The sequence below is a fragment of the Melanerpes formicivorus genome, unplaced genomic scaffold (genome assembly GCF_026170545.1).
Source record: "Melanerpes formicivorus ecotype bairdi unplaced genomic scaffold, bMelFor1.0.p_v2 SCAF_9, whole genome shotgun sequence".
In the NCBI taxonomy this organism is placed as follows: domain Eukaryota; kingdom Metazoa; phylum Chordata; class Aves; order Piciformes; family Picidae; genus Melanerpes; species Melanerpes formicivorus.
In genome coordinates this window covers 16,466,254-17,000,678 of record NW_027142361.1, presented here as the reverse complement: position 1 = coordinate 17,000,678, position 534,425 = coordinate 16,466,254, and the positions used below count along the sequence as shown (strand labels likewise).

The 534,425-nt window shown below is 47.0% G+C and overlaps 2 protein-coding genes, 1 long non-coding RNA gene and 1 other non-coding gene across 9 annotated transcripts; all 4 read left to right on the top strand.

Annotated features, from left to right (window-relative positions):
• The first annotated feature begins 38,997 nt into the window (after positions 1-38,997).
• Positions 38,998-127,920, top strand: FBXO16 (F-box protein 16). Its single transcript, XM_068142928.1, is given in 8 exon segments — positions 38,998-39,028; positions 39,115-39,299; positions 67,315-67,521; positions 72,852-73,016; positions 73,903-74,108; positions 111,950-112,055; positions 122,123-122,351; positions 127,754-127,920. Coding segments are annotated over 8 exon segments (1,197 nt in total). The 3' UTR covers positions 127,822-127,920.
• A 23,844-nt stretch (positions 127,921-151,764) lies between these two features.
• ELP3 (elongator acetyltransferase complex subunit 3) lies at positions 151,765-436,481 on the top strand. 6 transcript variants are annotated; one of them, XR_010987878.1, is made up of 9 exons: positions 151,765-151,848; positions 154,277-154,376; positions 156,766-156,904; positions 160,041-160,111; positions 180,889-180,952; positions 313,665-313,826; positions 319,100-319,226; positions 429,107-429,197; positions 436,415-436,481. XR_010987878.1 is itself a non-coding variant. In XM_068143174.1 (6 exons), the coding sequence occupies exons 1-6, from the start codon at positions 151,830-151,832 to the stop codon at positions 260,098-260,100; spliced, it is 465 nt and encodes a 154-aa protein (XP_067999275.1). In that variant the 5' UTR covers positions 151,765-151,829; the 3' UTR covers positions 260,101-260,183. The 6 variants fall into 6 exon arrangements, 4 of the variants coding, with proteins under 4 accessions (XP_067999275.1, XP_067999277.1, XP_067999276.1 ...); XR_010987879.1 differs by lacking the exons at positions 319,100-319,226; positions 429,107-429,197; positions 436,415-436,481 and adding an exon at positions 316,447-316,515; XM_068143174.1 differs by lacking the exons at positions 313,665-313,826; positions 319,100-319,226; positions 429,107-429,197; positions 436,415-436,481 and adding an exon at positions 260,029-260,183.
• Positions 252,837-252,908, top strand: TRNAP-UGG (transfer RNA proline (anticodon UGG)). The gene has a single exon. It is a non-coding gene; the product is annotated as a tRNA-Pro (tRNA).
• Positions 436,482-453,995: 17,514 nt separating the features above from the next.
• Positions 453,996-534,030, top strand: LOC137443444 (uncharacterized). The gene is made up of 3 exons (XR_010987880.1): positions 453,996-454,068; positions 467,911-467,992; positions 533,591-534,030. It is a non-coding gene; the product is annotated as an uncharacterized lncRNA (long non-coding RNA).
• Positions 534,031-534,425: the final 395 nt, after the last annotated feature.

Sequence of the window (534,425 nt, the reverse complement as noted above, 5' to 3'; positions counted from 1 at the left end):
AAATATGCTTTGTTCACAGACGGTTCCTGTCATCTTGTTGGAAACAAGCGAAGGTGGAAGTCTGCAGTGTGGAGTCCAACACGCCGAGTTGCAGAGGCGAAAGATGGAGAAGGAGAATCCAGTCAGTTCGCAGAGGTAAAAGCTGTCCAGCTAGCTCTCGACGTGGCTGAACGTGAGAGATGGCCAAAGCTTTATCTCTACACCGACTCATGGATGGTAGCCAATGCTCTATGGGGTTGGCTAAAGAACTGGAAAAAGAGTGGTTGGCAGAGAAAAGGAAAACCCATTTGGGCAGCCAACCTATGGCAGGACATTGCTGATCGAATCGAGAGAATTCCAGTGAAAGTGAGACACATTGATGCTCACATTCCTAAGAGCAAAGCTACTGAGGAACAGCAACACAACCATCAGGCCGATCTGGCTGCAAGAGTTTCTCAAGTAGACATGGACTCTAATCTTGATCTCGACTGGAAACACCGAGGTGAGATATTCTTAGCTCGGTGGGCTCACGATTCGTCAGGACATCAAGGCAGAGATGCAACATACCAATGGGCTCGTGACAGATCCATAGACATTTCCATGGATGCTATCACACAAGTCATCCATGACTGTGACATTTGTGCTGCTATTAAGCAGGCAAAACGACTTAAGCCCTTGTGGTATGGTGACAGGTGGTCCAAGTACAAGTATGGTGAAGCTTGGCAGATTGACTACATCACTCTACCACGTTCTCGTTCAGGTAAGCAGTACGTGCTTACTATGGTAGAGGCAAACACTGGATGGTTGGAAACTTATCCAGTTCCACATGCAACTGCACGCAACACCGTTCTCGGTCTGGAGAGACAGATCCTGTGGAGACACGGAACTCCAGAGAGGATTGAGTCAGACAACGGAACTCATTTCAAGAACAACCTTGTAAAGAACTGGGCAAAAGAGCACGGTATTGAGTGGATATTCCATATTCCCTACTATGCACCAGCTTCAGGGAAGATTGAACGCTACAACGGTTTGTTGAAGACCACTCTCAAAGCCATGGGAGGTGGATCTTTGAAAAACTGGGAAAAACATTTAGCACAAGCAACCTGGCTGGTAAATAGTAGAGGTTCAGTGAACCGAGCTGGACCTGCACATTCAGATTTGCTACGGAAAGTAGAAGGTGATAGAGTTCCTGTTGTTAGAGAAAAGAACCTGTTAGGTAAAACTGTTTGGGTATTTTCACCCTCAGGAGAGGCTAAACCTGTCCGAGGGGTGGTTTCAGCTGAAGGTCCGCGTCACACTTATTGGGTAATGCAAGAGAATGGTGAAATTCAGTGTATTCCACAAAGAAATTTAACTTTAGCTGAAAGAGGTTAATTTCAAACTGTTGTACAGCTACATCGCGTCTGGAGGAAGAATCAACGAGGAATCTACGGTGCACGAACCCTGAGATCCCTGAGAGCCCTGAGTCAACTAGAAGACCCTGAGAATCCCTGTTTCCCTTTTCTTCGCTTCGTCGGCGAAGAAATGAACTGTTTTCCATTTTTTCTCATTTTCTGATTGTCTTGGACTTTTGAATCATCTACATCTGAGCATAGCCGGAATGGACTATGAACTTTACTCACGAACTGTAAATATCGTTTTGGATTGGATGGACAGTGTGAACAGCCAATGAAATTGTTTAGAAGGGGTGGACTGTGGCCGGTTGACGTTGCCCCCTTAAGAAAGGGAATATGGTGGACGGAAGTTGGTAAACGGAAGGAATAGTCTAAACTATTTCATTGGTAAAGTGGGAGGAAGCACCTTCTGAGCTGGGACTATACTGGACATTTCCAGCACTTCTCAGTCAGTCTTGCTTCCGCCTCTTCTTCGTGCTGCAGCTTTTTTCTGTGCTGGGCTTTCTGCCAAGGCTTCGGCCTTGAAGCCGATAAGATACCAGGCCTGTATTGACTCCTTTCCAATTAACACAAAACTGCTTTTAACTTCTTTCTTTCTTCTTTCTCCCTTTTTCTGACCTATTCTGGGGAAAGGGGGGGAGAGAGGGGAGAGCGGAGGTGGGGAACCCCCTCTGCCTTGAGGGGGGTCACTCTCATTTCTGTGTTACTCTGTTGTATATCTTTGTATATATTGTAGATATTGTAAATTTGTAAATATCCCCCTGCAAATCCTACATTTGCTTTGTAAATATAGCTCCACTGCTTTGCTAATTCAGCTTGCGAGTTTTTTTTTCCTTTCCCTTCAATTTTTTTTTTCCTTTTACTTTACAAGGGGGAAGGGAGGAGGCTTCTCAGCCTTATCCTTCCAAACCCACCACAGGGCTGGACAGTCCGGATCCACGAAGTGAGTGCGGAGTCCTTCTAACTGCGTTTCCAAGCTCCCGCGAGGGACTTGGCCAGTGAAGGGACGAAGCGGTTGGTGATGGAAAGCATGGGCCTCGGGAAATGGGGCAAGGGTCAGGTGTAGAGCAGCCCCGGGAAACATGGGAGCAACAAGGGTACCCAGGGATATACCCCCAGACAGTCCTCTGGGGTTGCGTGTTGGAGGCACAGTACGCAGGATAAGGATAAGGCAAAAAGGATAATGGAGGAAGGGCCTAGAGAGAAAAGTAGATTGTGGGAAGGTTGGGCATTTGAAACGAGAGTGCCCAAGGAGAAGAGAGATCTTAAGGGTTTTTCTTTAAGCTTAGTAGGATCGGCTCCGGGTGGGCCTGGAGCCGGGGTCATTAGGGTAGGGGCTGGGCGTAGAGCAGCCGGAGCTGCCAGGCCAGTGTCAGTGTTAGCACCAGCACCTGCGGTAGTGCGGCGGGCGGAGCAGGAGCTGTTGCGGGGAGAGCTGCAGTGGCTGAGCCGTGCCCACCAGGGACTGGTAAAGGATCAGGCCCAGGAGGTGGTGTGGTGGGGTGGAAGGGTAAGGCCAAGAAGCCTCCTCCCTTCCCCCTTGTAAGGTAAAAGGGAAAAAAAAAATTCAAGGGAAGGGAAAAAAAACCTCACAAGCTGAATTAGCAAAGCAGTGGAGCTATATTTACAAAGCAGTGTAGGATTTGCAGGGGAATATTTACAAATTTACAATATCTACAATATATACAAAGATATACAACAGAGTAACACAGAAATGAGAGTAACCCCCCTCGGCAGAGGGGGTTCCCCACCTCTGCTCTCCCCTCTCTCCCCCCCTTTCCCCAGAATGGGATAGAAAGAGAAAGAAAAGAGAGGGGAAAAAAAATGTTAGGAGCAGTTCGTGTTAATTGGAAGGGAGTTAATACCGGCCGTTATCTGGTCATCAAGGCCGAGGCCTTGGCAGAAAGCCGAGCAGAGAGAGAGAGCTGCTGCACCGTGGAGAGGCGGAAGCAAGACTAAAGATAGAAGTACCAGAGTGCCCAGTTCACTCCCAGTTCACTCCCACTTCAGAAGGTGCTTCCTCCCACTTCACCAATGAAATAGTTTAGATTATTCTTTCCGTTTACCAACTTCCGTCCACCATATTCCCTTTCTTAAGGGCACAGCCTCAAACGGTCACAGTCCACCCCTTCTAAACAATTTCATTGGCTGTTCATACTGTCCATCCAATCCAAGATGATATTTACAGTTCGTAAACAAAGTTCATACTCCATTCTGGCTATGCTCAGATATAGATGATTCAAAAGTCCAAGAAAATTAGAAAATGAGAAAAATGGAAAACAGTTCATTTCTTCACCGACGAAGCAAAGAAAAGGGAAACAGGGAAATCTCAGGGTCTCTTAGTTGACTCAGGGCTCTCAGGGTTCGTGCACCGTAGACTCCTCGTCGATTCTTCCTCTGGATGCGATGTAGCTGTACAGCAGTTTGAAATTAACTTCTTTCAGCTAAAGTTAAATTTCTTTGTGGAATACACTGAATTTCACCATTCTCTTGCATTACCCAATAAGTGTGACCCGGACCTTCAGCTGAAACCACCCCTCGGACAGGTTTAGCCTCTCCTGAGGGTGAAAATACCCAGACAGTTTTACCTAACAGATTCTTTTCTCTAACAACAGGAACTCTATCACCTTCTACTTTCCGTAGCAAATCTGAATGTGCAGGTCCAGCTCGGTTCACTGAACCTCTACTATTTACCAGCCAGGTTGCTTGTGCTAAATGTTTTTCCCAGTTTTTCAAAGATCCACCTCCCATGGCTTTGAGAGTGGTCTTCAACAAACCATTGTAGCGTTCAATCTTCCCTGAAGCTGGTGCATAGTAGGGAATGTGGAATATCCACCCAATACCGTGCTCTTTTGCCCAGTTCTTTACAAGGTTGTTCTTGAAATGAGTTCCGTTGTCTGACTCAATCCTCTCTGGAGTTCCGTGTCTCCACAGGATCTGTCTCTCCAGACCGAGAACGGTGTTGCGTGCAGTTGCATGTGGAACTGGATAAGTTTCCAACCACCCAGTGTTTGCCTCTACCATAGTAAGCACGTATTACTTACCAGAACGAGAACGTGGTAGAGTGATGTAGTCAATCTGCCAAGCTTCACCATACTTGTACTTGGACCATCTGTCACCATACCACAGGGGCTTAAGTCGTTTTGCCTGCTTAATAGCAGCACAAATGTCACAGTCATGGATGACTTGTGTGATAGCATCCATGGAAATGTCTATGGATCTGTCACGAGCCCATTGGTATGTTGCATCTCTGCCTTGATGTCCTGACGAATCATGAGCCCACCGAGCTAAGAATATCTCACCTCGGTGTTTCCAGTCGAGATCAAGATTAGAGTCCATGTCTACTTGAGAAACTCTTGCAGCTAGATCTGCCTGATGGTTGTGTTGCTGTTCCTCAGTAGCTTTGCTCTTAGGAATGTGAGCATCGATGTGTCTCACTTTCACTGGAATTCTCTCGATTCGATCAGCAATGTCCTGCCATAGGTTGGCTGCCCAAATGGGTTTTCCTTTTCTCTGCCAACCACTCTTTTTCCAGTTCTTTAGCCAACCCCATAGAGCATTGGCTACCATCCATGAGTCGGTGTAGAGATAAAGCTTTGGCCATCTCTCACGTTCAGCTACGTCAAGAGCTAGCTGGACAGCTTTTACCTCTGCGAACTGACTGGATTCTCCTTCTCCATCTTTCGCCTCTGCAACTCGGCGTGTTGGACTCCACACTGCAGACTTCCACCTTCGCTTGTTTCCAACAAGATGACAGGAACCGTCTGTGAACAAAGCATATTTCTTTTCATCATCAGAAAGGTCATTGTAAGGAGGAGCTTCCTCAGCACGAGTTACTTTCTCCTCTGGAGGTTTAGCACAGTTGATGCCTTCAGGCCAACTTGAGATCACCTCCACTAGACCAGGTCTTTCAAGATTTCCCATTCGAGCTCTCTGTGTTATCAGAGCCATCCACTTGGACCAGGTTGAGTCTGTGGCATGATGTGGTGTGGAGCCTTTGCCTTTGAACATCCAATTCAAAACTGGTAATCTGGGAGCTAGAAGAAGTTGTGATTTCTTTCTCTGTTGGAGTATAGTTAGCCTCTGAACCTCTGTAACCTCGACTCCAGAAACCAAGAGGTCGTCCACGTGTCTCACCTGGAGCTTTTTGCCACAAGCACCAGGTTGGACCATTGTCACTTGCAGCCGTGTACAAAATGTTCTTAATGTCTGGACCTTCTCAGACAGGTCCCAGACCCATTGCTTGAATCACCTCTTGCTTTATCTGGTCAAAGGCTGCTTGCTGTTCAGGTCCCCAGTGGAAATGGTTTCTCTTTCGAGTCACATCATACAGAGGTTTCACAATCTGACTGTATCCAGGAATGTGCAGTCTCCAAAATCCCACTATTCCCAGGAAACGTAGGGTCTCTTGCTTGTTTGTGGGATTTGCCATGGTAGAGACTCTATTTACCACATCCACTGCAATGTGTCGGCATCCATCCTGCCAGCGCACTCCCAGAAACTGGATCTCTGTGGTAGGTCCTTTCACCTTGTCTCGCTTGATGGCAAAACCTGCATTCAGAAGAATGTCAATGATTTTGTTACCTTTCTTGAAGACTTCCTCAGCAGTTTTGCCCCAGACGATGATATCATCGATGAACTGGATGTGTTCTGGAGCACCGTCTTTCTCCAGAGCATCGTGGATCACTGCATGACAGATGCTTGAGCTGTGGATCCAGCCCATTGGCAATCTGTTGAAGGTGTACTGGATTCCTCTCCAGGTGAAAGCAAACTGAGGCCTGCATTCCTCTGCTATGGGAATAGAGAAAAATGCATTAGCAATGTCTATGGTAGCATACCATTTGGCCTCTTTGGATTCCAGCTCATACTGTAGCTCCATCATGTCTGGTACTGCTGCATTCATAGGTGGTGTCACTTCATTCAGGGCTCGGTAGTCTACCGTCAGACGCCAGTCTCCATTCTGCTTCCGCACAGGCCACACTGGACTGTTGAAAGGTGAATGAGTTTTGCTGACGACTTTTTGACTCTCCAACTGACGAATCAGATTCTGAATGGGCAACAAAGAGTCACGGTTGGTTCTGTATTGTCTGTGATGCACAGTCTGAGAAGCAACCGGCAATTTAATGTCCTGTATCTTATGTTGTCCCACAACTGCAGATTCCTCAGAAAGCTCAGGTCTGGCCGACAGCTTCAATTTTTGTCCATCAATTTCTATAGAAGCTACTCCAAAAGCCCATTTGTAACCTCTAGGGTCTTTGAAACGCCCTTCTCTCAGAAAATCAATTCCCAAAATACAAGGTGCGTCAGGTCCGGTCACAACTGTATGCTTCCTCCATTGTTTACCAGTTAAACTTATATTAACCTCTACCTTACTTAACTCTTGAGATCCACCAGTGACTCCCAGAATAGTTATGGACTCTGATCCCTGATAATTTGATGGTATTATGGTGCACTGAGCTCCTGTGTCAACCAAGGCCCTGTACTTCCGAAACTGTGAAGTGCCAGGCCACTGGATGTACACATCCCAATAGATTCTGTTATCTCTGTTATCCCTCTCCTCCCCCTGGCGGGAGGCAGGGCACCCCTAGTTATGGGGAACATGCCCACATGTGCATTGCACATAGTTTGCAGGGTTGTAACTTTGCATGCTATAACTGGAGCCACTGTTGGAGCCATAAGAGTCGTTCTGGGGAACTGTGGAAGTAACAGCTACCCTTCTGGTATTGCTACCTCGGGTTCTGCCACTTTGCAATTCCCTTAGTCTCCTGAAAAGATTAGAAGTTGGTTGGCCATCCCAGCGGTTCATGTTCTCACCAAACTGATCACGCAGAGTTATCCAAATAGTTCTACGTGATTGCTTTGGCGGTCTGTTTTGGAACGACCTGTTTTGGAATGACCTGTTCTGGAATGACCTCCTTGGAGGACGTGTATTCTTCACAGATGAGACTTGTATCCACCTGGAGGAAGAATTGAAATTATCCTTCTGTGCCAATTGGTATATGGAATCTTTCAGATCCTTCATGCAATTCTCAATTTTTCCAGACAAAGTTTCAATGGCTGAAACCAAAGAACCACGTGTCATCCTATCCTCCAATTGTCTCATTTGATCACTGAATTGGCCAACCGTAGGAGAAGCTCCACCATAATTTCTTGACGCAATTCTGCTTGCCAGAATGTTTGCATAATTCGAAGGAGCAAGTTTGATGATCTTTTTAGCAAGACCAATACCCACAGGAATGTCATCAGGATTCAGAGTTTCATGTTCACCATAGAGTAGCTCTCTAACAGCAAATTCTCTCAAGCGCTTAATTCCCTCATCTATGGTAGTCCAGGGTTTAGGGTTCCATGGAAGGTCATCTCGGGAAGGGTATCTCAGGGCAACCGCCATTAAAAGGCGTATCCACAGATTAACCTTACCGAGAGCTTCGCCTAGATGCCTATCTATTCCATTATCCCTTGAGAGAGTTCCTAACTGAGCTGCTGACTTGTCTCCAACTGTTAGAGCTGAAGCACCTGTATCATAACACCTACTAAGCCAAGCTAGAACTGGCTCCTTATCTGCCCTGGTGAAATCTTTACGGACATTTTGCAATTCCTCCCGTGGAGAAGAACACTCCAAAATATCATCTTCATCTTCGTCTCCCTGAATTCTTTGCCCATATAATCCTGCTGTCATTCTCCTAAGGATCTCTTTAAGCTGAGAACCACCTTTGCCAGCTGCTTTCCTAACTTCATCTCTATCTGTCGTAGTTTGGGCTGGCTGCCCTCTGCTACAGGGGTGTTTCCTGTGTCCAGAAGTCCAGCCCAGTGGGTGGACACAGGAAATTAGGTTATTTCCTACCATGATCCCTTGCACCATTATAAGTTTCACGGCGGGGTCTGGCACTTCCTCTTTTCTTCCTCCTCCGTCAGCCGGTAACATGGGGGAGAGATCTCCTGGCTTTGGGCCTTGCTAGGCCCATGGCCACAGGGGGATGGGCAGTCTCAGATCTGGCCAGCTGAGACTAGCCTAGCAATGGGAGGGGGAAGAAGGAGCCCTGGGGGTCTCGGGTATACCCTCAGGTAGGGATGGGATTTCTCTGGGTCTGTTTTGAGTTCTTTTCTCTTGTCACTGTATTTCTAGTTCTCTGCACGCACTCACTGTTCTATTCAAACTTTCCATCACTTTTGCAATCCGTTTGTCTGAGTCGTTATTTCTGCACGTGGTGGGGAGGGGGGCTTGCCCCAACCCATTACATTTTGGCGCACCAACGTGGGGCTGGCTGTTGTGCCCACTCTGCAGATCGATTGCACAGGATGGAGAGTTTAAATTCAGTTCTGGGCGTCGGTTTGGGTTTGGCAGTTGGGGCCTCAAGTGATGTTGCCGGGGCGGCCGTGTAAGCTCTTGTGGATTGTGGGGGGATGACTGGTGCGCTGCCGGTGGCACGGACCTTCTGCTATTTCAGGCAGGGGTGGTTCTCGACCATCGGCATCGGGGTACCGCTTGAGAACGCGGAACCTGCCCCTCCTCCGCGGCGGGAAGCGAAGTGGGGGAGGGGCAGCGGCGAGCAGATCAGAGTCAGGTCCGTTCTCGCTGCGGGGATAGAGCCAGCGGCTGCGAGCGGGCGAGCCAGCTCCCGAAGCCCCGGGGGGCCGACGGGGACTCCAGCTGGAAAGCCGTTTTCAAGGGCTCTGAGAACGCGCGTATGGCTTTCGCTGGAGAAGCCGTTTGAGTGTCCGAGGGGTGGAGGTGATTTTGATTCTGTGCCACGGCGGCAGAGGTGGGCGGAGCCCTGCTGCATGGCGAGCGGCGGCGGCGGACCCGGATGTGCGCTCGGGCTGCGGCGGGCCCGGCCCTAGTCTCTTCCCCGACTTTTTCGGACGAGTTCCGAAACTGGCGCCGAGCACCTGGCTCCACCTCCCTTCTTCTCAGTGAGCTGTGGTGCAGCCCCTCCCTTTCCAGGGTGGGGTGTGCAGCCGGATGCTGTCTTGCCTTGGTATGGGTACACCTAGTGGGGGGGCGGAGTACCTCGGATATGCATCTGTGTGGTTCTGGACCGCAGTTGGAAGCGGTTGGTTGCGGCACCCTGGATGGATTGAAAAAGGCAGTCGTGGGTTGGATGGTTTCGACTGGCCTGCCCCAGGGGTGGAGAATATGCCGCCGAGTGACCATGGGTGAAAAGTAGAGGCTTGGCTGAGAAGTCGTGAGGCTGTTCCAGGTGACCAGGATGCCCAACGGATCCATGGAGAACTTGCACCGCAGGAGAATGAGTTCTGCATCGCCGGGAGGTTCCATTGGATGAAGGAAGAAGAACTGGAATGGACAGACACTAGAGCCTGACTGAGAGACTGTTTGAGTGGACGCCCAGATGAAGACACGGACTTCGCCGGACATGTCATCAGTTTTCTGATTTGATGATGTGTTTGGGTGCAGGGATCATGGTTTGAAATAAGGGGTGGCCCCTGTCGTAGTTTGGGCTGGCTGCCCTCTGCTACAGGGGTGTTTCCTGTGTCCAGAAGTCCAGCCCAGTGGGTGGACACAGGAAATTAGGTTATTTCCTACCATGATCCCTTGCACCATTATACGTTTCACGGCGGGGTCTGGCACTTCCTCTTTTCTTCCTCCTCCGTCAGCCGGTAACATGGGGGAGAGATCTCCTGGCTTTGGGCCTGGCTAGGCCCAAGGCCACGGGGGGGATGGGCAGTCTCAGATCTGGCCAGCTGAGACTAGCCTAGCAATGGGAGGGGGAAGAAGGAGTCCTGGGGGTCTCGGGTGTACCCTCAGGTAGGGATGGGATTTCTCTGGGTCTGTTTTGGGTTCTTTTCTCTTGTCACTGTATTTCTAGTTCTCTGCACGCACTCACTGTTCTATTTAAACTTTCCATCACTTTTGCAATCCGTTTGTCTGAGTCGTTATTTCTGCGCGTGGTGGGGAGGGGGGCTTGCCCCAATCCATTACACTATCCTGCTTTGATCTCACTAGGTTAGCTAGATCTTTAAAACAAACCTTCTCTTCCTCCTGAGCAGGATCTTTTAGAGTAGAGGGCCCCTCACCAGGATCAGTCTCCAGCTCTTCTTCTCCATCTTTGCCCTTTCCACCTCTAGTCTTTAAAGGAGCCACCTTAACTGGAGCTGTGTTTGAATTTACAGCCACTTTAATGGAAGCTGACAGATCCTGAGATAAATCAGCTGCTGGGGCAGTGACTTCCGGTCCCACCGAGGGAGTGGGTGGAAGTGATGTTGCTCCGTTAATAGCTGACGGAGAAGAAGAAGAAGGAGAAGGAGTAGGAGAAGGAGTAGGCGCCATGTTGATACCAGCCGACGCCCTTGGCAGCTTGCTAGAATCAGCAAAGTCATTTAGAGCTGCTTTACCAATTAACTTTTTAGCCTTCTTTTTAACTGACACGGATTCTGCACACTCTTCGTCACTAGATGTCTCTGGGACTGACCTAGAGCCACGGCGTTTTCTTTTTGATCTAGTTTTAATAACAAAACACGCCCTGGACACCTTTCTCTCTCGCCACAAGGAATACAGAGAAAACACATTAGTTATCACCAGCAGCAGAATTATACACATCACATAAATCACCTTTGGATCCCAGGCATCACCTAAAGTTACTCTCTCCTCAGGCGGAATGCTAAAACCCTTTATCTCAATTGGGAGAGTGGTGGAGGTAACATTCCTGTATCTCACTGGCCATAATAAATTAATACATTTTCTATACCATAATTTAACTCTATACATAACCCACATATAAATTGTAATAAGTAATAAATTAAACTAATTATCTGCCACACGTTGGGTACGCCAATAAAAAAAATGTGGTGGGGTGGAAGGGTAAGGCCAAGAAGGCTCCTCCCTTCCCCCTTGTAAGGTAAAAGGGAAAAAAAAAATTGAAGGGAAGGGAAAAAAAAACTCACAAGCTGAATTAGCAAAGCAGTGGAGCTATATTTACAAAGCAGTGTAGGATTTGCAGGGGAATATTTACAAATTTACAATATCTACAATATATACAAAGATATACAACAGAGTAACACAGAAATGAGAGTAACCCCCCTCGGCAGAGGGGGTTCCCCACCTCCGCTCTCCCCTCTCTCCCCCCCTTTCCCCAGAATGGGATAGAAAGAGAAAGAAAAGAGAGGGAAAAAAAATGTTAGGAGCAGTTCGTGTTAATTGGAAGGGAGTTAATACCAGCCGTTATCTGGTCTTCAAGGCCGGTGCCTTGGCAGAAAGCCGAGCAGAGAGAGAGAGCTGCTGCACCGTGGAGAGGCGGAAGCAAGACTAAAGATAGAAGTACCAGAGTGCCCAGTTCACTCCCAGTTCACTCCCAGTTCAGAAGGTGCTTCCTCCCACTTCACCAATGAAATAGTTTAGGTTATTCTTTCCGTTTACCAACCTCCGTCCACCATATTCCCTTTCTTAAGGGCACAGCCTCAAACGGTCACAGGTGGCCAGGCTCAGGTCGGAGAAGGAGGGTTAGGGGTACTCGTGTTACCAAGGTTCCTAGAGGGGGTGTGGAGAGCGAGTTTTAGGGGCAAAAGAGGAAAGGTTTAAAGTCCCGGAGACTGAAGGTGGATAGCCGGTTTTTTAGTGAAGAATTGGTGGGTGTGATGTATGGAGAAATAATTCGTGTCAATCAGGATGCATAGGATCCAGGCCGTTCGGTGAGTTTTGCCTGGGTAGGGGTCATGGCTTCGGGGTCCCGGAATTTCACTGTGAGTGAGGATTCCAGGATTCTGGGTGGTAGTCAGGTGGTCTTCACAGCCCTGGAGAATTCGGGCTGTGAAGGGGCAGCGTTGTTTCCACAGTCTAGGGGCTGTGGAGACTGGTCGTCCATAGGGATCGAGCGACCAGCACTGCGTCCCAGTTTTCGGCGTCCCGGTGGTGAGGGGACCAGTTTCGGGGTTTTGGTATCCTGCAGTCCGGTTTCTGGAGGGGCCTGGGCCGTGGGGGGGCCCGCGTCGCGGTGGCGGTCGCGGGTTTGACGTCTGGTTCCTAGTGTTCCGGTGGTGGGGGACCCGGGTTCAGGAGTTTTTCGTATCCTGCGGTCGGTTCCTTAGGGGGGCTTGAACTGTGGGGACCCGTGGCGCGGTCACGCTCGCGGGTCTGACGTCCCGGTTTCTAAGGGGGGCCTCGGTTTGAGGGACCTGCTTTGGGAAGGTTTTTTTCCCGTGGTTTCAGGTTTCCGCAGGAGGGCAGGGACTTGGGCTGCGGCGGGTGAGGGTTTTTTTATTTGCGGTTTGACTTTGCAGGGAATCGGCACAGTGAGGGGGGGTCGGTCGTTCGCAGGGAGCGGTCTGGTGACTGGGAGCTGGCGTTTCAACTGCTGCCGCTCGGTTTTGACCCCCGGGCAGTGATTAGTGATCAGGAGAATGGGACAAAAGCAAGTCATCAGAACTCCCTCCCATTCCCATCTCAGAGAGCGCGTTAGGGATCATATTATAGTATTGGGATGATGAGCTGAGAAATGGGAAATCAAAGAAAAAATGGCTTATCTTTTGATGATTACATTTGCCAAGCTTTGAAAAAATGTTTTAGTAGGGAAGAAGCTGACTATGCTGCTGTTTGGATTAGGGCTTCAAGCCCTACTCCTGTTCCCATATTTAAGGACAAAGACAAGGAAAAGGCAGACAGGCTGGCATGAGAATATGGGAGAGGTAAAATCAGAGTGGGGGGGCCACCAAGAAATCAGAAGTGGCCTAATCAAGATCCTCAGTGGGACCATCAACAGCTTCAAGGGAGACAGAACATGGAAGGTAATACAAGGAATTGAAGAAGCTGTGCCCAGAAATTTTGATAAAGCCTATAGTGAGCATCAGAGGAAGCCTCCTATGGAGTGGATGGTAAGATTAAAGAGAAGTTTGCAGCTCTGTTCTGGAATAGATCCCAGTTCTGCAGCTGGGGTGATACTTCTCAGGATGCAGTTTGTGGCAAAACCATGGGCAGATATTAGAAATTGGAAAAGATCGAGGATTGGCAAGACAGAGGTTTAGAGGAATTACTACGTGAAGCTCAGAAGGTGTTTGTAAGGAGGGATGAAGAGAAATAGAAGGCAAAAGCTAGAATGTTGGTAACTGCTGTAAGGGTACTGTTGATTATGGATAGAGAAGAAAAATTCTTATATGATAAATTAGCCCTCAATAGTAATATTAAATGGAGTCCAGAAGATGATGAGTGATTGGATAAATAAAAAGAATGTTGATTGATGCCCTGTTTTAAATTTGCTTGACATGGACAAATCATTTGATCTTTTTGTACATCTATATGGGGTATTGACCCAGGACTGGACTGGAAGTAAAAATCCTGTAGGGCATTGTTCCAAGTTACTAGATTCTGTAAGTAGGCGAGGGCCAATTTGCTTATCAGCGGCCTTTATTAGTAGAGGAGGCCCAGAAAGCGGCTTTTTGTTTTGTTCTGGTCTCAGATCCCACCTTTGGGATTCCTGATGTATATGGGATTGAAGCTGGGAGTAAAGTGTTAATAACAACTTGGAAAGGAGAGTCACTAATTTCCCCCTGGGAAGGATCTTTTCTTGGTTTTGTTAACAACAGATCCTGCTGTCTGTACTGCAAAACAAGGGTGGACACATGCTTCATGAGTAAAAGGACCACTTCAGGAACACCTCCGTCTGAAGGCTCTGGAGCTAGTGAGACAAACCCACCTTTTGAAACACCTGACATTGTGTGACATCGAATCTGCATTGCAAGAAAATACCAAGGATTTCATTCTGTGTATAAAAGATCCTGGGACTTGATGTCATTGGGGATGGGTATAGTGTAATAGTAATGGTAAACTGGTTATTTAGAAAAGTGATGGTAATTTTTTCTGCTGCACTATAATGATGTGCTGAGAGTGTGTGTGGTTATAAATGTATGCTGTTGTAGTTATGTAATTAGGTTTCCTGTGGGTTCAAAAACTTTAACTTCTTGATTATCAAATGTAAATTGGCTTGTTGGAACAATTGTAACATTGATCTATGTGGTTATAATTTGAAGTGATTAGGACAGAGGATTCATCTGTGTTCTGTGTGTTGAAGTACCAAAACCTGTGTTCAGCTAGTGGGACCACAGAGACTGCAATACAGACAGCCAACATGCAACCAGAGTTAAAGGACTGGTGGATCCATCCACTGAATGGACTGAGGTACCCCAAATGGAGGACATAAAGATGAGTTCCAGTATCAGAATAGGAGTGGTAATGGTCCTTGCCTGAAAACATCACAAACTAGAAACAGGTCAGGGTTCAAAATTGGTACAACCTCCCTGGACAAGGGAAGGAGGCACGGTCCGAGCAGAGCATTGGTGGGATTGAAGGAGGCAAGACCGGGTAGACCTCTGTAATTGCCACAAAGAAGATCTAGAACCATGGCTGTGGGCAGCAACCCCATAGGCCATGTGAGTGGAGTTGCAAGTCAAACCGGACTCCTAATTCCCAGGATTAACCACTTGGAGGGAGAAGGTTGTCACCCAGATATTGGTATATACCATAGCCACTCACTGTGTATGGTGCCTATTAAAGTAAAAGAGGAAATATTTTCAGGCATGGAACATCAGTTGTTAATATCCTTTTGCTTGTTGTAGAATTGTTGCCAAGTTAGGTTATTATGGCTCAAGCCAAATGTAGTAGAAAGAAGGGGAGGGATTGTGAGAAACTGGTTATAATATTTGGCTTTCGCAAGGGGAATTACTGGGGACCGTGGGGCTCGATCATTGGGCTAGATCGTTGGGCTGATGGTCTGTATTGTGTGGGGTATTGGGAGAGAAAGGGGAGGTGCAAACAGGTCTAAAGACTGGCCAGGTCAAAAGTGCAGGTTTTGTCTGTCCTGATGGAGAGGAGTGGGAGCGTGCTGGGGAATATATGAATATGTACGTTTTAATGTATTAATATGTATGTTTGCCATCTATATAGGTTCACCTTGTGTTGTTAGGGTGCGCCTCTAGCAAGCTCGCTATGTGCCCAGTGCTGTGTTGCCTTTATTTTATAATAAACTGGTTATAAATTTCAGCAGTGAGTTTGTTTCTCACAATATGATATGAATGTTATGTATTGTTAATCTTTCTTAAATACAACCACTTGTGTTTTTTTAAACCAAGGACAACTTCTTGACCTAGCTTGTACTGAAATCTGTGAAAGTACTTCCACTAGCTTCAGCAGGATTTCATAGAATCTTATATTCATAGAATGGTTTGAGTTGGAAGGGACCTGTAAAGGTCACCTACTCCAAACCTCCTGCAGTCAACTAAAGCAGGCTGCTCAGAGCCCAATCCAGAAATAGGGCAGAAATACCTCCTCTCTGGGCAACGTGGGCCAATGTCTTACCACTCTCAGTAGAAGCAATTTCTTCCTGATATTTTAGTCTGAATCTCCCCTCTCCCGGTTTACAACCGTTACCCCTTGTCCTGCCACAACAGGCTCTGATGAAGAGTCTCACCCCATAATGATTATGTGCTTCTGTTCTTTCTAATAGGCCCTTTTTAAGTACTGAAAGGCCACAGTAAGGTCTCCCTGGAGCCCTCTCTTCTCCAGGCTGAACAATCCCAGCACTTTGGTAATTTTTATGGCCTCCTCTGGACCCGCTCCAAAATGTCCATGTCTCTCCTGTGCTGAGGACTCCAGAGCTAGACTCATGACTGCAGATAGGGTCTCAGCAGAATGGAGCAGAGGGGCAGAATTCCCTGTCTTGATCTGCTGGCCACACAGCTTTGGATGCAGCCCAGGATATGGTTTGCTTCTGTGCTGTGAGCACACATTGTCAGCTCATTTCACTCAGTCTTGAAATTTTCTCTTTTAGATGATGCATTTATCCCTTTGAAATTAATGTAAGTCTTTTTCATACATCTCAAAAAGCACAAATCTCTGGGATGCCCACCAACTTCACTCAAACTTTGAGCCATTCCTAGGTACCCCCTGGTTAAAGATTTTTACTCTGCTTTATCATGTGTGGTCTGACAGGCTCATCTACTCTCTGCATACTGGGTCAGATAACTGAGACAGATGGAGATCTCTGACCAGCCTTGCACAAAGTTAATGAAACACAACCAGCTTGAAAACACTTCATATACTCACAAAAATTGGTCTTTCCTCATTCTTTTTTCTAGTGTGTTTTTGGTATGCCTGCCACCTGTTCCTGCAGTGACTTTTTATTTTTCCTAGAAGATTAATGTATAATGTTTTAGCATCAATAGCTTTTCCTCTCTGGGTAGTGAACCAACATTTTCCTTATACCTGCTTCAGGCTTGATTTCTTCTTAACTTTCATCTCACATCTCTTGCTGGTTGAATGTTTTCATGTCAGGTGAGCTTGATGGATTTAATCCCAGGATATGTGAGGAACAAGCTGGAGCAATCTCTGGAATGTTATGTTGGGCAGCCAGTCCAAAGATAACAACTATTGCAGAAGAAAAGTGGAGCCCTGGCTAAAGAGCTTGACAATCACTGATCCACACAGTACACCAACTGCTCTTTAACACATGTTGAGCAAGCTGCTGCAGCCACCTCAGTGTGGTGTTAATTCTGATCAGTTACTCTAGGCTCTTGAAGAAGCCAGATTAGCTGTTCAAGAAGGTTGTAGCAAGGTGGGATTGAGGTTTTCCTCTCAAATATCAAGCAATAGCACAAGAAGAAACAGCCTCAAGTTGTGCCAGGGGAGGTTTAAGTTGAATAACAGGAAAAATTTCTCCCCCAAAAAGGGTTGTCAAGCCCTGGAACAGGCTGTCCAGGGCAATGGTGCAGTCATTGTCCATGGAGGGATTTAAAGACATTTAGATGTGGTGCTGAGGGACATGGTTTAATGGTGATCTCTCAGTGGTGGGTTAACAGTTGGACCTGGTGATCTTAAAGGTCTCTTCCAATGATAACAATTCTGTGACAGAGACAGGGAGTTCAGGATTAAGACAAGATGGTGCAGGTTTTCCTTTAGGGAACAGGCAGATGAACTCTAATCAGTAAACCAAGTTTCTTCTTAGAAGGCCTGGGAAGAATTTTCAGTCCAATTGTTAGGCTATCTGCATGTTACAGGTAGGGTGCTTCTAGATTTTCTAACACTGCTGGCTTCTCGGATGCATCCCATGAAATTCAAGGCCACCTAATAAGTAAGCACACTGAGTCCCAGTGTAAAACACATGCTCTGAAGGGACACTGCAGTGCTGACCTAATCAAAGAATTAATTCTGTAAACACACAACGCTGAAGTTGGACTTGGGATGGTCTTCCTCCTCTCATCATGATTTTGAGTGTAGCTGGGGAGATGAAGAGCAGAGGCTATGCTAGCAAAGGTGTAGTGAGGAAGGGCTGGCAGAATGACACATTGTCCAGCATTAAAATGTTCAGATGCACTCCTTGTTTTGCTCAAAAACCCAATCTAATTAAGGCAGTTTTATGGAATGTGCAGCTGGGAATATGACTGTGCCAGGTGTATTCTGAGCCATGGTTTTGGCACAGAGGGTAAAAAGATGGTCCAGAGTCATGGCTGCTTCTTTGGATTGCAAGCTCCTAACTTGGAGGTGCTTTGTGAACACACCTGCTCCAGCACCAAAAGCCTCTCTGCGTAGAGAAACTGGAACATGAAGCCAGCCTTGGGAGTGTGCTGCAGTGACAACTGATGGTTTTGTGACTAATGTAGAAGGTTGTCCCTGAACAACAAGACATGGTTCCCTGAACCTGTTTTTTTGGCAGTGGAGCTGTGTCTCTATCTTGTAATGTTGTGTTTCTGTGCATTGAAAGGGGCAGAGGCCTTGCAGAGAAACAAAATGAAACAAAACCAACCCAGTCAGTGATCGCATTGTAATGTGTATCCCAAAGGCACCTACTCAGTTGCACAAGAAGCCTCTAGCATTGACCAACTGCAGGATGTGAGGCTTTGAAACTTTAGTTTGTCTTTAACTTTCAGTGGGTCCTCTCTGGGAAACGAAAATTTCAGTGTGCTGGCAGTAAGTTATTTAAGGATCTCTTGGGGGGGGGGGGGGGGGGAAGAAATAACAAAGAAAGAAGGAAAGAAGGAACTCAGACACTTGAAATGAACTTCTTTCCTAATCATGGACCATATGACAGCACCAGATGCAGAAAGATGTAACATATTTTTTCAAAGAATCCCAGCATGGTGGGGGTTGGAAGGGACCTCTTGAGATCACCTAGCCCCACGACCCTGCTAAAGCAGGGTCACCCAGCGCAGGTTGCCCAGAAGCACATCCAGGTGGGTTTGGAACCTCTCCAGAGAGGATTCCTTTCTCAAATAATTTGCTTGTCACTATCATACTGTAATGAAGTAGCACAGAGATCATTTTCGTCTTTGCTCAATTGTTGCAGCCATCGGTGCTGAGAAGACATGAGAGGACAGAACATCTTCTTTGTCTATGGCATTTGCACCTCCTAGAAGCATGGATGCCCCCAAGCTACAGACCAAGATGAGCACATGTTACCTTTTTGTTTACCATTTTTTTTGCATTTTTTGTATTTTTTCTAGTCTATGTCTAAGAAGGAAATATAAAGACATTACCTTAGCTAAGGAATACTTTTTAAAATGAATACCTATTTACTACAAATCTTAACTATATTACATGGAGCTCCTTTGAAATGCCATGGCACACAACTAAGAAGGTTCGAACCAAAAGAAATCTTACAATGTGAACTCATTACTAAGTACTTACACCTTACTACAATTACTATATAGTAGGTATCTGTAAATATCAAATGCTTACCATTCATTATGCTTACCAGGAAAACTTAGCAAAACTCTAAATAACAAATCTCTTAAGGACATTGCAATCAGAAATGAAGAAATTAGCACTGTAACTTTAAATCAGAGCAGAGCTTTGGTTGGCAAGAGTCGTACTAGAAAATCCTCCCTTTTCTGGGGGTGGGGGTAGTAGGGGTGGGTGGCTAGCAAGGTGTGACCTAGTTGCTGTTGTTTCTGTATTAGGGTCTTAACGACTTGCAGCCTATCGTGTCTGAACGACCATTGTTCCACCCATACTTGATTATGTGTTTTCCATTTTAATTTGAGGGTTGGTTGCTGACTAGTAGCCACTACAAAGAAGGAACGGTAACAAGTTTTGCTCCTAGCTGATTTAAGGCATATCAGCCCAATAGAGCAACTGGAAGGGTTAACATGTACGGTCTTACAGTGATTGATTTGCTGTAGTTAAAAGCTAATTGCACTGGCTCTTTGCTAACCCAGGTTGTTTGGATACCTTTTAAACACATGACTTCAACATTTGCCATGAGCAATGGCTAGTGACCATTCCATTTATGACTAGGTATAATGATGACATCGTCTCCAGTATCCATAATAATTGAAAATTGTATAGTTTGTCCACAAGGGTGTCTGACAGTTACAATCTGTTCCAGTTTTCCCTTTTGGATTTCTAGGGCTAATAAGGTATTATGCATATCAGTGGAACTCGAGCCTTCTTGCCCTTGGATCCTGTTAGAAGTTTTAGGCACTCAGGACTCAGATGGTATTAGCTGAGCAATTTCTGTCCCAACAAGAGTGCTAACAGGAGAGGCAATGGTATAGAGCATAATTTTCATAGCCCAGTCATAATCAGAATGTATTGAACCAGGAATTATAAGGATGCCCTGTCTAGAGGTAGACAATCTGCCAATTAACAGAGCACAGGGTCTGTGACCCAAAGGACCATGCCAATTGAACTCGACAACGCTTTGTGGATTCAAAAGGAGATATGCGGCTGTTGTCAGGTCCGCTATGCGCTGCCAGAGGGGGCTGGGGGGGGGGGGGAAGGGGGCGAAGGGGGGGGGGGGGGCGCGGTCCAAGCACCCTGGTTTGGTGTCGTCGCGGGGTGTACTTGCACTGCGGGAGCAGCTTTTGCGACAATCTCGAGTAAAATGATTAGATCTGTGACACTTTCAAGTCTGTCCAACAGTCAGACACTTTGATTTAAGGTACCTAGGTTTCTCAGAGGCACGATGATTTCAGGACTGCTTCTATGGCCGTAGCTAGATACATTGCTGCTTGTCGATGCCTTCATTCGTTGTGGTCCTGCAGTCATGAGGCAGTGGCACCTGTTGATAAAATGCTGAGAACCTGTTTAGTTTCTTCATTAGCATTGTCAAATGCCAAAATATCCAGCATTTCTACCTTCATATCGTGAGTCAGGTCTGAATTAGTATTGAATGCCGTATGTAAGGGATGGTATTGACAAAGGAACCAAGTGTCCCTGTTAGACCCTGCTCAGTAATAAGAAACACAGGATCAGAGTTATTGTCCTGGATTGTGGACCACTCTTTGATCACTAAATCCTGACTTAATTGCAAAGCCTTCTCAGGAAGCTGCATTTGCTGATAAGATCTGGCAAAGATCTCGCCCCAACGAGATGGTTAGCAGTGACACCTCGTAGAGTCTGCTGGCTGCCAGGGCGTGGCTTCCCAGGCATTTGCAAGTGAATTGTCACTTAATTGAGAAGTTGCAAGGTCTAAGGCGGTGTGACTTTCAAGTGTGCTTGCTGATGAAACTCAGACAGCACTGTCTTGGATGTAACTTTTTGTTGCAATCAGAATATCATCCATAGACTTATAGATGTCACAGGTTTATGTCACAATGAGTCTATCTAAGTGGGAAGAGAGTGCCTTCGAGCTACCCATTGATATCGGTGGGTGGAGTCTGCCTTAATCGATGACTCAGTAGATGCAGACTTTGTTAAGTCCTCCGAGTGTAAGCAAATTGTAAAGAAAATGATCCTTCAAATGAATAATAATCAGGTCCCAATTTGTGGGGACTGGGAGTTGGGAGGCCAGGTTGTAAGGCACCCATCTCTTCCATGATCGCTCTCAGACCTTGTAATAAACACCATTTGCTGACATACATGTGTCAAAAGGGATTAACAAATGTGTTGGAGACAACTGATTGATTGCAGCAGTTGTGTATCCTGACTGTAGCCCATAGGTAGCTATAACTTGTCTAGCTTCTGTTAAAGAACATTAGTCAGTTCAGAGATTAGTCATTGTTAACCTTCTCTATCTGTGACTACATTTCCCACAATACCTTTCCACCAGCGCAGCGGGACAGTTCCCTGTCCCTCCACCTCCCGATCGCCCCATCGGGACTCAATTGGAATCTCCGTCCGAGGCTATACTCTGCTGATAATGTCTGGAATGTAGGAGGCGGGGGGATGTAGCGCAGCTGAAACTGCCGGGGGGAAGGGGCCGCTAGGGCCGTTCCTGCCGCTGCTGTGGGGGTGGCTGCTATCGGTGGTGCGTCGGCTGATTCCGCTTGATCGGAGCCACTGGTACTCGTGGGGGCCATGGGGGGTCGCGGGAGGTGTCGCCAGGAGAGCTGCCGGAGTGTGGGGTGCCGTTGGGGTGGGCGCTGCCGGGCTGAGGGCTGCCAGGCTGAGCGCTGTCGAGGTGAGCGCTGCCGGGGTGGTGGGGGCCACCATTGGGGCAGCCAGGGCTCACGGCGGGGTGGGGGTGCAAAAATGCCGTGATCGCGAGCGTGCAGGCGCTCCATCTTTTCCAAGAGGAGTTGCAGGGCAGAGTTGCCACTGTCCGGGCTCCCGGCGTCGGACCTCTCGTCTTCAAGTCCGAGCCGTCGCTGGTGGTATCAGAGGATGTTCATAAGGGGATCGAAAACACCGAGCCGCAGGTTTTGCCGCTTTTTGCTGTTTTGTTTTTTTTTTTTTTTTTCTTTTAATGGGTTTCTCTGCTGGGCACGGACGGCTGTGGTAGTGTCTAATAAACATGGTGTGCTTGCCAAGATGGCGGAGGTGGCGTCTCCTTTGTCTTAATTCTTAATGCGTAGCAACCTCCATTTTGATTTTGTGCGCCTTATCAGTTCGATCTGGATTCGCTTCTGCCGCTATTGACATGGCAGGAGCAGATTTTTCCGCGCAAAAGGACAGTAATGGAGCCGCGATTCATTTAGAAGGAGTAGCAGGCAATTGAAATTGAGGAGGATGCTGACGGAGCGGCAGACGATGTGCAGGGAGAGAGGAGGGGGGTGGAGGGCAGGACTACAGAGGTGATTGTCCCCCTGGCTTCAGCACTGGTGAGGTCATATCTCAATTACTGGGTTCAATTTGGGCCCCTCACTCAAAGAAGGACATTGAGATGCTGGAGTGGGTCCAGAGAAGGGTAGCAAAGCTGGTCTGGAGAAATTCCTATAAGGAGTGGCTGAGGAAAACTTGGGTTGTTTAGCCTGGAAAAGAGGCCCAGGGGACACTTTCTTGCTCTCTACAGCTCTCTGAAAGGAGATTTCAAGGAGGTTTTTTTCCTAAAATCTCTGTTTCCCAAGTAGCAAGTGACAGGATGAGAGGAATGGCCTCAAGTTGTGCCAGGGGAGTTTTAGGTTGGACATTAGGAAAAACTTCTTCACTGAAAAGGTTGTCAAGCCCAGGAACAGGATGCCCAGGGAAGTGGTGGAGTCACCATCACTGGAGTGATCTAAAACATGTGTGGACATGGTACTGAGGGAAATGGATTAGTAGTGGAATTATTAGTGCTGGGTTAATGGCTGGACTCAATGATCTTAAAGATCTTTTCCAGCCTAAACAACTCTATGATTCTACACAAACCCTAATATGTCCAATTTGCCCAAGGAGGTGGTGGAGTCGCCGTCATTGGAGGTGTTCAGGAGGAGACTTGATGTGGTACTTGGTGCCATGGGTTAGCTGTTTGGGTGGGTTGGATTGGTTGATGGGTTGGACACGATGATCTTGAAGGTCTCTTCCAACCTGGTTTGGTTTATTCTAAATAAAGTTTATTCTAAATGTTATGTGGAATCTTCAAATTCCAATGTAGATTGTTTAAAGCATACAAGTTCTGAATTCAAGACTTGTTATTTTGCCAAATCACTTGTCTAAAAACAAAATATGTGCATTCATTTCATACTGAAAGTTCCCAAATCATTCTTTTTCAGCACGAGACTTCCATTTAACCCCAGGCTAGACTGGGTGTCAGTGTGTGTTTCCAAGTGGCTGATGTACTCCATCTCAATTTGTAGGCTTCTCTGTTAAACCTTGGCAGAGATGAGGCTAACTTGTGGCCAGTGAAACTAGGGAGGTCAGCATCCCCCTGTACTGGACACTGGTGAGGCTGCACTTCAAACAGTAGGTTCAGTTTTGGGCCCCTCACTCCAAGAAGGACCTTGAGGTGCCGGAGTAAGTCCAAAGAAGGGGCAGTGAAGTTGTCAAAGGGTCTAGAACACAAAGCTTGTGCGGAGTGTTCAAGAGGGGATTGGACATGGCACTTGGTGTCATGGTCTAGTCATGAGGTCTGTGGTGACAGGTTGGACTCAGTGATATTTGAGGTCTCTTCCAACCTTGGTGATACTGTGATACTGTGAGTGGCTGAGGGAACTGGGGTTGTTTAGCCTGGAGAAAAAGAGGTGGTGGGGAGACCTTCTCGCTTTCTGTAACTCTCTGAAAAGAGGTTGAAAAAAGGTGGGGGTCAGTTTCTACTCCCAGGTAACAAGTGGCAGGATGAGAGGGAACAGCCTGTAGTTACACCAAGGGAAGGTTTAAATTTGCTATTCAGAAAAATTTCTTCACATGTAGCTGTGGTGACAAGGGACATAGCTTAGTGATGACCTGGCAGTGCTGAGTTAATATTTGGACTCAATGATCTTGGAATTTTTTTCCCAGCCTTAATGATTCTGTGATTTTTTGAAAGTGAAATGATGCACTCAGTTTATAAAGAAAGAGATGCATTTCCTAACCTCCCACTCTGTATTCTATATCTGGGACCTGCTAACAGAACTGAGGGAGTTTTGGCTTATGTATCAGCAGGAACATATTCCTCTGTCAGAATTCAGTTTAAATTTCTGTTGATGATTCATATAATTTAATCCAGAGAGGGGCATTACATCATGTAGTTTGGCTTTCTGGATCTTGGCCCCTTTTACTTTGCATCATTCTCCTGGTCTTAGGCTCAGTAACTAGAATTTGGCTAAAATGTATCTTTCACAGATTGCAGATTGCATGGAGTTGAAAGGACCCTCAAAGGTCATCTTGTCCAACCCCCTTGCAGTCAGCAGGGACACCTCCAACTAGATCAGCCTGCCTAGGGTCACAACAAGTCTGATCTTGAATGTCTCCAGGGATGGGGCCTCAACCACATCCCTGGGCTAACTGTTCCAGCATTTACCATTCTCACTGTAAAGAACTTCCTCCTGATGTCCAACCTAAATCTACCCTGTTCCAGTTTCAAACCACTGCCCCTTGTCCTGTCACTGCAAGCCCTTCTAAGTAGTCCTTCCCAGCTTTCCTGCAGGTTCCCTTCAGATTTGAAATGTAGCTATAAGGTCTCCCCAGAGACTTCTCTTCTCCAGGCTGAACTGGCCCAACTCTCTCAGCCTGTCTTCACAGGAGAGGTGCTCCAGCCCTCTGATCATCTTTGTGGCTCTCCTCTGGACTCACTCCAGTAGGTCAATACAGGTCCCTTTGGATGACAGCTCATCCTCCAGTCTTATCAACTGCACCAAGTCTTCTTTAAAGTTATCCAGAGTTCCATTAGAGATAAAGACCTTCATTCCTTATCAAATGACATTCTCATCTCTTTCCTGGTAATTTTCACATGGTTATTCCTCTATAAAGATGAAACCTTGTCTTCTGTCTGAATACCTCTATCATTACCTTCCAGCATTCAAATTTCCCCCTGCTAGCTTATTAAACTCCTCTATAACCAGTATTTTTCCATTGTGGAAGGACTTTTACCCTGCTTCAAGCCAACACTTGAACTTCTTTTGATAAACAGATAGAGTTCTTTGAAGTCCTTTCAATCTGGCATACTCTCCAGAGGTCGTAGGGTTGAGGGAAAGGCCAGGCCCTTCCCCCCGCACTGTGAGTAGAGGGAAAGAAAGTTGAAAGGGAAAAAAACCTTACAGCTGAATTAGCAAAGCAATGGGTGCTGTATATTTACAAAGCAGTTTAGGGAACACAGGGAAATATATATACAAAATTTACAATATTTACAGTATATACAGAAATATACAACAAAGTAGCACAGAAAAGAGCGTTCTCCCCTCTGCTGAGGGGGTTCCCCACCTCTGCTCCCCCTTCTCTCCCCCTTTCCCCAGAGAGGATTAGAAAAGAGAGAAAAGAGGAAAAAGTTAGAAGCAGTTATGTGTTAATTGGAAAGCAGTTAATACAGGCTTTGCAGTTTATCAGTTTCAAGTTCAAGCCTTGGCCGAAGCCCAGAAACAGCGAGCTGCTGCTACCGAAGGAGGGGGAAGATACACTGACCAGAAAAGTGCAGGAAAGCCCAAGATACCCTGCTGCACTCCCAGTTCAGAAGGTGCTTCCTCCCAATCTACTAATGAAATTAGTTTAGATCCTTCTTTTCGTTTACAAACATCCGACCACCATATTCCCTTTCTTAAGGGGACAGCCTCAAACGGTCACAGTTCCTCAGTAGCTTTGCTCTTAGGAATGTGAGCATTGATGTGTCTCACTTTCACTGGAATTCTCTCAATTCGATCAGCAATGTCCTGCCACAGGTCGGCTGCCCAAATGGGTTTTCCTTTCCTCTGCCAACCACTCTTCTTCCAGTTCTTTAGCCAACCCCATAGAGCATTGGCTACCATCCATGAGTCAGTGTAGAGATAAAGCTTTGGCCATCTCTCACGTTCAGCCACGTCGAGAGCTAGCTGGACAGCTTTTACCTCTGCGAACTGACTGGATTCTCCTTCTCCATCCTTCGCCTCTGCAACTCGGAGTGTTGGACTCCACACTGCAGACTTCCACCTTCGCTTGTTTCCAACAAGACGACAGGAACTGTCGGTGAACAAAGCGTATTTCTTTTCATCATCAGAAAGGTCATTCTAAGGAGGAGCTTCCTCAGCACGAGTTACTTTCTCCTCTGGAGGTTTAGCACAGTTGATACCTTCAGGCCAAATTGAGATCACCTCCACTAGACCAGGCCTTCCAAGATTTCCCATTCAAGCTCTCTGTGTTATCAGAGCCATCCACTTAGACCATGTTGAGTCTGTGGCATGATGTGGTGTGGAGCCTTTGCCTTTGAACATCCAATTCAAAACTGGTAATCTGGGAGCTAAGAGAAGTTGTGATTCAGTTCCAATTACTTCAGAAGATGCTTTAACTCCTTCATAGGCAGCTAAAATTTCTTTCTCTGTTGGAGTATAATTAGCCTCTGAACCTCTGTAACCTCGACTCCAGAAACCAAGAGGTCGTCCACGTGTCTCACCTGGAGCTTTTTGCCACAAGCACCAGGTTGGACCATTGTCACTTGCAGCCATGTACAAAATGTTCTTAATGTCTGGACCATCTCGGACAGGTCCCAGACCCATTGCTTGAACTACCTCTTGCTTTATCTGGTCAAAGGCTGCTTGTTGTTCAGGTCCCCAGTGGAAATGGTTTCTCTTTCGAGTCACATCATACAGAGGTTTCACAATCTGACTGTATCCATGAATGTGCAGTCTCCAAAATCCCACTATCCCCAAGAAATGTAGGGTCTCTTGCTTGTTTGTAGGATTTGCCATGGTGGAGACTCGATTTACCACATCCACTGGAATGTGTTGGCGTCCATCCTGCCACCGCATTCCCAGAAACTGAATCTCTGTGGTAGGTCCTTTCACCTTGTCTCGTTTGATGGCAAAACCTGCATTCAGAAGAATGTCAATGATTTTGTTACCTTTCTCAAAGACTTCCTCAGCAGTTTTACCCCAGACGATGACATCATCGATGAACTGGATGTGTTCTGGAGCATCACCTTTCTCCAGAGCATCGTGGATCACTGCATGACAGATGCTTGAGCTGTGGATCCAGCCCATTGGCAATCTGTTGAAAGTGTACTGGATTCCTGTCCAAGTGAAAGCAAACTGAGGCCTGCATTCCTCTGCTATGGGAATAGAGAAAAATGCATTAGCAATGTCTATGGTAGCATACCATTTGGCCTCTTTGGATTCCAGCTCATACTGTAGCTCCATCATGTCTGGTACTGCTGCACTCATAGGTGGTGTCACTTCATTCAGGGCTCGGTAGTCTACTGTCAGACGCCAGTCTCCATTCTGCTTCCGCACAGGCCACACTGGACTGTTGAAAGGTGAATGAGTTTTGCTGACGACTTTCTGACTCTCCAGCTGACGAATCAGATTCTGAATGGGCAACAAAGAGTCACGGTAGGTTCTGTATTGTCTGTGATGCACAGTCTGAGAAGCAACCGGCAATTTAATGTCCTGTATCTTGTGTTGTCCCACAACTGCAGATTCATCAGAAAGCTCAGGTCTGGCAGATAGCTTCAATTTTTGTCCATCAATTTCTATAGAAGCTACTCCAAAAGCCCATTTGTAACCTCTAGGGTCTTTGAAACGCCCTTCTCTCAGAAAATCAATTCCCAAAATACAAGGTGTATCAGGTCCGGTCACAACTGTATGCTTCCTCCATTGTTTACCAGTTGAACTTATATTAACCTTCCCCTTTCTTAAGTCTTGAGATCCACCAGTGACTCCCAGAATAATTATAGACTCTGATCCCTGATAATTTGATGGTATTATGGTGCACTGAGCTCCTGTGTCAACCAAGGCCCTGTACTTCCGAAATTGTGAAGTGCCAGGCCACTGGATGTACACATCCCAATAGATTCTATTATCTCTGTTATCCCTCTCATCCACCTGGCAGGAGGCAGGGCACCCCTAGTTATGGGGAACATGCCCACATGTGCATTGCGCGAAGTGTGTAGTGTTATAACTTTGCATGTTATAACTGGAGCCACTGTTGGAGCTACTAGAGATATTCTGGGGAACTGTGCAAGTAACAGCTACCCTTCTGGTATTGCTACCTCGGGTTCTGCCACTTTGCAGTTCTCTCAGTCTCCTGAAAAGATTAGGAGTTGGTTGGCCATCGCAGCGGTTCATGTTCTCACCAAACTGATCACGCAGAGTTATCCAAATAGTTGATCTGTTTTGGAATGACCTCCTTGGTGGAAGTGTATTCCTCACAGATGAAACTTGTATCCACCTGGAGGAAGAATTGAAATGATCCCTTTGTGCCAATTGGGATATGGAATTTTTGAATTCATCCTTTAACTCTCTCATGCAATTCTCAATTTTTCCAGACAGAGTTTCAATGGCTGAAACCAAAGAACCACGTGTCATGCTATCCTCCAATTGTCTCATTTGATCACTGAATTGGCCAACCGTGGGAGAAGTCCACCATAACTTCTTGACACAATTCTGCTTGCCAGAATGTTTGCATAATTGGAAGGAGCAAGTCTGATGATCTTTTTAGCAAGACCTGTTCCCACAGGAATGTCATCAGGATTCAGAGTTTCATGTTCACCATAGAGTAGCTCTCTAACAGCAAATTCTCTCAAGCGCTTAATTCCCTCATCTATGGTAGTCCAGGGTTTAGGATTCCAGGGAAGATCATCTCGGGAAGGGTATCTCAGGGCAACCACTATTAAAAGCCGTATCCACAGATTAACCTTACCGAGAACCCTGCCTAGATGTTTATCTATTCCATTATCCCTAGAGAGTTCCTAACTGGGCTGCTGACTTGTCTCCAACTGTTAGAGCTGGAGCACCTGTATCATAACACCTACTAAGCCAAGCTAGAACTGGCTCCTTATCTGCCCTGGTGTAATCTTTTCGGACATTTCTTAGCTCCTCCCTTGGAGATGAACACTCAGTTATGTCATCTTCTTCGTCTCCCTCAACTTGTTGCCCTAATAATCCTCCTGCCATTTTGTCAAGTATCTCTTTAAGCTGAGAACCACCTTTGCCAGCTTATTTCCTAGCTGCATCTCTATCCTGCTTTGATCTCACTAGGTTAGCTAGATCTTTAAAACAAATCTTCTGTTCCTCCTCAGCAGGATTTCTTAGAGTGGAGGGCCCCTCACCAGGATCAGTCTCCAGCTCTTCTTCTCCATCATCTTTGGTCTTTGTACTTCTAGTCTTTAAAACAGCCACCTTAACTGGAGCTGTGTTTGAATTTACAGCCACCTTAATAGAATATGACAAGTCCTGAGATAAATCAGCTGCTGGGGCAGTGACTTCTGGTCCCACCGAGATAGTGGGCGGAAATGACGTTGCTCCGTTAATGGCCGACGGAGAAGAAGGAGGAGGAGGAGGAGAAGGAGTAGGCGCCATGTTGATATCAGCCGCTGCCCTTGGCAGCCTGCCAGAATCAGCAGTAAAGTCATTTAGAGCAGCCTTTCCAATTAACTTTTTAGCCCTCTTTTTAACTGACACAGATTCTCCACACTGCTCATCACTAGATGTCTCTGGGACTGACCCAGAGCCATGCCGTTTTCTTTTTGATCTAGTTTTAATAACAAAACACGGTCTGGATATCTTCCTCTCTCTCCGCAGAGAAATCAGCAGGTACACGATAATTATCACCAGCAGCAGAATTACACCCATAAAATAAATCTTTTTTGGATCCCAGCCATCACCTAAAGTTACTCTCTCCTCTGGTGGAATCTTAAAACCCTTTATCTCAATTGGGAGCGTAGTAGAAGTAACATTTCTGTATCTCGCTGGCCATAATAAATCAATACATTTTCCATACCATAATCTAACTCTATACATAACGCACAGATAAATTGTCCACATGAAATATTTACCCAGGTAATCCAAAATCAAACCCAAGCAATATCTGTAAACCAGAGCCCCAAAAATTGGAAAGAATAATCGTTCCACAACACCTTCATGTTTGCTAATTCAGCTAGAAAATACTAAATCAATCAAGTAATAAACCAAGCTAATTATCTGCCCCACGTTAGGTAAGCCAAGAAAAAGAATGTCATAGGGTTGAGGGAAAGGCCAGGCCCTTCCCCTCCCACTGTGAGTAGAGGGAAAGAAAGTTGAAAGGGAAAAAAAAACCTCACAGCTGGATTAGCAAAGGAGTGGGTGCTGTATATTTACAAAGCAGTTTAGGGAACGCAGGGAAATATACAAAATTTACAGTATTTACAATATATACAGAAATATACAACAAAGTAGCACAGAAATGAGAGTTCCCTCCTCTGCTGAGGGGGGTTCCCCACCTCTGCTCCCCCTTCTCTCCCCCTTTCCCCAGAGAGGCTTAGAAAGAGAGAAAAGACAAAATTAATTAAAAGCGGTTATGTGTCAGAATGTTAGACAGTGTCTTATCTGCTCCAAGGTCAGGCCTGACCGAAAGCCCAGAAAACTGCGAGCTGCAAAAGGGGAGAAAGCAAAGTGCAGGAATGCCCCGGATTCTCTGCTGCACTCCCAGTTCGAAAGGTGCTTCCCCCCAATCTACCAATGAAATTAGTTTAGATCCGTCTTTCGTTTACAAACATCCGACCACAATATTCCCTTTCTTAAAGGGACAGCCTCAAACGGTCACACCTTTGAATCATTTTAATGTCTGTTTCCTACACCTTTTGAAACATATTTTCACAGATATGAAACTGTGCAATAAAGTATGATCTAACTAGAAGTAAGCATGTGGATAAAACTACCCTTTCCCACCTTCCCACTCTTTTGCTCTTTACAGACTGTGATGTTGCATTGAGCTGCAGCAAAACTTTTAGGAGCTCATATAGGATTGTTGTATAGTCCAACTGTGGTGGGGTGGAAGGGTAAGGCCAAGAAGCCTCCTCCCTTCCCCCTTGTAAGGTAAAGGGAAAGAAACTTGAAGGGAAAGGAAAAAAAACTTACAAGCTGAATTAGCAAGGCAGTGGAGCTATATTTACAAAGCAATGTAGGGTATGCAGGGGAATATTTACAAATTTACAATATCTACAATATATACAAAGATATACAACAGAGTAACACAGAAATGAGAGTGACCCCCCTCGGCAGAGGGGGTTCCCCACCTCCGCTCTCCCCTCTCTCCCCCCCTTTCCCCAGAATGGGATAGAAAGAGAAAGAAAAGAGAGGAAAAAAAATGTTAGAAGCAGTTCGTGTTAATTGGAAGGGAGTTAATACCGGCTTTTATCTGGTCTTCAAGGCCGAGGCCTTGGCAGAAAGCCGAGCAGAGAAAAAGAGCTGCTGCACCGTGGAGAGGCGGAAGCAAGACTGACAGAGAAGGTCTGGAAATGCCCAGTTCACTCCCAGTTCAGAAGGTGCTTCCTCCCACTCTTCCAATGAAATTAGTTTAGATTATTCCTTCCGTTTACCAACTTCCGTCCACCATATTCCCTTTCTTAAGGGGGCAACGTCAACCGACCACAGTCCACCCCTTCTAAACAATTTCATTGGCTGTTCACACTGTCCATCCAATCCAAGACGATATTTACAGTTCGTGAGTAAAGTTTATAGTCCATTCCGGCTATGCTCAGATGTAGATGATTCAAACGTCCAAGAAAATCAGAAAATGAGAAAAATGGAAAACAGTTCATTTCTTCACTGACGAAGCAAAGAAAAGGGAAACGGGGAAATCTCAGGGTCTCTTAGTTGACTCAGGGCTCTCAGGGATCTCAGGGTTCGTGCACCGTAGATGTCTCGTTGATTCTTCCTCTGGATGCGATGTAGCTGTACAGCAGTTTGAAATTAACCTCTTTCAGCTAAAGTTAAATTTCTTTATGGAATACACTGAATTTCACCATTCTCCTGCATTACCCAATAAGTGTGACCCGGACCTTCAGCTGAAACCACCCCTCGGACAGGTTTAGCCTCTCCTGAGGGTGAAAATACCCAAACAGTTTTACCTAACAGATTCTTTTCTCTAACAACAGGAACTCTATCACCTTCTACTTTCCGTAGCAAATCTGAATGTGCAGGTCCAGCTTGGTTCACTGAACCTCTACTATTTACCAGCCAGGTTGCTTGTGCTAAATGTTTTTCCCAGTTTTTCAAAGATCCACCCCCCATGGCTTTGAGAGTGGTCTTCAACAAACCGTTGTAGCGTTCAATCTTCCCTGAAGCTGGTGCATAGTAGGGAATGTGGAATATCCACTCAATACCGTGCTCTTTTGCCCAGTTCTTTACAAGGTTGTTCTTGAAATGAGTTCCGTTGTCTGACTCAATCCTCTCTGGAGTTCCATGTCTCCACAGGATTTGTCTCTCCAGACCGAGAATGGTGTTGCGTGCAGTTGCATGTGGAACTGGATAAGTTTCCAACCACCCAGTGTTTGCCTCTACCATAGTAAGCACGTATTGCTTACCAGAACGAGAACGTGGTAGAGTGATGTAGTCAATCTGCCAAGCTTCACCATACTTGTACTTGGACCATCTGTCACCATACCACAAGGGCTTAAGTCGTTTTGCCTGCTTAATAGCAGCACAAATGTCACACTCATGGATGACTTGCGTGATAGCATCCATGGAAATGTCTATGGATCTGTCACGAGCCCATTGGTATGTTGCATCTCTGCCTTGATGTCCTGACGAATCATGAGCCCACCGAGCTAAGAATATCTCACCTCGGTGTTTCCAGTCGAGATAAAGATTAGAGTCCATGTCTACTTGAGAAACTCTTGCAGCTAGATCTGCCTGATGGTTGTGTTGCTGTTCCTCAGTAGCTTTGCTCTTAGGAATGTCAGCATCGATGTGTCTCACTTTCACTGGAATTCTCTCGATTCAATCAGCAATGTCCTGCCACAGGTTGGCTGCCCAAATGGGTTTTCCTTTTCTCTGCCAACCACTCTTCTTCCAGTTCTTTAGCCAACCCCATAGAGCATTGGCTACCATCCATGAGTCGGTGTAGAGATAAAGCTTTGGCCATCTCTCACGTTCAGCTACGTCGAGAGCTAGCTGGACAGCTTTTACCTCTGCGAACTGACTGGATTCTCCTTCTCCATCTTTCGCCTCTGCAACTCGGCGTGTTGGACTCCACACTGCAGACTTCCACCTTCGCTTGTTCCCAACAAGACGACAGGAACCGTCTGTGAACAAAGCATATTTCTTTTCATCATCAGAAAGGCCATTGTAAGGAGGAGCTTCCTCAGCACGAGTTACTTTCTCCTCTGGAGGTTTAGCACAGGTGATACCTTCAGGCCAACTTGAGATCACCTCCACTAGACCAGGTCTTTCAAGATTTCCCATTCGAGCTCTCTGTGTTATCAGAGCCATCCACTTAGACCAGGTTGAGTCTGTGGCATGATGTGGTGTGGAGCCTTTGCCTTTGAACATCCAATTCAAAACTGCTAATCTGGGAGCTAGAAGAAGTTGTGATTCAGTTCCAATCACTTCAGAAGATGCTTTTACTCCTTCATAGGCAGCTAAAATTTCTTTCTCTGTTGGAGTATAATTAGCCTCTGAACCTCTGTAACCTCGACTCCAGAAACCAAGAGGTCGTCCACGTGTCTCACCTGGAGCTTTTTGCCACAAGCACCAGGTTGGACCATTGTCACTTGCAGCCGTGTACAAAATGTTCTTAATGTCTGGACCATCTCGGACTGGTCCCAGACCCATTGCTTGAACTACCTCTTGCTTTATCTGGTCAAAGGCTGCTTGTTGTTCAGGTCCCCAGTGGAAATGGTTTCTCTTTCGAGTCACATCATACAGAGGTTTCACAATCTGACTGTATCCAGGAATGTGCAGTCTCCAAAATCCCACTATCCCCAAGAAACGTAGGGTCTCTTGCTTGTTGGTGGGATTTGCCATGGTAGAGACTCTATTTACCACATCCACTGCAATGTGTCGGCGTCCATCCTGCCACCGCACTCCCAGAAATTGAATCTCTGTGGTAGGTCCTTTCACCTTGTCTCTCTTGATGGCAAAACCTGCATTCAGAAGAATGTCAATGATTTTGTTACCTTTCTTGAAGACTTCCTCAGCAGTTTTGCCCCAGACGATGATATCATCGATGAACAGGATGTGTTCTGGGGCACCGCCTTTCTCCAGAGCATCGTGGATCACTGCATGACAGATGCTTGAGCTGTGGATCCAGCCCATTGGCAATCTGTTGAAGGTGTACTGGATTCCTCTCCAGGTGAAAGCAAACTGAGGCCTGCATTCCTCTGCTATGGGAATAGAGAAAAATGCATTAGCAATGTCTATGGTAGCATACCATTTGGCCTCTTTGGATTCCAGCTCATACTGTAGCTCCATCATGTCTGGTACTGCTGCCCTCATAGGTGGTGTCACTTCATTTAGGGCTCGGTAGTCTACTGTCAGACGCCAGTCTCCATTCTGCTTCCGCACAGGCCACACTGGACTGTTGAAAGGTGAATGAGTTTTGCTGACGACTTTTTGACTCTCCAACTGACGAATCAGATTCTGAATGGGCAACAAAGAGTCACGGTTGGTTCTGTATTGTCTGTGATGCACAGTCTGAGAAGCAACCGGCAATTTAATGTCCTGTATCTTATGTTGTCCCACAACTGCAGATCCATCAGAAAGCTCAGGTCTGGCAGATAGCTTCAATTTTTGTCCATCAATTTCTATAGAAGCTACTCCAAAAGCCCATTTGTAACCTCTAGGGTCTTTGAAACGCCCTTCTCTCAGAAAATCAATTCCCAAAATACAAGGTGTATCAGGTCCGGTCACAACTGTATGCTTCCTCCATTGTTTACCAGTTAAACTTATATTAACCTCTACCTTACTTAACTCTTGAGATCCACCAGTGACTCCCAGAATAGTTATGGACTCTGATCCCTGATAATTTGATGGTATTATGGTGCACTGAGCTCCTGTGTCAACCAAGGCCCTGTACTTCCGAAATTGTGATGTGCCAGGCCGCTGGATGTACACATCCCAATAGATTCTCTTATCTCTGTTATCCCTCTCCTCCCCCTGGCGGGAGGCAGGGCACCCCTAGTTATGGGGAACATGCCCACATGTGCATTGCACATAGTTTGCAGGGTTATAACTTTGCATGTTATAACTGGAGCCACTGTTGGAGCCATAAGAGTCGTTCTGGGGAACTGTGGAAGTAACAGCTACCCTTCTGGTATTGCTACCTCGGGTTCTGCCACTTTGCAATTCCCTCAGTCTCCTGAAAAGATTAGAAGTTGGTTGGCCATCCCAGCGGTTCATGTTCTCACCAAACTGATCACGCAGAGTTATCCAAATAGTTCTACGTGATTGCCTTGGTGGTCTGTTTTGGAACGACCTGTTTTGGAATGTCCTGTTTTGGAATGACCTCCTTGGAGGACGTGTATTCCTCACAGATGAAACTTGTACCCACCTGGAGGAAGTATTGAAATTATCCCTCTGTGCCAATTGGGATATGGAATTTCTAAATTCATCTTTTAACTCTCTTATGCAATTCTGTATATCACCAGACATAGTTTTAATGGCTGAAACCAAAGAACCACGTGTCATGCTATCCTCCAATTGTCTCATTTGATCACTGAATTGGCCAACCGTAGGAGAAGCTCCACCATAACTTCTTGACACAATTCTGCTTGCCAGAATGTTTGCATAATTAGAAGGAGCAAGTTTGATGATCTTTTTAGCAAGACCAATACCCACAGGAATGTCATCAGGATTCAGAGTTTCATGTTCACCATAGAGTATCTCTCTAACAGCAAATTCTCTCAAGCGCTTAATTCCCTCATCTATGGTAGTCCAGGGTTTAGGATTCCAGGGAAGATCATCTCGGGAAGGGTATCTCAGGGCAACCGCCATTAAAAGGCGTATCCACAGATTAACCTTACCGAGAGCCCTTCCTAGATGTCTATCTATTCCATTGTCCCTCGAGAGAGTTCCTAACTGAGCTGCTGACTTGTCTCCAACTGTTAGAGCTGAAGCACCTGTATCATAACACCTACTAAGCCAAGCTAGAACTGGCTCCTTATCTGCCCTGGTGAAATCTTTACGGACATTTTTCAATTCCTCCCGTGGTGACGAGCATTCTGAAATATCATCTTGTTCCTCGTCTCCCTGAATTCTTTGCCCATATAATCCTGCTGTCATTCTCCTAAGGATGTCTTTAAGCTGAGAACCACCTTTGCCAGCTGCCTTCCTAACTTCATCTCTATCCTGCTTTGATCTCACTAGGTTAGCTAGATCTTTAAAACAAACCTTCTATTCCTCCTGAGCAGGATCTTTTAGAGTAGAGGGCCCCTCACCAGGATCATTCTCCAGCTCCTCTTCTTCTCCATCTTTGGCCTTTGCACCTCTAGTCTTTAAAGGAGCCACCTTAACTGGAGCTGTGTTTGAATTTACAGCCACCTTAATGGAAGCTGACAGGTCCTGAGATAAATCAGCTGCTGGGGCAGTGACTTCCGGTCCCACCGAGGGAGTGGGCGGAAGTGACGTTGCACCATTAGTGGCCGACGGAGAAAAAGAAGAAGGAGAAGGAGTGGGAGAAGGCGTAGGCGCCATGTTGATACCAGCCGATGCCCTTGGCTGCTTGCTAGAATCAGCAAAAAAGTCATTTAGAGCTGCCTTACCAATTAACTTTTTAGCCTTCTTTTTGACTGACACAGGTTCTCCACAGTCCTTGTCACTAGATGCCTCTGGGACTGATCGAGAGCCATGGCGTTTTCTTTTTGATCTAGTTTTAATAACAAAACAAGCTCTGGACACCTTTCTCTCTCGCCGCAAAGAAATCATGAGATACACGTTAATTATCACCATCAGCAGAATTATAGACACCAAATAAATCACCTTTGGATCCCAGGCATCACCTAAAGTTACTCTCTCCTCAGGCGGAATCTTAAAACCCTTTATCTCAATTGGGAGAGTGGTGGAGGTAACATTCCTGTATCTCACTGGCCATAATAAATTAATACATTTTCCATACCATAATTTAACTCTATATATAACCCACATATAAATTGTCCGCACCAAATATTTACCCAGGTAATCCAAAATCAAACCCAAACAATACCTGTAAACCAGAGCCCCAAAAATTGAAAAGAATAATCGCTCCACAAACCACAATACCTTCATGTTTGCTAATTCAGCTAGAAAACACTAAATCAATCAAGTAATAAGTTAAACTAATTATCTGCCCCACGTTGGGCGCCAATAAAAAAAATGTGGTGGGGTGGAAGGGTAAGGCCAAGAAGCCTCCTCCCTTCCCCCTTGTAAGGTAAAGGGAAAGAAACTTGAAGGGAAAGGAAGAAAAACTTACAAGCTGAATTAGCAAGGCAGTGGAGCTATATTTACAAAGCAATGTAGGGTATGCAGGGGAATATTTACAAATTTACAATATCTACAATATATACAAAGATATACAACAGAGTAACACAGAAATGAGAGTGACCCCCCTCGGCAGAGGGGTTCCCCACCTCTGCTCTCCCCTCTTTCCCCCCCTTTCCCCAGAATGGGATAGAAAGAGAAAGAAAAGAGAGGAAAAAAAATGTTAGAAGCAGTTCGTGTTAATTGGAAGGGAGTTAATACCGGCTTTTATCTGGTCTTCAAGGCCGAGGCCTTGGCAGAAAGCCGAGCAGAGAAAAAGAGCTGCTGCACCGTGGAGAGGCGGAAGCAAGACTGACAGAGAAGGTCTGGAAATGCCCAGTTCACTCCCAGTTCAGAAGGTGCTTCCTCCCACTTTTCCAATGAAATTAGTTTAGATTATTCCTTCCGTTTACCAACTTCCGTCCACCATATTCCCTTTCTTAAGGGGGCAACGTCAACCGGCCACACCAACACATAGTGATGTTCCAGGTAGGAAAAAACCAGTGTCACAAGCTCCCAGGTCTGTGCTCAGTCATGAAATTTGTGATAAAAAAATGTTTGCTTCTTTCTGATCCAAGTTTTAAAGTACTGGCCTACTTGAAACTCCTTTTTGTATATCACTGTACTGCTCAGCAGTGTTAGCAGGAAGAAAAAAATTGCTGCACCAAAAATATTGCTGGCAGTTGGAATCAGGAGGTCATACAGTTGTACAGATATAGGGAGCCAGTAAGTGAGAAGATGGCATTTCCATACAGTCATAACTCTCTTCATTCCTGCACTATGAAGTTAAGAGCATGAAGAGAGAAAAGAATTTATCACATCCCAAGCAGGATCACACAGGAGGTTGCCTAGAATCACATCCAGGTGTGTTTGGAATTTCTCCAGTGAAGGTAACTCCACAACCTCTCTGGGCAGCCTGGTCCAGAGCTATGGCACCTTCACAGGAAAGATTTTCCTCATGTTTATATGGAACCTCATGGGTTCCAGTTTGTGCCTGTTACCCCTTGTCCTGTCACCGCACCACTGAAAACAGTCTGGCGCTATCGTCTTAACCCTGCCCTTTAGCTGTTGCTGAGCATTGAGAAGATCTGCTCTCAGTCTTCTTCAGTCTAAACAGCCCCAAGTCTCTCAGCCTCTCGATGTCACAGAGATGCTCCAGCCCCCTCATCATCTTCGTAGCCTCTCTCCAGTAGTTCCCTGTCTCTCTTGAACTGAGGAGCCCATAACTGGACACAATACTCCAGATGTGGCCTCACCTATAAATAGGTAAGTGAAAAACAGTAAGAATGTGAAAAGAGAGAGAAAAGGCACATGATAGGTGCCCTATCCTTGGAAATATTCCATGTCAGTTTGGACAGGGCTCTGGACAGCTTGCTCTAGTTGAAGTTGTCCTTGCTCACTGCAGGGGGGTTTGGGATAGATGACCTTTAAACCTCCCTTACCACCCAAACCATTCTATGATTCTAAGAGATGTATTAAAAATGTACTTGTTAGTAGAAAAGGAAAAAAGGGGCAGGAGTGGTGGGAATTCATAGCTGATCCAAGGCAGAAGCATTTAAGCTCCATCTAAACCACTGTTAAGAGCAGACCCAAGAACGGCATAAATTTGTAGCATAAATTTGCTACCTGTCTAATCTGGGGTAATCCTGGGGATACTTCATTAGTAGTTCCTGTAGATTTCCCTGGATTTTCAAACATGCTAAAGAGTACACCTGGCTGCATTGCTGGTAGGATTCAACTCTCTTCTGCCAATTGTGCATCCCAGTTCCTGCTGCCTTTGTCTGTGGTTGTCTGCGGTTGTCTGCCCTTGCAGCAGCTGTTAGAACAGAAAAGACTATCAGGGACAGACCTGACGGTGAAGACCAGGACAAGAAGCTGACAGACCTAACAAGAAGCAAGAATTATGAAAGTTCAAATTATGCAGCATTCATGGTCAGAAAGCTAGGGGTGGAGCCCTGGATATACCAAGGTTTGACTACTGTAAAGGATGAAGCAAAGGTAGGTGATAGAATCATAGAATCAATAAGGTTGGAAAAGACCTCAGAGATCATCAAGTCCAACCTGTCACCCAACACCTCATGACTAACTAAACCATGGCTTCAAGTGCCATGTCCAATCCCTTTTTGAACACCTCCAGGATGGTGACTCCACCACCTCCCTGGGCAGCACATTCCAATGGCCAATCTCTCTTTCTGTGAAGAAGTTTCTCCTCACCTCAAGCCTAAATTTCCCCTGGTGCAGCTTGAGACTGTGTTCTCTTGTACTGGTGCTGGTTGCTTGGGGGAAGAGACCAACCCCCAGCTGGCTACAACCTCCCTTCAGGTAGTTGTAGAGAGCAATAAGGTCTCCCCTGAGCCTCCTCTTCTCCAGGCTAAACAACCCCAGCTCCCTTAGCCTCTCCTCATAGGGCTTGTGTTCGAGACCTCTCACCAGCCTCATTGCCCTTCTTTGGACATGTTCAAGAGTCTCAATATCCTTCTTAAATTGAGGGGTCCAGGACAGGACACAGTACTCAAGGTGTGGCCTAATCAGTGCTGAGTACAGGAGTACAATGACGTCCCTGCTCCTGCTGGCCACACTATTTCTGATGCAGGCCAGGATGCCCTTGGCCTTCTTGGCCACCTGGGCACACTGCTGGCTCATGTTCAGCCTACTAACAACCAGTACCCCCAGGTTCCTTTCTGCCTGGCTGCTCTCCAACCACTCTGTCCCCAGCCTGTAGCACCACATGGGGTTGTTGTAACCAAAGTGCAGCACCCGGCACTTGCACTTGTAAAATGACATCATGTTGGATTCTGCCCATCATGATGGGGCAGCCTACTCATTCTCATGGCCAGCAGGTCAAGGGAGGTGATTCTACCCCTCTGCTCCACTCTAGTGAGAGCCTAACTTGCAGTGCTGCGTCAAGCTCTGGGGTCTTCAGTAATGCAGAAACTTGGACCTTTTAGAGCAGGCCCAGGGGAGGCCACAAAAATTATGTGACGTCTGGAATTCCTCAGCTTTGAGGACAGGGTTGGGGTTGTTTAGCCTGGAGAAGAGAAGTCTCCAGGGAGACCTTACTGTGGCTTTTCAGTACTTAAAGGGGCCTATCAGAAGGCTGAGGACAGACTTTATAATAGGGCCTGTCATGACAGAACAAGGGTTGATGGTTTTAAACTAAAAGAGGAGAGATTCAGACTAGAGAGAAGGAAGAATTTTTTTATGCTGAGGGTAGTGAGACACTGGTTCAGGTTGCTCAGAGAGGTGGTAGAAGCCCCATCTCTGGAACATTCCAGGTCAGGTCTAATTGAAGATGTCCCTGATCACTGTGGGAGACTTAGACTGGATGCCCTTTAAAAGACCCTTCCCACCCAAACCCATGGATTCTATGATTCCACGAAAGCTGCACAGATGTCAGTTTCAGTCCTGCTGAGTGCAGGGCTCTGCTGCCTTTAAGGAAGGTCTGGAAGTCAGGAGATAATTTGTCTTCTGTTGGGTAGTAATTGAGCTGTGATGTGGAAGTACATTTGCAGGAAAGGGTGGAGGGATTTGCCAGACAGCCTTGAACTTCAGCTTACTTAAAACCACCTGAAGACATGGATGTGAGATGGCAGATCCTCAGGAGCAACCTAGCCCTCAGGCTGCATCCAGGCCAGCCAGTTTAGCCACACTATAGGTATAACTCCAAGACCTTGGAGGAGGGGACTGTAAACATGGGCTTGATTAAGGCAGAGGATGATTATGCCAATTTTGAGCCATTCTGTTGCTAATTAATGCTTCCAAGTGCCTGGAGTAGGCAGAACCTTCTGACAGAGTTGGCTCAGATGTATCTCCAAGAATGCTGAGAGCATGTATGTGTCTGTCTTTTATCAAAGGACATGAACATTGCTTTCAGTTATATAAACATCTTCCTGCTTCCCTCGAATTATCCAATGCCAAACTCAGATCTATGACTATTCATCACTTGCTTGTGGCAAATCCTTTTCCAACTTCAGCTTGTTAGGATTTATTTTTTTACTTTGCCAAGTTTCCCACATGCAAATAAAGCAAATAATAACTGTCAACATACAAAGAAAAGAAACGTCACAGCCTCAAACGGTCACACAGCCCTTGCAAGAGTTGCTCCTGCTGAGAAAGACAGAGCTAATGCTGTCATCTGCTTTCCCAGACATCAGCACTGATAATGTCTTTCTCTGCAGGAACCTTCTTTGCAGGCTGTCACAGCAGTAACATGTTTGGAGTTTATAATGATCCAGCATGTTTTCCGAGCAGTGGTTAATAGCTGGGTTTTATGTGCAGTTATAAGTTGGCCCTTTTTTCTCTTTGATCTGTCTTCTGGAAAAATTATCTACAGCATTTCCTCACTTCCCAGGTCACAATCCTGAGTGCAGAAGCAGATTTGTGGTAGTGGGAAGCCATGTGCTAATGCTTTCAGCTCTAGTTCCCCATGGATAAAGGTCAGCGTCATAAACCCTCTGCTGTATTTTGATACATTTGTATTCTGTTAGTTGTGACCATAAAGTGGCCAGGGAACAAAGACTGGTCTTACTATCTCACTGCTAACAGTCTGTCTGCAACTCGGCGTGTTGGACTCCACACTGCAGACTTCCACCTTCGCTTGTTTCCAACAAGACGACAGGAACCATCTGTGAACAAAGCTTATTTCTTTTCATCGTCAGAAAGGTCATTGTAAGGAGGAGCTTCCTCAGCACGAGTTACTTTCTCCTCTGGAGGATTAGCATAGTTAATACCTTCAGGCCAACTTGAGATCACCTCCACTAGACCAGGCCTTTCAAGATTTCCCATTCGAGCTCTTTGTGTTATCAGAGCCATCCATTTAGACCATGTTGTGTCTGTGGCATGATGTGGTGTGGAGCCTTTGCCTTTGAATATCCAATTCAAGACTGGCAATCTGGGAGCTAAGAGAAGTTGTGATTCAGTTCCAATCACTTCAGAAGATGCTTTTACTCCTTCATAGGCAGCTAGAATTTCTTTCTCTGTTGGAGTATAATTAGCCTCTGAACCTCTGTAACCTCGACTCCAGAAACCAAGAGGTCGTCCACGTGTCTCACCTGGAGCTTTTTGCCACAAGCACCAGGTTGGACCATTGTCACTTGCAGCCGTGTACAAAATGTTCTTAATGTCTGGACCATCTTGGACAGGTCCCAGACCCATTGCTTGAACTACCCCTTGCTTTATCTGGTCAAAGGCTGCTTGTTGTTCATGTCCCCAGTGGAAATTCTTTCTCTTTCGAGTCACATCATACAGAGGTTTCACAATCTGACTGTATCCACAAATGTGCAGTCTCCAGAATCCCACTATCCCCATGAAACATAGGGTTTCTTGCTTGTTTGTGGGATTTGCCATGGTAGAGACTCTATTTACCACATCCACTGGAATGTGTCGGCGTTCATCCTGCCACCGCGCTCCCAGAAACTGAATCTCTGTGGTAGGTCCTTTCACCTTGTCTCGCTTGATGGCAAAACCTGCATTCAGAAGAATGTCAATGATTTTGTTACCTTTCTCGAAGACTTCCTCAGCAGTTTTACCCCAGACGATGATGTCATCGATGAACTGGATGTGTTCTGGAGCATCACCTTTCTCCAGAGCATCGTGGATCACTGCATGACAGATGCTTGGGCTGTGGATCCAGCCCATTGGCACTCTGTTGAAAGTGTACTGGATTCCTCTCCAGGTGAAAGCAAACTGAGGCCTGCATTCCTCTGCTATGGGAATAGAGAAAAATGCATTAGCAATGTCTATGGTAGCATACCATTTGGCCTCTTTGGATTCCAGCTCATACTGTAGCTCCATCATGTCTGGTACTGCTGCCCTCATAGGTGGTGTCACTTCATTTAGGGCTCGGTAGTCTACCGTCAGATGCCAGTTTCCATTCTGCTTTCGCACAGGCCACTCTGGACTGTTGAAAGGTGAATGAGTTTTGCTGACGACTATCTGACTCTCCAACTGACGAATCAGATTCTGAATGGGCAACAAAGAGTCACGGTTGGTTCTGTATTGTCTGTGATGCACAGTCTGAGAAGCAACCGGCAACTTAATGTCCTGTATCTTGTGTTGTCCCACAACTGCAGATTCATCAGAAAGCTCAGGTCTAGCAGACAGCTTTAATTTTTGTCCACTCCAAAAGCCCATTTGTAGCCTCTAGGGTCCTTGAAACACCCTTCTCTCAGAAAATCAATTCCCAAAATACAAGGTGCGTCTGGTCCGGTCACAACTGTATGCTTCCTCCATTGTTTTCCAGTTAAACTTATATTAACCTCCACCTTACTTAACTCTTGAGATCCACCAGTGACTCCCAAAATAGTTATATACTGTAATCCCTGATAATTTGATGGCATTATGCTGCACTGAGCTCCTGTGTCAACCAAGGCCCTGTACTTCCGAAATTGTGAAGTGCCAGGCCACTGGATGTACACATCCCAATAGATTCTATTATCTCTGTTATCCCTCTCCTCCGCCTGGTGGTAGGCAGGGCACCCCTAGTTATGGGGAACATGCCCACATGTGCATTGCGCGAAGTGTGTAGTGGTTATAGCTTTGCATGGCATAACTGGAGCCACTGTTGGAGCTACTAGAGTTGTTCTGGGGAACGGTGCAAGTAACAGCTACCCTTCTGGTATTGCTACCTCGGGTTCTGCCACTTTGCAGTTCTCTCAGTCTCCTGAAAAGATTAGAAGTAGGTTGGCCATCCCACCTGTTCATGTTCTCACCAAACTGATCACGCAGAGTTATCCAAATAGTTGTTCGTGACTGCCTTGGTGGTCTGTTTTGATTTGATCTGTTTTGGAATGACCTCCTTGGAGGACGTGTATTCCTCACAGATGAAACTTGTATCCACCTGGAGGAAGAATTAGAATTATCCCTTTGTGCCAATTGGTATATGGAATCTTTCAGATCCTTCGTGCAACTCTCAATTTTTCCAGACAGAGTTTCAATGGCTGAAACCAAAGAAGCACGTGTCATGCTATCCTCCAATTGTCTCATTTGATCACTGAATTGGCCAACCGTAGGAGAAGCTCCACCATAACTTCTTGACACAATTCTGCTTGCCAGAATGTTTGCATAATTAGAAGGAGCAAGTCTGATGATCTTTTTAGCAAGACCAATACCCACAGGAATGTCATCAGGATTCAGAGTTTCATGTTCACCATAGAGTATCTCTCTAACAGCAAATTCTCTCAAGCGCTTAATTCCCTCATCTATGGTAGTCCAGGGTTTAGGATTCCATGGAAGATCATCTCAGAAGGGTATCTCAGGGCAACCACCATTAAAAGGCGTATCCACAGATTAACCTTACCGAGAATCCTGCCTAGATGTCTATCTATTCCATTATCCCTCGAGAGAGTTCCTAACTGAGCTGCTGACTTGTCTCCAACTGTTAGAGCTGGAGCACCTGTATCATAACACCTACTAAGCCAAGCTAGAACTGGCTCCTTATCTGCCCTGGTGTAATCTTTTCGGACATTTCTTAGCTCCTCCCTTGGTGAGGAACAGTCAGTTATGTCATCTGCCTCTTGCTCCTCCCCCTCAACTTGTTGTCCTAATAATCCTGCTGCCATTTTCTCAAGGATCTCTTTAAGCTGAGAACCACCTTTGCCAGCTCCTTTCTTAGCTGCATCTCTATCCTGCTTTGCTCTCACCAGGTCAGCTATGTCTTTAAAACAAATCTTCTCTTCCTCCTCAGCAGGATTTTTTAGAGTAGAGGGCCCCTCACCAGGATCAGACTCCTGCTCTTCTTCTCCATCATCTTTGATCTTTCCACTTCTAGTCTTTAAAACAGCCACCTTAACTGGAGCTGTGTTTGAATTTACAGCCACCTTAATAGAAGCTGACAGGTCCTGATGTAAATCAGCTGCTGGGGCAGTGACTTCCGGTCCCACCGTGCATAAAGATGGAAATGACGTTGTCCCATTAATGGCCGACCGAGAAGAAGGAGGAGGAGAAGGAGTAGGCGCCATGTTGATATCTGCCACTGCCCCTGTGGCCGGTTGACGTTGCCCCCTTAAGAAAGGGAATATGGTGGACGGAAGTTGGTAAACGGAAGGAATAGTCTAAACTAATTTCATTGGAAGAGTGGGAGGAAGCACCTTCTGAACTGGGAGTGAACTGGGAATGAACTGGGCACAGTCTTGCTTCCGCCTCTCCACAGTGCAGCAGCTTTCTGTGCTGGGCTTTCTGCCAAGGCTCCGGCCTTCAAACTGACAAACTTGATAAGGCCTGTATTAACTGCTTTTCCAATTAACACAAAACTGCTTTTAACTTCTTTCTTTCGCTCTCTCTCTCTTCTAACCTAATCTGGGGAAAGGGGGGAGAGAGGGGAAAGAGGAAGTGGGGAACCCCCTCGGCAAGGGGGGCTACTCTCATTTCTGTGTTACTTTATTGTATATCTTTGTATATATTGTAGATATTGTAAATTTGTGAATATTCCCTTGCAAATCCTACATTGCTTTGTAAATATAGCTCCACTGCTTTGCTAATTCATCTTGTGAGTTTTTTTTTCCTTTCCCTTCAATTTTTTTTTCCTTTTACCTTACAAGGGGGAAGGGAGGAGGCTTCTTGACCTTACCCTTCCACCCCACCATTTTTTTTTTATTGGCGCCCAACGTGGGGCAGATAATTAGTTCAATTTATTATTTCATTGATTTAGTGTTTTCCAGCTGAATTAGCAAACATGAAGGTATTGTGGTTTGTGGAGCGATTATTCTTTTCAATTTTTGCGGCTCTGGTTTACAGATATTGTTTGGGTTTGATTTTGGATTACCTAGGTAAATATTTGGTGCGGACAATTTATATGTGGGTTATGTATAGAGTTAAATTATGGTATGGAAAATGTATTAATTTCCTATGGCCAGTGAGATACAGGAATGTTACCTCCACCACTCTCCCAATTGAGATAAAGGGTTTTAAGATTCCACCGGAGGAGAGAGTAACTTTAGGTGATGCCTGGGATCCAAAGGTGATTTATGTGATGTGTATAAATCTGTTGCTGGTGATAGTAACTGCATATTTACTGTTCTCTCTGCGGCAAGAGAGAAAGATATCCAGAGCTTGTTTTGTTATTAAAACTAGATCAAAAAGAAAACGCCGTGGCTCTAGATCAGTCCCAGAGTCATCTAGTGACGAGGAATGTGCAGAATCTGTGTCAGTTAAAAAGAAGGCTAAAAAGTTAATTGGTAAGGCAGCTCTAAATGACTTTTCTGCTGATTCTAGCAAGCAGCCAAGGGTATTGGCTGGTATCAACATGGCGCCTACTCCTTCTCCTACTCCTTCTCCTCCTTCTTCTTCTCCATCGGCCATTAACGGAGCAACGTCACTTCCACCCACTCCCTCGGTGGGACCGGAAGTCACTGCCCCAGCAGCTGATTTATCTCAGGACCTGTCAGCTTCCATTAAGGTGGCTGTAAATTCAAACACAGCTCCAGTTAAGGTGGCTCCTTTAAAGACTAGAAGTGGAAAGGCCCAAGATGGAGAAGAAGAGGTGGAGACTGATCCTGGTGGGGGGCCCTCTACTCTAAAAGATCCTGCTCAGGAGGAAGAGAAGGTTTGTTTTAAAGATCTAGCTAACCTAGTGAGATCAAAGCAGGATAGAGATGAAGTTAGGAAAGCAGCTGGCAAAGGTGGTTCTCAGCTTAAAGAGATCCTTAGGAGAATGACAGCAGGATTATATGGGCAAAGAATTCAGGGAGATGAAGACCAAGATGATATTTTGGAGTGTTCTTCTCCACGGGAGGAATTGCAAAATGTCCGTAAAGATTTCACCAGGGCAGATAAGGAGCCAGTTCTAGCTTGGCTTAGTAGGTGTTATGATACAGGTGCTTCAGCTCTAACAGTTGGAGACAAGTCAGCAGCTCAGTTAGGAACTCTCTCGAGGGACAATGGAATAGATAGACATCTAGGCGAAGCTCTCGGTAAGGTTAATCTGTGGATACGCCTTTTAATGGCGGTTGCCCTGAGATACCCTTCCCGAGATGATCTCCCATGGAATCCTAAACCCTGGACTACCATAGATGAGGGAATTAAGCGCTTGAGAGAATTTGCTGTTAGAGAGCTACTCTATGGTGAACATGAAACTCTGAATCCTGATGACATTCCTGTGGGTATTGGTCTTGCTAAAAAGATCATCAGACTTGCTTCTTCTAATTATGCACACATTCTGGCAAGCAGAATTGTGTCAAGAAGTTATGGTGGAGCTTCTCCTACGGTTGGCCAATTCAGTGATCAAATGAGACAATTGGAGGATAGGATGACACGTGGTTCTTTGGTTTCAGCCATTGAAACTCTGTCTGGAAAAATTGAGAATTGCATGAAGGATCTGAAAGATTCCATATCTCAATTGGCACAGAAGGATAATTTCAATTCTTACTCCAGGTGGATACAAGTTTCATCTGTGAGGAATACACGTCCTCCAAGGAGGTCATTCCAAAACAGGTCATACCAAAACAGGTCATTCCAAAACAGACCACCAAGGCAATCACGTAGAACTATTTGGATAACGCTGCGTGATCAGTTTGGTGAGAACATGAACCGCTGGGATGGCCAACCAACTTCTAATCTTTTCAGGAGACTGAGGGAATTGCAAAGTGGCAGAACCCGAGGTAGCAATACCAGAAGGGTAGCTGTTACTTCTACAGTTCCCCAGAACGACTCTTATGGTTCCAACAGTGGCTCCAGTTATAACATGCAAAGTTATAACCCTGCAAACTATGTGCAATGCACATGTGGGCATGTTCCCCATAACTAGGGGTGCCCTGCCTCCCGCCAGGGGGAGGAGAGGGATAACAGAGATAACAGAATCTATTGGGATGTGTACATCCAGTGGCCTGGCACTTCGCAATTTCGGAAGTACAGGGCCTTGGTTGACACAGGAGCTCAGTGCACCATAATACTATCAAATTATCAGGGATCGGAGTCTATAACTATTCTGGGAGTCACTGGTGGATCTCAAGAGTTAAGTAAGGTAGAGGTTAACATAAGTTTAACTGGTAAACAATGGAGGAAGCATACAGTTGTGACCGGACCTGAGGCACCTTGTATTTTGGGAATTGATTTTCTGAGAGAAGGGCGTTTCAAAGACCCTAGAGGTTACAAATGGGCTTTTGGAGTAGCTTCAATAGAAATTGATGGACAAAAATTGAAGCTGTCTGCCAGACCTGAACTTTCTGATGAATCTGCAGCTGTGGGACAACATAAGATACAGGACATTAAATTGCCGGTTGCTTCTCAGACTGTGCATCACAGACAATACAGAACCAACCGTGACTCTTTGTTGCCCATTCAGAATCTGATTCGTCAGTTGGAAAGTCAGAAAGTCGTCAGCAAAACTCATTCACCTTTCAACAGTCTAGTGTGGCCTGTGCGGAAGCAGAATGGAGACTTGCATCTGACAGTAGACTACCGAGCCCTGAATGAAGTGACACCACCTATGAGTGCAGCAGTACCAGACATGATGGACCTACAGTATGAGCTGGAATCCAAAGAGGCCAAGTGGTATGCTACCATAGACATTGCTAATGCATTTTTCTCTATTCCCATAGCAGAGGAATGCAGGCCTCAGTTTGCTTTCACCTGGAGAGGAATCCAGTACACCTTCAACAGACTGCCAATGGGCTGGATCCACAGCTCAAGCATCTGTCATGCAGTTATACACGATGCTCTGGAGAAAGGCGGTGCTCCAGAACACATCCAGTTCATCGATGATATCATCGTCTGGGGTAAAACTGCTGAGGAAGTCTTCGAGAAAGGTAACAAAATCATTGACATTCTTCTGAATGCAGGTTTTGCCATCAAGCGAGACAAGGTGAAAGGACCTACCACAGAGATTCAGTTTCTGGGAGTGCGCTGGCAGGATGGACGCCGACACATTCCAGTGGATGTGGTAAATAGAGTCTCTACCATGGCAAGTCCCACAAACAAGCAAGAGACTCTACGTTTCTTGGGGATAGTGGGATTTTGGAGACTGCACATTCCTGGATATAGTCAGATTGTGAAACCTCTGTATGATGTGACTCGAAAGAGAAACCATTTCCACTGGGGACCTGAACAACAAGCAGCCTTTGACCAGATAAAGCAAGAGGTGATTCAAGCAATGGGTCTGGGACCTGTCCGAGATGGTCCAGACATTAAGAACATTTTGTACACGGATGCAAGTGACAATGGTCCAACCTGGTGCTTGTGGCAAAAAGCTCCAGGTGAGACACGTGGACGAACTCTTGTTTTCTGGAGTCGAGGTTACAGAGGTTCAGAGGCTAACTATACTCCAACAGACAAAGAAATTTTAGCTGCCTATGAAGGAGTGAAAGCATCTTCTGAAGTGATTGGAACTGAATCACAACTTCTTCTAGCTCCCAGATTAGCAGTTTTGAATTGGATGTTCAAAGGCAAAGGCTCCACACCACATCATGCCACAGACTCAACCTGGTCTAAGTGGATGGCTCTGATAACACAGAGAGCTCGAATGGGAAATCTTGAAAGACCTGGTCTAGTGGAGGTGATCTCAAATTGGCCTGAAGGTATCAACTGTGCTAAACCACCAGAGGAGAAAGTAACTCGTGCTGAGGAAGCTCCTCCTTACAATGACCTTTCTGATGATGAAAAGAAATATGCTTTGTTCACAGACGGTTCCTGTCATCTTGTTGGAAACAAGCGAAGGTGGAAGTCTGCAGTGTGGAGTCCAACACGCCGAGTTGCAGAGGCGAAAGATGGAGAAGGAGAATCCAGTCAGTTCGCAGAGGTAAAAGCTGTCCAGCTAGCTCTCGACGTAGCTGAACGTGAGAGATGGCCAAAGCTTTATCTCTACACCGACTCATGGATGGTAGCCAATGCTCTATGGGGTTGGCTAAAGAACTGGAAGAAGAGTGGTTGGCAGAGGAAAGGAAAACCCATTTGGGCAGCCAACCTGTGGCAGGACATTGCTGATTGAATCGAGAGAATTCCAGTGAAAGTGAGACACATCGATGCTCACATTCCTAAGAGCAAAGCTACTGAGGAACAGCAACACAACCATCAGGCAGATCTAGCTGTAAGAGTTTCTCAAGTAGACATGGACTCTAATCTTGATCTCGACTGGAAACACCGAGGTGAGATATTCTTAGCTCGGTGGGCTCACAATTCGTCAGGACATCAAGGCAGAGATGCAACATACCAATGGGCTCGTGACAGATCCATAGACATTTCCATGGATGCTATCACACAAGTCATCCATGACTGTGACATTTGTGCTGCTATTAAGCAGGCAAAACGACTTAAGCCCTTGTGGTATGGTGACAGATGGTCCAAGTACAAGTATGGTGAAGCTTGGCAGATTGACTACATCACTCTACCACGTTCTCGTTCTGGTAAGCAATACGTGCTTACTATGGTAGAGGCAAACACCGGATGGTTGGAAACTTATCCAGTTCCACATGCAACTGCACGCAACACCGTTCTCGGTCTGGAGAGACAAATCCTGTGGAGATACGGTACTCCAGAGAGGATTGAGTCAGACAACGGAACTCATTTCAAAAACAACCTTGTAAAGAACTGGGCAAAAGAGCACGGTATGGAGTGGATATTCCACATTCCCTACTATGCACCAGCTTCAGGGAAGATTGAACGCTACAATGATTTGTTGAAGACCACTCTTAAAGCCATGGGGGGTGGATCTTTGAAAAACTGGGAAAAACATTTAGCACAAGCAACCTGGCTGGTAAATAGTAGAGGTGCAGTGAACCGAGCTGGACCTGCACATTCAGATCTGCTACAGAAAGTAGAAGGTGATAGAGTTCCTGTTGTTAGAGAAAAGAATCTGTTAGGTAAAACTGTTTGGGTATTTTCACCCTCAGGAGAGGCTAAACCTGTCCGAGGGGTGGTTTCAGCTGAAGGTCCGGGTCACACTTATTGGGTAATGCAAGAGAATGGTGAAATTCAGTGTATTCCACAGAGAAATTTAACTTTAGCTGAAAGAATTTAATTTCAGACTGTTGTGCAGCTACATCGCGTCCAAAGGAAGAATCTATGAGGAATCTACGGTGCACGAACCCTGAGAACCCTGAGAGCCCTGAGTCAACTAGGAGACCCTGAGAATCCCTGTTTTCCTTTTCTTTGCTTTGTTGGTGAAGAGATAAACTGTTTTCCATTTTTCTAATTTCCTGATTTTCTTGGACTTTTGAATCATCTACGTCTGAGTATAGCCAGAATGGACTATGAACTTTACTCACGAACTGTAAATATTGTCTTGGTTTGGATGGACAGTATGAACAGCCAATGAAATTGTTTAGAAGGGGTGGAGTGTGACCATTTGAGGCTGTGCCTTTAAGAAAGAGACAGTGCTGGGACTCTCTGGCTGAATATTTTGGAATATTAATGAAAACAATCAGATATTCTGAACTAATTTCATTGGTCTATTGTTAGAATGCAGTTTTAAGTTTAGGTGCAGCTGGGATTTTCTCTCAGTTCTCTCCTTTCCTTCTCCCTTTCCATCTCGTCTGCTTCTGGGGTCCCTGCCAGAGCGACCTTGAACAGATAAGCATGTGGCCTACTAATATTCTGCTTTATTAATAACTGCTCTTTTTCTCTCTTTCTAACCCTTTTTTGGGAAAAAGGGGAGAGAAGGGGCTACAGGGGGTAACCCTCCTCTGGAGGAGGGAATTTTGTTCCTGTGTTATTGGGTTTTTTTTACTTTGCTGTATATTTCTGTGTATATATTGTAAATACTGTAAATTGTGTACGTATCCTGCATTTCCCACATTGCTTGTAAAATATAGCATTTTTCCTTGCTTCTCTGTTTAGGCTGGCTGTGGTTTTTCTTCCTCTTTGTGGGGGAGAGGAGGCTAGGCCTTCTCTCTCAAACCCACCACACTAGGAGAGGCTGGAAGGGACCTCTGGAGATCATCTAGTACAACCCCACTGCTAAATCAGACTCACGTAGAGCAGGTTGCTCAGGATTGCCTCTAGGTGGGTTTGGAATTACTCCAGAGAAGGAGACTCCACAACCACTCTGGGCAGCCTGACCCAGGGCTCTGGCACCCTCACTGGAAAGAAGTCTTTCCTTATGTTTAGCTTGATCTTGCTGGGTTCTGCTTTGTACCCATTGCCCCTTGTTCTGTTGTGGGGCACCACTGAAAAGAGCATGGCTCCATTCTCTTGACCCCTGTCCTACAGATATTGATCAGCATCAAAAAGACCCCCTCTCAGTCTTCTCCAGGCTAAACAGTCCCCGGTCTCTCAGCCCCTCCTAATCCCATTGATTCTCCATTCCCCTCATGATCTTTATATCATCTGCTGGACTTTCTTCAGTAGTTCCTTGTCTCTCTTGAAATGCAGAGCCCAGATGTGGTCTCACTAGGGCAGAGTAGAGGGGGAGGAGAACCTCCTTTGACTTTCTGGCCACACTCTTCTGGAGATCATTTGCCTTCCTGGCCACAAGGCCCTTGCTGGCTCAAGGAGAACTTGTCCACCAGGAGTACCAGGTCCTTCTCTGCAGAGCTGCTTTCCATCAGGTAATGGAACAAAAATTCTTTTGCTGTCTCAAATTGTGTTCAGCTCTGCAAAGTACAGAGCAGTGGTGGTGTGTGGTGGCAGCAGACTGCCTGTCTTCCAAGGCATTTCCTAGGGATGAGTATTTGCAGGATTTGATCCTGCTGGAGGCTATCCAGATACTCACAAAAGACAGAAATTGTGCTACTGTCTTTCAGTTGAAGCCCTTTTGATGGTTTCACTGTGAAAGGGTTAAGATCTCTGTTAGTTTTTCCTATTTTACTCTAGTTGCTTTTGCTCTTCATTGCACCCAGGGCAGAAGCCTTGCCATGCTGCCTCTCTGCCTTCCTTTCCACCATCTTCTGCAAGCCAACAATTCATCCCATTAATTAAAAACATACAAAAGCATTTTGCTCCACTTTAATGCTCAGTGCTATTGTGCTGACACGCAGGTTAATATGATTACAATGAAGCTGGTGTTGAACTTGTAGATTAAGATACCTAAGCTTCAGTGTCTCCAGGCGATCAGAGTGTCTCAGCTTCCATTATAGCAAATTGAGATGTAGACAAGTTGAGAGAGCTTAGACAGTGATTCAGCTCACCCTGTGGGCTACATCTTCTGCTAGCAATTTATGCAGCACATCTGAGTGTTCCCAGGTACTGAAATATGTTCATCCACACTATGAAATTGGTAGTATGCTCCCTGGCACAATTTTGGCCTGGGTGAGTAGCACTCAGAGTCCTACAAACATAGAATGCTTTAGGATGGAACCAATCTTTAAAGGTCATTTAGTTCACACATTCCCCCCTACAGTGAGCAGTGACATCTTCAAGTAGATCAGATTGATCAGAGTCCTGAGCAATCTGTGACCTGGAATGGTTCCAGATATGGGGAATCTGCCACCTCTCTAGGAAGCCTGAGACAGGCTCACACCACATTCAGCATAAAAGAAAATATTTTTGTGGCCTCCTCTGGACCTGCTTCAAAACATCCATGCCCTGCTTATGCTGAGAACTCCAGAGCTGGACACAGCAATGTAGGGGGGGTCTCAACAGAGCAGAGCAGAGGGGTAGAATCCCCTCCCTCAACCTGCTGGCCACAGTGCTATGGATGCAGTCCAGGATACAGTTGTCCTTCAGGGCTGCAAGCACACATTCTTGGCTCATGTCCAGCTTTTCATCTGCCAGTACTTCCAAATCATTCTCCAAAGAGGTGCTTTCCATCCCTTCATTCCCCAGCCTGGACTGATAGTTGGGGTTGCCCTGACCCAGGTGCATGATCTTGCATTTGGTCTTGATGAACCTCATGATATTCACAGAGAACCTCTTCTCTAGCTTGTCGAAGTTCCTCTGGATGACATTGTTCAGAGGCACTTCGGAAGGGCAAGGACAACCTCCACTCCTTGGTGGACACGGAGAGGAACGTTGTATCAAAGGATGAGGAAAATGCAGAGGTACTCAACACCTTCTTTGCCTCAATTATTACTACCAGGACAGAACGTCTTCCAGACAGCTGGCCTGCAGAGCTGGTAGAAGGAGCCATGGAGCTGCATAGTTTTCCTATGTTCCATGAACAGTGTGGTGGGTTTGGAAGGGTAAGGCCGAGAAGCCTCCTCCCTTCCCCCTTGTAAGCTAAAAGGGAAAAAAAAATTGAAGGGAAAGGAAATAAAAACTCACAAGCTGAATTAGCAAGGCAGTGGAGCTATATTTACAAAGCAATGTAAGGTATGCAGGGGAATATTTACAAATTTACAATATCTACAATATATACAAAGATATACAACAGAGTAACACAGAAATGAGAGTAACCCCCCTCGGCAGAGAGGGGGTTCCCCACCTCCGCTCTCCCCTCTCTCCCCCCGCCCTTTCCCAGAGTGGGATAGAAAGAGAGAGAAAAGAGAGGAAAAGAAAAATGTTAGAAGCAGTTTGTGTTAATTGGAAAGGAGTTAATACAGGCCTGGTATCTGGACCTCAAGGCCGAGGCCTTGGCAGAAAGCCCAGCACAAGACAGAGCTGCTGCACGAAGAAAAGGCGGAAGCAAAACTGAAGAGAAGGTGCTGGAAAAACCCAGTATAGTCCCAGCTCAGAAGGTGCTTCCTCCCACTTCACCAATGAAATTAGTTTAGACTATTCCTTCCGTTTACCAACTTCCGTCCACCATATTCCCTTTCTTAAGGGGGCAACGTCAACCGGCCACAGTCCACCCCTTCTAAACAATTTCATTGGCCGTTCATACTGTCCATCCAATCCAAAACGATATTTACAGTTCGTGAGTAAAGTTCATAGTCCATTCCGGCTATGCTCAGATGTAGATGATTCAAAAGTCCAAGGAAATCAGAAAATGAGAAAAATGGAAAACAGTTCATTTCTTCACCGACGAAGCGAAGAAAAGGGAAACAGGGATTCTCAGGGTCTCTTAGTTGACTCAGGGTTCTCAGGGATCTCAGGGTTCGTGCACCGTAGATTTCTCGTTGATTCTTCCTTTGGACGCGATGTAGCTGTACAACAGTCTGAAATTAACCTCCTTCAGCTAAAGTTAAATTTCTTTGTGGAATACACTGAATTTCACCATTCTCTTGCATTACCCAATAAGTGTGACCCGGACCTTCAGCTGAAACCACCCCTCGGACAGGTTTAGCCTCTCCTGAGGGTGAAAATACCCAAACAGTTTTACCTAACAGATTCTTTTCTCTAACAACAGGAACTCTATCACCTTCTACTTTCCATAGCAAATCTGAATGTGCAGGTCCAGCTCGGTTCACTGAACCTCTACTATTTACCAGCCAGGTTGCTTGTGCTAAATGTTTTTCCCAGTTTTTCAAAGATCCACCTCCCATGGCTTTGAGACTGGTCTTCAACAAACCGTTGTAGCGTTCAATCTTCCCTGAAGCTGGTGCATAGTAGGGAATGTGGAATATCCACTCAATACCGTGCTCTTTTGCCCAGTTCTTTACAAGGTTGTTCTTGAAATGAGTTCCGTTGTCTGACTCAATCCTCTCTGGAGTTCCATATCTCCACAGGATCTGTCTCTCCAGACCGAGAATGGTGTTGCGTGCAGTTGCATGTGGAACTGGATAAGTTTCCAACCATCCAGTGATTGCTTCTACCATAGTAAGCACGTATTGCTTACCAGAACGAGAATGTGGTAGAGTGATGTAGTCAATCTGCCAAGCTTCACCATACTTGTACTTGGACCATCTGTCACCATACCACAAGGGCTTAAGTCGTTTCGCCTGCTTAATAGCAGCACAAATGTCACAGTCATGGATGACTTGTGTGATAGCATCCATGGAAATGTCTATGGATCTGTCACGAGCCCATTGGTATGTTGCATCTCTGCCTTGATGTCCTGACGAATCATGAGCCCACCGAGCTAAGAATATCTCACCTCGGTGTTTCCAGTCGAGATCAAGATTAGAGTCCATGTCTACTTGAGAAACTCTTGCAGCTAGATCTGCCTGATGGTTGTGTTGCTGTTCCTCAGTAGCTTTGCTCTTAGGAATGTGAGCATCGATGTGTCTCACTTTCACTGGAATTCTCTCGATTCGATCAGCAATGTCCTGCCACAGGTTGGCTGCCCAAATGGGTTTTCCTTTCCTCTGCCAACCACTCTTCTTCCAGTTCTTTAGCCAACCCCATAGAGCATTGGCTACCATCCATGAGTCGGTGTAGAGATAAAGCTTTGGCCATCTCTCACGTTCAGCTACGTCGAGAGCTAGCAGGACAGCTTTTACCTCTGCGAACTGACTGGATTCTCCTTCTCCATCTTTCGCCTCTGCAACTCGGCGTGTTGGACTCCACACTGCAGACTTCCACCTTCGCTTATTCCCAACAAGACGACAGAAACCATCTGTGAACAAAGCATATTTCTTTTCATCATCAGAAAGGTCATTGTAAGGAGGAGCTTCCTCAGCACGAGTTACTTTCTCCTCTGGTGGTTTAGCACAGTTGATACCTTCAGGCCAATTTGAGATCACCTCCACTAGACCAGGTCTTTCAAGATTTCCCATTCGAGCTCTCTGTGTTATCAGAGCCATCCACTTAGACCAGGTTGAGTCTGTGGCATGATGTGGTGTGGAGCCTTTGCCTTTGAACATCCAATTCAAAACTGCTAATCTGGGAGCTAGAAGAAGTTGTGATTCAGTTCCAATCACTTCAGAAGATGCTTTTACTCCTTCATAGGCAGCTAAAATTTCTTTCTCTGTTGGAGTATAATTAGCCTCTGAACCTCTGTAACCTCGACTCCAGAAAACAAGAGGTCGTCCACGTGTCTCACCTGGAGCTTTTTGCCACAAGCACCAGGTTGGACCATTGTCACTTGCAGCCGTGTACAAAATGTTCTTAATGTCTCGACCATCTCGGACAGGTCCCAGACCCATTGCTTGAATCACCTCTTGCTTTATCTGGTCAAAGGCTGCTTGTTGTTCAGGTCCCCAGTGGAAATGGTCTCTCTTTCGAGTCACATCATACAGAGGTTTCACAATCTGACTATATCCAAGAATGTGCAGTCTCCAAAATCCCACTATCCCCAAGAAACGTAGGGTCTCTTGCTTGTTTGTGGGACTTGCCATGGTAGAGACTCTATTTACCACATCCACTGGAATGTGTCGGCGTCCATCCTGCCACCGCACTCCCAGAAACTGAATCCCTGTGGTAGGCCCTTTCACCTTGTCTAGTTTGATGGCAAAACCTGCATCCAGAAGAATGTCAATGATTTTTTTACCTTTCTCGAAGACTTCCTCAGCAGTTTTACCCCAGACGATGATGTCATCGATGAACTGGATGTGTTCTGGAGCACCGCCTTTCTCCAGAGCATCGTGGATCACTGCATGACAGATGCTTGAGCTGTGGATCCAGCCCATTGGCACTCTGTTGAAAGTGTACTGGATTCCTCTCCAGGTGAAAGCAAACTGAGGCCTGCATTCCTCTGCTATGGGAATAGAGAAAAATGCATTAGCAATGTCTATGGTAGCATACCATTTGGCCTCTTTGGATTCCAGCTCATACTGTAGCTCCATCATGTCTGGTACTGCTGCACTCATAGCTGGTGCCACTTCATTCAGGGCTCGGTAGTCTACCGTCAGACGCCAGTCTCCATTCTGCTTCCGCACAGGCCACACTGGACTGTTGAAAGGTGAATGAGTTTTGCTGACGACTTTCTGACTCTCCAACTGACGAATCAGATTCTGAATGGGCAACAACGAGTCACGGTTGGTTCTGTATTGTCTGTGATGCACAGTCTGAGAAGCAACCGGCAATTTAATGTCCTGTATCTTATGTTGTCCCACAACTGCAGATTCATCAGAAAGCTCAGGTCTGGCAGATAGCTTCAATTTTTGTCCATCAATTTCTATAGAAGCTACTCCAAAAGCCCATTTGTAGCCTCTAGGGTCTTTGAAACGCCCTTGTCTCAGAAAATCAATTCCCAAAATACAAGGTGCTTCAGGTCCGGTCACAACTGTATGCTTCCTCCATTGTTTACCAGTTAAACTTATGTTAACCTCTACCTTACTTAACTCTTGAGATCCACCAGTGACTCCCAGAATAGTTATAGACTCTGATCCCTGATAATTTGATGGTATTATGGTGCACTGAGCTCCTGTGTCAACCAAGGCCCTGTACTTCCGAAATTGTGAAGTGCCAAGCCACTGGATGTACACATCCCAATAGATTCTATTATCTCTGTTATCCCTCTACTCGCCCTGGCGGGAGGCAGGGCACCCCTAGTTATGGGGAACATGCGCACATGTGCATTGCACATAGTTTGCAGGGTTATAACTTTGCATGTTATAACTGGAGCCACTGTTGGAACCATAAGAGTCGTTCTGGGGAACTGTAGTAGTAACAGCTACCCTTCTGGTATTGCTACCTCGGGTTCTGCCACTTTGCAATTCCCTCAGTCTCCTGAAAAGATTAGAAGTTGGTTGGCCATCCCAGCGGTTCATGTTCTCACCAAACTGATCACGCAGAGTTATCCAAATAGTTCTACGTGATTGCCTTGGTGGTCTGTTTTGGAATGACCTGTTTTGGAATGACCTGTTTTGGAATGACCTCCTTGGAGGACGTGTATTCCTCACAGATGAAACTTGTACCCACCTGGAGGAAGAATTGAAATTATCCTTCTGTGCCAATTGGTATATGGAATCTCTTAACTCTCTTATGCAGTTCTGAATATCACCAGACAGAGTTTCAATGGCTGAAACCAAAGAACCACGTGTCATGCTATCCTCCAATTATCTCATTTGATCACTGAATTGGCCAACCGTAGGAGAAGCTCCACCATAATTTCTTGACACAATTCTGCTTGCCAGAATGTTTGCATAATGAGAAGGAGCAAGTTTGATGATCTTTTTAGCAAGACCAATACCCACAGGAATGTCATCAGGATTCAGAGTCTCATGTTCACCATAGAGTAGCTCTCTAACAGCAAATTCTCTCAAGCGCTTAATTCCCTCATCTATGGTAGTCCAGGGTTTAGGATTCCATGGAAGATCATCTCGGGAAGGGTATCTCAGGGCAACCACTATTAAAAGGCGTATCCACAGATTAACCTTACCGAGAGCTTCGCCTAGATGTTTATCTATTCCATTGTCCCTCGAGAGAGTTCCTAACTGAGCTGCTGACTTGTCTCCAACTGTTAGAGCTGAAGCACCTGTATCATAACACCTACTAAGCCAAGCTAGAACTGGCTCCTTATCTGCCCTGGTGAAATCTTTACGGACATTTCGCAATTCCTCGTGGGGCGAAGAACAGTCTGAAATATCATCTTGTTCCTCATCTCCCTGAATTCTTTGCCCATATAATCCTGCTGTCATTCTCCTAAGGATCTCTTTAAGCTGAGAACCACCTTTGCCAGCTGCTTTCCTAACTTCATCTCTATCCTGCTTTGATCTCACTAGGTTAGCTAGATCTTTAAAACAAACCTTCTCTTCCTCCTCAGCAGGATCTTTTAGAGTAGAGGGCCCCTCACCAGGATCAGTCTCCTCCTCTTCTTCTCCATCTTGGGCCTTTCCACCTCTAGTCTTTAAAGAAGCCACCTTAACTGGAGCTGTGTTTGAATTTACAGCCACCTTAATGGAAGCTGACAGGTCCTGAGATAAATCAGCTGCTGGGGCAGTGACTTCCGGTCCCACCGAGGGAGTGGGCGGAAGTGACGTTGCTCCATTAATGGCTGACGGAGAAGAAGAAGAAGGAGAAGGAGTAGGTGCCATGTTGATACCAGCCGATGCCCTTGGCTGCTTGCCAGAATCAGCAAAGTCATTTAGAGCTGCCTTACCAATTAACTTTTTAGCCTTCTTTTTAACTGACACGGGTTCTCCACAGTCCTCATCACTAGATGACTCTGGGACTGATCGAGAGCCATGGCGTTTTCTTTTTGATCTAGTTTTAATAACAAAACAAGCTCTGGATACCTTTCTCTCTCGCCGCAAAGAGAACAGTAAATATGCAATTACCATCACCAGCAACAGATGTATACACATCAAATAAATCACTTTTGGATCCCAGGCATCACCTAAAGTTACTGTCTCCTCAGGCGGAATCTTAAAACCCTTTATCTCAATTGGGAGAGTGGTGGAGGTAACATTCCTGTATCTCACTGGCCATAGGAAATTAATACATTTTCCATACCATAATTTAACTCTATACATAACCCACATATAAATTGTCCGCACCAAATATTTACCCAGGTAATCCAAAATCAAACCCAAACAATACCTGTAAACCAGAGCCCCAAAATTTGAAAAGAACAATCGCTCCACAAACCACAATACCTTCATGTTTGCTAATTCAGCTGGAAAACACTAAATCAATGAAATAATAAATTGAACTAATTATCTGCCCCACGTTGGGCACCAATAAAAAAAAAATGTGGTGGGTTTGGAAGGGTAAGGCCGAGAAGCCTCCTCCCTTCCCCCTTGTATCACAGTATCACAGTATCACAGTATCACTTAGGTTGGAAAGGACCTCGAGGATCATCGAGTCCAACCTATCAACACAGACCCCATGACTAGACCATGGCACCAAGTGCCACGTCCAATCTCCCCTTGAACGCCTCCAGGGTCGATGACTCAACCACCTCCCTGGGCAACCGGTTCCAATGCCGAATGACTCGCTCGGTGAAGAACTTCCTCCTCACCTCGAGTCTGTAAGGTAAAAGGGAAAAAAAAATTGAAGGGAAAGGAAAAAAAAACTCACAAGCTGAATTAGCAAGGCAGTGGAGCTATATTTACAAAGCAATGTAAGGTATGCAGGGGAATATTTACAAATTTACAATATCTACAATATATACAAAGATATACAACAGAGTAACACAGAAATGAGAGTAACCCCCCTCGGCAGAGAGGGGGTTCCCCACCTCCGCTCTCCCCTCTCTCCCCCCCCCCCCCTTTCCCAGAGTCGGATAGAAAGAGAGAGAAAAGAGAGGAAAAGAAAAATGTTAGAAGCAGTTTGTGTTAATTGGAAAGGAGTTAATACAGGCCTGGTATCTGGACCTCAAGGCCGAGGCCTTGGCAGAAAGCCCAGCACAAGACAGAGCTGCTGCACGAAGAAAAGGCAGAAGCAAGACTGAAGATAAGGTGCTGGAAAAACCCAGTATAGTCCCAGCTCAGAAGGTGCTTCCTCCCACTTCACCAATGAAATTAGTTTAGACTATTCCTTCCGTTTACCAACTTCCGTCCACCATATTCCCTTTCTTAAGGGGGCAACGTCAACCGGCCACAAACAGATAGTTGGAGCTCTCCTCAGCCACTTGGATCCCCAGAACTCCATGGGACCAGATGGAATCCATCCTAGGGTGCTGAGAGAGCTGGCAGATGAGCTGGCTAAGCCACTCTCCATCATTTTTCATCAGTCCTGGCTCACTGGAGAGGTCCCAGAAGACCAGAAGCTGGCCAACATGGTACCCATCCACAAGAAGGGCCAGTTGGATGAGCCAGGGAATTATAGGCCTGTCAGCCTGACCTCTTGCCAGGAAAGATCATGGAACAGGTCATCCTGAGTGCAATCACACAGCACTTAGAGGATGGCCAAGGGATCAGGCCCAGCCAGCATGGATTTAGGAAGGGCAGGTCCTGCCTGACCAACCTGATCTCCTTCTATGATCAGGTGACCCGCCTGGGGGAGGCCTGTGGATGTAGTCTACCCTGACCTCAGCAAGGCCTTTGACACTGTCCCCCATAGCAAACTCCTGGCCAAGTTGTCAGCCCATGGCTTCGATGGGAGCACACCGCATTGGGTTAGGAAGTGGCTGGATGGCCGAGCCCAGAGAGTGGTGGTGAATGGTGCCACATCCAGCTGGCGGCCAGTCACTAGTGGTGTGCCCCAAGGGATCAGTGCTGGGCCCCATGCTCTTTAACATCTTTATTGATGATCTGGATGAGGGCATTGAGTCCATCATCAGTAAATTTGCTGACAACACCAAGCTGGGGGCAGGAGTTGATCTGCTGGAGGGTGGAGAGGCTCTGTGGAGGGACCTCGACAGGCTGGACAGATGGGCAGAATCCAACGGCATGAGATTTAACACATCCAAGTGCCGGGTTCTGCACATCGGCCACAACAACCCCATGCAGTGCTACAGGCTGGGGTCAGAGTGGCTGGAGAGCGTCCAGATAGAGAGGGACCTGGGGGTACTGGTCGATAGTAGGCTGAACATGAGCCTGCAGTGTGCCCAGGCAGCCAAGAGGGCCAATGGCATCCTGGCTTGCATCAGGAACAGTGTGGCCAGCAGGAGCAGGGAGGTCATTCTGCCCCTGTATACTGCACTGGTTAGGCCACACCTCGAGTCCTGTGTCCAGTTCTGGGCCCCTCAGTTTAGGAAGGATGTTGACTTGCTGGAACGAGTCCAGAGAAGGGCAACAAAGTTGGTAAGGGGTTTGGAACACAAGCCCTATGAGGAGAGGCTGAGGGAGCTGGGGTTGCTTAGCCTGGAGAGGAGGAGACTCAGGGGTGACCTTATTGCTCTCTTCATCTACCTGAAGGGAGGTTGTAGACAGGCGGATGATGGTCTCTTCTCCCAGGCACCCAGTACCAGAACAAGAGGACACAGTCTCAGGCTGTGCCAGGGGAGGTTCAGGTTGGATGTTAGGAAGAAGTTCTATACAGAAAGAGTGATTACCCATTGGATGGGCTGCCTGGGGAGGTGGTGGAGTCGCCGTCATTGAAGGTGTTCAGGAGGAGACTTGATGGGGTGCTTGGTGCCATGGTTTAGTTGTTTAGGTGGGTTGGATTGGTTGATGGGTTGGACGCGATGATCTTGAAGGTCTCTTCCAACCTGGTTGTTGTTTATTATTATTATTATTATTATTATTATTATTATTATTATTATTATTAGCCTCGGCCAGGAGTGATGCCAAATACACAGTGTGAATCCAGTGACCTTGTTTTGAATGCCATGAGGATGACAGTGGGGACATATGCATTATCTACCTCTTGGTATCAGTATCTACCTCTCATATCATGTTAGATATGATTCAGGACTTGCAGATAACTGTCACCCTTGGAGTGGCAGCTCTAGGCTGTGCAGGATGCCTCACAATGCAGGGCACTATTTGGGCAGCCGAACCCCATTCCCTACTCACCACAGTCCCCCATATACAGACATCTCTTTACCCAAGAGCTGACCCCATGCCAGGTGCCAAGGTGCAAGACCAATGACTCCTGCTTAGAGGTGCGTCCTGTCACCAGACTTGCCTTCCTCAGCTACCTCTTCAGCAGTCTTGCAAAGTTTCAGGTTTAGTTGTTTAACTACAATGGTGAAAGCAAAACAAAACAGATTCTAGAACTAGCTGCAAATTGCTGACAAGGAGCAGTTTTGACAGCAGAGATGTTAAAGATTAGGCTGAGTGGATTGGAACATCTCCCTTGTGAAGACAGATTGAGACACCTGGACTTGTTGAGTCTTGAGAAGACTGAGAGGGGATCTCATCAATGTCTATCAAAATCTGAGGGGTGGGTGTCAAGTGGAGGGAGCCAATGTCTTTTTGGTGGTGCACAGTAATAAGACAAGGAACAATGGATACAAACTTGAATATAGAAGGTTTCACCTTAACATAAGGAGAAACTTCTTTATAGCGACGGTGACAGAGCACTGGAACAGGCTGCCCAGAGAGGTTCTGAAGTCTCCTTCTCTGGAGACTTTCAAAACTCACCTGCATGCAATCCTGTACAGCCTGCCCTAGGTGATCCTGCTTTTGGAAGTGGGGTTGGACTGGATGATCTCTGGAAGTCCCTTCCAACCTCTAACATTCTGTGATTCTGTGATTTTATGGATATCAGGTGCCTGTCTGCTTCATCCCGTCTTTTCTCACCCTGGTCCTGGGTCTCCAACAAATCCCTGCATCAGGAGTGGGAGAAGATGGCTGGGGAGGAAGGGGAAAATTGCTTCTCCCTTGGTGAATCATCCCCACCTACTTGCAAGCCATTCTGCAGAAGAGCCTTGTTGACTAAAGAATCCAGCCATAGAATCAGATAATCATAGAATGCTTTAGGTGGAAAAGGACCTACAAAGATCATCTAGTCCCACTCCTTCACCGTGAACAGGGTTGTCTTCAGCTAGAGAAGGTTGCTCAGACATTGAATATTTCCAGGGATAGAGGGAGCTTCTATTGCCTCTACCATGGTCCTGCATTTGCAGAGCACAGGGCTGCCTGCATGTGACTATAGCCCTGTGAGTTCATGTTGGTACACAGGTTTGGAGATGAGGATCACATCCTTTCTCTTCAGCTAGTTCCCAAATAACCTGTTTCCTACAGCAGAGAGGGGCCTCTCTAGGTTAAGCAGCAGTGCCTCTGTATTTTGGCACAGAGGTTGTGGGCTCTCCCCTCAGTCTCAGGGTGTGTTATTTGTGTGTGTGCACTCATGGATTAATTGTAAACTGATCACAGAGGCTGGGACTGAGCACTCTGCTTTGCCATCATGGCCTTATGTCATACAGTCCCTGGGGAGACATTGTTCCCCAGGACTTTGGGAAAGGCACAGAAAAGGGGGGGAAAAAAGCCTTCCTGGCTGCCAGAGACAAGGTGCAGCACCTTGAAAAGGGGAATCCGTTCCAACTGGTTGGGCTGCTGTAATCAGATGCAAGGGGAGGAACTGTGGAGAAAGGCAGCCACATGTAGGATGGGGACATGCTTGTTAATATTGGAAAAGAGACAAATTATGCCTGCTGAACTTACTTGGCTGCTGCTTGAATGGAGTGGAAAAGAAGCTGTGTGTTCCCATGCTCCTGACTGCATGGTGCTGATGTAAATGGAGTTTCCCTTGCAGGGGAGCACAGGCTGAGGATGCTGAAGGAATTGCTTTTCTGCAAATCCTGTGGCAGAATATGAAGAGTTAAAAGAGAGCAAATATTCTGTCTCCCTGAAAGAGAAGCTAGATTTGCTTTGATTAGTACACTTAACTTCTTTGGTGGGGAAGAGAGCAAGCCAGTTAACCTCTGAAATTCTCTCTGAAACTTATAGGAGAGAAATTTACCTTTGCAAATTAGTGATTGTGGATTGTTTTAATGAGAAAAGGATGGAGCTGTGATCATGAATGGGGAGTGCTTGCAGCAGAAGCTTTCTACCATCACCATGTGACAGAGAAACTCTTTTGTATCAAGCTGAGAGTGAGAAGGGGACAGGGAGAACCTCCCTTGTTCCCTCTGGTACACCTTTGTCTGATTTTATTCCTGGGCAGTACGTTTCTGAGCTCCATATCCAAAGGTCCTTCTTAATTTTTTCCTCTTACTAAATATTATTGGAGGTGAAAGTTATATGCAAAAGAGGGATGAGAGGAAAAGGGTATATTCCTTAATTCACTTTGTCTGTTAGGGAGCTCTTTTCTGTTTAGCATTTTGTCTCCCCAGGATCTCAGGAATGCTAATTCCACCCTTTCTTCATGCCTTCTTCTTGAAGGTCTTGCAGAGGTGTGTGCAAGAAGGAGCAGAGCTATTTACTTCTTAGAGTTCATTCCCCAGTACTGGAATTAAATGAAGCCAAATAAAAAGAAAGAAAGAAAGAGTTCTCCACTCAATTATCTTTAATCTGCACAGTATATTTTAAACTATTATTCTGCCAGCCCTCCACTTGACCATAGATTTTGAGTTAGGAAGCAGAGAAACAAAAATGCTCGAATTTCTACTTTGGTCTGTTCTGAAAGGGAAAGAAAAGGACATTGGACATTAAAGTGTATACCCACAATAATAAAAAAATTGGAAGAAAGGTATGGGGTTTTTCTTATTATTTTTAATTTTTGGAGATCACATTTAACTGAGGACTTCAGATGCCCCCGAGGTTAAATGCAAAACTGAATGTGCTGTGATTTGACCTGTGGAGAGCAAGTTGTCAGTTATGGAAAGCTGGCTTCAGGAAGCAGTCCTGAGAATGCAGGGTGTGTGTTTTGAGGATGGCCAAGGTGTGAGAAGGAAATAGGCAGGGAAAAGCAGCCTTCCCCAAAGAGGGGAATTCCCCAGACAGTTCAGTTTTTCCTTTGAAAAGAAAGTGAGCTTGAGTCAAGGCTGCTCTTACTGCACTAGGAAGCAGAATGTTGCATAATCCATATTTCACCTCTGTAAAGACATCTTTAACAGTGCCATCCTGCTGCCTGCAGCTCCCACCGTGGATTCCAGCTGATCCTGCCTGCAGCCACTGCCACCATCCTCTGACATTTCCTCCCTCCTGGGACGCCAGCTGCTGTTGCAGCCAGGACTGCTCTTGCAGGTTTGGAGACAGATTGCACGGACTGTGGCAATGAGGTCAGTCTCCTCCCAGGAGATGCCTGCTGACAGGGCCCTTTCCATCTTGTGCTATCAACACAAGTTCAACACCAGTTACTGCTACCATTGCTCCCACCCTGTTTACACAGCTCGGCTCCACTCCACCCTGCACAGCCTTGTTGTTGTCATTGTAGCAAAGTGATAACATGCTTGTGTGGTTACCTACATGCTCCTTCCTTCCCCCAACCATTTCAATTCTCCCTTTTAGCTACCTGTCATAAACACAGAAATGCTGTGACAAGTCTTTGCTACTGTGGTGCCAAATCTACGCTGCAGATTCTTCCTTGTGAGACCTGGGCAGCTGATGTAAGTTTCTCTTTGTTCTACTTCTCTGCCGTGGGGATTTTTCTCCTGTGCCGTGGGGATTTCTCTCCTGTGCAGTGGGACTGTGAGAATAACCACATTACAAATTGTGAGGCACTCAGATGTTGCAGTAGTGGGGGCCACAGAAGTGTTGGAATAGACAAGGAATCAGCTCACTGTAATTTCGGACCTGATCCTGTAAACAGACATCTGAGTCTCCTCCTTTTCATGAGTGAAGCCAAGTTGCCCAGCTGGTCCCAGGACCAGAGAGACTTGTGACCACAAGTGTGGCCATTCCAGATCCTTTGAGGATTATAAATCATATGTTATGTGGCCTAAGAGTTCCTTTGAATGTAGCCTCCCTATTTGCTTCTAGTTCTTACGTGCTTTGCTCTCGAGTGAGTCACCAGAAGCTGCTGCTTATGCACTTTGCCTTGCCTTAAATGTGTGCTTTATTTTAAGAAGCTGAATCTCCAGTTTCTCAGAACCTGAAACTCCTTTTTTCAGTTTGACAAGTGGACAGATGGTCAGAGGCAGAGGATCCTGGTGGACCTGTTGGAACGCTGCTCCCCGTCGCAGCAGAAATTCTGTGCCAAGCAGCTCCAGGAGCGAGTTCCCACTGAGGCCCTAGATTTTACCACAAAGCTTCCTAGAGTCTTGTCTTTATACATCTTTTCCTTCCTGGACCCATGGAGCCTCTGTCGATGCACAAAGGTAATAAAAAAAACAACATATTCCTAAGGTTCAGAAAGTCAGGTGAAGCTGGTTAAAATCTAGGAAACAGCAATGATTTTCAACAGAGACATAACCATGCTGTTCTAATGGGACGATGGAGACTGAAGTCAATACAGCTGACCAATATGATCGAGTATTATTCCTTTATTGTTCCAGTATTGCAGGCCTATGGTGCAGGCCTATGGTGCGAGTATAGCACAGTAAAGTAATGCATAGAAGAAGAAGGGAAAGGAAATGCAGAAGTGCATAGCAAGGGAACTTCTACAACTTATATAAACTCAGAGTGCCTTGTTGGCATGGCTTCATTGGTTCCCTATGAGTGACCACACATTGCACTATTAGAAGACCTCCACTCTGGATTTCCGGAGGGCGGAATTCAGGCTACTCAAGGAACTAATTCAGAGGGTTCCTTGGGATAAAGCCCTTAAAAACAAAGGGGTCCAGGAGAGCTGGTCCTACTTCAAGGAAGAACTGTTGAAGGCTCAGGGACAGGCTGTGCCAATGTGCCGGAAGATGAGCCGCCGGGGCAGACGGCCAGCCTGGATGGTTAAAGAACTTTTAATGGAACTAAGGGAAAAAAAGAAGGTGTATCACCTTTGGAAGAGAGGGGAGGCAACCCGTGAAAAATTTAAGGATGTTGCTAGGTCTTGCAGGAAGAAAATTAGGGAGGCAAAAGCGCATTTGGAGCTTAGTCTGGCCTCTGCTGTGAAGGACAACAAAAAGTCCTTCTATAAATACATTAATAGTAAGAGGAAGGGCAGAGACAACCTCCACTCCTTGGTGGACATGGAGGGGAACGTTGTGATAAGGGATGAGGAAAAGGCAGAGATACTTAACACCTTCTTTGCCTTAATTTTTACTAGCAGGACAGAATGTCTTCCAGACAGCTGGCCTGCAGAGCTGGCAGAAGGAGCCAGGGAGCAGCATAGTTTTCCACTGTTCCAAAATGGGGTAGTTGGTGATCTGCTCAGCCGCCTGGATCCCCACAAGTCCATGGGACCAGATGGGATCCATCCTAGGGTGCTGAGGGAGCTGTCAGAGGAGCTGGCCAAGCCGCTCTCCATCATTTTTCAGCAGTCCTGGCTCACTGGAGATGTCCCAGAGGACTGGAAGCTGGCCAACGTGGTGCCCATCCACAAGAAGGGCCGGTTGGATGAGCCAGGGAATTATAGGCCTGTCAGCCTGACCTCAGTGCCAGGCAAGATCATGGAACAGGTCATCCTGAGTGCATTAACACAGCACTTAGAGGATGGCCAAGGGATCAGGCTCAGCCAGCATGGATTTAGGAAGGGCAGGTCCTGCCTGACCAACCTGATCTCCTTCTATGATCAGGTGACCCGCCTGGTGGATGTGGGGAGGCCTGTGGATGTAGTTTACTTGGACTGCAGCAAGGCCTTTGACACCGTCCCCCATAGCAAACTCCTGGCCAAGCTGTCAGCCCATGGCTTGGACAGCAGCACTCTGAGCTGGGTTAGGAACTGGCTGGATGGCCGAACCCAGAGAGTGGTGGTGAATGGTGTCACATCCAGCTGGCGGCCAGTCAGTAGTGGAGTCCCCCAGGGATCAGTGCTGGGCCCCATCCTCTTTAACATCTTTATTGATGATCTGGATGAGGGCATTGAGTCTGTCATCAGTAAATTTGCTGATGACACCAAGCTGGGGACAGGAGTTGATCTGCTAGAGGGTAGAGAGGCTCTGCAGAGAGACCTCGACAGGCTGGACAGATGGGCAGAGTCCAACGGCATGAGATTTAACGCATCCAAGTGCCGGGTTCTGCACATCGGCCACAACAACCCCATGCAGTGCTACAGGCTGGAGTCAGAGTGGCTGGAGAGCAGCCAGGCAGAGAGGGACCTGGGGGTGCTGGTTGATGGTAAGATGAACATGAGCCTGCAGTGTGCCCAGGTGGCCAGGAGGGCCAATGGCATCCTGGCCTGCATTAAGAACAGTGTGGCCAGCAGGAGCAGGGAGGTCATTCTGCCCCTGTACACTGCACTGGTTAGGCCACACCTCGAGTCCTGTGTCCAGTTCTGGGCCCCTCAGTTTAGGAAGGATGTTGACTTGCTGGAACGAGTCCAGAGAAGGGCAACGAAGTTAGTGAGGGGCTTGGAACACAAGCCCTATGAGGAGAGACTGAGGGAGCTGGGGCTGCTTAGCCTGGAGAGGAGGAGACTCAGGGGTGACCTCATTACTCTCTACAACTACCTGAAGGGGGGTTGTAAACAGGCAGAGGTTGGTCTCTTCTCCCAGGCAGCCAGCACCAGAACAAGAGGACACAGTCTCAGGCTGCGCCAGGGGAACTTCAGGCTGGAGGTCAGGAGGAAGTTTTACACAGAGAGAGTGATTGCCCATTGGAACGGGCTGCCCGGGGAGGTGGTGGAGTCGCCGTCACTGGAGGTGTTCAGGAGGAGACTTGACAGGGTGCTTGGTTACATGGGTTAGTTAATTAGGTGGTGTTGGGTGATAGGTTGGACGCAATGATCTTGAAGGTCTCTTCCAACCTGGTTTATTCTATTCTATTCTATTATAGATTATTGGTCCAACTACTGATGACACGCAAGGTTTGTTGATGCAGGTGCATGTCCTGTTGTCCCAAGATAACTTTCTGTGTTTATAGCTACCAGCGTCCTGTTTTAGTTACATGCTGCAGGCACAGCACTGTTTTTCTACACTGCTAGCTGGCTCTGCACTTATGCTGAGCATGGCCTACCACCATGTCAGGCTCTAGGCCTGCACTGCCAGATTGCTCACACTGCTCGTCGCTGGCATTGCCACACTGTTCTTCCTAATGCAGGGGTGTATTCTGACTTGGCAGTCTGCTGCCAAATGCTTTGTGATGTTTGTATGAGACTGAATGCACAGATCCTAAAATAAGCCAAATTGGCCAAGACTTGCAAAAACGAAAAAGTAATTTTAGATGCTCAGCTGTAAGGCATTTAAAATGTGGCACTTCACAAGACTGACTCTTCCCAAGAAGGAAACCTAGTACTTTCTGAAAATAGTGTGCTTTTAGAATCATAGAATCACAAAATGTTTTGATTTGGAAGGGATGTTTAAAGGTCACCGAACCCAACCTCCAAAAAAGTTTCAAAGTACCTTGCACTGTGCACAAAATCATTAAGTATTTTGATATTGTCCTAGTTGCAAAGAACTGCACATGATGCTTTAAGAAAACCAGATCCTTTAAAATGCTTCAGGGTAAAGTGTCAGATGAGAAGAAGCAGAAAACTTAACAGACGTGCCTTTGAGCACAGCAGCTACAGCTTCAGCCTTTTGCACACAGTGGCTAAGACTCCAAAAATATGTTTGCATGAGATAAAATGCTGTGAGGTGATACCCAAAGGAGTTCTGAATGGACAAGTTCATCATAAGCCAGCACAGTGCCCTTTGTGGTCAAGAAGGAATATGGCTTTTCTGGGGTATGGCCAGCAAGTCAGGGTGGTTCTCCTTCTCTAGGCAACCACCAAAAGAACAAAAGGACACAGTCTCAAGATATGCCGGGGAGGTTTAGGCTGGATGTTAGGAAGAAGTTCTTCACAGAAAGAGAGATTGGCCATTGGAATGGGCTGACCAGGGAGGTGGTGGAGTCACCATCACTGGAAGTGTTTAAGAAGAGACTGAATAAGGCACTTGGTGCCATGATTTAGTTGATTAGGTGCTGGAACGTGTCCAGAGAAGGGCCACGAGGATGATCAGAGGGCTGGAGTGCCTCTCCTATGAGGACAGACTGAAGGAGCTGGGGCTGTTCAGTCTGCAGAAGAGAAGGCTCCCAGGTGACCTAATTGTGGCCTTCCAGTATCTGAAGGGGGCCTACAGGAAGGCTGGGGAAGGACTTCTCAGGATCTCAGGTAGTGATAGGACTAGGGGCAATGGAATGAAGCTGGAGGCGGGGAGATTCAGGCTGGATGTGGGGAGGAGGTTCTTCACCATGAGAGTGGTGAAGCCCTGGAATGTGTTGTCCAGGGAGGTGATTGGGGCCCCGTCCCTGGAGGTGTTTAAGACCAGGCTGGATGAGGCTCTGTCCAGCCTGATCTAGTGTGCAGTGTCCCTGCCCATGGCAGGGGGGTTGGCACTAGATGATCCTTGTGGTCCCTTCCAACCTTGACTGATATTATGATACTATGATTAGATGGTGTTAGGTGATAGGTTGGACTTGATGATCTCAAAGGTCTTTTCCAACACGGTCTATTCTATTCTATTCTATTCTATTCTATTCTATTCTATTCTATTCTATTCTATTCTATTCTATTCTCCTTTGCTCTGCCCTAGTGCCCTGAACTAGTGCCTCCATGTCTGTGGTACTGGATCCATTCTGGACTCCTCAGTATGAGAGACAGGAAACCACTGAAAAGAGTCCAGCAGAGGCTACAAAGGAGATGAGGGGACTGGAATATCTCTCACATAAGGAATGGCTGAGCGACCTGGGGCTGTTAAGCCTGGAGAAGTCTGAGAGGGGATCTTCTCAATACTTATCAGACTCTTCAGTGGTGCCCAGTGACAGGAAAAGGGGCAAGGTACACAAACTGGAACTCAGGAGGTTCCATCTGAACAGAAGGAAAAACGTCTTTCCTGTGAGGGTGCCAGAGCCCTAGAGCAGGCTGCCCAGAGTGATTGTAGAGTCTCCTTCTCTGGAGAGATTCCAACCTGCCTTGGATGTGAGCCTGGGCAACCTGCTCTGTGTGACTCTGATTTAGCAGGGGGGTTAGACTAGATGATCTCCAGAAGTCCCTTCCAGTTCCTACCATTCTGGGATTTTGCAATTAAGTTTAGATACTGGTGACATTATTACAGCACTAACATATTACTCCATATAATATTATGAATACATCAAAATCTTAGCTTGTTTAAAGTTGCTCTGGTATCTTTCTCCACCATTTCCTGTTTTATATGGCTGTAACTTATGCTTTTCATTTACAGGCACAGAGAAGACAGGTTAGGAAATTAGTTACTTAGAAAGAAAGGTCTTGTGTCACATCACTTGAGAGATGCTATTATAAACATGGCAGTGCCAATAGATGCTGTTTGTGCAGGAAATTGCCCCAAACAAGTTGAAAATTTTCCTCTTGGCTCATGATTTTTGGAATATTTCACCCTGTGCTGGAGATAACTAACATTTAGGCACTGGGCATGCCATGAAGACCTTGAATGGTTTAACTGGCTTAATGAAAGGTTTAAATAGAGCACAAACAGTGTTGAAGAATTGTACTAGTTTAAGGACATAGGGGAGTTACACCCACAGCACAGATCTGTCTAGCTGCAATCTTGGATGCTTGAAACCCTAAAGTTTTCAACTTACTGGTCATTCCCAGGTGAGCTGGAACTGGAAGTACTTGTCTGAACTGGATCAGCTCTGGATGCTGAAATGCGTGTGTTTTGGCTGGTACATCAACTTCACTCCAACTCCCTTTGAGCAAGGAATCTGGAAGAAACATTACATTGAGATGGTGAAAGAGCTGCATGTCTCAAGATCAAAGGTACATACCTGCCACCTCTAGAGATGTTCAGGGCTAGTGATAAAACTGGGCTGGTGGGGTTCCTAACCCCTTGGCCTCTTTATTTGTCTGTAATCTCCCACCAGTGAAATAGAAGATATATAATTTTAAATTAGAATCTAAACTCATGTGTTGCCATTTTCCCATCATCCATCCCCAGTAAGGAGGAAGTTAAAATCTCACTGGTTAGGAGAAGCAATCACTAAGGTCTCACTCTGCTATCCATTCAGGGTATTCTGGAGTAATCCTCTAAGTTTTCCTTTCCAGCACTCAAGGCTGCTCAACTCTGTTTTTTCCCCAGTTTATAGAGCATATGATAGCTTGTGTCACTCTGATAAGCACAGTGAGTCAGCATCACCCCTGCTAACATTTCAGAGTCAGTTTACCTGGTGGAAAGCCAAAAAAACCCACCCATTATGTCTTTTATAGCCCTTGTTGTTGTCTCTTTCTTCTTTGAAGGTGGCAGAACCATTTTGGGGAGGTGGAGCATTACTCATCAGCCACTATTTTCTCCTGACATTCACTGACACCATCTTGGTTTGCAGGGCCAGGAGAGTGGGATTCTACTGCCCCAAATTCAAAACTCAGCCCTCTAGTTTTAACAGGCTCCCTTGCAGACTCTCTCTGTAGTCAACCCAGGGAATCCAATGCATCTCAAAAGCAGCTCAGGTCGTCTTAATACAGATTTTGGGCCATGGACGATGGCATGCACTGTCAGGTGCCTCTGGCTGTCCAATGACCATCATGAAGTCTGGAGAGACTGATTTTCACTTAATACCCAACACTTAAAAGTCTAAAGTTAAGCAAAATACATCTTATTTTCATTATAGGTTAAAATGTATTTTCTTCTTTTAATCTCTCTTATTAGACTCCTTCAAAGGATGAGTTTGTGGTTATAGATGTGCAACCAGTAAGAAGCAACACCCCAGAGACAAAACTTTCTGTGCCAGGAAGTAGGGCAAACAAGGAGAAGAAAAAGCTGCTGCCATGGCGTTCATCAGACAGGCACCCTACAGACACCATCTGATTCAACTACCTCGACAACTACCACCCCATCGAGCAGGCCAGGCAGGCGTAAGAGCTTCAGTTCTACCCTTTTGCTTTTCCTGAGACATGGGGTATGTCTGTGTCCTCTGCAAGCTCACTCTGCCTGTGCCCCAAGATGCCTTCAGAATCACAGAAACATTCAGGTTGGAAAAGACCCCCAGAATCACCAAGTCCAACCAATAACCCTGCTCTACCAGGTTCACCCCTAAAACATATCCCCAAGCACCGCATCCAAACAACCTTTGAACACATCCAGGGTTAGTAATTCAACCACCTCCCTGGGCAGAACATTCCAATGCCTGACCACTCTTGCTGTGAAAAAAATTTTCCTAATGCCCAGTCTAAACCCACCCACTCATAGCTTGAGGCCATTCCCTCTTGTTCTTTCACTAATTACCTGTGAGAAGAGACCAGCACCGGCTCTCTGCAACATCCTTTCAGGTAGTTGTAGACAGCAATGAGGCCTCCTCTTTTCCAAACTAAACCACCTCAGCTCCTTCAGTCAGTCTTCATAAGAATTATTCTCCAAGGCTGCCCAGAGAGGCTGTGGAGTCTCCTTCTCTGCAGAGATGCCAAACCTGTTTGGATGCAATCCTGGGCAACCTTCTCTGAGTGACACTGCTTTATCAGGGAGCTTGGACTAATAGTGTGGCCAGCAGGAGCAGGGAAGACATTGTGCCCCTGTACTCTGCATTGGTTAGGCCACACCTTGAGTACTGTGTCCAGTTCTGGGCCCCTCAGTTTAAGAAGGACATCGAAACACTTGAACATGTCCAGAGAAGGGCAACAGGGCAATCAGGAGAAGTGTGGCTAGCAGGTCGAGGGAGGTGATCCTCCCCCTCTACTCAGCCCTGGTGAGACCCCACCTGGAGTACTGTGTCCAGTTCTGGAGCCCCTATTACAAGAGGGATGTGGAGGTGCTGGAACGTGTCCAGAGAAGGGCCACAAGGATGATCAGAGGGCTGGAGCACCTCTCCTATGAGGACAGACTGAAGGAGTTGGGGCTGTTCAGTCTGCAGAAGAGAAGGCTCCGAGGAGACCTAATTGTCACCTTCCAGTATCTGAAGGGGGCCTACAGGAAGGCTGTGGAAGGACTTCTCAGGATCTCAGGTAGTGATAGGACTAGGGGGAATGGAATGAAGCTGGAGGTGGGGAGATTCAGGCTGGATGTGAGGAGGAGGTTCTTCACCATGAGAGTGGTGAAACCCTGGAATGGGTTGTCCAGGGAGGTGGTCGAGGCCCCGTCCCTGGGGGTGTTTAAGAGCAGGCTGGATGAGGCTCTGTCCAGCCTGATCTAGTGTGGGGTGTCCCTGCCCATGGCAGGGGGGTTGGAACTAGATGATCCTTGTGGTCCCTTCCAACCCTGAAAGAAACTATGAAACTATGAAACTATGAAACTATGAAACTATGAAACAAGGCTGGTGAGAGGCCTTGAACACAAGCCCTATGAGGAGAGGCTGAGGGAGCTGGGATTGTTTAGCCTGGAGAAGAGGAGGCTCAGGGGAGACCTTATTGCCCTCTACAACTACCTGAAAGGTGGTTGTAGCCAGGAAGGGGTTGGTCTCTTCTGCCAGGCAACCAGCACCAGAACAAGGGGACACAGTCTCAAGCTGCGCCAGGGGAGGTTTAGACTCGAGGTGAGGAGAAAGTTCTTCACCGAGTGAGTCGTTCGTCATTGGAATGGGCTGCCCAGGGAGGTGGTGGAGTCACCGTCCCTGGAGGTGTTCAAGAGGATATTGGACGTGGCACTTGGTGCCATGGTCTAGTCATGGGGTCTGTGGTGACAGGTTGGACTCGATGATCCTCGAGGTCTCTTCCAACCTTAGTTATATTGTGATACTGTGACTAGACAATCCCCAGAGGTCCCTTCCAACCCCCACTGTGGTGGGATTCTGTGATTCTGTTACACACCTGTAATGGTAAGAATGAGAACAAGAGTCTGTTCAAGAGCTTTCAGGTAAAACTGTGTGGTTGAGAGTAATATATAGTTTTGCACATCAGAAAATGAATCAGAGAGTGAATTACATGTGATAAAAATAATTCTATCACTTCAAAGACCTTCTGGCTGAAAAGAGATTTAGATGATTGAATGGGGGTACAGATGTACACACTATAGAACATTAATTAATTAATTAGTAGTGTTTGTATCTACACTGCCTGGGATAGAATGCTTAGATGTACCAGTTCTTGAGCTCCCAGGATTATCTGATTAGCAACAGCCAAAAGAAAGGCATTTTCACCCCAGAATACACTTTTGCACGTTGACTTGTGTTAGGACTGCCTCATATTTTCCTTTGACATATCAGAGACTTTCATAATCTTAGATTTGTGGTCAGATTTCTGGGCATTAACAAGCATCAGCAGGAGCAATGGGAAGGAGGCTGAAAAGGCCACCTGCATGCATCATTCGGCCCATTCGGCAGAACTAGATGATCCTTGTGGTCCCTTCCAACCCTGAATGAAACTATGAAACTATAATTAAAAACAAAAGAATTAAAAACACACCCGCATAACACAAAATTTTTACAAAACTGCGAAACCAACCAGTTAGACCCCATCCAGAAAAGAGTTGGTCTAACCAATCAAACCAATCATCTACCTTTAATTTATTAACTCCATCTTTAAGCATTTGTATACTAACATGGACAGATTCAGAATGATCAGACAAATTCATGCAACACATTCCTTCAAAGTCTTCACAACCATGTCCTTGAGCTAACAGCAAAAAATCAATTGCAGCACAATTTTGCAGTAATGCGTGCTTCAATGATCTTTGATCTAACAATAACCCTTCTAACACCTGAGTGGTAACATTTGCGTTTTTTACTGACCAACACGCTAATTTTTCTACTGCACTCAAGACTTTTCCTGCAGCGGCACCTGGCACACTTACAAAGGCTCTCATTGCATACCCCCATAATTCCACTTGGTCATTACAATTTGATGGTAATTGCTCAATCGTGCATTTTTTCCACAATAGTCACCATACACGTTACATGGTCTTCTGGGACGAACGTCAGTCCAACCTGCTGAGAGCCCAATAATCGCAGTTCTTCAGGATCATACAGTAACCGCTGAGTCAGTCCCTTAATCAATAATGTACTACAATTTGCCATTTCACTCTCATTACTACAACTATTACTACTATAATTAACAAACATATTTACATCAAATCTGGGTATCCCTATCAGACACGTCTGAAAAGGTTCACCCACAGTCTGTAAGCTCAAACAAAATTCATTACTGCCTGTCATGTTGGGCCATGTTACCTATACAAGGCACAGAGCTGGCATAATACATGGTCAAAGATAACAGACATTGTAAAGAAGAACTTAGATCTTAACAGTTCCGATCTTTACATTTCACTCTTCTTATTGACAGAGAAGACTTGATTATGCCTGAACACATTGCACACAGAGTTTGAGGCAGAAATGCAATCCTTAGCACTGTCTTTTACAATCTGCTTTAGGGTTATGTTGCATCTTTATTTTCTCTAGGATGGTCAAAATTCATAAATTGTTTAATGGTAGCAAGATTTCTTTAATCTGTAAAGGTAGATCTGGCCAGGCTCTAGCTTCACAGACAGAAAGCTTGCAGGCAATCAGCAAGAGCAAAAGAGCTTCATTGCTTTGCCCAATATAAAATTACCCATAGTTTTTGCTCATCCTAGTAATACTGATCTCTTATTGGTACCATTAAAAAACCTTTTTATTTTTGCTATGGGGTATTCTCTCTTCCCCCCCCCCTTTTTTTGTTTTGTTTTGTTTTTTTGTTTGTTTGTTGATGTTTTCAACCAAAAATGAAAATGCATGCTGTGTTGTTATGAATTTTGATTTTCCCTCTAGGTGTGTAAAATTATAGCAAACTGGTGAGATAACATATAAGTCCCTATGAACATTTTCTCTAATCACACAACAATCAACCAACCATAATATTCAGGCCTAATTCACATGATGCTGTGTTACATTCTTCTGATTGATGCTTTTGATCCCACATTATCATAACAGTTATTGTGATCGATGTTCGACTTCATGGGAAATGCTGTTTCCTCTTAGTCTTGATTCTTCTGCACGTTAGTGAAGGAATAGTTGTTAAAATTAATACCTATTTACTACAAACCTTAACTTATGCTAATACCAAAAATCCTTAAAACCTTAACAGACTATGTTAAAATTAATCCATCAAATCAGTGTCTAAAAAGAAATAAAATTGTTACATTAACTAAAAAACACTTTCCAAAATTAAAACCTGTTTATACATTCCTTAACTATATTACATGGAGCTCCTTTGAAATGCCTATAGGCACACAATTAAAAAAGGTTCGAACCAAAAGAAAATCATACAGTGTGAACTCATTACAAAGTACTTACACCTTACTGCAATTACTATGTACCAAGTACCTGTAAATATCAAATGCTTACTTATTCATTATGCTTATTAGAAAAACTTAACAAAACTCTAAATAACAAAAAACATGGTCGACAGTAGCCGTACCAGAAACCGCTGGGGGGGGGGGGGGAGGGGGGTGCTGAGGTTAAGACCACACCCAATTGCTGCATCACGTCCCGGCCCACCAAAGCATTGATTCCATTAGGCAATGGCATAACTGTAACTGTAATTAAGGCCTGTTTTCCTTCAATCTTCACTACAATTTTGTGACTACTCTGCATTACTGCTTGAGCTCCTCCAACACCTTCTACTTCTCCTATTGCTGGCTCTAAAGGCCAGTGTCTCGGCCAGTGTGCATTACTCATGATTGTGATGTCAGCACCAGTATCTAGCAGGCAAATTAATTTCACGTGCTGAGACCCGTACCAAAATTCAACACCAGCGACTGGCCGTCTTCTCATTGGTATAGTTAAGAGAGCCAGTCCCCCTGTGGATCCAAAGCCTTTGTCACCTCGTACAGGCTGATCGCATGCCATTGCCACATCACAACACAAATAACACCACTGTAATCCGCATCAATTACCCCTGGCAATACCATTACCCCTTTAACACCCATAGATGATCGACCCATTAACAATGCTCCTACAGGCTGACCATTGATGTATATAGGTCCCTTTACATTTGTTTCCACTTTAATGGGCCGATTATCTATTAAGGTAGCATCTACTGCTGTTGCCACGTCCAAGCCGATGCTCCCTCTGGTTGCTGGTTGTAAGGCTGAGGTGTCGTTTTCATTTCTGCGTCCTGCTGGTAATAGACTGGAGCTGCCACTTGTGTCCCGGCGCGGCGGCTCTTCGCGCTGCTCTGGCCGTTTCCCGAACTTTGACATGCATTGGTGGAATGAGAATTACTTTTACAATTATCACACCATACAAATTTCACTCTACATTGTGATCGGATATGCCCTTCTTTACCACACTTATAACATCGTATCTTCCTTTGAAAAACATCCCCTTGTTGCCCCCTCGTATTAGCCTTTAAAGGAGCTAAGGCTGCCAATATTTGGCTTGTGACTCCGCAGCCTCTTCCAATTTCAGTGATCGTTCAGCCAATTTGTGCATAGTATCTATGAGAAAAGCCTGTGGACCAGAAGGTATGTTAGCTGCTCTTTCCAGCATCTCCTCAATTGTGGCCCCCTGTGGTAAATTTACCAACACTGATTTTGTTTTTGTATTAGCTCCTTCAAAAGCTACATTTTTTAACATATAACCCTTTAAATAGTCAGGAATATCCGAATTACTCATTGCCTCACATACACGATCTACAAATTCTGCAAACGACTCTTCTGGCTTTTGTCTTAAAGACATATAGTGCGGCCTTTTAGGGTCTGCTTGTACTCTTTTTAATGCCTTTTCGGCACATTCCATTGATTCCTGAAAGACCGCAGGATCACTTCGAATTTGTCGTTCAACACCAAACCATTGTCCTGTTCCCATTAATTGTTGCGCTGTGACTCCAGCCAGAGGATCCCCCTGCTGCCGTTGTGTATTCTCTGAAAGCTGACAAAACTGACCCCAAAACTTATCAAACATGATCATTTGAGAAGGAGTCAAAATCATTCTCATCAGTGTCTTAATGTCCTCTGGAACCAACAAATCACTACCCCAGATATACTGCAGCATTTGTCGGGCAGGCTCTCTGTGTAGCCCGCTTTCAGCTACTGTTGCTCTCAATTGCTGTAAAATCTTCCAGTCCAAAACCTGATAGTGTCCTTGATTATGATCAATATCATACGTTACAGGAAAACACAATACTTCAGACAACTCAGCAGCCACATCGTAACATCCATTTTTCACAGCCTCCTGAGCAATCGCTTTCCAGTTAATTCGCACAACCGCTCCCGAGCTAGGTTTCTTCTCCGTTTTATTTTCTAAGAGCATTTCTTTTCCCTGGGAACTTTCTAAAATCAGTTTTTGACACATGTGCTCCACCAACTTTTCTAACTGAGACGGAGAAATAGATAACGGTGTCTCCTTCTGATTTACTGTCTCAGTTTGTGATTCTACGCTGTCGTTCAGTTCAGCCGAAGCCCCCACTGCCTTGGCCAGGCAGGCTGCGCCTGGGGCTAGGTCATTAGGCGCCTCGCTGAATTCCATCGGTGGGGGTGGAGGTGGAAATTCAGGTCTTGCAGGGCACGGTATTGTGCGCTGTGCCGGAGGCGGCCCTGGGCGGTATTTTTCAAACACATCATTCGGTCGCAATTCAGATACAACTGGCGCTGCATCCCGTTCTGACAAATTCGCAGAAACTGCAGCAGCCATTCGCTGTTCCAGTTCATAGGTTTTAACACAGTTCATGCATTCTCGCCACGACTTTTGCAGCTTTATAGCAGTTTTATCACCATCTATTACCAAGTCCCACAACTTGTTCCCGTACTCTCTCCAACAAGCTTCATCAAAATAACTATCTCCGCTAGGGAAATGCCCTAAAGCGGATCCACGAGCCAAAAGCCCAGGAATTACTTTAGACGATATGTCCGCCTTACGCTTTTCTAAAAAGCACTGCAATAAGGAGAGCGCTCCCTCTTTGTCCATATTCACCGACGTCCGGCAACTTCACTGCCGCGTTCCGGTACCCGCCGGTGTCCGCTGCTCCTTTTTTGTCCTGATTGCACACTTTCCCATAATTCTTGACCTATTTTTTGCCACTGTTCTTTTGAAAAGAGCTGTCCTGTGGACGATAAAAGTCCACGGCGCCGGCACCAAAATAGAAAGTCTGTCAGTTCTTGCCGGGAGACAGAATGTCCTGTCTTTTTGGCTATACTAAATAGCCCATCTATAGTTGCCGTTTCTATCGCTGATACAGCGGAACCCATCCCGAACCAGACCGCAGTCTGCCTGACTCACCGGTCAGCCGTGGCCACGTTTCTTCTTATTTCTTTTTCTTTTCCTGCCTCTCTCGAGCAGCCGGGATCTCTACCTTCTCTCGTCCGCTTCTCCGTCCTGGAGGATCTCCAATATCACGTCGGGGGTCACCAGAATGCCGCGGCCAGGTAGAGGGGAGCAAATATACCGATACGATATACTATCAAAAGACTCCGTTTATTGCACACACAGTGACTACTTTTATACAGTTTTCTTCTTTCTTACATGCAATCAGGCACTGTTCATGCATCATAGGATTGGACGGCTCGCTTTGTCCACGCGACGAGCACGCATCAAGGCTTTTCTTCTATTGGCTCACAGCTACTTGCGTGTTCTTGCTTTGAACTCCAGTTCTGTGGTTAACATCATCCTGATTTACACCTCTCTGTGTCCAAGTTCATTATCTCACCTCCTTGTTATCTCAGTTCAGTTTCAGGTCAAAACAGGGTGTATTTCATATTCTGGTATAAACATGTTCTATTGCCCAAGGGCTGGCCCCAACACTGCCTGACCAATGCAAATGGTTGTAAAGTAGAACAAAGAAACAAGATAAAAATCTCTGCCCTGTAATATGTAGGCTCTTACTTCAGATTAGATTAATTTATGGAGCTCAAGGGCATGACAACCACTCTTCATGTAAAATGAATGTTGGAAATAGTGAAATCTATATAAAATGAGATTCCTAGGACAATAGGAGTGATTTCCCAAACTACAGGGTTTTGCAAAGGTAGTCTGGGAGAGGAAATGGGTTTTGCTGCAGTTGGAATGCATAGGAAGAGGAACAGGGATTTTCTCTAGGTCAGGAGCAGCAGAAAAAGATGCAGCAGAACTGGGAGGAAAGCAGCAGAAAGCCTAAGTGATGGCTGAGAGGAAAGAACTAGAGAGTGCCACTTGTTGAGCAGCAGGTTGACCAGAAAGCTGCGAGCCAACAAACCATTCTTTCCGTTTGAGTCCTGCTGTGCTGAGAAAAAAACACGCACTTTTTGAGATTTCTTTGTGAATAAACAAGACTACATCAAAAGAATACCTTAATGCCATCATCAAAGCAATGTGTGAGACGAGTCACTGGCTACTTCTTTGAGAGACTAGTCATAGAATCATGGAATCAGAGTCACTGGCTACTTCTTTGAATCGAAGTTAATCTGCCTAATGTCAGGCAGAGAGGTAATGAAAAAACAAATTTTTCCTAGCTCTTGGACACAGTTAAAATCTCCTCTGAGCTGGCCCTCACTCTGCACCTGCTTTTGGTCCAAAGAGAGTTGACGACTGTTTATCATAAGAAGGTGTCCACACTGCAGCTGAAATATTGTCATTTAAATGGCAGAATTGTCATCTGTTTCTTTGTTGGCCTTCTGAGAGGAGTCATTAGCTACACACTCCCTTCCAAATCACACTGCTATGAATTCATAGCAGAGAAATTGCACTTGCTTGGTCAAAAAAGGTGAAATGTGGGAAGTGCAACAAGCTACAGCAAATTCTCAGTTATGCAGGGGAGCAGAGATTAAGGGAGTCCTGAGAGAGGTAACACAAATCATATACTTTGGGCTGGAAGACTATAATTGGGTATTTACCTTTGAGAAAAACAAACATATCAATTTCTGTAGAGGAACTGGGTGAGGGTTTGGCCTGGGTGCTGGTGCTTTGTGTCACTGGGGAGCAGAATCATAGAATGCTTTAGGTTGGAAGGGACCTGAAGTCATTTAGTCTAACACCCCCCCCAGAGTGCAGGGACATCTTCAACTAAAGCAGGTTGCTCAGAGTCATGTCCAACTTGACCTGGAATGTCTCCAGGGGTAGGGCTTCTACCACCTCTCTGGGCAACCTGGGCCAGGGTCTCACCAACCTCAGTGTAAAACATTTCTTCCTTCTATCTGAATGAAGTCTTAATCTCCCCTCTTCTAGTTAATAGCCATCACGCCTTGTCCTGTCACAACAGGCCCTGATAAAAAGTCTGTTCCCAGCTTTCTTATCAGGTCCTTTAAGAACCAAAAGGCCACTAGAAGTTCTGCCTGGAGCCTTGTCTTCTCCAGGCTGAACAACCCCAACTCTCTCAGCCTGTCCTTGTAGAAGAGATGTTCCAGCTCTCAACTGTAACACCATGCTACAGCTGCACATTGCCCCACAAATGGCAGAATGGTGTTAATTTGTGATCTGGATGATAATCAAGACTCAAATGTTTTGGGTTTTTTTTCCTTTCTCAGAAAGGCACAAGCTTGTAATATAAAATCTGAATTGCATCCAAGAGCCTCAGTGAAAAACACCACTGCCACATGAAGGAGATGGGACTGAGATCTCTGAACATGTTCACAGAGAGATTATTTAGATTGGATGGGATGGTGTGGGAAAAACTTCAGAGTCACTGAACAGTGAAATTAAGAATAGCAACGATCAGATGCATAGTCAAGGGAGTGGTGAGCAATGGAGGAGAAATCCAGACAGGGACTGAATTACAAATTTCCTGGAAGGTGCTATCAGAATCCCTTGGTAGAATGATAGCTATGACTTTCAGTGTTGCTGCACATATGTGTGTGATTTATCATAAGGATGACTTCTGGAAGGTCTGGTTTGGCTCCTGCCTGCATTGGCCAGGTAGCTTTTTGTTTATATACAAACAAAATAGAGAGCAGTAAGGATGGATTTGTCTCTTTGGGCACAAAGCAATATTGTGGAGGTAAGGTGAAAGATTTTTATCTCATGTGTGAAACGAAGGTAGCAAATTTTCTCTGCGATGCTGATCTGCCTGGAAAGCTCCAGGAGGGGGCATTTCTTTCCGTCCATGCATGTACAGTTCTGCTGGAAAGCATCTGGTGTTTGTGCTGCTCATTGCCAATAAATCAAAAGATTTGCCTCCCACTTTATCATGAATAATGAATTCTGATTCTAGCCTAGTGCTGGCCCCCTGCCAAGATTGTGTCCTTATGCCTCAAGAAAGAGCCCTGCTTCTTCTCATGACAACAGCTCAGCCGAAATGCAGGTTCCTTCCCCCCAACCAGCTCAGGCTTCTGGAAGCCAGCACTAATTCAGTTAGATAATTTATGGACATAGGCTGGCTCTAAAAACAGTTGCATATTGTACTGCAGTGTTTACCCAATGAGAAAATAATTACTTTCAGTAATTGTTCTGTCAGCAGCCTGGGCCCAGCTTCTGACAAAACAAGAGCTCACTTGTGTGAGAAGGACATGGTGTTCTGCTGTCCTTCTGAATCCTAACGCTTGTCTCTTGCTTTTCATCTCTCAGAATAGCCAGCCCAGTGCTGGCTGCCCATGAGGCTTATGGGAATGGAAAACATTCCTTAAGGGAGGAAAGCAGGGTGAGAAACACGAAGTTCACAGTATCACCAAGGTTGGAAGAGACCTCGAAGATCATCGAGTCCAACCTGTCACCACAGACCCATGACTAGACCATGGCACCAAGTGCCACGTCCAATCCCCACTTGAACACCTTGAGGGATGGTGACTCCACCACCTCCCCGGGCAGCCCATTCCAATGACAAATGACTCACTCGGTGAAGAACTTTCTCCTCACCTCGAGTCTAAACCTCCCCTGGTGCAGCTTGAGACTGTGTCCCCTTGTTCTGGTGCTGGTTGCCTGGGAGAAGAGACCAACCCCTTCCTGACTACAACCACCTTTCAGGTAGTTGTAGAGGGCAATGAGGTCTCCCCTGAGCCTCCTCTTCTCCAGGCTAAACAATCCCAGCTCCCTCAGCCTCTCCTCATAGGGCTTGTGTTCAAGGCCTCTCACCAGCCTTGTTGCCCTTCTCTGGACATGTTCAAGTGTCTCGATGTCCTGCTTAAACTGAGGGGCTCAGAACTGGACACAGTACTCAAGGTGCGGCCTAACCAATGCAGAGTACAGGGGAAGTATGACTTCCCTGCTCCTGCTGGCCACACTATTCCTAATGCAGGCCAGGATGCCATTGGCCTTCTTGGTGACCTGGGCACACTGCTGGCTCATGTTTAGGTGGCTGTCGATCAGCACCCCCAGGTCCCTCTCCATTTGGCAGCTCTCCAGCCACTCTGACCCAAGCCTGTAGCTCTGCATGGGGTTGCCGTGGCCAAAGTGCCCGGCACTTGGACATGTTAAATGCCATCCCATTGGACTCCGCTCATCTGTCCAGTTGGTCGAGGTCCCTCTGCAGAGCCCTTCCACCCTCTAACTGACTAACATCTGCTCCTAACTTGGTGTCATCTGCAAATTTGCGGATGATTGACTCAATCCCCTCATCCAGATCATCAATGAAGATGTTAAAGAGGATGGGGCCCAGCATGATCCCTGGGGGATGCCACTGGTGACTGGCCGCCAGCTGGATGTGGCACCATTCACCACCACTCTCTGGGCTCGGCCCTCCAGCCAGATCCTAACCCAATGCAGTGTGCTCCCATCCAAGCCATGGGCTGAGAGCTTGGCCAGGAGTTTGCTGCGGGGGTGATGTGGGTTGGAAGGGTAAGGCCAAGAAGCCTCCTCCCTTCCCCCTTGTAAGGTAAAGGGAAAGAAAATTGAAGGGAAAGGGAAAAAAAACTCACAAGCTGAATTAGCAAAGCAGTGGAGCTTTATATTTACAAAGCAATGTAGGGTATGCAGGGGAATATTTACAAATTTACAATATCTACAATATATACAAAGATATACAATAAAGTAACACAGAAATGAGAGTAACCCCCCTTGCCGAGGGGTTCCCCACCTCCACTCTCCCCTCTCTCCCCCCCCTTTCCCCAGAGTAGGTCAGAAAAGGGAGAAAGAAGAAAGAAAGAAGTTAAAAGCAGTTTTGTGTTAATTTGAAGCAGTTAATACAGGCCTTATCAGGTTTGTCAGTTTGAAGGCCGGAGCCTTGGCAGAAAGCCCAGCACAGAAAGCTGCTGCCTGAAGAAGAGGTGGAAGCAAGACTGAAGATAAAAGTGCTGGAATGCCCAGTTCACTCCCAGTTCAGAAGGTGCTTCCTCCCACTTCACCAATGAAATTAGTTTAGATTATTCCTTCCGTTTACCAACTTCCGTCCACCATATTCCCTTTCTTAAGGGTTCAATGTCAACCGGTCACAGTCCACCCCTTCTAAACAATTTCATTGGCCGTTCATACTGTCCATCCAATCCACAACGACATTTACAGTTCGTGAGTAAAGTTCATAGTCCATTCCAGCTATGCTCAGATGTAGATGATTCAAAAGTCCAAGAAAATCAGAAAATGAGAAAAATGGAAAACAGTTTGTTTCTTCACCGGTGAAGCGAAGAAAAGGGAAACAGGGAATTTCAGGGTCTCTTACTTGACTCAGGGCTCTCAGGGATCTCAGGGTTCATGCACCGTAGATTCCTCGTTGATTCTTCCTCTGGGCGTGATGTAGATGTACAACAGTTTGAAATCAACCTCTTTCAGCTAAAGTTAAATTTCTTTGTGGAATACACTGAATTTCACCATTCTATTGCATTACCCAATAAGTGTGACCCGGACCTTCAGCTGAAACCACCCCTCGGACAGGTTTAGCCTCTCCTGAGGGAGAAAATACCCAAACAGTTTTACCTAACAGATTCTTTTCTCTAACAACAGGAACTCTATCACCTTCTACTTTGCGTAGCAAATCTGAATGTGCAGGTCCAGCTCGATTCACTGAACCTCTACTATTTACCAGCCAGGTTGCTTGTGCTAAATGTTTTTCCCAGTTTTTCAAAGATCCACCCCCCATGGCTTTAAGAGTGGTCTTCAACAAACCGTTGTAGCGTTCAATCTTCCCTGAAGCTGGTGCATAGTAGGGAATATGGAACATCCACTCAATACCGTGCTCTTTTGCCCAGTTCTTTACAAGGTTGTTCTTGAAATGAGTTCCGTTCTCTGACTCAATCCTCTCTGGAGTTCCGTGTCTCCACAGGATCTGTCTCTCCAGACCGAGAATGGTGTTGCGTGCAGTTGCATGTGGAACTGGATAAGTTTCCAACCATCCAGTGTTTGCCTCTACCATAGTAAGCACGTATTGCTTACCAGAACGAGAACGTGGTAGAGTGATGTAGTCAATCTGCCAAGCTTCACCATACTTGTACTTGGACCATCTGTCACCATACCAGAAGGGCTTAAGTCGTTTTGCCTGCTTAATAGCAGCACAAATGTCACAATCATGGATGACTTGTGTGATAGCATCCATGGAAACGTCTATGGATCTGTCACGAGCCCATTGGTATGTTACTGTGGCCGGTTGACGTTGCCCCCTTAAGAAAGGGAACATGGTGGACGGAAGTTGGTAAACGGAAGGAATAGTCTAAACTAATTTCATTGGACGAGTGGGAGGAAGCACTTTTCGGAACTGGGAGTGAACTGGACATTTCCAGCACTTCTCAGTCAGTCTTGCTTCCGCCTCTTCTTCAGGCAACAGCTTTCTGTCCTGGGCTTTCTGCCAACGCCTCGGCCTTGAAAACCAGATAACAGGCCTGTATACTAACTCCCTTCCAATTAACACAAACTGCTTCTAACTTTTTTTTCCTCTCTTCTCTTTCTCTTTCTATCCCATTCTGGGGAAAGGGGGGGAAGAGAGGGGAGAGCGGAGGTGGGGGACCCCTCTCTGCCGAGGGGGGCACTCTCATTTCTGTGTTACTCTGTTGTATATCTTTGTATATATTGTAGATATTGTAAATTTGTAAATAATCCCCTGCAAACCCTACATCGCTTTGTAAATATAGCTCCACTGCTTTGCTAATTCAGCTTGCGAGTTTTTTTTTTCCTTTCCCTTCAATTTTTTTTCCCTTTTACTTTACAAAGGGGGAAGGGAGGAGGCTTCTCGGCCTTACCTTCCATCCCACCACATTTTTTTATTGGCGCCCAACGTGGGGCAGATAATTAGTTCAATTTATTATTTGATTGATTTAGTGTTTTCTAGCTGAATTAGCAAACATGAAGGTATTGTGGTTTGTGGAGCGATTATTCTTTTCAATTTTTGGGGCTCTGGTTTACAGATATTGTTTGGGTTTGATTTTGGATTACCTGGGTAAATATTTGGTGCGGACAATTTATATGTGGGTTATGTATAGAGTTAAATTATGGTATGGAAAATGTATTAATTTATTATGGCCAGTGAGATACAGGAATGTTACCTCCACCACTCTCCCAATTGAGATAAAGAGTTTTAAGATTCCGCCTGAGGAGACAGTAACTTTAGGTGATGCCTGGGATCCAAAGGTGATTTATGTGATGTGTATAATTCTGCTGCTGGTGATAACTAATGTGTTTTCTCTGTATTCCTTGTGGCGAGAGAAAAAGGTGTCCAGGGCGTGTTTTGTTATTAAAACTAGATCAAAAAGAAAACGCCGTGGCTCTCGATCAGTCCCAGAGTCATCTAGTGATGAGGACTGTGGAGAACCCGTGTCAGTTAAAAAGAAGGCTAAAAAGTTAATTGGTAAAGCAGCTCTAAATGACTTTTCTGCTGATTTTAGCAAGCAGCCAAGGGCATCGGCTGGTATCAACATGGCACCTACTCCTTCTCCCACTCCTTCTCCTTCTTATCTTCTCCGTCGGCCAGTAATGGAACAACGTCACTTCCACCCACTCCCTCAGTGGGACCGGAAGTCACTGCCCCAGCAGCTGATTTATCTCAGGACCTATCAGCTTCCATTAAGGTGGCTGTAAATGCAAACACAGCTCCAGTTAAGATGGCTCCTTTAAAGACTAGAGCTGGAAAGGGCAAAGATGGAGAAGAAGAGGAGGAGACTGATCCTGGTGAGGGGCCCTCTGCTCTAAAAGATCCTGCTCAGGAGGAAGAGAAGGTTTGTTTTAAAGATCTAGCTAACCTAGTGAGATCAAAGCAGGATAGAGATGAAGCTAGGAAAGCAGCTGGCAAAGGTGGTTCTCAGCTTAAAGAGATCCTTAGGAGAATGACAGCAGGATTTTATGGGCAAAGAATTCAGGGAGATGAAGATGAAGATGATATTACAGACTGTTCGTCACCACGGGAGGAATTGCGAAATGTCCGTAAAGATTTCACCAGGGCAGATAAGGAGCCAGTTCTAGCTTGGCTTAGTAGGTGTTATGATACAGGTGCTTCAGCTCTAACAGTTGGAGACAAGTCAGCAGCTCAGTTAGGAACTCTCTCAAGGGACAATGGAATAGATAGACATCTAGGCGAAGCTCTCGGTAAGGTTAATCTGTGGATACGCCTTTTAATAGCGGTTGCCCTGAGATACCCTTCCCGAGATGATCTTCCATGGAATCCTAAACCCTGGACTACCATAGATGAGGGAATTAAGCGCTTGAGAGAATTTGCTGTTAGAGAGATACTCTATGGTGAACATGAAACTCTGAATCCTGATGACATTCCTGTGGGTATTGGTCTTGCTAAAAAGATCATCAAGCTTGCTCCTTCCAATTATGCAAACATTCTGGCAAGCAGAATTGTGTCAAGAAGTTATGGTGGAGCTTCTCCTACGGTTGGCCAATTCAGTGATCAAATGAGACAATTGGAGGATAGCATGACACGTGGTTCTTTGGTTTCAGCCATTGAAACTCTGTCTGGAAAAATTGAGAATTGCATGAAGGATCTGAAAAATTCCATATCCCAATTGGCACAAAGGGATAATTTCAATTCTTCCTCCAGGTGGGTACAAGTCTCATCTGTGAGGAATACACGTCCTCCAAGGAGGTCATCCCAAAACAGGTCATTCCAAAACAGGTCATTCCAAAACAGACCACCAAGGCAATCACGTAGAACTATTTGGATAACTCTGCGTGATCAGTTTGGTGAGAACATGAACCGCTGGGATGGCCAACCAACTTCTAATCTTTTCAGGAGACTGAGGGAATTGCAAAGTGGCAGAACCCGAGGTAGCAATACCAGAAGGGTAGCTGTTACTTCCACAGTTCCCCAGAACGACTCTTATGGCTCCAACAGTGGCTCCAGTTATAACATGCAAAGTTATAACCCTGCACAATATGTGCAATGCACATGTGCGCATGTTCCCCATAACTAGGGGTGCCCTGCCTCCCGCCAGGGGGAGGAGAGGGATAACAGAGATAATAGAATCTATTGGGATGTGTACATCCAGTGGCCTGGCACTTCGCAATTTCGGAAGTACAGGGCCTTGGTTGACACAGGAGCTCAGTGCACCATAATACCATCAAATTATCAGGGATCAGAGTCTATAACTATTCTGGGAGTCACTGGTGGATCTCAAGAGTTAAGCAAGGTAGAGGTTAATATAAGTTTAACTGGTAAACAATGGAGGAAGCATACAGTTGTGACCGGACCTGACGCACCTTGTATTTTGGGAATTGATTTTCTGAGAGAAGGGCGTTTCAAAGACCCTAGAGGTTACAAATGGGCTTTTGGAGTAGCTTCAATAGAAATTGATGGACAAAAGTTGAAGCTATCTGCCAGACCCGAACTTTCTGATGAATCTGCAGTTGTGGGACAACATAAGATACAGGACATTAAATTGCCGGTTGCTTCTCAGACTGTGCATCACAGACAATACAGAACCAACCGTGACTCTTTGTTGCCCATTCAGAATCTGATTCGTCAGTTGGAGAGTCAGAAAGTCGTCAGCAAAACTCATTCACCTTTCAACAGTCCAGTGTGGCCTGTGCGGAAGCAGAATGGAGACTGGCGTCTGACGGTAGACTACCGAGCCCTGAATGAAGTGACACCACCTATGAGTGCAGCAGTACCAGACATGATGGAGCTACAGTATGAGCTGGAATCCAAAGAGGCCAAATGGTATGCTACCATAGACATTGCTAATGCATTTTTCTCTATTCCCATAGCAGAGGAATGCAGGCCTCAGTTTGCTTTCACCTGGAGAGGAATCCAGTACACTTTCAACAGGCTGCCAATGGGCTGGATCCACAGCTCAAGCATCTGTCATGCAGTGATCCACGATGCTCTGGAGAAAGGCGGTGCTCCAGAACACATCCAGTTCATTGATGATATCATCGTCTGGGGTAAAACTGCTGAGGAAGTCTTTGAGAAAGGTAACAAAATCATTGACATTCTTCTGAATGCAGGTTTTGCCATCAAGCGAGACAAGGTGAAAGGACCTACCACAGAGATTCAGTTTCTGGGAGTGCGATGGCAGGATGGACGCCGACACATTCCAGTGGATGTGGTAAATAGAGTCTCTACCATGGCAAATCCCACCAACAAGCAAGAGACCCTACGTTTCTTGGGGATAGTGGGATTTTGGAGACTGCACATTCCTGGATACAGTCAGATTGTGAAACCTCTGTATGATGTGACTCGGAAGAGAAACCATTTCCACTGGGGACCTGAACAACAAGCAGCCTTTGACCAGATAAAGCAAGAGGTATTTCAAGCAATGGGTCTGGGACCTGTCCGAGATGGTCCAGACATTAAGAACATTTTGTACACGGCTGCAAGTGACAATGGTCCAACCTGGTGCTTGTGGCAAAAAGCTCCAGGTGAGACACGTGGACGACCTCTTGGTTTCTGGAGTCGAGGTTACAGAGGTTCAGAGGCTAACTATACTCCAACAGAGAAAGAAATTTTAGCTGCCTATGAAGGAGTAAAGGCATCTTCTGAAGTGATTGGAACTCAATCACAACTTCTCTTAGCTCCCAGATTACCAGTTTTGAATTGGATGTTCAAAGGCAAAGGATCCACACCACATCATGCCACAGACTCAACCTGGTCTAAGTGGATGGCTCTGATAACACAGAGAGCTCGAATGGGAAATCTTGAAAGACCTGGTCTAGTGGAGGTGATCTCGAGTTGGCCTGAAGGCATCAACTGTGCCAAACCTCCAGAGGAGAAAGTAACTCGTGCTGAGGAAGCTCCTCCTTACAATGACCTTTCTGATGATGAAAAGAAATATGCTTTGTTCACAGACGGTTCCTGTCGTCTTGTTGGAAACAAGCGAAGGTGGAAGTCTGCAGTGTGGAGTCCAACACGCCGAGTTGCAGAAGCAAAAGATGGAGAAGGAGAATCCAGTCAGTTCGCAGAGGTAAAAGCTGTCCAGCTAGCTCTCGACGTAGCTGAACGAGAGAAATGGCCAAAGCTTTATCTCTACACCGACTCATGGATGGTAGCCAATGCTCTATGGGGTTGGCTAAAGAACTGGAAGAAGAGTGGTTGGCAGAGGAAAGGAAAACCCATTTGGGCAGCCAACCTATGGCAGGACATTGCTGATCGAATCGAGAGAATTCCAGTGAAAGTGAGACACATCGATGCTCACATTCCTAAGAGCAAAGCTACTGAGGAACAGCAACACAACCATCAGGCAGATCTAGCTGCCAGAGTTTCTCAAGTAGACATGGACTCTAATCTTGATCTCGACTGGAAACACCGAGGTGAGATATTCTTAGCTCGGTGGGCTCACGATTCCTCAGGACATCAAGGCAGAGATGCAACATACCAATGGGCTCGTGACAGATCCATAGACATTTCCATGGATGCTATCACACAAGTCATCCATGACTGTGACATTTGTGCTGCTATTAAGCAGGCAAAACGACTTAAGCCCTTGTGGTATGGTGACAGATGGTCTAAGTACAAGTATGGTGAAGCTTGGCAGATTGACTACATCACTCTACTACGTTCTCGTTCTGGTAAGCAATACGTGCTTACTATGGTAGAGGCAAACACTGGATGGTTGGAAACTTATCCAGTTCCACATGCAACTGCACGCAACACCATTCTCGGTCTGGAGAGACAGATCCTGTGGAGACACGGAACTCCAGAGAGGATTGAGTCAGACAACGGAACTCATTTCAAGAACAACCTTGTAAAGAACTGGGCAAAAGAGCACGGTATTGAGTGGATATTCCACATTCCCTACTATGCACCAGCTTCAGGGAAGATTGAACGCTACAACGGTTTGTTGAAGACCACTCTCAAAGCCATGGGAGGTGGATCTTTGAAAAACTGGGAAAAACATTTGGCACAAGCAACCTGGCTGGTAAATAGTAGAGGTTCAGTGAACCGAGCTGGACCTGCACATTCAGATTTGCTACGGAAAGTAGAAGGTGATAGAGTTCCTGTTGTTAGAGAAAAGAGTCTGTTAGGTAAAACTGTTTGGGTATTTTCGCCCTCAGGAGAGGCTAAGCCTGTCCGAGGGGTGGTTTCAGCTGAAGGTCCGGGTCACACTTATTGGGTAATGCAAGAGAATGGTGAAATTCAGTGTATTCCACAAAGAAATTTAACTTTAGCTGAAAGAGGTTAATTTCAAACTGCTGTACAGCTACATCGCGTCCAAAGGAAGAATCAACGAGGAATCTACGGTGCACGAACCCTGAGATCCCTGAGAGCCCTGAGTCAACTAAGAGACCCTGAGAATCCCTGTTTCCCTTTTCTTCGCTTCGTCGGCGAAGAAATGAACTGTTTTCCATTTTTCTCATTTTCTAATTTTCTTGGACTTTTGAATCATCTACATCTGAGCATAGCTGAAATGGACTATGAACTTTACTCACGAACTGTAAATATCGTTTTGGATTAGATGGACAGTATGAACAGCCAATGAAATTGTTTAGAAGGGGTGGACTGTGGCCGGTTGACGTTGCCCCCTTAAGAAAGGGAACATGGTGGACGGAAGTTGGTAAACGGAAGGAATAGTCTAAACTAATTTCATTGGACGAGTGGGAGGAAGCACTTTTCGGAACTGGGAGTGAACTGGACATTTCCAGCACTTCTCAGTCAGTCTTGCTTCCGCCTCTTCTTCAGGCAACAGCTTTCTGTCCTGGGCTTTCTGCCAACGCCTCGGCCTTGAAAACCAGATAACAGGCCTGTATACTAACTCCCTTCCAATTAACACAAACTGCTTCTAACTTTTTTTTCCTCTCTTCTCTTTCTCTTTCTATCCCATTCTGGGGAAAGGGGGGGAAGAGAGGGGAGAGCGGAGGTGGGGGACCCCTCTCTGCCGAGGGGGGCACTCTCATTTCTGTGTTACTCTGTTGTATATCTTTGTATATATTGTAGATATTGTAAATTTGTAAATAATCCCCTGCAAACCCTACATCGCTTTGTAAATATAGCTCCACTGCTTTGCTAATTCAGCTTGCGAGTTTTTTTTTTCCTTTCCCTTCAATTTTTTTTCCCTTTTACTTTACAAAGGGGGAAGGGAGGAGGCTTCTCGGCCTTACCTTCCATCCCACCACAGTTGCATCTCTGCCTTGATGTCCTGACGAATCATGAGCCCACCGAGCTAAGAATATCTCACCTCGGTGTTTCCAGTTGAGATCAAGATTAGAGTCCATGTCTACTTGAGAAACTCTTGCAGCTAGATCTGCCTGATGGTTGTGTTGCTGTTCCTCAGTAGCTTTGCTCTAAGGAATGTGAGCATCGATGTGTCTCACTTTCACTGGAATTCTCTCGATTCGATCAGCAATGTCCTGCCACAGGTTGGCTGCCCAAATGGGTTTTCCTTTTCTCTGCCAACCACTCTTCTTCCAGTTCTTTAGCCAACCCCATAGAGCATTGGCTACCATCCATGAGTCGGTGTAGAGATAAAGCTTTGGCCATCTCTCACGTTCAGCTACGTCGAGAGCTAGCTGGACAGCTTTTACCTCTGCGAACTGTCTGGATTCTCCTTCTCCATCTTTCGCCTCTGCAACTCGGCGTGTTGGACTCCACACTGCAGACTTCCACCTTCGCTTGTTTCCAACAAGATGACAGGAACCGTCTGTGAACAAAGCATATTTTGTTTTCATCATCAGAAAGGTCATTGTAAGGAGGAGCTTCCTCAGCACGAGTTACTTTCTCCTCTGGAGGTTTAGCACAGTTGATGCCTTCAGGCCAACTTGAGATCACCTCCACTAGACCAGGTCTTTCAAGATTTCCCATTCGAGCTCTTTGTGTTATCACAGCCATCCACTTAGACCATGTTGAGTCTGTGGCATGATGTGGTGTGGATCCTTTGCCTTTGAACATCCAATTCAAAACTGGTAATCTGGGAGCTAAGAGAAGTTGTGATTCAGTTCCAATCACTTCAGAAGATGCTTTTACTCCTTCATAGGCAGCTAAGATTTCTTTCTCTGTTGGAGTATAATTAGCCTCTGAACCTCTGTAACCTCGACTCCAGAAACCAAGAGGTCGTCCACGTGTCTCCCCTGGAGATTTTTGCCACAAGCACCAGGTTGGACCATTGTCACTTGCAGCTGTGTACAATATGTTCTTAATGTCTGGACCATCTCGGACAGGTCCCAGACCCATTGCTTGAATCACCTCTTGCTTTACTTGGTCAAAGGCTGCTTGTTGTTCAGGTCCCCAGTGGAAATGGTTTCTCTTTCGAGTCACATCATACAGAGGTTTCACAATCTGACTGTATCCAGGAATGTGCAGTCTCCAAAATCCCACTATCCCCAAGAAACATAGGGTCTCTTGCTTGTTTGTGGGATTTGCCATGGTAGAGACTCGATTTACCACATCCACTGGAATGTGTTGGCGTCCATCCTGCCACCGCACTCCCAGAAACTGGATCTCTGTGGTAGGTCCTTTCACCTTTTCTCGCTTGATGGAAAAACCTGCATTCAGAAGAATGTCAATGATTTTGTTACCTTTCTCGAAGACTTCCTCAGCAGTTTTACCCCAGACGATGATATCATCGATGAACTGGATGTGTTCTGGAGCACCGCCTTTCTCCAGAGCATCATGGATCACTGCATGACAGATGCTTGAGCTGTGGATCCAGTCCGTTGGCAGTCTGTTGAAAGTGTACTGGATTCCTCTCCAGGTGAAAGCAAACTGAGGCCTGCATTCCTCTGCTATGGGAATAGAGAAAAATGCATTAGCAATGTCTATGGTAGCATACCATTTGGCCTCTTTGGATTCCAGCTCATACTGTAGCTCCATCATGTCTGGTACTGCTGCACTCATAGGTGGTGTTACTTCATTTAGGGCTCGGTAGTCCACTGTCAGACGCCAGTCTCCGTTCTGCTTCCGCACAGGCCACACTGGACTGTTGAAAGGTGAATGAGTTTTGCTGACGACTTTCTGACTCTCCAACTGACGAATCAGATTCTGAATGGGCAACAAAGAGTCACGGTTTTTTCTGTATTGTCTGTGATGCACAGTCTGAGAAGCAACCGTCAATTTAATGTCCTGTATCTTATGTTGTCCCACAACTGCAGATTCATCAGAAAGTTCAGGTCTAGCAGACAGCATCAATTTTTGTCCATCAATTTCTATAGAAGCTACTCCAAAAGCCCATTTGTAACCTCTAGGGTCTTTGAAACGCCCTTCTCTCAGAAAATCAATTCCCAAAATACAAGGTGCATCAGGTCCGGTCACAACTGTATGCTTCCTCCATTGTTTACCAGTTAGACTTATATTAACCTCTACCTTGCTTAACTCCCAGAATAGTTATAGACTCTGATCCCTGATAATTTGATGGTATTATGATGCACTGAGCTCCTGTGTCAACCAAGGCCCTGTACTTCCGAAATTGTGAAGTGCCAGGCCACTGGATGTACACATCCCAATAGATTCAGTTATCTCTGTTATCCCTCTCCTCCCCCTGGCGGGAGGCAGGGCACCCCTAGTTATGGGGAACATGCCCACATGTGCATTGCACATAGTTTGCAGCGTTATAACTTTGCATGTTATAACTGGAGCCACTGTTGGAGCCATAAGAGTCGTTCTGAGGAACTGTGGAAGTAACAGCTACCCTTCTGGTATTGCTACCTCGGGTTCTGCCACTTTGCAATTCCCTCAGTCTCCTGAAAAGATTAGAAGTTGGTTGGCCATCCCAGCGGTTCATGTTCTCACCAAACTGATCACGCAGAGTTATCCAAATAGTTCTACGTGATTGCCTTGGTGGTCTGTTTTGGAATGACCTGTTTTGGAATGACCTGTTTTGGAATGACCTCCTTGGAGGACGTGTATTCCTCACAGATGAAACTTGTATCCACCAGGAGGGAGAATTGAAATTATCATTCTGTGCCAATTGAGATATGGAATTTCTAAATTCATCTTTTAACTCTCTTATGCAATTCTGTATATCACCAGACATAGTTTTAGTGGCTGAAACCAAAGAACCACGTGTCATGCTATCCTCCAATTGTCTCATTTGATCACTGAATTGGCCAACCGTAGGAGAAGCTCCACCATAACTTCTTGACACAATTCTGCTTGCCAGAATGTTTGCATAATTGGAAGGAGCAAGTTTGATGATCTTTTTAGCAAGACCAATACCCACAGGAATGTCATCAGGATTCAGAGTTTCATGTTCACCATAGAGTAGCTCTCTAACAGCAAATTCTCTCAAGCACTTAATTCCCTCATCTATGGTAGTCCAGGGTTTAGGATTCTATGGAAGATCATCGCGGGAAGGGTATCACAGGGCAACCGCTATTAAAAGGCGTGTCCACAGATTAACCTTTCCGAGAGCTCTGCCTAGATGTCTACCTATTCCATTATCCCTCGTGAGTGTTCCTAACTGAGCTGCTGACTTGTCTCCAACTGTTAGAGCTGAAGCACCTGTATCATAACACCTATTAAGCCAAGCTAGAACTGGCTCCTTATCTGCCCTGGTGAAATCTTTACGGACATAACACAATTCCTCGCGGGGAGAAGAACACTCTGAAATATCATCTTGTTCTTCGTCTCCCTGAATTCTTTGTCCGTATAATCCTGCTGTCATTCTCCTAAGGATCTCTGTAAGCTGAGAACCACCTTTGCCAGCTGCTTTCCTAACTTCATCTCCATCCTGCTTTGATCTCACTAGGTTAGCTAGATCTTTAAAACAAACCTTCTCTTCCTCCTGAGCAGGATCAGTCTCCAGCTCCTCTTCTCCATCTTTGGCCTTTCCAGTTCTAGTCTTTAAAGTAGCCACCTTAACTGGAGCTGTGTTTGAACTTACAGCCACCTTAATGGAAGCTGACAGGTCCTGAGATAAATCAGCTGCTGGGGCAGTGACTTCCGGTCCCACCGAGGGAGTGGGTGGAAGTGACGTTGCTCCGTTAATGGCCAACGGAGAAGAAGATGGAGGAGAAGGAGTAGGAGAAGGAGTAGGCTCCATGTTGATATCGGCTGACGCCCTTGGCAGCTTGCCAGAATCAGCAGAAAAGTCATTTAGAGCTGCTTTACCAATTAACTTTTTAGCCCTCTTTTTAACTGACACAGATTCTCCACAGTCCTCGTCACTAGATGACTCTGGGACTGATCGAGAGCCACGGCGTTTTCTTTTTGATCTAGTTTTAATAACAAAACAAGCTCTGGACACCTTTCTCTCTCGCCGCAAAGAAATCAGGAGATACACATTAATTATCACCATCAGCAGAATTATAGACACCAAATAAATCACCTTTGGATCCCAGGCATCACCTAAAGTTACTCTCTCCTCAGGCGGAATCCTAAAACCCTTTATCTCAATTGGAAGAGTGGTGGAGGTAACATTCCTGTATCTCACTGGCCATAGGAAATTAATACATTTTCCATACCATAGTCTAACTCTATACATAACCCACATATAAATTGTCCGCACCAAATATTTACCCAGGTAATCCAAATTCAAACCCAAACAATATCTGTAAACCAGAGCCCCAAAAATTGAAAAGAATAATCGTTCTACAAACCACAACACCTTCATGTTTGCTAATTCAGCTGGAAAACACTAAATCAATCAAGTAATAAATTAAACTAATTATCTGCTGCACGTTGGGTACGCCAAGAAAAAAAACATAAATGTGGAGGGTTGGAAGGGTAAGGCCAAGAAGCCTCCTCCCTTCCCCCTTGTAAGGTAAAGGGAAAGAAAATTGAAGGGAAAGGGAAAAAAAACTCACAAGCTGAATTAGCAAAGCAGTGGAGCTTTATATTTACAAAGCAATGTAGCGTATGCAGGGGAATATTTACAAATTTACAATATCTACAATATATACAAAGATATATAATAAAGTAACACAGAAATGAGAGTAACCCCCCTTGCCGAGGGGTTCCCCACCTCTGCTCTCCCCTCTCTCCCCCCCTTTCCCCCGAGTAGGTCAGAAAAGGGAGAAAGAAGAAAGAAAGAAGTTAAAAGCAGTTTTGTGTTAAATGGAAGCAGTTAATACAGGCCTTATCAGGTTTGTCAGTTTGAAGGCCGGAGCCTTGGCAGAAAGCCCAGCACAGAAAGCTGCTGCCTGAAGAAGAGGCGGAAGCAAGACAGAAGATAAAAGTGCTGGAATGCCCAGTTCACTCCCAGTTCAGAAGGTGCTTCCTCCCACTTTACCAATGAAATTAGTTTAGATTATTCTTTCCGTTTACCAACTTCCGTCCACCATATTCCCTTTCTTAAGGGGACAGCGTCAACCGGTCACAGGGGGACAGTGTCAAAGGCCTTGCTGAAGTCCAGGTAGACTACATCCACAGGCCTCCCCACATCCACCAGGTGGGTGATCTGATCATAGAAGGAGATCAGGGTTGGAAGGGACCACAAGGATCATCTAGTTCCAACCCCCCTGGCATGGGCAGGGACACCCCACACTAGATCAGGCTGGCCAGAGCCAGAGGTTGGTCAGGCAGGACCTATCCTTCCTAAATCCATGCTGGCTGGGCCTGATCCCTTGGCCATCCTGTAAGTGCTGTGTGATTGCACTCAAGATGACCTGTTCCATAATCTTGCCTGGCACTGAGGTCAGGCTGACAGGCCTATAATTCCCTGGCTCATCCAACCGGCCCTTCTTGTGGATGGGCACAACATTGCCCAGCTTCCTGTCCTCTGGGACCTCTCCAGTGAGCCAGGACTGCTGGAAAATGATGGAGAGTGGCTTGGCCAGCTCCTCTGCCAGCTCTCTCAGCGCCCTAGGATAGATTCCATCTAGTCCCATGGACTTGTGGGGATCCAAGCGGCTGAGCAGATCACCAACTACCCCATTCTGGAACAGAGGAAAACTATGCTGCTCCCTGGCTCCTTCTGCCAGCTCTGCAGGCCAGCTGTCTGGAAGACATTCTGTCCTGCTAGTAAAAATTGAGGCAAAGAAGGTGTTAAGTATCTCTGCCTTTTCCTCATCCTTTGTTACAACATTCCCCTCCGTGTCCACCAAGGAGTGGAGGTTGTCCTTGCCCTTCCTCTTGCTATTAATGTATTTTTAGAAGGACTTTTTGTTGTCCTTCACGGCAGAGGCCAGTCTAAGCTCCAAATGTGCTTTTGCCACCCTAATTTTCTTCATACAAGACCTAGCAACATCCTTAAACTTTTCATGGGTTGCTCCACCTTTCTTCCAAAGATGATATACCCTCTTTTTTTCCCTTAGTTTTTTTAGAAGTTCATTACCCATCCAGGCTGGCTGTCTGCCCCAGTGGCTCATCTTCTGGCACATTGGCACAGCCTGTTCTTGCGCCTTCAACAATTCTTCCTTGAAATAGGCCCAGCTCTCCTGGACCCCTTTGTTTTTAAGGGCTATTTCCCAAGGAATCTTCTGAGTTAGTTCCTTGAGTAACCTGAAGTCCGCCCTCCGGAAGTCCAGAGTGGAGGTCTTCTTGCTACCCCTCTTAGCTTGACCAAATACTGAAAATTCAATTATCTTGTGGTCACTGGCCCCTAAACACCCTCCGACCACCATATCACCCACCAGCCCTTCCCTATTGGTGAAGAGGAGGTCAAGCATAGCCTTACCCCTGGTAGGCTCTCGCAGCACCTGGGATAAGAAGCTGTCCTCCATGCATTCTAAGAACCTCCTAGACTGCCTCCTCTCTGCTGTGTTGAGATCCCAGCAGATATCAGGCAGGTTGAAGTCGCCCATGAGAACAAGGTCCGGAGATCTTGAGACAGCCTTAAGCTGATTGTAGAATGACTCATCAACATCTTCCTCTTGGTTGGGTGGTCTATAACAGACTCCAACCAGGATGTCAGCCCTGTTGGCCTTCCCTCTAATTCTCACCCACAGGCACTCAACCTGATGGCCCCTGATCTCCATCTCAATGGCATCTAGTGCCTCCCTGATGTACAGGGCCACCCCTCCACCCCTTCTTCCTCGCCTGTCTCTCCTGAAGAGCCTGTAGCCGTCAATTGCAGCGCTCCAGTCATGTGAGTTGTCCCACCACGTCTCTGTGATGGCAACTACATCATAACTTTCCTGCTGCAACAAGGCTTCCAGCTCCTCTTGTTTGTTGCCCATACTTCGTGCATTAGTGTACATGTACTTCAGCCGGGCTGCTGGTTTCACCTCTGACTCTAGCTTATCACCCCCAGGCTCCTGCCTGGGGTCTGGTTTCAGCCCCTTCCCCCTTCAGCTCTTGAAGGGAGAGACCTGCACTCCTCATCTCAGCTCATATGCCCTTTTCCCTGGTAGTCTTGAGAAAATCATCCTCACTGCATTTTCCTGACCTTAAGTGAGATTGTGGTGGTGCCATGCTGCAGGGACATGCTCTGACACCATGCATGTGGACACTAGAATATAGCAGCAGAGGTTAAGATCTGAATTTATGACTACAGGCCAGATATTAATTCTGTTTAAAGATCATAGAATTATAGAATCATTTAGGTTGGAGAAGCCCTTTAAGATCATTGAGTCCAACCATTAACCCAGCACTGCCAAGTCCACCAATGTGACAAATTCATCTGTCTTGACTGTTAGTGAACTGTTTACAAACAGATTGTGTCTTTCCTCAGTTTGCTATTTGAAATGTTGTCTGACATGTTTTTATGGTTCTTTATCTGCAGCTCATCTGGGATGAGTAAATACCAGACACATGCTGCTGTGTGTGCTTGTGAGGATGTGTGTTTGTGTTATGTGCTGTGGCTCTATTTCTTTGTAGGGTAAATGTTGCTTTTAGACTCTGTTTCATAGAATCATAGAATACTTTAGGGTGGAAAGGTCACCTAGTCCACCCCCTCACAATGAGCAGGAACATCATCTAGAGAAAGTTGCTCAGAGCCCCATCCAACCTGATCTGGAATGTTTCCAGGGCTGGAGCCTCTACCATCTCTCTGGGCAACTTGGCACAATGTCTCACCACCCTTAGCATAAAAAAATCTCCCTTCTGTCTAGTCTGAATCTCCCCTCTTTTAGTTTAAAGCCATCACCCCTTGTCCTGTCACAACAGCCCTGCAATGAGGTCTCCCCAGAGCCTTCTCTTTTCCAGGCTGAACAACCCCAACTCTCTCAGATTGTCCTCACAACAGAGGGGTTCCAGCCCTCACATAATTTTTGGTCCCTCCTCTAAACCTGCTCCAACAGGTTCATGTCCTTCTTGTGCTGAGGGCTTCAGAGCTGAACACAGTCTCCAGGTTTCCATCCTATATATTCCTAATTCATACTCATACTGTGATTTTTAACATGCCTTCCTTAGTCCAGAGAGGGTGGGGATGGAGCTGGGGGATGCACTCAGAGCTTCTGCTTTAAATTAATAAATTCTGCAGAATTTGAGTGTGATAGGAGAATGAACACCTTCAGAGCACATGTTTATGAACATGACAGAGTTCTTAACTTCCCTTTTACCAGCATCAGAACAAGAAGACACAGTCTCAAGCTGCAGGAGGGGAGGTTTAGGCTGGAGGTTAGGAAGAAGTTCTTCACAGAATGAGTTATTGGCCATTGGGATGGCCTTCCTGGGGAGGTAGTGGAGTCACCATCACTGGAGGTGTTTAGGAAGAGAATGGATGGGGCACTTGGTGCCATGGTTTAGTTGATTAGATGGTGTTGGATGATAGGTTGGACTCGAAGATCTCAAAGGTCTTTTCCAACCTGGTTAATTCTATTCTATTCTATTCTATTCTATTCTATTCTATTCTATTCTATTCTATTCTATTCTATTCTATTCTATTCTATTGCTGATACTGGAAAAAAGTGTCAACTGGCCATCTGCCAGGGTAGTTCACTTCATTTTCACCCTCTGGAATATTTCTGTTCAATTTTATTGACTTTAATAACAGCTGCATGTGAAGTTATATACATAGAATCATTTAGGTGGGAAAAGAACTTAAAGATCATTGAGTCCAGCCATTAACCTAGCACTGCCAAGACACATAGACATTGACAACAATATTGATATCTACATATACAAGAAGCATTTAGTTATAAATCAAATTACTTCTTGGAGGAGCAATCTTCTAGCCGTATTTCAGAGTCACATGGACTTCACTGAAACCTCTCTGTCGTGGGTTTGAGAGGAAGGCCCAGCCTTCTCCTCCCTGCCCCACAAAGTGAAGGAAAAAAAATGACCACAGCTAGCCACAGCCAGAGAAGCAAAAAGGGAAAATGCTATATTTACAAGCAGTTTTAGGGAATTGCAGGGTATATATACACAATTTACAGTATTTACAATATATACACAGAAATATACAGCAAAGTAATAGAGGAATGAAATTTCCTCCCCCCTTCTGGAGGAGGGTTCCCCCCTGTACCCCCCTCTCTCCCTTTTTTCCCCAGAGAGGGTTAGAAAGAGAGGAAAGGAGCAGTTGTAAATTAAAGGAGCAGTTATAAATTAAATCAAAATGTTAGTAGGTTTGCAGGCCTCACGCTTATCAGTCCAAGGTCAGTCTGGCAGAGAGCCTAGAAGCAGACAAGCTGGAAAGGGAGGGGAGAGTGAACTGAGGAAAATCTCAGTTGTACTCAAAACTTAAAGTTGCACTCTGCCAATCCACCAATGAAATCTGTTTAGACCTGTCTTTTGTTTACAAAACATTCAGCCATAGTGTCCCTTTCTTAAAGGCACAGCCTCAAACGGTCACAGTCCACCCCTCCTAAACAATTTCATTGGCTGTTGATACTGTCCATCCAATTCATGAAAATATTTACAGTTCATAAGTACGGTTCATAGTCCACTCCGGCTATACTCACATGTAGATGATTCAAAAGTCCAAGAAAATCAGGAAATGAGAAAAATGGAAAACAGTTTGTTTCTTCACTGACAAAACGAAGAAAAGGAAAAAGGGATTCTCAGGGTCTCTTAGTTGACTCAGGGCTCTCAGGGTTCTCAGGGTTCGTGCACCATAGATTCCTCATAGATTCTTCCTTTTGGACGTGATGTAGCTGCACAACAGATTGAAATAAAACTCTCTCAGCTAAAATTAAATTTCTTTGTGGAATACACTGAATTTCACCATTCTCTTGCATTACCCAATAAGTGTGACCCAGACCTTCAGCTGAAACAACCCCTCGGACAGGTTTAGCCTCTCCTGGGGGAGAAAATGCTCAAACAGTTTTACCTAACAGATTCTTTTCTCTAACAACAGGAACTCTATCACCTTCTACTTTCTGTAGCAGATCTGAATGTGCAGGTCCAGCTCGGTTCACTGAACCTCTACTATTTACCAGCCAGGTTGCTTGTGCTAAATGTTTTTCCCAGTTTTCCAAAGATCCACCTCCCATGGCTTTGAGAGTGGTCTTCAACAAACCGTTGTAGCGTTCAATCTTCCCTGAAGCTGGTGCATAGTAGGGAATGTGGAATATCCACTCAATACCATGCTCTTTTGCCCAGTTCTTTACAAGGTTGTTCTTGAAATGAGTTCCATTGTCTGACTCAATCCTCTCTGGAGTTCCGTGTCTCCACAGGATCTGTCTCTCCAGACTGAGAATGGTGTTGCGTGCAGTTGCATGTGGAACTGGATAAGTTTCCAACCATCCAGTGTTTGCCTCTACCATAGTAAGCACGTATTGCTTATCAGAACGAGAACATGGTAGAGTGATGTAGTCAATCTGCCAAGCTTCACCATACTTGTACTTGGACCATCTGTCACCATACCACAAGGGCTTAATTCGCTTTGCCTGCTTAATAGCAGCACAAATGTCACAGTCATGGATGACTTGTGTGATAGCATCCATGGAAATGTCTATGGATCTGTCACAAGCCCATTGGTATGTTGCATCTCTGCCTTGATGTCCTGACAAATCATGAGCCCACCGAGCTAAGAATATTTCACCTCGGTGTTTCCAGTCGAGATCAAGATTAGAGTCCATGTGTACTTGAGAAACTCTTGCAGCTAGATCTGCCTGATGGTTGTGTTGCTGTTCCTCAGTAGCTTTGCTCTTAGGAATGTCAGCATCGATGTGTCTCACTTTCACTGGAATTCTCTCGACTCGATCAGCAACGTCCTCCCACAGGTCGGCTGCCCAAATGGGTTTTCCATTCCTCTACCAACCATTCTTCTTCCAGTTCTTTGCCTTTGAACATCTAATTCAAAACTGGTAATCTGGGAGCTAAGAGAAGTTGTGATTCAGTTCCAATTACTTCAGAAGATGCTTTTACCCCTTCATAGGCAGCTAGAATTCCTTTCTCTGTTGGAGTATAATTAGCCTCTGAACCTCTGTAACCTCGACTCCAGAAACCAAGAGGTCGTCCACGTGTCTCACCTGGAGCTTTTTCCCACAAGCACCAGGATGGACCATTGTCACTTGCAGCCGTGTACAAAATTTTCTTAATATCTGCACCATCTCAGACAGGTCCCAGACCCACTGCTTGAACTACCACTTGCTTTATCTGGTCAAAGGCCACTTGTTGCTCCGGTCCCCAGGGGAAATTGTTTCTCTTTCGAGTCACATCATACAGAGGTTTCACAATCTGACTGTATCCAGGAATGTGCAGTCTCCAAAATCCCACTGTCCCCAAGAAACATAGGGTCTCTTGCTTGTTTGTGGGATTTGCCATGTGTTCATCGATGATATCATCGTCTGGGGTGAAACTGCTGAGGAAGTCTTCGAGAAAGGTAACAAAATCATTGACATTCTTCTGAATGCAGGTTTTGCCATCAAGCGAGACAAGGTGAAAGGACCTACCACAGAAATTCAGTTTCTGGGAGTGCGGTGGCAGGATGGACGCCGACACATTCCAGTGGATGTGGTAAATAGAGTCTCTACCATGGCAAGTCCCACAAACAAGCAAGAGACCCTACGTTTCTTGGGGATAGTGGGATTTTGGAGACTGCACATTCCTGGATACAGTCAGATTGTGAAACCTCTGTATGATGTGACTCGAAAGAGAAACCATTTCCACTGGGGACCTGAACAGCAAGCAGCCTTTGACCAGATAAAACAAGAGGTGATTCAAGCAATGGGTCTGGGACCTGTCCGAGATGGTCCAGACATTAAGAACATTTTGTACACGGCTGCAAGTGACAATGGTCCAACCTGGTGCTTGTGGCAAAAAGCTCCAGGTGAGACACGTGGACGACCTCTTGGTTTCTGGAGTCGAGGTTACAGAGGTTCAGAGGCTAATTATACTCCAACAGAGAAAGAAATCTTAGCTGCCTATGAAGGAGTAAAGGCATCCTCTGAAGAAATTGGAACTGAATCACAACTTCTTCTAGCTACCAGGTTACCAGTTTTGAATTGGATGTTCAAAGGCAAAGGCTCCACACCACATCATGCCACAGACTCAACATGGTCCAAGTGGATGGCTCTGATAACACAGAGAGATCGAATGGGAAATCTTGAAAGGCCTGGTCTAGTGGAGGTGATCTCAAATTGGCCTGAAGGCATCAACTGTGCTAAACCTCCAGAGGAGAAAGTAACTCGTGCTGAGGAAGCTCCTCCTTACAATGACCTTTCTGATGATGAAAACAAAATATGCTTTGTTCACAGACGGTTCCTGTCATCTTGTTGGAAACAAGCGAAGGTGGAAGTCTGCAGTGTGGAGTCCAACACACCGAGTTGCAGAGGCGAAAGATGGAGAAGGAGAATCCAGTCAGTTCGCAGAGGTAAAAGCTGTCCAGCTAGCTCTCAACGTGGCTGAACGTGAGAGATGGCCAAAGCTTTATCTCTACACCGACTCATGGATGGTAGCCAATGCTCTATGGGGTTGGCTAAAGAACTGGAAGAAGAGTGGTTGGCAGAGGAAAGGAAAACCCATTTGGGCAGCCAACCTGTGGCAGGACATTGCTGATCGAATCGAGAGAATTCCAGTGAAAGTGAGGCACATCGATGCTGACATTCCTAAGAGCAAAGCTACTGAGGAACAGCAACACAACCATCAGGCAGATCTAGCTGCAAGAGTTTCTCAAGTAGACATGGACTCTAATCTTGATCTCGACTGGAAACACCAAGGTGAAATATTCTTAGCTCGGTGGGCTCATGATTCGTCAGGACATCAAGGCAGAGATGCAACATACCAATGGGCTCGTGACAGATCCATAGACATTTCCATGGATGCTATCACACAAGTCATCCATGACTGTGACATTTGTGCTGCTATTAAGCAGGCAAAGCGAATTAAGCCCTTGTGGTATGGTGACAGATGGTCCAAGTACAAGTATGGTGAAGCTTGGCAGATTGACTACATCACTCTACCATGTTCTCGTTCTGGTAAGCAATATGTGCTTACTATGGTAGAGGCAAACACTGGATGGTTGGAAACTTATCCAGTTCCACATGCAACTGCACGCAACACCATTCTTGGTCTGGAGAGACAGATCCTGTGGAGACACGGAACTCCAGAGAGGATTGAGTCAGACAACGGAACTCATTTCAAGAACAACCTTGTAAAGAACTGGGCAAAAGAGCATGGTATTGAGTGGATATTCCACATTCCCTACTATGCACCAGCTTCAGGGAAGATTGAATGCTACAATGATTTGTTGAAGACTACTCTTAAAGCCATGGGGGGTGGATCTTGGAAAAACTGGGAAAAACATTTAGCACAAACAACCTGGGTGGTAAATAGTGGAGGTTCAGTGAACCGAGCTGGACCTGCACATTCAGATCTGCTACAGAAAGTAGAAGGTGATAGAGTTCCTGTTGTTAGAGAAAAGAATCTGTTAGGTAAAACTGTTTGGGTATTTTCACCCTCAGGAGAGGCTAAATCTGTCCGAGGGGTGGTTTCAGCTGAAGGTCCGGGTCACACTCATTGGGTAATGCAAGAGAATGGTGAAATTCAGTGTATTCCACAAAGAAATTTAACTTTAGCTGAAAGAGGTTCATTTCGAACTGTTGTGCAGCTACATCGCGTCCAAAGGAAGAATCAACGAGGAATCTACAGTGCATAAACCCTGAGATCCCTGAGATCCCTGAGTCAGCTAAGAGACCCTGAGAATCCCTGTTTCCCTTTTCTTTGCTTCGTCGGCGAAGAAACTAACTGTTTTCCATTTTTCTCACCTTCTGATTTTCTTGGACTTTTGAATCATCTACATCTGAGCATAGCCAGAATGGAATATGAACTTTACTCACGAATTGTAAATATCGTCTTGGATTGGATGGACAGTATGAACGGCCAATGAAATTGTTTAGAAGTTGTGGACTGTGACCGGTTGAGACTGTCCCCTTAAGAAAGGGAATATGGTGGACGGAAGTTGGTAACCGAAAAGATGGATCTAAACTAATTTCATTGGTAGAGTGGGAGGAAGCACCTTCTGAACTGGGATTGCAGGAGGGTATCCTGGGCATTCCGGCACTTTTATCTTCAGTCTTGCTTTCGCTCATCCTTAGGGCAGCAGCTCTCTGTGCTGGGCTTTCGGCCAAGGCTTTGACCTTGAAACTGATAAGCTGTAAGGCCTGTATTAACTGCTTTCCAATTAACACATAACTGCTTCTAACTTTTTCCTCTTTTCTCTCTTTTCTAACCCGCTCTGGGGAAAAGGGGAGAGAGGGGGAAGCGGAGGTGGGGAACCTCCTCAGCAGAGGGGGCAACTCTCATTTCTGTGATACTCTGTTCTATATCTTTGTATATATTGTAAATGTTGTAAATTTGTATATATTCCCCTGCATATCCTACATTGCTTTGTAAATATACAGCACCCATTGCTTTGCTAATTCAGCTGTGAGTTTTTTTTCCCTTTCCCTTCAATTTTCTTTCCCTTTACTTTACAGGGGGGAGGGAGGAGGCTTCTTGGCCTTACCCTTCCAACCCTACGACAGTTGGCCATCCCACCTGTCCATGTTCTCACCAAACTGATCATGCAGAGTTATCCAAATAGTGGCACGTGACTGCCTTGGTGGTGTGTTTTGATTTGATCTGGTTTGGAATGACCTCTTTGGAGGACGTCTATTCCTCACAGATGAAACTTGTATCCACCTGGAGGGAGAATTGGAATTATCCTTTTGTGGCATTTGGTATATGGAATCTTTCAGCTCTTTCATGCAATTCTCAATTTTTCCAGACAGAGTTTCAATGGCTGAAACCAAAGAAACACATGTCATGCTATCCTCCAATTGTCTCATTTGATCACTGAATAGGTCAACCGTAGGAGGAGCTCCGCCATAATTTCTTGACAAAATTCCGCTTGCCAGAATATTTGCATAATTAGGAGGAGCAAGCTTGATGAGCTTTTTAGCAAGACCTGTTCCCACAGGAATGTCATCAGGATTCAGAGTTTCATGTTCACCATAGAGTTGCTCTCTAACAGCAAATTCTCTCAGGCGCTTAATTCCCTCAGCGATGGTAGTCCAGGGTTTAGGATACCATGGAAGATCATCTCGGGAAGGGTATCTCAGGGCAACTGCCATTAAAAGGCATATCCACAGATTAACCTTACTGAGAACCTTGCCTAGATGTCTATCTATTCCATTATCCTTTGAGAGATTTCCTAGCTGAGCTGCTGACTTGTCTCCAACTATTAGAGTTGGAGCACCTGTATCATAACATCTGCTAAGCGAAGTTAGAATTGGCTCCTTATCTGCTCTGGTGTAATCTTTACGGACATTTCTAATCTCTTCGCGTGGTGAATGACACCCCGAATGGTCATCTTCTTCTCGATCTAACACATCTTCCTGAACATGTTGTCCCCATAATCCTGCTGTCACTCTCCTAAGGATCTCTCTAAGCTGAGAAGCACCCTTAGCTGCTGTCCTAGCTGCATTTCTCTCTGGTATTGATCTCAATAATTCAGCTAGATATTTAAAACAAATCTTCTCTTCCTCCTCAGCAGGATCTTTTCTAGTAGAAGGTCCCTCACCAGGATCAGTCTCCTGCTCTTCTCCTCCATTAGCTCCTGGATCAGCTTTGGCCTTTCCACTTCTAGTCTTTAAATCTGCTACTTGCTTAACTGGAGCTGTGTTTGAATTTACAGCCACCTTAACAGAAGCTGGCAGGTTCTGAGACAGATCAGCTGCTGTGGGAGTGGCTTCTAGTCCCGCCATGCAAGAAGGTGGAAATGACCTTGCCTCGTTAATGGCCGAAGAAGAAGGAGGAGAAGGAGGAGGAGCTGCCATATTGGCAGTTGCCACTGCCCCTGGCAGCTTGCCAGAATCACTGACAAAACTGTTCAAAGCAACTTTTCCAATAGACTTTTTAGCTTTCTCTTTAACTGACACAGATTCTCCACACTCCTCATCACTGGACGTCTCTGGGAGTGACCCAGAGGAACGCCGCTTCTTCTTTGATCAAAGCTTAATAATAAAACACGCTCTGGACACCTTTTTCTCCCGACGCCAAGAATACAGCAAATACACATTAGTTATCACCAGCAGCAGGATTACACACATCAAATAAATCACCTTTGGATCCCAGCCATCACTTAAAGCTACTCTTTCCCCTACTGGGATCTTAAACTCCTTTATCTCAATCGGGAGAGTGCTAGAGGTCACATTCCTGTATCTCGCTGGCCAGAAAAGATCCATACATCGTCCATACAGGAGCCTCAGTCTATACATAAACCACAAATAAATTTTGTGCACCAAGTATTTACCTAGGTAATCCAGAATCAAACCCAAACAATATTCGTAGATCAGAGGTCTAAAAATTGAGAAAAACAGAGGCTCCAAAATCCAAAACACCTTCATGTTTGCTAGGCCAGCTAGAGCAAGCAATAAAGCAATAAATCGAGCTAATTATCTGCCCCACGTTGGGTGCCAAGAAAAAAAAAATGTTGTGGGTTTGAGAGGAAGGCCCAGCCTTCTCCTCCCTGCCCCACAAAGTGAAGGAAAAAAAATGACCACAGCTAGCCACAGCCAGAGAAGCAAAAAGGGAAAATGCTATATTTACAAGCAGTTTTAGGGAATTGCAGGGTATATATACACAATTTACAGTATTTACAATATATACACAGAAATATACAGCAAAGTAATAGAGGAATGAAATTCCCCTCCCCCCCCCCCCTTCTGGAGGAGGGTTCCCCCCCTGTACCCCTTCTCTCCCTTTTTTCCCCAGAGAGGGTTAGAAAGAGAGGAAAGGAGCAGTTGTAAATTAAAGGAGCAGTTATAAATTAAATCAAAATGTTAGTAGGTTTGCAGGCCTCACGCTTATCAGTCCAAGGTCAGTCTGGCAGAGAGCCTAGAAGCAGACAAGCTGGAAAGGGAAGGGAGAGTGAACTGAGGAAAGTCTCAGTTGTACTCAAAACTTAAAGTTGCACTCTGCCAATCCACCAATGAAATCTGTTTAGACCTGTCCTTTGTTTACAAAACATTCAGCCATAGTGTCCCTTTCTTAAAGGCACAGCCTCAAATGGTCACACTCTCAAATTGGTTTAGCTAAACTTGCCTTTCTGTGAATTCCCCTAAGCTAATGTAACGTGTTAGGTGGATTTAGTTTAAATCAGTAAGTCTTGAGCTGAAGACATGTGTCTGAGTACTATAAAGTTATCACAACTTAAAGAATAGCAAGTTATCAGACTCCTCTGAGCCACAGCATCTGGTTGTGCACTCTTGGTCTGCCTGAGCTGCAAGATAAAATGTATTACCTTAAACCACGTCTCTTTGGGTGGCAGTATCATAAGGGATTTTACTTTTCTCACCCCTAGGGAACCAGCTCTATAGCACTTACTAACACTGTTCTGTTCTACTCTGCAGGAGAAAGAAAGGAGGAGGACAGACTCCAGACCTCAGCCAGCAGGCAGCTGAGAAAAAAAAGAGAGAGGGTCATGGATCTAAGGGGCTCCAGAAAGCAGAATCACTGGCAAGTATCACTGGCTTGTAATTATAGCAACTCAGCCCCAGGCTCAGGTACACCCTGGAACATTGTAGCCCAGAGCCTTGTCGTAGTTTGGGCTGGGTGCCCTCTGCTACAGGGGTGTTTCCTGTGTCCAGAAGTCCAGCCCAGTGGGTGGACACAGGAAATTAGGTTATTTCCTACCATGATCCCTTGCACCACTATAAGTTTCATGGCGGGGTCTGGCACTTCCTGTTTCCTTCCTCTTCGCCACCCGGTAACTCGGGGAGAGATTTCCCAGTCATGGGCCTGGTTAGGCCCAAGGCCACAGGGGGATGGGCAGTCTCAGATCTGGCCAGCTGAGACTAGCCTAGCAGTGGGGGCGGGGGGGAAGGAGGAGCCCTGGGGGTTTTGGGTGCACCCTCAGGTGGGGATGGGATCTTTCTGGGTCTGTTTTGGGGTTCTTCTTGTCACTGTGTTTCTAGCTCTCTGCACGCACTCACTGTTCTCTATTTAAACTTTCCATCACTTTTGCAATCTGTTTGTCTGAGTCGTTATTTCTGTGCGTGGTGGGGAGGGGGGTTTGCCCCAACCCATTACAGCTTTTATTAACTTAGGTAACTGTGAAGCTTTGCTTCTGCAGTACATAGGTGGCCAGGCGTGTTTGCTGCTGGTTCCTGAGGGAGATACCTGGGCAGAAGTAGGACACAAAGTACCCCATGTCTGGCTTCTCTGGGGGAAATCTCTCACTGCAACCCAGACACAGTTCATCTGCCTTGGGTGGAAAAAGGAGAGCAATTGTCTGTATGGAGACAGTGACCTTGTTATCTGTTCCTCCCTCGCTTTGATTAACACACATCATCTCCTCAGTCCGCTTCCATGCTTTACAAAGCACTGGATCAATTCTCATATGACACTTGCATCTCTTCTCAAAGCTTCATTTCTGTGCTCACAACTTTTGATTGCTGCAGTTTGATGTTAGCCTCTGTTAGCTGCACTGAGCCTGAGCAAGCAGTCCCAAGGTCTTAACACTGAGGACTCATTGTGCTCATTTCTGGTAAAATAGGGCATCCTCACATGAAAGGAGTCTAGGGAAGTCAGGCTTCCAGAAAGCATCATGGGTCTGAGCTTTTGTGGATAGGGCAACAAATAACTGCCAGAAGAAGGACGTGCTCACAAGCGTATTGGGGGGGTTTGCAGACCTGGAAGCAGCAAAAGCCAGAAAGCACATGTGAGTTGAGCTAAAGAAGCTTCAGAGAAAAGAGAGGCATTGTCTCCCGAGGTTGGGATGCATTCTCCTGACCCAAATATAGCCTGTTTGCAAGGAAATAGATGCAGTGTTCAAGGACAGAAAATATAATTACACTTATTCAGCCTGTGTCTTAGAGTTTCCATTCTGGCTTCCTCTGTAGCCCTTACATCAGAGTGCCTTTATTCTGTTTCATTCCACCACATGTCCCATTGCAGATTTAAAGCTCTTTTATTGTCAATCCAGAAGTGAAAGAATGTTAGTTCAGGGTAAAAAGAGGCGAATATGTGTGGTGGGTGCATTCTACCAATCTACCAATGAAATTTGTTTAGACCTATCTTTGTTTTCAAAATATTCAGCCAGAGTGTTCCAGCGCTGTCCCTTTCTTAAAGGCACAGCCTCAAACGGTCACAATATGATTTTCTTTCCCCAGATTTCAGGGAAGTTGTGTGTTCTTCAGAGTTACTTTAACTGTAACACCCAATCAGGAAGGCACCAGCACCTAGTTTGATTCCCACCACAAAGTCCAAACCCTCCTGCACAACCTCAGTGGGAGTTTTTTGCTACAAATTGCAGCTGTGCAGGGATGAACAGTGTCAGTGGATCTTCTCCTCTTGTCTGCTCACACTTTAAAACAGACACCGTTATTCCTACAGCAAATAGGCATTGGAAAGCTGACACAAAATCATAGCTCTCTGGGGTAGCACACAGAGTTAGTGGGTATGGAATTTTCATGCCACAAAAGCGCTGGGAAGAGTCTTAAAACCACTACCAAGGCTTGACAGATCCACCATGCTGGAGGAAGTGTCCTGAAACCCATGATGACATCAGGCTAGAACAGAGCACCGTATGTTTATGCTCTGCAATCTTGGTAACACTGGCTTCTATTTGTGTTAAAAATTTACTCTGTTGCTCTTTCTTAGAACTTTACATTTGAAATAAGCTTGAATTTCTTTTGAGTTTAGAGTTATCAATAAGCTGGATAAAGGGATTGAGAGCACTCCAGGTAAATTTGCAGATTGCACTGAATTGAGGGAGTGTTGATGTGCTGGAGAATATTGATGCTCTATGGAGGGATGTGGATAGGCTGGATCAATGAGTTGAGGCCAATGAGATGAGGTTCAAAAAGGCCAAACATCAGGTCCTGCACTTGGTCACAATAACAAGCTCATGAACGCTCCAGGCTTGGGGAAGACAGTCTGGAAACTGCCTGAAAAGAACCTGGCATTGCTGCTTGACAGCTGGCTGAAGATGAGCCAGCAAATATCCAGGAGGCCAAGAATGACAATGACACCCTGACTTGGATCAGCAACAGCATGGCCAGCAGGACTAGAGCAAGGACTGTCCCCTTGTACTGGGCACTGGTTAGGCCACACCTCGAATTACTGGGTTCAGTTTTGGGCCTCTCACTAAAAGAAGGACATTAAGGCCCTGGAGTGTGTCCATAGAAAGACAACAAAACTGGTGAAGGGTCTAGAGCACAAGTCCTGTGAGGAGCAGCTGATGGAACTGTTTTGGTTTTTTTAGCTTGGGGAAAAGGAGGCTTTCTACAACTCCCTGAAAGGAGATTGAAGTGAGGTGGGGGTGGGTCTCTTTTCCCTAGTAACAAGTGACAGGACAAGAGGAAATGGCCTCAAGTTGTGCCAGGGGGAGTTAGGATATTAGAAGAAACTTCTTCACTAAAAGTGTTATCAAACACTGACATGTTGAATCACCATCCCTGGAGCTTTTTAAAAGACTCATAGATGGGGTGCTAAGGGGGCATGGTTTATCACCAGATTTTGTAGAGTTAGGTAATGATTGGACTAGTTGATCTTAGAGGTCTTTTCCAACCAGAATGCTTCTGTGATTCTGTGTGATTCTGTTGTCCAGGCTGCATTTCTTGTTCTCTGATGTATAAGCCTGCTGGTACTCTGGTCATTAATGACAAGGCTGCTGTAGGCGGATGCACAGAAGCAGAATATATATATATATATATATATATATATATAACTTGTTAGGAATAATCCAAAATTAATTTCCATTTATTATTAAGGTAGCATTGAGAAACCTTGTTGAAATAAAGACCTGTGAAAAAACTCATTTAATGAAGTCCAAATAAAGAGGCTTAATGTTCAAATCTTTTAGCAAATCCTTAGAAGAATAATAGACGACGATGAAAGAAGTGCCCCAAGCAAGCAAACATCAAGTCCAATTAAATATGAAGCACTTAAATAGATCAATGATCCAAGTACAGAAAGTAGGTGAGAATAAAGTGTATTACAGCCAACAATGAAGATGTGAAGAGGGCTATTATGTGGAGCTCCAAGTTTAGGAGGCTGAACAACAACAAACCAAAAGAGAAGAAACACATAATTAAGGTGACGACCTGAGTCCTGAAATTACATCTACTGGCTCCACATTTGCATGCAGTGAATCAGTTCTCCTCCTAGGAAACTTGTGAGGGTTTGGACTTTATTAGTAATCGTGGAAACAGGAGCATTGAATGTGACCAGGCTCACACTTAATTTAGAATAAATTAAAGTGAATTGGCTAAATTATAATAAATAGTAAATGACACTAAATTAAGCTAATTAAGTTTCTGAATGAAGAACCACTTTCTTACTTACGAATGTGAATGCAGCCCCTATATCTCTACCAAGGAGATGGAATAGCTGCTCTATCTTCAGCCAGGGACGAACCTTACTCCAAGGATATGTGTAGGTTCAGTGCTAACCATCTCTTCAAGCTCTTTGCCGGAACAAGACTTTATGGCAACCCCATGCAAAACTACAGGCTGGGGTCAGAGTGGCTGGAGAGCTGCTAAACAGAGAGGGAGATGGGGGTGCTGATTGACAGCCACCTAAACATGAGCCAGCAGTGTGCCCACGTGGCCAAGAAGGCCAAGGGCATCCTGGCCTGCATCATAATAGTGTGTCCAGCAGAAGCAGGGAAGTCATTGTGCCCCTGTACTCTGCACTGGCTAGGCCACACCTTGAGTACTGTGTCCAGTTCTGGGCCCCTCAGTTTAAGAAGGACATTGAGACACTTGAACGTGTCCAGAGAAGGGCAACAAAGCTGGGGAGGGGTCTGGAGCACAAGCCCTACGAGGAGAGGCTGAGGGAGCTGGGATTGTTTAGCCTGGAGAAGAGGAGGCTCAGGGGAGACCTTATTGCTGTCTACAACTACCTGAAGGGTGGTTGTAGCCAGGAGGGAGTTGGTCTCTTCTCTCAAGCAACCAGCACCAGAACAAGAGGACACAGTCTCAAGCTGTGCCAGGGGAAGTTTAGGCTCGAGATGAGGAGTAAGTTCTTCACCGAGCGAGTCGTTCGCCATTGGAATGGGCTGCCCAGGGAGGTGGTGTCACCATCCCTGGAGGTGTTCAAGAGGAGATTGGATGTGGCACTTGGTTCCATGGTTTAGTCATGAAGTCTGTGGTGACAGGCTGGACTTGATGATCTTTGAGGTCTCTTCCAACCTTGGTGATTCTGTGATTGTGTATCACCCTGATGCTCACATTGCCTTCAGCAGCTACTGTCCCAATATTATGTAAAGAAAAGTAAAGAATGCAATAGGTTCTCTTACCTGAGCTTTTTCCACACTGGGCATAGAAACCAGATCTCTCTTTTGGGCCACTATATCCTAGCATCATAGAATCACAGAATGTTTTGGGTTGGAGAGATATTCAAAAGTCATCTAGTTCAACTTCTGCAGTGAGTGGGGACATCTTCAACTAGAGCAGGTTCCTCTGCTCAGAACCCCTTCCAAACTTACCTGGAGGGTTCCTAGGGATGGGGCTTCTACCACCACTCTGAGCAACCTGGGACAGTGTCTCACCACCCTCAGTGTAAACAATTTCTTCCCTCTATCTAGTTTGAATCTCTCCTCTTCTAGTTTAAAACTATCAACCCTTGTCCTGTCACAACAGGCCCTGCTAAAAAGTCTGTTCCCAGCTTTCTTATAGCTTCCTTTAACTACTGAAAGGCTACAAGAAAATCTCTCCAGAGCCTTCTCCTCTCCAAGCTGAACAACCCCAGTTCTCTCAGCCTGTCCACACACCAGAGGGGTTCCAGCCCTTGCATAATTTTTGTGCCTTTTTCTGTACACGGTACTGTGTGTGGGGTTTCACCAGAGTGAAGCAGAGGGACAGAATTCCCTCCCTTGACCTGCTGGCCACACTGCTTTGGATGCAGCCCAGGATATGGTTGGCTTCTGGACTGCAAGTACCCATTGCCAGCTCCTGTCCTGCTTTTCATCCACTGTCATCCCTGCTGTTCAATCTGGCATGGAACTGCTCTGCCCTGCTGTGATTCCTGAGCTCTGGCCCTGCAGGTCCCTCCACGGGTGTTACTGCTGCCACATCAATATCCTTTACACAAGTCCTGAGGACTTCCAGTGAGGAGTCCTGTGCAGCATTTCAGCAAAATGCCAGAATTCTTAAATACTTTATTAAGAGGATAAAAAGCGATTGATGATTTTGGCAGCTTTGCAAATGATGGCAGTGTCAGCAATTAGGGGCTAGGTTTGCCTTTCAGGCTATCTGCTTGTTTTGGTTCGAGAGACTGCTCCACCCTCACAGCTGTTCCTGAATTACTGGCTTATTTTTAGTACTTACTAAACAACATCTTTTTGACAGGATCAGTCTTGCCTCACTGCCTATATCCTAAGGTAATAAGATTGCAGCATCTGAAATGAGGAATGAATTTCCCCATGACATATTGACAGAGAATTAGTGTTTTGAGTATGAATTACATTTAGGTACTGTGTGGCTGTAGCCCATATGAAGATCTGCATATGAAGAGCAACCTGAAAGGGGATCTTACCAATGCTGATCAATATCTAAAGGGCACGGATCAAGGGGATGGGGCCAGGCTCTTTTCAGTGGTGCCCAGTGACAGGACAAGGAGTAATGGGCATAATCTAGAATACAGGCGATTCCACCTAAACATAAGGGGAAATTCAATTCCTGTGAGGGTGCTGGAGCACTATGCCAGGCTGCCCAGAGAGGTTGTGGAGTTTCCTTCACTGGAGAGATTCCAAACCCTCCTGAATGTGACCCTGAACAACCTGTTCTGGGTGACTCTGCTTTACCAGGGCAGTTGGACTAGATAATCTCCAGATTTGCCTGCCAACCTCCACCATACTGGGATTCTGGGGGTTTATGATCTATGGTTCTCAGCAATAAGACAGTCCTGTCCAGTGTTTATTTATATTCTGCAAATCTAATTTTTAATCCTATTTGCTCACACAAGAAACACTGTTGAACTTTATGGGACTGTTCTTAAGAGTGAAAATAATTCAATATAACTCAATAACTCCCTTTACTCTACTCTTACAAGGCCTCCACCCTCAGTGCTGTGTCCAGATCTGTCTCCTCAGCACAGGAAAAATGTGGACTTGTTGGAGTGGGTCCAGAGGAGACCACAAAAATGAGTCAAAATCTGGATCTCCTCTGCTGTTAGGACAAGCTGAGAGAGTTGGGGTTGTTCAGCCTGGAGAAGAGAAGGCTCCAGGGAGACCTTATTGCTGCCATTCAATACTTAAAGAGGGCCCATAAGAAAGATGGGAACATAGTTTTTAGCAGGCTCTGTTGTGACAGGACAAGGGATGATAGTTTTAAACTAGAAGGGAGGAGATTCAGATTAGATAGAAGAAAGAAATTTTTTTACACATAGAATGATGTAGGTCCAGGTTGCCCATCACTGGAACTATCCCAGGTCTGGTTGGATGGGGCCTTAGAGCAACCTGATTTAGTTGAAGATGCCTCTGCAGACTGCAGGGAGAGTGGACTAAGTGATCTTTAAGGGTCCTTTCCAACCCAAACCTTTTTGTGATTCTATCATAATGTTGAAAATTCAAACTCAGCTAATAAATGTCACCCTAATTTTAGAAGTATATCCTGCCCTGAACAGTCTACACCTGTCTAACCCATGGCACCAAGTACCCCATCAAGTCTCCTCCTGAACACCTTCAATGATGGCGACTCCACCACCTCCTTGGGCAGCCCATTCCAATGGGCAATCACTCTCTCTGTATAGAACTTCTTCCTAACATCCAACCTGAACCTCCCCTGGCGCAGCCTGAGACTGTGTCCTCTTGTTCTGGTACTGGGTGCCTGGGAGAAGAGACCATCATCTGCCGGTCTACAACCTCCCTTCAGGGAGTTGGAGAGAGTGATAAGGTCACCCCTGAGTCTCCTCTTCTCCAGGCTGAGCAACCCCAGCTCCCTCAGTCTTTCCTCATAGGGCTTGTTTTCCAAACCCCTCACCAACTTTGTTGCTCTTCTCTGGACTCGTTCCAGCAAGTCAACATCCTTCCTAAACTGAGGGGCCCAGAACTGGACACAGGACTCGAGGTGTGGCCTAAGCAGTGCAGTATACAGGGGCAGAATGACCTCCCTGCTCCTGCTGGCCACACTGTTCCTGATGCCGGCCAGGATGCCATTGGCCCTCTTGGCTGCCTGGGCACACTGCAGGCTCATGTTCAGCCTGCCATCGACCAGTACCCCCAGGTCCCTCTCTGCCTGGCAGCTCTCCAGCCACTCTGACCCCAGCCTGTAGCACTGCATGGGGTTGTTGTGGCCAATGTGCAGAACCCGGCACTTGGATGTGTCTGTCCCTATGAGCTCTAAATCTGAACCACCCACAACACAAGAGCTGAAAAGCAAGGAGCAGCCAGATCTGTGCTGCAAGTTTCATAGTTTCATAGTTTCATAGTTTGCACTTGCAGCCCGCAAAGCCAATCAGATCCTGGGCTGCATCAGGAGAAGTGTGGCTAGCAGGTTGAGGGAGGTGATCCTCCCCCTCTACTCAGCCCTGGTGAGACCCCACCTGGAGTACTGTGTCCAGTTCTGGAGCCCCTATTACAAGAGGGATGTGGAGGTGCTGGAACGTGTCCAGAGAAGGGCAACAAGGATGATCAGAGGGCTGGAGCACCTCTCCTATGAGGACAGACTGAAGGAGTTGGGGCTGTTCAGTCTGCAGAAGAGAAGGCTCCGAGGTGACCTAATTGTCGCCTTCCAGTATCTGAAAGGGGCCTACAGGAAGGCTGGGGAAGGACTTCTCAGGATCTCAGGTAGTGATAGGACTAGGGGGAATGGAATGAAGCTGGAGGTGGGGAGATTCAGGCTAGATGTGAGGAGGAGGTTCTTCACCATGAGAGTGGTGAAACCCTGGAATGGGTTGTCCAGGGAGGTGGTTGCGTCCCCGTCCCTGGGGGTGTTTAAGGGTAGGCTGGATGAGGCTCTGTCCAGCCTGATCTAGTGTGGGGTGTCCCTGCCCATGGCAGGGGGGTTGGAACTAGATGATCCTTGTGGTCCCTTCCAACCCTGAATGAAACTATGAAACTATGAAACTAAGTTCTACTGCTTCTATGGGATTGGGCTTTGCTTACTTGGACAAAAACCCTGCAGCTGCTTTTATCACATTATCTCTGTCCACATCATGTGCTGCCGATATCCTGGGGCACTATTGGCAGTTGTATAATCACTTAGCTTTTCTTTAAGTTGATATTCAGTAGTTGCCTGATTGCTTATTTATAACTAGACAATTAGGAACAAAGCTCCATATATCTTTCACTGCTACCAACTCAGATAATGGAAGGGAGAAAGGGGTGGGCAGGAATTGCAGGACAGCACTGACTTTACTGCACAGACACTTTCCTGCAGACACCAGTTTCACAGAAGTCTGTCTATATTGCTCTTTAATGAGGTGTTAGGTAAACATTTTGGGTATGCTAATGTTTTTTCACTATTCTTACTAAATAATTAGTGTCAGTTATAAAAAAGACAAAGCTGCTGGTCTGCAGAACATGTGCTTTTGAAAGATTTGTGACCCTTCTCAAGGAATAAACAATCATGGTCTTGCTAAGTTGGCTGTTTAGTAGAATGCTCATTGAACAGAATTCTAAATAAACTTCATCTTCTACACTGCAGGACTTCAGGCAGCAAACAAGCCTGGGATCAGTCACAGCCATATGCATGGGAAAGAATTTGGGCAATAACATATGAATTGATGTAGATAATCAATTAAGGGGGTGAAGGGTGGGGTGAGGAGTGGGGTGGGGTTAGCCTTTAGGAGCATCAGTTTCTAATTGGTGGCAGGACTCAAAGATTTTGAAAGGAATTTTCCAGACTAAAGGATTCTATAATGCTATCTTTGTTGTCATGTAATTATGGGAATATAATTTATAGAATCACAGAATGGTGGGGGTTGGAAGGGACGTTTGGAGATCATCTAGTCCAACTACCCTGCTAAAGCAGGGTCACACAGAACAGGTCACCCAGGATTGCATCCAGGTAGGTTTAGAATCTCTCCAGAGGAGACTCCACAACCTCTCTGGGCAGCCTATGCCAGTGCTCCAGCACCCTCACACGAAAGATTTTTTTTCTCATGTTCAGATAGAACCTTCTGGGTTCTAGTTTGTGCCTGTTCCTCCTTGTCCTGTCACTGGACACAACTGAAAAGAGTTGGCCCCATCCTCTTGACCCTTGCCCTTTAGATATTGGTCAGCATTGGTAAGATCCCCTCTCAGTCTGCTCTTCTCCAGGCTAAACAGCCTCAGGTCTCTCAGCCTTTCCTTGTAAGAGAGATGCTCCAGTTCATTCATCATTTTTGCAGCCCTAAATGCAAATAGCATGGATTATGCTCATATCATTTAGGAATTTATAGAATCACACAGGATCCCAGCATGGGGGGGGGGGAATCACTTCCAGGTGACTTTTATATCTCTCCAAAGAAGGAGACTCCACAGCCTCTCTGGACAGCCTGCTAAATATATAAGGAATATACAGAATTTATAGAAGTTGTCAGTGGTCTGCCTCTGGGGATGATGGGATGATGTGACACTTACTGCCTTCTCTTCGTAGCTATCATTTTCTGCAGATCTTGAGTGTGTTCCAAAACCACCAGTTCATCCCAGCTGGGCCACTCATCAGTCAACTGGGAACTTGCTGCCCTCCAAAGCAGCAGCAAAGACCCTGGCCCAGAGCCCCCAGTGGAACGCTGGGATACGACCTGCACCTGTTCGAGCTCCAGTGCCAAAGCCACTTGAAGGAAGAAAGAAGGACTTCATAAGGACAGCCAACAGGTCTCCTTGTTAGTATGTGTGACCGGTTGAGGATGTCCCCTTAAGAAAGGGAAAATGGTGGACGGAAGTTGGTAAACGAAAAGATGGATCTAAAATAATTTCATTGGTAGATTGGGAGGAAGCACCTTCTGAACTGGGAGTGCAGGAGGGTATCCTGGGCATTCCGGCACTTTTATCTTCAGTCTTTCTTCCGCTCCTCCTCTGGGCAGCAGCTGTTTCTGGGCTTTCGGCCAAGGCTTGACCTTGAAAACTGATAAACTGCAAGGCCTGTATTAACTGCTTTCCAATTAACACATAACTGCTTCTAACTTTTTTCCTCTTTTCTCTCTCTTTCTAACCCGCTCTGGGGAAAGGGGGAGAGAGGGGGGAGCGGAGGTGGGGAACCCCCTCAGCAGAGGGGGGAACTCTCATTTCTGTGCTACTTTGTTGTATATTTCTGTATATACTGTAAATATTGTAAATCTTGTATATATTTCCCTGTGTTTCCCTGCTTTGTAAATATACAGCACCCCTTATTTGCTAATTCAGCTGTGAGTTTTTTTTTCCTTTCCCTTCAATTTTTCCTTCCCTTTACTTTACAGGGGGGAGGGAGGAGGCTTTTTGGCCTTACCCTTCCAACCCTACGACAGTATGCTGCCATACCCCATGTGGAGTCTATTGCAGTGGTTGCCAAAAATCTCAATTAGTACTCAGAGGGAAGGCAATGGTGCTGGCAGTATGTTTCTGTAGGCAAAGGTGAAGGCAGTCATTCTGGATGGTGGGACACCAGATGACAGTGATTTGTTATGTCAAAAGAGAACATATGGCCAAAGATAGAATAGAATAGAATAGAATAGAATAAACCAGGTTGGAAGAGACCTTCAAGATCATCACGTCCAACCTATCAACCCAACACCACCTAATCAACTAACCCATGTAACCAAGCACCCTGTCAAGTCTCCTCCTGAACACCTCCAGTGACGGCAACTCCACCACCTCCCTGGGCAGTCCATTCCAATGGGCAATCACTCTCTCTGTGTAAAACTTCCTCCTGACCTCCAGCCTGAACTTCCCCTGGTGCAGCCTGAGACTGTGTCCTCTTGTTCTGGTATTGGCTACCTGGGAGAAGAGACCAACCTCTGCCTGTCTACAACCCCCCTTCAGGTAGTTGTAGAGAGCAATAAGGTCACCCCTGAGTCTCCTCCTCTCCAGGCTAAGCAGCCCCAGCTCCCTCAGTCTCTCCTCATAGGGCTTGTGTTCCAAGCCCCTCACTAACTTCGTTGCCCTTCTCTGGACTCGTTCCAGCAAGTCAACATCCTTCCTAAACTGAGGGGCCCAGAACTGGACACAGTACTCGAGGTGTATGTCACATCTAGCACTTGCTAAATCCACCTGTCTGACACAACTGTCATCTTGGTATTGAACACTGGCAGGAGCTTCATGTAGGTTTAGCTTGCTCAATGGCAGAGCATGAGCTCTTAGATCAGAACTGACACTGGGCTCAGTCCAAAATCCATGGACTCTGCCAGGTCCTGGATAGATGCCAGAAGGAACTGGTATGGTTGGTTTGGAATCAGAGCATCCAGCAAATGAGAGGACAAAGCAAGGAGACAGCAGCTGAGAAAGCAGCTGATCAGTGAATGCCTTCCAAAAATAAGGATGCAGAATGATGTGATCAGAAACAATTTTACACCTTTTCAGTCTAGGAGTGACTTGGATGACTATTCATCTCTTGATACACTCAGCATCTCCTGTCGGTCCTCATCTCTGCAGCCTGCTGGGAAAGTCTTTTGATATCTTTCAGAAGTACATAACATTTGTGCAGGTTTTGGTCAAAGTCCTATTGGTACACAAGTGGGTGATCAACATAAGGATTGAAATTTGTGATCCCTGATGATTTTTAACAGCACAAGAACCTGGAGTGAACAAAGGAAAAGAGACTTCTGATGTGATACTGTTAGGATTTTCAAAGAGATGACAGAGGTTGAGAAAAGGGAGCTTCTACAAGGCAGTGACTATCCAGCAGTTATTGATAACCCCATATAGAAGGGAGATAATGGAGCACTGGTGACCTCTAGCATTCCTTTGGTTTTCCCTAGAATCTCACATTTTTAGGAGGGGCACAGCCTCTCCCCCATGAGGAGGTCCTACAGTGCAAATGAGTGATCACAAATGCATCTGTGAGACATGAAAGAAAGGATGTAAGCACAAATAAAAGATAATACATAGAAGTAAGATGAGGTCCAAGGAAAACATGCAGACTTCTTCATGTAGGAACATAAATGCATCCTGTCCATAAAAGCCAAGAGAGGAAAGCATCAATTATCAGGCTAGAGGGTTACAGTCCCTCATGGTCCTAAAGCAACACAAAGTTTCTATGAAATAGGACCCTGATCCTGAAGTCACGATGCCAGGATAGTCTTGGGAAGGTTGTATGCTGGACAGGGGCCAAGTCATGAAGGGTTAAGTGTAGGCTCAGAGCCTTGGCTGCCTTATTGGCTGTTCCAGTCAATCAAGGGAATTCCGCTGGTCTGGCAGCAGTATTGAGGGCTCCCAGGAATGCGGTACTCAGCTCCCATTGCTTGGTTCCTGGAGGCACTGAGTGTGGGAAGAATGTGTTTAAGTCTCTTAACTTCTGTGAATCAATCTGAAATTGCTGTTGAGGTGTGGCTTAGTGTTGCCAAATAGGATGGGAAAGGCAGTAAGGGGAGCTCCCGCAGGTAACTGATTACGAATGGTTCCATATGGGTGGAGGATAATAGCATCACAGAATCCCAGAATCCTTGTGTGGTGGGGGTTGGAAGGGACCTCTGGAGATCTTCTATTCCAATACCCTTTTAAATAGGGGTCACCCAGAGCAAGTTGCGCAGGATTGTGTCCAGCTGGGTTTAGAATCTATCCAGAGGAAGCTCCACAACCTCTCTGGGCAGCCTGTGCCAGAGCTCTAGCACCCTCACAGGAAAGAATTTTTTTCCTCATGTTCAGATGGAACCTCCTGTGGTGAAGGCACATTATGCCCAGATACTGAATCTTGTCCCAGCATGTGGACAAGTTCCTCCTCCTCCAGGAGGAAGACAAAAGCCAAGGCATTAGCCAGGCCAGCACTCACCCAGCGCATGCAGTGCTCGTGCTGACACCAAGTATGGGCATAATTCTGGCTTCACGCTTTCTATAGGCTGAAGCCAGTTGTTTATGAGAGTGCCCATTGGTCAAGCCCAGCCTCGAGGAATCTATAAGTATCACCCCAGTTGGTAAACAAGTTGCCCCCTCTTTCACTTTGTCTCTGTGCTTGCTCAAGAGAGCAACTCTCGAGCTGCAGCCTCTGCCATTGAGCTTATTGTTGTTAACTTCTGTTATACATGCACACATACTGAAAGCCTCTGCATCGTGAGAAGCACAGAGGGAGGACCTTCGCTGCGCCCGAGGAGCCCAGCGTCGCTACAGCCAGTCGTACTGGCCGGGAGAGCCCACTGTGCCACCGGAGGACTGGACCAACCTCCGAGGGTAAGATCTGCCCAGTAGCCGGGGAGAAGGGACTTGATCGATACCGAGTCCACGTATGCCTAGCCCCGCCGTAGCAGGAGAGGAGCCACCATGTGCCGCTCTGAGCCCTGTGAACCTCAGGGAAGACTAAAGCATTGTTCGTGCCTATACTGCACCAAACCCGGGACCACTCCAAGAGTCCCGCTGCTCCTTTAAGCTCAGTATATGAGAATCCGCCGTCTAACGCAGCCACATTCTCTCCCCGAGGCTGTTTACATCAGCCCCGAGAATCGTCGTGTTTGGGCCGACCCTGTAGCTTTGCCTGCTGCCACGTCGTCCAAGCTCACCTACTGGCAACCGTTGTCCCGCCCTGTTGTGCGAGCCGACTCCTGAGGGCCGACCTCACAGGCCCACCCCGACCAGGACTGATCCCTGTTGTCTGAAGGGAATCGACCGAGTCCTGAAGGGAACCTGCTTCCGTACTAAGCCCAGGTTCCATTATTCCCTCTTCCCTGCTGTGAAGAGAGGAGACAGTAACCCAACACTGCCGTCCAACTCGACTAGGAACCAGTCCAGCGGCAGCCGTCTGCAAGACCCCCACCTTGCTACAAACAACAGCTACAGAATATCTTCCACGTGCTTTCCATCCACTAGCACTCAGTTCAAAGTATCCGCATCTAGCAGAGTAAGCGCTGACGCATAGAAAGATTATAATATTGCTGTGTATAGCCAGAAGCCGCCCGTGTCCCACCGAGTCGCCATCTAGTGGTCAAGCGGCGGAACTGCACCCTTCATTATGTAAATATAGAAAGGGTCTATAGATAGTTCAATTGACTAAGTTCTAATCATAACACTAAGCCACTTGTGGAATGTATTTCACGAACGTGCACTAGAACATGTATATAAGTTGGTGATTCATTGGTTATTAATAGTTTGGTACTTAATAAAAATATTTTCATAATTCATATTTCATATTCATAAATTTAATAACCTCTTCACCACACCTTCTGTGTTCTAATTTGTGCCCTTTGCTCCTTCTCCTGTCACTGAACATCACCAAAAGAGTCTGGCCCCATCCTATTGTCCCCTGCCCTTTAGGTATTGATGGGCTTTGAGAAGATCCCCTCTCAATCTGGTCTTCTCCAGGCTAAGCATTCCCAGGTCTCTCAGCCTTCCCTCCTCACAGAGATGCTCCAGTGCCCTCAACATCTTTGTAGCCTCTGCTGGACTCTCTCCAGTAGTTCCTTGTCTCTCCTGAACTGGGGAGCCCAGAACTGGACATAGTACTCCAAATGTGGCTTCATTAGGGCAGAGCAGAGGAGAGGAGAACATGCAGTATCCTGTCTGGCCCCTGCTGCAGTCAGTGTCTTCTTGATTAAAGGCAATTAAAAAATTGCATGAGAAAAGGGGTAGAGTCAGTGGGGAAGCAACCTAGCTACAAACACCATGGCTGGGAGTATTTAAAAAAAACAAACAAACAAACCAAACCAAAACTAAAAACAACATCAGGTCAAATTATCCCTGTAGAATTGCATTTGGATTAGGGGCAATTTGCTGCAAGGCAAAATGATGTATATTTTTTGTATCATGGAAAGACAAATCCTATCTTAATTCATTCAGTGGTTTCTCCTGCACCTTTGTGACCTCTGCCAGGCTTTTCCCAAGGTAAATGCACCAATTTCAGAAAGTGGACAGCTGGTCTTTCCCAGGGCACATTTGAAGACTGTCAGAAAGGTGGCTGGGAAGAATAAAGAGATGTTTTGTTTGATTATTATTTTCTCTATAATGGAAACAGCCTTTCCATTCAATCTGAATTTGTAAAGGTATTTGAGGTATGAGATGCCACCAAAATCCCAAAGATTGGCTAAGTACTCAAATAGGATTAGAATCTGAATTCTCTGAATAAATTAATCTGTCTCATTCTTACATTATTTCTTTTTCCTCCCAGCATCTCCACTGTTTGAAGCTCAGCCCTGGCATATTCATTCATCGAACCAAGGATCTGACACAGAGTAAGAGAGGATCCAGAGTATCTTTCATCCCAGCAGAACAGAAACATATCTGCCTGGCACTGGGGAAACAAGAGCAATGCTACTCAAGCCACAGGCTATGCTTGGTGAAGAACATCTGCTTTTCAGTCCTTCAGAATGTCATAGGGTTGGAAGGGTAAGGCCAAGAAGACTCCTCCCTTTCCCCCTGTAAAGTAAAGGGAAAGAAAATTGAAGGGAAAGGGAAAAAAAAACTCACAGCTGAATTAGCAAAACAGTGGAGCTGTATATTTACAAAGCAATGTAGGATATTGAGGTGGGTTGGAAGGGTAAGGCAAAGAAGCCTCCTCCCTTCCCCCTTGCAAGGTAAAGGGAAAGAAAATTGAAGGGAAAGGGAAAAAAAAACTCACAAGCTGAATTAGCAAAGCAGTGGAGCTTTATATATACAAAGCAATGTAGGGTATGCAGGGGAATATTTACAAATTTACAATATCTACAATATATACAAAGATATACAACAGAGTAACACAGAAATGAGAGTGACCCCCCTCAAGGCAGAGGGGGTTCCCCACCTCCGCTCTCCCCTCTCTCCCCCCCTTTCCCCCGAGTAGGTCAGAAAAGGGAGAAAGAAGAAAGAAAGAAGTTAAAAGCAGTTTTGTGTTAAATGGAAGCAGTTAATACAGGCCTTATCAGGTTTGTCAGTTTGAAGGCCGGAGCCTTGGCAGAAAGCCCAGCACAGAAAGCTGCTGCCTGAAGAAGAGGCGGAAGCAAGACTGAAGATAGAAGTACCGGAGCACCCAGTTCACTCCCAGTTCACTCCCAGTTCAGAAGGTGCTTCCTCCCACTCTTCCAATGAAATTAGTTTAGATTATTCTTTCCGTTTACCAACTTCCGTCCACCATATTCCCTTTCTTAAGGGGACAACGTCAACCGGTCACAGTCTACCCCTTCTAAACAATTTCATTGGCCGTTCATACTGTCCATCCAATCCAAAATGATATTTACAGTTCATAAACAAAGTTCATAGTCCACTCCGGCTATGCTCAGATGTAGATGATTCAAAAGTCCAAGAAAATCAGAAAATGAGAAAAAAGGAAAACAGTTCATTTCTTCACCGACGAAGCGAAGAAAAGGGAAAGAGGGATTCTCAGGGTCTCTTAGTTGACTCAGGGCTCTCAGGGATCTCAGGGTTCATGCACCGTAGATTCCTCGTTGATTCTTCCTTTGGACGCGATGTAGCTGTACAGCAGTTCGAAATTAAACTCTTTCAGCTAAAGTTAAATTTCTTTGTGGAATACACTGAATTTCACCATTCTCTTGCATTACCCAATAAGTGTGACCCGGACCTTCAGCTGAAACCACCCCTCGGACAGGTTTAGCCTCTCCTGAGGGTGAAAATACCCAAACAGTTTTACCTAACAGATTCTTTTCTCTAACAACAGGAACTCTATCACCTTCTACTTTCCGTAGCAAATCTGAATGTGCAGGTCCAGCTCGGTTCACTGAACCTCTACTATTTACCAGCCAGGTTGCTTGTGCCAAATGTTTTTCCAAGATCCACCCCCCATGGCTTTAAGAGTGGTCTTCAACAAATCATTGTAGCGTTCAATCTTCCCTGAAGTTGGTGCATAGTAGGGAATATGGAATATCCACTCAATACCGTGAACTTTTGCCCAGTTCTTTACAAGGTTGTTCTTGAAATGAGTTCCGTTGTCTGACTCAATCCTCTCTGGAGTTCCGTGTCTCCACAGGATTTGTCTCTCCAGACCGAGAATGGTGTTGCGTGCAGTTGCATGTGGAACTGGATAAGTTTCCAACCATCCAGTCTTTGCCTCTACCATAGTAAGCACGTATTGCTTACCAGAACGAGAATGTGGTAGAGTGATGTAGTCAATCTGCCAAGCTTCACCATACTTGTACTTGGACCATCTGTCACCATACCACAAGGGCTTAAGTCGTTTTGCCTGCTTAATAGCAGCACAAAAGTCACAGTCATGGATGACTTGTGTGATAGCATCCATGGAAATGTCTATGGATCTGTCAAGAGCCCATTGGTATGTTGCATCTCTGCCTTGATGTCCTGACGAATTGTGAGCCCACCGAGCTAAGAATATCTCACCTCGGTGTTTCCAGTCGAGATCAAGATTAGAGTCCATGTCTACTTGAGAAACTCTTGCAGCTAGATCTGCCTGATGGTTGTGTTGTTGTTCCGCAGTAGCTTTGCTCTTAGGAATGTGAGCATCGATGTGTCTCACTTTCACTGGAATTCTCTCGATTCGATCAGCAATGTCCTGCCATAGGTTGGCTGCCCAAATGGGTTTTCCTTTCCTCTGCCAACCACTCTTCTTCCAGTTCTTTAGCCAACCCCATAGAGCATTGGCTACCATCCATGAGTCGGCTTTGGCCATCTCTCCCGTTCAGCTACGTCAAGAGCTAGCTGGACAGCTTTTACCTCTGCGAACTGACTGGATTCTCCTTCTCCATCCTTCGCCTCTGCAACTCGGCGTGTTGGACTCCACACTACAGACTTCCACCTTCGATTGTTTCCAACAAGACGACAGGAACCGTCTGTGAACAGAGCATATTTCTTTTCATCATCAGAAAGGTCATTGTAAGGAGGAGCTTCCTCAGCACGAGTTACTTTCTCCTCTGGAGGTTTAGCACAGTTGATACCTTCAGGCCAACTTGAGATCACCTCCACTAGACCAGGTCTTTCAAAATTTCCCATTCGAGCTCTCTGTGTTATCAGAGCCATCCATTTAGACCATATTGAGTCTGTGGCATGATGTGGTGTGGAGCCTTTGCCTTTGAACATCCAATTCAAAACTGGTAATCTGGGAGCTAAGAGAAGTTGTGATTCAGTTCCAATCACTTCAGAAGATGCCTTTACTCCTTCATAGGCAGCTAAAATTTCTTTCTCTGTTGGAGTATAGTTAGCCTCTGAACCTCTGTAACCTCAACTCCAGAAACCAAGAGGTCGTCCACGTGTCTCACCTGGAGCTTTTTGCCACAAGCACCAGGTTGCACCATTGTCACTTGCAGCCGTGTACAAAATGTTCTTAATGTCTGGACCATCTCAGACAGGTCCCAGACTCATTGCTTGAATCACCTCTTGCTTTATCTGGTCAAAGGCTGCTTGTTGTTCAGGTCCCCAGTGGAAATGGTTTCTCTTTCGAGTCACATCATACAGAGGTTTCACAATCTGACTGTATCCAGGAATGTGCAGTCTCCAAAATCCCATTATCCCCAGGAAACGTAGGGTCTCTTGCTCGTGGGTGGGATTTGCCATGGTAGAGACTCTATTTACCACATCCACTGGAATGTGTCGACGTCCATCCTGCCACCGCACTCCCAGAAACTGAATCTCTGTGGTAGGTCCTTTCACCTTGTCTTGCTTGATGGCAAAACCTGCATCCAGAAGAATGTCAATGATTTTGTTACCTTTCTTGAAGACTTCCTCAGCAGTTTTACCCCAGATGATGATATCATCGATGAACTGGATGTGTTCTGGAGCACCGCCTTTCTCCAGAGCATCGTGGATCACTGCATGACAGATGCTTGAGCTGTGGATCCAGCCCATTGGCAATCTGTTGAAAGTGTACTGGATTCCTCTCCAGGTGAAAGCAAACTGAGGCCTGCATTCCTCTGCTATGGGAATAGAGAAAAATGCATTAGCAATGTCTATGGTAGCATACCATTTGGCCTCTTTGGATTCCAGCTCATACTGTAGCTTCATCATGTCTGGCACTGCTGCACTCATAGGTGGTGTCACTTCATTCAGGGCTCGGTAGTCGACCGTCAGACGCCAGTCTCCATTCTGCTTCCGCACAGGCCACACTGGACTGTTGAAAGGTGAATGAGTTTTGCTGACGACTTTCTGACTCTCCAACTGACGAATCAGATTCTGAATGGGCAACAAAGAGTCACGGTTGGTTCTGTATTGTCTGTGATGCACAGTCTGAGAAGCAACTGGCAATTTAATGTCCTGTACCTTATGTTGTCCCACAACTGCAGATTCATCAGAAAGCTCAGGTCTAGCAGACAGCTTCAAGTTTTGTCCATCAATTTCTATAGAAGCTACTCCAAAAGCCCATTTGTAACCTCTAGGGTCTTTGAAACGCCCTTCTCTCAGAAAATCAATTCCCAAAATACAAGGTGCATCAGGTCCGGTCACAACTGTATGCTTCCTCCATTGTTTACCAGTTCTTTTCGTTTAACAACTTCCATCCACCATATTCCCTTTCTTAAGGGGACAGCCCCAACTGGTGTCACGGAAGGACCCAGCTAATTTGTTTTTTCATTTGTTGCTAGAAAAGACTTTCTTCATTAACCTCACCACACAACGGAAAGAAATGTTCATAAAGGTACTGCATCTGTTCTCACCTAGGCTGGACAAATAAAACCTCAACTGCTCACAAACATTTTGCATAGAAAGGTATGGGAGTAATGGAGACTTTGTTTTGGAGGTAATATGATTGGTACAATGACTCCTGCTGGCCTCTGCTGGATTCTTTCCAGTAGTTCCATGTCTCTCTTGAACTGGGCCCAGAATTCAAGATGTGGTCTCACTAGAGCAGAGCAGTGGGGCAGAAGAATCTCCTTTGACCTGCTGGCCACACTCTTCTGAATGTCCCCGAGGAGACCATTAGCCTTTTTGGCCACCAGGGCACATTGCTCACTCATGAGGAACTTTCTATCCACCAGCACTTCCAGGTCCTTCTCCACAGAGCTGCTTTCCAGCTGGACAACCCCTAGCCTGTGTTCAGTGTTCACTATACATTTTAAGGCTTAGACTTTCTCTGATTTATAAAGTTCTTGTCTTTATGATGCTGTAAAATAACTACCAACAATGTTCAGGATACATGTTTGAGCATCAGATCTGTATAATGCCTTGATGTAACTTCTACTGATTATGTTGTTCAACTAAAAATATTTGTACTTATATCATACTTTGCAGTCATTCCTGAGGTCACAAAATGGGTCAGACTCTGAAATGAAAAAAAAAAAAAAGACACCAAGAGACTAAGTCTCTATCACTTCCTTGTGCCATTGAGCTGCTGGCTGGCCTCAGGCAAGCTTGTGTCACCTTTTGTGCCCTAGGCTGCTGATCTGCAGAGGCAGATGGTTATTTCCCCCGCTTTGTAGTGCATTTCCAGATATTTTGATAAGAAATTACTAAAGAAGTACAGAGGAAGGTTGTTTTGCCTTAGCCCTTCCTTGTAGATTCACATTTCCCTGCACTGTTCAGCATTTCCAGATCCTGCACAACTCTCATTAGCTACAACCTTTGATTAAAGAACTGAAAGCAGCTTTTAAACCTCACGGGCCAATGAATCAGCATGGCTGCAGCTGAATTCCACCAGTACAAGCAAGATCAGAATGTGAGCCCTAGGCTACAGCCTTGCTCAGATGTGGGGAACAAACCCAAACATGCCAGCCATCCTCTTACCCAAGCTTTACCATTTGTTTCTGCCCAAAACTCCACCTGCATTTACCTGCTGTTCCTTGCCAGGAGCAATGGCAGTGTTTGGTGCTTTAGTCTGGCTTTGCAGCCAAAATGCAGTTTCCTTAATTACTGCTCTCCTGAGCTAAAGAAACAGAAACCTGGGAAAAGCAGCATGTGCCATTGAAGTGGATGGGAGTTGCAGGTGGGAGCACAGTTTGGATTGAAACTGAGCATTTTTGGAAACATTCAACTTGTGTGGCAAGAAGATGTGGCTGAAACTCTTTTCAGTAGTGCTCAGAGGTAGGACAAAGAGCAATGGGCATAAACTAGAACTCAGGAAATTCCACCTAAATGTAAGGAAGAAACTTCCTGTGAGGGTGCTGGAGCACTGGACCAGGCTGCCTAGAGAGGTTGTGGTCTCCTTCTCAGGAGAGAATCCAAACCTACCTGCGCATTGCAATCCTGGGCAACCTGCTTTGGGTAACCTGGCTTCAGCAGGGCAGTTGGACTAGATGATCTCCGGATGTCCCTTCCAACTCCCACCATGCTTTAATTCTGGGTTTCTGCGAGATGGAAGAGGAGTGAATGTGAACTGTTGCCAGGTATGAGTGAACATTCATGGAGCAGAGTCTCAGCAGGCATGCTGGGGTTATGATAGGTTACAAGACAGTTACTGAAGTGCGTTGTCGTGGGGTGGAAGGGTAAGGCCAAGAAGCCTCTTCCCTCCCCCCTGTAAAGTAAAGGGAAAGAAAAATTGAAGGGAAAGGAAAAAAAAACTCACAGCTGAATTAGCAAAGCAGTGGAGCTGTATATTTACAAAGCAATGTAGGATATGCAGGGGAATATATACAAATTTACAATATTTACAATATATACAAAGATATACAACAGAGTAACACAGAAATGAGAGTTTCCCCCCCTCTGCTGAGGGGGTTTCCCACCTCCGCTCTCCCCTCTTTCCCCCTTTCCCCAGAGTGGGATAGAACGAGAAAGAAAAGAGAGAAAAAAAAGGTTAGAAGCACTTGTGTTAATTGGAAAGGAGTTGATACAGGCCTTTATCAGTTCCAAGGCTGAAGCCTTGGCAGAAAGCCCAGGAGCTGCAAGCTGCTGCCTGAAGGAAAAGCGGAAGCAAGACTGCAGAAAAGTGCTGGAAAGCCCAGTCTACCTTCCTGTACTCCCAGTTCAGAAGGTGCTTCCCCCCACTTCACCAATGAAATTAGTTTAGATAGTTCTTTTCATTTACCAACTTCCGTCCACCATATTCCCTTTCTTAAGGGGACAGCCCCAACCGGTGACAGTCCACCCCTTCTAAACAATTTCATTGGCTGTTCATACTGTCCATCCAATCCAAAGTGATATTTACAGTTCGTGAGTAAAGTTCATAGTCCATTCCGGCTATGCTCAGATGTGGATGATTCAAAAGTCCAAGAAAATCAGAAAATGAGAAAAATGGAAAACAGTTCATTTCTTCACCGACGAAGCGAAGAAAAGGGAAACAGGGAATCTCAGGGTCTCTTAGTTGACTCAGGGCTCTCAGGGATCTCAGGGTTCGTGCACCGTAGATTTCCTCGGTGATTCTTCCTCTGGACGCGATGTAGCTGTACAACAGTTTCAAAGTTAACCTCCTTCAGCTAAAGTTAAATTTCTTTGTGGAATACACTGAATTTCACCATTCTCTTGCATTACCCAATGAGTGTGACCCGGACCTTCAGCTGAAACCACCCCTCGGACAGGTTTAGCCTCTCCTGAGGGTGAAAATACCCAAACAGTTTTACCTAACAGATTCTTTTCTCTAACAACAGGAACTCTATCACCTTCTACTTTCAGTAGTAAATCTGAATGTGCAGGTCCAGCTCGGTTCACTGAACCTCCACTATTTACCAGCCAGGTTGCTTGTGCTAAATGTTTTTCCCAGTTTTTCAAAGATCCACCTCCCATGGCTTTGAGAGTGGTCTTCAACAAACCGTTGTAGCGTTCAATCTTCCCTGAAGCTGGTGAATAGTAGGGAATATGGAATATCCACTCAATACCGTGCTCTTTTGCCCAGTTCTTTACAAGGTTGTTCTTGAAATGAGTTCCGTTGTCTGACTCAATCCTCTCCGGAGTTCCGTGTCTCCACAGGATTTGTCTCTCCAGACCAAGAATGGTGTTGCGTGCAGTTGCATGTGGAACTGGATAAGTTTCCAACCATCCAGTGTTTGCCTCTACCATAGTAAGCACGTATTGCTTACCAGAACGAGAACATGGTAGAGTGATGTAGTCAATCTGCCAAGCTTCACCATACTTGTACTTGGACCATCTGTCACCATACCACAAGGGCTTAAGTCGTTTTGCCTGCTTAATAGCAGCACAAAAGTCACAGTCATGGATGACTTGTGTGATAGCATCCATGGAAATGTCTATGGATCTGTCAAGAGCCCATTGGTATGTTGCATCTCTGCCTTGATGTCCTGACGAATCATGAGCCCACCGAGCTAAGAATATCTCACCTCGGTGTTTCCAGTCGAGTTCAAGATTAGAGTCCATGTCTACTTGAGAAACTCTTGCAGCTAGATCTGCCTGATGGTTGTGTTGCTGTTCCTCAGTAGCTTTGCACTTAGGAATGTCAGCATCGATGTGCCTCACCTTCACTGGAATTCTCTCGATTCGATCAGCAATGTTCTGCCATAGGTTGGCTGCCCAAATGGGTTTACCTTTCCTCTGCCAACCACTCTTCTTCCAGTTCTTTAGCCAACCCCATAGAGCATTGGCTACCATCCATGAGTCGGTGTAGAGATAAAGCTTTGGCCATCTCTCACGTTCAGCTACGTCGAGAGCTAGCTGGACAGCTTTTACCTCAGCGAACTGATTGGATTCTCCTTCTCCATCCTTCGCCTCTGCAACTCGGCGTGTTGGACTCCACACTGCAGACTTCCACCTTCGCTTGTTTCCAACAAGACGACAGGAACCGTCTGTGAACAGAGCATATTTCTTTTTATCATCAGAAAGGTCATTGTAAGGAGGAGCTTCCTCAGCACGAGTTACTTTCTCCTCTGGAGGTTTAGCACAGTTGATACCTTCAGGCCAACTTGAGATCACCTCCATTAGACCAGGCCTTTCAAGATTTCCCATTCGAGCTCTCTGTGTTATCAGAGCCATCCACTTAGACCATGTTGAGTCTGTGGCATGATGTGGTGTGGAGCCTTTGCCTTTGAACATCCAATTCAAAACTGGTAATCTGGGAGCTAAGAGAAGTTGTGATTCAGTTCCAATCACTTCAGAAGACGCTTTTACTCCTTCATAGGCAGCTAAAATTTCTTTCTCTGTTGGAGTATAATTAGCCTCTGAACCTCTGTAACCTCAACTCCAGAAACCAAGAGGTCGTCCATGTGTCTCACCTGGAGCTTTTTGCCACAAGCACCAGGTTGCACCATTGTCACTTGCAGCCGTGTACATAATGTTCTTAATGTCTGGACCATCTCAGACAGGTCCCAGACCCATTGCCTGAATTACCTCTTCCTTTATCTGGTCAAAGGCTGCTTGTTGTTCAGGTCCCCAGTGGAAATGGTTTCTCTTTCGAGTCACATCATACAGAGGTTTCACAATCTGACTGTATCCAGGAATGTGCAGTCTCCAAAATCCCACTATCCCCAAGAAACGTAGGGTCTCTTGCTTGTTGGTGGGATTTGCCATGGTAGAGACTCTATTTACCACATCCACTGGAATGTGTCGGCGCCCATCCTGCCACCGCACTCCTAGAAACTGAATCTCTGTGGTAGGTCCTTTCACCTTGTCTCGTTTGATGGCAAAACCTGCATCCAGAAGAATGTCAATGATTTTGTTACCTTTCTTGAAGACTTCCTCAGCAGTTTTACCCCAGACGATGATATCATCGATGAACTGGATGTGTTCTGGAGCACCGCCTTTCTCCAGAGCATCGTGGATCACTGCATGACAGATGCTTGAGCTGTGGATCCAGCCCATTGGCAATCTGTTGAAAGTGTACTGGATTCCTCTCCAGGTGAAAGCAAACTGAGGCCTGCATTCCTCTGCTATGGGAATAGAGAAAAATGCATTAGCAATGTCTATGGTAGCATACCATTTGGCCTCTTTGGATTCCAGCTCATACTGTAGCTCCATCATGTCTGGTACTGCTGCACTCATAGGTGGTGTCACTTCATTCAGGGCTCGGTGGTCGACCGTCAGACGCCAGTCTCCATTCTGCTTCCGCACAGGCCACACTGGACTGTTGAAAGGTGAATGAGTTTTGCTGACGACTTTCTGACTTTCCAACTGACAAATCAGATTCTGAATGGGCAACAAAGAATCACGGTTGGTTCTGTATTGTCTGTGATGCACAGTCTGAGAAGCAACCGGCAACAATGTCCTGTATCTTATGTTGTCCCACAACTGCAGATTCATCAGAAAGCTCAGGTCTGGCAGATAGCTTCAATTTTTGTCCATCAATTTCTATAGAAGCTACTCCAAAAGCCCATTTGTAAACTCTAGGGTCTTTGAAAAGCCCTTCTCTCAGAAAATCAATTCCCAAAATACAAGGTGCGTCAGGTCCGGTCACAACTGTATGCTTCCTCCATTGTTTACCAGTTAGACTTATATTCACCTCCACCTTACTTAACTCTTGAGATCCACCAGTGACTCCCAGAATAGTTATAGACTCTGATCCCTGATAATTTGATGGTATTATGGTGCACTGAGCTCCTGTGTCAACCAAGGCCCTGTACTTCCGAAACTGCGAAGTGCCAGGCCACTGGATGTACGCATCCCAATAGATTCTATTATCTCTGTTATCCCTCTCCTCCCCCTGGCGGGACGCAGGGCACCCCTAGTTATGGGGAACATGCGCACATGTGCATTGCACATAGTTTGCAGGGTTATAACTTTGCATGTTATAACTGGAGCCATTGTTGGAGCCACAAGAGTCGTTCTGGGGAACTGTGGAAGTAACAGCTACCCTTCCGGTATGGTTACCTCGGGTTCTGCCACTTCGCAATTCCCTCAGTCTCCTGAAAAGATTAGAAGTTGGTTGGCCATCCCAGCGGTTCATGTTCGCACCAAACTGATCACGCAGAGTTATCCAAATAGTTCTACGTGATTGCTTTGGTGGTCTGTTTTGGAACGACCTGTTTTGGAATGACCTGTTTTGGAATGACCTCCTTGGAGGACGTGTATTCCTCACAGATGAAACTTGTATCCACCTGGAGGAAGAATTGAAATCATCCTTCTGTGCCAATTGGTATATGGAATCTTTCAGATCCTTCATGCAATTCTCAATCATTTCCAGACAGAGTTTCAATGGCTGAAACTAAAGAACCACGTGTCACGCTATCCTCCAATTGTCTCATTTGATCACTGAATTGGCCAACCGCACGAGAAGCTCCACCATAACTTCTTGACACAATTCTGCTTGCCAGAATGTTTGCATAATTAGAGGGAGCAAGTTTGATGATCTTTTTAGCAAGACCAATACCCACAGGAATGTCATCAGGATTCAGAGTCTCATGTTCACCATAGAGTAGCTCTCTAACAGCAAATTCTCTCAAGCACTTAATTCCCTCATCTATGGTAGTCCAGGGTTTAGGATTCCATGGAAGATCATCTCGGGAAGGGTATCTCAGGGCAACCGCCATTAAAAGGCGTATCCACAGATTAACCTTACCGAGAGCCCTGCCTAGATGTCTATCTATTCCATTATCCCTCGAGAGAGTTCCTAACTGAGCTGCTGACTTGTCTCCAACTGTTAGAGCTGAAGCACCTGTATCACCTACTAAGCCAAGCTAGAACTGGCTCCTTATCTGCCCTGGTGAAATCTTTACGGACATTTCGCAATTCCTCACGAGGTGACGAACACTCTGAAATATCTTCTTGCTCCTCGTCTCCCTGAATTTTTGTCCATATAATCCTGCTGTCATTCTCCTAAGGATCTCTTTAAGCTGAGAACCACCTTTGCCAGCTGCTTCCTAACTTCATCTCCATCCTGCTTTGATCTCACTAGGTTAGCTAGATCTTTAAAACAAACCTTCTCTTCCTCCTCAGCAGGAGCTTTTAGAGTAGAGGGCCCCTCACCAGGATCAGTCTCCAGCTCTTCTTCTTCTCCATCTTTGGCCTTTCCACCTCTAGTCTTTAAAACAGCCACCTTAACTGGAGCTGTGTTTGAATTTACAGCCACCTTAATGGAAGCTGACAGGTCCTGAGATAAATCAGCTGCTGGGGCAGTGACTTCCGGTCCCACTGAGGGAGTGGGCAGAAATGACGTTGCTCCGTTAATGGCCGACGGGGAAGAAGAAGGAGTAGAAGGAGTAGGAGAAGGAGTAGGTGCCATGTTGATACCAGCCGACACCCTTGGCAGCTTGCCAGAATCAGCAAAGTCATTTAGAGCTGCTTTACCAAATAACTTTTTAGCCCTCTTTTTAACTGACACGGATTCTGCACACTCTTTGTCACTAGATGTCTCTGGGACTGACCCAGAGCCACGGCGTTTTCTTTTTGATCTAGTTTTAATAACAAAACACGCCCTGGACACCTTTCTCTCTCGCCTCAAAGAAATCAGGAGATACACATTAATTATCACTGAGAGCAGGATTATACACATGAAATAAATCACCTTTGGATCCCAGGCATCACTTAAAGTTACTCCCTCCTCAGGCGGAATCTTAAAACCCTTTATCTCAATTGGGAGAGTGGTGGAGGTAACATTTCTGTATCTCACTGGCCATAGGAAATCCATGCATTTTCCATACCATAATCTAACTCTATACATAACCCACATATAAATTGTCCGCACCAAATATTTACCCAGGTAATCCAAAATCAAACCCAAACAATATCTGTTAACCAGAGCCCCAGAAATTGAAAAGAATAATCGCTCCACAAACCACAATACCTTCATGTTTGCTAATTCAGCTAGAAAACACTAAATCAATCAAGTAATAAATTAATCTAATTATTGAGCCGCACGTTGGGTACGCCAAGAAAAAAAAATGTCGTGGGGTTGGAAGGGTAAGGCCAAGAAGCCTCTTCCCTCCCCCCTGTAAAGTAAAGGGAAAGAAAAATTGAAGGGAAAGGGAAAAAAAACTCACAAGCTGAATTAGCAAAGCAGTGGAGCTGTATATTTACAAAGCAATGTAGGATATGCAGGGGAATATATACAAATTTACAATATTTACAATATATACAAAGATATACAACAGAGTAACACAGAAATGAGAGTTCCCCCCCTCTGCTGAGGGGGTTTCCCACCTCCGCTCTCCCCTCTTCCCCCCTTTCCCCAGAGTGGGATAGAACGAGAAAGAAAAGAGAGAAAAAAAAGGTTAGAAGCACTTGTGTTAATTGGAAAGGAGTTGATACAGGCCTTTATCAGTTCCAAGGCCGAAGCCTTGGCAGAAAGCCCAGGAGCTGCAAGCTGCTGCCTGAAGGAAAAGCGGAAGCCAGACTGCAGAAAAGTGCTGGAAAGCCCAGTCTACCTTCCTGCACTCCCAGTTCAGAAGGTGCTTCCTCCCACTTCACCAATGAAATTAGTTTAGATAGTTCTTTTCATTTATCAACTTCCGTCCATGATATTCCCTTTCTTAAGGTGGACAGTCCCAACCGATTACATGCGTCGAGACTTTGCATCAAAGGGGAAGCAGCTGATGATAGCAGCTCAGTGTAAGATAAAAAGTTGCTGCAATAGGCGGATGAAGCTGATAACAAGGGGAGAGCAGAGCTCAGCTCACGTAGCCAAGAGCTGAGGAGAGGAGGAGGCAGTGACACAGTGTAGAGTTGGGTTTAGGGGTGTGGGAATCAGTTTGGAAATGGTTGCGTGTCCCTGATAGCACATACTTAGACTGATCACCAGGTGGTCGAGCATCTAGCACAGGCATCCTGCCTGTTCTGTCCTCTGTGTCATCCCCAACACCACACGAAAACATCCTCCAGAATGATGCTGTGCAGCACAGGAGGCAGCAAGTAATTCAGGGGAAGGAACTACCTTCACACCGCAGCTGGCCCCAAGCAGGGCACAGTGAGACACAGACAACCCCTGATTGTATGCCTGCATCTACAACACCCCTTGTTGCTGCAAAAGGTTTGAGAAAAGTGATGGCAGAAGATGTATGTCTGGAAAGACTCAGAGAATCTTGGATTCCTGAAATGGTATAGGTTGGGAGTGACCTTTAAAGGTCATCTAGTCCAACCCCCCTGCAGTCAACAGAGACACCTTCTACTAGAGCACAGTGCTCAGAGCCCCATCCAACCTGACCTGGAATGTTTCCAGGGATGGGGCTTCTACCACCTCTCTGGGCAACCTGCACCAGGGTCTCACCACAAAAGAATTCTTCCTTGTATCAAGCCTGAATCTGCCCTCTTTTAGTTTCCAGTATCTGAAGGGAGCCTACAGGAAGGCTGGAGAGGGACTTTTCATAAGGGTGTCTAGCACCAGGACACGGGGGAATAATTTTAAACTGAGGGAGAGTAGGTTTAGACTGGATCTTAGAAAGAAGTCATCAGGGACTTCACTTCCAGGACTCTCCAAAAATCACAGAAAGTGGCTTGGCAATTACATCTGTTGCAACTACATCTGTTCGTCGAGCAGCCTATTGGGACAGCACCAAGACCAGCAGCCGCCGGGGACCAGCTGCTGCTCTCCTTTTTGGGCTGTGGGAATTGCCAACGCTGTGGAGGTTTGCCACGAGGAAGGAGCAGTCGTCCTTTCACGTGGTCAGACTCGTGATCCCAGCGGTGGGAGCGGCTGAATTTCAAAGGATTTACAGGGGCTCGCGGGGACTCTGTTCGTCGGGCAGCCCGTATTCTCTTGTACTCTCTCATGCTCTCACGCGCCGCCGCACTTTCTCTAAATTTTTTTTTTTTTTTTTTTTTTTTTTTTTTTTGGGTGCAGTAGGTGCTGTGGCCAGGGACAGGCATGGTTGTAACTCACAGCAAAATCTCCCTAAAAAAACTCAGTGTTGACCCAGACTGAGGTAGAACAGAAGCAGGTAGCTGTCCAGGTATCTGGATGTAGAGAATGCTGGAGCCTGGCTCTTGAGAAGCAGGGTAGTGGGGGCAACTCTTGTATAAGGTGTGAGCAGATTGACTATCTGCTTAATCTGGTGGCCAGACTGAAGGATGAGGTTGCAAGCCTTAGAAATGTAAGGGAATGTAGGAAAGAGATGAACCAGAGGAAGAAGGAGATGGACCAAAGGAGGAAAGAGATGAACCAGAGGAGGAAAGAGTTGAATCGGAGTAAGCAGGCTGTGCAGGCTCCCCCAGCAGAGGCTGGTTATTCAAAAAGCAGAGGGGAATGGACGCAGGTTCCTCTCAAAAGACACAAACTAAAACCTCCTTGCCTCCCCTCACCTTCCCCGCTGCTCTTGGAAAACAGGTATGGAGCACTGGAGATCGAGGGTGAGGTGATCCTGATGCCGGAGGACACACCACCTGGGGTTCTCCCTGAGGTTAAACAGCCTAAGGCAAAGCAGCCTAAGGTTAAACAGCCTTCCGCTGGCATCAGGACCTGTTCCCTCAAAAAAAAGATGAGGGTAATTGTTATTGGCGATTCCCTTCTGAGGGGAATGAAGGGCCCTATATGTCAGCCTGACCCATCTCATAGGGAACTCTGTTGTCTGCCAGGAGCCCAAGTTAATGATGTTACCAGAAGGCTGCTTAGCCTGGTGCAGCCCTCTGACTACTATCCCTTACTAGTTATGCAGTTAGGGAATGATGATGTTGCAACCAGAACTCCCAGGGCTATCAAAGATGACTTCAGGGCCCTGGGAGACCTGGTTGAGGGGTCAGGGGCACAAATAATTTTTTCATCAATACCCTAAGTTGCAGGAGGGAATACCATAAGAAACAGGTCAGCAGCTATAGTTAACAAGTGGCTTAGAGGCTGGTGCAGTCAAAACAAATTTGGTTTTTTTGATCTTGGGAAACTTTCTACCACACCAGGCCAGCTGGCGAGAGATGGAGCACATCTGTCCCAGAGAAGGGGAAAGGTCACAGTATATGAGAACGGCCTGTCCCCCAAAGGTAAAAAGATCCTGGGAAGGGAATTGGCAAGTCTCATCAACAGGGCTTTAAACTAGTTTCAAAGGGGGAAGGGGCTGAAACTAGTCCCCTCAGCCAAGAGTCTGGGGGCGATAAGCTAGAGTCAGAGGTGAAACCAGCAGCCCAGCTGAAGTGCATGTACACTAACGCACGAAGCATGGGTAACAAACAAGAGGAGCTGGAAGCCTTGATGCAGCAGGAAAGTTAGGATGTAGTTGCCATCACAGAGACGTGGTGGGACAACTCACATGACTGGAGCGCCGCAACTGACGGCTACAGGCTCTTCAGGAGAGACAGGCGAGGAAGAAGGGGTGGAGGGGTGGCCCTGTACATCAAGGAGGCACTAGATGCCATTGAGACGGAGATTAGGGACAACCGGGTTGAGTGCTTGTGGGCAAGAATTAGAGGGAAGACCGGCAGGGCTGACATCCTGGTTGGAGTCTGTTATAGACCACCCAACCAGGAGGAAGATGTTGATGAGTCATTCTATAGGCAGCTTAAGGCTGTCTCACGATCTCCGGACCTTTTTCACATGGGCGACTTCAACCTGCCTGACATCTGCTGGGATCTCAACACAGCAGAGAGGAGACAGTCTAGGAGGTTCTTAGAATGCATGGAGGACAGCTTCTTATCCCAGGTGCTGCGAGAGCCTACCAGGGGCAAGGCTATGCTTGACCTCCTCTTCACCAAAAGGGAAGGACTGGTGGGCGATGTGGTGGTTGGAGGGTGTTTGGGGTCCAGTGACCACGAGATAATTGAATTCTCGGTTTTTGGTCAAGCCAAGAGGGGCAGCAAGAAGACCTCCACACTGGACTTCTGGAGGGCAGACTTCGGGTTACTCAAGGAACTAATTCAGAGGGTTCCTTGGGATAAAGCCCTTAAAAACAAAGGGGTCCAGGAGAGCTGGACCTACTTCAATGAAGAATTGTTGAAGGCACAGGGACAGGCTGTGCCAATGTGCCGGAAGATGAGCCGCCGGGGCAGACGGCCAGCCTGGATGGTTCATGAACTTTTAATGGAACTGAGGGAAAAAAAGAGGGTGTATCACCTTTGGAAGAGAGGGGAGGCAACCCACAGAATGTTTAAGGATGTTGCTAGGTCTTGTAGGAAGAGAATTAGGGAGGCAAAAGCACACTTGGAGCTTAAATTGGCCTCTACTGTGAAGGACAACAAAAAGTCCTTCTATAAATACATTAATAGTAAGAGGAAGGGAAAGGACAACCTCCACTCCTTGGTGGATACGGAGGGGAACATTGTAACCAAGGATAAGGAAAAGGCAGAGATACTTAACACCTTCTTTGCCTCAATTTTTACTAGAAGGGCAGAACGTCTTCCTGACAGCTGGCCTGCAGAGCTGGCAGAAGGAGCCAGGGAGCTGCACAGTTTCCCTATGTTCCATGAGGAGGTGGTTGGAACTCTCCTTAGCAGCTTGGATCCCCACAAGTCCATGGGACCAGATGGGATTCATCCTAGGGTACTGAGAGAGCTGGCAGATGAGCTGGCCAAGCCACTCTCCATCATTTTCCAGCAGTCCTGGCTCACAGGCGAGGTCCCAGAGGACTGGAAGCTGGCCAATGTGGTGCCCATCCACAAGAAGGGCCGGTTGGATGAGCCAGGGAATTACAGGCCTGTGAGCCTGACCTCAGTGCCAGGCAAGATCATGGAACAGGTCATCCTGAGTGCAATAACACAGCACTTAGAGGATAGCCAAGGGATCAGGCCTAGCCAGCATGGATTTAGGAAGGGCAGGTCCTGCCTGACCAACCTGATCTCCTTCTATGATCAGGTGACCCGCCTGGTGGATGTGGGGAGGCCTGTGGATGTAGTCTACCCTGACCTCAGCAAGGCCTTTGACACTGTCCCCCATAGCAAACTGCTGGCCAAGCTGTCAGCCCATGGCTTGGACGGGAGCACACTGCGATGGGTTAGGAACTGGCTGGATGGCCAAGCCCAGAGAGTGTTGGTGAATGGTGCCACATCCAGCTGGCGGCCAGTCACTAGTGGTGTGCCCCAAGGATCAGTGCTGGGCCCCATGCTCTTTAACATCTGTATTGATGATCTGGATGAGGGCATTGAGTCCATCATCAGTAAATTTGCTGACGACACCAAGCTGGGGGCAGGAGTTGATCTGCTGGAGGGTAGAGAGGCTCTGCAGAGGGACCTTGACAGGCTGGACAGATGGGCAGAGTCCAACGGCATGAGATTTAACACATCCAAGTGCCGGGTTCTGCACATTGGCCACAACAACCCCATGCAGTGCTACAGGCTGGGGTCAGAGTGGCTGGAGAGCAGCCAGGCAGAGAGGGACCTGGGAGTACTGGTTGATGGTTGGCTGAACATGAGCCTGCAGTGTGCCCAGGCAGCCAAGAGGGCCAATGGCATCCTGGCCTGCATCAAGAACAGTGTGGCCAGCAGGAGCAGGGAGGTCATTCTGCCCCTGTACACTGCACTGGTTAGGCCACACCTCGAGTCCTGTGTCCAGTTCTGGGCCCCTCAGTTTAGGAAGGATGTTGACTTGCTGGAACGAGTCCGGAGAAGAGCAACAAAGTTGGTGAGGGGTTTGGAACACAAGCCCTATGAGGAAAGACTGAGGGAGCTGGGATTGCTTAGCCTGGAGAAGAGGAGACTCGGGGGTGACCTTATCACTCTCTACAACTCCCTGAAGGGAGGTTGTAGACAGGCGGATGATGGTCTCTTCTCCCAGGCACCCAGTACCAGAACAAGAGGACACAGTCTCAGGCTGCGCCAGGGGAGGTTCAGGTTGGATGTTAGGAAGAAGTTCTACACAGAAAGAGTGATTGCCCATTGGAATGGGCTGCCCAAGGAGGTGGTGGAGTCGCCGTCATTGGAGGTTTTCAGGAGGAGACTTGATGGGGTGCTTGGTGCCATGGGTTAGCTGTTTGGGTGGGTTGGATTGGTTGATGGGTTGGACGCAATGATCTTGAAGGTCTCTTCCAACCTGGTTTGGTTTATTCTAAATAAAGGTTTATTCTAAATAAAGGTTCTCTCAGGATTCTGGAATGCATCTAATCAGGTCCCACACTCATGCATGTTCAGGATCCTCAGTTGGTCACAGACCTGATCTTCCCTTATGGTGCAAGGGACTGGCTCCCATGGTCCCCATCCTGTAGTACATCAACTTGAGAGGTGTGAGAAGAGAGGTTGTCAGTGAAGATGGAGGCAAAAATTTGAGTACCTCAGCCTTCTGTGTTGTTACCAGTTTGCCAGCCTTTCTCATCAAGGGGGGCATGCTTTCTTCGACCTTCCTTTTCTAGTTGACATCTCTACGAAAGCCCTTCTTGTTCTTTTTGCATCCCTCGCCAAGTTCAGCTCCAGCCACACCTTGGCCTTCCAAGACAGATGCTTTTTAACTGTTTGTGCAACCCACATTCTGAGCACAATCACTATCCAAACCACAGATACATTTCTGATTGGCACAGGATGCCTAGGGGATCACTGGGGAGGCAAAATCAGATGTAGACAGGTCCAGACATTGCAGGGCACTCCCAGCACATCCTGTAGGAAGGAAACTGAACTCATCTCTCCAAAAAGCCCTGAAGGAGAGAAAGAGGTAGTAACGGGATCAGATGGTCTAAACCATATTTCCAAACTGCTCTGTCTTTGGATCTTGCTTTGTATAGGAGGATGCTGCCAAACCTGTTTTGATTTAAATTAAATTAACAAAGCGGGAATTATTAAAATATAGTTATCTTTGTTTTCCCAAAAACCCCGCCCCCAAATGATGTACAAACTAGTGAGACTTTATTTACAGGTTCTATTTGCTCGCGAATTCTACAAGGATGCTTATGAGCAACTTCAGTACAATTTAGAGAATTCAGAAAACGGAAAAGCCACAAAATAGCTTTACCCCACTTATAAAACAGAGGCAAGCCAGGACCTTGGGGAAAGCCAACAAGAGTGCCAGTTGTACTCACCAGGACGGAGCAGGAATTGGGAGATACTCCCTAGGTCTCTCGTCGGTGGCAGGCTCCAGAGCTGCACGTTTATAATCCAATGCATGGATAAATGGCATAAATCCAAAGGAAAAGGGACCTGCCAAAATCAAAGCGTCCTTGGGCACAGCTGCCACGAGGCAAGACTCGTGCCGCAGCACAGCCTGAGCAGTGCCAGAGAAGCTGCAGTGCCGGCCTGGGCCAGCCAACAGCCGCAGGTGTACGGCAGGCAGGGTCACTCCAGCACGAGGCAGGGAGCAGCACCTCAGGGCCACCACGACTTCAGAGCGAGCCCAAAAATAACCGCCAAAACTGATACAAAAATGAGAGCCAAAAATAATGACACCCAAAAAAAAGAGAGTAAAAATGAGAGCGCGCAGGCCGTTTTCTGGTCACTCTATTTAAGCCTTTCCCAGACAATGTGTCCAGTGCCAATATATCCTGGGCGTGAGGAGCCCGGCCAATCACAGCTCCAAACCCCAGCGCGGGCTTCCCCTCACGGGTGAACACCTGTGAGGGGCTTCAGCTCCCGGCGGGAAGAATGGAGCCTTTCTACCTGTCCCCCGGCGGGGGGGGGGGAAACAATTTCGCTCATTGGAAGGCAATTTCGCGCCTTTGTCTTCCCCCATCAAACCTCCGCTGAGGGAGGTGGGGGAAGGGGGGTTTGAAGCACCTTGCAACAAAACCCTGCCAGCAAGGCGGGAGAAGCAGGATAGTCTCGCAGGTCGCAAAAGCAAGTCACCTGGCAGTTAGCAGCATTTCTCTTCATTCTTTCTTCTGTCATTTGGTAGTTTTTGTTTGGTTGGTTTGTTTTTGTTCTTGTTTGTTTGTTTTTGGGGGGAGGTTGGTGATGTTTGTTTGCCTTTTCCTTTTTGGTGGCCTGTTCTTCCTTGCTGCCTGTTCCCTCCTCTGCAGTCCTGCTTTCTCCTCCCGGAAGGTTCACATTACTCAGAGATAGAATAGAATAGAATAGAATAGAATAGAATAGAATAGAATAGAATAGAATAGAATAGAATAGAATAGACCTTTGATATCATCGTGTCCAACCTACTATCCAACCCACCTAATCAACTAAACCATGCAACTGATCCATCAGAATCTTCTGATTGACCAGGATGCCACCAGCAAGAGCTGGCAGCACCAGTGAGACTCTGGCAAACAACAGCAACCAAACAAAAGTAGGTAGCTCCCCACCTGATATATGTAAGTCAACCCTGGAACCCCCTGCCTGGAGAAGTTGTAGATGCTGAAGCTCATGTGAGCTCCAGAAGTCACAGGAAATTCATGGAAGGATCTCAAGCTCATTTCATAGGACCACTGGGGAATTAGAGCTGCAAAGGACTTCAGGAGGTGTGTCTGTCCAACCTCCTGCTCAAAGCAGGGTCAGCTTTGGTATTAGCCCAGCTTGCTGAGGGCTTTCATGTAACCATAGAATTACAGAATGTTTTAGGTTGGAAGGAACCATTAAAGGCCATTTAGTCTAACCTCTGTGTGGTCGGCAGGGACATCTTCAAGCAGATTAGGTTGCTCAGAGCCTTGTCCAACCTGAATTGGAATGCTTCTAGGGTTGGGATATCTACCACCTCTCTGAGCAACCTGGGCCAGTGTCTCAACACCCTCATTGTAAAAAAATTGTTCTTTACATCTAATGTAAATCTCACCTTTTAGTTTAAAATCATTAGCCATTTCAAGTCCTCCAAGAAGGAGATGACACAATTGTTATGAGCAACCCCCATCTGCACTTGGCACTCATCTTACACCTGGTTTGAATCTCTCTCCTTGAAATTTATGCCAGTTACTTCCTGTCCTCCTACAAAATATCACCATGAAGGCATACCTTTATTAGAATAAACCAAACCAGGTTGGAAGAGACCTTCAAGATCATCGTGTCCAACCCATCAACCAATCCAACCCACCCAAACAGCTAACCCATGGCACCAAGCACCCCATCAAGTCTCCTCCTGAACACCTTCAATGACGGCGACTCCACCACCTCCCCAGGCAGCCCATTCCATAGCGCAATCACTCTTTCTGTATAGAACTTCTTCCTAACATCCAACCTGAACCTCCCCTGGCGCAGCCTGAGACTGTGTCCTCTTGTTCTGGTACTGGGTGCCTGGGAGAAGAGACCATCATCCGCCTGTCTACAACCTCCCTTCAGGTAGTTATAGAGAGTGATAAGGTCACCCCTGAGTCTCCTCTTCTCCAGGCTGAGCAACCCCAGCTCCCTCAGCCTCTCCTCATAGGGCTTGTGTTCCAAACCCCTCACCAACTTTGTTGCTCTTCTCTGGACTCGTTCCAGCAAGTCAACATCCTTCCTAAACTGAGGGGCCCAGAACTGGACACAGGACTCGAGGTGTGGCCTAACCAGTGCAGTGTACAGGGGCAGAATGACCTCCCTGCTCCTGCTGGCCACACTGTTCTTGATGCAGGCCAGGATGCCATTGGCCCTCTTGGCTGCCTGGGCACACTGCAGGCTCATGTTCAGCCAACCATCAACCAGTACCCCCAGGTCCCTCTCTGCCTGGCTGCTCTCCAGCCACTCTGACCCCAGCCTGTAGCACTGCATGGGGTTGTTGTGGCCAATGTGCAGAACCCGGCACTTGGATGTGTTAAATCTCATGCCGTTGGACTCTGCCCATCTGTCCAGCCTGTCGAGGTCCCTCTACAGAGCCTCTCTACCCTCCAGCAGATCAACTCCTGCCCCCAGCTTGGTGTCGTCAGCAAATTTACTGATGATGGACTCAATGCCCTCATCCAGATCATCAATACAGATGTTAAAGAGCATGGGGCCCAGCACTGATCCTTGGGGCACACCACTAGTGACTGGCCGCCAGCTGGATGTGGCACCATTCACCACCACTCTCTGGGCTCGGCCCTCCAGCCAGTTCCTAACCCATCGCAGTGTGCTCCCGTCCAAGCCATGGGCTGACAGCTTGGCCAGCAGTTTGCTATGGGGGACGGTGTCAAAGGCCTTGCTGAGGTCAGGGTAGACTACATCCACAGGCCTCCCCACATCCACCAGGCGGGTCACCTGATCATAGAAGGAGATCAGGTTGGTCAGGCAGGACCTGCCCTTCCTAAATCCATGCTGGCTAGGCCTGATCCCTTGACCATCCTGTAAGTGTTGTGTTATTGCACTCAGGATGACCTGTTCCATGATCTTGCCTGGCACTGAGGTCAGGCTCACAGGCCTGTAATTCCCTGGCTCATCCAACCGGCCCTTCTTGTGGATGGGCACCACATTGGCCAGCTTCCAGTCCTCTGGGACCTCGCCTGTGAGCCAGGACTGCTGGAAAATGATGGAGAGTGGCTTGGCCAGCTCATCTGCCAGCTCTCTCAGTACCCTAGGATGAATCCCATCTGGTCCCATGGACTTGTGGGGATCCAAGCTGCTAAGGAGAGTTCCAACCACCTCCTCATGGAACATAGGGAAACTGTGCAGCTCCCTGGCTCCTTCTGCCAGCTCTGCAGGCCAGCTGTCAGGAAGACGTTCTGCCCTTCTAGTAAAAATTGAGGCAAAGAAGGTGTTAAGTATCTCTGCCTTTTCCTCATCCTTTGTTACAATGTTCCCCTCCGTATCTACCAAGGAGTGGAGGTTGTCCTTTCCCTTCCTCTTACTATTAATGTATTTATAGAAGGACTTTTTGTTGTCCTTCACAGCAGTGTGATCTGGGCGTGCTGTGGGGCAGGACTCGTCCTCATGCTTCCGTCGGCCCTTCAGGGGCTGTGGAGTGACAGGGCTTTACCGGCTCCCCTAATGCCGTGTTTATGTGTGAAGTGAGGAATGAGGCAAGATCTTGCTCTGCCCACTCCATAACCTCCTTGTAAGTACTGGAGGCTGCTGTCAAGGTTTTTCAGAGCCCTTCCTCTTCCAACTGAGTGAGACTACCTCACTCTATTCCCTGAAATGAGGTTGGAGTGAGATGGAGTCGGTCTCCTCTCCCAGACGTCAGGAGACAGGACAAGAGGAAACGGCCTCAACTTCTGCCAGGGGAGGATTAGATTATACATGAGGCACAATTTCGTCGCCCAAATAGTTGTCAAGCCCTCGAACAGGCTGCCTAGGAGCATGGTGGAGCCACCATTCCTGGAGGGACATAAGAGCCATGTAGATGTGGTGCGGAGGGACATGGTTTAGTTGTGGACTTGTCAGTACTGGATTAACGGTTGGACATACGGATTTTAAAGGTCTCCTACAAACAAATTCCGCTCATTCTATGATACTTTGCTACCATCTAGCGTTGACAGGGCACAGAGCACAACGCCGGCCGTGGGGAGCCCTCAAGGGGACTCGCCGCAATCCCGTCAAGTATCAGTAAATACTCAGTAATTCAACGAGGGACGCTTAAAAACGGACACGATAAAGAGGGATGGCGACGCCCTGAGGCAGCGCTGCCAGCATTCACCCCGCTCCCTGCCGCCCCCCTGCAGAGCCTGGCTGGCACTGCCGCCCATGCGCTGCCCAGCAGCCCCCTTTCGCCCTCCTGCCGCTTTGCGGCAGCGCGGCTCTAGGTACGACATTTTTACGGTGGCACGTGTGTGAGGGAAACCTTGCTTTACGGTGAGAAGCGCTGGCCTGGCCTGTAAGGAGCGCTCCTGAGGGCCTGCCGCAACATGAAGCAGAAGAGGAAAGGTATTGAGGTGGGGGGAGAATCGCAGTGTCCGGGGACTGGCAGCAGGGTGGCCTCTCACCCTTCCCAGGGGCTGAGGGCAGTGGGGCAGGGTCGTACCGCCTTTCTCGGCCCTGGGTGTGTGGAAGGAGGGGTCGAGAAGCAACACTTCTATTAGTGTGTGGGCGTGCTGTGGGGCAGGACTCGTCCTCATGCTTCCGTCGGCCCTTCAGGGGCTGTGGAGTGACAGGGCTTTACCGGCTCCCGTAATGCTGTGTTTATGTGTGAAGTGAGGAATGAGGCAAGATCTTGCTCTGCCCACTCCATGTTGTTTTGGAGGTGGGTGAAAGGCCAGCTGCGACCTTGCTGGAGGGTTGGAGGGACTTGGCACTCCTTTGTGAGTCACGTTTTGTGAGTCTTTTTTTTTTCTCTCCACTCTGGCGAATCGGGTGCTGTCACTGGGAGGCAGACTTTTGCATCCATGTGGGTGCTCAGAAGTTTTATCTTGCTCCTGACTGATTCCCTGATTATCAGACGTGGAATGGGATGCCGAGGGCAGGGGAGTCTGGGTGTTGCTGGACTTTTTTCTCAAACGGGAAGGATATGGGAGAACAAAGATGATGTAGGGGCAGCACAGGGATAGCAGTGACCTGGTCTGCCCCATGAAACTACCCGCAAAGAGAAACCGGGGGGGAGGGAGGGGGCATCACTGGGGTGCATCTTCCATGTGGGTGTAAATTCACCACCGCTGTTACAAAGGAAAGCTTTTGGAGAGGTTGTGAACCTAGCTAGGTCCCTACTGTTTTTTGTTTGTTTGTTTTGGGGGTTTTTGTGGGTTTTATTGACGAGTTGTGCATGTTTTACTGTCCAAACACTTGCATAGACAGAGGTGCACAAGGTTGTGACCGTTTGAGGTTGTGCCTTTAAGAAAAGGGACATTGTGACTGAATGTTTTATAAACAAAGGACAGGTCTAAACTAATTTCATTGGTGGATTGGTAGAAAGCAACTTTAAACTCTGAGTTCAGCAGAGACTAGTCTCAGTCTTGCACTTTTTCTCCCCCCTTTTGCAGCTCACAGCTTCTGGGCTTTCGGCCAGATTGACCTTGGACAGATAAGGCCTCTACTAACATATTCTGCTTTAATTAACAATTGCTCTTTTTCTCTTTCTAACTCTCTCTGGGGAAAAGAGGGAGAGAAAGGGGTACAGGGGGGAAAACCCTTCCTCCTGGTGGGGGAGTGGAATCTCATTCCTGTGTTACTTTGTTGTATATTTCTGTATATATATTGTAAATACTGTAAATTGTGTGTGTGTATATATATATCCTGCAGCCCCGCTTGTAAATACAGCACATTTTCCTTTTGCTTATCCGGCTGTGGTTTTCTTTTGGGTTTTTTTTTCTTCCCTTCACTTATAGGGGGGGAGAGAAGGCTGAGGCCTTCCCCTCAACCCTTGACAAAGGTGAAATAAGTGAACATTGTTGATAGGAAGTGTGGATGGATCTCTTAATGATTATATCCCTTTTTACCCAATGATGGTGTAGAAGAAATGTGAGCAATGTTTGAAGTCTATGCAGTGCAGACCCTTGTTGCAGCATGGAGTATGTATGTGGGGTATAGTGAGGAAGCTTTAAAGACTGATAGAGTTTGCTGCAATATGCTGTCTGTGTAGAGGGGAGTTTACAGAGCTGACCTCTTCACTTGGCTTGCCCCACTTTCTTTTCTATGAATGCATTCTCTTCCTGCCACACATAACAGCAGCATCAGACTATTCCACTATTGCCTTTAACTTCCAATTACTTCTTATTTCTACCTGTTGTGCAGATTGCTCTGACCTAAGAAGCTGGACTTTGCCCTAGAAGTAAAAGAAAAGCAGCAGCACAAGGCCAGGACTGTCAAATCTTTAGTAATGCTGCAAATCAAGAATATTATAGAATGGATTTGTTTGGAAGAGACTCTTAAGATCATCGAGTCCAACTATTAACCCAGCAGTGCCAAGTCCAGCACTAAACCATGTGCCACAGCACCATATCTCCATGGCTTTTCAGTTCCTTCAGGGATGGTGACTCCACCATTTCTGTGGGAAGCCTGGTCCAGGCCTTGACATCCTTTTGGGGAACAAATTGTTCCTTATGTCCAAACTAAACCTCCCCTAACACAACTTGAGGCCCTTACCTCTCGATCTGTTGCTTTTCACTTAGCAGAAGAAACTGACACCCACAGGGCTCCAGCCATGTTTCAGGGAGTTATAAGGTGTGAGAAAGTTTTCCCTGATAGTCCTTTTCTCATGATTAAATAACTCCAGAGCGTAACACAGTGGCAAAATGCCCTCTGTAGACAACAATTGTTGGAAATACAAAAAATGAATGCCAGAGCAGGTGGGCCCAAGCTGTCCCCAGCTCTTAGAAAGCTTTGACTATACACGTGGTTTGTTGTTGTTTTCTCATTTCAGGAGACCTCAGCCATGCAGAGCTTATGATGATGACGATAGCTGACATCCTAAAGCAATTAATTGAGGCTCATGAGCAAGGAAAGGATGTGAATCTGAACAAGTCTCTCTGGGGTGACACTGAAGAGTGGATCAGTGTGCCCCATACAGTCTGTTATGTTTACTTCAAAATGGTTTGTTTCCACAGGCTACTCTCATTTCCTTACTGTTATCTGCTAATAAAGACACCAAGAGTTCTGCTTTCCAGAGTAATTTTTCTACTTCATTGGCAATGCTCAGAGCACAAAATGGGCTTGTATTGGTGAAAAGCCCTACAAGATTTGTCCTTGCCTTTTGAAAAGTATTTCCACCTGTGTTATCCTTCAGTAGTCCCAAAGTCAGTTCCATTAAGAAAGGGAGAGATCAATTGAGGGATAAAGTTTAAATCAGATTTTCTTAGCAGTGTGTTATAGATGAAGTTGTTGTTCATGGAATTTTTTTCCTTCTTTACATACATGGAGTAATAAAACCTGAATTTGTCCTACTGTTGCCTATTCCTTCCCCTCTACTCTGCCCTTGTGAGGTGACATATGAAGTTCTGTGTCCAGTTCTGGGCTCTGCAGTTCAGGAGAGACAGGGGACTGCTATAGAGAGTCCAGTAGCGCCTACAAAGATGTTGAGGGGTCTGGAGCATCTCTGTGATGAGGAAAGTGTGAGAGACCTGGGGCTATTTAGCCTGGAGAAGAGCAGATTGAAAGGGGATCTTCCCCAATGTTGATCAACATCTAAAGGGTGGGGGGCAAGAGGATGGGACCAGACTCTTTTCAGGGCTGTCTAGTGACAGGGCAAGAGTCAACTGGCACAAACTAGAACCCAGAAAGTTCCACCTTAACAGAAGAAAACACTTTTTTTTCTTGTGAGGGTGCTGGAGTCTTGGAACAGGCTGTCCTCACAGGTTGTGAAGTCTCCTTTGGAGAGCTTCCAAACCCACCTGGATGCGATCATGGGCAGCTCATTCAGAGTGACCCTGCTTTAGCAGAGGTGGCTTGGACTAGATGGTCTTCAGAGGTCCTTTCCACCCCCCACCATACTGGGATTTTGTGATTTACATGATACAATTGCAAACTGTTTTTTACTGATACTGGAAATAACTGACACAGATATCTTAGAAATGAATCTGCGTGTGTGAATCTGCTTCATCATGTGGAAGACATGAAAATAGTTAGGTCACTGAAAACAGGTGGGCCAGAGTCTGTGGGCAGCTTTCATGATGCTTTGATAAAACCAGGTATAGAATTAAAATATGCAATGCAAGACTTCTGGCAGTTGTTGCATATAAGCTGTATTGGAGTTTTAGTTTCAGTGCCCTAGTACACAATGCAGCTGTTGTAACGGATTACAGAAAGGCTTTATTATCTTGGAAGGTGTAGTGAAGGATGCTTATGATCAGGATATATTTCTGTATGTGTTAACCCTCCTTTGTCCCCCCCCTCCTTTCTGGAGGCAGCAGGGGGGATCCTGGCGCCACTGAGTCCAGGTAAACAGCCTACCTGGGCGTGGTCTCACCCCTGCAGTACTAGAGGCAGGCTATATATTTGTTTCCCCGAGTATAGCATATACTCAGGCCATATTTGGTAGCTGGTAGCTCATTGGTTAATGTTTGCGTTGGCAACAGATGCTTATTGGGCCAGTATTCACTGGGGCAAATGGTAAATAGGGGTCGTTTGGCAAATGAGCCCCCCCACCTCGGTGTTGGAGCCTGTGTGTGCGTGCGTGCCAGCCAGTGCTTCGGGAGGCCTCGTGGTCCTTTTGCCACCGTCACCCAGCTGTGTGCGGTGCCGTGGACAGCACTCCGTGGGATCAACCGCTGTGTGATCCATCGTAGGAGAAAACCTGGTAGACCGTGTGAACCAGCGTTGCTGACCTGCCACTACCCCCCCTCTGAGCGAGGAATTTTGTATCCTGGGAGAGAACAGCAGAGCCACGCGGTGCGGCCACGCGGCCAGCGCCATTTCCTGCCTCCTTATTACGGCACATCCGTGCCACGTTGTCTGGATTATAAACATTACTGAGGAAAGACTCCATGAAGTTCTCAGCTTGTGAGTAAGCCAAGCCCTTTGTAGAGCTTCGTTTAGGATAGCGTTTATATTGCTCCGGGTGGAGGGTTGCCGGTCACTGACCAACCCCTCCCCCGCCACTCTCTGACTCAGTTTAGGTTCTAAGTTCTGTGAATCATTTTGGTTTAAATGCCCATACATAACATTCTGTAAAGATAGTTCCACTAACCGAATATTGATACCTGTGAAGGGCGATTGTAAATACCCCGTTACAGAGTTTGTATATATATAAATAAACTTATTATTTTTCGTTGATGGATCTGCCGTGCATTTCTGAGGGCATATCCACGACAGAAGGCAATCTGAGAGAACCTGCCTAGATCTCCCTGTGACTGAAGAGGAAGCGTGGCTGTTGAACATGGAGCTGTTAAGTGAAGGTATTTTTTCTGCTTGCAGGCTGAAAACCAAGACATCAGCTAAGTATGGACTTTCAGCACAGCCATGGTTGGTTGACATCATCGCTGCAGTTCCACCACAGTACCGCAAGGCAGTGGTCCCAAAGCTGAAGGCTAAGCCTATAAGGACTGCTAGTGGGGTAAGTGCTACATTGTTCTCTTCTTGGATTTCTCCCCTGTTCTCATTAATATATTTCGTTTAATTATTTTCAAAGACCAGGATACTGAGTGCCCAGCAGGTTTAATACAGACACACTGGCTGCATTGCCAGCTTCCAGGTTGCCTTTTCACTGATGTTCTGCTTTCAAAATGTTTGGAAGAAGAGAAAGAGGGAATGTGTAAGTTCTTGTTTAAGAGCAGCGTGTCTGCAGGCCCTCTCAGTGAAAAAAGGTAAAATCACAGAGTCATAGAATGATGTGGCTTGGAAGGGATTATTAAAGGTCATCTAGCCCAACCCTCCTGCAGCAAACAGTGACACTTTCAACTAGATCAGGTTGTTCAGAGCCCTGTGCAACCTGACTTGGAATGTTTCCAGGGATGGGGCATCTACCACCTCTCTGGGCAGCCTGGGCCACTGCTTCACCACTCTCACAGGGGAGAATTTCTTCCTTTATTCCAAATCTCTCTTTTAAACTAAAAGCTTTACTCTTTGTCCTAGCACTACATTCCCTGACAAAGACTTCTACCCCATCTTTCCTGTAGGCATCCTTTAAGTACTGGAGGTTAGAATTATCTTAGTATTTAACACGTTTCTTTGAAAGGTAGTTCAGGCTGAAAGCAGGAATAGAGATGAAGCTAACATTCAACTGTGTCATTTTAAACTTCTAGACTATACGTATAGCATGCCTAAAGTCGACAACAACAAGAAAACCCAACAAACTAACCAACCAGAATGCCACCATGGTGGGGGTTGGAAGGGACCTCTGGAGATCATCTACTCCACCCCCCTGCTAAAGCACAGTATCACAGTATCACAGTATCACTTAGGTTGGAAAGGACCTCGAGGATCATCGAGTCCAACCTGACACCGCAGACCCCATGACTAGACCATGGCACCAAGTGCCACGTCCAATCTCCCCTTGAACGCCTCCAGGGTCGATGACTCAACCACCTCCCTGGGCAACCCATTCCAATGCCGAATGACTCGCTCGGTGAAGAACTTCCTCCTCACCTCGAGTCTGAACCTCCCCTGGCGCAGCTTGAGACTGTGTCCCCTTGTTCTGGTGCTGGTTGCCTGGGAGAAGAGGCCAACTCCCTCCTGGCTACAACCACCCTTCAGGTAGTTGTAGAGGGCAATAAGGTCACCCCTGAGCCTCCTCTTCTCCAGGCTAAACAATCCCAGCTCCCTCAGCCTCTCCTCATAGGGCTTGTGTTCAAGGCCTCTCACCAGCCTTGTTGCCCTTCTCTGGACACGCTCAAGTGTCTCAATGTCCTTCTTAAACTGAGGAGCCCAGAACTGGACACAGTACTCAAGGTGCGGCCTAACCAGAGCAGAGTACAGGGGCACTATGACCTCCCTGCTCCTGCTGGCCACACTATTCCTAAATAAAAAAAAAGCAGGGTTGCCCAGAGTGGGTTACCCAGGATCATTCCCAGGCAGGTTTGGAATCTCTCCAGAGAAGGAAACTCCACCACCTCTCTGTGCAGCCTGGTCCAGGGCTCTGGCACCATCACAGGAAAGTTTTTCCTTATGTTTAGGTGGAATATCCTGTGTTCCAGTTTGTGCCCATTGTTCCTTGTCCTGTTGCTGGGCACCACCAAAAAGAGTCTTGCCCCTTTTTTCCTCCTGATCCTTTAGCTATTGATCAGCATTGAGAAGATTCTTCTCAGTCTGCTCTTCTTCAGGTAAAACAGCTCCAGATTTCTTAGTCTATCCTCATCAAAGAGATGATCCAGTCCCCTCAGCATCTTTGTAACCTCCACCAGACTTTCCAGCAGTTCCTTGTCTCTCATGAACTGGGGAGTCTGGAACTGGACACAAACACTGCAAATGAAAATCCAGGAAATGTTCAAATTTTCTAACTTAAAAAAAAAAAAACCACCAACAAAAAACCACCACCACCAAAAAAACCCAGAAAACCAAAACACTTTAAAAAAAAACAAAAAACCAACCACCAAACAATATGCCCCAGAAACCCCACTCAAAAATATTTTCCTCTTTTGGGCTGTGGAATATTGCATTAATCTCTTACTCCAGCCAGGATTTATGAAAACTAGAAATGAGGTATTTGGAGTTGGGTGCCCCAAATAAGTGGACACTAGAAAATCTGTGTCTCTTCTCTCCATTTTACAAATGAAGACAGTATCTGGCACTTTGCTTGCATTTGATGTGTGAAAAGTTGTGAGAGCAGCTGGGGAAAGCCATTTTGGCTCACTTGGAGTGAAAAACCTAATTTCGTTATCTTTGACTTTTGTATTTTTGTTTCTTTTCATCAGGGTTGGAACACCTCTTCCACAAGGACAGGCTGAGAGAGTTGGGGTTGTTCAGCCTGGAGAAGAGAAGGCTCTGGGGAGACCTTGGGGCCTTTCAGTACTTAAAGGGGCTGATAAGAAAGATGGGAACAGACTTTTTAGCAGGGCCTGTTGTGACAGGACAAGGTGTGATGGTTTTAAACTAGGAGGGATTCAGACTAGAGAGCAGGAGGAGATTGTTTACACTGAGGGTGGTGAGACCCTGTCCCAGGTTGCCCAGTGAGGTGGTAGATGCCCCATCCCTGGAACCATTCATTCTGGGTCAGGTTGGACAGGGCTCTGAGCAACCTGATCTAGATGAAGATGACCCTTCTCACTGTGGGGGGGAGTTGAACTAGATGGCCTTTAAAGGTCCCTTCCAACCTAAAACATTTTGTGATTCTATGATGTCACCTCCAATTTCATCTTCCATGTGGTGTTTTTTATGCTGGGTTGCTCACTTTCATCTTTACACTTGTTTAGATGCAGGTTACATGGAGTTGGTGAATTCCTGACTGTCAGCGTAAATCTTTTCAGCAGGATTGTTGGTCAGATTTGGTCTAAGATGCCTCATTCTCTATGACAGACTGCCAGTTTATTTTGAACTGTGAACAAATTCAAGAATAGGCCTCCTATGTCCTGCTGTATTTGTGATGTCCTTCATGAGTTAATGCACAGATATTCTAGGTTGGCAGACTAAGCAGTAAACATCTTTTAGTAGTCTTACAGATGCACATGTATACATAGGCTCCCCAGATGTGTTTTATTTTAGGCACTTCAGAAGCAATTACTGTAATTTCTCTCCTTTAACTCTGCTTCTTACAGATTGCTGTTGTGGCTGTGATGTGTAAACCACACAGGTGTCCGTACATTAACTTTACAGGCAACATATGTGTGTAAGTATGACAGCCTAGGTGACCTAAGAACACTCTTTGCCAGTATTTCTGTATAAATCTAGCATTGCAGTAGCTTTGTACAGGAGACAGGCTTCCTTTTTTTTTTTCTGGTGTTTTCATCCATGACACAGACATTGGGGTTGAGCGCACCCGTTGCGGGTTTGCACATGACACCAAGCTGTGTGGTGCAGTTGACATGCCTGAGGAATGGGATCCACCTGGAGGGACCTACACAGTCTTGAGAAGTGGGCCTGTGTGAACTGCATGAGCCTCAACAAGGCCAAGTGCAAGGTTCTGCACCTGGGTTGTGGAAACCCCCAGTATCAATATGGGCTGGGGGATGAAGGAATAGAAAGCATCCCAGGGGAGAAGGACTTGTGGCTGTTTGTGGATGAAAAGCTGGACAGGAACCAGCAATATGTGCTCACAGCACAGAAATCAACTGCGTCCTGGCTGCATCCAAAGCAGTGTGGCCAGCAGGTTGAGGGAGGGGATTCTGCCCCTCTGCTCTGGTGAGTCCCCACCTGCAGTGGTGTAATGGGTTGGGACAGACCCCCTCCCCACCACGCGCAGAAATAACGACAGACAAACAGATTGCAAAAGTGATGGAAAGTTTAAATAGAAAACAGTGAGTGTGTGCAGAAAGCTAGAAACACAGTGACAAGAAGAACCCCAAAACAGACCTAGAAAGATCCCATCCCCACCTGAGGGTGCACCCAAAACCCCCAGGGCTCCTCCTTCCCCCCCCCCCCCCCACTGCTAGGCTAGTCTCAGCTGGCCAGATCTGAGACTGCCCATCCCCCTGTGGCCTTGGGCCTAACCAGGCCCATGGCCAGGAGATCTCTCCCCCAGTTACCGGGTGGCGGAGATGAAGGAAAGAGGAAGTGCCAGACCCTGCCATGAAACTTATAGTGGTGCAAGCAATCATGGTAGGAAATAACCTAATTTCCACCCACTGGGCTGGACTTCTGGACACAGGAAACACCCCTGTAGCAGAGGGCACCCAGCCCAAACTACGACAAGTGGTGTCTCCAGCTCTGGGGTTTTCAGCACAGAAGAGATGCGGACCTGTTGGAGCAGGTCCAGAGGAGGTCCCTAAAATGATGCAAGGGCAGGAACCCCTCTGCTGAGTTGGAGAAGAGAAAGCTTTAGGATGACCTTACTGTGACCTTTGAGTACTTAGAGGGCTGATTAAAAAGCTAAGGACAGAGTTTTTGTCAGGGCCTGTTGTGACAGGACAAGGAGTGATGGATTTAAATGAAAAGAGGAGAGATTCAGACTAGACAGAGAGTTGGTAGATGCCTTTTCCCTGGAACTGTTCCAGGTCAGGTTGGACAGGGCTTTGAGCAACCTGCTGTAGTTGAAGATGTCCCTGCTGACTGCAGAGGGATTGGACAAGATTTGCAGATTGCTGATACCTTGACATTTTTTTCTTCAAAGAAGAAACTTTTTTCTTTCATCAGCCAAACCCTACTTAATGTAGTCTATAGGCAGTTGTGTGAATATAGTAACCAGGAGAACATCTCAGTGATTGAATGTAAGTTGTGTTAACTGTGTCAGGGTGTGCAGGTGGTTGTCCACATGACTGGGTGGGTAAGCAGATTGGAGAAGGCTGTTAGAGATGAGAGACAGAGCTCAGTCTGAAAAGTCTGATAACTACTGAACTGAAACCCACCCGAGGCAGGTGGTGTCTGCAGACTTTTTTGGTGTGATGGTCTGGCTCTACCTGACTCTGGAATGGAAGGAGAGCACGGATGGAGGGGAGGACCTCCAGCTGTCAAGAGCTTGTGGCGTGAAGGGTGAGTTTTATCTGAATTGAGAAACCCAAGCTGGTTCCTTCTTGAAGCATGTTACCTCTGAAGAGTCTGCACTAAAATCTGTTCTTCTGTCCATATTAGTTCATTCATTTCAAAAGATTGCCCCAAAGATGATCAAGGTAGTGGAACATCTGCCTTATGAGGAAAGGCTGAGGGAGCTGAGTCTCTTTAGCTTGGAGGAGACTGAGGGGTGACCTCATTTATGTTTATAAAGATGTGAAGGGCAGTGTCAGGAGGATGGAGCCAGGCTCAGCGATGTCCAGTGACAGGACAAGGGGCAGTGGGTGCAAGCTGGAGCATGGGAGGTTCCACATGAACATAAGGAAAAGCTTTTTCCTTGTGACAGAGCCCTGGAACAGGCTGCCCAGAGAAGTTGTGGAGTCTCCTTCTCTGGAGAGATTCCAAACCTGCCTGGGAATGATCCTGGGTAACCCACTCTGGGCAACCCTGCTTTAGCAGGGGGGTGGAGTAGATGATCTCCAGAGGTCCCTTCTAACCCCCACCAGGGTGGCATTCTGGTTGGTTAGTTTGTTGGGTTTTTGTCGAGGGTTGAGGGGAATGCCTCAAGCCTTCTTCCCCGCCCTGTAAGTGAAGGAAAAAAAAAAAAAGAAAGAAAAACCACAGCCGGATGAGCAAAAGGAAATGTCGCAGTTTTTTTGTTGTTGTTGACTTTAGGCATGCTATACGTATAGTCTAGAAGTTTAAAATTATGCAGTTGAATGTTAGCTGCATCTCTATTCCTGTTTTCAGCCTGAACTACCTTTCAAAGAAACATGTTAAATACTAAGATAATTCTAACCTCCAGTACTTAAAGGATGCCTACAGGAAAGATGGGGTAGAAGTCTTTGCCGGATTCATTCCTGTATGACCTACTGTTAAGTGATCCTGCTTTGGCATGGGGTTTGGGCTTGATCTATCATAGTATCATTCAGGGTTGGAAGGGACCACAAGGATCATCTAGTTCCAACCCCTCTGCCATGGGCAGGGTCCCTTCCAACCCCTAATATTCTGTGATTCTTTTCCCCACTTTGTCATTCCTCACATAGGAGTGTGCTTCACTGCCAGATGCCTAGCAGGGGGTGAGCTGGCTCTCTCCTTGTTTTTGTTTGAGCAGCTCTTCTGTTTGAGATGTTCCAGGTAATTGTGTGTATGAAATGTCTTCAGCTGGATCACACAACTTTTGCCAGCAAATTAATTTGGCCAGGGTAATTTGGTAATTAATTTTATAAGGGTGATAGATGTCTTGGGCTCAGTTTGTAGGGCAGGCAGTGAGAAAACTAATTGTCGTAGGGTTGGAAGGGTAAGGCCAAAAAGCCTCCTCCCTCCCCCCTGTAAAGTAAATGGAAGGAAAAATTGAAGGGAAAGGAAAAAAAAACCTCACAGCTGAATTAGCAAAGCAATGGGTGCTGTATATTTACAAAGCAGGGAAACGCAGGGGAATTTACAGAATTTACAATATTTACAATATATACAAAGATATACAATAAAGTAGCACAGAAATGAGAGTTCCCCCCTCTGCTGAGGGGGTTCCCCACCTCCGCTCCCCCCTCTCTCCCCCTTTCCCCAGAGCGGGTGTGGTGAGTGGAAGGGCAAGGCCAAGAAACCTCCTCCCTTCCCCCTTGTAAAGTAAAAGGGAAAAAAAAAAAATTGAAGGGAAGGGAAAAAAAAACTCGCAAGCTGAATTAGCAAAGCAGTGGAGCTATATTTACAAAGCAATGTAGGGAATGCAGGGGGAATATTTACAAATTTACAATATCTACAATATATACAAAGATATACAACAGAGCAACACAGAAATGAGAGTGGCCCCCCCCCTCGGCAGAGGGGTCCCCCACCTCCGCTCTCCCCTCTCTTCCCCCCCCTTTCCCCAGAATGGGATAGAAAGAGAAAGAAAAGAAAGGAAAAAAAGTTAGAAGCAGTTCGTGTTAATTAGAAAGGAGTTAATACCGGCTGTTATCTGGTCTTCAAGGCTGAGGCCTTGGCAGAAAGCCCAGCACAGGCAGAGCTGCTGCACGAAGAAAAGGCGGAAGCAAGACTGACTGAGAAGTGCTGGAAATGTCCAGTATAGTCCCAGCTCAGAAGGTGCTTCCTCCCACTTTACCAATGAAATAGTTTAGACTATTCCTTCCGTTTACCAACTTCCGTCCAACATATTCCCTTTCTTAAGGGGGCAACGTCAACCGGCCACAGTCCACCCCTTCTAAACAATTTCATTGGCTGTTCACACTGTCCATCCAATCCAAAACGATATTTACAGTTCGTGAGTAAAGTTCATAGTCCATTCCGGCTATGCTCAGATGTAGATGATTCAAAAGTCCAAGAAAATCAGAAAATGAGAAAAATGGAAAGCAGTTCATTTCTTCACTGATGAAGCAAAGAAAAGGGAAACAGGGAAATCTCAGGGTCTCTTAGTTGACTCAGGGCTCTCAGGGATCTCGGGGTTCGTGCACCGTAGATTCCTCGTTGGTTCTTCCTCTGGGCGCGATGTAGCTGTACAGCAGTTTGAAATTAACCTCTTTCAGCTAAAGTTAAATTTCTTTGTGGAATACACTGAATTTCACCATTCTCTTGCATTACCCAATAAGTGTGACCCGGACCTTCAGCTGAAACCACCCCTCGGACAGGTTTAGCCTCTCCTGAGGGTGAAAATACCCAAACAGTTTTACCTAACAGATTCTTTTCTCTAACAACAGGAACTCTATCACCTTCTACTTTCCGTAGCAAATCTGAATGTGCAGGTCCAGCTCGGTTCACTGAACCTCTACTATTTACCAGCCAGGTTGCTTGTGCTAAATGTTTTTCCCAGTTTTTCAAAGATCCACCTCCCATGGCTTTGAGAGTGGTCTTCAACAAACCGTTGTAGCGTTCAATCTTCCCTGAAGCTGGTGCATAGTAGGGAATGTGGAATATCCACTCAATACCGTGCTCTTTTGCCCAGTTCTTTACAAGGTTGTTCTTGAAATGAGTTCCGTTGTCTGACTCAATCCTCTCTGGAGTTCCGTGTCTCCACAGGATCTGTCTCTCCAGACCGAGAATGGTGTTGCGTGCAGTTGCATGTGGAACTGGATAAGTTTCCAACCATCCAGTATTTGCCTCTACCATAGTAAGCACGTACTGCTTACCAGAACGAGAACGTGGTAGAGTGATGTAGTCAATCTGCCAAGCTTCACCATACTTGTACTTGGACCATCTGTCACCATACCACAAGGGCTTAAGTCGTTTTGCCTGCTTAATAGCAGCACAAATGTCACAGTCATGGATGACTTGTGTGATAGCATCCATGCAAATGTCTATGGATCTGTCACGAGCCCATTGGTATGTTGCATCTCTGCCTCGATGTCCTGACGAATCGTGAGCCCACCGAGCTAAGAATATCTCACCTCGGTGTTTCCAGTCGAGATCAAGATTAGAGTCCATGTCTACTTGAGAAACTCTTGCAGCTAGATCTGCCTGATGGTTGTGTTGCTGTTCCTCAGTAGCTTTGCTCTTAGGAATGTGAGCATCGATGTGTCTCACTTTCACTGGAATTCTCTCGATTCGATCAGCAATGTCCTGCCACAGGTTGGCTGCCCAAATGGGTTTTCCTTTCCTCTGCCAACCACTCTTCTTCCAGTTCTTTAGCCAACCCCATAGAGCATTGGCTACCATCCATGAGTCGGTGTAGAGATAAAGCTTTGGCCATCTCTCACGTTCAGCCACGTCGAGAGCTAGCTGGACAGCTTTTACCTCTGCGAACTGACTGGATTCTCCTTCTCCATCTTTTGCCTCTGCAACTCGGCGTGTTGGACTCCACACTGCAGACTTCCACCTTCGCTTGTTTCCAACAAGACGACAGGAACCGTCTGTGAACAGAGCATATTTCTTTTCATCGTCAGAAAGGTCATTGTAAGGAGGAGCTTCCTCAGCACGAGTTACTTTCTCCTCTGGAGGTTTAACACAGTTGATGCCTTCAGGCCAACTTGAGATCACCTCCACTAGACCAGGTCTTTCAAGATTTCCCATTCGAGCTCTCTGTGTTATCAGAGCCATCCACTTGGACCATGTTGAGTCTGTGGCATGATGTGGTGTGGAGCCCTTGCCTTTGAACATCCAATTCAAAACTGGTAATCTGGGAGCTAAGAAAAGTTGTGATTCAGTTCCAATCACTTCAGAAGATGCTTTTACTCCTTCATAGGCAGCTAGAATTTCTTTCTCTGTTGGAGTATAATTAGCCTCTGAACCTCTGTAACCTCGACTCCAGAAACCAAGAGGTCGTCCACGTGTCTCACCTGGAGCTTTTTGCCACAAGCACCAGGTTGGACCATTGTCACTTGCAGCCGTGTACAAAATGTTCTTAATGTCTGGACCATCTCGGACAGGTCCCAGACCCATTGCTTGAATTACCTCTTGTTTTATCTGGTCAAAGGCTGCTTGTTGTTCAGGTCCCCAGTGGAAATGGTTTCTCTTTCGAGTCACATCATACAGAGGTTTCACAATCTGACTGTTTCCAGGAATGTGTAGTCTCCAAAATCCCACTATCCCCAAGAAACGTAGGGTCTCTTGCTTGTTTGTGGGACTTGCCATGGTAGAGACTCTATTTACCACATCCACTGGAATGTGTCGGCGTCCATCCTGCCACCACACTCCCAGAAACTGAATCTCTGTGGTAGGTCCTTTCACCTTGTCTCGCTTGATGGCAAAACCTGCATTCAGAAGAATGTCAATGATTTTGTTACCTTTCTCGAAGACTTCCTCAGCAGTTTTACCCCAGACGATGATATCATCGATGAACTGGATGTGTTCTGGAGCACCGCCTTTCTCCAGAGCATCGTGGATCACTGCATGACAGATGTTTGAGCTGTGGATCCAGCCCATTGGCAGTCTGTTGAAAGTGTACTGGATTCCTCTCCAGGTGAAAGCAAACTGAGGCCTGCATTCCTCTGCTATGGGAATAGAGAAAAATGCATTAGCAATGTCTATGGTAGCATACCATTTGGCCTCTTTGGATTCCAGCTCATACTGGAGTTCCATCATGTCTGGTACTGCTGCACTCATAGGTGGTGTCACTTCATTTAGGGCTCGGTAGTCTACTGTCAGACGCCAGTCTCCATTCTGCTTCCGCACAGGCCACACTGGACTGTTGAAAGGTGAATGAGTTTTGCTGACGACTTTCTGACTCTCCAACTGACGAATCAGATTCTGAATGGGCAACAAAGAGTCACGGTTGGTTCTGTATTGTCTGTGATGCACAGTCTGAGAAGCAACCGGCAATTTAATGTCCTGTATCTTATGTTGTCCCACAACTGCAGATTCATCAGAAAGTTCAGGTCTGGCAGACAGCTTCAATTTTTGTCCATCAATTTCTATTGAAGCTACTCCAAAAGCCCATTTGTAACCTCTAGGGTCTTTGAAACGCCCTTCTCTCAGAAAATCAATTCCCAAAATACAAGGTGCGTCAGGTCCGGTCACAACTGTATGCTTCCTCCATTGTTTACCAGTTAAACTTATATTAACCTCTAGCTTACTTAACTCTTGAGATCCACCAGTGACTCCCAGAATAGTTATAGACTCTGATCCCTGATAATTTGATGGTATTATGGTGCACTGAGCTCCTGTGTCAACCAAGGCCCTGTACTTCTGAAATTGTGAAGTGCCAGGCCACTGGATGTACACATCCCAATAGATTCTATTATCTCTGTTATCCCTCTCCTCCCCCTGGCGGGAGGCAGGGCACCCCTAGTTATGGGGAACATGTGCACACGTGCATTGCACATAGTTTGCAGGGTTATAACTTTGCATGTTATAACTGGAGCCACTGTTGGAGCCATAAGAGTTGTTCTGGGGAACTGTGGAAGTAACAGCTACCCTTCTGGTATTGCGACCTCGGGTTCTGCCACTTTGCAATTCCCTCAGCCTCCTGAAAAGATTAGAAGTTGGTTGGCCATCCCAGCGGTTCATGTTCTCACCAAACTGATCACGCAGAGTTATCCAAATAGTTCTACGTGACTGCCTTGGTGGTCTGTTTTGGAATGACCTGTTTTGGAATGACCTCCTTGGAGGACGTGTATTCCTCACAGATGAGACTTGTACCCACCTGGAGGGACAATTGAAACTATCCCTTCGTGCCAATTGGGATATGGAATTTCTAAATTCATCCTTTAACTCTCTTATGCAATTCTGAATATCACCAGACATAGTTTTGATGGCCGAAACCAAAGAACCACGTGTCATGCTATCCTCCAATTGTCTCATTTGATCACTGAATTGGCCAACCGTGGGAGAAGCTCCACCATAACTTCTTGACACAATTCTGCTTGCCAGAATGTTTGCATAATTAGAAGGAGCAAGTTTGATGATCTTTTTAGCAAGACCAATACCCACAGGAACGTCATCAGGATTCAGAGTTTCATGTTCACCATAGAGTAGCTCTCTAACAGCAAATTCTCTCAAGCGCTTAATTCCCTCATCTATGGTAGTCCAGGGTTTAGGATTCCAGGGAAGATCATCTCGGGAAGGGTATCTCAGGGCAACCGCTATTAAAAGGCGTATCCACAGATTAACCTTACCGAGAGCTTCGCCTAGATGTCTATCTATTCCATTGTCCCTTGAGAGAGTTCCTAACTGAGCTGCTGACTTGTCTCCAACTGTTAGAGCTGAAGCACCTGTATCATAACACCTACTAAGCCAAGCTAGAACTGGCTCCTTATCTGCCCTGGTGAAATCTTTACGGACATTTCGCAATTCCTCCCGTGGTGACGAACAGTCTGTAATATCATCTTGATCTTCATCTCCCTGAATTCTTTGCCCATAAAATCCTGCTGTCATTCTCCTAAGGATCTCTTTAAGCTGAGAACCACCTTTGCCAGCTGCTTTCCTAGCTTCATCTCTATCCTGCTTTGATCTCACTAGGTTAGCTAGATCTTTAAAACAAACCTTCTCTTCCTCCTGAGCAGGATCTTTTAGAGCAGAGGGCCCCTCACCAGGATCAGTCTCCTCCTCTTCTTCTCCATCTTTGCCCTTTCCAGCTCTAGTCTTTAAAGGAGCCACCTTAACTGGAGCTGTGTTTGAATTTACAGCCACCTTAATGGAAGCTGACAGGTCCTGAGATAAATCAGCTGCTGGGGCAGTGACTTCCGGTCCCACTGAGGGAGTGGGTGGAAGTGACGTTGCTCCATTACTGGCCGACGGAGAAAAAGAAGAAGGAGAAGGAGTGGGAGAAGGAGTAGGTGCCATGTTGATACCAGCTGCCGCCTTTGGCTGCTTGCTAGAATCAGCAGAAAAGTCATTTAGAGCTGCCTTACCAATTAACTTTTTAGCCTTCTTTTTAACTGACACGGGTTCTCCACAGTCCTCGTCACTAGATGACTCTGGGACTGATCGAGAGCCATGGCGTTTTCTTTTTGATCTAGTTTTAATAACAAAACACGCCCTGGACACCTTTTTCTCTCGCCACAAGGAATACAGAGAAAACACATTAGTTATCACCAGCAGCAGAATTATACACATGAAATAAATCACCTTTGGATCCCAGGCATCACCTAAAGTTACTGTCTTCTCAGGCGGAATCTTAAAACCCTTTATCTCAATTGGGAGAGTGGTGGAGGTAACATTCCTGTATCTCACTGGCCATAGGAAATTAATACATTTTCCATACCATAATTTAACTCTATTCATAACCCACATATAAATTGTCCGCACCAAATATTTACCCAGGTAATCCAAAATCAAACCCAAACAATACCTGTAAACCAGAGCCCCAAAAATTGAAAAGAATAATCGCTCCACAAACCACAATACCTTCATGTTTGCTAATTCAGCTAGAAAACACTAAATCAATCAAATAATAAATTAAACTAATTATCTGCCGCACGTTGGGTACGCCAATAAAAAAAAATGTGGTGGGTGGAAGGGCAAGGCCAAGAAACCTCCTCCCTTCCCCCTTGTAAAGTAAAAGGGAAAAAAAAAAAATTGAAGGGAAGGGAAAAAAAAACTCGCAAGCTGAATTAGCAAAGCAGTGGAGCTATATTTACAAAGCAATGTAGGGAATGCAGGGGGAATATTTACAAATTTACAATATCTACAATATATACAAAGATATACAACAGAGCAACACAGAAATGAGAGTGGCCCCCCCCTCGGCAGAGGGGTCCCCCACCTCCGCTCTCCCCTCTCTTCCCCCCCCTTTCCCCAGAATGGGATAGAAAGAGAAAGAAAAGAAAGGAAAAAAAGTTAGAAGCAGTTCGTGTTAATTGGAAAGGAGTTAATACCGGCTGTTATCTGGTCTTCAAGGCTGAGGCCTTGGCAGAAAGCCCAGCACAGGCAGAGCTGCTGCACGAAGAAAAGGCGGAAGCAAGACTGACTGAGAAGTGCTGGAAATGTCCAGTATAGTCCCAGCTCAGAAGGTGCTTCCTCCCACTTTACCAATGAAATAGTTTAGACTATTCCTTCCGTTTACCAACTTCCGTCCACCATATTCCCTTTCTTAAGGGGGCAACGTCAACCGGCCACAGCGGGTTAGAAAGAGAGAGAAAGAGGAAAAAGTTAGAAGCAGTTATGTGTTAATTGAAAAGCAGTTAATATAGGCCTTGCAGTTTATCAGTTTCAAGGTCAAGCCTTGGCCGAAAGCCCAGAAACAGCGAGCTGCTGCCCAAAGGAGGAGCGGAAGAAAGACTGACTGCAGAAGTGCAGGAATTCCCAGGAAACTCTGCTGCACTCCCAATTCAGAAGGTGCTTCCTCCCAATCTACCAATGAAATTAGTTTAGATCTATCTTTTCATTTACAAACACCCGACTACCATATTCCCTTTCTTAAGGGGACAGCCTCAAATGGTCACACTAATCAATTATGCTGTGAACTGAATGTGTCTGATTTGATGGAGATCTGTGCTTTAAGCAATGATATGCTGACTGCTGTTACTTTTGCTGTTGGAAGTGCACAGCCCCTGCAGCTACAGAGAGGTTCTTCTCCCCTTCTGCTCTGCCCTAGTGAGGCCACATCTGGAGTATTGTTTCCAGTTCTGGGCTCCCCAGTTCAAGAAAGACAGGGGGCTGCTGGAAAGAGTCCAGTGGAACCTATGAAGATGCTGAGGGGACTGGAACTTCTCTCTGTCAAGGAAAGGCTAAGAGACCTGAGGCTGTTTAGCTTCGAGAAGAGCATCCTGAGAGGGAATCTTCTTCATGCTCATCAGTACCTAAAGGGCAGGGCTTAAGAGGGTATGGCCAGACTCTTTTCAGTGCCAGCAAAAGGCACAAACTGGAGCACAGGAGGTTACATTACACCACGAGGAAAATCTTTACTTTTAGAGTGCGTTGTTGGAGCACTGGAGCAGGCTGCCCAGAGGGGTTGTGGAGTCTCCTCTGCAGAGATTCAAAACCTTCCTGGTGCTCTTTGGGTGACCCTGCTCTACGGTCTCAAGAGGTCCCTTCCAACTCTCACCATGCTGTCACTCTATGAATTGCTCTCTCCAGCACATGCATTTGGCGCTGTACCTGTGTTTGTATCAGGGGATACAGAAGCACAGTAATTCTTTCAAGTGTCTGTGGAGGGTTTGAGAGAGAAGGCCCAGCCTCCTCTCCCCCACAAAGAGGAAGAAAAAAATCACAGCTAGCCCAACTGGAGAAGCAAGGAAAAAATGCTATATTACAAGCAATTTTGGAAAATGCAAGATATATACACAATTTACAGTATTTACAACATATATACAGAAATATACAGCAAAGTAAAAAAAACCAATAATACAGGAATGAAATTCCTTCCTCGGGAGGAGGGTTCCCCCCCCCCCACGCCCTTCTCTCCCCTTTTCCCCCAAAGAGGGTCAGAAAGAGAGAAAAAGAGCAGTTGTTAATTAAAGCAAAGTGTTAGTGGGCCTTATCTGTTCAGGGTCACTCTGGCAGGGAGCCCAGAAGCAGACGAGCTGGAAAGGGAGAAGGAAAGGAGCGAACTGAGGAAAGTCCCAGCTGTACCTAAACTTAAAACTGTATTCTACCAATCCACCAATGAAATTAGTTTAGAATATCTGATTGTTTTTGTTAATATTCCAAAACATTCAGCCATAGTGTCCCAGCACTGTCTCTTTCTTAAAGGCACAGCCTCAAACGGTCACAGTCCACCCCTTCTAAACAATTTAATTGGCTGTTCATACTGTCCATCCAATCCAAGACGACATTTACAGTTCATGAGTAAAGTTCATAGTCCATTCCGGCTATGCTAAGATATAGATGATTCAAAAAGTCCAAGAAAATCAGAAAATGAGAAAAATGGAAAACAGTTTGTTTCTTCGCCAATGAAGTGAAGAAAAGGGAAACAGGTATTCTCAGGGTCTCTTTGTTGACTCAGGGTTCTCAGGGTTCGTGCACTGTAGTTTCCTCATTGATTCTTCCTTTGGACGCGATGTAGCTGTACAAAAGTTTCAAATTAAATTCTTTCAGCTGAAGTTAAATTTCTTTGTGGAATACACTGAATTTCACCATTCTCTTGCATTACCCAATAAGTGTGACCCGGACCTTCAGCTGAAACCACCCCTCGGACAGGTTTAGTCTCTCCTGAGGGAGAAAATACCCAAACAGTTTTACCTAACAGATTCTTTTCTCTAACAACAGGAACTCTATCACCTTCTACTTTCTGTAGCAAATCTGAATGTGCAGGTCCAGCTCGGTTCACTGAACCTCTACTATTTACCAGCCAGGTTGCTTGTGCTAAATGTTTTTCCCAGTTTTTCAAAGATCCACCCCCCATGGCTTTGAGAGTGGTCTTCAACAAACCGTTGTAGCGTTCAATCTTCCCTGAAGCTGGTGCATAGTAGGGAATGTGGAAAATCCACTCAATACCGTGCTCTTTTGCCCAGCTCTTTACAAGGTTGTCCTTGAAATGAGTTCCGTTGCCTGACTCAATCCTCTCTGGAATTCCGTGTCTCCACAGGCCTGATTGTTCTGACTGGCTTGCCCGAGGGGTGGAAATATGCTGCTGAGTAAATAGAGATGGAAATAATGGTTTGGTTGAGAAGTTGTGAAGTTCTTTCCAGGTGACCAGGATGTCCAACGGATCCATGAAGAGCTTGCACCACAGAAGAGTGAACTCTGCATCGCTGAGAGGTTCTATTAGATAAGGGAAGAAGAACTGGAATGGACTGACACTTGAGCCTGATTGAGAGACTGTTTGGGTGGACGCCCAGATGAAGATATGGATTTCGCTGAACATGTCATCAGAAGATTTCTGATTTAATGATGTGTTTGGGTGCAAAGATTATGGTATGAAATAAGGGGTGGCGTGTTGCAGTTTGAGCTGGGTGCCCCCCTGCAATGTTTACTTCCTGTGTCCAGAAGTCCAGCCCAGAGGGGTGGACACAGGAAATTATCTAGTATTTCCTACCACAATCCTTTGCACCACTATAAGATCTAGTGTGGAGTCTAGCACCTCCGCTTTTCTTCCTCCTCTGTCAGCCGGTAACTGGGGGAGATGTCTTCTGGCTTTGGGCCTGGCTAGGCCCAAGGCCTTGGGGGGATGGTGTAGTGAAGGGTGCTTATGGTCAGGATTGTGCCCCAAACATTTGTGTAGGATATATTTCTCTGTGTGTTAACCCTCCTTTGTTCCCCCTCCTTTATGGAGGCAGCAGGGGGGATCCAGGCACCACTGAGTCCAGGTAAACAGCCTACCTGGGCGTGGTCTCACCCCTGTAGTACAAGAGGCAGGCTATATGTTTGTTTCCCTGGGTATAGCATATAATGAGGCCATATTTGGTAGGTGTCAGTTCATTGGTTAATGTTTGCGTTAGCAACAGATGCTTATTGGACCAGTATTCACTGGGGCAAATGGTAAATAGGGGTCGTTTGGTAAATGAGCCCCCCACCACCACGGTGTTGGAGCCTGTGTGTGCGCGTACCAGTGCTTTGGGATGCCTCGTGGTCCTTTGCCACCGTCACCCAGCTGTGTGCGGTGCCGTGGACAGCACTCTGTGGGATCAACCACTGTGTGATCCATCACTGTAGGAGAAACCCTGGTAGACCGTGTGAACCAGCGTTGCTGACCTGCCACAGCCCCCCTCCAAGCGAGGAACCTTTTGTATCCTGGGAGAGAACAGCAGAGCCACGCGGTGCAGCCACGCGGCCGGCGCCATTTCCTGTCTCCTTATTACGGCACATCCGTGCCACGTTGTCTGGACTATAAACATTATTAAGGAAAGACTCCACGAAGTTCTCAGCTTGTGAGTAAGCCAAGCCCTTCTTTACAGAGCTTCAGTTAGGATAGCGTTTATATTGCTCCGGGTGGAGGGTTGCCGGTCACTGACCAACCCCTCCCCTGCCACTCTCTGACTCAGTTTAGATTATAAGTTCTGCGAATCATTTTGATTTAAATGCCCATACATAACATTCTGTAAAGATAGTTCCACTAACCGAATATTGATACCTGTGAAGGGTGACTGTAAATACCCCGTTACAGAGTTTGTACATATATATAAATAAACTTATATTTTCATTGATGGATCTGCCGCGCATTTCTCAGGGCATATCCACTACATTAATGGCGCAGTGCAAGGGTTATCCGATAAGTGACTATCTCTACAGAATGGGATACGTAATAAAACGATCCGATATGCAATGGGCTATAGAAAATCTGACAAATCCAGACCAAATCACTACAAAATTATCCGAATACGTGATCGAGCTATGCGCTGACCCAACCGCAATAACCGAGGAGAGAGTTACTGCGATTGGGGCTTGCATAATGCGAGCACAAGACGAATTTACAGCATTAGAGGAAAAGATTAAAAAACTTGAGGAAAAAAATAACTTCCTGGAAAGAGAGTTAGGAAAGTCTGAGGCACAAAATTATAAACTTCATGAATTGTTAACGTTGCAAATTAAAGAAAGCAACGCTACTATGAAGGTATTAGCGGGATCAGACAGAGACTCTGTTTCAAGCCTTCCTGGGATCTCCCAACCGCCTAGCCCCGAGCAGCCCCGTGACCACGATGTCACGCCCGGAGCCAGGTCTCCCGTACAGTCCTTTTACGAATTACCCCCACCGCAGTCTCGCAGAAAGGACAGAAAGGTAGCAAATCCCACCGTAGCGCAAGACTTTAGACCCATGGTCCCCTTGGACCAGCTGAGACTCCAAACACTGCAAACAGCGAGTCCCGATTCACCCACTCAGCCCAGCACGTCAGCAGCAGCACGTGAATTAAATTCGCTTGACAATAGTGCTCCGAGAAGCGAAGCCCGGAAAAAATCCCATCGCTACCAAACGGAAAGAAACCCATCTGACCGGGACAATATGGATTACAGTTCGGTAGATGAACCCATAAGGAGGAAAGCCGTGCATTTATGTCCCGTTCTTAAAGAGCAATACACGGACAGCCGCCATGGCCGAGGGACAACAACTACCTCTGTTCACCTGTACAGCGGAGCAAAGCTTCGGGACCTGCAGGAGACGTTTGCACGAGAACTGGACGAGTCAGTAACAGACTTTTTGTATCGCGTTATGGAATTGGGTGGGGATACAATTATTTTGGACCGTAATGAAGCAAAAGGCTGTTCATGGGGCCATGAAGTATTTTTGGGCATGGGTCCAGAGGGATACCACTCGTTAACTTCCCGTATCGCTCACTGGGCTGGAAGTTTAGATCCTATAGATAGAGACGAACCAACAGAAGTGAGGGTTACAAGTTCGGCCGAACTCACTGCCGCGATTAAAAAGTTGGCGTGCGTTCAAGCAATGTACAATCGCAGGGCATATTCTTCCCCACTAGATGCCCCAATCAACCCAGTACGACTCAAAATTCTAATCTGTGGTCTGCCGCCGGGTCTAAAAAATGTATGTGATGCCAAAAAGGAGGAAATTGAATGAGTAGTCGAAAGGAATAATGCCTCTACTAATTCCCGGGAACACCAATTAACTTGGGAAGAGCTTCTGATGGCATTATCCCACAAGGGCCGAGACTTAGGCTACTCTGATCATACGCTCATGGCCAAGACTCCCAGCGACAGACGCCATACTTGTTTCAAAGGCAACCACGCGGCGACACCGCGGGGGAAAAAGCAGGAAGTGCGCCACACTAAGGCATCCCCTACTGTGTCTTCTGAGGGTTCAAGCAGCAGCCCGGAGTCAGATCGCTGTCACTCAGGAAGTCCCAGAGGGAGAAATTCCGATCGCTGGAGAGATAAACGGCGTACTTCTAATAGGTCATCTTCACCCAGAGAGAAATGGTATCGACTAGCACTGTCTTTGAATGTACCTGAGTCCTTAATAGCGTCATTACCAACGAGACCGTTTAAAAGGCGTAGTGCTGAGCATACAAAATAAATCTGGCAGCTGGGAAGAGGACAACTACCAAAGTGACCGCCGCGGCAAGGGGAAGGATGAAGCTGGAAGCAGCAGTCCTAAAACTGTTTCACCCAGCAAGGACGCTAACCCCTTCATACCTCGCCGCCAGAGCCCAGATAAAAAGCCAAAAAACTAGACACAGCGGTGACTGTTCCAGGCCTCACTCATCACTTTGTGAATACCTGTCAATGGTCTGAGGATCCAGAGCCTTTCATTTTGATTCCCACTGGACCTACTCGAACTGCTGTAAAATTCCTTATTGACACTGGGGCGCAAATCAGTGTTTTGAATGTGCAACAAGCCAAACACTTGAAGATCCTGCCATCCCGGAAAAGGATAAAGATACAGGGTGTTACAGGAATGCCTCATACGTGCCATTTAGCCAAAACAAGGTTGTGGCTTCCTGGTGACAAGCGGAGTACCCTGGTAGAAGTTGCCGAGTCCGTACCCAGAGAACATCCTTGGATTTGATGTTTTAGCTGGCAAACGGTGGCATCTCCCTGACGGTACCCTGTGGTGCTTTGGCTCCTATGGAGTAGGAGCAAAAGGGACCGAAACCGCTCGGGTAGGCACTCTCCAAATTGCTCCACCCTTACCCAAATCGAGTATCACATGTGTTGCACAGTATTCCCTACCAGCAGCAGCCAGACAAGGCATCACTGAGGTGATTGCAGACCTGGAAAAGAGACAAATCATTACCAGGACACACTCACCCTATAACTCACCAGTGTGGCCAGTGCGTAAACCTGATGGACGATGGAGACTCACCATTGACTACAGGAGGCTCAATAGCAACACACCCCCTCTCACCGCTGCAGTCCCAAGCCTGACATCCATCGTGACAGCAATCCAAGCTGCGTCACATATTTGGATGGCTTCACTGGACATTAAGGACATGTACTTTATGATCCCTCTATGTGAGGAGGATAAACCACAGTTCGCTTTCACATGGCAAGGTTCCCAATACACCTTCAATCGTCTTCCCCAGGGGTACAAGCACTCAGGAACCATTGCACACAATTCCTTAGCAGCACTGTTAGACACCATTGAAGTCCCAAAAGATGTAAGTGTCTACCAGTACATAGATGACATCTTTGTCGGGGGAAATGACGAAGGTAAGGTGGGTTCAGTAGCTGCAGCGATCTGGGACCTTTTGACCAAAAATGGGTTACAGGTTCCACGAGCCAAATGTCAAGGCCCGAGCCAAGAAATTAAATTTCTTGGATCCTGGTGGGTAGCAGGAGCAATATCAGTGCCAGAGGATGCTCTTGAGGCTATTGAAAAGGGCCAACTTCCCAATAACAAAAGGGAGCTTCAGCGGCTCTTGGGTACCTTGGGTTACTGGAGAAAACATATTCCAGGTTTCTCAGTAATTGCTCATCCCCTCTATGACCTGCTTAAAAAGAACAGAGTCTGGGACTGGACCCCAAGGCACACTGAAAGCCTAAAAGTTTTGAAGGACGAATTAAAGGCTTACCAGAAATTGGGCCCTTTGCACCCACATGACCCCTTAAGGGCAGAATGGGGCTTCTCTGAACATGCTTCCTACTGTGGGATTTTTCAAAGGGGACCTAAAGGCCCGAACAGAGCCCTTTTATTCTCTTCAACAGCATTCAAAGATGCTGAAAGGAGATACTCTGAATGGGAGAAGGGACTCCTGTCTCTGACCCGAGCTGTCAAAGAGGCAGAGAAGCTGCGCACTACGCAGGATATGGTAGTGCAAGGTCCATTCTCTCTGCTCAAAGCAATCCTCAATGGAACCCCACCACCAGAAGGAATTGCTCAGAAGGCTACCGTGAGAAAATGGTATGCCTATCTGGAAGGGATGGCTCATCTTATGCCTCTAAGAGAAGGGCCCACAAAAGTATCCAAATTGCAGCAGCCCATCAACCCACATACCGTCCCATTGTGCCAGCCCTACAAGCCATCTCCTATTCAGGTAGCACCTGAATTGACTGCCGATGCCAATACTGAGGGAGTGTGGTTCACAGATGCATCCGCCCAAAGGGTAGAATCACAGTGGCATTACAAGGCCGCGGCGCTGGAGATTGGCACAGACAGGACTGTCATTGAAGAGGGCGAAGGCAGTGCCCAAGTGGGAGAACTGCGTGCCCTTATGCTAGCTGTGGAAAATGGTGCAGAGACCACATACACCGATTCATATGCTACTTTCAAAGGTGCCACAGAATGGATTTGCCAGTGGGAAGCAAATCAGTGGATAGTTGGCAATACCCCAGTTTGGAGGGCAACCGACTGGCAAAGACTACTAGAGATAAGTCGAGCCAGGACTATCAAAGTAGGATGGGTAAAGGGACACTCCAGGAAGCAAACCCCTGCCGCTACTTGGAATCAACAAGTAGATCACTTAGCAAAAATCAGTGTAGTTGATCGTGAGGGAAAGGAGTGGGAGCGACTGGCTGAGTGGCTACATGTTAAAAGAGGTCACTCAGGTAAGTCAGACCTTTACTACGAATGCAGATCCAGAGGGTGGCCAGTTTCTTTGACCACATGCGAAACCATTGTTTCAGCCTGCCCTCAGTGCCACATCAGATTAAAAGCTAACCATCCCAGTCTGGCTCCAGCCCAGCATATCAAGAAAGACAAAGTGCTATGGAGCACATGGCAAATTGATTATGTTGGTCCCCTCCGACCCTCACATGGGAAAAAATACATACTGGTAGGGGTAGAAGTGGTTTCAGGCTTAGTCATGGCCACTGCTACTAGCACTGCTTCAGGAGCTCAAACCATTGAAACTCTAAAGGATTGGTTCAGCATTCTGCCTATGCCTGAACATATTCAGAGTGATAATGGTTCACATTTCACCTCAGCCTCAGTGCAAGACTGGGCCCGAGGGGAAGGAGTCAAATGGGCATTTCATACTCCATATTATCCCCAGGCAAATGGCATAGTGGAAAGGGCAAATGGCCTCATTAAGAAACATGCAAATGTTTCAAGGAGTAATTGGGACAAACGCCTGCCTTCTGCAGTTTTCATTGTAAACAACCGATGGGGGAATTATGGCAGCCCCAAAGTCAAAGCATTTTGCCCTGCTGACCCAGTTAGGGATGTCAGCCACATGCCAGGGGAGGCAAAGGATGAACACCCACATTCCGTAACACAGATGCAGGTGGGCCAACCAGTGTTAGTGAAACTGCCTTCTATTGGGATTGTACCCATGACACTGGCTAAGCCCAGGGGTCTATACGCTTGGGAGGCTACTGACATCAATGGGAAAACTCATCGCATAAGTGCTCGGTGGGTCGTTCCGAATTACTAACTGTCAAGCCCGGCTTTAAACACCGTGGCCAGTTTTGTTTCTCCACAGAGTGACAATGGTTCCAGTGAACAGATTATCCTGGAAAGGAAGACCCGTCTCGGGAGTAACAGGGATCCACCACCAGTCAGGGGGTGGAGACTAGAAAACACTAAGGTCACCAATACTGACCTTAGACTTAACGAGTTCTATCCTGTGTTGTAGCATGCTTTGTTTAGAGTACAGTTGTACACTTCTGAGATATATATGTATATGTATGATGTTCTTGTGATGTTTCTATATAATGTTTAATTCATCTTTGGTAGAGTTTAATTATAGAATAATATTTGCCCACATATACTTGCCCATAAGCAGGGGGTGGAATGTAGTGAAGGATGCTTATGGTCAGGATTGTGCCCCAAACATTTGTGTAGGATATATTTCTCTGTGTGTTAACCCTCCTTTGTTCCCCCTCCTTTCTGGAGGCAGCAGGGGGGATCCTGGCGCCACTGAGTCCAGGTAAACAGCCTACCTGGGAGTGGTCTCACCCCTGTAGTACAAGAGGCAGGCTATATGTTTGTTTCCCTGGGTATAGCATATAATTAGGCCATATTTGGTAGGTGTCAGTTCATTGGTTAATGTTTGCGTTAGCAACAGATGCTTATTGCATCGGATCGCAAAAGATAAGAGGGTTCCCCCCCTGTACCCCCTTCTCTCCCCTTTTTCCCCAAAGAGGGTCAGAAAGAGAAAAAGAGCAGTTATTAATTAAAGCAGAGTGTTAGTGGGCCTTATCTGTTCAGGATCACTCTGGCAGGGAGCCCAGAAGCAGACGAGCTGGAAAGGGAGAAGGAAAGGAGCGAACTGAGGAAAGTCCCAGCTGCACCTAAACTTAAAACTGCATTCTACCAATCCACCAATGAAACTAGTTTAGAATATCTGATTGTTTTCGTTAACATTCCAAAACATTCAGCCATAGTGTCCCAGCACTGTCTCTTTCTTAAAGGCACAGCCTCAAACGGTCACAAGTGTCCCATACTTTGAGCTGTCCAGTCATGAATCAGCTTTAGTCTAGAAGCAGTATTGCAGCATTAATGTACCATAGTGCTTGAGCTAATAAAACCTTCCTTTTGTACTGGCTCCTGGAAGCCAGTAGAGCAGTTGACATGCTCTTATGATCAGGCTCAAGAGATTTCTTTCACCTCTGCCGTTGTTACCTGTGAGGGAAAGGTGGTAGTGGAGTAGGCCTCATGGTGTGAACTGAGACAACAGCCATGATTCTCCATGATTCTGAAGTGATGTAGTTAAACCCATGTCTGCTCAACCTACATCCCCTTGTTTATCTCAGACAGATGAAGTCATTGCAGTTGTATGAGTTTTATGTTTAGTTTCTGTCTTTTTATATTTGCAGGTACTGCCCAGGTGGACCTGACTCTGATTTTGAATATTCAACACAGTCCTACACTGGATATGAGGTATGATTTTTGGTTTGCTTTAACTCATTGCCTACACTCTATAAGTTTGTGTTAAGCTGCTCTTTAATTCTGCAACTTCATTCATGTTACAAGAATAAAAACCAGTATCAGAATTCAGAAACTTCAAGATCTAAAACAGCTGAGCTATGGGACTGGAAATTCTTCTCAGCTGTTGCAGGAGTTGTTTCTTTCTCCTCACCTGGCTGCTGTTTATGCTGCTCTGCATGCAATGTGCTGTAAAGTGGCCTGTTTGGGTGCTTGGTTGCATGGTTTAGTTGATTAGGTGGTGTTGGATGATAGGTTGGACATGATGATCTTGAGGGTCTCTTCCAACCTGGTCTATTCTATTCTATTCTGGTCTATTCTAGTCTATTCTATGATTCTGGGTAGAGCAAGTGCAGCATTGTGGCTCCAGCCCAAAACTTGGTGGTGTGGAAATAGCTGTTAATCTGAATCTCCAGTTGTGGAAAGCCATGAGTGAATAGGAGCAGTTGAAGGTGATATTGCTGTCTCCCATGGGATGCTGCTGCATGTAGTTTGTGGAAAGGAATGCTGGCTGTAATTCCAACGAGAATTATTGGTCTGTATCAGAATTTTCCTCACTAAACAGTCCAGCAGAAGCACATGGTTTTACTTGTGGCTCAGTATGGATTTACTGGAAAGGTATAGAGAAAACAGATCCAGACTTCTTAGAGCTGCTCAGTGGAAAGTTAAGTGGCATCAGAAGGTCTCAGGACAGAAGAAGGACAAAAGGAAAGTTGTGTCAGAGGAGGTTTAGGTTGGACATGGAGGAGAATTCCTTCACCAATAGGGTAGTCAAGGTGTGAAACAGGCTGCACAGGGAAGTGGTGGAGTCACCATTCGAGAAGGGATTGAAAAGCCATCTAGATGTGGTGCTGAGGGACATGGTTTAGTGGTGACATGCCAGTGCTGAGTTAATAGTTGGATCGATGAACTTAAAAGTCTTTTCCAGCCCCGATTTTATGACTTTTCTGTCCTGTCTCTTCACTTGGCACAAAAGTCATCTAAGCAGTATTTTTAGAGCTCATTTAAACCTTCCCTATCACAAATTGAGGCCATTTCCTCTTATTCTCTGTTGTTTATTCCTTGAGAGAAGAGAATGACCTCCACCTCACTCCAGTCCTTTCAGGTAGATGTAGAACATGAGCATTCTTTCAGGTAGTTGTAGCAAGTGAGCCTCCTTTTCTTCAAGCTAAACAACCCCATTTCCCTCAGCGAGTCCTCACAAGACTTGTGCTCTAGATCCTGCTTCAGCACTCTGATGCCCTTCTTTTAGTGGTGGGGAAAGCAGTCATATTCCGAAAAACATTTTGTTTGTGATTCTTTGCAATATTTTTTTGTGACTCATGGCAATGATTCCTCATCTATTTTGCTGTTATGTGCTAAAAATGTGAAAAACTGTGTCAGTCTTTCTGTTATGTTACCCTCTCAGGATTGAAACAGGCTTTGTTGTAAACTCAAACAAATTTAAGGAGATAAATTTGTTTCTACAGTTGAATGAGCTCTTTGGATGGCAGTTTGAAAACTTTGGAGTCAGTTAGGATTTGAAGATTTTGGCATCTATTTCAATGCTAATGGTTGTCTCTTTTTTGTTTTGTTTTTAAAATGCTCTTTAAAAGAATAAATTTATGAAATTAATCTCCTTGTGTCTTCTAGCCAACATCACAGTATCACAGTATAACTAAGGTTGGAAGAGACCCCAAAGATCGAGTCCAACCTATCAACACAGAACCCCATGACTAGACCATGGCACCAAGTGCCACGTCCAATCTCCTCTTGAATGCCTCCAGGGACGGTAACTTCACCACCTCCCTGGGTGGCACATTCCAATGACGAACGACTCGGTCGGTGAAGAACTTTCTCCTCACCTCGAGTCAAAACCTCCCCTGGCGCAGCTTGAGACTGTGTCCCCTTGTTCTGGTGCTGGTTGCCTGGGAGAAGAGACCAACCCCTTCCCGGCTACAACCACCTTTCAGGTAGTTGTAGAGGGCAATGAGGTCTCCCCTGAGCCTCCTCTTCTCTAGGCTAAACAATCCCAGCTCCCTCAGCCTCTCCTCATAGGGCTTGTGTTCAAGGCCTCTCACCAGCCTTGTTGCCCTTCACTGGACATGTTCAAGTGTTTCGATGTCCTTCTTAAACTGAGGGGCCCAGAACTGGACACAGTACTCAAGGTGCGGCCTAACCAATGCAGAGTACAGGGGCACAATGACTTCCCTGCTCCTGCTGGCCACACTATTCCTAATGCAGGCCAGGATGCCACTGGCCCTCTTGGCCACCTGGGCACACTGCTGGCTCATATTCAGGTGGCTGTCGATCAGTACCCCCAGGTCCCTCTCTGTTTGGGAGCTCTCCAGCCACTCCGACCCCAGCCTATAGCTCTGCATGGGATTGCCGTAGCCAAAGTGCAGCACTTGGCACTTGGACTTGTTAAATGACATCCCATTGGATTCTGCCCATCTGTCCAGTCGGTCGAGGTCCCTCTGCAGAGCCTTTCTACCCTCTAACTGACTAACATCTGCTCCTAACTTTGTGTCATCTGCAAACTTGCTGATGACTGACTCAAGCCCCTCATCCAGATCATCAATGAAGATGTTAAAGAGGACAGGGCCCAGCACTGATCCCTGGGGGATGCCACCGGTGACTGGCCGCCAGCTGGATGTGGCACCATTCACCACCACTCTCTGGGCTCGGCCCTCCAGCCAGTTCCTAACCCAGCACAAAGTGTAGTGGTCCAAGCCACGAGCTGACAGCTTAGACAGCAGTTTGCTATGTGGGGGATGGTGTCAAAGGCCTTGCTGAAGTCCAGGTAGACCACATCCACAGGCCTCCCCACGTCCACCAGACGGGTCACCTGATCATAGAAGGAGATCAGGTTGGAGAGGCAGGACCTGCCCTTCCTAAATCCATGTTGGCTGAGCCTGAGCTCTTGGCTGTCCTTCACGTGTGCAGTAATTGCCGCCAGGATAATCTGCTCCATCACTTTCCCTGGCACTGAGGGCAGGCTGACTGGCCTGTAGTTTCCAGGTTCCTCCATCTGACCCTTCTTGTGGATGGGGACCGCATTGGCCAGTTTCCAGTCACCCGGGACCTCTCCAGTGAGCCAGGACTGGAGGAAAATGATGGAGTGCAGCTTGGCGAGCTCATCTGCCAGCTCTCTCAGCACCCTAGGATGGATCCCATCCGGTCCCCTGGACTTGTGAGTGTCCAAGTGGCTCAGCAGGTGCCGAACTAATTCCTCATGGATTACTGGGGCACTACACTGCACCCCGCCCCCATTGCCCAGCTCAGGAGGCCACTCATCCTGAACTCCTGCCTTGCTGTTAAAAATTGAGGCAAAGAAGGTGTTCAGGACCTCAGCCTTTTCCTCGTCTTCAGTCACCGTGTTCCCCTCCTATGGGCAACGGAGATTGGAATCAATATGGCTGACCAATATGATAGAGTATTGTTCCTTTATTGTTCCAGTGTTGCAGGCCTATGGTGCAGGCCTGTAGTGCAAGTATAGCACAGTAAAGTGTAAAAGAATGTCGTAGGGTTGAGGGAAAGGCCAGGCCCTTCCCCCCCACTGTGAGTAGAGGGAAGAAAATTGAAGGGAAAAAAAAACGCACAGCCAGATTAGCAAAGGAGTGGGTGCTGTGTATTTACAAAGCAGTTTAGGGAAAAATGCAGGTTTATGTACAGAATTTACAGTATTTACAATATATACAGTAATATACAACAAAGTCACACAGAAATGAGGGTTCCCTCCTCTGCTGAGGGGAGTTCCCCACCCCTGCTCCCCCTTCTCTCCCCCTTTCCCCAGAGAGGATTAGAAAGAGAGGAAAAGAAAAAGCAGTTGTTAATTGGAAAGCAGTTAATACAGGCCTTGCAGTTTATCAGTTTCAAGGTCAAGCCTGGCTGAAAGCCCAGAAAGCTATGAGCTGCAAGCCACCGAAGGAGGGGAAGACAGACTGACCAGAAAACTGCTGTACTCCCAGTTCAAAAGGTGCTTCCCCCCAATCTACCAATGAAATTAGTTTAGATCTGTCTTTTGTTTACAAACATCCGACCACAATATTCCCTTTCTTAAGGGGACAGCCTCAAACGGTCACAAAGAAGAAGAGACAGGAAAGGCAGAAGTGTGTAGCAAGGGAACTTCTACAACTTTATATAAACTCGGAGTGCCTTGTTGGCATGGCTTCATTGGTTCCCATTGCACTATTACAGATTATTGGTCCAACTACTAACGACACACAAGCTTTGTTGATGCAGGTGCATGTCCTGTTGTCCCAGGATAACTTTCCATGTTTATAGCTACCAGTGCCTTTGTAGTGGTTTCAGCCTTAACTGAGAATTAAAAGCTCAAATGGGGAAAAGGCTGAGAATCTCTTCCCCACTCCTCCCCCCACCCTCCACCCAACATGGTCCCAGCAAATGCCCCTATAAGTATTACATTTAACCATGTGAAGCATATTGCAACGTAGAGCAATTTTCCATCACAGGCACTTTTATCTACACCATTGGTTTCATAACTTGCTTCAGGAAAGCCCATGCAAAGGCTTGGACCATCAGGTTCTTTAAAATTGCCATTTCTACTTTTTCAGAAAAAAGTATTGCTTTCCCAATACAAGATTAATTTCCAAGCCCCATGTTGGAGGAGCCAAAAATTGTAGTGGTTTGAGCCTCCCTCCAAACAGGGAGAGGGAGGAAAAAAAAGGGAGAGGAGCAAATCCACTAAACAACAATCTGGAGTCAGCTTGGAAGTAGAGAGGCGAATAATTTTTTTCTTCAAATTATATATATGACAATAACAGGGAAAAAAAGGTTCACAAGGGCAAGGAACAAGAATGGATGGGAGTGGGACAGAAAAGAATAATACAAAACCAGTCTTTCTCGGAGGAGGTGCGGAGGCAGCAGGGAAAAGGATCAGGTCCGGCCAGGTGGCTGAGGAGCAGGAGGGCAGCTGCAGTAGCTCTCATCCAGCAGAGGCAGGAGCCAAAAAGGAGATCCAACAGCTATGATGTCCTGCTTTTTATACCCTAGCTGGGCAGGGAGGGGGGAGTGGAACAGACTCAGCTTTCCCAGGGGGGAAACGCCCTGCAGGGAGGGTAAAGTACCCGCAAGCCCTCCACCCTGCTTTCTTCTTTTGTTTTCAGAAAAAGGCATTAACCCACCACAATCCACCCCTCTGTTCCACTTCTCTCCTGCCACAGCCCCTTCATGCAATTTTGACACGTGATATTTGAATCCTTGGTGCAAGTCTCTTGTTATCCCGGCTCGCTCTCTCCCAGGGTGTGGTGGGGTGTAAGGGTAAGGCCAAGAAGCCTCCTCCCTTCCCCCTTGTAAGGTAAAAGGGAAAAAAAACAATTGAAGGGAAAGGAAAAAAAACCCTCACAAGCTGAATTAGCAAGGCAGTGGAGCTATATTTACAAAGCAGTGTAGGGTATGCAGGGGAATATTTACAAATTTACAATATCTACAATATATACAAAGATATACAATAAGGTAACACAGAAATGAGAGTAACCCCCCTCGGCAGAGGGGGTTCCCCACCTCCGCTCTCCCCTCTCTCCCCGCCTTTCCCCAGAGTAGGTCAGAAAAAGGGAGAAAGAAGAAAGAAAGAAGTTAAAAGCCGTTTTGTGTTAATTGGAAAGGAGTCAATACAGGCCTTCTATCTTATCTTCAAGGCCGAGGCCTTGGCAGAAAGCCCAGCACAGAAAGAGCTGCAGCACGAAGAAGAGGCAGAAGCAAGATTGATAGAAAAGTCCTGGAAATGCTCAGTTCACTCCCAGTTCAGAAGGTGCTTCCTCCCACTCTTCCAATGAAATTAGTTTAGATTATTCCTTCCGTTTACCAACTTCCGTCCACCATATTCCCTTTCTTAAGGGGGCGACGTCAACCGGCCACACAGGGCAGTCTCTCTCTCTCTCCAGTGATGGTCACTGTAGGTGGTGCTTGAACTGGGCAGGCATGTGGAGAAGAATCAGGAATCAGTCTGTCTTTGACAGGGAAAGAAAATAAAATCAGGAATAGTCTGTTGCTGTAGGGACATAGGGAACAGTCCGTTGCTATAGGGACATCTGGAACAGTCCGTTCCTGTAAGGACGTCAGGACATCAGGGGTGGAGGGGTGGCCCTGTACATCAGGGAGGCACTAGATGCCATTGAGATGGAGATTAGGGACGGTCGGGTTGAGTGCTTGTGGATAAGAATTAGAGGGAAGACCAGCAGGGCAGACACCCTGGTTGGAGTCTGTTATAGACTACCCAACCAGGAGGAAGATGTTGATAAAGCATTCTATAGGCAGCTTAGGGCTTTCTCAAGATCTCCGGACCTTGTTCTCATGGGCGACTTCAACCTGCCCGACATCTGCTGGGATCTCAACACAGCAGAGAGGAGACAGTCTAGGAGGTTCTTAGAATGCATGGAGGACAGCTTCTTATCCCAGGTGCTGCGAGAGCCTACCAGGGGCAAGGCTATGCTTGACCTCCTCTTCACCAATAGGGAAGGGCTGGTGGGTGATGTGGTGGTTGGAGGGTGTTTGGGGTCCAGTGACCACGAGATAATTGAATTCTCGATTTTTGGTCAAGCCAAGAGGGGCAGCAAGAAGACCTCCACTCTGGACTTCCGGAGGGCAGACTTCGGGTTACTCAAGGAACTAATTCAGAGGGTTCCTTGGGATAAAGCCCTTAAAAACAAAGGGGTCCAGGAGAGCTGGACCTACTTCAATGAAGAATTGTTGAAGGCTCAGGGACAGGCTGTGCCAATGTGCCGGAAGATGAGCCGCCGGGGCAGACGGCCAGCCTGGATGGTTCATGAACTTTTAATGGAACTGAGGGAAAAAAAGAGGGTGTATCACCTTTGGAAGAGAGGGGAGGCAACCCACAGAATGTTTAAGGATGTTGCTAGGTGTTGTAGGAAGAAAATTAGAGAGGCAAAAGCACACTTGGAGCTTAAACTGGCCTCTACTGTGAAGGACAACAAAAAGTCCTTCTATAAATACATTAATAGTAAGAGGAAGGGAAAGGACAACCTCCACTCCTTGGTGGACACAGAGGGGAACATTGTAACAAAGGATGAGGAAAAGGCAGAGATACTTAACACCTTCTTTGCCTCAATTTTTACTAGAAGGACAGAACGTCTTCCTGACAGCTGGCCTGCAGAGCTGGCAGAAGGAGCCAGGGAGCTGCACAGTTTCCCTATGTTCCATGAGGAGGTGGTTGGAACTCTCCTTAGCAGCTTGGATCCCCACAAGTCCATGGGACCAGATGGGATTCATCCTAGGGTGCTGAGGGAGCTGGCAGATGAGCTGGCCAAGCCACTCTCCATCATTTTCCAGCAGTCCTGGCTCACTGGCGAGGTCCCAGAGGACTGGAAGCTGGCCAACATGGTGCCCATCCACAAGAAGGGCCGGTTAGATGAGCCAGGGAATTATAGGCCTGTCAGCCTGACCTCAGTGCCAGGCAAGATCATGGAACATGTTATCCTGAGTGCAATCACACAGCACTTACAGGATGGCCAAGGGATCAGGCCTAGCCAGCATGGATTTAGGAAGGGCAGGTCCTGCCTGACCAACCTGATCTCCTTCTACGATCAGGTGACCCGCCTGGTGGATGTGGGGAGGCCTGTGGATGTAGTCTACCTGGACCTCAGCAAGGCCTTTGACACCGTCCCCCATAGCAAACTCCTGGCCAAGCTGCCAGCCCATGGCTTGGACGGGAGCACACTGCGATGGGTTAGGAACTGGCTGGATGTCCGAGCCCAGAGTGGTGGTGAATGGTGCCACATCCAGCTGGCAGCCAGTCACTAGTGGTGTGCCCCAAGGATCAGTGCTGGGCCCTGTGCTCTTTGACATCTTTATTGATGACCTGGATGAGGGCATTGAGTCCATCATCAGTAAATTTGCTGACGACACCAAGCTGGGGGCAAGAGTTGAACTGCTGGAGGGTAGAGAGGCTCTGCAGAGGGACCTCGACAGGCTGGACAGATGGGCAGAATCCAACGGCATGAGATTTAACACATCCAAGTGCCGGGTTCCGCACATCGGCCACAACAACCCCATGCAGTGCTACAGGCTGGGGTCAGAGTGGCTGGAGAGCAGCCAGGCAGAGAGGGACCTGGGGGTACTGGTCGATAGTAGGCTGAACATGAGCCTGCAGTGTGCCCAAGCAGCCAGGAGGGCCAATGGCATCCTGGCCTGCATTAAGAATAGTGTGGCCAGCAGGAGCAGGGAGGTCATTCTGCCCCTGTATACTGCACTGCTTAGGCCACACCTCGAGTCCTGTGTCCAGTTCTGGGCCCCTCAGATTAGGAAGGATGTTGACTTGCTGGAACGAGTCCAGAGAAGGGCAACGAAGTTGGTGAGGGGTTTGGAACACAAGCCCTATGAGGAAAGACTGAGGGAACTGGGGTTGCTCAACCTGGAGAAGAGGAGACTCAGGGGTGACCTTATCACTCTCTACAACTACCTGAAGGGAGGTTGTAGACAGGCGGATGATGGTCTCTTCTCCCAGGCACCCAGTACCAGAACAAGAGGACACAGTCTCAGGCTGCGCCAGGGGAGGTTCAGGTTGGATGTTAGGAAGAAGTTCTATACAGAAAGAGTGATTGCGCTATGGAATGGGCTGCCCGGGGAGGTGGTGGAGTCGCTGTCATTGGAGGTGTTCAGGAGGAGACTTGATGGGGTACTTGGTGCCATGGGTTAGCTGTTTGGGTGGGTTGGATTGGTTGATGGGTTGGACGCGATGATTTTGAAGGTCTCTCCCAACCTGGTTTGGTTTATTCTAATAAAGGAGGTTTATTCTAATAAAGAAATTATGGTGGAGCTTCTCCTACGGTTGGCCAATTCACTGATCAAATGAGACAATTGGAGGATAGCATGACACGTGTTTCTTTGGTTTCGGCCATTAAAACTATGTCTGGAGATATACAGAATTGCATAAGAGAGTTAAAGGATGAATTTAGAAATTCCATATCCCAATTGGCACAAATGGATGATTTCAATTCTTCCTCCAGGTGGATACAAGTTTCACCTGTGAGGAATACACGTCCTCCAAGGAGGTCATTCCAAAACAGATCAAATCAAAACAGGCCACCAAGGCAGTCACGTAGAACTATTTGGGTAACTCTGCGTGATCAGTTTGGTGAGAACATGAACCGCTGGGATGGCCAACCAACTTCTGATCTTTTCAGGAGACTGAGGGAACTGCAAAGTGGCAGAACCCGAGGTAGCAATACCAGAAGGGTAGCTGTTACTTCCACAGTTCCCCAGAACAACTCTAGTAATTTCAACAGTGGCTCCAGTTGTAACAGGCAAAGGTGGCATGTTCCCCATAACTAGGGGTGCCCTGCCTCCCGCCAGGGGGAGGAGAGGGATAACAGAGATAATAGAATCTATTGGGATGTGTACATCCAGTGGCCTGGCACTTCACAATTTCGGAAGTACATGGCCTTGGTTGACACAGGAGCTCAGTGCACCATAATGCCATCAAATTATCAGAGATCAGAGTCTATAACTATTCTGGGAGTCACTGGTGGATCTCAAGAGTTAAGTAAGGTGGAGGTTAATATAAGTCTAACTGGCAAACAATGGAACAAGCATACAGTTGTGACCGGACCTGATGCACCTTGTATTTTGGGAATTGATTTTCTGAGAGAAGGGCGTTTCAAAGACCCTAGAGGTTACAAATGGGCTTTTGGAGTAGCTTCTATAGAAATTGATGGACAAAAATTGAAGCTGTCTGCTAGACCTGAGCTTTCTGATGAATCTGCAGTTGTGGGACAACATATGATACAGGACATTAAATCGCCGGTTGCTTCTCAGACTGTGCATCACAGACAATACAGAACCAACCGTGACTCTTTGTTGCCCATTCAGAATCTGATTCGCCAGTTGGAAAGTCAGAAAGTCGTCAGCAAAACTCATTCGCCTTTCAACAGTCCAGTGTGGCCTGTGCGAAAGCAGAATGGAGACTGGCGTCTGACAGTAGACTACCGAGCCCTAAATGAAGTGACACCACCTATGAGTGCAGCAGTACCAGACATGATGGAACTCCAGTATGAGCTGGAATCCAAAGAGGCCAAATGGTATGCTACCATAGACATTGCTAATGCATTTTTCTCTATTCCCATAGCAGAGGAATGCAGGCCTCAGTTTGCTTTCACTTGGACAGGAATCCAGTACACTTTCAACAGATTGCCAATGGGCTGGATCCACAGCTCAAGCATCTGTCATGCAGTGATCCACGATGCTCTGGAGAAAGGCGGTGCTCCAGAACACATCCAGTTCATCGATGATATCATCGTCTGGGGTAAAACTGCTGAGGAAGTCTTCAAGAAAGGTAACAAAATCATTGACATTCTTCTGGATGCAGGTTTTGCCATCAAGCGAGACAAGGTGAAAGGACCTACCACAGAGATCCAGTTTCTGGGAGTGCGGTGGCAGGATGGACGCCGACACATTCCAGTGGATGTGGTAAATAGAGTCTCTACCATGGCAAATCCCACCAACAAGCAAGAGACCCCACGTTTCTTGGGGATAGTGGGATTTTGGAGACTGCACATTCCTGGATACAGTCAGATTGTGAAACCTCTGTATGATGTGACTCGAAAGAGAAACCATTTCCACTGGGGACCTGAACAACAAGCAGCCTTTGACCAGATAAAGCAAGAGGCCAAGGGATCAGGCCTAGCCAGCATGGATTTAGGAAGGGCAGGTCCTGCCTGACCAACCTGATCTCCTTCTATGATCAGGTGACCCGCCTGGTGGATGTGGGGAGGCCTGTTGATGTAGTCTACCTGGACCTCAGCAAGGCCTTTGACACCGTCCCCCATAGCAAACTCCTGGCCAAGCTGTCAGCCCATGGCTTGGATGGGAGCACACTGCGATGGGTTAGGAACTGGCTGGAGGGCCGAGCCCAGAGAGTGGTGGTGAATGGTGCCACATCCAGCTGGCAACCAGTCACTAGTGGTGTGCCCCAAGGATCAGTGCTGGGCCCTGTGCTCTTTAACATCTTTATTGATGATCTGGATGAGGGCATTGAGTCCATCATCAGTAAATTTGCTGACAACACCAAGCTGGGGGCAAGAGTTGATCTGCTGGAGGGTAGAAAGGCTCTGCAGAGGGACCTCGACAGGCTGGACAGATGGGCAGAATCCAACGGCATGAGATTTAACATATCCAAGTGCCGGGTTCTGCACATTGTCCACAACAGCCCCATGCAGTGCTACAGGCTGGGGTCAGAGTGGCTGGAGAGCAGCCAGGCAGAGAGGGACCTGGGGGTGCTGGTTGATGGTAGGCTTAACATGAGCCTGCAGTGTGCTCAGGCAGCCAAGAGGGCCAATGGCATCCTGGCCTGCATCAAGAACTGTGTGGCCAGCAGGAGCAGGGAGGTCATTCTGCCCCTGTACACTGCACTGGTTAGGCCACGCCTCGAGTACTGTGTCCAGTTCTGGGCCCCTCAGATTAGGAAGGATGTTGACTTGCTGGAACGAGTCCAGAGAAGAGCAGCAAAGTTGGTGAGGGGTTTGGAACACAAGCCCTATGAGGAGAGGCTGAGGGAGCTGGGGCTGCTTTGCCTGGAGAAGAGGAGACTCAGGGGTGACCTTATCACTCTCTACAACTACCTGAAGGGAGGTTGTAGACAGGCGGATGATGGTCTCTTCTCCCAGGCACCCAGTACCAGAACAAGAGGACACAGTCTCAGGCTGCGCCAGGGGAGGTTCAGGTTGGATGTTAGGAAGAAGTTCTATACAGAAAGAGTGATTGCGCTATGGAATGGGTTGCCCAGGGAGGTGGTGGAGTCGCCGTCATTGAAGGTGTTCAGAAGGAGACTTGATGGGGTACTTGGTGCCATGTGTTAGCTGTTTGGGTGGGTTGGATTGGTTGATGGGTTGGACGCGATGATCTTGAAGGTCTTTTCCAACCTGGTTTGGTTTATTAAGAACATTTTGTACATGGCTGCAAGTGGCAATGGTCCAACCTGGTGCTTGTGGCAAAACGCTCCAGGCCAGACACGTGGACGACCTCTTGGTTTCTGGAGTCGAGGTTACAGAGGTTCAGAGGCTAATTATACTCCAACAGAGAAAGACATTTTAGCTGCCTATGAAGGAGTGAAAGAATCTTCTGAAGTGATTGGAACTGAATCACAACTTCTCTTAGCTCCCAGATTACCAGTTTTGAATTGGATGTTCAAAGGCAAAGGCTCCACACCACATCATGCCACAGACTCAACACGGTCTAAGTAGATGGCTCTAATAACACAGAGACCTTGAATGGGAAATCTTGAAAGGCCTGGTCTAGTGGAGGTGATCTCAAGTTGGCCTGAAGGTATCAACTGTGCTAAACCTCCAGAGGAGAATGTAACTCGTGCTGAGGAAGCTCCTCCTTACAATGACCTTTCTGATGATGAAAAGAAATATGCTTTGTTCACAGACGGTTCCTGTCGTCTTGTTGGATAACAAGCGAAGGTGGAAGTCTGCAGTGTGGAGTCCAACACGCCGAGTTGCAGAGGCGAAGGATGGAGAAGGAGAATCCAGTCAGTTCGCAGAGGTAAAAGCTGTCCAGCTAGCTCTCGATGTGGCTGAACGTTAGAGATGGCCAAAGCTTTATCTCTACACTGACTCATGGATGGTAGCTGTCGTAGTTTGGGCTGGGTGTCCTCTGCTACAGGGGTGTTTCCTGAGTCCAGAAGTCCAGCCCAGTGGGTGGACACAGGAAATTAGGTTATTTCCTACCATGATCCCTTGCACCACTATAAGTTTTACGGCGGGGTCTGGCACTTCCTCTTTCCTTCTTCTCCGCCGCCTGGTAATTGGGGGAGAGATCTCCCGGCCATGGGTCTGGCTAGGCCCAAGGCCACGGGGGCATGGGCAGTCTCAGATCTGGCCAGCTGAGACTAGCCTAGCAGTGGGGGGGGGGGAAGGGGGAGCCCTGGGGGTTTGGGTGTACCCTCAGGTGGGGATGGGATTTCTCTGGGTCTGTTCTGGGGTCTTTCTTGTCACTGTATTTCTAGTTCTCTGCACGCACTCACTGTTCTATTTAAACTTTCCATCACTTTTGGGATCTGTTTGTCTGAGTTGTTATTTCTGCGCGTGGTGGGGAGGGGGTTTGCCTCAACCCATTACAGTAGCCAATGCTCTATGGGGTTGGCTAAAGAACTGGAAGAAGAGAGCTTGGCAGAGGAAAGGAAAACCCATTTGGGCAGCAGACCTGTGGCAGGACATTGCTGATCGAATCGAGAGAATTCCAGTGAAAGTGAGACACATCGATGCTCACATTCCTAAGAGCAAAGCTACTGAGGAACAGCAACACAACCATCAGGCAGACCTAGCTGCAAGAGTTTCTCAAGTCGACATGGACTCTAATCTTGATCTCGACTGGAAGCACCCAGGTGAGATATTCTTAGCTCAGTGGGCTAATGATTCGTCAGGATATCAAGGCAGAGATGCAACATACCAATGGGCTCGTGACAGATCCATAGACATTTCCATGGATGCTATCACACAAGTCATCCATGACTGTGACATTTGTGCTGCTATTAAGCAGGCAAAACGACTTAAGCCCTTGTGGTATGGTGACAGATGGTCCAAGTAGAATAGAATAGAATAGAACAGAACAGAATAGAATAAACCAGGCTGGAAGAGACCTTCAAGATTATCGCGTCCAACCTATCACCCAACACCACCTAATCAACTAACCCATGTAACCAAGCACCCTGTCAAGTCTCCTCCTGAACACCTCCAGTGACGGCGACTCCACCACCTCCCCGGGCAGTCCATTCCAATGGGCAATCATTCTCTCTGTGTAAAACTTCCTCCTGACCTCCAGCCTGAACTTCCCCTGGCGCAGCCTGAGACTGTGTCCTCTTGTTCTGGTGCTGGCTGCCTGGGAGAAGAGACCAACCTCTGCCTGTTTACAACCCCCCTTCAGGTAGTTGTAGAGAGCAATAAGGTCACCCCTGAGTCTCCTCCTCTCCAGGCTAAGCAGCCCCAGCTCCCTCAGTCTCTCCTCATAGGGCTTGTGTTCCAAGCCCCTCACTAACTTCGTTGCCCTTCTCTGGACTCGTTCCAGCAAGTCAACAGCAAGTACAAGTATGGTGAAGCTTGGCAGACTGACTACATCACTCTACCACGTTATCGTTCTGGTAAGCAATATGTGCTTACTATGGTAGAGGCAAACACTGGATGGTTGGAAAATTATCCAGTTCCACATGCAAATACACGCAACACCATTCTCGGTCTGGAGAGACAGATCCTGTGGAGACACGGAACTCCAGAGAGGAGCCCTATGAGGAAAGACTGAGGGAGCTGGGGTTGCTCAGCCTGAAGAAAAGGAGACTCAGGGGTGACCTTATCACTCTCTACAACTACCTGAAGGGAGGTTGTAGACAGGCGGATGATGGTCTCTTCTCCCAGGCACCCAGTACCAGAACAAGAGGACACAGTCTCAGGCTGCGCCAGGGGAGGTTCAGGTTGGATCTTAGGAAGAAGTTCTACAAAGAAAGAGTGATTGCCCATTGGAATGGGCTGCCCAAGGAGGTGGTGGAGTCGCTGTCATTGGAGGTGTTCAGGAGGAGACTTGATGGGGTACTTGGTGCCATGGGTTAGCTGTTTGGGTGGGTTGGATTGGTTGATGGGTTGGACGCGATGATTTTGAAGGTCTCTTCCAACCTGGTTTGGTTTATTCTAAATAAAGGTTTATTCTAAACGGGTGCAGGTGAGATGATGCAGGAGCTCTTTGGGTTGGTGTGCAGTGGGTACGTTGAGTCCTGGATGCTAGGCTGGTATTAAGCTAGGATGGGGAAACTTGGAACAACTTATAACTATTCACATAATTACATTGATGAGTGTTGCCTCCTCTGAGTTCATCCCCTCTCAGCCAGAGTCACATTCTGCTGTGGGATACACTGAATGTCCCCAGTTTCTAACATAACCCAGTATGTGTGACCAGGACCCTCAGCCGAGACCACCCCTTGGGTTGGTTTGCCCCCACCAGCAGCAGGGAAAACCCACACTGACTTTCCCAGCAGGTTCTTCTCAGCAATCACAGGAACTCCATCTCCATCCACTGTTTGCAGCAGGTCGGACTGGGCAGGACCAGCTTGGTTCACAGCTCCTCTGCTGTTCACTAACCAAGTGGCTTGAGCTAGGTGCTTTTCCCAGTTCCTGAAGGTTCCACCCCCCATGGCTTTTAGGGTGGTCTTTAGCAAGCCATTGTAGCGCTCGACCTTCCCTGCAGCTGGTGCATGGTATGGGATGTGGTAAATCCACTCAATCCCATGTTCCTTTGCTCAGTCCCTTATGAGATGGTTCCTGAAGTGGGTTCCATTGTCTGATTCAATCCTCCCAGGGGTGCCGTGTCTCCACAGGATATGTCTCTCTAGGCCCAGGATGGTGTTGCGAGCAGTGGCATGAGGAACTGGATAGGTCTCCAGCCACCCTGTACTTGCCTCCACCATGGTCAGTACGTACTGCTTGCCACTGTGAGACCGAGGAAGGGTGATGTAGTCGATCTGCCAGGCCTCTCCATATTTATATTTCAACCATCTCCCCCCATACCACAGAGGCTTCATGCGCTTGGCCTGCTTGATGGCAGCACAGATGTCACATTCATGGACGACCTGTGAGATGGCCTCCATAGAGATGTCCACGGATCTGTCCCGAGCCCACCGGTATGTGGCATCTCTCCCTTGGTGGCCAGAAGTGTCATGGGCCCAACAAGCTAAGAACAGCTCACCCTTGTGTTCCCAGTCCAAGTCTGTTTGGGAGATCTTAGCAGCCAGGTCTGCTTGGTGGTTGTGCTTGTGCTCCTCTGTGGCTCTGCTCTTGGGGATGTGTGCATCGATGTGCCGTACCTTGGTTGGCAGCCTGTCCAGGTGGGTAGCGATGTCTTGCCACAGGTCAGCGGCCCAAACAGGCTTCCTTTTTCTCTGCCACCCGCTCCTCCTCCATTCCTTCAGCCACCCCCACAAGGCGTTGGCTACCATCCAGGAGTCAGTGTAGAGGTACAGCACTGGCCAGTTCTCTCATTCTGCTATATCCAGGGCCAGCTGGACAGCTTTTACCTCTGCGTACTGACTGGATTCACCTTCTCCATCCCTTGCTTCTGCCACTTGCCTTGTTGGGCCCCAGACAGCTGCCTTCCATCTCCGCTTGCTTCCTACAAGCCGGCAGGACCCATCTGTAAATAGAGCATAGCCCTTCTCGTTGTCAGGGAGATCGTTATATGGGGGAGCCTCCTCAGCACGGGTCACTGTCTGCTCTGGTGGCATTCCAAAGTCAGCACCCTCTGGCCAGTTGGTGATCACTTCCACTATGCCAGGGCGTTCAAAGTTCCCCATCCGAGCTCGCTGAGTTATCAGGGCCATCCACTTACTCCAGGTAGCATCTGTGGCATGATGTGGGGTTGAGCCTCTCCCTTTGAACATCTAGGTCAGGACTGGAAGTCTCGGAGCTAGAAATAGAGGTGACTCAGTCCCAATTACCTCAGAGGCAGCCCGGACACCCTCATAGGCAGCTAGGATTTCCTTCTCTGTCGTGGTGTAGTTGGCCTCAGAACCTTTGTACCCCTTACTCCAGAAACCTAGGGGCCTGCCCCTGGTTTCACCAGGAGCCTTCTGCCACAAGCTCCATGTAGGACCATTCTCACCAGCTGCAGTGTACAGCACATTCTTGATCTCTGGCCCAGTTCAAACAGGTCCCAGAGCCATAGCATGGACCACCTCTCGTTTGATCTGGTCAAACGCCACCTGCTGCTCAGGTCCCCACACAAAATCATTTTTCTTCCTTGTTACATGGAAGAGAGGCTTCACAATTTGACTGTACCCGGGAATGTGCATTTTCCAGAAGCCCACAAGCCCCAAAAATGACTGTGTCTCTTTCTTGTTTGTGGGCTGCACCATAGTGGCTACCCTGTTCACCACCTCCTGAGGGATGTGGCGACGGCCATCCTGCCATTGAACACCCAGGAACTGGATCTCCCTGGCAGGCCCTTTCACCTTGCTTCTCTTGATGGCAAAGCCAGCCTCCAGCAGGATGTCGATTATCCTCTTACCCTTCTGGTAAACTTCCTCTGCTGTCTCACCCCATACAATGATGTCATCGATGAACTGCAGATGCTCAGGGGCTCCACCTTTCTCCAAGGCAGTCTGGATCACCTCATGGCAGATGGTTGAGCTATGGACCCAGCCCTGAGGCAACCGATTCCATTGATACTGTACTCCCCTCCAGGTGAAAGCAAACTGTGGCTGGTATTCTTCTGCAATGGGAATGGAGAAAAAGGCATTAGCAATGTCAATTGTGGCATACCACTTGGCCGCCTTCGATTCCAGCTCGTACTGGAGCTCCAGCATGTCCGGCACTGCAGCTCTGATCAGAGGAGTCACTTCATTCAGGCCACGGTAGTCCACGGTCAGTCTCCATTCCCCATTTGCCTTCCGTACTGGCCATATCGGGCTGTTGAAGGGGGAGTAAGGCTTGCTGATCACCCTCTGGCTCTCCAGTCGTCAAATCAGTTGGTGTATGGGGTGCAGAGAGTCTCTGTTGGTCCTGTATTGCCTGCGATGTACTACACGAGAGGCAATAGGTAACTTCAAATCCTGCACCTTATGGCTGCCCACTGCAGAGGGGTCATCCGACAGCTCGGGCATGGTGGACAGCTGTTCTTTGCCTGCAGTCTCCACAGCTGCCACCCCAAATGCCCACTTGTGCCCCCTAGGGTCCTTGAAGCATCCCTCCTGCAGAAAGTCAATGCCAAGAATGCAAGGAGCATCTGGACCAGTCACTATGTTGTGCTTTCCCCAATCATTCCCGGTCAAGCTTATTTCAGCTTGCAGTACAGTCAAGTCTTGTGAGCCTCCTGTGACTGCTTGAATGCTTATGGGCTCAGCCACTTGGGCTTCTGTGTCCATCAGAGCTCGGTACTTCAGGGCTTCTGAAGTGCCAGGCCATTTCACATACACATCCCAGTATACTCTGTTGTCCCTGGCCTCCACCTGGCTGGAGGTAGGGCACCTCTAATGCTGGCGGCAATGTCCACACTTGTCACACGGTCCTGTGTTACTAGGGAAAGGGTCTCTTGAGCGAGAGGGACCACTCCGGGAAACTGGGGCAGCCCTTCTCCTGGATGAGTTATCCCCGTGGTGCCCACCTTGCAGTTCCCGCACCCTGTTCCAGTGGGCAGAGGTGGGTTGGCCATGCCAGGTGTCCATGTCCTCTCCATGGTCACAGAGGAACCTCCACAGAGACCCCCTTGACATTGCCCGATTGGCTTGGGGTGATCTCCTAGGGGAAGGTCGCCTGTTCCTGATTGCTGAAACCTGGACCCATTCTGAAGGAGAAGGGGAAAAGGAGGCATCGCTCCCCTTTTTCAGTTCAGACATGGAGGTCTTGATCTCTTTGACAATGTCTTTAGCCATAGTTTCTATGGCTGAGATCAGGGGTTTCTGATTTACGCTATCCTCATATTCCCTTAAATCATTGGCAAACTCACAGACAGTTTTAGGACTTCCATCCTGTCCAGTCAAGAGTATCCCTCCTAATGTGTGAGCATATTTCTGAGGAGCACCCTGGGTGAGTTTCTTTACGAAGGGCCATCTCATGGGCACCTCATCTGGGTCCAAAGGGAGCTGGCCATCCCCATAAATTAATTCCATCATGGCCATCTGCCTCAGATACCGAATGCCCTGTTCCATAGTTGTCCATCTAACTGGGGCCCAGGGCAGGTCATCTCTTGAGCGGTACCGGCTCTTGATGGCATTCAGAATCCGGGCCCAGAGAGTGTTTCCATCAAGTTTGGCTAACTCTTTGTCCAGACCAGCATCACGAGTCAGGGAGCCTAAAAGCTTCGCCTCCCTCTTATCCAGGTCCACTGTGTCCACCCCCTCGTCCCAGCATCTCAGGGCCCATCTTAGTATTGGCTCACCCTCTTTCCTTGCGTAATCCAGACGAGTTTGCCTTAGTTCCTTCTGGGCAGCGATGTAACAGTTATTTCCTGGTCTGACTCATCTTCATCCACCGCTGGGTTCTGTGAGGTGCGGGGGACTGCTGAGGTTCCTTTCTCACCATCTGTGCTTGGCGATGATTTTTGATTTATTCTCCTGCGTGTGGTGACCGGTGCTAGAGAGACTGCATTGTCAGGAGCATCAGGGGTCAACTGTGGAACTGCTGGTGGTGGGGCAAACCCTTGTGCCTGGGGCTCAGGCTGAGATCTGGCACAGTCATTACAACCCGACCCCTCCCTTTTTGTGTTTACAGAGTGCTTACAATGCCCACAGCAGACACGCCCCCAGTCATTAAAGAACACAAAGGAGTGTGTTATCACCCTCCAAACAGCTCTTAAAGGGTTAGCTAGTCCTCCACCCAACACGGTCCCAGCAAATGCCCCTATAAGTATTACATTTAACCATATGAAGCATATTGCAAGGTAGAGCAATTTTCACAGTATCACAGTATCACTTAGGTTGGAAAGGACCTCGGGGATCATCGAGTCCAACCTATCAACACAGACCCCATGACTAGACCATGGCACCAAGTGTCATGTCCAATCTCCCCTTGAACGTCTCCAGGGTCGATGACTCAACCACCTCCCTGGGCAACAGGTTCCAATGCCAAATGACTCCATCACAGGCACTTTTATCTACACCATTGGTTTCATAACTTGCTTCAGGAAAGTTTCCTATGTTAGAAAAGTTACCACTGACAGTGAAATTCACTTAATTGGTAAAGTTTTTATCCACTTGATCAGCAGCTCTATCATTAACCATACCACATGTGTCGTGGGGTTGGAAGGGTAAGGCCCAGAAGCCTCCTCCCTCCCCCCTGTAAAGTAAAGGGAAAGAAAATTGAAGGGAAAGGAAAAAAAAGCTCACAGCTGAATTAGCAAAGCAGTGGAGCTGTATATTTACAAAGCAATGTAGGATATGCAGGGGAATATATACAAATTTACAATATTTACAATATATACAAAGATATACAATAAAGTAACACAGAAATGAGAGTTCCCCCCTTTCCCCAGAGCAGGTAAGAAAAGAGAGAGAGAAAGAGAAAGAAAGAAGTTAAAAGCAGTTTTGTGTTAATTGGAAAACAGTTAATACAGGCCTTATATCTTCTCGGTTTCAAGGCCGAAGCCTTGGCAGAAAGGCCAGGAGCTGCAAGTGGCTGCCCGAAGGAGAAGCGGAAGCAAGACTGAAGAAAAGTGCTGGAAAAGCCCAGTATACCTTCCCGCACTCCCAGTTCAGAAGGCGCTTCCTCCCACTTCACCAATGAAATTAGTTTAGATAGTTCTTTTCATTTACCAACTTCCGTCCACCATATTCCCTTTCTTAAGGGGACAGCCCCAACCAGTGACAGTCCACCCCTTCTAAACAATTTCATTGGCTGTTCATACTGCCCATCCAATCCAAAGCGATATTTACAGTTCGTGAGTAAAGTTCATAGTCCATTCCGGCTATGCTCAGATGTAGATGATTCAAAAGTCCAAGAAAATCAGAAAATGAGAAAAATGGAAAACAGTTCATTTCTTCGCCGGCGAAGCAAAGAAAAGGGAAACAGGGAATCTCAGGGTCTCTTAGTTGACTCAGGGCTCTCAGGGATCTCAGGGTTCGTGCACCGTAGATTCCTCGTTGATTCTTCCTTTGGACGCGATGTAGCTGTACAAAAGTTTCAAATTAAATTTTTTCAGCAGAAGTTAAATTTCTTTGTGGAATACACTGAATTTCACCAGCCTCCTGCATTACCCAATAAGTGTGACCTGGACCTTCAGCTGATACCACCCTTCGGACAGGTTTAGCCTCTCCTGAGGGTGAAAATACCCAAACAGTTTTACCTAACAGATTCTTTTCTATAACAACAGGAACTCTATCACCTTCTACTTTCTGTAGCAGATCTGAATGTGCAGGTCCAGCTCGGTTCACTAAACCTCTACTATTTATCAGCCAGGTTGCTTGTGCTAAATGTTTTTCCCAGTTTTTCAAAGATCCACCTCCCATGGCTTTGAGAGTGGTCTTCAACAAACCGTTGTAGCGTTCAATCTTCCCTGAAGCTGGTGCATAGTAGGGAATATGAAATATCCACTCAATACCGTGCTCTTTTGCCCAGTTCTTTACAAGGTTGTTCTTGAAATGAGTTCCGTTGTCTGACTCAATCCTCTCTGGAGTTCCGTGTCTCCACAGGATCTGTCTCTCCAGACCGAGAATGGTGTTGCGTGCAGTTGCATGTGGAACTGGATAAGTTTCCAACCATCCAGTGCTTGCCTCTACCATAGTAAGCAGGTATTGCTTACCAGAACGAGAACGTGGTAGAGTGATGTAGTCAATCTGCCAAGCTTCACCATACTTGTATTTGGACCATCTGTCATCATACCACAAGAGCTTAAGTCGTTTTGCCTGCTTAATAGCAGCACAAATGTCACAGTCCTGGATGACCTGTGTGATAGCATCCATGGAAATGTCTATGGATCTGTCACGAGCCCATTGGTATGTTGCATCTCTGCCTTGATGTCCTGACGAATCATGAGCCCACTGTGCTAAGAATATCTCACCTCGGTGCTTCCAGTCGAGATCAAGATTAGAGTCCATGTCGACTTGAGAAACTCTTGCAGCTAGGTCTGCCTGATGGTTGTGTTGCTGTTCCTCAGCAGCTTTGCTCTTAGGAATGTGAGCATCGATGTGTCTCACTTTCACTGGAATTCTCTCGATTCGATCAGCAATGTCCTGCCACAGGTTGGCTGCCCAAATGGGTTTTCCTTTCCCCTGCCAACCACTCTTCTTCCAGTTCTTTAGCCAACCCCATAGAGCATTGGCTACCATCCATGAGTCAGTGTAGAGATAAAGCTTTGGCCATCTCTCACGTTCAGCTACGTTGAGAGCTAGCTGGACAGCTTTTACCTCTGCAAACTGACTGGATTCTCCTTCTCCATCCTTCGCCTCTGCAACTCGGCGTGTTGGACTCCACACTGCAGACTTCCACCTTCGCTTGTTTCCAACAAGACGACAGGAACCATCTGTGAACAAAGCATATTTCTTTTCATCATCAGAAAGGCCATTGTAAGGAGGAGCTTCCTCAGCATGAGTTACTTTCTCCTCTGGAGGTTTAGCACAGTTGATACCTTCAGGCCAACTTGAGATCACCTCCACTAGACCAGGTCTTTCAAGATTTCCCATTCGAGCTCTCTGTGTTATCAGAGCCATCCACTTAGACCATGTTGAGTCTGTGGCATGATGTGGTGTGGAGCCTTTGCCTTTCAACATCCAATTCAAAACTGGTAATCTGGGAGCTAGAAGAAGTTGCGATTCAGTTCCAATCACTTCAGAAGATGATTTTACTCCTTCATAGGCATCTAAAATCTCTTGCTCTATTGGAGTATAATTAGCCTCTGAACCTCTGTAACCTCGACTCCAGAAACCAAGAGGTCGTCCACGTGTCTCGCCTGGAGCTTTTTGCCACAAGCACCAGGTTGGACCATTGTCACTTGCAGCCGTGTACAAAATGTTCTTAATGTCTGGACCATCTCGGACAGGTCCCAGACCCACTGCTTGAACTACCTCTTGCTTTATCTGGTCAAAGGCTGCTTGTTGTTCAGGTCCCCAGTGGAAATGGTTTCTCTTTCAAGTCACATCATACAGAGATTTCATAATCTGACTGTATCCAGGAATGTGCAGTCTCCAAAATCCCACGTAGGGTCTCTTGCTTGTTTGTGGGATTTGCCATGGTAGAGACTCTATTTACCACATCCACTGGAATGTGTCGGCGTCCATCCTGCCACCGCACTCCCAGAAACTGAATCTCTGTGGTAGGTCCTTTCACCGTGTCTCGCTTGATGGCAAAACCTGCATTCAGAAGAATGTCACTGATTTTGTTACCTTTCTCGATGACTTCCTCAGCAGTTTTACCCCAGACGATGATATCATCGATGAATTGGATGTGTTCTGGAGCACCGCCTTTCTCCAGAGCATCGTGGATCACTGCATGACAGATGCTTGAGCTGTGGATCCAGCCCATTGGCACTTTGTTGAAAGTGTACTGGATTCCTCTCCAGGTAAAAACAAACTGAGGCCTGCATTCCTCTGCTATGGGAATAGAGAAAAATGCATTAGCAATGTCTATGGTAGCATACCATTTGGCCTCTTTGGATTCCAGCTCATACTGTAGTTCCATCATGTCTGGTACTGCTGCACTCATAGGTGGTGTCACTTCATTCAGGGCTCGGTAGTCTACCGTCAGACGCCAGTCTCCATTCTGCTTTCGCACAGGCCACACTTGACTGTTGAAAGGTGAATGAGTTTTGCTGACGACTTTCTGACTTTCCAACTGACGAATCAGATTCTGAATGGGCAACAAAGAGTCACGGTTGGTTCTGTATTGTCTGTGATGCACAGTCTGAGAAGCAACCGGCAACTTAATGTCCTGTACCTTATGTTGTCCCACAACTGCAGATTCATCAGAAAGCTCAGGTCTAGCAGACAGCTTAAATTTTTGTCCATCAATTTCTATAGAAGCTACTCCAAAAGCCCATTTGTAACCTCTAGGGTCTTTGTAACGCCCTTCTCTCAGAAAATGAATTCCCAAAATACAAGGTGCATCAGGTCCGGTCACAACTGTATGCTTCCTCCATTGTTTACCAGTTAAACTTATATTAACCTCTACCTTACTTAACTCTTGAGATCCACCAGTGACTCCCAGAATAGTTATAGACTCTGATCCCTGATAATTTGATGGTATTATGGTGCACTGAGCTCCTGTGTCAACCAAGGCCCTGTACTTCCGAAACTGCGAAGTGCCAGGCCACTGGATGTTCACATCCCAATAGATTCTATTCTCTCTGTTATCCCTCTCCTCCCCCTGGCAGGAGGCAGGGCACCCCTAGTTATGGGGAATATGCGCACATGTGCATTGCACATAGTTTGCAGGGTTATAACTTTGCGTGTTATAACTGGAGCCACTGTTGGAGCTACTAGGGTTGTCCTGGGGAACTGTGGAAGTAACAGCTACCCTTCTGGTATTACTACCTCGAGTTCTGCTACTTTGGAATTCCCTCAGTCTCCTGAAAAGATTAGAAGTTGGTTGGCCATCCCAGCGGTTCATGTTCTCACCAAACTGATCACGCAGAGTTATCCAAATAGTTCTACGTGATTGCCTTGGTGGTCTGTTTTGGAATGACCTGTTTTGGAATGACCTGTTTTGGAATGACCTCCTTGGAGGACGTGTATTCCTCACAGATGAGACTTGTACCCACCTGGAGGAAGAATTGAAATCATCCCTTTGTGCCAATTGGGATATGTAATTTCTAAACTCATCCTTTAATTCTCTTATGCAATTCTGTATATCTCCAGACATAGTTTTAATGGCCGAAACCAAAGAACCACGTGTCATGCTATCCTCCAATTATCTCATTTGATCACTGAATTGGCCAACCGTGGGAGAAGTCCACCATAATTTCTTGACACAATTCTGCTTGCCAGAATGTTTGCATAATTAGAAGGAGCAAGTTTGATGATCTTTTTAGCAAGACCAATACCCACAGGAATGTCATCAGGATTCAGAGTTTCATGTTCACCATAGAGTAGCTCTCTAACAGCAAATTCTCTCAAGCGCTTAATTCCCTCATCTATGGTAGTCCAGGGTTTAGGATTCCATGGGAGATCATCTCGGGAAGGGTATCTCAGGGCAACCGCCATTAAAAGGCGTATCCACAAATTAACCTTACCGAGAGCTCTGCCTAGATGTCTGTCTATTCCATTATCCCTTGAGAGAGTTCCTAACTGAGCTGCTGACTTGTCTCCAACTGTTAGAGCTGAAGCACCTGTATCATAACACCTACTAAGCCAAGCTAGAACTGGCTCCTTATCTGCCCTGGTGAAATCTTTACAGACATTTCGCAAATTCCTCACGGGGTGACGAACACTCTGAAATATCATCCTGCTCCTCGTCTCCCTGAATTTTTTGTCCATATAATCCTGCTGTCATTCTCCTAAGGATCTCTTTAAGCTGAGAACCACCTTTGCCAGCTGCTTTCCTAACTTCATCTCCATCCTGCTTTGATCTCACTAGGTTAGCTAGATCTTTAAAACAAACCTTCTCTTCCTCCTCAGCAGGAGCTTTTAGAGTAGAGGGCCCCTCACCAGGATCAGTCTCCAGCTCTTCTTCTTCTCCATCTTTGGCCTTTCCACCTCTAGTCTTTAAAACAGCCACCTTAACTGGAGCTGTGTTTGAATTTACAGCCCCCTTAATAGAAGCTGACAGGTCCTGAGATAAATCAGCTGCTGGGGCAGTGACTTCCGGTCCCACCAAGTGAGTGGGCAGAAGTGACGTTGCTCCATTAATGGCCGACGGAGAAGAAGAAGGAGGAGAAGGAGTAGGAGAAGGAGTAGGCGCCATGTTGATACCAGCCGACACCCTTGGCAGCTTGCCAGAATCAGCAGAGTCATTTAGAGCTGCTTTACCAATTAACTTTTTAGCCTTCTTTTTAACTGACACAGATTCTGCACATTCCTCATCACTAGATGATTCTGGGACTGATCCAGAGCCACGGCATTTTCTTTTTGATCTAGTTTTAATAACAAAACAAGCTCTGGACACCTTTCTCTCTCGCCACAAGGAATACAGAGAAAACACATTAGTTATCACCAGCAGCAGAATTATACACATCACATAAATCACCTTTGGATCCCAGGCATCACCTAAAGTTACTCTCTCCTCCGGCGGAATCTTAAAACCCTTTATCTCAGCTGGGAGAGTGGTGGAGGTAACATTTCTGTATCTCACTGGCCATAAGAAATCCATGCATTTTCCATACCATAATCTAACTCTATGCATAACCCACATATAAATTGTCCAAACCAGATATTTACCCAGGTAATTCAAAATCAAACCCAAACAATATCTGTAAACCAGAGCCCCAAAAATTGAAAAGAATAATCGCTCCACAAACCACAACACCTTCATGTTTGCTAATTCATCTAGAAAACACTAAATCAATCAAATAATAAATTAAACTAATTATCTGCAGCACGTTGGGTAAGCCAAGAAGAAAAAAAAAAGTGGTGGGGTTGGGAGGGCAAGGCCCAGAAGCCTCCTCCCTCCCCCCTGTAAAGTAAAGGGAAAGAAAATTGAAGGGAAAGGAAAAAAATACTCACAGCTGAATTAGCAAAGCAGTAGAGCTGTATATTTACAAAGCAATGTAGGATATGCAGGGGAATATATACAAATTTACAATATTTACAATATATACAAATATATACAATAAAGTAACACAGAAATGAGAGTTCCCCCCTTTCCCCAGAGCAGGTTAGAAAAGAGAGAGAGAAAGAGAAAGAAAGAAGTTAAAAGCAGTTTTGTGTTAATTGGAAAACAGTTAATACAGGCAGCTCGCGGCAGCTTCCATTTCAGCGGTGAGCTCCATCGGGGACACACATCGAGACCAGAAGCCTCGGAAAAGCACGGACTGCTGCTGTTTTTGACCTGAAGGACCCGCACACAGCCTCTGCGCTCGGCAGGAATCGGCTCTCACCGATTCTCCACGTGTTCGGGATCATTCGGGTCCCTGCGTGCCGCGGCAGTTTCAAAGCCCGCGGCAGCTCGCGGCAGCTTCCGTTTCAGCCCGGCTTCTCGCTCGGACGTGCGCGCCGCCACACTTTTTTAAAAAAAAAAAAAACATTCTCCAGTAGGTTCCGTGGGCAGGGCTAGCCATGGTGGTAACTCGCCGCAATAACTCCTTTAAAAAGTCAGTCTCGACTCAGACTGAGGGGGAATATAAGCAGATAGGTAGGTGTCATAAGCGAGAGGTAGGTGTCCAGGCATCTAGCTGCAGACAGTGCTGGAGCCTGGCACTTGAGATGCAGGGTAGAGGTGACGGCTCCTGCTTTAGGTGTGAGCAGATCGACTGTCTGCTTAACCTGGTGGCTGGACTGAAGGATAAGGTTGCTAGATTTAGAGATGTATGCAATTGCAGAAGGGTGACGAACCTGAGTAACCAGGCTCTGCAGGCCCCCCCAGCAGAGGCCAGTTATCCAAAAAGAAGAGGGGAATGGATGCAGGTTCCTATCAAAAGATGCAAGGTTAAACCTCCTTGCCCCCCCTCACCCCCCCCACTGCCCTTGGAAAACAAGTACGGGGCATTGGAGGTTGAGGGTGAGGTGATTCTGATATCGGAGGGCACGCCATCTGGGGTTTTCCCTGTGGCAAAACAGCCTAAGGTGAAACGACCTAAGGTGAAACAGCCTAAGCTTAGACAGCCTTCCCCCGGCATCAGGACTTGCTCCCTTAAAAAAAAGAGGAGGGTAATTGTTATTGGCGATTCCCTCCTGAGGGGAAAAGAGGGACCCATATGTCGGCCAGACCCTACTCACAGGGAGGTTTGTTGTCTTCCAGGAGCCATGGTTGGAGATGTTACCAGAAGACTGCCTGGTATGGTGCAGCCCTCTGACTATTATCCCTTGATAGTTATGCAGTTAGGGAATGATGATGTTGCAACCAGAACTCCCAGGGCTATCAAAGATGACTTCAGGGCCCTGGGAGATCTGCTTGAGGGATCAGGGGCACAAATAATTTTTTCGTCTATACCCTTAGTTGCAGGTGGGAATACCATAAGGAACAGGTCAGCAGCTGAAGTCAACAAGTGGCTTAGAGGCTGGTGCAGGCAAAAGAATTTTGGGTTTTTCGATCTTGAAAAACTTTCTGCTGCACCAGGCCAGCTGGCAACAGATGGAGCACATCTGTCCCAGAGGAGGGGTAAGATCAGAGTGTACGAGAATGGCCTATCCCTCAATGGGAAAAAGATTCTGGGGAGGGAATTGGCAGGTCTCATAGACAGGGCTTTAAACTAGTTTCGAAGGGGGAAGGGGTTGAAACCAGTCCCCCCAGGCTGGGGTCTGGGGGTGATAAGCCAGAGCCAGAGGTGAAACCAGCAGCCCAGCTGAAGTGCATGTACACTAATGCACGAAGCATGGGCAACAAACAAGAGGAGCTGGAAGCCTTGCTGCAGCAGGAAAGTTATGATGTAGTTGCCATCACAGAGACGTGGTGGGACGACTCACATGACTGGAGTGCTGCAATTGATGGCTACAGGCTCTTCAGGAGAGACAGGCAAGGAAGAAGGGGTGGAGGGGTGGCCCTGTACATCAGGGAGGCACTAGATGCCATTGAGACGGAGATTAGGGACGATCGGGTTGAGTGCCTCTGGGTAAGAATTAGAGGGAAGGCCAACAGGGCTGACATCCTGGTAGGAGTCTGTTATAGACCACCCAAAAAGGAGGAGGTTTTTGATGAGTCATTCTATAGGCAGCTTAAGGCTGTCTCAAGATCGCCTGACCTTGTTCTCATGGGTGACTTCAACTTGCCTGATATCTGCTGGGATCTTAACATAGCAGAGAAGTGGCAATCTAGGAGGTTCTTAGAATGCATGGAGGACAGCTTCTTATCCCAGGTGCTGCGAGAGCCTACCAGGGGCAAGGCTATGCTTGACCTCCTCTTCACCAATAGGGAAGGGTTGGTGGGTGATGTGGTGGTCGGAGGGTGCTTAGGGTCCAGTGACCACGAGATAATTGAATTCTCATTATTTGATCAAGCTAAGAGGGGTAGCAAGAAGACCTCCACTCTGGATTTCCGGAGGGCGGACTTCAGGCTACTCAAGGAACTAATTCAGAGGGTTCCTTGGGATAAAGCCCTTAAAAACAAAGGGGTCCAGGAGAGCTGGTCTTACTTCAAGGAAGAACTGTTGAAGGCTCAGGGACAGGCTGTGCCAATGTGCCGGAAGATGAGCCGCCGGGGCAGACGGCCAGCATGGATGGTTAAAGAACTTTTAATGGAACTAAGGGAAAAAAAGAGGGTGTATCACCTTTGGAAGAGAGGGGAGGCAACCTGTGAAAAATTTAAGGATGTTGCTAGGTCTTGCAGGAAGAAAATTAGGGAGGCAAAAGCGCATTTGGAGCTTAGTCTGGCCTCTGCTGTGAAGGACAACAAAAAGTCCTTCTATAAATACATTAATAGCAAGAGGAAGGGCAGAGACAACCTCCACTCCTTGGTGGACACGGAGGGGAACGTTGTGATAAGGGATGAGGAAAAGGCAGAGATACTTAACACCTTCTTTGCCTCAATTTTTACTAGCAGGACAGAATGTCTTCCAGACAGCTGGCCTGCAGAGCTGGCAGAAGGAGCCAGGGAGCAGCATAGTTTTCCACTGTTCCAAAATGGGGTAGTTGGTGATCTGCTCAGCCGCCTGGATCCCCACAAGTCCATGGGACCAGATGGGATCCATCCTAGGGTGTTGAGGGAGCTGTCAGAGGAGCTGGCCAAGCCGCTCTCCATCATTTTTCAGCAGTCCTGGCTCACTGGAGATGTCCCAGAGGACTGGAAGCTGGCCAACGTGGTGCCCATCCACAAGAAGGGCCGGTTAGATGAGCCAGGGAATTATAGGCCTGTCAGCCTGACCTCAGTGCCAGGCAAGATCATGGAACAGGTCATCCTGAGTGCAATAACACAACACTTACTGGATGGCCAAGGGATCAGGCTCAGCCAACATGGATTTAGGAAGGGCAGGTCCTGCCTGACCAACCTGATCTCCTTCTATGATCAGGTGACCCGCCTGGTGGATGTGGGGAGGCCTGTTGATGTAGTCTACCCTGACCTCAGCAAGGCCTTTGACACCGTCCCCCATAGCAAACTCCTGGCCAAGCAGTCAGCCCATGGCTTGGACAGCAGCACTCTGAGCTGGGTTAGGAACTGGATGGATGGTTGAGCCCAGAGAGTGGTGGTGAATGGTGTCACATCCAGCTGGCGGCCAGTCAGTAGTGGAGTCCCCCAGGGATCAGTGCTGGGCCCCATCCTCTTTAACATCTTTATTGATGATCTGGATGAGGGCATTGAGTCTATCATCAGTAAATTTGCTGATGACACCAAGCTGGGGACAGGAGTTGATCTGCTAGAGGGTAGAGAGGCTCTGCAGAGAGACCTCGACAGGCTGGACAGATGGGCAGAGTCCAACGGCATGAGATTTAACACATCCAAGTGCCGGGTTCTGCACATTGTCCACAACAGCCCCATGCAGTGCTACAGGCTGGGGTCAGAGTGGCTGGAGAGCAGCCAGGCAGAGAGGGACCTGGGGGTGCTGGTTGATGGTAGGATGAACATGAGCCTGCAGTGTGCCCAGGCAGCCAAGAGGGCAAATGGCATCCTGGCCTGCATTAAGAACAGTGTGGCCAGCAGGAGCAGGGAGGTCATTCTGCCCCTGTACGCAGCACTGGTTAGGCCACACCTCGAGTCCTGTGTCCAGTTCTGGGCCCCTCAGTTTGGGAAGGATGTTGACTTGCTGGAAGGAGTCCAGAGAAGGGCAATGAAGTTAGTGAGGGGCTTGGAACACAAGCCCTATGAGGAGAGACTGAGGGAGCTGGGGCTGCTTAGCCTGGAGAGGAGGAGACTCAGGGGTGACCTTATTGCTCTCTACAACTACCTGAAGGGTGGTTGTAAACAGGCAGAGGTTGGTCTCTTCTCCCAGGCAGCCAGCACCAGAACAAGAGGACACAGTCTCAGGCTGCACCAGGGGAAGTTCAGGCTGGAGGTCAGGAGGAAGTTTTACACAGAGAGAGTGATTGCCCATTGGAATGGACTGCCCGGGGAGGTGGTGGAGTCGCCGTCACTGGAGGTGTTCAGGAGGAGACTTGACAGGGTGCTTGGTTACATGGGTTAGTTGATTAGGTGGTGTTGGGTGATAGGTTGGACGCGATGATCTTGAAGGTCTCTTCCAACCTGGTTTATTCTATTCTATTCTATATCTTATCGGTTTCAAGGCCGAAGCCTTGGCAGAAAGGCCAGGGGCTGCAAGTGGCTGCCCGAAGGAGAAGCGGAAGCAAGACTGAAGAAAAGTGCTGGAAAAGCCCAGTATACCTTCCTGCACCCCCAGTTGAGAGGGTGCTTCCTCCCACTTCACCAATGAAATTAGTTTAGTTAGTTCTTTTCATTTACCAACTTCCGTCCACTATATTCCCTTTCTTAAGGGGACAGCCCCAACCGGTGACACACATGGTAAGTTGTTAATTTGTAGATATGGGTCCAAAAGATCCAGCCAAAAGCCCATGCGAAGGCTTGGACCATCAGGTTCTTTAAAATTGCCATTTCTACTTTTTCAGAAAAAAGTATTGCTTTCCCAATACAAGATTAATTTCCAATCCCCACGTTGGAGGTGCCAAAAATTGTAGTGGTTTGAGCCTTAACTGAGAGTTAAAAGCTCAAATGGGGAAAAGGCTGAGAATCTCTTCTCCACTCCTCCCCCCTCCTCCCTCCAAACAGGGAGAGGAGAAAAAAAAAGGGTAAGGAGCAAATCCACTAAACAACAATCTGGAGTCAGCATGGAAGTAGAGAGGCGAATAATTTTTTCTTCAAATTATATATATGACAATAACAGGGAAAAAAAGGTTCACAAGGGCAAGGAACAAGAATGGATGGGAGTGGGACAGAAAAGAATAATACAAAACCAGTCTTTCTCGGAGGAGGTGCGGAGGCAGCAGGGAAAAGGATCAGGTCCGGCCAGGTGGCTGAGGAGCAGGAGGGCAGCTGCAGTAGCTCTCATCCAGCAGAGGCAGGAGCCAAAAAGGAGATCCAACAGCTATGATGTCCTGCTTTTTATACCCTAGCTGGGCAGGGAGGGGGGAGTGGAACAGACTCAGCTTTCCCAGGGGGGAAACGCCCTGCAGGGAGGGTAAAGTACCCGCAAGCCCTCCACCCTGCTTTCTTCTTTTGTTTTCAGAAAAATGCGTTAACCCACTACAGCCTTGTTTTAGTTACATGCTGCAGGTACAGCACTGTTTTGCTACACTGCTAGCTGGCTCTGCATTTATGCTGAGCATGGCCTACCACCATGTCAGGCTCTAGGCCTGCACTGCCAGATTGCTCACACTGCTCGTCGCTGGCATTGCCACACCCTCCACGTCCAATGAGGAGTGGAGGTTCTTCCTGCCCTTCTTCTTATTGTTAATATATTTGTAAAAATGCTTTTTATTGTCTTTGACAGAGGTGGCCAGCTTCAGTTCCAGCTGGGCCTTTGCCTCCCTAATTTTATTCCTACATAATCTAACAACTTCCTTGAACATACCTCGAGAAGCCTTCCCCTCCTTCCAAAGGTGATACAGCCTCTTTTTTCCCCTTAAATCCTCCAGGAGCTGCTTGCTCATCCAGGCCCTTCCCCGCCGGCTCGTCTTTCGGCACGTGGGAACTGCCAGTTCCTGTGCCTTTGTGGCCGGTTGACGTTGCCCCCTTAAGAAAGGGAACATGGTGGACGGAAGTTGGTAAACGGAAGGAATAGTCTAAACTAATTTCATTGGACGAGTGGGAGGAAGCACTTTCTGAAGTGGGAGTGAAGTGGACATTTCCAGCACTTCTCAGTCAGTCTTGCTTCCGCCTTTCTACGGTGCGGCTGCTCTCTGTCCCTGTGCTGGGCTTTCTGCCAAGGCTCCGGCCTTGAGAGAAAAACTGATAAGGCCTGTATTAACTCCTTTCCAATTAACACAAAACTGCTTTTAACTTCTTTCTTTCGCTCTCTCTCTCTTCTAACCTAATCTGGGGAAAGGGGGGAGAGAGGGGAAAGAGGAGGTGGGGAACCCCCCTCTCTGCCGAGAGGGGTTCACTCTCATTTCTGTGTTACTCTGTTGTATACCTTTGTATATATTGTAGATATTGTAAATTTGTAAATATCTCCCTGCAAACCCTACATCGCTTTGTAAATATACCTCCACTGCTTTGCTAATTCAGCTTGCGAGTTTTTTTTCTTTTCCCTTCAATTTTTTTTTCCCTTTTACTTTACAAGGGGGAAGGGAGGAGGCTTCTTGGCCTTGCCCTTCCACCCACCACATTTTTTTTATTGGCGTACCCAACGTGCAGCAGATAATTAGTTTAATTTATTATTTGATTGATTTAGTGTTTTCCAGCTGAATTAGCAAACATGAAGGTATTGTGGTTTGTGGAGCGATTATACTTTTCAATTTTTGGGGCTCTGATTCACAGGTATTGTTTGGGTTTGATTTTGGATTACCTGGGTAAATATTTGGTGCGGAAAATTTATATGTGGGTTATGTATAGAGTTAAATTATGGTATGGAAAATGTATTAATTTATTATGGCCAGTGAGATACAGGAATGTTACCTCCACCACTCTCCCAATTGAGATAAAGAGTTTTAAGATTCCGCCTGAGGAGACAGTAACTTTAGGTGATGCCTGGGATCCAAAGGTGATTTATGTGATGTGTATAAATCTGTTGCTGGTGATGGTAATTGCATATTTACTGTTCTCTCTGCGGCGAGAGAGAAAGGTGTCCAGAGCTTGTTTTGTTATTAAAACTAGATCAAAAAGAAAACGCCGTGGCTCTCGATCAGTCCCAGAGTCATCTAGTGACGAGGACTGTGGAGAACCTGTGTCAGTCAAAAAGAAGGCTAAAAAGTTAATTGGTAAGGCAGCTCTAAATGACTTTTCTGCTGATTCTAGCAAGCAGCCAAGGGCATCGGCTGATATCAACATGGCGCCTACCCCTTCTCCCACTCCTTCTCCTTCTTCTTCTTCTCCGTCGGCCAGTAATGGAGCAACGTCACTTCCACCCACTCCCTCAGTGGGACCGGAAGTCACTGCCCCAGCAGCTGATTTATCTCAGGACCTGTCAGCCTCCATTAAGGTGGCTGTAAATTCAAACACAGCTCCAGTTAAGGTGGCTCCTTTAAAGACTAGAGCTGGAAAGGGCAAAGATGGAGAAGAAGAGGAGGAGACTGATCCTGGTGAGGGGCCCTCTACTCTAAAAGATCCTGCTCAGGAGGAAGAGAAGGTTTGTTTTAAAGATCTAGCTAACCTAGTGAGATCAAAGCAGGATAGAGATGAAGCTAGGAAAGCAGCTGGCAAAGGTGGTTCTCAGCTTAAAGAGATCCTTAGGAGAATGACAGCAGGATTTTACGGACAAAGAATTCAGGGAGATGAAGATCAAGATGATCTTACAGACTGTTCGTCACCACGGGAGGAATTGAGAAATGTCCGTAAAGATTTCACCAGGGCAGATAAGGAGCCAGTTCTAGCTTGGCTTAGTAGGTGTTATGATACAGGTGCTTCAGCTCTAACAGTTGGAGACAAGTCAGCAGCTCAGTTAGGAACTCTCTCAAGGGACAATGGAATAGATAGACATCTAGGCGAAGCTCTCGGTAAGGTTAATCTGTGGATACGCCTTTTAATAGCGGTTGCCCTGAGATATCCTTCCCGAGATGATCTTCCCTGGAATCCTAAACCCTGGACTACCATAGATGAGGGAATTAAGCGCTTGAGAGAATTTGCTGTTAGAGAGCTACTCTATGGTGAACATGAAACTCTGAATCCTGATGACGTTCCTGTGGGTATTGGTCTTGCTAAAAAGATCATCAAACTTGCTCCTTCCAATTATGCAAACATTCTGGCAAGCAGAATTGTGTCAAGAAGTTATGGTGGAGCTTCTCCTACGGTTGGCCAATTCAGTGATCAAATGAGACAATTGGAGGATAGCATGACACGTGGTTCTTTGGTTTCGGCCATTAAAACGATGTCTGGTGATATTCAGAATTGCATAAGAGAGTTAAAAGATGAATTTAGAAATTCCATATCCCAATTGGCACAAAGGGATAATTTCAATTCTTCCTCCAGGTGGGTACAAGTCTCATCTGTGAGGAATACACGTCCTCCAAGGAGGTCATTCCAAAACAGGACATTCCAAAACAGGTCACTCCAAAACAGACCACCAAGGCAATCACGTAGAACTATTTGGATAACTCTGCGTGATCAGTTTGGTGAGAACATGAACCGCTGGGATGGCCAACCAACTTCTAATCTTTTCAGGAGACTGAGGGAATTGCAAAGTGGCAGAACCCAAGGTAGTAATACCAGAAGGGTAGCTGTTACTTCCACAGTTCCCCAGAATGACTCTTATGGCTCCAACAGTGGCTCCAGTTATAACATGCAAAGTTATAACCCTGCACAATATGTGCAATGCACATGTGCACATGTTCCCCATAACTAGGGGTGCCCTGCCTCCCGCCAGGGGGAGGAGAGGGATAACAGAGATAACAGAATCTATTGGGATGTGTACATCCAGTGGCCTGGCACTTCACAATTTCGGAAGTACAGGGCCTTGGTTGACACAGGAGCTCAGTGCACCATAATACCATCAAATTATCAGGGATCAGAGTCTATAACTATTCTGGGAGTCACTGATGGATCTCAAGAGTTAAGTTAGGTAGAGGTTAATATAAGTCTAACTGGTAAACAATGGAGGAAGCATACAGTTGTGACCGGACCTGATGCACCTTGTATTTTGGGAATTGATTTTCTGAGAGAAGGGCGTTTCAAAGACCCTAGAGGTTACAAATGGGCTTTTGGAGTAGCTTCAATAGAAATTGATGGACAAAAATTGAAGCTATCTGCCAGACCTGAACTTTCTGATGAATCTGCAGTTGTGGGACAACATAAGATACAGGACATTAAATTGCCGGTTGCTTCTCAGACTGTGCATCACAGACAATACAGAACCAACCGTGACTCTTTGTTGCCCATTCAGAATCTGATTCGTCAGTTGGAGAGTCAGAAAGTCGTCAGCAAAACTCATTCACCTTTCAACAGTCCAGTGTGGCCTGTGCGGAAGCAGAATGGAGACTGGCGTCTGACAGTAGACTACCGAGCCCTAAATGAAGTGACACCACCTATGAGTGCAGCAGTACCAGACATGATGGAACTCCAGTATGAGCTGGAATCCAAAGAGGCCAAATGGTATGCTACCATAGACATTGCTAATGCATTTTTCTCTATTCCCATAGCAGAGGAATGCAGGCCTCAGTTTGCTTTCACCTGGAGAGGAATCCAGTACACTTTCAACAGATTGCCAATGGGCTGGATCCACAGCTCAAGCATCTGTCATGCAGTGATCCACGATGCTCTGGAGAAAGGAGGTGCTCCAGAACACATCCAGTTCATCGATGACATCATCGTCTGGGGTAAAACTGCTGAGGAAGTCTTCAAGAAAGGTAACAAAATCATTGACATTCTTCTGAATGCAGGTTTTGCCATCAAGCGAGACAAGGTGAAAGGACCTACCACAGAGATTCAGTTTCTGGGAGTGCGATGGCAGGATGGACGCCGACACATTCCAGTGGATGTGGTAAATAGAGTCTCTACCATGGCAAGTCCCACCAACAAGCAAGAGACCCTACGTTTCTTGGGGATAGTGGGATTTTGGAGACTACACATTCCTTGATACAGTCAGATTGTGTAACCTCTGTATGATGTGACTCGAAAGAGAAACCATTTCCACTGGGGACCTGAACAACAAGCAGCCTTTGACCAGATAAAGCAAGAGGTGATTCAAGCAATGGGTCTGGGACCTGTCCGAGATGGTCCAGACATTAAGAACATTTTGTACACGGCTGCAAGTGACAATGGTCCAACCTGGTGCTTGTGGCAAAAAGCTCCGGGTGAGACACGTGGACGACCTCTTGGTTTCTGGAGTCGAGGTTACAGAGGTTCAGAGGCTAACTATACTCCAACAGAGAAAGAAATTTTAGCTGCCTATGAAGGAGTAAAAGCATCTTCTGAAGTGATTGGAACTGAATCACAACTTTTCTTAGCTCCCAGATTACCAGTTTTGAATTGGATGTTCAAAGGCAAAGGCTCCACACCACATCATGCCACAGACTCAACGTGGTCTAAGTGGATGGCTCTGATAACACAGAGAGCTCGAATGGGAAATCTTGAAAGACCTGGTCTAGTGGAGGTGATCTCAAGTTGGCCTGAAGGTATCAACTGTGCTAAACCTCCAGAGGTGAAAGTAACTCGTGCTGAGGAAGCTCCTCCTTACAATGACCTCTTTGATGATGAAAAGAAATATGCTCTGTTCACAGACGGTTCCTGTCGTCTTGTTGGAAACAAGCGAAGGTGGAAGTCTGCAGTGTGGAGTCCAACACGCCGAGTTGCAGAGGCGAAAGATGGAGAAGGAGAATCCAGTCAGTTTGCAGAGGTAAAAGCTGTCCAGCTAGCTCTCGACGTGGCTGAACGTGAGAGATGGCCAAAGCTTTATCTCTACACCGACTCATGGATGGTAGCCAATGCTCTATGCGGTTGGCTAAAGAACTGGGAAAAGAGTGGTTGGCAGAGAAAAGGAAAACCCATTTGGGCAGCCAACCTATGGCAGGACATTGCTGATCGAATCGAGAGAATTCCAGTGAAAGTGAGACACATCGATGCTCACATTCCTAAGAGCAAAGCTACTGAGGAACAGCAACACAACCATCAGGCAGATCTAGCTGCAAGAGTTTCTCAAGTAGACATGGACTCTAATCTTGATCTCGACTGGAAACACCGAGGTGAGATATTCTTAGCTCGGTGGGCTCACGATTCGTCAGGACATCAAGGCAGAGATGCAACATACCAATGGGCTCGTGACAGATCCATAGACATCTCCATGGATGCTATCACACAAGTCATCCATGACTGTGACATTTGTGCTGCTATTAAGCAGGCAAAACGACTTAAGCCCTTGTGGTATGGTGACAGATGGTCCAAGTACAAGTATGGTGAAGCTTGGCAGATTGACTACATCACTCTACCACGTTCTCGTTCTGGTAAGCAGTATGTGCTTACTATGGTAGAGGCAAACACTGGGTGGTTGGAAACTTATCCAGTTCCACATGCAACTGCACGCAACACCATTCTCGGTCTGGAGAGACAAATCCTGTGGAGACACGGAACTCCAGAGAGGATTGAGTCAGACAACGGAACTCATTTTAAGAACAACCTTGTAAAGAACTGGGCAAAAGAGCACGGTATTGAGTGGATATTCCACATTCCCTACTATGCACCAGCTTCAGGGAAGATTGAACGCTACAATGGTTTGTTGAAGACCACTCTCAAAGCCATGGGAGGTGGATCTTTGAAAAACTGGGAAAAACATTTAGCACAAGCAACCTGGCTGGTAAATAGTAGAGGCTCAGTGAACCGAGCTGGACCTGCACATTCAGATTTGCTACGGAAAGTAGAAGGTGATAGAGTTCCTGTTGTTAGAGAAAAGAATCTGTTAGGTAAAACTGTTTGGGTATTTTCACCCTTAGGAGAGGCTAAACCTGTCCGAGGGGTGGTTTCAGCTGAAGGTCCGGGTCACACTTATTGGGTAATGCAAGAGAATGGTGAAATTCAGTGTATTCCACAAAGAAATTTAACTTTAGCTGAAAGAGGTTAATTTCAAACTGTTGTATAGCTACATCGCGTCCAAAGGAAGAATCAACGAGGAGTCTACGGTGCACGAACCCTGAGATCCCTGAGAGCCCTGAGTCAACTAAGAGACCCTGAGATTTCCCTGTTTCCCTTTTGTTCGCTTCATCGGTGAAGAAATGAACTGTTTTCCATTTTTCTAATTTTCTGATTTTCTTGGACTTTTGAATCATCTACATCTGAGCATAGCCGGAATGGACTATGAACTTTACTCACAAACTGTAAATATCGTTTTGGATTGGATGGACAGTATGAACAGCCAATGAAATTGTTTAGAAGGGGTGGACTGTGGCCGGTTGACGTTGCCCCCTTAAGAAAGGGAACATGGTGGACGGAAGTTGGTAAACGGAAGGAATAATCTAAACTAATTTCATTGGACGAGTGGGAGGAAGCACTTTCTGAAGTGGGAGTGAAGTGGACATTTCCAGCACTTCTCAGTCAGTCTTGCTTCCGCCTTTCTACGGTGCGGCTGCTCTCTGTCCCTGTGCTGGGCTTTCTGCCAAGGCTCCGGCCTTGAGAGAAAAACTGATAAGGCCTGTATTAACTCCTTTCCAATTAACACAAAACTGCTTTTAACTTCTTTCTTTCGCTCTCTCTCTCTTCTAACCTAATCTGGGGAAAGGGGGGAGAGAGGGGAAAGAGGAGGTGGGGAACCCCCCTCTCTGCCGAGAGGGGTTCACTCTCATTTCTGTGTTACTCTGTTGTATATCTTTGTATATATTGTAGATATTGTAAATTTGTAAATATCTCCCTGCAAACCCTACATCGCTTTGTAAATATAGCTCCACTGCTTTGCTAATTCAGCTTGCGAGTTTTTTTTCTTTTCCCTTCAATTTTTTTTTCCCTTTTACTTTACAAGGGGGAAGGGAGGAGGCTTCTTGGCCTTGCCCTTCCACCCACCACAGCCTTCAAGAGCTCCTGTTTAAAGTAGGTTCGACCCTCCTGGACCCCTTGGTTCATGAGGGCTGGTACCCAGGGGACTTTACAAATAAGTTTCTTAAACAGGCTGAAGTTTGCCCTCCGGAAGTCCTATGTGAAGGTTCTGTTGGTGCTCCTCTCTATCTCCCTGCATATTGAAAACTTCACTATCTCGTGGTCACTGCACCCTAGGCAGCCTCCCACGATCACATCGCCCACCAGCCCTTCCCTATTGGAGAACAGCAGGTCAAGCAGAGACTGTCCCCTGGTAGGCTCACTTAACAGCTGTGTCAGGAAGCAGTCCTCCATTCGCTCCAGGAATCTTCTGGACTGCCTCCTCCCTGCTGAATTAAGTTCCCAGCAGATATCTGGCAGGTTGAAGTCACTGGCAAGGACAAGATCTGATGATCTTGAGACAGCCTCCAGTTTCTTGTAGAACAATTCATCAGCCTCCTCGTCCTGGTTGGGTGGTCTGTAACAGATTCCAATCAGGATGTCAGATTTGTTAGGCTGCCCTCTGATTTTAACCCACAGGCTCTCAATTCCCTCATCTTCCACCTCAAGTTCTGTGGCAGAGAGTGACTCCCTAATATACAGAGCCACCCCTCCTCCTCTTCTCCCTCACCTGTCTCTCCTAAAGAGCCTGTAGCCCCCCATTGTAGCACTCCAATCGTGGGTGTTGTCCCACCAAGTTTCTGAGATGGCGACTATATCATAGTCGCCCTGGTGGATCAGGACCTCCAACTCCTCTTGCTTATTGCCCAGGCTGTGTGCATTGGTGTACATGCATCGCAGCTGGGTTCCTGCCTTCTCAATTGACCCTACCTTGTGCCCTACTCTTTTCTCTGCAGAGGGACCGATATCCTCACCCACCCCATTCAGACCTAGTTTAAAGCCCTTCTAATGAGCCCTGCCAACTCTAGTGCTAGGACTCTCTTACTCCTTCTAGATAAATGCACCCCATCAGGAGCCAGCAGGTCGGGTGCAGTGAAAGTTGTCCCATGATCAAAGAAACCAAAGTTCTGCTGCTGGCACCATCCCCTGAGCCAATTGTTGATGGTATGGGTTCTCCCATTCGTCTCAGTGTACACCCCTGCCACTGAGGGAACTGAGCAGAACACCACTTGAGCTCCTGCCCCATCAATCAGTTGTCCAAGGGCCCTGAACTCCTTCTTAATCGCCCTGGTGCCCTTCTTGTCAATCTCATCACTCCCAGCCTGTATTACCAGCAGAGGGTAATAGTCAGTGGTCTGGATTAATTTAGGGAGTCTCCTTGCAATGTCCCTAACCCGCGCCCCAGGTAAGGAGCAGACCTCCCTGTGGGATGGGTCAGGACAACATACGGGTCCCTCAGTACCCCCGAGGAGAGAGTCCCCAACAACTATAACCCTTCTCCTTTTCTTTGTGGAGCTGGTCATTATAGCTGGTGGGGACCGCTTGGCCTTTAGGCTCCCCTCTGGATGGCTGTTCCTCAGCCTCAGCCCTCTCATCCCCACTGCCCTCAGCCTGCAGGGCCTCATACTTATTATGCAAGGGCAGCGGAGGAGGAGGAGAGGGTCGGGGTGGATTTCTCTTGCCACCCCTGGCAGGGACCTGTATCCATCCCTCTGTGTTTCCAGGGACCCTTCCCTCAGCAGGGGAGATCTGCAGAGCCTTCTCCCACAAATCTAACTCCCTTTCACTTTCCCTTATTGTCCTTAGCCTAGATACCTCCTCCTTCAGCTCGGCCACTTCGTCCTTCAGCTCTGCCACCAGGCTGAGGAGAAAGTTCACCTGGTCACACCTGACACAGGTGTCCTCTCCCTCCACTTCTATTCCAAGTGCCAGGCTGAAGCACTCTCTGCAGCTGGCAGCCTGGACTCCAGCATGCTGGTGAAACAACTCTGTCTGGGTAGATGCTGCTTTTCTACCCTTCAACCAAGTGACAACCATGGTGCAACGTTTGAGTGGGAAAAAAAAAAAATTATTATAATTATTATTATTTTTTTCTGCAACCAGCCGCTCTGCCTCTGGCACCATCCCCTGAGCCAATTGTTGATGGTATGGGTTCTCCCATTCGTCTCAGTGTACACCCCTGCCACTGAGGGAACTGAGCAGAACACCACTTGAGCTCCTGCCCCATCAATCAGTTGTCCAAGGGCCCTGAACTCCTTCTTGATCGCCCTGGTGGTCAATCTCATCACTCCCAGCCTGTATTACCAGCAGAGGGTAATAGTCAGTGGTCTGGATTAATTTAGGGAGTCTCCTTGCAATGTCCCTAACCCGTGCCCCAGGTAGGGAGCAGACCTCCCTGTGGGATGGGTCGGGACGACATATGGGATGGGTGGGGACGACATCCATGAGGGCCAATTGGACTCGATATGATCCCTATCTCCAAACAAGACACATAGTTGAGTAGGTAAATTTTTGCAGTGAAAGGGGAATGTGTTGTGGTTGTGATGAAAATAGAACCATAGTAAATCATAGAATCACAGAATGGCTTATATTGGAAGGGACCTTAGAGATAATCTACTCCAACCTCTCTGCCATGGGCAGGAGTGCCTCTCAACTAGACTCAGCTGCTCAAGGCCTTATCCAGCCTGCCCTTAAACACCTCCAGGGAGGGGGCATCCACAACTTCCCTGGGCACCCTACTCCAAAGTCCCACCACCCTGGTACTGAAGAGCTTCTGCCTAGGATCCAGTCTGAACCTACTCTCCCTCAGCTTAAAACCATTCTCCCTTGTCCTATCGCTAGGCACCCTTATGAAAAGTTCCTCTCCAGCCTTCCTGTAGGATATCTTCAGGTATTGGAAGGCGGCTATAAGGTCCCCCCACAGTCTTCTTAAGGCTTAATAACCCCAGCTCCTTCAGCCTATCCTCATAGCAGAGGTGTTCCGGCCCTTGGATCATCTTTGTGTCTGTCACCGGCTGAGGCTGTCCCCTTAAGAAAGGGAATATGGCGGACGGAAGTTGGTAAACAAAAAGAAGGATCTAAACTAATTTAACTGGTAGAGTGGGAGGAAGCACCTTCTTAACTGGGAGTGCAGCAGGGTATCCTGGGCATTCCAGCACTTTTCTATCAGTCTTGCTTCCGCTCCTCTGCCGAGCAGCAGCTCTCTGTTCTGGGCTTTCGGCCAAGGCTTTGGCCTTGAAACTGATAAACCTGCAAAGGCCTGTATTAACTGCTTTCCAATTAACACATAACTGTTTCTAACTTTTTTTTTCTCTTTTCTCTCTCTTTCTAACCTGCTCTAGGGAAAAGGGGAGAGAGGGGGAAGCAGAGGTGGGGAACCCCCTCAGCAGAGGGGGGAACTCTCATTTCTGTGCTACTCTGTTGTATATCTTTGTATATATTGTAAATTTGTATATATTCCCCTGCATATCCTACATTGCTTTGTAAATATACAGCTCCACTGCTTTGCTAATTCAGCTGTGAGTCTTTTTTTCCCTTTCCCTTCAATTTTCTTTCCCTTTACTTTACAGGGGGGAGGGAGGAGGCTTCTTGGCCTTACCCTTCCAACCCTACTACATTTTTTTTTTCTTGGCTTGCCCAACGTGGGGCAGATAATTAGTTTAATTTATTACTTGATTGATTTAGTGTTTTCTAGCTGAATTAGCAAACATGAAGGTGCTGTGGTTTGTAGAACGACTATTCTTTTCAATTTTTGGGGCTCTGGTTTACAGATATTGTTTGGGTTTGATTTTAGATTACCTGGGTAAATATTTGGTTCGGACAATTTATCTGTGGGTTATGTATAGAGTTAGATTATGGTATGGAAAATGCGTGGATTCCTTATGGCCAGCGAGATACAGAAATGTTACCTCCACCACTCTCCCAATCGAGATAAAGGGTTTTAAGATTCCGCCTGAGAAGAGAGTAACTTTAGGTGATGCCTGGAATCAAAAGGTGATTTATTTAGTGTCTATAATTCTGCTGCTGGTGATAACTAATGTGTTTTCTCTGTATTCCTTGTGGCGAGAGAGAAAGGTGTCCAGAGCTTGTTTTGTTATAAAAACTAGATCAAAAAGAAAACGCCGTGGCTCTGAATCAGTCCCAGAATCATCTAGTGATGAGGAATGTGGAGAATCTCCGTCAGTTAAAAAGAGGGCTAAAAAGTTAATTGGTAAAGCAGCTCTAAATGACTTTGCTGATTCTGGCAAGCTGCCAAGGGCAGCGGCTGGCATCAACATGGCGCCTACTCCTTCTCCTCCTCCCTCTTCTCCGTCGGCCATTAACGGAGCAACGTCATTTCCGCCCACTCTCTCAGTGGGACCGGAAGTCACTGCCCCAGCAGCTGATTTATCTCAGGACCTGTCAGCTTCCATTAATGTGGCTGTAAATTCAAACACAGCTCCAGTTAAGGTGGCTCCTTTAAAGACTAGAGGTGGAAAGGCCAAAGATGGAGAAGAAGAGCTGGAGACTGATCCTGGTGAAGGGCCCTCCACTCTAAGAAATCCTGCTGAGGGGGAAGAGAAGATTTGTTTTAAAGATCTAGCTAACCTAGTGAGAACAAGGCAGGATAGTGATGAAGCTAGGAAAGGAGCTGGCAAAGGTGGTTCTCAGCTTAAAGAGATCCTTGAGAAAATGACAGCAGGATTATTAGGACAAAAAGTTCAGGGAGAAGAGGAAGAAGATGATATTTCAGAGTGTTCCTCACCCCGCGAGGAATTGCGAAATGTCCGTAAAGATTTCACCAGGGCAGATAAGGAGCCAGTTCTAGCTTGGCTTAGTAGGTGTTATGATACAGGTGCTCCGGCTCTAACAGTTGGAGACAAGTCAGCAGCTCAGTTAGGAACTCTCTCAAGGGATAATGGAATAGAAAGATATCTAGGCAGGGTTCTCAGTAAGGTTAATCCGTGGATACGCCTTTTAATGGCGGTTGCCCTGAGATACCCTTCCCGAGATGATCTCCCATGGAATCCTAAACCCTGGACTACCATAGATGAGGGAATTAAGCGCTTGAGAGAATTTGTTGTTAGAGAGATACTCTATGGTGAGCATGAAACTCTGAATCCTGATGACATTCCTGTGGGTATTGGTCTTGCTAAAAAGATCATCAAACTTGCTCCTTCTAATTATGCAAACATTCTGGCAAGCAGAATTGTGTCAAGAAGTTATGGTGGAGCTTCTCGTGCGGTTGGCCAATTCAGTGATCAAATGAGACAATTGGAGGATAGCATGACACGTGTTTCTTTGGTTTCGGCCATTGAAACTCTGTCTGGAAAAATTGAGAGTTGCATGAGAGAGTTGAAGGATGAATTTAGAAATTCCATATCTGAATTGGCACAAAGGGATAATTTCAATTCTTCCTCCAGGTGGGTACAAGTTTCATCTGTGAGGAATACACGTCCTCCAAGGAGATCGTTCCAAAACAGATCAAATCAAAACAGACCACCAAGGCAATCACGTAGAACTATTTGGGTAACTCTGCGTGATCAGTTTGGTGAGAACATGAACCGCTGGGATGGCCAACCAACTTCTGATCTTTTCAGGAGACTGAGGGAATTGCGAAGTGGCAGAACCCGAGGTAGCAATACCAGAAGGGTAGCTGTTACTTCCACAGTTCCCCAGAACAACCCTAGTAGCTCCAACAGTGGCTCCAGTTATAACATGCAAAGTTATAACCCTGCATATCCTATATTGCTTTGTAAATATACAACTCCACTGCTTTGCTAATTCAGCTGTGAGTTTGTTTTTCCCTTTCCCTTCAATTTTCTTTCCCTTTACTTTACAGGGGGGAGGGAGGAGGCTTTTTGGCCTTACCCTTCCAACCCTATGACAGTGGCCCTCCTCTGGACTCCATCAGCTCAGTCCCCTTCTTATAATGGGGAAACCAAAACTGGACACAGTATTTGAGGTGGGGTCTCACAAGAGCAGAGTGAATGGGCAGAATCACCTCTCTTGCCCTGCTGCCCATATTCATCTTTATTTATTTATTTAGAATAAACCAAACCAGGTTGGAAGAGACCTTCAAGATCATCGCGTCCAACCCATCAACCAGTCCAACTCACCCAAACAGCTAACCCATGGCACCAAGTACCCCATCAAGTCTCCTCCTGAACACCTCCAATGACGGCGACTCCACCACCTCCTTGGGCAGCCCATTCCAATGGGCAATCACTCTTTCTGTATGGAACTTCTTCCTAACATCCAACCTGAACCTCCCCTGGCGCAGCCTGAGACTGTGTCCTCTTGTTCTGGTACTGGCTGCCTGGGAGAAGAGACCATCATCCGCCTGTCTACAACCTCCCTTCAGGTAGTTGTAGAGAGTGATAAGGTGACCCCTGAGTCTCCTCTTCTCCAAGCTGAGCAATCCCAGCTCCCTCAGTCTTTCCTCATAGGGCTTGTGTTCCAAACCACTCACCAACTTTGTTGCTCTTCTCTGGACTCGTTCCAGCAAGTTCTTCACCGAGTGAGTTGTTCGTCATTGGAATGTGCTGCCCAGGGAGGTGGTTGATTCACCGTCCCTGGAGGCGTTCAAGAGGGGATTGGATGTGGCACTTGGTGCCATGGTCTAGTCATGGGGTCTGTGTTGATAGGTTGGACTCGATGATCCTCGAGGTCCTTTCCAACCTTAGTTATACTGTGATACTGTGATTTCTTGGCATTCCATCTGGACTTCTACCTTTTATGCCTCATCACCTTGATTTAGAGTTGCTGTGGGATTTATTTCCTTTAGCTGGGAATGTGTGGTGGGTCACAGAAGGGGAACTGATCCTGCCTTGGAGAGAGGCCAGATGTCAGCCCCCTTGAGGGATGACTCACCCTGGAGAGCGTCAGCACTCCGAGCCCATTGCAGTCTCAAATGCAGTTACCCTTGCAGTGGTTTGGTGTGACAGGGAGATGCTCCTCATTTTACAGTTGATGAATTGAAAAGTAGGAGCTGACTTGTTTCTATGGGCTTTGGGTCATTAAATACATAACTTTTCAATGGATTTTGTACTATAAAACTAAGATGAATAGAACCATAGAATGGTTTGGGTTGGAAGGAATCTAAAAGACAATCTCATTCCAACCTCACTGCCATAGGCAGGGACACATCCTACTAGATCAGGTTGCATGAGGCCCCATCCAACCTGAATTTGAACACTTCCAGGCTTGGAGTCTCCACAGCTTCTGTGGGCAACCTGTTCCAGTGCCTCAGCACTCTGTGGGGAAGAATTTCTTCCTAATGTCTAGTCCAAATCTAGCCATTACCCTGTTACTGCATGGCTTTGTAAAAAGTCCCTCTCCAGCTATCCTGTAGGGACCCTTCCAACACTGAAGGGTGCTATAAAGTCTTCTTGGAGCCTTCTCTTTTTGGTATTTTGGAACTGTTCAGTCTAGGTGAGCATCCCTACTGATAGTTTTAGTTTGCTAGTCATCTTTCAGTCCAGTAGATTCTCCTTGATTTTGTTATCTACTAAAAATAGCAGTTCCAAAAGTGAGTAAGGCTAGCCCTTATTTAGTTTCATGTCTACATTTGTGTGTTAGAGCTGTAATTTCGCTTGGTTTTCCTCTGGAGGGCAGCAAACACTTCTACTGGTTTTCTTTGGCTTTCTTGTCTTTCAAAGACCAGACAAAAAGTACTATGCTGATCTTTCCAACTGGATTTATCAAGATAAAGCAATGGACAGGTTGGGAAAATTATTGTTTTTTTCCTGCTTTGGTTATGAGCACTGAAGGACACAGCTCATTATGGAAGGAGGGTGGTGATCGCAGGTTGTCTATTCACATTAGTGCTGTGCTTATACATACATCACGTGGTTCAGGATGTGGTTATTCCCTATTTTTGTATGCTACAGGTGTCCAGCTAATTTTATTGGACCTAAAATGGCAGATTATTGAGGCAACTATTTATTGGAGAAACTGTTTATGACACAAACTGCATGACCAAGAAATTTTAAATGAATGTAAAAACAAAGTCGCTCTGAAGTCAGTGCACAGCTTTGCAAGCATGAACATCAAGCAGTGTTAAAAAATGGGCACTATCAATGTGTGGTTTTAACCAGCAGATGAATAAAGGTTTATATTTTTAACATAATAAATGCTTTGTAAATGGAGTTATTCAAGTTGCACTTCCTAAATATTCTAGAAGCGAGAAAATTGGGTTCAAGATGAATCAGACTCCTTACTTGTGCTTCTTGCATTTAGCTGTTGTACTGTGACACTGTAGTACTGTTTTGAGATGGTCAATAACACTTGAAATAAACATTCCAGTCTGGATTTATTTTTCTTTGTACATGAGGATCCAGCCTTTCTCCCTCATTGCTTCCATCAACAGAGGCAATGCTACACAAGGAGAACTGGCACTATTTTATGTGGTTTATATTGTGGGCACTGCATTCAGCAGGAGCCTGGGATCTGATCTCTCTTACCCCTAACCTTGAATGGGATTATTCAGTATTCCTAAGGTTGGAAGAGACCTCAAAGATCATCGAGTCCAACCTGTCACCACAGACCTCATGACTAGAGTAGGGAGGACACTACTGCCCACTGCAGGCTTGAACTCACGACCTTCCCATTAAGGGTCTTATGTGCTACCAACTGAGCCACCTGGTGCCATATTATGGTGGCCTTGATATTTTTCTTCCCTGTGCAAATTGTTACTTACTTTAGATTTTGAACAGTGATTCCCTAACAGGGAAAAAGACCTTCAGCCAGGATACTTGATAAAAGTCCTTCCAGGCATGACCTTTGCTTAAAGCAGTGGAGCATCCATCTGTATAGGCACATTTTTTCTCCCCTTTTGTCCAGTTATTTTCTTAATTTGTCCTAAACTAGAGCTCTGCTTCTGTATCCAAGGCTGTCTGATATTCTGATCTATGTGGTCTAGATTGTGCAGCACTGAAGGGATGATCAATCTAGCATACTCCCCTTGATGTAATTTTTCATTTTCTTCATGTACTGCTTTGTCTTGATCTGCTCACTGTAGCTTCTGGCCCCAGTTAATCTGATAAAAAGGATGTGACTGTGCAGTTTCAACCAGTACAAGATGACCAAAGCATGTCATAGAGGTATACACTGTTCCTCACCAGGAACTGGCACTGCATGTCTGAGTGAAAGTCCTCAAATGGTGTTGGTCCTTGGTCTCCAGCTGATATTCTTTCTTGAGTTAGCTTCTGGCTTTCTTGCAAGTACAGAGTCTTCTGGTACATCCAGCCTCATGGTTAATCACAAAGCTGCAAACCCAGCAGTGCTCAGATGAGAGAAATGATGTGGGGTCTGTCTCAGGGAAGTGGGGCACTGCTCTAGCCAAGCTGCCGCCAAATAAATAAGTCTGAAACTGCTTTATAGGAGAGAGCAGGATCTTCCTGGGGTGGCTCAGAGCCTCTAAGCTAGGCTGCTGCTTTAAACTGTTTCCAGCTTGAGGGGTGTGAAGAACGTCTTTTATACCTCTATTTATACACTAATAGGAGGTAATTTTTGCATGAGTGGACCTGGAGTTCGGGTTTTTGGTTTTCTGGATGCATAAGCAGGATATGAGTGTAGGAGTGACTGTGTTTGTATACATAAACTCACCTACTAAAAGTGGGGTTTGGAAAGATCAGCAGAGGAACTGCAAGGCTTCTAGAGCAACTCTGTGGTGAGTGGAAGAAGGAAATGACTTCCCTGAGAAAGTTTTGCTAGTGTTCAGCATTTCTGGAACATCTCCCTATTGAGGTAATAAACACATTTTAGTCCATTCAGACTTGAGGTGTCTTTGGTATGCTTCAGAAATAAGTTGGCCAAGGAACATTTGCGTAGCCGGAAGGGATCTTCATTTTGTAGTGTGTGTGCAGCAAGACTGAAAAGTTCTCATTTTTATCTGCTGAAACCACCAGTAAGGAGAATTCAGTGCACTTCTGGATGCCTGTCAAGCAAGATTGTGGACTTGGTGATAAGCTTCTGTTCTTTAAGAGGATATTTGTAGTTATTGCTGATGAATCAATGTAGGATTTTTCCTTCTGTACCTAGACAAAGATACCTTTCTCTGGGAGTTGTTTCCATCAAGCCAAAGCATTGATTTGGTTGCAACCGTTTTTGCTCTTTCTTGAGGACAATGAACCAAGAAGGTGTAAAATACACATGCAAATGAGAATTGCTGCTCCCCATCATTTTGCTTCTCTCACCTGACCCATGAGTCATTAGAGGTGCTGGGCATATTTAGCTGCCACTGTGACTCATTGGTTAGCTCCAAGGGATGAGCACCTCTTCTCTGAGCCAGGATCTGACTTTTTATCTGTGAATGAGGCCAAAGGAGAACTTGCCTCTGTTGAGAAGGGCAGATATCAGAAAGGTCTCCCTTGGGCATGCACCTGTGTAGGTACTTGGACAGCAGCATCAAACCTGGTTTCACTTACTGTGTTTAAAAATACACAGCAGTTACTTTATAATTTTCATTTTAGCAGTATCCAGTGTTGTCTCATGTTTGAGCTGGTTGTCAATCACGTTGTTAATGGCAAAATAAGAGGATAAAAATACTGGAACCTCATGTTCTGCAATTCAAGTATCTTGTGTATGTGATATTTATGTGACAATGTTCAGGTACACAGCACATAATAACTATTTTCATAATAGGGCTGTAATTACAGAATTCTAGCATGGTGGGGGTTGGAATGGACCTCTGGAGATCATCTAGTCCAACCCCCTTGCTAAAGGAGGTTCACCTGCATCAGGCTGCAGAGGATTGCATCCATGTGGGTTTGGAATCTCTCCAGAGGAGACTGTACAACCTGCCTGGGGAGTATGTTCTAGTGCTCCATCATCCTCAAAGGAAGGGAGTTTTTCCTATGTTAAGGTGGAACTTCCTGTGTTCTAGTTTGTGCCAATTTCTCTTTGTCATTGGGCACCACTGTAAAGAGTCTGATGCCTGCATTTTAGTTATTCATAAGCATTAAGGAGATTCCCTGTCAGTCTTCTCTTCTCCAGGCTAAACACCTCATCAGAGAGGTGCTCCAGTCCCCTCATCATCTTTATAGCCCTCTGCTGGATTCTGTCTTAGTGCCTTGTATCTCTTATACTGGGGAGCCCAGAACTGAACTCAGTGCTCTGAATGTGGCCCCACTAGGGCAGAGTAGGGTGGGAGCAGAATCTCCTTTGACCTACTTGCCGCACACTTCTGAGTGCACCCCAGGAGACCATTTGCTTTCTTAGCCATGAAAGCACATTACTGGCTCGTGGTTAATGCAGGACTGATTTGGCTTTACATCTGCTCAATACTCAGTAGTCTCCTGAAAGGCTCATTTTGCACTTGCATCCTAAGTCAAAACCCAGACCTGCAGAGGTGAGTGCTGTTGACTGTGTTTCATTCCTCATGGAGAAATTGCAACTCCTAATACTGGATGATACCATGAGACTGCCTGGTTTTTAGGCTTCTTATTGATTGCTTTTTGCCAAGGGTCTCTGTGTTTCCTCCATTAGCTGTGTCTTCATCTGATCTGGTGAGCAGGCACCAACACTTCCTGCTGCAAAAGTTTTCATTATGCATGAGGAGATTTCCTTTAGGTACCCCCAAAGCCATATTGATCTTTTAGCAAGCGATAAAACACAGATCCAGCTGCTTTAGAGCATTCACTGAAAGAGAAAACATAGGTTTTATATAACCACTGCTTAGGGGTGGATTATTGTGTGTCCACTTAAAGACTCATCTGAGGAAGGTAAAAAAATGAGCAGTGGCAGTTTCAGCATCAGTTGGTTTGATATGTGGAGCTGCTGACACCTTTTAAAACCCAGCTGGAAATCACAGAATCATAGAATGGTTTGGGATGGAAGGGACTTCCAAAGGCCATCTAGGCCAACCCCCTTCATAAAAGTACCAGAGCAGTGGAGTGCCTCTCCTGAGAGTTGAGATTCTTCAGCCCAGAGAAGAGAAGGCTCTGGTGACACCTTACTGCAGCCTTTCAGTACTTAAAGATGGGCCCTCTAAGAAAGCTAAGAACAAACTTTTTAGCAGGGCCTGTTGTGACAGGACAAGGGGTGACGGTTTTAAATCATCAAAAGAGGAAAGATTCAGACTAGATAGAAGGAAGAAATTGTTTACATTGTGGGTGGTGAGACACTGGCCCAAGTTGCCCAGAGAGTTTGTCGTTTCTCATCCCTGGTAACATTCCAGATTAGGTCAGACAGGGCTCTGAGCAACCTGCTGTGGTTCAAGATGTCCCTGCTTACTACAGGAGCTTAGGACTAGGTGACCTTTAAAGGTCTTTTGCCACCCAAACCATTCTGTGATCCAAGATGCAGGTTTCTGCAGGTGAATCCACCCTTGCTGGTGCTGTAATTTTACCAAGATTTAACCTGGCTGCCTGACCTGGAGTGCCACAGCCCCACAGAGAAGGCAGTACGTGGGGTGACAACTGGGCATATTGCGCCTGTGCTGTGACAGCAGCTGGCTTTACGTATCTTGCTGGCCCTTCCTGTGAGATACTACAGTGTGGTGTGGATCTTAAGAATAAAGTTTAAGCCAACATACTTTAGCCTGAGGTTAGTGTAGGCAAAGAAGATGCTTTCCTAGTTGGGGTGGCTCATTTGACATAGAGTTGCTTGATATGCTAATGTATCTTAATTGTGCTTTCTGAACACTAATTGTGGCTCTAGCAAAAATAACCAAGGGTTGACTCACTAGTTCCGGTGATTCATCCTGGAGTGGTTTAAGAGGTTAGTGTTCTCCTTTTATCTACCTTGACCCCCTGCTTGTAGTTACCACTTCTAAAACTGGCAGCTAAACATAGCTGTCCACACTTCAGCTGCTAGAGTTCACCTTCTGGTGAATTCATGTAACAGGGAACCAACAGTGACTGAAGAAGATGCCACTTCTTTGGCCCTGGGGAGCCCAGTCTGTTAAATTGCCCTGCTACAAACTGCCAGAATTTGATAATCAGATCTCACATCTTGACCTGCCATAATGAGTAGGTACTGTGACAGTCTCTTGAAGCTTTAGCAGCTCCAGCCCAAACCACTGTAATTGCCAGCTTAAGCTCCTGTTCCAGCAGTGATTTGGGCAGCTGAGGTGTGTGGGCACTTCTCTGGTTCTGCATCTCCTCCTGTGCAGGCAGCAGCTTCTAGAAGAAAAGGAAGTGAATCAGGGGAGGCAGCAACACTGCAAATTGCTTTGGCTGTTTCCATTACAGCTTGTCTGTCAAATCCCTTAGGACATCTTGACTGGGCAGTGATTTTTTCTGTGCCAGGCAGGAGATAACTGGCTTTTGTTTTAATGTCAGGTCATTTACAAAAGGGATTCTGCCTAAATTTTCTTTTGTTCCTGGACATTTGGAGACTAGTTCCCAATGTTCTGGAGGGACATGCAGATGTTGTTTCCAGCGTTGGATGTGACTCTTCCATGGTACAGGAACCATGTTTGCTATTAAACCCTGTTTGTTACTGGGTGTTTACCCTTAGATGTTTTTGGTATGGACAACATTTTTACAGCTTGCAGAATTTCAGAAAATCTACCCCCAAGGTGACTGGCCTTTGTTGGTAGCCTGTTCCTACATTGCTTACTTTCTACTGCAAGACCAAACATTGAGCTGCTGAAATGTGTTATTGGGAAGATATGTAAGTGAAAGTAATTTTGTCAGATTCCAATCTTCCTGTGGGTAGCTCTTCTTTTTCTTTTTTGTCTCCCCTTCTGCAGCTATGGAAAGCTACTACCTACCCAGTTATCTGTCCTGTTCAGTATTTCTGCAGCATTTTTTGTGAAAATATTAATCCCTTCTAAAATACTCAGCTCTGTTACTGAAGGTAGGGCTAGGAGAGGTAAATATAAAGAAGCTATACCCACATGTTTCGGTTCATGTGCCACAATATGATATTACCATAGAATCATAGAGTTGTTTGTGTTGGAAGGAACCTCTGTATGATGTGACTCGAAAGAGAAACAGTTTCCACTGGGGACCTGAACAACAAGCAGCTTTTGACCAGATAAAGCAAGAGGTAGTTCAAGCAGTGGGCCTGGGACCTGTCCAAGACGGTGCAGACATTAAGAACATTTTGTACACGGCTGCAAGTGACAATGGTCCAAACTGGTGCTTGTGGCAAAAAGCTCCAGGTGAGACACGTGGACAACCTCTTGGTTTCTGGAGTCGAGGTTACAGAGGTTCAGAGGCTAATTATACTCCAACAGAAAAAGAAATTCTATCTGCCTATGAAGGAGTAAAAGCTTCTGAAGTAATTGGAACTGAATCACAACTTCTCTTAGCTCCCAGACTACCAGTTTTGAGTTGGATGTTCAAAGGCAAAGGCTCCACACCACATCATGCCACAGATTCAACCTGGTCCAAGTGGATGGCTCTGATAACACCGAGAGCTCGGATGGGAAATCTTGAAAGACCTGGTCTAGTGGAGGTGATCTCAAGTTGGCCTGAAGGTACCAACTGTGCTAAACCTCCAGAGGAGAAAGTAACTCGTGCTGAGGAAGCTCCTCCTTACAATGACCTTTCTGATGATGAAAAGAAATATGCTTTGTTCACAGACGGTTCCTGTCGTCTTGTTGGAAACAAGCGAAGGTGGAAGTCTGCAGTGCGGAGTCCAACACGCCAAGTTGCAGAAGCAAAAGATGGAGAAGGAGAATCCAGTCAGTTCACAGAGGTAAAAGCTGTCCAGCTAGCTCTCGACGTGGCTGAACGTGAGAGATGGCCAAAGCTTTATCTCTACACTGACTCATGGATGGTAGCCAATGCTCTATGGGGTTGGCTAAAGAACTGGAAGAAGAGTGGTTGGCAGAGGAAAGGAAAACCCATTTGGGCAGCCAACCTGTGGCAGGACATTGCTGATCGAGTCGAGAGAATTCCAGTGAAAGTGAGACACATCGATGCTCACATTCCTAAGAGCAAAGCTACTGAGGAACAGCAACACAACCATCAGGCAGATCTAGCTGCAAGAATTTCTCAAGTACACATGGACTCTAATCTTGATCTTGACTGGAAACACCAAGGTGAGATATTTTTAGCGTGGTGGGCTCATGATTCGTCAGGACATCAAGGCAGAGATGCAACATACCAATGGGCTCGTGACAGATCCATAGACATTTCCATGGATGCTATCACACAAGTCATCCATGACTGTGACATTTGTGCTGCTATTAAGCAGGCAAAACGACTTAAGCCCTTGTGGTATGGTGACAGATGGTCCAAATACAAGTATGGTGAAGCTTGGCAGATTGACTACATCACTCTACCACGTTCTCGTTCTGGTAAGCAATACGTGCTTACTATGGTAGAGGCAAGCACTGGATGGTTGGAAACTTATCCAGTTCCACATGCAACTGCACACACCACCATTCTCGGTCTGGAGAGACAGATCCTGTGGAGACATGGAACTCCAGAGAGGATTGAGTCAGACAACGGAACTCATTTCAAGAACAACCTTGTAAAGAACTGGGCAAAAGAGCACGGTATTGAGTGGATTTTCCACATTCCTTACTATGCACCGGCTTCAGGGAAGATTGAACGCTACAACGGTTTGTTGAAGACCACTCTTAAAGCCATGGGAAAAACTGGGAAAAACATTTAGCAAAAGCAACCTGGCTGGTAAATAGTAGAGGTTCAGTGAACCGAGCTGGACCTGCACATTCAGATCTGCTACAGAAAGTAGAAGGTGATAGAGTTCCTGTTGTTAGAGAAAAGAATGTGTTGGGTAAAGCTGTTTGGGTGTAAAGCTGTTTCTCCCCCAGGAGAGGCTAAACCTGTCCGAGGGGTGGTTTCAGCTGAAGGTCTGGGTCACACTTATTGGGTAATGCAAGAGAATGGTGAAATTCAGTGTATTCCACAGAGAAATTTAACTTTAGCTGAAAGAGTTTAATTTCAGGCTGTTGTACAGCTACATAGCGTCCAAGGAAGAATCTACGAGGAATCTACGGTGCACGAACCCTGAGAACCCTGAGAGCCCTGAGTCAACTAAGAATCCCTGTTTCCTTTTCTTCACTTCGTTGGCGAAGAAAGAAACTGTTCTTCATTTTTCTCATTTTCTGATTTTCTTGGACTTTTGAATCATCTACATCTGAGTATAGCCAGAATGGACTATGAACTTTACTTACAAACTGTAAATATTGTTTTGGATTGGATGGACAGTATGAACAACCAATGAAATTGTTTAGAAGGGGTGGACTGTGACCATTTGGGGCTGTGCCCTTAAGAAAGGGACTGTGCTGGGACACTCTGGCTGAATGTTTTGGTGAAGACAATGAAAACTTCGATGTTCTAAACGAATTTCATTGGTAGATTGGTAGTATGCAGTTTTAAGCTTTAGTGCAGCTGGAGTTTGTTCGCAGTTTGCTCCTTTCCTTCTCCCTTCCAGCTTGTCTGCTTCTGGGCTCCTAGCCAGAACGACCTTGGACACCAGATAAGCACTAATCACTAATACTGCATGTGCTTTTTAGGCCTAACCAGAATTTCATCCTTATTAATTACCTTTTCTTTCTCTCTAGCCCTTTTTGGGAAAAAGGGAGGTAGGGGGAGAGAGTGGGGTACAGGGGGGGAACCCTCCTCTGTCCAGAGGAGGGAATTTCATTCCTGTATTCCTTTTTTTTTACTTTGCTGTATATTTCTGTATATATATTGTAAATACTGTATATATTCTATATCTAACCTGCTTTTCCACATTGCTTGTAAAATATAGCATTCCTTCCGCTTCTCTGGCTGAGTTAGCTGTGGCTTTTTTTCCTCTTTGTGGGGGAGAGAAAGCTAGGCCTTTCTTAAAGGCACAGCCTCAAACGGCCACAAGGTCATCTAGTTGCAACCCCTCTGCCATAGGCAGGGACACCTCCTACTAGACCAGGTTGCCCTATCTAACTTGGCTTTGAACACTTCCAGGCTTGGAGCCTCTACAACTTCTCTGGGCAACCTGTTCTATTGTCTCAGCATCCTCATGGGGAAGAATTTTTTCCTGTTGTCTAATCCAAATCTAGCTGCCTCCAGTTTAAAGCGATTATCCCTTGTCCTGTCACAACATGCCATTGTTACAAGTCCCTCTCCAGCTATTCTGTAGGTCCCCTTGAAATACTGGAAGGCTGCTATATGGTCTCCCTGGAGCCTTCTGTTCTCCAGGCTGAACAACCCTAACTCTCTCAGCCTGTCTTCATAGGAGAGGTCCTCCAGCCCTCTGATCATCTTTGTGACCCTCCACTGGACCCAGTATGACAGGTCCACGTCCTTTTGTTGGGGGCTCTGGAGGTGGACAGATATGACCTTAAAATTCAGTTGGTCTTTGTGCTGCAAGCACACATTGCTGGCTTGTGTTGAGCTTTTCACCAAGTCCTTCTCAGGACTGCTCTCAATCCATTTGTGCCCTGCCTATATTTGTGTTTAGAATTGCCCTGACCCAAGTGCAGGATGTTGCATTTGACTTTGAACTTCATGAGGTTGGCATTGGCCCACCTCTGAATCCTGTCAAGGTCCCCCTGGATGGTAGCCTTTCCCTTCAGTCTGTCAACTGCATTACACAGGTTGGTGTAGTCAACAAACTTGCTGCAGTGCACTCGAGCCCTGTCCACGTTGCCAGCAAAGATGTGACATTATGTGACTTTAAATTTTCTAAGGTGGATGCCAGAACCAAATGTATCAACAGTTTTCAAGGTGGCAGTGTTTATTCACAACAGACATTTGAGTTACACTAATATTTGTGAATGCTATAGATTGATGCTATTCTGGCCTGTATTAGGAATAGTGTGGCCAGCAGGAGCAGGGAGGTCATTGTGCCCCTGTACTCTGCATTGGTTAGGCCGCACCTTGAGTACTGTGTCCAGTTCTGGGCCACTCAGTTTAAGAAGGACATCGAAACACTTGGACGTGTCCAGAGAAGGGCAACAAGGCTGGTGAGAGGCCTTGAACACAAGCCCTATGAGGAGAGGCTGAGGGAGCTGGGATTGTTTAGCCTGGAGAAGAGGAGGCTCAGGGGTGACCTCATTGCCCTCTACAACTACCTGAAAAGTGGTTGTATCCAGGAAGGGGTTGGTCTCTTCTGCCAGGCAACCAGCGCCAGAACAAGGGGACACAGTCTCAAGCTGCACCAGGGGAAGTTTAGGCTCGAGGTGAGGAGAAAGTTCTTCACTGAGAGAGTCATTCGTCATTGGAATGGGCTGCCCGGGGAGGTGGTTGAGTCACCATCCCTGGAGGTGTTCAAGAGGAGATTGGACGTGGCACTTGGTGCCATGGTCTAGTCATGAGGTCTATGGTTACAGGTTGGACTCAATGATCCTCAAGGTGAAGGTCTCTTCCAATCTGGTTGTTTATTATTATTATAACCTTGGCGATACTGTGATATTGTGATCTGTGTTTCATCCCAGGCTGGTGGAAAGGATGATGGCCGTAGTGGTCATGACATTGTCAAAGCTAAATAATTAATTTCAGTGACTTTTTTTCGTTTTTTGCACATTTTCAGCAAATTACTGCTGAATACCTGCCAAAGGGAATACTTTTCTCGTTGTTGCTGCTTCACTGCTGTGTATGTGTAATTTGGCAAGCATAACAAGTTCTCCTGTGACCTGCACTAAAATGTTAATGCCAGGGTGGAATCTGAGTAGTCAGCTGGGATTGGTAACTGGACATGGCTTGGTCACCTGTATGAATATCAGCCTCACCAGCGGTGAGCTCCATCGGGGACACACATCGAGACCAGAAGCCTCGGAAAAGCACGGACTGCTGCTGTTTTTGACCTGAAGGACCCGCACAGCGTCTCTGCGCTCGGCAGGAATCGGCTTTCACCGATTCTCCACGTGTTCGGGATCGTTCGGGTCCCTGCGTGCCGCGGCAGTTTCAAAGCCCGCGGCAGCCCGCGGCAGCTCGCGGCAGCTCCCATTTCAGCGGTGAGCTCCATCGGGGACACACATCGAGACCAGAAGCCTCGGAAAAGCACGGACTGCTGCTGTTTTTGACCTGAAGGACCCGCACAGCGTCTCTGCGCTCGGCAGGAATCGGCTTTCACCGATTCTCCATGTGTTCGGGATCGTTCAGGTCCCTGCGTGCCGCGGCAGTTTCAAAGCCCGCGGCAGCCCGCGGCAGCTCGCGGCAGCTCCCATTTCAGCGGTGAGCTCCATCGGGGACACACATCGAGACCAGAAGCCTCGGAAAAGCACGGACTGCTGCTGTTTTTGACCTGAAGGACCCGCACAGCGTCTCTGCGCTCGGCAGGAATCGGCTTTCACCGATTCTCCACGTGTTCGGGATCGTTCGGGTCCCTGCGTGCCGCGGCAGTTTCAAAGCCCGCGGCAGCTCGTGGCAGCTCCCATTTCAGCGGTGAGCTCCATCGGGGACACACATCGAGACCAGAAGCCTCGGAAAAGCACGGACTGCTGCTGTTTTTGACGTGAAGGACCCGCACAGCGTCTCTGCGCTCGACAGGAATCGGCTTTCACCGATTCTCCACGTGTTCGGGATCGTTCGGGTCCCTGCGTGCCGCGGCAGTTTCAAAGCCCGCGGCAGCTCGCGGCAGCTCCCATTTCAGCGGTGAGCTCCATCGGGGACACACATCGAGACCAGAAGCCTCGGAAAAGCACGGACTGCTGCTGTTTTTGACGTGAAGGACCCGCACAGCGTCTCTGCGCTCGGCAGGAATCGGCTTTCACCGATTCTCCACGTGTTCGGGATCGTTCGGGTCCCTGCGTGCCGCGGCAGTTTCAAAGCCCGCGGCAGCTCGCGGCAGCTCCCATTTCAGCCCGATTTCTCGCTTGGACGCGCACGCCGCCACACTTTTTTTAAAAAAAAACCAACATTCTCCAGTAGGTCCGGTGGGCAGGGCTAGCCATGGTGGTAACTCGCCGCAATAACTCCTTTAAAAAGTCAGTCTCGACTCAGACTGAGGGGGAATATAAGCAGATAGGTAGGTGTCATAAGCAAGAGGTAGGTGTCCAGGCATCTAGCTGCAGACAGTGCTGGAACCTGGCACTTGAGATGCAGGGTAGAGGTGACGGCTCCTGCTTTAGGTGTGAGCAGATTGACTGTCTGCTTAGCGTGGTGGCTGGACTGAAGGATAAGGTTGCTAGACTTAGAGATGTATGCAATTGCAGAAGGGTAACAAACCTGAGTAACCAGGCTCTGCAGGCCCCCCCAGCAGAGGCCAGTTATCCAAAAAGAAGAGGGGAATGGATGCAGGTTCCTATCAAAAGATGCAAGGTTAAACCTCCTTGCCCCCCCTCACCCCCCCCACTGCCCTTGGAAAACAAGTACGGGGCATTGGAGGTTGAGGGTGAGGTGATTCTGATATCAGAGGGCACGCCATCTGGGGTTTTCCCTGTGGCAAAACAGCCTAAGGTGAAACGACCTAAGGTGAAACAGCCTAAGCTTAAACAGCCTTCCCCTGGCATCAGGACTTGCTCCCTTAAAAAAAAGAGGAGGGTAATTGTTATTGGCGATTCCCTCCTGAGGGGAAAAGAGGGACCCATATGTCGGCCAGACCCTACTCACAGGGAGGTTTGTTCCCTTCCAGGAGCCATGGTTGGAGATGTTACCAGAAGACTGCCTGGTATGGTGCAGCCCTCTGACTATTATCCCTTGATAATTATGCAGTTAGGGAATGATGATGTTGCAACCAGAACTCCCAGGGCTATCAAAGATGACTTCAGGGCCCTGGGAGACCTGGTTGAGGGATCAGGGGCACAAATACTTTTTTCGTCTATACCCTTAGTTGCAGGTGGGAATACCATAAGGAACAGGTCAGCAGCTGAAGTCAACAAGTGGCTTAGAGGCTGGTGCAGGCAAAAGAATTTTGGGTTTTTCGATCTTGAAAAACTTTCTGCTGCACCAGGCCAGCTGGCAACAGATGGAGCACATCTGTCCCAGAGGAGGGGTAAGATCAGAGTGTACGAGAATGGCCTATCCCTCAAAGGGAAAAAGATTCTGGGGAGGGAATTGGCAGGTCTCATAGACAGGGCTTTAAACTAGTTTCGAAGGGGGAAGGGGTTGAAACCAGTCCCCCCAGGCTGGGGTCTGGGGGTGATAAGCCAGAGCCAGAGGTGAAACCAGCAGCCCGGCTGAAGTGCATGTACACTAATGCACGAAGCATGGGCAACAAACAAGAGGAGCTGGAAGCCTTGCTGCAGCAGGAAAGTTATGATGTAGTTGCCATCACAGAGACGTGGTGGGACGACTCACATGACTGGAGTGCTGCAATTGATGGCTACAGGCTCTTCAGGAGAGACAGGCAAGGAAGAAGGGGTGGAGGGGTGGCCCTGTATGTCAGGGAGGCACTAGATGCCATTGAGACGGAGATTAGGGATGATCGGGTTGAGTGCCTCTGGGTAAGAATTAGAGGGAAGGCCAACAGGGCTGACATCCTGGTTGGAGCCTGTTATAGACCACCCAACCAGGAGAAGGATGTTGATGAGTCATTCTATAGGCAGCTTAAGGCTGTCTCAAGATCGCCTGACCTTGTTCTCATGGGTGACTTCAACTTGCCTGATATCTGCTGGGATCTTAACATAGCAGAGAAGTGGCAATCTAGGAGGTTCTTAGAATGCATGGAGGACAGCTTCTTATCCCAGGTGCTGCGAGAGCCTACCAGGGGCAAGGCTATGCTTGACCTCCTCTTCACCAATAGGGAAGGGTTGGTGGGTGATGTGGTGGTCGGAGGGTGCTTAGGGGCCAGTGACCACGAGATAATTGAATTCTCATTATTTGGTCAAGCTAGGAAGGGTAGCAAGAAGACCTCCACTCTGGATTTCCGGAGGGCGGACTTCAGGCTACTCAAGGAACTAATTCAGAGGGTTCCTTGGGATAAAGCCCTTAAAAACAAAGGGGTCCAGGAGAGCTGGTCCTACTTCAAGGAAGAACTGTTGAAGGCTCAGGGACAGGCTGTGCCAATGTGCCGGAAGATGAGCCGCCGGGGCAGACAGCCAGCCTGGATGGTTAAAGAACTTTTAATGGAACTGAGGGAAAAAAAGAGGGTGTATCACCTTTGGAAGAGAGGGGAGGCAACCCGTGAAAAATTTAAGGGTGTTGCTAGGTCTTGCAGGAAGAAAATTAGGGAGGCAAAAGCGCATTTGGAGCTTAGTCTGGCCTCTGCTGTGAAGGACAACAAAAAGTCCTTCTATAAATACATTAATAGTAAGAGGAAGGGCAGAGACAACCTCCACTCCTTGGTGGACACGGAGGGGAACGTTGTGATAAGGGATGAGGAAAAGGCAGAGATACTTAACACCTTCTTTGCCTCAATTTTTACTAGCAGGACAGAATGTCTTCCAGACAGCTGGCCTGCAGAGCTGGCAGAAGGAGCCAGGGAGCAGCATAGTTTTCCACTGTTCCAAAATGGGGTAGTTGGTGATCTGCTCAGCCGCCTGGATCCCCACAAGTCCATGGGACCAGATGGGATCCATCCTAGGGTGCTGAGGGAGCTGTCAGAGGAGCTGGCCAAGCCACTCTCCATAATTTTTCAGCAGTCCTGGCTCACTGGAGAGGTTCCAGAGGAATGGAAGCTGGCCAACGTGGTGCCCATCCATAAGAAGGGCCGGTTGGATGAGCCAGGGAATTACAGGCCTGTCAGCCTGACCTCAGTGCCAGGCAAGATCATGGAACAGGTCATCCTGAGTGCAATAACACAACACTTACTGGATGGCCAAGGGATCAGGCTCAGCCAACATGGATTTAGGAAGGGCAGGTCCTGCCTGACCAACCTGATCTCCTTCTATGATCAGGTGACCCGCCTGGTGGATGTGGGGAGGCCTGTTGATGTAGTCTACCTGGACCTCAGCAAGGCCTTTGACACCGTCCCCCATAGCAAACTCCTGGCCAAGCTGTCAGCCCATGGCTTGGACAGCAGCACTCTGAGCTGGGTTAGGAACTGGCTGGATGGCTGAACCCAGAGAGTGGTGGTGAATGGTGTCACATCCAGCTGGCAGCCAGTCAGTAGCGGAGTCCCCCAGGGATCAGTGCTGGGCCCCATGCTCTTTAACATATTTATTGATGATCTGGATGAGGGCATTGAGTCTATCATCAGTAAATTTGCTGATGACACCAAGCTGGGGACAGGAGTTGATCTGCTAGAGGGTAGAGAGGCTCTGCAGAGAGACCTCGACAGGCTGGGCAGATGGGCAGAGTCCAACGGCATGAGATTTAACGCATCCAAGTGCCGGGTTCTGCACATTGGCCACAACAACCCCATGCAGTGCTACAGGCTGGGGTCAGAGTGGCTGGAGAGCAGCCAGGCAGAGAGGGACCTGGGGGTGCTGGTTGATGGTAGGATGAACATGAGCCTGCAGTGTGCCCAGGCAGCCAAGAGGGCCAATGGCATCCTGGCCTGCATTAAGAACAGTGTGGCCAGCAGGAGCAGGGAGGTCATTCTGCCCCTGTACACTGCACTGGTTAGGCCACACCTCGAGTACTGTGTCCAGTTCTGGGCCCCTCAGTTTAGGAAGGATGTTGACTTGCTGGAACGAGTCCAGAGAAGGGCAACGAAGTTAGTGAGGGGCTTGGAACATAAGCCCTATGAGGAGAGACTGAGGGAGCTGGGGCTGCTTAGCCTGGAGAGGAGGAGACTCAGGGGTGACCTTATTGCTCTCTACAACTACCTGAAGGGAGGTTGTAAACAGGCAGAGGTTGGTCTCTTCTCCCAGGCAGCCAGCACCAGAACAAGAGGACACAGTCTCAGGCTGCACCAGGGGAAGTTCAGGCTGGAGGTCAGGAGGAAGTTTTACACAGAGAGAGTGATTGCCCATTGGAATGGGCTGCCTGGGGAGGTGGTGGAGTCGCCGTCACTGGAGGTGTTCAGGAGGAGACTTGACAGGGTGCTTGGTTACATGGGTTAGTTGATTGGGTGGTGTTGGGTGATAGGTTGGACGCGATGATCTTGAAGGTCTCTTCCAACCTGGTTTATTCTATTCTATTCTATTCTATTAGACAGTTCTGGTTCATGTTGTGCTTGTGATCCAATGGTAATGTCATGAAGAGACACTGTGGTGTGTACTAAATAATATTTATGGTTTAATTTCCTCCCTGAGACAAACTATTACACCTCCCTTCTGTGTTGCAGAAGCATTGCCTTAGTTGCTCTTGAGATCTGATTTTCCAAGTGGGCAAAAGATACTGGAGTAGGTCCAGAGAAGGGCAATGGGGCTAGTGAAGGGTCTGGAGAACAGGTCTTCTGAAGAGCAGCTGAGGAAATTTGGGTTGATAGTCTGGAGAAAAGGAGGAGAGCTTGCTCTCTATCCTTTAGTGAAAGGAGGTTGGAGCAAGGTGGATGTTGGTCTTTTCTCCCTAGAAAGAAGTGACAGGATGTGAGAAAATGGCCTCAAGTTGCACCAGGCGATGTTTAGGTTGGATATCAGAAGAAACTTCTTCACTGAAAAGGTTATCATACATGAAGTAGGCTTCCCAGAGAGGTGGTTGTATCAGCATCCCTGGAGGTGTTTAAAAGATGCACAGATGTGGTGCCAAGGGGCATAATTTAGCACCAGAATTGGTAGAGTTTGATAATGGTTGGACTTGATGACCTTACAGGTGTCTTCCAACCAGAATGATTCTATGATTGACGATTGACGATTCCCATAATGTAATCTCTTCTAAACCAGAACGGGGGTAACACTTAGTGGAACAGGGAGTTTGATACCTTCCCAGCAGCAAGACTCTCAACCTCCCTGTAGTAACCCACATGAGCAGGGTCAATGGGAACAGGTCTCTGCCCGACGGAAGAAATGCAAACGAAGGAAGTCTGCTACTTTGAGCAGCACGCTGCCTCCAGTGCAGTTACAGAACAGGTATGAGGCTCTGCAGGAGGAACAGGTCATTGGTAAGGTCGAGGACTCAAGAAGGTCAGAAGCTGCACCAATGACAGGTTGCCTCAGGCCAGCCATCAAAACTTACCCAGAAAAGAAACCTCGTAGGGTCATCGTCATAGGAGACTCCCTACTGAGGGGAACAGAGGGCCCAATAGGCAGACCAGACCCATTTCATAGAGCGGTCAGCTGCCTCCTTGGTGCCCAAATAAAAGACATTGTAGATAGAATTCCCAACCTCGTGAGTCCTTCAGACTACTACCCACTTCTGGTCTTTCAGGTGGGCAGTGACGATGTAACAATGAGAGGCTCACAATCTATTAAAAAAGACTTCAGAACCTTAGGGCAAATGCTAAAGGCATCAGGGGCTCAAGTCGTGTTCTCTGCCATCACTCTAACGTCAGCAATGGATGAGGATACACTGAGGAAGGGCCGACAGATCAATTCATGGCTCAGGGGCTGGTGCCATCGACAGGGCTTTGGGTTCCACAATCATGGATTGGTTTTCAAGGCACCAGAGCTGAAAACAACTTATGGGACACACTTGTCCCAGAGGGGGATAAGAATCCTGGGGCAGGAATTGGCAGGGCTCATTGATAGGGCTTTAAACTAGATTTGAAGGGGGAAGGGGTTAATAGTCTCCTGCTGGCTGGTGACAAACAGAGGGGCAGCTCACCAGCAGTAGAGAGAAGGAGAGCTGATAAGGGCTCTCAACTTGCTGCCCTGAGGCAAGCCACGAATGATCCACCAGGACATTCTGTGGAAACCGAGGGGAATTGGCACAAGAGGAGGACAGGGCCAGCCCAGCTGAAGTGCTTCTATGCGAATGCGCGCAGCTTGGGCAACAAACAGGATGAGTTAAGGGCCACTGTGCTGCTGGGATGCCATGACATACTGGCTATTACTGAAACTTGGTGGGATAATTCCCATGACTGGAATGTAGGGATAGATGGGTATAAGCTCTTTAGGAAGGATAGGCAGGGAAGGAGAGGAGGAGGTGTTGCCCTCTATGTCAGTAGCCAGTTGGAATCAGTGGAGCTCCACCTGGGGAGGAATGATGAGCTAATTGAGAGTGTATGGGTTAAAATTAAAGGCAGGACAGGGGAAGGAGATATTACTGTGGGGGTCTCCTACAGGCCACCTGACCAGCAGATCCAAGCAGATGAGGCCCTCCACAGGCAAATAGAAGCGGCTTCCAGGTCACAAGCCCTGGTCCTCATGGGTGATTTCAACCACCCGGAGATCTGCTGGAGGGACAACACAGCAAGGCACCAGCAATCCAGGATGTTCCTGGACTGCATAGAAGACAACTTCCTCCTCCAAATGGTGGAGGAACCAACAAGAAATGGTGCTATGCTGGACCTTGTTCTCACCAACAGGGAAGGGCTGGTAAGCAATGTGAGGCTCATAGACGGCCTTGGCTGCAGTGACCATGAAGCAGTTGAATTTAACATCCTCAGGGCAATCAGGAGGAAGTATTCCAAGCTCACGACCCTAGACTTTAGGCATGCAGATTTTGATCGCTTCAGGGATCTGCTAGCCAAAGTGTCGTGGGACAAAGCCCTGGAGGGAAGAGGGACCCAGGACAGCTGGTCAGTATTCAAGGACCACCTATTCTGTGTCCAGGAGCTCTGTATACCAACAAAGAGAAAAGCAGGTAAGAATGCTAGGAGGCCTGCCTGGATGGGCAAGGAGCTACTGGACACACTATTACTTAAAAGGAAACTCTACAGGAAGTGGAGGGAAGGACAGGTAGAAGAGGGGGTATATAAGGAAGCTGCCCGAGCAGCAAGAGTCCTGGTTAGGAAAGCCAAAGCAGAGTTTGAATTGAATCTAGCCAGGGAGATTAAAGGGAACACTAAGAACTTCTACAGGTATATTAATGGGAAGAAGACAACTAGGGAAGGTGTGGGCCCCCTCAGAAAGGAAACTGGTGACATGGTCACAAGTGATGAGGAAAAGGCTGAGGTACTCAATAACTTCTTTACCTCAGTCTTCACTGCAAGGGCCTCTAGCCACACTCCTGATGTTATGGAAGACAATGCCAGGGACGGGGAGGAAGAAATGCCCATTGTAAGTGCAGATCAGGTTCGTGATCATCTGAAGAACCTGAAAGTGTTCAAGTCCATGGGACCCGACAGGATACACCCACGGGTACTGAGAGAACTGGCAGATGAGGTTGCTGAACCCCTCTCTATTATATTTCAAAAGTCATGGCAATCTGGGGAAGTCCCCACGGACTGGAAAAGGGGAAACATTGCCCCCATCTTCAAAAAGGGTAAGAAGGAGGAACCAGGGAACTACAGGCCAGTCAGTCTCACCTCTGTGCCTGGAAAGATCATGGAGCAGATCCTCCTGGAGTCACTACTCGCTCAGAAGAATAGTGAAGAGACGATTGGGAACAGTCAGCATGGCTTTGCCAAGGGCAAATCCTGCCTGACCAACCTGGTGGCCTTCTATGAGCAGGTGACAAAATTAATAGATGAGGGGCGAGCAACTGATATCATTTACCTGGACCTGAGCAAAGCCTTTGACACTGTCCCGCACCACATCCTGGTCTCCAAACTGGTGACACATGGGTTTGATGGGTGGACCACTAGATGGATAAGGAACTGGCTTGATGGCCGCACCCAAAGAGTGGCTGTCAATGGGTCCATGTCCCAGTGGAGGCCAGTGACAAGCGGAGTCCCTCAGGGATCAGTCCTGGGACCTGTCTTGTTCAACATCTTTGTGGGTGCCATGGACAGTGGTATTGAGTGCACCCTCAGCAAGTTTGCTGATGACACCAAGCTGTGTGGTGCAGCAGACACGCTGGAGGGAAGGGAGGCCATCCAGAGGGACCTTGACAGGCTGGAGAGGTGGGCACAAGCCAACCTCATGAAGTTCAATAAGAGCAAGTGCAGGGTCCTGCATCTGGGTCGAGGCAATCCCAGGCACAAATACAGGCTGGGCAGTGACTAGCTGGGAAGTAGCCCTGAGGAGAGAGACTTGGGGGTGCTGGTGGACAAAAAGCTCAACATGAGCTCTCAATGTGCACTTGCAGCCCGCAAAGCCAATCAGATCCTGGGCTGCATCAGGAGAAGTGTGGCTAGCAGGTCGAGGGAGGTGATCCTCCCCCTCTACTCAGCCCTGGTGAGACCCCACCTGGAGTACTGTGTCCAGTTCTGGAGCCCCTATTACAAGAGGGATGTGGAGGTGCTGGAACGTGTCCAGAGAAGGGCCACGAGGATGATCAGAGGGCTGGAGCGCCTCTCCTATGAGGACAGACTGAAGGAGTTGGGGCTGTTCAGTCTGCAGAAGAGAAGGCTCCCAGGTGACCTAATTGTGGCCTTCCAGTATCTGAAGGGGGCCTACAGGAAGGCTGGGGAAGGACTTCTCAGGATCTCAGGTAGTGATAGGACTAGGGGGAATGGAATGAAGCTGGAGGTGGGGAGATTCAGGCTGGATGTGAGGAGTAGGTTCTTCACCATGAGAGTGGTGAAACCCTGGAATGTGTTGTCAAGGGAGGTGGTCGAGGCCCCGTCCCTGGAGGTGTTTAAGACCAGGCTGGATGAGGCTCTGTCCAGCCTGATCTAGTGTGGGGTGTCCCTGCCCATGGCAGGGGGGTTGGAACTAGATGATCCTTGTGGTCCCTTCCAACCCTGAATGAAACTATGAAACTATGAAACTATGAAATTAGTGATTGCTTTGAGCTCCCTTGAGGATGCAAGCCCTCTTAGTCTGATCCTCCCATAGCCTGGAGAGCTAACGTGGGTCTGGAGCAACCTTTTTTCCCCCCTTTTTTCAGAAGAGATTGCTTTCCAGAGAAAATTGAAATGGGCTGGTAAAAGAGTGAGATGAGGTTTATAATTCCCTCAGCTGTGCTCTGCTTGCCTCATTGATATTATAAACTGAGATCTGCTGCCTTTCAACAGCGCTAAATTAATTTGAAAGAAAAGTCATTTTCTAGTAGCATGGTGAGTGCAGGCATGCAAAGGGAAAAAAAAAGGTGGGTTTAATTTTCATATTTTTATGGAAATATGTCAAGAAGTGGCTTTCCTGTGCTTGTTTTGCAGATGTGCTAAGCAGAGCAGAAACTGCAGTGTGTTGTAGCTAACACACTCTGGGACTCTGCTCCCTCATGGCCTGTTGTGGTGAAGGCACATTATGACCCGATACTGAATCTTATCCCAGCATGTGGGCAAGTTCCCCCTCCTCCAGGAGGAAGACAAAAGCCAAGGCATTAGGCAGGCTTGCATGCACCCAGCGCATGCAGTGCTCGTGCTGACACCAAGTATGGGCATAATTCTGGCTTCACGCTTTCTATAGGCTGAAGCCAGTTGTTTATGAGAGTGCCCATTGGTCAAGCCCAGCCTCGAGGAATCTATAAGTATCACCCCAGTTGGTAAACAAGTTGCCCCCTCATTCACTTTGTCTCTGTGCTTGCTCGAGGGAGTAACTCTCAAGCTCCAGCCTTTGCCATTGAGCTTATTGTTGTTAGCTTCTGTTATACATGCACACATACTGGAAGCATCTGCATAGTGAAGAAGCACAGAGGGAGGACCTTCGCTGTTTCTGAGGAATCCAGCATTGCTACAGCCAGTCGTACCGACCGGGAGAGCCCACTGTGCCACCGGAGGACTGGACTGACCCCCCGAGGGTAAGACCTGCCCAGTAGTCGGGGAGAAGGGACTTGATCGATACCGAGTCCACGTATGCCTAGCCCTGCCGTAGCGGGAGAGAAGCCGCCGAGTGCTGCTCTGAGCCCTGTGAATCTCAGGGAAGACTAAAGCATTGTTCGTGCCTATACTGCACCGAACCCGGGACCACTCTGAGTCCCGCTGCTCCTTTAAGCTCAGTAAACGAGAATCCGCCGCCTAACGCAGCCGCATTCTCTCCCCGAGGCTGTTTGCATCAGCCCGAGAACCGCCGTGTTTGGGCAGACCCCCATAGCTTTGCCTGCTGCCGCGTCGTCCGAGCCCACCTACCAGCCACCGTCGTCCCGCTCTGCCGTGCGAGCCGACTTTTGAGGGCCGACCCCACGGTCCGACCCCGACCAGGACCGATCCCTGTCGTCTGAAGGGAATTGAATATCTTCCACGTGCTTTCCATCCACTAGCACTCAGTTCAAAGTATCCGCGTCTAGCAGAGTAAGCGCTGACGCATAGAAAGATTGTAATATTGCTGTGTATAGCCAGGAGCCGCCCGCGTCCCGCCAAGTGGGCCAAGTGGCAGAACTGCACCCTTCATTATATAAATATAGAGATAGTCTGTAATTAGTTCAATTAAGTTGTAATCATAACACTAAGCCACTTCTGGAATCTATTTCACGAACGTGCACTAGAACATGTATATAAGTTGGTGATTCATCGGTTATTAATAGTTTGATAATTAATAAAAATAATATTTTCATAATTCATATTTCATATTCATAAATTTAATAACCTCTTCACCACACCTGTCAGTTTGTGAAGTCAGATACTGAAATCTGGGAAATGGTAGATCTGAGGGTATTTGTGCAGTCTTCATTTGGTCACCCTCTGTCCAAGCCTTGGATTGTATGATTATTTTTTTTCCTCTGTCGTAGGGTTGGGGGAAAGGCCAGGCCCTTCCCCCCCACACTGTGAGTAGAGGGAAAGAAAGGTGAAAGGGAAAAAAACTCACTGCCGGATTAGCAAAGGAGCGGGTGCTGTATATTTACAAAGCAGTTTAGGGAACACAGGGAAATATATACAGAATTTACAGTATTTACAATATATACAGAAATATATAACAAAGTCACACAGAAATGAGGGTTCCCTCCTCTGCTGAGGGGATTCCCCACCTCTGCTCCCCCTTCTCTCCCCCTTTCCCCAGAGAGGGTTAGAAAGAGAGAAAAAGAGAAAAAAAGCAGTTGTTAATTGGAGAGCAGTTAATACAGGCCTTGCAGTTTATCAGTTTCAAGGTCAAGCCTGGCCGAAAGCCCAGAAACAGTGAGCTGCTGCCACCGAAAAAGGGGAAGACAGACTGACCAGAAAAGTGCAGGAATGCCCAGGATTCTCTGCTGTACTCCCAGTTCAAAAGGTGCTTCCCCCCAGTCTACCAATGAAATTACTTTAGATCCGTCTTTTGTTTACAAACTATAAGGTAGCAGATCTGAATGTGCAGGTCCAGCTCGGTTCACTGAACCTCTACTATTTACCAGCCAGCTTGCGTGCGCTAAGTGTTTTTCCCAGTTTTTCAAAGATTCACCCCCCATGGCTTTAAGAGTGGTCTTCAACAAACCGTTGTAGCGTTCAATCTTCCCTGAAGCTGGTGCATAGTAGGGAATATGAAATATCCACTCAATACCATGCTCTTTTGCCCAGTTCTTTACAAGGTGGTTCTTGAAATGAGTTCCGTTGTCTGACTCAATCCTCTCTGGAGTTCCGTGTCTCCACAGGATCTGTCTCTCCAGACCGAGAATGGTGTTGCGTGCAGTTGCATGTGGAACTGGATAAGTTTCCAACCATCCAGTGTTTGTCTCTACCATAGCAAGCATGCATTGCTTACCAGAACGAGAACGTGGTAGAGTGATGTAGTCAATCTGCCAAGCTTCACCATACTTGTATTTGGACCATCCGTCACCATACCACAAGGGCTTAAGTCGTTTTGCCTGCTTAATAGCAGCACAAATGTCACAGTCATGGATGACTTGTGTGATAGCATCCATGGAAATGTCTATGGATCTGTCATGAGCCCATTGGTATGTTGCATCTCTGCCTTGATGTCCTGACGAATCATGAGCCCACCGAGCTCAGAATATCTCACCTCGGTGTTTACAGTCGAGATCAAGATTAGAGTCCATGTCTACTTGAGAAACTCTTGCAGCTAGATCTGCCTGATGGTTGTGTTGTTGATCCTCAGTAGCTTTGCTCTTAGGAATGTGAGCATCGATGTGTCTCACTTTCACTGGAATTCTCTCGATTCGATCAGCAATGTCCTGCCACAAGTTGGCTGCCCAAATGGGTTTTCCTTTCCTCTGCCAACCACTCTTCTTCCAGTTCTTTAGCCAACCCCATAGAGCATTGGCTACCATCCATGAGTCGGTGTAGAGATAAAGCTTTGGCCATCTCTCACATTCAGCTACGTCGAGAGCTAGCTGGACAGCTTTTACCTCTGTGAACTGACTGGATTCTCCTTCTCCATCCTTTGCGTGTTATAACTGGAGCCACTGTTGGAGCCATAAGAGTCGTTCTGGGGAACTGTGGAAGTAACAGCTACCCTTCTGGTATTGCTACCTCGGGTTCTGCCACTTTGCAGTTCTCTCAGTCTCCTGAAAAGATTAGAAGTTGGTTGGCCATCCCAGCGGTTCATGTTCTCACCAAACTGATCACGCAGAGTTATCCAAATAGTTCTACGTGATTGCCTTGGTGGTCTGTTTTGATTTGATCTGTTTTGGAATGACCTCCTTGGAGGACGTGTATTCCTCACAGATGAAACTTGTATCCACCTGGAGGAAGAATTGAAATTATTCTTCTGTGTCAATTGCTATATAGAATCCTTCAGATCCTTCATGCAACTCTCAATTTTTCCAGACAGAGTTTCAATGGCCGAAACCAAAGAAACATGTGTCATGCTATCCTCCAATTGTCTCATTTGATCACTGAATTGGCCAACCGTAGGAGAAGCTCCACCATAATTTCTTGACACAATTCTGCTTGCCAGAATGTTTGCATAATTAGAAGGAGCAAGTTTGATGATCTTTTTAGCAAGACCAATACCCACAGGAATGTCATCAGGATTCAGAGTTTCATGTTCACCATAGAGTAGCTCTCTAACAGCAAATTCTCTCAGGCGCTTAATTCCCTCATCTATGGTAGTCCAGGATTTAGGATTCCATGGAAGATCATCTCGGGAAGGGTATCTCAGGTCAACCGCCATTAAAAGGCGTATCCACAGATTAACCTTACCAAGAGCCCTGCCTAGATGTCTATCTATTCCATTGTCCCTCGAGAGAGTTCCTAACTGAGCTGCTGACTTCTCTCCAACTGTTAGAGCTGGAGCACCTGTATTATAACACCTACAAAGCCAAACTAGAACTGGCTCCTTATCTGCCCTGGTGTTGTCCTTATGGACATAGTGTGATGGCTCGTTGGTCTAGGGGTATGATTCTCGCTTTGGGTGCAAGAGTTCCCGGGTTCAAATCCCGGACGAGCCCTGGTTGTAGGCTGTGCCAATGTGCCAGAAGATGAGCTGCCTGGGCAGACGGCCAGCCTGGATGGTTAATGAACTTTTAATGGAACTAAGGGAAAAAAAGAGGGTGTATCACCTTTGGAAGAAAGGGGAGGCAACCCATGGAATGTTTAAGGATGTTGCTAAGTGTTGTAGGAAGAAAATTAGGGAGGCAAAAGCACACTTGGAGCTTAAACTGGCCTCTGCTGTGAAGGACAACAAAAAGTTCTTCTATAAATACATTAATAGTAAGAGGAAGGGAAAGGACAACCTCCACTCCTTGTTTGACATGGAGGGAAATGTTATATCAAGGGATGAGGAAAAGGCAGAGATACTTAACACCTTCTTTGCCTCAATTTTTACTAGAAGGACAGAACGTCTTCCTGACAGCTGGCCTGTAGAGCTGGCAGAAGGAGCCAGGGAGCTGCACAGTTTCCCTATGTTCCATGAGGAGGTGGTCGGAACTCTCCTCAGCAGCTTGGATCCCCACAAGTTCCTGGGACCAGATGGGATCCATCCTAGGGTGCTGAGAGAGCTGGCAGATGAGCTGGCCAAGCCACTCTCCATCATTTTCCAGCAGTCCTGGCTCACTGGCGAGGTCCCAGAGGACTGGAAGCTGGCCAACGTTGTGCCCATCCACAAGAAGGGCCTTTTGGATGAGCCAGGGAATTATAGGCCTGTCAGCCTGACCTCAGAGCCAGGCAAGATCATGGAATAAAAAAAATAACCTTTATTAGAATAAACCTTTATTAGAATAAACCAAACCAGGTTGCAAGAGACCTTCAAGATCATCGTTTCCAACCCATCAACCAATCCAACCCACCCAAACAGCTAACCCATGGCACCAAGCACCCCACCAAGTCTACTTCTGAACACCTTCAATGACGGCGACTCCACCACCTCCCCGGGTAACCACATCCATAGCGCAATCACTCTTTCTGCAAAGAACTTCTTCCTAACATCCAACCTGAACCTCCCCTGGCGCAGCCTGAGACTGTGTCCTCTTGTTCTGGTACTGGCTGCCTGGGAGAAGAGACCATCATCCGCCTGTCTACAACCTCCCTTCAGGTAGTTGTAGAGAGAACAGGTCATCCTGAGTGCAATCACACAGCACTTACAGGATGGCCAAGGGATCAGGCCTAGCCAGCATGGATTTAGGAAGGGCAGGTCCTGCCTGACCAACCTGATCTCCTTCTATGATCAGGTGACCCGCCTGGTGGATGTGGGGAGGCCTGTGGATGTAGTCTACTTGGACTTCAGCAAGGCTTTAGACACTGTCCCCCATAGCAAACTCCTGGCCAAGCTGTCAGCCCATGGCTTGGATGGGAGTACACTGCAATTGGTTAGGAACTGGCTGGAGGGCCGATCCCAGAGAGTGGTGAATTCTGGTGCCACATCCAGCTGGCGGCCTGTCACTAGTGGTGTGCCCCAAGGATCAGTGCTGGGCCCTGTGCTCTTTAACATCTTTATTGATGATCTGGATGAGGGCATTGGGTCCATCATCAGTAAATTTGCTGATGATACCAAGGTGGGGGCAGGAGTTGATCTGCTGGAGGGTAGAGAGGCTCTGCAGAGGGACCTCGACAGGCTGGACAGATGGGCAGAATCCAACGGCATGAGATTTAACACATCCAAGTGCCGGGTTCCGCACATCGGCCACAACAACCCCATGCAGTGCTACAGGCTGGGGTCAGAGTGGCTGGAGAGCAGCCAGGCAGAGAGGGACCTGGGGGTACTGGTCGATGGTAGGCTGAACATGAGCCTGCAGTGTGTCCAGGCAGCCAAGAGGGCCAATGGCATCCTGGCCTGCATCAGGAACAGTGTGGCCAGCAGGAGCAGGGAGGTCATTCTGCCCCTGTACACTGCACTGGTTAGGCCGCACCTCGAGTCCTGTGTCCAGTTCTGGGCCCCTCAGTTTAGGAAGGATGTTGACTTGCTGGAACGAGTCCAGAGAAGAGCAACAAAGTTGGTGAGGGGTTTGGAACACAAGCCCTATGAGGAAAGACTGAGGGAGCTGGGGTTGCTCAGCCTGGAGAAGAGGAGACTCAGGGGAGACCTTATCACTCTCTACAACTACCTGAAGGGAGGTTGTAGACAGGCGGATGATGGTCTCTTCTCCCAGGCACCCAGTACCAGAACAAGAGGACACAGTCTCAGGCTGCGCCAGGGGAGGTTCAGGTTGGATGTTAGGAAGAAGTTCTATACAGAAAGAGTGATTGCGCTATGGAATGGGCTGCCCAGGGAGGTGGTGGAGTCGCTGTCATTGGAGGTGTTCAGGAGGGGACTTGATGGGGTGCTTGGTGCCATGAGTTAGCTGCTTGGATGGGTTGGATTGGTTGATGGGTTGGACGCGATGATCTTGAAGGTCTCTTCCAACCTGGTTTGGTTTATTCTAAATAAAGGTTTATTCTAAATTTCTTATCTCCTCCCTCGGAGACGAACACTCAGTTATGTCATCTTATTCCTCTTCTTCCCCAACTTGTTGCCCTAATAAGCCTCCTGCCATTTTCTCAAGGATCTCTTTAAGCTGAGAACCACCTTTGCCAGCTCCTTTCTTAGCTGCATCTCTATCCTGCTTTGCTCTCACTAGGTCAGCTAGATCTTTAAAACAAATCTTCTCTTCCTCCTCAGCAGGATTTTTTAGAGTAGAGGGCCCCTCACCAGGATCAGTCTCCTGGCCTTCTTCTCCATCATCTTTGGTCTTTCCACTTCTAGTCTTTAAAACAGGCACCTTAACTGGAGCGGTGTTTGAATTTACAGCCACCTTAATAGAAGCTGACAGGTCCTGAGATAAATCAGCTGCTGGGGCAGTGACTTCCGGTCCCACCAAGAGAGTGGGCGGAAATGACGTTGCTCCATTAATGGCCGACGGAGAAGAAGGAGGAGGAGAAGGAGTAGGCGCCATGTTGATACCAGCCGCCGCCCTTGGCAGCTTGCCAGAATCAGCGGCAAAGTCGTTCAGGGCTACCATTCCAATTAACTTCTTAGCCCTCTTTTTAACTGACATGGATTCTCCACAATCCTCATCACTAGATGTCTCTGGGACTGATCCAGAGCTACGCCGTTTCCTCTTTGAGCTAGTTTTAATAACAAAGCATGCCCTGGATATCTTCCTCTCCCATCGCAAAGAAAACAGTAAATATGCAATCACCATCACCAGCAGCAGAATTACACCCATAAAATAAATCACCTTTGGATCCCAGCCATCACCTAAAGTTACTCTCTCCTCTGGTGGAATCTTAAAACCCTTTATCTCAATTGGGAGAGTGGTGGAGGTAACATTTCTGTATCTCGCTGGCCATAATAAATCAATACATTTTCCATACCATAATCTAACTCTATACATAACCCACAGATAAATTGTCCACACCAAATATTTACCCAGGTAATCCAAAATCAAACCCAAACAATATCTGTAAACCAGAGCCCCAAAAATTGAAAAGAATAATCGTTCTACGAACCACAACACCTTCATGTTTGCTAATCCAGCTAGAAAACACTAAATCAATAAAGTAATAAATTAAACTAATTATCTGCCCCACGTTGGGCACCAAGAAAAAAGAATGTTGTAGGGTTGGGGGAAAGGCCAGGCCCTTCCCCCCCACACTGTGAGTAGAGGGAAAGATAGGTGAAAGGGAAAAAAAACTCACTGCCGGATTAGCAAAGGAGTGGGTGCTGTATATTTACAAAGCAGTTTAGGGAACGCAGGGAAATATATACAGAATTTACAGTATTTACAATATATACAGAAATATACAACAAAGTCACACAGAAATGAGGGTTCCCTCCTCTGCTGGGGGGGTTCCCCACCTCTGCTCCCCCTTCTCTCTCCCTTTCTGCAAGACCTTTTCCTGCTTTCACCCTCAGAGGGTACTGCTTAAGAAAAAATCCATTATTGTTCCTTTGATATAAATAATGTTCACTTTTCCTCCAACAGCTCTGAGGTGACATGTGGGTTCAGCTTGAGAGCTACGACAGCTCAAGTCACAGTATAATGGTTGGAAGGGACTTCTGGACATCAACCCCCTTGCTAAGGCAGGGTCACCTAGAACAGGTTGCCCAGGATTGCTTGCAGGTGGGTTTGGAATCGTCTCCAGAGAAGGAGACTCCACAACCTCTATGGGCAGCCTTTCAGTGCTCTGGCACCGTCACAGGGAAAGTTTTTCCTCATGTTCAGATGGAACTTTTCTTAATGTCCCGGACTCTCAAAAACCACAAAAAGTTTTTACGAATATCGTTCAGGAACCGCGGGAACCTTATCTGTGAAACTTTTTGTTTTATCTGTGCTGTGACCATTTGAGGCTGTGCCTTTAAGAAGGGGACAGTACTGTGGCTGAATGTTTTATAAACAAAGGACAGGTCTAAACGAATTTCATTGGTAGATTGGTAGAAAGCAGCTATAAGTTTTGAATGCGACTGAGACTTTCCTCAGTTTCGATTCTGCCCTCCTCCTTTCCAGCTTCTAGGCTCTCTGCCAGACTGACCTTGGACTGATAAGCATGAGGCCTGCAAACCTACTAACATTTTGTTCTAATTTATAACTGCTTTTAATTAACAACTGCTCCTTTTCTCTCTTTCTAACCCTCTCTGGGGAAAAAGGGGAGAGAAGGGGGTACAGGGGGGGAACCCTCCTCCAGCAGGGGGAGGGGAATTTCGTTTCTGTATTACTTTGCTGTATATTTCTGTAAATTGTGTATATATATATCCTGCCTTTCCCTAAAACTGCTTGTAAATACAGCATTCCTTTGCTCCTCCGGCTGTGGTTAGCTGTGGGCAAATTTTTTTTCCCTTCACCTTGCGGGGGGGGGAGAAGGCTGGGCCTTCCTCTCAAACCCACAGTATATTTTCTTGGCGGCCCAACTCGGGGCTTGAGGATAATTAGCTTGATTTATTGCTTTATTGCTTTACTGCTTGCTCGAGCCAGACTAGCGAACATGAAGGTGTTTTGGATTTTGGAGCATATGTTTTTCTCAATTTTTGGGGTTCTGGTCCACAAGTATTGTCTGGGCCTCCTTATCGATCATCTGAGTAAATATTTGATGCACAAACTTTATTTGTGGTTTATGTACAGGGTCAGGTTCCTGTATGGATGCTGTATGGATTTTTTGTGGCCAGCGAGATACAGGAATGTGACCTCTAGCACTCTCCCGATTGAGATAAAGGAGTTTAAGATCCCAGTAGGGGAAAGAGTAACTTTAAGTGATGGCTGGGATCCAAAGGTGATTTATTTGATGTGTGTAATCCTGCTGCTGGTGATAACTAATGTGTATTCGGTGTATTCTTGGCATTGGGAGAAAAAGGTGTCCAGAGCGTGTTTTACTATTAATCCTAGATCAAAGAGAAGGAGGCGTAGGTCTGGGTCAGCCCCACAGACGTCCAGTGATGAGGAGTGTGGAGAATCTGTGTCAGTTAAAGAGAAAGCTAGAAAGTCTATTGGAAAAGCTTCTTTGAAAAGTTTTGCCACTGATTCTGCCAAGCTGCCAGTGGCGCCGGCAAGTGCCAACATGGTGGCTCCTCCTCCTTCTTCCTCTTCTTCTTCTTCGGCCATTAACGAGGCACAGTCATTTCCGCCCACTCTCTCAGCAGGAACGGAAGCCACTCCCACAGCAGCTCATCTATCTCAAAACCTGTCAGCTTCTGTTAAGGTGGCTGTAAATTCAAACACAGCTCCAATTAAGCAAATAGCAGTTTTAAAGACTAGAAGTGGAAAGACCAAAGATGATCCAGGAGCTAATGGAGGAGAAGAGCAGGAGACTGATCCTGGTGAGGGACCCTCTACTAGAAAAGATCCTGCTGAGGAGGAAGAGAAGGTTTGTTTTAAAGATCTAGCTGAGTTAGTGAGATCAAAACAGTATAAAGATGCAGCTAGGACAGGAGCTAGCAGTGGTGGTTCTCAGCTTAAAGAGATCCTTAGGAGAGTGGCAGCAGGATTATGTGGACAACGTGTTCAGGAAGATCACAGTTTCACAGTATAACTAAAGTTGGAAGAGACCTCGAGGATCATTGAGTCCAACCTATCAACACAGAACCCATGACTAGACCATGGCACCAAGTGCCACATCCAATCTCCTCTTGAACGCCTCCAGGGACGGTGACTTCACCACCTCCCTGGGTGGCACATTCCAATGACGAACGACTCGCTCGGTGAAGAACTTTCTCCTCACCTCAAGTCTAAACCTCCCCTGGTGCAGCTTGAGACTGTGTCCCCTTGTTCTGGTGCTGGTTGCCTGGGAGAAGAGACCAACCCCTTCCTGACTACAACCACCTTTCAGGTCGATCAGCACCCCCAGGTCCCTCTCTGTTTGGGAGCTCTCTAGCCACTCCGACCCCAGCCTATAGCTCTGCATGGGACTGCCGTAGCCAAAGTGCAGCACTCAGCACTTGGACTTGTTAAATGACATCCCATTGGACTCTGCCCATCTGTCCAGTCTGTCGAGGTCCCTCTGCAGAGCCTTTCTACCCTCTAACTGACTAACATCTGCTCCTAACTTGGTGTCATCTGCAAACTTGCTGATGACTGACTCGACCCTGTGACCGGTTGACGTTGCCCCCTTAAGAAAGGGAATATGGTGGACGGAAGTTGGTAAACGGAAAGAATAATCTAAACTAATTTCATTGGAAAAGTGGGAGGAAGCACCTTCTGAACTGGGAGTGCAGGAGGACTATCCTGGGCACTCCAGCACTTCTCTGTCAGTCTTGCTTCCGCCTCTTCTTTGGGCAGCAGCTCTCTCTGTGCTGGGCTTTCTGCCAAGGCTTCGGCCTTGAAACCGATAAGATAGAAGGCCTGTATTGACTCCTTTCCAATTAACATGAAACTGCTTTTAACTTCTTTCTTTCTCTTCCTCTCTTTTCTGACCAACTCTGGGGAAAGGGGGGGGAGAGAGGGGAGAGCGGAGGTGGGGAACCCCCTCTGCCGAGGGGGGTTACTCTCATTTCTGTGTTACTCTGTTGTATATCTTTGTATATATTGTAAATATTGTAAATTTGTATATATTCCCCTGCATATCCTTCATTGCTTTGTAAATATAAAGCTCCACTGCTTTGCTAATTCAGCTTGTGAGTTTTTTTCCTTTCCCTTCAATTTTTTTTTCCCTTTTACTTTACAGGGGGGAGGGAAGAGGCTTCTTGGCCTTACCCTTCCAACCCACTACAGACCCCCTCATCCAGATCATCGATGAAGATGTTAAAGAGGACGGGGCCCAGCACTGATCCCTGGAGGACGCCACTGGTGACTGGCCGCCAGGTGGATGTGGCACCATAATTCACCACTCTCTGGGCTCGGCCCTCCAGCCAGTTCCTAACCCAGCACAGAGTGTTGTGGTCCAAGCCACGAGCTGACAGCTTGGACAGCAGTTTGCTGTGGGGGATGGTGTCAAAGGCCTTGCTGAAGTCCAGGTAGACCACATCCACAGGCCTCCCCACATCCACCAGACAGGTCACCTGATTATAGAAGGAGATCAGGTTGGAGAGGCAGGACCTGCCCTTCCTAAATTCATGTTGGCTGGACCTGAGCCCTTGGCCATCCTTCACGTGCGCAGTAATTGCCGCCAGGATAATCTGCTCCATCACTTTCCCTGGCACTGAGGGCAGGCTGACTGGCCTGTAGTTTCCAGGTTCCTCCATCCGACCCTTCTTGTGGATGGGGACCACATTGGCCAGTTTCCAGTCATCTGGGACCTCACCGGTGAGCCAGGACTGGAGGAAAATGATGGAGAGCGGCTTGCCCAGCTCATCTACCAGCTCTCTCAGCACCCTAGGATGGATCCAATCCGGTCCCATGGACTTGTGAGTGTCCAAGTGGCTCAGCAGGTCCCGAACTAATTCCTCATGGATTACCGGGGCACTACACTGATCCCCAACCCCATCGCCCAGCTCCGGAGGCCACTCGTCCTGAAATCCTGCCTTGCTGTTAAAAATTGAGGCAAAGAAGGTGTTCAGGACCTCAGCCTTTTCCTCATCTTCAGTCACCGTGTTCCGTCCAGGTCCAATAAGGAGTGCAGGTTCTTCCTGCCCTTCTTCTTATTGTTAATATATTTGTAAAAATGCTTTTTCTTGTCTTTGACTGAGGTGGACAGCTTCAGTTCCAACTGGGCCTTTGCCTCCCTAATTTTATTCCTACATAATCTAACAGCTTCCTTGAACATACTTCGAGAAGCCTTCCCCTCCTTCCAAAGGTGATACAGCCTCTTTTTCCCTCTTAAATCCTCCAGGAGCTGCTTGCTCATCCAGGCCGGTCGCCTTCCCCACTGGCTCGTCTTTCGGCACGTGGGAACTGCCAGCTCCTGTGCCTTCAAGAGCTCCTGTTTGAAGTAGGTCCAACCCTCCTGGACCCCTTGGTTCATGAGGGCTGGTACCCAGGGGACTTTACAAATAAGTTTCTTAAACAGGCTGAAGTTTGCCCTCCGGAAGTCCAAGGTGAAGGTTCTGTTGGTGCTCCTCCCTATCTCCCTGCATATTGAAAACTTCACTATCTTGTGGTCACTGCACCCTAGGCAGCCTCCCACGATCACATCGCCCAACAGCCCTTCCCTATTGGAGAACAGCAGGTCAAGCAGAGACTGTCCCCAGGTAGGCTCGCTTAACAGCTGTGTCAGGAAGCAGTCCTCCATTCGCTCCAGGAATCTTCTGGACTGCCTCCTCCCTGCTGAATTAAGTTCCCAGCAGATATCTGGCAGGTTGAAGTCACCGGCAAGGACAAGATCTGATGATCTTGAGACAGCCTCCAATTGCTTGTAGAACAATTCATCAGCCTCCTCGTCCTGGTTGGGTGGTCTGTAACAGATTCCAATCAGGATGTCAGATTTGTTAGGCTGCCCTCTGATTTTAACCCACAGGCTCTCAATTCCCTCATCTTCCACCTCAAGTTCTGTGGCAGAGAGTGACTCCCTAATATACAGAGCCACCCCTCCTCCTCTTCTCCCTCACCTGTCTCTCCTAAAGAGCCTGTAGCCCCCCATTGTAGCACTCCAATCGTGGGTGTTGTCCCACCAAGTTTCTGAGATGGCGACTATATCATAGTCGCCCTGGTGGATCAGGACCTCCAACTCCTCTTGCTTATTGCCCAGGCTGTGTGCATTGGTGTACATGCATCGCAGCTGGGTTCCTGACTTCTCAATTGACCCTACCTTGTGCCCTACTCTTTTCTCTGCAGAGGGACCGATATCCTCACCCACCCCATTCAGACCTAGTTTAAAGCCCTTCTAATGAGCCCTGCCAACTCTAGTGCTAGGACTCTATTACTCCTTCTAGATAAATGCACCCCATCAGGAGCCAGCAGGTCGGGTGCAGTGAAAGTTGTCCCATGATCAAAGAAACCAAAGTTCTGCTGCTGGCACCATCCCCTGAGCCAATTGTTGATGGTATGGGTTCTCCCATTCGTCTCAGTGTACACCCCTGCCACTGAGGGAACTGAGCAGAACACCACTTGAGCTCCTGCCCCATCAATCAGTTGTCCAAGGGCCCTGAACTCCTTCTTAATCGCCCTGGTGCCCTTCTTATCAATCTCATCACTCCCAGCCTGTATTACCAGCAGAGGGTAATAGTCAGTGGTCTGGATTAATTTAGGGAGTCTCCTTGCAATGTCCCTAACCCGCGCCCCAGGTAAGGAGCAGACCTCCCTGTGGGATGGGTCAGGACAACATACGGGTCCCTCAGTACCCCCCAGGAGAGAGTCCCCAACAACTATAACCCTTCTCCTTTTCTTTGTGGAGCTGGTCGTTATAGCTGGTGGGGACCGCTTGGCCTTTTGGCTCCCCTCTGGATGGCTGTTCCTCAGCCTCAGCCCTCTCATCCCCACTGCCCTCAGCCTGCAGGGCCTCATACTTATTATGCAAGGGCAGCGGAGGAGGAGGAGAGGGTCGGGGTGGATTTCTCTTGCCACCCCTGGCAGGGACCTGTATCCATCCCTCTGTGTTTCCAGGGACCCTTCCCTCAGCAGGGGAGATCTGCAGAGCCTTCTCCCACAAATCTAACTCCCTTTCACTTTCCCTTATTGTCCTTAGCCTAGATACCTCCTCCTTCAGCTCGGCCACTTCGTCCTTCAGCTCTGCCACCAGGCTGAGGAGAAAGTTCACCTGGTCACACCTGACACAGGTGTCCTCTCCCTCCACTTCTATTCCAAGTGCCAGGCTGAAGCACTCTCTGCAGCTGGCAGCCTGGACTCCAGCATGCTGGTGAAACAACTCTGTCTGGGTAGATGCTGCTTTTCTACCCTTCAACCGAGTGACAACCATGGTGCAACGTTTGAGTGGGAAAAAAAAAAAATTATTATAATTATTATTATTTTTTTCTGCAACCAGCCGCTAGGCTAGCTAGCGAACTAAAATGGCGCCGCGCACACAGCCCGGGCGGGATTTCAAACTGCCACGGCTCATGTCAGGCTCCCGTTCCCGTGCAGGCTCGCTGTGACTGTTTGAGGCGGTGCCTTTAACAAAGGGACACCATGGCCAAATGTTTTATAAACAAGACAGGTCTAAACTAATTTCATTGGTGGAGAAGCAGAAGCACTGCCTTAGGTTTTGATTCCCAGTGAGACTGGTCTCACTCACTCCTGCACTCTTCCCCCCTCCTTCCCGCAGCTCACATCTTTTGGGCTTTCGGCCAGACTGACCTTGGAACAGATAAGGCCTCTGCTAACACACTTGCTCTAACCATATAACTGCTTTTAATTAACAAATTATTCCTTTTTCTCTCTTTCTAACCCTCTTTGGGGAAAAAGGGGAGAGAAGGGGGTACAGGGGTAAACCCTTCCTCCTGGTGGGGGAGGAGAATCTCATTCCTGTGTTACTTTGTTGTATATTTCTGTATATAATGTAAATACTGTAAATTGTGTACACATATATATATATCCTGCAGCCCCGCTTGCAAATATAGCACAAATCCTTTGCTAATCCGGCTGTGGTTTTATTTCCTTTCAATTTTTCTTCCCTTCTGTGACCGTTTGAGGCTGTGCCTTTAAGAAAGGGAATATGGTGGACGGAAGTTGGTATATGAAAAGAACAACCTAAACTAATTTCATTGGTAAAGTGGGAGGAAGCACCTTCTGAACTGGGAGTGCAGGAAGGTATCCTGGGCACTCCGGCACTTTTATCTTCAGTCTTGCTTCCGCTTCTCCTTCGGGCAGCAGCTTGCAGTTCCTGGGCTTTCTGCCAAGGCTTCGGCCTTGAAAAACTGATAAAGGCCTGTATTAACTCCTTTCCAATTAACACAAACTGCTTCTAACTTTTTTTCTCTTTCTCTCTCTTTTCTAACCCACTCTGGGGAATAGGGGGAGAGAGGGGGAGAGCGGAGGTGGGGAACCCCCTCAGCAAGGGGGGGGAAACTCTCATTTCTGTTACTTTATTGTATATCTTTGTATATATTGTAAATATTGTAAATTTGTATATATTCCCCTGCATATCCTACATTGCTTTGTAAATATACAGCTCCACTGCTTTGCTAATTCAGCTGTGAGTTTTTTATTCCTTTCCCTCCAATTTTCTTTCCCTTTACTTTACAGGGGGGAGGGAAGAGGCTTCTTGGCCTTACCCTTCCAACCCTACGACATTTTTTTTTTCTTGGCGTGCCCAACGTGCGGCAGATAATTAGTTTAATTTATTACTTGATTGATTTAGTGTTTTCTAGCTGAATTAGCAAACATGAAGGTGTTGTGGTTTGTGGAGCGATTATTCTTTTCAATTTTTGGGGCTCTGGTTTACAGATATTGTTTGGGTTTGATTTTGGATTACCTGGGTAAATATTTGGTTCGGACAATTTATATGTGGGTTATGTATAGAGTTAGATTATGGTATGGAAAATGTATTGATTTATTATGGCCAGTGAGATACAGAAATGTTACCTCCACCACTCTCCCAATTGAGATAAAGGGTTTTAGGATTCCGCCAGAGGAGAGAGTAACTTTAGGTGATGCCTGGAATCCAAAGGTGATTTATTTAGTGTCTATAATTCTGCTGCTGGTGATAACTAATGTGTATTCTCTGTATTCCTTGTGGCGAGAGAGAAAGGTGTCCAGAGCTTGTTTTGTTATTAAAACTAGATCAAAAAGAAAACGCCGTGGCTCTGGATCAGTCCCAGAATCATCTAGTGATGAGGAATGTGCAGAATCCGTGTCAGTTAAAAAGAAGGCTAAAAAGTTAATTGGTAAGGCTGCTCTAAATGACTTTGCTGATTCTGGCAAGCTGCCAAGGGCGGCGTCTGGTATCAACATGGCGCCTACTCCTTCTCCTCCTCCTTCTCCTCCTTCTTCTCCGTCGGCCATTAATGGAGCAACGTCATTTCCGCCCACTCTCCTGGTGGGACCGGAAGTCACTGCCCCAGCAGCTGATTTATCTCAGGACCTGTCAGCTTCCATTAAGGTGGCTGTAAATTCAAACACAGCTCCAGTTAAGGTGGCTCCTTTAAAGACTAGAGGTGGAAAGGCCAAAGATGGAGAAGAGGAGCTGGAGACCGATCCTGGTGAGGGGCCCTCTACTATAAGAAATCCTACTGAGGAGGAAGAGAAGGTTTGTTTTAAAGATCTAGCTAACCTAGTGAGATCAAAGCAGGATGGAGATGAAGTTAGGAAAGCAGCTGGCAAAGGTGGTTCTCAGCTTAAAGAGATCCTTGGGAGAATGACAGCAAGATTATATGGACAAAAAGTTCAGGGAGACGAGGAGCAAGATGATATTTCAGAGGGTTCGTCACCCCGCGAGGAATTGCGTTATGTCCGTAAAGATTTCACCAGGGCAGATAAGGAGCCAGTTCTAGCTTGGCTTAGTAGGTGTTATGATACAGGTGCTCCAGCTCTAACAGTTGGAGACAAGTCAGCAGCTCAGTTAGGAACTCTCTCAAAGGATAATGGAATAGATAGACATCTAGGCATGGCTCTCGGTAAGGTTAATCTGTGGATACGCCTTTTAATGGCGGTTGCCCTGAGATACCCTTCCCGAGATGATCTTCCATGGAATCCTAAACCCTGGACTACCATAGATGAGGGAATTAAGCGCTTGAGAGAATTTGCTGTTAGAGAGCTACTCTATGGTGAACATGAAACTCTGAATCCTGATGACATTCCTGTGGGTATTGGTCTTGCTAAAAAGATCATCAAACTTGCTCCTTCTAATTATGCAAACATTCTGGCAAGCAGAATTGTGTCAAGAAGTTATGGTGGAGCTACTCCTACAGTTGGCCAATTCAGTGATCAAATGAGACAATTGGAGGATAGCATGACACGTGTTTCTTCAGTTTCGGCCATTAAAACTATGTCTGGTGATATACAGAATTGCATAAGAGAGTTGAAGGATGAATTCAGAAATTCCATATCCCAATTGGCACAAAGAGATAATTTCAATTCTCCCTCCAGGTGGATGCAAGTTTCATCTGTGAGGAATACACGTCCTCCAAGGAGGTCATTCCAAAACAGGTCATTCCAAAACAGACCACCAAGGCAATCACGTAGAACTATTTGGATAACTCTGCGTGATCAGTTTGGAGAGAACATGAACAGGTGGGATGGCCAACCAACCTCTAATCTTTTCAGGAGACTGAGGGAATTGCAAAGTGGCAGAACCCGAGGTAGCAATACCAGAAGGGTAGCTGTTACTTCCACAGTTCCCCAGAACCACTCTTGTGGCTCCAACAGAGACTCCAGTTATGTGGAAACCGAGGGGATTTGGCACAAGAGGAGGACAGGGCCAGCCCAGCTGAAGTGCTTCTATGCGAATGCGCGCAGCTTGGGCAACAAACAGGATGAGTTAAGGGCCACTGTGCTGCTGAGATGCACGACATAGTGGCTGTTACTGAAACTTGGTGGGATGAATCCCATGACTGGGATGTAGGCATAGATGGGTATAAACTCTTTAGGAAGGATAGGCAGGGAAGGAGAGGAGGAGGTGTTGCCCTCTGTGTCAATAGCCAGTTGGAATCAGTGGAGCTCCAACTGGGGAGGGATGATAAGCTAGTTGAGAGTGTATGGGTCAAAATTAAAGGCAGGACAGGGGAAGAAGATATTACTGTGGGGGTCTCCTACAGGCCACCTGACCAGCAGATCCAAGCAGATGAGGCCCTCCATAGGCAAATAGAAGCGGCTTCCAGGTCACAAGCCCTGGTCCTCATGGGTGATTTCAACCACCCGGATATCTGCTGGAGGGACAACACAGCAAGGCACCAGCAATCCAGGATGTTCCTGGACTGCATAGAAGACAACTTCCTCCTCCAAATGGTGGAGGAACCAACAAGAAATGGTGCTATGCTGGACCTTGTTCTCACCAACAGGGAAGGGCTGGTAAGCAATGTGAGGCTCATAGACGGCCTTGGCTGCAGTGACCATGAAGCAGTTGAATTTAACATCCTCAGGGCAATCAGGAGGAAGTATTCCAAGCTCACGACCCTAGACTTTAGGCATGCAGATTTTGATCGCTTCAGGGATCTGCTAGCCAAAGTGTCGTGGGACAAAGCCCTGGAGGGAAGAGGGACCCAGGACAGCTGGTCAGTATTCAAGGACCACCTATTCTGTGTCCAGGAGCTCTGTGTACCAACAAAGAGAAAAGCAGGTAAGAATGCTAGGAGGCCTGCCTGGATGGGCAAGGAGCTACTGGACACACTATTACTTAAAAGGAAACTCTACAGGAAGTGGAGGGAAGGACAGGTAGAACAGGGGGAATACAAGGAAGCTGCCCGAGCAGCAAGAGTCCTGGTTAGGAAAGCCAAAGCAGAGTTTGAGTTGAATCTAGCCAGGGAGATTAAAGGGAATACTAAGAACTTTTACAGGTATATTAATGGGAAGAAGAAGACTAGGGAAGGTGTGGGCCCCCTCAGAAAGGAAACTGGTGACATGGTCACATGTGATGAGGAAAAGGCTGAGGTACTTAATAACTTCTTTACCTCAGTCTTCACTGCAAGGGCCTCTAGCCACACTCCTGATGTTATGGAAGTCAAAGCCAGGGACGGGGAGGAAGAACTGCCCATTGTAAGTGCAGATCAGGTTCATGATCATCTGAAGAACCTGAAAGTGTTCAAGTCCATGGGACCCGACGGGTTACACCCACGGGTACTGAGAGAACTGGCAGATGAGGTTGCTAAACCCCTCTCTATTATATTTCAAAAGTCCTGGCAGTCTGGTGAAGTCCCCACAGACTGGAAAAGGGGAAACATTGTCCCCATCTTCAAAAAGGGCAAGAAGGAGGAACCAGGGAACTACAGGCCAGTCAGTCTCACCTCTGTGCCTGGAAAGATCATGGAGCAGATCCTCCTGGAGTCACTACTCGCTCAAAAGAATAGTGAAGAGGTGATTGGGAACAGTCAGCATGGCTTTGCCAAGGGCAAATCCTGCCTGACCAACCTGGTGGCCTTCTATGAGCAGGTGACAAAATTAATAGATGAGGGGCGAGCAACTGATGTCGTTTACCTGGACCTGAGCAAAGCCTTCGACACTGTCCCACACCACATCCTGGTCTCCAAACTGGTGACACATGGGTTTGATGGGTGGACCACTAGATGGATAAGGAACTGGCTTGATGGCCGCACCCAAAGAGTGGCTGTCAATGGGTCCATGTCCCAGTGGAGGCCAGTGACAAGCGGAGTCCCTCAGGGATCAGTCCTGGGACCTGTCTTATTCAACATCTTTGTGGGGGACATGGACAGTGGCATTGAGTGCACCCTCAGCAAGTTTGCTGATGACACCAAGCTGTGTGGTGCAGCAGACACGCTGGAGGGAAGGGAGGCCATCCAGAGGGACCTTGACAGGATGGAGAGGTGGGCACAGGCCAACCTCATGAAGTTCAATAAGAGCAAGTGCAGGGTCCTGCATCTGGGTCCAGGCAATCCCAGGCACAAATACAGGCTGGGCAGTGACTGGCTGGAAAGTAGCCCTGAGGAGAGAGACTTGGGGGTGCTGGTGGACAAAAAGCTCAACATGAGCTCTCAGTGTGCACTTGCAGCCCGCAAAGCCAATCAGATCCTGGGCTGCATCAGGAGAAGTGTGGCTAGCAGGTCGAGGGAGGTGATCCTCCCCCTCTACTCAGCCCTGGTGAGACCCCACCTGGAGTACTGTGTCCAGTTCTGGAGCCCCTATTACAAGAGGGATGTGGAGGTGCTGGAGCGTGTCCAGAGAAGGGCCACGAGGATGATCAGAGGGCTGGAGCACCTCTCCTATGAGGACAGACTGAAGGAGTTGGGGCTGTACAGTCTGCAGAAGAGAAGGCTCCGAGGAGACCTAATTGTCGCCTTCCAGTATCTGAAGGGGGCCTACAGGAAGGCTGGGGAAGGACTTCTCAGGATCTCAGGTAGTGATAGGACTAGGGGGAATGGAATGAAGCTGGAGGTGGGGAGATTCAGGCTGGATGTGAGGAGTAGGTTCTTCACCATGAGAGTGGTGAAACCCTGGAATGGGTTGTCCAGGGAGGTGGTCGAGGCCCCGTCCCTGGGGGTGTTTAAGAGCAGGCTGGATGAGGCTCTGTCCAGCCTGATCTAGTGTGGGGTGTCCCTGCCCATGGCAGGGGGGTTGGAACTAGATGATCCTTGTGGTCCCTTCCAACCCTGAATGAAACTATGAAACTATGAAACTATTAAACTATGAAACATGCAAAGTTATAACCCTGCAAACTATGTGCAATGCACATGTGCGCATGTTCCACCATAACTAGGGGTGCCCTGCCTCCCGCCAGGGGGAGGAGAGGGATAACAGAGAGAATAGAATCTATTGGGATGTGTACATCCAGTGGCCTGGCACTTCACAATTTCGGAAGTACAGGGCCTTGGTTGACACAGGAGCTCAGTGCACCATAATACCATCAAATTATCAGGGATCAGAGTCTATAACTATTCTGGGAGTCACTGGTGGATCTCAAGAGTTAAGTAAGGTAGAGGTTAATATAAGTTTAACTGGTAAACAATGGAGGAAGCATACAGTTGTGACCGGACCTGATGCACCTTGTATTTTAGGAATTGATTTTCTGAGAGAGGGGTGTTTCAAAGACCCTAGAGGTTACAAATGGGCATTTGGAGTAGCTTCTATAGAAATTGATGGACAAAAATTGAAGCTGTCTGCCAGACCTGAGCTTTCTGATGAATCTGCAGTTGTGGGACAACATAAGATACAGGACATTAAGTTGCCGGTTGCTTCTCAGACTGTGCATCACAAGCAATACAGAACCAACCATGACTCTTTGTTGCCCATTCAGAATCTGATTCGTCAGTTGGAGAGTCAGAAAGTCGTCAGCAAAACTCATTCACCTTTCAACAGTCCAGTGTGGCCTGTGCAAAAGCAGAATGGAGACTGGCGTCTGACAGTTGACTATCGAGCCCTGAATGAAGTGTCACCACCTATGAGTGCAGCAGTACCAGACATGATGGAGCTACAGTATGAGCTGGAATCCAAAGAGGCCAAATGGTATGCTACCATAGACATTGCTAATGCATTTTTCTCTATTCCCATAGCAGAGGAATGCAGGCCTCAGTTTGCTTTCACCTGGAGAGGAATCCAGTACACTTTCAACAGATTGCCAATGGGCTGGATCCACAGCTCAAGCATCTGTCATGCAGTGATCCACGATGCTCTGGAGAAAGGCGGTGCTCCAGAACACATCAAGTTCATCGATGATATCATCGTCTGGGGTAAAACTGCTGAGGAAGTCTTCGAGAAAGGTAACAAAATCGTTGACATTCTTCTGAATGCAGGTTTTTCCATCAAGCGAGACAAGGTGAAAGGACCTACCACAGAGATTCAGTTTCTGGGAGTGCGGTGGCAGGATGGACGCCGACACATTCCAGTGGATGTGGTAAATAGAGTCTCTACCATGGCAAATCCCATAAACAAGCAAGAGACCCTACGTTTCTTGGGGATAGTGGGATTTTGGAGACTGCACATTCCTGGATACAGTCAGATTGTGAAACCTCTGTATGATGTGACTCGAAAGAGAAACCATTTCCACTGGGGACCTGAACTACAAGCAGCCTTTGACCGGATAAAGCAAGAGGTAATTCAAGGAATGGGTCTGGGACCAGTCCGAGATGGTCCAGACATTAAGAACATTCCGTACACGGCTGCAAGTGACAATGGTGCAACCTGGTGCTTGTGGCAAAAAGCTCCAGGTGAGACACGTGGACGACCTCTTGGTTTCTGGAGTCGAGGTTACAGAGGTTCAGAGGCTAATTATACTCCAACAGAGAAAGAAATTTTAGCTGCCTATGAAAGAGTAAAAGCATCTTCTGAACTGATTGGAATTGAATCACAACTTCTCTTAGCTCCCAGATTACCAGTTTTGAATTGGATGTTCAAAGCCAAAGGCTCCACACCACATCATGCCACAGACTCAACCTGATCTAAGTGGATGGCTCTGATAACACAGAGAGCTCGAATGGGAAATCTTGAAAGACCTGGTCTAGTGGAGGTGATCTCAAGTTGGCCTGAAGGTATCAACTGTGCTAAACCTCCAGAGGAGAAAGTAACTCGTGCTGAGGAAGCTCCTCCTTACAATGACCTTTCTGATGATGAAAAGAAATATGCTTTGTTCACAGACGGTTCCTGTCGTCTTGTTGGAAACAAGTGAAGGTGGAAGTCTGCAGTGTGGAGTCCAACATGCCGAGTTGCAGAAGCGAAAGATGGAGAAGGAGAATCCAGTCAGTTCGCAGAGGTAAAAGCTGTCCAGCTAGCTCTTGACGTGGCTGAACGTGAAAGATGGCCAAAGCTTTATCTCTACACCGACTCATGGATGGTAGCCAATGCTCTATGGGGTTGGCTAAAGAACTGGAAGAAGAGTGGTTGGCAGGGAAAAGGAAAACCCATTTGGGCAGCCAACCTGTGGCAGGACATTGCTGATCGAATCGAGAGAATTCCAGTGAAAGTGAGACACATCGATGCTCACATTCCTAAGAGCAAAGCTACTGAGGAACAGCAACACAACCATCAGGCAGATCTAGCTGCAAGAGTTTCTCAAGTAGACATGGACTCTAATCTTGATCTCGACTGGAAACACCGAGGTGAGATATTCTTAGCTCGGTGGGCTCACGATTTGTCAGGACATCAAGGCAGAGATGCAACATACCAATGGGCTCGTGACAGATCCATAGACATTTCCATGGATGCTATCACACAAGTCATCCATGACTGTGACATTTGTGCTGCTATTAAGCAGGCAAAATGACTTAAGCCCTTGTGGTATGGTGACAGATGGTCCAAGTACAAGTATGGTGAAGCTTGGCAGATTGACTACATCACTCTACCAGGTTCTCGTTCTGGTAAGCAATACGTGCTTACTATGGTAGAGGCAAGCACTGGATGGTTGGAAACTTATCCAGTTCCACATGCAACTGCATGCAACACCATTCTCCGTCCGGAGAGTCAGATCCTGTGGAGACACGGAACTCCAGAGAGGATTGAGTCAGACAACGGAACTCATTTTAAGAACAACCTTGTAAAGAACTGGTCCAAAGAGCATGGCATTGTGTGGATATTCCATATTCCCTACTATGCACCAGCTTCAGGGAAGATTGAACGCTACAACGGTTTGTTGAAGACCACTCTTAAAGCCATGGGGGGTGGATCTTTGAGAAACTGGGAAAAGCATTTAGCACAAGCAACCTGGCTGGTAAATAGTAGAGGTTCAGTGAACCGAGCTGGACCTGCACATTCAGATTTGCTACGGAAAGTGGAAGGTGATAGAGTTCCTGTTGTTAGAGAAAAGAATCTGTTAGGTAAAGCTGTTTGGGTATTTTCTCCCTCAGGAGAGGCTAAACCTATCTGAGGGGTGGTTTCGGCTGAAGGTCCGCGTCACACTTATTGGGTAATGCAGGAGAATGGTGAAATTCAGTGTATTCCACAAAGAAATTTAACTTTAGCTGAAAGAGGTTAATTTCAAACTGTTGTACAGCTACATCGCGTCCAAAGGAAGGATCAACCAAGAAATCTACGGTGCACGAACCCTGAGATCCCTGAGAGCCCTGAGTCTACAAAGAGACCCTGAGATTTTCCTGTTCCCCTTTTCTTTGCTTCGTGGGTGAAGAAATGAACTGTTTTCCATTTTTCTCATTTTCTGATTTTCTTGGACTTTTGAATCATCTACATCTGAGCATAGCCGGAGTGGACTATGATCTTTACTCACGAACTGTAAATATCGTTTTGGATTGGATGGACAGTGTGAACAGCCAATGAAATTGTTTAGAAGGGGTGGACTGTGACCGTTTGAGGCTGTGCCTTTAAGAAAGGGAATATGGTGGACGGAAGTTGGTATATGAAAAGAACAATCTAAACTAATTTCATTGGTAAAGTGGGAGGAAGCACCTTCTGAACTGGGAGTGCAGGAAGGTATCCTGGGCACTCCGGCACTTTTATCTTCAGTCTTGCTTCCGCTTCTCCTTCGGGCAGCAGCTTGCAGTTCCTGGGCTTTCTGCCAAGGCTTCGGCCTTGAAAAACTGATAAAGGCCTGTATTAACTCCTTTCCAATTAACACAAACTGCTTCTAACTTTTTTTCCCTTTCTCTCTCTTTTCTAACCCACTCTGGGTAATAGGGGGAGAGAGGGGGAGAGCGGAGGTGGGGAACCCCCTCAGCAAGGGGGGGGAAACTCTCATTTCTGTGTTACTTTATTGTATATCTTTGTATATATTGTAAATATTGTAAATTTGTATATATTCCCCTGCATATCCTACATTGCTTTGTAAATATACAGCTCCACTGCTTTGCTAATTCAGCTGTGAGGTTTTTTTTCCTTTCCCTCCAATTTTCTTTCCCTTTACTTTACACGGGGGAGGGAAGAGGCTTCTTGGCCTTACCCTTCCAACCCTACGACACCTTCACTTTACAGGGCGGGGAGAAGGCCTGGCCTTCCCCTCGACCCTCGATACTCGCGAGAGCACGATCCTGCTGGCTCCCCCCTACCAGGAGTCCTCCCGTCCCACGAAACCCCGAAAGGAAGGCAAAAAACCCCGAGCAGTACTCACAGTTCAAGCGGAGCGGTCCCAAAGCAGCAGTCCCAATTTGCTAGCGAACTAAAATGGCGCCACGTGCACTGCCTGGGCGGGATTTAAAACTGCCGTGGCTGACATCAGGCTCCCCTTCCCGTGCAGGCCTGCGAGAGCACGATCCTGCCGGCTCCCCCCTACCAGGAGTCCTCTCGACCCGCGAAACCCCGAAAGGAAGGCAAAAAACCCTGAGCAGAAACTCACAGTTCAAGCGGAGCGGTCCCGAATGAGCGGTCCCGATCGGCTAGCGAACCAAAATGGCCAAGATGTGGTAGATGGAGATGGAGATGGTGAGAACATGAACAGGTGGGATGGCCAACCACCTTCTAATCTTTTCAGGAGACTGAGGGAACTGCAAAGTGGCAGAACCTGAGGTAGCAATACCAGAAGGGTAGCTGTTACTTCCACAGTTCCCCAGAACAACTCTGGTAGCTCCAACAGTGGCTCCAGTTATAATACTGCACACTGTGCTCAATGCACATGTGGGCATGTTCCCCATAACTAGGGGTGCCCTGCCTCCCGCCAGGAGGAGGAGAGGGATAATAGAGATAACAGAATCTATTGGGATGTGTACATCCAGTGGCCTGGCACTTCACAATTTTGGAAGTACAAGGCTAGCTGTGGTTATTTATTTTTTTTTCTGTATGTGGGGGGGAGAAGGCTGAGCCTTCCTCTCAAACCCACCACAGGTACTGAGCTCTGGGAAATACCTCTTGTGACCAGCTGCCAACTGGATTTAACTCCATTCAACACTCTTTTTGGGCCTGGCCATCAAGCCAGCTTTTTTACCCAGCAAAGCATCTACCCATCCAAGGCATGAGCAGCCAGTTGCTTCAGGAGGATGCTGTGGGACACAGTGTCAAATGCTTTAGTAAATCTGGGTAAACAGCATCCACAGCCTTTCCCTTGTCCGCTAAGTGCGTCACCTTTGTCATAGAAGGAGGTTCAGTTTGTCAAGCAGGACCTGCCCTTCATGAATCTCTGCTGACTGGGCTGGATCAGGTGATGCATAATGGCACTCAACATAATCTGCTCCGTGGTAGACTAGATATGTGATGAGTAGAGGGCTGATGTGAAAGCTTCTGACTCCAAGATTTGGCTCTCCTCACTGGAACAGGTTTGAGAAAGGCAGAGAACTAACATAAGGGAGGAGGAGATAAGCACTCTCTTGCTCATATTAGCTGTACTTTAGATTATTTTTTTTCTCCTCTAAACCTTTAATTTTGACAGAGATTGGTAAGAAAGAGGTGGCAGAGCCATGCATGTGCCTTTTTCTTCTGTTGAAACGTTTGACTCTAGCATATGCTTATTCATCCTGGTGTTTTCACTTACAGCTTGCTAATAATTTGTAGCTGAACAAACCACTGTCTGTATTGCTCTTGCCTTGAACTTGATGGATTGGAGCTTAGCAAATAAGCCTGCGGTGTTAGAAGGTCCTCTTAGGGTTTTCTGTTTAGTGTCCTTTTTTTGTTGCTGTTGTTGTTTGTTTGCCTCCTGAGCTAAGATAAAATTTTCAGGGCTTGCTCAGATGTCTTCTGAGAGCAGGCTGTGATTATGGCTTTGGAAATAGTTGTGCATTTATTAGCCCAGTGTGCTAAGAGCAGAGTAGCTCCTGTGCGCAGCTCTGTCCAGCCTGTGGTGAATGGCAGGGTCCCTCCAGCAAAGTTACAGCCTCCTTGCCCAGAGGTCCTCTACATCACATTGCTTTCTGAAAGCTGGAAATTATATAAAAATAAACCAAACAACCCTCCCACCCCTTTCCCTCTATAGTCAACATCATTACCTCCTTCTTGTTACAGCCAGGCACTTAATTAGTCCATGCAAACAGCCCTAAATTGATTAGGCCTTGTGGCCGGTTGACGTTGCCCCCTTAAGAAAGGGAATATGGTGGACGGAAGTTGGTAGACGGAAGGAATAGTCTAAACTATTTCATTGGTAAAGTGGGAGGAAGCACCTTCTGAACTGGGAGTGAAGTGGACATTTGCACGACTTTTCTGTCAGTCTTGCTTCCGCCTTTCCATGGTGCAGCAGCTCTGCAGCTAACTCCGTGCTGGGCTTTCTGCCAAGGCCTCGGCCTTGAAAACAAGATACCAGGCCTGTATATTAACTCTTTTCCAATTAACACAAAACTGCTTTTAACTTCTTTCTTTCGCTCTCTCTCTCTTCTAACCTAATCTGGGGAAAGGGGGGAAAGAGGGGAAAGAGGAGGTGGGGAACCCCCTCTCTGCCGAGGGGTTTACTCTCATTTCTGTGTTACTCTGTTGTATATCTTTGTATATATTGTAGATATTGTAAATTTGTAAATATTCCACCTGCAAATCCTACATTGCTTTGTAAATATAGCTCCACTGCTTTGCTAATTCAGCTTGCGAGTTTTTTTTCTTTTCCCTTCAATTTTTTTTTCCCTTTTACTTTACAAGGGGGAAGGGAGGAGGCTTCCTGGCCTTAACCCTTCCATCCCACGACATTTTTTTTATTGGCGCCCAACGTGGGGCCAAAACAGGTCATTCCAAAACAGACCACCAAGGCAATCACGTAGAACTATTTGGATAACTCTGCGTGATCAGCTTGGTGAGAACATGAACCGCTGGAATGGCCAACCAACTTCTAATCTTTTCAGGAGACTGAGGGAATTGCAAAGTGGCAGAACCCAAGGTAGCAATACCAGAAGGGTAGCTGTTACTTCCACAGTTCCCCAGAACGACACTTATGGCTCCAACAGTGGCTCCAGTTATAACACGCAAAGTTATAACCCTGCACAATATGTGCAATGCACATGTGCGCATGTTCCCCATAACTAGGGGTGCCCTGCCTCCCGCCAGGGGGAGGAGAGGGATAACAGAGAGAATAGAATCTATTGGGATGTGTACATCCAGTGGCCTGGCACTTCACAATTTCGGAAGTACAGGGCCTTGGTTGACACAGGAGCTCAGTGCACCATAATACCATCAAATTATCAGGGATCAGAGTCTATAACTATTCTGGGAGTCACTGGTGGATCTCAAGAGTTAAGTAAGGTAGAGGTTAATATAAGTCTAACTGGTAAACAATGGAGGAAACATACAGTTGTGACCGGACCTGACGCACCTTGTATTTTGGGAATTGATTTTCTGAGAGAAGGGCGTTTCAAAGACCCTAAAGGTTACAAATGGGCTTTTGGAGTAGCTTCTATAGAAATTGATGGACAAAAATTGAAGCTGTCTGCCAGACCCGAACTTTCTGATGAATCTGCAGTTGTGGGACAACATAAGATACAGGACATTAAATTGCCGGTTGCTTCTCAGACTGTGCATCACAGACAATACAGAACCAACCGTGACTCTTTGTTGCCCATTCAGAATCTGATTCGTCAGTTGGAGAGTTAGAAAGTCATCAGCAAAACTCATTCACCTTTCAACAGTCCAGTGTGGCCTGTGCGGAAGCAGAATGGAGACTGGCGTCTGACAGTAGACTACCGAGCCCTAAATGAAGTGACACCACCTATGAGTGCAGCAGTACCAGACATGATGGAACTCCAGTATGAGCTGGAATCCAAAGAGGCCAAATGGTATGCTACCATAGACATTGCTAATGCATTTTTCTCTATTCCCATAGCAGAGGAATGCAGGCCTCAGTTTGCTTTCACCTGGAGAGGAATCCAGTACACTTTCAAGAGATTGCCAATGGGCTGGATCCACAGCTCAAGCATCTGTCATGCAGTGATCCACGATGCTCTGGAGAAAGGCGGTGCTCCAGAACACATCCAGTTCATCGATGATATCATCGTCTGGGGTAAAGCTGCTGAAGAAGTCTTCAAGAAAGGTAACAAAATCATTGACATTCTTCTGAATGCAGGTTTTGCCATCAAGCGAGACAAGGTGAAAGGACCTACCACAGAGATTCAGTTTCTGGGAGTGCGGTGGCAGAATGGACGCCGACACATTCCAGTGGATGTGGTAAATAGAGTCTCTACCATGGCAAGTCCCACAAACAAGCAAGAGACCCTACGTTTCTTAGGGATAGTGGGATTTTGGAGACTACACATTCCTGGATACAGTCAGATTGTGAAACCTCTGTATGATGTGACTCGAAAGAGAAACCATTTCCACTGGGGACCTGAACAACAAGCAGCCTTTGACCAGATAAAGCAAGAGGTAGTTCAAGCAATGGGTCTGGGACCTGTCCGAGATGGTCCAGACATTAAGAACATTTTGTACACGGCTGCAAGTGACAATGGTGCAACCTGGTGCTTGTGGCAAAAAGCTCCAGGTGAGACACGTGGACGACCTCTTGGTTTCTGGAGTCGAGGTTACAGAGGTTCGGAGGCTAATTATACTCCAACAGAGAAAGAAATCTTAGCTGCCTATGAAGGAGTGAAAGCATCTTCTGAAGTGATTGGAACTGAATCACAACTTCTCTTGGCTCCCAGATTACCAGTTTTGAATTGGATGTTCAAAGGCAAAGGATCCACACCACATCATGCCACAGACTCAACCTGGTCTAAGTGGATGGCTCTGATAACACAGAGAGCTCGAATGGGAAATCTTGAAAGACCTGGTCTAGTGGAGGTGATCTCAAGTTGGCCTGAAGGCATCAACTGTGCCAAACCTCCAGAGGAGAAAGTAACTCGTGCTGAGGAAGCTCCTCCTTACAATGACCTTTCTGATGATGAAAAGAAATACGCTTTGTTCACAGACGGTTCCTGTCGTCTTGTTGGAAACAAGCGAAGGTGGAAGTCTGCAGTGTGGAGTCCAACACGCCGAGTTGCAGAAGCGAAAGATGGAGAAGGAGAATCCAGTCAGTTCGCAGAGGTAAAAGCTGTCCAGCTAGCTCTCGACGTAGCCGAACGTGAGAGATGGCCAAAGCTTTATCTCTACACTGACTCATGGATGGTAGCCAATGCTCTATGGGGTTGGCTAAAGAACTGGAAGAAGAGTGGTTGGCAGAGGAAAGGAAAACCCATTTGGGCAGCCAGCCTGTGGCAGGACATTGCTGATCGAATCGAGAGAATTCCAGTGAAAGTGAGACACATCGATGCTCACATTCCTAAGAGCAAAGCTACTGAGGAACAGCAACACAACCATCAGGCAGATCTAGCTGCAAGAGTTTCTCAAGTAGACATGGACTCTAATCTTGATCTCGACTGGAAACACCGAGGTGAGATATTCTTAGCTCGGTGGGCTCACGATTTGTCAGGACATCAAGGCAGAGATGCAACATACCAATGGGCTCGTGACAGATCCATAGACATTTCCATGGATGCTATCACACAAGTCATCCATGACTGTGACATTTGTGTTGCTATTAAGCAGGCAAAACGACTTAAGCCCTTGTGGTATGGTGACAGATGGTCCAAGTACAAGTATGGTGAAGCTTGGCAGATTGACTACATCACTCTACCACGTTCTCGTTCTGGTAAGCAATACGTGCTTACTATGGTAGAGGCAAACACTGGATGGTTGGAAACTTATCCAGTTCCACATGCAACTGCACGCAACACCATTCTTGGTCTGGAAAGACAGATCCTGTGGAGACACGGAACTCCAGAGAGGATTGAGTCAGACAATGGAACTCATTTCAAGAACAACCTTGTAAAGAACTGGGCAAAAGAGCACGGTATTGAGTGGATATTCCACATTCCCTACTATGCACCAGCTTCAGGGAAGATTGAACGCTACAACGGTTTGTTGAAGACCACTCTCAAAGCCATGGGAGGTGGATCTTTGAAAAACAGGGAAAAACATTTAGCACAAGCAACCTGGCTGGTAAATAGTAGAGGTTCAGTGAACCGAGCTGGACCTGCACATTCAGATTTGCTACAGAAAGTAGAAGGTAATAGAGTTCCTGTTGTTAAAGAAAAGAATCTGTTAGGTAAAACTGTTTGGGTATTTTCACCCTCAGGAGAGGCTAAACCTGTCCGAGGGGTGGTTTCAGCTGAAGGTCCAGGTCACACTTATTGGGTAATGCAAGAGAATGGTGAAATTCAGTGTATTCCACAAAGAAATTTAACTTTAGCTGAAAGAGGTTAATTTCAAACTGTTGTACAGCTACATCGCGTCCAAAGGAAGAATCAACGAGACATCTACGGTGCACGAACCCTGAGATCCCTGAGAGCCCTGAGTCAACTAAGAGACCCTGAGAATCCCTGTTTCCCTTTTCTTTGCTTCGCCGGCGAAGAAATGAACTGTTTTCCATTTTTCTCATTTTCTGATTTTCTTGGACTTTTGAATCATCTACATCTGAGCGTAGCCGGAATGGACTATGAACTTCGCTCACGAACTGTCAATATCATTTTTGGATTGGATGGACAGTATGAACAACCAATGAAATTGTTTAGAAGGGGTGGACTGTGGCCGGTTGACGTTGCCCCCTTAAGAAAGGGAATATGGTGGACGGAAGTTGGTAAACGGAAGGAATAGTCTAAACTATTTCATTGGTAAAGTGGGAGGAAGCACCTTCTGAACTGGGAGTGAAGTGGACATTTGCACGACTTTTCTGTCAGTCTTGCTTCCGCCTTTCCATGGTGCAGCAGTTCTGCAGCTAACTCTGTGATGGGCTTTCTGCCAAGGCCTCGGCCTTGAAAACAAGATACCAGGCCTGTATATTAACTCTTTTCCAATTAACACAAAACTGCTTTTAACTTCTTTCTTTCGCTCTCTCTCTCTTCTAACCTAATCTGGGGAAAGGGGGGAAAGAGGGGAAAGAGGAGGTGGGGAACCCCCTCTCTGCCGAGGGGTTTACTCTCATTTCTGTGTTACTCTGTTGTATATCTTTGTATATATTGTAGATATTGTAAATTTGTAAATATTCCCCCTGCAAATCCTACATTGCTTTGTAAATATAGCTCCACTGCTTTGCTAATTCAGCTTGCGAGTTTTTTTTCTTTTCCCTTCAATTTTTTTTTCCCTTTTACTTTACAAGGGGGAAGGGAGGAGGCTTCTTGGCCTTAACCCTTCCATCCCACGACAGGCCTGAAGTGTGTTAACACAACAGTGCTGCTCCTGCTCTTGCTGTGCTTTTTTCTTTGGAGGATGTTCAGATGTCAGATCCATCCATTGTGGTTACAACTTGCTAAACACGTTAAGGAAGAGAGAAAAATGGTAAGTTCTAGATTTGGTTTTGGTTGGTTGGTTTTTTCTTCAGAATGGATACTGTTTTGAACACAGATCCTGTCCTGGATTTCTAACACTGAGTGAGGCAGCAGGAGGGGGAGCATAATTGCATGTGCCTTAACAGGAATTTGTATTTTAGTCCATAAATGACAGTATTTTAAGTAACTCTTTTCAGTGTTTGAAAACTGAACCTTGGGAAGTGGATGCTTCTCAGAACTCAAGCAATCTGTTGTACTCCTGGTGGCAGCGATTAAGAAAACACTGAAATGTTGCAGTAAAAAGAAAGCAGCAGCACAAACCCAAATAACTGGCATTGGAGTTTTCTGAAGTACCTGCCCTGGGCAATCATCAGATGTGCAAATTTTTATAAGATGCCACCTGTTTTTTGTTTACTAGCAGGAAATTGTAGGTACTGAATTAATTATTGCAAGCAGTGTTTCATAGATTTCATTGTGATAAAGCAGAGCTACTAGAAATCAAGGAAAATAAGGTCATCTAAGAAAGAACTGAGGGTGTGGTATATAAGATAATTCCGTATTATGGCTGTAGTTTCCACTTCAGAAACCTATGATGTCACTTTGAGTCTTAATTCCATGTGCACAGATATTGTCTGCCTTAAACACCTGTAATTGCTACACATAGGACCATGTTTCATGTAGTCAAGGGCACAAGGAGTTTTTTTTCTAAGGTGTTAGACTTGTTTGAGATGCTGAATGTTCACAGTCTTTGCTCTTCACAAAGTTAAGGCCTGAACCTTCTGACAAGGACTTTTTTAGGTTATTGGTTAAAATTCTTAATTTTTTTTCCACACAGACCTCCAACACTTTCCTCTCTAAGTACCTCTTCAGAGGCAGATATGCAGCTGTTGTTTGCTTTGTCTTGGGAGTAGATGAGCAGCAGTGCCTTCCCCTTCCCAGCCAAGCTCTGACCACTGTTTGTGTTCCTTATGAGTATGGAGCACCACATCTTGTAGGAATTGCCTTTCTTAGGTGATCCATTAGCAAGAATGGTGATCAAGTAATATGAACGTCTTCATCATTTATTTCCCCTTCACCTTTAAGAGGGTTTTCTTTGGCTTTTGATGTAGTACTCCCACAAGCACATTTTTAGGGGCTGCTGGGTTGGATAAGTTTTACTAGATAACAGTGTTCCAGAATGGTGGCAGTTGGAAGGGAGCTCTGGAGATCATCTAGTCTGATACCCCTGCTAAGGCAGGTTGCCCAGGGTTTTGTCCAGGTGAGTTTGGAATCTCTCCAGAAAAGGAGACTCCACAATCTCCTGAGGAAGCTTCTTTCAGTCCTCTGGTGCTCTCACAGGAAAGAATTTTTTTCTCATGTTCCGCTGGAACCTCCTGGGTTCCAGTTTGTGCCCATTGCCCCTTGTCTGAAAAGAGTCTGGCCCCATCCTCTTGACACCTGCCCTCAGGCTGTTAGTCAGCATTGAGAAGATCCCCTCTCAGTCTTCTCCAGACTAAACTTTAGTTTTCTTCCCTCTTTCCATATAGGGGTACACCTAAAGACTTCTTTCTCTTGGTGATTGGTTCTCTTTGATGCTGCCTTTGAGCCTCTTGTACTTTAAGATTCTGCTGTTTCTTGTGCATTTCCTTGCATTCTTGCCTCTCTGTTTACCTTCTCTTTATGTACTGTCCAACTCTGAAATGTGCGAAACAGATAAAGGCATGCAATTAGCCTTGCTAAGTGTGAACTGTGCTAACCTTCCTGTTTTATTCTTCCCCATTATCTTTTTTGAGCTTGCTGGGATGAGGCAGGCCTTTATGTGCCATCTGGCATCCTGCCACTCTGATCCCAGCCACTGAGTTTGGACGCTTCTGTAGTTATCAGTTGTAAATAATTGAGACTTTGATGTTCAGGTCTCTTAGTTGACAAGAATTTTGTCTGTAACCCAAAATATAATTGAGAGCAAGCAGAGGCTTTCTTAAATTAAAGGAGGGGTTTATGCCAGAAGTGTGCCATCTGTTTTTTCTCTCAGTGATAAAGTGTTTGAGACCCTTTATCAAACAGCTCTGTCTGGTGAAGAGGTAGGTGCCTTTGTGATATCAAAAACCTGAGCTTATTTAAGAGGCAGATTCTGATTAGAAAGTATGCTTCATGTACCAGCTTTCTCTGCAAATTCAATCAAATATTTAGTGATTAAAATGGATAATCTCTCTATCTTTCTATTTCAAACTGTTCTGTAATCAGGCTGAAAATAACTGACTTCATAATAGCTCTGCCTGTGCACATCATAAGTTTCCCTGTAGCTGATTCCCTCCATTCATATGACTCAGCATCCATTTTATTTGCATATTTCTCCTCTGTGGTCACTCTGTTCTTAAAATTACCTGACTGTCATCTTGTGCTGTGCACTCATCTTGATTTCTGAGTATTCTTTTGATTATGTGGGGTCCTCAACACTGCTCTATTACAAATACCAAATAAGATTGTTCCAGGGAAGCAAGAGAAACACTCTTAAGATGTTTGTTGCTGCTTGAAAAGATAAAATCCATCTCCACTCTCAGGTTCCAGAAGACAAGCATACCCTAAATACTGATGCCAGAATGAACCTGTGTATTGAGTGAACTTGGATATACAAGACTTGAATTTGGATATTCAAGGTGACCTGCTTAGTGGGTGAGGGAAAGGCTGTGAAGGTTGTTTAGCTGAACTTTAGCATGGCTTTTGGCACCATATACCACCATTTACCACAGCACTCTGCTGGAGAAACTGGTTGCTAATGGCTTTGAGGAGTGCATGCTTTGCTGGATAAAATAATTGGCTGGATGGCCAGGCCCAAAGAGTGGTGGTGAATGGAGTTAGCTCCAGCTGTCAGCCAGTCATAAGTGGTTCTCCCCAGGGCTCAGTACTCTTCTCTTTAATATTTCTTTAATATCTTGAGTGGGAGTGTTGATCTGTTTGAGGGCAGGAAGGCTCTGATGAGGGATCTGGACAGGCTTGATTTATGGGCTGAAGCCAAAGTGTTGAGGCTTAACAACACCAAGAGCTAAGTGGGTCACAACTAACTTATAAATGCTCCAGGCTTGGGATAGCGTGGCTGGAAAGTGTCTGGCAGAAAAGGACCTGGGAGTGTTGGTTGACAGCCAGCTGAAAATGATCCTGCAGTGTGCCCAGGTGGCCAAAATTGCCAAAAGCATCCTGGCTTGGATCAGCAATGCTGCGGCCAGCAGCACTAGGGCAGTGATGGTTCCCCTGTATGCAGTGCTTGTGAGGCTGCACCACAAATACGGGGTTCAGTTTTGGGCCCTTCACTACAAGGGCATTGAGACATTGGAGGGCAGTGAAGGTGGTGAAGGGTCCAGAGCATAAGTCTTGTGAGTAGTGGCTGAGGGAACTGGGATTGTTAAGCCTGAAGAAAAGGAGGCTCAGGGGAGACCTTTTATTTCTCTACAGCTTCCTGGGAGATTGTAGTGAAGTAGGGGTCAGTCTTTTCTCCCAAGGAGCAAGTGGTAGGACAAGAGGAAATGGCTTCAAGTTGCACTAGGGAAGGTTAAGGCTGGACATTAGGAAACATTTATCCTCTGAATGTGTTGTCAAGCGCTTGAACAGGCTGTTCAGGGCAGTGATGAAGTCCCCATCCCTGAAGGGATTTGAAAGAGGTCTATCTGTGATGCTGAGGGACATGCTTTAGTGGTGACCTGTCAATGTTGGGTTAATGGTTGGACTTGATAATCTTAAAGGTGTCTTCTAAACAACAACAAAAAAATCTACAGTCAAGGATTGAGTTCCTGTTTTCTCAGAACTTTTTCTATTTTGCTTCTCTTGGTCTTCAGTTAGTAGTAATTTTGCTTGTCTTGATCATCATCAAGGTTATCCTAACCTCTTGCATCCAAGTATTCTGAACTCACTCTCACCAGGGCTCTAGATACAGGCTTTTCAGGCTTGTCTGCCTAGTTAGATAGAGACTGTTCCCTCTTTGTATCTGCCTTGGCTAACATGATGTTCCTGCAGGGTATGTGACTAGATGTCTTGTTTTTAAAGAGGAAGAGAAGGCAAATCCATCATGGCCATTATCATGGTAACTCACCATACCCTGTTAGTGAGTGTACAGGGCTTTGGAGAAATGAAGTGTAGTATGCATGAACTTCTGCAGGAGAATTGACTTGGTACAGTGAGATGTTCTGATATTAAGAAAGAGACCAGAACAACATGTCACCCATTACACTGGTTTTAACAACAAGCATAGCAGAAAATTATTGTCTTTGACCTGAATGTTTTCTAATAGGATTCTGTTGTATTTGCCTCTGGGCCTTCTGTTTAATACTTGTGTTAAAATAGTAATTTCTAAGGGATGGCAGGAGCTATCAATATCAGAGATGGGCAAATAAGGGAGAAATCTGTGCTCCATAGTAAGCTGTATGTGAGCAAGCTGTGCACTTTATTATGGGGAAAATGTGAAGCTGTTTTTCTAGGAATGGTGCAGGTTTCTATTCTGAGAAGCAGCGAAATATCTAGAAAATATTTAGAAGTAAAGACACATTATCATGAGCTTTTCTGTGTGATTCAGCAGCCAAATTATCCTTGACTGTATAAATAGTAGAAAATTGGATGGGAATAGGCAAATCATATCCCATCTGGATATAGTGCTGGTGTGTCTGCAAAGTTTTGGGGTTGTTTTTGGTATCAAAGGCAACAAGAAGAATGCTTAAAAACTGGAGATAGAGCCAAGAAAAGATAGGAAAATGACATAAGCATCAGAATGTGTGCACTTAATGGACAACACAGAAATCTTCTTGACACCCTGAGACCTGCTGGAATGGCAAAATGGTGTAACACAACTAATTTAGAACATTTCCAAAGTGCATTATGGTGATGCTTTGAAATAGTTGTCTCATCCAGTACCTAGGAGAGGTGCTTTCCTGGATCTGGTTTGGGAAGGATGTAGTCTTGTCTGCAGTGACTCTAAGATGTTAGATCTTAAGATTCTGAGAGATGTGAGTAGCAGAATAAAGATGTCAAAACTCAAGATGACTTGAACCTTTCCCAAGGAGCCAAAGGGCAGGATCTCACAGAATCACCAAGGTTGGAAGAGACCTCAAAGATCATCAAGTCCAACCTGTCACCACAGACCTCATGACTAAACCATGGCACCAAGTGCCACATCCAATCCCCTCTTGAACACCTCCAGGGAGAATACCCTCATGGGTGGATAAAACCAGGTGAGCTTAGCTTATCTACCAGGGCAAGCTCTTCAAGTGGCAATGACAATACATCCTGGTGTGCAGGAAGCTAAGCAGACACAACAGCTTTGGTTAACTGCTTAATGGAGCAGTCCTGACGGAGATGAAACATGAAAAAAAGGTGGTGTGCAGAAAGTGGAAGGAAGTATGGGGTACCCAGGATGGAATGGATACAGGCAGGCAGAGAGAGCATTATTATAGAAGTTTGGCTGGAGTTAAAACTTCAAGGGATTACAAGTCAACAAGACTTCCATAGGTACATTGTCAATGAATGAAGACAGTTGCTGCTGGATGAAGCAGGCAGCACTGTGATGAAAGACACAGGAAAAGGATGAAGGGTGGACTGTTCCTTGGCCTTGGTCTGTATTTTCAAGATCTGCTCTTGGTAGGTGATGATTTGGGATGTTAGTGCCTGTGGCAGGAGATTACATTGGACACCACCACAAAATTGGTCACATGAAAGTCTGTGGAAGGACATGAATAAGGCAACATCATCTCACCCTGGGGAGCTGTGACAATGGAGAGGTCCCCAGTGGCTGAAAATGTCACATGTGTCTTCAAGAAAGTGAGAAGAACTACAGGCTGGTAAGCCTTGCCTTAGACCCCAAGACCCTTATGGGGAGTGTGTCTTTGTGGAAGCTTCTTTGATGGTCAAGAAAGGTGGCCAGGGGGATTCAGCATGAATTTGTAAGGGCAAAACTGTATCCATCTAACGTACTAGAACTGTGGGAAACCACCATGTTTCCAGTGGGAAAATGCAATGAAACCTGGATACTGAAAGGAGGAGAAGGGGGAAGGGGTTAATAGTCTCCTGCTGGCTGGTGACAAACAGAGGGGCAGCTCACCAGCAGTAGAGAGAAGGAGAGCTGGTAAGGGCTCTCAACTTGCTACCCTGAGGCAAGCCACGAATGATCCACCAGGACATTCTGTGGAAACCGAGGGGATTTGGCACAAGAGGAGGACAGGGCCAGCCCAGCTGAAGTGCTTCTATGCGAATGCGCGCAGCTTGGGCAACAAACAGGATGAGTTAAGGGCCACGGTGCTGCTGGGATGCCACGACATAGTGGCTGTTACTGAAACTTGGTGGGATGAATCCCATGACTGGGATGTAGGGATAGATGGGTATAAACTATTTAGGAAGGATAGGCAGGGAAGGAGAGGAGGAGGTGTTGCCCTCTATGTCAATAGCCAGTTGGAATCAGTGGAGCTCCACCTGGGGAGGGAGGATGAGCTAGTTGAGAGTGTATGGGTCAAAATTAAAGGCAGGACAGGGGAAGAAGATATTACTGTGGGGGTCTCCTACAGGCCACCTGACCAGCAGATCCAAGCAGATGAGGCCCTCCATAGGCAAATAGAAGCAGCTTCCAGGTCACAAGCCCTGGTCCTCATGGGTGATTTCAACCACCCGGATATCTGCTGGAGGGACAACACAGCAAGGCACCAGCAATCCAGGATGTTCCTGGACTGCATAGAAGACAACTTCCTCCTCCAAATGGTGGAGGAACCAACAAGAAATGGTGCTATGCTGGACCTTGTTCTCACCAACAGGGAAGGGCTGGTAAGCAATGTGAGGCTCATAGATGGCCTTGGCTGCAGTGACCATGAAGCAGTTGAATTTAACATCCTCAGGGCACTCAGGAAGAAGTATTCCAAGCTCACGACCCTAGACTTTAGGCGTGCAGATTTTGATCGCTTCAGGGATCTGCTAGCCAAAGTGTCGTGGGACAAAGCCCTGGAGGGAAGAGGGACCCAGGACAGCTGGTCAGTATTCAAGGACCACCTATTCTGTGTCCAGGAGCTCTGTGTACCAACAAAGAGAAAAGCAGGTAAGAATGCTAGGAGGCCTGCCTGGATGGGCAAGGAGCTACTGGACACACTATTACTTAAAAGGAAACTCTACAGGAAGTGGAGGGAAGGACAGGTAGAACAGAGGGAATATAAGGAAGCTGCCCGAGCAGCAAGAGTCCTGGTTAGGAAAGCCAAAGCAGAGTTTGAGTTGAATCTAGCCAGGGAGATTAAAGGGAATACTAAGAACTTTTACAGGTATATTAATGGGAAGAAGAAGGCTAGGGAAGGTGTGGGCCCCCTCAGAAAGGAAACTGGTGACATGGTCACAAGTGATGAGGAAAAGGCTGAGGTACTTAATAACTTCTTTACCTCAGTCTTCACTGCAAGGGCCTCCAGCCACACTCCTGATGTTATGGAAGTCAAAGCCAGGGACGGGGAGGAAGAACTGCCCATTGTAACTGCAGATCAGGTTCATGATCATCTGAAGAACCTGAAAGTGTTCAAGTCCATGGGACCCGACGGGTTACACCCACGGGTACTGAGAGAACTGGCAGATGAGGTTGCTAAACCCCTCTCTATTATATTTCAAAAGTCCTGGCAGTCTGGTGAAGTCCCCACAGACTGGAAAAGGGGAAACATTGTCCCCATCTTCAAAAAGGGCAAGAAGGAGGAACCAGGGAACTACAGGCCAGTCAGTCTCACCTCTGTGCCTGGAAAGATCATGGAGCAGATCCTCCTGGAGTCACTACTCGCTCAAAAGAATAGTGAAGAGGTGATTGGGAACAGTCAGCATGGCTTTGCCAAGGGCAAATCCTGCCTGACCAACCTGGTGGCCTTCTATGAGCAGGTGACAAAATTAATAGATGAGGGGCGAGCAACTGATGTTGTTTACCTGGACCTGAGCAAAGCCTTCGACACTGTCCCACACCACATCCTGGTCTCCAAACTGGTGACACATGGGTTTGATGGGTGGACCACTAGATGGATAAGGAACTGGCTTGATGGCCGCACCCAAAGAGTGGCTGTCAATGGCTCCATGTCCCAGTGGAGGCCAGTGACAAGTGGAGTCCCTCAGGGATCAGTCCTGGGACCTGTCTTATTCAACATCTTTGTGGGGGACATGGACAGTGGCATTGAGTGCACCCTCAGCAAGTTTGCTGATGACACCAAGCTGTGTGGTGCAGCAGACACGCTGGAGGGAAGGGAGGCCATCCAGAGGGACCTTGACAGGATGGAGAGGTGGGCACATGCCAACCTCATGAAGTTCAATAAGAGCAAGTGCAGGGTCCTGCATCTGGGTCGAGGCAATCCCAGGCACAAATACAGGCTGGGCAGTGACTGGCTGGAAAGTAGCCCTGAAGAGAGAGACTTGGGGGTGCTGGTGGACAAAAAGCTCAACATGAGCTCTCAATGTGCACTTGCAGCCCGCAAAGCCAATCAGATCCTGGGCTGCATCAGGAGAAGTGTGGCTAGCAGGTCGAGGGAGGTGATCCTCCCCCTCTACTCAGCCCTGGTGAGACCCCACCTGGAGTACTGTGTCCAGTTCTGGAGCCCCTATTACAAGAGGGATGTGGAGGTGCTGGAACGTGTCCAGAGAAGGGCCACGAGGATGATCAGAGGGCTGGAGCACCTCTCCTATGAGGACAGACTGAAGGAGTTGGGGCTGTACAGTCTGCAGAAGAGAAGGCTCCGAGGTGACCTAATTGTCGCCTTCCAGTATCTGAAAGGGGCCTACAGGAAGGCTGGGGAAGGACTTCTCAGGATCTCAGGTAGTGATAGGACTAGGGGGAATGGAATGATGCTGGAGGTGGGGAGATTCAGGCTAGATGTGAGGAGGAGGTTCTTCACCATGAGAGTGGTGAGACCCTGTAATGCGTTGTCCAGGGAGGTGGTCGAGGCCCCGTCCCTGGGGGTGTTTAAGAGCAGGCTGGATGAGGCTCTGTCCAGCCTGATCTAGTGTGGGGTGTCCCTGCCCATGGCAGGGGGGTTGGAACTAGATGATCCTTGTGGTCCCTTCCAACCCTGAATGAAACTATGAAACTATGTAGAAGCAAAGTCAGTCTTGAAATAGCCAATCTACTGTAAATTGTTACATAAATCACAGATTAATAACAATAATAATGATGACAAAACCAGACTTGATCTTCAAGTCAGGATCAGATTTAAAAGGTAAACTACTTTTAAAATAAAAGAAATAATGAGTCAAAATATTTCTCCACTACAAAAGTGTTAAGCATACATAATTTCTTTTTCTCTGCTGGCTGGTAAGTCATAGAATGATTTGGGTGAGAAAGAGCCTTTAAAGGTCATCTAGTCCAACCCTCCTGCAGTCAGCAGGGATGTCTTCAAGTCAGCAATCCTCCCCAACCTGACCTGGAATGTTTCCAGGGATGGGCCATACACCACCTCTCTGGGTAACTTGTTAATATCTGTGTGTGCTGGGTTGAGGCAGCCCCCCTTCCCACGACTGGCAACAATAAACACTCAGACAAATGGATTGCAAAAGCGATGCAAAGTTTAAATAGAAAGCAGTGAACTTTTACAGAAAGCCAAAAGCGCAGTGACAAAGAGAGATCCCAAAACAGACCCAGAGAGATGCCATCCCCACCTGAGGGTACACCCAAGACCCCCAGGGCTCCTTCTTCCCCCTCCCACTGCTAGGCTAGTCTCAGCTGGCCAGATCTGAGACTGCCCATCCCCCCATGGCCTTGGGCCTAGCCAGGCCCAAAGACAGGAGGCATCTCCCCCAGTTACCGGCTGACGGAGGAGGAAGAAAAAAGAACGTGCTAGACTCCGCACTGGATCTTATAGTGGTGCAGAGAATTGTGGTAGGAAATACTACATAATTTCCTGTGTCCACCCCTCTGGGCTGGACTTCTGGACACAGGAAGTAAACATTGCAGGGGGGCACCCAGCTCAAACTGCAACACTGTGTTAGGTCCTGGTTGTGCTTTAAAATAAGAGATCTTTTCAATTTGGTTAAAAAACTCTAATCTGTGTCTATCTTGATGTAAATCCACTATTAAGGAGATATCCTTTTATGTTCTATCTCCTTCTCTTTTCAGGTCTCTGCACTCTCGCTTGCAACTCAAAATTGACTCAGTCAGTGAAGGAAGTGCTGGCCATGCATAGGAAAATGTTGCAGCTAAATGTTAAACACTGACAGATGTATTTTTACCAAACTGAAAATTTTGCTTATTTGTATAATGCAGCTTTGTACTGCATAATAATAATTGGTACAACTTTTAGGGGTGCTATTTGATAACTCCTTCCATAAAATGAGAGGTTATGTCAATCTAATCAAGCTTTTAATTCATGTCCACTGCTGGTACTCTGTGTTTGGCTTCTTAACTCATCATTTGACAATCTGGGCCTGTCTTTAATATTAGTTTTCAAATTAAATGGGCTTGCTCATTTTGCAAACAGGAAAAATGTTGAGTATCCAGATGAGTATTTAAAGTCCAAAAGTTGAGAAGAATCAGCAGAAAAGTCAAATTTCTCTCTCTTTATTCAGGAAATGTGGGAGATGTTTTGCCAGAATCATCTTCTGTGGAAGGCTGATTATCACTGCCAAGGATTAGGGCCACTAAATGAGTGATAGATGCTTTCTATGAACCCCTCTCCTGTCCTGAAGGGAAGAGAAAGGGAATAAGGGGAAGGGACTTGTAGCTTGGAAAACTAAACCAGCTTTAATGAAAATAATACTAAAATGGAATAGGTACAAACAGATGCAAACCAATATCAAACCTAAACCCATGATTCAGTTGCATCACAATTACTGGTGATGTGGATAGGCACTGGGGAAATCCCAGGCTGGATGCAGAGAAGAACCAGGTTCAGAAGCTGGGTTCAGGAACACAGAGATCAAAGGAAAAATGGACAGAGGCCTCCTCAGACATTGGCCATTGAAGAAGGGCCTTGACCCTGGTGATCCCTCAGCTACATGACTATGATGAACATGGAATGGGATTCCTTGCTCAGTTTAAGGTCACCTGTCCTGTCTGCTCCTACCTACAAGTGCCACCCCATACTCACTGTGCCCCCAGCATGGCACACAAAATTTAGCACCGACCTTGGTCTTCATAAGGGCAAGTATAAGCAAGAGCCTTTGTACAACCCAGTCCTTGGCAGTAACTCTAAACATGGAGCATTATCACTGCTAGCAGCAGCCACTCTCTGTGCAAACAGGATGCTAGCTTCAGAAAGTGCCATCGCTGAGAGGACACTCAACTGAGAAGTGAAATCACTGAACAGAATTAGTTCTGTTCTAGCTCAAACCAGAGCAATCATATACTTCTTTGTTCCCATTAGCTGAAAGGAATCTATAGCTTTATTAAATATGGACTACATGATTCAAGCTTTTATTTTACGTTGAGGAAATAAAGGATGACTCTGTGCTCTCTGCTTGCTTACCACAAGTCTCTGGGACTGCTGGGGGGAGCTGGAGCACTTGCAGCTCAGGCTGAGAATGTCTCTTACAGAGGGTGGTGATTTGATGAGGCTTGTGACTTCCCTTGGAAATGCCATTTCTGTAACTTTATGTTTTGACTTTATTTTGCTTTTCTGGTTATCATTAAGACATGCTTCTTGGCATAGAATTGGTCAAGATAATTTTATACCATGCTGTAATCCTCTTACTGCAGTTAGTAGCTGTTCTAGTTGTGACCGTTTGAGGCTGTGCCTTTAAGAAAGGGACAGTGCTGGGACACTCTGGCTGAATATTTTGTAAACAAAGACAGGTCTAAACGAATTTCATTGGTAGATTGGTAGAATGCAGCTTTAAGTTTTAGTGCAGCTGGAATTTTTCTCAGTTCGTTCCTTTCCCTCTCCCTTCCAGCATGCCTGCTTCTGGGCACCTAGCCAAAGCAACTTTGGATAAGATAAGCACTAATCCTGCATGAGGCCTACTAAAATCATTCTTCCTTAATAACTGCCTTTTTCTCTCTCTAACCCTTTTTGGGAAAAAAGGGAGGTAGGGGGGAGAGTGGGGTACAGGGGGGGAACCGTCCTCTGTTCGGAGGAGGGAATTTCGTTCCTGTATTCTTTTTTTTTTCCCTGCTGTATATTTCTGTATATATATTGTAAATACTGTATATATATTGTGCATATAAATAACCTGCATTTTTCACATTGTGCGTAAATATAGCATTCCTTTGCTTCTCCGACTGAGTTAGATGTGGTTTTTTTCCTCTTTGTGGGGGAGGGAAAGCTAGGCCTTCTCTCTCAACCCACTACACTATTATAGTTTCTGTTGGTGTTAATTAAATTCAGCATTCTATATCTTGGTCATAAATCTACTTGGAGAGCAGGGATGTGTCATTTTTTTGTCTCTCCTTAGTATTTCCAGTCTGATTGCAGGTGCTTAGTATGAGCATTTACCTTCTGGTGTGAGTTTTCTGGTGACCCTTTTTTTTCTCCCGTCTTTTAGCTAGTATTTCTCTTTAGTTCTTTCAACTCATGTCTTTAAAAGTGGGTGTTTTTCCATTTGATGTCAATGAATCAGACATTGGCAGGGTTTTCTATGACGTGATAAGCAATTGCTCTGTTAGTCTGCCAGATGATTGAGCCACAAACTTTGAAATGCTGGTGGTTTTTTTTGTTTTGATTGGTTGGTTTTTTTTAAACATACTTATTTTTACAGTCATTACAACCTATCCCTTAAATATCTTGAGTTTTATGTATCTTGCTCAGCACTTGTGAGCCACACCTGGAATACTTGGTTACTTTTTGGGTCACTCAGTCCAAGAAGGACATTGAGGTACAGGAATGTGTCCAAAGAAGGGGAACAAAGCCACTGAAGGGTCTAGAGCGTGAGTCTTGTGAAGAGTAGCTGAGGGAACTGGGGTTGTTTAGCCAGGAGGTTAGGGGCTGTGCCAGGGGAAGTTTAGGCTCGAGGTGAGGAGAAAGTTCTTCACTGAGACAGTCATTAGCCATTGGAATGGGCTGCCAAGGGAGGTGGTGGAGTCACCATCCCTGGAGGTGTTCGAGAGGGGAATGGACGTGGCACTTGGTGCCATAGTTCAGTCATGAGCCCTGTGGTGACAGGTTGGACTTGATGATCTTTGAGGTATCTTCCAACCTTGGTGATTCTGTGTGTGATTCTTGATCTCTGCAGCTCCCTGAAAGGAGGCTGGAGCAATGCAGGTGTTGGTCTTTTCTCCCAAGTAGCAATTGATAGGGCAAGAGGAAACTGCCTCAAGTTTTGCCAGAGGAGATTTAGGATGGACAGACTGCTCAGGGTAGTGGTGGTGTCTCCACTCTTAGAGGGACTGAAAAACTCTGGGGATGTGTTACCGAGGCACATGGTGTAGTGGTTGTGGTAATGGTTGTAACAAGCAGTGTGAGCAATCTGGCAGTGTAGGCCTAGAGCCTGACATGGTGGTAGGCCGTGCCCAGCATGAGTGCGGAAGTGGCTAGCAGTATAGCAGAACAGTGCTGTGCCCGCACTGTGTAACCAAAGCAGGGCACTGGTAGCCATAAACATAGAGAGTAATCTTGGAATAACAGGACGCACACGTATATAGTTTCATAGTTTCATAGTTTCATTCAGGGTTGGAAGGGACCACACGGATCATCTAGTTCCAACCCCCCTGCCAGGGGCAGGGACACCCCACACTAGATCAGCCTGGCCAGAGCCTCATCCAGCCTGCTCTTAAACACCTCCAGGGACGGGGCCTCGACCACCTCCCTTGACAACACATTCCAGGGTTTCACCACTCTCATGGTGAAGAACCTCCTCCTCACATCTAGCCTGAATCTCCCCACCTCCAGCATCATTCCATTCCCCCTAGTCCTGTCACTACCTGAGATCCTGAGAAGTCCTTCCCCAGCCTTCCTGTAGGCCCCCTTCAGATACTGGAAGGCCACAATTAGGTCACCTGGGAGCCTTCTCTTCTGCAGACTGAACAGCCCCAACTCCTTCAGTCTGTCCTCATAGGAGAGGTGCTCCAGCCCTCTGATCATCCTCGTGGCCCTTCTCTGGACACGCTCCAGCACCTCCACATCTCTCTTGTAATAGGGGCTCCAGAACTGGACACAGTACTCCAGGTGGGGTCTCACCAGGGCTGAGTAGAGGGGGAGGATCACCTCCCTCGACCTGCTAGCCACACTTCTGATGCAGCCCAGGATCTGATTGGCTTTGTGGGCTGCAAGTGCACATTGAGAGCTCATATTGAGCTTTTTGTCCACCAGCATCCCCCAAGTCTCTCTCCTCAGGGCTACTTTCCAGCCAGTCACTGCCCAGCCTGTATTTGTGCCTGGGATTGCCTCGACCCAGATGCAGGACCCTGCACTTGCTCTTATTGAACTTTAGAATAAACCTTTATTAGAATAAACCAAACCAGGTTGGAAGAGACCTTCAAGATCATCGTGTCCAACCCATCAACCAATCCAACCCACCCAAACAGCTAACCCATGGCACCAAGCACCCCATCAAGTCTCCTTCTGAACACCTTCAATGACGACGACTCCACCACCTCCCCGGGCAACCCATTCCATAGCGCAATCACTCTTTCTGTATAGAACTTCTTCCTAACATCCAACCTGAACCTCCCCTGGTGCAGCCTGAGACTGTGTCCTCTTGTTCTGGTACTGGGTGCCTGGGAGAAGAGACCATCATCAGCCTGTCTACAACCTCCTTTCAGGTAGTTGTAGAGAGTGATAAGGTCACCCCTGAGTCTCCTCTTCTCCAGGCTAAGCAGCCCCAGCTCCCTCAGCCTCTCCTCGTAGGGCTTGTGTTCCAAACCCCTCACCAACTTTGTTGCTCTTCTCTGGACTCGTTCCAGCAAGTCAACATCCTTCCTAAACTGAGGGGCCCAGAACTGGACACAGTACTCGAGGTGTGGCCTAACCAGTGCAGTGTACAGGGGCAGAATGACCTCCCTGCTCCTGCTGGCCACACTGTTCTTGATGCAGGCCAGGATGCCATTGGCCCTCTTGGCTGCCTGGGCACACTGCAGGCTCATGTTAAGCCTACCATCAACCAGCACCCCCAGGTCCCTCTCTGCCTGGCTGCTCTCCAGCCACTCTGACCCCAGCCTGTAGCACTGCATGGGGTTGTTGTGGCCAATGTGCAGAACCCGGCATTTGGATGTGTTAAATCTCATGCCGTTGGATTCTGCCCATCTGTCCAGCCTGTCGAGGTCTCTCTGCAGAGCCTCTCTACCCTCCAGCAGATCAACTCTTGCCCCCAGCTTGGTGTCGTCAGCAAATTTACTGATGATGGGCTCAATGCCCTCATCCAGACCATCAATAAAGATGTTAAACCGGATGTTCACACTGTCCATCCAATCCAAAATGATATTTACAGTTTGTGAGTAAAGTTCATAGTCCATTCCGGCTATGCTCAGATGTAGATGATTCAAAAGTCCAAGAAAATAAGAAAATGAGAAAAATTGAAAACAGTTCATTTCTTTGCTGATGAAGCAAAGAAAAGGGAAACAGGGAATTTCAGGGTCTCTTAGTTGACTCAGGGCTCTCAGGGATCTCAGGGTTCGTGCACCGTAGATTTCCTCATTGATTCTTCCTTCGGATGCGATGTAGCTGTACAACAGTCTGTTGAAAGTATACTGGATTCCTCTCCAGGTAAAAACAAACTGAGGCCTGCATTCCTCTGCTATGGGAATAGAGAAAAATGCATTAGCAATGTCTATGGTAGCATACCATTTGGCCTCTTTGGATTCCAGCTCATACTGTAGCTCCATCATGTCTGGCACTGCTGCACTCATAGGTGGTATTACTTCATTTAGGGCTCGGTAGTCGACCATCACACGCCAGTCTCCATTCTGCTTTCGCACAGGCCACACTGGACTGTTGAAAGGAGAATTGGTTTTGCTGACGACTTTCTGACTCTCCAACTGACAAATCAGATTCTGAATGGGCAACAAAGTGTCACGGTTGGTTCTGTATTGTCTGTGATGCACAGTCTGAGAAGCAACTGGCAATTTAATGTCCTGTATCTTGTGTTGTCCCACAACTGCAGATCCATCAGAAAGCTCAGGTCTAGCAGATAACTTTAGTTTTTATCCATTAATTTCTACAGAAGCTACTCCAAAAGCCCATTTGTAACCTCTAGGGTCTTGGAAACGCCCTTCTCTCAGAAAATCAATTCCCAATATACAAGGTGCGTCAGGTCCGGTCGCAACTGTATGCTTCCTCCATTGTTTACCAGTTAAACTTATATTAACCTCCACCTTACTTAACTCTTGAGATCCACCAGTGACTCCCAGAATAGTTATAGACTCTGATCCTTGATAATTTGATGGTATTATGGTGCACTGAGCTCCTGCGTCAACCAAGGCCCTGTACTTCTGAAATTGTGAAGTGCCAGGCCACTGGATGTACACATCCCAATAGATTCTATTATCTCTGTTATCCCTCTCCTCCCCCTGGCGGGAGGCAGGGCACCCCTAGTTATGGGGAACATGCCCACATGTGTATTGCGCACAGTTTGCAGGGTTATAACTTTGCATGTTACAACTGGAGCCACTGTTGGAGCTACTAGAGTTGTTCTGGGGAACTGTGGAAGTAACAGCTACCCTTCTGGTATTGCTACCTCGGGTTCTGCCACTTTGCAATTCCCTCAGTCTCCTGAAAAGATTAGAAGTTGGTTGGCCATCCCAGCGGTTCATGTTCTCACCAAACTGATCATGCAGAGTTATCCAAATAGTTCTACGTGATTGCCTTGGTGGTCTGTTTTGGAATGACCTGTTTTGGAATGACCTGTTTTGGAATGACCTCCTTGGAGGACGTGTATTCCTCACAGATGAAACTTGTATCCACCTGGAGGAAGAATTGAAATTATCCCTCTGTGCCAATTGGGATATGGAATTTTAAAATTCATCCTGTAACTGTCTTGCGCAATTCTGTATATCACCAGACAGAGTTTCAATGGCTGAAACCAAAGAAACTCGTATCATGCTATCCTCCAATTGTCTCATTTGATCAGTGAATTGGCCAACCGTGGGAGAAACTCCACCATAATTTCTTGACACAATTCTGCTTGCCAGAATGTTTGCATAATTAGAAGGAGCAAGTTTGATGATCTTTTTAGCAAGACCAATACCCACAGGAATGTCATCAGGATTCAGAGTTTCATGCTCACCATAGAGTATCTCTCTTACAGGAAATTCTCTCAGGCGCTTAATTCCCTCATCTATGGTAGTCCAGGATTTAGGATTCCATGGAAGATCATCTCGGGAAGGGTATCTCAGGGCAACTGCCATTAAAAGGCATATCCACAGATTAACCTAGCCCTGCCTAGATGTCTTTCTATTCCATTATCCCTCGAGAGAGTTCCTAACTGAGCTGCTGACTTGTCTCCAACTTTTAGAGCTGGAGCACCTGTATCATAACACCTACTAAGCCAAGCTAGAACTGGCTCCTTATCTGCCCTGGTGTAATCTTTACAGACATTTCTTAGCTCCTCCCTCGGAGACGAACACTCAGTTATGTGATCTTGTATCTCCTCCCCCTCAACTGGTTGCCCTAATAATCCTCTTGTCATTTTCTCAAGGATCTCTTTAAGCTGAGAACCACCTTTGCCAGCTGCTTTCCTAACTTCATCTCTATCCTGCTTTGATCTCACTAGGTTAGCTAGATCTTTAAAACAAACCTTCTCTTCCTCCTCAGCAGGATTTCTTAGAGTGGAGGGCCCCTCACCAGGATCAGTCTCCAGCTCTTCTTCTCCATCATCTTTGGTCTTTGCACTTCTAGTCTTTAAAACAGCCACCTTAACTGGTGCTGTGTTTGAATTTACAGCAACCTTAATAGAAGCTGACAGGTCCTGAGATAAATCAGCTGCTGGGGCAGTGACTTCCGGTCCCACCAAGAGAGTGGGCGGAAATGACGTTGCTCCGTTAATGGCCGACGGAGAAGAAGGAGGAGAAGGAGTAGGCGCCATGTTGATACCAGCCGCCGCCCTTGGCAGCTTACCAGAATCAGCAGCAAAGTCATTTAGAGCAGCCTTTCCAATTAACTTCTTAGCTTTCTTTTTAACTGACACAGATTCTCCAAACTCCTCATCGCTAGATGTCTCTGGGACTGATCCAGAACCACGGTGTTTTCTCTTTGACCTAGTTTTAATAACAAAACAAGCTCTGGATATTTTCTTCTGTCGCCACAAAGAAATCAGAAGATACACAATAATTATCACCAGCAGCAGAATTATAGATACCAAATAAATCACCTTTGGATCCCAGCCATCACCTAAAGTTACTCTGTCCTCCGGCAGAATCTTAAAACCCTTTATCTCAATTGGGAGAGTGGTGGAGGTAACATTTCTGTATCTCGCTGGCCATAATAAATCAATACATTTTCCATACCATAATCTAACTCTTTACATAACCCACAGATAAATTGACCGCACCAAATATTTACCCAGGTAATCCAAAATCAAACCCAAACAATATCTGTGAACCAGAGCCCCAAAAATTGAAAAGAATAGTCGCTCTACGAACCACAACACCTTCATGTTTGCTAATTCAGCTAGAAAACTCTAAATCTATCAAGTAATAAATTAAGCTAATTATCTGCCCCACGTTGGACGCCAAGAAAAAAAATAGGAATGTCGAGGGACTGGAAGGGAAAGGCCTCTTCCCCCCCAGAAAAGTGAAAGAAAAAAAACCTCACAGCTGAATTAGCAAAGCAATGGGTGCTGTATATTTACAAAGCAACATAGGATATTCAGGGGAATATACAGAATTTGCAATATTTACAGAAATATACAACAAAGCAGCACTGAAATAAGAGTTCCCCCCTCTGCTGAGGGGGTTACCCATCTCTGCTCCCCCTTCTCTCCCACTTTCCCCAGAGAGGGTTAGAAAGAGAGAAAAGTGAAAAAAAATCAAAAGAAGTTATGTGTTAATTGGAAAGCATTTAATACAGGCCTTGCAGTTTATCAGTTTCCAGGTCAAGCCTTCGTCGAAAGCCCAGAACGCTGTGAGCTGCAAAGCCACCGAAGGAGGGAAGACAGACTGCCCAGAAAAGTGCAGGAACGCCCAGGATACCCTGATGCACTCCCAGTTCAGAAGGTGCTTCTTCCCAATCTACCAATGAAATTAGTTTAGATCCGTCTTTTCGTTTACAATCATCCGACCACCATATTCCCTTTCTTAAGGGGACAGCCTCAAACGGTCACACGTGCGTGCAGAGAACTAGAAACACAATGACAAGTAGAAAACCCAAAAGAGACCCAGAGAGATCCCATCCCTACCTGAGGGTGCACCCAAAACCCCCAGGGCTCCTCCTACCCCCCTCCACAGCTAGGCTAGTCTCAGCTGGCCAGATCTGAGACTGCCCAGACCCCCGTGGCCTTGGGCCTAGCCAGGCCCATGACAGGGACATCTCTCCCCCAGTTACCAGGTGGCAGAGAGGAAGGAAAGAGGAAGTGTCAGACCCCCTGTAAAACTTATAGTGGTGCAAGGGATCATGGTAGGAAATAACCTAATTTCCTGTGTCCACCCACTGGGCTGGACTTCTGGACACAGGAAACACCCCTGTAGCAGAGGGCACCCAGCCCAAACTACGACAGGAGCCACCCCTTATTTCATACCATAATCCCTGCACCCAAACGCATCATCAAATCAGAAAACTACTGATGACATGTCCGGCGAACTCCATGTCTTCATCTGGGCGTCCACCCACACGATCTCTCATTCAGGCTCAAGTGTCTATCCATTCCAGTTCTTCTTGCTTCATCCAATGGAACCTCCCACCAATGCAGAGCTCATTCTCCTGCGGTACAAATTCTCCATGGATTCGTTGGGCATCCTGGTCACCTGGAAAAGCCTCACGATTTCTCAGCCAAGCCTTTATTTTTCACCTATAGTCACTCGGTGGCATATTCTCTACCCCTGGGGCAGGCCAGTCGAAAATCCAACTCCACGACTGCCTTTTTCAAACCATCCAGGGTGCTGCAACCAACCGCTTCCAACTGCGGTCCAAAACCACACGGGTGCATGTCCGTGGTGCTCCACCCCCCCCACTAGGCATACCCGTACGGATGCATGACAGCATCTGGCTGCACACCCCCCCCAGAAAGGGAGGGGCTGCACCACAGCTCACTGAGAACAAGGGAGGTGGAACCAGGTGCTCGGCGCCATTTTTGGAACTCATTCGAAAAAAAATCGGGGAAAAAGATCAGAGCCGGCCCTACTGCAGCCTGAGAACACGGCCGGGACTGCCGCCGCCGCTCCTCCGAGCACACGGCTGGGCCCGCAGCTGCTGCCGCTCGGCACACAGCAGGGCTCCGCCCACCTCTACCGCTGCGGCACAGAATCAAAATGCCCTCCACCCTTGGGCACTCAAATGGCTTCTCCAGCGAAAGCCATACACGCGTTCTCAGAGCCCTTGAAAACAGCTTTCTAGCTGGAATCCCCGTCGGCCCTTCAGGGTTTCGGGAGCAGGCTCACCCGCTTGCAGCAGCTGGCTCTATCCTCGCAGCAAGAACAGACCTGACTCTGATCTGCTCGTCGCTACCCCTTCCCCACTTCGCTCCCCGCCATGGAGGAAGGGCAGGTTCCGCGTTCTCAAGTGGTACCCCGATGCCGATGGTCGAGAACCACCCCTGCTTGAAATAGCAGGAGAAGGTCCGCGCCACTGGCAGCGCACCAGTTATCCCCCCACAATCCACAAGAACGTACACGGTCGCCCTGGCAACATCACTTGAGCCCCCAACTGCCAAAACCAAACCGAAGCCCAGAACTAAATTTAAAGTCTCCATATTTTGCAATCAATCTGCAGAGTGGGCACAACAGCCGACCCCACATTGGTGCGCCAAAATGTAATGGGTTGGGGCAAACCCCCTCCCCACCATGCGCAGAAATAACGACTCAGACAAACAGATTGCAAAAGTGATGGAAAGTTTAAATAGAGAACAGTGAGTGCGTGCACAGAACTAGAAACACAGTGACAAGAAGAAACCCCAAAACAGACCCAGAGAGATCCCATCCCCACCTGAGGGTGCACCCAAAACCCCCAGGGCTCCTCCTTCCCCCCACCACAGCTAGGCTAGTCTCAGCTGGCCAGATCTGAGACTGCCCATACCCCCGTGGCCTTGGGCCTAGCCAGGCCCATGACTGGGAGATCTCTTCCCCAGTTACCAGGTGGCGGAGAGGAAGGAAAGAGGAAGTGCCAGACCCCACCGTGAAACTTATAGTGGTGCAAGGGATCATGGTAGGAAATAACCTAATTTCCTGTGTCCACCCACTGGGCTGGACTTCTGGACACAGGAAACACCGCTGTAGCAGAGGGCACCCAGCCCAAACTACAACAGCCGTGTACAAAATGTTCTTAATGTCTGGACCATCTCGGACAGGTCCCAGACCCATTGCTTGAATCACTTCCTGCTTTATCTGGTCAAAGGCTGCTTGTTGTTCAGGTCCCCAGTGGAAATGGTTTCTCTTTTGAGTCACATCATACAGAGGTTTCACAATCTGACTGTATCCAGGAATGTGCAGTCTCCAGAATCCCACTATCCCCAAGAAGCGTAGGGTTTCTTGCTTGTTTGTGGGGTTTCCCATGGTAGAGACTCTATTTACCACATCCACTGGAATGTGTCGGCATCCATCCTGCCACCGCACTCCCGGAAACTAAATCTCTGTGGTAGGTCCTTTCACCTTGTCTCGCTTGATGGCAAAACCTGCATCCAGAAGAATGTCAATGATTTTGTTACCTTTCTCGAAGACTTCCTCAGCAGTTTTACCCCAGACGATGATATCATCGATGAACTGGATGTGTTCTGGAGCACCGCCTTGCTCCAGAGCATCGTGGATCACTGCATGACAGATGCTTGAGCTGTGGATCCAGCCCATTGGCAATCTGTTGAAAGTGTACTGGATTCCTCTCCAGGTGAAAGCAAACTGAGGCCTGCATTCCTCTGCTATGGGAATAGAGAAAAATGCATTAGCAATGTCTATGGTAGCATACCATTTGGCCTCTTTGGATTCCAGCTCATACTGAAGTTCCATCATGTCTGGTACTATTGCACTCATGGGTGGTGTTACTTCATTTAGGGCTCGGTAGTCGACCATCACACGCCAGTCTCCATTCTGCTTTCGCACAGGCCACACTGGACTGTTGAAAGGAGAATTGGTTTTGCTGACGACTTTCTGACTCTCCAACTGACAAATCAGATTCTGAATGGGCAACAAAGAGTCATGGTTGGTTCTGTATTGCTTGTGATGCACAGTCTGAGAAGCAACTGGCAATTTAATGTCCTGTATCTTGTGTTGTCCCACAACTGCAGATTCATCAGAAAGCTCAGGTCTAGCAGATAACTTTAGTTTTTATCCATCAATTTCTACAGAAGCTACTCCAAAAGCCCATTTGTAACCTCTAGGGTCTTTGAAACGCCCTTCTCTCAGAAAATGAATTCCCAAAATACAAGGTGCATCAGGTCCGGTCACAACTGTATGCTTCCTCCATTGTTTACCAGTTAAACTTATATTAACCTCTACCTTACTTAACTCTTGAGATCCACCAGTGACTCCCAGAATAGTTATAGACTCTGATCCCTGATAATTTGATGGCATTATGGTGCACTGAGCTCCTGTGTCACCCAAGGCCCTGTACTTCCAAAATTGTGAAGTGCCAGGCCACTGGATGTACACATCCCAATAGATTCTATTCTCTCTGTTATCCCTCTCCTCCCCCTGGCGGGAGGCAGGGCACCCCTAGTTATGGGGAACATGCCCACATGTGCATTGAGCACAGTGTGCAGTGTTAGAACTGGAGCCACTGTTGGAGCTACTTGAGTTGTTCTGGGGAACTGTGGAAGTAACAGCTACCCTTCTGGTATTGCTACCTCGGGTTCTGCCACTTTGCAATTCCCTCAGTCTCCTGAAAAGATTAGAAGTTGGTTGGCCATCCCAGCGGTTCATGTTCTCACCAAACTGATCATGCAGAGTTATCCAAATAGTTCTACGTGACTGCCTTGGTGGTCTGTTTTGATTTGAACTGTTTTGGAATGACCTCCTTGGAGGACGTGTATTCCTCACAGATGAAACTTGTATCCACCTGGAGGAAGAATTGAAATTATCCCTTTGTGCCAATTGGGATATGGAATTTTAAAATTCATCCTGTAACTGTCTTGCGCAATTCTGTATATCACCAGACAGAGTTTCAATGGCTGAAACCAAAGAAAAACGTGTCATGCTCTCCTCCAATTGTCTCATTTGATCAGTGAATTGGCCAACCGTGGGAGAAACTCCACCATAATTTCTTGACACAATTCTGCTTGCCAGAATGGTTGCATAATTAGAAGGAGCAAGTTTGATGAGCTTTTTAGCAAGACCAGTACCCACAGGAATGTCATCAGGATTCAGAGTTTCATGCTCACCATAGAGTATCTCTCTTACAGGAAATTCTCTCAGGCGCTTAATTCCCTCATCTATGGTAGTCCAGGGTTTAGGATTCCATGGAAGATCGTCTCGGGAAGGCTATCTCAGGGCAACCGCCATTAAAAGGTGTATCCACAGATTAACCTTACCGAGAACCCTGCCTAGATGTCTATCTATTCCATTATCCCTCGAGAGAGTTCCTAACTGAGCTGCTGACTTGCCTTCAACTATTAGAGCTGGAGCACCTGTATCATAACACCTACTAAGCCAAGCTAGAACTGGCTCCTTATGTGCCCTGGTGTAATCTTTACGGACATTTCTTAATTCTTCCCTTGGTGAGGAACAGTCCGAAATGTCATCCTCCTCTTCCTCAACTTGTTTTCCTAATAATCCTGCTGCCATTCTCTCAAGGATCTCTTTAATCTGAGAACCACTGCTGCCAGCTCCTGTCCTAGCTGCATCTCTATCCTGCTTTGGTCTCACTGAGTCAGGTAGATCTTTAAAACAAATCTTCTCTTCCTCCTCAGCAGGATTTCTTAGAGTGGAGGGCCCCTCCCCAGGATCAGTCTCATGCTCTTCTCCTCCATTAGCTCCTGGATCAGCTTTGGTATTTCCACTTCTAGTCTTTAAAACAGCCACCTTAACTGGAGCTGTGTTTGAATTTACAGCCACCTTAACAGAAGCTGACAGGTTCTGCAACAAATCAGCTGCTGGGGCAGTGGCTTCCGGTCCCACCGTGCAAGAAGATGGAAATTACCTCGCCCCATTAATGGCCGAAGTCGAAACAGGAGGAGGAGAAGAAGGAGACGCCATGTTGGCATTTGCTGCCGCCCCTGGCAGCTTGCCAGAATCAGCGGCAAAACTGTTCAGAGCAGCTTTTCCAATTAACTTTTTAGCCATCTGTGGTGGGTTTGGAAGGGTAAGGCCAAGAAGCCTCCTCCCTTCCCCCTTGTAAGGTAAAGGGAAAGAAACTTGAAGGCAAAGGAAAAAAAAAACCTCACAAGCTGAATTAGCAAAGCAGTGGAGCTATATTTACAAAGCCATGTAGGGAATGCAGGGGAATATTTACAAATTTACAATATCTACAATATATACAAAGATATACAACAGAGTAACACAGAAATGAGAGTGACCCCCCTCAAGGCAGAGGGGGTTCCCCACCTCCGCTCTCCCCTCTCTCCCCCCCCTTTCCCCAGAATGGGATAGAAAGAGAAAGAAGAGAGAGGAAAAAAAATGCTAGAAGGAGTTTGTGTTAATTGGAAAGGAGTTAATACAGGCCTGGTATCTGGACTTCAAGGCCGAGGCCTTGGCAGAAAGCCCAGCACAGAGACAGAGCTGCTGCACAAAGAAGAGGCGGAAGCAAGACTGAAGGTAGAAGTACCAGAGTGCCCAGTTCATTCCCAGTTCACTCCCAGTTCAGAAGGTGCTTCCTCCCACTCTTCCAATGAAATTAGTTTAGACTATTCCTTCCGTTTACCAACTTCCATCCACCATATTCCCTTTCTTAAGGGGGCAACATCAACCGGCCACAGTCCACCCCTTCTAAACAATTTCATTGGCTGTTCATACTGTCCATCCAATCCAAAACGATATTTACAGTTCGTAAGTAAAGTTCATAGTCCACTCCGGCTATGCTCAGATGTATATGATTCAAAAGTCCAAGAAAATCAGAAAATGAGAAAAATAGAAAACAGTTCATTTCTTCGCAGACGAAGTGAAGAAAAGAGAAACAGGGATTCTCAGGGTCTCTTAGTTGACTCAGGGCTCTCAGGGATCTCAGGGTTCGTGCACCGTAAATTCCTCGTTGATTCTTCCTTTGGACGCGATGTAGCTGTACAACAGTTCGAAATTAACCTCTTTCAGCTAAAGTTAAATTTCTTTGTGGAATACACTGAATTTCACCATTCTCTTCCATTACCCAATAAGTGTGACCCGGACCTTCAGCTGAAACCACTCCTCGGACAGGTTTAGCCTCTCCTGAGGGTGAAAATACCCAAACAGTTTTACCTAACAGATTCTTTTCTCTAACAACAGGAACTCTATCACCTTCCACTTTCCGTGGCAAATCTGAATGTGCAGGTCCAGCTCGGTTCACTGAACCTCTACTATTTACCAGCCAGGTTGCTTGTGCTAAATGTTTTTCCCAGTTTTTCAAAGATCCACCTCCCATGGCTACATGGCTACATGGCTACATGGCTCCCATGGCTACTACCTGAAGGGTGGTTGTAGCCAGGAGGGAGTTGGCCTCTTCTCCCAGGCAACCAGCACCAGAACAAGGGGACACAGTCTCAAGCTGCGCCAGGGGAGGTTCAGACTCGAGGTGAGGAGGAAGTTCTTCACCGAGCAAGTCATTCGGCATTGGAATGGGTTGCCCAGGGAGGTGGTTGAGTCATCGACCCTGGAGGCGTTCAAGGGGAGATTGGACGTGGCACTTGGTGCCATGGTCTAGTCATGGGGTCTGCGGTGTCAGGTTGGACTCGATGATCCTCGAGGTCCTTTCCAACCTAAGTGATACTGTGATACTGTGATACTGTGTGAGAGTGGTCTTCAACAAACCGTTGTAGCGCTCAATCTTCCCTGAAGCGGGTGCATAGTAGGGAATGTGGAATATCCACTCAATACCGTGCTCTTTTGCCCAGTTCCTTACAAGGTTGTTCTTGAAATGAGTTCCGTTGTCTGACTCGATCCTCTCCGGAGTTCCGTGTCTCCACAAGATCTGTCTCTCCAGACCGAGAATGGTGTTGCGTGCAGTTGCATGTGGAACTGGATAAGTTTCCAACCATCCAGTGTTTGCCTCTACCATAGTAAGCACGTATTGCTTACCAGAACGAGAACGTGGTAGAGTGATGTAGTCAATCTGCCAAGCTTCACCATACTTGTACTTGGACCATCTGTCACCATACCACAAGGGCTTAAGTCGTTTTGCCTGCTTAATAGCAGCACAAATGTCACAGTCATGGATGACTTGTGTGATAGCATCCATGGAAATGTCTATGGATCTGTCATGAGCCCATTAGTATGTTGCATCTCTGCCTTGATGTCCTGACAAATCGTGAGCCCACCGAGCTAAGAATATCTCACCTCGGTGTTTCCAGTCGAGATCAAGATCAGAGTCCATGTCTACTTGAGAAACTCTTGCAGCTAGATCTGCCTGATGGTTGTGTTGCTGTTCCTCAGTAGCTTTGCTCTTAGGAATGTGAGCATCGATGTGTCTCACTTTCACTGGAATTCTCTCGATTCGATCAGCAATGTCCTGCCACAGGTTGGCTGCCCAAATGGGTTTTCCTTTCCCCTGCCAACCACTCTTCTTCCAGTTCTTTAGCCAACCCCATAGAGCATTGGCTACCATCCATGAGTCGGTGTAGAGATAAAGCTTTGGCCATCTCTCACGTTCAGCTACGTCGAGAGCTAGATGGACAGCTTTTACCTCTGCGAACTGACTGGATTCTCCTTCTCCATCTTTCGCCTCTGCAACTCGGCATGTTGGACTCCACACTGCAGACTTCCACCTTCGCTTGTTTCCAACAAGACGACAGGAACCGTCTGTGAACAAAGCATATTTCTTTTCATCATCAGAAAGGTCATTGTAAGGAGGAGCTTCCTCAGCACGAGTTACTTTCTCCTCTGGAGGTTTAGCACAGTTGATACCTTCAGGCCAACTTGAGATCACCTCCACTAGACCAGGTCTTTCAAGATTTCCCATTCGAGCTCTCTGTGTTATCAGAACCATCCACTTAGACCAGGTTGAGTCTGTGGCATGATGTGGTGTGGAGCCTTTGCCTTTGAACATCCAATTCAAAACTGGTAGTCTGGGAGCTAGAAGAAGTTGTGATTCAGTTCCAATCACTTCAGAAGATGCTTTCACTCCTTCATAGGCAGCTAAGATTTCTTTCTCTGTTGGAGTATAGTTAGCCTCTGAACCTCTGTAACCTTGACTCCAGAAACCAAGAGGTCGTCCACGTGTCTCACCTGGAGCTTTTTGCCACAAGCACCAGGTTGGACCATTGTCGCTTGCAGCCATGTACAAAATGTTCTTAATGTCTGGACCATCTCGGACAGGTCCCAGACCCATTGCTTGAATCACCTCTTGTTTTATCTGGTCAAAGGCTGCTTGTTGTTCAGGTCCCCAGTGGAAATGGATTCTCTTTCGAGTCACATCATACAGAGGTTTCACAATCTGACTGTATCCAGGAATGTGCAGTCTCCAAAATCCCACTATCCCCAAGAAGCGTAGGGTTTCTTGCTTGTTTGTGGGGTTTCCCATGGTAGAGACTCTATTTACCACATCCACTGGAATGTGTCGGCGTCCATCCTGCCACCGCACTCCCAGAAACTGAATCTCTGTGGTAGGTCCTTTCACCTTGTCTCGCTTGATGGCAAAACCTGCATCCAGAAGAATGTCAATGATTTTGTTACCTTTCTCGAAGACTTCCTCAGCAGTTTTACCCCAGACGATGATATCATCGATGAACTTGATGTGTTCTGGAGCACCGCTCTTCTCCAGAGCATCGTGGATCACTGCATGACAGATGCTTGAGCTGTGGATCCAGCCCATTGGCAGTCTGTTGAAAGTGTACTGGATTCCTCTCCAGGTGAAAGCAAACTGAGGCCTGCATTCCTCTGCTATGGGAATAGAGAAAAATGCATTAGCAATGTCTATGGTAGCATACCATTTGGCCTCTTTGGATTCCAGCTCATACTGTAGCTCCATTATGTCTGGTACTGCTGCACTCATAGGTGGTGTTACTTCATTTAGGGCTCGGTAGTCTAATGTCAGACGCCAGTCTCCATTCTGCTTCCGCACAGGCCACACTGGACTGTTGAAAGGTGAATGTGTTTTACTGACTTGTCTCCAACAGTTAGAGCTGAAGCACCTGTATCATAACACCTACTAAGCCAAGCTAGAACTGGCTCCTTATCTGCCCTGGTGAAATCTTTACGGACAAAACGCAATTCCTCGCGGGGCGAAGAACAGTCTGAAATATCATCTTCATCTTCATCTCCCTGAATTCTTTGTCCATATAATCCTGCTGTCATTCTCCTAAGGATCTCTTTAAGCTGAGAACCACCTTTGCCAGCTGCTTTCCTAACTTCATCTCTATCCTGCTTTGATCTCACTGGGTTAGCTAGATCTTTAAAACAAACCTTCTCTTCCTCCTGAGCAGGATCTTTTAGAGTAGAGGGCCCCTCACCAGGATCCGTCTCCTCCTCTTCTTCTCCATCTTTGGCCTTTCCACCTCTAGTCTTTAAAGGAGCCACCTTAACTGGAGCTGTGTTTGAATTTACAGCCACCTTAATGGAAGCTGACAGGTCCTGAGATAAATCAGCTGCTGGGGCAGTGACTTCCGGTCCCACCGAGGGAGTGGGTGGAAGTGACGTTGCTCCGTTAATGGCCGACGGAAAAGAAAAAGAAGGAGAAGGAGTAGGCGCCATGTTGATACCAGCCGATGCCCTTGGCTGCTTGCTAGAATCAGCAGAAAAGTCATTTAGAGCTGCCTTACCAATTAACTTTTTAGCCTTCTTTTTGACTGACACAGGTTCTCCACAGTCCTCGTCACTAGATGACTCTGGGACTGATCGAGAGCCACGGCATTTTCTTTTTGATCTAGTTTTAATAACAAAACAAGCTCTGGATATCTTTCTCTCTCGCCGCAGAAAGAACAGTAAATATGCAATTACCATCACCAGCAACAGATTTATACACATCACATAAATCACCTTTGGATCCCAGGCATCACCTAAAGTTACTCTCTCCTCAGGCGGAATCTTAAAACCCTTTATCTCAATTGGGAGAGTGGTGGAGGTAACATTCCTGTATCTCACTGGCCGTAAGATATTAATACATTTTCCATACCATAATTTAACTCTATACATAACCCACATATAAATTGTCTGCACCAAATATTTACCCAGGTAATCCAAAATCAAACCCAAACAATACCTGTAAACCAGAGCCCCAAAAATTGAAAAGAATAATCGCTCCACAAACCACAATACCTTCATGTTTGCTAATTCAGCTAGAAAACACTAAATCAATCAAATAATAAATTAAGCTAATTATCTGCCGCACGTTGGGTACGCCAATAAAAAAAAATGTGGTGGGTGGAAGGGTAAGGCCAAGAAGCCTCCTCCCTTCCCCCTTGTAAGGTAAAGGGAAAGAAACTTGAAGGGAAAGGAAAAAAAAAAACTCACAAGCTGGATTAGCAAAGCAGTGGAGCTATATTTACAAAGCAGTGTAGGATTTGCAGGGGGATATTTACAAATTTACAATATCTACAATATATACAAAGATATACAACAGAGTAACACAGAAATGAGAGTGACCCCCCTCAAGGCAGAGGGGGTTCCCCACCTCCGCTCTCCCCTCTCTCCCCCCCCTTTCCCCAGAATGGGATAGAAAGAGAAAGAAGAGAGAGGAAAAAAAAATGTTAGAAGGAGTTTATGTTAATTGGAAAGGAGTTAATACAGGCCTGGTATCTGGACTTCAAGGCCGAGGCCTTGGCAGAAAGCCCAGCACAGAGACAGAGCTGCTGCATGAAGAAGAGGCGGAAGCAAGACTGAAGGTAGAAGTACCAGAGTGCCCAGTTCATTCCCAGTTCACTCCCAGTTCAGAAGGTGCTTCCTCCCACTCTTCCAATGAAATTAGTTTAGACTATTCCTTCCGTTTACCAACTTCCATCCACCATATTCCCTTTCTTAAGGGGGCAACGTCAACCGGCCACACCATCTTTTTAACTGACACAGATTGTCCACACTCCTCATCACTAGACATCTGTGGGACTGACCCAGAGCCACGCCGCCTTTTCTTTGATCTAGTTTTAATAACAAAACATGCTCCGGATACCTTCCTCTCCCGACGCAAAGAAAACAGCAGATACACCTTAATTATCACTGATAGCAGGATTACACACATCAAATAAATCACCTTTGGATCCCAGCCATCACTTAAAGTTACCCTTTCCCCTACTGGGATCTTAAACTCTTTTATCTCAATCGGGAGAGTGCTAGAGGTCACATACCTGTATCTCTCTGGCCACAAAAAATCCACACATCTTCCATACCAGAGTCTGACCCAATACATAAACCACAATTAAATCGTCCACATCAAATATTTGCCCAGGTAATCCAGAATCAAAGCAAACAATATCTGTAGACCAGAGCCCCAAAAATTGAAAAAAACAAGCGCTCCAATATCCACAGCACCTTCATGTTTTGCTAATCCGGCTATAAAGTAATAAATCAATAAAGCAATAAATCAAGCTAATTATCCGCCGCACGTTGGGAAGCCAAGAAAAAAAATGTCGAGGGTTGAGGGGAAGGCCTCAGCCTTCTTCCCCCCCTGTAAGTGAAGGGGGAAAAAAAAATGAAAGAAAGAAAAAAAATCCACAGCCGGATGTAATGGGTTGGGGCAGACCCCCCTCCCCACCACGCGCAGAAATGACGACTCAGACAAACAGATTGCAAAAGTGATGGAAAGTTTAAATAGAACAGTGAGTGCGTGCAGAGAATTAGAAACACAGTGACAAGAAGAAACCCCAAAACAGACCTAGAGAGATCCCATCCCCACCTGAGGGTGCACCCAAAACCCTCAGGGCTCCTCCTTCCCCCCCCCCCACTGCTAGGCTAGTCTCAGCTGGCCAGATCTGAGACTGCCCATACCCCCGTGGCCTTGGGCCTAGCCAGGCCCATGGCCGGGAGATCTCTTCCCCAGTTACCAGGTGGCGGAGAGGAAGGAAAGAGGAAGTGCCAGACCCCGCCATAAAACTTATAGTGGTGCAAGGGATCATGGTAGGAAATAACCTAATTTCCTGTGTCCACCCACTGGGCTGGACTTCTGGACACAGGAAACACCCCTGTAGCAGAGGGCACCCAGCCCAAACTACGACACCGGATTAGCAAAGGAAATGTGCTCTATTTACACGCAGTTTAAGAAATGCAGGGGAATATATACACAATTTACAGTATTTACAATATATATACAGAAATATACAACAAAGTAACACAGGAATGAAATTCCCCTCCCCCGCCAGGAGGATGGATTTCCCCCCCATACCCCCTTCTGTCCCCCTTTTCCCCAGAGAGGGTTAGAAAGAGAGAAAAGGAATAATTGTTAATTAAAAGCAGTTATAATTAGAGCAAATGTGTTAGTAAGTTCAGTACAGGCCTTGCGGTTATCAGTTCCAAGGTCAGTCTGGCCGAAAGCCCAGAAGCTGTAAGCTGCGAAAGGAGGGGGAAAAAGTGCAAGACTGACCGAAATCTCTGCCGGACTCGTATCTTAAAGATACTTTCTACCAATCCACCAATGAAATTAGTTTTGACCTGTCCTTTGTTTATAAAACATTCAGTCACAATGTGCCTTTTGTTAAAGACATAGCCTCAAACAGTCACAGTCCTTCACTTCCTAGAACGATTTTTGAGGTGCTGGAGCATGTCCAAAGAAGGGCAGTGAAGCTGGTGCAGGATCTAGAGCACAAGTCTTATGGGGAGTGGCTGATGGAACAGGATTGTTCAGCCTGGGGAAGAGGAGACTCAGGGAAGATGTTTTCTCTCTCTCCAAGTCCCTGAAGTGAGGTTGGAGTCAGGTAGGGGTCAGTCTCTTCCTCCAGGTAAGAAGTGATAGGACAAGAGGAAACAGCCTCAAGTTGTGCTGGGGAGGTTTAGGTTGGACATGAGGAACAATTTCTTCATGAAAAGGGTTGTCAAGCCCTGGACCAGGCTGCCCAGGGAAGTCATCATCCCTGGAGGTATTTAAAAAACATGTAGATGTGGTTTAGCAGCAGCATGCTTGACATTGGGTTCTTGTAGATCTTGTAGATCTTAGAATCACAGAATATTAGAGGTTGGAAGGGACGTCCAGAGTTCATTGAGTACAACCTCCCTGCCAAAGCAGGATCATCTAGAGCAGACCACACAGGAATGCATTCAGGCGAGTTTTGAAAGTCTCCAGAGAAGGAGACTCCACAACCTCTTTGGGCAGCCTGGTCCAGTGCTCCATCACCCTCACTGTAAAGAATTTTCTCCTCATGTTGTGGTGAAACCTTCTATGTTCAAGTTTGTCTTCTCTTGTTCCTTGTCTTATTACTGTGCACCACCAAAAAAGAGATTGGCTCCCTCCACTTGACACCCACCTTCATATATTTGTAGACAGTGATGAAATATTGTGGCTATAGAGGCTATGCCTTTAAAATTTAGCTGTCTTCTCTTCTCAGGACTGACTGGCCCTAGGTCTCTCAGTCTCTCTTCATAGGGGAGATGCTCAAGTCCCCTAATCATCCTCATGGCTCTCTGTTGGACTCTTTCCAGCAGATCCCTGTCTCTGGAGCTTTTCCAGCCTAGACGATTCTAGGAAGCCCTTCAGAAGTTACCCTCACAATTTTAATAGAGGTATTTGTTTTGCAGGTATTCGGAGTGAAGCCTGACAAAATGCATTGGGATAACGATAGAGACCAGGCCGGATTACTGCCTGAAGCGGCATTTAAGTGACATGTTGTCCTATGGCTGCACCAGGCTGGAGATTGGAGTGCAGAGCATCTACGAGGATGTGGCCAGGGACACCAACAGGTGAGAAGGAATCTTCACTGAGAAGCTGAGTTTGGCTGCTTGCTGTGTACTTCATGGAATACCCTTGAGTAGCATGTCTTGACCTCTTTGCTTGAACACCCTATTAACATGGAGTGTTGAAACATTCTGCTTATTTTCTTGCTTGTGTGGCTATGTCTGTTGAGAAAAAAAAAACAATAAACTGCAGTAGCTCCATGAATGTCTTTGTGATACTGTGTAGACCGGGAAATAGTGTGGCCAGCAAGAGCAGGGAAGTCATTGTGCTCCTGTACTCAGCACTGGTTAGGCCACACCTTGAGTCCTGTGTCCAGTTCTGGGCCCCTCAATTTAAGACAGACACTGAGACACTTGAACGTGTCCAGAGAAGGGCAATGAGGCTGGGGAGAGACCTCGAGCGCAAGCCCTATGAGCAGAGGCTGAGGGAGCTGGGGTTGTTTAGCCTGGAGAAGAGGAGGCTCAGGGGAGACCTTATTGCTGTCTACAACTACTAGAAGGGAGGTTGTAGCTAGGTGGGGGTTGGTCTCTTCTCCCAGGCAACCAGTGGCAGAACAAGAGGACACAGTCTCAAGCTGTGCCAGGGGAAGTTTAGGCTTGAGGTGAGGAGAAAGTTCTTCACAGAAGGAGTGATTGGTGAGTGGTGGAGTCACCATCCCTGGAGGTGTTCAAGAGGGGATTGGACGTGGCACTTGGTGCCATGATTTAGTTAGTCATGAGGTGTTGGGTGATGGGTTGGATTTGATGATCTCTGAGGTCTTTTCCAACCTTATTGATTCTATGATTCTATGATTTTGAGAAAACAGATTTCTTTGGCATGTTTTACTTTAAACTTAGTTTCTTTTCCTGTATGGATCATAGAATTGTTTAGATTGGAAAATGCCTTAAGATCATTGAGTCCAGCCATTAACCCAGCACTGACAGATCATCACTAGGCCATGCCCCTCAGCACCACGTCTCCAAGGCTTTTAAATCCCTCCACGAGTGTTGACTCCGCCACTTCCCTGGGCATCCTGGTCCAGAGCTTGGTAACCCTTTTGGAGAAGAAATTATTCCAAATGTCCAACCTAAACTCCCCTGGCACAGCTTGAGGCTGTTTTCTCTTGTCCTGTTGCTTGTTGCTTTGGAGTAGAGACTGACCCACAGCTTGCTCCAGCCTCCTTCCCAGGGAGTTTTGTGAAGTGGGCATTGAGTAAATCCAGTGCAGTATAATCTGTTGGGAGATACTGTACCAGCAAACAGCTGTTCTCTACACCAGATACCTTTTTCTGCTTAGTACTGGGAGAGACTGGCAAACACAGAGGGTGAGGCATAGCCAGAAACAATGCCTGTTGATAGATTAACCACAGCCATTCTAGGCATAGAGTATCTCTAGGGACTGCAAAATATATTCACAAGAGGCCTGTGATTTATTCCTTGTCATCTTGGACCTGTGGCCAAAAAAACAGTTGTCCTACGTAGGAGAGTGCACAATACATAGCTCATCCTACCCCTTAGAGGCAAGTAAGGCATTCTCTTTTATTTATTGCAAGTCTGATAGTTCTGTTGAGATTTTTAAAGGAGCAATTTTTCTCTTGGGTTCCCCCCCACTCTTGCCACTCATTCAACTTGCTTTCAGTCTTATTGCATATTCCAGTCACCTACCAAAGATGGTTAATAACCCTAATCAAAGGTAACAACAGAGAGATTATGGTTCAATAAGCAAAGCAAATTCCTGTTAATGTCTACCTTAAAGGCAGTAGTGCAAAAATGAATATGTTGGACATTTTGTTTTAGAGATTGAAGAATCCACAATGAGTTTTCTCCTGTGGGTTTAGCTGTAGTATTGATGGTACATGGAAGGGCAGGATGTCACCGCTATGCAGTGGTCAGACTCCAGGTCTCAGTAGACAGGAAAAGATATTTATTGAGTAGTTCAGGAGTTGAGAGCTAATATTACAGGTGGTTCTCCCCTCCTCTAGATGTCAGAGCTTTCCAGAGGAAAAGATCTATGCTAAGGAACATCACTAGATCTCACTCTTTACTGGATGTATTCATTTACAGTTAGTTCTGACACATTGTAAACTTAATTAATTTCTCTTCAGCTTTAAAAATCTTTTCAGCTCAAATTTTTTGAAGGTGTCTTTATCTGAGGGGGAACTTTAAAACATCAGCTCTCACTTTAGTTTTTCTCCAGTTTTGTCTGTCACATCAGAGCTGCTGCCATAAGTCATTCCAAGCTCTACGTCACTTTTGTCGTGTGTTTGCTGATGAACCCTTCCTTTCCTGCTGATGAACCCTTCCTTTCCTGCTGATGAATCAGTAGAACAGTGTGGTAGTATCCTGACTTGATTTCATCAGAATTAATCCTGTATAGAATGATACTTTCAAAGGTTTTCTTGGTACTTTTTAAAGCTGCCTGCAGAATTTCTCTAAGGCTTTGCCGCAAGCTGTCTCAACACGGGGAGAATGCAGGCTGTTGATCCAAATAGCTCCCTTAACCTTTTTAGAACGATGAATTGGAATGTTCTTGTAGAGAAGAGTGATTCACGTTTCTCTTTCCTTTGAAATTACCTCATTTTGCTGCTGCTGTTCTACTTTGTGGGGGATGTGTTTTGACTTCATACTTTTAATATTTTGCTTGCAGCTGTGGCCGGTTGACGTTGCCCCCTTAAGAAAGGGAATATGGTGGACGGAAGTTGGTAAACGGAAGGAATAATCTAAACTAATTTCATTGGGAGAGTGGGAGGAAGCACCTTCGGAACTGGGAGTGAACTGGACATTTCCAGGACTTTTCTATCAGTCTTGCTTCCGCTCCTCCACAGTGCAGCTCTGTCTCTGTGCTGGGCTTTCTGCCAAGGCCTCGGCCTTGAAGTCCAGATACCAGGCCTGTATTAACTCCTTTCCAATTAACACAAACTGCTTCTAACATTTTTTTTTCCTCTCTTTTCTTTCTCTTTCTATCCCATTCTGGGGAAAAGGGGGGAAGAGAGGGGAGAGCGGAGGTGGGGAACCCCTCTCTGTCCAAGGGGGGTTACTCTCATTTCTGTGTTACTCTGTTGTATATCTTTGTATATATTGTAGATATTGTAAATTTGTAAATATTCCCCTGCATACCCTACATTGCTTTGTAAATATAGCTCCACTGCTTTGCTAATTCAGCTTGTGAGGTTTTTTTTTTTCTTTCCCTTCAAGTTTCTTTCCCTTTACCTTACAAGGGGGAAGGGAGGAGGCTTCTTGGCCTTACCCTTCCACCCACCACAGCAGCAAAATGTCAGATTACAACCAATTATGCTAACTATTTGAAAATTACTTTCTATTATGTTCCACAAGTCATTAGTGAGGTTTTTGAGTGTTTTTGGTGGCTGTGAGGCAGAAAAATATTCAAGAACAGATCTGGGCATCAAGTAATCATGTTATTGATGCAGCTCAAATTCCACTTCTAATAAGAAAATAATTTTTATTTATGAAGCAAGTCTCCATTTACTTCCTTCAGGCTACTCAAGGTCTTGAGTAATACTGTCCTTGAACAGTCTCAGAAAAACAATGTAATACCTCTGAAAAATAATAATATATAAAACTATAGTCAAAAAAGTACATGTAGGCATTGAGTGGAGGCAGAATGTTCCAGGAGGAAGTGTGACCGGTTGACACTGTCCCCTTAAGAAAGGGAATATGGTGGATGGAAGTTGGTAAACGGAAAGAACGATCTAAACTAATTTCATTGGTAAAGTGGGAGGAAGCACCTTCTGAACTGGGAGTGCAGGAGGGTATACTGGGCATTCCAGCACTTTATCTTCAGTCTTGCTTCCGCTCCTCCACAGGGCAGCAGCTCTCTGTCCTGGGCTTTCAGCCAAGGCTTTGGCCTTGAAACCGACAAGCTACCAAGGCCTGTATTAACTCCTTTCCAATTAACACAAACTGCTTCTAACTTTTTTTTTCTCTTTCTCTCTCTTTCTAACCCAGTCTGGGGAAAAGGGGGAGAGAGGGGGAGAGCGGAGGTGGGGAACCCCCTCAGCGGGGGGGGGGGGGGGGGGGGGAACTCTCATTTCTGTGTTACTTTATTGTATATCTTTGTATATATTGTAAATATTGTAAATTTGTATATATTCCCCTGCATATCCTACATTGCTTTGTAAATATACAGCTCCACTGCTTTGCTAATTCAGCTGTGAGTTGTTTTTTTCTTTCCCTTTACTTTACAGGGGGGAGGGAGGAGGCTTCTTGGCCTTACCCTTCCAACCCTACGAAGGGAAGGAAGGAAGAGGTCCTTAAAACTGTCTGGTTTGGTTGACATTAGGTCTTGGCAGAAAGCTAAGAACTAAAGATGCCCAGATGGCATTAGATTTCCATCCGAAGGCTTATGGAGGAGAAGAGTCATCTGCTGAGCTAACCTGTTGGAAAGGAATGCCAAAGATGGGGTGAATTGGTGTGAAAGTGTGATGGGAAGAAAATGAGGACTGGAAAGGGAAGAAGGTAGCAGATACTGAGAGGATGGAAACTTCCAGAAATGTCAACAAGAACCCTCCCAGCTGGGGAAGAGCAAAAGCAAGGACTTGGTGAATACTGATCACATGTGATGGTCACATCTACCACCTGGTAGCTGTTTGCAGTGAGAGTGATTGCTGTTGTGGAGACAGAAGGTGGCTCCTGAGCCATGGAGGTGGAAGGGAAGAGGAGTGTGTTTGTGGTTCATGATTTATGTGGGATTCAGTCTTTGTTTCTGCCATTTTGGGTGCTCCCAGTCTCTCCAAACTACTGCAGAGAAAGTCTGAGTTAGTTTGGTTTGATGTTGGTGAAGAAGAACATGAAATCCTTCAGTAGTTGTCATCTAACCTATGTTTTGGAGGTTTGGCACCTCTCAGAAGTTGAGAAGAGTTTGTGTTTCTCTAAAAGGAGTTCTCAAGAGTTTGGCAAGCAGGTAGCTCTGTTTTTTTCCTAGCCAGCTGATTTTACCCATCTTGTCCCCTTCTGTTGCTTTTGTTTCTGGTTGTGCTACAGTTTGATTACACACAGTCTTCAGTGCAGTGTGTCCTAGCTTGTGCTGTGGCATCAGCTTGTGTCATTACTTTGCAAATCGAATTTCAGCAGCTTTCCAGAGATTTCTCAGGCAACAATTTGAATAGCTGCATGCTTTGGCGTAGAAGTAGTAAACTAGACTACTTGAAACCCCTAGAGTAGTTTATTAGTAGCCGTGTTCCAAACTCAACCCTTCTCACTTCCTAGACAGTAATCTCAGTTAAAGGTGTCACATTGTGTCATCTTCTGTGTGATCCTGAATCTCTTCTCTCTCTTGCCAGAGGTCACACAATGAAGGCTGTGTGTGAGTCCTTTCACTTAGCCAAGGATGCCGGGTTTAAAGTGCTGGCACACATGATGCCTGATCTACCAAACATGGGCCTTGAAAGGGACATGGACCAGTTTGTTGTGAGTATGGCTTGAAATAACCCAAAATTTCTGGTGCAATCCAAACTTTTTTTCTTCTCTTTTTTTTTTTTTTTTTAAAATCTAATGCTACTACTCTTTCTTAGCTCAGCTATTAGTTATGATCCAGGCCAGATTTTCTTAAGGGCAAATAATGTAAAATTCATTTTAGAAGGTGGAAGGTGAGAATGATTTGTTGAACTACTTCATCCAGAAAATTGTATCTTTGCGTCATGAAAGCCTGAGTCACTCAGGTTTCAGTGGAATATAGCACTGTGGCTGGTTGAGCCTGTCCCCTTAAGAAAGGGAATATGGTGGACGGATGTTGGTAGACGGAAAGAATAATCTAAACTAATTTCATTGGTGAAGTGGGAGGAAGCACCTTCTGAACTGGGAGTGCAGGAGGAGTATCCTGGGCACTCCGGCGCTTTTTTCTTCAGTCTTGCTTCCGCCTCTTCTTTGGTCAGCAGCTTTCTGTGCTGGGCTTTCTGCCAAAACTTCGGCCTTGAAACCGATAAGATATAAGGCCTGTATTAACTGCTTTCCAATTAACACAAAACTTCTTTTAACTTCTTTCTTTCTCTTTCTCTCTCTTTTCTGACCTACTCTGGGGAAAAGGGGGAGAGAGGGGAGAGCGGAGGTGGGGAACCCCCTCTGCTGAGGGGGGAACTCTCATTTCTGTGTTACTTTATTGTATATCTTTGTATATATTGTAAATATTGTAAATTTGTATATATTCCCCTGCATATCCTACACTGCTTTGTAAATATACAGCTCCACTGCTTTGCTAATTCAGCTTGTGAGGTTTTTTTTTTCCTTTCCCTTCAATTTTTCTTTCCCTTTACCTTACAAGGGGGAAGGGAGGAGGCTTCTTGGCCTTACCCTTCCACCCCACCACAAGCTCTTCTGATATGAACTAGGCCTCTTTTTTTTTCAAAGTGGCTTTTTTCCTTTGGATTTAGGGTAATACATGATTGAAAGTTAAAAGCATACTATCTGAAAGGTAATTAATTGTGGTGGGTTAACGCCTTTTTCAGAAAACAAAAGAAGAAAGGGGGGTGGAGGGCTTGCAGGTACTTTAAACTCCCTGAAGGGCGTTTCCCCCCTGGGAAAGCTGAGTCTGTTCCACTCCCCCCTCCCTGCCCAGCTAGGGTATAAAAAGGCAGGACATCATAGCTGTTGGATCTCATTTTTGGCTCCTGCCTCTGCTGGATGAGAGCTACTGCAGCTGCCCTCCTGCTCCTCAGCCACCTGGCCGGACCTGATCCTTCTCCCTGCTGCCTCTGCACCTCCTCAGAGAAAGACTGGTTTTGTATTATTTTTTTTTCTGTTCCCCTCCCATCCATTCTTGTTCCTTGCCCTTGTGAACATTTTTTTCCCTGTCATTGTTATATATATAATTTGAAGAAAAAAAAATTATTTGCCTCTCTACTTCCAAGCTGACTCCAGATTGTTGCTTAGTGGATTTGCTCCTTACCCTTTTTTTTTTCTCCTCTCCCTGTTTGGAGGGAAAAGGTGGGGGGGAGTGGGGAAGAGATTCTCAGCCTTTTCCCTATTTGAGCTTTTAACTCTCAGTTAAGGCTCAAACCACTACAATTTTTGGCGCCTGTGACCAGTTGACGTTGCCCCCTTAAGAAAGGGAATATGGTGGACGGAAGTTGGTAAACGGAAGGAATAGTCTAAACAATTTCATTGGTGAAGTGGGAGGAAGCACCTTTGGAACTGGGAGTGAACTGGACATTTCCTGGACTTTTCTATCAGTCTTGCTTCCGCCTCTTCTTCAGGCAACAGCTTTCTGTGCTGGGCTTTCTGCCAAGGCCTCGGCCTTGAAGATAGATAAAGGCCGGTATATTAACTCCCTTCCAATTAACACGAACTGCTTCTAACATTTTTTTTTCCTCTCTTTTTTTTCTCTTTCTATCCCATTCTGGGGAAAGGGGGGGGAAGAGAGGGGAGAGCGGAGGTGGGGGACCCCTCTGCCGAGGGGGCTTACTCTCATTTCTGTGTTGCTCTGTTGTATATCTTTGTATATATTGTAGATATTGTAAATTTGTAAATATTCCCCTGCATTCCCTACATGGCTTTGTAAATATAGCTCCACTGCTTTGCTAATTCAGCTTGTGAGGTTTTTTTTTTCCTTTCCCTTCAATTTTCTTTTCCCTTCACCTTACAAGGGGGAAGGGAGGAGGCTTCTTGGCCTTACCCCTTCCAAACCCACCACATTTTTTTATTGGCGTACCCAACGTGCGGCAGATAATTAGTTTAATTATCTAGCTGAATTAGCAAACATGAAGGTATTGTGGTTTGTGGAGCGATTGTTCTTTTCAATTTTTGGGGCTCTGATTTACAGATATTGTTTGGGTTTGATTCTGGATTACCTGGGTAAATATTTGGTGCGGACAATTTATATGTGGGTTATGAATAGAGTTAAATTATGGTATGGAAAATGTATTAATTTGTTATGGCCAGTGAGATACAGGAATGTTACCTCCACCACTCTCCCAATTGAGATAAAGGGTTTTAAGATTCCGCCTGAGGAGAGAGTAACTTTAGGTGATGCCTGGGATCCAAAGGTGATTTATTTGATGTGTATAAATCTGTTGCTGGTGATGGTAATCGCATATTTACTGTTCTCTTTATGGCGAGAGAAAAAGGTGTCCAGGGCGTGTTTTGTTATTAAAACTAGATCAAAAAGGAAACGCCGTGGCTCTCGATCAGTCCCAGAGTCATCTAGTGATGCAGAGTGTGCAGAATCCGTGTCAGCTAAAAAGAAGGCTAAAAAGTTAATTGGTAAGGCAGCTCTAAATGACTTTGCTGATTCTAGCAAGCAGCCAAGGGCATCGGCTGGTATCAACATGGCACCTACTCCTTCTCCCACTCCTTCTCCTTCTTCTTCTCCGTCGGCCATTAACGGAGCAACGTCACTTCCACCCACTCCCTCAGTGGGACCGGAAGTCACTGCCCCAGCAGCTGATTTATCTCAGGACCTGTCAGCTTCCATTAAGGTGGCTGTAAATTCAAACACAGCTCCAGTTAAGGTGGCTCCTTTAAAGACTAGAGCTGGAAAGGGCAAAGATGGAGAAGAAGAGGAGGAGACTGATCCTGGTGAGGGGCCCTCTACTCTAAAAGATCCTGCTCAGGAGGAAGAGAAGGTTTGTTTTAAAGATCTAGCTAACCTAGTGAGATCAAAGCAGGATAGGGATGAAGTTAGTAAAGGTGCTGGCAAAGGTGGTTCTCAGCTTAAAGAGATCCTTAGGATAATGACAGCAGGATTTTACGGGCAAAGAATTCAGGGAGATGAAGATGAAGATGATATTACAGACTGTTCATCACCGCGGGAGGAATTGCGAAATGTCCGTAAAGATTTCACCAGGGCAGATAAGGAGCCAGTTCTAGCTTGGCTTAGTAGGTGTTATGATACAGGTGCTTCAGCTCTAACAGTTGGAGACAAGTCAGCAGCTCAGTTAGGAACTCTCTCAAGGGACAATGGAATAGATAGACATCTAGGCGAAGCTCTCGGTAAGGTTAATCTGTGGATACGCCTTTTAATGGCGGTTGCCCTGAGATACCCTTCCCGAGATGATCTTCCCTGGAATCCTAAACCCTGGACTACCATAGATGAGGGAATTAAGCGCTTGAGAGAATTTGCTGTTAGAGAGCTACACTATGGTGAACATGAAACTCTGAATCCTGATGACATTCCTGTGGGTATTGGTCTTGCTAAAAAGATCATCAAACTTGCTCCTTCTAATTATGCAAACATTCTGGCAAGCAGAATTGTGTCAAGAAGTTATGGTGGAGCTTCTCCTACGGTTGGCCAATTCACTGATCAAATGAGACAACTGGAGGATAGCATGACACGTGGTTCTTTGGTTTCAGCCATTGAAACTCTGTCTGGAAAGATTGAGAATTGCATGAAGGATCTGAAAGATTCAATATACCAATTGGCACAAAGGGATAATTTCAATTCTTCCTCCAGGTGGGTACAAGTCTCATCTGTGAGGAATACACGTCCTCCAAGGAGGTCATTCCAAAACAGGACATTCCAAAACAGGTCATTCCAAAACAGACCACCAAGACAATCACGTAGAACTATTTGGATAACTCTGCGTGATCAGTTTGGTGAGAACATGAACCGCTGGGATGGCCAACCAACTTCTAATCTTTTCAGGAGACTGAGGGAATTGCAAAGTGGCAGAACCCAAGGTAGCAATACCAGAAGGGTAGCTGTTACTTCCACAGTTCCCCAGAACGACTCTTATGGCTCCAACAGTGGCTCCAGTTATAACATGCAAAGTTATAACCCTGCAAACTATGTGCAATGCACATGTGGGCATGTTCCCCATAACTAGGGGTGCCCTGCCTCCCACCAGGGGGAGGAGAGGGATAACAGAGATAATAGAATCTATTGGGATGTGTACATCCAGTGGCCTGGCACTTCACAATTTCGGAAGTACAGGGCCTTGGTTGACACAGGAGCTCAGTGCACCATAATGCCATCAAATTATCAGGGATCAGAGTCTATAACTATTCTGGGAGTCACTGGTGGATCTCAAGAGTTAAGTAAGGTGGAGGTTAATATAAGTTTAACTGGTAAACAATGGAGGAAGCATACAGTTGTGACCGGACCTGATGCACCTTGTATTTTGGGAATTGATTTTCTGAGAGAAGGGCGTTTCAAAGACCCTAGAGGTTACAAATGGGCTTTTGGAGTGGCTTCAATAGAAATTGATGGACAAAAATTGAAGCTATCTGCCAGACCTGAGCTTTCTGATGAATCTGCAGTTGTGGGACAACATAAAATACAGGACATTAAATTGCCGGTTGCTTCTCAGACTGTGCATCACAGACAATACAGAACCAACCGTGACTCTTTGTTGCCCATTCAGAATCTGATTTGTCAGTTGGAGAGTCAGAAAGTCATCAGCAAAACTCATTCACCTTTCAACAGTCCAGTGTGGCCTGTGCGGAAGCAGAATGGAGACTGGCGTCTGACAGTAGACTACCGAGCCCTGAATGAAGTAACACCACCTATGAGTGCAGCAGTACCAGACATAATGGAGCTACAGTATGAGCTGGAATCCAAAGAGGCCAAATGGTATGCTACCATAGACATTGCTAATGCATTTTTCTCTATTCCCATAGCAGAGGAATGCAGGCCTCAGTTTGCTTTCACCTGGAGAGGAATCCAGTACACTTTCAACAGACTGCCAATGGGCTGGATCCACAGCTCAAGCATCTGTCATGCAGTGATCCACGATGCTCTGGAGAAAGGCGGTGCTCCAGAACACATCCAGTTCATCGATGATATCATCGTCTGGGGTAAAACTGCTGAGGAAGTCTTCGAGAAAGGTAACAAAATCATTGACATTCTTCTGAATGCAGGTTTTGCCATCAAACGAGACAAGGTGAAAGGACCTACCACAGAAATTCAGTTTCTGGGAGTGCGGTGGCAGGATGGACGCCGACACATTCCAGTGGATGTGGTGAATAGAGTCTTCACCATGTCAAGTCCCACAAACAAGCAAGAGACCCTACGTTTCTTGGGGATAGTGGGATTTTGGAGACTACACATTCCTGGATACAGTCAGATTGTGAAACCTCTGTATGATGTGACTCGAAAGAGAAACCATTTCCACTGGGGACCTGAACAACAAGCAGCCTTTGACCAGATAAAGCAAGAGGTGATTCAAGCAATGGGTCTGGGACCTGTCCGAGATGGTCCAGACATTAAGAACATTTTGTACACGGCTGCAAGTGACAATGGTCCAACCTGGTGCTTGTGGCAAAAAGCTCCAGGTGAGACACGTGGACGACCTCTTGGTTTCTGGAGTCGAGGTTACAGAGGTTCAGAGGCTAATTATACTCCAACAGAGAAAGAGATTTTAGCTGCCTATGAAGGAGTGAAAGCATCTTCTGAAGTGATTGGAACTGAATCACAACTTCTCTTAGCTCCCAGATTACCAGTTTTGAATTGGATGTTCAAAGGCAAAGGGTCCACACCACATCATGCCACAGACTCAACATGGTCTAAGTGGATGGCTCTGATAACACAGAGAGCTCGAATGGGAAATCTTGAAAGACCTGGTCTAGTGGAGGTGATCTCAAGTTGGCCTGAAGGTATCAACTGTGCTAAACCTCCAGAGGAGAAAGTAACTCGTGCTGAGGAAGCTCCTCCTTACAATGACCTTTCTGATGATGAAAAGAAATACGCTTTGTTCACAGACGGTTCCTGTCGTCTTGTTGGAAACAAGCGAAGGTGGAAGTCTGCAGTGTGGAGTCCAACACGCCGAGTTGCAGAGGCGAAAGATGGAGAAGGAGAATCCAGTCAATTCGCAGAGGTAAAAGCTGTCCAGCTAGCTCTCGACGTGGCTGAACGTGAGAGATGGCCAAAGCTTTATCTCTACACCGACTCATGGATGGTAGCCAATGCTCTATGGGGTTGGCTAAAGAACTGGAAGAAGAGTGGTTGGCAGAGAAAAGGAAAACCCATTTGGGCAGCCAACCTATGGCAGGACATTGCTGATCGAATCGAGAGAATTCCAGTGAAAGTGAGACACATCGATGCTCACATTCCTAAGAGCAAAGCTACTGAGGAACAGCAACACAACCATCAGGCCGATCTAGCCGCTAGAGTTTCTCAAGTAGACATGGACTCTAATCTTGATCTCGACTGGAAACACCGAGGTGAGATATTCTTAGCTCGGTGGGCTCACGATTTGTCAGGACATCAAGGCAGAGATGCAACATACCAATGGGCTCGTGACAGATCCATAGACATTTCCATGGATGCTATCACACAAGTCATCCATGACTGTGACATTTGTGCTGCTATTAAGCAGGCAAAACGACTTAAGCCCTTGTGGTATGGTGACAGATGGTCCAAGTACAAGTATGGTGAAGCTTGGCAGATTGACTACATCACTCTACCAGGTTCTCGTTCTGGTAAGCAATACGTGCTTACTATGGTAGAGGCAAACACTGGATGGTTGGAAACTTATCCAGTTCCTCATGCAACTGCACGCAACACCATTCTTGGTCTGGAGAGACAAATCCTGTGGAGACACGGCACTCCAGAGAGGATTGAGTCAGACAACGGAACTCATTTCAAGAACAACCTTGTAAAGAACTGGGCAAAAGAGCACGGTATTGAGTGGATATTCCATATTCCCTACTATGCACCAGCTTCAGGGAAGATTGAACGCTACAACGGTTTGTTGAAGACCACTCTCAAAGCCATGGGAGGTGGATCTTTGAAAAACTGGGAAAAACATTTAGCACAAGCAACCTGGCTGGTAAATAGTAGAGGTTCAGTGAACCGAGCTGGACCTGCACATTCAGATTTGCTACGGAAAGTGGAAGGTGATAGAGTTCCTGTTGTTAGAGAAAAGAATCTGTTAGGTAAAACTGTTTGGGTATTTTCACCCTCAGGAGAGGCTAAACCTGTCCGAGGGGTGGTTTCAGCTGAAGGTCCGGGTCACACTTATTGGGTAATGCAAGAGAATGGTGAAATTCAGTGTATTCCACAAAGAAACTTAACTTTAGCTGAAAGAGGTTAATTTCGAACTGTTGTACAGCTACATCGCGTCCAAAGGAAGAATCAATGAGACATCTACGGTGCACGAACCCTGAGATCCCTGAGAGCCCTGAGTCAACTAAGAGACCCTGAGAATCCCTGTTTCCCTTTTCTTTGCTTCGTCAGTGAAGAAATGAACTGTTTTCCATTTTTCTCATTTTCTGATTTTCTTGGACTTTTGAATCATCTACATCTGAGCATAGCCGGAAGGGACTATGAACTTTGCTCACGAACTGTAAATATCGTTTTGGATTGGATGGACAGTATGAACAGCCAATGAAATTGTTTAGAAGGGGTGGACTGTGGCCGGTTGACGTTGCCCCCTTAAGAAAGGGAATATGGTGGACGGAAGTTGGTAAACGGAAGGAATAGTCTAAACAATTTCATTGGTGAAGTGGGAGGAAGCACCTTTGGAACTGGGAGTGAACTGGACATTTCCTGGACTTTTCTATCAGTCTTGCTTCCGCCTCTTCTTCAGGCAACAGCTTTCTGTGCTGGGCTTTCTGCCAAGGCCTCGGCCTTGAAGATAGATAAAGGCCGGTATATTAACTCCCTTCCAATTAACACGAACTGCTTCTAACATTTTTTTTTTCCTCTCTTTTCTTTCTCTTTCTATCCCATTCTGGGGAAAGGGGGGGAAGAGAGGGGAGAGCGGAGGTGGGGGACCCCTCTGCCGAGGGGCTTTACTCTCATTTCTGTGTTGCTCTGTTGTATATCTTTGTATATATTGTAGATATTGTAAATTTGTAAATATTCCCCTGCATTCCCTACATGGCTTTGTAAATATAGCTCCACTGCTTTGCTAATTCAGCTTGTGAGGTTTTTTTTTTCCTTTCCCTTCAATTTTCTTTTCCCTTCACCTTACAAGGGGGAAGGGAGGAGGCTTCTTGGCCTTACCCCTTCCAAACCCACCACGTGGGGCTTGGAAATTAATCTTGTATTGGGAAAGCAATACTTTTTTCTGAAAAAGGAGCTAGAAGTAGAAATGGCAGTTTTAAAGAACCTGATGGTCCACGCCTTTGCATGGGCTTTTGGCTGGATCTTTTGGACCCACATCTACAAATTAATAACTTACCATGTGGTGTGGTTAATGATAGAGATGCTGATCAAGTGGATAAAAACTTTGCCAATTAAGTTAGGCATGTATGTCTTGAATTCATTGAATTTCACAGTCAGTGGTAACTTTTCTGACATAGGAAACTTTCCTGAAGCAAGTTATGAAATCAATGGTGTAGATAAAAGTGCCTGTGATGGAAAATTGCTCTACGTTGCAATATGCTCCATATGCCTAAATGTAATCCTTATAATGGCATTTGCTGGGACCGCGTTGGGTGGAGGAGTAGCTAACCCATTAAGAGCTGTTTGGAGGGTGATAACACACTCCTTTGTGCTCTTTAATGACTGGGGGCGTGTCTGCTGTGGGCATTGTAAGCACTCTGTAGACACAAAGAGGGAGGGGTCGGGTTGTAATGACTGTGCCAGCTCTCAGCCTGAGCCCCAGGCACAAGGGTTTGCCCCACCATCCGCAGTTCCACAGTTGACCCCTGATGCTCCTGCCAATGCAGTCTCTCTAGCACCGGTCACCACACACAGGAGAATAAATCAAAAATCATCGCCAAGCACAGATGGTGAGGAAGGAACCTCAGCAGGCCCCAGCACCTCACAGAACCCAGCGGTGGATGAAGATGAGTCAGACCAGGAAATAACTGTTTCATCGCTGCCCAGAAAGGAACTAAGGCAAACTTGTCTGGACTACGCAAGGAAAGAGGGTGAGCCAATACTAAGCTGGGCCCTGAGATGCTGGGATGAGGGGGTGGACACAGTGGACCTGGATAAGAGGGAGGCGAAGCTTTTAGGCTCCCTGACTCGTGATGCTGGTCTGGACAAAGAGTTAGCCAAACTTGATGGAATACACACTCTCTGGGCCCGGATTCTGAATGCCATCAAGAGCCGGTACCACTCAAGAGATGACCTGCCCTGGGCCCCAGTTAGATGGACAACTATGGAACAGGACATTTGGCATCTGAGGCAGATGGCCGTGATGGAATTAATTTATGGGGATGGCCAGCTCCCTTTGGACCCAGATGAGGTGCCCATGAGACGGCCCTTCGTAAAGAAACTCACCCAGGGTGCTCCTCAGAAATATGCTCACACATTAGGAGGGATACTCTTGACTGGACAGGATGGAAGTCCTAAAACTGTCTGTGAGTTTGCCAGTGATTTAAGGGAATATGAGGACAGCGTAAATCAGAAACCCCTGATCTCAGCCATAGAAACTATGGTTAAAGACATTGTCAAAGAGATCAAGACCTCCATGTCTGAACTGAAAAAGGGGAGCGATGCCTCCTTTTCCCCTTCTCCTTCAGAATGGGTCCAGGTTTCGGCAATCAGGAACAGGCGACCTTCCCCTAGGAGATCACCCCAAGCCAATCGGGCAATGTCAAGGGGGTCTCTGTGGAGGTTCCTCTGTGACCATGGAGAGGACATGGACACCTGGCATGGCCAATCCACTTCTGCCCTCTGGAACAGGGTGCGGGAACTGCAAGGTGGGCACCACGGGGATAACTCATCCAGGAGAAGAGCTGCCCCAGTTTCCTGGAGTGGTCCCTCTCGCTCAAGAGACCCTTCCCCTAGTAACACAGGACCGTGTGACAAGTGTGGACATTGCCGCCAGCATTAGAGGTGCCCTACCTCCAGCCAGGTGGAGGCCAGGGACAACAGAGTATACTGGGATGTGTATGTGAAATGGCCTGGCACTTCGGAAGCCCTGAAGTACCAAGCTCTGGTGGACACAGGGTCCCAATGCACCCTGATACCATCAGGGTACAAAGGGGCTGAGTCCATAAGCATTCAAGGAGTCACAGGAGGCTCACAAGACTTGACTGTACTGCAAGCTGAGATAAGCTTGACCGGGAATGAATGGGGAAAGCACGACATAGTGACTGGTCCAGATGCACCTTGCATTCTTGGCATTGACTTTCTGCAGGAGGGATACTTCAAGGACCCTAGGGGGCACAAGTGGGCGTTTGGGGTGGCAGCTGTGGAGACTGCAGGCAAAGAACAGCTGTCCACCATGCCCGAGCTGTCGCATGACCCCTCCGCAGTGGGCAGCCATAAGGTGCAGGATTTGAAGTTACCTATTGCCTCTTGCATAGTACATCGCAGGCAATACAGGACCAACAGTGACTCTCTGCACTCCATACACCAACTGATTCGACGACTGGAGAGCCAGAGGGTGATCAGCAAGGCTCACTCCCCCTTCAACAGCCCGATATGGCCAGTGCGGAAGGCAAATGGGGAATGGAGACTGACTGTGGACTACTGTGGCCTGAATGAAGTGACTCCTCCGATCAGCGCTGCGGTGCCGGACATGCTGGAGCTCCAGTACGAGCTGGAATCGAAGGCGGCCAAGCGGTATGCCACAATTGACATTGCTAATGCCTTTTTCTCCATTCCCATTGCAGGAGAATGCCGGCCACAGTTTGCTTTCACCTGGAGGGGAGTACAGTATCAATGGAATCGGTTGCCTCAGGGCTGGGTCCATAGCTCAACCATCTGCCATGAGGTGATCCAGACTGCCTTGGAGAAAGGTGGAGCCCCTGAGCATCTGCAGTTCATCGATGACATCATTGTATGGGGTGAGACAGCAGAGGAAGTTTACCAGAAGGGTAAGAGGATAATCGACATCCTGCTGGAGGCTGGCTTTGCCATCAAGAGAAGCAAGGTGAAAGGGCCTGCCAGGGAGATCCAGTTCCTGGGTGTTCAATGGCAGGATGGCCGTCGCCACATCCCTCAGGAGGTGGTGAACAGGGTAGCCACTATGGTGCAGCCCACAAACAAGAAAGAGACACAGTCATTTTTGGGGCTTGTGGGCTTCTGGAAAATGCACATTCCCGGGTACAGTCAAATTGTGAAGCCTCTCTTCCATGTAACAAGGAAGAAAAATGATTTTGTGTGGGGACCTGAGCAGCAGGTGGCGTTTGACCAGATCAAACGAGAGGTGGTCCATGCTATGGCTCTGGGACCTGTTTGAACTGGGCCAGAGATCAAGAATGTGCTGTACACTGCGGCTGGTGAGAATGGTCCTACATGGAGCTTGTGGCAGAAGGCTCCTGGTGAAACCAGGGGCAGGCCCCTAGGTTTCTGGAGTAAGGGGTACAAAGGTTCTGAGGCCAACTACACCGCGACAGAGAAGGAAATCCTAGCTGCCTATGAGGGTGTCCGGGCTGCCTCTGAGGTAATTGGGACTGAGTCACCTCTACTTCTAGCTCCGAGGCTTCCAGTCCTGACCTGGATGTTCAAAGGGAGAGGCTCAACCCCACATCATGCCACAGATGCTACCTGGAGTAAGTGGATGGCCCTGATAACTCAGCGAGCTCGGATGGGGAACTTTGAACGCCCTGGCATAGTGGAAGTGATCACCAACTGGCCAGAGGGTGCTGACTTTGGAATGCCACCAGAGCAGACAGTGACCCGTGCTGAGGAGGCTCCCCCATATAATGATCTCCCTGACAACGAGAAGGGCTATGCTCTATTTACAGATGGGTCCTGCCGGCTTGTAGGAAGCAAGCGGAGATGGAAGGCAGCTGTCTGGAGCCCAACAAGGCAAGTGGCAGAAGCAAGGGATGGAGAAGGTGAATCCAGTCAGTACGCAGAGGTAAAAGCTGTCCAGCTGGCCCTGGATATAGCAGAATGAGAGAACTGGCCAGTGCTGTACCTCTACACTGACTCCTGGATGGTAGCCAGCGCCTTGTGGGGGTGGCTGAAGGAATGGAGGAGGAACGGGTGGCAGAGAAAAGGGAAGCCTGTTTGGGCCGCTGACCTGTGGCAAGACATCGCTGCCCGCCTGGACAGGCTGCCAACCAAGGTACGGCACATCGATGCACACATCCCCAAGAGCAGAGCCACAGAGGAGCACAAGCACAACCACCAAGCAGACCTGGCTGCTAAGATCTCCCAAATAGACTTGGACTGGGAACACAAGGGTGAGCTGTTCTTAGCTCGCTGGGCCCATGACACTTCTGGCCACCAAGGGAGAGATGCCACATACCGGTGGGCTCGGGACAGAGCTGTGGACATCTCTATGGAGGCCATCTCACAGGTCATCCATGAATGTGACATCTGTGCTGCCATCAAGCAGGCCAAGCGCATGAAGCCTCTGTGGTATGGGGGGAGATGGTTGAAATATAAATATGGAGAGGCCTGGCAGATCGACTACATCACCCTTCCTCGGTCTCACAGTGGCAAGCAGTACGTACTGACCATGGTGGAGGCAAGTACAGGGTGGCTGGAGACCTATCCAGTTCCTCATGCCACTGCTCGCAACACCATCCTGGGCCTAAAGAGACATATCCTGTGGAGACACGGCACCCCCGGGAGGATTGAATCAGACAATGGAACCCACTTCAGGAGCCATCTCATAAGGGACTGGGCAAAGGAACATGGGATTGAGTGGATTTACCACATCCCATACCATGCACGAGCTTCAGGGAAGGTTGAGCGCTACAATGGCTTGCTAAAGACCACCCTAAAAGCCATGGGGGGTGGAACCTTCAGGAACTGGGAAAAGCACCTAGCTCAAGCCACTTGGTTAGTGAACAGCAGAGGATCTGTGAACCGAGCTGGTCCTGCCCAGTCCGACCTGCTGCAAACAGTGGATGGAGATGGAGTTCCTGTGATTGCTGAGAAGAACCTACTGGGGAAGTCAGTGTGGGTTTTCCCTGCTGCTGGTGGAGGCAAACCAACCCGAGGGGTGGTCTCGGCTGAGGGTCCTGGTCACACGTACTGGGTTATGCTAGAAACTGGGGACATTCAGTGTATCCCACAGCAGAATGTGACTCTGGCTGAGAGAGGATGGACTCAGAGGAGGCAACCCTCATCAATGTAATTATGTGAATAGTTATAAGTTGTTCTAAGTTTCTCCCTCCTAGCTTAATACCAGCCCAGCATCCAGGACCCAACGTGCCCACTGCACACCAACCCAAAGAGCATCATCTCACCTGCACCCTTTCCTGATGTCCCTACAGCAACGGACTGTCCCCGATGTCCCTGCAGCAACGGACTGTTCCTGATTTTTTTCCTTTCCCTTTCAAAGACAGACTGATTCCTGATTCTTCTCCACATGCCTGCCCAGTTCAAGCACCACCTACACTGACCATCACCAGAGAGAGAGAGAGACTGCCCTGGGAGAGAGCAAGCTGGGATAGCAAGAGACTTGCACCAAGGATTCAAATACCACGTGTCAAAATCGCATGAAGGGGCTGTGGCAGGAGAGAAGAAGTGGAACAGAGGGGTGGATTGTGGTGGGTTAATGCCTTTTTCTGAAAACAAAAGAAGAAAGCAGGGTGAAGGGCTTGCGGGTACTTTACCCTCCCTGCAGGGCGTTTCCCCCCTGGGAAAGCTGAGTCTGTTCCACTCCCCCCTCCCTGCCCAGCTAGGGTATAAAAAGCAGGACATCATAGCAGTTGGATCTCCGTTTTGGCTCCTGCCTCTGCTGGATGAGAGCTACTGCAGCTGCCCTCCTGCTCCTCAGCCACCTGGCCGGACCTGATCCTTCTCCCTGCTGCCTCTGCACCTCCTCAGAGAAAGACTGGTTTTGTATTATTTTTTTTCTGTCCCACTCCCATTCCTTCTTGTTCCTTGCCCTTGTGAACATTTTTTTTTCCCTGTCATTGTTATAGATATAATTTGAAAAAAAAAAATTATTTTGCCTCTCTACTTCCAAGCTGACTCCAGATTGTTGCTTAGTGGATTTGCTCCTTATCCTTTTTTTTTTTCCTCCTCTCTCTGTTTGGAGGGAGGAGGTGGGGGGGAGTGGGGAAGAGATTCTCAGCCTTTTCCCCATTTGAGCTTTTAACTCTCAGTTAAGGCTCAAACCACTACAGGAGTGTATAGGTGTATTATTGAGCATATCTCTTCTTGGCTGACTGCTGTTCAATATCTTTATCTATGATGTGGAAGGAAACAGAATTATTGCTAGAAAAATGGAAGTGAGGAATAGAGAGGAAATGGTAAACAGCATAGAGAATTAACTGCCACAAGAAGGGGTCGACATACGATCAATGTGATCAGCGAAATCCAACTTTATTGAGCATCAGACACATCTTATATACAGTTTACTATAATTATGCCCACTCGGCAACATCCTATTGGTTACAGGTTACATGTCAACCCCACCTCCTGCGGTTTTAGCATCCTGCTTCAGCTAGCCACAAACATCCTGTTTTTGCAGTCCCCTACTTGTTTACGACCCTCAAGGTTACAGTGCCCTTGCGTTACTTCTTGATGATTCAGCTAAATCCATTGTGTTCTGTGGCGTTCTATATCCTTATCAGAGAAGGCTAAACAGTCCTGCAGGCCTTTTTCCTATGCCCATTCTTCTACAATTCCCCCGTTTTCTTTAACAACTGCAAAAGATTCAGTAAAACGATCAAACTGTTTCATTACACATCTAAATATTATTCGTGCAGCTATAATAATAATAATAACAATAAACAAAAAGCGCAATTCTTCCTTGGCCAATGGCGCTAACCAACTAAACCAACTTCCAAATAATGAGTGTAGCCAAGAGTCAAACGGATTCTCATCCTTCTCCCAGGCCAACATCAAACTTATGACTTCTAATATGCAAAATACAATATGATGCTGACCTACATCTTATGGCTTGTTGTAACCTGAACATCAACTCATATAATCTCTTATTTGTTACATCTTTAATCAGGTCATCCTCTATCCGTTGTACAACCCCCGTAACATACATGGAATCTGACACTATATTAAGAGGTTGGCTCATCCAATGCCCACAACATTGCCAACAATTCCAAGGTTTGAAGTGAGTCCTGTGGTTCTGCCTCTAACATCACATGTCTCCACTGGCTAATACTCTTATCTTGCCAAGTCACTGCAGCTTTTTGGGAACGCTTCCCTGCATCTGTAAATACCGTCAGAGCACCCACAATTGGTTGCTCCTTATATTTTGGTATACCAATCCACAATTGCTGCAACATCCAGCCTAGGATCTTATCTTGCAAAGGTGCAGTCTTAATGAGAGCACCTTTCCTCTAACAATGCAGCAGCAAATTCCATGCTGTTGCCTAAATACCACTGCAGGTCCGATTGCTGCATGGGGAGATATATTATTGCTGGAGGCAGACCCGTAAGCTGATACAACCATAAGCGGCAATGCTTAATTAAATCAGCAAGTGCAAAAATTGTTTGAAAAATGGTATGTTGTGGTTGTAAGGATGGAAAGACCCATTCCAATACTCGGGTCTGTACACTCTCCTGACCCCTTTCCCCCATTTTCTTTAAAGCTTGAGTCAAGGCCCCCGTAAGGTGTTTTGTGCCCATCAAAATGGTAATGTCGATCGGTAGTTCGGGCAGCCGTCGTGCAACCCCACTGGACGTTATCAGTGTCAGGACAGAGTCCAGTGCAGCCCTTTGGTGTGGAGTCATAGTCACTGGGGTGGTTGGGTCTGAGCCCTTCAACAAGAGCCTCAGCGGTTCCAACATGTCATTGGGGATGCCCATGACAGGTCGCAGCCACTGTATGTCGCCCATAAGCTTTTGCATTTCATGCAGGTTTTTGGGCTCAGACATAAGAGACAATTTCTGTGGTTCAATAGTTGATTCTGAAATTTTCCATCCTAAATATTTCCATGGACATGTCCACTGGATTTTCTCAGGTGCTACTTGTAATCCTTTCCGTTGCATGGCAATGCAAAGAATTTTAAGCTGACCATCAGTAAATTCGGCCTCTTGCGCCAACAAAATGTCGTGAATATAGTGATAAATTATCACCTCAGGCCACTGTTGGCGTAATGGTTGCAAGACAGCATCTACATATGACTGACAAAGGGTAGGCGAGTTCTTCATGCCTTGTGGCAACACTGTCCATTCAAATCGCATGGCAGGTGCTTCTTGATTGAATGCCGGCAAGGTAAATGCGAATCTGCTGGTGTCATTTTCATGCAACCGAATGGTAAAGAAGCAGTCCTTTAAATCTACAATCAACAGGTTCCATGATTCTGGCAACATTGCAGGGTTTGGAAGACCTGGTTGCAAGGCTCCCATTGCTTGCATTTGATCATTTACAGCCCTCAAATCGTGAAGAAGATGATATTTACCAGACTTCTTCTTAATGACAAAGATTGGTGTATTCCATGGGCTTACAGATGGCCTTAAATGTCCTTGTTCAAGTTGTTCTTGGACCAGTTGATGAGCTTGTTGTAGGCTTTCCCTCTTCAGCGGCCACTGCTCAATCCACACAGGCTCGTCTGTTGTCCATTTTAGTGGGATCGGGAAAGTCCTAACAATGGCCGCTAGCCCAAATTTGGCTGAGTAGTTAAAACAACACCAATCTGGCTCAATATGTCACGACTTATCAACATTTGTACCGGGTGCGGCAGGGGTAACAACGAACAGACTGCAGAAACTGTTTTTCCATCCAGTGACACAGTTATCGGTGGCGTAGATTGAGCGATCTTTAAGCCTCCTACTCCGGCTATTGCAGCTGATGATGTCACTTGCGGCCATGCAGATGGCCAATACGAAGATGAAATGACAGTAACATCGGCTCCGGTGTCCAACAGCCCACAAAGGTACTGCTGCTGGCCTTGCCAAGTTATCGTTACAGACTGCTGGGGGCGGGACTTCATACCCACAGTCAACAAAGTCAGAGGTGCCGTGGAGGAACCGAAGCCCCCATCACCTCTATCTTGTCTGTTAAATGGTTGCAGTCCCGCTGCCAAGTGTGGCAAGGGAATCAGCTGTGCTAGCCGCTGTCCTTTAGAGATGATCATAGGTGGTAACATAGTTTGCACCATTACAAATATTTCCCCATGATAATCTGCATCTATCAGTCCTGTTATAACATTCAGTCCCGACATGCTTGCTGAAGATCTCCCAATTAACAAACATCTTACGGCTGTACTCTTTATCATGATCGGTCCTTTTACCCGTGTCAGTATCTTTTGAGGTACTGTGTCTAGCAAGGTAACATTTACTGCTGCTGCTAGGTCCAACCCGAGGCTGCCTGCTGTTGCTGGTCGGAGTTCTGTTGTTCCGGTGATGGGACCGCCATTTGTATCATCGCGCGGGGTCCTGACATGGCGCTCTGCTGGTAGTTTCCCTGACGCCGTTTACAGACGCTTTCGGCATGAGAGGCACTTTGACAGTTTTGGCACCAGACCCCCACTGCACGACAAGTCTTGCGCATGTGGCCAGATCCTCCACATCGGTAACATTGGACGCGACTCTGTTGCTGACTTGGTGGATTGCGGGGACGCTGAGGGCGTGCCTTTTGGCGCAGAGGTACTAAGGCAGCAGTGTGCCCAGGTGGCCAGGAGGGCCAATGGCATCCTGGCCTGCATTAGGAATGGTGTAGCCAGCAGGAGCAGGGAGGTCATAGTGCCCCTGTACTCTGCTCTGGTTAGGCCGCACCTTGAGTACTGTGTCCAGTTCTGGGCCCCTCAGTTTAAGAAGGACATCGAAACACTTGAGCGTGTCCAGAGAAGGGCAACAAGGCTGGTGAGAGGCCTTGAACACAAGCCCTGTGAGGAGAGGCTGAGGGAGCTGGGATTGTTTAGCCTGGAGAAGAGGAGGCTCAGGGGTGACCTCATTGCCCTCTACAACTACCTGAAGGGTGGTTGTAGCCAGGAGGGGGTTGGCCTCTTCTCCCAGGCAACCAGCACCAGAACGAGGGGACACAGTCTCAAGCTGCGCCAGGGGAGGTTCAGACTCGAGGTGAGGAGGAAGTTCTTCACCGAGCGAGTCATTCGGCATTGGAACGGGTTGCCCAGGGAGATGGTTGAGTCATCGACCCTGGAGGCGTTCAAGGGGAGATTGGACGTGGCACTTGGTGCCATGGTCTAGTCATGGGGTCTGTGTTGATAGGTTGGACTCGATGATCCCCGAGGTCCTTTCCAACCTAAGTGATACTGTGATACTGTGATAATTGTTGCTGTGCCATCATCATTCCCTTTGCCTGTTCTTCTAATCCCAATTTTAAATCTTTTACAGCTTCTGCTAACATTGCTACAGGACCCTCTGGTAAATTTTGGGCTTTTTGTAATACTTCTGTTACCGTCCAATCGGGCCCTAAGGTGGCAATTATTCTCCTTGTCTGTTGATTACCATTCTGCAATAAACACTGTTTCAAGATAGCTTCATGTAGGTCATCTGACACTTGGGCTCCCTTAAGAGCTGACGTTAGCTTATCAACAAACTCTCCCAGGCTATCTCGCTCCTGTTTAATTCCCATATAATAGGATGATTGCGCTGGATCCCTTATTTTCTCTATGGCCATTTTCGCTATATCCACTGATGCCTGCAGTATGACTGGAGCCGTAACAGCCTGAATCTCTAAACGCGTATTACCCCCTGTGCCTAACAATTGATCTCTGGTGACCCCTACAAGAGGATTGTCCGGTGCTCGTACAGCAGCTACCACAGCATCGTCAGTCACCTTATCCCATAGCTTAGCACCTAATCTTCTCCATTCTTCCCTTTCAAACACCTCATTAGGGTCCTGAAAGAACCCCCACTGGTGGGCTATACACAACAGCCCTTCTAATTCCTTTTTCAGGTCAATACCTGTAACCTTTCGTTTTTCTAAAAAACACTTAAGCAAATCGTACGCCGCCTGCCTTTCCATTGTCCTTGTAAGTTTAGCGTTAGTACCTGCGCGCGCTAAGGCAGTCTCCTAGGCTTACGCGACGTCTTCGGCTGTCAGCCGGGCTCCCTCTTTGTCCGAGCCTTTGCTGCCGGTGCTGCTGTCCCGGGCCAGTCTACGACTTGAGGACTCCGTGTTACACCCTCTGCTATCTTCTAAGTAGAAGGTTGTGGACCCATCTGAGGATCCCTGTTCTGGTGCCACTGCCGCAAGAAGGGGTTGACATACGATCAATGTGATCAGCGAAATCCAACTTTATTGAGCATCAGACACATTTTATATACAGTTTACTATAATTATGCCCACTTGGCAACATCCTATTGGTTACAGGTTACATGTCAACCCCACCTCCTGCGGTTTTATCATCCTGCTTCAGCTAGCCACAAACATCCTGTTTTTGCAGTCCCCTACTTGTTTACAACCCTCAAGGTTACAGTGCCCTTGCGTTACTTCTTGATGATTCAGCTAAATCCATTGTGTTCTGTGGCGTTCTATATCCTTATCAGAGAAGGCTAAACAGTCCTGCAGGCCTTTTTCCTTTGCCCATTCTTCTACAATTAACCACTTTTATTTACTAGTGTGGTAGATTTATTTTATATTTTTGTTACTATTTCTTTTTTTTAAACTAAAAATTAATAATCTTTTAAAATAGTACAGAGATTGCAGTCATGACAAAGGTATTCAGAAGTGCATTCAGAAAAGTATGACCAGAAGGTCAAGGGAGATTGTCCTCCCTCTCTATTCTGTCCTAGTCGGGCCACATCTTGAGTTGTGGGTCCAGTTTTGGGCACCACAGTTTGAGACAAGGAGCTGCTAGAGAAAGTCTTAAGAGATGCTATGAAGATGCTGAGGAGATTGGAGCATCTTTCTAATGAGGAAAGGATGAGAGACATGAGACTGTTTAGCCTGGAGAAGAGCAGACTGAGAGGGGATCTTTTCAGTGGTTATCAATAACTAAAGGACAGGGGTCAACCAGATGAGGACAGACTCTTTTCAGCGGTGTCCTGTGACAGGACAAGGGGCAACATGCACAAACTGGAACCCAGGAGGTTTCCTAGGATGCAGTCTCAAGAACATAATATTCCTTAGTGCTATATTAATTTTATTAAGAGCTCAAGGAACTTTGCACAAAATGTCTCAGAAAAAGCACCTACTGCAGGTTTCAGAATTTCCTTCGTGTACTGTACAGCTACATCTTCAATTGCTTCTCTCTAGACATGCCTGTTTGCAGTGTACCAGGATAAACCGTTGCTTTCTGCCTGTGCTTCTGATCAATGTATCCCACTGTATTCATAACCTTTTAGTTCCAGAAAACATCTAGCCTGATCTTGCACAGAAATATACCTGATTCTCAGAATCACAAAATGGTAGGAGTTGGAAAGGAGCTCTGGAAATCATCTAGGCCAAGTCCCCTGCCAAAGCAGGGTCACCTAGAGCAGGTTGTGCAGGATTGTGGCCAAGCAGGTTTGGAAAGTCTCCAGAGGAGACTCCACAACCTGTCTGGGCAGTCTGGTCCAGAGATCTGGCAACCTCACAGGAAAGAAGTTTTTCCTTATGTTTAAGTGGAACTTGCTGTGCTCCAGCTTGTGCCTGTTGTCTTTTGACCTGTTGCTGGGCACCTCTGAAAAGACACTCACCTAAATTTAGTCTGTGTCTTCCAGAGAAGTCTCTTGGCTTTAGGAGCTGAGAAAACCAGTTTTGATGGTGAGCCACCTGTGGGACATGGCAGGAGGGAATTTATGGTGGGCATGGATGGGAAAATTGGTAGTAAATGAGAATTAGACTCAAAGAGAATGAAGAAAATTTTCAAGTTAAAAAAGGAATAGTTAGGAGAATATCAGATTTTTATGTTCAAGAGCTGGAATTGGTAAAACAGGCTAGTTGCAGAGCAAGGAAAAGAAATGCTAAGCAGGGGAAGGGGAAAAACTAGGTGAGAGTATAGAGGGAGAATTCAAGAATACAGAGAGGCTGGTGGGATGAAGACCAGCTGAGTGACAGCCCTGATAATGAGTTCAGAAGTTTGAAGCAGGACTCACAGATCAAATGAAGATTTGATGCCAGTGAGCATATAGATGAGGGGTTGGAGGATGAGTAATCAGTGTGGAGGATGAATGTAAATGCTGCAGGAAGAAGAATGGGAGTTGGGGAGATGGGCTGGTGGGGAAAAGGTGACAGATCACATCGATGTGGTGAAGAATTAGGCCTGTGTAGTTTTAAAGAGAAGAAAATATGGGAAAGGAGAGAAGAAGGAATCAAAAAAGCCTGTGTTAGAGAGGTGCACAGGGTCCTCACTGCCATCTGAGACCAGACAGCAGACAAAAAGACCTGTGTGAAGGAGGCAGCTGTGGAGCTGATGCTTGGCTAAGTGATTGCTGTGCCTTTCAGAAAATGGAGCTGTGGGGAACAAGAGTAGAGAGGTTGTGGATCACTGTGACATGTTTCAAGATGGAATGGTAAACAGCTATCCTCTTCCTTTTACCTTCTCTTCTGCCTTTCTCATCCTTTCTTAAATGCTTTATAATTTATTTGGAAAAAATATTTTGTCTTGAATAGGAGAGAATCAAGGGTAAAAACAACCCAGAGCCCTGCACTGGTGAACATAAGTATTCTGCAGACAACAATTCCTTCTTTCCTGGGGATTTAGCTAGAGAGTATATTCTCTGGGTCCTAGCTTAAAAATTTATAGCATGTTTTGGAGTTATTAAACCAACTGATTTATGTGTTCTGCTGTATAAATGTTAGCCCATACTTGTAAATATTTAGACACTTGTACTACATAAAATTAATGTGAGAGCAAAGAGAGGAATCAAGTGGAGAGCATCTGTTGTGTTCTTTAACAGTGTGAAGCTGTTGATGAGCAACAGTTGTGCTCTTTTATGCGATAGTCTCTTAATGTGTACCATCTTCTTTGACTTTTTGGGATAATGACACCTGCAGTTTCTCAAGGATCCTTTATAGACTTTTGATTTTTGTATGTAAGTTTGGGGAAAAAAACCCCAACCTTTATTGTGGTGTCACAGGCTTTTCTTGTCCAGGGAAAGGTAGGACAAAAGGGAACCAAGCTGACTTTAGAAGGGGTTCTAAGCACCTTGCCTTCATTACCAGTTGATATATTAAATACAGGGGCTTCTCCTGGGAAGATAATAACTTGCTGATTGTGCTGAGTGTGTACTAAAAATACTGGGTGCTTCTTCAAGTTGAACAGGTAATTACAGTTTCAAGAGTAACATTGCTTTTGTCCCTTATGACCTATTGATTGCAGAGTGCTTCCTGCCTCTTCCATCCAGCAGTTAGGATGCCCATCAGCTACTCTTTTGCAAGCATATTTAGGTTTTCAAAGTTGGGGGTGTGTGTAGCAACTGTGTTCCTCTGAGAGTTTTATTAAGAATTATTCAAAACTTTAATTTATTGTTACATTAGGTGTATTATATATTAGATCTTTCATTACATATATGGATATATTCTTTTTTACAGTAGAATCATATAAGTGATTTGGTAGGAAGGTCATTGAGGCCAGTTATTAAACCAGCTCTGCCAAATTCATCACTAAACCATGGTCCCTCAATGTCATGTCTTCACATCTTTTAAATCCCTGTAGGGATGATGACTCCACCACTTCCCTGAGCAGTCTGTTTCAGCACTTGATGACCCTTTGGGGCAAAAAAATTGTTCCTCATGTCCAACCTAAACTGCCCCTGGCACAATTCAAGGACACTTCTTGTCTTGTTCCTTGAGAGAAGAGACTGACATCCACCTTGTTCCAACCATCTTTCAGGAAATTGTAGAGAGTGAGAAGGTCTTCCCTGAACCTCCTGTTCTCCATGCTAAACAACCCCAGTTTTCTCAGCCACTCCTCATAGGACTTGAGCTCTAGACCCTTCACCAGCTCTGTTGCCCTTCTTTGGACACACTCCAGCCCCTCAATGTCCTTTTTGCAGTACATGACAAGTGTGTGGCTTTTTGCCAGCCTTCTTCATGAAGGTTATTAGAGTTGCTGTTTTCAAACAACATGAATGTACTAGTCCTGTGTCCCAGTTATGTTTTGCTTCTGCAGTCCTTTCCTCCTTGTGCCTCTTTTTTTACCTATTATTGATTCTTTATATAGCCTCAGAGGATTTCCTTCCTACTTCAGGTCTCTCCACCCCATCCCACATATGGGAAAACGCTGCGGGGAGGATGCTTTGCTTCCTCCTACTACCCGTGTGGTTGTGCCAGGAGTGTCAGGTACTGTACACACACTACTGCTTACTGTTGGCAAATGCAAGCATAACAGATAAGACCAATTTGCAATGCCTCACGTAGCAGGTGGTCGGAGAAAATAATTAGAATAATAGCTAGAATAAATCAAGGACGCAGCGGGAATAATGGAATTGTTACCAGAGCAGACACCTCATTCTGTGGAACACGATAAACACTCAGCTTCCCTGTTGTAGCACGAGAGAGATGAGGTGACTCTAGGGGTAAATGCTTGGGAGGATTCATGAATCACACTTGCCAACAGGGCGATCAAGCAGAACTTCGGATTTAAGGAAAAACTTTAGGAGGCTAAAGAATTCCCAGGACGCTGTTACTAATTCCTTGTTCTGTTTCTGCGGAGCCGCTGAGTGGCAATAGTATAATCAACAAACTTTATCTGCTCTTGAGTAAATATCACTAAGCTAGTAACATATTTATTAATGGAAAACATCTTGCTATATTTACTTTTATTTTAATGGCCTTTGCCTAAGCAAGGTTTACTGTTGCTGTTCCTCTTGGTCCTCGGGGAGGGGTGGATGTAAACTCATCTCAGACAACTTTAAAGATGAAATAAATCTGGGGAGCAGAAGAAAGGAAAAGAAACAGGAAGGAGAGCCAGAATATTAGGAATTCCATGTGTGGGAAGTGTCCTAGCAAGTTGTTGACAGAATCCTACAGCTCTAAAGGCATGTGGGAGCTGATGGATGCTGCCCAGAAGCATCATATAGACCTTCAGTTGCTGAGAAACCCTTTTTCCTAGAAGAGTTTCCCGAGGAGGTCCTGTGGCTTCAGTGTGACCATCTGAAGTCTTGTATAAATAAAATGTTGAGGGTAAAAGCACAGGCAGGATCATTGAATGTTCAGTACTGGAGACAGCTATCAGATTGAAGAACTCTTTGACTCAATTCAGCAGAGCTGTTCTTGTGTTCTTAAAATAAAATGCAATCGTTGAATTATTTTAGTCTGGCAAAAATTCCTTTCCTTACAGTCATGTGTCAGACTAGGGATTTTTTTTTCCTTAAGAAATTGCAAAATAAGCATTTCCCAGAAATAGGCTAATTTTAGTGACATGCCTGATGCATCTGTGATCCCAGTTTTAAGTTATGCAGAGGGCTACAGCCTTCTTGGTTGTGTGGAACAGGAAAGTACTGATCAAGTAAGGCAGTGGATAATATGAGTGTCTTTTCTCTTTGCAATGTGTTTGATGTTGTTGTAAAACTAAATACCATTGCATCACTTTTAGCTGTAAATAAGGAGAGAGTTTTCCTGAAGGCTCTCATTTTTTATCAGGGAGATGAAATTCATAATGAAACTAATATATTGCACCTCTATCAGGAGCTTTTAATAACTGTAATAAAAGGCAATTAAACTGCTGATCCACATTGATTTTTTTACTCTTTTGGGAAAACAATTACCTGTGTTTTAAAATACAACTCTGAAATGTTTTGTGGGGTAAATTATTTTCCTTTCAACTCCTACTAAATATCTCATTGAAACACTATTACTGGCAGGTAGCCAGCATTACCTCTGGAAATTTGTCTCTTTTCTTTTCATGGGCCCATTTACAGAAGCAGATTAGGTGGTATTTAATGATCAGTCCTCCAGTTACTAGAGCTTCTTGTGGAGTCTTAGTAAACATTAGGGCTAAAAAGCTCTTCATTCTGGAAAGTTACAGTTTCATGAACTCTGGCCAACACCATGGTAATTCTTATGTTAATGAGAATCATGGTAGTAAGGAACAGGTTATTTTTAGAAACTATTTTCACAGATAATTACACTTGTATTTCAGTAGATAAAATATCTAGATAAAGCCTTAGTATGTGCCCACTTCTGCAGATGGCTGAATTGTGTGCACAAAGCTGCTCTCCCTCTCCAGTCTCTGTGTGGAAATAACTTCTGTTTGCTCGCTTAATGAGTTTGCTGTAGCTCTGGATGTGTTTCCTGTAAAGCAGGTCAGACTTCTCTCTAGATATGTGCAGCACAGGAAGGAAGTGGAAGTTGAATGAGAGTTACAGCATGGTTGGGATTAGAAAGGACCAATGGAGATCATCTAGCTCAAGCCCCTTGCTAAAGGAAGTTCACTTAGGGTAGATTAACCAGAATCGTGTCCAGGCAGGTTTGTAATCTCTCTAGAGGAGACTTCACAACCTCTCTGGGCATCCTCGTCTAGGGCTCCAGCTCCCTCACAGGAAAGTTTTTTTTCATGTTCTGATGGAACCTCCTGGGTTCCAGCTTGTGCCCTTTTGCCTCGTTGTGTTGCTGGATCCCACTGTAAAAAGAGTCTGGCCCCATCCTCTTTCCCCTCGCCCTTTAGATTCTAATCAACATTGAGAAGATCCCCTCTCAGTCTGCTCTTCCCCAGGTCATAGAACTGTAGAATCATAGAATGGTCTGGGTTGGAAGGGACCTCCAAAGGTCATCTAATCCAACCCTGTCTGCAGTAAGCAGGGGCATCCTTAACTAGATCAGGTTGCCCTCAGCCTTTCCTTGCCAGAGAGATGCTCCAGTCCCCTCAACATCTTCAGAGTGTGACAGTGTACGTTAGAACAGCTGCATCACTTGAATAGTGCACATAAAACTAATAATGCCTTATCTTTTGGGCATCCATGTGTAACCTGGATATGTATGACAGTTTAAACCAGCAGATGCAGAGGGTGGGGGTTCAGTAGCAGTGTAATCTTTGCTATGTTGCGTTGCATTGCACTGCCTAGAAACAGTACATATCAGTGTGTCATTAGGGTGGACATGATAAATTGCATGGCTGTCTCGAAAACTGTATTTATTATGGGTCTTGGATCACCTCCTTTGTCTTTATGAATTGGTGTTTTGTCCTCACACATGTCTTCCTCCAGCATGCCAGCCATAAAAGTTACAATAATTACAATCACTACCTTTAAAAGAGCCTCCCATTCAGAAAAAATGTCTGCTAAAGCTACAGTAGAGACCCTTTTTCTGCCTGAACTAAAAGATCATTTCTGTGCTTAACAATCCCCAGATCATCCTGGATTGCATAGGCTCATACAGTCATGTTTTAAGTGATGGGTTTTTGTAGCAGCATTCAGAAGTTGTTTGCTGGGACTCTGTCACTAAAGCCCCTTGCTGCTGAAGTTGATAATGAGCATATGGCTGGGAACATAGAGCCAAATGGAAAGGACTGCAGGAATAAAGGGATGTGCCTTGGACAGAGAGTGCAAATTTGCTAGGCATTTAGACAAAGAGATCATCATTCAGCAAAAGATGTGTTTTAGCACAAATGATCATCAGCTACCGAATGCCTGTCACGATAGTGGATAAACCATGATGTCCAAGTGAAATTTTGGAGGATTTAGTTGTTGGGTTCATTTGGTTTGTGGGTTTTTTGCAGGGTTTTTTCCTCATTAAAAAAAAACATACTGGAAAAAACACAGTGGTTTTGCTGTGAACATAAATGAGAGAAGCTTTTGCAAAGCTGCATGGGGTGAGAGAGCACATGGCTGTATTGATGCTCTTTATGAAGAGGCCTGATGAAGAAGGATTAGATTATCAAAAGCATTATAGAGTTGCTGGTCATAATGTTTTTTAAGGTAGAGTACATGCTTTACAGGGATATGTGCTGCAAAAATGGTGTGCTTAAGACAATGAAAAATGCTCTCTTTCCTGTACTTAGCCCTTGTGGAAAGCTGACCCTTCCAGAAAGATACAGACCAGAGTTCTGTGCTTGGTAAAAGTGAAGGTGAAACTTCACAGCAAATTGATGGAGGTATTCTCCTGGGTTTCTCCAAAACTGCGTAATAAATGGAGACACACTTGGAGCACCTGCAAGACGAAGCAGATGGGGCTGCTTGGTGCAGTGAGCACAATCTGGAGAGATTTGTCTGTGTTTGGATGGAGCACAGGTTCAGGAGTCAAAACCATGCTCCAAGGTCATGCTGCTGATACCCAAGGCCTCTTACAAATCTTAAATGTCTATTCTTATTACTGAGTTCTATTATAGCAGTGGTGGACTGTCACAGACTTAGGATCTCCTTGGACTAAGTTCTGTGCAAACTTGGAGATAACAACTAGCCAACAGTGTTAGACAGGAGGCAACCTCTATGTCCTAATGGTCCAAGGGCAAAAAGAGACCATGGGATGGTTGGGAAACAGATGTGTTCCCTCCTTGTCCAGCAGCAGGTTCCTGTATCATGTACAGGATTCAGGTAATCATAGTTTCATAGTTTCATTCAGGGTTGGAAGGGACCACAAGGATCATCTAGTTCCAACCCCCCTGCCATGGGCAGGGACACCCCACACTAGATCAGGCTGGACAGAGCCTCATCCAGCCTGATCTTAAACACCTCCAGGGATGGGGCCTCGACCACCTCCCTGGACAACCCATTGCAGGGTTTCACCACTCTCATGGTGAAGAACCTCCTCCTCACATCTAGCCTGAATCTCCCCACCTCTAGCTTCATTCCATTCCCCCTAGTCCTATCACTACCTGAGATCCTGAGAAGTCCTTCCCCAGCCTTCCTGTAGGCCCCCTTCAGATACTGGAAGGCCACAATTAGGTCACCTCGGAGCCTTCTCTTCTGCAGACTGAACAGCCCCAACTCCTTCAGTCTGCCCTCATAGGAGAGGCGCTCCAGCCCTCTGGCCCTTCTCTGGACACGTTCCAGCACCTCCACATCCCTCTTGTAATAGGGGCTCCAGAACTGGACACAGTACTCCAGGTGGGGTCTCACCAGGGCTGAGTAGAGGGGGAGGATCACCTCCCTCGACCTGCTAGCCACACTTCTCCTGATGCAGCCCAGGATCTGATTGGCTTTGCGGGCTGCAAGTGCACATTGAGAGCTCATGTTGAGCTTTTTGTCCACCAGCATCCCCAAGTCTCTCTCCTCAGGGCTACTTTCCAGCCAGTCACTGCCCAGCCTGTATTTGTGCCTGGGATTGCCTCGACCCAGATGCAGGACCCTGCACTTGCTCTTATTGAACTTCATGAGGTTGGCTTGTGCCCACCTCTCCAGCCTGTCAAGGTCCCTCTGGATGGCCTCCCTTCCCTCCAGCGTGTCTGCTGCACCACACAGCTTGGTGTCATCAGCAAACTTGCTGAGGGTGCACTCAATGCCACTGTCCATGGCACCCACAAAGATGTTGAACAAGACAGGTCCCAGGACTGATCCCTGAGGGACTCCGCTTGTCACTGGCCTCCCCTGGGACATGGAGCCATTGACAGCCACTCTTTGGGTGCGGCCATCAAGCCAGTTCCTTATCCATCTAGTGGTCCACCCATCAAACCCATGTGTCACCAGTTTGGAGACCAGGATGTGGTACGGGACAGTGTCGAAGGCTTTGCTCAGGTCCAGGTAAACGACATCAGTTGCTCGCCCCTCATCTATTAATTTTGTCACCTGCTCATAGAAGGCCACCAGGTTGGTCAGGCAGGATTTGCCCTTGGCAAAGCCATGCTGACTGTTCCCAATCGTCTGTTCACTATTCTTTTGAGCGAGTAGTGACTCCAGGAGGATCTGCTCCATGATCTTTCCAGGCACAGAGGTGAGACTGACTGGCCTGTAGTTCCCTGGTTCCTCCTTCTTACCCTTTTTGAAAATGGGGGTAATGTTTCCCCTTTTCCAGTCTGTGGGGACTTCACCAGATTGCCATGACTTTTGAAATATAATAGAGAGGGGTTTAGCAACCTCATCTGCCAGTTCTCTCAGTACCCGTGTGTAGCCGGTTAAAGTTGCCCCCTTAAGAAAGGGAATATGGTGGACGGAAGTTGGTAAACGGAAGGAATAGTCTAAACTAATTTCATTGGAAGAGTGGGAGGAAGCACCTTCTGAACTGGGAGTGAACTGGGAATGAACTGGGCACTCTGGTACTTCTATCTTCAGTCTTCCTTCCGCCTCTTCTTCGTGCAGCAGCTCTGTCTTGTGCTGGGCTTTCTGCCAAGACTTCGGCCTTGAAATCGATAAGATACCAGGCCTGTATTAACTCCCTTCCAATTAACACGAACTGCTTCTAACTTTTTTTTCCTCTCTTTTCTTTCTCTTTCTATCCCATTCTGGGGAAAGGGGGGGAAGAGAGGGGAGAGCGGAGGTGGGGAACCCCTCTCTGTCCGAGGGGGGTGTCACGGTCCGGAGACATTAGATGTCTCGGTCCAGAGACACAGTTCTTTTAAATATTCCCGTGTTGTGAAATTAAAGGCACAAACAAGGCCAAAGTATCAACAGCTAGACTATTTATTACATAAAGTAGACATAAGAAAGGAAAAGGGAGAAAAGAGAGAGAGAGAGAGAGACGAGAGATAGAAGAGGAAAGGAATTATATTACCACACCCCTCATCCCCCCCAAGATAAAGTCTGTGGAGGAAAGGTGCTGCAGGAGATGTTGGGTTTGTAGAGACACCGTGGTGAGGCTTTTGCTGGAGAACAGCTGTGGTCCTCTGGGGAGATGTTGGGTTGATACAGGAACGGTGCTGAGGATTTGGCTGGAGCTGTGGTCCTCTGGGGAGATGTTGGGTTGATACAGGAACGGTGCTGAGGATTTGGCTGGAGCTGTGGTCCTCCGGGCAGCTTCTTTTCTCCGGAGCAGCATTGTCCCGGCTTCTCAGCGGCCTGGCCCGTCTCCTGTGTTTTCCTTCATCTCCATTTTTCTCCCCGTTTTTCTCCTCTGTTTCTCTCCTCTGTTTCTCTCTACAAACCAGTAGTTGCTCAAGTCTTTTATACAGTTTTTTAGTCCTTAGGTATGTAGTCAAATATTGTCCCTCAGGAATTCCAGTGGCAGGAAATCTGTGTGTTTGGGCAAGACCCTGGCTGGAGGAGGGGGGAATCTCCGTCTACCCTGTCTCCATCCAGACAAAGCTCAGGAAACAGGTGGTGATTATCTTGCCCTAAAGGTGTGATGGCTGGGTCCTTGGGTCCATTGTTGTAGTCCCGTGTTATCATGATGCAATCACTCTTCATTGGAAGAGTGGGAGGAAGCACCTTCTGAACTGGGAGTGAACTGGGAATGAACTGGGCACTCTGGTACTTCTATCTTCAGTCTTGCTTCTGCCTCTTCTTCGTGCAGCAGCTCTGTCTTGTGCTGGGCTTTCTGCCAAGACTTCGGCCTTGAAATCGATAAGATACCAGGCCTGTATTAACTCCCTTCCAATTAACACGAACTGCTTCTAACTTTTTTTTCCTCTCTTTTCTTTCTCTTTCTATCCCATTCTGGGGAAAGGGGGGGAAGAGAGGGGAGAGCGGAGGTGGGGAACCCCTCTCTGTCCGAGGGGGGTTACTCTCATTTCTGTGTTACTCTGTTGTATATCTTTGTATATATTGTAGATATTGTAAATTTGTAAATATTCCCCTGCATACCCTACATTGCTTTGTAAATATAGCTCCACTGCTTTGCTAATTCAGCTTGTGAGGTTTTTTTTCCTTTTCCCTTCAAGTTTCTGTCCCTTTACCTTACAAGGGGGGAAGGGAGGAGGCTTCTTGGCCTTACCCTTCCACCCACCACACCGTGGGTGTATCCCGTCGGGTCCCATGGACTTGAACACTTTCAGGTTCTTCAGGTGATCACGAACCTGATCTTCACTTACAATGGCAGTTCTTCCTCCCTGTCCCTGGCTTTGTCTTCCATAACATCAGGAGTGTGGCTAGAGGCCCTTGCAGTGAAGACTGAGGTAAAGAAGTTATTAAGTACCTCAGCCTTTTCCTCATCACTTGTGACCATGTTGCCATTTTCCTTTCTGAGGGGGCCCACACCTTCCCTAGTCATGTTCTTCCCATTAATATACCTGTAGAAGTTCTTAGTGTTCCCTTTAATCTCCCTGGCTAGATTCAATTCAAACTCTGCTTTGTCTTTCCTAACCAGGACTAATCATGACACTGAAGTATTCATGACATGATCTTCGGCAAGTAACTTGCTGAAGACAGCTTTGCATCTTTGATTAACGGTATTCCTGTCATGTAGTTTGTCTCTACATAAAGTCATGTTTGGTCACAAGTGGTTTTCCCCAAGATTCAGTACTGGGGACTGTTCTGTTTGCTATCTTTATCAGTGGTCTGGATGACAGGATTAAGGGCACTCTCAGTTCGCAGACGCCACCAAGCTGGGTAGGGGTGTTGATCTGCTTGAGGGTAGGGAGACTCTACAGAAGGATCTGTACAGGCTTGACTGATAGGCCAAAGCCAAAGGCATGGGTTCAACAAAGCTGTGTGTCAAGTGCAGCACTTGGGTCACAACAATCCCATGCAGTGCTCTAGGCTTGGGGAAGAGTGGCTGGAAAGCTGCCTGGTGGAAAATCAGTTGGGGCAGTTAGTCTATAGCAAACTGAATATGAGCCAGGGGTGTGTTCAGGTGACCAATAAAGCCAAAGGTGTACTGGCTTGGATCAGGAGTAGTGTGGCCAGCAGGACTAGGACAGGGATTGTCACACTGTACTAAGCATTTGTGAGGCCACATCTCAAATACTGTGTTCAGTCCTGGGCCCCTCCCTCTAAGAAGGGCATTGAGGTGCTGGAGTATGTTCAAAGAAGGGCAACAAAGGTGGCGAAGGGTGTAGAGCACAAGTCTTGTGGGGAGCAGCTAAGGGAACTTGGGAAGTTGCCATGCTGTACTGTGTTTGCATCGGACATCACCAATTCAGCAACAAGCCTTACTAACTGCACTGTAGTCACCCCACCAAAGAACATTTGGATGGAGTGACACCAGATGGACCTCAGAAACAGTGCTGTTTGAAATAAGTAATACCAAAATACCACCTTTATACAAATCCAAGGCAACTGTGGGAATTGCCTCAGTTATATTGGAAAAATGTAACTAAATCTCTGTATTTTACATAAATGTCAGGGGAAGACCTCTTTAAAAGTGGGTGTTGCAGGCAGTCAGCAGAACAGCAAGCTCCAGCTTGTTGCAGGTGAAACAGAGATTGTTTGCTTCCCTTTCATAGAGGGCTGGTCTGCCTTATCATTGCTGAATGGTGTGTTTGTGTCCATGTGTTTGTGTTCAATGCTTGTGATTATATGAAGGGTGGGGGTCGAGAGGATGGGCTGAGACTCTTTCCAGTGGTGCCCAGAGATAGGACAAGGGGAAATAGGCACAAAATGGAATCTGGGAGGTGCCATCTGGAGATGAGGAAAAGCTTGTTTCCTGTGAGAGACCAGGTGTGACCGTTTGAGGCTGTCCCCTTAAGAAAAGAAATATGGTGGTCGGATGTTTGTAAATGAAAAGACGGATCTAAACTAATTTCATTGGTAGATTGGGAGGAAGCACCTTCTGAACTGGGAGTGCAGCAGAGTATCCTGAGCATTCCTGCACTTCTCTGGGCAGTCTGTCTTCCCCCTCCTTCGGTGGCAGCAGCTCGCTGTTTCTGGACTTTCGGCCAGACTCGGCTTTGGGAAGAGATAACAACTTTCTAACACGTAACGGCCTAACTGCTTCTAATTACTCATTGCTCTTTTTCTCTCTTTTCGCTCTTTCTAACCCTTTCTGGGGAAAGGGGGAGAGAAGGGGGAGCAGAGGTGGGGAACCCCCTCAGCAGAGGGGGGAACTCTCATTTCTGTGCTACTTTATTGCATATTTTTGTATATATTGTAAATATTGTAAATTCTGTATATTCCCCTGCATATCCTATATTGCTTTGTAAATATACAGCATCCACTGCTTTGCTAATTCAGCTGTGAGTTTTTTTTTCCTTTCCTTTCAATTTTCTTTTCCTCTACTCACAGTGTGGGGGGGGAGGGGCCTGGCCTTTTCTCCAACCTTACGACACCATGTTGCTCTGAGAGGTTGTGGAGTCTCCTGCTCTCGATATTCCAAACCATCCCTGACATGGTCCTGGAGAACCTGCTTTGGGTGACCCTGCTTTAGCAGGGGGGTTGGACAGGGTGTTCCCCAGACGTTCCTTCCAACTCCCACTGTCATGGGATTCTGTGTGCTTTGTTGGCTTTGCAGTTGTGTGTGCAATCACAGTATGTAACGTATATGTGCTCAAAATATACATCACAGTAAATATGATTATTTTCATTATTTTTCATTCCTTCATTTTGTGGTAGGGTTGGAAGGGTAAGGCCCAAAAGCCTCCTCCCTCCCCCCTGTAAAGTAAAGGGAAAAAAAATTGAAGGGAAAGGAAAAAAAAAAACCTCACAGCTGAATTAGCAAAGCAGTGGAGCTGTATATTTACAAAGCAATGTAGGATATGCAGGGGAATATATACAAATTTACAATATTTACAATATATACAAAGATATACAATAAAGTAGCACAGAAATGAGAGTTCCCCCCTCTGCTGAGGGGGTTCCCCACCTCCGCTCTCCCCCTCTCTCCCCCTTTTCCCCAGAGCGGGTTAGAAAGAAAGAGAAAGAGAAAAAAGAAGTTAGAAGCAGTTTTGTGTTAATTGGAAAGGAGTTAATACAGGCCTTAGTAGCTTATCGGTTTCAAGGCCGAAGCCTTGGCAGAAAGCCCAGGAGCTGCAAGCTGCTGCCCTGCGGAGGAGCGGAAGTAAGACTAAAGATAAAAGTGCCGGAGTGACCAGGATACCCTCCTTCACTCCCAGTTCAGAAGGTGCTTCCTCCCACTTTACCAATGAAATTAGTTTAGATCGTTCTTTTCGTATACCAACTTCCGTCCACCATATTCCCTTTCTTAAGGGGACAGCCAACCGGTGACACATTTTCATGATTTTTTCATCATTTTCACTATGTAAGTAACCTGAAAAAAAGCCATCTAATTTATCATGAGTCAGAGTCTGCAGACAGGTGGGGTTCAGAGCAGCTAATGAGTAGTATCTTGCCATTTTCTGAGAGCTTAATAGGAAGTCTGAAGTCACACAATTGAAAGGTTGATTCTGAGTGACTTCAAAATGACCACTTCTCAGCTTGCTGTCAGCACTTGCCATTTCCCTGCTTCCCAGGTGACAACTGGTGCTTGGGCAATGTGCATGTTCCAAAGGCAGGAAAAAGGCACCATTTAGCCTATCCTTCTTGTTCAGTTGGCCATTGTTAGAAACCAGTGACTGCAGATCCTGTCATTATATTTTCATTAGACTTGCATTTACAAGAAGGAGGGGAAAATGCAAATTCAGAATTAAAACAGAGCCAGGTTTTTGAGCCACAAGCGTCTGTTAATGCATATAATTAAACTGCTAAGTGATTGTTCATTCCCTGTAGAGTTGGAAGTCTCATTCAATGCTGGAGCTTTCAAGTGCTACCAGTATTCATGGTTATAAATCACAGTATCACAGTATCACTTAGGTTGGAAAGGACCTCGGGGATCATCGAGTCCAACCTATCAACACAGACCCCATGACTAGACCATGGCACCAAGTGCCACGTCCAATCTCCCCTTGAACGCCTCCAGGGTCGATGACTCAACCACCTCCCTGGGCAACCCGTTCCAATGCCGAATGACTTGCTCGGTGAAGAACTTCCTCCTCACCTCGAGTCTAAACCTCCCCTGGCGCAGCTTGAGACTGTGTCCCCTCATTCTGGTGCTGGTTGCCTGGGAGAAGAGGCCAACCCCCTCCTGGCTACAACCACCCTTCAGGTAGTTGTAGAGGGCAATGAGGTCACCCCTGAGCCTCCTCTTCTCCAGGCTAAACAATCCCAGCTCCCTCAGCCTCTCCTCATAGGGCTTGTGTTCAAGGCCTCTCACCAGCCTTGTTGCCCTTCTCTGGACACGCTCAAGTGTTTCGATGTCCTTCTTAAACTGAGGGGCCCAGAACTGGACACAGTACTCAAGGTGCGGCCTAACCAGAGCAGAGTACAGGGGCACTATGACCTCCCTGCTCCTGCTGGCCACACTATTCCTAATGCAGGCCAGGATGCTATTGGCCCTCCTGGCCACCTGGGCACACTGCTGGCTCATATTCAGGTGGCTGTCGATCAGCACACCCAGGTCCCTCTCTGTTTGGGAGCTCTCCAGCCACTCCGACCCCAGCCTATAGCTCTGCATGGGATTGCCGTAGCCAAAGTGCAGCACTCGGCACTTGGACTTGTTGAATGACATCCCATTGGACTCTGCCCATCTGTCCAGTCGGTCGAGGTCCCTCTGCAGAGCCTTTCTACCCTCTAACTGACTAACATCTGCCCCTAACTTTGTGTCATCTGCAAACTTGCTGATGACTGACTCTACCCCTTCATCCAGATCATCGATGAATATGTTGAAGAGGACAGGGCCCAACACTGATCCCTGGGGGACACCACTGGTGACTGGCCTCCAGCTGGACGTGGCACTGTTCACTACCACTCTCTGGGCCCGGCCCTCCAGCCAGTTGCTAACCCAGCACAGAGTGTAGTGGTCCCATCCACGGGCTGACAGCTTAGTCAGCAGTTTGCTGTGGGGGACGGTGTCAAAGGCCTTGCTGAAGTCTAGGTAGACCACATCCACAGGCCTCCCCACATCCACCAGGCGGGTCACCTGATCATAGAAAGAGATCAGGTTGGAGAGGCAGGATCTGCCCTTCCTGAATCCATGTTGGCTGGACCTGAGCCCTTGGCCATCCTTCAGGTGCGCAGTTATTGCCGCCAGGATAATCTGCTCCATCACTTTCCCTGGCACTGAGGTCAGGCTGACTGGCCTGTAGTTTCCAGGTTCCTCCATCTGACCCTTCTTGTGGATGGGGACCACATTGGCCAGTTTCCAGTCATCTGGGACCTCACCGGTGAGCCAGGACTGGAGGAAAATGATGGAGAGTGGCCTAGCTAGCACATCTGCCAACTCTCTCAGCACCCTAGGATGGATCCCATCCGGTCCCATGGACTTGTGAATATCCAAGTGGCTCAGCAGGTCCCGAACTAATTCCTCATGGATTTCCAGGGCATTACACTGCTCCCCGACCCCATCGCCCAGCTCCGGAGGCCACTCCTCCTGAACTCCTGCCTTGCTGTTAAAAATTGAGGCAAAGAAGGTGTTCAGGACCTCAGCCTTCTCCTCATCCTCAGTCACCATGTTCCCCTCCAGGTCCACTAGGGAGTGCAGGTTCTTCCTGCCCCTCTTCTTATTGTTAATATATTTATAAAAATGCTTTTTATTGTCTTTGACTGAGGTGGCCAGCTTCAGTTCCAGCTGGGCCTTAGCCTCCCTAATTTTATTCCTACATAATCTAACAGCTTCCTTGAACATACCTCGAGAAGCCTTCCCCTCCTTCCAAAGGTGATACAGCCTCCTCTTCCCCCTTAAATCCTCCAGGAGCTGCTTGCTCATCCAGGCCAGTCGCCTTCCCCGCCGGCTTGCCTTCCGGCACATGGGAACCGCCAATTCCTGTGCCTTCAAGAGCTCCTGTTTGAAGTAGGTCCAACCCTCCTGAACCCCTTGGTTCATGAGGGCTGGTACCCAGGGGACTTTGCAGACAAGTTTTTTAAATAGGCTGAAGTTCGCCCTTCGGAAGTCCAAGGTGAAGGTTCTGTTGGTGCTCCTCCCTATCTCCCTGCATATTGAAAACTTCACTATCTCGTGGTCACTGCACCCTAGGCAGCCTCCCACGATCACATCACCCACCAGCCCTTCCCTATTGCAGAACAGCAGGTCAAGCAGAGCCTGTCCCCTGGTAGGCTCGCTTAACAGCTGTGTCAGGAAGCAGTCCTCCATTCGCTCCAGGAATCTTCTGGACTGCCTCCTCCCTGCTGAATTAAGTTCCCAGCAGATATCTGGCAGGTTGAAGTCACCAACAAGGACAAGATCTGATGATCTTGAGACAGCCTCCAGTTGCTTGTAGAACAACTCATCAGCCTCCTCATCCTGGTTGGGTGGTCTGTAACAGATTCCAACCAGGATGTCAGACTTGTTAGGCTGTCCTCTGATTTTGACCCACAGGCTCTCAACTACCTCATCTTCCACCTCAAGTTGTGTGGCAGAGATTGACTCTCTAATATACAGAGCCACCCCTCCTCCTCTTCTCCCTTGCCTGTCTCTCCTAAAGAGCCTGTAACCCCCCATTGTAGCACTCCAATCGTGGGTGCTGTCCCACCAAGTTTCTGAGATGGCGACTACATCATAGTCGCCCTGATGGATCAGGACCTCCAACTCCTCTTGCTTGTTGCCCAGGCTGCGTGCATTGGTGTACACGCATCGCAGCTGGGTTCCTGACTTCTCAACTGACCCTACCTTGCGCCCTACTCTTACCTCTGCAGAGGGACCGATTGCCTCACCCACCCCCTTCAGGCCTAGTTTAAAGCCCTCCTAATGAGCCCTGCCAACTCCAGTGCCAGGACTCTCTTACCCCTTCTAGATAGATGCACCCCATCAGGACCCAGCAGGTCAGGTGCAGTGAAAGTTGTCCCATGGTCATAGAACCCAAAGTTCTGCCTCTGGCACCATCCCCTGAGCCAATTGTTGATGGTATGGGTTCTCCCATTCCTCTCAGTGTACACTCCTGACACTGAGGGAACTGAGCAGAACACCACTTGAGCTCCTGCCCCATCAATCAATTGTCCAAGGGCCCTGAATTCCTTCTTAATTGCCCTGGTGCCCTTCCTGTCAATCTCATCACTCACAGCCTGTATTACCATCAGAGGGTAATAGTCAGTGGACTGGATTAATTTAGGGATTCTCTTCGCAATGTCCCTAACCCCTGCCCCTGGTAGGGAGCAGACCTCCCTGAGGGATGGGTCAGGACGACATATGGGTCCCTCAGTACCCCCCAGGAGAGAGTCCCCAACAACTATAACCCTTCTCCTTTTCTTTGTGGAGCTAGTCGTTATAGCTGGTGGGGACCGCTTGGGCTTAGGCTTCCCCCCAGAGCTGGTCGTTACAGCTGGTGGGGTCCGCTTGGCCATAGGCTCCCCTCTGGATGGCTGCTCCTCAGCCTCAGCCCTCTCATCCTTTCTGCCCTCAGCCTGCAGGGCCTCATACTTATTATGCAAGGGCAGCGGAGGAGGAGGAGAGGGTCGGGGTGGATTTCTCTTGCCACCCCTGGCAGGGACCTGTATCCATCCCTCTCCGCCTCCAGGAACCCTTCCCTCAGCAGGGGAGATCTGCAGAGCCTTCTCCCACAAGTCTAACTCCCTTTCACTTTCCCTTATGGTCCTTAGCCTAGCTACCTCCTCCTTCAGCTCGGCCACTTCATCCTTCAGCTCTGCCACCATGCTGAGGAGAAAATTCACCTGCTCACACCGGACACAGGTGTCCTCTCCCTCCCCCTCTATTCCAAGTGCCAGGCTGAAGCACTCTCTGCAGCTGACAGCCTGGACTCCAGCATGTTGGTAAAACAGCTCTGTCTGGGCAGATGCTGCTTTTTTACCCTTCGTCCGAGTGACGACCATGATGCAACATTTAAGGTTTGGGTTTTCTGTTTGGGATTTTTTTTTTTTGTCTTTTTTTTTTTTTTTTTGTCACCCAGCTGCTAGACTAGCTACTGAGCCAAAATGGCGCCACGCGCACAGCCCGGGCGGCTTTTAAAACTGCCGCGCCTGACGTCAGGCTCCCGTGACCCCTGCAGGCTCTCGTGAGCACGATCCTGCCGGCTCCTCCCCCTACCAGCAGTCCTCCCGACCCGCGAAGCCCCGAAAGGAAAGCAAAAGAAAAACCCCGAGAAACTCACAGCTTAAGCAGAGCGGTTCCGGACGAGCGGTCCCGATCAGCTACTGCTGATAATACAGCTGATGGAGATAAGGAGTGCTGTAATGTGGAGAGTCAAGATAATGTTCATCTTAATGTAGTTGGGGATTAATTTAATCATCTGTTTAATGCAGGGACCGTAGTACAGGAACCAATTCAAGAATCAGGTTGAATGGCACCTGATTGCTGGTGGACAGCCATTAGAAAAGACATTTTGATGACTGTTATTTTTGCCATATCCTGGCATTTTAGTAAATAATTTTTTTAAATTGCTAGACTTACCCTGTAATGTGGTATCCCCTCAAATAGCTGAATATCTTGAAAGCAAGATTAAAGGTGGCAACCGAACCTTTGATCTGTAAAAGGTGGAAGGAGAATCCCATAAAATAATATTTTTCTCTTTTTTGGAGAGCTGCAGGTTTTGGGTCTCTTCACAACATTTTCCTAATGTGTTCTATACTTAATGTGGTCAGTAAAATCTGATTAAAGGCATAACCTTTTAATATTGGCCATTTTGTGCTGTTACTGAACTTGAAAATGGAATCTAATCACTATGTGGTCTCCTAATGATCGCAAATCATTTGACCTTTTTATTACCACTCTGAACAGATATGTGGGTGGCTAAAAGGTTGTCTATCTAAAATGGTTATTGCAAACACACATGAAAATTAAATACTTGCATTCAGGACTCTTGATTCACAGACTCCCAGAACTGGGAAGGTAATTGGGTGGGAATTGGAAGGGACCTCTGGAGATCATCTAGTCCAACCGCCCTGCTAAACTAGAGTCACCCAGAGCAGATTGCACTGGCTTGCATCCAGGCTGGTTTGGAATCTCTCCAGAGAAGGAGACTCCACAACCTGTCCGGGCAGCCTGGTCCAGTGCTCCAACACCCTCACAGGAAAGAAGTTTTTCCTCATGTTCAGGTGGAACCTCCTCTGTTTGAGTTCAAGCCCATTCCCCCTCATCCTATCAGTAAGCACCACTGGTTTTGGTTCATATAGTGTTACACTGACTTTTGGTTTTCAGTCTGTTTTCTTGGACAGCAATTCCTAGATCATGCCATGTTTTAAGACTCAGAGCATTTGGTGGGACTTGGACAAAAGGATTCCATTGAGCACTTCACTGTGGCTGCCCTGGCAGAAAAATCAGTGTCTTCTTGGCATCTAAACAATTAATATTACACCCACCAGACCCTGATTATTCATAGTGGCAGTGAGTTTATGAGATGGTGGATGAAAGGATCCTATAGATGCCATTAGCTTTAGTAACAGAGAACTTCTCCAACAAAGGCATATGCTACTAAAATCAATTACTGTTCTCATAAAGCATGTTAGCAGCTAACTTGTATAACCTTGTAGACTGAATGTGTGCTGATGGCATCTTATTAAGATTCATTGTTTGTAATTCACAGAGTAGGTGTTCCTCCAAGTCAAGTTTGTTTGATGGAGCACAGGTGAAGCAAAAAAATTAAATAATTATAAAATTCCAGGATTCTGTGGTCACTTGTCATATTATTTGCTGTGGAAAAGTATTCAACTCTTCTCTAATACCACATAAACTGGACAAAGTTATAAGAAATGTTATTATAGGGCACGAAAAGGTCTGTGTTTGTGAACTTCCAGATCATTTAAGTGTCAGCTGCTCTGAATTGACCTGTTTACAAAATAAAAAAAAAATATATAGAATCATAGAATGGTTTGAATGGGAAGAGACTTATAAAGGTCATCTGCTCCACTCCCCCCATGGTGTGCAGGGACACCTTCAACTAGATCAGGCTGCTCAAAGACCTGTCCAACCTAACTTGGAATGTTTCCAGGGATGAGGCATCTACCACTTCTCTGGGCAACTTGGGCCAGTGTGTCACTATCCTCACCTTAAAAATCTTTTCTTGGATCTAGTCTAAATCTACAAGTAAACCACTGCGTTAACCTCTCATGTCTCCTCCGTTGTGTATGCACACAAACTGTACTCTAGCATCTGTCGTTACTGCATGAGATGTTAAATGCCACTTGGCTTGTGGTCTTTAGAGGAAAGAGAACTTCAAAGGAAATTGCTTTTGTAGCTTTGAAGTTGTTTGTGCTTCCATTTGGAATATTTATGTGCTACACTGTGTCCTCAAGTGATTCACAAAGGCTAGAAATACCTAAGGATCCTTCCTCTCTAGGTCATCTTCAGCCTCTTGACTTCACAGTGCATTAGCAAATGTGGATTTAAGCCCTGACTAAGCGCTTGCTAGAGCTGATGGAAAGCCTCCCATGGACTCTGGTGATGCTACAAATGTTGTCTCTGCAACAAATGTTGGTTTGTGGTTTGAATTTGTTTTGGCAGTAAACTGTTACAAACATTTTTATCAGTCAAAGACACCTTTTAAGGTGTCTAATTAAAAAAAGAAAATGCTGCAATTCCTACTAAAGCTTGGCAGGTGTTAGTGTTTTATAGTCCCTTTGTTTCATGAGAGACTTAATCAAAAGAGTTTGGAAATGGGAATAGGTTAAGCCTCTAAATATTGGGATTTACAGAAACTGTTTCAAGTTTACAGCTGGAGAAGGAGGTTCAGGAAAACAAGGAGGCACTGCTTGGTAATAGTGTTTGGAATGAATGACTTTTGAAAAAAGATTAAAACTTGAGGAATAAACTTGAATAGTTTAAGAAATAAATGGGAGAATATGTTAATTTTCAGTGTCAGCATTGCTGAAATATGAAGTAGCCTTATCAGCTAGCTCAATGTATTGACGTAAAATGTGCATTGTGGGTGAAGTGCCAAAATGCATGATGTGATTAGAAATCTTAACTTCTGCCCTTGCCTTTGACTGCTGGATGGCTTTAACCTTAGTGCTGTGTTGATGCCTGCCTTTAATTGCAATGTAAATCAGGGAGTGTTTAAATATTCTGACTGGTGAATCATATGTGTGATTGTGTTCAGTATCATTGTGAATATTAATACATAACCTTACTGGAAGCCTTTTTTTCTTGCCAGAGTGGTATATTTACCATTCTGTATCTCGCTGGGGAAGCATCATTGCTTCCTTAATGTCATTCTCTTCTGCAGTGCCACTTGGCCATAGAACTCCTCTCAGCAGAACAGTCACCTCTTACACCATTTTCTGATTCCTTCTTTCACAGTTGCTTTGGTTTACATTAAAGCATCTTTAAACACCCACAAAAGATGGATGACTCTCCTTTTCAGTTGTTCCAGGACAAGAAGATTCTGAATTCTTTTTCTGTCCCTGCACTACCTCCTGTGCTGTACAACTCTGGGTACCTCATGTGCTTTATGATTCTGGGTTCTCCCACCTGCTTCAGCTGGCTGGTTTGAATGAGTTTAGTGATTTTACTTATTTCTAACCCCATGTTGTCTCTCAAGCATTAGATGCACACAAGGGCCAGCACATGAGAAGTGTTGAGTGGTCAGCCGAGGTCAGAGTATGTCTGCCTTCTCTGACAGCTGCCAGCAACAGCATTGACCTATAAAATCAAACTGAACCCTTGGAACAGAGGGAAGGGCACACACTTCTAAGAGATGCATTGGGCCCCTCACTACAGGAATGACATTGAGGGGCTGGAGTGTGTCCAAAGGTCTTGTGAGGAGTGGCTGAGAGAACTGGGGTTGTTTAGCCTGGAGAAAAGAAGAGACCTTCTTTCACTGCACAGCTCCCTGAAAGGAGGTTGGAACAGGGTGAGGGTCAGCCTCTTGAGGAACAAGCAACAGGACAGGAGGAGATGGCCTGAAGTTGCAACAGGGGAGGTTTAGATTGGATAATAGGAAACATTTCTTCACAAAAAGGGTTGTCAAGGCCTGGAGCAGTGGTGGAGTCACCATCCCTGAAGAGATTGAGAAGATGTGCTGAGGGACAAGGTTTCACAGTGTTGATTTAATGGTTGAACTTCATAATCTTGAAGGTCTCTTGCCTCCAAAAAAAATCCATAATTAGCAGACATAATGGCTTCTTACTGTCACATGTGGACAGATCCTGTTTTTGACCTTACATCCCTTCTGGGATGTTGGGGGGTCCCTTCCAACTTGAGATAATCTGTGATTCTTCAGTGGTGCTCAGTAGACAGGTCCTTGACCCAGCCCAACACTGAAACAAAGGGAAAGTGATCTCCCCAAAATGCATGTTTGGTGCTCTCACATTAGTGAGATGAGTCATCATGGTCACAGGTTCAGCAGGAATCAGCTGGCACAAGGTTGGGAGCAGGATGGCAGAGCTGGAGGTGTGGGCAGGGAGCCATCACATCTGCTGCCTGTGGAGTTGGAGTACAAACCAGCCCAGACTGCTTCCAAATAGGTCATTTATATCCTGTGCTCAGAGGTGATAACAGTGGTTTTGTTATTGCTTGGAGCTGGCAAGAGAAGTATTGTTTTCCCTCGTGTGGTGGCCATGTAAGATTTGTGATGATCAAGGGTGTTCATGGAGTGCATGAACAGGCCTGAGGAAAGGAGGAGACTGACCTTTTATCTACACATACTCCAGAGTGAGCTCCTTGAAACTGGGCTTCAGAGTCATCTGTTTATATCTGCCTTTGGCCATCTTCCTGGTAAAATGTTCACTTTATAGATAGTGCAGCTTAATGGGATACAAGGTGTTTTACCTGTCTGGGGAAGTTGTTCTTGTGTCTTGGATGCTCTTTGAGGAGAAATGAATTAGGTATCTGTGTCAATGCCAGAGACGAGCAGCGTGAGCAATCTGGCAGTGCAGGCCTAGAGCCTGACATGGTGGTAGGCCATGCTCAGCATAGATGCAGAGTCAGCTAGCAGTGGAGCAAAACAGTGCTGTGCCTGCAGCATGTAACTAAAACAAGACACTGGTAGCTATAAACATGGACAGTTATCCTGGGACAACAGGACATGCACCTGCATCAACAAACCTCGTTGTGTCGTTAGTAGTTGAACCAATAATCTGTAATAGTGCGATGTGTGGTCACTCAGAGGGAACCAATGGAGCTATGCCAGCAAGGCACTCCGAGTTTATATAAGTTGTAGCAGTTCCCTTCCTACGCACTTCTGCCTTTCCTGTCTCTTCTTCTACACTTTACTTTACTGTGCTATACCTGCACTACAGGCCTGCTCCATAGGCCTGCACCTCAGGCCTGCACCATAGGCCTGCAACACTGGAACAATAAAGGAACAATACTCGATCATATTGGTCAGCCGTATTGATTCCAATCTCCATCGCCTCCCACATCTGGCACCCGAATACACCTGAACTCGTGGACAAGGGATCCTCGGACTACAATACTGATCGACTCAGCATAAAGAGGTACGTCCGAGTGATACGGAAAGCCGGTCGAAATAGCACTGCCCTGGTGCTGGAAAAATTAGCAGCACACGCTCAAAAAGGAAGTGAATCTCACCCTGGCCCGGTGAGCGACTGGGGACGGGCAAGGGGAAGAACGCCACGACACAGAAGAGGCTCTCCGTGAGAGGTATTACTGGCAATTCTGGGATTTTAAAAGGGCTATTCGCCTGAGTCCAGAGTCATCCCCACGGCCAATAAGCTTTTACTTCCGAAGCATGGGACGAAATTGCAGCCCAGCTGTGGGATGAGGTGCTAAATACTTTAAAAATCAGCTTTTTGCTGTAGCACCGTGTGACAGATCATCACGGACATTGCAATCGAAAAAAGCAGAGCAGTCTACTCCCGATTCAGCTGCTGCGGCATTTGGTTCTAACCGAGACGAAAAAGGGAGACTCGGAAGGCACCCCCCACCCTCCGCCCCCCTCCTCTCTCCCTGCACATCGTCTGCCGCTCCATCAGCATCCTCCTCAGAAATTCAATTGCCCGCTACTCCTACATGAATCGTGGCTCTATTACCGTCCTTTTGCGTGGAAAAATCTGCTCCTGCCATGTCAATAGCGGCAGAAGCGAATCCAGATCGAACTGATAAGGCGCGCAAAATCAAAATGGAGGTTGCTACGCATTAAGAATTAGACAAAGGAGACGCCACCTCCGCCATCTTGGCAAGCACACTGTGTTTATTAAGACACCACCACAGCCATCTGCACCCAGCAGAGAAACCCAAAAAAAAAACAAAAGGCGAAACCTATGGCTCGGCATTTTCAATCCCCTTCATCAACATCTTCCTCTGATACTGCCAGTGAAGGCTTGGACTTGGAAGCCGAGAGTACCAACGCTGGGAGGCCGAACAGCGGCAACTCTGCCTTACAACTCCTCTTAGAAAAAAAAATGGAGTGCTTGGAGACTCGCGATGGCAGCATTCTCGTGAGCCCTGGCCACCCCGATGGTGGCCCCCACCACCCCGGCAGCCCTCAGCCCGGCAGCGCCCACCCCAAAGGCGCCCCACACCCCGGCAGTTCTCCTGGCAACGCCTCCCGCAACCCCCCATGGCCCCCGCGAGTACCGGCGGCTCTGATCAAGGCGGAATTGACTGACGTACCGCCGATACCAGCACTGACACCGGCAGCAGCCATTGCGGCGGCAGAAACGGCCCTAGTGGCCCCTTCCCCCCCAGCGGTTTCAGCTGCGCTACACCACCACCCCCGCCTCCTACATTCTAGACATTATCAGCAGAGTATAGCACTTGGACGGAGATTCCAATTGAGTCCCGATGGGACGATCGGGAGGTGGGAGGGACATGGAACTGTCCCGGTGCGCTGATGGAAAGGTATTGTGGGAAACGTAGTCACAGATGGAGAATTTGTAGAAGCTTAACAATGACTATGGTAATCTCTAACACACGTATGTCAGCAAATGGTGTTTATTACATGGTCTGAGAGTGATCATGGAGGAGATGGGTGCCTTACAACCTGGCCTCCCAACTCCCAGTCCCCACAAATTGGGACCTGATTATTATTCATTTGAAGGATTGTTTTCTTTACAATTTGCTCATACCCAGAGGACTTAACAAAGTCTGCATCTACTGAATCATCGATTAAGGCAGACTCCACCCACCGATATCAACGGGTAGCCTCAAGGCATGCTTGAATTCTCTGGCACTCTCTTCCCACTTAAATAGACTCATTGTGACATAGACTCGTGACATCTATAAGTCTATGGATGATGTTCTGATTGCTACAAAAAAGTTACGACCCTAAGACAGTGCTGTCTCAGTTTCAGCCCCTGTCAGCAAGCAGACTTCAAAGTCACACCGCCTTAGACCTTGCAACTACTCAATTAAGTGACAATTCACTTGCAAATGCCTGGGAAGCCACGCCCCGGCAGCCAGCAGACTCTTCATAAGGTGTCACTGCTAACCATCTCGTTAGGGCGAGACCTTTGTTAGATCTTATCAGCAATTGCAGCTTCCTGATAAGGCTTTGCAATTAAGTAAGGATTTAGTGATCAAAGAGTGGTCCAGAATAGTTTCATAGTTTCATAGTTTCATTCAGGGTTGGAAGGGACCACAAGGATCATCTAGTTCCAACCCCCCTGCCATGGGCAGGGACACCCCACACTAGATCAGGCTGGACAGAGCCTCATCCAGCCTGCTCTTAAACACCTCCAGGGATGGGGCCTCGACCACCTCCCTGGACAACCCATTGCAGGGTTTCACCACTCTCATGGTGAAGAACCTCCTCCTCACATCTAGCCTGAATCTCCCCACCTCTAGCTTCATTCCATTCCCCCTAGTCCTATCACTACCTGAGATCCTGAGAAGTCCTTCCCCAGCCTTCCTGTAGGCCCCCTTCAGATACTGGAAGGCCACAATTAGGTCACCTCGGAGCCTTCTCTTCTGCAGACTGAACAGCCCCAACTCCTTCAGTCTGTCCTCATAGGAGAGGTGCTCCAGCCCTCTGATCATCCTTGTGGCCCTTCTCTGGACACGCTCCAGCACCTCCACATCCCTCTTGTAATAGGGGCTCCAGAACTGGACACAGTACTCCAGGTGGGGTCTCACCAGGGCTGAGTAGAGGGGGAGGATCACCTCCCTCGACCTGCTAGCCACACTTCTCCTGATGCAGCCCAGGATCTGATTGGCTTTGCGGGCTGCAAGTGCACATTGAGAGCTCATGTTGAGCTTTTTGTCCACCAGCACCCCCAAGTCTCTCTCCTCAGGGCTACTTTCCAGCCAGTCACTGCCCAGCCTGTATTTGTGCCTGGGATTGCCTTGACCCAGATGCAAGACCCTGCACTTGCTCTTATTGAACTTCATGAGGTTGGCTTGTGCCCACCTCTCCAGCCTGTCAAGGTCCCTCTGGATGGCCTCCCTTCCCTCCAGCGTGCCTGCTGCACCACACAGCTTGGTGTCATCAGTAAACTTGCTGAGGGTGCACTCAATGCCACTGTCCATGTCACCCACAAAGATGTTGAACAAGACAGGTCCCAGGACTGATCCCTGAGGGACTCCGCTTGTCACTGGCCTCCCCTGGGACATGGACCCATTGACAGCCACTCTTTGGGTGCGGCCATCAAGCCAGTTCCTTATCCATCTAGTGGTCCACCCATCAAACCCATGTGTCACCAGTTTGGAGACCAGGATGTGGTGCGGGACAGTGTCGATGGCTTTGCTCAGGTCCAGGTAAATGACATCAGTTGCTCGCCCCTCATCTATTAATTTTGTCACCTGCTCATAGAAGGCCACCAGGTTGGTCAGGCAGGATTTGCCCTTGGCAAAGCCATGCTGACTGTTCCCAATCACCTCTTCAGTATTCTTTTGAGCGAGTAGTGACTCCAGGAGGATCTGCTCCATGATCTTTCCAGGCACAGAGGTGAGACTGACTGGCCTGTAGTTCCCTGGTTCCTCCTTCTTACCCTTTTTGAAGATGGGGGCAATGTTTCCCCTTTTCCAGTCCGTGGGGACTTCACCAGATTGCCATGACTTTTGAAATATAATAGAGAGGGATTCAGCAACCTCATCTGCCAGTTCTCTCAGTACTCGTGGGTGTAACCCGTCGGGTCCCATGGACTTGAACACTTTCAGGTTCTTCAGATGATCACGAACCTGATCTGCACTTACAAAACCTGATCTGCACTTACAATCCAGGACAATAACTCTGATCCTGTGCTTTTCACTACTCAGCAGGGTCTAACAGGGCCACTTGGTTCCTTTGTTAATACCATCCCTTACATACGGCATTCAATACTAATTTCAGACCTGACTCACGATATGAAGGTAGAAATGCTGGATATTTTGGCATTGGACAATGCTAATGAAGAAACTAAACAGGTTCTCAGCATTTTATCAACAGGTGCCACTGTCTCATGACTGCAGGATGCCACCACGAATGAAGGCATTGACAAACAGCAATGTATCTTGCCACGGCCATTGAAGCAGTCTTGAAATCATCGTGCCTCTGAGAAACCTAGGTGCCTTAAATCAAAGTGCCTGACTGTTGGACAGACTCGAAAGTGTAACAGACATAATCATTTTACTCGTGATCGTCGCAAAAGCTGCTCCCGCAGTGCAAGTACACCCCGCAACGACACCAAACCAGGGTGCTTGGACCGCGGCCCCCCCCACCCCACCCCCACCCCCTCTGGCAGCGCACAGCGGACCTGACAACAGCCGCATATCACTTTTGAATCCACAAAGCGTTGTCGAGTTCAATTGACATGGTCCTTTGGGTCACAGACCCTGTGCTCTGTTAATTGGCAGATTGTCTACCTCTAGACAGGGCATCCTTATAATTCCTGGTTCAATACATTCTGATTATGACTGGGCTATGAAAATTATGCTCTATACCATTGCCCCTCCTGTTAGCACTCTTGATGGGACAGAAATTGCTCAGCTAATACCATCTGAGTCCCGAGTGCCTAAAACAGGATCCAAGGGCAAGAAGGCTCGGGTTCCACCGATATGCCTAATACCTTATTAGCCCTAGAAATCCAAAAGGGAAAACTGGGACAGATTGTAACTGTCAGACACACTTGTGAACAAATTATACAATTTTCAGTTACCTTCAGGCCAATTTGAGATCACCTCCACTAGACCAGGTCTTTCAAGATTTCTCATTCGAGCTCTCTGTGTTACCAGAGCCATCCACTTAGACCATGTTGAGTCTGTGGCATATGATGTGGTGTGGAGCCTTTGCCTTTGAACATCCAATTCAAAACTGGTAATCTGGGAGCTAAGAGAAGTTGTGATTCAGTTCCAATTACTTCAGAAGATGCTTTTACTCCTCCATAGGCAGCTAAAATTTCTTTTTCTGTTGGAGTATAATTAGCCTCTGAACCTCTGTAACCTTGACTCCAGAAACCAAGAGGTTATCCACGTGTCTCACCTGGAGCTTTTTACCACAAGCACCTGGTTGGACCATTGTGCTGGGTTGAGGCAGCCCCCTTCCCCACCCCTGGCAACAATAAACACTCAGACAAACGGATTGCAAAAGTGATGGAAAGTTTAAATAGAAAGCAGTGAACTTTTACAGAAAGCCAAAAGCGCAGTGACAAAGAAAAATCCCAAAACAGACCCAGAGAGATCCCATCCCCACCTGAGGGTACACCCGAGACCCCCAGGGCTCCTTCTTCCCCCTCCCACTGCGAGGCTAGTCTCAGCTGGCCAGATCTGAGACTGCCCATCCCCCCATGGCCTTGGGCCTAGCCAGGCCCAAAGCCAGGAGACATCTCCCCCAGTTACCAGCTGATGGAGGAGGAAGAAAAGAGAAGGTGCTAGACTCCGCACTGGATCTTATAGTGGTGCAAAGGATAGTGGTAGGAAATACTACATAATTTCCTGTGTCCACCCCTCTGGGCTGGACTTCTGGACACAGGAAGTAAACATTGCAGGGGGGCACCCAGCTCAAAATGTAACAACCATTGTCACTTGCAGCCATGTACAAAATGTTCTTAATGTCTGGACCATCTCGGACAGGTCCCAGACCCATTGTTTGAATCACCTCTTGGTTTATCTGGTCAAAGGCTGCTTGTTGTTCAGGTCCCCAGTGGAAATGGTTTCTCTTTCGAGTCACATCATACAGAGGTTTCACAATCTGACTGTATCCAGGAATGTGCAGTCTCCAAAATCCCACTATCCCCAAGAAACGTAGGGTCTCTTGCTTGTTTGTGGGATTTGCCATGGTAGAGACTCTATTTACCACATCCACTGGAATGTGTCGGCGTCCATCCTGCCACCACACTCCCAGAAATTGAATCTCTGTGGTAGGTCCTTTCACCTTGTCTCGCTTGATGGCAAAACCTGCATTCAGAAGAATGTCAATGATTTTGTTACCTTTCTCGAAGACTTCCTCAGCAGTTTTACCCCAGACGATGATATCATCGATGAACTGGATGTGTTCTGGAGCACCACCTTTCTCCAGAGCATCGTGGATTACTGCATGACAGATGCTTGAGCTGTGGATCCAGCCCATTGGCAGTCTGTTGAAAGTGTACTGGATTCCTCTCCAGGTGAAAGCAAACTGAGGCCTGCATTCCTCTGCTATGGGAATCGAGAAAAATGCATTAGCAATGTCTGTGGTAGCATACCATTTGGCCTCTTTGGATTCCAGCTCATACTGTAGCTCCATCATGTCTGGTACTGCTGCATTCATAGGTGGTGTTACTTCATTTAGGGCTCGGTGGTCGACCGTCAGACGCCAGTCTCCATTCTGCTTCCTCACAGGCCACACTGGACTGTTGAAAGGTGAATGAGTTTTGCTGACGACTTTTTGACTCTCCAACTGACGAATCAGATTCCGAATGGGCAACAAAGAGTCGCAGTTGGTTCTGTATTGTCTATGATGCACAGTCTGAGAGGCAACCGGCAATATAATGTCCTGTATCTTATGTTGTCCCACAACTGCAGATTCATCAGAAAGTTCAGGTCTAGCAGATAGCTTCAATTTTTGTCCATCAATTTCTATAGAAGCTACTCCAAAATCCCATTTGTAACCTCTAGGGTCTTTGAAACGCCCTTCTCTCAGAAAATCAATTCCTAAAATACAAGGTGCATCAGGTCCGGTCACAATTGTATGCTTCCTCCATTGTTTACCAGTTAAACTTATATTAACCTCCACCTTACTTAACTCTTGAGATCCACCAGTGACTCCCAGAATAGTTATAGATTCTGATCTCTGATAATTTGATGGCATTATGGTGCACTGATCTCCTGTGTCAACCAAAGCCCTGTACTTCCGAAATTGTGAAGTGCCAGGCCATGGGATGTACACATCCCAATAGATTCTGTTATCTCTCTTATCCCTCTCCTCCCCCTGGTGGGAGGCAGGGCACCCCTAGTTATGGGGAACATGCCCACATGTGCATTGCGCACAGTTAGGGGTGGACTGTGACCGTTTGAGGCTGTCCCTTTAAGAAAGGTGACATTGTGGTTGAATGTTTGTAAACGAAAGACGTATCTAAACTTATTTCATTGGTAGATTGGGAGAAAGCACCTTTTGAACTGGGAGTATGGCAGTTTTCTGGTCAGTCCTGTGCTTTCCTTCTTCCCCTTTGCAGCTCGCAGCTTTCTGGGCTTTGGCCAGGATTGACCTTGAAGCTGATAAAAAGCGTGAGGCCTCTACTAACAAATTCTGCTTAAATTAACAGTTTCTCTTTTTCTCTCTTTCTAACCCTCTCTGGGGAATGGGGGATAGAAGGGGGAGCAGGGGTGGGGATCCCCCCTCAGCAGAGGAGGGAACCCTCATTTCTGTGTGACTTTGTTGTATATTTCTGTATATATTATAAATACTGTAAATTCTGTATATATTTCCCTGCGTTCCCTAAACTGCTTTGAAAATATACAGCACACACTCCTTCGTTAATCCGGCTGTGTGTTTTTTTCTCCCTCTCAATTTTTTTTTTCCATCCCTTTACTTACAGGTTGGGGAGACAGCCCGGCCTTTCCCCCAACCCTACGACATTCTTTCTTGGCTTCCCAATGTGCGGCAGATAATTTGTTGGAGTTTGTTTTGAGCAAGAGGGGACTTGGGTCCCAGGAACATCTGTGCAATTCAGGCCTTGAGGAATTCTCTGTTGATAATATAGTGGTGGAGTAGGAGCTGTGAGGAAGTGCTGATTGCTTGGTATGCTGAAGTCCAGCTGCCCCTGAGAAGGGAGGCAAGCAAGATAATGAGGAGGCGAGATCTGGGAAAGAGAGCAATTAGGCCGGATAGAAGAATTCCACAGAGTTGCGAAAACAATGATGTAACCTTTTAGAGAGTAACCAATAAAATGTTGCCAAGTGGGCATAATTATAGCGAACTGTATATAAGATATGTCTGATGCTCAATAAAGTTGGATTCGATCGATCAAATTGGTCGTGTGTCGACCCCTTCTTGCGGCAATAATTACCTTGATTTATTGCTTTATTGTTTTATTGGTTTAGTGTTTTATGGCCGGATTAGCAAACATGAAGATGTTGTGGTTCTTAGAACGGTTATTCTTTTCAATTTTTGGGGCTCTGGATTACAGATATTGTTTGGGTTTGATTCTGGATTACCTGGGTAAATATTTGGTGTGGACAATTTATCTGTGGTTTATGTATAGAGTTAGATTATGGTATGGAAAATGTGTTGATTTCTTATGGCCAGTGAGATACAGAAATGTCACCTCTAGTACTCTCCCAATTGAGATAAAAGGCTTTAAGATTCCACCGGAGGAGAGAGTAACTTTATGTGATGGCTGGGATCCAAAAGTGATTTATTTTCTGGGTGTAATTCTGCTGCTGGTGATAATTATCGTATATCTGCTGATTTCTCTGTGGTGGGAGAGGAAGATATCCAGACCGTGTTTTGTTATTAAAACTAGGTCAAAGAGAAAACGCCATGGCTCTGGGTCAGTCCCAGACACATGTAGTGATGAGGAGTGTGGAGAATCTGTGTCAGTTAAAAAGAGGGCTAAAAAGTTAATTGGTAAAGCAGCCCTGAACGACTTTGTCGCTCATTCTGGTAGGCTGCCAGGGGCAGCGGCAGATATCAACATGGCGCCTACTCCTTCTCCTCCTCCTTCTTCTCCGTCGGCCATTAACAGAGCAACATCATTTCCGCCCACTCCCTCAGTGGGACCAGAAGTCACTGCCCCAGCAGCTGATTTATCTCAGGACCTGTCAGCTTCTATTAAGGTGGCTGTAAATTCAAACACAGCTCCAGTTAAGGTGGCTGTTTTAAAGACTAGAAGTGGAAAGACCAAAGCGGATGGAGAAGAAGAGCAGGAGACTGATCCTGGTGAGGGGCCCTCTGCTAGGAAAGATCCTGCTGAGGAGGAAGAAAAGATTTGTTTTAAAGATCTAGCTGACTTATTAGAATAGAATAACCGTTATTAGAATAAACCAAACCAGGTTGGAAGAGACCTTCAAGATCATCGTGTCCAACCCATCAACCAATCCAACCCACCCAAACAGCTAACCCATGGCACCAAGCACCCCATCAAGTCTCCTTCTGAACACCTTCAATGACGGCGACTCCACCACCTCCCTGGGCAACCCATTCCATAGCGCAATCACTCTTTCTGTATAGAACTTCTTCCTAACATCCAACCTGAACCTCCCCTGGTGCAGCCTGAGACTGTGTCCTCTTGTTCTGGTACTGGGTGCCTGGGAGAAGAGACCATCATCAGCCTGTCTACAACCTCCCTTCAGGTTGTTGTAGAGAGTGATAAGGTCACCCCTGAGTCTCCTCTTCTCCAGGCTAAGCAGCCCCAGCTCCCTCAGCCTCTCCTCATAGGGCTTGTGTTCCAAACCCCTCACCAACTTTGTTGCTCTTCTCTTAGTGAGAGCAAAGCAGGATAGAGATGCAGCTGGGACAGGAGCTGGCAAAGGTGGTTCTCATCTTAAAGAGATCCTTGAAAAAATGGCAGCAGGATTATTAGGACAACAAATTGAGGGAGAGGAGGAGGCAGATGACATTTCCGAGTGTTCGTCACCCCGGGAATAGCTATGAAATGTCCGTAAAGATTACACCAGGGCAGATAAGGAGCCAGTTCTAGCTTGGCTTAGTAGGTGTTATGATACAGGTGCTCCAGCTCTAATGGTTGGAGACAAGTCTGCAGCTCAGTTAGGAACTCTCTCGAAGGATAATGGAATAGATAGACATCTAGGCAGGGTTCTCGGTAAGGTTAATCTGTGGATACGCCTTTTAATGGCGGTTGCCCTGACATACCCTTCCCGAGATGATCTTCCATGGAATCCTAAACCCTGGACTACCATAGATGAGGGAATTAAGCACTTGAGAGAATTTGCTGTTAGAGAGATACTCTATGGTGAGCATGGAACTCTGAATTCTGATGACATTCCTGTGGGTATTGGTCTTGCTAAAAAGATCATCAAACTTGCTCCCTCTAATTATGCAAACATTCTGGCAAGCAGAATTGTGTCAAGAAATTATGGTGGAGCTTCTCCTACGGTTGGCCAATTCACTGATCAAATGAGACAATTGGAGGATAGCATGACACGTGTTTCTTTGGTTTCGGCCATTAAAACTATGGTGATATACAGAATTGCATAAGAGAGTTAAAGGATGAATTTAGAAATTCCATATCTGAATTGGCACAAAGGGATAATTTCAATCCTCCCTCCAGGTGGATACAAGTTTCATCTGTGAGGAACACATGTCCTCCAAGGAGGTCATTCCAAAACAGATCAAATCAAAACAGACCACCAAGGCAATCACGTTGAACTATTTGGATAACTCTGCGTGATCAGTTTGGTGAGAACATGAACCGCTGGGATGGGCAACCAACTTCTAATCTTTTCAGGGGACTGAAGGAACTGCAAAGTGGTAGAACCCAAGGTGGCAATACCAGAAGGGTAGCTGTTACTTCCACAGTTCCCCAGAACAACTCTAGTAGCTCCAACAGTGGCTCCAGTTATAACATGCAAAGCTATAACACTGGGTTAGCAAAGAGCCAGTGACGCACTGAATTTAGGGGGTGCAATGCTCAAACAATGCTCAGCTGATAGAAGGAAATGTTTTAGCCTGTGTAGGCCATAGACCTTGGGAAAAACTGCAACTATGTAGAGAGAAAAAAGCCTTTAGCTGATTACCAATGGCCATTGTGACTCAGGAAGCCCCACAACGATCTGAGAATTAGAGCTGGTAAACATTGCAAGAGAGTATTTTGTTTTCCCTCTGAACTTAGATAAGAGATGCTTGACCATTTGCCTTTTGTCTAACACCTGCCTGGGCCTTGCCCGGCGATGTGTGTTCCCTGATATTTTCTCTGCAGCCAATCACGAATCTGTAACTGTTGGATTGACACATTTAATTGCCAATCACGAATCTGTAACTGTTGGGTTGACACATTTAATTGCCAATCACTAGTTACTTTTTATTATGTTAGCCTATATAAAGAACATACTTTGTACAATAAAGTAGACACTTTGATTGCATCAAGCTTTGTCTCCATCTCTCAGTCATGGTAAGCCAGTGCAATTAACTTTTAATGACGGCAAATCAATCACTGTAAGACCGTACCTGTTGACCCTTCCAGTTGCTTTATTGGGTTGAGAAGCCTTAAGTCAGCTAGGAGCAAAACTTGTTACCGTTCCTTCTTTGTAGTGGCTACTAGTCAGCAAGCAACCCTCAAATTAAAATGGAAAACACATAATCCAGTATGGGTGGAACAATGGTCGTTCAGACACGATAGGCTGCAAGTCGTTAAGACCCCAATACAGAAACAATAGCAACTAGGGTACACCTTGCTAGCCACACCCACCCCTACCCCCACCGCCAGAAAAGGGAGGATTTTCTGGTACAACTCTCGCCAACCAAAGCTCTGCTCTGATTTAAAGTTACAGTGCTAATTTCTTCATTTCTGATTGCAATGTCCTTAAGAGATTTGTTATTTAGAGTTTTGCTAAGTTTTCCTGGTAAGCATAATGAATGGTAAGCATTTGGTATTTACAGATACCTAGTACATAGTAATTGTAATAAGGTGTAAGTACTTAGTAATGAGTTCACATTGTAAGATTTTCTTTTGGTTTGAACCTTCTTAGTTGTGTGCCTTGGCATTTCAATGGAGCTCCATGTAATATAGTTAAGATTTGTAGTAAATAGGTATTCATTTTAAAAAGTATTCCTTAGCTAAGGTAATGTCTTTATATTTCCTTCTTAGACATAGACTAGAAAAAATACAAAAAATGCAGGCTGGGGTCAGAGTGGCTGGAGAGCAGCCAGGCAGAGAGGGACCTGGGGGTACTGGTCGATGGTAGGCTGAACATGAGCCTGCAGTGTGCCCAGGCAGCCAAGAGGGCCAATGGCATCCTGGCCTGCATCAAGAACAGTGTGGCCAGCAGGAGCAGGGAGGTCATTCTGCCCCTGTACACTGCACTGGTTAGGCCACACCTCGAGTACTGTGTCCAGTTCTGGGCCCCTCAGTTTAGGAAGGATGTTGACTTGCTGGAACGAGTCCAGAGAAGAGCAACAAAGTTGGTGAGGGGTTTGGAACACAAGCCCTATGAGGAGAGGCTGAGGGAGCTGGGGTTGCTCAGCCTGGAGGAGAGGAGACTCAGGGGTGACCTTATCACTCTCTACAACTACCTGAAGGGAGGTTGTAGACAGGCGGATGATGGTCTCTTCTCCCAGGCACCCAGTACCAGAACAAGAGGACACAGTCTCAGGCTGCGCCAGGGGAGGTTCAGGTTGGATGTTAGGAAGAAGTTCTATACAGAAAGAGTGATTGCGCTATGGAATGGGCTGCCCGGGGAGGTGGTGGAGTCACCGTCATTGGAGGTGTTCAGGAGGAGACTTGATGGGGTACTTGGTGCCATGGGTTAGCTGTTTGGGTGGGTTGGATTGGTTGATGGGCTGGACATGATGATCTTGAAGGTCTCTTCCAACCTGGTTTGGTTTATTCTAATAATTCTAATAAAGTATATGTTTAGACAGACAAAAAAAAAGGTAAACAAAAAGGTAACATGTGCAAAGAAAAAATGTAAACATAGAAATATATAACAAAAGCACAAAAACTCTGGATACAAAACATAGAGTACTAAACAGAATAATAATAAAAAAGAAGAGCAACAAAAAAACCAAAATATTAAAAACATATGTGACAAACTAAAAAATCATAAGGATTACTAACACAGAATAGCTATTAACAGTAAAAACATAAGAATTGTTAGCAAAAAATAAAAATTATGATTATCAAGACTACTAGATTAAAACAAACGAAAAATTATACACAGAAAAAAATCAATAAATTTAGAATGAAAAATTATAATAAAAAAGAATTCATAGAAAAGAAAGTTAAAAAATATAATAAAAAATCAAAAATGAAAATTAAAACAGAAAATAGATTAAATAAAACAAACATGCAAAATAAAAAATAATAATTACAATAAAGAATATAAGATAAAAATAAAATATTATACACTAGATAAAAAGAAAAAATATAAATTACAAAAAAATAAAATAAATTGAAAATAAAAAAATTATTTGAATAACAAATTAAATTACAGATTAAAAAATTGCAATAACAAAATAAAAATTATAACAAAGAAGGTAAAAAGAAATAAAATTTAAAAATGGCATAAAGTAAGTTACAAATAACAATAATAAAAATTTAAAGAAAAAAGAAAAATCAAAATACAAAATAACAAAAATTAATTGAAAAAAAAATATCAAAATTAGATTAAAATTAACAAAACAAAAAAGTTAACAAAAATAATTAAAAACTGCAGATAAAAAAAATAAATAAAATGCAATGAAAAAAATTTAAAAACACATTAAAACAGTATAAAAATAATTTTAAAACAAAAATTAAAATTAATTACAGATTAAACAAAATAACTACATTAAAAGTAAAAATATTAAACATTTAAAAATAATAAATTCATAATAGAAAATAATAACTGAAAATGAAATAAAATAACAAAAACAAACAAAAAATAAATAATAAAAGAGATACATTGAAAATAAAATATTAAACTACTCAAATTAGAATTAAAAAGAAAAAATATAAAAATAATTTACAAATAAAATTGAAATTAAAATAAATTAAAAAATTAAGAACAATGGCAAGCATGTAAAAATAATTTTTAAAAAAATTATTAAACTTAGAAAAAAAATATATCCATATAATGAAATCAAACAAAAATGAAATAGGTTTATTAAAAGTAGATTTCAAAATATTAAAGAAATGAAGCAAAAAATTACCTCATAGCAAAAAATTAGCTCATGGCAACCCTAGAAGTGCTGTAATCCTGGAAACATCAACCTTAGAAAGTGTTCTAACCCTAGAAACAACAACTTTGCAATGTGCTGTAACCCTCTCACCACAAGACAACATGGCACAACTGTCATGAAAATGACAATCAGAAAACCTGCTTAGCACTGACCTCAACGACTGTCACGATAAACCAAGATGTCAACAGAAAGCATCTAACTTATAACTGCGTGTCGTGACCGCTTAACTGTTGTGTGAACATTAAAAGATCAGAATTACTAGGATGAGCAAAAACACATTATTCTGTGTAATTTTATATTGGGCAATGCAATGAAGCTCTTTTTGCTCTTGCTGCTTGCCTGCAAGTTTTCTGTCTATGAAGCTAGAGTCTGGACAGATCTACCTTTACAGATTAAAGAAATCATGCTACCGTTAAACAATTCATGATTTTTGACCATCCTAGAGAAAATAAAGATGCAACATAATCCAAAAGCAGATTGTGAAAGACAGTGCTAAGGATTGCATTTGTGCCTCAATCTCTGTGTGCAATGCATTCAGGCATAATCAAGTCTTCTCTGTCAATAAGAGGAGTGAAATGTAAAGATCAGAACTGTTAAGATCTAAGTTCTTCTTTACAATGTTTGTTATCTTTGACCATGTATTATGCCAGCAATGTAGAGCATTGTAACTAGTTCAACTTAAGCTTTGTGCCTTGTATGGGTTACACCAGTCTGTTAGACATGCTGCGCTACAGAACTCTTGCTTTTGCTATACAGCTTAGCTTTACCTTGCTGGCTTCTGTGTTTGCAGTAGCATCTTGTATGGGATGAGAATAACTCCCATGACCAGATTGCTCACAAAAACAAAAAGGGGGATTTGTGGCAATGCCAGCGACAAGCAGTGTGAGCAATCTGGCAGTGCAGGCCTAGAACCTGACATGGTGGTAGGCCATGCTCAGCATAAATGCAGAGCCAGCTGGCAGTGTAGCAAAACAGTGCTGTACCTGCAGCATGTAACTAAAACAAGGCACTGGTAGCTTGTAGTGGTTTGAGCCTTAACTAAGAGTTAAAAGCTCAAATGGGGAAAAGGCTAAGAATCTCTTCCCCACTCCCCCAATCTGAAGTCAGCTTGTAAATAGAGAGGCAAATAATTTTTTTCTTCAAATTATATATATGACAATAACAGGGAAAAATAAAGGTTCACAAGGGCAAGGAACAAGAATGGATGGGAGTGGGACAGAAAAGAATAATACAAAACCAGTCTTTCTCTGAGGAGGCGCAGAGGCAGCAGGGAGAAGGATCAGGTCCGGCCACGTGGCTGAGGAGCAGGAGGGCAGCTGCAGTAGCTCTCATCCAGCAGAGGCAGGAGCCAAAAAGGAGATCCAACTGCTATGATGTCCTGCTTTTTATACCCTAGCTGGGCAGGGAGGGGGGAGTGGAACAGACTCAGCTTTCCCAGGGGGGAAACGCCCTGCAGGGAGGGTAAAGTACCCGCAAGCCCTCCACCCTGCTTTCTTTTGTTTTCAGTAAAAGGCATTAACCCACCACAATCCACCCCTCTGTTCCACTTCTTCTCTCCTGCCACAGCCCCTTCATGCGATTTTGACACGTGGTATTTGAATCCTTGGTGCAAGCCTCTTCCTATCCTGGCTTGCTCTCTCCCAGAGCAGTCTCTCTCTCTCTTTGGTGATGGTCAGTGTAGGTGGTGCTTGAACTGGGCAGGCATGTGGAGAAGAATCAGGAATCAGTCTGTCTTTGAAAGGGAAAGGAAAAAAAATCATGAACAGTCCGTTGCTGTAGGGACATCGGGGACAGTCCATTGCTGTAGGGACATCAGGAAAGGGTGCAGGTGAGATGATGCTCTTTGAGTTGGTGTGCAGTGGGCACGTTGGGTCCTGGATGCTGGGCTGGTATTAAGCTAGGAGGGAGAAACTTAGAACAACTTATAACTATTCACATAATTACGAGTGTTGCCTCCTCTGAGTCCATCCTCTCTCAGCCAGAGTCACATTCTGCTGTGGGATACACTGAATGTCCCCAGTTTCTAACATAACCCAGTACGTGTGACCAGGACCCTCAGCCGAGACCACCCCTCGGGTTGGTTTGCCCCCACCAGCAGCAGGGAAAACCCACACTGACTTCCCCAGCAGGTTCTTCTCAGCAATCACAGGAACTCCATCTCCATCCACTGTTTGCAGCAGGTCGGACTGGGCAGGACCAGCTCGGTTCACAGATCCTCTGCTGTTCACTAACCAAGTGGCTTGAGCTAGGTGCTTTTCCCAGTTCCTGAAGGTTCCACCCCCCATGGCTTTTAGGGTGGTCTTTAGCAAGCCATTGTAGCGCTCGACCTTCCCTGCAGCTGGTGCATGGTATGGGATGTGGTAAATCCACTCAATCCCATGTTCCTTTGCCCAGTCCCTTATGAGATGGTTCCTGAAGTGGGTTCCATTGTCTGATTCAATCCTCCCGGGGGTGCCGTGTCTCCACAGGATATGTCTCTCTAGGCCCAGGATGGCGTTGCGAGCAGTGGCATGAGGAACTGGATAGGTCTCCAGCCACCCTGTACTTGCCTCCACCATGGTCAGTACGTACTGCTTGCCACTGTGAGACTGAGGAAGGGTGATGTAGTCTATCTGCCAGGACTCTCCATATTTATATTTCAACCATCTCCCCCCATACCACAGAGGCTTCATGCGCTTGGCCTGCTTGATGGCAGCACAGATGTCACACTTATGGATGACCTGTGAGATGGCCTCCATAGAGATGTCCACGGATCTGTCCCGAGCCCACCGGTATGTGGCATCTCTCCCTTGGTGGCCAGAAGTGTCATGGGCCCAGCAAGCTAAGAACAGCTCACCCTTGTGTTCCCAGTCCAAGTCTATTTGGGAGATCTTAGCAGCCAGGTCTGCTTGGTGGTTGTGCTTGTGCTCCTCTGTGGCTCTGCTCTTGGGGATGTGTGCATCGATGTGCCGTACCTTGGTTGGCAGCCTGTCCAGGCAGGCAGCGATGTCTTGCCACAGGTCAGCGGCCCAAACAGGCTTCCCTTTTCTCTGCCACCCATTCCTCCTCCATTCCTTCAGCCACCCCCACAAGGCGCTGGCTACCATCCAGGAGTCAGTGTAGAGGTACAGCACTGGCCAGTTCTCTCATTCTGCTATATCCAGGGCCAGCTGGACAGCTTTTACCTCTGCGTACTGACTGGATTCACCTTCTCCATCCCTTGCTTCTGCCACTTGCCTTGTTGGGCTCCAGACAGCTGCCTTCCATCTCCGCTTGCTTCCTACAAGCCGGCAGGACCCATCTGTAAATAGAGCATAGCCCTTCTCGTTGTCAGGGAGATCATTATATGGGGGAGCCTCCTCAGCACGGGTCACTGTCTGCTCTGGTGGCATTCCAAAGTCAGCACCCTCTGGCCAGTTGGTGATCACTTCCACAATGCCAGGGCGTTCAAAGTTCCCCATCCGAGCTCGCTGAGTTATCAGGGCCATCCACTTACTCCAGGTAGCATCTGTGGCATGATGTGGAGTTGAGCCTCTCCCTTTGAACATCCAGGTCAGGACTGGAAGCCTCGGAGCTAGAAATAGAGGTGACTCAGTCCCAATTACCTCAGAGGCAGCCCGGATGCCCTCATAGGCAGCTAGGATTTCCTTCTCTGTCGCGGTGTAGTTGGCCTCAGAACCTTTGTACCCCTTACTCCAGAAACCTAGGGGCCTGCCCCTGGTTTCACCAGGAGCCTTCTGCCACAAGCTCCATGTAGGACCATTCTCACCAGCCGCAGTGTACAGCACATTCTTGATCTCTGGCCCAGTTCAAACAGGTCCCAGAGCCATAGCATGGACCACCTCTCGTTTGATCTGGTCAAACGCCACCTGCTGCTCAGGTCCCCACACAAAATCATTTTTCTTCCTTGTTACATGGAAGAGAGGCTTCACAATTTGACTGTACCTGGGAGTGTGCATTTTCCAGAAGCCCACAAGCCCCAAAAATGACTGTGTCTCTTTCTTGTTCGTGGGCTGCACCATAGTGGCTACCCTGTTCACCACCTCCTGAGGGATGTGGCGATGGCCATCCTGCCATTGAACACCCAGGAACTGGATCTCCCTGGCAGGCCCTTTCACCTTGCTTCTCTTGATGGCAAAGCCAGCCTCCAGCAGGATGTCGATTATCCTCTTACCCTTCTGGTAAACTTCCTCTGCTGTCTCACCCCATACAATGATGTCATCGATGAACTGCAGATGCTCAGGGGCTCCACCTTTCTCCAAGGCAGTCTGGATCACCTCATGGCAGATGGTTGAGCTATGGACCCAGCCCTGAGGTAACCGATTCCATTGATCCTGTACTCCCCTCCAGGTGAAAGCAAACTGTGGCCGGCATTCTTCTGCAATGGGAATGGAGAAAAAGGCATTAGCAATGTCAATTGTGGCATACCGCTTGGCCGCCTTCGATTCCAGCTCGTACTGGAGCTCCAGCATGTCCGGCACCGCAGCGCTGATCGGAGGAGTCACTTCATTCAGGCCACGGTAGTCCATGGTCAGTCTCCATTCCCCATTTGCCTTCCGCACTGGCCATATCGGGCTGTTGAAGGGGGAGTGAGCCTTGCTGATCACCCTCTGGCTCTCCAGTTGTCGAATCAGTTGGTGTATGGGGTGCAGAGAGTCTCTATTCGTCCTGTATTGCCTGCGATGTACTATGCAAGAGGCAATAGGTAACTTCAAATCCTGCACCTTATGGCTGCCCACTGCGGAGGGGTCATGCGACAGCTCGGGCATGGTGGACAGCTGTTCTTTGCCTCCAGTCTCCACAGCTGCCACCCCAAATGCCCACTTGTGCCCCCTAGGGTCCTTGAAGCATCCCTCCCACAGAAAGTCAATGCCAAAAATGCAAGGTGCATCTGGACCAGTCATTGTGCCGTGCTTTCCCCATTCATTCCCGGTCAAGCTTATCTCAGCTTGCAGTACAGTCAAGTCTTGTGAGCCTCCTGTGACTCCTTGAATGCTTATGGACTCAGCCCCTTTGTACCCCGATGGTATCAGGGTGCATTGGGCCCCTGTGTCCACCAGAGCTCGGTACTTCAGGGCTTCCGAAGTGCCAGGCCATTTCATATACACATCCCAGTATACTCTGTTGTCCCTGGCCTCCACCTGGCTGGAGGTAGGGCACCTCTAATGCTGGCGGCAATGTCCACACTTGTCACACAGTCCTGTGTTACTAGGGGAAGGGTCTCTTGAGCGAGAGGGACCACTCCGGGAAACTGGGGCAGCTCTTCTCCTGGATGAGTTATCCCCGTGGTGCCCACCTTGCAGTTCCCGTACCCTGTTCCAGAGGGCAGAAGTGGGTTGGCCATGCCAGGTGTCCATGTCCTCTCCATGGTCACAGAGGAACCTCCACAGAGACCCCCTTGACATTGCCCGATTGGCTTGGGGTGATCTCCTAGGGGAAGGTCGCCTATTCCTGATTGCTGAAACCTGGACCCATTCTGAAGGAGAAGGGGAGAAGGAGGCATTGCTCCCCTTTTTCAGTTCAGACATGGAGGTCTTGATCTCTTTGACAATGTCTTTAACCATAGTTTCTATGGCTGAGATCAGGGGTTTCTGATTTACGCTGTCCTCATATTCCCTTAAATCACTGGCAAACTCACAGACAGTTTTAGGACTTCCATCCTGTCCAGTCAAGAGTATCCCTCCTAATGTGTGAGCATATTTCTGAGGAGCACCCTGGGTGAGTTTCTTTACGAAGGGCCGTCTCATGGGCACCTCATCTGGGTCCAAAGGGAGCTGGCCATCCCCATAAATTATTTCCATCACGGCCATCTGCCTCAGATACCGAATGTCCTGTTCCATAGTTGTCCATCTAACTGGGGCCCAGGGCAGGTCATTTCTTGAGCGGTACCGGCTCTTGATGGCATTCAGAATCTGGGCCCAGAGAGTGTGTATTCCATCAAGTTTGGCTAACTCTTTGTCCAGACCAGCATCACGAGTCAGGGAGCCTAAAAGCTTCGCCTCCCTCTTATCCAGGTCCACTGTGTCCACCCCCTCGTCCCAGCATCTCAGGGCCCAGCTTAGTATTGGCTCACCCTTTTTCCTTGCGTAGTCCAGACAAGTTTGCCTTAGTTCCTTTCTGGGCAGCGATGTAACAGTTATTTCCTGGTCTGACTCATCTTCATCCACCGCTGGGTTCTGTGAGGTGCTGGGGCCTGCTGAGGTTCCTTCCTCACCATCTGTGCTTGGCGATGATTTTTGATTTCTTTTCCTGCGTGTGGTGGACCGGTGCTAGAGAGACTGCATTGGCAGGAGCATCAGGGGTCAACTGTGGAACTGCTGGTGGTGGGGCAAACCCTTGTGCCTGGGGCTCAGGCTGAGAGCTGGCACAGTCATTACAACCCGACCCCTCCCTCTTTGTGTCTACAGAGTGCTTACAATGCCCACAGCAGACACGCCCCCAGTCATTAAAGAGCACAAAGGAGTGTGTTATCACCCTCCAAACAGCTCTTAATGGGTTAGCTAGTCCTCCACCCAACGCGGTCCCAGCAAATGCCACTATAAGGATTACATTTAGGCATATGGAGCATATTGCAACGTAGAGCAATTTTCCATCACAGGCACTTTTATCTACACCATTGGTTTCATAACTTGCTTCAGGAAAGTTTCCTATGTTAGAAAAGTTACCACTGACTGTGAAATTCAATGAATTCAAGAGATACATGCCTAACTTAATTGGCAAAGTTTTTATCCACTTGATCAGCATCTCTATCATTAACCACACCACATGGTAAGTTATTAATTTGTAGATGTGAGTCCAAAAGATCCAGCCAAAAGCCCATGCAAAGGCTTGGACCATCAGGTTCTTTAAAATTGCCATTTCTACTTTTTCAGAAAAAAGTATTGCTTTCCCAATACAAGATTAATTTCCAAGCCCCACATTGGAGGCGCCAAAAATTGTAGTGGTTTGAGCCTTAACTGAGAGTTAAAAGCTCAAATGGGGAAAAGGCTGAGAATCTCTTCTCCACTCCCCGCCCCCCCCCTCCAAACAGGGGAAAAAAAAAAAAAAAAGGGTAAGGAGCAAATCCACTATACAACAATGTGGAGTCGGCTTGGAAGTAGGGAGGCAAATAATTTTTTTCTTCAAATTATATATATGACAATAACAGGGAAAAAGAAAGGTTCACAAGGGCAAGGAACAAGAATGGATGGGAGTGGGACAAAAAAGAATTATACAAAACCAGTAAACCAGTCTTTCTCTGAGGAGGTGCAGAGGCAGCAGGGAGAAGGATCAGGTCCGGCCACGTGGCTGAGGAGCAGGAGGGCAGCTGCAGTAGCTCTCATCCAGCAGAGGCAGGAGCCAAAAAGGAGATCCAACAGCTATGATGTCCTGCTTTTTATACCCTAGCTGGGCAGGGAGGGGGGAGTGGAACAGACTCAGCTTGCCCAGGGGGGAAAAGCCCTTCAGGGAGTGTAAAGTACCCGCAAGCCCTCCACCCTGCTTTCTTCTTTTGTTTTCAGTAAAAGGCGTTAACCCACCACATAGCTATAAACATGGACAGTTATCTTGGGACAACAGGACATACACCTGCATGAGCAAACCTCATTGTGTCGTTAGTAGTTGGGACCAATAATCTGTAATAGTGCGATGTGTGGTCATTCAGAGGGAACCAATGGAGCTATGCCAACAAGGCACTCCGAGTTTATATAAGTTGTAGCAGTTCCCTTCCTACGCACTTCTGCCTTTCCTGTCTCTTCTTCTACACTTTACTTTACAGTGCTATACTTGCACTACAGGCCTGCTCCATAGGCCTGCACCTCAGGCCTGCACCATAGGCCTGCAACACTGAAACAATAAAGGAACAATACTTGATCATATTGGTTAGCTGTATTGATTCCAATCTCCGTCGCCTCCCATAGTTGTCCTGTGTGGAGGCTGAGGGTAAGGAATCTGGGTCTCGCTTTCTGCAGGAAACAAATTGTTTAGCAGTTCTACAACGAGAACTGCTCGAGGTGAGGAGAAAGTTCTTCACAGAAAGAGTAATTGGCCCGTAGAATGTGCTGCCCAGGGAGGTGGTGGAGTCACTGTCCCTGGAGGTGTTCAGAAAAAGATTGATTGTGGCACTTGGAGCCATGGTTTAGTTGTCATGAGGTGTTAGGTAATAGGTTAGACTTGATGATCTTTGAGGTCTCTTCCAACCTGGTTGATTCTGTGATTGTGTGAGATGATCTCAATGAGGGATGTGCTTAGATGGGATTCTCTCAGCAGTGCCAGCTTTTGGCAGCTTTGCAAAGCTGCAGGTAACTCATGAAGTGAGTTGCTCTGAATTAACCCTGTAAAATGTAAACCCAGTACTTCTGCGTTGTGTTGGATTTCTTTTATGGGACCATCTGGGGCTTTCTGCTCCTTAAGCCAGCAGTGGTGCTGGGATGATGATGGCTGAAGTTTCATCAAACCAGGAATGCAGGATTTGACGGTTAATTTTGCAGCAGCAGTGTGGACTTGGGGTTGTTCAGACTGGAGAGGAAAATGCTTTGAGGAGATCTTATTGTGTCCTTTCAGTACTTACAAAAGCCTGTAAGAAAGTTGAGAACTGTCTTTTTTAACAGGGCCTTTTGCAGCAGGACAAGGGGTGATGGTTTTAAACTGTAAGTGTGGAGGTCTAGACTAGATGGAAAGGAGACATTCTTCATGCTGAAGCTCATGAGACACAGGCCTAGGTTGCTTGTAGGGGTGGTTTATGTCCCATCCCTGGAAAAATTCCAGATCAGGCTAGATGGGCCTCTGAGCAACCTCATGTGCTGAAGATGTCCCTGCTGACTATAGGAGAGTTGGACTAGATGGCTTTTTGAAGGTCCTTTCCCACCCAAACTATCCTATGATTCTCATGACTTTGTCCATGGTCTAGATCTTGTGTTGTCTCTTAAACTGATTCAGTTTTTCCTGTCTCTCTGTGAGGATATATATAAAGATGTATTTTAAGTGGCATCTTTTTTCAGCTGGATTAACTCTCTGCTTTGTTTTTTCTGTAGCTGCATAGCAGGTCAGATAGCACAGGTGTGTGGGTGTGCAGGGCAGAGGCTGCTGGAGCTGACCCCAGGCTTAGGCAGGGAGTCTGCCACAAATGGACTGGGCTGATGTGGTCCTGCCATTCCTCTGACCTTATTGCCTCTTCCTATCATTGTGCTGGCTCTAGCCTGCATTCAGGTCTGTGCAGATACATTTTGATGTGCTTAAACTAGCAGCAAACCCATTTGCTGGTTTTTATTGTATTAAAGTATGGTTTTATGAAGTAGAGTGAACCAATAGAGCTGCTTAGAGCTGCCCAAGTGGGGAGAACCCACTTCCAGCAGGCTGCTTGTGGTGCCTTATTCCAATATTAGGACTTTGTGGAGACTCCAGAAGCTGGCTTAACACACAGCAGTGATAGGAAACGTAGCAAAATGATAGAATCACAGAATGGTCTGGGTGGGAAGGGATGTCCAAAATTATCTAGTCAATACCCCCTTTCAGTCAGAGGGAGCATCTTCAACTACATCAGGTTGCTCAGAGCCCAGTTTCTGGAATGGTTCCAGGAATGGAGCACATGACATCTCTCTGGGCAACCTGGGCCACAGTTTCTGCACACTCATTTCTTCTTTCTTCTTGTTGGAAACCACCAGCCCTTGTCCTGTCGCAATGGGGCCTGCTAAAATATCTGTCCCTGTCTTTCTTGTTTGCCCCTTTAAGTACTGAAAGGCTGCAATAAGGTCTTCCCAGAGCCTTCTCTTCTCCAGGATGAGCAACCTCAGCTTTCTCAGCCTATCTCACAGCAGAGAGGTTCCAGCCTTCACATCATGGCCTCCTCTGGACCTGCTCCAACAGGTCAATGTCCCTCCTCTGCTGAGGACACCACAGCTGGACACATCACTCTGTGTGGGGTCTCACCAGAGTGGAGCAGAGGGGCAGAATCCTCTCCCTTGACCCTGCTGTCTATGTTGCTTTGCTTCTCTGAATGCTGCCCAGGACGCAGTTGGCTTCTTGTGCTGTGAGCGCACATTGCCATCTCATGTCCAGCTTTTCACCCATCAGCACCCCCAAGTTCTTCTCCACAGAGCTGCTCTTCATCCCATTATCCCCCAGCCTGGTTTGATACCAGGGTTTGTCCCCACACAGGTGTAGGACCTTGTACTTGATTTTCAGCAGTAAGCTCCACCGGGAACACATCGAGACCAGGAGCCTCGGAAAAGCACGGACTGCTGCCTTTTCAACCTGAGGGACCGGCGTGGAATCTCTACGCTCGGCAAGGATTGGCTCTCGCCGATTCTCCACGTGTTCGGGATCGTTCGGGCTCCACTGCGTGCCACAGCAGTTTAAAAGCCCGGGGCAGCTCGCGGGCGGTTCCGTTTCAGCCCAACTTCTCGCTCGGACGCGCGCGCCGCCACACTTTGTTTTAAAAACTTTGTCCAGTAGGTCCCATGGGCAGGGCTAGGCATGGTGGTAACTCGCCGCAATAACTCCTTTAAAAAGTCAGTCTCGACTCAGACTGAGGGGGAATATAAGCAGGTAGGTAGGTGTCATAGGCAAGAGGTAGGTGTCCAGGCATCTAGCTGCAGACGGTGCTGGAGCCTAGCACTTGAGATGCAGGGTAGAGGGGACGGCTCCTGCATTAGATGTGAGCAGATTGACTATCTGCTTAGCCTGGTGGCCGGACTGAAGGACGAGGTTGCTAGATTTAGAGATGTAAGCAATTGTAGAAGGGTGACGAACCTGAGTAACCAGGATCTGCAGAGGGGAATGGACGCAGGTTCCTCTCAAAAGACATAAGGTTAAACCTCCTTGCCTCCCCTCACCCCCCCAACTGCCCTTGGAAAACAAGTACGAGGCATTGCAGGTTGAGGGTGAGGTGATTCTGATATCGGAGGACACATCATCTGGGGTTTTCCCTGTGGCAAAACAGCCTAAGGTTAAACAGACTAAGGTTAAACAGCCTTTCCCCGGCATCAGGACTTGCTCCCTTATAAAAAAGAGGAGGGTAATTGTTTATTTGCGATTCCCTCCTGAGGGTAACAGAGGGCCCCATATGTCGGCCAGACCCTACTCACAGGGAGGTTTGTTGCCTTCCAGGAGCCATGGTTGGAGATGTTACCAGAAGACTGCCTGGTATGGTGCAGCCCTCTGACTATTATCCCTTGATAGTTATGCAGTTAGGGAATGATGATGTTGCAACCAGAACTCCCAGGGCTATCAAAGATGACTTCAGGGCCCTGGGAGATCTGGTTGAGGGGTCAGGTGCACAAATAATTTTTTCGTCTATACCCTTAGTTGCAGGAGGGAATACCATAAGGAACAGGTCAGTAGCTGCAGTTAACAAGTGGCTTAGAGGCTGGTGCAGGCAAAAGAATTTTGGGTTTTTTGATCTTGAAAAACTTTCTGCTGCACCAGGCCAGCTGGCAACAGATGGAGCACATCTGTCCCAGAGGAGGGGTAAGATCAGAGTGTACGAGAATGGCCTATCCCTCAAAGGGAAAAAGATTCTAGGAAGAGAATTGGCAGATCTCATAGGTAGGGCTTTAAACTAGTTTCGAAGGGGGAAGGGGCTGAAACCAGTCCCCCCAGGCTGGGGTCATGGGGGTGATGAGCCAGAGGTAAAACCAGCAGCCCGGATGAAGTGCACGTACACTAATGCACAAAGCATGGGCAACAAACAAGAGGAGCTGGAAGCCTTGCTGCAGCAGGAAAATTATGATGTAGTTGCCATCACAGAGACGTGGTGGGACGACTCACATGACTGGAGCGCTGCAATTGATGGCTACAGGCTCTTCAGGAGAGACAGGCAAGGAAGAAGGGGTGGAGGGGTGGCCCTTTACATCAGGGAGGTACTAGATGCCATTCAGCTGGAGATTAGGGACGATCGGGTTGAGTACCTGTGGGTGAGAGCTAGAGGGAAGGCCAACAGGGCTGACATGCTGGTTGGAGTCTGTTATAGACCACCCAACCAGGAGGAAGATATTGATGAGTCATTCTATAGGCAGCTTAAGGCTGTCTCAAGATCGCCTGACCTTGTTCTCATGGGCGACTTCAACCTGCCTGATATCTGCTGGGATCTTAACATAGCAGAGAAGTGGCAATCCAGGAGGTTCTTAGAATGCATGGAGGACAGCTTCTTATCCCAGGTGCTGCATGAGCCTACCAGGGGTAAGGCTATGCTTGACCTCCTCTTCACCAATAGGGAAGGGTTGGTGGGTGATGTGGTGGTCGGAGGGTGCTTAGGGGCCAGTGACCATGAGATAATTGAATTCGCATTATTTGGTCAAGCTAAGAGGGGTAGCAAGAAGACCTCCCCTCTGGATTTCTGGAGGGCGGACTTCAGGCTACTCAAGGAACTAATTCAGAGGGTTCCTTGGGATAAAGCCCTTAAAAACAAAGGGGTCCAGGAGAGCTGGAGCTACTTCAAGGAAGAATTGTTGAAGGCGCAGGGACAGGCTGTGCCAATGTGCCAGAAGATGAGCCGCTGGGGCAGACGGCCAGCCTGGATGGTTAATGAACTTCTAATAGTGCTAAGGGAAAAAAGGAGGGTGTATCATCTTTGGAAGAAAGGTGAGGCAACCCATGAAAAATTTAAGGATGTTGCTAGGTCTTGCAGAAAGAAAATTAGGGAGGCAAAAGCGCATTTGGAGCTTAGCCTGGCCTCTGCTGTCAAGGACAACAAAATATCCATCTATAAATACATTAATAGCAAGAGGAAAAGCAGAGACAACCTCCACTCCTTGGTGGGCACACAGGGGAACGTTGTATCATAGTATCATAGTATTAGAATAAACCTTTATTAGAATAAACCAAACCAGGTTGGAAGAGACCTTCAAGATCATCGTGTCCAACCCATCAACCAATCCAACCCACCCAAACAGCTAACCCATGGCACCAAGCACCCCATCAAGTCTCCTTCTGAACACCTTCAATGAAGGCGACACCACCACCTCCCCGGGCAACCCATTCCATAGCGCAATCACTCTTTCTGTATAGAACTTCTTCCTAACATCCAACCTGAACCTCCCCTGGTGCAGCCTGAGACTGTGTCCTCTTGTTCTGGTACGGGGTGCCTGGTAGAAGAGACCATCATCAGCCTGTCTACAACCTCCCTTCAGGTAGTTGTAGAGAGTGATAAGGTCACCCCTGAGTCTCCTCTTCTCCAGGCTGAGCAACCCCAGCTCCCTCAGCCTCTCCGCATAGGGCTTGTGTTCCAAACCCCTCACCAACTTTGTTGCTCTTCTCTGGACTCGTTCCAGCAAGTCAACATCCTTCCTAAACTGAGGGGCCCAGAACTGGACACAGTACTCGAGGTGCAGCCTAACCAGTGCAGTGTACAGGGGCAGAATGACCTCCCTGCTCCTGCTGGCCACACTGTTCATCATTCAGGGTTGTACATCATTCAGGGTTGTTCATCATTCAGGGTTGGAAGGGACCACAAGGATCATCTACTTCCAACCCCCCTGCCATGGGCAGGGACACCCCACACTAGATCAGGCTGGCCAGAGCCTCATCCAGCCTGCTCTTAAACACCTCCAGGGACGGGGCCCCAACCACATCCCTGGACAACCCATTGCAGGGTTTCACCACTCTCATGGTGAAGAACCTCCTCCTCACATCTAGCCTGAATCTCCCCACCTCCAGCTTCATTCCATTACCCCTAGTCCTATCACTACCTGAGATCCTGAGAAGTCCTTCCCCAGCCTTCCTGTAGGCCCCCTTCAGATACTGGAAGGCCACAATTAGGTCACCTCGGAGCCTTCTCTTCTGCAGACTGAACAGCCCCAACTCCTTCAGTCTGTCCTCATAGGAGAGGTGCTCCAGCCCTCTGATCATCCTTGTGGCCCTTCTCTGGACACGTTCCAGCACCTCCACATCCCTCTTGTAATAGGGGCTCCAGAACTGGACACAGTACTCCAGGTGGGGTCTCACCAGGGCTGAGTAGAGGGGGAGGATCACCTCCCTCGACCTGCTAGCCACACTTCTCCTGATGCAGCCCAGGATCTGATTGGCTTTGCGGGCTGCAAGTGCACATTGAGAGCTCATGTTGAGCTTTTTGTCCACCAGCACTCCCAAGTCTCTCTCCTCAGGGCTGCTTTCCAGCCAGTTACTGACCAGCCTGTATTTGTGCCTGGGATTGCCTCGACCCAAATGCAGGACCCTGCACTTGCTCTTATTGAACTTCATGAGGTTGGCTTGTGCCCACCTCTCCAGCCTGTCAAGGTCCCTCTGGATGGCCTCCCTTCCCTCCAGCGTGTCTGCTGCACCACACAGCTTGGTGTCATCAGCAAACTTGCTGAGGGTGCACTCAATGCCACTGTCCATGTCACCCACAAAGATGTTGAACAAGACAGGTCCCAGGACTGATCCCTGAGGGGCTCCGCTTGTCACTGGCCTCCCCTGGGACATGGACCCATTGACAGCCACTCTTTGGGTGCAGCCATCAAGCCAGTTCCTTATCCATCTAGTGGTCCACCCATCAAACCCATGTGTCACCAGTTTGGAGACCAGGATGTGGTGCGGGACAGTGTCGAAGGCTTTGCTCAGGTCCAGGTAAATGACATCAGTTGCTCGCCCCTCATCTATTAATTTTGTCACCTGCTCATAGAAGGCCACCAGGTTGGTCAGGCAGGATTTGCCCTTGCAAAGCCATGCTGACTGTTCCAAATCACCTCTTCACTATTCTTCTGAGCCAGTAGTGCCTCCAGGAGGATCTGCTCCATGATCTTTCCAGGCACAGAGGTGGGACTGACTGGCCTGTAGTTCCCTGGTTCCTCCTTCTTACCCTTTTTGAAGATGGGGGTAATGTTTCCCCTTTTCCAGTCTGTGGGGACTTCACCAGATTGCCATGACTTTTGAAATATAATAGAGAGGGGTTTAGCAACCTCATCTGCCAGTTCTCTCTGCACCCGTGGGTGTATCCCGTCGGGTCCCATGGACTTGAACACTTTCAGGTTCTTCAGGTGATCACGAACCTGATCTTCACTTACGATGGGCAGTTCTTCCTCCCCGTCCCTGGCTTTGTCTTCCATAACATCAGGAGTGTGGCTAGAGGCCCTTGCAGTGAAGACTGAGGTAAAGAAGTGTGGTGGGTTGGAAGGGTAAGGCCAAGAAGCCTCCTCCCTTCCCCCTTGTAAGGTAAAGGGAAAAAGAAAAATTGAAGGAAAAGGAAGAAAAAACTCACAAGCTGAATTAGCAAGGCAGTGGAGCTATATTTACAAAGCAGTGTAGGATTTGCTGGGGAATATTTACAAATTTACAATATCTACAATATATACAAAGATATACTATAAAGTAACACAGAAATGAGAGTTCCCCCCTCGGCTGAGGGGGTTTCACACCTCCGCTCTCCCCTCTTTCCCCCTTTCCCCAGAGTGGGATAGAAAGTGTGGTGGGTGGAAGGGTAAGGCCGAGAAGCCTCCTCCCTTCCCCCTTGTAAGGTAAAAGGGAAAAAAAATTGAAGGGAAAGGAAAAAAAAACTCACAAGCTGAATTAGCAAAGCAGTGGAGCTATATTTGCAAAGCAATGTAGGGAATGCAGGGGAATATTTACAAATTTACAATATCTACAATATATACAAAGATATACAACAGAGTAACACAGAAGTGAGAGTAACCCCCCTCCGCAGAAGGGGGGTTCCCCACCTCCGCTCTCCCCTCTCTCCCCCCCCTTTTCCCAGAGTGGGATAGAAAGAGAGAGAAAAGAGAGGAAAAAAAAATGTTAGAAGCAGTTTGTGTTAATTGGAAAGGAGTTAATATACCGGCCTTTATCTGTCTTCCAGGCCGAGGCCTTGGCAGAAAGCCCAGCACAGAGCAGAGCTGCTGCACGAAGAAGAGGCGGAAGCAAGAGTGAAGATAGAGTGCCGGAGTGCCCAGTTCACTCCCAGTTCAGAAGGTGCTTCCTCCCACTTCACCAATGAAATTAGTTTAGATTATTCTTTCCGTTTACCAACTTCCGTCCACCATATTCCCTTTCTTAAGGGGACAGAGTCAACCGGCCACAGTCCACCCCTTCTAAACAATTTCATTGGCTGTTCATACTGTCCATCCAATCCAAAACGATATTTACAGTTCGTAAGTAAAGTTTATAGTCCATTCCGGCTATGCTCAGATGTAGATGATTCAAAAGTCCAAGAAAATCAGACAATGAGAAAAATGGAAAACAGTTCATTTCTTCGCCAGCAAAGCAAAGAAAAGGGAAACAGGGATTCTCAGGGTCTCTTAGTTGACTCAGGGCTCTCAGGGATCTCAGGGTTCGTGCACCGTAGATTCCTCATTGATTCTTCCTTTGGACGCGATGTAGCTATACAACAGTTTAAAATTAACCTCTTTCAGCTAAAGTTAAATTTCTTTGTGGTATACACTGAATTTCACCATTCTCTTGCATTACCCAATAAGTGTGACCCGGACCTTCAGCTGAAACCACCCCTCGGACAGGTTTAGCCTCTCCTGAGGGTGAAAATACCCAAACAGTTTTACCTAACAGATTCTTTTCTCTAACAACAGGAACTCTATCACCTTCTACTTTCCGTAGCAAATCTGAATGTGCAGGTCCGGCTCGATTCACTGAACCTCTACTATTTACCAGCCAGGTTGCTTGTGCTAAATTTTTTTCCCAGTTTTTCAAAGATCCACCTCCCATGGCTTTGAGAGTGGTCTTCAACAAACCATTGTAGCATTCAATCTTCCCTGATGCTGGTGCATAGTAGGGAATGTGGAATATCCACTCAATACCGTGCTCTTTTGCCCAGCTCTTTACAAGGTTGTCCTTGAAATGAGTTCCGTTGTCTGACTCAATCCTCTCTGGAGTTCCGTGTCTCCACAGGATCTGTCTCTCCAGACGGAGAATGGTGTTGCGTGCAGTTGCATGTGGAACTGGATAAGTTTCCAACCATCCAGTGTTTGCCTCTACCATAGTAAGCACGTATTGCTTACCAGAACGAGAACGTGGTAGAGTGATGTAGTCAATCTGCCAAGCTTCACCATACTTGTACTTGGACCATCTGTCACCATACCACAAGGGCTTAAGTCGTTTTGCCTGCTTAATAGCAGCACAAATGTCACAGTCATGGATGACTTGTGTGATGGCATCCATGGAAATGTCTATGGATCTGTCACGAGCCCATTGGTATGTTGCATCTCTGCCCTGGTGTCCTGACGAATCGTGAGCCCACCGAGCTAAGAATATCTCACCTCGGTGTTTCCAGTTGAGATGAAGATTAGAGTCCATGTCTACTTGAGAAACTCTTGCAGCTAGGTCTGCCTGATGGTTGTGTTGCTGTTTCTCAGTAGCTTTGCTCTTAGGAATGTGAGCATCGATGTGTCTCACATTCACTGGAATTCTCTCGATTCGATCAGCAATGTCCTGCCACAGGTTGGCTGCCCAAATGGGTTTTCCTTTTCTCTGCCAACCACTCTTCTTCCAGTTCTTTAGCCAACCCCATAGAGCATTGGCTACCATCCATGAGTCGGTGTAGAGATAAAGCTTTGGCCATCTCTCACGTTCAGCCATGTCGAGAGCTAGCTGGACAGCGTTTACCTCTGCGAACTGACTGGATTCTCCTTCTCCATCTTTCGCCTCTGCAACTCGGCGTGTTGGACTCCACACTGCAGATTTCCACCTTCGCTTGTTTCCAACAAGACGACAGGAACCGTCTATGAACAAAGCATATTTCTTTTCATCATCAGAGAGGTCATTATAAGGAGGAGCTTCCTCAGCACGAGTTACTTTCTCCTCTGGAGGTTTGGCAGAGTTGATGCCTTCAGGCCAACTTGAGATCACCTCCACTAGACCAGGTCTTTCAAAATTTCCCATTCGAGCTCTCTGTGTTATCAGAGCCATCCACTTAGACCATGTTGAGTCTGTGGCATGATGTGGTGAGGAGCCTTTGCCTTTGAACATCCAATTCAAAACTGGTAATCTGGGAGCTAAGAGAAGTTGTGATTCAGTTCCAATTACTTCAGAAGATGCTTTTACTCCTTCATAGGCAGCTAATATTTCTTTCTCTGTTGGAGTATAATTAGCCTCTGAACCTCTGTAACCTCGACTCCAGAAACCAAGAGGTCGTCCACGTGTCTCACCTGGAGCTTTTTGCCACAATCACCAGGTTGGACCATTGTCACTTGCAGCCGTGTACAAAATGTTCTTAATGTATGGACCATCTCGGACAGGTCCCAGACTCATTGCTTGAACTACCTCTTGTTTTATCTGGTCAAAGGCTGCTTGTTGTTCAGGTCCCCAGTGGAAATGGTTTCTCTTTCGAGTCACATCATACAGAAGTTTCACAATCTGACTGTATCCAGGAATGTGCAGTCTCCAAAATCCCACTATCCCCAAGAAACGTAGGGTCTCTTGCTTGTTTGTGGGATTTGCCATGGTAGAGACTCTATTTACCACATCCACTGGAATGTGTCGGCGTCCATCCTGCCATCGCACTCCCAGAAATTGAATCTCTGTGGTAGGTCCTTTCACATTGTCTCGTTTGATGGCAAAACCTGCATTCAGAAGAATGTCAATGATTTTGTTACCTTTCTCGAAGACTTCCTCAGCAGTTTTACCCCAGACGATGATATCATCGATGAACTGGATGTGTTCTGGAGCACCGCCTTTCTCCAGAGCATCGTGGATCACTGCATGACAGATGCTTGAGCTGTGGATCCAGCCCATTGGCAGCCTGTTGAAAGTGTACTGGATTCCTCTCCAGGTGAAAGCAAACTGAGGCCTGCATTCCTCTGCTATGGGAATAGAGAAAAATGCATTAGCAATGTCTATGGTAGCATACCATTTGGCCTCTTTGGATTCCAGCTCATACTGTAGCTCCATCATGTCTGGCACTGCTGCACTCATGGGTGGTGTTACTTCATTTAGGGCTCGGTAGTCTACTGTCAGACGCCAGTCTCCATTCTGCTTCCGCACAGGCCACACTGGACTGTTGAAAGGTGAATGATTTTTGCTGACGACTTTCTGACTCTCCAACTGACGAATCAGATTCTGAATGGGCAACAAAGAGTCACGGTTGGTTCTGTATTGTCTGTGATGCACAGTCTGAGAAGCAACTGGCAATTTAATGTCCTGTATCTTATGTTGTCCCACAACTGCAGATTCATCAGAAAGTTCAGGTCTGGCAGATAGCTTCAATTTTTGTCCATCAATTTCTATAGAAGCTACTCCAAAAGCCCATTTGTATCCTCTAGGGTCTTTGAAATGCCCTTCTCTCAGAAAATCAAATCCCAAAATACAAGGTGCATCAGGTCCGGTCACAACTGTATGCTTCCTCCATTGTTTACCAGTTAAACTTATATTAACCTCTACCTTACTTAACTCTTGAGATCCACCAGTGACTCCCAGAATAGTTATAGACTCTGATCCCTGATAATTTGATGGTATTATGGTGCACTGAGCTCCTGTGTCAACCAAAGCCCTGTACTTCCGAAATTGTGAAGTGCCAGGCCACTGGATGTACACATCCCAAGAGATTCTATTATCTCTGTAATCCCTCTCCTCCCCCTGGCGGGAGGCAGGGCACCCCTAGTTATGGGGAACATGCCCACATGTGCATTGCACATAGTTTGCAGGGTTATAACTTTGCATGTTATAACTGGAGCCACTGTTGGAGCCATAAGAGTCGTTCTGGGGAACTGTGGAAGTAACAGCTACCCTTCTGGTATTGCTACCTCGGGTTCTGCCACTTTGCAATTCCCTCAGTCTCCTGAAAAGATTAGAAGTTGGTTGGCCATCCCAGCGGTTCATGTTCTCACCAAACTGATCACGCAGAGTTATCCAAATAGTTCTACGTGATTGCCTTGGTGGTCTGTTTTGGAATGACCTGTTTTGGAATGACCTGTTTTGGAATGACCTCCTTGGAGGACGTGTATTCCTCACAGATGAGACTTGTACCCACCTGGAGGAAGAATTGAAATTATCCCTTTGTGCCAATTGGGGTATGGAATTTCTAAATTCATCTTTCAACTCCCTTATGCAATTCTGTATATCACCAGACATAGTTTTGATGGCCGAAACCAAAGAACCACGTGTCATGCTATCCTCCAATTGTCTCATTTGATCACTGAATTGGCCAACCATAGGAGAAACTCCACCATAACTTCTTGACACAATTCTGCTTGCCAGAATGTTTGCATAATTAGAAGGAGCAAGTTTGATGATCTTTTTAGCAAGACCAATACCCACAGGAATGTCATCAGGATTCAGAGTTTCATGTTCACCATAGTGTAGCTCTCTAACAGCAAATTCTCTCAAGCGCTTAATTCCCTCATCTATGGTAGTCCAGGGTTTAGGATTCCAGGGAAAGTCATCTCGGGAAGGGTATCTCAGGGCAACCGCTATTAAGTGGCATATCCAAGGGTTAACCTTACCAAGAGCTCTGCCTAGATGTCTATCTCTTCCATTGTCCCTTGAGAGAGTTCCTAACTGAGTTGCTGACTTGTCTCCAACTGTTAGAGCTGGAGCACCTGTATCATAACACCTACTAAGCCAAGCTAGAACTGGCTCCTTATCTGCCCTGGTGAAATCTTTACGGACATTTTGCAATTCCTCCCGTGGTGACGAACAGTCTGAAATATCATCTTGTTCCTCGTCTCCCTGAATTCTTTGTCCATATAATCCTGCTGTCATTCTCCTAAGGGTCTCTTTTAGCTGAGAATCACCTTTGCCAGATGCTTTCCTAACTTCATCTGTATCCTGCTTTGATCTCACTAGGTTAGCTAGATCTTTAAAACAAACCTTCTCTTCCTCCTCAGCAGGATCTTTTAGAGTAGAGGGCCCCTCACCAGGATCAGTCTCCAGCTCCTCTTCTTCTCCATCTTTGGCCTTTGCACCTCTAGTCTTTAAAGGAGCCACCTTAACTGGAGCTGTGTTTGAATTTACAGCCACCTTAATAGAAGCTGACAAGTCCTGAGATAAATCAGCTGCTGGGGCAGTGACTTCCGGTCCCACCGAGGGAGTGGGCGGAAGTGATGTTGCTCCATTAATGGCCGACAGAGAAGAAGAAGGAGGAGAAGGAGTAGGAGAAGGAGTAGGCGCCATGTTGATACCAGCTGCCGCCTTTGGCAGCTTGCTGGAATCAGCAGAGTCTTTTAGAGCTGCTTTACCAATTAACTTTTTAGCCTTCTTTTTAACTGACACAGATTCTGCACACTCTTCGTCACTAGATGACTCTGGGACTGATCGAGAGCCATGGCATTTTTTTTTTGATCTAGTTTTAATAACAAAACAAGCTCTGGACACCTTTCTCTCTCGCCGCAGAGAGAACAGTAAATATGCAATTACCATCACCAGCAACAGATTTATACACATCACATAAATCACCTTTGGATCCCAGGCATCACTTAAAGTTACTCTCTCCTCAGGCGGAATCTTAAAACCCTTTATCTCAATTGGGAGAGTGGTGGAGGTAACATTCCTGTATCTCACTGGCCATAATAAATTAATACATTTTCCATACCATAATTTAACTCTGCACATAACCCACATATAAATTGTCCTCACCAAATATTTACCCAGGTAATCCAAAATCAAACCCAAACAATATCTGTAAACCAGAGCCCCAAAAATTGAAAAGAATAATCGCTCCACAAACCACAATACCTTCATGTTTGCTAATTCAGCTGGAAAACACTAAATCAATCAAATAATAAATTAAACTAATTATCTGCCGCACGTTGGGTACGCCAATAAAAAAAAATGTGGTGGGTTGGAAGGGTAAGGCCAAGAAGCCTCCTCCCTTCCCCCTTGTAAGGTAAAGGGAAAGAAAATTGAAGGGAAAGGGAAAAAAAATCTCACAAGCTGAATTAGCAAGGCAGTGGAGCTATATTTACAAAGCAGTGTAGGATTTGCAGGGGAATATTTACAAATTTACAATATCTACAATATATACAAAGATATACAATAAAGTAACACAGAAATGAGAGTTCCCCCCCTCGACTGAGGGGGGTTTCACACCTCTGCTCTCCCCTCTTTCCCCCTTTCCCCAGAGTGGGATAGAAAGAGAGAAAAAAGAGAGAAAAAAAAATGTTAGAAGCAGTTCGTGTTAATTGGAAGGGAGTTAATACCGGCCTTTATCTGGTCTTCAAGGCCGAGGCCTTGGCAGAAAGCCCAGCACAGAAAGAGCTGCAGCACGAAGAAGAGGCGGAAGCAAGAGTGAAGATAGGTGCCGGAGTGCCCAGTTCACTCCCAGTTCAGAAGGTGCTTCCTCCCACTTCACCAATGAAATTAGTTTAGATTATTCTTTCCGTTTACCAACTTCCGTCCACCATATTCCCTTTCTTAAGGGGACAGCGTCAACCGGCCACAGTTTACTTATTGTATATGTTATTATTTTTGTTTAGTGCACCTGGGAGGGGTTCTCACTTTAATTACATCAAGATCTGACTCAGCTGTTTAGTACTTTTCATCCTTAATCATGAATGCACTAAAGGTTTTTAAACTGTTTTTTATGGGAAAGGCCAAGTGGAATGAGAAACTCTTTAAATTGAACTGCCTCTTCAATGCACCCAGGAAACTCAAGATTTCAGGAGGCCTCTTTTTCCCTCCCATCCAGGCATGATCACAGGATGCAGCACACGTAGTGCTTTAATTATATTGACTGATATTTCACAGAATCATTCAGGTTGGAAAAGACCCTTGCAATCACCAAGTCAAACCAATAACCTTACTCTCCAAGGTTCACCTCTAAACTATATCTCCAAGCACCACAGCCAAATGGCCAACACATCCAGGGTTGGTGACTCAACCACTTCCCAGCTGTGTCTTGGCTGTGGATGAAGTTTCTTTATTGCAGGAGCTGTGTCATTTCTTTGGCTGTAGAGACTTCCATTCTTTCCCCATGTGTGTTTCATAAGCATGCTATGGTTGTGCCATTACTTCCAGCACTCACCTCCCAGGATGGTAGGTCATACTTCCATTTAGCACTGTATTTTCAGTCCAGCTTCCTCCTCAGATTATTTTTCTTGTGTTATCTCCTAAATCTGTGTGATGATAGGAAAGAAGGCAATAGTGTACTTGCCTATTCTAGCATGTGCTGAAATATACTCAGTTGGCTTCCAGCTACACGAATTGGAAACCTGGCCAATGCTTAGCTCTTCTTGAAGAGCATGCAGAATGAGAAAGCCTTGTGCATTAGACCTCACCTGCCTGAACATATCTAGGGCATGTCTACTGGAGAATCCAGCAGAGGCTGCAAACATCATGAGGGGACTGGAGGGGACTGACAAGGAAAATCTGAGACTCCTGGAGCTGATGAGCCTGCAGAAGAGCAGGCTGAGAGGGAATCTTAATGCTGATCGATAGCTAAAGGGCAGGGGTCAAGAGGATGGGGCCAGACTCTTTTCAGTGGTGTCCAGCAATGGGACACCAGGCAGTGGGTACAAACTGGAACCCAGGAGGTTCTATCTGAACATGAGGGAAAACTTTTCCTGTGAGGGTGCTGGAGCCCTGGACCAGGCTGCCCAGAGAATTTACAGAGTCTCCTTCTCTGGAGAGATTTTGAATCCACCTTTTCATTTCTCTGCAGCCTGCTGCCACAAGTCTCCATCTTTCACATTTTACATTTGAGGCTCAATTTCCACAATGCTTTCAGATTCAGCTTGTGCCCTGGATAGCAGTTTGTCTTGAGCTCTCTGCATACTGACTGGCCAACTGCTGTGTGCACTCAGGTTATATAGCAAACACAGCCAGAAAGACTGAGCTATCTCTGTGGATCCAGAGGAGGCCTTCTGTGATAAACTGAGAGAGCTGGGATTGTTCACCCTGGAGAAGAGCAGACTCTGGGAAGACCTTATTGCAGCATTTTAGTTCTTAAAGAGCACTACAAGAAAGATGGGGACAGACTTTTTATCAAGGCTTATTGTGACAGGAAAAGGGGCGATGGTTTTAAACTAGAAGAGGGGAGACTGGGACTCCTCCTATTGAGATTGAACCTCCTATGCTAGCTTGTATCTGTTGCCTCTTACCCTGCTGTTGGACATCACTGAGCAGAGCCTGGCTCCATCCTCCTGACACTCACCATTCACATCTTTATAAACATGAATGAGGTCACCCCTCAGTCTCCTCCAAGCTATAGAGCCCCAGTTCCCTCATCCCTCAGCCTTTCCTCATAAAGGAAATGTTCTGCTCCCTTAATCACCTTTGTGACTCTGCACTGGACCCTTTCAGGCAGTTCCCTGAGGCCCTTCTTGAACTGAGGGGCCCAGAACTGGACACAATAATGCACAATAAAGCATGGCAAAGCACTGTAGAAGTCATTCTGCTCCAGGAAGTCAGGATAAATGTTTGTTTTTTTTAAAAGATGCTGTTGCTAATGGGTGGTTATAGATGAGTGTATCTTCCAGGGTGTTTTGTAGATGCCTAGGATGGTTAATACTGTATTTATCCTGAATCTTTGTGAACCTCATTCTCACCAAAGTGCTTTGGTGTGTGAGAAGGTGTGAAATGACATGAATAGTACCACACACCTTGAAAAGCCTTCTTTCGTGGATCTTTTATAGCAATGCTATTTTCATTCTACTGATGGGGAGATGTCAGTATGAAGAAATAAAGTGCTTTACTCAGCTGAGATCATATAATAAGTGAGAGCTGTGAGCAGACTCAAGGTTTTAGATGTTCACTGCGTGCTTCAATCAGCTGTTTCACAAATGTCCTAAGTCATGCAAAACACTTGGAAAATAGAAGATTAAACAGGCCTTGGTGCAGCTTCTGGCAAATTGCACATTAACTTTAATAAGGTCAGGATTTAATCCCCTGTATCCCTGAATTTGTTTAGCATTTTAACAAGTCCTAAAATCGCTGCTACGATGCCGTCTTGTGGCTGCTTCCAACAGGCAGTTAGCGTGCACACTCCTGATGCACACAGGGTACTTACCTAAATACTCTACCTTAATCTGAAGCAAGGAATGGAAAACCCCTCTTTTGCTTTCTCTTTCTTCACATTCATGTTTTCACATTCATGTTTTAGTTTGTTTTTCTCCTTAGTAGGCAGATGAGAAAGGCTCAAGTTACTGTATGTTGTAATAGATCTCTTATTTGCAGTGATTCATTTACTGCTTCACAGCTGACTCTGGATTTAGCAAAAAACCTGGTACTGGAAGACCTCAGGATGTTTAATCCCTGGTGGAAAACACATACAGGCTGACTTTTTGGAGTTGTTCCATTGTTAGAAGAAATGCATTTAGTTAGATTATCACTGCAGATCTAACATACACTGATGAAAATGCCATTCTCCCCTAGTGTGTCCTTTAGTCATGATGTGAAGTTCTCATTTCCTCTAATTGAAGCTCTTTAAAGTATGTTATGTTGGCTCTGCAGTGTCTTATTTACTCAAAAGAAATCCACTGTTTAAATTAACTGTTTGGCTAATTGTGTTTTGCCTCAACTTTTTGGCATAAGAGGAGAGGGATTTTTCACAGACCCTTTTTCTTACAGAAAAAGGAAAAACAAACAAGCAAATAAAACAAAACTTAACCAACCAAACAAAAAAACAAACAAGCAAAAAAACCCCAACCAAACAGAAAACCCAGGGAAAACAGAATGAAATTAAAACACAGAGCTTTTGACTGTGCTGCCCAGGGAGGTGGTGGAGTCACCATCACTGGAGGTGTTTAAGAAGAGCCTGGATGAGGCACTTGGTGCCATGGTTTAATTGATTAGATGGTTTGGGTGATAGGTTGGACTCGGTGATCTCAAAGGTCTTTTCCAACCTGGTCTATTCTATTCTATTCTATTCTATTCTATTCTATTCTATTCTATTCTATTCTGACAAGTTTTGCCAAAATCTGATGTGGGATGCTCAAATGGCATGAGAATCTTGGAGTCTTGAAGCTCTTGTTTCATGCTTAACAGTAAAGAAAATCACAGAATCCCAGCATGGTAGGGGTTGGAAGGGATCTCTGGAGACCATGTAGCTCAACACTCCTGCTAAAAAGGATCATGCAGTGTAGGTTGCCCAGAATCCCTCCAGGGTTTGGACCCTGCAAAGAATGAGACTTAATGACCTCTCTGGGTAGCCTGATCCAGTGCTCCAGCACCCTCACAGGAAGGAAATTTTACCTTATGTCTAGGGAAAACTTTGTGTTCTAGTTTGTGTCCATTGCCTGTTGTCCTGTTGCTGGGCACCACTGGGAAGAATCTTGACCCCCACCCTTTATATATTGAGAAGGTCCCCTCTCAGTCCATGCTTCTCCAGGCTAAATAGCCCCAGATATCAGCCTCTCTCCTCATCAGAAAGGTGTTCTAGTCTCCTCATCATCTTTGTAGCCCTCCTTTTCTTGCCCCTTTTGCTGGCATCTCAGACTTGTACAAAGCTGAAGCAGTGCAAGGATCAGATCTTTAAGATCCTTGAAGACCTTTATCTTTTATACAGCTATGGCTAAAAATAGTAATTGTTAATGGAGGTGTGCTGGGTTGAGGCAGCCCCCTTCCCCACCCCTGGCAACAATAAACACTCAAACAAACGGATTGCAAAAGTGATGGAAAGTTTAAATAGAAAGCAGTGAACTTTTACAGAAAAGCAAAAGCACAGTGACAAGAAAAAATTCCCAAACAGACCCAGAGAGATCCCATCCCTACCTGAGGGTACACCCGAGACCCCCCGGGCTCCTTCTTCCCCCTCCCACTGCTAGGCTAGTCTCAGCTGGCCAGATCTGAGACTGCCCATCCCCCCATGGCCTTGGGCCTAGCCAGGCCCAAAGCCAGGAGACATCTCCCCAGTTACCGGATGACAGAGGAGGAAGAAAAGAGACAGTGCTAGACTCCGCACTGGATCTTATAGTGGTGCAAAGGATTGTGGTATGAAATACTACATAATTTCCTGTGTCCACCCCTGGGCTGGACTTCTGGACACAGGAAGTAAACACTGCAGGGGGGCACCCAGCTTGTGAGAGTCTAATAAGTTTGTCTCTCTCTATGTGAGTCAACAAAGATAAAGTGATAGCAGAGCCACTGGAAAGAAGGTGGAAAGAATCCTGTCCACCAATCCTGGATGCAAATCAGCTTGTGATTGCATCGTGATAACACGGGACTACAACAATGGACCCAAGGACCCAGCCATCACACCTTTAGGGCAAGATAATCACCACCTGTTTCCTGAGCCTTGTCTGGATGGAGACAGGGTAGACGGAGATTCCCCCCTCCTCCAGCCAGGGTCTTGCCCAAACACACAGATTTCCTGCCACTGGAATTCCTGAGGGACAATCCGGACCTTGACATTTAATTGGCGTAGTCGGCAGGATTCCCGTGCAGTGAAAAGTATCACAGCAAAATTATTGCATTTCTGAGAACCCCGAAATGTGTGTGTGTGCCTGAGACGTACTCTTTAGTACGAAGTGAGAGTGGAGTCCAGATTTGCGTTTCCACTCGCCCGAGAGGGAAGTGGCCGGAGAAGGACGAAGCGAAATTTTCAGAGAGACTGTGTGGGAGTTCTCAAAAGCTTTAAATGTGTGTGCTTTCTCGGGGAAGATTATCTGGGGTACAACTGTTGGTTTTATAGTGTGACCTCCTCGAGAATCCTCTGTACCCTGCTTTAAATTTGTGTGCTTTCTCGGGGAAGATTATCTGGGGTACAAATGTTGACTTTATAGTGTGACCTCCCCGAGAATTCTCAGTACCCTCTTTTAGGAAACCCAGTGTTGGTGATATTTGTAAAGTGTGGCTTTCCCGAGAAGCCCAGTATTGAAGCAAAAGTTGAGAAACTTCTGCCGGTGTGTGTTCTCTCCGGGAAACAGAGTGACTCTTCCCTAAGAATCACAAGGTTGTTATCCTAGTGTAACAAAAAATTTTGAGGTACAAAAGCTGAGAAGCTTTTGCAAGTGTGGGTTCACTCAGCGAAATAGTGTGACTTCCTTGAGAAGCCCAGGTTGTTGTTGTTTTTTCTTGTGTGTGACCTCTCCTGAGAAATCTATTGTGCATTTTTCCTGGAGAAGATTATTTTGTAGTAAGCCTTTTAAAAGTGTACATTTTTCCAGGGAAGATTTTGCTGGTACAAACAGTGTTTTGATCTGACTTCCCCGTGAAACTTAGTGCCCTATTAAGAAGTGCTTTGTGAAACAAAAGAGATGGCCCGGAGTGAGTGGCTTTTTAACCTTTTAGAAGTTCACGGTGCCCGCCCATCTGTACAGGTACTTGACTGGGCCCGTGAAAATTGGCATAATTTCCAGAGTGTGGCTGATAGAATTGTGGCCCTGCAGAAAGATGCAAGAGCAAAAGCCGGGAAAGGCAAAGGTTTTATTTGTGCGGTTTTAGGTGCCTGTTTAGCCGCCTCAGTGAAGGAGAAAGAGGAATGGCATGAACAGGAGAATAAAACTATTTCCTCTTTGGAGGACTTAGTTTTGTCACTACAAAGCCATGTTGCCACTTTGAAAGATGTAGTGGCAGATCTTAAAATTCAATTGGATGAGGAGAGGAGGCAAAATTCGTATTTGGACTCAAAAGAGGGTGTGAATTACTTGGAGTCTGCCCCTATGTGCCCTCGGGCAGAATTGACAGCAGCTACGGAAGCTGCTGCGCATATCAGACCTCTCATTAAAACTGAAGTTTTATATGAGGATGGGGAGGTTACCCCCACTATCACAACCAAAGAAACGCCTTTCTCCTACACTGAATTGGCCAAAATTCGTGCAGAATTTGCACGCTCTGCTGAGGAATCTGAGGTGGAATATGTCTGGCGAGTTTCAAAAACTGGAGGTGATCAGATTATGTTAACAGAAGCTGAAGCCATGGGCTATTGGGGTGATAATGTTTTTCTAACTACAAAAAACAGAAGTGGACCCTGGAGTCTTACGCAAAGAGCTGCCTATTGGGCAGGGGGGTTTGATCCAAAGGAGAGGGGTGAACCCCTAACTCTGCAGGGAGGGATGAATCAGATAATGGAGAATGTGCAAAAAGCTGCATGCCTGCAGATGATATATGAAAGGGAACTAAAACATCATTTTGAATCCCCTCTTTCTCTCCTGGTGGATGCAAACAGAATGACTCCTTTGATCAGGGGTCTCTCTGACTTGCTTAAAATAAGAGGTATCCAGCTTCAAAAAGAAATAGCTAATACCCCACTTTCTTCCAGGACATGGCAAGACGTGGGGAGGGAATTATTAGATTATGCTAGGCACTATAGTGTACCTGAGGAAATTAAAAAACCTCAAACTAGAGGCTTGAGACATGTGAAAATGACTCACCCACCAAGCCCCCAGGGCCAGATGCGCCGTATTCCTACTAGGCACCTGGCTAGGGGCAGGGAACACTTGAATACCCGGCAATATTGGTGGGGGGTGGGTCGGGAGAAAGGTATTCCAAAAGAAGTGGTTGATGGGGTAGCCACGAGACAATTACAAATCATTGTGCAATGTTGGCCCGAGCCTAAAAAGAGGGCTGCGGTCACTGCTCCCCTCTTGGTGGGACCATTTGGTGAATTGAGGGGTATGCACCCCAGGGCAACCAAGGGCTTCACTTCCCAGTGGTGAATTGGGGGGTGAAGCATGAATCAGGAGATCACCAAAAAATTGTACTTGGTTTGGAAAAAGGCCTTTGTTTGTGTTTAGCTTGGCTTTGAGAGAACCTGAAACAATCAACGATACTTACAGGCCCATTCAAAGTAATTATCACCTGAGAGGGTGGCTCTGAATGGTAACCTGGAAATACCAGTTTTGTATGTTTCAAGGTTGTGTTTCTTATTTAAGTTCTAATGCTAAATTTAAGTTCTAATGCTGAAGACTACCTGATGTATTGTCAGAAGGACTTGTCTTGCTATAATATGGAAGACTTCTCAAGTTTTGCATCACAGAAGACATCTCTTCAAGGACTGTACTTTCCATAACCCCGCAGACATTCAGATCTGGACTGAAGCTCTCACTTCAATTCCAAAATGAAGGACTGACGGGGTGGGGGGGGGGGGTATGAGTTTGTTTGTTCTCCTGGCTTCCAGGAGGAATAAGGATGCTTTCACCTTGTGTAATTACCTTGTTTAATTTTGTTATATTTTCTTAGCATTGTCAATCTTGTATAAATCCCTGTTGTATACAGTGATTCAACATGTAGTGTCCAATATGCAGTTTGTGTCTAATGATGGTGTACAACAGATTTGTGCTGTTAGCCAATCAAAACTTATGTCTATTGCAAAAATTGTTTAAAACTTCTTTCCTTCCTTTTCCACTTCTTTCCTTTCTTTTCTTTCTTTCTTCCTTTTATCTTTGATTGACGGGGTGGTGTGAGAGTCTAATAAGTTTGTCTCTCTCTATGTGAGTCAACAAAGATAAAGTGATAGCAGAGCCACTGGAAAGAAGGTGGAAAGAATCCTGTCCACCAATCCTGGATGCAAATCAGCTTGTGATTGCATCATGATAACACGGGACTACAACAATGGACCCAAGGACCCAGCCATCACACCTTTAGGGCAAGATAATCATCACCTGTTTCCTGAGCCTTGTCTGGATGGAGACAGGGTAGACGGAGATTCCCCCCTCCTCCAGCCAGGGTCTTGCCCAAACACACAGATTTCCTGCCACTGGAATTCCTGAGGGACAATATTTGACTACATACCTAAGGACTAAAAAACTGTATAAAAGACTTGAGCAACTACTGGTTTGTTGAGAGAAACAGAAGAGAGAAACAGAGGAGAGAAACAGAGGAGAAAAACGGGGAGAAAAATGGAGATGAAGGAAAACACAAGAGACGGGCCAGGCCGCTGAGAAGAGAAAGCCGGGACGATGCTGCTCCGGAGAAAAGAAGCTGCCCGGAGGACCACAGCTCCAGCCAAATCCTCAGCACCCCTTCTCTACAGACCCAGGCTGCCCAGAGGGGCCTCAGCACTGTTCCTGTATCAACCCAACATCTCCCCAGAGGACCACAGCTGTTCTCCAGCAAAAGCCTCACCACGGTTTCTCTACAAACCCAACATCTCCTGCAGCACCTTTCCTCCACCGACTTTAATATAATTCCTTTCCTCTTCTATCTCTCGTCCCTCTCTCTCTCTCTCTCTTTTCTCCCTTTCCCTTCTTATGTCCACTTTCTCTATTTTCTCCCTCTTCCTTTCTTATGTCCACTTTATTTATGTAATAAATAGTCTAGCTGTTGATACTTTGGCCTCGTTTGTGCCTTTAATTTCACAACACGGGAATATTTAAAAGAACTGTGTCTCTGGACCGAGACATCTAGTGTCTCCGGACCTTGACACAGCTCAAACTGTAACATACCACCCCTAGCAGTGGGAGGGGGAAGAAGGAGCCCTGGGGGTCTCGGGTGTACCCTCAGGTAGGGATGGGATCTCTCTGGGTCTGTTTGGGAATTTTTTCTTGTCACTGTGCTTTTGCTTTTCTGTAAAAGTTCACTGCTTTCTATTTAAACTTTCCATCACTTTTGCAATCCGCTTGTTTGAGTGTTTATTGTTGCCAGGGGTGGGGAAGTGGGCTGCCTCAACCCAGCACAGGAGGCCATGGTGTGAATGCAAGTCCTCAAGGAACTGAATAGATGAATTAATAAATTTTACAGAGGTCATGAGACAGCTGCTAGATGGTGATGACTTTCAATCACTACTGAACCAGCATGGCTTAAGATAATTACATTACCAATTCCCTAAACTATCCATTCTCTGTATGGTTCCTGTGATATTCTCTTTGTTACTCTGTTGAATGCTTCCATAGATAAAAGAAAAAGAGGAAGGAACTCAGCAAGGAGTGTTTGAGCCCCATTTAGAGACTAACATGTTGTACAAATTACTGAGTATCTTTCATACTTACAGTGTGACCGTTTGAGGATGTCCCCTTAAGAAAGGGAATATTGTGGCCAGATGTTTGTAAACGAAAGATGGATCTAAACTAATTTCATTGGTAGATTGGGAGGAAGCACCTTCTGAACTGGGAGTGCAGCAGAGTATCCTGGGCATTCCTGCACTTTTCTGGGCAGTCTGTCTTCCCCCTCCTACAGTGGTTTGCAGCTCACAGTGTTCTGGGCTTTTGGCCAGGCTTGACCTTGAAACTGATAAACTGCAAGGCCTGTACTAACCGCTTTCCAATTAACACATAACTGCTTTTAATTTTTTTCTCTTTTCTCTGTTTCTAACCCTCTCTGGGGAAAGGGGGAGAGAAGGGGGAGCAGAGGTGGGGAACCCCCTCAGCAGAGGGGGGGACCTCTCATTTCTGTATATATTGTAAATACTGTAAATTCTGTATGTATTTCCCTGCGTTTCCCTGCTTTGTAAATATACAGCACCCACTGCTTTGCTAATTCAGCTGTTGTAGATGACGGAGATAGGAATCAATACGGCTGACCAATGTGATCAAGTATTGTTCCTTTATTGTTCCAGTGTTGCAGGCCGGTGGTGCAGGCCTGAGGTGCAGGCCTATGGAGCAGGCCTGTAGTGCAAGTATAGCACAGTAAAGTGTAGAAGAAACAGGAGACAGGAAAGGCAGAAGTGCGTAGCAAGGCAACTGCTACAACTTATATAAACTCGGAGTGCCCTGTTGGCATAGTCCATTGGTTCCTTCTGAGTGACCACACATCGCACTATTACAGATTATTGGTCCAACTACTAACGACACAACGAGGTTGTTGATGCAGGTGCATGTCCTGTTGTCCCAAGATAACTGTCCATGTTTATAGCTACCAGTGTCTTGTTTTAGTTACATGCTGCAGGCACAGCACTGTTTTGCTCCACTGCTAGCTGACTCTGCATCTATGCTGAGCATGGCCTACCACCATGTCAGGCTCTAGGCCTGCACTGCCAGATTGCTCACACTGTTCGTCGCTGGCATTGCCACAAATCCCCCTTTTTGTTTTTGTGAGCAATCTGGTCATGGGAGTTGTTCTCATCCCATACAAGATGCTACTGCAAACACAGAAGCAAGCAAGGTAAAGCTAAGCTGTATAGCAAAAGCGAGAGTTCTGTAGTGCAGCATGTCTAACAGACTGGTGTAACCCATACAAGGCACAAAGCTTAAGTTGAACTAGTTACAATGCTCTACATTGCTGGCATAATACATGGTCAAAGATAACAAACATTGTAAAGAAGAACTTAGATCTTAACAGTTCTGATCTTTACATTTCACTCCTCTTATTGACAGAGAAGACTTGATTATGCCTGAATGCATTGCACACAGAGATTGAGGCACAAATGCAATCCTTAGCACTGTCTTTCACAATCTGCTTTTGGATTATGTTGCATCTTTATTTTCTCTAGGATGGTCAAAAATCATGAATTGTTTAACGGTAGCATGATTTCTTTAATCTGTAAAGGTAGATCTGTCCAGACTCTAGCTTCATAGACAGAAAACTTGCAGGCAAACAGCAAGAGCAAAAAGAGCTTCATTGCTTTTCCCAATATAAAATTACACAGAATAGTGTGTTTTTGCTCATCCTAGTAATTCTGATCTCTTAATGTTCACACAACAATTAAGCAGTCACGACACTCAGTTATAAGTTAGATGCTTTCTGTTGACATCTTGGTTTATCGTGACAGTCGTTGAGGTCAGTGCTAAGCAGGCTTGCTGATTGTCATTTTCATGACAGTTGTGCCGTGTTCGTGCTGTCTTGTGAAAGGGTTACAGCACTTTGCAAAGTTGATGTCTCTAGTGTTACAACACTTTCTAAGGTTGATGTTTCTAGGGTTACAGCATATCTAGGGTTGATGTTTCTAGGGTTACAGCATTTCTAGGGTTGCCATGAGCTAATTTTTTGCTATGGGGTATTCTCTCTTTTCCCCCTTTTGATGAAACTGTATCCTCTAGGATGTCTACATTCAGAGGCACATTTAGTTAACAAGAGAGAATACAAAGTTATGAAGCAACCACAATATTCAATATTCAGTCCTAATTCACATGATGCTGTGGTACATTCTTCTGACTGATGCTGTTTGATCCCAGATTATCATAACAGTTATTGTGATCGATGTTCGACTGCATGGGAAATGCTGTGTCCTCGTGGTCTTGATTCTTCTGCCGTTGTTTATTGCGATGATTGCAGTTAGCAGAAAAGAAGGCTCGAGGTGACCTGATCGTGGCCATCCAGTATCTGAAGAGAGCCTACACGAATGCTGGGGAGGGACATCCTAGAATGTCAGGAAATGACAGGACTAGGGAGAATGGAACAAGGCTGGGGATGGGAAGATTCAGGCTGGATGTGGAGAAGAAATTCTTTACCGTGAAAGTGGTAAAGCCCTGGAATGGGTTGCCCAAGGAGGTGGCCGAGGCCCCATGCCTGGAAGTGTTTAAGACCAGGCTGGATGAGGCTCTAGCCTGCCTGATCCAGTGTCAGATGCCCCTGCCCATGGCAGGGGTTGGAACTAAATGATCCTTGTGGTCCTTTCCAACCTTGACTCATTCCACGAGTCTATGATTCCACATATTTTGTAACTAGTTTTGACTGGTTTTTGTTTGTTTTTAATGTGAGCTATTTTTAAATTTGTGATTAATTTTTGCTTCATTTCTTTAATATTTTGAAATCTACTTTGAATAAATGTATTTCATTTTTGTTTGATTTCATTATATGTGTATATGTTTTTTTAAATTATTTTTTACATGTTTGCAATTGTTTTTATTTATTTTTTTAATTTCTTTTAATTTCAATTTGATTTTGTAAATTATTTTTACAGTTTTTTCTTTTTAATTCTAATTTGAGTTGTTTCACACTACGTTGAATGTATTAATAATATTTATTTTGTTTCTTTTTGTTATTTTATTTCATTTTCAGTTATTATTTTCTATTGTGAATTTATTATTTTGATATGTTTAATATTTTTACTTTTAATCTAGTTCTCTGTTTAATCTTTAATTAATTTTAATTTTTGTTTTTAAATTATTTTTATATTGTTTTAATGTTTGTTTTTTCTTGATTGCATTTTATTATTTTTTTTATCTGCACGTTTTAATTATTTTTGGTAACTTTTTTGTTTGTTAATTTTAATCTAATTTTTATATATATTTTATTCAATTAATTTTTGTTATTTTGTATTTTAATTTTTCTTTGTTCTTTACATTTTTCTTATTATTATTTTTAACTTACTTTTTGTCATTTTTAATTTATTTCTTTTTTACCTTCTTCATTATAATTTTTATTTTGTTATTGTAATTTTTTAATCTGTATTTTATTTTGTTATTCTAATAAATTTTTTCTTTTCAATTTCTTTATTTTTGTAATTTCTATTTTTTCTTTTTATCTAGTGTTTAATCTTTTTTTTTATCTTATATTCTTTATTGTAATTATTTTTTATTTTGCATGTTTGTTTTATTTAATCTATTTTCTGTTTTAATTTTTATTTTTACTTTTTGATTATATTTTTTAACCTTCTTTTCTATTAATTCTTCTTTATTATAATTTTTCATTCTAATTTTCTCAACTTTTTCTTTGTATAATTTTTTATTTTAATCTAGTAGTCTTGATAATCCTCATTTTCATTTTTTGCTAACTATTCTTATGTTTTTTCTGTTAATAGCTATTCTGTGTTAGTAATCCGTATGATTTTTCAGTGTGTCATATTTTGTTTTTAATATTTTGTTTTTATTGTTGCTCTTTTTTTTTTATTACGATTCTGTTATTTAGCACTCTATGTTTTGTATCCAGAGTTTTTGTGCTTTTGTTATATATTTCTATGTTTAAATTTTTTCTTTGCACATGTCACCTTTTTGTTTACCTTTTTTTTTGCTTTTTTATTTTTTGTATTTTTTTTTCTAGTCTATGTCTAAGAAGGAAATATAAAGACATTACCTTAGCTAAGGAATACTTTTTAAAATGAATACCTATTTACTACAAGTCTTAACTATATTACATGGAGCTCCTTTGAAATGCCATGGCACACAACTAAGAAGGTTCGAACCAAAAGAAAATCTTACAATGTGAATTCATTACTAAGTACTTACACCTTACTACAATTACTATGTACTAGGTATCTGTAAATACCAAATGCTTACCATTCATTATGCTTACCAGGAAAACTTAGCAAAACTCTAAATAACGAATCTCTTAAGGACATTGCAATCAGAAATGAAGAAATTAGCACTGTAACTTTAAATCAGAGCAGAGCTTTGGTTGGCAAGAGTCGTACTAGAAAATCCTCCCTTTTCTGGGGGTGGGGGTAGTAGGGGTGGGTGGCTAGCAAAGTGTGACCTAGTTGCTGTTGTTTCTGTATTAGGGTCTTAACGACTTGCAGCCTATCGTGTCTGAACGACCATTGTTCCACCCATACTGGATTATGTGGTTTCCATTTTAATTTGAGGGTTGCTTGCTGACTAGTAGCCACTACAAAGAAGGAACAGTAATGAGTTTTGCTCCTAGTTGACTTAAGGCTTCTCAGCCCAATAGAGCAACTGGAAGGGTTAACACGTACGGTCTTACAGAGATTGATTTGCCGTAGTTAAAAGCTAATTGCACTGGCTCTTTGCTAACCCAGGTTGTTTGGATACCTTTTAAACACATGACTTCAACATTTGTCATGAGCAATGGCTAGTGACCATTCCATTTATGACTAGGTATAATGATGACATCGTCTCCAGTATCCACAATAATTGAAAATTGTATAATTTGTCCACAAGGGTGTTTGACATATACAATCTGTTCCAGTTTTCTCTTTTGGATTTCTAGGGCTAATAAGGTATTAGGCATATCGGTGGAACCCGAGCCTTCTTGTCCTTGGATTCTGTTAGAAGTTTTAGGCACTCGGGACTCAGATGGTATTAGCTGAGCAATTTCTGTCCCAACAAGAGTGCTAACAGGAGAGGCAATGGTATAGAGCATAATTTTCATAGCCCAGTCATAATCAGAATGTATTGAACCAGGAATTATAAGAATGCCCTGTCTAAGGGTAGACAGTCTGCCAATTAACAGAGCACAGGGTCTGTGACCCAAAGGACCATGCCAATTGAACTTGACAGCGCTTTGTGGATTCAAAAGGAGATACGCGGCTGTTGTCAGGTCCGCTATGCGCTGCCAGAGGGGGCTGGGGGAGGGGGGAAGGGGGAGGGGAAGGGGGGGGGCGCGGTCCAAGGACCCTGGTTTGGTGTCATCGTGCGGGGTATATTCACACTGCAGGAGCAGCTTCTGCGACGATCTTGAGTAAAACGATTAGATCTGTGACACTTTCAAGTCTGTCCAGCAGTCAGACACTTTAAGGTACCTAGGTTTCTCAGAGGCACAATGATTTCAGGACTGCTTCTGTGGCCGTGGCTAGATACATTGCTGCTTGTCGATGCCTTCATTCGTTGTAGTCCTGCAGTCATGAGGCAGTGGCACCTGTTGATAAAATGCTGAGAACCTGTTTAGTTTCTTCATTAGCATTGTCAAATGCCCAAAATATCCACATTTCTACCTTCATATCGTGAGTCAGGTCTGAATTAGTATTGAATGCCGTATGTAAGGGATGGTATTGACAAAGGAACCAAGTGGCCCTGTTAGACCCTGCTCAGTAATAAGAAACACAGGATCAGAGTTATTGTCCTGGATTTTGGACCACCCTTTGATCACTAAATCCTGACTTAATTGCAAAGCCTTCTCAGGAAGCTGCAATTGCTGATAAGATCTGGTAAAGATCTCGCCCCAACAAGATGGTTAATGGTGACACCTCGTAGAGTCTGCTGGCTGCCGGGGCATGGCTTCCCAGGTATTTGCAAGTGAATTGTCACTTAATTGAGAAGTTGCAAGGTCTAAGGCGGTGCAACTTTCAAGTCTGCTTGCTGCTGAAACTCAGACAGCACTGTACTGTCTTACGATGTAACTTTTTTGTTGCAATCAGAATATCATCCATAGACTTATAGATGTCACAAGTCTATGTCACAATGAGTCTGTTTAAGTGGGAAGAGAGTGCCTTCGGGCTACCCGTTGATATCGGTGGGTGGAGTCTGCCTTAATCGATGACTCAGTAGATGCAGACTTTGTTAAATCCACCAGGTGTCAAATGAATAATAATCAGGTCCCAATTTGTGGGGACTGGGAGTTGGGAGACCAGGTTGTAAGGCACCCATCTCCTCCATGATTGCTCTCAGACCTCGTAATAAACACCATTTGCTGACATACGTGTGTCAAAAGGGATTAACAAATGTGTTGAAAACAACTGATTGATTACAGCAGTTGTGTATCCGGACTGTAGCCCATAGGTAGCTATAGCTTGTCTAGCTTCTGTTAAAGAACAGTTCAGATTACCATAGTCATTGTTAACCTTCCTCGTCTGTGACTACATTTCCCACAATATCGTTCCACCAGTGCAGCGGGACAGTTCCCTGCCCCTCCCACCTCCTGATCGCCCCATCGGGACTCAATTGGAATCTCCGTCCAAGTGCTGATAACGTGTGGAATGTAGGAGGCGCGGGGGGGGTGCTGTGCAGCTGAAACCGCTGGGGGGAAGGGGCCGCTAGGGCCGTTCCTGCCGCTGCCGTGGGGGTGGCTGTTATCGGTAGTGCGTCGGTTGATTCCGCTTGATCGGAGCCGCCGGTACTCGCGGGGGCCATGGGGGGTCGCGGGAGGCGTCGCCAGAAGAGCTGCCAGAGTGTGGGGTGCCGTTGGGATGGGCGCCGCCGGGCTGAGGGCTGCTGGGCTGAGGGCTGCCGAGGTGAGCGCTGCCAGGGTGGTGGGGGCCACCATCGGGGCGGCCGGGGCTCGCGGTGGGGCGGGGGTGCAAAAATGCCGTGATCGCGAGCCTGCAAGTGCTCCAGGAGTTACAGTATCACAGTATCACTTAGGTTGGAAAGGACCTCGAGGATCATCGAGTCCAACCTATCAACACTGTATTGGGTTGAACTGAGGTGGAGTTAATTCTCCTCACAGCATCATTTTAGTGCTGTGGTTTTTTTGCAGCAGCAGTTGATAACACAGCAGTGTTTTGGCTACGGCTGAATTCAGTATCCGAGCTGTGTCCTTTCAACATTTCCCTGCCCCAGGAGTACATGGAGGGGTGGGCAGGATCTTGGGAGGGGACACAACTGAGCCAGCTGACTCAGACTGGCCAAAGAGGTATTCCATACCATCTGACGTCAGCTCAGGTATAAGAAGGACGTGAAAGAAGGAAGTGTGGGGGATTCGTCCATGGCGTTTATCCTCCCAAGGAACCACCAAGCTTAGAGAGCCCTGCTTCCCGAGACCGACCACCGTCCTGCTGATGGGAAGTAGAGATTAACATCTCTCTCTCTTCTTTCTTTGCTTCCGCGCGGTCTATTTGCTGTTTGCTTATTAGTGTTATTAAATTGCTCCTATCTTATCCCCGGCTTCTGTTATATTTTCTTTCCCTTCTTCCCCTGTTCACTTAAGAGGGGGAGTGATAGAGCGGCTTGGTGGGTATCTGGCCTCCAGGCCAGAGCCAAACCACCACAGTCCTTTTTGGTGCGTTGGCCGGGAAATCGAAAATATAACATAGCTGTAGTTTCTGCAGTTTTTTTTTTTATATAAGCTTGCTTATGATACAGGCTTCTGTGCTGGTCACGTGGCTTGCTGATAATTTCTGCTTTGTTTTGGAAATACTTCATTTGTTTAGGAACATGCCGAAGCAAATAACGTCTATGTGTCTCTTTCTCCTGTTTGTAGGGCTGCTGTTCTGTGGGAGCTATGCTAGAGAGATCATCATTTCTGTCTCCCCACCTTTCTAGGCCTTGTAGGGTTCTGGAAGATGCATGTTCCAGGCTACAGTCAGCTTGTCAGCCCTCTCTATCGAGTAACTCGAAAGAAGAATCAATTTGAATGGGGTAGTGAGCAGCAACAAGCTTTCGAACAGATCAAACAAGAGATAGCTCGTGCAGTGGCACTTGGGCCCATTCGCACAGGACCATTGGTGCAGAATATCCTTTACACCGCAGCTGGAGAGCATGGTCTTACTTGGAGCCTCTGGCAGAAGACACCAGGTGAAACCCGAGGTCGGCCGTTAGGATTTTGGAGTAGAGGATATCGAGGATCAGAAGCCCACTATACACCAACTGAGAAGGAGATCTTAGCAGCCTATGAGGGAGTTCGAGCTGCATCAGAAGTAGTGGGTACAGAAGCAACTCTCCTCTTAGCACCAAGGCTGCCTGTGCTGCATTGGATGTTCAGAAGAAACATCCCTTCTACTCATCATGCCACCAGTGCTACATGGAGTAAGTGGGTAGCACTGATTACACAGCGAGCTCGACTGGGAAAACCAAACCACCCAGGAATTCTGGAAGAGATTATGGACTGGCCAGAAGGTAGGGATTTTGGAGCATCGCCTGAGGAAGTGGTTCGTGCCCAAGAGGCACCACCATACAACGAGTTACCTGAAGATGAAAGGCCTTATGCTCTGTTTACTGATGGATCATGTCGTGTAGTAGGAAGCCATCGGAAGTGGAAAGCTGCTGTATGGAGTCCTACACGACAAGTTGTTGAGACTACTGAAGGAGAAGGTGAATCAAGTCAATATGCAGAGGTGAAAGCCATCCAACTTGCTCTAGAAATTGCTGAAAGAGAAAAGTGGCCAGTACTTTATCTTTACACAGATTCTTGGATGGTGGCTAATGCCTTGTGGGGATGGCTACAGCAGTGGAAGAAGACCAATTGGCAACGCAGGGGCAAGCCTATTTGGGCTGCCTCGCTGTGGCAGGACATTGCTGCTCGGGTGGAGAACGTGCCCCTGAGGGTACGTCATGTTGATGCTCATGTACCTAAGAGTTATGCTAATGAAGAACATCAAAACAATGAGCATGCAGACAAGGCTGCCAGGATTGATATAGCTCAAGTGGATCTAGACTGGGAGCGAAAAGGTGAACTGTTTGTAGCTCGATGGGCCCATGAAACATCAGGACATCTAGGGAGAGATGCTACGTACAGGTGGGCTCGTGACCGAGGGGTGGACTTGACTATGGAAGCCATCACACAGGTCACACATGACTGTGAAACCTGTGCTGCCATCAAGAGGGCCACCAGAGCCAAGTCTCCCTGGAACAGAGGGCGGTGGCTGGGTTTTCGCTATGGCGAGGCCTGGCAGATTGACTATATTGGACCACTGCCACGAACACGCCAAGGCAAGCGCTACATCCTCACCATGGTGGAAGCAACTACAGGCTGGTTAGAAACATACCCTGTAAATCATGCTACTGCCCGGAACACCATCTTAGGCCTTGAAAGGCAAATCCTGTGGCGGCACGGTACCCCTGAACGGATCGAGTCTGACAACGGGACTCACTTCAGGAACAATGCCATCAGCTCCTGGGCCAAGAAACATGGCATCGAATGGGTGTATCACATTCCCTATCACCCACAAGCCTCTGGGAAGGTTGAAAGATATAATGGACTGTTAAAGACTATGCTGAAAGCATTGGGTAATGGAGCATGGAGGCACTGGGATGTAAATTTAGCAGAAGCCACTTGGCTGGTTAATTCTCGAGGATCTGCTAACCGTCCTGGTCCTGCCCAAACAGAACCCTTGCACACTGTGGGAGGAGATAAAGTCCCTGTAGTACACATGGGAAAGTGGCTAGGAAAGGCAGTGTGGGTTGCTCCTCCCATGGGGAAAGGCAAACCCATTCGTGGGATTGTCTTTGCTCAGGGGCCTGGATGTACATGGTGGGTAATGAAAAGAAATGGGGAGACTCAGTGTGTGCCACAAAGGGACCTAACATTGGGGGAAAGGTAATTTAGAATGTGAATAATGTGAGTTGCATGTTGCAGAAAGTAATGAAGCAAGAAGAACACGGACTGATGAAGTTTTCCAAGGATCAAGAATGACACAGTGGTTGAGACCATCTGGAGTTGGTGCCCAAGAACAGAATATCCTGCTTCTGTCTTGAATATTCCCAAATGACATCTACAGGAGCAGAAAGAAAACTTTAAGAGAGGACTGAGACATTGATATAAGTCTCTATATGTTGAAATATTGAGATAGTTTAAGTATGTAGATCAGGTTGTGAATGTAAGCAAGAAGTCATTTTTGTGTTCTTTTGTTATTTTGGTGTAAGAATCAAATGAGATGGTTAAATGTATTGAAATGTGTAAAACCTGAGCTTGATGCAAATGGTATGGAATAAGGGGTGGAGATTGTATTGGGTTGAACTGAGGTGGAGTTAATTCTCCTCACAGCATCATTTTAGTGCTGTGGTTTTTTTGCAGCAGCAGTTGATAACACAGCAGTGTTTTGGCTACGGCTGAATTCAGTATCCGAGCTGTGTCCTTTCAACATTTCCCTGCCCCAGGAGTACATGGAGGGGTGGGCAGGATCTTGGGAGGGGACACAACTGAGCCAGCTGACTCAGACTGGCCAAAGAGGTATTCCATACCATCTGACGTCAGCTCAGGTATAAGAAGGACGTGAAAGAAGGAAGTGTGGGGGATTCGTCCATGGCGTTTATCCTCCCAAGGAACCACCAAGCTTAGAGAGCCCTGCTTCCCGAGACCGACCACCGTCCTGCTGATGGGAAGTAGAGATTAACATCTCTCTCTCTTCTTTCTTTGCTTCCGCGCGGTCTATTTGCTGTTTGCTTATTAGTGTTATTAAATTGCTCCTATCTTATCCCCGGCTTCTGTTATATTTTCTTTCCCTTCTTCCCCTGTTCACTTAAGAGGGGGAGTGATAGAGCGGCTTGGTGGGTATCTGGCCTCCAGGCCACAGCCAAACCACCACAAACACAGACCCCATGACTAGACCATGGCACCAAGTGCCACGTCCAATCTCCCCTTGAATGCCTCCAGGGTCGATGACTCAACCACCTCCCTGGGCAACCCGTTCCAATGCCGAATGACTTGCTCGGTGAAGAACTTCCTCCTCACCTCGAGTCTAAACCTCCCCTGGCGCAGCTTGAGACTGTGTCCTCTTGTTCTGGTGCTGGTTGCCTGGGAGAAGAGGCCAACCCCTTCCTGGCTACAACCACCCTTCAGGTAGTTGTAGAGGGCAATGAGGTCACCCCTGAGCCTCCTCTTCTCCAGGCTAAACAATTCCAGCTCCCTCAGCCTCTCCTCATAGGGCTTGTGTTCAAGGCCTCTCACCAGCCTTGTTGCCCTTCTCTGGACATGTTCAAGTGTCTCGATGTCCTGCTTAAACTGAGGGGCTCAGAACTGGACACAGTACTCAAGGTGCGGCCTAACCAAAGCAGAGTACAGGGGCACTATGACCTCCCTGCTCCTGCTGGCCACACTATTCCTAATGCAGGCCAGGACACTATTGGCCCTCCTGGCCACCTGGGCACACTGCTGGCTCATATTCAGGTGGCTGTCGATCAGCACACCCAGGTCCCTCTCTGTTTTGGAGCTCTCCAGCCACTCCGACCCCAGCCTATAGCTCTGCATGGGATTGCCGTAGCCAAAGTGCAGCACTTGGCACTTGGACTTGTTGAATGACATCCCATTGGACTCTGCCCATCTGTCCAGTCGGTCGAGGTCCCTCTGCAGAGCCTTTCCACCCTCTAACTGACTAACATCTGCTCCTAACTTGGTGTCATCTGCAAACTTGCTGATGACTGACTCTACCCCTTCATCCAGATCATCGATGAATATGTTGAAGAGGACAGGGCCCAGCACTGATCCCTGGGGGACACCACTAGTGACTGGCCTCCAGCTGGATGTGGCACCATTCACTACCACTCTCTGGGCCCGGCCCTCCAGCCAGTTCCTAACTCAGCACAGAGTGTAATGGTCCAATCCACGGGCTGACAGCTTAGCCAGCAGTTTGCTGTGGGGGACGGTGTCAAAGGCCTTGCTGAAGTCCAGGTAGACCACATCCACAGGCCTCCCCACATCCACCAGACGGGTCACCTGATCATAGAAAGAGATCAGGTTGGAGAGGCAGGATCTGCCCTTCCTAAATCCATGTTGGCTGACCTGAGCCCTTGGCCATCCTTCAGGTGCGCAGTTCTAGGGCAGAGTTCGCACTGTCCGGCTTCCAAGCCCAAGCCATCGCTGGCAGTATCAGGAAGGTGTTCATGAAGGGGATCGAAAACGCCGAGCTGCAGGTTTCAACGCTTTTTTTTTTTTTTTATTTAATGGGTTTCTCTGCTGGGCACGGACGGCAGTGGTGGTGTCTTAATAAACACGGTGTGCTTGCCAAGATGGCGGAGGTGGCGTCTTCTTTGTCTAATTCTTAATGCGTAGCGACCTCCATTTTGATTTTGCCGCCTTATCAGTTCAATCAGGATTCGCTTTTGCTGCTTTTGACCCAAACAGAGACCACACACAAGCATGCAGATGTTCAGGTAGGTGGCTGCAGTGAGTGCTGGAGCCTGGCACTCGACATGGAGGCTGGAGGGAGCAGCTCCTGTTTCAGGTGTGAGCAGGTCAGTGATCTGATGAGCATGGTGGTCAAACTAAAAGAAGAGGTGGAAAGGCTAAAAGCTAGAAGAGATGGCGAGCAGAAAATTGACGATTCCCATAATGTAATCTCTTCTAAACCAGAACAGGGGGTAACACTTAGGGGAACAGGGAGTTTGATACCTTCCCAGAAGCAAGATTCTCAACCTCCCTGTAGTAACCCACATGAGCAGGGCCAATGGGAACAGGTCTCTGCCCGACGGAAGAAATGCAAACAAAGGAAGTCTGCTCCTGTGAGCAGCATGCTGCCTCCAGTGCAGTTACAGAACAGGTATGAGGCTCTGCAGGAGGAACAGGTCATTGGTAAGGTCGAGGACTCAAGAAGGTCAGAAGCTGCACCAATGACAGGTTGCCTCAGGCCAGCCATCAAAACTTACCCAGAAAAGAAACCTCATGGGGTCATCGTCATAGGAGACTCCCTACTGAAGGGAACAGAGGGCCCAATATGCAGACCAGACCAATTTCATAGAGCGGTCAGCTGCCTCCCTGGTGCCCAAGTAAAAGACGTTGTAGATAGAATTCCCAACCTCGTGAGTCCTTCGGACTACTACCCACTGCTGGTCTTTCAGGTGGGCAGTGACGATGTATCAATGAGAGGCTCACAATCTATTAAAAAAGACTTCAGAACCTTAGGGCAAATGCTAAAGGGATCAGAGGCTCAAGTCATGTTCTCTGCCATCCCTCTAACGTCAGCAATGGATGAGGACACACTGAGGAAGGGCCGACAGATCAATTCATGGCTCAGGGGCTGGTGCCATCGACAGGGCTTTGGGTTCCACAATCATGGACTGGTTTTCAAGGCACCTGAGCTGAAAACAACTCATGGGACACACTTGTCCCAGAGGGGGATAAGAATCCTGGGGCAGGAATTGGCAGGGCTCATTGATAGGGCTTTAAACTAGATTTGAAGGGGGAAGGGGTTAATAGTCTCCTGCTGGCTGGTGACAAACAGAGGGGCAGCTCACCAGCAGTAGAGAGAAGGAGAGCTGGTAAGGGCTCTCAACTTGCTACCCTGAGGCAAGCCACGAATGATCCACCAGGACATTCTGTGGAAACCGAGGGGATTTGGCACAAGAGGAGGACAGGGCCAGCCCAGCTGAAGTGCTTCTATGCGAATGCGCGCAGCTTGGGCAACAAACAGGATGAGTTAAGGGCCACTGTGCTGCTGGGATGCCACGACATAGTGGCTGTTACTGAAACTTGGTGGGATGAATCCCATGACTGGGATGTAGGGATAGATGGGTATAAACTCTTTAGGAAGGATAGGCAGGGAAGGAGAGGAGGAGGTGTTGCCCTCTATGTCAATAGCCAGTTGGAATCAGTGGAGCTCCAACTGGGGAGGGATGATAAGCTAGTTGAGAGTGTATGGGTCAAAATTAAAGGCAGGACAGGGGAAGAAGATATTACTGTGGGGGTCTCCTACAGGCCACCTGACCAGCAGATCCAAGCAGATGAGGCCCTCCATAGGCAAATAGAAGCAGCTTCCAGGTCACAAGCCCTGGTCCTCATGGGTGATTTCAACCTGCTGGAGGGACAACACAGCAAGGCACCAGCAATCCAGGATGTTCCTGGACTGCATAGAAGACAACTTCCTCCTCCAAATGGTGGAGGAACCAACAAGAAATGGTGCTATGCTGGACCTTGTTCTCACCAACAGGGAAGGGCTGGTAAGCAATGTGAGGCTCATAGACGGCCTTGGCTGCAGTGACCATGAAGCAGTTGAATTTAACATCCTCAGGGCAATCAGGAGGAAGTATTCCAAGCTCACGACCCTAGACTTTAGGCATGCAGATTTTGATCGCTTCAGGGATCTGCTAGCCAAAGTGTCGTGGGACAAAGCCCTGGAGGGAAGAGGGACCCAGGACAGCTGGTCAGTATTCAAGGACCACCTCCTCTGTGTCCAGGAGCTCTGTGTACCAACAAAGAGAAAAGCAGGTAAGAATGCTAGGAGGCCTGCCTGGATGGGCAAGGAGCTACTGGACACACTATTACTTAAAAGGAAACTCTACAGGAAGTGGAGGGAAGGACAGGTAGAACAGGGGGAATATAAGGAAGCTGCCCGAGCAGCAAGAGTCCTGGTTAGGAAAGCCAAAGCAGAGTTTGAGTTGAATCTAGCCAGGGAGATTAAAGGGAATACTAAGAACTTTTACAGGTATATTAATGGGAAGAAGAAGACTAGGGAAGGTGTGGGCCCCCTCAGAAAGGAAACTGGTGACATGGTCACAAGTGATGAGGAAAAGGCTGAGGTACTTAATAACTTCTTTACCTCAGTCTTCACTGCAAGGGCCTCTAGCCACACTCCTGATGTTATGGAAGTCAAAGCCAGGGACGGGGAGGAAGAACTGCCCATTGTAAGTGCAGATCAGGTTCGTGATCATCTGAAGAACCTGAAAGTGTTCAAGTCCATGGGACCCGACGGGATACACCCACGGGTACTGAGAGAACTGGCAGATGAGGTTGCTAAACCCCTCTCTATTATACTTCAAAAGTCATGGCAATCTGGTGAAGTCCCCACAGACTGGAAAAGGGGAAACATTGCCCCCGTCTTCAAAAAGGGCAAGAAGGAGGAACCAGGGAACTACAGGCCAGTCAGTCTCACCTCTGTGCCTGGAAAGATCATGGAGCAGATCCTCCTGGAGTCACTACTCGCTCAAAAGAATAGTGAAGAGGTGATTGGGAACAGTCAGCATGGCTTTGCCAAGGGCAAATCCTGCCTGACCAACCTGGTTGCCTTCTATGAGCAGGTGACAAAATTAATAGATGAGGGGCGAGCAACTGATGTCATTTACCTGGACCTGAGCAAAGCCTTCGACACTGTCCCGCACCACATCCTGGTCTCCAAACTGGTGACACATGGGTTTGATGGGTGGACCACTAGATGGATAAGGAACTGGCTTGATGGCCGCACCCAAAGAGTGGCTGTCAATGGGTCCATGTCCCAGGGGAGGCCAGTGACAAGCGGAGTCCCTCAGGGATCAGTCCTGGGACCTGTCTTATTCAACATCTTTGTGGGGGACATGGACAGTGGCATTGAGTGCACCCTCAGCAAGTTTGCTGATGACACCAAGCTGTGTGGTGCAGCAGACACGCTGGAGGGAAGGGAGGCCATCCAGAGGGACCTTGACAGGCTGGAGAGGTGGGCACAGGCCAACCTCATGAAGTTCAATAAGAGCAAGTGCAGGGTCCTGCATCTGGGTCGAGGCAATCCCAGGCACAAATACAGGCTGGGCAGTGACTGGCTGGAAAGTAGCCCTGAAGAGAGAGACTTGGGGGTGCTGGTGGACAAAAAGCTCAACATGAGCTCTCAGTGTGCACTTGCAGCCCGCAAAGCCAATCAGATCCTGGGCTGCATCAGGAGAAGTGTGGCTAGCAGGTCGAGGGAGGTGATCCTCCCCCTCTACTCAGCCCTGGTGAGACCCCACCTGGAGTACTGTGTCCAGTTCTGGAGCCCCTATTACAAGAGGGATGTGGAGGTGCTGGAACGTGTCCAGAGAAGGGCCACAAGGATGATCAGAGGGCTGGAGCACCTCTCCTATGAGGACAGACTGAAGGAGTTGGGGCTGTTCAGTCTGCAGAAGAGAAGGCTCCGAGGTGACCTAATTGTCGCCTTCCAGTATCTGAAAGGGGCCTACAGGAAGGCTGGGGAAGGACTTCTCAGGATCTCAGGTAGTGATAGGACTAGGGGGAATGGAATGAAGCTGGAGGTGGGGAGATTCAGGCTAGATGTGAGGAGGAGGTTCTTCACCATGAGAGTGGTGAAACCCTGGAATGTGTTGTCCAGGGAGGTGGTCGAGGCCCCGTCCCTGGAGGTGTTTAAGAGCAGGCTGGATGAGGCTCTGTCCAGCCTGATCTAGTGTGGGGTGTCCCTGCCCATGGCAGGGGGGTTGGAACTAGATGATCCTTGTGGTCCCTTCCAACCCTGAATGAAACTATGAAACTATGAAACTAGGAGCAGATTTTTCCACGCAATAGGACGGTAATAGGGAGCTACGATTCGTGTAGAAGGAGTAGCGGTAATTGAAATTGAGGAGGATGCTGACGGAGCGGCAGACGATGTGGAGGGAGAGAGGAGGGAGGTGGAGGGAGAGAGGAGGGGGACGGAAGGCGGGGAGTGCCTTCCGAGTCTCTCTTTCTCGTCTCGGTTAGAACCAAACGCCACAGCAGCTGAATCGGGAGTAGACTGCTCTGCTTTTTTTTTGATTGCAATGTCCGTGACGATCCGTCACACGGTGCTATAGCGAAAAGCTGCTTTTTTAAGTATTTAGCACCTCATACCACAGCTGGGCTGCAATTTCGTCCCGTGCTTCGGAAGTAAAAGCTTATTGCCGTGGGGATGACTCTGGGCACAGGCTAATAGCCCTTTTAAGATCCCAGAATTGTCAGTAATACCTCTCACGGAGAGAATAGGTGGAGGGCATTTAGCACAGCCTCTTCTGTCGTGGCGTGCGGCCCCTTGCCCGTCCCCGGTCGCTCACCGGGCCAGGGTGAGATTCACTTCCTTTTTGAGCGCGCGCTGCTAATTTGTTCAGCACCGGGGCAGTGCTGTTCGACTGGCTTTCCGTATCACTCGGACGTACCTCTTTGTGCCGAGTCAATTAGTATTGTAGTCCGAGGATCCCTTGTCCATGAGTTCAGGTTTATTCGGACGCCAGTTATCGGACGATGGAGATAGGAATCAATACGGCTGACCAATGTGATCGAGTATTGTTCCTTTATTGTTCCAGTGTTGCAGGCCGATGGTGCAGGCCTGAGGTGCAGGCCTATGGAGCAGGCCTGTAGTGCAAGTATAGTGCATAGGAAGGCAACTGCTACAACTTATATAAACTCGGAGTGCCCTGTTGGCATAGCTCCATTGGTTCCCTATGAGTGACCACACATTGCACTATTACAGATTATAGGTCCAACTACTAATGACACAACGAGGTTGTTGATGCAGGTGCATGTCCTGTTGTCCCAAGATAACTGTCCATGTTTATAGCTACCAGTGTCTTGTTTTAGTTACATGCTGCAGGCACAGCACTGTTTTGCTCCACTGCTAGCTGACTCTGCATCTATGCTGAGCATGGCCTACCACCATGTCAGGCTCTAGGCCTGCACTGCCAGATTGCTCACACTGCTCGTTGCTGGCATTGCCACAAGCTGTGAGGTTTTTTTCCTCACTTTCCGGTGGGAGGAGAAGGCACGGCCTTTCCCTTCCAACCCTACGACATTACAGAATCACAGAATCATATTTAAGTTGAAAGAGGCCTTCAGGGCCACTGAGTTCTACTGTTAAATCAGCACTACCAGGCCACCACTTAGCGATGTCCTTTAGCACCACATCTATATTGTTATAGATGACTCCAAGTAAAAGTTTTTGGTAACAGATTTATTGGCACTAGAAGATCGTAAAAAGGCAATAAAAGCAATAAAAGCAAGCAAAGCAACCGGTTGGGCATGTGAGGGTGCAAAACTTCACCCAAAAAGCAACCTTACAATAGTTTTCTTCATCTTATATAGTTCCATCATCTGCATAAGCAAACTTATGCTAAATAGAAGGCAGGCATATGATAATTAGTCTTAGAATAGGTGGTCAAATCCCTTCTCCCTACATTCAGTGTGGTAAGGGTCAGAGCATCCACTTTCACGCATGCCCAATTGTGCAGGCTTCTTATCTGAAGAAAACAAATTCCTAGTTCTGAATTTTTATCTTTAAGACAGCTCCTTCTCAGCCGTGATGTCTCCAGTTAACCAGACAGTATCCTTGCAAGTCTGCAAGATAGGTTTCTTTCCCTTTACCCTCTAAACAGGCCTCACAAGATCCTGACCCTTAATCCCAGTGCACTCTAAGTCTTATAATTTTAACACAAATCACCAGTATATTCATCACATATATGTTTTTAAATCCCTCCAGGGATGGTGAATCCACCACTTCCCTGGGCAGCCTGGTCCAAAGCTAAGCTTGGTCCTAATGTCTAACCTTCCCCTGGCACAAATCAAGGCTGCTTCCTATTGTCCTGTCACTTGTTATTTGGGAGAAGAGACCCACCCCCACCTCAGTCCAACCTCCTTTCAAGCAGTTGTAGAAAGTGAGAAGGTCTCCCCTGAGCCTTCTGTTTTGCAGGATAAACAACGTGCTGTAGAAGAACAGAGGGTTACACTGTAGTACACTTGAGTGCTGAGTTGCCAGGGGTGCCAGGCTGACCAGAAGAAGGGAGATGAATTTGGGTTCACCTTACAGCACAGCATTAGGAAAGGTGAGTGTGGAGTGGGATGTGCCGATAATCTGCATGTTTCTTTTTCAGCTGGATGCATACTATCCTTTTCTCTAAGGGATAGTATCCTGCTTTTGTAACCTCTAGTGGGACAAACTGCCCTGGAAGGCAGAGGAGAGGCCAAACCTGGTCTTGCTTTCAAATTTACTTTTAGTTCCTTCCTTGAAGAGCTGAAGAAAGGGGTTCTATCATTTGCAGACTTTTGATTTACATTCCTGTAGGAAGTCCCTGGACTTTCTGGCTGGCCTTTACTGCAGTCATTTGCTAAGCAGAACTTCTTCACAGGGCTGCAGAGATGCTGAGGGAACTGGAGCAGTAAGAAAAGGCTGCGAGACCTGGGTCTGTTTCACCTGGAGAAGAGCAGACTGAGAGGGGATCTCCTCAATGTTCATCCGTATCTCAAGGGTGGGGTCAAGAGGATGGAGCCAGACTCTTTAGTGGTGCCCAAGAATAGGACAAGGGGCAATGGGCACAAACTGGAACACAAGAAGTTTCAGCTAAACATAAGGAAAAACTTCTTTCCTGTGGGGGTGCTGGAGCACTGGACCAGGCTGTCTAGAGCGGTTGTGGAGTCTCCTTCTCTGGAGACATCCAAACTTGCTTGGACATGATCTTGAAGAGGTCCCTTCCAGCGCCTAACATCCTGTGATCCTGAGCAACCTGCTTCAGGTGACCCTGCTTTGGCAGGGGACTGGGACTAGATGACCTCCAGAGGTCCCTTCAAACCCCTAGTATGCTGAGATTCTGTGATTTCTTTTACTGTTAAGAAGGGAAACAAGAGCTTCAAGACTCTGGGATTTGTAATTCACTTTGAAGCAGCCAGTGTCCCACTATAGATGTGTTGTAATTCTCCCTCTCTGGAGATATTCAAGACCTGTCTGGATGTGTTCCACTATGATCTGATATAAGTGATTCTGCTCTGGCAGGGGGGTTGGACTGGATGATTTTTTGAGGTCCCTTCCAGCCTCTAACAGTATGTGATTCCATGATTAATTTTTTGCTGAATGGGCATTCAGCCTACAGACTGTGGAAAAGACACATTCTGGTTCTCATTTGCTGGTCTCCAACAGCAGATGCCATGAAGAACACTAACCTGGAGTCCTAGGCAAGGCACAGACTTGGCTGGATAATCCCTTTTTTCCCCAGACATCCCAGTGAAGAACTGAGTAAATGTGTAACCTGTTTGTTAGGATTGTAAAAGCCTGCTTTTGTCTTCAGTCTTTTTACTAAAATCAAATCTGTCACTTGTCCCCTTCATCTTTCTCCTGCTTTGAGTTGTGTTTTGCCTGTGTTATTTCTTCTTGAAACAAAGGTAATTCAGATACATTCTGTGATCTGCTCTTTGGGATCCTGGCTTACATCTCCATAATGGTGCTTTTTGGTGTATTGTCTGGTAATGCAGTTATTTGAGGTTTTTGTTTTTCCTCTTTTATGCAGAGATATCCCTATGCCACTTGTCAGCTCTGGAGTGGAGCATGGGAACCTGAGAGAGCTTGCCTTGGCCAGGATAAAAGATCTTGGGACACAGGTAAAGATATTTGTCAATTGGTATTGAGGGAGAGCTGCTTGATGCCCTTACACAAAATGGCAGAGAGGAAAGTGAAGACACAATAAGAGCCAAGTGTACTGCAGAAGTAAAATAATCTGTGAAGGCCTTTCAGAAAAGTGTTAATGACTAAAAAGTACCTTGATGATAGGTCTGAAAAGCTGTTTTGGTTGAGTTTTTGTTTAGTACTTTCCACCCACATTACTGAAGGTATTTGGTTACTAATTTGTGATACTCCATTTTTTTTAGCAGAATGAGACCTGTAAAGCAGAGAGAAGGCAGGAAGGTTTATTTTTAGTTTATGCTATCAGAAATTCTCCTTCCTTTCTTTTTCCCACACATGCACTTACTTGACTGAACAATTGGAAGAAAAGCTCTTAGTCTGAGGCCAGAGAAATCTTGCAAAGAGATTTCAGCACGAACAAATGAGAATTGATATTCTAAGGTCAAATGAAAATATGAGTGGGGGTGGAGAGCAGCAGGGAAGAGGGGGAGAAATGCGTGCGTTTGAAGGCTGGAGGAGGTATGGACCCAACCTTGTCTTTTCAGCAGTCGGCATTCACAGCACCCCTGATGGTCTGCTCTGACACTGCTCGTCCTTTGAATCTCCCTCCAAAACCCGGCTGTCAGGCAGTTTGCAGATCCTCCAGCAGAGTTATGCCCAAGATTTTCCCTTTCTTGGGATATCTGACTTCCTAGGCAAAACATCACACAAACCCCAGGCTCCTTGAGACTTTTCAAAAGTGCTTTAATTGCTTTGGTGTCCTGCTGTTCAGTCAGGGCAGGTCCTCACCACAACTGTATTGTCTATATTGCAATTTTGCAACTCTTTCTAGCTCACTTTCTCTGAAAGAAGTTTTATGGCATCCACCTGTAGGAAAGTCTTTGGGTACTGTGTGTGTGCCCACAGTACATCAGCTTTGTGAGTTTGGTATGTAACACAAATAGAACCATAGAATCATAGAGTGGTAGGGGTTGTGAGCGACCTCTGGAGGTCATGAGTCCAACTCCCCTGCCAAAGCAGGATTGCCTGGGGCTGGCCATTCAGAAATGCATCCAGGTGGGTTTTCAAAGTCTCTAGGGAAGGAGTCTCCACAGCCTCCCTGGGCAGCCTGGTCCAGTGCTCTGGCACCCTCACCATAAAGAAATTTTTCCTCATGTTTAGGTAGAACTTCCTGTGTTCCAGTTTGTGCCTGTTGCTCCTCCTATCACAGGGCACCACTGAAAAGAGGCTGGCCCCTTCTTCTTGACATCCACCCTTCAGATATTAGTAAACATTAATAAGATCCCCACTCAATCTGTTCTTCTCCAGACTAAACAGCTCCAGGTCTCAGTCTTTCCTCGCAAGGCAGATGTTCCAGTCCCTTAATCATCCTCCTAGCCCTCCAATGGACTCTTTCTAGTATTTTCCTGTCCCTCCTGAATGCTCAGAACTGGACACAATACTCCAGGGTACTCTCTAGGTACATCTAGTTCCTTTGTCATCACCCTTACACCTTGCTGTTATATCACAAAAGATCAGGAAAGGAACTCCAGATTGTCCTCTTTCCACCTGGGCTTTTGTGGTGGTTTGGAGAGAAGGCCTAGCTTCCTCTCCCCCACAAAGAGGAAGAAAAACCACAGCTAACTCAGACAGAGAAGCAAAAGGGAATGCTATATTTTACAAGCAATGTGGAAAATGCAAGATATGTACACAATATGTACAGTATTTACAATATATACAGAAATATACAGCAAAGTAAAAAAAAACCAAGAATACAGGAACGAAATTCCCTCCTCCGGAGGAGGGTTCCCCCCCTGTACCCCCTTCTCTCCCCCTACCACCCTTTTTTTCCCAAAGTGGGTTAGAAAGAGAGAAAAAGGTAATTATTAATAAAGCAGAATCTTAGTAGGCCTCATGCAAATTAGTTGCTTATCTGTTCAAGGTCACTCTGTGTAATGGGGTTGCGGGCAGACCCCCTGCCCACTGTAACCATCCTCTGCTACCAAGAATGTGCTGGGTTGAGGCAGCCCCCTTCCCCACCCCTGGCAACAATAAACACTCAGACAAACGGATTGCAAAAGTGATGGAAAGTTTAAATAGAAAGCAGTGAACTTTTACAGAAAGTCAAAAGCGCAGTGACAAAGAAAGATCCCAAAACAGACCCAGAGAGATGCCATCCCCACCTGAGGGTACACCCAAGACCCCCAGGGCTCCTTCTTCCCCCTCCCACTGCTAGGCTAGCCTCAGCTGGCCAGATCTGAGACTGCCCATCCCCCCATGGCCTTGGGCCTAGCCAGGCCCAAAGACAGGAGGCATCTCCCCCAGTTACCGGCTGACGGAGGAGGAAGAAAAGAGAGTGTGCTAGACTCCGCACTGGATCTTATACTGGTGCAAAGAATTGTGGTAGGAAATACTACATAATTTCCTGTGTCCACCCCTCTGGGCTGGACTTCTGGACACAGGAAGTAAACATTGCAGGGGGGCACCCAGCTCAAACTGCAACACGCCACCCCTTATTTCATACCATAATCTTTGCACCCAAACACATCATTAAATCAGAAATCTTCCGATGACATGTTCGGCGAAGTCCATATCTTCATCTGGGCATCCACCCAAACAGTCTCTCATTCAGGCTCAAGTGTCAGTCCATTCCAGTTCTTCTTCCCTCATCTAATGCATCTAATGGAACCTCCCAGCGATGCAGAGTTCACTCTTCTGCGGTGCAGGCCCTTCATGGATCCGTTGGACATCCTGGTCACCTGGAAAGAACCTCACAACTTCTCAACCAAACCTTTATTCCCATCTCTATTTACTCAGCGGCATATTTCCACCCCTGGGGCAAGCCAGTCAGAACAATCAGGCTCTAACTGCTTCTCCACCCCTCCAGGAAAACAGCACGCTGAGCCATCCACAATACTGCACGGACCTATCCCAAGCCCAGTGCTGACCGCTTCCAGCCGCGGCCCGAGGCTATACAGATGCATGTCACAGTACACCGCCTTACCTCTAGGCGTTCGCGTACCAAGACGTGACAGCATCCAACAACACAACCCTCCCTTGGCAGAGGGAGGGGCTGCACCACAACCTACTGAGAAGAAGAGAGGTGGAGCCAGGTGCTCGGCGCCATTTTTGGAACTTGTCCAAAAAGGTCGGGGAAGAGACTAGGGCCGGCCCCGCCGCAGCCCGAGCGCACAGCCAGGGACCGCCGTCACCACTCTGAGCGCACGGCCGGGCCTGCCACCACCCGAGCATACAGGAGGGCTCCGGCCACCTCTATCGCCGCGGTACAGAATCAAAATTGCCTCCACCCCTCAGGCATTCAAACGCATCCTCCGGCGAAAGCCATGAGCACGTCCTCAGGGCCCTTGAGAACAGCTTTCCAACTGGAGTCCCCATTTGCCCATAGGGAGCCGGGCTTGCCCACTCTGCCGTAGCTGGCCCTACCATGCAGCGAGAACGGACCTGACTTTGATCTGCTCGCTGCTGCCCCTCCCCCACTTCACTCCCCGCCGCTTCTGCTGCTCCGCAGAGAATAAAGGTGGAGGAAGGGCAGGTCCAGTATTCTCAAGCGGTGCCCCAACTCCGATGGTTAAGAACCACCCCTGCTTGAAATAGCAGGAGGGACTCTGTGCCACCGGCCACGCACCAGGTGTCCCCCTGCAATCCACAAGAACTCACACAATCGCCCCAACAACAACACTTGAGCCCCCAATGCCCAAAAAACCAAAACGACGCCCAGAACTAAATTTAAACTCCCTTATCTTTTGCAATCCGATCTGCAGAGTAACCACAATAACCAACTCCTACTCCTGGCTGGCTCGCCAAGAATGTAAAGGGGTTGGGGGCAGACCCCCTGCCCACTGTAACCATCCTCTGCTACCAAGAATGTGCTGGGTTGAGGCAGCCCCCTTCCCCACCACTGGCAACAATAAACACTCAGATAAACGGATTACAAGAGTGATGGAAAGTTTAAATAGAAAGCAGTGAACTTTTACAGAAAGCCAAAAGCACAGTGACAAAGAAAGATCCCAAAACAGACCCAGAGAGATGCCATCCCCACCTGAGGGTACACCCAAGACCCCCAGGGCTCCTTCTTCCCCCTCCCACTGCTAGGCTAGCCTCAGCTGGCCAGATCTGAGACTGCCCATCCCTCCATGGCCTTGGGCCTAGCCAGGCCCAAAGACAGGAGACATCTCCCCCAGTTACCGGCTGACAGAGGAGGAAGAAAAGAGAGCGTGCTAGATTCTGCACTGGATCTTATACTGGTGCAAAGAATTGTGGTAGGAAATACTACATAATTTCCTGTGTCCACCCCTCTGGGCTGAACTTCTGGACACAGGGAGTAAACATTGCAGGGGGGCACCCAGCTCAAACTGCAACAAAACCACAACCACAACCTGCAAAGAAAACACAGCACTAGAACGATGCTGTGAGGAAAATTAACTCCACCTCAGTTCAACCCAATACAATCTGGCAAGGAGCCCAGAAGCAGGCAAGCTGGAAAGGAGAGGGAAAGGAGCAAACTGAGAGAAAATTCCAGCTGCTCTAAAACTTAAAACTGAATTCTACCAATCCACCAATGAAATTAGTTTAGAATATCTGATTTTTTTCGTTCTTATTCCAAAACATTCAGCCAGAGTGTCCCAGCACTGTCCCTTTCTTAAAGGCACAGCCTCAAACAGTCACAGCTTTCCATACCATTTAACCATTCCTAAGCTGAGGCACTGGACTTCCTCCCTAAATCATCCTTTCCAGTGTCCCTCCAGTAGCAAGCCAGGATTTGGCAGACAGCTTTCTCAGTCACAGAAGCTTCCATCCCTCCTGCTGACTTTTCACTTCAAAAACAGCCAGGGGAGACGACCTCTGTGGTGCAGCTAAGCCATTTCATTTGAGCTCTTCAGGATGGCTAGTGAATTCTTCCCTAGGTTTGATACTAAAAGCACATAATTTGATCTGAAGCTGAACAAGACCAGCTGGAGAAGCAGGAATAGCTGATCCATGGCAGTCAGGGCTGAGCTGAGCCATTAAAAGACTTGTCAGGCTGGCAATCATCGCTTTGAGAAGAACCAAATCTGTAAATATCTCTGCTGTGCACATGATTATAGATTTTAATTTAGTGAGGCAGAAACACTGCAGCTGGTGGAATGAGCAACCAAACAGTCTGCTGCAATATAGCTTGCAATCACAAATCCCTGCATGGTGGGGTTTGGAAGGGACATCTGGAGATCATCTAGCCCAACCTGCCTGCTAAAGTAGGGTCACTCAGAGCAGGTTGCCTGGGATTGCATCCAGGCAGGTTTAGAATCTCTTCAGCGGAGACCCCACAACTCCTCTGGGCAGCCTGCTCCAGTGTTCCAGCACCCTCACAGGAAAGAAGTTTTTACTCTTGTTCAGATGGAACCTCCAGGGTTCAAATTTGAGCCCATTGTCCCTTGTCCCATTGTTGGACACCACTGAAAAGGATCTGGCCCCATCCATTTGACTTTGATATTGAGCAGAAGATCCCCTCTCAGGCTGCTCTCCTCCAGGCTACACAGCCCCAAGTTTCTCAGCCTTTCCTCATCAGAGTGATACTCCAGTCCCCTCAGCATCTGCCTAGCATCTCCTGAAACTCTCTCCAGTAGTTCCCTGTCTCTCTTGAACTGAGGAGCCCAGAACTGGACACAGGACTGCAGATGTGGCCTCACTAGGGCAGACTAGAGGGATAGGAGAACCTCCTTCAACCTTCTGGTCACACTCTTCTATATGCACCCTGGAACTTCTTCTTGGCCATGAAGACACATTTCTGTCTCATGGGGAGCTTGTTGCCCACCTGGACTCCCATGTCCTTCTCTGTGGAACTGCATTCCAGCAGGTCAACCCCTAACCTGTCCTGGTGCAGGGGGTTATTCCTCCCCAGGTGCAGGACTCTGCAATTGCCCTTGTTGAACTTGTTGAATTTAAGGACTCTCTGGTGCCTTGGTGCAGGTTTTGCCAGTGTTATACCTCCTTGGTGTAGGGTCAGAATGGATTATTCCAAAAGCTTTTTTTACTTTGTTACATTTTCACATGTGTTGACTTTGCCTCCATCACAGTATATCACAGTATCACCAAGGTTGGAAGAGACCTCAAAGATCATCAAGTCCAACCTGCCACCACAGACCTCATGACTAGACCATGGCACCAAGTGCCACATCCAATCCCCTCTTGAACACCTCCAGGGATGGTGACTCCACCACCTCCCTGGGCAGCACATTCCAATGGCAAATGACTATCCCAGTGAAGAATTTTCTCCTCACCTCAAGCCTAAACTTCCTCTGGCACAGCTTGAGACTGTGTCCTCTTGTTCTGGTGCTGGTTGCTAGAGAGAATAGACTAACCCCCACCTGGCTACAACCACCTTTCAGGGAGTTGTAGGCAGCAAGAAGGTCACCCCTGAGCCTCCTCTTCTCCAGGCTAAGCAACCCCAGCTCCCTCAGCCTCTCCTCACAGGGCTGTGCTCCAGACCCCTCCCCAGCTTTGTTGCCCTTCTCTGGACACCTTCCAGCAGCTCAACATCTTTCCTAAACTGAGGAGCCCAGGACTGGACACAGGACTCAAGGTGTGGCCTCAGCAGTGCTGAGCACAGGGCACAATGATTTCCCTGCTCCTGCTGGCCACACTCTTCCTGCTGCAGGCCAGCATGCCCTTGGCCTTCTTGGCCACCTGGGCACACTGCTGGCTGATGTTCAGCTGCTGTCAACCAGCACCCCCAGGTCCCTCTCTGCCTGGCTGCTCTCCAGCCACTCTGTCCCCAGCCTGTAGCACTGCATGATGATGCTGAGGGGGTCATTGTTCTGCCAAGACAGAGCTCAAATTCAATTGCATCTCTTCTTCTTGATTTTCTGCTACAGATGAAGCTGGACACTGCCTGAAGGTCTGGGACAGCAGAGCCTTACCATACCCTGCTGTGTGTGAATCAAAGGGTAGGTTTTCTCCTGAGCCATAATGGCCACTTAGTGGATTGATTTTTGCCAGCATGGCTTTCCATTTAGTGCTATGACCTCTTCCTGAGGTGTATTAGGGATGGATCAGTGAGCATTTTTATTTCAATGTCTACCCATCTGAAATTCATCTGTGTAACTTCATGCTATTTCAGTTCAGTTTTGAACCCAAGAAGTGGCTGGAAATCTGTCTGTTTCAGGACTTCATCTTTTTTCTCCTGTGTATTTCTTTTTCCCTCCCTTTCTTTTCCTAGTGTCGTGATGTAAGGACAAGAGAGGTTGAAATTCAAGAGATTCACCACAAAGTGAGACCATACCAGGTAAGATTTGTCTATTTTTTTTCTCCTAGGAGCTTGGTTTAGACACAATTTGTTCTGCATGTTTGGAGTGGAGGCACTGGGACCCATGTGTTGCATGTCCAACCCCTTGGTTTGCCTTTGTGACTGGATCCAATTTTCCATTTATTTCAGCAGCAGCTTTGGATATCTTTTGTTTGAGGACAGTCACATGTTGAAATTGATGGACCACCATGTTCAACAACATTTGAACAGCCAGCAGTTATTGTGATATTTGCACTGCTATATCAAAATATCTTGATTCCCTTTTCTCCCTCCTCATTATAAATTTGGATTTAGAGAACATCAGTAGCACCCTCTGTGCTTGCTGGGCAGGAATAAATGCTCAGCAAGATGAGTTGAGAACCTCATTTTGTCCATGTGCATGTTTCTATAGGCACATGGGGTGTGTCTGCACATGTATGGTTATATTTATATGTGAGTATATCCATTTAGCTTATGACACACACACATTTTCCTTCCTAAAATCCTAAAATTGTCCACAAAAAGATTGCTGCACTTATTGTATAGGTGTGGTGGGTTGAAAATTCTCCCCAGCATTAAATTTGCCAGACCAGCTCAGTTGGAAGCAAATGAAGGAAAATCTTCATTGCTGAACTTCAAGTATCCAACTTAAGAAATTAATCCTCCAATTCATTGTAGTTATAAGGAGGGATCAGTCCTTCTTCAGTATGCCCCATCCCTAGAAGTGTTCAAGGCCAAATTGAATAGAACTTTGGGTCACCTGATCTAGTTGAAGAGGTCCCTGCTTACTGCAGGGGAGTAGGTGATCTTTAAGGTCTGTTCCAACCTGAGCCATTCTATGATGTATGAGGAGCAGCTGAGTGAACTGAGACTGGTGATGAAAAGGCTAAGGGGAAATTTTACTTCTCTGTAGGCCAGTGCTAATCTCTTCTCCCAAGTAACTAGCAATAGGACAAGAGGAAATGGGCTTACGTTGTGCCAGGGCAAGTTTAGATTGCATATTAGGAAGAAGTTTCCTTACTGAAAGAGTGGTGAGGCTTTGGGACAGGCTGCCCAGGGAGGTGGTAGAGTCACCATCTCTGGAGGTGTTCAAGAAGCATGTAGATGTGGTGCTTCAGGATATAGTTTAGTGGTCATGGTAGTTGGGTTAGGGTTGCATTTGATCATAAAGGTATTTTCCAACCTTCATGTTTCCATAAAAGTGGTCAGGATGTCTGTGGCACCCAAGGAGATAAGCTTTCTAAGATCACACAGGTTCTGATCCATCTTACTGTACATGTGTGCTGTGGCTAATAAATCATGCCATGAAAGTATTATTCTCCTATTCCTTTACTGACATTAAGGAGAGACTGAAATGATTCTCTGGAATTTGTCATATACTGACTTTGGTTTCAACCCAGGTGGGTTTGGAATCTCTCCAGAGAAAGAAACCCCACAACCTCTCTGGGCAGCCTGGTCCAGGGCTCCATCACCCTCACAGGGAATTTTTTCCTCATCTTCAGATGGAACCTCCTGGGTTCCAGTTTGTGCCCATTGCCCCTTGTCCTGTCACTGGGCACCACTGAAAAGATTCAGGCCTTCTTGCTCCCTACCCTTTAGACATTGATGAGCATTGAGAAGACCCCCTCTCAGTCTGATCTTCTCTAGGCTAAACATCACCAGGTTCTCAGCCTTTCCTCATCAGAGAGATGGTCCAAACCCTCAGCATCTTCATGTCCTCCACTGGACTGTCTCAAGTTGAAGCTGGCCAACGTGGTGCCCATCCATAAGAAGGGCCGGTTGGATGAGCCAGGGAATTACAGGCCTGTCAGCCTGACCTCAGTGCCAGGCAAGATCATGGAACAGGTCATCCTGAGTGCAATAACACAACACTTACAGGATGGCCAAGGGATCAGGCCCAGCCAACATGGATTTAGGAAGGGCAGGTCCTGCCTGACCAACCTGATCTCCTTCTATGATCAGGTGACCCGCCTGGTGGATGTGGGGAGGCCTGTGGATGTAGTTTACCTGGACCTCAGCAAGGCCTTTGACACCGTCCCCCATAGCAAACTGCTGGCCAAGCTGTCAGCCCATGGCTTGGACAGCAGCACTCTGAGCTGGGTTAGGAACTGGCTGGATGGCCGAACCCAGAGAGTGGTGGTGAATGGTGTCACATCCAGCTGGCAGCCAGTCAGTAGCGGAGTCCCCCAGGGATCAGTGCTGGGCCCCATGCTCTTTAACATCTTTATTGATGATCTGGATGAGGGCATTGAGTCGATCATCAGTAAATTTGCTGATGACACCAAGCTGGGGACAGGAGTTGATCTGCTAGAGGGTAGAGAGGCTTTGCAGAGAGACCTCGACAGGCTGGACAGATGGGCAGAGTCCAACGGCATGAGATTTAACGCATCCAAGTGCCGGGTTCTGCACATTGGCCACAACAACCCCATGCAGTGCTACAGGCTGGGGTCAGAGTGGCTGGAGAGCAGCCAGGCAGAGAGGGACCTGGGGGTGCTGGTTGATGGTAGGATGAACATGAGCCTGCAGTGTGCCCAGGCAGCCAAGAGGGCCAATGGCATCCTGGCCTGCATTAAGAACAGTGTGGCCAGCAGGAGCAAGGAGGTCATTCTGCCCCTGTACACTGCACTGGTTAGGCCACACCTCGAGTACTGTGTCCAGTTCTGGGCCCCTCAGTTTAGGAAGGATGTTGACTTGCTGGAACGAGTCCAGAGAAGGGCAACGAAGTTAGTGAGGGGCTTGGAACACAAGCCCTATGAGGAGAGACTGAGGGAGCTGGGGCTGCTTAGCCTGGAGAGGAGGAGACTCAGGGGTGACCTTATTGCTCTCTACAACTACCTGAAGGGGGGTTGTAAACAGGCAGAGGTTGGTCTCTTCTCCCAGGCAGCCAGCACCAGAACAAGAGGACACAGTCTCAGGCTGTGCCAGGGGAAGTTCAGGCTGGAGGTCAGGAGGAAGTTTTACACGGAGAGAGTGATTGCCCATTGGAATGGGCTGCCTGGGGAGGTGGTGGAGTCGCCGTCACTGGAGGTGTTCAGGAGGAGACTTGACAGGGTGCTTGGTTACATGGGTTAGTTGATTGGGTGGTGTTGGGTGATAGGTTGGACGCGATGATCTTGAAGGTCTCTTCCAACCTGGTTTATTCTATTCTAAGAAGTTCCCTGTCTCTCTTGAACTGGGGAGCCCTGAACTGGACCCAGTAATCTGGATATGGCCTCACTAATGCAGAAAGAGGACACATACATACCTCTCTCCTGTTCAGTATCACTAAGGTTGGAAGAGACCTCAAAGATCATCGAGTCCAACCTGTCACCACAGACCTCATGACCAGACCATGGTCACGTAAGCACAGAGAGAGGTTCCAAACAGAGGTCCTCTCATGTGTGCTTTGGTAGCTCCAGTGATTATTTAGGCCTCAAGGAGGCTCCAATTTTGGTGCCAGAAGTTAAGCAGAGTGAATATCCTCTGAATTTAGCATCTGAAAGATGTTTCACTTTGCAAATCAGAGATACTCAGAGCCATATTCTGTTTCTGTCCTGCCATTATGTGCATTCAGACAGAGTGCAATACCTCCCACCCTGCAGAACAGAAATCCAGTGTAACAGTGTGTAAATGGATAATGATCCCAAATAAATTATCTTGCTCTTGTCAGCTTTCTATGTGAACTTAGGGTGTGTGGTCTTGTTTGTACAGAGGCCATGGAGCCTTTGTGCTCTGCTCCCCTTACCTAATCTGTGGTCATCTCACGAAGTATCTTCTAAAGATATCAGTTGTCAGCAGCCCTAAGTGTGATTTAAATTGCAAATTTCTTGAGTAGTTAGCAAATAGCTTATCACAGGGTTTTCAAAGCAGTGTTCTGTTGAAAATTCCCTTTGTTCAACTCATCTGTCTGAGTGGCAGGAGGATGTCATTATGTAGTCGCAGCAAAATTTATCATGACAGCAACCAAGAGAAATATTCTGAAGATGGTATAATTCTTCTCAGGCTTTAGACTAATAGCAAGGTAGGATGTTTTTCTTGGCTTTATGAGTAAACAACACATCCTTTTGATAAGAGAGGCTATCATGCCAGACCTAAAATAAATTAATCGCTGTAATTAGTTACATTTTATGCAACTTTTGTCTGTTTAGGACCAGTAGCTGCATGCATTTCTGCAGTGGTGATAGGGTCTGCTTTTGGAACTATTTATTTTTTTTAAAACACCACTTTGAAGTAGACTATTTGCTTGTATCTGGTTATTTACAGAGCTGCCTTCTTATTTAGTGGCATTTCTCCATAGCAGCAGAAGATACTTGCTTGCTCAGAGTGGTTAAGGCTACAGGGAGCTACATAAGAGCCTTAAAAATGCTCCAGTGAATTGTTGCTGTTGGATTGACAGTTTGTGAAAGGCAAGGGGCAATGACAGCTCTGCTAGAGATATAAGCTCACATTAAAGCAGAAAGTGTAATACATTGAAGCTGCTGTTTCTGCAAAGCAAGGGGGTTTGTATCAAGGTAACAATCTCGGTGTAGAGCTGTAGTAGGAATAAGGCAGATTTTTATGCTGGGAGTAGCTGTTCTGCGTTGAGTGTCATCTGCAACTGTGTTTTCCCTTTGTCAAAAGTAAGTTTAAGCCAGACTGTGCTGGACATTTAATAGGATTGCATATGGAAATGCTCATCTATCTACCTTGATGAGAGTTATTCTTACCCAGCATGCAGCATGGTTTAGGGACAAGGGACTGACTGGGGACTGCAGCATGCTGGTGCACGTGGCTCCTACTAACCAACCAGGAAGTGATTCAGAATGGCTTTTGCCGCATTGAAACCAGAAGGAAGAGAAGGAAGAGGCTTTGTAGGGCTCATGAGTCCCTGAAAACCCTTTATGTATCCTTGGACACATTTTGCCCAGGGAATCAGGGAGAACAAAAGGCTCGATCAAGTAGGGATCAGCTTATGTGCTGGATGCTTATGGGGCTATAAACATGCACACAATACAAAGCCTCCTGGTGAAGGTTCCTGTAATCTTCCTTTGTCTCTGCCTGCAAGTGACTTTCAGGCTCGGTGTGAGAATAACACAGCATCTAGCCCCTGATGGAAGACAAGTAATGGAGCCACGTTTTCTGCTTGTTTTGTCTTCAGGAGGAACCAGGAGTTCTCCAATCTTGCCATTTCAAACTCTTAATATAGCAACATTTAATAACATTTTCTGCCTTATTTTTTTTCATACCTGAGTAATAAGCTTTAAGCTAAATGCCTTTCCATGTATGTAACTGTGTCTATAAGAGTGTTGTACCTAGCGGTAGATCTGAATCAGCATGTGTCAACCATCCTGACACAGCCAGCTGAAAATGAGCCAATAGTGTGCTCAGGTGGCCATGGGGGCCAACAGCATCCCGGCTTGGATCAGCAATAGTGTGGCCTGTGGGACCAGGGAAGTGATCATGCCCCTGTTCTCAGCACTGGTGAGGCCACACCTTGGGTACTGTGTTCATTTTTGTGGCCCTCACTCCAAGAAGGTTGTTGAGGTGCTCCAGCATGTTCAGAGAAGGGCAACAAAGCTGCTGAAGGGTCTGGACAACAGGTCTTATGAGAAGCAGCTGAGAGAACTGGGATTGTTTAGCTTGGAGAAACAGAGGGTCATGGGATATCTTCTGGCTCTCTACAATTCCCTGAAAGGTGGTTGGGGCAAAGTGGGGGGTTGGTCTCTTCTCACAAGAAGTAGGCAATAGGACATCGAGCTGCACCAGGAGATGTTTAGATTGGATATTGGGAAAAATGTATTCACTGTAAGAGTGCTTAAGCCCTGGAACAGGCTGCCTAGGGAAGTCACCATCCCTGGAAGTGTTCAAAAAACTTGTGGATGTGGAGCTTAGGCACATGGTTTAGTGGTAGACTTCGCAGTATTAGGTTAATAGTGGAACTCAGTGATCTTGGAGGTGTCTTCCAACCTTAATGATTTTATGACTGCTTCTTAGAAGATCCACATTCTGTAGCCATTTCGAGCCATTTCTTTTGCAAAGCCACAGAGACATGGACCTAAATGGAGGTTTAGTGAAGGCAGATGCAGAACTACTCATCCTGCATGAGCAAGTTTGTAACTGGACCTGAATTTCAATTAGGGCAAGACTCATGGGTAGAGGTAAGAGTTACTGCCCTCACTGATTTTTGCAGTGATTGTAAAACTTGAGTAACTCAAGAAGATAAGGTTTTAGGTTCCTGAATTACAAACAGGGAACCATGGTGGTTACCAACCCTTCCTGAAAACTTGCAAATAAGGATATAAGACTAGTTCTGTCCCACTGGCAAATATTATTGAAGTAGTCATGTGTTTTATCTTTAATGTGAGTCTAGTAACAGATCTTCTTATCCAGTACTTCTAAAATCCATTTAGAATTAAATTGGCTTTAAGAAATCACTTCATGTTTTCTCTGAATCATAATAGTTTATGGATCCATGGAATTGATTTTGGGCTGTTCAACGTGTTGCTTAAAGATTTTAAAAGAAGCTTTCCTTTTCTCTTTTCCATGTTGTATCCATCATCATTTCTTCTTGTGACCGTTTGAGGACCACATTCCTTTTTGGCGCCCAACGTGGGGCTTGAGGATAATTAGCTTGATTTATTGCTTGCTCAAGCCGGACTAGCAAACATGAAGGTGTTTTAGATTTTGGAGCGTCTGTTTTTCTCAGTTTTTGGGGTTCTGATCTACAAGTATTGTCTGGGCCTCCTTATTGATCATCTAGGTAAATATTTGATGCACAAAATTTATTTGTGGTTTATGTATAGAATACGGCTTCTGCATGGATGCTGTCTGGATTTTTTCTGGCCTGCCAGATACAGGAATGTGACCTCTATAACTCTCCCGATTGAGATAAGGCAGTTTAAGATCCCGGTAGGTGAAAAGGTGATTTTAAGTGATGTCTGGGATCCAAAGGTGATTTATTTGATGTGTGTAATCCTGCTGCTGGTGATAACTAAAGTGTATTTGCTATATTCTTGGCATCGGGAGAAAAAGGTGTCCAGAACATGTTTTATTATTAAGCATAGATCAAAGAGAAGGTGGCGTACCTCTGGGTCAGTCCCAGAGATGTCTAGTGATGAGGAGAATGGAGAATCTGTGTCAGTTAAAGATAAAGTTAAAAAGTCTATTGGAAAAGCTGCTTTGAATGGTTCTGTTGCTGATTCTGGCAAGCTGCCAGGGGCGGCGGCAGCTCCCAACATGGCAGCGTCCCCTTCTTCTTCTTTGGCCATTAACGAGGCACAATCACTTCCACCCACTCTCTCGGCAGGACCGGAAGCCACTTCCACAACGGCTGATCTGTCTCAAAACCTGTCAGCTTCTGTCAAGGTGGCTGTAACTACAAACACAGCTCCAGTTAAGCAAGTAGCAGTTTTAAAGACTAGAAGTGGAAAGGCCAAAGCTGATCCAGGAGCTAATGGAGAAGAAGAGCAGGAGACTGATCCTGGTGAGGGACCCTCTACTAGAAAAGATCCTGCTGAGGAGGAAGAGAAGATTTGTTTTAAAGATCTAGCTGAATTATTGAGATCAACACCAGAAAGAGATGCAGCTAGGACAGCAGCGAAGGGTGCTTCTCAGCTTAGAGAGATCCTTAGGAGAGTGACAGCAGGATTATGGGGACAACATGTTCAGGACGATGTGGTAGATGGAGAAGAAGATGATATTTCCGAATGTCCTTCGCCTTGCGAAGAGGTTAGAAATGTCTGTAAAGATTACACCAGAGCAGATAAGGAGCCAATTCTAACTTGGCTTAGTAGATGTTATGATACAGGTGCTCCAACTCTAATACTTGGAGACAAGTCAGCAGCTCAGCTAGGAAATCTCTCAAGGGATAATGGAATAGATAGACATCTAGGCAGAGCTCTCGGTAAGGTTAATCTGTGGGTACGCCTTTTATTTGCAGTTGCCCTGAGATACCCTTCCCAAGATGGTCTTCCATGGAATCCTAAACCCTGGACTACCATAGATGAGGGAATTAAGCGCCTGAGAGAATTTGCTGTTAGAGAGATACTCTATGGTGAACATGAAACTCTGAATCCTGATGACATTCCTGTGGGCACTGGTCTTGCTAAAAAGCTCATCAAACTTGCTCCCTCTAATTATGCAAACATTCTGGCAAGCAGAATTGTGTCAAGAAATTATGGTGGAGCTCCTCCTACGGTTGGCCAATTCAGTGATCAAATGAGACAATTGGAGGATAGCATGACACGTGTTTCTCTGGTTTCAGCCATTGAAACTCTGTCTGGAAAAATTGAGAATTGCATGAAAGAGCTCAAGGATTCCATATCCCAATTGGCACAAAGAGATGATTCTAATTCTTCCTCCAGATGGATACAAGTTTCATCTGTGAGGAATAGACGTCCTCCAAGGAGGTCATTCCAAAACAGATCAAACCAAAACAGACCACCAAGGCAATCATGTAGGACCATTTGGATAACTCTGCATGATCAGTTTGGTGAGAAAATGAACAGGTGGGATGGCAAACCACCTTCTAATCTTTTCAGGAGACTGAGGGAACTGCAAAGTGGCAGAACCCGAGGTAGCAATGCCAGAAGGGTAGCTGTTACTTCCACAGTTCCCCAGAACAACTCTAGTAGCTCCAACAGTGGCTCCAGTTATAACACTGCACACTGTGCTCAATGCACATGTGGGCATGTTCCCCATAACTAGGGGTGCCCTGCCTCCCGCCAGGGGAAGGAGAGGGATAATAGAGATAACAGAATCTATTGGGATGTGTACATCCAGTGGCCTGGCACTTCACAATTTTGGAAGCACAGGGCCTTGGTTGACACAGGAGCTCAGTGCACCATAATACCATCAAATTATCAGGGATCGGAGTCTATAACTATCCTGGGAGTCACTGGTGGACCTCAAGAGTTAAGTAAGGTGGAGGTCCACAGTATCACAGTATAACTAAGGTTGGAAGAGACCTCGAGGATCATCGAGTCCAAACTATAAACACAGACCACATGACTAGACCATGGCACCAAGTGCCACGTCCAATCTCCTCTTGAATGCCTCCAGGGACGGTGACTCCACCACCTCCCTGCGCAGCACATTCCAATGATGAACGACTCGCTCGGTGAAGAACTTTCTCCTCACCTCGAGTCTAAACCTCCCCTGGCGCAGCTTGAGACTGTGTCCTCTTGTTCTGGTGCTGGTTGCCTGGGAGAAGAGACCAACCCGCTCCCGGCTACAACCACCTTTCAGGTAGTTGTAGAGGGCAATGAGGTCTCCCCTGAGCCTTCTCTTCTCCAGGCTAAACAATCCCAGCTCGCTCAGCCTCTCCTCATAGGGCTTGTGTTCAAGGCCTCGCACCAGCCTTGTTGCCCTTCTCTGGACACGTTCAAGTGTTTCGATGTCCTTCGGTTAATATAAGTTTAACTGGTAAACAATGGAGGAAGCATACAGTTGTGACCAGACCTGATGCACCTTGTATTTTGGGAATTGATTTTCTGAGAGAAGGGCATTTCAAAGAGCCTAGAAGTTACAAATGGGCTTATGGAATAGCTTCTGTAGAAATTGATGGACAAAAATTGAAGCTGTCTGTTAGACCTGAGCTTTCTGATGAATCTGCAGTTGTGGGACAGCACAAGATACAGGACATTAAATTGCCAGTTGCTTCTCAGACTGTGCATCACAGACAATACAGAACCAACCGCGACTCTTTGTTGCCCATTCAGAATCTGATTCGTCAGTTGGAGAGTCAGAAAGTCATCAGTAAAACTCATTCACCTTTCAACAGTCCAGTGTGGCCTGTGCGGAAGCAGAATGGAGACTGGCGTCTGACAGTGGACTACCGAGCCCTGAATGAAGTAACACCACCTATGAGTGCAGCAGTGCCAGACATGATGGAGCTACAGTATGAGCTGGAATCCAAAGAGGCCAAATGGTATGCTACCATAGACATTACTAACGCATTTTTCTCGATTCCCATAGCAGAGGAATGCAGGCCTCAGTTTGCTTTCACCTGGAGAGGAATCCAGTACACTGTCAACAGATTGCCAATGGGCTGGATACACAGCTCAAGCATCTGTCATGCAGTAATCCACGATGCTCTGGAGAAAGGGGGTGCTCCAGAACACATCTGGGGTAAAACTGCTGAAGAAGTCTTCGGGAAAGGTAACAAAATCATTGACGTTCTTCTGGATGCAGGTTTTGCCATCAAGTGAGAGAAAGTGAAAGGACCTACCACAGAGATTCAGTTTCTGGGAGTGCGATGGCAGGATAGACGCCGACACATTCCAATGGATGTGGTAAACAGAGTCTCCACCATGGCAAATCCCACAAACAAGCAAGAGACCCTACGTTTCTTGGGGATAGTGGGGTTTTGGAGACTGCACATTCCTGGATACAGTCAGATTGTGAAACCTCTGTATGATGTGACTCGAAAGAGAAACCATTTCCACTGGGGACCTGAACAACAAGCAGCCTTTGACCAGATAAAGCAGGAAGCGATTCAAGCAATGGGTCTGGGACCTGTCCGAGATGGTCCAGACATTAAGAACATTTTGTACACTGCTGCAAGTGACAATGGTTCAACCTGGTGCTTGTGGCAAAAAGTTCCAGGTGAGACACGTGGACGACCTCTTGGTTTCTGGAGTCGAGGTTACAGAGGTTCAGAGGCTAATTATACTCCAACAGAGGAAGAAATTTTAGCTGCCTATGAAGGAGTAAAAGCAGCTTCTGAAGTAATTGGAACTGAATCACAACTTCTCTCGACGAGTTGCAGAGGTGAAGGATGGAGAAGGAGAATCCAATCAGTTCACAGAGGTAAAAGCTGTCCAGCTAGCTCCCGACGTGGCAGAACGTGAGAGATGGCCAAAGCTTTATCTCTACACCGACTCATGGATGGTAGCCAATGCTCTATGGGGTTGGCTAAAGAACTGGAAGAAGAGTGGTTGGCAGAGGAAAGGAAAACCATTGGGCAGCTGACCTGTGGCAGGACATTGCTGATCGAATCGAGAGAATTCCAGTGAAAGTGAGACACATCGATGCTCAAATTCCTAAGAGCAAAGCTACTGAGGAACAGCAACACAACCATCAGGCAGATCTAGCTGCAAGAATTTCTCAAGTAGACATGGACTCTAATCTTGATCTCGACTGGAAACACCGAGGTGAAATATTCTTAGCTCGGTGGGCTCATGATTTGTCAGGACATCAAGGCAGAGATGCAACATACCAATGGGCTCGTGACAGATCCATAGACGTTTCCATGGATGCTATCACACAAGTCATCCATGACTGTGACATTTGTGCTGCTATTAAGCAGGCAAAATGACTTAAGCCCTTGTGGTATGGTGACAGATGGTCCAAGTACAAGTATGGTGAAGCTTGGCAGATTGACTACATCACTCTACCACGTTCTCATTCTGGTAAGCAATACGTGCTTACTATGGTAGAGGCAAACACTGGATGGTTGGAAACTTATCCAGTTCCACATGCAACTGCACGCAACACCGTTCTTGGTCTGGAGAGACAAATCCTGTGGAGACACAGAACTCCAGAGAGGATTGAGTCAGACAACGGAACTCATTTCGAGAACAATCTCGTATAGTGCTGGACAAAAGGGCACGGTATTGAGTGGATATTCCACATTCCTTACTATGCACCAGCTTCAGGGAAGATTGAACGCTACAACGGTTTGTTGCAGACCACTCTGAAAGCCATGGGAGGTGGATCTTTGAAAAACTGGGAAAAACATTTAGCACAAGCAACCTGGCTGGTAAATAGCAGAGGTTCAGTGAACTGAGCTGGACCTGCACATTCAGATCTGCTACGGAAAGTAGAAGGTGATAGAGTTCCTGTTGTTAGAGAAAAGAATCTGTTAGGTAAAACTGTTTGGGTATTTTCACCCTCAGGAGAGGCTAAACCTGTCCGAGGGGTGGTTTCAGCTGAAGGTCCGGGTCACACTTATTGGGTAATGGAAGAGAATGGTGAAATTCAGTGTATTCCACAAAGAAATTTAACTTTAGCTGAAAGAGTTTAATTTCAAACTGTTGTGCATCTACATCGCGTCCAAAGGAAGAATCTACAAGGAATCTATGGTGTACGAACCCTGAGATCCCTGAGAGCCCTGAGTCAACTAAGAGACCCTGAGAATCACCTTGTCTCGCTTGATGGCAAAACCTGCATTCAGAAGCATGTCAATGATTTTGTTACCTTTCTCGAAGACTTCCTCAGCAGTTTTACCCCAGACGGTGATATCATCGATGAACTGGATGTGTTCTGGAGCACCGCCTTTCTCCAGAGCATCGTGGATTACTGCATGACAGATGCTTGAGCTGTGGATCCAGCCCATTGGCAGTCTGTTGAAAGTGTACTGGATTCCTCTCCAGGTGAAAGCAAACTGAGGCCTGCATTCCTCTGCTATGGGAATAGAGAAAAATGCATTAGCAATGTCTATGGTAGCATACCATTTGGCCTCATACTGTAGCTCCATCATGTCTGGTACTGCTGCACTCATAGGTGGTGTCACTCCATTCAGGGCTCGGTAGTCTACCGTCAGACGCCAGTCTCCATTCTGCTTCCGCACAGGCCACACTGGACTGTTGAAAGGTGAATGAGTTTTGCTGACGACTTTCTGACTTTCCAACTGACGGATCAGATTCTGAATGGGCAACAAAGAGTCACGGTTGGTTCTGTATTGTCTGTGATGCACAGTCTGAGAAGCAACTGGCAATTTAATGTCCTGTATCTTGTGTTGTCCCACAACTGCAGAATCATCAGAAAGCTCAGGTCTAGCAGACAGCTTCAATTTTTGTCCATCAATTTCTATAGAAGCTACTCCAAAAGCCCATTTGTAACCTCTAGGGTCTTTGAAACGCCCTTCTCTCAGAAAATCAATTCCCAAAATACAAGGTGCGTCAGGTCTGGTCACAACTGAATGCTTCCTCCATTGTTTACCAGTTAAACTTATATTAACCTCTACCTTACTTATCTCTTGAGATCCACCAGTGACTCCCAGAATAGTTATAAACTCTGATCCCTGATAATTTGATGGCATTATGGTGCACTGAGCTCCTTTGTCAACCAAGACCCAGTACTTCCGAAATTGTGAAGTGCCAGGCCACTGGATATACACATCCCAATAGATTCTATTATCTCTGTAATCCCTCTCCTCCCCCTGGCAGGAGGCAGGGCACCCCTAGTTATGGGGAACATGCGCACATGTGCATTGCACATGTTATAACTGGAGCCACTGTTGGAGCTACTAGGGTTGTTCGGGAACTGTGGAAGTAACAGCTACCCTTCTGGTATTGCTACCTCGGGTTCTGCCACTTTGCAGTTCTCTCAGTCTCCTGAAGAGATTAGAAGTTGGTTGGCCATCCCAGCGGTTCATGTTCTCACCAAACTGATCACGCAGAGTTATCCAAATAGTTCTACGTGATTGCCTTGGTGGTCTGTTTTGGAATGACCTGTTTTGGAATGACCTCCTTGGAGGACGTGTATTCCTCTCAGATGAAACTTGTACCCACCTGGAGGAAGAATTGAAATTATCCCTTTGTGCCAATTGGGATATGGAATTTCTAAATTCATCCTTTAACTCCCTTATGCAATTCTGTATATCACCAGACATAGTTTTAATGGCCGAAACCAAAGAAACACGTGTCATGCTATCCTCCAATTGTCTCATTTGATCACTGAATTGGCCAACCATGGGAGAAGCTCCACCATAATTTCTTGACACAATTCTGCTTGCCAGAATGTTTGCATAATTCGAAGGAGCAAGTTTGATGATCTTCTTAGCAAGACCAATACCCACAGGAATGTCATCAGGATTCAGAGTTTCATATTCACCATAGAGTAGCTCTCTAACAGCAAATTCTCTCAAGCGCTTACTTCCCTCATCTATGGTAGTCCAGGGTTTAGGATTCCATGGAAGATAGTTTCATAGTTTCATAGTTTCATAGTTTCATTCAGGGTTGGAAGGGACCACACGGATCATCTAGTTCCAAACCCCTGCCATGGGCAGGGACACCCCACACTAGATCAGGCTGGACAGAGCCTCATCCAGCCTGCTCTTAAACACCCCCAGGGACGGGGCCTCGACCACCTCCCTGGACAACACATTCCAGGGTCTCACCACTCTCATGGTGAAGAACCTCCTCCTCACATCTAGCCTGAATCTCCCCACCTCCAGCTTCATTCCATTCCCCCTAGTCCTATCACTACCTGATATCCTGAGAAGTCCTTCCCCAGCCTTCCTGTACGCCCCCTTCAGATACTGGAAGGCCACAATTAGGTCACCTCGGAGCCTTCTCTTCTGCAGACTGAACTGCCCCAACTCCTTCAGTCTGTCCTCATAGGAGAGGTGCTCCAGCCCTCTGATCATCCTTGTGGCCCTTCTCTGGACACGTTCCAGCACCTCCACATCCCTCTTGTAATAGGGGCTCCAGAACTGGACACAGTACTCCAGGTGGGGTCTCACCAGGGCTGAGTAGAGGGGGAGGATCACCTCCCTCGACCTGCTGGCCACACTTCTCCTGATGCAGCCCAGGATCTGATTGGCTTTGCGGGCTGCAAGTGCACACTGAGAGCTCATGTTGAGCTTTTTGTCCACCAGCACCCCCAAGTCTCTCTCCTCAGGGCTACTTTCCAACCAGTCACTGCCCAGCCTGTATTTGTGCCTGGGATTGCCTCGACCCAGATGCAGGACCCTGCACTTGCTCTTATTGAACTTCATGAGGTTGGCCTGTGCCCACCTCTCCAGCCTGTCAAGGTCCCTCTGGATGGCCTCCCTTCCCTCCAGCGTGTCTGCTGCACCACACAGCTTGGTGTCATCAGCAAACTTGCTGAGGGTGCACTCAATGCCACTGTCCATGTCCCCCACAAAGATGTTGAACAAGACAGGTCCCAGGACTGATCCCTGAGGGACTCCGCTTGTCACTGGCCTCCACTGGGACATGGAGCCATTGACAGCCACTCTTTGGGTGCGGCCATCAAGCCAGTTCCTTATCCATCTAGTGGTCCACCCATCAAACCCATGTGTCACCAGTTTGGAGACCAGGATGTGGTGTGGGACTGTGTCGAAGGCTTTGCTCAGGTCCAGGTAAATGACATCAGTTGCTCGCCCCTCATCTATTAATTTTGTCACCTGCTCATAGAAGGCCACCAGGTTGGTCAGGCAGGATTTGCCCTTGCAAAGCCATGCTGACTGCTCCCAATCACCTCTTCACTATTCTTTTGAGCGAGTAGTGACTCCAGGAGGATCTGCTCCATGATCTTTCCAGGCACAGAGGTGAGACTGACTGGCCTGTAGTTCCCTGGTTCCTCCTTCTTGCCCTTTTTGAAGATGGGGGCAATGTTTCCCCTTTTCCAGTCTGTGGGGACTTCACCAGATTGCCATGACTTTTGAAATATAATAGAGAGGGGTTTAGCAACCTCATCTGCCAGTTCTCTCAGTACCCGTGGGTGTATCCCATCGGGTCCCATGGACTTGAACACTTTCAGGTTCTTCAGATGATCACGAACCTGATCTGCACTTACAATGGGCAGTTCTTCCTCCCCGTCATCATCTCGGGATCATCTCGGGAAGGGTATCTCAGGGCAACCGCCATTAAAAGGCGTATCCACAGATTAACCTTACCGAGAGCTCTGCCTAGATGTCTATCTATTCCATTATCCCTTGAGAGAGTTCCTAGCTGAGCTGCTGACTTGTCTCCAACTGTTAGATCCGGAGCACCTGTATCATAACACCTACTAAGCCAAGCTAGAACTGGCTCCTTATCTGCCCTGGCAAAATCTTTACGGACAGTTTGCAATTCCTCACGTGGTGACGAACAGTCTGAAATATCATCTTCCTCTTCTTCTCCCTGAACTTTTTGTCCAAATAATCCTCCTGTCATTTTCTCAAGGATGTCTTTAAGCTGAGAACCACCTTTGCCAGCTCCTTTCCTAACTTCATCTCTATCCTGCTTTGTTCTCACTAGGTTAGCTCGATCTTTAAAACAAATCTTCTCTTCCTCCTCAGCAGGATTTCTTAGAGTAGAGGGCCCCTCACCAGGATCAGTCTCCAGCTCTTCTTCTCCATCATCTTTGGTCTTTGTACTTCTGGTCTTTAAAACAGCCACCTTAACTGGTGCTGTGTTTGAATTTACAGCCACCTTAATAGAAGCTGACAGGTCCTGAGATAAATCAGCCGCTGCGGCAGTGACTTCTGGTCCCACCGAGAGATTGGGCGGAAGTGACGTTGCTCCGTTAATGGCTGACGGAGAAGAAGGAGGAGGAGAAGCAGGAGTAGGCGCCATGTTGATACCAGCCGCCGCCCTTGGCAGCTTGCCAGAATCAGCAGCAAATTCATTTAGAGCTGCTTTACCAATTAACTTTTTAGCCCTCTTTTTAACTGACAGAGATTCTGCACACTCCTCATCACTAGATGACTCTGGGACTGATCCAGAGCCACGGCGTTTTCTTTTTGATCTAGTTTTAATAACAAAACACGCCCTGGACACCTTCTTCTGCCGACGCCAGGAATACAGAGAATACACATTAGTTATCACCAGCAGCAGGATTATAGACACCAAATAAATCACCTTTGGATCCCAGGCATCACCTAAAGTTACTCTCTCCTCAGGTGGAATCTTAAAAACCCTTTATCTCAATTGGGAGAGTGGTGGAGGTAACATTTCTGTATCTCGCTGGCCATAAGAAATCCACACATTTTCCATACCATAATCTAACTCTATACATAAACCACAGATAAATTGTCTGCACCAAATATTTACCCAGGTAATCCAAAATCAAACCCAAACAATATCTGTAAGCCAGAGCCCCAAAAATTGAAAAGAATAATCGCTCCACAAACCACAACACCTTCATGTTTGCTAATTCAGCTAGAAAACACTAAATCAATCAAGTAATAAATTAAACTAATTATCTGCCGCACATTGGGTAAGCCAAGAAAAAAAAAATGTTGTAGGGTTGGAAGGGTAAGGCCCAAAAGCCTCCTCCCTCCCCCCCTGTAAAGTAAAGGGAAAGAAAATTGAAGGGAAAGGGAAAAAAAACCTCACAGCTGAATTAGCAAAGCATTGGAGCTGTATATTTACAAAGCAATGTAGGATATGCAGGGAAATATATACAAATTTACAATATTTACAATATATACAAATATATACAATTAAGTAGCACAGAAATGAGAGTTGCCCCCCCCCTTACTGAGGGGGTTCCCCACCTCCGCTCTCCCCTCTCTCCCCCCTTTCCCCAGAGTGGGTTAGAAAGAGAGAGAAAAGAGAAACAAGGTTAGAAGCAGTTGTGTTAATTGGAAAGCAGTTAATACAGGCCTTATCAGTTTCAAGGCCAAAGCCTTGGCCGAAAGCCCAGCACAGAGAGCTGCTGCCTTGCGGAGGAGCGGAAGCAAGACTGATAGAAAAGTGCTGGAATGCCCAGGATACCCTTGTGCACTCCAAGTTCAGAAGGTGCTTCCTCCCACTCTACCAATGAAATTAGTTTAGATCCTTCTTTTCGTTTATCAACTTCCGTCCACCATATTCCCTTTCTTAAGGGGACAGCCTCAAACCGGTGACAGGGAGTTGCACGTGTACGGGAGCATGGTGCCCGTCAGCAGTCGGGATCCTTCCAAATTCCAGCACCAGGTACTCTACACTGTCTTTATTCATCATCTCTGCCTCTTTCTTGCACCCCTCTCCCCTGATATAATTGGAGAAGGATTTTACTTAAAACCCAAGATTCCTTAGTTGCTTTGGATTGTAATCTGCTGCGATAGAAACAGTTTCATAGTTTCATAGTTTCATAGTTTCATTCAGGGTTGGAAGGGACCACAAGGATCATCTAGTTCCAACCCCCCTGCCATGGGCAGGGACACCCCACACTAGATCAGGCTGGACAGAGCCTCATCCAGCCTGCTCTTAAACACCCCCAGGGACGGGGCCTCGACCACCTCCCTGGACAACCCATTCCAGGGTTTCACCACTCTCATGGTGAAGAACCTCCGCCTCACATCCAGCCTGAATCTCCCCACCTCCAGCTTCATTCCATTCCCCCTAGTCCTATCACTACCTGATATCCTGAGAAGTCCTTCCCCAGCCTTCCTGTAGGCCCCCTTCAGATACTGGAAGGCGACAATTAGGTCACCTCGGAGCCTTCTCTTCTGCAGACTGAACAGCCCCAACTCCTTCAGTCTGTCCTCATAGGAGAGGTGCTCCAGCCCTCTGATCATCCTCGTGGCCCTTCTCTGGACACGTTCCAGCACCTCCACATCCCTCTTGTAATAGGGGCTCCAGAACTGGACACAGTACTCCAGGTGGGGTCTCACCAGGGCTGAGTAGAGGGGGAGGATCACCTCCCTCGACCTGCTAGCCACACTTCTCCTGATGCAGCCCAGGATCTGATTGGCTTTGCGGGCTGCAAGTGCACACTGAGAGCTCATGTTGAGCTTTTTGTCCACCAGCACCCCCAAGTCTCTCTCCTCAGGGCTATCCTCCAGCCAGTCCCTGCCCAGCCTGTATTTGTGCCTGGGATTGCCTCGACCCAGATGCAGGACCCTGCACTTGCTCTTATTGAACTTCATGAGGTTGGCCTGTGCCCACCTCTCCAGCCTGTCAAGGTCCCTCTGGATGGCCTCCCTTCCCTCCAGCGTGTCTGCTGCACCACACAGCTTGGTGTCATCAGCAAACTTGCTGAGGGTGCACTCAATGCCACTGTCCATGTCCCCCACAAAGATGTTGAATAAGACAGGTCCCAGGACTGATCCCTGAGGGACTCCACTTGTCACTGGCCTCCACTGGGACATGGACCCATTGACAGCCACTCTTTGGGTGCGGCCATCAAGCCAGTTCCTTATCCATCTAGTGGTCCACCAATCAAACCCATGTGTCACCAGTTTGGAGACCAGGATGTGGTGTGGGACAGTGTCAAAGGCTTTGCTCAGGTCCAGGTAAACGACATCAGTTGCTTGCCCCTCATCTATTAATTTTGTCACCTGCTCATAGAAGGCCACCAGGTTGGTCAGGCAGGATTTGCCCTTGGCAAAGCCATGCTGACTGTTCCCAATCACCTCTTCACTATTCTTTTGAGCGAGTAGTGACTCCAGGAGGATCTGCTCCATGATCTTTCCAGGCACAGAGGTGAGACTGACTGGCCTGTAGTTCCCTGGTTCCTCCTTCTTGCCCTTTTTGAAGATGGGGGCAATGTTTCCCCTTTTCCAGTCTGTGGGGACTTCACCAGACTGCCAGGACTTTTGAAATATAATAGAGAGGGGTTTAGCAACCTCATCTGCCAGTTCTCTCAGTACCCGTGGGTGTAACCCGTCGGGTCCCATGGACTTGAACACTTTCAGGTTCTTCAGATGATCACGAACCTGATTTGCACTTACAATGGGCAGTTCTTCCTCCCCGTCCCTGGCTTTGACTTCCATAACATCAGGAGTGTGGCTAGAGGCCCTTGCAGTGAAGACTGAGGTAAAGAAGTTATTAAGTACCTCAGCCTTTTCCTCATCACAGGTGACCATGTCACCATTTTCCTTTCTGAGGGGGCCCACACCTTCCCTAGTCTTCTTCTTCCCATTAATATACCTGTAAAAGTTCTTAGTATTCCCTTTAATCTCCCTGGCTAGATTCAACTCAAACTCTGCTTTGGCTTTCCTAACCAGGACTCTTGCTGCTCGGGCAGCTTCCTTGTATTCCCCCTGTTCTACCTGTCCTTCCCTCCACTTCCTGTAGAGTTTCCTTTTAAGTAATAGTGTGTCCAGTAGCTCCTTGCCCATCCAGGCAGGCCTCCTAGCATTCTTACCTGCTTTTCTCTTTGTTGGTACACAGAGCTCCTGGACACAGAGGAGGTGGTCCTTGAATACTGACCAGCTGTCCTGGGTCCCTCTTCCCTCCAGGGCTTTGTCCCAGGACACTTTGGCTAGCAGATCCCTGAAGCGATCAAAATCTGCATGCCTAAAGTCTAGGGTCATGAGCTTGGAATACTTCCTCCTGATTGCCCTGAGGATGTTAAATTCAACTGCTTCATGGTCACTGCAGCCAAGGCCGTCTATGAGCCTCACATTGCTTACCAGCCCTTCCCTGTTGGTGAGAACAAGGTCCAGCATAGCACCATTTCTTGTTGGTTCCTCTACCATTTGGAGGAGGAAGTTGTCTTCTATGCAGTCCAGGAACATCCTGGATTGCTGGTGCCTTGCTGTGTTGTCCCTCCAGCAGATGTCCGGGTGGTTGAAATCACCCATGAGGACCAGGGCTTGTGACCTGGAAGCCGCTTCTATTTGCCTATGGAGGGCCTCATCTGCTTGGATCTGCTGGTCAGGTGGCCTGTAGGAGACCCCCACAGTAATATCTTCTTCCCCTGTCCTGCCTTTAATTTTGACCCATACACTCTCAACTAGCTTATCATCCCTCCCCAGTTGGAGCTCCACTGATTCCAACTGGCTATTGACATAGAGGGCAACACCTCCTCCTCTCCTTCCCTGCCTATCCTTCCTAAAGAGTTTATACCCATCTATGCCTACATCCCAGTCATGGGATTCATCCCACCAAGTTTCAGTAACAGCCACTATGTCGTGGCATCCCAGCAGCACAGTGGCACTTAACTCATCCTGTTTATTGCCCAAGCTGCGCGCATTCGCATAGAAGCACTTCAGCTGGGCTGGCCCTGTCCTCCTCTTGTGCCAAATCCCCTCGGTTTCCACAGAATGTCCTGGTGGATCATTCGTGGCTTGCCTCAGGGTAGCAAGTTGAGAGCCCTTACCAGCTCTCCTTCTCTCTACTGCTGGTGAGCTGCCCCTCTGTTTGTCACCAGCCAGCAGGAGACTATTAACCCCATCCCCCTTCAAATCTAGTTTAAAGCCCTATCAATGAGCCCTGACAATTCCTGCCCCAGGATTCTTATCCCACTCTGGGACAAGTGTGTCCCATGAGTTGTTTTCAGCTCAGGTGCCTTGAAAACCAGTCCGTGATTGTGGAACCCAAAGCCCTGTCGATGGCACCAGCCCCTGAGCCATGAATTGATCTGTCGGCCCTTCCTCAGTGTGTCCTCATCCATTGCTGATGTTAGAGGGATGGCAGAGAACACGACTTGAGCCCCTGATCCCTTTAGCATTTGCCCTAAGGTTCTGAAGTCTTTCTTAATAGATTGTGAGCCTCTCATTGTTACATCGTCACTGCCCACCTGAAAGACCAGCAGTGGGTAGTAGTCCGAAGGACTCACGAGGTTGGGAATTCTATCTACAACATCTTTTACTTGGGCACCAGGGAGGCAGCTGACCGCTCTATGAAATGGGTCTGGTCTGCATATTGGGCCCTCTGTTCCCCTCAGTAGGGAGTCTCCTATGACGATGACCCTGCGAGGTTTCTTTTCTGGGTAAGTTTTGATGGCTGGCCTGAGGCAACCTGTCATTGGTGCAGCTTCTGACCTTCTTGGGTCCTCGACCTTACCAATGACCTGTTCCTCCTGCAGAGCCTCATACCTGTTCTGTAACTGCACTGGAGGCAGCGTGCTGCTCACAGGAGCAGACTTCCTTTGTTTGCATTTCTTCCGTCGGGCAGAGACCTGTTCCCATTGGCCCTGCTCATGGGGGTTACTACAGGGAGGTTGAGAGGCTTGCTGCTGGGAAGGTATCAAACTCCCTGTTCCCCTAAGTGTTACCCCCTGTTCTGGTTTAGAAGAGATTACCCCCTGTTCTGGTTTAGAAGAGATTACATTATGGGAATCGTCAATTTTCTGCTCGCCATCTCTTCTATCTCTTAGCCTTTCTACCTCTTCTTTTAGTTTGACCACCATGCTCATCAGATCACTGACCTGCTCACACCTGAAACAGGAGCTGCTCCCTCCAGCCTCCATGTCGAGTGCCAGGTTCCAGCACTCACTGCAGCCACCTGCCTGAACATCTGCATGCTTGTGTGTGGTCTCTGTTTGGGTGCCCACTGTCCTTCTGCTAGCCTTTGCTCTAGTGGTGACCATCTTGCAGTAACCACCCTCTCTCCACACGGCTTTTTTTTTTTTTTTTTTTTTTTTTTTTTTTTTTTTTTTTCCCTGTCAGTGAGAAGGCGAGCTGCGCTTCTGAAGCTGCCTCTCTCCTCAGCCACGCGCTGGGGTCTGTTTGGTTTGCGCGCGGTCTCCGCGGCAACCCCTCCCCCAGCTACGTCACTGCCCTCCGGCAGGTAGGCAATCCGAGCCCGCTGCCCCTCCTCCTCTCTTTGGAAAGTCCCAAGCCACCAGCCCCTTACCGCCTGAAAAGCAAGGGAATTAAAGCCAAAAGCCAAACTCCCAGAGCTGCGCTTCTGAAGCTGCCTCTCTCCTCAGCCACGCGCTGGGGTCTGTTTGGTTTGCGCGCGGTCTCCGCGGCAACCCCTCCCCCAGCTACGTCACTGCCCTCCGGCAGGTAGGCAATCCGAGCCCGCTGCCCCTCCTCCTCTCTTTGGAAAGTCCCAAGCCACCAGCCCCTTACCGCCTGAAAAGCAAGGGAATTAAAGCCAAAAGCCAAACTCCCAGAGCTGCGCTTCTGAAGCTGCCTCTCTCCTCAGCCACGCGCTGGGGTCTGTTTGGTTTGCGCGCGGTCTCCGCGGCAACCCCTCCCCCAGCTACGTCACTGCCCTCCGGCAGGTAGGCAATCCGAGCCCGCTGCCCCTCCTCCTCTCTTTGGAAAGTCCCAAGCCACCAGCCCCTTACCGCCTGAAAAGCAAGGGAATTAAAGCCAAAAGCCAAACTCCCAGAGCTGCGCTTCTGAAGCTGCCTCTCTCCTCAGCCACGCGCTGGGGTCTGTCAACAGGGTTGAAGGTGAGCCCCCTCCTGTATTTCGCCTGCTGAGGTTGTGCTGCTTCTTAATTTTGGCACTTGCAAGTGCTCTGAGATTAATAAAAAGCATGACTGAATGTTATCAGTGTTGCTTTGTGCCCATACAATACAAGCTCATGTATGCTGCTGCCAATTTGACTTTGAAGTACTTAGCAACTTTGATTCTGAATTATCTTTCTTTGATATGCTGTGCAGTACGTCAGACTTGGCTTCAATTTGGGTAAAATCAAAGCAAAGGAGATACATCCATTATGTCTTTGCATTTCCTTCTAAAACTGACCTTGGGGGTTAGAAGCAACATCTGGGGCTCATCCAGTCTGTTCCTGCTAAATCAGGGTCACCCACAGCAGGATGCCCAGGATCACATCCAGGCACATTTGGAATCTGCAAAGAAGGAGATTCCACAACCTCTCTGGGCATCCTGGTGCTGTGGCACCCTCAGTGAACTGATGAAATAATTTGTATATGAGAAGGTGGTGAGATTTTGTTTAACCCTACCCATTCTCTTTCAAGGGAACATTTATTGAATACATTCTTCCTACCAAAACAGAAGAAATCCAACGTTGCTTCTCAGGTGTTTATTGGTTTAAGTGATTTGGTGAGACTCCTGAGTAAAGTCTCCTATAGTTGGGTCAGTTTTTGCTTCAGACACGCTGATGTGACCATTTCAAATATATCTTAAAGCATGTGAAGAATGGAGTGGAGAGTTGTGTCTCATACTCCTTTCAGTGATTCATAGGAAAGTGGCACATTATCCCTCTGCTGCATGTGACATGTTGTGGCTTGCATGAGCAAAAAAAATGTGAATTAAATTTCACCCTCGTAGGTTTTGAACCTTTAGGCTGAGCTTTTAAGAAAGCAATACTTTGTTCTCTTTGCCAAAATTGCACAGGGCTGATGTTTTAAATTAACTTCCTTGTATTTATTAATCTTTCCCTGAGTATATGCATTAAGATGCAGTTTGACCAGATGCTGATGAAGTGCGACCATGTGTCTGGGGAGCAGAAAAAAAGAGAAGTCAATATTTCCAGTATGAAATAAATAAATAAATAATTTAAAAAAGTGGTCAAACTATACAATCAATAAATCTAAAAAATTTAAATAAATAAATTTTAAAAAACCAAAAAGAGAGAGTAAAATAAATTGAAAGAAGCCAGCTACAAACATGAAAATAGGCTGCAAATTGAAATTTCATGGCATGTGACGCACTCATGTTCATTCAGAACAGTCAGTGTTCAAGAGGTTAATCAGAAAGTGTTCTTTATCCTTGTGGGTTCTGATTAGAAGAACATTTTAGAATGGAGATTTCTGTGTGTTGTTTAAAGAATGCCTGTAAGTTTTTGTGCTGGGTTGAGGCAGCCCCCTTCCCCACCCCTGGCAACAATAAACACTCAGACAAATGGATTGCAAAAGTGGTGGAAAGTTTAAATAGAAAGCAGAGAACATTTACAGAGAACCAAAAGAAAGATCCCAAAACAGACCCAGAGAGATGCCATCCCCACCTGAGGGTACACCCAAGACCCCCAGGGCTCCTTCTTCCCCCTCCCACTGCTAGGCTAGCCTCAGCTGGCCAGATCTGAGACTGCCCATCCCCCCATGGCCTTGGGCCTAGCCAGGCCCAAAGACAGGAGGCATCTCCCCCAGTTACCGGCTGACGGAGGAGGAAGAAAAGAGAAAGTGCGAGACTCCGCACTGGATCTTATACTGGTGCAAAGAATTGTGGTAGGAAATACTACATAATTTCCTGTGTCCACCCCTCTGGGCTGGACTTCTGGACACAGGAAGTAAACATTGCAGGGGGGCACCCAGCTCAAACTGCAACACGCCACCCCTTATTTCATACCATAATCTTTGCACCCAAACACATCATTAAATCAGAAATCATCCGTTGACATGTTTGGCAAAGTCCATATCTTCATCTGGGCGTCCACCCAAACAGTCTCTCATTCAGGCTCAAGTGTCAGTCCATTCCAGTTCTTCTTCCCTCATCTAATGGAACCTCCCAGCGATGCAGAGTTCACTCTTCTGCGGTGCAACCTCTTCATGGATCCGTTGGACATCCTGGTCACCTGGAAAGAACCTCACAACTTCTCAACCAAACCTTTATTCCCATCTCTATTTACTCAGCGGCATATTTCCACCCCTGGGGCAAGCCAGTCAGAACAATCAGGCTCTAACTGCTTCTCCACCCCTCCAGGAAAACAGCACGCTGAGCCATCCACAATACTGCACGGACCTATCCCAAGCCCAGTGCTGACCGCTTCCAGCCGCGGCCCAAGGCTATACAGATGCATGTCACAGTACAACGCCTTCCCACTAGGCGTTCGTGTACCAAGACGTGACAGCATCCAACAACTCAACCCTCCCTTGGCAGAGGGAGGGGCTGCACCACAACCTACTGAGAAGAGAGGTGGAGCCAGGTGCTCGGCGCCATTTTTGGAACTCGTCCAAAAAGGTCGAGGAAGAGACTAGGGCTGGCCCCGCCGCAGCCTGAGCGCACGGCCAGGACTGCCGTCACAGCTCTGAGCGCACGGCCGTGCTCACCGCCGCCACAGCCCGAGTGGACGGCCGGGGACCTCCGTTGCCGCTCCGAGTGCACGGCCAGTCCTGCCGCCGCCACAGCCCAAGTGGATGGCCGGGGAACGCCATCGCCGCTACGAGCGCACGGCCGGGCCCGCCGCCGCCCGAGCGTACAGCAGGGCTCTGGCTACCTCTACTACCGCGGTACCGAATCAAAATCGCCTCCACCCCTCGGGCATTCAATCACATCCTCCAGCGAAAGCCATGAGCACATCCTCAGGGCCCTTGAGAACAGCTTTCCAACTGGAGTCCCCGTTCGCCCATTGGGAGCCAGGCTCGCCCGCTCTGCTGTAGCTGGCCCTACCATGCAGCGAGAACGGACCTGACTTTGATCTGCTTGCCGCTGCCCCTCCCCCACTTCATTCCCCACCGCTTCTGCTGCTCCACAGAGAATAAAGGTGGAGGAAGGGCAGGTCCCGCATTCTCAAGCAGTGCCCCAATTCCGATGGTTAAGAACCACCCCTGCTTGAAACAGTAGGAGGGACTCTGTGCCACCGGCCACGCACCAGGTGTCCCCCTGCAATCCACAAGAACTCACACAATTGCCCCAACAACAACAATTGAGCCCCCAATGCCCAAAAAACCAAAACAACGCCCAGAACTAAATTTAAACTCTCTTATCTTTTGCAATCCTATCTTCAGAGTAGCCACAATGACCAACTCCTACTCCTGGCTGGTTCGCCAAGAATGTAAAGGGGTTGGGGGCAGACCCCCTGCCCACTGTAACCATCCTCTGCTACCAAGAATGTGCTGGGTAGAGGCAGCCCCTTTCCCCACCCCTGGCAACAATAAACACTCAGACAAACGGATTGCAAAAGTGATGGAAAGTTTAAATAGAAAGCAGTGAACTTTTACAGAAAGCCAAAAGCGCAGTGACAAAGAAAGATCCCAAAACAGACCCAGAGAGATGCCATCCCCACCTGAGGGTACACCCAAGACCCCCAGGGCTCCTTCTTCCCCCTCCCACTGCTAGGCTAGCCTCAGCTGGCCAGATCTGAGAGTGCCCATCCCCCCATGGCCTTGGGCCTAGCGAGGCCCAAAGCCAGGAGACATCTCCCCCAGTTACCGGCTGACGGAGGAGGAAGAAAAGAGACAGCACTAGACTCCGCACTGGAGTTACCATCAACAATTGGCTCAGGGGATGGTGCCAGAGGCAGAACGTTGGGTTCTATGACCATGGGACAACTTTCACTGCACCTGACCTGCTGGGTCCCCATGGGGTGCATCTATCTAGAAGGGGTAAGAGAGTCCTGGCACTGGAGTTGGCAGGGCTCATTAGGAGGGCTTTAAACTAGGTCTGAAGGGGGTGGGTGAGGCAATCGGTCCCTCTGCAGAGGTAAGAGTAGGGCACAAGGTAGGGTCAGTTGAGAAGTCAGGAACCCAGCTGCGATGCATGTACACCAATGCACGCAGCCTGGGCAACAAGCAAGAGGAGTTGGAGGTCCTAATCCATCAGGGCGACTATGATGTAGTCGCCATCTCAGAAACTTGGTGGGACAGCACCCACGATTGGAGTGCTACAATGGGGGGTTACAGGCTCTTTAGGAGAGACAGGCAAGGGAGAAGAGGAGGAGGGGTGGCTCTGTATATTAGAGAGTCAATCTCTGCCACACAACTTGAGGTGGAAGATGAGGTAGTTGAGAGCCTGTGGGTCAAAATCAGAGGACAGCCTAACAAGTCTGACATCCTGGTTGGAATCTGTTACAGACCACCCAACCAGGATGAGGAGGCTGATGAGTTGTTCTACAAGCAACTGGAGGCTGTCTCAAGATCATCAGATCTTGTCCTTGTTGGTGACTTCAACCTCCCAGATATCTGCTGGGAACTTAATTCAGCAGAGAGGAGGCAGTCCAGAAGATTCCTGGAGCGAATGGAGGACTGCTTCCTGACACAGCTGTTAAGCGAGCCTACCAGGGGACAGGCTCTGCTTGACCTGCTGTTCTGCAATAGGGAAGGGCTGGTGGGAGACGTGATCGTGGCAGGCTGCCTAGGGTGCAGTGACCACGAGATAGTGAAGTTTTCAATATGCAGGGAGATAGGGAGGAGCACCAACAGAACCTTCACCTTGGACTTCCGAAGGGCGAACTTCAGCCTGTTTAAGAAACTTGTCTGCAAAGTCCCCTGGGTACCAGCCCTCATGAACCAAGGGGTTCAGGAGGGTTGGACCTACTTTAAACAGGAGCTCTTGAAGGCACAGGAATTGGCGGTTCCCACGTGCCGGAAGGCAAGCTGGTGGGGAAGGCGACCGGCCTGGATGAGCAAGCAGCTCCTGGAGGATTTAAGGGGGAAGAAGAGGCTGTATCACCTTTGGAAGGAGGGGAAGGCTTCTCGAGGTATGTTCAAGGAAGCTGTTAGATTATGTAGGAATAAAATTAGGGAGGCAAAGGCCCAGCTGGAACTGAAGCTGGCCACCTCAGTCAAAGACAATAAAAAGCATTTTTATAAATATATTAACAATAAGAAGAAGGGCAGGAAGAACTTGCACTCCCTAGTGGACCTGGAGGGGAACGCGGTGACTGAAGACGAGGAGAAAGCTGAGGTCCTGAACACCTTCATTGCCTCAATTTTTAACAGCAAGGCAGGAGTTCAGGACGAGTGGCCTCCGGAGCTGGGCGATGGGGTCGGGGATCAGTGTAATGCCCCGGAAATCCATGAGGAATTAGTTCGGGACCTGCTGAGCCACTTGGATATTCACAAGTCCATGGGACCGGATGGGATCCATCCTAGGGTGCTGAGAGAGCTGGAAGATGTGCTAGCTAGGCCACTCTCCATCATTTTCCTCCAGTCCTGGCTCACCGGTGAGGTCCCAGATGACTGGAAACTGGCCAACGTGGTCCCCATCCACAAGAAGGGTCGGATGGAGGAACCTGGAAACTACAGGCCGGTCAGCCTGACCTCAGTGCCAGGGAAAGTGATGGAGCAGTGTGGTGGGTTGGAAGGGTAAGGCCAAGAAGCCTCCTCCCTTCCCCCTTGTAAGGTAAAGGGAAAGAAAATTGAAAGGAAAGGGAAAAAAAAACCTCACAAGCTGAATTAGCAAAGCAGTGGAGCTTTATATTTACAAAGCAATGTAGGGTATGCAGGGGAATATTTACAAATTTACAATATCTACAATATATACAAAGATATACAACAGAGTAACACAGAAATGAGAGAAACCCCCCTTGCCAAGGGGTTCCCCACCTCCGCTCTCCCCTCTCTTCCCCCCTTTTCCCCAGAGTAGTTCGGAAAAGAGGGAGAAAGAGAAAGAAAGAAGTTAAAAGCAGTTTTGTGTTAATTGGAAGCAGTTAATACAGGCCTTATCAGGTTTGTCAGTTTGAAGGCCGGAGCCTTGGCAGAAAGCCCAGCACAGAGAGAGCTGCTGCCCAAAGAAGAGGCGGAAGCAAGACTGACAGAGAAGTGCTGGAATGCCCAGTTCACTCCCAGTTCAGAAGGTGCTTCCTCCCACTTTACCAATGAAATTAGTTTAGATAATTCTTTCCGTTTACCAACTTCCGTCCACCATATTCCCTTTCTTAAGGGGACAACGTCAACCGGCCACAAGCAGATTATCCTGGCGGCAATAACTGCGCACCTGAAGGATGGCCAAGGGCTCAGGTCCAGCCAACATGGATTTAGGAAGGGTAGATCCTGCCTCTCCAACCTGATCTCTTTCTATGATCAGGTGACCCGTCTGGTGGATGTGGGGAGGCCTGTGGATGTGGTCTACCTGGACTTCAGCAAGGCCTTTGACACCGTCCCCCACAGCAAACTGCTGACTAAGCTGTCAGCTCGTGGATTGGACCATTACACTCTGTGCTGGGTTAGGAACTGGCTGGAGGGCCGGGCCCAGAGAGTGGTAGTGAACGGTGCCACATCCAGCTGGCGGCCAGTCACCAGTGGTGTCCCCCAGGGATCAGTGCTGGGCCCTGTCCTCTTCAACATATTCATCGATGATCTGGATGAAGGGGTAGAGTCAGTCATCAGCAAGTTTGCAGATGACACCAAGTTAGGAGCAGATGTTAGTCAGTTAGAGGGTGGAAAGGCTCTGCAGAGGGACCTCGACCGACTGGACAGATGGGCAGAGTCCAATGGAATGGCATTCAACAAGTCCAAGTGCCGAGTGCTGCACTTTGGCTACGGCAATCCCATGCAGAGCTATAGGCTGGGGTTGGAGTGGCTGGAGAGCTCCAAAACAGAGAGGGACCTGGGTGTGCTGATCGACAGCCACCTGAATATGAGCCAGCAGTGTGCCCAGGTGGCCAGGAGGGCCAATAGCATCCTAGCCTGCATTAGGAATAGTGTGGCCAGCAGGAGCAGGGAGGTCATAGTGCCCCTGTACTCTGCTTTGGTTAGGCCACACCTTGAGTACTGTGTCCAGTTCTGGGCCCCTCAGTTTAAGAAGGACATCGAAACACTTGAGCGTGTCCAGAGAAGGGCAACAAGGCTGGTGAGAGGCCTTGAACACAAGCCCTATGAGGAGAGGCTGAGGGAGCTGGGATTGTTTAGCCTGGAGAAGAGGAGGCTCAGGGGTGACCTCATTGCCCTCTACAACTACCTGAAGGGTGGTTGTAGCCAGGAAGGGGTTGGCCTCTTCTCCCAGGCAACCAGCACCAGAACAAGAGGACACAGTCTCAAGCTGAGCCAGGGGAGGTTTAGACTCGAGGTGAGGAGGAAGTTCTTCACCGAGCGAGTAATTGTCATTGGAACAGGTTGCCCAGGGAGGTGGTTGAGTCATCGACCCTGGAGGCGTTCAAGAGGAGATTGGACGTGGCACTTGGTGCCATGGTCTAGTCATGGGGCCTGTGTTGATAGGTTGGACTCGATGATCCTCGAGGTCCTTTCCAACCTAAGTGATACTGTGATACTGTGATACTGTGACTGTGGATCTTATAGTGGTGCAGAGAATTGTGGTAGGAAATACTACATAATTTCCTGTGTCCACCCCTCTGGGCTGGACTTCTGGACACAGGAAGTAAACATTGCAGGGGGGCACGCAGCTCAAACTGCAACAGTGTTAGATGGATTATTTTTTTAGAATTAAATCACCTCTGATTTCAGTGTCGCCACAGCCCCATTCTGTAGGTCTTGTTAGGGAAACAGATGAACAAAGAGCTGAGTATAATTCCTGCATCTTAATGTTAGGAGTGAATTAATCCAATCACTTATTCCCAGATATACAGGACAACAAAGTCGTTGAATAGAGTAGAAAGGCTTTTCCTTATTTTGAAGCATTATTGTGATTCCAGTAGCACTCCTGCTGTGCAAGATTCCCAAATGTAAATAGAGGCATGGATCTGGTCCAGAATATTAACATGCTGTTCTGCCACTCTTTTTGATTTGGCATCTCCTCTGTCATGAGCTGAGCCTAGGAGAGAGGTACAAAGCTCGAACCTAGCCTAGGTCTGACAGGGCTTGATGCAGCCTTTGTGGGTAGCCTTTACAAGCCCTGTGGTTGTTGCATGCCTAAGTTTTTCATTGTGAAATGAACACAGTAACAGCTCCTGACTCGTGGACGGGTTGTGGAAGTAAAGATTATAAGGCACTTACATGTCTGTCAGAAATGTGACCTGCAGCAGCACCCACCTCTGGGGCTGTGGTGTCCAGCCATATCCATTTCAACTCATGACTCCAGTCAGAATGGCACTGAGATCCTTCGGCAATTTCACAGCACAGGCAACAGCATCTGGTGTTTGTGCTCTGGCTTTGTTAATCTAGCTAGCACAAAGCCAGGTCTATTAAGGCAGCCATTAAGATGGGTGGTTGTGGTTTAGGATGGTTTGTCTCAGCAGGATAGACTTTCTCTGCGCCAAGAATTACAGGATGCCTACCACAATGAGCGACCATCAGTGGATTTAACTTCACTCTGTTCCTGTCATTGAGAAGCAGCCAGAGACTAGAGATGCCTGTGAATAATTTCATTATCAGAGAAAAAAAAAAGCCATGAGAAAGCTCCACTTAATGCTGGTGCACCTATTCTGAAGCTCTCTCCTGCTATATTCAGCAATATTCCTGATCATTGCTGTGTCAGAAAATACCAATGTTTGGGAACTGTACTAATGCTCACATTCAGACCTTGCTTTTTTTACAGAACTTACCTTTTCATCCTGATATTTCTCCCATTATAGGGATTTGGTATGTTGCTAATGGAAGAGGCAGAAGGAATAGCCAAGGAGGAGCATGGGTAGTGGAAAATTGCTGTAATTTCAGGTACCTTTGCTTTATCCCTTTTATTTTTTTTCTTTGTATCCTATTCTGAAAATAATCCCACTGCAGCCAACGCAACTGCTTTGAACATTCGCATTAGGTAGAAAATGAGAATCACCAGAAGTTTCTTCTTAATGGAGTGAAATTCCATTGTAGCTTGCATCAGGCAATAGGAAGCAGCACAGCAGAGGACACACTGCAGGGTACCATCCTGCTCCTAGCTCTGAAGGAGACAGACTGTGTGACTGTGGGTTTCTCCCTTCTACAAACCCTGCTATTTCCAACCTCCCTGATTTGGCCTGGTCACAGGTTGTTATTGGCAAGGCTGTTTTACAGAGCTTATGAGGATAGAAAATTGCCAGCCTCCATTTTAGAGTCTTTCTGCAAGCACCATCATTAGGGTGAACAGATGTGCTTTTAGAATACATTAAGCATTATCATGAAGAAGGGAGCTGAAGAAGAAAGAGCTGCAGCTCCTGTCTTCTGTTTAATTTTCAAGACTGTGACAGGGGAGAGTGGCATCAGTTCCTCGTGCATGTGTGTGTGTGAAGTCAGGGCCTCCTTTGTGTCTTAATTTATCTTACATGAGCAGTTACGGCGGCTATAGAAAGCTTTTACAGGCATGTAATGGGGGAAGCTGATGAATGCAGAGGTACAGAAACTCTTGTTGGCATAAGATTAATGTATGCAAACAGAATAGCTGTAGAAGAGACCTTTTGCAAAAAATAATCATCTGCTGCCCCACTGAAAAGCAGAAATCCACAACTTGGATCCAGCCTGCTGAGTGCCGAAGTGAAGAGCTTCTCTCTGTGTTTCCAGCTGTGTAATGTCTCTGGCTGTTGAAAAGCCAAAGTGGGCTGTCTCAACAAGTACTTGCGACAAGGGCCACAGCGTGAGGACAGTGTGCAGGCAGTAGCCAGGTGCTTAAAGAGAATTCTGTATTCTCTGGACTTGCTATTTCTTGTTTGCTGAAGATGTGTGTCAGTCGTGTTTCCCTGTTGCTGCTGCATGGGTGTTAATTTCAATAGGGAATTTCATGTGGCTAAGAAATGTCTATACCATGTTGCTCCTCAGTAAATCACAGATTCTTAGCATGGTAGCAGTTGGAAAGGACCTCTGGAGGTCATCTAGTCCAACCCCACTGCTAAAGCAGGGTATGAGAAACTGGTTATAATATTTGGCTTTCACAAGGGGAATTATTGGGGACTGTGGGGCTCGATCGTTGGCCTGGATCGTTGGGCTGGATTGTTGGGCTGATGGTCTGTATTGTGTGGGGTATTGGGAGAGAAAGGGGAGGTGCCAACAGGTCTAAAGACTGGCCAGGTCAAAAGTGCAGGTTTTGTCTGTCCCGATGGAGAGGGGTGGGAGCGTATTGGGGAATATATGAATATGTATATTTTAATATATTAATATGTATGTTTGCCGTCTATATAAGTTCAACTCGTGTTGTTAGGGTGCGCCTCTAGCAAACTTGCTATGCGCCCAGCGCTGTGTTGCCTTTATTTTATAATAAACTGGTTATAAATTTTCAGCAGTGAGTTTGTTTCTCACAATTTGGTGACCCGACGTGATTACCCTGCCTGCAACGACTTCACGGACCCTTCGGAAGGGGGGGCGCCCCCGCCGATTTTGGCGGCCCGGAAGAAGGATCCTGGAAGCCTCTTGGAACATGGGTAGATTCAGCCAAAAGTTGTAAGATAAAGGCAAGGGAAGGAGCTCCCAACTGTCGCGACTGCCTGTAATTCTAGTGCACAAAGACCCGGGCAAGAAAAGGGCTGTAAGTATTGTCCGGTTGGGCGGGTATTGAGGTCAGTGAGAGTGTGTGCATGAGACGTGAGCTGGACAGTCCAGTCTCACGAAGTGAGTGTGGAGTCCTTCTAACTGCGTTTCCAAGCTCTCGCAAGGGACTTGTCCAGTGAAGGGACGAAGCGATTGGGGACAGAAAGCGTGGACCTCGGGAAATGGGGCAGGAGTCGGGTAAACAGACCAGCCCCGGGAAAAATGGGAGCGAAAGGGTACCCAGGGATATACCCCTGGACAGCCCTCTGGAGTTACAATTAGCGTATTGGGAAGAGAATCCTAATACACGGGATAAAGATCAGGGAACAATGATATATTATTGTATGGAGAAATGGGCTAGAGAGAAGATCAGATCAGACAATTTATTTTGGCCCCAATATGGGTCCTCAGAAGGATGGATCTGTCAGGCTCTCAACCTTTATGTTAACAGTAAGGAGCCTTTTAATCAGGAGGAGAGTGAATATGCCGCTTGCTGGAAAGGCAGCGTCTGGTCAGCAGCGGAAGTAATGGTTTTTAAGGTGGAGGAAGAGGAAGAGCCAGAACCTGAAAAGTGGGAACCACTGAATCACTTACCCCCACCTTATAACCCTGCAGTACCTGCAGCCCCCGTCCTCCCTACAGCCCCCGTCCTCGGCAGTCCCCCTCCCCTCGGCAGCCCCCCTCCCCTCGGCAGCAACGGCCCCCACCCCCCCTGCAGAGGGACACACTAGCAAATCCACCCGCCAAAGGAGAGGAGGTAGGCAACCTAGAAGACAGGCAAATGTCATGGTTTTAGAGGAAGAGTCTACTGACTCAGACAATCCACATGAAGGAGTGCCCTTATATCCTTTGAGAGAGGTGCCCCTGGGGGGAGCGAATGGGGGAATTGGATATGTAAATGCCCCTCTCACTTCTACTGAGGTGAGAAACTTTAAGAAGGAATTAAAAGGTCTCCTGGAAGACCCAATTGGAGTAGCAGAACAATTTGATCAATTTTTGGGGCCAAATATTTACACGTGGGAAGAAATGCAATTAATCATGGGAATCCTTTTTATTTCAGAGGAAAGACAGATGAATAGAACAGCTGGAATGAGAATTTGGGAAAGGGAAAATCAGCAGGGACCTCCAGGTGATCAAAAGATGCCCCTAGCTTCTCCTAATTGGAACCATAATGATGATAGGGGCAGACAAAACATGAATGAATATCGAACCTTGGTTATTAGAGGCATACAGGAAGCAATACCCAGGGGGAAAAATACAAAAAAAGCATTTGATAGTTGTGAGAAATGAACTCACTGCTGAAAATTTATAACCAGTTTACTATAAAATAGAGGCAACACAGCGCTGGGCGCATAGCGAGTTTGCTAGAGGCACACCCTAACAACACGAGGTGAACTGATATAGATGGCAAACATACATATTCATATATTAAAACGTACATATTCATATATTCCCCAGCACACTCCCACCCCTCTCCATCAGGACAGACAAAACTTGCACTTTTGACCTGGCCAGTCTTTAGACCTTTTGGTACTTTAACACACAGAACATAGATTAATCCTCTGTCCTAATCACTTCAAATTATAAAGACAACAGCATACATTTATAACCACACACACTCTCAGCACATCATTATAGTGCAGCAGAAAAATCTAAATAACCAGTTTACCATTACTATTACACTTTACCCATCCCCAATGACATCAAGTCCCAGGATCTTTTATACACAAAATGAAATCCTCGGTATTTTCTTGCAATGCAGATTCAGATGTTTCAAAAGGTGGGTTTGTCTCGCTAGTTCCAGAGCCTTCAGACTGAGGTGTTCCTGAAGTGGTCCTTTTACTCACGAAGCATGTGTCCACCCTTGTTTTGCAGTATGGACAGCTGTATCTGTTGTTAACAAAACCAAGAAAAGATCCCTCCCGGGGGGAATTAGTGACTCTCCTTTCCCAGTTGTTATTAACACTTTACCCCCAGCTTCAATCCCATATAGTCAACAGGGAAGGGAGGAAATCCCTACTGATTGGCTCGAGAGGTTACGGAAAAATATACAGCAATATTCAAGAATAGATCCCAGCAGTCTGGATGGCCAGATATTGTTAAAGGTAAATTTTGTCATTCATTCCTGGCCAGATATTAGAAAAAAATTGGAAAAAATAGAAGATTGGCAAGATAGAGGACTTCAAGAGTTATTGAGGGAAGCGCAGAAGGTGTATGTGCGTAGAGATCACAGTATCACAGTATCACAGTATCACTTAGGTTGGAAAGGACCTCGAGGATCATCGAGTCCAACCTGACACCGCAGACCCCATGACTAGACCATGGCACCAAGTGCCACGTCCAATCTCCCCTTGAATGCCTCCAGGGTCGATGACTCAACCACCTCCCTGGGCAACCCATTCCAATGACGAATGACTCGCTCGGTGAAGAACTTCCTCCTCACCTCGAGTCTGAACCTCCCCTGGCGCAGCTTGAGACTGTGTCCCCTTGTTCTGGTGCTGGTTGCCTGGGAGAAGAGGCCAACTCCCTCCTGGCTACAACCACCCTTCAGGTAGTTGTAGAGGGCAATAAGGTCACCCCTGAGCCTCCTCTTCTCCAGGCTAAACAATCCCAGCTCCCTCAGCCTCTCCTCATAGGGCTTGTGTTCAAGGCCTCTCACCAGCCTTGTTGCCCTTCTCTGGACACGCTCAAGTGTCTCAATGTCCTTCTTAAACTGAGGAGCCCAGAACTGGACACAGTACTCAAGGTGCGGCCTAACCAGAGCAGAGTACAGGGGCACTATGACCTCCCTGCTCCTGCTGGCCACACTATTCCTAATGCAGGCCAGAATGCTATTGGCCCTCCTGGCCACCTGAGCACACTGCTGGCTCATATTCAGGTGGCTGTCGATCAGCACACCCAGGTCCCTCTCTGTCTGGGAGCTCTCCAGCCACTCCGACCCCAGCCTATACCTCTGCATGGGATTGCCATAGCCAAAGTGCAGCACTCGGCACTTGGACTTGTTGAAAGCCATCCCATTGGACTCTGCCCATCTTTCCAGTCGGTCGAGGTCCCTCTGCAGAGCCTTTCTACCCTCTAATTGACTAACATCTGCCCCTAACTTTGTGTCATCTGCAAACTTGCTGATGACTGACTCTACCCCTTCATCCAGATCATCAACGAATATGTTGAAGAGGACGGGGCCCAGCACTGATCCCTGGGGGACACCACTGGTGACTGGCCTCCAGCTGGATGTGGCACCGTTCACGACCACTCTCTGGGCCCGGCCCTCCAGCCAGTTCCTAACCCAGCACAGAGTGTAGTGGTCCAATCCACAGGCTGACAGCTTAGTCAGCAGTTTGCTGTGGGGGACGGTGTCAAAGGCCTTGCTGAAGTCTAGGTAGACCACATCCACAGGCCTCCCCACATCCACCAGGCGGGTCACCTGATCATAGAAAGAGATCAGGTTGGAGAGGCAGGATCTGCCCTTCCTGAATCCATGTTGGCTGGACCTGAGCCCTTGGCCATCCTTCAGGTGCGCAGTTATTGCTGCCAGGATAATCTGCTCCATCACTTTCCCTGGCACTGAGGTCAGGCTGACTGGCCTGTAGTTTCCAGGTTCCTCCATCCGACCCTTCTTGTGGATGGGGACCACGTTGGCCAGTTTCCAGTCATCTGGGACCTCACCAGTGAGCCAGGACTGGAGGAAAATGATGGAGAGTGGCCTAGCTAGCACATCCGCCAGCTCTCTCAGCACCCTAGGATGGATCCCATCTGGTCCCATGGACTTGTGGATATCCAAGTGGCTCAGCAGGTCCCGAACTAACTCCTCATGGATTTCCAGGGTATTACTCTGCTCCCCGACCCCAACGCCCAGCTCCGGAGACCACTTGTCCTGAACTCCTGCCTTGCTGTTAAACATTGAGGTAAAGAAGGTGTTCAGGACCTCAGCTTTATCCTCATCCTCAGTAACTGTGTTCCCCTCCAGGTCCACTAGGGAGTTCAGGTTCTTCCTGCCCTTCTTCTTATTGTTAATATATTTATAAAAATGCTTTTTATTATCTTTGACTGAGGTGGCCAGCTTCAGTTCCAGCTGGGCCTTAGCCTCCCTAATTTTATTCCTACATAATCTAACAGCTTCCTTGAACATACCTCGAGAAGCCTTCCCCTCCTTCCAAAGGTGATACAGCCTCCTCTTCCCCCTTAAATCCTCCAGGAGCTGCTTGCTCATCCAGGCTGGTCGCCTTCCCCGCCGGCTTGCCTTCCGGCACATGGGAACCGCCAATTCCTGTGCCTTCAAGAGCTCCTGTTTGAAGTAGGTCCAACCCTCCTGAACCCCTTGGTTCATGAGGGCTGGTACCCAGGGGACTTTGCAGACAAGTTTTTTAAATAGGCTGAAGTTCGCCCTTCGGAAGTCCAAGGTGGAGGTTCTGTTGGTGCTCCTCCCAATCTCCCTGCATAATGAAAACTTCACTATCTCGTGGTCACTGCACCCTAGGCAGCCTCCCACGATCACATCTCCCACCAGCCCTTCCCTATTGCAGAACAGCAGGTCAAGCAGAGCCTGTCCCCTGGTAGGCTCGCTTAACAGCTGTGTCAGGAAGCAGTCCTCCATTCGCTCCAGGAATCTTCTGGACTGCCTCCTCCCTGCTGAATTAAGTTCCCAGCAGATATCTGGGAGGTTGAAGTCACCAATAAGGACAAGATCAGATGATCTTGAGACAGCCTCCAGTTGCTTGTAGAACAACTCATCAGCCGCCTCATCCTGGTTGGGTGGTCTGTAACAGATTCCAATCAGGATGTCAGACTTGTTAGGTTGTCCTCTGATTTTGACCCACAGGCTCTCAACTACCTCATCTTCCACCACAAGTTGTGTGGCAGAGATTGACTCTCTAATATACAGAGCCACCCCTCCTCCTCTTCTCCCTCGCCTGTCCCTCCTAAAGAGCCTGTAACCCCCCATTGTAGCACTCCAATCGTGGGTGCTGTCCCACCAAGTTTCTGAGATGGCAACTACATCATAGTCGCCCTGATGGATTAGGACCTCCAACTCCTCTTACTTGTTGCCCAGGCTGCGTGCATTGGTGTACATGCATCGCAGCTGGGTTCCTGACTTCTCAACTGACCCTACCTTGTGCCCTACTCTTACCTCTGCAGAGGGACCGATTGCCTCACCCACCCCCTTCAGACCTAGTTTAAAGCCCTCCTAATGAGCCCTGCCAACTCCAGTGCCAGGACTCTTTTACCCCTTCTAGATAGATGCACCCCATCAGGACCCAGCAGGTCAGGTGCAGTGAAAGTTGCCCCGTGGTCATAGAACCCAAAGTTCTGCCGCTGGCACCATCCCCTGAGCCAATTGTTGATGGTGTGGGTTCTCCCATTCCTCTCAGTGTACACCCCTGACACTGAAGGAATTGAGCAGAACACCACTTGAGCTCCTGCCCCATCAATCAATTGTCCAAGGGCCCTGAATTCCTTCTTAATTGTCCTAGTGCCCTTCCTGTCAATCTCATCACTCCCAGCCTGTATTACCATCAGAGGGTAATAGTCAGTGGGCTGGATTAATTCAGGGAATCTCTTCGCAATGTCCCTAACCCCTGCCCCTGGTAGGGAGCAGACCTCCCTGTGGGATGGGTCGGGACGACATATGGGTCCCTCAGTACCCCCCAGGAGAGAGTCCCCAACAACTATAACCCTTCTCCCTTTCTTTGTGGAGCTAGTCGTTATAGCCGGTGGGGACCGCTTGGGCTTAGGCTTCCCCCCAGAGCTGGCCGTTACAGCTGGTGGGGTCCGCTTGGCCTTAGGCTCCCCTCTGGATGGCTGCTCTTCAGCCTCAGCCCTCTCATCCTTACTGCCCTCAGCCTGCAGGGCCTCATACTTATTATGCAAGGGCAGAGGAGGAGGAGGAGAGGGTCGGGGTGGATTTCTCTTGCCACCCCTGGCAGGGACCCGTATCCATCCCTCTCTGCCTCCAGAAACCCTTCCCTCAGCAGGGGAGATCTGCAGAGCCTTCTCCTGGAAGTCTAACTCCCTTTCACTTTCCCTTATGGTCCTTAGCCTAGCTACCTCCTCCTTCAGCTCGGCCACTTCATCCTTCAGCTCTGCCACCATGCTGAGGAGAAAATTCACCTGCTCACACCGGACACAGGTGTCCTCTCCCTCCCCCTCTATTCCAAGTGCCAGGCTGAAGCACTCTCTGCAGCTGACAGCCTGGACTCCAGCATGTTGGTGAAACAGCTCTGTCTGGGCAGACGCTGCTTTTTTACCCTTCGTCCGAGTGACGACCATGATGCAATGTTTAAGGTTCGGGTTTTCTGTTTGGGATTTTTTTTTTTTTATTTTTTTTTTTTTTGTCACCCGGCTGCTAGCCTAGCTACTGAGCCAAACTGGCGCCGCGCGCACAGCCCGGGCGGCTTTTAAAAACTGCCGCGGCTGACGTCAGGCTCCCGTGACCCGTGCAGGCTCTCGTGAGCACGATCCTGCCGGCTCCTCCCCCTACTAGCAGTCCTCCCGACCCGCGAAGCCCCGAAAGGAAAGCAAAAGCAAAAGAAAAACCCCGAGAAACTCACAGCTTAAGCGGAGCGGTTCCGGACGAGCGGTCCCGATCAGCTACTGAGCCAAAATGGCGCCGCGCGCACAGCCCGGGCGGCTTTTAAAAACTGCCGCGGCTGACGTCAGGCTCCCGTGACCCGTGCAGGCTCTCGTGAGCACAATCCTGCCGGCTCCTCCCCCTACTAGCAGTCCTCCCGACCCGCGAAGCCCCGAAAGGAAAGCAAAAGCAAAAGAAAAACCCCGAGAAACTCACAGCTTAAGCGGAGCGGTTCCGGACGAGCGGTCCCGATCAGCTACTGAGCCAAAATGGCTCAAATGGATGAGGAAAAAGCAAAAGCTAAGGCCAAAATTATGGTAGCCAGCATGAGGGAAGCAGGTCAGGTGGGGAAACCTGAGAAGAAAACACAATTCTCCCACCCTCCGTCTCCTTGACCTAAGAGGGATAAAACCCCCAGGCCTCACTGGGACCTGGGGAATGCTCAAACTGGAAGTAAGGGTACTGAATGTTATTATTGTGGGAAAATTGGACATTTTAAACGAGATTGTCAAATGAGGAAAAGAGATCTTAAAGTTTTTGAGGAAGATCAGCAATAGGGGTGTCAGGGGCTCTTTTACCTGGGGCAAAAATACCAACAGGAGCCCTTGATAAAATTAAAAGTAGGACCCCAGGAAGAAATTTTAGAATTTTTAGTAGATACAGGAGCTGAACGTACTTGTGTTACCAAGGTTCCCGAAGGGTGTGTGGAGAGCAAAAATACTGTAAAGGTTTTAGGGGCAAAGGGGGAAGGGTTTAAAGTCCCTGTAGTTAAGGATGTTAAATTAGAAACTGAGGCGAGAATTGGGGTAGGAGATATTTTGGTAGTGCCAAGCGCAGGATGTAATTTACTAGGGAGAGACTTACAAGTTCAATTGGGCATAGGGGTAGTTCTAGAAGAGGGGCAGATGAGGGTCAGAATATTACAATTAAACACTGAGGATGAGGCAGGGATTAACCCAGAAGTCTGGGCCAGTGAAGAAAATACAGGGAGCTTAGATATTGAACCTATACAAGTAACTATAGAGCAACCAGAACGTCCTATCAGAGTAAAACAGTATCCCATATCTAAAGAAGGGAGAGAGGGATTAAAGCCAGTTATAGACCGCCTCCTTAAAGAGGGGACCTTGGAACCTTGTATGTCCCCGCATAACACCCCCATACTACCAGTAAAGAAAGAGGATGGAACTTACAGGTTGGTGCAAGACCTACAGGAGGTCAATAAGAGAACTGTGACTCGGTTTCCTGTAGTTTCTAATCCTTACACATTGTTGAGTCACATACCTCCAAATCATAAATGGTATAGTGTAATAGATCTTAAAGATGCCTTCTGGGCCTGCCCATTAGCTGAAAACAGTAGAGATATCTTTGCCTTTGAATGGGAAGATCCAGTCACCAGGAGAAAGCAACAATTGAGGTGGACCAGATTGCCCCAAGGTTTTACAGACTCTCCCAATCTGTTTGGTCAAAACCTGGAAAAATTGTTATTGTCATTTCCACAGGAAAGGGATGTTTTAATCACACAATATGTAGATGATTTATTAATTTCAGGAGAAGGGGCAGTTGAAGTTAGAAGGACCACCATAAACCTCTTGAATTTCCTGGGAAATTCGGGATTAAGGGTATCTAAAAACAAATTACAATTTGTGGAACCTGAAGTTAAATATTTAGGACTATGGTTAATTAATGGAGCCAGGAAGATAGATCCTGAAAGAGTAGAAGGGATTATATCTCTCCAAGCCCCTAAAACAAAGAAACAAGTCAGAAGATGATTAGGGTTAGTAGGATATTGTAGATTATGGATTGAGAGATATAGCCAGTTAGTCAAGTTTTTATATGTGTGGTGAAGGCACATTATGCCCCGATACTGAATCTTGTCCCAGCATGTGGGCAAGTTCCCCCTCCTCCAGGAGGAAGACAAAAGCCAATGCATTAGCCAGGCTTGCACGCACCCAGCGCATGCAGCGCTTGTGCTTACACCAAGTATGGGCATAATTCTAGCTTCACTCTTTCTATAGGCTGAAGCCAGTTTCATAGTTTCATAGTTTCATAGTTTCATTCAGGGTTGGAAGGGACCACAAGGATCATCTAGTTCCAACCCCCCTGCCATGGGCAGGGACACCCCACACTATATCAGCCTGGACAGAGCCTCATCCAGCCTGCTCTTAAACACCCCCAGGGACGGGGCCTCGACCACCTCCCTGGACAACCCATTCCAGGGTTTCACCACTCTCATGGTGAAGAACCTCCTCCTCACATCTAGCCTGAATCTCCCCACCTCCAGCTTCATTCCATTCCCCCTAGTCCTATCACTACCTGATATCCTGAGAAGTCCTTCCCCAGCCTTCCTGTAGGCCCCCTTCAGATACTGGAAGGCGACAATTAGGTCTCCTCGGAGCCTTCTCTTCTGCAGACTGTACAGCCCCAACTCCTTCAGTCTGTCCTCATAGGAGAGGTGCTCCAGCCCTCTGATCATCCTCGTGGCCCTTCTCTGGACACGTTCCAGCACCTCCACATCCCTCTTGTAATAGGGGCTCCAGAACTGGACACAGTACTCCAGGTGGGGTCTCACCAGGGCTGAGTAGAGGGGGAGGATCACCTCCCTCGACCTGCTAGCCACACTTCTCCTGATGCAGCCCAGGATCTGATTGGCTTTGCGGGCTGCAAGTGCACACTGAGAGCTCATGTTGAGCTTTTTGTCCACCAGCACCCCCAAGTCTCTCTCCTCAGGGCTACCCTCCAGCCAGTCACTGCCCAGCCTGTATTTGTACCTGGGATTGCCTCGACCCAGATGCAGGACCCTGCACTTGCTCTTATTGAACTTCATGAGGTTGGCCTGTGCCCACCTCTCCAGCCTGTCAAGGTCCCTCTGGATGGCCTCCCTTCCCTCCAGCGTGTCTGCTGCACCACACAGCTTGGTGTCATCAGCAAACTTGCTGAGGGTGCACTCAATGCCACTGTCCATGTCCCCCACAAAGATGTTGCTTATGAGAGTGCCCATTGGTCAAGCCAGCCTCGAGGAATCTATAAGTATCACCCCAGTTGGTGAACACGTTGCCCCCTCATTTACTTTGTCTCTGTGCTTGCTCGAGAGAGTAACTCTCGAGCTGCAGCCTTTGCCATTGAGCTTATTGTTGTTAGCTTCTGTTATACATGCACGCATACTGGAAGCCTCTGCATCATTGAAGAAGCCCAGAGGGAGGACCTTCGCTGAGCCTGAGGAGTTCAGCGTCGCTGCAGCCGGCCGTGCCGATCGGGAGAGCCCATCGTGCCACCGGAGGACTGGACCAAACCCCTGAGGGTAAGATCTGCCCAGTTACCAGGGAGAAGGGACTTGATCAATACCGAGTCCACGTATGCTTAGCCCCGCCGTAGCGGGAGAGACGCCGCCGAGTGCCGCTCTGAGGAGCCGCCGAGTGCCGCTCTGAGCCCTGTGAATCTCAGGGCAAACCAAAGCATTGTTCATGCGTATACTGCACTGAAACCGGGACCACTACGAGAGTCCTGTTGCTCCTTGAAGTTCGGTAAAGAGAATCCGCCGCCTAACGCAGCCGCATTCTCTCCCCGAGGCTGTTTGCATCAGCCCCGAGAACCGCCGTGGTTGGGCCGACCCCCGTAGCTTCGCCTGCTTCCGTCGTTCGGGCCCACCTACCGGCCACCGTCGTCCCGCCCTGCCGTGCAAGCCGACTTCTGAGGGCCGATCCCACGGACCGACCCCGACCAGGACCGATCCCTGTTGTCTGAAGGGGATTGAATATCGTCCACGTGCTTTCCACCCACTAGCACTCAGTTCAAAGTATTCGCGTCTAGCAGAGTAAGCGCTGACGCATAGACAGATTATAATATTGCTGTGTATAGCCAGAAGCCGCCCGCGTCCCGCCGAGTCTCCATCTAGTGGCCAAGCGGCAGAACTGCACCCTTCGTTATATAAATACAGAAAGGGTTTATAGATAGTTCAATTACGTTATAATCATAACACTAAGCCAGTTGTGGAATGTATTTCACGAACGTGCACTAGAACATGTATATAAGTTGGTGATTCATCGGTTATTAATAGTTTGATAATTAATAAAATAATATTTTTCATAATTCATATTTCATATTAATAAATTTAATAACCTCTTCACCACAATATGAAAAATTAGTAGGAGATGATAACTTTGTTTGGACAGGAGAAGATGAGGAGAAATTTGAAACAAATAAAAAGGCTTTGACTACTGCTCCAGTTTTGAGCCTCCCTTCCTTGGATATGCCATTCCAACTCTTTGTTAATGTGGAAGGAGGGGTGGCCTATGGAGTTCTGACTCAAGAATGGGGAGGGTCACGTAAACCAGTAGCATACTTATCCAAGTTATTAGATTCTGTAAGTAGGTGAGGGCCAATTTGCTTATCAGCGGCCTTTATTAGTAGAGGAGGCCCAGAAAGCAGCTTTTTGTTTTGTTCTGGTCTCAGATCCCACCTTTGGGATTCCTGATGTATATGGGATTGAAGCTGGGGGTAAAGTGTTAATAACAACTGGGAAAGGAGAGTCACTAATTTCCCCCCCGGGAAGGATCTTTTCTTGGTTTTGTTAACAACAGATACAGCTGTCCATACTGCAAAACAAGGGTGGACACATGCTTCGTGAGTAAAAGGACCACTTCAGGAACACCTCAGTCTGAAGGCTCTGGAACTAGCGAGACAAACCCACCTTTTGAAACATCTGACATTGTGTGACATCGAATCTGCATTGCAAGAAAATACCAAGGATTTCATTCTGTGTATAAAAGATCCTGGGACTTGATGTCATTGGGGATGGGTAAAGTGTAATAGTAATGGTAAAAAAAAAGTGATGGTAAATTTTTCTGCTGCTATAAATGTATGCTGTTGTAGTTATAATTTGAAGTGATTAGGACAGAGGATTCATCTGTGTTTTTTGTGTTAAAGTACCAAAAACTGTGTTTGGCTAGTGGGACCACAGAGACTGCAACCAGAGTTAAAGGACTGGTGGATCCATCCACTGAATGGACCGTGGTACCCCAAATGGAGGACATGAGGATGAGTTCCAGTATCAGAATAGGAGTGGTAATGGTCCTTGCCTGAAAACATCACAAACTAGAAACAGGTCAGGATTCGAAATTGGTACAACCTCCCTGGACAAGGGAAGGAGACACGGTCCGAGCAGAGCATTGGTGGGATTGAAGGAGGCAAGACCGGGTAGACCTCTGTAATTGCCACGAAGAAGATCTAGAACCATGGCTGTGGGCAGCAACCCCATAGGCCATGTGAGTGGAGTTGCAAGTCAAACCGGACTCCTAATTCCCAGGATTAACCACTCGGAGGGAGAAAGGTGTCACCCAGATAGTACCTATTAAAGTAAAAGAGGAAGTATTTTCAGGCAAGGAACATCAGTTGTTATCCCATTCCTTTACCAGGAAGTTGAAATTGGGAATAAGTAATTATGGCTCAAGCCAAATGTAGTAAAAAGAAGGGGAGGGATTGTGAGAAACTGGTTATAATATTTGGCTTTCACAAGGGGAATTACTGAGGACCGTGGGGCTCGATCGTTGGCCTGGATCGTTGGGCTGGATTGTTGGGCTGATGGTCTGTATTGTGTGGGGTATTGGGAGAGAAAGGGGAGGTGCCAACAGGTCTAAAGACTGGCCAGGTCAAAAGTGCAGGTTTTGTCTGTCCTGATGGAGAGGGGTGGGAGCGTATTGGGGAATATATGAATATGTATATTTTAATATATTAATATGTATGTTTGCCGTATATATCAGTTCAACTCGTGTTGTTAGGGTGTGCCTCTAGCAAACTCGCTATGCGCCCAGCGCTGTGTTGCCTTTATTTTATAATAAACTGGTTATAAATTTTCAGCAGTGAGTTCGTTTCTCACAAGGGTCATCCAGAGCAGGTCACTCAGGATCACAGCCAGGTGGGTTTGGAATCTCTCCAGAGAAGGAGACTCCACAACCTCTCTGGGCAGCCTGATCCAGGGCTCTGCCACCCTCACAGGAAAGAAGTTTTTCACCATGCTCAGATGGAACCTCCTGGGTTCCAGTTTGTGCCCATTGCTGCTTGTTCTGTTAACTGGATGCCACTGAAAAGAGTCTGAAGCATTTTGGCACCCACCCTTTAGCTATTCATCAGCCCTGAGAAGTTCCCCTCTGTCTGCCCCTCTCTAGGCTAAAGAGCCCCAGGTGTTTCAGGCTTTCATGTGCCAGTCCTCTTTCCCTGTTGCTGCTGCACAGGTATGAATCTGAACTGGGAATTTCATGTGGCTAAGAAATGTCCATTCCATGTCATTCCTTGGTAAGAAAGAGAGTTGAAAGTGAAAATGGTTTCTTTTGGTTGTATCAGTAGCATCTTGGCTTGGGACATGCGGAGAGAGGAACTTAGGATTCCTCTATAATAAAGAACACTTCTTTTGGCAAGAAAAGAAAAAGTAAAGCAAAAAATAATTATTTCCAAAAGCAGTACCTTACTAATTTTAGCCATATTTTAGCAAACTGGTGAGAAGAAAATATTTGCATTGAGATCCAGTGCAAGAATTCTTCTTGTTTTGCTGCATGCAGTTTGTGGCATCCTACTAAGACTTTGTCTCTGCTTTTTATGCTGTTTCTCCTGAAGTGCAAAGTACAATATAGTACAATTTGTCTTTGAATACAGAATGCTACAGCATCTGCAAAGACCTCAAGTTTTACAGCTGTTTCCTTGGAGATGTCACCACTTGAATTTCAGTTCTCTTATTGGTTTTAATCTGAAATAAAACTGCAGCCAGAAGTTCTTTCTCTACGAGAGGATGAACTTGGGTTTGATAATTTTGGTTTCAGAATAGATTTTTAGTCTAGCAACCCATTGCAAGGTGACATCTCCGGCATACTGCAAAATTTAGACTGCTTTTTAGAGGGAAGCAAGTAAGGGAGACGATATCTTGAAGATGTCCTCTCCTATGCGGACAGGGTGAGAGAGTTGGAGTTGTTCAACCTGGAGAAGAGAAGGCTCTGGGGGGAACTTCATTGTGACTTTCCAGTACTTAAAGGGGCCAAGAAGAAAGAGTGGGACAGACTTTCTAGCAGAACCTGTTGAGAAAGGACAGGGGTGATGGTTTAGAATAGAATAGAATAGAATAGAATAGAATAGAATAGAATAGAATAGAATAGAATAGACCAGACCAGGTTGGAAGAGACCTTCAAGATCATTGCATCCAACCCATCATCCAACACCACCTAATCAACTAAACCATGCAACCAAGCACCCTATCAAGTCTCCTCCTAAACACCTCCAATGATGGTGACTCCACCACCTCCCTGGGCAGCCCATTCCAATGGGCAGTCACTCTCTCTGTGAAGAATTTCTTCCTAATATCCAGTCTGAACCTCCCCTGGAGATTCAGACTAGACACAAGGAAGAAATGTTTTATGCTAAGGGTGGTGAGACATTGGCCCAGGTTGCACAGAGAGGCAGTAGAAGCCCCATCCCTAGAACCTTTCTAGGTCATGTTGGATGAGATTCTGAATAATTGGCCCTATCTGAAGATATCCCTGCTGACTGCAGGGGATTTGGACTAGATAACCTTCAGAAGTCCCTTCCCACCCAAACCATTCTGTGATTCTATATCTCTGCCAGGACTTCATCTCATTAGTAATACAGGTGTTTGTGGATGCTTCACGGCAGTGTTTTGCTTACCACCATCTTTTCTTCAACAGTGTTTTCTAGTCTTGCACTTACAGCTACATCAGTACCAGTCATTTGAAAAACAATGCCAGAACATGCAAACTACATCTTCAGGGAGTGGTCCTTGGTCCACTGCTGGAGAGCTGCATGAGGCAGTTCTATAGTCCACCAGGACTGAAACCTCCTCAGGACTTCTGCTAGCAAAGTAACTGAGTGGATGGTTGAATTTCTGTACTCGTAATAATTTTTAGGGCAGTTAGTCTAAGTAGCAAACTTTCTCTTGGATTTATTCAAAAAGAAATGCATGTATTTGTAAGATGGGATATCATCAAGGGTTTTCACTACTAGCTAAAGGTTAGGGCTCACCTCCTGGATCAGTTCAAATTCAGCTTTGATCAGAAATAAACTCTTGTAGAAATTAGCAGCTTTGGTCAGAAATAAGCAGCTGTGATTGGAAATTAGGAGCTGTGGTTAGGAATGAGCAGCAGTCATCATGGCAGGGGGCTTGGACTAAATAATCTGTAAAGGTCTCTAACAACCCTAATCATTCTTCAATCTTCTGTGACTGTTCCCTACCCTGACTTTGAATAGGGGCATCTCATACTGATTATTTTAGGACAGCTCATTTCCGAGGGACCTCAAATGACTGGGTGCTCCCTGATACCCTGCTGTATGCCAGAACCTTGCTTTGCATAGTTGATCACTGAAAATATTCCTCTCCCTCCAGACATATGAGGCCAGGCACCCATCTCTGCAGCTGGTAAGGGGTCTGCTTGACCTTTAAGGAGTTAATTTGGGGAGCTAGGTAAGTCTGAAGGGGTTCATGAGTCTCTGACTGATTCTTTACCACAGCTTTGAATTTCATTTGATTTGGAGATGCATTTAACTCAAGACAAATGAAGGTAAATTCAGATGAAAGTATGTATGTACAGTGTCCAAAACAGGCAATGCAGTTAAAATTGGTTATGAAAAACAGGAGAGAAAGAAAAAACCCCAGCATATGACTAATCTGCTTTTAGTGAGGACGCATTAGAAACGCCTCTCTCCTGTCCAGCTGATTTGCTGTCCATCTTGATCAAGGCACTATTCAATGTTTCCTGACATCTCAGGCTGTGTCCATTAGAGCCTTACTCATTAGAAACCTCTTTCCTCCATGGCAGAGCATGCTAGCTGCCAGAGCCAATTTTCCTTTTGTCCAGAATTCCCAGAGGACTTCAGACATAATCTTTTCCTTTCTGCCTCAGCTTGCTTCCTTCCCATGTATAACCTAGTTGCTACTCTTAATTAAACATTATTTCTCTTGCTGGTGATGCAGCTGTTTCCTTGCTTAGGTCAGGTGTCGTGTCTTGTACTAATGGTGCCAAATCCAGTTGGTGGCCAGTCACTAGTGGTGTGCCCCAAGGATCAGTGCTGGGCCCCATCCTCTTTAACATCTTTATTGATGAGCTGGATGAGGGTATTGAGTCCATCATCAGTAAATTTGCTGACGACACCAAGCTGGGGACAGGAGTTGATCTGCTGGAGGGTAGAGAGGCTCTGCAGAGGGACCTCGACAGGCTGGACAGATGGGCAGAGTCCAACGGCATGAGATTTAACACATCCAAGTGCCGGGTTCTGCACATCGGCCACAACAACCCTATGCAGTGCTACAGGCTGGGGTCAGAGTGGCTGAGAGCAGCCAGGCAGAGAGGGACCTGGGGGTGCTGGTTGATGGTAGGATGAACATGAGCCTGCAGTGTGCCCAGGCAGCCAGGAGGGCCAATGGCATCCTGGCCTGCATCAAGAACAGTGTGGCCAGCAGGAGCAGGGAGGTCATTCTGCCCCTGTACACCGCACTGGTTAGGCCACGCCTTGAGTACTGTGTCCAGTTCTGGGCCCCTCAGTTTAGGAAGGATGTTGACTTGCTGTAGCGTGTCCAGAGAAGGGCAACAAAGTTGGTGAGGGGCTTGGAACACAAGCCCTATGAGGAGAGGCAGAGGGAGCTGGGGCTGCTTAGCCTGGAGAAGAGGAGACTCAGGGGTGACCTTATTGCTGTCTACAACTACCTGAAGGGGGGTTGTAGACAGGCAGAGGTTGGTCTCTTCTCCCAGGCAGCCAGCACCAGAACAAGAGGACACAGTCTCAGGCTGTGCCAGGGGAAGTTCAGGCTGGAGGTCAGGAGGAAGTTTTACACAGAGAGAGTGATTGCCCATTGGAATGGGCTGCCCGGGGAGGTGGTGGAATCGCCGTCACTGGAGGTGTTCAGGAGGAGACTTGACAGGGTGCTTGGTTGCATGGTTTAGTTGATTAGGTGGTGTTGGATGATAGGTTGGACACAATGATCTTGAAGGTCTCTTCCAACCTGGTCTATTGTATTCTATTCTATTCTATTCTATTCTATTCTATTCTATTCTATTCTATTCTATTCTATTCTATTCGCTTGCTGAATTTATAAACATTACTTTCTTGGGCAGTAGCTGATGCTTAAATTCTGTGTTCAGGATTTTCTCTCTCTTTTGGTAGGATGATGCTACTCCAATCCCTAACAACACTTTCCCTTCCACTCCACTTTACGTATTCAATCCACAGACCTCTATCTGCTCCTCTATGGGATGGGGGTTTTCTTAGCTCTGTTTTGAGGCTGTATCTCCCATTTTGCTGTCAGCATTTGCCAGGGTCGCCTTTGGGAGTCAGTGGCATCAAGGGCACAGAGTGACTCAAGCAATATAAGGTGTTTTTTTTTTTGGTCAGAAACTGCATAGCATCCAGAGGATGCTTTAAGACAGACACATGCTCATTCCTTCACAGTCTTAAGTACAACACAGCCCTCATGCCTCGTGTCCCTTAGTCCAACTTGCAGCGTATTTGCTTCAAACTCTGCCTCTGTGTATAGAATCCGAGTAGGCTGCAGTGTGTCGGATCAATGTGTCACTGCTGATGCCGGCTGTCTGGGGAAAGGAGTAAACATCAAGTGGGCATGGCCTCTAGCTATGTCTTGACCAAAGACATCTAGAGTCAGGCAGGGTGCCTTTGTAACTGATAGCCCTCATGAGATTTTTCTGCCTTGCCAGTCTGTCTGCCTGCAGCAATTGACAAACTTCCCTCCTCATCCTTTTCCGTGAGGTTTGTAGGGTCAGCTGCGCTGCCTCACTGCTCTGCTTTGAACCTGGGAGGAGTAATCTTTTGGGCTACGTGGATGAAGGACAGTCCTCTGTTGAAACAGAATCTTATCAATGCTTAAAAGTATTTAAAGGGCAGAGGTCAGGTTGATAGCACCAGGCTCTTTTCAGCAGTGCCCAGTAACAGTACGAGGTGCAACAGGTGCAAGTAAGAACCTAGGAAGTTCCATCTCCTCATGAAGAATTATTCCTTTCTTGTGAAGGTGCCACAGCTTTGGACCAGGCTGCCCAGAAAGGTTGTGGAGTCTCCTTCTCTGGAGACATTTTAAACCTGCCTGGCTGTGATCCTGAGCAGCCTGCCCCTGGTTTAGCAGGGGCTTGGACTAGATGATCTCCAGAGGTCACTTCCAACCCCCCCACTACTCTGTGATTTTGTGAAAACTTTTCCTGTTGTCTCCTTGTGGATTCCTGTTGTCATTGTTTTGACTCTGCTGCTTGACATCCCATAATTAGCCTCTTCTGACCCTAATCCTGTAGCAAATACTTCAAATCCTTTCTTTAAAACAGCACCAGTGATGAATATGTGAAATATAACATGCAACAAATTCTGAAGTACTGTAGGTCTTGGGTCCTTTCCCTCCTAAATGACAGAAGCATAAAGCCACTGACTGGTTGTGCTAAACCAAATTCATGCATAGTGGGTCCTATGTGTTTCCTCTAGGAAGCACCTTCATTATTCTGCTTTTGGTGGTTACCTTTGTGAGCAACAATGACCAGGGAGATTGGAGTCAATGCTTTACAGTTACTTGTGATTACTTCAAATTATTTGCCCCTCTGCTCAGGTGAGAACATACCTGCAGTTCTGGCTCCAGTTCTGGCTCCAGCTCTGGAGTCCTCAGCATAAGAGAGACATGGACCTGTTGGAGCAGGTCTGGAGGAGGCCACAAAAATGATGAAAGGGCTGGAATCCCTCTGCTGTGAGTGAGGGCTGGGAGAGTTGGGGTTGTTCAGCCTAGAGAAGAGAAGGCTTCAGGGAGATCTTCTTGTGGCCTTTTAGTGTTTAAAGGGGCTGATAGGAAAGCTGGGAACAGACTTTTTAGCAGGGCCTGTTGTGACAAGACAAGGGGTGCTGATTTTAAACTGAAAGAGGGGATATTCAGACTAGAGAGAGGTAGAAATTGTTTACACTGAGGGTGGTGAGACACTGGTCCAGGTTGCCCAGAGAGGTGGTTAATGCCCCATCCCTGAAACCATTCCAAGCTAGGTTAGGGGGGGCTCTGAGCAACCTGCTGTAGTTGAAGATGTCTCTGTCAACTGCAGGGGGACTGAACTGGATGTCCTTTATTAGAATAAACCTTTATTAGAATAAACCAAACCAGGTTGGAAGAGACCTTCAAGATCATCGCGTCCAACCCATCAACCAATCCAACCCACCCAAACAGCTAACCCATGGCACCAAGCACCCCATCAAGTCTCCTTCTGAACACCTTCAATGACGGCGACTCCACCACCTCCCCGGGCAAGCCATTCCATAGCGCAATCACTCTTTCTGTATAGAACTTCTTCCTAACATCCAACCTGAACCTCCCCTGGCGCAGCCTGAGACTGTGTCCTCTTGTTCTGGTACTGGGTGCCTGGGAGAAGAGACCATCATCAGCCTGTCTACAACCTCCCTTCAGGTAGTTGTAGAGAGTGGTAAGGTCACCCCTGAGTCTCCTCTTCTCCAGGCTGAGCAACCCCAGCTCCCTCAGCCTCTCCTCATAGGGCTTGTGTTCCAAACCCCTCACCAACTTTGTTGCTCTTCTCTGGACTCGTTCCAGCAAGTCAACATCCTTCCTAAACTGAGGGGCCCAGAACTGGACACAGTACTCGAGGTGTGGCCTAACCAGTGCAGTGTACAGGGGCAGAATGACCTCCCTGCTCCTGCTGGCCACACTGTTCTTGATGCAGGCCAGGATGCCATTGGCCCTCTTGGCTGCCTGGGCACACTGCAGGCTCATGTTCATCCTACCATCAACCAGCACCCCCAGGTCCCTCTCTGCCTGGCTGCTCTCCAGCCACTCTGACCCCAGCCTGTAGCACTGCCTGGGGTTGTTGTGGCCAATGTGCAGAACCTGGCACTTGGATGTGTTAAATCTCATGCCGTTGGACTCTGCCCATCTGTCCAGCCTGTCGAGGTCCCTCTGCAGAGCCTCTCTACCCTCCAGCAGATCAACTCTTGCCCCCAGCTTGGTGTCGTCAGCAAATTTACTGATGATGGACTCAATGCCCTCATCCAGATCATCAATAAAGATGTTAAAGAGCACAGGGCCCAGCACTGATCCTTGGGGCACACCACTAGTGACTGGCTGCCAGCTGGATGTGGCACCATTCACCACCACTCTCTGGGCTCGGCCATCCAGCCAGTTCCTAACCCATCGCAGTGTGCTCCCGTCCAAGCCATGGGCTGACAGCTTGGCCAGGAGTTTGCTATGGGGGACGGTGTCAAAGGCCTTGCTGAGGTCCAGGTAGACTACATCAACAGGCCTCCCCACATCCACCAGGCGGGTCACCTGATCATAGAAGGAGATCAGGTTGGTCAGGCAGGACCTGCCCTTCCTAAATCCATGCTGGCTAGGCCTGATCCCTTGGCCATCCTGTAAGTGTTGTGTTATTGCACTCAGGATGACCTGTTCCATGATCTTGCCTGGCACTGAGGTCAGGCTGACAGGCCTGTAATTCCCTGGCTCATCCAACCGGCCCTTCTTATGGATGGGCACCATGTTGGCCAGCTTCCAGTCCTCTGGGACCTCGCCAGTGAGCCAGGATTGCTGGAAAATTATGGAGAGTGGCTTGGCCAGCTCATCTGCCAGCTCTCTCAGCACCCTAGGATGAATCCCATCTGGTCCCATGGACTTGTGGGGATCCAAGCTGCTAAGGAGAGTTCCAACCACCTCCTCATGGAACATAGGGAAACTGTGCAGCTCCCTGGCTCCTTCTGCCAGCTCTGCAGGCCAGCTGTCAGGAAGACGTTCTGTCCTTCTAGTAAAAATTGAGGCAAAGAAGGTGTTAAGTATCTCTGCGTTTTCCTCATCCTTTGTTACAATGTTCCCCTCCGTATCCACCAAGGAGTGGAGGTTTTCCTTCCCCTTCCTCTTACTATTAATGTATTTATAGAAGGACTTTTTGTTGTCCTTCACAGTAGAGGCCAGTTTAAGCTCCAAGTGTGCTTTTGCCTCCCTAATTCTCTTCCTACAAGACCTAGCAACATCCTTAAACATTCTGTGGGTTGCCTCCCCTCTCTTCCAAAGGTGATACACCCTCTTTTTTTCCCTCAGTTCCATTAAAAGTTCATGAACCATCCAGGCTGGCCGTCTGCCCCGGCGGCTCATCTTCCGGCACATTGGCACAGCCTGTCCCTGAGCCTTCAACAATTCTTCATTGAAGTAGGACCAGCTCTCCTGGACCCCTTTGTCTTTAAGGGCTTTATCCCAAGGAACCCTCTGAATTAGTTCCTTGAGTAACCCGAAGTCTGCCCTCTGGAAGTCCAGAGTGGAGGTCTTCTTGCTGCCCCTCTTAGCTTGACCAAAAATCGAGAATTCAATTATCTCGTGGTCACTGGACCCCAAACACCCTCCAACCACCACATCGCCCACCAGTCCTTCCCTGTTGGTGAAGAGGAGGTCAAGCATAGCCTTGCCCCTGGTAGGCTCTCGCAGCACCTGGGATAAGAAGCTGTCCTCCATGCATTCTAAGAACCTTCTAGACTGTCTCCTCTCTGCCGTGTTGAGTTCCCAGCAGATGTCAGGCAGGTTGAAGTCGCCCATGAGAACAAGGTCCGGAGATCTTGAGACAGCCCTAAGCTGCCTATAGAATGCTTCGTCAACATCTTCCTCCTGGTTGGGTGGTCTATAACAGACTCCAACCAGGGTGTCTGCCCTGCTGGTTTTCCCTCTAATTTTTATCCACAAGCATTCAACCCAATCATCCCTAATCTCCATCTCAATGGCATCTAGTGCCTTTCTGATGTAAAGGCCCACCCCTCCACCCCTTCTTCCTCGCCTGTCTCACCTGAAGAGCTTGTAACCGTCAATTGCAGCGCTCCAGTCATGTGAGTCGTCCCACCACGTCTCTGTGATGGCAACTACATCATAATTTTCCTGCTGCATCAAGGCTTCCAGCTCCTCCTGTTTGTTACCCATGCTTCGTGCATTAGTGTACATGCACTTCAGCTGGGCTGCTGGTTTCACCTCTGACTCTAGCTTGTCGCCCCCAGACTCTTGTCTGAGAGGACTATTTTCAGCCCCTTCCCCCTTCGAAACTAGTTTAAAGCCCTGTCGATGAGACCCGCCAATTCCCTACCCAGGATTTTTTTATCTTTGGGGGACAGTCCGTTCTCATATACAGTGATCTTTCCCCTTCTCTGGGACAGATGTACTCTATCTGTTGCCAGCTGGCCTGGTGCAGTGGAAAGTTTCCCAATATCAAGAAAAACAAAATTCTTTTGACTGCACCAGCCTCTAAGCCACTTGTTAACTATAGCTGCTGACCTGTTCCTTACTGTATTCCCTCCTGCAGTTAAGGGTATTGATGAAAAAATTATTTGTGCCCCTGACCCCTCAACCTGGTCTCCCAGGGCCCTGAAGTCATCTTTGATAGCCCTGGGAGTTCTGGTTGCAACATCATCATTCCCTAACTGCATAACTAGTAAAGGGTAGTAGTCAGAGGGCTGCACCAGTTTAGGCAGCCTACTGGTAACATCATTAACTTGGGCTCCTGGCAGACAACAGAGTTCCCTATGAGATGGGTCAGGCCAACATATAGGGCCCTCCATTCCCCTCAGAAGGGAATCACCAATAACAATTACCCTCCTCTTTTTTTTGAGGGAACAGGTCCTGATGCCAGCAGAAGACTGTTTGATCTTAGGCTGCTTTGCCTTAGGCTGTTTAACCTTAGGCTGCTTAGCCTTAGGGAGAACCCCAGATGGTCTGTCCTCCGGCATCAGGACCACCTCACCCTCAATTTCCAGTGCTCCATATCTGTTTTCTAAGAGCAGCGGGGAAGGTGAGGGGAGGCAAGGAGGTTTAACTTTGCATCTTTTGAGAGGAACCTGCGTCCATTCACCTCCGCTTTTTGAATAGCCAGCCTCTGCTGGGGGAGCCTGCAGAGCCTGCTTACTCCGATTCAACTCTTTCCTCTTCTGATTCACCTCTTTCCTCCTTTGGTTCATCTCCTTCCTCCTCTGGTTCATCTCTTTCCTACATTTCCTTACATTTCTAAGGCTAGCAAACTTATCCCTCAGTCTGGCCACCATATTAAGCAGATAGTCAACCTGCTCACACCTTATACAAGAGTTGCCCCCACTACCCTGCATCTCAAGTGCCAGGCTCCAGCATTCTCTACAGCCAGATACCTGGACAGCTGCCTGCTTCTGTTCTACCTCGGTCTGGGTCGACACTGATTTTTTTAGGGAGATTTTGCTGCGAGTTACAACCATGGCTGTCCCTGGCTACAGCACCTACTGCCAATTTAGAAAAAAAAAAAAAAATTCCTTTCCTGCTCAAAGCATTCTGTGATTCTACTTGAAGCACCTGAGCAATAAAATTGCCAGACTGGTACCTTTTTCTTTTGAAGTACCATAATTGCACCTGATGTGGAGTAACGTGTGTCAGAAGTGCTTCCCTACCTGCTTTTAAAATATTTTCCATGAACTTAAATACAATGCATGCAAGAGCAGTTCTGGGAAGGTTCCCACCCCAAACATTTCTGTTCCTTTAATGCATGCGTCATCTATTATAGCAATCTAGGGAATGTGGAGAGAGGCTGTAATTAGCAGGTCTACAGAGACAGAAGGGTTCCAGTGAGTGAACACAGCAGCACAGTGACAGCAGCACTCGCACATTCAAGGTCACTCATGAGGACTTGTTGTCCCTGGAAGTGCCCAGCACCACCATCCCAAGCCTGGGTGCTCATCCAAGTAGGGAGAAAGTGTCACTGCCCAGAGCTGAGCTGGTGAAGGGACCTGCTGAGTGCTGCTGACATTCCTGGCTGGGTATCATGACCTTTACACCTCTACCTTGAAGATTTGGAGTACAACTGGCTGATAACTGAGTGGCTCTGACCAGCCCATGCCAACACAGGGCTTAGCAATAAGCGAGTGTGAGACATCCATGCGTCAGAGCTTGCCTGGGCCCAGCCAGCCTGGCTTTGCCCTGGGTTCCTCCTGGCTCCAAGTTTGCTTTAGGCTTTGCTAGTTCCTTGCCAAGTCCTTGATCTACTGCTCTTCTTTGTCAGAAGCACTGGGGTTGTGCCAAACTGACATCCTGTCCTGGCACCAAAATACCTTGCTCTGACTCTGTGTGTAACATTGCTGTTGTTCTTGTTTGTTTGTTTTGAAGGATATATCTCCTCCTGTCTCAGGCTTTACATGTGGATTTTCACTGTTATCACCTCCAAGCCTTAGCTGTGCTGTCCACCACTGTCTCTGTGTGCCCTTCAGTTTGAGAAAGCCACTTTCCTCTAAATTTCACACTGCTGGCATGTGCAAAGCACATTGAATGGTTTGGGCTGGAAGGAACCTTCAAAGGTCATCTAGGCCACCGCCCTGTGGTAAGCATGGACATCTTCAACTAGATCAGGTTACTCAGAGCCCCATCCAACATGACCTAGAATGTTTCCAGGGATGGGATATCTACCACCTCTCTGGATAACCTGGGCCATAATCTCACCACCCTCACCATAAACAATTTCTTCCTTATATCCAGCCTAAATCTCCCCTCCTCTGGTTTAAAACCATCACCCCATGCCCCATCACAACAGGCCCTGCTAAAAATTCCATCCCCATCTTTTGTCTTGGCCTCTTTAAGTACTGGAAAGACATAGCAAGGCTTCTCTGGAGCCTTCTCTTCTCCTGGCCAAACAACCCAAACTCAGCCTGTCCTCATAGCAGATGGGTTCCAGCCTTTGCATCATTTCTGTGGCCTCCTCTGGAGCTGCTCCAACAGGTCCATGTCTCTGCTCTGCTGAGGACTCCAGAGCTGGACACAGCACTGCAGGTGGGGTCTCACCAGAGCAGAGTAGACAGGGGAAGACTTGACTTTGTGTGGATAAGCGGAGGTTGGTATTTCCAGTACCAAACAGTGACAGTACACAGCATATTCATTTTACCTCCATAACCAGTTTCTTGTAGAAAGTTGAGATGGGACTGCCACTGAGTATTCCCTTGGTTCATAGCAACAGAATCGAAGGTATCCAGCTATTAAGGAGCTGTCTCTATCCCTGTCTACCTAGCCTAAATCAGCGGCCACAGGGAGAGGGCCAGCAATAATTCCATATAGTCTATAATAGGTTGGTTTCTGCTGGCTGTCCTTGATCAGTATGTGCTGGCTGTAGCAGGTGAGGTGCCTCCTTAGTTTAGTGAACCTGAAAGCTGTGATGCTGTGGGTTAGCCTGCGGCCTCTCCCAAGGGCAAGGACCAGGAATGCACAGACCGAATATTTCTGAGCTGTAAGACTGCAAATTGCCTTTCAAACACTAAAAGCCGGCTCTATAAATGCAGTGTTCTTGCACAGAAGAGCTTTTTCAGCTGCTGTGACGTCTGTCAGCGTTATCTGTTTATGCTGGCATCAGAAAAGCAGACTAGCTTGGCTTGTACCAACAGGATTGTCTCCTTATCTTTGTACAGAAGACACTTGTTCAGGGAGGTGGGGGATGAGCTTCAATTCCCCTATTGCAGGTGCTTGCCCAGTTTAAACCAAACACACTGAGGTCCATTAATAAGCATCCTTTCCTTTCTCCTTCCAAGTGCAGGCATTTTGTCACCCGTGCCTACCCCCTCTCCAGCAGTCTTTAAAACAGCCTCCTGGGTGGTTTACTCCCAAGACAGGAGGGGCGTCTGGAGCTGCAGCCAAATCCGCACTGGCTCACCTCATGCCTGGAGGCAGCAGTTGAATGTCTCCCTGCAGCAAGATTTCACTGTAGCCTCGATCCATCCTGGTGACGTAGCAGCCTTATCACCACAGTGTGCAGGTCTGGCACCACTGCTGGTCCCTGCTAGAAGCTAATTACTATGCAGCAAGATGATCAGTTTTCCCCCAGACCAGCTTTCTATTTGTGTTCTGTCAAGCAGAAAATTAACATGGACACAGGCCAGGGATGTTTCACGCCTGAGTGCGCTGAGGATGAAGGTGGTGAGGGGAAGGTGAGGTGGATTTCTGAATGGTAGGCGTGGAGGATCAGGTGATGTCAAGCATCACTGGCCTGCTTCATTAGCCAGATCATCAGAGAACTTGAGTAGCTGGGGAAGAGCCAGAGGAAAACTGCCCATAGCATGTGCAGCCCTCCTTAACCACCCATCTAAGTGTGCTTTGTTCAGGACCGAGCTGAGCATTATTTCTGCAGAGCAGGTTAAGTGATGTCATCTGCAGATTGTGGAAGTGAAAGGCTAGCTGCTGTTAACTGTATTTGTTATTGGCCACACTGGAGCCTTTTCAGGGCCTCCCTGCAAACATAATTGATGTTCGAGGGACTCTCACCACTTGCATTGTTGCTGAGTCCAGATGAACACATGCACCTGTTAGGAGCTCTGTCAGCAAGAGGGACAAAAAAGCAAACATATACTAGAATTAGAAGAGATACTAAAGGGTTTTTCCCTGCCCGGTCATTCTCACTTCTTTATAATCAGTAGCATTATTTTTCTGAGTGTTTTGATGATTTTTATTAAAAGTACACACGGAAATAGCCTTCAGGTGGGGCCACCTAAACTGCTGAGTGTGCCTGAGCAGGACTCAGTATTGGGGCCACTTCTCCTTAGTATTTTCATCAATGATCTGGGCAGGGGGATCAAGGGTGCTCTCAGTAAGTTTGCAGATGACACCAAGTAGGGCTGGAGTATTGATCTGATGGAGGGTAAGGAGGCTGTAGAGAGGGCCAGGCTAGATTGATGGACAGAGGCCAACAGGGTGAGGATCAACAAGGCCAAGTGCTAGGTCCAGCATTTGTATCACAATAACCCCATGAATGCTTCAGACTTAGGGCAGAGTGGCTGGAAAGTTCCTGGTGGGAAAGGATCTGGGGGTGTTGGTCAGCAGCAGCTGAAGATGAGTCAGCAGTGTGCCCAGGTGGCACAGTCAACAGCATCCTGGCTTGGACCAGCAGTAGTGTGGCAAACAAGGCTAAGGCAGGGATTGTCCCCCTGTAGTGGGCACTGGTGAGGCCATTCCTCAAATCCTGTGTTCAGTTTTGGGGCCCTCACTCCAAGATGAACATTGATGGGCTGGAGTATGTCCAAAGAAGGGCAAAAAAGGCTGGTGAGGGGTCTAAGGTACAAGTCTTGTGAGGAGCAGCTGAGGAAACTGGAGTATATTAACCTGGAGAAAAGTAGGCTCAGGGGAGACCTTGTCACTCTTTATAACTCCATGAAAGGAGTTCAGAGCCATGCAGTGGTTATTCTCTTCTCCCAGGTAGCAAGTGACAAGAGGAAATAACCTCAAGTTGTGCCAGGGGAGGTCTAGATTGAACATGAGGAACAATTTCTTCCCAGAAAGAGCAGTTAAACCTTGGAACAGGCTGCCTAGGGAAGTGGTGGAGTCACCATCCCTCAAAGTATTCAGAAATCTTGGAGATGTGGAGCTAAGGGTCACGATGTAGTGGTGAAGTTGGCAGTGCTGGATTCTATTATTCCTGGTAGAAATTTGGGGGGGCTTCTGTTCTTTTTTTCACATTTCTTTTACTCACCATAATCCACTAATATCTGATCTAGTAGATCTATAGATCTATGGGAAGCTTCTAGGTTGTCCTTTGGTACAAAGACATCATGTTTCTGTCACTAATGGTCTTGTTCTGATGATTAAGAGCAGCACTTCAGAAGACAAGGCTGGTCTCTGAGCTCTCCCTTCCTGCACTGGACAGCTACTGAAACAGATTCCCAAAGTTGATAGTGATGAAACACCAGCCAGGGTTGCTCAGAGAGGTGGTAGATGCCCCATCCCTGGAACCATTTTGGGTCAGGTTGGATTGGGCTCTGAGCACTATGCTTTAGTTGAAGATGCCCCTGCTGGCTGCAGGGGATTTGGGATTATATGACCTTTGAAGGTCTCTTCTAGCCCAACCCAGTCTGGTGGCTCACTCTCAAAATTGCTGAGTTTCTTCATCGTCGTTTGAGTCTCCTGGCCCAAAGGAAAGAAAATTGATCATGAATGCCTCACATGCTTGGTGAGTCATCCTAAATCCCCAGTCTCTCAGTAATACCTTACCAGCTGGGTCAGATATTTCAGCAACCATCACTTGAAGAAGCATCAACACATTCCGTAGCCTGTAGAGCTAAACTCTCGCAAACATTTTAACTTGATGTATTTGGCACCGAGTAGCAGACACATTTCCCTGCCCTGTCTCTCCCAATGCCCAGAGGCAGCACTTTGTTAAAATGTAAGGGAACTTCTGGTATTAGGTCTTAAATATTTAATTTTGCTTGGTTTAGAGTCAGAAGATCTGTCAGCTCGGGCTTTGGCAGTTAAAGGCAGCATTGGCGTGGTGGATTTCTCTGTCCTGACACTTTCAGAACATAACATCTGGGTTTGGGCTGGCCTGTGTAGTCATTAATAGAATATTGCTTCTATAATAAAGAGATCAATGAGATGTAATCTCACCATCTGGAAGCTCTAGAATAGGTCTTACCTGCAGACCTGCAATTGCAAAAGCAGTTCGAGCCTGGGCATCTCCTGTGAGCTAAGAGGCAGCCCAGAAGCTGATTGCTGTAAATTCAGTTCTTTAATTCTACCATTATTGATGACAGTCTTGGTTTAGAGATTTGGCCTCAAGAACACAGCAGAAAAACCTCTAAGTGATCTGGGTTGCATCAAGAAAAGTGTGCCCAGTAGGTCTAGGGAGGTTCTTCTCTCCCTCTACTCTGCCCTGGTAGGACCACACTTGGAATACTGTGTCTGGTTTTGAGCTCCCCAATACAACAGAGACAGGGATCTACTGGAGACAGTCCAATGGAGAGCTGTGAGGATGACTGTGGGACATCTCTCCTATGAATAAAGACTGAAAGAACTGGAGCTGCTTAGTCTTGAGAAGAGAAGGCTGAGCAGGAAACTTATGTCTATAAATTAGAATAAACCTTTATTAGAATAAACCAAACCAGGTTGGAAGAGACCTTCAAGATCATCGTGTCCAACCCATCAACCAATCCAACCCACCCAAACAGCTAACCCATGGCACCAAGCACCCCGTCAAGTCTCCTTCTGAACACCTTCAATGACGGCGACTCCACCACCTCCCCGGGCAACCCGTTCCATAGCGCAATCACTCTTTCTGTATAGAACTTCTTCCTAACATCCAACCTGAACCTCCCCTGGCGCAGCTTGAGACTGTGTCCTCTTGTTCTGGTACTGGGTGCCTGGGAGAAGAGACCATCATCAGCCTGTCTACAACCTCCCTTCAGGTAGTTGTAGAGAGTGATAAGGTCACCCCTAAGTCTCCTCTTCTCCAGGCTAAGCAGCCCCAGCTCCCTCAGCCTCTCCTCATAGGGCTTGTGTTCCAAACCCCTCACCAACTTTGTTGCTCTTCTCTGGACTCGTTCCAGCAAGTCAACATCCTTCCTAAACTGAGGGGCCCAGAACTGGACACAGTACTCGAGGTGTGGCCTAACCAGTGCAGTGTACAGGGGCAGAATGACCTCCCTGCTCCTGCTGGCCACACTGTTCTTGATGCAGGCCAGGATGCCATTTGCCCTCTTGGCTGCCTGGGCACACTGCAGGCTCATGTTAAGCCTACCATCAACCAGCACCCCCAGATCCCTCTCTGCCTGGCTGCTCTCTAGCCACTCTGACCCCAGCCTGTAGCACTGCATGGGGTTGTTGTGGCCAATGTGCAGAACCCGGCATTTGGATGTGTTAAATCTCATGCCGTTGGATTCTGCCCATCTGTCCAGCCTGTCCAGGTCTCTCTGCAGAGCCTCTCTACCCTCCAGCAGATCAACTCTTGCCCCCAGCTTGGTGTCGTCAGCAAATTTACTGATGATGGACTCAATGCCCTCATCCAGATCATCAATAAAGATGTTAAAGAGCACAGGGCCCAGCACTGATCCTTGGGGCACACCACTAGTGACTGGCCGCCAGCTGGATGTGGCACCATTCACCACCACTCTCTGGGCTCGGCCCTCCAGCCAGTTCCTAACCCATCGCAGTGTGCTCCCATCCAAGCCATGGGCTGACAGCTTGGCCAGCAGTTTGCTATGGGGGACGGTGTCAAAGGCCTTGCTGAGGTCCAGGTAGACTACATCAACAGGCCTCCCCACATCCACCAAATGATGAGTGGGTGTCAGGATGAAGGCAATGGCCTCTTTTTGGGGGTGCCCAGAGATAGGACAAGGAACAACAGGTATAAGATGGAACACAGGTTTCACCTAAACAAACCTGGCTCACTGGAGATGTCCCAGAGGACTGGAAGCTGGCCAACGTGGTGCCCATCCACAAGAAGGGCCGGTTGGATGAGCCAGGGAATTATAGGCCTGTCAGCCTGACCTCAGTGCCAGGCAAGATCATGGAACAGGTCATCCTGAGTGCAATCACAGAGCACTTAGAGGATGGCCAAGGGATCAGGCTCAGCCAGCATGGATTTAGGAAGGGCAGGTCCTGCCTGACCAACCTGATCTCCTTCTACAAGCAGGTGACCCGCCTGGTGGATGTGGGGAGGCCTGTGGATGTAGTCTACCTGGACTTCACCAAGGCCTTTGACACCGTCCCCCATAGCAAACTCCTGGCCAAGCTGTCAGCCCATGGCTTTGACAGCAGCACTGACCTGGGTTAGGAACTGGCTGGATGGCCGAGCCCAGAGAGTAGTGGTGAATGGTGTCACATCCAGCTGGCGGCCAGTCAGTAGTGGAGTCCCCCAGGGATCAGTGCTGGGCCCCATCCTCTTTAACATCTTCATTGATGATCTGGATGAGGGCATTGAGTCTATCATCAGTAAATTTGCTGATGACACCAAGCTGGGGACAGGAGTTGATCTGCTGGAGGGTAGAGAGGCTCTGCAGAGGGACCTCGACAGGCTGGACAGATGGGCAGAATCCAACGGCATGAGATTTAACACATCCAAGTGCCGGGTTCTGCACATTGGCCACAACAACCCCATGCAGAGCTACAGGCTGGGATCAGAGTGGCTGGACAGCGGCAAGGCAGAGAGTGACCTGGGGGTGCTGGTTGATGGTAGGCTGAACATGAGCCTGCAGTGTGCCCAGGCAGCCAAGAGGGCCAATGGCATCCTGGCCTGCATCAAGAACAGTGTGGCCAGCAGGAGCAGGGAGGTCATTCTGCCCCTGTACACTGCACTGGTTAGGCCATGCCTTGAGTACTGTGTCCAGTTCTGGGCCCGCCCCTCAGTTTAGGAAGGATGTTGACTTGCTGGAACGAGTCCAGAGAAGGGCAACAAAGTTGGTGAGGGGCTTGGAACACAAGCCCTATGAGGAGAGGCTGAGGGAGCTGGGGCTGCTTAGCCTGGAGAGGAGGAGACTCAGGGGTGACCTTATTGCTCTCTACAACTACCTGAAGGGGGGTTGTAAACAGGCAGAGGTTGGTCTCTTCTCCCAGGCAGCCAGCACCAGAACAAGAGGACACAGTCTGAGGCTGCGCCAGGGGAAGTTCAGGCTGGAGGTCAGGAGGAAGTTTTACACAGAGAGAGTGATTGCCCATTGGAATGGGCTGCCCAGGGAGGTGGTGGAATCGCCATCACTGGAGGTGTTCAGGAGGAGACTTGACAGGGTGCTTGGTTACATGGGTTAGTTGATTAGGTGGTGTTGGATGATAGGTTGGACGCGATGATCTTGAAGGTCTCTTCCAACCTGGTCTATTCTATTCTATTCTATTCTATTCTATTCTATTCTATTCTATTCTATTCTAAGAGGAGGCACTTCTTTACTGTGAGGGTGATGGAGTGTTGCAAGAAGGGGCCGCTATACGATCAATGTGATCAGCGGAAGCCAACTTTATTGAGCATCAGACACATCTTATATACAGTTTACTATAATTATGCCTACTTGGTAACATACTATTGGCTACAGATTACATGTCAACCCCACCTCTTGCGGTTTTAGCATCCTACTTCAGCTAGCCACACACATCTTGTTTGGATAAGCCCCCTACTTGTTTTACGACCCTCACAATTACACGACTACAGTGCCCTTGTGACACTTCGTGATAATTCAGCTACATCCATCATGTTCTGTGGCATTCCTTATCTTGGCAGGGCGCCAGGCAGTCCTGCAGGTATCCCTTATCTTATCAGAAGGCCAGATGGTCCTGTAGGCCTTTTTCCTTTTCCCATTCTACTACAATTCCCCCGTTTTCTTTAACAACTACAAAAGATTCAGTAAAACGATCAAACTGTTTCATTACACATCTAAATATTATTTGTGCAGCTATAATAATAATAATAACAATAAACAAAAAGCGCAATGCTTCCTTGGCCAACCCTTTCGCATTTTGATGAAAGGTCATATGTGCTTCTCGGGCCTTTACTGAGGCTGAGACTGGTACAGATAAGGATACAAACTTATCTGCTGGAGCGTTTCCTTCTCCCAGGCCAACATCAAACTTATGACTTCTACTATGCAAAATACAATATGATGCTGACCCACATCTTATGGCTTGTTGTAACCTCAACATCAACTCATATAATCTCTTATTTGTTACATCTTTAATCAGGGCATCCTCTATCCGTTGTACAACCCCTGTAACATATATGGAATCTGACACTATATTAAGAGGTTGGCTCATCCAATGCTGTAATTCCCACAACACTGCCAACAATTCCAAAGTTTGAAGTGAGTCCTGTGGTTCTGCTTCTAACATCACATGTCTCCACTGGCTAATACTCTTATCTTGCCAAGTCACTGCAGCTTTTCGGGAACGCTTCCCTGCGTCTGTAAATACTGTCAGAGCACCCACAATTGGTTACTCCTCCTATTTTGGTATACCAATCCACGATTGCTGCATGGGGAGATATATTATTGCTGGAGGCAGACCCGTAAGCTGATACAACCGTAAGCGGCAATGCTTAATTAAATCAGCAAGTGCAAAAATTGTTTAAAAAATGGTATGTTGTGGTTGTAAGGATGGAAAGACCCATTCCAATACTCAGGTCTGTACACTCTCCTGACCTCTTTTCCCCCGTTTTCTTTAAAGCTTGAGTCAAGGCCCCCGTAAGGTGTTTTGTTTCTGCTAAGGAAAGGTACTGGATCCTATTGATGCTCACCGTTGGCCTAATGCTGTTTCTTTTTATTTCAAATTTCTCCTAGCTAAAACTTCCATAATTCTTACATCCTCTCTAAGTTTTGTTAAATCACATTTAAAATCACATATAAAATGAAAATTTGAGAACGTAGTATGCTTTAACTATTCTTTCTTATAACATAATACCTGAATTCCCCTCTTTTGTTTTTATAACCTAACATTAAAATGTATTTTGTGCTATAATTGATTTTGACTTTTCCTATAACTATTTAAAATTACAACAAACTGATGAGTTAACATTTAAATCCGTATAAACATTTTCTCTAATCATACAATCATTGAACAATTATGATATACAGCCCTAAGTGTTAAACAATTCTTTAAACTAACCATTATTATCAATCTGCAAATGTGTTACTCTCTATTCCAGTTCTTGAACATGCTTATGCATTGAGACTAAGTGATCTAACAGATTCATACAACACAATTAAAACAATCGTATAGGACATAAACCCTTTTGCTAGTTATGGCCTTGATTTCAACATGCATCACAGCATCATGGCTGAACCATAGAGGGTACAAAGCTTAAGTTGAACTAGTAACAATGTTTTAACAGAGCTGGCATAATACATGGTCAAAGATAACAGACATTGTAAAAAAGGAATTTAGATCTTAATAGTTTCGATCTTTGCATTTCACTCCTCTTATTAACAAAAAAAATACTTGATTATGCCTGAACACATTACAAAGATTAAAACATAAATGCAATCCTTAACACTGTTTTACAATCTACTTTAGGGGTATGTTGCATTTTTATTTTCTCTAGGATGGTCAAAAATCATAAATTGTTTAATAGTAGCAAGATTTCTTTAATCTGTAAAGGTAGATCTGGCCAGGCTCTAGCTTCACAGACAGAAAACTTGCAGGCAAACAGCAAGAGCAAAAGAACTTCATTGCTTTGCCCAATAGCATTTTTGCTCATCCTAGTAATGCTAATCTCTTATTGGTACCATTATATATATATAATCCTTAAAACTATTACAAATACAAAGTAAAACCAAAAAACTCATTCCATAATATACCTATAACAAACCCTTAACTTATGCTAATACCAAAAATCCTTAAAACCTTGAAAAAACTATGTTAAAATTAATCCATCAAATCAGTGTCTAAAAAGAAACAAAGTTGTTACATTAACTAAAAAATACTTTCCAAAATTAAAACCTGTTTATACATTCCTTAACTATATTACATGGAGCTCCTTTGAAATGCCTATAGGCACACAATTAAAAAAGGTTCGAACCAAAAGAAAATCATACAATTTAAACTCATTACAAAGTACTTACACCTTACTGCAATTACTACATACCAAGTACCTGTAAATACCAAATGCTTACTTATAGTTTCATAGTTTCATAGTTTCATTCAGGGTTGGAAGGGACCACAAGGATCATCTAGTTCCAACCCCCCTGCCATGGGCAGGGACACCCCACACTAGATCAGGCTGGACAGAGCCTCGTCCAGCCTGCTCTTAAACACCCCCAGGGACGGGGCCTCGACCACCTCCCTGGACAACGCATTCCAGGGTTTCACCACTCTCATGGTGAAGAACCTCCTCCTCACATCCACCCTGAATCTCCCCACCTCCAGCTTCATTCCATTCCCTCTAGTCCTATCACTACCTGAGATCCTGAGAAGTCCTTCCCCAGCCTTCCTGTAGGCCCCTTTCAGATACTGGAAGGCCACAATTAGGTCACCTCGGAGCCTTCTCTTCTGCAGACTGAACAGCCCCAACTCCTTCAGTCTGTCCTCATAGGAGAGGTGCTCCAGCCCTCTGATCATCCTTGTGGCCCTTCTCTGGACACGTTCCAGCACCTCCACATCCCTCTTGTAATAAGGGCTCCAGAACTGGACACAGTACTCCAGGTGGGGTCTCACCAGGGCTAAGTAGAGGGGGAGGATCACCTCCCTCGACCTGCTAGCCACACTTCTCCTGATGCAGCCCAGGATCTGATTGGCTTTGCGGGCTGCAAGTGCACACTGAGAGCTCATGTTGAGCTTTTTGTCCACCAGCACCCCCAAGTCTCTCTCCTCAGGGCTACTTTCCAGCCAGTCACTGCCCAGCCTGTATTTGTGCCTGGGATTGCCTCGACCCAGATGCAGGACCCTGCACTTGCTCTTATTGAACTTCATGAGGTTGGCCTGTGCCCACCTCTCCAGCCTGTCAAGGTCCCTCTGGATGGCCTCCCTTCCCTCCAGCGTGTCTGCTGCACCACACAGCTTGGTGTCATCAGCAAACTTGCTGAGGGTGCACTCAATGCCACTGTCCATGTCACCCACAAAGATGTTGAACAAGACAGGTCCCAGGACTGATCCCTGAGGGACTCCGCTTGTCACTGGCCTCCACTGGGACATGGACCCATTGACAGCCACTCTTTGGGTGCGGCCATCAAGCCAGTTCCTTATCCATCTAGTGGTCCACCCATCAAACCCATGTGTCACCAGTTTGGAGACCAGGATGTGGTGTGGGACAGTGTCAAAGGCTTTGCTCAGGTCCAGGTAAACGACATCAGTTGCTCGCCCCTCATCTATTAATTTTGTCACCTGCTCATAGAAGGCCACCAGGTTGGTCAGGCAGGATTTGCCCTTGGCAAAGCCATGCTGACTGTTCCCAATCACCTCTTCACTATTCTTTTGAGCGAGTAGTGACTCCAGGAGGATCTGCTCCATGATCTTTCCAGGCACAGAGGTGAGACTGACTGGCCTGTAGTTCCCTGGTTCCTCCTTCTTGCCCTTTTTGAAGATGGGGGCAATGTTTCCCCTTTTCCAGTCCGTGGGGACTTCACCAGATTGCCATGACTTTTGAAATATAATAGAGAGGGGTTTAGCAACCTCATCTGCCAGTTCTCTCAGTACCCGTGGGTGTAACCCGTCGGGTCCCATGGACTTGAACACTTTCAGGTTCTTCAGATGATCACGAACCTGATCTGCACTTACAATGGGCAGTTCTTCCTCCCCGTCCCTGGCTTTGACTTCCATAACATCAGGAGTGTGGCTAGAGGCCCTTGCAGTGAAGACTGAGGTAAAGAAGTTATTAAGTACCTCAGCCTTTTCCTCATCACTTGTGACCATGTCGCCATTTTCCTTTCTGAGGGGGCCCACACCTTCCCTAGTCTTCTTCTTCCCATTAATATACCTGTAAAAGTTCTTAGTGTTCCCTTTAATCTCCCTGGCTAGATTCAACTCAAACTCTGCTTTGGCTTTCCTAACCAGGACTCTTGCTGCTCGGGCAGCTTCCTTATATTCCCCCTGTTCTACCTGTCCTTCCCTCCACTTCCTGTAGAGTTTCCTTTTAAGTAATAGTGTGTCCAGTAGCTCCTTGCCCATCCAGGCAGGCCTCCTAGCATTCTTACCTGCTTTTCTCTTTGTTGGTATACAGAGCTCCTGGACACAGAGGAGGTGGTCCTTGAATACTGACCAGCTGTCCAGGGTCCCTCTTCCCTCCAGGGCTTTGTCCCACGACACTTTGGCTAGCAGATCCCTGAAGCGATCAAAATCTGCACGCCTAAAGTCTAGGGTCGTGAGCTTGGAATACTTCCTCCTGATTGCCCTGAGGATGTTAAATTCAACTGCTTCATGGTCACTGCAGCCAAGGCCGTCTATGAGCCTCACATTGCTTACCAGCCCTTCCCTGTTGGTGAGAACAAGGTCCAGCATAGCACCATTTCTTGTTGGTTCCTCCACCATTTGGAGGAGGAAATTGTCTTCTATGCAGTCCAGGAACATCCTGGATTGCTGGTGCCTTGCTGTGTTGTCCCTCCAGCAGATATCCGGGTGGTTGAAATCACCCATGAGGACCAGGGCTTGTGACCTGGAAGCTGCTTCTATTTGCCTGTGGAGGGCCTCATCTGCTTGGATCTGCTGGTCAGGTGGCCTGTAGGAGACCCCCACAGTAATATCTTCTTCCCCTGTCCTGCCTTTAATTTTGACCCATACACTCTCAACTAGCTTATCATCCCTCCCCAGTTGGAGCTCCACTGATTCCAACTGGCTATTGACATAGAGGGCAACACCTCCTCCTCTCCTTCCCTGCCTATCCTTCCTAAAGAGTTTATACCCATCTATCCCTACATCCCAGTCATGGGATTCATCCCACCAAGTTTCAGTAACAGCCACTATGTCGTGGCATCCCAGCAGCACAGTGGCCCTTAACTCATCCTGTTTATTGCCCAAGCTGCGCGCATTCGCATAGAAGCACTTCAGCTGGGCTGGCCCTGTCCTCCTCTTGTGCCAAATCCCCTCGGTTTCCACAGAATGTCCTGGTGGATCATTCGTGGCTTGCCTCAGGGTAGCAAGTTGAGAGCCCTTACCAGCTCTCCTTCTCTTTACTGCTGGTGAGCTGCCCCTCTGTTTGTCACCAGCCAGCAGGAGACTATTAACCCCTTCCCCCTTCAAATCTAGTTTAAAGCCATATCAATGAGCCCTGCCAATTCCTGCCCCAGGATTCTTATCCCCCTCTGGGACAAGTGTGTCCCATGAGTTGTTTTCAGCTCAGGTGCCTTGAAAACCAGTCCATGATTGTGGAACCCAAAGCCCTGTCGATGGCACCAGCCCCTGAGCCATGAATTGATCTGTTGGCCCTTCCTCAGTGTGTCCTCATCCATTGCTGACGTTAGAGGGATGGCAGAGAACACGACTTGAGCCCCTGATCCCTTTAGCATTTGCCCTAAGGTTCTGAAGTCTTTCTTAATAGATTGTGAGCCTCTCATTGTTACATCGTCACTGCCCACCTGAAAGACCAGCAGTGGGTAGTAGTCCGAAGGACTCACGAGGTTGGGAATTCTATCTACAACGTCTTTTACTTGGGCACCAGGGAGGCAGCTGACCGCTCTATGAAATGGGTCTGGTCTGCATATTGGGCCCTCTGTTCCCCTCAGTAGGGAGTCTCCTATGACGATGACCCTGCGAGGTTTCTTTTCTGGGTAAGTTTTGATGGCTGGCCTGAGGCAACCTGTCATTGGTGCAGCTTCTGACCTTCTTGAGTCCTCGGCCTTACCAATGACCTGTTCCTCCTGCAGAGCCTCATACCTGTTCTGTAACTGCACTGGAGGCAGCATGCTGCTCACAGGAGCAGACTTCCTTTGTTTGCATTTCTTCCATCGGGCAGAGACCTGTTCCCATTGGCCCTGCTCATGTGGGTTAATACAGGGAGGTTGAGAATCTTGCTTCTGGGAAGGTATCAAACTCCCTGTTCCCCTAAGTGTTACCCTCTGTTCTGGTTTAGAAGAGATTACATTATGGGAATCGTCAATTTTCTGCTCGCCATCTCTTCTAGCTTTTAGCCTTTCCACCTCTTCTTTTAGTTTGACCACCATGCTCATCAGATCACTGACCTGCTCACACCTGAAACAGGAGCTGCCCACTGTCCTTCTGCTAGCCTTTGCTCTAGTGGTGACCATCTTGCAGTAACCACCCTCTCCACACGGCTTTTTTTTTTTTTTTTTTTTTTTTTTTTTCCCCCTGTCAGTGAGAAGCCGAGCTGCGCTCCTCAAGCTGCCTTCTCTCTCTTCAGCCACGCGCTGGGGTCTGTTTGGTTTGCGCGCGGTCTCCATGGCACCCCCTCCCCCCGTTTTTTTTTTTGTTTTCTTTTCTAAGGGGCACAACGGCAGCGTTCATTATTCATTCATACTTATTCATTATGCTTATTAGAAAAACTTGACAAAACTCTAAATAACAAATCTCTAAAAGACATTACAATCAGAAATGACAAAATGAGTACTGTTGCTTTAAATCAGAGCAGAGTAGTGCAGCTAAAGCCGCTGCGGGGGAAAGGGGTGGGGGCTGCTGCCGTGGCAGCTGCTCTGATGCCGTCGTGGCCGCTGCTGGGCCGCTGCTACTGTCGGTGCTGTCGGTGTCGGTGGTGCGTCAGCCGGTACTGCCTTGGTCGGAGCCGTCGGTATCCACGGGGGCCGGCAGGGCTCGCGGGAGGAGTGCGGTGGCAGGAACGCTGTAATCGCGAGCCTCCAAGCGCTCCATTTTTTCTAAGAGGGGCCGTAAAGCAAAGTCGGCGCTGTTTGAATTCCTCGCTGCCGGTGTTGTCTTCCGAATCCGAGCCCTCGCTGGCGTCGTCAGAGGAAGGTGTTGATAAAAGGGGTCGAACACACTGAGCTGCCTTTTTTTTTTTGGCTTTTTCCCCGCTGTGTGCAAACGGCAGTGGTGACGGCTGGTAAACGCGGTGTGGTCGCCGCAAGATGTATCGGGGGCGGCCCCGGTCGATCGGTCTATAGTTCTCAAACACATCTTTCAGCTGCAACTCAGATACACCTGGCGCTGCAGCTCGTCCTGACAAAGTTGCTCTAGCTGCAGCAGCCATTCGCTGTTCCAGTTCATAGGTTTTAACACAGTTCATGCATTCTCGCCACGGCTTTTGCAGCTTGATGGTAACCCAGTCCCACAGTTTGTCAAAAAGCTTATCTCCTAACTTACACCATTCTCCTTCTTCATCTCCCTTCTCGTGTAAATGCTCTGCAACCCTTCTCCAATAATCTCTGTTTTTTTGTCCTAAATCATCGTTAACCTCTTCCCTTTTTACTTCCTTTGTCTCCACAACTTCTTCACCCTTCGGCAACTCAGAAGAGTGAGGCGATGGAGGAAATTCCTCCTCTGCATATTCTAACATGGGTACTAACTCCCTTTTAAAATCCAACTTACATCCTCGCTTTTCTAAAAAGCACTTAAATAAATCATACGCCGCCTGCCTATCCATTACTATCTATTATGCGGTAATACCTGTGCGCACAGACTACTCAGAGCAGTATCGGCTTACGGCGTCTTCGGTCTTCTGCTGCTTCCTCCGCCTCTCTGTGAGTCGGTAAACACAGCACCAGTACTGCTATCCTGGACCGGAATACTTCTTGCTTTCCGCGCTCTCGAACCCTGAATAGTCCTCGTTGGAACGGCACGGCTTCCTTCTTCGCCGTGACTCCTTTCGGAGATTTGCAGAACCCTCCTTTTTTGGGTTCAGGACCCACTCTGTGGGGTCCCTGTTCAAGGCGCCGTTGCCCGCATTCTCCACCATCTGTTGCAAGAAGGGGCCGCTATACGATCAATGTGATCAGCGGAAGCCAACTTTATTGAGCATCAGACACATCTTATATACAGTTTACTATAATTATGCCTACTTGGTAACATACTATTGGCTACAGATTACATGTCAACCCCACCTCTTGCGGTTTTAGCATCCTACTTCAGCTAGCCACACACATCTTGTTTGGATAAGCCCCCTACTTGTTTTACGACCCTCACAATTACACGACTACAGTGCCCTTGTGACACTTCGTGATAATTCAGCTACATCCATCATGTTCTGTGGCATTCCTTATCTTGGCAGGGCGCCAGGCAGTCCTGCAGGTATCCCTTATCTTATCAGAAGGCCAGATGGTCCTGTAGGCCTTTTTCCTTTTCTCATTCTACTACAATGGAGCCCTTGAACAGGCTGCCCAGAGAGGTTGTGGAGTCTCCTTCTCCGGAGACTTGCAAAACCCGCCTGGATGCATTCCTGTGCGGCCTGCCCTAAGTGATCAAGCTCTGGCAGCAGGGTTGGACTCTGAGCTCTGGAGGTTCATTCCAACCCCTAACAGTCTATGGTTTTTTTTTTCTGTTAACACAATAAAGCTTTTTCTCTGGTATTCCAACACACGAATCCTAGTGTGACAGGGTAGGAGGAATTGAGGTACCTCTGCTTTGTTTCAGTAAACCTTCCTAAGCAGTTTGCTGAACTGCTCTCAGCCAGAACACCTTCCCAGAGCAGGGCTGGTGCATCTGCACCCTGCAAAACACTCAGGCATGCAGTGCTCCCACCCTGTAGTGTCACTCCAAAACCTGCCCTATTAAATTGGGTTTGCTGCTTTTGGTGTTTGGCAAACCTGCAAATGGGCTAATTAGGAGAACTGGCCATGGAAGCTGGTGTGCCCAACAGCCCTTGAGATGGCCAGTGGTTTGGTGTCACTGCTGTTACAGAAGGTCTTACTGCAGCTCCTGTTAACCTTTAAAGTTGAAGTGATTCATCTGAAGTAATTGCTGAAGCTCCTTCTGCAGCCAGGGACAGAGGGAGAACATGAACTGCAAGTGCAGATGGGGACCTCCTTTGCTAGTAGACATCTGTGTTTGAAGAGACTGAGGTAGATGAGGGGATGCTACCTTTGCTGTGGGAGATTCAAACAAGGGAAAAAAAAAAAAGAGGTTAGGAAGGAAAAGAGGTTTTCAAATTGGCCAGATCCTAGACCATGCCAAGCCAGTCTGGATTTAAATTGAGTTATGTTAAATTCAATCTGTAGTGTATAATAAAGAGTAAGTTTGCAGAGGGGAGAGTTGAGGGCTCCTGTGCTGTTCACAGTGTGATTTCTTAATTATATTTATCAAGCCCTAGAGCTGACCACGAGGTGGAGGGAGGATCAGCTCTGCCAGAAAGGGACTGAATCTCTCTGCCTTTGCATCAAGTATCTACAGTGTCCAGTTCTGGGTCCCTTGGTTCAAGAAAGACCTCAGGGAACTGCTTGAAAGAATCCAGAGCAGAGCCACAAAAATGATTAAGGGAGTGGAACATCATCTTTATGAGAAGAGACACAGAGAGCTGGGGCTGTTTTTAGCTTGGAGAGGAGACTAAGGGTGACCTCATTAATGTTTATAAACACGTAAAGGGTGAGTGCCAAGAGGATGGAGCCAGGCTCTGCTTGGTGATGCCCAATGACAGCACAAGGAGCAACGGGTGGAAGTTGAGGCATAGGAAGTTCCATGGAAACAGGAATTTTTTTTTCACTGTGAGGGTGACAGAACACTGGAACAGACTGTCCAGGGGGGTTGTGGACTCTCTGTCTCTGGAGATATTCAAAACCTGCCTGGATGTATTCCAGTGTGTTCTGATGTAGGTGATCCTGCTCTCGCAGGGGGGTTGGACTGGATGAACCTTCGAGGTCCCTGCCAGCCCTTAACATTCTGTGATTCTGTGAAATCCACAGTGGATGCAGATGGAGCAAGGGCTGGATTTGTGTGGGAGGCTCTGAGGGGTGATCCTGGGGATATTCTGAGCCCTCTGTATGTGGGTGACAAAAATAATCCAATAATCCATCCTGGAAGTTCATCAGTTCCTTGCAGTATGGAATTGAGTTTTTGAGTTGATGAAGCTCAGGCTTCAAAACTCTTTTTTTTATAACAGAGTTGCTTTGTGATTTCAGACAAATTACCCATCTGCCTGGGACCTTGACTCTTCTGCTGGGGCCTGGTCATGACTATGCCTCCCTGCTAGACAGAGGTGGTGTGAAAATAGTAATTTCAAACCTCTGGGAAGTAACTGGGCAGGAAGAAAGCACAAATTGCATTTGATAGAAAAAAGTAATGGAGACTTTTTGATGTAGATTTCTCTTCCAGGTCCAACAGCAGCAGCACACAGATTAAACACAGGTTAGGCACAGTTGCTGATGGTGGGTTTGAGTCTGCTGATCTTCTATGAGAGAAGGGGCAATGGAGCGCTTCATATGTGGACATATTAAGGGTCATGAGAGTACATAAAGATAGGTCTAAATCACAGCCCTCCCTGCAATGCTAATTAGCTCTCAGAGGCTGCTGTAGCAGGAGGAGGTCATGAAATCCTGAACTCTCCCTTCCCTGGATCTAGTCCTTCCCAAGACTTGAAACATGTGGGGAGAATCACTGCAGAGAGAATGCTTCAAAGCCCAGCACTGCAATGTGCTTATGGGGGCAAAGAAACCTCCAAAGAGGCTCAAGGGAGACCTTATTGCTGTCTACAACTACCTGAAGGGTGGTTGTAGCCAGGTGGGGGTTGGTCTATTCTCTCAAGCAACCAGCACCAGAACAAGAGGACACAGTCTCAAGCTGCGCCAGGGGAAGTTTAGGCTCGAGGTGAGGAGAAAGTTCTTCAGTGAGAGTCATTCGCCATTGGAATGTGCTGCCCAAGGAGGTGGTGGAGTCCCCATCCCTGGAGGTGTTCAAGAGGGGATTGGACGTGGCACTTGGTGCCATGGTTTAGTCATGGGGTCTGTGGTGACAGGATGGACTTGATCTTAAGGTGTCTTCCAACCTTGGCGATTCTGTGATTCTGTGAGTTTCCAGTGTTCTGTTTTTAAAGCAGATTGATTGAAATGAAAATATTTTCAGTTATTTTTAAAAAAACCAAACCACATCAATATTCCTATTTTCCACTCTCAGTGCCTGGATTCTCTTTACTGGATAACATTCCTGGAAGCCCTTCTAATTTGTAGAAGATTTTCTTTTTCTTCCTTCCAGTATCTTTAGGAACTTCCAGAAAATTAGTTGAATTATCTAATCTTTAAAAAACTATACCAAAAAAACCCTCTTTGCTGCAAGGATAGATGTTCCTTGGTTTCTTCAATTAATAACTTCTTTCTGATAGCTCTAACCCACCCTGGTTTTCTCAAGTGTTAGGAATGGAGTGGTTTTCTCTTTCCCTAGTGCTGATAAAGTGTAGACGATGGAGATTGGAATCAATACGACTGACTAATGTGATCGAGTATTGTTCCTTTATTGTTCCAGTGTTGCAGGCCGATGGTGCAGGCCTGAGGTGCAGGCTTATGGAGCAGGCCTGTAGTGCAAGCATAGCACTGTAAAGTGTAGAAGAAACAGGAGACAGGAAAGGCAGAAGTGCGTAGCAAGGCAACTGCTACAACTTATGTAAACTCGGAGTGCCCTGTTGGCATAGCTCCATTGGTTCCCTATGAGTGACCACACATTGCACTATTACAGATTATTGGTCCAACTACTAATGACACAACGAGGTTGTTGATGCAGGTGTATGTCCTGTTGTCCCAAGATAACTGTCCATGTTTATAGCTACCAGTGTCTTGTTTTAGTTACATGCTGCAGGCACAGCACTGTTTTGCTCCACTGCTAGCTGACTCTGCATTTATGCTGAGCATGGCCTACCATCATGTCAGGCTCTAGGCCTGCACTGCCAGATTGCTCACACTGCTTGTCGCTGGCATTGCCACAATAAAGCATTTTGGTTATCTCAAATCTTACTGTTGTTTTTTCTTCTCTGTTGTTGCCTTTCTCTGTGGTTGGTTAGGAGCCTCATGTTTTTCCTCCAAAGATAAGATCCAGTGTTATAAAGAGTGTAAGTGCCAAAACAAACTCATTGGAGGTTGTGGATGGAGCTACTTTCATGCAGCACGTCAGGAGTGTGGTGTGTGGTTTTTCAGTCAGTCTCTAGTACATGATGGACAAGAATACATTCCCTCAGCTTACTTTCCTGCCAGTTTTATGGGTTTGAAACCCTGATTTTGACTATTCCTTATGTAAAGGAAGACCCTGGACAGAGACCTGGACATACTCAAGAAGTGAACCCCTGTGAACCTCCTGGGGTTTAACAAGACCAAATGCAAGACCTTGCACGCTTGGGTCATGGCAGCCCTTGGTATCAGTCCCAGTAAGAGGGGAAGTTCAGAATAAAAGGCTGGTCTCTGACCCCTGCCTTCCTGCACTGGATAGGTGCTGAAAACAGTTCCTGAAGCCCTGTGCTATGTTTTTACACAGAGGGTGGTGAGACAGTGGTCCAGGTAGCCCAAAGAGGTGGTAGAAGCCTCATCTCTGGAAGTATTCTAGGTCACGTTGGACAGGCATCTGAGCAACCTGATCTGGTTAAAGATGTCCATGCGTACCACAGGGGGACTGGAATAGATTACCTTCAAGCATCCCTTCCAACCTAAAGCATTCTGTGATTCTAAACAGGTTCTGCCAACTTGAAGAGCAAGAGCTTGCTCCAAAGCAAGCTCTGGATGGTTGCCTGAGTGTCAGCTTTGTTTTGAAGTCCTTCACAGAGTCTAGGTTTTGGATTGCAGTGGGTTTCACCAGGCATGTTTGACAGCTACCTAAATGTCTTCTTGGCCTTAGTGGAGGTCAAAGCAAGTCATAGTAGAAATTAAAAACTAAAACTTCTGTTTTGATAGCTTGAGTCTCCACCAAGACCCATGGTAAAAAGAGGGTTGTGTTTTCTCTCTCAACCCTGACATCAGGCTCCAAGTCACCTGACCCTAAGTCTTGAGAGACTCTAAAATGAGTGCTTTGTGGTCTCTCAATGACAGCCTTTGACCGCGCGCCAACCAAACAGAACCCAGTGCATGGCTGAAGAGAGAGGAGGCAGCTTGAGGAGCGCAGCTCTGGGAGTTTGCTTTTGGCTTTGCTTCCGTTGCTTTTCAGGCAGTAAGGGGCTGTTGCCTCGGGACCTCCTGAAGAAGGGAGGAGGGGCAACTGGCTCGGGTTGCCGAGTGCCTGAGGGCAATGATGTAGCTGGGGGAGGGGTTGCCGTGGAAACCGCGTGCAAACCAAACAGAACCCAGCAGAGGCAGCTTGAGGAGCGCAGCTCATCCTTCTTACTGACAGGGGGGAAAAACAAACAAACAAAAAAAAAAGCCGGGTAGAGAGGGTGGTTACTGCAAGATGGTTGCTACTAGGGCAAAGGCTAACAGAAGAACAGTGGGCACCCAAACAGAGACCACTCACAAGCACGCAGATGTTCAGGTAGGTGGCTGCAGTGAGTGCTGGAACCTGGCACTCGATATGGAGGATGGAAGGAACAACTCCTGTGTTAGGTGTGAGCAGATCAGTGATCTGATGAGCATGGTGGCCGAACTAAAAGAAGAGGTAGAAAGGCTAAGAGCTATAAGAGACAGCGAAAGGAAAATTGACTCTTCCCATAATCTAACCTCTTCAAACCAGAACAGGGGGTAACTCTTAGTGGAACAGGGAGTTTGATACCTTCCCAGCAGCAAGCCTCTCAACTTCCCTATGGTAACCCAAATGATCAGGGCCAATGGGAACAGGTCTCTGCCCGATGGAAGAAATGCAAACGGAGAAAGTCTGCTACTTTGAGCAGCACGCTGCCTCCAGTGCAATTACAGAACAGGTATGAGGCCCTGCAGGAGGAACAGGTCATTGGTAAGGTCGAGGTTTTCAAGGCACCTGAGCTGAAAACAATTTATGGGACACACTTGTCTCAGAGGGGGAAAAGAATCCTGGGGCAGGAATTGGCAGGTCTCATTGATAGGGCTTTAAACTAGATTTGAAGGGGGAAGGGGTTAATAGTCTCCTGCTGGCCGGTAACAAACAGAGGGGCAGCTCACCAGCATCAGAGAGAAGGAGAGCTGGTAAGGGCTCTCAACTTGCTGCCCTGAGGCAAGCCACGAATGATCCACCAGGACATTCTGTGGAAAACGAGGGGAATTGGCACAAGAGGAGGACAGGGCCAGCCCAGCTGAAGTGCTTCTATGCGAATGCGCGCAGCTTGGGCAACAAACAGGATGAGTTAAGGGCCACTGTGCTGCTGGGATGCCACGACATAGTGGCTGTTACTGAAACTTGGTGGGATGATTCCCATGACTGGAATGTAGGGATAGATGGGTATAAACTCTTTAGGAAGGATAGGCAGGGAAGGAGAGGAGGAGGTGTTGCCCTCTATGTCAATAGCCAGTTGGAATCAGTGGAGCTTTACCTGGGGAGGGATGATGAGCTGGTTGAGAATGTATGGGTTAAAATTAAAGGCAAGACAAGGGAAGGAGATATTACTGTAGGGGTCTCCTACAGGCCACCTGACCAGCAGAACCAAGCAGATGAGACCCTCCACAGGCAAATAGAAGCGGCTTCCAGGTCACAAGCCCTGGTCCTCATGGGTGATTTCAACCACCCGGACATCTGCTGGAGGGACAACACAGCAAGGCACCAGCAATCCAGGATGTTCCTGGACTGCATAGAAGACAACTTCCTCCTCCAAATGGCAGAGGAACCAACAAGAAATGGTGCTATGCTGGACCTTGTTCTCACCAACAGGGAAGGGCTGGTAAGCAATGTGAGGCTCAGAGACGGCCTTGGCTGCAGTGACCATGAAGCAGTTGAATTTAATATCCTCAGGGCAATCAGGAGGAAGTATCCTAAGCTTACGACCCTAGACTTTAGGCGTGCAGATTTTGATCGCTTCAGGGATCTGATAGCCAAAGTGTTGTGGGACAAAGCCCTGGAGGGAAGAGGGACCCAGGACAGCTGGTCAGTATTCAAGGACCACCTCCTCTGTGTCCAGGAGCTCTGTATACCAACAAAGAGAAAAGCGGGTAAGAATGCTAGGAGGCCTGCCTGGATGAGCAAGGAGCTACTGGACACACTATTACTTAAAAGGAAACTCTACAGGAAGTGGAGAGAAGGACAGCTAGAAGAGGGGGTATATAAGGAAGCTGCCCGAGCAGCAAGAGTCCTGATTAGGAAAGCCAAAGCAGAGTTTGAATTGAATCTAGCCAGGGAGATTAAAGGGAACACTAAGAACTTCTGAATAGAATAGAATAGAATAGAATAGAATAGAATAGAATAGAATAGAATAGAATAGAATAGAATAGAATAGAATAGAATAAACCAGGTTGGAAGAGACCTTCAAGATCATCGCGTCCAACCCATAAACCAATCCAACCCACCCAAACAGCTAACCCATGGCACCATGCATCCCATCAAGTCTCATCCTGAACACCTCCAGTGATGGTGACTCCACCACCTTCCCAGGCAGCCCATTCCAATGGGCAATCACTCTCTCTGTATAGAACTTCTTCCTAACATCCAGCCTAAACCTCCCCTGGTGCAGCCTGATGCAGTGTCCTCTTGTTCTGGTACTGGCTGCCTGGGAGAAGAGACCAACATCCAATTGTCTACAACCCCCCTTCAGGTAGTTGTAGAGAGCAAGAAGGTCTCCCCTGAGCCTCTTCTCCTCCAGGCTAAGCAGCCCCAGCTCCCTCAGCCTCTCCTCATAGGGCTTGTGTTCCAAGACCCTCACCAACTTTGTTGCCCTTCTCTGGACTTGTTCCATCAAGTCAACATCCTCCCTAAACTGAGGGGCCCAGAACTGGACACAGTACTCGAGGTGTGGCCTAACCAGTGCAGTATACAGGGGCAGAATGACCTCCCTGCTCCTGCTGGCCACACTGTTCTTGATGCAGGCTGGGATGCCATTGGCCCTCTTGGCTGCCTGGGCACACTGCAGGCTTGTGTTCAGCCTACCATTGACCAGCACCCCCAGGTCCCTCTCCACCTGGCTGCTCTCAGCCACTCTGATCCCAGCCTGTAGCAGTGCATGGGGTTGTTGTGGCCAATGTGCAGAACCCGGCACTTGGATGTGTTCAATCTCATGCCGTTGGACTCTGCCCATCTGTCCAGCCTGTCGAGGTCCCTCTGCAGAGCCTCTCTACCCTCCAGCAGATCAACTCCTTCCCCCAGCTTGGTGTCATCAGCAAATTTGCTGATGATGGACTCAATGCCCTCATCCAGATCATCAATAAAGATGTTAAAGAGGATGGGGCCCAGCACTGATCCCTGGGGCACACCACTAGTGCCTGGCTTACATTTACCACAGAGTTAAGTGGCCACATTCCAACTTGCCAAGGGAGAAAGGCTCAGCCATTGCAAGGTAACAGCTTGAGGTAGAGCTATTAAGCAGGGAAAGGCAGGGCCTGGGCACTTAATTGGTTAAACAAGAATATTCAGAAGCCTTAAAACATCAGGGTTGCACTAAAAACAGAAGTGTTAAAAATGCTTTTAAATTGAACACTTGTGACTCCAGAAAGAGAAAGCATGGATTCTAACATGTTTTGATGTGGTATTGACAAGCTCTGTGCTGGCTGCACTTGCAATCAATCACACCAGCAACCAGTGACTTTCTACAGGTATATTAATGGGAAGAAGAAGACTAGGGAAGGTGTGGGCCCCTCAGAAAGGAAACTGGTGAAATGGTCACAAGTGATGAGGAAAAGGCTGAGGTACTCAATAACTTCTTTACCTCAGTCTTCACTGCAAGGGCCTCTAGCCACACTCCTGATGTTATGGAAGACAATGCCAGGGACGGGGAGGAAGAACTGCCCATTGTAAGTGCAGATCAGGTTCGTGATCACCTGAAGAACCTGAAAGTGTTCAAGTCCATGGGACCCGACGGGTTACACCCACGGGTACTGAGAGAACTGGCAGATGAGGTTGCTAAACCCCTCTCTATTATATTTCAGCAGCCCGCAAAGCCAATCAGATCCTGGGCTGCATCAGGAGAAGTGTGGCCAGCAGGTCAAGGGAGGTGATCCTCCCCCTCTACTCAGCTCTGGTGAGACCCCACCTGGAGTACTGCGTCCTGTTCTGGAGCCCCTATTACAAGAGGGATGTGGAGGTGCTGGAACGTGTCCAGAGAAGGGCCACGAGGATGATCAGAGGGCTGGAGCACCTCTCCTATGAGGACAGACTGAAGAAGTTGGGGCTGTTCAGTCTGCAGAAGAGAAGGCTCCGAGGTGACCTAATTGTGGCCTTCCAGTATCTGAAGGGGGTCTACAGGAAGGCTGGGGAGGGACTTCTCAGGATCTCAGGTAGTGATAGGACTAGGGGGAATGGAATGATGCTGGAGGTGGGGAGATTCAGGCTGGAGGTGGGGAGGAGGTTCTGCACCATGAGAGTGGTGAAGCCCTGGAATGTGTTGTCCAGGGAAGTGTTTGAGGCTCCGGCCCTGGAGGTGTTTAAGACCAGGCTGGACGAGGCTCTGGCCAGCCAGATCTAGTGTGGGGTGTCCCTGCCCATGGCAGGAGGGTTGGAACTAGATGATCCTTGTGGTCCCTTCCAACCCTGAATGATACTATGATACTATACTATGATAATTTTCCTAGTGCTTTGGCAGCCTTGGTCTGATCATGGGAGGCCAAGGAGGTTCTCTGAGGGCTCTTGTTCTCTTCATTGGCTTTGCTTCATTTAGAATAGAATAGAATTTAGAATAGAATAAACCAGGTTGGAAGAGACCTTCAAGATCATCACGTCCAACCTATCACCCAACACCACCCAATCAACTAACCCATGTAACCAAGCACCCTGTCAAGTCTCCTCCTGAACACCTCCAGTGACGGCGACTCCACCACCTCCCCAGGCAGCCCATTCCAATGGGCAATCACTCTCTCCGTGTAAAACTTCCTCCTGACCTCCAGCCTGAACTTCCCCTGGTGCAGCCTGAGACTGTGTCCTCTTGTTCTGGTGCTGGCTGCCTGGGAGAAGAGACCAACCTCTGCCTGTTTACAACCCCCCTTCAGGTAGTTGTAGAGAGCAATAAGGTCACCCCTGAGTCTCCTCCTCTCCAGGCTAATCAGCCCCAGCTCCCTCAGTCTCTCCTCATAGGGCTTGTTCTGCATGTTGAAACTGCAGATGTTCATGGTCTGTCCCATGGCAGCAGCGGCTGCCAAGGCTCTGTGCAATTCCTGTTCTACCAATGCAGTACTGGAAGGGGCTGCAGAAATGTTTGTTGCTTCCTTCTCTGTGCCTTTTCAAAACCACAAGGATTGTGTTCCAGCCATGGCAGAGCGTTCCTCATGTAGAGCATTAGTGTGCCAGCTGCAGCACTAGGGAATGTCCTTTCTGACACCAAAAGAATCAGCTGTGGCCATCCCAAAACCTTGTGGCTGGCTGGAGGCTCAGGGTGAATCATTCTGAGTGAAATTCATTGCACTTTGGTGAACGTAGCATCACCCTTTCCTGCCCTGTTGCCTGCACTAACCACAAATCCCTTTAATAGCAACTTTGAAGGACAATCCTGCTTATCTGAAATCTTGCAGATGATTCACAGGTTCACAGATTTAATTGGGTTGGAAGGAGCCCTCAAAGGTCATCTTTTCTAACCCCCCTGCAGTGAGCAGGGACACCTCCACCTAGATCAGGCTGCCTAGGACCACATTGAGTCTGATCTTGAATGTCTCCAGGGACAGGGCCTCAACCACATCCCTGGGCAGCCTGTTCCAGTATTTTACCACTCATTATAAAGAACTTCCTCCTGATGTCCAACCTGAAACTACCCTGCTCCAGTTTCAAACCATTGTCCCTTGTCCTGTGTCTCAATCCGGAGAGGGCAAGAGACTCAGTTCTTATGAATATTCCCGTGTTGTGAAATTAGAGGCACAAACGAGGCCAAAATATCAACAGCTAGACTATTTATTACATAAATAAAGTGGACATAAGAAGGGGAGAGGGAGAAAATAGAGAGAGAGAGAGAGAAGAGAGGAAAGGAATTATATTTATTTATTTAGAATAAACCTTTATTTAGAATAAACCAAACCCGGTTGGAAGAGACCTTCAAGATCATCGTGTCCAACCCATCAACCAATCCAACCCACCCAAACAGCTAACCCATGGCACCAAGTACCCCATCAAGTCTCCTCCTGAACACCTCCAATGACGGCGACTCCACCACCTCCTTGGGCAGCCCATTCCAATGGGCAATCACTCTCTCTGTGTAGAACTTCTTCCCAATATCCAACCTGAACCTCCCCTGGCGCAGCCTGAGACTGTGTCCTCTTGTTCTGGTACTGGCTGCCTGGGAGAAGAGACCATCATCAGCCTGTCTACAACCTCCCTTCAGGTAGTTGTAGAGAGTGATAAGGTCACCCCTGAGTCTCCTCTTTTCCAGGCTGAGCAACCCCAGCTCCCTCGGTCTTTCCTCATAGGGCTTGTGTTCCAAACCCCTCACCAACTTTGTTGCTCTTCTCTGGACTCGTTCCAGCAAGTCAACATCCTTCCTAAACTGAGGGGCCCAGAACTGGACACAGGACTCAAGGCATGGCCTAACCAGTGCAGTGTACAGGGGCAGAATGACCTCCCTGCTCCTGCTGGCCACACTGTTCTTGATGCAGGCCAGGATGCCATTGGCCCTCTTGGCTGCCTGGGCACACTGCAGGCTCATATTCAGCCTGCGATCGACCAGTACCCCCAGGTCCCTCTCTGCCTGGCTGCTCTCCAGCCACTCTGACCCCAGCCTGTAGCAGTGCATGGGGTTGTTGTGGCCAATGTGCAGAACCCGGCACTTGGATGTGTTAAATCTCATGCCGTTGGACTCTGCCCATCTGTCCAGCCTGTCGAGGTCCCTCTGCAGAGCCTCTCTACCCTCCAGCAGATCAACTCCTGCCCCCAGTTGATATTACCAAACCCCTCACCCTCCCAAGACAGTTTGAGTCTGTGGAGGAAAGGTGCTGCAGGAGATGTTGGGTTGGTACAGGAACAGTGCTGAGGCTCTGGCTGGAGAAGAGCTGTGGTCCTCTGGGCAGCCTGGGTCTTTAGAGAAAGGGTGCTGAGGCTTTGGCTGGAGAAGAGATGTGGTCCTCTGGGCAGCTCCATGGCCTCTTTTCTCCAGAGCAGCATTGTCCCGGGCTTTTCCTTCTCAGCGGCATGGTCCGTCTCCTGTGTTTTCCTTCATCTCTGTTTTTCTCCTGTGTTTTTCTTCCTTTAATCATCCAGTCGGGGAGACACAGTCCCCCACATTTTTCTTCTGCGTTTTTTTTCTACAAGCCAGTAGTTGCTCCAGTCTTTTATACAGTTTTAGTCCTTAGGTATGTGTACAAGTATTGTCCCTCAGGAATTCAGGGGCCAGGAAATCATCCTTAGGTAAATTTCCAGGTATCGTTCCCCCAGAAATCTTTCTGTGCATTTCTGTGTGTTTGGATGGATGGGGGGGGGGGGCCTCCACCTCCTCCATCCTCATCCAGACAAGCCCCCAAACTCATTACACATCAGGAAAACAGGTGGTGAATCCATTGTGCCACCCTTCCCAGGGTACTTGATGGGTGGAGATTATCTTGTCTCATGCATATTCCTGAAGGTGGCCTCAGTCCATTGTTGTCAGGCCAGCTGTGGCCCAGTGAGCAATGTTATCTTTGCACCTTCCAAGAGTCGTTCCAGTGGCTCTGCCCAACGCATATCAGCTATTGTCTGGGCAAGCAGCAAGTGATTTTATCTTTGTTGAGTCACACCAAGAGAGACAAACTTTTAGTCTCTCACATCCTGTCACTGCAAGCCCTTCTAAACAGTCCCTCTCCAACTTTCCTGTAGGTCTCCTTCAGATACTGAAATGTAGCTTCTCTTCTTCAGGCCCAACAGCCCAAATTCCTTCAGCCTGTCTTGGTAGGAGAGGTGCTGCAGCCCTCTGATCATCTTTGTGGCCCTCTTCTGGACCTGTTCCAGCAGCAGCAAGTCTCTCTGGTGCTTGGGGCCCTAGAGCTGGACACAGTACTCCAGATAGGGTCTCACCAGAGCAGAGGGGCAGTGTTGCCCTGCTGGCATTTTGATACAGCCCAGGATGCAATCTGGGTGTCCAGGGCTCTCCCTTCCTCAGGCAAACCATCAAACCAGGTAGTTAATCCCAAAACAACCTGGAAGAGCCTTGGCTATTGCTGGAATTGCAGCTGGCATGGAAAGAGATTGAGGCAACTGGGAAAGTTCAGCTGACTCAGGTCACACAGTGCCCCATGAACTGCTTCTAAGCAGTGTTTTGAGGGGGAAGGGAGCTGTGAGACACAACGCACCTTGACTGCGCATCTCTGGAAAAGATTTCAGTCATTGCTAACAGATGCAGAGGCCTGGTTAGAGACAAGCCTCTTGTGTGCCTTGGTAAGTCTCTGCTATGGAAATTTTATGCACTATTAGTGGGTCTTTAATGGTCCTGAAAACAGTCTCATTTTCACTTAGTTCTGTGACTACTGAGCCATGGCTAGGGAATCTTTGAGGATGCTCAGCCTTGGATGCTGCATCACAATGTTGCTGCCTGGCATGGCTGAGGCAGAAGGGTGTGTTCATGGGGGTCTGCACAGAAAAGGTCATGGGAAAGGGGTTGCTGCACCTAGGCAATGAAATCTGATTTCTGCCCTCCTCTGGGTAGCAGTCTCATCCTTCTGGGCCAGGAGAGCGTTGAACCCCAAATGCTGTGGTCACTTTGCTCTGTCCCTTGCTACAGGCAAATTTGTGGAAGAAATTGCTCCTCCTGTCCAACCTAAACCTCCCCTGGCACAACTTGAAGCCATGTCCTCTTATACCAGCTGGGATTACAAGAAGCCCTTGTCTCATTGGCTTGTGCCTCCACACCTGCCTGCTTTTCCCTGCTTCCAAATGCAGATGTTGTCCTCATGTCTGGACAGCCTGCCGCTGTCCCACTGCACTGCAACACCATGTTATGGGCTGATGGGTTATAATCCTCAACACCTGGCTTCCACACTTCTGGACACAAACCCTACAGCTGCTTCTTGGGATGCCTTGGGGAGATCTTTTCCCCTCACAATCCTCTTCCCTTGAAAACATTCCTGCAGCACTGGAGCTAGTGAGACATCTCAAGTTAAGAGCAGAGCAGCAGGGAAACCATGCTCTGGTATCTTCATGTGCAGGCCTCAGGTTGAGGCACCCCTTCCTCCTCTTCAGGTAGGACTTTCCTGTTGAAAGACAGTAATTTTGTGCAAGAAGTTAACTGCTATGAGCATGGCTGAGATGACAACTGAGATGCTTTGTGAAGCAGCACAGCATGGGACCCTGGGGCATAGGGCTGGCCAACTGCATCATCATTCTTGTTAATGGCTTGAACCTGTTGCCCTCAAACCAGGAAGAGCTGGTGCTTAACTAGAGCCACTTAATAGCTTTGAGATTAATGGAGGCAGCACACAGTGCTCTGGTGCAACCAGCTACCTTCTTTAAAATCCACACATTTCCAAAGGGCTTTAGGAAAGCAGGAGCAGTGTTAAATAACCCTAATCAAGGTCTTTTGAAACCCATCAGCTCAATTACTGAGTTGTCCTTTACCTTCCAGAGGGCTCTTCTTCAGCTTTAGATTTCAATAATCAACTAAGTTGTTCTGGGCCATGGGTGGGGTGACTCTGCTGTTCTGCTGCCAAAATCTCTTATGTCATATCCCAACACCTCTGCTAACACCCCCAGAGGATGTTTCTTAGGGAAGATAAAGGTGGTAGCTTGTTCCTGGTTAGAGATCCTAACACTCCCAGGCAAAGATCAGAAAGAGGGGAGTGGCTGTATGTGCAAGTGGACATGGACATTGCCTTGATTTCAGCTTCACACTGAAGCTGAGGGAATTTAGGTCTCTTCAGGATGTTTTTAGTTAAGGATGGTGCTCTGCTGCTCTGTCAAAGGGGCTTTGCCACAGCTTGGAAGTAAATTTGCTCAAGTGTTCTCCAATGGGGAGTTATTTGTGGTTTTTCAACGTATTCCAGCTTCAGCTGGAATGAAGAGCATGAGGACATGCAGTGCTCCAGACATGGGGAGGACTGGCTAGAAAGCTGTGAGGTAGAAAAGGACCTAGGGGTGTTAGTCAACAGCCTGCTGAAGATGAGCCAGCAGTGTGCCCAGATGGCCAAGAAAGCCAACAGCATCCTGGCTTGGATCAACAATAGTGCAGGCAGCAAGACCAGGGGAGGGATCATCCCCCCATACTGGGCACTGGTGAGGCCACACCTCAAACCATGGCTTCAGTTTGGGGGCTCTCACTCAAAGAAGGACATTGAGGGGCTGGAGCATGCCCAAAGGGTAAGAAAGCTGGTGAAGGGTCTAGAGCACAAGTCTTATCAGGAGCAGCGGAGAGAACTGGAGTTGTTTAGCCTGGAGAAAAAGGAGGCTCAGGGGAGACCTTCTTGCTCTCTATAACTTCCTGAATGGAGGTTGTAGCAAGCTGGGGATCAGTCTCTTCTCTCAAGTTACAAGTGCTAGGACAAGAGGAAGCATCCTCAAGTTGTGCCAAGGGAGGTTTAGGTTGGATGTTTGGAACAATTTCTTCCCTAAAAGGGTTGTCAATCCTTGGAACAGCCTGCCCGGGGCAGTGGTGGAGTTCCCATCCCTGGAAGGATTGGAAAGCTTTGTAAATGTGATGCTGAGGGATGTGGCTTAGTGGTCACCTGGCAGTGCTGGGTTAAGGATTGGAATTGATGGTCTTAGACGACTCTTCCAACCTAAACAGTTCTATGATTGTGTGACATCTCAGGTCTGGGTTTCAGCTGTCTGTTCCATATTTTAAACTGATGAAATGCTTCTTGTGGTGGGTTTGGAAGGGGTAAGGCCAAGAAGCCTCCTCCCTTCCCCCTTGTAAGGTAAAAGGGAAAAAAAATTGAAGGGAAAGGAAAAAAAAAACTCACAAGCTGAATTAGCAAAGCAGTGGAGCTATATTTACAAAGCAATGTAGGGAATGCAGGGGAATATTTACAAATTTACAATATCTACAATATATACAAAGATATACAACAGAGCAACACAGAAATGAGAGTGACCCCCCTCGGCAGAGGGGACCCCCACCTCCGCTCTCCCCTCTCTTCCCCCCCCCTTTCCCCAGAATGGGATAGAAAGAGAGAGAAGAGAGGAAAAAAAAATGTTAGAAGCAGTTTGTGTTAATTGGAAAGGAGTTAATATACAGGCCTGGTATCTTGTTTTCAAGGCCGAGGCCTTGGCAGAAAGCCCAGCACAGAGACAGAGCTGCTGCACGAAGAAAAGGCGGAAGCAAGACTGATAGAAAAGTCCTGAAAATGCTCAGTTCACTCCCAGTTCAGAAGGTGCTTCCTCCCACTTCACCAATGAAATTAGTTTAGACTATTCCTTCCGTTTACCAACTTCCGTCCACCATATTCCCTTTCTTAAGGGGGCAACGTCAACCGGCCACAGTCCACCCCTTCTAAACAATTTCATTGGCTGTTCATACTGTCCATCCAATCCAAAACGATATTTACAGTTCGTGAGCAAAGTTCATAGTCCATTCCGGCTATGCTCAGATATAGATGATTCAAAAGTCCAAGAAAATCAGAAAATGAGAAAAATGGAAAACAGTTCATTTCTTCGCCGACAAAGCAAGGAAAAGGGAAACAGGGATTCTCAGGGTCTCTTAGTTGACTCAGGGCTCTCAGGGATCTCAGGGTTCGTGCACCATAGATTCCTCGTTGATTCTTCCTTTGGACGCGATGTAGCTGTACAACAGTTCGAAATTAACCTCTTTCAGCTAAAGTTAAATTTCTTTGTGGAATACACTGAATTTCACCATTCTCTTGCATTACCCAATAAGTGTGACCCGGACCTTCAGCTGAAACCACCCCTCGGACAGGTTTAGCCTCTCCTGAGGGTGAAAATACCCAAACAGTTTTACCTAACAGACTCTTTTCTTTAACAACAGGAACTCTATCACCTTCCACTTTCCGTAGCAAATCTGAATGTGCAGGTCCAGCTCAGTTCACTAAACCTCTACTATTTACCAGCCAGGTTGCTTGTGCTAAATGTTTTTCCCAGTTTTTCAAAGATCCACCTCCCATGGCTTTGAGAGTGGTCTTCAACAAACCGTTGTAGCGTTCAATCTTCCCTGAAGCTGGTGCATAGTAGGGAATGTGGAATATCCACTCAATACCGTGCTCTTTCGCCCAGTTCTTTACAAGGTTGTTCCTGAAGTGGGTTCGGTTGTCTGACTCAATCCTCTCTGGAGTTCCGTGTCTCCACAGGATCTGTCTCTCCAGACCGAGAATGGTGTTGCGTGCAGTTGCATGTGGAACTGGATAAGTTTCCAACCATCCAGTGTTTGCCTCTACCATAGTAAGCACGTATTACTTACCAGAACGAGAACGTGGTAGAGTGATGTAGTCAATCTGCCAAGCTTCACCATACTTGTACTTGGACCATCTGTCACCATACCACAAGGGTTTAAGTAGTTTTGCCTGCTTAATAGCAGGACAAATGTCACAGTCATGGATGACTTGCGTGATAGCATCCATGGAAATGTCTATGGATCTGTCACGAGCCCATTGGTATGTTGCATCTCTGCCTTGATGTCCTGACGAATCGTGAGCCCACCGAGCTAAGAATATCTCACCTCGGTGTTTCCAGTCGAGATCAAGATTAGAGTCCATGTCTACTTGAGAAACTCTTGCAGCTAGATCGGCCTGATGGTTGTGTTGCTGTTCCTCAGTAGCTTTGCTCTTAGGAATGTGAGCATCGATGTGCCTCACCTTCACTGGAATTCTCTCGATTCGATCAGCAATGTCCTGCCATAGGTTGGCTGCCCAAATGGGTTTTCCTTTCCTCTGCCAACCACTCTTCTTCCAGTTCTTTAGCCAACCCCATAGAGCATTGGCTACCATCCATGAGTCGGTGTAGAGATAAAGCTTTGGCCATCTCTCACGTTCAGCCACGTCGAGAGCTAGCTGGACAGCTTTTACCTCTGCGAACTGACTGGATTCTCCTTCTCCATCTTTCGCCTCTGCAACTCGGCGTGTTGGACTCCACACTGCAGACTTCCACCTTCGCTTGTTTCCAACAAGACAACAGGAACCATCTGTGAACAAAGCATATTTCTTTTCATCATCAGAAAGGTCATTGTAAGGAGGAGCTTCCTCAGCACGAGTTACTTTCTCCTCTGGAGGTTTGGCACAGTTGATGCCTTCAGGCCAACTTGAGATCACCTCCACTAGACCAGGTCTTTCAAGATTTCCCATTCGAGCTCTCTGTGTTATCAGAGCCATCCACTTAGACCAGGTTGAGTCTGTGGCATGATGTGGTGTGGAGCCTTTGCCTTTGAACATCCAATTCAAAACTGGTAATCTGGGAGCTAAGAGAAGTTGTGATTCAGTTCCAATCACTTCAGAAGATGCTTTCACTCCTTCATAGGCAGCTAAGATTTCTTTCTCTGTTGGAGTATAATTAGCCTCTGAACCTCTGTAACCTCGACTCCAGAAACCAAGAGGTCGTCCACGTGTCTCACCTGGAGCTTTTTGCCACAAGCACCAGGTTGGACCATTGTCACTTGCAGCTGTATACAAGATGTTCTTAATGTCTGGACCATCTCGGACTGGTCCCAGACCCATTGCTTGAACTACTTCTTGCTTTATCTGGTCAAAGGCTGCTTGTTGTTCAGGTCCCCAGTGGAAATGGTTTCTCTTTCGAGTCACATCATACAGAGGTTTCACAATCTGACTGTATCCAGGAATGTGTAGTCTCCAAAATCCCACTATCCCCAAGAAACGTAGGGTCTCTTGCTTGCTTGTGGGACTTGCCATGGTAGAGACTCTGTTTACCACATCCACTGGAATGTGTCGACGTCCATCCTGCCATCGCACTCCCAGAAATTGAATCTCTGTGGTAGGTCCTTTCACCTTGTCTCGCTTGATGGCAAAACCTGCATTCAGAAGAATGTCAATGATTTTGTTACCTTTCTCGAAGACTTCCTCAGCAGTTTTACCCCAGACGATGATGTCATCGATGAACTGGATGTGTTCTGGAGCACCGCCTTTCTCCAGAGCATCGTGGATTACTGCATGACAGATGCTTGAGCTGTGGATCCAGCCCATTGGCAGTCTGTTGAAAGTGTACTGGATTCCTCTCCAGGTGAAAGCAAACTGAGGCCTGCATTCCTCTGCTATGGGAATAGAGAAAAATGCATTAGCAATGTCTATGGTAGCATACCATTTGGCCTCTTTGGATTCCAGCTCATACTGTAGCTCCATCATGTCTGGTACTGCTGCACTCATAGGTGGTGTCACTTCGTTCAGGGCTCGGTAGTCTACCGTCAGACGCCAGTCTCCATTCTGCTTTCACACAGGCCACACTGGACTGTTGAATGGTGAATGAGTTTTGCTGACGACTTTCTGACTCTCCAACTGACGGATCAGATTCTGAATGGGCAACAAAGAGTCACGGTTGGTTCTGTATTGTCTGTGGTGCACAGTCTGAGAAGCAACCGGCAATTTAATGTCCTGTATCTTATGTTGTCCCACAACTGCAGATTCATCAGAAAGCTCAGGTCTGGCAGATAGCTTCAATTTTTGTCCATCAATTTCTACTGAAGCTACTCCAAAAGCCCATTTGTAACCTCTAGGGTCTTTGAAACGCCCTTCTCTCAGAAAATCAATTCCCAAAATACAAGGTGCGTCAGGTCCGGTCACAACTGTATGCTTCCTCCATTGTTTACCAGTTAAACTTATATTAACCTCTACCTTGCTTAACTCTTGAGATCCACCAGTGACTCCCAGAATAGTTATAGACTCTGATCCCTGATAATTTGATGGTATTATGGTGCACTGAGCTCCTGTGTCAACCAAGGCCCTGTACTTCCGAAATTGTGAAGTGCCAGGCCACTGGATGTACACATCCCAATAGATTCTATTATCTCTGTTATCCCTCTCCTCCCCCTGGCGGGAGGCAGGGCACCCCTAGTTATGGGGAACATGCGCACATGTGCATTGCACATAGTTTGCAGGGTTATAACTTTGCATGTTATAACTGGAGCCACTGTTGGAGCCATAAGAATCGTTCTGGGGAACTGTGGAAGTAACAGCTACCCTTCTGGTATTGCTACCTTGGGTTCTGCCACTTTGCAATTCCCTCAGTCTCCTGAAAAGATTAGAAGTTGGTTGGCCATCCCAGCGGTTCATGTTCTCACCAAACTGATCACGCAGAGTTATCCAAATAGTTCTACGTGATTGTCTTGGTGGTCTGTTTTGGAGTGACCTGTTTTGGAATGACCTGTTTTGGAATGACCTCCTTGGAGGACGTGTATTCCTCACAGATGAAACTTGTACCCACCTGGAGGAAGAATTGAAATTATCCTTTTGTGCCAATTGGGATATGGAATTTCTAAATTCATCTTTTAACTCTCTAATGCAATTCTGTATATCACCAGACATAGTTTTAATGGCTGAAACCAAAGAACCACGTGTCATGCTATCCTCCAATTGTCTCATTTGATCACTGAATTGGCCAGCCGTAGGAGAAGCTCCACCATAACTTCTTGACACAATTCTGCTTGCCAGAATGTTTGCATAATTAGAAGGAGCAAGTTTGATGATCTTTTTAGCAAGACCAATACCCACAGGAATGTCATCAGGATTCAGAGTTTCATGTTCACCATAGAGTAGCTCTCTAACAGCAAATTCTCTCAAGCGCTTAATTCCCTCATCTATGGTACTCCAGGGTTTAGGATTCCATGGGAGATCATCTCGGGAAGGGTATCTCAGGGCAACCGCCATTAAAAGGCGTATCCACAGATTAACCTTACCAAGAGCTTCGCCTAGATGTCTATCTATTCCATTGTCCCTTGAGAGAGTTCCTAACTGAGCTGCTGACTTGTCTCCAACTGTTAGAGCTGAAGCACCTGTATCATAACACCTACTAAGCCAAGCTAGAACTGGCTCCTTATCTGCCCTGGTGAAATCTTTACGGACATTTCGCAATTCCTCGCGGGGCGAAGAACAGTCTGAAATATCATCTTGTTCCTCATCTCCCTGAATTCTTTGCCCATATAATCCTGCTGTCATTCTCCTAAGGATCTCTTTAAGCTGAGAACCACCTTTGCCAGCTGCTTTCCTAACTTCATCTCTATCCTGCTTTGATCTCACTAGGTTAGCTAGATCTTTAAAACAAACCTTCTCTTCCTCCTCAGCAGGATCTTTTAGAGTAGAGGGCCCCTCACCAGGATCAGTCTCCTCCTCTTCTTCTCCATCTTTGGCCTTTCCACCTCTAGTCTTTAAAGGAGCCACCTTAACTGGAGCTGTGTTTGAATTTACAGCCACCTTAATGGAAGCTGACAGGTCCTGAGATAAATCAGCTGCTGGGGCAGTGACTTCCGGTCCCACTGAGGGAGTGGGTGGAAGTGACGTTGCTCCGTTAATGGCCGACGGAGAAGAAGAAGAAGGAGAAGGAGTAGGAGAAGGAGTAGGCGCCATGTTGATACCAGCCGATGCCCTTGGCTGCTTGCTAGAATCAGCAGAAAAGTCATTTAGAGCTGCCTTACCAATTAACTTTTTAGCCTTCTTTTTAACTGACACGGATTCTGCACACTCTTCATCACTAGATGTCTCTGGGACTGATCGAGAGCCACGGCGTTTTCTTTTTGATCTAGTTTTAATAACAAAACAAGCTCTGGACACCTTTCTCTCTCGCCGTAAAGAGAACAGTAAATATGCGATTACCATCACCAGCAACAGATTTATACACATCAAATAAATCACCTTTGGATCCCAGGCATCACCTAAAGTTACTCTCTCCTCAGGCGGAATCTTAAAACCCTTTATCTCAATTGGGAGAGTGGTGGAGGTAACATTCCTGTATCTCACTGGCCATAATAAATTAATACATTTTCCATACCATAATTTAACTCTATACATAACCCACATATAAATTGTCCGCACCAAATATTTACCCAGGTAATCCAAAATCAAACCCAAACAATATCTGTAAACCAGAGCCCCAAAAATTGAAAAGAATAATCGCTCCACAAACCACAATACCTTCATGTTTGCTAATTCAGCTAGAAAACACTAAATCAATCAAATAATAAATTAAACTAATTATCTGCCGCACGTTGGGTGGCAATAAAAAAAAAATGTGGTGGGTTTGGAAGGGGTAAGGCCAAGAAGCCTCCTCCCTTCCCCCTTGTAAGGTAAAAGGGAAAAAAAATTGAAGGGAAAGGAAAAAAAAAACTCACAAGCTGAATTAGCAAAGCAGTGGAGCTATATTTACAAAGCAATGTAGGGAATGCAGGGGAATATTTACAAATTTACAATATCTACAATATATACAAAGATATACAACAGAGCAACACAGAAATGAGAGTAAGCCCCCTCGGCAGAGGGGTCCCCCACCTCCGCTCTCCCCTCTCTTCCCCCCCCCTTTCCCCAGAATGGGATAGAAAGAGAGAGAAGAGAGGGAAAAAAAAATGTTAGAAGCAGTTTGTGTTAATTGGAAAGGAGTTAATATACAGGCCTGGTATCTTGTTTTCAAGGCCGAGGCCTTGGCAGAAAGCCCAGCACAGAGACAGAGCTGCTGCACGAAGAAAAGGCGGAAGCAAGACTGATAGAAAAGTCCTGAAAATGCTCAGTTCACTCCCAGTTCAGAAGGTGCTTCCTCCCACTTCACCAATGAAATTAGTTTAGACTATTCCTTCCGTTTACCAACTTCCGTCCACCATATTCCCTTTCTTAAGGGGGCAACGTCAACTGGCCACACTTCTCTAGGATGTTGGCTGGGGGTAGCTGTTGTACTGTGCACTGATGAAATTCAGGGCCCCTCTTTTAGAGACATCTTTCAGAGCAGCGGTAGGTCAAGCTGCCACAGTGATGTGTGGGCAGGAAGGGGTTACCAGCTGGGAGATGCAGCTGATTCCTGGAGAGCCATTTGCAAGCCCCAGCAGTTTCCAGGAACTGGATGGAGGGATGAGATTAAAGGAAAGGGGGTTTCCTTTTCTTCATGTTGAGAGGTGTCCTCTCTGTCCTTCTGTCCCTACCCACCAGCTGTGCTCCTAGTGCTGCTGCAATGATGAATTCCTCCTCCTTCCCCCAATGACTAATGTCTACAGCTGTGAGTAATGGGATAAGGTGAGGGGGAAGGCTGCTGTGCTGGCCCTGTGCTGCCTTGGGTTGGTGGGGCCAAGCTCACCTCACCCCACCAAGGGATGCTGCGGGATCTCATTAAGAGAGGAAGCAGGGAAGAGGCTGTTTGAGAACCGAGGCATTGAGGTCTCTTTCAGCAAGGACAATTGGACTGCGGAGCCCACTTGTCTCTGAAGTGGAGCTGAGCTCATTTCTAGGAGACATTGGACAGGCTGTCCGGTTTTAGAGCCCTTCAGTTCCTGGTAATGATGCCTGCAGCTGGGCTGCCTCCTCTCAAGAGCCTGTCTTTGGGTTTTGTTCTACCTGGGGTACTCTGAACTCTTGACTTATGTTTCACTGTTGTTCCCACCTTGATTCCTCTCTCCTCGCAGCCTTTCTCAGGACAAAGGATGGGGGTGCACAATTCAGGACACAGAGAGCGGCTGTGTTCCTGCCTTCTCCTTCTCAGAAACACCGTAATTAGCCCAGATGCTAATGAGTAAACACCCCTGCTCCAGCATGGCAGCCAAGGAGGCCTGGTGCCAAGTATTCAGTTTTATGGCTCTCACTGCAGGAAAGACATTGAGGTGCTGGAGTGTGTCCTGAGAAGGGCTACATGGCTGGTGAAGGGTTTAGAGCTCAAGCCTTGTGAAGAGCCCCTGAGGAAACTGGGGTTGTTGAGCCCAGGGGAGACCTCATTCTTGACAACTCACTGAAAGAAGGCTGGAGAGGTGTGTGTTGGTCTCTTCTCCCAAGGAACAAGGGACAGGATGAGAGCAAATGGTCTGAAGTTGCACCAGGGGAGGTTTAATTTGGACACAAGAAACTTCTTTGCTGAAGGGCTTAGCAAACACTTGGAACAGGCTGCCCTTTAGGGGTTGAATCACCACCCCTGCAGATGTTTAAAAGATGCACAGGTGTGCTGCTGCAGGGCATGGTTTAGCACCAGACAAGGTAGAGTTCAATAATGGTTGGACTCAGTGACCTTAAAAAATGTTTTCCAACCAAAACAATTCTATGATTCAGAGGCTGAGCTTCTTTCAGCACCCATGGAAGTGACTTTCCTGCCCAGCCCTGCCTTCTCCACGCTAAATTAAAACTCTTTGTCATTCTTCTCACAGGTGTTAGCACCAGGAACTACTACAGGAAGATTGGCTATGAGCTGGAAGGGCCTTACATGGTGAAAAAACTGGACTGATGCCCCAGGAAGTCCTCAGCTCCACCAGCTGCTGGGAGGGGAGGAAACAAGATTCAGCCTGGAAAGCTACAAACCAAAGCCTGCCAGCTGCCAAGGACTTGCCCATGGCAGCAAACAGGGCATCTCCACTGGGGAGTGCAGTTCTGAGACCTGCCCATTGCCCCAGTAGAGGCTGGGGACATTTCTTGTGTCTTGTTACCTATGTAAGCATGACAATAGAGGACTGAAGTGCAGCTGAACTGTAAGTTCTCAATTGGGGGACTCTGTTGAACAGCCAAGTGGGAAAAACATTCATTGTATTGATGATGCTGTCAGCAGGCTTTTGATGTTTCAGCATTGAAGCTGTGTGGGTCATCTTGCAATGTGAATTAATTCTTTCTCTCTGTGTATTTGTTATCAGTGCTGATCAGTATCTAAAGGGGGTGTGTGTGTGTGCAAAAGGGTGGGTGTCTGGTGACAGGACAAGAGGGCAATGGGCACAAACTGGAACCCAGGAGGTGTCAAGTGGAGGGAGCCAATCTCTTTTCGGTGGTGCACAGTAATAAGATAAGAAACAGCAGGTTCAAGCTTGAATGCAGAAGATTTCACCTCAACAGGAGCAGAAACTTCTTTACAGTGAGGGTGATGGAGCACTGGAACAGGCTGCCCAGAGAGGTTGTGGAGTCTTCTTCTCTGGAGAGTTTCCATACCTGCCTGGATGCCATCCTGGGCAACCTACTCTGGGTGACCCTGCTTTAGTAGGGCAGTTGGACTGGCTG

Bases quoted from the DNA above. Each gene is read 5' to 3' on its own strand.
- ELP3 (XM_068143173.1), top strand. The intron at 154,377-156,765 runs GTCTCTCTGGGG...TTCTGCTTGCAG, and splicing joins AAGGATGTGAATCTGAACAA to GCTGAAAACCAAGACATCAG. The intron at 160,112-180,888 runs GTAAGTATGACA...TTATATTTGCAG, and splicing joins TTTACAGGCAACATATGTGT to GTACTGCCCAGGTGGACCTG.